Source organism: Phodopus roborovskii, unplaced genomic scaffold (genome assembly GCF_943737965.1).
Source record: "Phodopus roborovskii unplaced genomic scaffold, PHOROB, whole genome shotgun sequence".
Lineage (NCBI taxonomy): Eukaryota > Metazoa > Chordata > Mammalia > Rodentia > Cricetidae > Phodopus > Phodopus roborovskii.
The window spans coordinates 37,481,503-38,058,218 of NW_026126525.1; the positions used below are offsets into that span (position 1 = coordinate 37,481,503).

At 35.8% G+C, this 576,716-nt stretch overlaps 2 protein-coding genes and 1 pseudogene across 2 annotated transcripts; 1 reads left to right on the forward strand and 2 right to left on the reverse strand.

Moving 5' to 3' along the window:
• Positions 1-47,850: 47,850 nt before the first annotated feature.
• LOC127232143 (kelch repeat and BTB domain-containing protein 2-like) lies at positions 47,851-57,299 on the reverse strand (annotated as a pseudogene).
• Positions 57,300-240,356: 183,057 nt separating this feature from the next.
• Mmp16 (matrix metallopeptidase 16) lies at positions 240,357-477,301 on the reverse strand. The gene is made up of 10 exons (XM_051198439.1): positions 477,083-477,301; positions 348,278-348,426; positions 339,558-339,680; positions 329,833-330,137; positions 297,159-297,320; positions 295,561-295,772; positions 259,029-259,167; positions 247,126-247,276; positions 243,435-243,550; positions 240,357-241,089 (listed from the first exon to the last, which is right to left on the reverse strand). Exons 1-10 carry the CDS (start codon positions 477,212-477,214, stop codon positions 240,758-240,760), a joined length of 1,821 nt encoding a protein of 606 aa, XP_051054396.1. The 5' UTR covers positions 477,215-477,301; the 3' UTR covers positions 240,357-240,757.
• A 54,532-nt stretch (positions 477,302-531,833) lies between these two features.
• Positions 531,834-532,276, forward strand: LOC127232144 (histone acetyltransferase KAT2A-like). Its single transcript, XM_051198110.1, has one exon. It carries the CDS (start codon positions 531,834-531,836, stop codon positions 532,185-532,187), a length of 354 nt encoding a protein of 117 aa, XP_051054067.1. The 3' UTR covers positions 532,188-532,276.
• Positions 532,277-576,716: the final 44,440 nt, after the last annotated feature.

Genomic DNA, 576,716 nt, shown 5'->3' on the forward strand with positions numbered 1-576,716 from the left:
TAGTTAAAATTAGGTGCTGGTATAGTCTCATATCTATTTCTGGCACCTTCATGGTTGGGAATTATATATAAATTTCACACCCATGATACTTATACTTAGTGTTCCTTTAAAAGCAAACTTCTTGATTTTGGGTCATATTGAAAATATTTTAGTTTCCAAATATTGGTCCTTTTCTGATACACAATTCTTCATTAAATCCATCTATCTTGTGTTATGTATTACTCTATGTGGCTTGGAAGAACTAACCAATTCTTAGAGTGTTTTTATTAAAAATGTGCTAAGCAAGCCATCAAATTCACAATTTGAAAATTTATATTGATGTGGTTCTTATGGAAAAAAGGTGACACATATGTGTTTAGAAAACCATCATGTTATTGTTTATTATAAAATTTCAGTTGAAGACAGACTGAATATACTACCATGGTATCAGAAAAATATATTAGTAGCTGTTTGATAACTCAATCCATAATTCCTCCACTGAAGTATATGCAGGAGGATCACAAGATCAAGGTTATCTTCAGTTACATAACTAGTCATGGACAGCCTGGCATACTTGAGGTCCATACTCAAAAAAAAAGTAAGATGCCCAGGCTCTAAAGGTTGGTCAATTATTGAGGATATAAGTTGTCATACCTAGCATCAATACAAAAATCCAAATGTGGTTGCGTGTAACTGTAACTCCAGTATGGGGTATGCATACAAGGGAATCCTGGTAACTCAGTGGAGACGTTTCTAGGTATAAAGGGAAAAAGAAGTACTCAGTCAGTTTTGGAAAATATTTTGGCATTTTTGTTTTGTTTGTTTGCATGTTTGTTTTTCTTGATGTTTTTTTTTTTTTTTGAAAGGGTTTCTTGTGTAGTAGCACTGGCTGTCCTGGACAGAGATCCAACTGCCTCTACCTGCCAAGTGCTGTGATTAAAAGTGCCACCACCGCCTGGCCAGTTTGGTACTTTCTTATAACACTGAACATACCTCTCATCATATGACCAAAGAATCATCATCTTTAGTGTTGTAATTAAAAATAAAAAAAGTAGTGTGAGAGAAAAAGATGTCATACCATAGAGCTCACGGGGAGGATTTTTTTTGGGGGGGGGGGTAAAGGGGGAGAATGGAAAAGAGGGGATGTGGGAGATAGGACTCTGGTGGGGGGGGTTGGGGCCACAAAAGAGAAAAGAGAGGCTGAGGGGAGTGGAAGAGAGACAAGCAAAGAAGCAGAGAGAGGCTGGGGTGGATGGCATGTGAGCAGGGCCTCTTTAAAAGGGATGATATTGAATGTGCACAGGTGATGCTCTTAGTAGCTGCAGCTGAGGAGATAACCTGCAAGAACCCCATGTGCAGACCTTCACAAAAGCCTGAATACTAACATTTGGTATTTATCCAAGGAAGTTGAAAACTTTGTCCACACAAAACCACACTTGTTTATAACAGCTTTATCAAAAATGCATGAATTTAGCTATAGTAAGTCCACTCTTAAACTCTTGCTCAACTCATAGTGGAATTTCGTTCAGTATTTAGATAGAATTAATTGTGAAATGATTAAAATATCCTTGATTATTCTTACTACATATTACTAAGTGATAGAAGCTAATTAGAAAAATACTTTCCTTGTAACAGATGAAAGAGAAAATTATAGGAGAGTAGAGTAGTAGAGCAATAATTACCATAGTTTTTAGGACAGGATGAATGATGAATAGATAGAACAAATTATTTTAAAATGATAGAATTTCTCAATATGATGCCAAAATATGTTAGAAATATTATTATACATTTCTAAATTCACAACACAGAATTATCATTTATGTAAATTGTGAACTTTCAGCAGCAATGATATAATAATGTTATAAACAATATATCAGTGTAGAAGGGGACATCGATAGTAGAAGAGTCTATGGATGTGTGAGATGCTAGACTGGGGGAACACTTTGCACCTTACTGTTTTGCTGTGATCTAAAATGTGTGTGTGTGTGTGTGTGTGTGTGTGTGTGTGTTTGTACATGTGTATATATTTAATTGAATGTGTGTATGCATACATGTGCATTAATGTGCATGTGGAAGGCAGAATACAGCCTCAGCTGTCATTCTTAAGTTTCCATTCACCTAATTTGATGCAGGTTCTCTCATTGGCACCTAGTTTTTGAAATACATAAGTTGAATTATGTCAGAGTTACATATACAAAAAATTTGCAGTTTGCAAATTTTACTTAAACCTGTTGAAATATTGAAACTTGCCTTTATCTTCTCTCTTTCTGATTTGCAAAATCATAATAAACTTGTATAAAAAATTCTTAACAATAAATTATTTTATATAACAAAACTATAGTAATCAATATAGCATGACATGTGCACCATGAAGGATAAATAAATAATTGAGGCAATTTTGAAGCTTAGAGTATGTGCATGGAGACTAATAATTATTGACTAAATGCAAAGAAAAATAAGAAGTGTTCCTTTTTCAATATAATATAAAACGGCTAAATATTTTCATTAAAAGTGGGCTTTCAAAAATACTTTCTACCAAGTACTCAAAATGACAAAAGATTAATAATAAACTAAACTATAATTTCTAAAATCAAATGAAGTACAGAAGGAAGCATAGAAAAATAATCCCAATGCTCATTTATTATACAAGAATGTTTTATTCTTATATGAAAAAAACAAAAGTTAAAGATACATTCTTTGGAGTAAACTTTTATCCATGAGCCTAGAAAAACTGTTTTTAAATAATGAGTCCAATAAAGGTGCAGCATATAAGAATCTCATATAGTATACATATTCATGTTACATTGCATATATTTATATTAGCAATAAATGTGTAATTTGAATAGCAATTGATCAAGAGATGGGTATTGAATTCTTTTGTTTTAATGTGTTTCTTTTTTATTTAATTTGAAACAAGCTTGTTTTACGTGTCAACCCCAGTTCTTTCTTCCTCCCCTCCTCCACAGTTTTCCCCAACATCCATTCCATCCCCTTTCTGCTCCCCAGGGAGGGTGAGGTCTTCCTTGCAGAAGGGCATTGAATTCTGAGTAAACTCCAATAATAACGTTCACCTGATTGGAGTGATAGTTCAGTGACTCAGAATACTGCTGCCTTTCAGAGGATTTCAAGTTCTAGCATCTACATGGTGGCTAACAACAATCCACAACTCCAGTGCCACAAGATCCAATGGTTATATATGAAGTGCAGACAAAACATCCTTACACATAAAATTTTAAAATGAAAAAAAAAATGAACAATGCTCACCTTCACTAGTGATTGGAAAAATGCAAACTAAAATAATCACAACAACAAAATATAGCTCTTATTTCAACCCATATAAATGTAACATTTTATAACTACAATAATAATAGTTTGGCAGTCTTAAATTCCTAAAAGCACACTTATCATTATTACCTTACCTTGCTACTCTTAAGTATTTTTTCTAGAAAAATAATACATATATACTCATGTATTTGTGCTAATTTGTTTGAAATATCCCAATATTGTAACAACAAAACTACTTCTAACAGGTCCATCTGTAAACAATTTTATCATATCATATAGTAGATACACCACTCAGCTGAGCCAAAAACACAATTACTGACATGGCAAAAATGCATACATCTGAAAACTACTCTGATAATAGAGCTACATAAAAAGAAACTGGAAGTATTGGCCCAAATTTTACAAAAGCCTGAGATGAATAACCCCCGTCATGGCTGAAAACTCTGCCCAGATTTCCTGAGAGTGAGAGGGGCATGTAGAGTGTAAGAGTGAGAGATCATAGTACCTCTAGGAGATAGAAATTATGTGATACTTTATGATAGAAACTTATCAAGAAAGAAAAAGTACATGAAATTGGAAGAGAGATGGGTTCAGGAGGAGTCCCAAGAATAATTGGAGGGAGAGAATCTGGGATGGTTATGAAGATAACATTATATACATATATAAAAAATTTCAGAGAATGAATATTTTAAATATTTAAAACATGAATTGTAGGTACTCACCAATAACAGCTATCTTTCCATTAAATATTGAAATAATAAATGATGTAGGATAAGTTTATGTCAAAAATTAAGAGCCTCATAAGGAAAACGTGTGAGGCATTTAAAATATTTAAACTTATAAATAGAAAGGGAAAGTTGAAATGTTCTAAGAAGGTTCAACAGACTTCTCATATAGCACATTGTTTGCTGAGGATATTGCAGAAAAACACCATGGCCATGGGCATATTCTACTTTGGGAATAGAATAATAATGTAGATAGAGTCATGCAGTTCTTTGTTACCTGCTCCATGAAAGGCAGTGCCACAAATGGTTTTGGACTCTCCAGGAATGGCAAATCAACATTTACTAACTGTTGGGTAGTGGTATTGTCCATGTTTGTAAGGGCAAATAGAAAAAATTGTAAGTAAAGCAATGAAGAGATGGCCCGGCAGCAGATATATCAGGTGGTGAGAGAACTTGATACTTTACAAATTAAAATTTTATGTTCCCAGAATCAACATGCCAATTGTCTACATCTCAAGCTCTCAGGGATCTTATGCTTTCTCCTGGGGTCCACAAGCATCAGGTGTGGAGACAGCACAGAAACATATGCAAGTGAACCACCGTGTATATAAATAAAAAGAGATGGTAGAAATCCTTTAAAAAGAGTAGGTAAAAAGGGACGCAGGTCAAATAGTGGATAGACAAAGCCTGAACTCTAAGATGGTAAATCCACTGTTGCAAATACCTCAAAATCATAAAATATTCCTCTCAAATCAGATTAAATTAGCTATGTTCTGGAATTTTCTATGGACAAGTATTTGGATCCAAACATAAACTTAATATCACATCATTTTTTCTCATATTAGCAATCATGTTTGTTAATATTATCTCATAATCTGAGTTTATGGGGTATTTTCATGACAAAACAGCCATGTAATTTTGTTTTTAGTTTGTTTTGAAGAATGAATGAAGACGTTAACATTAGGTCAGATGGGAAAGCACTGGGATATGTGAATTAGATTATGAAGACATCTCTGAGCTAAAAAATTTTCTGCAGTTAATAGTATCCCAAACATTAAAGATCCTTGTGCTTTTGGAAAATTAATATAATTCAAATGCATTAAACTAAGGTTCTGACTTACCCTCCAATGCAGCAGTTTTCCATATTCTTTGATCCCAATATATGCAGATTTTGTTATTTATCTTAAAACTGAAAGAAATGGGAAAGTTACCTAATAAAAAAGAAATTTATAGCAAGAAAGAAATCTTTGTTTAAGAAGGAAGTAAAAAGCTCAATAAAGTAATTAGGAATCTAAAGATGGCCTTTATACCAGAATTTGCAAAGACACCACATGATGTGCTTTGCATTCATTAATGGTTTACATCCTAGACACATGGAATTGATTTCTGTGCTCACAGTGTAAAGTCAAGGTACTAATCAGACTCTGGGATTTGCAGGAACTGACTGACAAAATAATAGCTACAATGTTAATCCTAGTGTCAACCCCTAAATTGCAAATTTTTCATTTTCCTAGGAAAAGCTAGCATGTTACTTAGTAATGATTTGTGCATAGAAAGCAGCTTCATATTCTATTTAACAAACAGAACCCTACCAAGAACAGAACCCTACTCTTAAATTAGGAAAAATATAACCAATAAATTATTTTTAAATATTTTGTTTATTTATTTATCTGTATGTGGGTGAGCCCATGTGGAATTATGTTTTTACAAGTGCCAGTGAAGGCTAGAGGGCATGTGATCCCCTAGAAATAGAGTTACAGACATATGAGACCTGTGTGATGGGAGTGCTGGGAACTTCTTTGCAAGAGAAGTAAGTGCATTTAATTACTGAGCAATTTCTTTGGCCTGAAATTTAAAAACAATATCTAAGAACCACACATGGTAACATGCATCATTATATTAATAATGCTTAAAATAAATTTTAAATTTTTAACAAAATATATAAGAAGTGTATTTTAAAGAACTCTTAAACATGTTTTTTTAGATTAAATTTATTTATTTATTCCTTTATTTACATTCTGGCCTCAGTATCACCTCCATCTCCTTGTCCCATTCCTTCTCCTCACCCTCCCTAATCCATTCCTCCTTCATATCTAGAAAAAGTTAGGTCTCCCTACAAAACATGGCATATCAAGATGCATACATTAAGGCTGGTCAAAGTGACCCAGTATGAGGAATAGGGTTAGGAGCAAAACAATAGCCAATAAAAGACTCAGAGACAGCCCCTGATCTACTTTTAGGAGATCCAAAAGAAGATCAAGGAACACATCTGTCACATATATGCAGAATGTCTAGGTCCCATGTTGGCTCCCTGATTGTCTCTTTAGCCTGTGAACATCTATGAGCCCAGGTTAGTTGATTTTGTGAGTTTGTGTCCCTGACTCCTCTGGCTCCTACAATCCTTTCTCCCCCTCTTCTACGGAATTCCCAGAACTCCCCCTAATGTTTGTCTGTGGTCTGCATCTGTTTCCATTAGTTGCTAGATAACACCTCTCTGACGAAATTTGGGCTAGATACAAATCTGGACACAAGAGATGGCCAGTTCAGGTAGGGTACATATTCACTATTTCTAGGAGTCTTACTTGGGATCATTCTTGTAAACTCCTAGAATATACTCTTGCTCCAAGTTTCTAAATAACCCCCAAATGCATGCACCCTTTCCAGTGTTCTATTTCAGTACTCTCCCTCTCTGCTGCCCAACCAGATTGCTCATGTTCTCATTCCCAACCACCCTCAGTTCACTCACAAAATCTCTTCTATTTCTTCTTCACAGGGAGATCTGCGTGTTGCCTCTGAACTCTCCTTGTTATGTAGTCTCTATGAGTCTGTGGATTGTAAAACAGTTATCATTTATTTACAGCTAACATCTACTTATGAAAGAATGCATAAAATGTTTGTCACACCCGGTGCCATTGTTTTTAATACTCCAGAGTGTAAATGTACCACATTTTCTTTATCCATTCTTTAGTTTAAAGATATATAAGCTGTTTTCATGTTCGCCCTATTATAAATAACACTGCTGTTAACATAGTCAATCAAGTGTCGTGTGGTGTGATTGAGCATACTTTGGATATATTCCCAAGAGCAGTATGGGTCTTATGGTTAACAACATTTTAAAATCACTGTTTTCAAAATATGCTAACATTTCAAGTTGTTACCTTGTACTAGGACAAGGTTGAATTTCCTGTGTATTACTCAGGAATAAAATACTTTTACCTGAATTGAGTAGTATTTTAGTGAAAGTCAAAATGCAGTTATTTGTAAAATATTAAAATTCTTGTTTAAAGTGAATGACTGGAGTAAGGTACTATATTTAAAATCCTGGATCTGAGGCTAAGTACCTGCTGGTGGTCATGTCAGAGAAGCAACAGGTGACAACTGAAGTTCAGATGTCAGCCCACCAGCAGAAAAATACCTGAAGGATGAATCTTGATTAGGAAAGACACTGAGACCACAGACTCCAGAATGTCTTTTGCTTCTGCTGAGCCTTCACATGTTTGCCTCTGCCATATTTCTCTGATATGTGGCATGGTGTGAATAGGAAAGGGAGATCCCCACTGCCTGTAATGCAATGTGTTTATGTAATGGAACCAGCCCATTCTACTGGGCACTTTTACCTATGGATTATCATGAAGGTGATTTCTTCCTAAGAGGTACTGTCTAACAGATAATACTAATGTTAATATAAATTAAGTTTTGTGATTAAATATTAGACAAGGAAGTGTCACAGAGCCAAAATACATGAGTTTTTCTATTGAGGAGTCATATAGACTGTGATTTAGGTTAATTATTAAGGAAAACAATTGAGTCCCAGCAGTTCAGCTAGTTTAAAGTTTCTTAATTTTAATGTTGAGATAAGTCTCAGTGTGCATCATACCTGAAACAAAGTTTTGAAAATAAATTAAGATTAGACAAGATGTTTTTTATCAAATAGCTTAGAGGTGAAAAACCTGAGAAGACAATTTAAAATTATAGAAAGGGTCATGATTGAATGAGAAACTCCTTAAGGCCAAAATAGCCCAATTATCATTAGCTGATGTACCTTTCTTGCCAACCTTGATTGGTGACCAAAAATGATGATTAATTCCTTAAACCCATTTCTGCCCTCAATCTCCTGATATAAAAATCTATTGATGAGTGGGTATGTTCCCTAAATATTTAAAGTAGATCTGACTGTTTTTACAATAATAGTTTATATGTGTGATTCCTTTAAATTCCTTATAAAATTACCTTTCCAGATAAGTAATAAAGTGATTGGACCTTTCTCTATAACCACAAAACACACCCTGCCAGTAAAATAATAGCTTTCTTGCTTACACTCAGTTAATTTTCAACAAGTTGCTTGGGTATGAATAAATGTGCATTCTTGGGAATATTTGTTTTTCACCTGTAATAAATAAAATGTTTCATCATGTAAGCAATATAGAAAATGTTGTTGTTTTTTACTTGTATTCCTTATAAAAATTCACTTGAAAAACAGAATGAAACTACATTGTAATTGTTATATTGCCTGAAAGATTTTTTTCAGGGGTATATAAACTGTAAAGAAAAGAATAAAGATAGTTAAAATGGGTTAGAAGGAAAATATCAAGAACAAAAAAGTTAGAAAGAAATCGCCAAGAATGAGAGCATTGGAATGAAAACTTCATGAAGGAGAACACTGGAAGAAAAACATCAAGAATGTGAAAGTTAGAAGAAAAACATTAGGAATGAGAGAGTTAGAGTTAGAGGAAAAAATATTAAGAACAATGATAGAGGAGAATGAAAGCTTCAAGAATAAAGAAAGTGTTAGATGTAAAACATCATAAAATAAAAGTAGATTAAAAAGAAGTAAAACATCAAAAATGAGAGGTGGATATCATGAGAAAAATAGAGTAGAGAAAGTAAAATAAGAATAAACAAGGGGTGTAAAGGAAAGCATCAAGAGAGTGTGTGTCTTCTCCCTAATCCCCTCAGATAAAAAAGTTCCAGTAGCTGCTTGATTCTGTAGATTCCCTTTAAGCCATGTGTTGCTGGAGGCTGGTCCTTCAGGCAGTGATAGGTACCATTAACTGAAAGCAACGAGTTGTTAACTGGTCATAATCTCTAAATGAGAACCAAATGCCACTTTGCTGCAGGGAGATGTAGTAATAAAGTGCCCCCTAAATTTTTATGTGTATGCACACACATTAGTATATCTTTGATGTCTCATCAGAAAATCTTCTATTTGAGGCATATGACAATTAATACACACATTCCAAATTGGACAACTTTTGAAAGGATATAGACTTTTGAATGGCTGTAGGGTTCCATGATTTTATGGTTATACACATACCTGTGTACATATGGATAGACATAAGTGGAAATTGGGAGAGTAGCATGTTGGGAGATATAAGGATACTGTTGGAAGGGGAAATGGGGTATATATACGAACATATTTCTCCTTATAATAAACCCCTCCAAGTCTTTTGTGAATAAATTTACATGATGTAGAAATATAAGGCAAACTAGAAGGATTTGAAAATGTGACTAAATTGTTACAATTTCATGAAAAAGGTTAATGAATAAGAATTGTTTCTTTTGCATTAAAAAGACTTCTTGAGATGAAATCTACTGCTATTGAAAATGCTTTGAACACTAAAAATGACAACAGAAGGTTTAAAATGTTGTAAACATGTCCTTGGTAGAACAGCATCACAGTGTGAAAAAATTGCCTTGAATTATGAAAGGAGTTCTGAGGGCAAAATGACATCAAACATCACCTGCTGTGGAGAAATCTTTTAGGAGAAAAAACAATCAACAGAGGGAGTTTTGTTGTTCACTCATTTTAAGAAATTTTCATACCTATCCCAGTCTATACCATTCGCTAACAGAGCAAGAAGAAAACAATTGCCACTAAAAATGAACTTTCCACACAGGATTCTTTCCCCAGTTTCCTTGGCAAGATGAATTATTGAACAGTAACTATACTAAGTGGATGAACAAACAGGTTGTCCATATTCATCTTCTAATTTCAGCAGAAAAATTTGTCTAAGATTTTATGACAGAGATGTTGAATCAGTAAGCACAAGTAGGAAGTTTCCTTAGGTATGACTTAGCAAAGGAAAACATCAAGTAAGATCTGAACATTCTTAATTATGTACATGCTGTTTTTAAGGTTTATGTCTTCAGCAAAACCTCTTAGATATATTTTATACAAAATTCAATGATGTTTAGCGCATTTATTTTCTATGTTGTGATGCTAAATATCTGACAGAAACAGCTTAGAAGAGGGGATACTTACTTTTCTGATGCCTCAGTCTTTAGCAGAGAGAGCATAGGAACACAGCTCTGTTCCTGGAAGCAGGAGCATGTGGCAGAGGCTGTTCATATCACAGGGAAATGAAAGGACAAGTCAGAGCACTCAGGATCTGTCATTCTAAGGCCTATTCATCTTGTAATGACTTACATCTTCGAGCCATGTCTCATGTCCAAACCATTTAAAAGCCTCCACTAATGTTACCATCAGCTGGGAAACAAAATGTAAGTCTTTCAGATTCCAATAACAACAAATATAATTTTTAAGTGGCATTAATAATTGTTTCTTCATTCTGTACTTGAAGACAAAGTAATGATTTATCATATGACTGTAAGAAAGGTAACTGAATTTAGTTGAGAATGTAGTAAAGGAAGTTATTTCAGAGCTTTATATGTACTAAAACTTAATTACTATACTAGGAGTCATTTTGCAGTGAAGAAAAAAATCACTAAATGAATTATTAAGATTGTCATGCTGTGCTGGTTAATTTTTATGTTAACTTGACACAAGCTGGAGCCATTTTGAAAGAGGAAATTTTATTTGAGAAAATGCCCCACAAATTGGCATAAGGGCAAGCCTCTGTTACATTTTAAATTTTTATTTATTTATGTGTCTTTTTATTTCTCTCTTTGTTTGTTTATTCTTGATTCATGAAGGATGTATAATGGCCCAGCTCTCTGTAGGCAATGTTTCCTCTGACTGATAGTCCTAAGTGTTATAAGAGCACAGGCTGAGGAAGCTATGAGGAGCATACCAGTCAATAGCATTATTCCACTGCCTCTGCTTCAGGTTTTGTCCAAATTTTATAGATGGTGGGATACTATCTGTAATATTAAATGAACACTTTCCTCTTCAAATTATTATTTTTTTTTTCTATTTTGGTTTTTCGAGACAGCATTTCTCTGTGACTTTTGAGGCAGTCCTGGAACTAACTCTTGTAAATCAGGCTGGTCTCGAACTCACAGTTCTCCAACTTCCTTTTAGCCATGATATTTTATCACAGGGATTGGAACTCTAACTAGGACAATGGCCTATCATACTAAATTTAATTAATTAATGACCATGAGTTCAATCAGAATATTAAGAAAAGATGTGGTTGTTGTAGGTAACAGCATATATGCAGGCTCCTGAAAGAGAGCCAAAGAACAAAATAGCAACCCCAATTTCTTATTCCTTCTTCTAATGCCTAACTGCCATTGTATGAGCATCAAACAAGTTAAACATTTTAATAATTTATTTTCCTTTTATATTTTAAACACAGTTCTTCCTCCCATCCCTCCTCTGGCCCCTTTGCTCCCTGCCCCCACCCCCCACAGCCCAACCTCATTCACTCCTCCCAAAGGGTAAGGGCTCCCATGGGGAGTCAACAAATCCTGACTCATTAAGTTGAGGCAAGACCAAGCCCCTCCCATCTGTGTTAAGGATGGGCATGGCATCCCCTAATTGGTAATGGGTTCTAACAAGCTAGTTTGTGCACCAGGGATAGATCCTGATCCTACTGCCAGCGGACCCTCAGCTAGAACAAGCTACACAACTGTTTCCCAAATGCAAAGGTCCCCATGGAGGATCCATAGGTGTAGGTTTAAAGTTCATTAGTTCCCAGGAGCTGGTTTCAGCTGTCTTTGTAGATTTCTCTTCATGATCCTGACATTGACAAAACATTAAAAAAAAGTGTTTTATATATATATATATATATATATATATATATGTGTGTGTGTGTGTGTGTGTGTGTGTGTGTGTGTGTGTTACATATCATTGTAGATACTTTTTAATGTTGTCATGACCTCACCCTTCCAACATTATTTAGAGTTGTACATGTCTACTGTGATCTTGGGGAAATTTTCATACACTGACATGACCTCTGTTCTAAAAGTATCTACTTTGAGTCAGCCAACTTCCATGTAAACAAAAAGAACATACACTGAAATATTACTAAAAAAAATATGTTTCTTCACCCAAACCAGCACCTTCCAAGAGATTGAAATACATAATTAATCATATTAATACTATAAATAGATGGAACAAATAATATCAGAATCAATGCATTTAATGACAATAAACCAGAAACTGTGACTTTAAGGGCAGAAGGCCAAAAGAATTTCACAGTCAGAAAAATGTATAAAAATAATTTCAGAGAAAGAATTCTTCAATCCTCAGTGGCTTCATTTCTCTTGATAGATATTAAAATCTGGTGCTTTCTGTTTGTCCTTTGTGCCCAGAGATACCAACTAAGGAATCTGAAAACAGGGAAAAGATACCTGCTGGAAGCATTTACTCAAAAATAACTCTTAGAATGGCAACTGACAATTGTAAAGAATGTATTACTTAATGTGGGGCAAAGCATGGAGCTCTTAGTAGTGAATGTCTTTCAGAAGCAAGAGGCTTGCCCCTCCAAATGCAACCAATGAAGATCTGCTTAGGCAAATTTTAGAGTGCAAACCAAATAAACAAGAAATGATTCGTTTGTTGATCAAGCAGGAAAAAAAATATGCCTAGCACACTTTATCAAATGCTATTATGGGCTGTGAAGGGGATGGCAGAGTTTCTAATGACATCATCAGATTAAAAGTAGGTTGATATTATCATTTTCCATGATAGAGCACCCAAGCCTTTCTCGTATTCTGAAAAACATTTTGATGACTCTAAGAATGGCAATAAATTGACTTTATTTGATTTCATAGTTCTTCCATGAAATCCTTCCCAACTCCCTAAATGTATTACATTCCTCTGTGAAAAAGAAACAATAGGAAATGAGCTGGTGGAAACACAATCTTCCCAGATTTTAATATGTTTCTGATTTCTGACACTTCATTTTGAAAAGAAAGGAAACATCTTTCTCAAATGGGTAAAATGGTTGAAACAGATTATGGGAATAATCTAATGATGATCAACAGTAAATGAAAGCATTAGCTAACTTCTACTGCTTTTTATTAAGAGAAATAAGTAGAGTTTTCATGCCTCTTTGGACAAGACATTAGCGGGCCAGATGGCAACTCAGCATCACACTGGACATGATTTATTATTAAAACTTGTCAGAACAAGCCTGTTTTCTGATAGAAAAATAGGTAGTGTTTCAACTTAAAACTCTATTGATATCTGGTTTGCTTATTTTTTCAGATATTGATATTTCCTTCATCCCAACATTGTAGAGATGCATTTGTGTTACACCCTATTCAAACTCTAGCAGGATACAGCAGTAAATTCAGTCTGGTCTTGGGCAGTTCTTTGTAGAGAGAACTTTTCATCCTCTTCAGTGTTTGTTACATGCATAAGTTCTTTTGTTTTCATGGTTTAATTTTGATAGAACAAATGATTTTGGAGCTTATACATCTTTGTATATTTTATAACTTTTTTGAAATATAAATATTCAAAAAGTCCTTTATAATTCTATGAAATTTATTGCCTTATGTTGTAACAACTTCATTTTTATGTTATATATTGGATTATGTGGATCTCTCTAATTCATGATAAAACTTTGTTTATTTGCATTTCTTTTCAAAGAGACAACTATCTTTTATTGAGTCTAAATATTGTTCATTTAGTCTCCTGTGAGTTCTTCATAATATTTGTCATATTTCTTGATGTCTGTTCCATTGGACTTTGACTCTTCTTTTTCTCCATCGAGAATATATAATAACATAATCATTTTTAGAGAAGTTTTGTGGCCTACAGAGGGAATATATATTTTCCATTTATTTGATATGATATTATGTGGCTAGCTTCTAAATACAATAATCTATAGTAAATTATATATTACTTTGTGTTATTATTTATTTTAGAAAAACTATAAAACTTATACACATACACACACCCACAGAAACATACACACAAACACACACACAAACACACACACACACACACACACACACACACACCACATATTTAGCCTTTTATGGTCCTCTCTGTATATTTTTGGTAATAGAGATCCCCAATACTTGTGCTTAAATACTTATAATTATTGAATCTCATAATGAGTAATATTAAATTTCATTTATCAAATATGATTACTACTGGTTTAAATTTTCACTATCTGATACTATAATAGCTGTGCTGAATTATTTTTGGCTTCTATTTTCTTGCTAAGTGAACTTAAACCATCAGCTACCAGTTTGTGGTTTTCTTTGCTAATTAGGTGTGTTTGTTATAAGCAATTGAATTGGATCTACTAAATTTTATAAACAAGTTGTGTATTTTAAATGATGAGCTGAGGTCATTGCATTTAATGTTTTTATTGAAGAGGATAAACTATTTCCTATGGATTTTTGTGTGTTTTCTTTATGAGTGAGAATAGTAATTTTCTTTATTCTTTACATATTTTCTCTTTCAATACACTAGACAGAATGAATTACCTCCTAGCTCTCAGTTGTTCATCTACTACTTTCATTTAATTTATTTTTACCTGTACTCTATAAATTAAAATTATTTTTCTTCTGGAGACTGTATTTTCTACAGTGGTGGCATGGGTGTTTTGTTTTGTAATTGTCCTGAAATTTTCTTATTTATTTATCAGTTTTGAAAGAAAATTGTACTGGATTTACAAATCTCCATTGGCAACTACTTAATTTCAGAGTTTAAAACATATCATTCACTCTTTACTAGACTTTTCAGTTTCGATTATGTTATTTCAATGTATTTACTTTGTAGATTTTTCCCATCTTGCCTAGTTTTTAAGGTTGTTTATTTGCTTTGCTTGTATTTTTTCTTTTCCATACCCACTATTTTCTATGGTTTTAAAGGTGTGTGTGTGTGTGTGTGTGTGTGTGTTCATGCTTTGCTTTATGTGTTTGTACATTTTTGTAGGTGTGCATTAAGGTAAAATGATGTCAACACTGAATAATTTCCTCAGGTGCTTCGTCACCATTTTTTGTTTTGATTTGATTGGATTTTAGCTTTCTCACTGAACCTGAAGACCAGCAATTTGGTTGGACTGGATCAGCCTTCTTCATAGAAAGTCCCAGATATCTTCCTGTTTCTGTTTTCTTAGCACTGAAACTGTAAGTTTACATTAAGGTTATTATTCTTTCAAATTTTTTCCATACATCAAAGTTTTACTTTTTCGTTGGTTTTATTGATTGATAACACTTGTCTTATCTGATATGTAAACATTTTTGTTTCAGAATTTCATTTGGTTCTTTTACAGAGTTTCAGCTCTTTCCTGAGTCTTTCTTTTAGAAATTTCTAAATTATTGAACATTTCACTTTGATAATTTCCTTGTCTTGTTCATGAATTTCTTTCTTCATCCAACAGTATATTGTGTCTTTCATGTTTTGGCATTGATATTTTTAGATGTGCAACTCATGTTTCAGTTATTTCATTATATATTGTTTTCTTTACAAGGAGCTGTGAGCCTGTAGGAGTATAATTGTGCTACCGTACATTTTGTTTCTTATTTTTCCATATACATCTACTAGTTAAAGTGCTTCTAGAACTTTTCATTCTTCGTATACTTAGGTTTTATTTGTTTTACTTTATGTTTACCTTCTTAGTAAGTTGATTTCACCTGGACTTATATTTCCCACTACTATTTATGATAAAAACTGACTACAGTAACAGATACAATTGTTTAGTACCAGACACGTGTATCTCTATTTGTGTATATGGCAAGGTAATGAGATAGCAACACCAAGTTTAATGATTGGTGCAAGCATAGTTTAGAGGGGTTTTTGAACTATGAATGTTAATGAGTAGCTCAAGAAAATAGGATGGTCTGGAAAGGTAAAAAACAAAGATAGTAAAACATGAATAAATAGAAAGCATAACAACTAGAGTTAGGAGAAATAGCAGAGAAAAAATATAAAATTGGTGCAGAGAAGCAATGACTGCCATAAATGCCTATTCTGGAAGGATACAGACTACAACAAAACAACTTAACAATTTAAGTGTGAAGACACACTAAAAATAGAAAGTAAAGAAGAAATGAAAAAGATAGTATAAACAGTAAATATTTCTTCCTGTGTATGTTGTGTAGTCTCACCCTATATTGCCCTTATGTAACCTCTACATATGAACAGTGCTACTAAAGCTTAATGACTGAAATAATATAACTTAGTTTGCCTCTTTCTCTTGAAATATATTTTCATATGATCTCTACCTTCTTTGAGAACTTCACAGTAAAAAATTCCCTATGGAACTTTGATGATCATCCTCTAATTATGGCTCTTTCAGTAACTGAGGCTATGAAGGAGTTTGGGGGCTACCTGCCCCTGTTTATCTTTATTACCATGCAGTGTGTTCCTAGTCATGCCTGTTGTCAAAACCATACTAGATTTCCCAGGAACACTTCACAATTTTCTGTTATTTTGGCTTGTCAAGGATGGATCTTTTTTGGACTACTCATTCCAGAACATTTGTGGAGATTATCAGCCTTGGCTCATGCATGATTCTTCTGCCCTGCTTCTGAGTCTGTTGTGGTCTCATGTCTCGCTCATTATGGTGCATCCCCTACTTACATCTTTATAACCTGGCCAGCTTCTCTTTAATTATCTGCTCGTAGAACCTGTGTTCAGCAGTAATGAACATCTCCCTGGCAGTTACAGCGGACATCAGCCAAACATGGTCAGTCTGATGCAACTGTATGGTAGATGGCAGGAGCTCTTAGAATCTTATTGGTGAAGGTACTAGACAGATTTATATTCTTCTTTATCTTTCCTAGGGAAGGCTTTATTATAATTATTTCTAGATTTGGCTGGTTTTCACAGACTTGGTTTATAATCTGTCCAACCACTTTAAATTCAAAGAACCTTGACCTTGATGACAGCTCTGTTAATTTCCTATTCATATCTATGTATCCCAAAGCTGGGTATTACTCCCATACTATGCTAAGAAATGTGTCTAGACACATTAACCACAGAGACTCTCAACCTCTTGATCTCAGGAAGAAGGAAATCTTTTGTTCTCTCTATTTTCCTAAAGCCATCCAATTATCTCCATAGTAGGAAGAACAGTGGCCAGGGTTGTTTCCTTCGGAGGAAACCATTACCCCCATTCACAGGATGTGGTCAGGCATTTGAACAAATATCTTTTCCCTGTGGCATCCACAAGATAATCCCAGTCATCTTAAATATATTTCCTACATTTTGTTTGTTCTGACTAGAATTATACCATGTGGGGAAAAGCAAATTAATACTTTAAATATTTATATGAATGCATTCTCTATTCATTTAAGGACAAATGTTTGGTTAAAGATAAACCTAAATTATACCATATTTTGTTTCTCATCTGTAACATCTGCATTTGAAGCATTGTAATTATAAAGTAATCCGTCCTTAGATTTAAATTTTGAAATCATAGCATTTCCAAAATATACAGGTTGGATTAATTCAGCATCATTAATAATCAAATACCTTTTAACAGCCGTTGCTCTTTCCTTAGCAATCAAATAATTTAAAGACAACATAATAACATAGAGTATCCAGATTCTCTGTGTGGTTTTTTTTTTTATTTTTTGTCTTTTTAAAAATATTGTATTTTTTTAATTTTCATTTTCTTATCTTTTGAGACAATATTTGTCTGCGTAATTTTGTCTGTCCTGGAATTTACTCTTTAGACCAGACTGGCCTTGAAATCACAGAGATCTGCTTGCCACTGGCTTCCAAGTGCTGGGATTAAGGGTTTGTGCTACTACTGCCCAGCTATTCGATTTCTTTTTTAAAACACTTTATCCTTTTTCTTTTCTCTACCAAGCATATGTTTTTTTTTTTTAAATACATTGTAAAACCTTTAGAGGTTTTTCTTCATCTGAATTTGTCATTACTATATATTTCTATCTTTTTCTGACCAATAATATGTTATTTCTACAACTACAGCTCTATAGTAGAGATGGTATAGTTGAGTACTCTTTCTATGAGGTCTGTCAATAATTGTGTTGGTATTTTGACAGGTTTGCAATGAATCTGTAAATTGCTTTTAGTAAAACTGACATTTTTCTTATGTGAATCTTATGAATCCAGGAGCATGGGAGATCTTTCCAACTTTAGATTCCTCTAATTTCTTTATTCAAAGACTTAAAGTTCTTATCATATAGGTCTTTCATTTGTTTTGTTAGAGTTACCCCCAAGATATTATATTATATATGGCTATTGTAAATGATAGTTTTTTTTCCACTGATTTTTTTTTCTCTGCCCATTATCATCTATATATGAGAAAGCTATGGATTCCTTTTTGATTTAAACTTGTATCCGGCCACATCAATGAAATTATTTATTATGTTTATTAGCACTACGAGCTTGCTGCTAAAATTTTTGTGGATATATATGTATGTATGTATGTATATATGTATGTATGTATACTATCTATCCTGCAAATGGTGAAAGTTTGGCTTTTATATTTCCAATTTATATCCTCTTGTGATGGGGGATATCCTACTTATATGTTACTCTTATTGGTTGATGAATAAAACTCTGTTTGGCCAATAGCCAGTAGAGGCAGAGAGATAGGTAGGGATAAAAGATGAGGAGAATTCTGTGGAGAGAGTTAAAGGCATTGCCAAGAGACTAGACTTCAAAATACCAAATAATTCTATTTAAAAATGGGGCATTTATTTAAGCAGTGAATTCTCAAGAGAAAAATATCATGTGGCTGATATACACTTATTTAATTGTTTACTATCCTTAGCCATCAGAAAAATGCAAATAAAACAACTGTGAGATATAATCTTATACCTGTCAGAATGACTACGGTAAAAAAACTAATGACAGTTTATGCTGGAGAGGATGTCGAGTAAGGGGAACACTCCTCTACATCAGTTTGTAGTGCAAACTTTTACAGCTACTTTGGAAATCACCATGGCAGTTTCTCAGAAAGTTGATAATGAATCTACTTCAAGACAGCTATACAATTCTTTGGCATATACCCAAAGGATGCTCAATCATATCACAAAGACTGATGGGAGATGTCATTCTGTATATGTTTCTCATACTGGTTAATAAATAAAGCACCGTTGTCCAATAGGAAAGGAAGATAGGAGGGACTAGGAGACAAGGAGGAAGAGGAAGTAGTAAGGAGAGTCAGGATGGAGAGTCAAGATGGAGAGTCTGGAGAGAGCAGTATGCGGCAGCCGGCTCCTGATAAGAAGACATACATAGATTAACACAAATGGGTTAATAACTAAGGCAGAGCTAGCCGAAAAGAAACAAGTAACCTGGCCAACAGAATTATATCTAATACAGAGTCTCAGTGTGTTATTTGGGGCTGGCAAGGCGGCAGGACAAGACCAGGCGGTGAGCGGGCAGAAAAACCCTACTCGTTACAAAGACAATTACTTAATTATATTCACAGCAGTGTTATTCATAATAACCAGTACCTGGAAGCAACCTAAATGTCCCTCAACCAAAAAATGGATAAAGAAAATGTGGTATATTTACACAATGGGGTATTACTTAGCTGTAAAAAAAAAATTCATGAAATTTGCAGGCAATTGGTGGAAGTAGAAGAAAGAAATTATCCTGAGTGAGGTAAACCAGACCCAGAAAGATAAACATGGTATGTTTTAACTCATAAGTGGATATTGGCTATAAAGCTAAGGATAATGATGCTACAATCCAAAATTCCAGAGAGGATAGGTAACATGGAGGGTCCAAAGAGGGATGCATGGATTTCTCTGGAAAGGGGAAATAAAAGAGATTGGGTAAACTGAGGTAGATAGGAACATGAGGGATTGAGTTAGGCTTGTTGGGGGCAGGATGGAGAGGAAGAACAATGAAAGAGATATCTTGATGATAATGGCCATTTTGGGATTATTAAGAAACCTGGAACCAGGGAAACTCTTAGGAATCCACAAGGATGACCATTGCTAAGATTCATAGCATTAGTGGAGAAGGATAAAGTGCCTGAACTGGCCATCTCACATAATAACATTGGTAACTACCCAAATTGTCATCAGAGATCTTTCAACCAGTAACTAATGGAACCAAAAGCAAATCTATATAGTTAAGCACTGAGCCAACCTCCAGGATTGCTGTTTAAGAGAAGGAGGAAGGATTATATAAAATAGTAGGATCAAGATCATTACAAAGGAACCCACAGAAACAACTAACATGGGCTCATAGGATTTCATAAGCTCTAGAGTAACATCTAGGGATACTTCATGGGACCATCAGGATCTGTTCCTAACACTTGAGTTGGCCTCATACTGCATTGCTTTGTGCAGCCCTTAATACAAATGGAGGAGATAGAAACATTTTCTACCCCAAACCCAGTGGCTGTATACACCATGCTAGAAATCAGGCAGGTGTTCATTCTTCTTCATGCCCTCCACTGCAAATTTCCCAGTCTCATCCTCAGCCATATAGCAGATCACTCCAGGGACCTATCTTTGAACTCTATTTTCTTCCCCAAGGACTCTGTCCCAAACCTTGTGATAGGTTCAGTTTTATTGCTTCCTCAAGAGCCTCTCAGTAACCTCTTTTTTAGTCTACTGTCTTACCTTTTTATTAACCATAGCTACTCTGGATCCAGAATGGGCATACTGGACCTGGACTTTGGTATAATCCTCACTCTCCTTATCCCCCAGTAAAATTACTCATGTCTTATCCCCCAGTTGCTCATGGCAGATTGCTCACAAGGGTCTTCCCTATTACCCTACTGTCAAGCTCAGAGGCCTGAGGAACCTTGAGGTATTCCAAGCTTCATTTCTGCTTGAGAACCCTGCTTTTAGCCCATCCTCAACCCTTCATGTCACTCCCAATACAAGAAATACTCTCGACTAGGTAAGCTACAGTCACCACTCATTCCAAACATCCAGATAATAGAGGAAACATTTTAAAGAATTATTTTCAAGTGTTAAATCTCTGTTGTGAAACTAAAATTTTATTTCTTGTTGAACAGATCATAGAATTATATAGGTCAATTATATGATATAATAATAAAATAGTATTTAGAATAGATTGCATAAATCATGTGATTACACATTTTTATACTTGCCAATAATCCTTGAATATGTGATATGATGTAGACTTTTCTTTCTCACTTCAAATATATAAAAATTTCTCATATTTTTTGGTATTAACTAACTTTAGTTCAGAATATGGTTTCAGTGAGGTATAGAATTCTCAGGGAAACTTGCATTTATGTGTTATTTGTATCATTTATTATTGTTGTTTCCCAGGGAGAATGAAGTGTTTGACTCAGTTTTTTCACCTTAAAAGTGTATTTTATATAATCAAACCAAACTACTAGCTAAATAATTTGTCATAAATTATAGAAACTACTTAGCACAATTAAAACTATCAATGATTAGTAATATTATCATAGCTCATTCTGATATTATACAGTGAAATGATGACATTAAAATAATACTTAAAATATTTAGAAAAAATACATTTGAAAGTCCTTATAATTTCTCTAAAATGTCCTAAAGCAAATAGATATCAGTTACATTCTTGCAACAATGAATTTAAAGACAAAGGAATTCAGTGAACTTTTCATAAGGGATTTATGGTTTTACTGTGAAGATTCACATGTTTTAAAAATAGATTATTCCCTATTTCTTTTCCACTTCCAAGTATTGTCATATTCCCTACCCTTGATCCCTTTTAAATTAATGGACTGGAAATTCAATAATTATAACTAGACATACATGTTATGAATAAGGTTTTTCCTGCTGGCCTGGACCCACCTCAGCGCCAGCCCCAATTAACACACAGAGACACTCTCTACATGCTGACTCCTCCCTACTACTTCCTCAAATCTTCCTTGTCTCCTAGTCCCACCTATTGCTTTCCTATTGGCCAACAGTGTTTTATTCATTAACCCGTCTGAGAAACATATTTACAGAATGACATCTCCTATCACAGACATTATATGTGTGTGTGTGTGTGTGTGTGTGTGTGTGTGTGTGTGTGTGTATGCTTAAATATATAAATGAAGCTTAGTAAATCAGCTTACTCTTGCTTGTGTATACATGATTTCAGTGCTGACCACTCGGTGTCTGCTAACCATGAAGGGGCGCATCTTTCTGGAAGACTATTTTCCTTCTCTCTGCCTTCCTTAGTTGCTTCCTGTTCTTTGTACAGTGGTGGGGTCATGGTAAGAATTTCTTCTTACACATCAGCATCGTTTTGTTTGGCTCCATTATTCAGGTCTTTCAAAAATATTTAGGTCCTTCAACACTACCACATTATTGAGGGATCATGGAAGTAGTTTCTCTGTCATTTCCAAGAAACACAATCTCACACATCTGATTCTTAGTTCTCTGGTTATTACAAACTTTTTGTCTCTTCTTCCATGTTGTTCCTTGAGTTACTGATACAGATGTGTTATATATTTACCATTTAAACTGAGGATACCATGATCAGTTATCTCTGGATTTTGATCAGTTGTGGTTCTCTGTATTGATCTACATCTGTTGCAAAGAGTAGTTTCTTTGATATGGGTTGAGAGTCATACTTATCTCTAAGTAAAAGACTCAGTATTTAGAATTCTGTAAAGATTTATTGCTTTAACAAAACGAGTGGTGGCAAATTCTATTCTAAGATCCCTGTCTTTGGTAGTCACAGCTAGTTGTCTGGTTTTCAGTACCAGGCAAGCTATCTCTCCTGTTGAGTGGGAGTGGGTCCTAAGTCCAATTAGACAACTGTTGTTTACTTCCAGTTATGAATGCCACTATTGCACATGTCATATTATTGCTTAACTGTAGTTCCAAACGGTAAATATTATATGTGTGAATATGAATATGACCTGAAGTAATGACAGAATCCCACAAAATAAAAAATACTCAGTAAAAGTATATTTTCTCTCTCTTTCTTTGTGTGTGTGTATGTGTGTGTGTGTGTGTGTGTGTGTGTGTGTGTGTGTGTATGGTGGATATGTGTGTGGTGTGTGTGTGTGGGTGGGTATGTGTGGGTGTGGGTGGGTGTATGTGTAGTGCTAGACAGGAGACTAGTAAGATATGAGTGATATGAAGTTGAACTTGAACATGGGAGGGAGTTTTTATTTTATTTACCTTTACATTCTACACACAAATAAGATTAAGTCTCTCTTTTTCTATATCTGGCTTATTTCATTTAACATATGGCTTCCCATTCAATCACTGTTATTAAAAGGATTGAATTTCAATTTTATGGTCAGATAATATTCCCACATATATACATAGAAAATCACCTATCAGTTTAAGGATATTTAGGTTGCTTTAATTTTAATTTTTTTGTCTACTATAAATAGTGCTGAAACTTGGATTACTGCCTCATAATTTTAGTTCCATTTTTAGTATATTGAGTAATGGTTATATTGTTCCCCATTGTGTCCATACTAATTTACATCCCAACAGTGCTTAAGAGTTCCCTTTTCTCCTGGAGTTATGTTCAGGAAGTGGTCTCCTGTACCATTAGTTCAAGGGTACCTCCTACTTTTCTTCTAAGAGGTTCAGTGTCGCTGGATTTATGTTGAGGTCTTTGATCCATTTAGACTTGAGATTTGTGGATGGTCATAGACACGGGTCTATCTGCAGTCTTCTACACACCATCATCGAATTGTGCCAGCACCATTTGTTGCAGATGCTTTCCTTACCCCATTGTATTCTTTCAGCTGTTTTGTCAAAAATCAGGTGTTCATAGCTGTGTGGGTTTATATCAGGATTTTCGATTTGATTCCATTGCTCTACCTGTCTATTTTTGTGACAATACCAGGCTGTTCTCAGAAATGGTGATGCCTCCTGAAGTTCTTTTAATGTATAGGGATGTTTTGGCTATCCTGCGTCTTTTGTTGTTCCATATAAAGTTGATTATTATCCTTTCAAGGTCAGTAAAGAATTGTTCTGGGATTTTAATGGGGATTGCATTGAATCTGTAGATTGCATTTGGCAAGATTGCCATTTTAATTATATATATCCTACCTGTCCAAGAACATGGGAGATCTTTCCATTTTCTGGTATCTTCTTTGATTTTTTTCTTTAAAGTCACAGTGTTCTTATTATATAGGTCTTTTACTTGTTTAGTAAGCATTACACCACGATACTTTATGTTGTTTATGGCTATTGTAAAGTGTGATGTTTCTCTGATTTCTTTCTCAGCCTCTTTTTCATCTGAATAAAGTAGGGGTACTGATATTTTTCAGTTTATCTTGTATCCTGCTAGTTTGCTGAAGGTGTTTATCAGCTTAGGAGTTCCATGGTAGAGTTTATTGGGTCACTTATGCAAACTATCATATCATCTGCAAATAGAGACAGATTGACTAGAGGAACATGGAGGAACCTAGAGCAAAAGCATCACCAGCCTATAATTCACACCACGAGAGGAACAAGGATACAAAGTGTATTCTAAGAGATTCATATACATTCCCTCACAGAAGGGGGAAGGGACAAGTCCCTAGAGCACATGGGAAGTGGGCATCGGCAGTGAATGGAGAGATAAGTTGGAGAAAGAGAAGGGGAGAGGAAAGCACATGTGCCTAGGGAGATTGAGCCAGGGTAGGAATAGAAGACAGAAGAGAGAGAGAGAGAGAGAGAGAGAGAGAGAGAGAGAGAAAACAAACATAAAAGAGGAAGCCATTATTGGTTTGAAGAGAAAACTGAACCTAAAGAAAGATCTAGAGATCTATAAGACTGCTGCCAGCTAACAATTTGAGCTACCATAAATGCGCTTCCCGGATAGTGAGATCAACAACTAACTTATCCACCATCATGGAGCCCTCATGTAGTACCTGTTGGAAACAGAAGAAAACACCCTTAACTAAACACTGAACCAAACTAGAATCCAAATGCAGAGGGAGAGGACAAGACCAGATTGCAGAAACACATTTAGACAGCTGACCTGGACAAGGAGGACCTAACAGGCCCCCAGATTGATAGCTGCAAATCCACCATGGAACTGTCTCAGACCCCTGAATATGGGTCTGAGCTAGAAGGACTGAAGAAGTCAAACTGTCTCTATTTGCAGATGATATGATAGTTCACATAAGTGACCCGATACATTCTACCAGAGAACTCCAACCTCTGATAAACACCTTCAGTAAGCCACCAGGATACAAGATAAACTCAAAATAATCAGAAAAAAAAAAGGAAGGACTGAGTCCTCAGACAGTGGAACCAGGATGTATTCCTGGTGCACAAATGGACCTTGTGGACACATCCCCCATGGAGGGATGCTCCCTTAACCTAAAGACAGGAGAGAAGTCTCAGTCCCTACTTCAAATAACTTGACAGATTTACATGACCCCACCTGGATGGCATTGCCCTACATGTGGAATTGGGGTGGGGGCATGGGAGGGAGGGTGGTCAGTGTGCATGTGAGGGGGGGGGAGAGTGTAAAAGGGAGGAGGGAGGGAGTAATGGAGAGAGAACTGTGATCAACATGTAAATTTAAAAAAAAAAAGCTCCCTTTTTTTTATGTACTCACCAGCACTCATTTTGATTTTTGTGGTTTTCTTTCTCTGTTTTGTACTTGCTATCCTTAATGAGGTACATTTAAATATCATTGTGGTTTGATTCGCACTTTTCTGTTGATTGATGTTATTGAACATTTTCTTCATACATCTGTTGGCCAATTACTATTTTGTTTGAGAAATATCTAATTTGGTTAATTGTCCTTTTTAATTGGTTTATTAATTTAGTTAACTAGTGTTACTATTCTCTTAGGGAATTCATAATTAAAAATTAGCACTTTGTACTTGAAAAGTTTTAAGAGAAAATATCTGGTTTTCCTACTACTTAAAAAAAATCTGCTTATGTGCACTACTGTAATACAATGCTATTTATAAACAGGTTCTTGAAACTTCCAATATCAATTCCTCCTGATGCATATGTTTATTACACTTGAGTGTCACTTTTGTGTGGCAAGGTCAGTTATCCTATCATTTTAAAAAATAATCTTCAATTTAAAGATATTTTTCTTTTGTTTCATTTTCTTAAACGCTGCCCCTTCAAGATTGTTTTTCCCTACTATTTGTACAACTTCTAATTTAATAGACTTTTAGTCATTAAATATGTACTGAAAAATTACATAAGTTATATTGATATCCACTGAAGGCATTTTTAATTAGACCTGGGTATTAATAGTATCATGACTAAAAATAAAATTTTATAAAGAAAATACATGAATTAACTAAAGCAATGTAAGCCACATAGGTGTTATTTTTTACAAATAATAATTTTTCATTATTTAATTATGAATTATTTGTCTTGTATTTTAAAATAAATTTAACTAACTTGTATTACTTTCATTCATCTTGAGTAAACACTTATCCCCACTTTGTACCAAAATTAAATATTATGTTAAATTATTCAAATATATATGGCTCTTACTCTTTACAGCTAAAACTCTCTTGGTGGATTATTTAAATATTTGTAAAATGATAATTATTTGATTTTCCTAGCCTAATCTTTCAGTAAAGGGGACATCAATAAATAAGGATAAAAACTTTTTTGGAGTCAACACAGATGGTTACACTTGAACCAGACTCCCTGCCTTCCCTTTACTCCATTCTCACCCACATCTATCCTCTGTATACACAGGCATTCCCAAAAGAACAAGCACAAAAGGACAATTATCACATTTCAATTCCACATTCTTCCTCACTTTGCATATAGCTTCTACACATATAAAGAGTCTCATGCCCACATGCCATATGCTGAGCAATCCTTCCTTGCAAAGTCTGGTATGCTTGATGGAACTCATAGATGTGCATTTATTTAAACTTTGCCTGTTTGTATGGGTCCAAAGAGTTCCTTGGGATTGCCCTTGTTCTGCTCTTCAGTATGGTAAAATTGCTTTTTCTCACACACCTTACAACTCAACTGCATCCTCTATCTTGTGTTATTCTGAGTTCCCTTATCTGTGTAGGAAGCAGTTCCCACCATGATTTCAACCTCAAAATGTTGGCTTCTTATCTGTTTCTCTGTGCTGTTTCATCCTTAGGCTCAAGAACAAATTTATTCTGGTTCAGTGATATTATCTTCCCTTCCTCAAGCCATCTCACATCCTCTGCACCATCTGTTCATGGCATATCTCCATTACAGCATTTGCTACCCAGAGGAAAGTATTCAGCCAGAATTCTTTCTTTCTCTCTTTCTTTCTTTCTCCTTTTTGATAAGTGCATAACTTTAAATATTCTTTGTCTTATGTTCAAGGTGATCAATGCTTCGTATAAGCTTTCATGTTTGTGGAGTAAAATAATCAACCACCAATGATCCCCTCTTTTTAGGTCAGCTCTATGTTTCCAATAGCAACCATTTCTTCTGTATTATTTTGATATTTGCTTTCCCGTCCTTTTCAATAGTTTACTAATTTCAAACAGTTCTACAAGAAAATTGTGTCTGAATAGTTCAACGCCCAGTCGCCTCTTTTTTGCCTAAATTATTCATTCAGGTGAACACACTTTGGTAAATTAACAGCTATTTTATTTGATAGTGAGCTCCCCCATTTCATTATGCCTCATTCTGAATTTTATCCCATCAAACTTTGGTTTAACCTAGTCATAGAGAGAAGTAGGTATTGTTGTCAGCAAGCAGCAATAACAATGATTCTTTTTACTCTGTATACATACACACTTAAAATATTATCACAATGAACTAGTTTGGAGGGTAAAATGATAGCGATTTGTATCTTGTTAGGGTTTTCATGAGGTAAATTATCTCACCCAGGAAAACTTTCATATCATTGAACTCACAGTTGGGGTTTTATCTGCCAAGAGCAGCTTCCTAAGGCTGAAAGCATTGTGTACATCCAGGGAACAAAGAAAAAACACTTTGCCTACCATAAAAACAATGTCTTATGAGCCAAAGATGAAATTATTGTTTGAGACAAACATTTTATCTTTACATACTCAAACTGATGACTATACTAACAGATTTATGGTCTCTGTCTATTATGTATAATAATATGATGCCTAATGAATTTTATACAATGTTTAAACACTTAAAAAATAAAAATCTTTTCCCAGGGTATTTGACAATGTGATCTAAAACTACCCTATTACTAGAGCTGGCTAGGCATTTGGCTCTGTAGAAGAACACTTGCTATTATAGCCTTTACCCTGGTTTCAACTCTTAGCACTACAAATAAAAAACAGTAAAGTTAATACATAGTTCATACTCAAATTATATTACAATTATTTTAAAAAAATAATTCATAAAATTTTAAATTGCATTAAATGAAGAGTATTAATATTTGTATGAATTAATTGATAATTCTTTTAAAAATGGGCACTATTTCTCTTTATTTATTGAAATATCCAAGAGTAAACATAAACAGTGGTCACTATGAAAAATAACAGCACAATCTTGGAAAAGCAGAAAATTCCAAACAACTAGATTTCACTTTCAAATTCCACCCTACTTTAGGTTTTTAAAATTTGTATATGTATGTGCAAGTGTTTAGGTTTATGTCTATGCACCAGGTCTAATTGTGCAAAAATTGTACAAACAGAACCAGAAGAGCAGGTTGTATCCTTTGGAAATGGTGATAAAAGGGGATGTGATGGATCTCATGTAGAAAACATGGTCCTCTCCAAGAGTAGGAAGTTCTCATAACCCCTGAGTAATCAGCCCCAAATTGTTTCCATTAAAAACAACAATGAAACCTTTTTTTTTTTTTTTTTTTTTTTTTTTTTTGTATGGTCTACACTGTTTTCACTGTTTTGTAGTCTTGGCAGCAAAGTTTAAATGTCTTACAAAGATAAACATTGTTTTATAATATTTTAAGTAAGCATTAGCTTATTAAGTATAAAACATAATTTCCTCCTATGGTCTTTGTTTTATGCAAAAGATGAAAGGTAGTTTTCATATTCTTATATTATAAAAACACTGATAATAAGTATTCCTGCATGTGCTTGCATTATTATTTTTTTTAAATGATTTTAGCATTTGTCATACAGGTTTTAAGTTTTATGTGCATAATAACAAATGTGCATGCTTCAATAGTTTACTAAATTTACTAATTAACAGTACACTGACTATGTCACTTTCTTCAAAAATCACCAGCACTAGCCATTTATCTATGTCATTTTTCCAAATTTTGATTGATTATTTGGATTACATACTTTTTTTCATTGCTTCAAACAAATTCTTGAAAAAGAAAAAGCAACAGATAAGAGGTAGGTAGCATTTATTCCACTTAAGAGTTTGATGTATTTCACTGAGAAGAGCAGAGAAAGATAATTAGAACAGCATCTTGAGATAGTGGGTCACATTGCATCCAAAGACAGAAGGTAGAGAAAGATGAATTTTGGCAATCAGCAAGCATCCTTGTATTCAAACTGCATACCTATCTGATTCTTCTTCAGTTAAATATTTCTGCAAACACACTCATATAGACACAGTCTGAGTTATTTCCATACTGTCTTAGTTACTTTGTATTACTGGGACAAAATTGCATGACCAAAACAAATTATAGAAGTATTTGTGGAAGGTAACTGTTACAGGAAGTGAGTCCTTCACCATAATGGCCTGAAGCATGTCAGCAAGCAAGCAGATTTCCTACTGAAGTAGTAGCTGAGAGCTTACATCTGATCCACAAGCATGAGACAGAAGAAGAGTCAGCTGGGAATGGTATGGGTTTTTGAAATTTCCATGATTACTTCCTGTGACACACATCCTCTAAGGCCACATTTGTTATTCTTCGCAAACAGTTCTACCAAGTGAGGACCAAGATTTCAAACAAATGATCCTATGGGGATCATTCTTGTTCAAACTAACACACATGGTGAATGTAAGCCAAATCAAGTTTACAATGAAGATTAATTGCCTCACTTTATATCAACTTATTTTTTAAGATAGAATAATAATATGCAATAATATGACAGATGGCTTGAGTTCTTGCCTCTACCAATGCATTCCAACAATTTATCAGCAGTTTGGTAGTATGAAAGAGAACGGTACCCCACACTCCACAAATTGAGGTTCAGTGGTACTATCTGGGAAAGTTTATGCAGTATGGCCTTGCTGGGGAAAGTATGTTACCAGGGGTGGGCTTTGAGAGTTTTATAGTCTTGCCTCACTTTGAGTGTGCAATCTTTGCTTTTGCTCCTTCTTTCATCCTTGACCCATGGTGGTGTGTGTCCTCACTATGATATCTCTCTGGAACTGTATGGCCCTAGTCAAAAACAATAAACAAACAAATAAATAAACAAAACACCTCTATTATTCTTAAGTTGTCTCTGCTCATATTGTTTTATCTCAACGACAGAAAATTATTTAACATATATATATATATATATATATATATTGACTTTAATAAATAAGGATCATGGTTACCTCCATTCTATTGGGAGAAAAAAAATCCAGTATCTCATTCTTGAACATCATGTGACACTTGGCTTTGGATTGTCTTTTCAAGGATAACTGTATCCATTTGTAAAACATGGCATCTGCCTTTAAAGAAGAAGGAAATTCAGGAGCCATCTAGAATAATAAATACTTATTTCCCTCTATGGAAAGGTTAAGCAAATTCCAGCTATATATAGTCTTACTCAGTTTAACTCACATCCTCCTGACCTCATTAATGTCATTCCTATGGACTCTGGTAACAACAGAAGAAAAGTCTGTATGAAACTTCTGGTTGTTTCTCCACTGAGGGGCAAAAACCTTTCTTACTATTTCCAATATTGTTGCCTCCTAAACATTAAGAATCTACCTTGCTGTCTTGCAATAGGGGTAAGTTCGTAGGTTTCTCAGAAATTTTGATGCAGGTGAGATCAACACTGTCTGAGACATACTTGAGTGAATGTGTTTATGCGTGTGTGTCTGAATACAATTTAGGCTAGTACACAGTGATATTCTAGCAGTCCCATCATTGAATGAGCTAGATAGCTTTTCACAGGCGGAGAGAGAAAGGAATTAAAAGAAATGGAAAATAGAGAGGTAAAGACAAAACACACACACACACTGTAAAGAAAATTTAGCTTTAATCTGAAAATGTTGCAAATAAAATTTGAAAAAATCTTCAGAGATTGAACCATTCTAATCCCTGTTTTGGAAAGTATACAGGTATGATTTAATTAGTCAATCAGTAACTCAGAAGGAAAGTTTGAACAAATAGTTAATCCTTACATATGAACCACTAATATAAAAATATTTGTCTTCCATATCATTTCACTGAAAATTCATGTGAAACTAAAACAAAAATAAAAAATATTGTAACCTGAGTTTTCTACACATATCTGGACACTATTGATTTCTCTGTATAACTGGCTCTAGTTTATATTATTAATGACAGGCAAAGAATCAGATCTGACTTTTGCTTTAGTTGGTAGATTAGAGTAGGTTTCTTGCTGGGAAATTTGTGTTAACTGGTAGAGGTTGTAGCCTACCCATGCCCTGGCAGCTTATCTCAACTCAAACACATAGAGCTCTCTCCCTCCAGCTTTGCTATAGGAACATACTGTTATAGACAAAGCTTGGTGATAAAAGCATATCATTGAACACAAATTAGAGTTGGATACAGGTTCCATAATCCCATATTCCTTATAGTCAGTATAAAGTTGAGGTGGTTCACCAAAATATGTCTCCCAAGGACTCATAGGCAATCATGTACAAAGACTTCTATCACGCTGTCTGCCTCTTTCCCCTCTCATAGAGATGGCCAAAAAAACCAAGAGGTTTCCCCATAGTTTCTCATGTTGTTGTGCATAAACTTATAATCATCTCTGCATTTTCTTTCACCTGGAAAGTAAGATTCTAAGAATGTAATTACAGTCATCCTATTCCCCATGTCTGATTCAGGTTACTTATTCAATTATTTTGGTTTGAAGTGTGTGGGGGATATATTTATTTGGAAAAATGCATTCTGAAAAATCATCTCACTAAATTGAATGTTTAATTTTGTTGTAATTTCTATCATTTACCACTCCTTAGACAGAATCAGATTTCAAATGCATATATACTTTATAAATGGTGTTTGAAGCTCATTCCTCCTTTCCCTGTGTATTTCAAGTACTTGGCTCAAAATATCAAACTTCTGCTTACTTCAAAGAAAAGTTTTTGATTGGATAATAAAAAACACAAATGAATAAATGTAATCCATGTTCAATTTGCAATTCCATGATTTCTACTATTTCATATCTTCAGGATTACTTTAGGAACTGATGGATGGATGACAAAGTGGGATAAGTACCAATTTTACGTATCATTTAATACCTTCAATGCCAATTAGGAACACATTGATTTATGATCAATTTATATTTTCATCAGCTGAGATAACATGCAGAAGACATGCACTATGCTTGGGAAATATAAAATTCCCACATATTGTCAATGATATGTATGTATATTTTCATCCCTCTAGGACTGCTTTGCAATTTGTGGGTGCTATTCTCATAGTTATAAACTTTTAGGAGGTCATGGGATTTCTATATTCACAACAAAATATTTTGTTATAAAACAAGGAAAGTATATACAAATATCTACCATGTAAATAAAAAAGTCAAAAGTCATCTGTATCTCTGTATATAAAGTAGAACTAAAAGGGCTTAATAAAGTGCTGCTAATGTTTTAACAACTGAGACTGACCTTTTAATTATTGAAATATCAAACCAGCAGCAGTAGTCACATCAAAAATTACTTCTAAATTTGGAAATTTGTTCATTGTGGCTATATTACTGAATGAAAGACTAAATATTATCAATAGCTTTTTAAGGTAGTAAGCATTAATAATTTTCTTATTGTGAAAAAAACTATAAAAGGCTGTTCATGTATCTTTAGAACATTTATGAAACTCTTCTTTTGTGCTTGTCTTTGTTTTCACATTTATAATTGATGTCAACTGAAACTCTTTTGAGTCCAGGAGTTTATATAAAGATAGATTAATTGGATTGAGTAACAGTAGAAAAGCAATATATTTGTTTCATGCTTTTAAACATTATTTACTTATGTATATGTGTATATTTGCCAAATGTGTGTGTTTCAGTGGAAGCTAGATGAGGATATTGGGTACAATGAAGCTGGAGTTACAGTAGGCTGTGAGCTACTGGAAGTTCTGTGAACCAAATTCAGTTCCTAAGAAAGAGCCAAAAAAAGGCAATTAATTTCTGATTGATTTTCAGCTCTATATGATGGAATTTTAATTAGTATCATACATCATCACTATAGGAGTCACACTGTTTGTATATTAACCAGCCCTTTATCATTTTCAATATTTATAAATACAAAAATGATAATTCACAAAGTATTCTACCAATTAGAAAGTCAGTTAAAATTATTTACTAAATATGAGTAATTAAATAAGTAAAGCAAAGACATATACATGTACATATATATTTAAATAAAACATACATCTAATACATTCATTATGTAAACACAATGCAACTTTTTTCAATAAACCTAAGTATCAGAGGCAAGGGAATACATATACCAGCAACTGACATATAGAATAAAAGAATTTTACTAGTGAAAGAATACAATTTTCTGATCTTAAATGAGATGTTAAATAATTCCACCTGAGGAAATTATGGAACATTCATGGGAAGTAGTTCTGAACCATGAGGAAACTCTAGAGTGTTCACAGCCATAGATGATGAAAAGGAACAGTCCGTGTGGAGGATAAAACATGAGCTACAAAAATAGGAAAGCTCTGGGCATTTTCTAGAATATGAATTATCCAGTGTGCAGCAGAATCTCAAAGATTAGCGGATGGAAAGCAAGAAAAAAAATAGATTAAAATTCATTTATGAAGTAAGGAGACCTACTGAATATCTTTGTGTACATTACTTAAATACTTTGAGTTTGTGTCCTCAAAAGCAACACTGATATATTAAACATAACAAAGGATGAATCTAGGAGAATCTATACTAAAGTCCTTTTCCTTACATCCAATCATAGCATAAATGAAGACACAATGAATGTGATTTCCTTCCAATAGAAGTACATAAAAATACTAAGGAAAACATGAAGTGAAACTTAGTCAAATTTAGATGATTGTGAACCTCATTGAAATAGGCATCCAAGTAATCTCCAGGTTCAACCTAGTCAAGAAATTAGTGAAGCACACTCTAAAGTATGGCTTTTTCCAGAGTAATATTTTCCCAGCAGCATTAGTTCATAAAAGGAAACATTATATTCTCTAATTGTGGCACATAACATGTATGTGCAGTGTGTTCCAATAACAACAGAACCATCTGTCCAGATAAATGACTCCAACTTTAAGAAAGGAACCAGCCTACTTGTTACAAAATCTGTGATCTAAACTTAAAGTTTATAAAGTTTACTGATGCAAAGAAATGACAAAATGTGAATAGAAAACACATTTGGTGATTTCCAGGAAATAGTAATAATATACAAATCTGAGGTCAGGCAGTTGGGTGCCACTATGTTATGTGAGTGTAGAGGGATGAAGGGGCGAAAGAGAGCCAAAACAAATCATATGATGGCAAGAGAGGCACATCGGAAGAAGTGAGGACGGTGAGGAGGCAGAGGTAAATGCCCTAGTTGGACCCAGGACCAAGGTTATGTTTGACCTGGGCTGCTACCAAGAGCCAAGATTTGGTTCTTTGCCCAGATGCAACTGGGGAAAGTTGTGTTAATGTCTGTGGCTCCTCTTACCTGGATGTTGTCATCAGGAAAACTTACCTATGACCATGTTGATGTCTAAGGTATTTACTGCTAAAGGGGCTGTGCTGATGCTAGATTCTTATAGCGCCACCCATGACAGATATGAGTAGCTTTTTCCTGCCAGTCTGGTCCCAGAGCCACATCAGCCCAAAATAACAAACAGAAACACTAGATATAGTGCTGTTGTCCAGTTGCTTATTTCTTATCAGATAGCTCTGTCTTAAATATTAACCCATTTCTATTAATCTAAGTATTTCCATCTTACCAAAGAGAGGGCTCAGACCTCTGTTCTTTCCAGTCTCTATATCTTGACTCTTCCCTACTACTTCCTCTCTCCTCCTTGTCTCCTTGTCTCACTTATCTTGCTTTCCTATTGGCCAATAATGCTTTAATCATTAACCAATATGAGAAACATGTTTACAGAATGACATCTCCCATCACATGACCATAGTAACATCTGGCCCAGACTGCTGCTGGGGCCATATCTTGGCCTGTTGACCTGCAATGTCTCTGAGTTCCTATCCATGGCTCCTATTACAATTGAGGAACAAAGTCCTGGGCAGAGACCTGGCCATGTTGGTCAAGCTGCTGCCAGGACCATGCAGACCCGAAATGCAGCCAAAAACCTTGTCTGAGTCCATGTGGCTTCTGTTACCATCCAAGGTCAGCAGATATCTGGGTTCTGGGCTGCTGATCTGGGAAATCTGCAACACCAGCTAGGGCTTCAGTGACATCCAGCTTATCTGTTGACAAAGACCATATCTAACCAAGGACCATGTGTGATCCTAACACAGCCTGAGTCTGTGCTGATGTCCATGGTCTGTGTTACCACCAAAGGCCACACTGATGCTCAGGATTTGGGCCTCTACCTGTGGCCTTCTTGGTACCCATGGGATATAGTGCTGTTTGAACCATACAGACCTAAGTGATAAACACTGCCACCTGGGGCCATCAGACATGCTCAGGCTGCAGTGGGGGCCATCCCTGGGTCTGTGTCTGTGCCACAGTCAGAGTCTACATTAATGTCCTGGGCTACATGTTGTCATATCATGACATACAGATGCCTGTCATCTGGGGCCCCAAGTGGGCCATGTAAATGTTTCAGGGCCAAACTGCAGCTGTGTCCATGCTATTATCAGTGACCTACACTGCCAAGTAGGTCCATGGTAACATCTAGACCCAGGCTACTGCTCAATACCATGCTTGGGTCCATGGTCCAACCACAACTGATATTCATGCATTCCTGCAAAGGGCCATGCAGACATCAAGGTTGTAGCCCATCAACAAGGACCGTGTTAGTGTCTGGTGGCTGAGCCTTTTGCATGGGCCATACAGATCTGAGCAGCCTATTGCAGAGGGCTATGTTTGGGTCTATGGTCCTGCTACAGCCTATATCTGTGTTGATGTCCATGACTCCTGTTACCATAAGATAGGACTTCACAGAGTTGGTTCAGCTCCTCGCTGACTTCAGCATTTGGGAGAGTGTGCCTTTAGCCTACTCTGGGCAGCTTAGTAGGGCTGAACCTGTTGGCAGGGGCATAATTGAGCTGGTCCTGTGTGGTGGCGGAGCAGGAGAGCTTCCCTCACTTCTTCCTTTATATACCATGTGGTGGCAAGGATGGGAAATATGATTCCCACACCTTGCTACCTGCACCAGGTAGAGAGATGACCTCAGGTGCATGAGAATTGAATAGCTAGCCCTGTCCCTCACCAAGTGCAGCAACTGGGAGATCAGGCCCTGCATGTTTGGGCAAAACAGTTGAGCTGGCCCTGGTGGCATGAGTGCAGGTGATCCAGACCCAAGGGCATGAGAGCTAGAGAACGGACCCTTCTCCTTGCTGCATGGTACATCTGGTAAACTGGCTAAGGCAGTTCTGGAAAGTTTGTCAAGGCAATGACCATGAGAGAAAGCTGGAAGGCTGAGCAATCCAGTTACCATCCAGACCAAAGAACCAGGAATATGTGTTGGTTCATCCCAACATGAACCTCATTTATGAAATCCTAGAACATGTGAAGGATCTAGACCTGTAGATTCAAGGCTATAGGATCTCCACAACAGAAAACAACAACAGGATATCCAGAAGGAGTCCCAGTAAGAACATAGTATTGACAATGAGGCAGAAGCCAGAGGATTCACAACAGACCAAAGCTTCATCACAATGAACAATTATAAGTACGCTACAAGTTCCACACTAAAATATTTTTCTGTTTGTTTGTTTGGGTTTTTCTGTTTTTCTTTTGATATTACTTTTAAGTTTAGTTGTTTTTCTTGTTTTGTTTTGTTTTTTGGAAAGGCTGTAAGGTCAGAGGGAAGAAGTGAGGGGGTTGAGAGGAGTGGGTTTAATGATGCATGATGTGAAAACCACAAAGAATCAATAAAAAGTGAAAAAAAAAAAAAAAACAAGAAGACTTGGAAGCTCTGAAAGGATTTGGAGAAGGGGAAAGAATATGATCAAAATACATTTTATATAAAAATCATAAGTAAAACATGTCTTAAAAGAAAAAAAAGTTATACAAATTGAGATGGTTTTGTAAAAATTTTGCCCTGTCGGTGAGTGACTTTTTCTCAGCAAAAATCAATGTCTTATTTTACATTCTAAAATTTACATGTGTTCCTTTTTTGACACTGAGACTGAAATCCACTGCAATCTATCTAAAAGTGTTAGCATATATTGTCTGCCTTCCAAAATGCCACCAGCTTGGGAGGCAGGGTCACTATTTTCTTTGCATGGATCCACAGTAAAAGAATTGTTAGTATTTGGATTTAAACCATAGTTTAATTGTTGATGAATAAATAAACTTACTATTTTAAAAACTATGGCTGGAATCAACACTTGGACAGTTAATAATGTGCACTGCTCTGGTATCATACAAGTTTGGTTTCCAGCATCAGTGTGTAGGAGCTAGCAACTGCCTGTATCTTCAGATCAAATTCCCTCTTCTGGATTCCACAAGTACCATAAGTTACTTATATACATAATTAAAAATAAAATAAACCTTTAATTTAAAAATCATTTGGTTATAGATGGTGTTTTGGTGTCTTTGTGTGTGTGTGTTTATTCTTTTTTTTTTTTTGCTGGCGTGAGATTATTTCTTATGTTTCCATTGGTTAGAAATTTCCAACATTTTTACACTTTCTGTATGGGTGGATTTTTAGATAGTGTTTAAATTTGACTTTATTATGGAATATTTTATTTTCTCAATCTATGTTGATCGAGTATTTTGTTAGGTATAGTAGTCTGAACTGGCATCTGTGGTTCCTTCGATTCTACACCACATCTGAGCAGGTCCTTCAGGATTTTAGAGTCTCCATTGAGAATTTAAGGGCAATTCTAAAAGATCTGCCTTCAGATATTACTTGCTCTTTTTACCCTTGTATCTTTTAATTTTCTTTCTTTTTGTTTATGTTTTACTATTTATTATTTATGCCTATTTGCCTCATGTCATATACTTTTTACAAGTGTATTTCTTCTTACCTTCAATTCTGTTTTGATTTTCTCTCAAAAAATTATAGGTGAAAAAGTCTTAAAATGAGATATTTTACTTACAGAAAGATTTTTAAAAATGAGTTAAAGCTAAAATCATGAATTTACTTCAAACTTCCTAGTGGCATCCTAGGAGAAATCTTTATTGAAGCTGGTTGTGATTATTTCTGCTTGTTTTATAATAGGAATTATCAGGGAAAATTGTGAAAATGTGTTCTAGCAATCAGTTCAAAAGAACAGAGAGAGAGTTATATTACTAGTATGAGGTTTCAAGCATGAACATGAAACACATATTATAATAACAAAGGCTTAATGCAAACTCCAATTTGGAATTCTAAGGAATTCTAATGAAAATCTTATAAATCATTCAGAACCTGTTTGTTTATCATGTGAAATCTCCTAGTAGGCAGTTCAAAGTATTATTCTTGGTGTTTCAGAGGGTTAAGCTCAGACTAATTTCTGTTTACATGGATTTGATGTCCCACTCCGAGATATACATATATATCACATTTCATTCAAAGGCAGGAAACGGGCAAGTAGACCATAAATGATCACAATGGAGACTCTCCTCATATCCCCTTCAGCTGAGCTAACAGCAGCTTGGTCAAATGAAAAATGTAGTTTCTCTTCTGAGTTTCTATGCTATTAACTGAAAATCAGGTGATCTGTATGAAAGTTGACAAACAGAAAAACCCCATCCTTGGAGCATAGGACAATACAACTTTGAAATCATTACCAATTTGATTAGAGATGATTCTTTCAAAGATTACATTCTAAGACATCCTAAGAGGAATGTTTTGTCTCAAAAGCCTTTCAAGTGAAACATAATTGAAAACATTCTACAGTTTTGTGATGGAAAAAAGTCATCAATTGTTTGCTGCACACGATAAAGGTCCACTGTTGAAAAACTTAACATAATAGCTCCCATTGTTTCTCATAGCATGAGCAGTATATACTTACCTGGAAAGTTTAGCCACATGAGATGGTCATCTGGGCACTCAACTCTCATGGTTTAATAAGATAGTTCACTTAAATGTGTGGCAATTATCACTAGTTTTCAGCTGATAGCACAATGGGTACTGCTGAAAACAGACCTGGGTACCCCTCCAGCGCCCAGAAGATTTTCTTCAGATTTTTTTATTATATGCAATTTATTTAATAAGTTAATGTCATTCAAAATACAGTGCCAGAGCATTATGCAGTTGAACATGCCAGCAATGTTTGTCACCAGGCACCCATGCTCATCTTGCATTGGTGGTGCCCCAGTGCTAGTGGTTCCTGGGATTAATGCCAAAACGGTGCTAGTGTCTGCTCCCCTGTACAGTCAGTGCAGATGATTACTGAATACCCCTACCCTCCCTGCCAAACATACATACATCAAGTAAAAACACACCTGATAGATACCTAAACACAATCACCCTACAGTAATGCTCATTATTAAATTAAGATGTAATGACCTGGTTAATCCATTCTAAATCTTTTTAAGATGGAGAACTATATCAGCAGCAGGTGGTTATATGCATGAGCCAACATTAATGTAATATAGGAAATGGCGACATTTACTGATTAAGCTCCACACAGACCCACACAATAAGGGATTAGCAATTTATTTGCCAACCCAACAACTTAAGTCCATGCCTGGTAAGTGACCAGCTGACTGGACAACCTGTATTCTAGATAGACAATTATAAGCCAATGGGAAAGGAATACATGCGCCTAGAATAGTGAGACTGATCCTGCAGTCACAGCTTTTCCTGTGTAATACCATAGACATATAGAAGATCTTCCTTAACAATAGTGTAGGATTTAAAAGACATTTCTATACCAACATGAACATTAGTGTTAAGTGAAGTTTAATTATACTAAAAAAACTATATTCCAGGACCTTAGAAGTATGGGAATTCAATAAATATTCTAAAATAATCTCAGCACAATTTTGACATGCCACACTAGGAACAGAAAATTAGCTTTAAAAGTAAAGTTCTGGACTGTACATACACAAGGCTAATGATGTTATATAATCCAGACTCTTATGCTCACATGATATGTAGTGAGATAGTCCTTCGGTGGCACTGACCACACCCATTAGGGGGTGGAGCCATGGGCGGAAGTGACCTGTGGGAGGAGTCGGAAAAGCTTTCTTGCTGGTGGGACTCGGACAGGAGAGCATCAGGTGGAATTTCCTGGTGTTCATCTGTCTAGGCTGTAAGTTATTTCTCCCTGAATAAACATCTATTTGGCCTATTTGTTTATCCTGATCCTTATTTAACCGCAATATCTGGTGTCAGAAGCTGGATTAGGATTTTCAGGGGACCTGGGTTTCACCCAAGCTGCAGATGCCGCTCCCCTCCTCCACCTTCCCCTACGGGCAGGGTCCCTTGCCTAACCAGGTGGACTCACCACAGCTTTGGGACATTTGCCTCTTCCTTATGGCAAAGGAGATCTTTGCCACCAAGGCGGACCTGAGAAGGCACTCACCACTTATCATTTTTTGCCAATTTCCGTACTGCACTTTGCATTCGCACAGAGCCTCTCGGCACCCGCCCTGCTTGTGCATTTTCCCTCCCTTAGTCTTGCAGTCCCAGCAATTCCACAAGTCTCGTTTTAACAAAATTTCGCTTGCCATAGTTTGTTAAGAGCTATTCTACAGGGACCAGAATCAGAAGGATCGTCTTCTGCCGGACTATATTTGGCGGTACACTTCCAGGCAGAACCAGGATCAGATGGGCCTAGGCGGCTAGGCTCTATTTGCTGGTACACCTCCAGGCATAACTACCACAAGCTGAGATCTACAACTAAAAGCATCAAAGTTCCAGAACAGCAGAATTACACCTAGGGTAATTGTAACATCCTTTGCAATTTAAACTGATATAATATCTGAGATCAATTGTTCCATAACTATGGCAGATAATTTTACAATACAGGACTTTAGGAATTATTTTACTTCATATATAGAAGGGATTTTAGCAGAAGAAACTTATGACTGGACCAATATATACTTTTATTTTGTAATAGCAATGGGTTTCATCATTAACATGATATTCTTAAAGAAATGGTTTGAGATTACAGCAAACAATAAGGAACTTGTACAAACCATAGGAGACTTAGAAACAAGGATTCGAAACATTGAAAATGATATAATTCAAAGCATAGAACGTATAGAAGAAAAGGTTCAGAATATTGAAGATGGCATTGGAGAGCTGACAGGTAGAATACAAACCGTGGAACATGAAAATGACCAAGTAAAAAACAGAATTTGTTTCATGTCAGATACCTCAATAACCAGAACAGAAACAATGCAATGCATTAACACACTAGCAGAAACAGCTTGTTCCTGGTCAGAGGAAGCTACTAATAAGTTTAAAAAACTGGAACATCAGATAGAAAGACTAGATGATAGAATCTCTTCCATGTCTGAGGATAATGGCAAGCTAGCAGATAGAACATTGTTTCTGGAAGGCAGTTTACATGCCATTCAGATACTATCTAAGGATGAGAAGATTAAAAGCATGGAATCATTTGTAGTTGGAGAAAGTAAGAAACTGACTGATGCAATGAAGTCTCTAGAAAGTTATTTGATTCAAGAAGTTCAAACACTCAAAGAAACAATGGTGAATAGATTTCAGGCTTTAGAAGACCTTCAGTCTGATACATCAGAAAAAGAACTACAGGTAACAGGGCATGAAAAAGACTTAAAGTTTTCCACACCATTTAGGGTCAGGGGAGCTTTACCTGTATCTATTAATGAAAAACCAGCAACGAAAAAATACCCAAAAGTTGTCCTTGCATATCAGTGGGAACCAATATGTATGAAAGATTTAAAAGGTATAAAGGAAGCAGTAGTTTCTTATGACATGCACTCACCTTATGTGAAGCAATTAGTAGAATCATGGGCAAGGAATAACAAGGTAACTCCTAAGGATTGGGATCAATTAATATCAGCTGTCCTTGAAAAATCCTTTCAATTAGAATGGAGGGCTTTATGGAGAGAGGAAGAAAAAGCTCTTGAACTTCAGGGTTTAAAGAAAGGTTATAAAGCTCCCCAAGATTCTTGGTGAGGGTCTCTAGGCTGACCCAAAAACCCAAGCTGCCTATGATGAACATATCTTATCTCTATGCAGTACAGCAGCTTTGAATGCTTGGGATAAGGTTCATGAATTAGGAGAGAGGATAGAACCAAAATAAGGCAAGGACCTAGAGAATGCTTTACTGTCTTTCTAGAAAGATTATCTAGGGCAGTACAATTAGAGGTAGCAGACATAGATGCTAGGCGAATACTCATAGAATTTTTAGCTTATGAGAATGTGAATCCTCAATGCAAACTGGTGCTTGGGCCTTTATAAATGTGATCAGCACCCTTGCATGAATGGGCCCTATATACAGGCAACATTGAGTATAATGACAATAAGACTGAAGCATGGGTAGGAGTAGCCATATCTAAAAGTCAGAGAAGACATCAAGATAACAGAGTTCCTTACTATGGTGACTTAGAAGCTTGGGTAGGAGAAGCCATCATCAAAGGTTTGAAGAGATATCAACATGTCAGATGTTATAACTCTGGTAAGATAGGACATCTAAAAAGAAATTGTAGGCAAAGCTTCCCTAGAAATAACACTCCCAGGAATGAATCAAACAGAAGGCCTCAGCCTCCTGGGTTATGTAGAAGGTGTGGCAAAGGCACACTGGACAAATGAGTGTAGATTGACCAGAGACAAGCAAGGAAACCCTTTACCAACGGGAAACTCCTTGGGGAGCCTCTCGAAGGCCCCCACGTCACAGGTGGTCTGAACATTCCCAGTCACATTGGAAGACAATCTCCACAGGACAATTAGAAAATTCTGTGCCTATTATAAAAACTCATACCGCTCTGGGTGACAAACTAGTGACAGAAGTTGAATCAAACATGACAGAAGGAAATAAAAAACGTATATTTTGGCAAACTGCTATAAATAGTCATAGGCCTAGATTGATAGTTAAGATGAATAATAGACTGTTTGACGGTCTCCTGGACACAGGGGCAGATGTAACTATCATATCTAATAAATCTTGGCCTGGAAGATGGCCCCTGCATGAGGTAAATGTTCAATTCTTAGGGATTGGAACCCTGTCTTAGGTAAAACAAAACACGAGATGGATTTAATGTATAGGACCAGAAGGACAGAGAAGAAGGTTGAGACCATATGTAGCTGATGTAGTGATAAATTTATGGAGTTGTGATCTATTACAGCAATGGAATACACAGATTAACATTCCTCCAGTATTAGATAGGAACCATAAACGACCTCATGATTGTGGAAAAAATATTATTAAGTACTATACAAGACAGATACCAAATATCCAGGCGGTATAAAAACAGAATACAAGTGCTGAACAAACAGAGGAACCAACCAAAAGCCCTACCTTTAAAATGGCTAACAGAGGAACCTGTCTGGGTAGGACAATGGCCTATGACCTCTGAGAAGTTACAAGCTTTAGAAAGCCTGGTTCAGGAACAGCTAAATGCTGTACATATCGAGGAATCAACAAGCCCTTGGAATTCTCCTGTATTTGTTATCAAAAAGAAATCTGGTAAATGGAGAAGGTTTACAGACCTGAGAGCCATCAATAAAGTTATCCAGCCAATGGGCTCTCTACAGCCTGGAATGCCCTTGCCTTCTTTGATACCCAAAGAATGGCCTATTATAGTTAATGATTTAAAGGATTGCTTCTTCACTATACCTTTACAAGAACAAGATAAAGAGAAATTTGGCTTCACAGTACCTAATTACAATAATTCTCAACCGGTGAAGAGATATCAACGGAAGGTTTTGCCACAGGGAATGCTAAATTGCCCCACCCTGTGCCAATATTTTGTACAAAAACCATTAGAATTAATTCATAAACAGTTTCCACAATCCATAATCTATCATTACATGAATGATATATTGTTAGCTGACACTAAAGGAGAAATATTAGAAAAAATGTTTGAGGAAGCAAAGGAAGTTTTACCTCGCTGGGGATTACAAACTGCACCTGAAAAAATACAAACAGGAGAGTCTATCAACTCCTTATATATAAAATAGGTCTACAGAAAATTAGACCACAAAAAGTACAGATCAGAAGAGATCGCTACCAGACTCTTAATGATCTTCAAAAATTACTAGGAAAGATTTCTCAACTGCAAACCATTATTGGAGTAGAAGGGCATGATTTGAAAAACCTGAAAATGGCCCTAAAAAGAGATAAGGACTTGAATAGTCCATGAATACTATCAGCAGAAGCTGAGAAGGAATTAGAATCAGTAGAAAAGTGGATACTAGAAGCACATGTGGACCATGTGGATCCAAACCTAGACTGTATTCTGGTTATATTACCATCTAGAGAATATCCTTCAGGGATTTTGATGCAGAGAGAAGATATCATATTAGAATGGATATTCCTACCACATAAACAGAATAAAAAACTAAAAACATATATAGAAAAGATCTCTGACTTGATTATAAAAGGTAAATTAAGACTTCGTCAGCTAATAGGAAGGGACCCAGCAGAAATTATAGTACATTTAACTAATGAGGAAATTTCCTCCTTATGGAAAGATAACGAATATTGGCAGAGAGCTTGCAGTAATTTTTTGGGAATGATTAGCAACAACTATCCCAAAACTGAGAGAATCAAATTCATAAAGAAAATGATTTGGATCCTTCCACGCATTGTAAGAAAAACACCTATTTCTGGAATTCATACATTCTACACTGATGCAAACAAATCAGGTAAGGCAGGATATAAATCAGGAAAAATTAGCAAAGTGGTTCAAAGCCCTTACAATTCTGTACAAACGGCAGAATTGTATGCCATTCTCATGGTACTTATGGATTTTAAAGAACCCCTCAATATAGTTACTGACTCTCAATACGCAGAGAGAGTCATTTTACACATTGAGACTGCAGAATTTATTCCTGCCAATACAGAATTAACTTCATTGTTTATACAGATACAAGATACTATCAGAAAGAGGACTCATCCTATATATATAACACACATCAGATCCCATAGGGGTCTGCCAAGTCCTCTAGCACAAGGCAATGATGAAATTGATTGTTTATTGATAGGAAGTGTGCTAGAAGCCTCAGAGTTTCATAAGAAACACCACGTGAACAGCAAAGGTTTAAAAAAGGATTTTTCTATCACTTGGGAACAAGCCAAGGAAATAGTAGGGAAATGTCCTACTTGCTCATTCTATAACCAAACTCCTTTACCACCAGGCAGTAACCCTGAAGGTATAAATAGGAATGAAATATGGCAAATGGATGTGTTTCATTTTGCAGAATTTAGAAAATTAAAATATGTATATCACACTATAGATACATTTTCAGGATTCCAATGGGCTACTGCTCTGAGCTCTGAAAAGGCTGATTCTGTAATATTGATGTGTAACTTTTCCACAAGGAATAATAATGATTCCTAAAAGCAGTCTTTGAACTCTCCGGAAAGAAGATGGGGCCCCACATCATTGTTTCCACTTGACTCAACCTGATGAATCTGAACTACAAACATCACCCTAAAACTGGTTTGAGACTGTTTTGCTCGAGACAACTCATGACTAGCTAGCTATAATGGTGCACCTTCTTATTACACCCTGGCCACAGTTTCAAATAGAACTACAGTCAAGCATTTTCTGCCACACAGTGACTAGCTACATATGTCACAGCCAGTTCTGTTGAGAATTTTGGTTGCTAAAAATTTTCTTCCTACAAGATCCATTGTAGCAATCATCGTCCCATTTCAGCATGAAGTAACCTTAAGATAATGATGCCCCCTTTCCCTACCCTTGGAATTTTGGGATAATAGTCATCGTCTTTGGGTTGGTTTTAGTTATTTAGGGTTGGTATGGAAGGTGATGCTTATACTCGGGTTTATCTTTTAGACAGTAATAGGGAATGGTTGGGAAAGGTATGGTTTAGATGGGATATAGGTAGATTAGCCTATTTTCTTGTGAATTTGAGTAAGAATGAGATAGTATTTTACAGCTTACATTGTTTTGTATTCTTATATGTGGTAAGCTATGTAAAAATTAAGTTTATATTTTGTTATATTGTGTGAAATCTTTCTACTTATGATGTTTTATGCATATTATTTTTTACCATATTCTATGTATGTATACTTTTCTTGTATTCAAGACATTTTGTATATTTATACAATTTGATATATTTATCATGCTGCCCTTTATAGTTCTACTTCTTGTCTTGACATTTCTACTCTACTTCTATTTTAGGGATTTATATGTATGTATATGTATATAGTTATATTGTTTAAGTATTTGTTCCTGCTTTACTCAGGGAAGTGTTAATCAGTTTTTTAGCTAAGTTCCTGAGTATTGCAGATTATCTTCACTCATGTTTCCTGTTCCTATGAGATTAGTCAGATATAGATGCTTAATCTTCAATCACTTCATAGACATGCAGAACATAGCATTTAAATGTTTTAATATTAGTACTCCATTGACATGAGACACTGTTGCTCCTGACAGCACAGTGCACTTTCCCAAAAATATGTTGGACACTGTTGTTGCTCCTGCTGGAGTTCATTCTCGCCTCAGCTAATGGCCTGTTGGGCAAAGAATTGCCCCCACCTTGATCACTGATTTGGACATGCAGTCCTATGTGCTTGCAGGAGACAAATATAGAAGACTGCTTGACCATGCCAAGTCAGGATAAGACAGCCATTCTACCTCTTTGCTGTTGTTGTGGTCTGTCAAGTTCTCTTGGCCTTAGCCAAAACTGGGTGTACCAACGTTGCTGTGAGACCTAGGGTGACTCTCCAGGTGGCTTGCTGTTTCTGTCCTTGCTGCACCTTTTGGAAGTTGTCCATCCTCACTTCCTGTCTACTCTAGTATTGTTATTTTCCTTCTCAGGTCTTGATGAGGTTGAAGATTAAATTATCACAACTATTATTCTCTCTTCCTAGTTAGATATATTAGGTACTAGACTTAGTTTTCCAGCTTAGGACAACTCTATTGTAAACTCCGTTATGCCTTCACCCTAGGACTAGATATGTAGGTCATTTTGTTCTTGATTTTCCTTTTCTTAGAGCACACTTGTTATTCACTGTTTTGTATATAGTTTTGTATTAAGCCTAAATCTTTTCTTTAGACTAAAAGGGGAATTGTAGTGAGATAGTCCTTCTGTAGCACTGACCACGCCCATTGGGGGGTGGAGCCATGGGCAGAAGTGACCTGTGGAAGGAGGTCAGAGGAAAAGCCGGGAAAAGCTCTCTTGCTGGTGGGACTCGGACAGGAGAGCATCGGGTGGAATTTCCTGGTGTTCATCTGTCTAGGTTGTAAGTTATTTCTCCCTGAATAAACATCTATTTGGCCTATTTGTTTATCCTGATCCTTATTTAACCGCAATAATGATACACATAAAAGTTTCTCAATTACCAAATAACTTATTTCATATTACAAAAGCATATCTTTCTGTATGACACACATACATAATATATATATCATTCTGATACAAATATTAAGTAGGCCATAAAAATAAAATGTATCAAAGATAGATTTTTTTATATACTTATACTTAATTCCTCTTATATCCTCTGGTTTAGCAAAGGATATTACAAGTCTGACATGTGCACACCCTCCAACTCCCCTATACAGGGGGAAGTCCAACTATTTCTCCATCCATATCAAACTCCTCTGTTCCACCTGGTGAAAAAAAAGGTAAGTTGTTGGCTTCCACGGAGATTCTTCAAGACAGGATGTATAAAGTTTTCCCACAGTGCATCGAAAATCTCTCCCTAAGTCCCACAGTACACCTTCAGATATGTGCTGCCGCAGAGTGCACCGATCAAGTTCCAAATCATAATGGTAGGTGACATATTTAGCTCATTCATTTAAGTGGGTTTTCTGCATAAACACACAAAGAGAATTTGAGATCACAACAGCTCTAACACAGGGATCAAAGTACCTTTTAGTGGGGATATTGGCTGCCATTTTCTATTCATTTTTATTCACATCATAAATTTCCACAGTTACTGAAGACCCATCTACAGTGCCAGAGAAGAGTCTTATGCCAGAATTGGTGGCCATATGCAACCCTCTGATATAGACAATCTTATCGCCATAAGCTGCAGCTGAAGCAAAAGACCTGCTAGTCTGCTGCATGGCTATTTCTACCCACGAGTCAGATCTCGGAAAGTAACAGTACATGAGGTTTAATGTCATCACATAAATGCAGTCATGGACCATGACTGCTGCACTCCATTGCCAAACACAAGGTAAAGGGCTCGCCATTGTCCACTCATCCTTCTCAGTGTCATATCTTTCTACAGTCCTTCAATTAAATTCTAAACCAACACTAAATCCTCCAATAGCATAGATGTAGCCTTCCTAGCAAAACAAAGAGGGCAGATGAAGAGGATTGGTGTCTTTGGAAACCAGGTATTTTGTTGTAAACAAACCAGTAAAAGCAATTCACAGTTCTGAAGGTGGTCTGTAGCCTTTCTTCAGATTTCTAACTTCTCATAGACTTTTATTCCAGCAGGTAGAAAAATCCCAATCCAACCTCCTTAAGGTCTTCATGTAGGACTGATTTCTGTCACATTCTTTTGGTTTTAACAAGTCTCAAGGTCATCCCAGATTGAAGATCAGATGGATGGTCAAGAAAGATGTAGAGACAAGCTATGGTCTTGTGAATTAAGCACATATATGTCTATAAAGGGAGGAGGAAAGTTGTTATAGGATATTTAGAGACAAGATGCTAACAATATGCCATATCTAAAATAATAGAAACAATATAGTAAAATGAACCATTCACTGATGAAACTAAACAGAAATTTCAAAAAGTGTGTCATGTTTATAGCATCTATACTACAAAAAATGATTCAGATTTTTATCAAAAAATTTTTTTTGAAGACACAACTGGGGAAAATATATTTCTCTTGTTTATCCACATTGATTATGCATTTACTTGGTGTCTTTCTTGGTTCAAATTTCCACCACATATTCAATTCATATAATTACAACTGTGTTTGATCTCAGGGGTGGCCCACATCTATATATCAAAAGTAGACTGCAAACTCATAATATAGCAAAAATGCATACAACTTTAAAAAGTTTTCATGTATATACATATATGTGGAATATGTATCTATATGTGTGTTTTCATGTGAGTTTTACATGTTTATTTGTATTTGAAAATGCAAAATTAACACTGGCATCTGCCTCAAATGCTTTCTATTTATTAACTGAGGCAGAATCTCTCATTGAAGCCTAAGCTTGCCAATTCTTACTCGAAGGCTCCCCTATTTCTGTGGGTTCTGAGGATTCAAACACTTGATCCCTATGTTTGCACAGAAAGTACTTTATTCATGGAGCTGTCTCCTCAGCCCTGCATAAGTTCACAAACAAAGAGAACTGTTTGTGAAGCTGTGAAAAAGAGGAGGATCAGCCCATTACATAGTGTTTTCCCAGGGTTCACAAGTAAAATACATGACTTTACCTGTTGTTGTTGTTATTCTGGATATGGTTTCTCTGTAGCTTTGGAGCCTGTCCTGGAACTTGCTCAGTAGAGAAGACTAGCATCAAGCGCACAAAGTTCCACCTGTGTCTGCCTCTTGAGCTCTGGGTAAAGGCCTACATCAATCACTGCCTTATAGGAGTTCCTAAAGAAGTAATGCTAAGAGATAAAAGAAAGATAATTCATTTTTAAGTAAAAAAATCTATTGATCCTAGGATCTTTTGAGCCATTGTAGGAATCTAATTAGCTATAATAATAATTTGCTAAAGATAAAATAAATGAATATTGGACAAAATTAAGCTCAAGATATCATAACATCTCAAGAAAGATTAACAATTAGTTTCCTATTTGGTGTGCCCAGAAACAATTTATTTTAAAGAGACAGATATATTTCTACAGATCCATAATATGTTAGCCTATGCATTTGTCTTAATCTTAAAGTATTTTTAAATGTACACATAATTGTAGAAGAGAAAATAATCTGTTAATCAAAATATTCATTCACCTAGAGTGAGTGCTTTGGAGAAATTTATCATTTGACATGTGAACAAAAAGTAAAATCTTATACACTACTTTATAGAATATTAAACTTTTTTCTTATATAATAGCTTATATTTATAGAGGAAATTACATCTCCTGATTGAGATTCTTGCCAAAGTGAAATGAAGCAATAGAGTGGGGAAATCATTCACTTAGCTTCAAATCCAAGAAGATGCCAACTGCTAGTGTCAATAAAGGTAATCTGTTTCTTGCTTACTATAAATGCTTTGGGAAGAGAACAATTTTAATTGATTTTTTTGACACATTGTTTTCATATTTTGGTTTACAGGTATATTCTGAGGTTTCACCATTACAATTAATAAGGCTAATATTCAGCACTTGAGATAAAACCAGCTACTATGCTCTGAAGCTCTTTTCATAAAGGACTTTTAGTATAGGAGCTGCATTCAAATTATGCTTTAAGTTCTTACATGTGAATAAAAGATTATTCTTCATGTTAGTAAGCACTTCTCCATACTTTTCCACTGATCAAGTTCTTGTGGAGATACTATTCCAAATCACATCACATCCAACGGAAAACTGCATTGTCCAGCTCATCTTTACAATAACTTCTTCTTCAAAGGCCTCAGCCCCTTAAGAACTCAACTTTTTTGTCTTGCTTTCTATTTCTTTCAAGACAAATACAGTTGTTTCCTTCTTAGCAATACATTTCTGTCTTTTCTATACCACACTGTATTATGCTATTTATTTTAAATTGGAACATCACCTCCTGTGTAGAGGGAAGAAATTCATTAGACTCAAGAAGCTAAGGAAACTTAAAGAATACTTAAGAATCTTAAAAAAACTGTTGATGACTCTGGAAACTACCAAAACTACACAATGTCTTTAAGGCCTCTCTCCAAAGTTATATATGCTGTAAAAAGGGGAGATTTCTAGAGGAGCTATAAAAATGTGTGGCATGGAGTTCTATGAATGTAGCTTTTATGAGTAGTTGCCCAAGCTGTGGTAAAGATTCTGGTAATGAAACAACACTTCTCTAAGAGACACCAATAAACTCAAAGGCTCACTAATAACTGGTACCTCATGAAACTAAAAAGCTTTTGCATGGCAAAGGCACTGTTGTTCAGAGAAAGCAGCATCTTGCAGAATTGGATAAAATGTAATAACTTTAAATCTGATAGAGGACTAATATTCAAAATATATGAAGAAATAAAAATCTTAGATGTCACAAAACAAATAACCCAAATACAAATGTGGTACAGATCTGAACAGAGAATTCTGTAATCTCTAATGTCTGAGAAACACTTGAAAATGTTCAACATATTTTGTCATCAATGAATAAAAAACAAAATGTTTTTGAAATTTCATCTTACACCTACTAGAATAGCTGAGATCAATAAAATAAATGACATGTCATGCAGGTGAGGATGTACAGTAAGAAAAATACTCATCCATTGCTGTTGGATGAGAAAGCTTGTATAACTATTATGGAAATCAGTATGGCAATTCCTTGGGAAAAATCCTAAAGGACATTTCATTTTATCACAGAAATGCTTCATAAACCATTTTCATTGCTATTGTATTCACAATATCTACCAATTGGAAAGAACTTACATGTCCTTCAACAGATGAATGGATAAAGAAAATGTGGTACATTTACAGAATGGAATATTACTCAGACAGTAAGAAGAATTAAATCAGGGAATCTGTAGGCAAATGAATGGAACTAGGAAAAAAGTCATTGTGACTTAGATAAATATGATGTGTATTCACTTATATGTGGACATTAGCAGTAAATCAATGATAATCAAGCTACAATCTCCCCCCCTCAAAAAATACAGATTGTGTACAGAGTAAGTAACAGGGTAACAAATAGATTTCCCTAGGAAAGGTAAGTAGAATACAACATAGCTCTGAATGGATGCAGGAAAGATAGATTGAAAGAATCAAGTTTGGAGGTGGAGTGATGAGGGGTGTGAGGAATGAAATAAAAGGTGACCCATTTGTAATTATTGGCCCTTTAAGAAGTCATATGGGAATATAATACAATGGAAGACTCCAGAAATTATTACACACATGAAGGAAATTAAATGAAATCAGCAAATATTTGTGGGGACACAACTCTACCTTGACATCTCTTGTCACCAAATGCATCTTGTAGTCATCGGGTTGTTGTAACACAAATAAATAAATGACCCAGAGACTGATATTGTGGTTCAAACTTCAAGCTGAATATCAGAAAAGGAAAGCAGCTAGCCACTCGTTTCCTACCTCTACCTCAGGCTGAATGGGATGATACTGTCTCCATGAGCTCTCACCAAGCCTCAGATTTCTCCTCAGTGTGGCTGGAGAATGAATGAATTTACTGAGACCTTGTGTCTGTCTTATATTCTTCCCTAATATTTAGATTAAAGGTTTGAGCTATAATTTTCTTTTATACTGATTCACTCTTGTGTAGATCTGGGTGGCCTTGGACTTGCAGAGATCCTAATTCCTGAGTCCTTGGACTAAAGGTGTGTACTGGGAATAAAGGTATGTGCGTGATTTGCATAGCTTGTGACTTTGTTTTTCTTAATTCCCAATCAAACTTTAATAAATCAAAAATAATATATCACTACAGATAATGTTACATTTAATTGAATTGTTGACCAAAGAGCTCTCATGGGAATCCCAAAACAACCCAGGCTATTGTAAAGACTATCAGTTTTTCTCCACATACTGATAGCAAGGCCCCATCACTGAAGATAACACCTGGTCAACTTATTGAACATGAAGATATTGAGCTGGTACCCTTATAGAGCTTTCACCTCTACATTATAGTGTCTTTTATAAAGAAAGGTAATCTGCAAGGAGAAACATACAGCACCAACCCAGATACAAATCCACATATCTACAGAGGTGCTTGCCCATAAGAAATATGAATTAATGCCACAAAGCCTGTGATTGTAACCAATGAATATCAGATTTGACTTAAGGCCTGCTCCAAATCATGGAACCCTTATCTAATATTGTTTGAGTGACCAATAACCTGAGGCTAGAGAGCTTAGTAACTTGGAGTAAAAAGGAATACTCCTGTTCTACTAAAATAACATGACACGGAAATGACCCTTAATGACATTTTGATACATTGATATACTGATCAGTGCCTTGCTCAACTCAGCTCCGCTCATCTCCTACAGCAAATGGGAAGAAAAACAGAAACTCAGAGTCAAACAATAAGCAGAGAATGAGAGAAATTGGAAATAGACTCAGAATGCATGTCTCCATCAAATTCTTTCCCTAAGGATTCAATTCAGCTAACCCTGTAGTGGAAGAGCTGGAAAGACTGTAATATTCAGAGGAAATGGAGGATTCCAAGAAAATAATGCCTTCTAAATAAGGACATACACACATATGAACTTATAGAGACTAGAAACATTCACAGAGCCTAAACAGGTCTATGGCTATATATTATGGCTTTCAGTTTAGTATTTTTATGGGATTCCTTAAGGTACAAATCGATGGTTATGCTAATCTATATCAGTTTCTTGTGCCTCTTCCTTGGCTCCTTCTGGTGTTTTCTGTTTGTTTTGTCCTATGTAGTTAAATTATTTTTGTATCTTATATTTTATTTTTACCACTTACAAGTCTGTTTTTGTTTATTTTAACAGCTATCGTACATTTATACATTCTCCATTTCTCTCACATTGGCCTTTTGAGAACACAGTATATTAAGTAACATATGGTATATCAACCTTTTTGTAATATTTCTTCTTAATGTTTTAATATTTTTCTTATTTTACATATCTATCCCAGTTCGTTCTCCCTCCCATCTTCCTATGCTCCTCACAGGCCCACCATCCCATCCCCCATCCACTTCCCAGGGAGAATGAGGCCTTCCATGAGGGATAATCAAAGTCTGTCAAATCAGACTTTGGTAGGGCCTAGGCCCTGTTCCATGTCTCTTGGTTAAGGGAGTATCCCTCAATGGGGAATGGGTTCCTGAAAGCATTTCTGCACTAGGGATACATCTTGGTTCCATTGTCAGGGGTATCATATACTTCTCAGGCCTCCTAACTGAGACCCACATTCAGGGACTCTGAGTTGGTCTTATGCTGGTTTCCCAAATATCAGGCTGGTGTTCATGAGTTTTCCCCTTAATCGTGTCAGCTATTTCTCTAGATTTCTCCAGGCTGGTCTTGCCCCTTTACTCATCTCTTCTCCCTCTTTGCCTCTTTGCAACAGGATTCTAGAAGTTCAGCTCAGTCTTTAGCTTAGGTTGTCTGCTTCTGCTTCCATCAGCTACTAGATGAGGGCTCTAGGATGGCATATATGTTAGTCATCAATATCATTATCAGGAAAAGGCATTTAAGGTAGCCTCTCTACTATTGCTTAAAGTTGTAGTTGGGATCACCCTTGTAGGTTTCTAGGCAATTCCCTCATGTGAGATTTCTCTTTAAACCTATAATGGCTCCCTCTATTATAGTATACCTTTTCTTGTTCTTTTCTGTTCTTCCCAGAAATCAATTTTCCTGCTCTCTCATGTTTTCCCCTCTCCTCTTCTCTGCTTCTCTTACTCCTAACTTCTTCTCCACCCCCCACCTGTTCTTAATTTGCTCAGGAGATCTTGTCCCTTTCCCCTTCCATGAGGGAACATGTATGTCATTATTAGGGTCCTCCTTGTTTCTTAGCTTCTCTGGCAGTGTGAATTATATGCTGGTGATCCTTTGCACTATGTCTAAAATCCATATATGAGTGCGTGCATACTATGTTATACGTTTTGTGACTGGGTTTCCTCTTTCAGTGTGATTTCTTTTAGTTCCATCCATTTTCCTATGAATTTCAAGATTCCATTTTTTTTTCTGCTTAGTAGTACTCCATTGTGTAACTACACCACATTTTCTTTATCAGTTCTTCAGGTAAGGGGCGTTTAAGTTGCTTCCAGGTTTTGGATATTACAAATAATGCTGCCATGAACATAGTTGAACAGATGTCTTTGTTGCATGAATGTTCATTTTTTGGTTATATGCTTAAGAGTGAAATTTCTGGATCATGTGCTAGACTTATTCCCATTGTTCTGAGGAAGCACCATACTTTCTCATGTGTCTTTCAGGCATTTTATATTCCTCTATTGAGAATGCTGTACCCCACTTTTTAATTGGATTATTTGGTGTTTTGTTGAGTAGCTCCTTGAGTTCTTTGTATATTTTGGAGATGAGCTCCTGTCAGATGTGGGGTTGGTAAAGAAAGAACTTTTCCAACTTTGTGGGCTGCATAATTGGATATTCATTCCATGACTTATATTACTGCTTATCACTGGAGATTCAGTCACACAGTATCAAATATACATAATACCTGTGTTGCATGTAATCTTCTGTTCTTAAGTCTGTTTGTTTATTGAATGAGAGACTGAGAGGAGATACATCTGAATTGGAGGGCATGAGAAGAATAGAGGAATAGAGGGGAAAATATAATTTGGATCTATTGTGTGGGGATAAAGTCTATTTACCAAAAAAAAAATATGAAACAGCAAAAACTTCATGCGCACTATTAATTCTTATAGTAACACAGGAGACACAATTCAAGATTTCTATTTTAGCCATTAATTTCACTGTTGTAACAAAACACCTTATCAAAGCAGCTCTTTAAAAAAATGGAGGTGGTATTTTGGTTCATAGTTTCAGGTAAGCAATCCATTCTCAGAACAAGGACCGTTTGGTCACATTGTTCCCACAATAAGTATAGACCTGAGAAAGTGTATTCTCAGGTAACTCTGTCATTATTACTTAGTTTACTGCCCATATTTTAGGGTCATCTCCAAAAATCAATTAACATATTCTAGCTAATCTTTAACAGACATACACAGACATATTTGTGTTAATGATGACATTGAACCCCATCAAGTTGATTCTCAATATTATCCATCACTAATTTCTAGAGTATAATAAACAGTTATCTTCTTTAAATAAGCTGAAAGGAACATAAGAGGACAAATATATTCATAATATAATAAAACTATGTTGACCCTGATTTGATTGATCTTTTCAGAACTGATAGATATATTACTTAAAAATAAATCTACATTAGTTCTATAATGTTGGTAGAAGAGGGCAGAAGCACATAAATGCACAAGTGAACTAGATTAGTCTTATATTAAAGAATATATGTTATAAGGAATGTCTTGGGATGAATAAATTAGAAAAAAGTTGACATGGGTAAGCATGAAGAAACAAAAGAAAAACCAAACAAACAAAAAAATCTATGCCACAGGAAAAGAAAAGGTTCGAGACAACCACGGTAATCCTTGGAGGGCAACTTGAATCATTTCTGTCCTACAATCTATGTTCCAAGGCTTTGACTCAAGTCATCAGTTCTGCCATTACACCAACACAGTATATTTTTAAAGAGAAAGAAGTTTTAAACTCATGAGCTAATATTATGTTTTTCCTTTTGGTCATCTGTAACTTCAGTAATCCCATTAGTTTGTAATCAAAAAATCATAGGCACACTTTTTTCATGACTGATTGAATAAATCCCAGAGAGCAGTGATTTATGACTTTTTGTCATATTGGGAAGCCCTGGGGATTTTGAAAAGTGCTTAGTCATTGACCCAGTCATAATCAATACTAGCATGCAAGATTTGGATGAAGACATCTGAGACTGTTTACCAAATGAGCAAATAAGCCCAACCAAAATGCATTGCTGAAGTGATTAGAGAATCAAGTTTCAAAATTATTGTGACATGTTGAAAAGTTATTCAAAGCCAAGCACAGTGAAATTAAATAAGAATGTGTGTAAAATTTTACCTCTAGTTCAAAAGCAGATTTAGTATATATAATATGGGAGTATAAATATCCCTGTGGACATAAAAAGAAATGACTTCAAGCTACAGAAGATATATTGCTCATTGAATGCATGATCAAATGCCATATATTGGTAAAGGGGCTTTGCATCAGTCACTAAGACTAAAACAACCCCTCCTCAGTTACTGCAGGCTGTTTATTCTCTTTCTTTGCTGTTTTTTCAGTTTCTTAACAGAAAGTCACTTGAAGGGATGACATCCTAACCTCATAAGCAGGGAAAGCTTCATTGATGGGCATGGTTATCAAATTACCCAGAGCATTATTAAATTACTAGGTCTCTGTTTCATTCACTTTCCCTAGAGACATGTAAACAAATGTCAGTTGACCTTATATAAGGGACCAATGATAGACTAAAGGAAGCCACCTAAGTCCAGCTTGCTGACTCAATGACTTTATTGGTTTTTCTCATAATATGGTGGTTATGGGATTGTTTGTAGGAATGTGAGTGACATGCCAACTCATCATGGATGACAATCTCATGGGAGCTTTATCATGGAGTTTCACTTTCAGTTAACCTTCAGTTAATATATGTATTCTTTAAAAGAAGCATACATAGAATTTGTCAATTTCCTATTAGAATGTTCCTGTGGTTTGTACTAAGCTGAAGAATGGTGATTGATTTCATGCTGTCTCTCAACACTGCAAAAGCTGCTGTACATTGTCAACATCATAAATATCTAAGTTACAGAATCCAGTTGGAAAAAATAGAATATGACTCTAGTAATGTCCTCTTACTGTTAAATGAGAGTTCCTGGTAATGTGTCATGTTGCTGCACCATGAATAAAGTAATTCTTGTTACTAGAGCTGGAAAATATTAAATCCTTTGACTTTAGGGAATTTTCATAAAAATCAGATGCTCAGTAAGGGATTCTGGGGTATCAATAAACTCAGAGAATAAAGTTCCACTAATGTAAAGAAAATAAACATTTTTGCTGGTCATATTATGTCAACCAGTATTTATCTACAGGCATTAAGTGGGCTTTATGAGGAAACCTGGTGAAAACTACTATTTTAACCATACCCTTCAATGAAGCTCTCCCCACTTATGAGGTTAGGATGTCACCCTCTTCCAATGGATTTCTGTTAAGAAACTTTTCAGAAACATGCAAAGTTCGGATTTTTAGATTTCCAATGGGGGCAGTTCTTCCAGAAGTCTGGTTTCTCACAGTATTGCTCCTTTAGAATCCCTTTCTTCAGCCTGGTGTTTCTCTGAAGCGGCAGATTGGTATGTGCTGGGGAAATACACTGTTCTAAGGGTTAGAGCTATCAACTGGCTTTGCTTTGGGGTTCATAATCTTTCACAAGAGCCTCCTGAACCATCTCTGTTTTATCGCTGTTGTTGTGAATTCAAAGTCAGACTTAAGAGTTAACTTGGCTTGTCCTAGGTCCCACTGCCTCCTTTTATTTCAGCAATAGGTTCATTAATGAAGTAGCATTCATCAATATCTGACTTTAGAAAAACATTTGAGAACTTTCATCATAGTAAATGATAACATATGTGTCATCATTAAGTTTTATTTCTCACAATCCTTCTTGTGACTTGCTCAGAAATTCTATATTATGCTTAATTTCAGGTTTTGTCTTCTTGTTTTAGATTGGTATTTTGGAAAAATCTTGTTTTCATTAAAGCATTTTGCCTACCGCCTAGTCTTGTCCCCGCTGCTGCGCCAGTCCCAATTAACACACAGAGACTCTGAATATGATATAATTCTGTTGGCCAGTTACTTGTTTCTTATCGGCTAGTTCTGTCTTAATTATTAACCCATTTCTATGTATTTCCAGGTGGTTTCCTTACCGGGGGGGGAGGGTCTCCTCTGTCTCTCCATCTTGACTCCTCCTTACTACTTTTTCTTTCCTCCTTGTCTCCTAGTCCCTCCTACTTTCCTTTTCTATTGGCCAACAGTGCTTTATTCATTAACTAGTATGAGAAACATATACAGAATGACATCTCCCATCACATTTTCACCTTTTTCCTTAAGTTTCTTTATCAGTAATATAAGTTTATTTATCAGTAATCAATTATACACCATTTCAATAGCTTTCTATGTCATTCATCATTTAAATTTAAAACTCATGCTACTACCTAATATATGGTCATGGAGGCAGCAAACCCCTCTGTTTGCCTTCCCCATCATGGCACTATTACTATTATATTTCTCCCTTTTTCTCACATTACTCACTCATTAATTAACATATTGGCACTGGTGAACAAGATTAACTCATGTGGTCTGCCTTAGCTGCACGAATATAAGAATGTGAGATTTTTTTTAATTCATTGGGCTATTCATTCATAAACAAGTTTGGTACTATGTGATCAACAACAACAAAAAACACATGAGCAAATAGGCAGAGACTGTGTGTGTATACATAGTCATACATAATAGACTTTAAAATATTTTGTAGCTTAAATTTGCATTTGTTGCAGTATTTCCTTCTTTCCATTAAGCAATTCTAATCCAAAATCTACACTTCTAACTACATGAATATTAGTAAAACAAAATAGAATGCCCAGGCTGATCACAATAAGGTTCTAATCAAGATGAGTGGGCATCAACAAATTGCTTTAAAATGATTTTCTTTTCCTGTTAGTTTTGAATTGTTAAAGACTCTAGATGGCTTGCATTTTGTTGTTATTGTTACTGTTTTATATTTAAAAGACTGCAACGCAGACATATAAGTAAAAATTTTTGTTCCTTAATTTCGTAGTTACATCTAAATATTATCCTAACACTGTTAAATACTAGTTATTGGTCCTTCTGATAATATTTGATAAGATTATCTTTTTTCTTACAAAATAAGCTTAATAATATTTCAAATGTTACTGACTTCTGAGATGATATTTATTTCAATTTCTCATTCTGTGTCATGATTAAATTTCAGTTATAGACTCCAATTAATGTTTTTAATGTCATCATATTGTACTTAAAACATTTGAATTTAATGAAACATATTTAATAGACCACAGACTACCATTTTATTGGATTTCAAGAAGTAAACAGTATCTAAGTTTATAAGGCTATGGGTGGTTATTAGGTCTTTTAACAAATATTTACATCAATATTTATGACAAATTGACATCAATCATGATTTTACTTCATATCTTTATTGTAAACTATTTTCTCTTTAAATTCCACAATAATCTATTATTTTAGGTGCAGCTTCGAGAACTAACATTCAAAAGTATTACATGCATGCCATCTCATAGAGAAGAAAGCTGAAATCTGAACTTTCAAGACAGTTTGTGTTTAAGCTGCAGATAAAGTCCTAATTTAACCCATTTTTCTTTCTCTAATCTCAAATTTAGACCCAGATAAATTTTCTACATAAGCATTTGTTTTCCAGAGGAAGAGTGGAACATAAAAAGGAGGCCAAAGCTCCTAAGTAATAATGTGTTCTTAAAATCACCTCCCAAACACACAGACACAGACAGAAACACACACACACACACACACACACACACACACACACACACACACACACACACACACACACACACACACCACAGACCTTGAATTGGGAATACCAAAAATAGTCATTTTAACACAAATCAAAATTGTGACACTGAAATGTTCACAGAGTTGATAAAATTCTTCACATAGAATAAGGAATTTTTATGTCTGGTTAACTTCATCTGGAACAAGGTTGGTTCTCAGGAGCCCTGCAAGACCACCATTTTGCAATTCAGTCTGTCAGGCTACTATTCAGTTCTTCAAGTTCCTTCATCCCTACAAAGCAGGCCAAACACACCCCTAAAACAGCTTAAACTGAGGGCAGAGAGTGTTACAGTAAAACATTAGCTCCATTTTTTTTATTTTTTTTTTTTAGATAATCAGAAACAACCTTACTTCAATTCCAAAGGCTATATTATAGCAAGAGATTTGAGGGAACTGAATTTTCCAAGAGAGAAATAAATGCTTCTGGATAGATAATGTGACTGCCATCCACTTCAAATCCTAAGGAACTTCTGCTGAGTAAGAGAATATTCTCTCCATGCTACAGACATTTAAGCTGTTTAGAGCAGTCACAGTAGTGTTGGGAGCACTGACTTAGGTCCCTGTCTTCCTGCTATTACTCATTTCAAGCCAGGATTTGAATCACCACCCAGGGTTACCATTTTTGTTAGCATCATAAGAATTGCTTCCAGGTGTATGTTACCATATTTTCTTCCCATGGGATCACCAATATCTTTGACCAGTATTCTATCTGCAGTTGTCAGAGAAGCACCAATATAAGGTAAGTGTCTTAGTGCATGGTAGAGAAAGCTGGGCTCTCTTCACTCTGAATTTCTAAAATGTGCTGACTCCAGCCCTAGACTCTATTTTTTCTTTCTATGTGGAACTTTGATTAGCGACCATGTGAATGACATATGTATTTCTATTGCATTGTATCATTAAATTATATATTAGGTCTGTCTTTGGCTGTAGTTTGCAAAACACTTAGTGCTATTCTAGAATGTCTACTTAGTCTCTGTGCATATTATTTTGAATATCATTATCTAATTTTACACATGATGAGACAAAATCTCATGTAATTTTGCATAGCGTCTCTGTTTGAGCTTCTAGCTAATTAATGGTCAAACAAAGACTGAAACAAAGATCTTTCTAAATCAAAACCTATTCAAGTAATGCCTCTGAAGTATTTGCATAAATTAAAAGATTAAAATAAATTTGTGGTGATATGATCAGCATGCCATTGCTTGCCTATAATCTAACCATATAGATAGAAATAAGTAAACTTTAGGAGTTTGTTGGTCATTTAATGTAGTCAAATTTGTGAGCTCAAGGTTCAATGAGGAATCCTCATTGAAGCAATAAGGCAAAGACATCTGATGTCCTTCTCTGGCCTATATATTTGCAATCATTAACATGCACACCAGAACACTCACATGTGCACATATACTCATTCACTAAATGAACTAGATAGGAAAGGCGAAATCAACTGGAAAATGGAGAACACTGACAGGAAATTTTGAAGCATTGACAACTTTTCCTAGTAAGTACACTGGGAGTTCTGAGGCAAAACTGATCAATTAAATATTTGAAGGCTTGCTGCTGTGTGGAACACAACTAAATCTACAAAAAAAAAAAAAAATGAAACATCCCTGAAGCAGTAGTACAAGGTCTATGGAAGAATTTGAGGGCTTCATTAGTGCCTTTGTTCCTAGCAATGAAAGATGTCTATCCATAGGCTATATTCATTCATTTTTAACTTTGCTCTTCATGCATACAGCACTTGGCTCCTACCATTTGCTAGGCATTCCACTAGATTCAGTTGATATTAAAATGTATAAATTGTAGTTAAATCATTAATAATAACACTTTCTATATGAGGAAATAGTAAGCCATTTTTTTCAAAACTCAGTACAGAACAATAACTATAGAAATTACTTGAGGTAAAAAAGAAATTTTTTATATTTGAATCTTCCAGGGAAAAATATTTTAAAATACAGCTTTCTGTAAAAGTTTATATTTAAGTAAATTTTGGCTGGTCCAGAATGAAATGAGAATATATATATATATATATATATATATATATATATATATAGTCTAATTTATTCATTTTTCTTGAGTTTCTTATATATTCTATTGATATTAAGACTTCTTATGTAATGATGTGGTTGTATTGATGTCTTATTTGACTTAACTTATATTGTATTTGATGTTAATATATCAATGTTCTAACATAAAAAATTTAAGAACCATATGCTGCAACCCATTTTAATTGTGTTTCTAGTATGCTCATTTTATACTCTAATTCAAGTTGAATACTGAACATTCAGAAGCTCAGTACAGTAGTGTACAGACCTTCCCATGAAAAAGGCAAAAATAGTATATTCCTAGCAGACAGATATTTGAACTCTGGCTGGCTGTGAGTGATACTTAACTAATTTAATATGAAATACTGAGACTATCAAGAAATATGGCAAAATGGAAAGTTTTCAGAAATAGATATGTAACACATAGTCTATGGCTTTTCATACCATGCTATGGGATTTTGATGTGCTCTTGTAGGCAACTGTCAAAATATAAGAATTTTTCAAACTGATCAGACTATGTTATAACAATTTTCATATGTATCCACAAACTATTGCTTGATGGTTACTATCTTATGATGTTCTTTTTTAACAGTTTGTGACATTTTGAGCCTCATCTGTCTATACCAAAAAACAACATTCAAGTTAGACAATAACGGAGACACTAAAAAAAATGTTTGCTGAAGTTATATAATTCTCTTCTATTTTCATAGACAAATTCATGATATTCCTTATGGTATAGGAAGATGTAGCCTGATATGGGGGCTAGGTTGGAAGGAGACAGTACTCTGAGGACAGAGATGATTTAGAAGCCTGATAGCAGTGAGTTTTCCAGTTCCTGGAGGCATGTAAAAAAATCAACTCATTATTGACAATCAGACTCTATAGCCCTTTTGCTGAAATGTCAGTTTCTACTCTTACATGTATCAATTTTTAAAGAAACAAATATGTGGAAAATAGTGCATATAAGAATGACAAAGGTATTCTCTCTCTGCTTTTTTGTTAGTTTGGATAAAGATTTGTCTATCTTGTTGAATTTCTCAAAAAAAAAAAAAAAAAAAAACTCTGTCAGAAATGAAAAGGGGAACATAAAAACGGACACAGAAGTAATCCAGACTATTTTCAGGTAGTACTTTGAAAACCTGTATTGCACAAAAATTGAAAATTCAAAGGAAAAGGACAAATTTCTGGATAACTATCACTTACCAAAATTAAATCAAGAACAAACAAATGACATAAATAGACCTATAACCCACAATGAAATAGAAGCAGTCATAGAAAGCCTTTCAACCAAAAAGAAAAAAAAAGTCCAGGGCCAGATGGCTTCAGTGCAACAAAGACAGGTACTCAACTATGATCATAGCAGCATTATTTGTGATAGCAAGAACTTGGAAGCAACCTAGATGTCCCTTAACTGAAGAATGGATACAGAAGATGTGGCACATCTATACAATGACAATTGAATACTACTCTGCAGAAAAAAATAATGGGTGCATGTGAGGGGGCAGAGAGGGTAAGAGGAAGGGAGGGAGGGAGAGGGAACTAGGATCGACATGTAAAATAAATAAATAAGTATAAAAAAGAATGACAAAGGTGAAAAATCACTAAAAGAATGTATGGTGTGGAATATTTGAGCCCATGTGTGTGATTTAGGTATATGAGAGATTGAGGTAAGAATGAAAAGTACCCATCCATGATCAGTCTTTTCTGTATAGTCTTTTGAGACCTAGCTGGGATACATGGAATTTTCTCTCAAAAATGAATATAAATGAATACAATGTATATAATTAAGTAAATATGTCTTTTTTTCGTTGTTGCTTATTGTTTTCTTCAGACATACTCCATACTTTCTTGCCTTATTTCCTAGTATAATCTCTTCAAAAGGGACACAGTGTACTTCTTCGGCATCTCCTCTTTAAAATATAAACTGTCTTTCTAAGAAACAAAACACATTATATTCCTACATCCATGTAAAGTTGAACAAAAGATGATGGTTTTCCATTTTTTCCCAAAGCTTTTTGTTTTAGGAAAATAACTATACTAAAGTCATCTCAAATTCTGTTAATACAATAAACTTACAGTCTAAGATAAAAATAATAAGTATAACAAACTACCACATAAAAAGCCTTGGTAAATCAATTCTTCAATATAATGCTTGAAAGGGTGTGATTGGAATGAACTCAAGCATAACAACTAATAAGTCTCACACCTAATAAGTACTTTAATATTTTTTGCTTAGATGTGGAAGATGTGGATTACATTGGTGATCATAGTAAAAGGTTCAGTGATGCATGGGACATCATACACAGATTACGCTTCCCCTATAAGTTACTCCTTGATATCAAACATGACCAGATGATATTGTAATTTCATTTGTTATTTTAAGTTAATCAAATATTGGTTCTTAACAATTGCTAGTAATTTTATAACCTGCAATGACAAACATTAATTCCTGTTTTTTTTTTTTTTTTCATATGATGTTGGGGTTGATTTCAGAAGTTATGTAGACATTATCACTCATGTTATAATGGCACATAAAAGTGCCTTTCAGTGGAACAAGTGATATTGAAAATGATTACAAATATTTTATCTAGTAAATTTGGTTTCTTCCTCAAAAAGTAGGACTTTGAATGTAGATATTTATAATGATATTCAGTGTTTACATCATCTTACTTTTAACTTGGATTTAGTGATTTTTTTCTTTTTTTTAGACATGATAGTAGGAAGTATGAAGGATAGTAGGAAGAATGTGCCCTATAATCATTTTCCCCAAAGTATGATAAAACTACTAAGGATCAATGATTCAGACCTGTCTCCTGATCAGTTGATAGGAGTATAGTGAACTGAAATCCTGCTTAGAAAGTTCCTTGAAAATTCATATTTCCATGATGTATATTTTTAAATGTAATTTTTCCTGGTACTTAATCTAGTTAAATGAAGAATTTTCTACAATATTTGTTACTACTTCCAAAACGGACTTTTAGATGTGAAAATAAACATTGAACTGACTTATAGCACTTATATAGGGTCCTGATCTCTAGAGAGTGAGGTGATAGCTCCAGTGTGGGGTTGGCTGTACTTCAGGGTTTGAATGTCAGAATCAAACCAACTGCCATATGACAGGTTAATTAAAGAAGATGTTAAATTGAAGTAAGTTTTAGATAGATTTGAAAGTAATGGGATGCACCTATATGATCTCAGTTCCAGGTCTACAACTGAGCAAGCATATCCACATGTTACATAGGCAACTTTTGTTGCTGAATTCATAGCAATAATAATATAAAGCAACATATGTTACCCACAAGGTCAAATTCTCATATAACCCAACAATTTTGTGGCTTTGTGGTGGGAAGATATACACTCCATGTTTTCTAATTAATGGCCACATGTTATGCCATTTTATGGGACATAAGTTCATTAGACCTTCTGTTCAAGTACCTTAAGGCCACAGTTTATTACAACTCTGCAATTATCTTTGACAATTTTTACTTGCAGCAAATTTTTTTTCAGTCTCAGTGGGAGCATATGCATAATTTGTGGCCCCTTTCTCTCCTTGGTAATAATGTCATGCTTGACAAAAAGTAATAAAATGATGCAATAATGAAGATCTCAAGGCTAATTATGTCATTTGACATTTTCAAAAGCAAGGGATTTTGTGATATTGAGCAATAGAAATCATCACACCTGGTTTTTTTAAAAACACTTTGCATTGCCTTATGATAAAGTAAGAACTGGGGAGAAGGGGGCTTGTTGGTAACTTTTTTGTTGGTAACTTTTCTTATTGATCATGTAACATAAAACTCCATTTATCAAAGCTCCATAATCTGTTCAGTCTGAGGTGCAACCTGAGCTGTATCCTGAAAGGCTGATAGATTTTATGAAGTTAATCTTGAGAACAACCAACTTATATTTCAGCTCATGAGTTATCATTACAAAGTCTGTCTGATAGGAATTCAAATTTCTTCTAGTAATAATCTTGGACTGACTGCTTTAGAATCTGATAGTGAACAGAGCCACTGATTTGAACACAAACAAAGGAAGATATGTTCTTATGAGGAATTCCAAATATGTGATTTGGTTGTTGATACACCCTGGTCTACATTATGTTTTACTAGATAGAATAAATATTTAAACACTTGACCACTGTGCTTCTTGGTTAAATGCATGATGATTGCTTACTATTTTGAGGGGTCTAGAGTAAATGTCAGTCTTTTTTTGCTTTTAAAATAGTCAAGTCTTCAGACTCAGTATAGCATTTCTCCTTTCCAATGCAGAGGACTAATGGATCCTAAAAGAAAATCTACTGGGAAACATCAGGTTGACATGGATGGTACCTTGGCCTCCAGTGAGGAATATACTTCCACAATGAATTCCAGGTCAAAATTTAGATGTGTCCTTTTTTTGTCAGTGAACTTACATATGATCCTGAGTTGTAATCAAGATCAGATAATAATGGACCACAGAACTGCTTACCCAATTTTCATTAGTCAGTTATTTTGCTGGGATCCCTCACCTCACAGCCTGTACTTATGAATACCAGGGAGAACTGCATGAGTTCCGTTCAAGTCTAGTAAATCCTCCAGTTTACAAGCCATCTCTTCTTTCCTACAATCAAGACCTGCCCTAAATTATTCATCTCTTACGAACCCATAATTTATATATTTGGAAGGCCAAAATTGTGGTAAAATTAAAGGCCAGGCTATTTCTTTTTCTCTCATGTTTATATCAAATTTATCTTATGAAGGAGTAAGCTGGAATTAACAGTCCACACATCTCCCAAATCCTTTAAATAAAGCTACTTAGAAAAAAAACATCTTTATTGTTCTATGATTCTACAATACTCTGCTCACAGATGGAAAAACTAAAAAGAAATGATTGATTTTATACAGTTTAGTCTCAAAATTAAACTGTTTAAATAAATCTTAACAAAACAATGGTATCCTTAATTATGGAGCACACTTTTAATCCCACCACGCGGGAGGCAGAGACAGGAGGCTATTTGAGTTTAAGGCCAGCCTGGATTACAGATCGAGTTACAGGCCATCTAGGGCTGTTGCACAGAAAATCCCTGTCTTGAAATTTCCCCCCAAAATGTTTTAAATATCTAGATATTGAATGCTTTTTAATGTAGGTAGCAGTATTGTAGATGAGAATAAATATTTTAGATGTTATATTGTGAAGTTGTATTCAGTGCTTATTTACAAACATCAAAGATATGTTTAATTACCTCTTGTGCATGCATCCTTAAGCTCATGAGATTCTTGAAAGAAGTAGTGTGTGTGTGTGTGTGTGTGTGTAAGTATTATGTATGTATGTATGTACATATTTAAAGTTGCAAATTATCTGTAAAAGATTATCCAGAACTAACATTTAAGATAATTGTAGAAATTATAGATGAGAGATTTTAGTAAAAGTAAAAATAAGGCAAACTATGCATTCTATACACAAAGATTTCTAGTTAAGAGAAAACTATCCAGCCAATTAGTTCCTAATGCACTGCCAAAAAACTGATTTCATCTGATCATTTATTTTCTTTTTTAAAAATCAGTTCCTTAAAAAACCCAAACAGCTAACTCTAATATGATCTCTACAGATTCATTTTAGGAAAGACTTTAAGCTTAGGTTATACTTATTATGATATTAACACAACCAAAGATTCCTTCCACAAGAATTTATAAAGACAAATATTATACAATAAACTAATAATTCTTTAAAATATCCTTCAAAACTTCAATAGTTTATCTCTACAAAGCCAGACATAAGACATATGCCTTTAATCTTAATAGACTTAGGCACAGGCCACCAGTTGAATTTCCAGCATTAAAGACTTCTGTGAAAAATTTCTTCTCTTTTCAAATATATAAATGTTCAAGTGTATGTGGTATAGCAATATAAGTTATCTTGTTCATTTAAGGGAGCTTAAGATAAAATGTTCCCTGTAGAAAAGCCAGAAGGACACAAAATTGAATGTCAAGGTCTAAGTTTTATGTGAATGAAACAGAGTGTTGTCTATTAGAGTGCCTTGAGGAACACAGGCAGCAATAAAACATCGCCATAGAGAAAGTGGCCCATTTTTTTAATTCAGATTTCAAGGTCATGTGCTGGTCACTCTCACAAGTGTGAAACTGTTTATATCAATTTTAGATTTAACAATGTGAAGACAATAAAAGCATGTGATGATAAATTTTCACCTCGTATAGAGGATATAATAAATTATAACATGAGCAAGTTTGCCGACTAGTACAAACAATCCTAACATACTCATTCACATAGAGTGAAAGAGAAAAAACAGACACAAACTGTGGAATTTTGAATATGGGGATTATATATATATATATATATATATATATATATATATATACATATATATATATATATTGAATATATTTTGTAGTGCTTTATAATGGATGTAATGTTGCAGTGCAGACCTCAAAGTACTGAATAAACCATATGACAGATGAAGCGTGTTTATATCAAGTAAGATTATTACTGCTTACCAAAGGGTTCCAAATGAGCTACCTACCAGAACCATAAAAATCAGGCTCATTATTATAGGGGTTCTAATGAAATGTGAGTTGGATAAGGTTCAACAGATATTGGTCACTGCTGATTATCAAGCCACATCCCACAGCTACCTAATTTATACATTCTCCAGCTTTCTACTAAGACACCTCGTACTTTCCATTGCCTTTATCCAATGAAACCTTTGCACATCCTTCCATAGTTAGGAGAAGAGAATCTGCTACAGCACTTCTGAGAATATTGTGTGTTGATAAATAAGTTCCCCATTTCTGTTCATTGCTTCTTGAATATCAGAAAATAGAAAGACCTCTGAAGCTCATGAATTGGTAGAATTAATATTGTGAAAAAAATCATTTTAGCAAAAGCAATATATAAATTCAAATGTTCATCATAGGGTCAACTTAATTATTCAAAGAAATTGAAAAATATTTTAAATATAATTTGCAAACATACACATAATTACAATCCAGAATTTTCATAATTCCTGGTTTTAAGATATACGTCTGAGATATATTAATTAGAGCTGTTTGATAGTGTCACAAAAAGTCATACTAATTAATGAAATAGAATTGAGAAATCGTATAAGGTCCCAAGTCCCAACACTTAAAACAACCAAATTTTTTTTTAATGAAGCAAAAAAAAAAAAAAAACAAAAAAAAAAAACACACATTGAAGAAAAGACAGTACCTTCAACAAATAGTACTGATTAAACTGGGTAGCTGTCTGTAGAAGAATTAAACTAGATCCTTATTTCTCACGTTGCAAAAATCTCAACACCAAGTGAGACTAGGATTTCAGGGTACATGTGAGGGGTAGGGAGGGTAAGAGGGAACTGGGAATGACATGTAAAATAAAAAAAGAAAAGAATAATTAACAAAAGATTTAATGCAGGAGAAATTAGGCAATGCACTTGAACTTTCAGGCACAAAAAAGAACTTTCTGAATAGGAACTTGGTAACACAAGCATTAGGACCAACAATTATAAAAAAGGACCACATGAAACTAAAATACTTCTGTAAAGCAAAGAAAATCATGATGAATGAAGAGGCAGTCTACTGAATGGAGAAAAGATTTTATCAGTTATACATCTGATAGATGATTAGAATCTAGAATATACAAAGAGCTCAAAATAATAAACATTAAGTTAAACACTATCCTTTTAAAAGGAACATAAAACTAAGCAGCGAATTCACAAAATATGAAATTAAAGTGAATATATATACATATGTGTGTATGTGTATATGTATATGTATCTCAACATCTTTAGCCACAGGGAAATCATTTTACTCCTGTGAGAATGGCCAAGGTAAGAAAACAAAATAGCTGCAGATGGTATCATGGATATGGAGAAAGGAGAGTAGGTATTAGCTTCTGGAAAGGGTGAGTGCATACTTTTGTTAATTTATTTTTTACTTTACATGTCGATCCCAGTTCCCTCTCCCTCCCTTCCTTACTCCCCCCCTCTTAGCCTCTCTGCCCCCTCACATACACACTGAGCACCCTCCCCTCCCATTCCCCCACCCCAATTCCACATGTAGGGCAATGCCATCCACATGGGGTCATGTAAATCTGTCAAGTCATTTGAAGTAGGGACTAGGACTTCTCTCCTGTCTCTATGTTAAAGCAGTATCCCTCCATGGGGGATGTGTCCACAAGGTCCTTTTGTGCACCAGGAATACATCCTGGTTCTACTCTCTGAGGTCACTTAGACTGCTCAGTCCTTCTGGCTGAGACCCACATTCAGGGGGACCTGAGTCAGTTCCATGATATATTCCCAGCTATCAGTCTGGGGCCCCTTAGCTCCTTCTTGTTCAGGTCAGCTGTCTCTATCTATTTCTGCAACCTGGTCTTGTCCTCTCCCTCTGCATCTGGATTCTATTTCGACTCAGTGTTTAGTTAAGGGTGTTTGCCTCTGTTTCCAACAGGTACAAGATGAGGGCTCTATGATGGTGGATAAGTTAGTGGTTGATCTCACTATCCGGGAAGGGCATTTATGGTAAACTTTCCACAGTTGCTCAAATTGTTAGTTGGCAGTAGTCTTATAGGTCTCTAGACCTTTCTGTTGATCCAGTCTTCTCTTCAAACCAATAATGGCTCCCTCCTTTATTTTCTCTCTCTCTCTCTCTCTCACTCTCTCTCTCCCCCTCTCTTCCGTTTTCTATTCCTACCCTGACTCAATCTTCCTAGTGTCACATGCTTTCCTCTCCTCCCCTTCTCTTTCTCCTATATCTCTCTCCATTCTCTGCACCCCCACCACTTCCTATGTGCTCTGGGTGTCTTGTCCTGTTCCCTTATGTGAGGGACTTTATATGAATATCTTAGAATAACTTCTATAGGCACTATGGAAGTAAGTATGATGCTTCCTCAAAAGTGGGAAATAGATCTAACACATAACTTAGCTATGAGAGTCTTGTTTATGTTTCAAGATAATTATTTTTCTTAACTACAGAGATAACTACTCTTCTAGTTCATTGATTCTCTATTCAAAATAGCCAGAAAATAGAAACAATCTAGGTGTTTGTAAACTGCTGATTGATAATGAAAAATGTGGTATAAACACAATGGAACCTTATACATTCTTAAAATGGAATTATGAAATTCACAAGTAAACAAATTGTGCTAGAAGCAATCATTCTGAGTGAAGTAATCCGGACACAGAATGACATATGTCAAGAGTTTTGTCTCATTTGTTTATATCAGCTTTGAATGTTCACATATGCATAATCCATTTTTAATTTATTTTATATAACAAAGTCCATTTAAATGAAAACAAACATTTATAGACAATATTTGGGAATTTGGGCGTTGTTCTTTCCAAACTACTTCCTGCTGGTAAGGGGCACTGTTATGGGGGATTCTAAGAAGATGCAGAAATCCTGGTTGTAGTCTGTCAGGCTGCTTTGCCCAGCTGTTTTGAATGTAGGATCACCTGGTACTCTGTTTCAGGTGGTCTGGCTTGATCAGACCACATTAGTCTGGAAGGAATCCACATCTTTTCATTTTCTGTGGAAACAAAAATAGAAATCTTTTTCCCCAGTAACTTGTCCTTCAACTTAAATTTTGGAGTCAAAGCATTTTTTTTTAAATTTAATTTATTATTTTACATGTTGATCCCAGTTCCCTCTCTCTCCCTCCCTCCCTCCCTCCTTCCCTCCCTCACTCCCTCCCTCCTTCTCTTCCATCCTCCCTCCTTCCCTTCCTCCCTCCTTCCCTCCCTTTTAAGCTCTCTGCCCTCTCACATGCACTCTAACCACCCTTCCCTCCCATCCCTCCACCCCAATTCCATATGTAGGGGAATGCCATCCAGTTGGGGTCATGTAGATCTGACAGGTCATGTGAAGTAGGGACTAGGGCTTCTCTCCTGTCTCTAGATTAAGGCAGTTATTCCTCCATGGGGGAATGTGTTCGCAAAGTCCTTTTGTGCACCAGGGATACATCCTGGCTCCACTGTCTGAGGTCCCTTAGACTGCTCAATCCCTCTGGCTGAGACCCATATTCAGGGGGGCCTGCAGACAGCTTACCTGAACAAGGAGGAGCTAAGGGCCACTAGAAGCCAGCATAGGACTGACTCAGGCCCCCCTGCATAATCCATTTGTAATATCCGGAGAGGTCAGGAAATTAGTAATCACCCTTGATGTCTCTATCTGTTATAAATGTTCATTTCTTAATGGAAATGAGGCCTATACTTATTAGGGAGTATAAGGACAAATTCTCAGAATGTATTTATTGATTAAACTTGTTTAGTGGAGGGAAAGTTTTAGGTTCTCCTTTAAGATACATGACTTCTATAGCACAGAGTAGCTGTGTAAATTTCCAGGATAAGTCATGATTTTCCTCCTGTTGAGAAGACATCAGTTAGAGAGTTGTTGGTTTTTGTGAGTTTTGTGTGCCTCTATGGAAACCTTAGAGCTGTTATGCCATGCTAGGTAATGTAGATCATAGGTAGCACACCTGGATAGGACAGTTATTCCTTAATTCTCTTAGAACAGTGGTTCTCCACCTTCCTCATGCTAAAAATCTTTAACACAGTTCCTCATGTTGTGGTGACCACAATCATAAAATTATTGTATTGGCAATTCACAACTGTAATTTAAATACTGTGATGAATTGTAATATAAATCTTCAATGCAGGCTGTCTGACATATGACATCTGTGAAAGGGGTCACAACCCACAGGTTGAAAACTACTGTCTTAGAAGCTTGCATGAGAGATTTTATTTTGTTGCTGATTCTAATTGTCTAAAGGCCTATCAAAACATTATAGGCAACAGTTGTCCTTGGTTGCTGCCAGAGTTTGAAGGTGAGTTCCTATTGCTGAAGACACTACATAATTTAGACACAGCACTTAGAGAATAGAAGCTAAATTTGACCAGAATGTCTCCTTCATGAGTACTGGTTACTATGAAACCAGAATATACCTTTATACGTTTATAGAACTGAATTACTTTGTTATTTCATATCTGTCTTGAGTAATTCATCTGAAATGTATTTTGGATAGGTTCATTTCAGATCAATCCTGTTTAGTTTTTGTTTTTGTTTTCTTCCTATATGAATTTAACTTAATTTCTCTTACATAATGAAAGGCTATGTTCATAAAATATAGATGTTGATTTCTCTCAGGCAGTATGGTTGATTAGTGTTTCTTGATTTTAGTACTTTGTTTTGTTAGTTTGTTTATAAAGTGCAGTCTTTCACACTATCTGATATGAAGTAGTTCATGTAGACATTATGCATGTACATATGTATGTATGCAATGCATATGTAATCATTGTCTGGTTTCAGAGTATTCTCTACAAACTTGCTTTTTGAAAAGTTAGGTTATGTTTCTTGGGTGTTGTTTTTAACTCAGTATCTATCATACTATTTGATAGATAAAGTCTTTAGAGCTAGATGCTTTAGAGCTAGATAGCCCAGAGAGGCAGAGAAGTCACTCAGCTGCTTTCTACTCCACTGTCTTCCCAGAAAGAGAGCTTTCTCCTATACCATCTCATACAAAAACTTCTCCAACCAGGTTTTCTCCTTTCTACTTCCTATGTTGTTCATTTTCCATCGTTCTGACTTCTTACTCTCTATGGTTATTTCCTGTCGACTGGTTGCTTGCTCTGTCTCTTGACCTAAGGTTGCTTTTATTTAATTCTGTTTATATTATTCAGCAGAAAGTTCTTAGATTAAAGATGTGTGCTAGGCCTATTCCAAACCACACATGGAAACTGGTTTTTCCTGTAAATAACACAATCTTAGGGTTACAGTGGGATCAACTATCCTGCAACCCTTGGGGTTTGTTTAGAATTTCCATATGTGAATTTATGGCTTTCTAAGTAAGTTTATTTACAATCATTACTTATTCTAATACATATATCTGTCATTATCTACCCCAATTCCTTCTTTGAATCTATTGCCCATATGACAAATACTTACATCCATCCATACCTATTGCCCTTTCTCAAAATCTTCCTTCTCAAGGTTGGATATTCTTCACTAGTAACTGTTTTCTAACTAAATGTCTTGTAAAACTCTACTTTGATTATTATAATTCAAATTTTACAAGTTTTTTTTTTCATTTCTAGAGGAGTCAGGAGATCTTATCTTAGAGTTCCTAAATCTCTCATAATATTTAGCATAATATATATATATATATATATATATATATATATAAGCTGTGTTAAAATTATTACCTATTAATAAATAGCTATGCATTCTCATGTTCTCTTGATTAAAGTATTTTCTCAATGTTTTGGAACAGAAAGTCACTTGGGATTGTATTGTGAATCATATAGATATAAAATATTCATATCAATTTCTTGAATATTGAAAATAGGCATGATTTTAAAAGCAGACCCATACTGATTTAAACATACTTTTGTAAGATAACAATTAAAAGGAAAAATTATTTACATTTCTCACATTTCTCTTCTCTAAATTAGATCAAATGTCTTTATTCTTTTCCAATGTAATCATATTGTGAATTATCTAAGATTGTCTCAATTCTCCATCATGTGATACGCATGTGGAATTCATAAGAAAAACCAATTCTCTTGTAGAAGCCTGATGGGAGGTGAATGTGCCAGCAGTAGGATGATTGCTCTGGTATGCTTAAATAACTGTAGATAACTGTTTCCATTAAAACCTTCCATTTTCAAATATTGAAATACTATTCAATACTACATTATTACATCTAATTTCTGATTTACCTGTTCTTATTTATAATTGTTTGGATGATTCTAGGGTTAGAGTGCACATAACAAGTTAACTTAGTGTTCATTAGATCAATTTTCAATATTGTCTTGGCATATCCAAGAGCACATTTTAAACAGATTTTGATTATAATTATGTTTTTGGAAAATACAGTGATTTCACAATTTTAGAATTTGCATATTTCACTAAAATAATACTATACTAAGAAACTAAAGTACAGAACAATGTATATAAATGGATGTCTTTGGGGGAACTGTAGAATTTTTATCAATGAAAATATACTGCAATTTCTGATTATAAAAGCATGAGCTTATATTTATAAATAGCTGATTTATAATCTAAATGAAGTACCTGATGGTGGCAACAAGATTAAGTAGCACTTTCTATTTATAAGTAAACATAAAACATATTCAGTAGTGCTTGGTAAAGGGAATTTACTATTCGAAAATTACATACACTGAGAAACATGAGATTGTTTTTACAATCAGCAGTGTTACCCTGAAATACATCAGAATATGTCATCTCAAAAGGATGAATGAATTTCTTTTCTGACAATTTAGATGAGGCCACAAGTAAAAATTATTCTCATTCTATTGAATATGTTTTCAATAAAAGGATTAAACTAAAACAAATAATTCAATGATATGCTTTAAGTTGAGAGCAAGATGATGATAAAGACAATTTATAATTTTGTCTTTTGTTCAACTTCAATTGTTTTTTGTTTGTTTTGTTTTGTATTTTGGCTGATGCCTCATACAGTCTCCATTTTATTATTTTCTTTTCCTTTTCTTTTTTTCTTATTCCAGTTCCCTCTCCCTCATATCCCATTCCCTTACACAAACACCTATCCCATTCTCCATCCCAGGGAGCGAGAGGCCTTCCAGGTGGGATCATCAATCAAAATCTGTCAAGTCACTTGTGGTAGGTCCTAGGCCCTCCCTCATGTCTCATAACTCCTAAGTTAAGAGAGTATCTCTACAAGGGGGTGTGCTCCCAAAGTCCTTTCGTGCACCAGGTTTCAATGTCAGAGGTCCCATAGAATGCCCAGGCCTTCTAACTGAGACCCACTTTCAGGGTGTCTAGATCAGTTTTATGCTATCAGTCTGGAGTCCACGGGCTGCTGCTTGTTCGGGTCAACTGTCTCTGTAACTGGTAACATGTTTATGCAGCCTGTTCTTGACCTCTTTACTCATCACTTCCCCCAGTCTACAACTGGATTCCAGGAGTTCAGCTGAGTTTTAGCTGTGGGTGTCTGCTTCTGTTTCCAGCCACAACTAGATGGTATATAAGTTACTTATCAATCTCATTATCAGGGAAAGGCATTTAAGGTAGCTTTTCCATTATTGCTCAGATTGTTAGTTGGGGTAATCCTTGTAGGTCTCTGGATATTTCTCTAGTGCCAGTTTTCTCTCCAAATCTATAATGGCTCCCTCTATTATGGTATCTATTTCCTTGATCTCCTCTATTCCTCCCCCCCGCACCCGACTCAATCTTACTGCTCCCTCATGTTCTCCTTTCCCCTCCTCTTCACCCCTTCTCTTTCTCCGAACTCCCTCTCCACTCATTACCTCCTCCCATCGCACTACCAATATGCTCATGAGATTCTGTCACTTTTTTCTTCTCTGGAGGAACATTAATTTCTGTCCTATGGTCTGTCCTGTATCCTAGTTTCCCTGGCAGTGTGAACTGTATGCTGGTGATCTTTTGCACTATGTCTGAAATCCACATATGAGTGAGTACATACCATGTTCCTCGTTTTGTGACTGGATTACCTCACTCAGGATGGTTTCTTCAAGTTCCATCCATTTGCCTGCAAATTTCAATATTCCTTTTTTCCCCCACTGAAATTTCTCCATTGTGTAAATATACCACATTTTCTTTGTCCTTTCTTCAGTTGTGGGGCATCTAGATTGTTCTAAAGTTTTAGCTATTACAAATAATGCTGCTATGAACATAGTTGAACACATGTCTTTGTTGTATGGATGTGAATCTTTTGGATGAATGTCTAAGGGTGGAATTGCTGGATCCTGTGGTAGACTGATTCCCATTTTCCTGAGGAACTGCCATACTGATCTCCAAAATGGCTGTACAAGTTTGCACTCCCACCAGAAGTAGAGGAGTGTTCCTCTCTCTCCACATCCTCTCCAGCATAAACTGCCATTGGTGTTTCCAATTTCTGCCATTCTGACATGAGAAAAATGGTATCTCAGAGTTGTTTTGATTTGCAGTTCCTTGATAGCTAAGGATATTGAGCAATTTTGTAAGTGTCTTTCAGCCATTTTGGATTCCTATATTGAGAAGTCACTATTCAGATCTGTACCCCAATTTTAATTGAATTATTTGATGTTTTGGTGATTAGGTTCTTGAGTTCTTAGGTATATTTTGAAAGTCAGCCCTCTGTCAGATGTGGGGTTGGTGAAGATCTTTTTTTTCCACTCTGTGGGCTGCTGTTTTGTCTTGTATACAGTGTCCTTTGCCTTACATCTGATTCTTGTCAACTGCAACTGTTAATGAACATTTTTGCGTTAAGAAGAAATATTCTAAAGAAAAACATTGAATTGGTATATTTAATGGGAGCCAGCTGTAGTACTACATGATGGTACAGTGAAAAATTTAAGGTTTTCTCTTCCACACCCACAAGTAAGTGACATACAAAGCAAATATCATGTTTCATTTTTGTAATTCTTTATTTAAGCCACAATCTACCCTCATACAGTGCCCAAGCCTGATTGTATTCAGTGTTGAAGAAGCTAAAGAATTGGGAAATCACTTCTCTAGTTGACTAAAAGTAAATTGATAAAACTAAATTTTGTCAGATTTCTATTAAATTTTGTTGGTGAGAATATGTTTCTGAAATTTCTTTAAAGCACATTTTAGAAAATGCCTTGTAAATTTAAATAATGGAGCTATTCAGTGCCTAAAATGATACTGACGCAAAAGTTGTATAAGGCTTAAAGGTGTGTGAGAAAGCAAAATGTTAGTCATGTATTCTTCCACTTCTGTTTTAAATCTTGAGTGTGATTTAAACCATGAAACATGGTGAATTTCCAAAAGGGGAAATCTTGACTTCTTACTCTCTTTTGACTTACTGAATCAGATGCAAAACACCATAATCTGTATACTTAAAAATTAGGTTGGCACAGAAATTTAGACTTTATTTAGGCAAAATGTCCACTAAATTAAGAAAATTAAGATACTATAAATACCAACTATTCCAAAGCAAAAAATATATATACTAAAGAAGCACATTTTTTAGTTGGCTATCAGTCACAATTAAAAGTACTCCAACATGTCTCTTAAAATGTATAATAAAACTTAAAAATCTTGTGGATTTTTTGTTTGTTTTGTTTTTTTGGTTTTTTTTTTTTTGTTCTTTGTTTTGTTTGTTTTGAAGAAACAGTGTCACTTCTGAATGAACACAGAAAAACTTCACAGAGTATGTTCCTTTAATATTGATAATTACCTCCAAAGTGATTGGTGATGTTTTCTGCACACAAGCATAATGAGAATTTATTAAGTGATACAAATTAAGGAGCATGTTTATTCCTGATTCATTTAAATGTAAGAATATACCATGTTGCCAAACTTTCATATGACTTTAAGGATCACTACTGGGAAAGGGGTTTTAAAATTAATCAGGCTTAGAATCCACAATATCTCGTAAACCTTAAAATACAATAAATATAATACCTGAGTTAATTTTTGCTGTTATAAATGCCAGGAAAAAGGGGTGTTTGCTACAGAAATATGTAGGTAGAGTGAAGGGCTGACCATAAAGAGTAGAACTGCCCATGGCAATTGTAAAATACTTATTCTGTCATCCATCCCAGGTTCCTGACATAGAGGGACAGGGTCTTGCTCTTTCCTGGTATGCCCATATTCTTCACTTTTGAAATGAGACTATGTACTTGATGTCATAGTGTATTAGAGGTATAAAACTTTTTCATTGGGCTCTCCAGAAAAGAATTTTGACTTTGGAATTGTATATGCTATTGGAACTTAAAACAACTATAACACCCTTAGGGAATAAATAATACATTTTACATTATCAGATGAAAGTAAAAGTGGGACAAGGTTTTAAGTGTTATGGGTGGAATGTTATGACTCAAACTGATATGTTGTGATATCAAGTAAACAAGAAGCATAATATTGACAGCTTGTCTTCATTGTCAATTTGATAAGACATAGATGCCCCCATTGAATCCCTTTGAGTGTTCCTGAAGGTGTCTTCAGAAGATTCAACTGAATAAAGATTGTCTACTCTGGATTTTGGTGATACTATTCATTGGGATGGTGTTGTAGACAGGAATAAATGAGATAATGATACAGGCATTTTTTTCTCTCTGTAGGGTAAAAACATATTATATGGTTACCTTACTTGGGCTCATACCACCATGTTTTCCCTGCCATAATGGTCTGTGTCCTCTCATGGAACAAGAAAAGGCTGAACCACTCCTTATTTAGGAAAATATTTCATTTTGAGGTAACCATAGAAGCATAAAGATAAGTTTGCCTGAAACTGTTGAAGTTGATTTTCTATTTGGACCTTTTAGAATCTGACCTAGAGTAAATTAAATTAATGGTATAGACTCTTGCAAAATCAAGGACCTCCGTGTTAACAAGACACAACTGATATCTCCAAGTAACTTTGATTCCATTAAACTTTTGTAACATGACTATCTGATGATAGCCTTATGGAGGGCCTAAACTCAAACTATACTCAGTAATCTCATGTAGGTCATGAAGCTCCAGAGAATATATGAGGCATATAATCTCAAATTAAACCACACAGAAAACTCTGTAATTTTATGCCTCATGATAGTTTAAAATCTCTAACTAAAAAACACCTTCTATTAAATGTTTCTTTCTTCTTCTTTCTCCAGCAGTCAGGTTTACCTTACTGTAGTTTCTGAATATGTCTATGAGACATACTTTAAGGCATACAGACTAGCAATATCATCATCTGGTCCTTACAAGCCTCTGAGTTAAGTGTTCCATAATTTCTTGGCGTAAACTCTCTCTATTCATAATTTGCCTTGTGAGGAAAAAAATAACCCTAAACTATAGAAATAGTATAAGGAATGACTTGAAGGACTTTTAAGAAATGACAGTGCTAAGTCAGGGCCTTTATCATGTTGGATTTTATTTAAGATTTTTTCATTGGAGACCCACATTTGTACAACATGTAGAAAGTAGAGTTTTTTTTTTAAAGATTGGCCCTAAATGGGATGTCTGTATCACAGCCCTCTAGGCTCAATGATCTTTGTGGAAGAAGATTCATAAAGTTTGATTTAGAGATGGTGGATGACTCCAAGAAAGCAGCATTTTATAGACACAACAGGGATAATGCACAAGTCAACTTTCTGAGACTGTGATAGCTTGCAGAAGATCTGCTACACACTTTTAAGCCAGATAAACTGAGCACAGACTAGGGCAAGTAATCACCAAATCACACTCCTGACAAAAAGAAGCTATTCACAAGTGATAGTTGCTGAGAGAACAACAACACACTCTTTTCTATGAATTTTTATTTTTTAATTCGATGAGAAGGGAGCTGTGATATTATGTAATCATCAATTCATTTTACATTTCTGCTTACTTTGGTTTTATATTTTTAAAGCATAAAAAAGTTACTACCATCTTCTTTAAAGGTAAGTGATTGCAAGATCAGTCAATCAGATAATTTTGAAAACCTACGTCAGAGATTTTACCAGGATATAAGAGCCAATAAACTAGATAGGTACTTAGCACACTGGACTAACCACCAAGAGAACTATACACATACTCAATTCACTTGGCTATCCACATAATAGATGGACCTTTAAAGAAATGAATAAATTATGTTTTGATACAGTGACTTCCCCCAAAGTCCCTGGAAGTTAAATTGTAGCTATTTTATTACCTACATTCCAGACAGTTTTACTGTAAGGTATTGAACTATGAGATCGCTAAGGTCTTCAGCAACTCTGAGAATTATTGATTTTAAAAGTACATTAATATTAATTATCCTCATAATAGTTCTGCTACGTTTTTTTCATCATATGAAAACTGGCTCCACTTTCTCTAAAGATTTTGTTTAATATTCAATTGCAATTTCTCTAATCTTCCTTGATCTGCCCCTACATTTCTACTGTGAATAATTTGCTCTTTAAACTCACATCTTTTGATAATCCTATTATTCTTCTTTCTTGCTTCCTTTCAGTCATCAATACTGCCTTCTAACTTGCTTTCATTGCTTAGCCTTCTGATACAACATTCACGAATGGAATCTACATTCTTTTTTCTCTTTTTATTAATTTTTATTTAAATTAAAAACAATATTATTTTACATACCAATCCCAGTTCCCTCTCCTTTCTATCCTCCCATTCCTCCAACCAATCCCGCATATCCCCACCATCCACTCCCCAGGGAGGGTAAGGCTTTCCATGAGGGATCATCAATAGTCTGTCACATCATTTGGACTGTGTATCTGGACTGAGAAATTATGCCTCCATGGGAAACAGGCTCCCAAAGTCCATTAGTGCACTAAGGATCAATAGTGGATCTACTGTCAGAGGTCAGATAGACTTCCCAGGCCTCCTGAATGGCACCCATATTAAAAAGGCTGATTTTGGTCCAATGCTAGTTCCCCAGCTTTATGACTGTGTTCTAACTTGGTCAGGTCAGGGGTTTCTATAGGTTTCTCCAGCATGGTCTTGACCCCTTTGCTCATCCCTCCTCCCTCTCTACAAGTAGATTCCAGGAGGTCATCTCAGTGCTTTTCTGTGGGTGTCTGTTTCTACATCTATCACCTACTGAATGAAGGCTCTAAGATGGCATTTAGGGTAGTCATCAATCTCATTATAGGAAAAAGGCATTTAAGATAGCCTTTCCACCATTCCATAGATTCTTAGTTGGACTCATCCTTGCAGATTCATGGTAATTTCCCTAATGCCAAGTTTCTCATTAAGCCTATAAACTCCCTGTATCCAAGTATCTATTTCCATTCTCTCTTTCCTTGTTTTTCCAACTCAACCTTTCTGATCCCTTATGTTCTCCTCCCACCTTCCATTCTCCCTTCTACTTTCTCCTTGCCCACTGCCCCTTCCCCATTCTCCCAATTTACTCAGGAGATTTTTGTCCCTTTCTTTTTCTCTGGGGGTCCATCTTTGTCTCTCTTAGGGTCTTCCTTGTTTCCCAGTTTCTCTGGGGTTGTAGATTGTAGGCTGGTTATACTTTGTTCTATGTCTAATATCCACTTATAAGTGAGGACATACCCTGATTGTCTTTCTGCATCTGGGTTAACTCACTGAGGATAGTCTCTTATGGCTGCATCCAGTTGACTGTGGATTTCAAGATGTCATAGATTTACTGCTGATTAGCCCTCCATTGTGTAACTGTACCATATTTTCTTTATCCATTCTTCAGTTGAGCAGGATGTACTTTGCTTCCAGGTTCTGGCTATTACAAACAATGCTGCTATGAACACAGTTGAACATAGTCATAGTGGTATGAGAATGTACATCCTTTGGGTATTTGCCTAATAGTGGAATGGCTGGGTCCTGTGGTAGACTGAGTCTCATTTTCCTGAGAAACTTCCAATATTGATATCTAAAGTGGCTGTACAAGTTTGCATTCCCATCAGCAATGGAGGAGTCTATATATTCTCTAGCTTAAGCTCATTGGTGTTTTTGATTTAGTCATTATGAAAAGTATAAGATAGTATCTCAGATTTGTTTTGGTTTGCATTCCCCTGTTAGATAAGAACTTTGAGCAATTTTTAAGTGCCTTTCATTTGAGATTCATATATTAAGAATTCTGTATTTAGATCTGAGCCCCATTTTTTAATTGGATGTCTTGGTGACTAGCTTTTTGAGTTCTTTGTTTATGTTGGAGATCAGCCCTCTGTCAAATGTAGAGTTGGTTAAGATCTTTTCCCATTACATATGGTGCCTTTTTGTCTGATGGACAGTGTCCTTTGCCAAACAGAAGCTTCTAAGTTTTACCAGGTCCAATTTTTTGTCAATTTGAATGTCTGTGCCACTGGTGCCATGTTCAGGATGTAGTCTCCTGTTCAAATTAATTAGTTCAAGGACACTTCTCACTTTCCCTTCTAAGAGGTTCAGTGTGAATGGAATTATTTTGAGGTCTTTGATCCATGTGGACTTAATTTATGTGCTTGATAATACATATGGATCTGTCTGCAATATTCTACATGTCAACATCTAATTATGCAAGCACTGTTTGTTGAAGATGCTTTCTTTTTTGCTCCATTATATAAGTTTAGTTCTTTGTAAAAAATCAGGTACTTGCATGTGTATTGATATCAGGGTCTTTTATTTGATTCCATTGGTCCATTCTATTAAAAAATGGGGTACAGAACTGGAGGAAATTCTCAATAGAGGAAATCAAAAAGGCTGAAAGACACTTAAGAAAGTCCTCAACATCCTTAGCTATCAGGCAAATGCAAATCAAACCAACTTTGAGATACCATCTTACTCTTGCGAGAATGGCTAAAATTAGTAACACCAATGACAACTATGCTGGATGTTGAGAAAGGGGAACACTCCTCCACTGCTGGTGGGATTGGAAACTTGTACAGCCATTTTGGAGATCAGTATGGTGGTTCCTCAGGAAAATGGGAATCAGTTTACCACAGGACCCAGGAATCCCTGTCTTAGGCATATACCCAAATGATCCCAAATCCATGCAACAAAGACAGGTACTCAACTATGTTCATAGCAGCATTATTTGGGATAGCAAGACCCTGATGAGTAATTTGTCTCCCAACTGAGGTTCCCTTGAAGAAAATTAATTTTCTGTTTGCAAATGGGTATACATTTAAGATAGATTCTGTCTTAGGTGTGGGACATGTGACTGTTCTTTCTTTTCAGCTCTTGAACCCCATATATGCTGAAGACCCATGCAGGCCCTGGGCATTCTGTGTCAGTCTTTTGGAGTCCATCATAGCTTTGCTCATGGTGGTTTAGAGGGCTTTGTTTTCTTTGTGTTCTCCTCTGGTTCTTTCACTCTTTTTGCCTCCTCTTGCATAGGGTTACCTGAGGAATGAGGGTAAGGATTTGATGGAGGCAACCCATTTAGGTATGAGTGTTCCAAGGACTCTCACTCTCCACATAATATCTTTCTGTGGGTCTCTGTATTTGTTCCCATATGCTGCAGGAGGAAGCTTCTCTGCTGATGGCTAATCATGATACTGTTCTATAAGTATAGCAGAATGTCATTAGGAGTCACTTTATAGCTCTTTTCCCTTAATTCCAAATAATTACAATAGCTTCAATTGTTTTAGTTTCCTATACTACCCCTCAAATGGCCTTTAATTTTAGCTCTTACCTATTTTTTCCCTCAATACCGCCTACCCATGGTCTTGCCATTTTACTCTACCTCCATTCATCTATAACTTTCTAAACTATTTCAGTTTTCTTGGGAGATCTCTCTGTCTCCCAGTAGTCACTTACTCTATACCTAACCTCTGTGGCACTATGTATTGTATTTTATTTGTCATGGACTTCATAGCTATTCCCTACATTTAAGTGAATATACACCATATTTGTATTTCTGAGTCTAGATTACCATACTTAAAACATTACTATTTATTCCCATTAATTTAACAGTGAATATCATTATTTAATTTTTATTGGCTGAATAATATTCTATTTTGTACATGTACCATATTTTTCTTTATCAGTTAATATGTTGAGAAGTATCTAGATTGTTTCCATTTTCTGGCTATTATTAATAGGAAGTAGTCAATATGCATAAGCAAATGTCTAGGTAGAAGATAAAGCATCCATTTAGCATATTCTCAAGAGTGATACAACTGAATCTTGAGGTAGAATGATTCTCCTCTTCTTATAGAACCAACATAATAATTTCATAATGGCTGTACAACTTTGTAGTTCCTTCAGAAATGGATGAGGATATTCTCCAAAATAATGTATCTTTTCTTTGTTGATAATAGCCACTCTGATGGGTATAAGATGAAATCCCAGAATAGTTTTTTATTGTTTTTTCATCTTTTCTTATATTCATTATTATTATTTAATATTTTTTCTTATTCTATATATTGATCCCAGTTCTCTCTCCCTCCCATCTTCCTATCCTCCCACCAACCTCCAATCTCATCCCCCATCCATTGCTTAGAGAGTATGAGGACTTCCATGAGGGATCATCAAAATCTGTCAAGTCATTTGGGATAGGGCCTAGGCCCTCCCCTGTGTATCTAGGATAAGGGAGTATCTCTCCATGGAAGAATGGCTCCTATACTCCATTCATTCACTGTGTATACATCCTGGCTCCACTGCCAGAGGTCCCATAGACTGTCCATGCCTTCTAACTGAGACCCACATTTTAGGGGGTCTGAGTCATTCCTGTGCTGGTTTCCCGGCTATCAGTCTGGGCTTGCTCAGGTCCATGGGCTTCTTACAGATCCATGAGCATGGGATAGCTTCCCATTTCTGATAGATTCTTACATTTTTTTCTTAAGTGTATTAATTTTTTTTATCATCATGTCTTTCATTTGCTTGTTTAGAGTTACCCAAAGGTAATTTATTATTTAAGGATATTATGAAAATGTTGTTTCCATGATTTCTTTCTCAGTCCATTAACCATTTATATATAGGAAGGCTATTTATTTCTGTAAATTGACATTTTAATCTACCTAATTGGTTGAACATATTTATAGGAGTTTTCTGGTGAAACTTTAGGTCAGTTATATATATTTTCATACCATAGGAAAATAAGGAATTTTTTTGAAACTGTATCCCTTTGTTCTCCTTCAGTTGTCTTATTTCTCTAGCTAAGCCTTTAAGTACTATATTGAGTAGATATATAGAGAGTGAACAACTTGACTTCTTCCTGATTTTAGTGGAATTGCTTTGATTTTACTCTCCATTTAATTTGATGTTGGCTATGCATTTGCTATACACTGCCTTTGTCATATTTTGGTATGTCATTTGTGGCCCTAATTTCTCCAGGATTTTATCATGAAGGGTGTTGGATTTTGTCAAAGTTGTTTATGGCATCTAATTGTGTTTTTTACTTTTTTTTTCTTTTTGGTGGATTATATTTATGGATTTACATATATATATATATATATATATATATATATATATATATATAGAGAGAGAGAGAGAGAGAGAGAGAGTCAGTCCTGCATCTCTGAAATAACATCTACTTGAGAATGATGAATGATATTTTTGATGTATTTTTTAATTAGGTTTTCAAGTATTTGAGAAACTGATATGTAATTCTCTTTCTTTGTTGGTTCTTCATGTAGTTTACGTATCAGGTAACTGGAGCCTCATAGAATGAGTTTGGAGATATTCCTTCTGTTTCTATTTTGTGGAATAATTACTGAGATATTAGAATTACTGCTACATTGAAAATATAGGTGAACTGTATGCTCAAACCATCTGGCCATGAGCCTTTTCAGGTTGGTAGGTTTTAATTAGTCTTTATTTAACTAGGGGTTATAAGTCTATTTAAATTGATCATTTGATCTTCATATAACTTCTGTAAATGTTACCTATTAAGAATATTATCCAATTCTTTTAGATTTTTTTCAATTAAGTAGAATACAAGCTTTTAAGATATGACCTTATAAGTGTCTGGATTTTCTTAGTGTCTGTTGTCATCTCTCCCTTTTTCATTTCTCATTCTGTTACTTTGTACATTTTGTACATTCTTTCTCTGTATTTTAATTAATTTATTTAACAATGATTTGTCTATTTTATTGATTTTCATAAAGAACAAACTCCTGTTTTTGATTTTTTGCATTTTTTGTTTGTTTCTATTTTATTGATATTAGTTGAGTTTGACTTTTCTTGACATGTATTCCTTTTGGGTGTGATTTCTTCTTTTTGTTGTAGAATTTTCAGGTGTGTGGTTAATGGAGTAATATAAGATTTCTCTCTAATTTTATTGAATGTAGACACTTCCTGTTATGAAGTTACCTCTTAGAAACTCCTTCATTTTGTCCCTGAAGTTTAGGTATGTTGCATATTCATTTTCACAGAATTCTTGAAAGTCTCTGATTTCTTTATTTCTGTCTTGGCCCTTTTTTTTTTGTTGTTGAATTGTACAGTTTTTATGGGTGGTAAGCTTTCTGGTATTTCTGCTGGTATTGATATTCAACTTTAATTTGTTATAGTTGGATAGAAGGTAGGATAGTATTTCCGTGTGTGTGTGTGTGTGTGCGTCTGTTGGAGATTTATTTGTGTGCAAGTAATTGGTTAATTTAGGTAAAAGTTCCATGAGATGCTGAAAAGAAGGTGTGTGTGTGTGTGTGTGTGTAAGATTCTGTAAAATGTGTTAGGTCCATTTGTTTCCTAACATCAATTAGGTTCAACATTTTCCTGCTTGAGTTATTGTTTGGTGAGAGTTGAATATTGTGAAGCCTCCTATTTATTTAAGTTGCTGCAGTCTGTTATGAACCTTGGTGTGCTTGTGTTTGGTTCATAGATGTTAAAAATTGCAATGTCCTTTTGATGGGTTTTTCTTTTGATGACTATGTAATATCCTACCCATCTGTCCTGATGAGTTTTCGTTTGAAGTTTTTTTTTTTTTTTTTTTTTTTTTTTTCAGATATTAAAGTAGCTACACCAACTTGCTTCCTAGGTTTATTTGCTTGCAATATATTATTTCACCCTTTTATTTTTGAATGATATCTATCCTTAAAGCTAAGGCATATTTCTTGGATATAGAAGAAGGATGGATCATTTTTGCATCCATTATGTTAGTCTTTTAAAACCACTGATTTTGAGAGATATCAATGAGCACTGTTGATATTTGTGGTTGTGGTGTTGCTGGTGGTGGTGTTTATATGTGTGTATGTTTCTGCTCTTTTGATTTGATGGTCTGGAATTATTCTTTTCTTTTGTTTTTCTGGGTGTGATTAATATAATAAGATTGTAGTTTTCATTCTATCATCTTCTGTCAAGCAGGGATTTTAGATAATTATTGTTTAAATTTGGGTTATATCATGAAATATCTTAAGTTATATATCTATCACAACTGAAAGTTTTGCTGAATATAGTAATCTGGGCTAGCCTCAGATTACTATATTTTAAAATAACTGTATTTTGCATCAGCTATGATGTAATTCTCAGGGCTTATCCTGTTAGGTTTTGTGGTTTCTAGCAGAGGTATTTCTCTCCCTGTTAGTTATTGTGTTTCTATGCTGTTGTCTAGATGTCTGTATTTGAGATTATTGTAATTTTAGTTGTTATAGTGTCTGTTTGTTCCTTGGTTTCTGTGGCCCTCTCTGCTTCTTGAGAGTGTGTGTAACTTAGTAAGAAATTCTTTTGGTGTCCTGCCATGTGGGTCCACTGGGATTTCCCAAGGAAAATTATTTTCTAGTTATTGGAAACTGACACTTAGGAATATAAATGGAGGTGGGGGGGTTGCTGAATGGTCCAAAAGAGGGTGCAAAACAGAATGTTCCATTAGTATATGCTTAATCCCCTGGGAAAGGTGGCAGATAATGTTGAGAAACCAAACCAGTATTCTGCTACAGATTTTTGGGTGAGACTAAGGTATAACATTTAGATTAGACAAGAGAAAAGTGAAGATCTGCCCTTAAGCTACCTGCTTTCCTGGCTGGAGTGGCCCTCATGTCCCCAAGGGTTGCCTGCTGAAGGAAAGTTGGAAGAGAAGATCTTAGTGATAAGGTGCAGCTGGGGCAGTAAGGGAGGAGAGCTGCAGGTAAGCAGTTACAGAAGAGTGGATGAAACTGAGGGTTTGGATTTGGAGAAGGGAAGAGGATCTGAAAGTAGCTTACCTGCTTCTTTGGCTTGAATGGCTTGCAAGTTCTCCAGAAAGAGCCAGTGGTTTGGGGCGCCTGAGATAAAGTAGTGAGTTGAGTGAAGAAAGGTTGGAGATGGGGACAGGGATGAAGAAGAAGACAGTGCAGGTGATATTCTAGAGAGCTGTGGGTGAGACTAGGGGATTGGACTTGAGAAGGGAGATGTGAAGATCTTCAGTCAGCCTTTCTGCTTCTCCATGAAGGGGTTGGTCAAATATATATATATATATATATATATATATATATATATATATATTCTGAGACGGCATTTCTCTATATAGCTTTGGAGCCTCTCCTGGCACTTGCTCTGTAGACTAGGATGGTCCTGAAATAACAGGGATTCACCTGCTTCTGCCTCCTGAGTGCTAGAACTAAAGGCACCACAACCCAGGCCCATGAGAATATTTTATAAATAAGTATTTTACTATGTTTATTTCCAGATGTGTTTGTTTGTCTTAATTAACTAACATAATTTATTCATGTTATTTCCAACATAGTTTGTTTTTGTTGATCTCCTTTCCCCTCTCTTTTCTCCCAACTCCTAACTACCCTATAGCCTTCTGCCTCCCTGTACCCTCCTTTGTGTTTTTGTATCATTTGTGCAATATTATTTTCCTCAAAACTTTTTTTCTGTTTTTGTGGTACTTTTTCCTGGTTCACGAACCATTAGGACACTCAAATCCACATGTTTACATATGTACCCTATACTTGTATCCACACATTAAACATTAAAACCTGATATATATATATATATATACATACATATATATATGTATATATATATGCATATATATATGCACATATATATATATATATGTATATGGGAGGCCAGCTAACATTTGTCTTTATTAGTCTTGGTTATCTCACTGCGTAGAATGGTTAACCAATCCATCAGTTTTCTATACACTTCAAAATTTCCCTTTTGTTATTGCTGAATATGAGTCTATGCTATAAATGAATATATTTCCATGATCCATTCATTTGTTGATTGACATCTAGGTTTATTCAATTCCCCAGTTACTGTTAATAGGCATGGATGTGTAATATCTCTGGTTAAATACAGAGTCCATTAGAAAACTTATTATTTAAAGATAGCTATCCTCAGGGAAAAGCCCTAAACCATAAGAGGCCTTCTGTCTTTCACATATATCAAAGAATCTCTAAGTATTAGCATAGAATTTGATAAATTTTACAAAAAAGGGCTTTAAAGTCCCAGCTTTGACCTTATCTATTATCTGCCTAGAGGCCACATTTTCCTGATAAAACCAGGGGTTTTATCTTGTCCCTAAGGTTTATTATATGTTTTTCAATTGAGAATTTTTTCACTTAGGAATTTTATGATAAAAATAATATGTCTTAGTCCCATAAGTTCACACTAAAATTGAATATTGTATTTCTTAGGTCATCTTCTTCTACCTACAATAAATTACATGCAGCTAATGTGAATTATTTGATACTTTTTACATTCTGTCTTTTTATTTTTCTTAATCAATATATTATATACATTTTCCACATTATTTTAGCATAATTTTGATAAATTTCCCCCCCACCACCACATACTATACCACAAAGTTTTCTCAACTCCAGTTTCCAATGGCATTTTTTACTTGTGTTTTAGCCTGCCTGAATCACCAGGACTATCAGTATCCACTTTTCATCTCCCAGTCCCCTAGTACACCTCAGTGTTAGTCCCATTTTCTTTAGGCTTTTGTTGAAAAGATTTCCAATTACTGTATTGGCTTTTAAATCAAGGTTCAGTCAGCAATATAGGATCACTGTGAGAGAATCACATGAGAACTCAAGCATTTTCATTAATTATATGATTCCGTTTGCTATAGGGAAATCCATGTAGGGATTTTGCCTCTGCTTTGAAGTCTGTGGGCCATGGCTGGAAGTCAGCTAAGCCAAGAATCTGGAAAGAAAAATATAGGCAGTAATGACAAGCTAGAGCCCACAAAGCAAACAAGACTATGAGAGGAGAAACTAAAACTATATTTAACCTTAATTATACAGATATGCAGAAGCCGTTACCATCTATGCTGAGTTGCAGTGCACACAGAACCTACATGAAGAGACACTGAAGCAGATTAAGCATGATCTGAGTGAGTTACATGACCAACATTTTACCACACCACCCAAAACTTAAGCTGGCCTATCACTGCTAAGAAATTAACACACATTTATCAGGAGATTTGTCCCTGGCTTGTGATTCATTGGCTAAATGCTGCATTTATATATTATACATCTCAGTCAAATGTCCTTTTGGCTCAGTGATAGCTTATGATGACACACGGAGCCATAGTCTAGAAAACAATCTGTTCAGTTAAGTATACAGAATGCACACTACCCTGGAGACTTCGTGGTGGTGTGATATTTGAAATCCAACTTTTAAATGAGTATTTGGAAGAATTTTTTAGTAGAGTATAGTGAGAGATCCACTGAATCACACCTGTGGAGCTAGGGCAGGATCACAGGTACATAGGTGAGCATGTGGTATTTCATTTGGGGCACAGGACAGGCTTGCTCTCTCTTGCTACCAATCAGGTCATGAAGGGCAGCCAGTGTGGATCCTTGGAGCAGGGATTTGCAGTAGTCATCTGCATCTCATGTAAGTGACTTCTCCCCGAATAAAATTATAGTAATCTATGAGCCAGTCCCGTGAATCTTGTGCCATGCACCAGTTATGTACATAACTAGAGGGCTTGTATAGTCTGTGCCAGGCCCTAAGCTATCTAGCATAGGAAGGCAAGAAAGTTGCAGAGTGAGAGAAACGTTAGAGGAAGGAAGGAAAGTAGAGAATAAGAAAAAGGGAAACTAAAGGCATTAAGGCAAAGATGTTATAATCACAGATACAGAGTCAAGGAACAACAAAAGAAGTTTGAGAAACCAAGGCAAGAGAACTAAAAAGAACCATAAAAGGAGTCCTTTCACAGGGTCTCCATTAGGCTCCATGACCTAAGAAGCAAGTTGCAGTTAGTCATAAAACTTTAATAAATATGTATTAAGAAATAAGCATATTGAACATGATATGTGACACAGAGGATAGAAGCTGAAGTAATCAATTTGACTGCATCACGTAAGCTCTTTAATATAGCCACACAAAAGTGATAGGTAGAAAGTATGCTCAGAGAGTGTTCTGAGGAGACAAGGACAAGTCTGCAAGAGAAGTAAAGCAACAAAACAACACTTTTCACCAGTCCAGACATACTCATATACATAGACAAGTATAACAGAGGCATACTTTGATACTGATATGGATGAGAAAGCTACACTCAACACTGCTTTAATATGTTCCAAATACTTTTAATAAAGATTCTTTGTGACTGCTCAAATCATCTTAGTGCATGTAATCATTTAAACCTTTTCTTCTCATTTACATTCAATGACGATAACCTCCTTAATATTAATCAATTCCCCCACTTCTCACATTTATTTCCTCTTTGTCTTATTTGTGAAACAAAAATTCCTTTCTTCAGAAAAGTAAATTATGTTTTATAGGTAGAACATTTTTCCCACAACACCTAATGGGAAATCACATATACACACTTAAGAGTTAAGTTTCCATGTTCTTCAAGACAATAACTGAAAAAGGCAAAGGCATTTTCAGTTAGTAACATTAAGGCATATATTGTGCCTTTTGTTTTATCTGTAATTGGCCTTTACATTTTAAACTCTTTAGCATGACTAATTCAGTAAAACAGAAGACAATGCAAAAAGGTCAAACTGCTCCTCCAGAGGTTTTGTACAATTAAAAATATCTTTAACTCTCAACATTCAAAACTAGAAAGACCTTTGACCATAAAAAGAAATGGTTTCTGGAGTCTCTGCTACAAAATACAGGAATTAAATTCCCCCGTCTCTTATACACAAGAACCCTGGTGGACTTATTTAGTGCAATATGTCCAGGTTTACCTTATATAACTTTTTTCAAGGAATAAGTGCAAAAACCAATGAACATTTTCTGCATTCCTACATTCTCTGTTTTGGGCAGACAGCTCTGATAAGCACCGAATGGTAAGATTATTGCTTGTTTTCCTGCCATTTATCAAATAAGAATAAACTTGGTCTCACATTGAAGGCTTCCTGATACAGAAACATCAAGAGTGTGTGCAGTACCGATCAAAGCTCTAGGTTTTTATAAGAAACACAATATTAACTTTTCTTCAAATTTTCTCTTCTTATTCTATTCCACCACCACCCTGCCCCAGGTGTGTGTAAATTCTTTTTTTTTTTTTTCTATTCTTTTGTTTCCTTCTTTCCTTTTCTTGTTTGCATTTCTTTTTCAGTGAATAGACTAATACCCAAGAAATTGGACATAATTATGGCATTTTCATGTATATGTATCACTTTATTTTCAGTCATTATCTTCCCTCCCTGTCCCTCCCCCCCCCCATGTCTCTGATGTCCTGTGTGTTATTATTTTCCTTCCTTCACATAGTCCTCCTTTTTGGTTGAAACAAAATATTAATGTAGTATCAGACTTCAAATATTTAATGAATTAGCATGCCTTTATCTGTGGATTTGTCAGTGGCTCATAAATAAATCAGATTTTCCTTATTTAATTGTCTTCAAACTGTCACCAAGAATTAATATCTCCATGATTCTTTAATTCATCATTTACATTCAATTTTTTGATAAACAAACCCTTTTAAGTTTTTTTTTTTTTTCTGTGCAGCCTTCTACACTCCTTTAAGACGTAGCAGTATTTCTTCTTTCTGTTTTAAAACATACTACTCAGCCATCTACCTGAATATATATTTATTTGTAGATTATAAGAAACACAAAAGGCTGTTCATACAAATATGTATATACTTATCGTTACTAGATCCTAATCATTAAAAAAACAAGAGTATACATATTTGAGAACTGAAAGAAATAACTACTTATTTTTTTATTTAAAATACTGTAGCAATCTAGGAATATAGGAGCACTATAAGTATTAATTGTTGAAAAATCAAGACATGATTTTCCAAAGTCTTACATCCTTACATTCTCAAGTTTTGGATAGTAAGTCACGTCCTATCCCTGGATGAATTTTAACATGGGAATCAATTAAGTTAAGGCTTCCTAAGAATCAATTTTCACTGGTTTAAGAATGCAGAGAGTGAATGAAAACTTCACTCTCTGCATTCTTGAGAAAGCAGAGAATATGCTTTCTCAAATGAGATTTGTGCTTTAGACCAGAAGCATTAAGAGAGTTTAGGGTTTCCAAGTAAATCACTGTGTGACGGATGAATAAGGATAATAATTCCTTACATAGTCCTATTTCTTTACTCTACTTCTATGGAAAAGGGAAGAGACATATTAAAACATTGGAAGGCTGTGAATGCAGATCACTTAGTAGAGTTCCTGACTAGCATGAATAAAAGCCTACCAATGTATAAAGCAGGCATCCAGATACGTGTTTTTAATCCTGGTACTCAAGAGAAAGTTAGAAGCTGGAGTTTAAGAACATCCTTGGCACATTGGTGAGTTTGAGACTAGCCTGTATTACATAATACTCTATGTCCAAGAAAATAAAAATAAAATGTTGATTAATAGCGAATTCATAAATATTAATTTAGGAAGAGGTTTTCCTCTCAGAATCACTTACCAACACTGTTATTAATCATAGGGAGTACCAAGCAATGCCACATGATATATATTTTCCATTACATAAAATCTCAGAGAATACCATGGGCAACACAAGACCAAAAAAGAAAAAAAAATGATGGTAACTGGAGGTGAACCTCAGAGTGTGGAAGGTTAGAGAAAGAACATGCAGATTCCACAAGACTTTTCTACTAAGACCACAAGGTAACTGTTATTTCTAAGCTTAAGAATGGCCTCCAAAGTTTAATTATTTGAGTACTTGCTCTTCAGCTTGCTTTGTTATTTTGAAATCCTAAGTCAGAAAGTCCTTTCCTCCTTAAACAATGTTTACCAGGCATTTAGACCACAGTTATGCAGAAGTAATAACAGAAGCCATGAGACAGAATGGAGCATTTGAATACTAAAGTATGTGGAATTTCTTGACTAAGGAAGACTAGGAGATAATGAGACTGATGAAATTATAAGATGAACAGAGCATTGACCATTCCATTAAACACTATTATCCTCCAAGTTAACAATAGAAGAAATACATATAGTATAACAAAAGTAACCTTAAATGTGTATCAATATATAAAAATATCTTAAACAAGCATAGAAACATATATGCACTAAAACAAAAATAACCTTAAATTTGTATAAATGTACAAATATGCATACCAATGTAAAATATTTGAGACTCATAGGTGTTCTTTTAGTTTGAAATTAGATCCAATAATCTACCATTTTAGTCTATCATTTCTATAAATTTTTTTGTTTGTTTTTTGTTTGTTTTGAGACAGGGTTTCTCTATGGCTTCCGAGGCAGTCCTGGAACTAGCTCTTGAAGAGCAATCTGGTTTTGAACTTACAAAGATCCTCCTGCCTCTGCCTCTTGAGTGCTAGGATTAAAAGCATGCACTACCACTGCCAGCTAGACTATCATTTCTAAAGACCCCTGTTTTTCAGATAGGGAGCCATAAATCTAATTTCCTTTGCTTAGTTTGCTGGTTAACCATGACCAATAACAACTTGTAACCAACTCCTCTATCAGATGACAAACATCCATTGAATGACAAAAAAAAAAAAAAAAAAAAAAAAAAAAAAAAAACCCACTCCACTTATTTGGAATGGGGGCATGATGTTCTTAAAATTACATCCCATTTTCTGGGAATGACAGCATCCTTAGGGAACTCTTAATAATTAAAATAAAAACCGAGTCATTGGTGAGCTAGTTGTTGTGCAGTCTAGTGTGTTGGGAAAGTGCAAGGTTATCTGAAGTACAGACTAGAATGGTATATGAAGTGACCATCTTAGCTAACCACTTTGAACTTGTCTGGAGCAGTTTGTTGTCCAAAGCTGATTTGGGGGTGGTATTTGTCAGATGGGTTTATTGTTGTGGGACCTCAACGTCTTTTTGGAGACTTTAAAGGTTGCTGTTAGGAATGGTCACAGTACACTGCAGAAAACTTAGACATTTTATGTCATATGTAGCAGATCTTGGAAGGGTTATATGACCATAATCTATTAAATACACCTGGGGCACACAAGTTTAATTCCTAATTACCTGTTTCAGACTCAAGTCTGAAATCATGTACAGGAATGTAAATGAAGACTATTTGTAAAATTAGTACTCTATATGGCCATTAATATTACATATATCTTATAAATTGTGAGATAATATTTACAATTTAAGATTTTAAGGTAAGATAAAGAAAGGATTATGAGATTAGGGCAATGGAATAGAAAGTACCTTAATTTTGATTTTCTTCTGTCCCATACCAGGTGGCTCTTCTGACATGAAACAGACTTTGAATTTTTCTTCTAACAAGCATGCTTGTGTTTAGAGTAGGAGAAAGCCACATTCAACTCTAGCCAACTTTAAATTTTAATTGAGTGTGGACTACAGAAAGATCATTTGCCTTATATGTCTGTAGAGAGCAGTACAAACAAACATTTGGAAAGATTTGTGAAAGTTTTTTGTTGGTAATTTGTTATACCATTAAGTTAATTTATTCCTTTTCACAGAACATTTTCTCTGGATTATTTGTCCCTTTTTATCAGATGTTTTATTTGTCCAGTGTTTGTCAGAGTTGTTAGTAGGATGCTTTTATTCTCCTGGAAAGGCAAAAAACAAAAATAAAAAAAATAAGCAAACAAACAAACAAAACCCTGTCCCAACCCTAACTTTGGAGAGTTTCTTTTTGGGGAGGCAGATTGTATAACCAATTCAAAGACATTTGTTAATATTAATAGTTAATTTAGGTAGAATGGCCATGAGGTTGATGAAATATCTCCTCTGCTAATCAAGTGATCTCTTCTATTCTAATCTAATCTTTATCAAACTTGGAAGTATCCATAGATTTTCTTCTCCTGTGAAAACAGAAGCAAAGTATCTTTTCCAATGTAACAAATATCCTGGTTGTCATACACCAATTTCCTCGGTCCTCTGCCACTTCTAAGGCTAATCCCAGGAGCCAATCAAGGCTGCTCTATTGGTACAACAGATTGGCAGTGTGAACAATTCTGCAAAACAGCAAGTCTTTTTTGTTTTTTTTTGGGGGGGGTCACATAAAGTATACTTTTTTTCATTTTTTATTATTTGTTTTTTCTTATTTTACATACCTATCCCAGTTCCCTCTCCCTCCCATCCTCCCATGCCCCCCTAACCTCCTCCCATCCCATTCTCCACACACTCCACAAGGAGGGTGAAGCCTTCAAGAAGGGACCATCAAAATCTGTCAAGTCATTCGGAGCAGTGCCTAGGAACTCCCTCCTGTCTCTTGGTTAAGGGAGTATCCCTCACTGGAGAATGTGCTCTCAAAGACCTATCATGTACAAGGGATACATCATGATGCAATTGCACATTGTTCAGATTCCATAAGTTTGTAGGGTTTCTGCAATTTGTGTTGTTGAATTGCAACTTTAAATCATGGTAGTCTGATAAAATACAGAGAGCTATTCCAATTTTATTAATTAATTTATTTTATTTTATTTATTTTTTTACATGTTGAAGTTTGTTATGTTGTTGATTTTAGAGAAGATTCCATATTGACCTGAGAAGAAGGTATATTCTTTTGTGTTTGGATGGAATGTTATATGGATGTCTTTTTGATTATTTTATTTTGTTATTTATTTATTTCTTATTTTACATATCAATTCCAGTTTCCTCTCCCTCCTTTCCTTCCTCTCTCCCTCTCTCTCTCCCTCCAATACCCCCCTGACCACCCTCTAGAGGCAGGAGGGAGGGCCTAGTCCCTATTCCACATGACTTGACAGATTTAGTTGACTCATCCTGAAGGCATCACCCTGTCTATAGATGTCTTTTAAACCCAATTGGGACTTAACTTCTTTTAGTTATTTTGTTTCTTTTCTAAGTTTCTCTCTGGTGGTCCTGTCTAGTGGTGACAATGGGGTGTTGAAGTCTCCCTCTGTGAGTGTGTGAGGTTTTATGTAAGACTGAGTTTTAGTAACGTTTCTTTATGAATGTGGGTACTTTTGTATTTTGGGAATAGATGTTCAGGATTGAAACTTTGTACTGATGGATTTCTCTTATGATGAATATGAAATTACCTACTTCATCTCTTCTGATTGATTTTGGCTTGAAGTCTAACTTGTTAGGTATTAGGATAGGTACACCTGCTTACTTCTTGGGTCCATTTGATTGGAAGATCTTTTTGCAACCCTTTACCCTGATGTAATGCCTGTCTTTGTTGCTTAGATGTGTTTCTTGTATACACCAGAAGGATGAGTTCTGTCTTCATATCCATTCTGTTAGCCTATATCTTTTTATAGGTTAGTTAAAACCATTAATATTTAGAAAAAATAATGACTACTGATTGTTAATGCTTGTATATTTCAGATTTGTTGTTGGTGGTGGTATTGTGAGAAGATTTGCCCTGCTTTTTCTTTTGGGTTCTGGTAAACTGGGATATCTATTGCCTATGTCTTTGTGAGTGTAGATAACTTCTTTGGTTTGGAGTTTTCCTTCCATAATTTTCTGTAGGGCTGGATTTGTGGATATGTATTGTGAAAAGCTGGCTTGGTCATGGAATATTTAGCCATTTTCCCATCACTTCTTTCACTGGCTGCGGTGGATTCTGTCTCTCTACCCTGCTCTCCTGGTGGGTGTGGTTGAGTCAGGAGTTCTATGTCAGTAACTGTGGATGATCCAACCTCTCTTGGAAATTTTTCAAACAGAGGCCATAGCATGGCCAATGATGTGGGGAAGGCAGGCTTTCCGGAGACAGAAAGATCTCTCTAGGTTTGTAAAAATTCCACAATATTGCAAGGTTTGCTTGGAGAGCTCTGAGGAAACACAGAAACACTCTGCCATAAAGTCTTCTCCCTTTATATCTCTGTTCTCTGCATCTATCTGAGTGGTCCTGAGCTGCTCTCTATATCTCTGCCTCATCCGTCTCCCTGCTTCCTTTCTGAGAAGCCAGCCAGCAAGCCTAAATATATTCTGCTTCCTGCTGCTGTTTGCTGCATTCTCAAGTCTAAATTCTACAGATTTCATGTGACTCTAAAAATCTCTTACCACAACACGAAAGAACTATTTCTTTAGCAATCTATCTACATACTTATTAAATATCCAAGTTTTCATGTCCTCTCTGTTATCCTCATAGCAATTTAAAATGCACTTTTTCTCCTTTACCCATGAAGCAGCAGTTTTGGTCTATGACATATTATAAAGGATTCATCAAGGGATGTATTGATTTCTTCCATTATTTGTCTTCTTGTCAATTTCTTTAAACAAATCTTTTCCTCTTTAAGACCCTCAAACATCTTCATAAAATTATTTTGAGGGTTTTTTTTCTGCTGCTTCATCTGCATTGGGACTTTAAGGTCTTGCTCATGTAGGTGGGTGAACCCTGTGCTCCAGATGGTACTTCTTCCTTCAGTTGTTGTTCATGGGGGATATACTCCATTGAATGCTTCTTCAAGTGGTCATCATTCCTCCATGTGGAAGTGGGTCCAAGGCTCAGATGGTCACTCCTTGAGGCACAGGTGGGGCCACAACTACAGTGGTTGATCCTCCAGGCAGAGGGAGGGCCATGGTTCTGGTCATTGATTGTCTAGCTGTATGTGGAACTGAAATTCTGGTGGTCACTGCAGCAAAAAAGTACCTTTTATTGAGAAATGTCATTAGATGCTGGATGAGATGCAGGTGCTCTTTTCCAGGAGTACTTCTTATAATAGCTTCTGGAAAACATGGCTGGAAGCTTCTGTTTTCCTACCTCACAGTGGTTTCTCATGCTCCTTGGCCAAATCTAGGAACATAGGAGAATTACATCTTTCTGAAGATATTCAAGTGTACAGAGCATAGACAACTTAGACACCCAGAGGAAGCACCATGATCTGACCGAGATAGAATGGCAGTCATAGTGGTCACCTTGCTGTTCTTCCTCCACATCCTTGCCTTCACTGCCTTCTACTATGAGAAGGACAACAGGTGCCTAAGACATCATAGTGGTTGCCAAGTTTTTTTGCTTTATCATGTTTACCATACCTCAATTATCTCATTACAGTAACAACATTGAACCAACATGAAATGTACAGGCTTTCTATCAACTCTTATGAATAATTCTCACAAAGAGTAAATCTTGGTAATGAATAAATATACCTTAGTGAAACTTTATAGGATACTTTTTTTGGAGAATGCAAGTTTGAAAGGTAGGTTATTTAAATCACTGTAACAAAGATACCCTTTTATTTTTTTTTTCTCATTTTGTTTTACTCTTTGATAATATCTTATACACATATAATGTGCTTTGATTATGTACAACCCCACATCTGTCAGTTAATTACCTATCCTACCAAATTTGTGGTCTCTCTTTTAAAATGCCCACTGAGTATATTTACTGCTGCCTGTATTTCATGGATGTAAGACAATATAATTAAGTATGGGTAATGCCTTCCAAAGGGGTCATCTAAATCAGTCAAGTCATTTGGAGTGGGACTAGACCCTCCCTCATGCCTCTAGTATAAGGGAGTATCCCTCCATGAGGAATGTGTTCCCATAGTCCTTTTGTGCACCAAGGGTACATCCTGATTCCACTGTCAAAGATACCTTAGACTGCCCAGGCCTTCTAGCTGAGAGCCATGTTCAGGGGGTCTGAGGAATTCCCAGGGTACCTCCCACTTAGAAGAGAAAGTGGGAGGTACCCTGGAACAAATTGGTACAGGAGACTGCTTCCTGAACATAACTCCAGTAGCACAGACACTGAGATCGACAATTAATAAATGGGACCTCCTGAAACTGAGAAACTTCTGTAAGGCAAAGGACATAGTCAACAAGACCAAATGGCAGCCCACACACTGGGAAAAGATCTTCACCAACTCTATATCTGACAGAGTTCTGATCTCAGAAATATAAAATGAACTAAAGAAACTAGTCACCAAACACCAAATAATCCCATTAAAAAGTTGGGTACAGAATTGAATAGAGAATTATTACTAGAGGAATCCAAAATGGATTAAGAAAGTGCTCAACATCCTTAGCCATCAGAGAAATGCAAATCAAAACAACTCTGAGATACTATCTTACTCCTGTCAGAATTGTTAAAATTAGAAACACCAATGACAACCGTTGCTGGGGAGAAAGGGAGAAAGGAGAACACTCCTCCACTGATGGTGGGTGTGAAAACTTGTACATCCATTTTGGAGATCAGTATGGCAGTTCCTCAGGAAAATGGGACCTGGCAATCCCCCTCTTAGGCATATACCCAAATGATCCACATCCATGCAACAAAGACATCTGTTCAACTATGTTCTTAGCACATTATTTGTAATAGCAAGAACCTGGAAGCAACCTAGATGCCCCTCAACTGAAGAATGGAAAAAGAAGATGTGACACATTTACACAATGGAATACTACTCAGTAGGAAAAAAAAACAAAAAAACAATGGAATCTTGAAATTCAGAGGCAAGTGAATGGAACTTAAAGAAACCATCCTGAGTGAGGTAACCCAATCAAAAGAAGAGGAACATGGTATGTACTCACTCATTTATGGATTTGAGACATAGAGCAAAAGACCACCAGCCTTTAATTCACACGAGCAGAGAAACTAGGATACAAGGAGGAACCTAAGAGATTCATACAAGGTCCCTCAAAGAAGGAGAAAGGAACAAGATCTCCTGATCACATATGGAGTGGGTGGGTGTGTAGTGAGTAGAGAGGGATTTAGGGGGGAAAAGGAGGATGGGAGGAGAACATGTGGGACCAGGAAAATTGAGTTGGGGATGAGGATTAATAGACAAGAACAAGAGAGAGAGAGGAGAGAGAGAGACATTAGTAGAGAGAGCCATTATGGGTTTGAAGAGAAAACTAACTCTAGAGAAATATTCAGAGACCTACAAGGATGATCCCAACTAGCCATCTGAGCAACAGTCAAAAGGCTACCTTAAATTTTCTTCCTTGATAATAAGATTGATAACTAACTTATATGCCATCATAGAACACTCATCTAGTAGCTGATGTAAACAGAAGCAGACATCCACAGCTAAACACTGAGCCAAACTCCTGGGATCCAGTTGCATAGAGAAGGAGTAATAAGCAAAGCAGTCAAAACCAGGCTACAGAAACCCACAGAGACAGCTGACCTGAAAAAGGGGGAGCTAATTGACCCCCCAGACTGATAGCTGAAAAACCAGCATTGTACCAACTCAGACTGCCTGAATGTGGGTCTCGGTTAAAAGGCCCTGGCAGTCTAAGGGACCTCTGACAGTGAACCAGGATGTATCCCTGGTGCACAAAAAGACAGTTATTTAAATGGAGGCAACCAAGTACATTTTTAAGAATTTTTCTGGGTTTGTTTACATGACTTACTGATTTTCTTGGCAAGAGTTACCTTTGTTGAAATATACTAATGACCATATATAGTTTGGAAAGTACATTTAAATCACAGTAACCTGGTCCATATTAAAACAAGGAGCTAATTCAGGGAAGATGTTGAAAAATCATCCCCATGTTCTACTTAACTATCTCTTAGTTTTGCTAAACAGATAATATGGTTTCTGATGAGAACTATGAACTATACTTGGGAAAAAGAATAAACTGGAACATTTATTTTTATAAAAAACAATAATTTCTTAGTTTAGCTTGAAGCATAAGAAGAGCAAGTATTATTGTTCCTGTAGAAAGGTATCTTAAAATTATCTTCCCCCAAAATAGACTGCCTTCCTAATAAGAATCTGACTCTTTAATTTGCTATTAATGTAGAAACTAAAGAGCAGGTATATAACCAGATATAATACTTAAAATCTTTTTTTAACCATTCCAATCATAGAAAGAATTTCATGCATGTAAGGAGTAAGTTTTCCCCTGCCGGCCTGGACCCACAGTGGCAGCAGCCTCAATTAACACAAAGAGACCCTGTATTAGATATAATTCTGTTGGCCAGTTACTTCTTAGTGTCTAGTTCTGTCTTAAGTATTAACACATTTCTATTAATTTAAGTATTTCCATGTGGTCTCAACTTACTAGAGAATGGGGCAGGCATCTGGTCTCCCCAGTCTCTCCATGCTGACTTCTCCCTACTACTTCCTGGAATCCTCCTAGTCTCCTAGTCCCACCTACCTTGCTTTCCTATTGGCCAACAGTGCTTTATTCATTAACCAGTATGAGAAACATATTTACAGAATGACATCTCCCATCACATGCAACCATTTATTACTAAATTTTTGTTTATTTTATAATTTATTTTTAACTTTCAAATAGTTTAAAAACAGGGTCCTACCCAGTTTTAGCTAAAGAAGACTTGATGTTGGTGACTTTCATTTTGCCCCTTTGTTCAACTCCATCAGAATCTGTACTTTTTAAAATAAAATGTACTGATACACATTGCCACATAATATCTACTAAAAAAGACTGCTTTAAAGTCAGTTCACAACACTTCATAATTTTTTCACTTACCCATGACTACCAAGTACTTTTCCAGTTTACTTGATCAGGTGAGACATTATAAGCTTTTTTGAAAATCACTGTGTCCATCAAAGAATCCTGTTAGGAAGATAGTGCTATCAGTTCTGATTTATGATGAATGTGAAAGGGAACAGGACCTCTGAGAGTATTCCAGCAAAAGCAGGATCTAATAGTTGACATTTTGTGTGCTAGTTACCCTCTGTATCATAAACCTCTTTTTCTTTTTCCTTTTATTTTTAAATTTAAATTTGAAACAAGCTTGTTTTACATGTCAATACCTGATTCCCTCTCCCTCCCCTCCAGGAGGGTGTGGTCTTCCATGGAGAATCTCCAAAATCTGCCATGTCATTGCCACCAGGACCTAGGCCCTTCCCCATGTGTCTAGCCTAAGAGAGTATCCCTCTATGTTAAATGGGCTCCCAAAGTCCATTCATATACAAGTGAACAAGGGATAAATACTGATCCACTATCAGAGGCTCTGCAGATTGAGCAGGCCTCCTAACTGACACCCAGATTCAGGGGGCCTGGTTCAATCCTATACTGGTTTCCTATATATCAAACTGTGGTCCATGACCTTTGCCTTGGTCAGGTCAGCTGTTTGTAGGTTTACCAGCAGGTCTTAACACCTTTGTTTATCACTCCTCCCTCTCTGCAACAAGATTCCAGGAGGTTGGCTCAGTGTTCAGCTGCAGGTGTCTGCTTCTGCTTCCATTAGCTACTTGATGGAGGATCCAGGATGGCTTTTAAGGTAGTCATCAATTTTATTATAGGGGAGTGGCATTTAACATAGCCTCTCCACTATTGCTTAGATTGTTAGATAGGGTCATACTTGTAGATTTCTGGATATGTCCTTAGTACCAGATTCGTTTTTAAACCTATACTAACTCCTTCTGTTGTGATATCTCTTTCTTGCTCTCCTCTATTCTGCCCACAAGTCAACTTCCTGCACCCTCATGTCCTTCTTTCCTTCTCTTTCTCCTAACTCCCCCACCCCTCTCCCTCTATGCTCCCAATTTGCTTAGAAAAATCTTGTTCCTTTCTCTGTCTCCAGGGGACCATATATGTCTCTATTATGTCCTTCTTGTTTCCTAGCTTTTCTGGCTGTGGGCATTGTAGGCTGGTGATCCTTTACTCTATGTCTAAAATCCATATATGAGTGAGTGCATATCATGTTTGTCTTTTTGTGACTGGGTTGGTTTCTTCCAGTCTTTTTGTGACTGTCACTCAGGTTGGTTTCTTCCAGTTACATTAATTTGCCTCCAAATTTCAAAATTCTATTGATAAACCTGTTTTTTTTCCTTCCTTTGTACCTCTCTTTCTCTTTCTTTCTTTCTTTCTTTCTTTCTTTCTTTCTTTCTTTCTTTCTTCCTTCCTTCCTTCCTTCCTTCCTTCCTTCCTTCCTGCCTTCCTTTCTTTGTGAATTGAATGAGATTTGCATTAGTATAGAATGAATAAAAGTTTGAAAGACAAACCACAGTCCACAGAATAGAATAAAACCTTCAACCACCCCACACTTGCTAGAGGGCTGATTTCCAAAATATACAAAGAAATCAAAAACTAGTAACCAAAACACCACATAATCCAATTAAAAAGTGGGGTACAGAACTAAATAGAGAATTCTCAATGGAAGAATATAAAATGGATGGAAAACATTTAAGAAAGTACTCAGCATCCTTAGCTATCAGAGAAATGTGAATCAAAACAATTCTGAGATAAAATGTTACTCCTTTCAGAATGGCTAAAATCAAAAACACCAATGATAGTTCATTCTAGAGATGGAGAAAGGGGAACTCTCCTTCATTGCTAGTGGGAGTGCAAACTTCTAAGGCCACTTTGGAAATCAATATGGTAGTTTTTTCAGGAAAATGGGAGACAGTCTACCTCAAGATAAAGCAATTCTACTCTTAAGCATATACCTAAAGAATTCACATCCTTACCACAAGGACAACTGTTCAACTATGTTCATAGGAGCATTATTTTTAATGGCAAGAACCTGGAACTAACTTAGTTCCAGGGGTATATTTACAAAATGGAGTACAACTCAGCAGGGAAAAAACAATGAAATGTTAAAATTTGCACTTATATATGGATGTTAGACACAGAACAAAGAATTACCAGCCTAAAATCCACATCTCCAGAGAAGCTAGCAAACAAGTAGGACCCTAAAAGAGACATACATAGTCCCCTGGAAAGGGGGAAAGGGACAAGAGCTTGTGAGCAAATTGGGAGCATGGGGGTGGGAGGGGAGAGGGAGTTAGGAGAAAGAGGAAGGGAGAAGAGGAGTGGGGAGAAAACATGAGGGATCAGGAAGATTGAGTCAGGAGAAGAATAGAGAGCAAGAAAATATATGCCTTAATAGAGGGAGTCATTATGGTTTTAAAGAGAAATCTGAACTAGGGAAAGATCCAGAGATCCATAAAGATGACCACAACTATGAATCTAGTCATTATAGGAAAGACCTTAAATGCCCTTCCCTTATGAGATTGATGACTTCCTTAAATATCATCTTAGATCATTCATCTTGTAACTGATGGAAACAGAAGCAGAGAACCACAGCTAAGCACTGAGCCAAACTCCTGGAATACAGTTGTAGAGAGGGAGTAGTGATGAGCAAAGGGCTCAAGACCATGCTGAGAAAACCCACAGAAACAACTGACCTGAGCAAGTGGGAACTCATGCACCCCAGTCCGAAAGCTTGGGAACAAGCATAGGTTCCAACAAGGGCTACTGAATGTGGGTGTCAGTTAGGAGGACTGTGCAGTCTCTGGCAGAGCAACCAATATTTATCCCCAGTATATGAATGGAGTTAGGAGCCCATTCCCCAGAGCAAAATACTCTCTCAGGCTAGATACATGGGGGAAGGCCTAGACCCCACCCCAAATGTGGCAGATTTTGATGATTCCCAATGGAAGGTCTCACCCTACCTGGAAAGGGGATGAGGGGGTGAGATGGGGGACAAGGGAGGGGCACAGAAGGATGGGAGGGAGAGGGAACTGAAATTGATATGTAAAATAAGATTGTTTCTAACTTATATAAAATTCTATATACAAAAGAAAATATTAAGAGAGAGACACATTCAAGTGCTTAATCTAGGCATTAAAAAATATATGACTTGAGTGAAATTTGCAACATCAAGGTTGCTATTTTGTGATTTGATATAAACGTATTAAATAATCTTTTAAAACATAAAAGCTAATCAGAACTGTGCACAGCTGTTGTATGGCTTAAGAATCAGCATCTAAGTGAAGTTCAATAACAGTTTGGGCAACTTAGATTCTGTCTCAACATAAAATAGTAACATGATATAGGGATGTGTCTCTAGCACTTATGTAGCATAATCAGTGCCTTGAACTTAGTAACCAACACTGACCGAACAAGCAAGAAAACTCAATTTCTAGAATGCTTTTTGGTAAACTTTTGAGTACTCTTTAAATAAACTAATTTTTTTATTTAATTTGTTATTTTACATGTTGATCCCAGTTCCCCTTCCTTCCCCCCTCCCTTTCTCCCTCCCTCCCTCCCTCCCTCACTTTTACCCTCTCTGCCCTCTCACATGCACTCTAACCATCCCCCCACCCCAATTCCATATTTAGGGGAATGCCATCCAGTTGGGGTCATGTATATCTGACAGGTCATTTGAAGTAGGGACTAGGGCTTCTCTTCTGGATAGTGAGATCAACCACTAAATTATCCATGGAGCCCTTATCTAGTACCTGTTGGAAACAGGAGCAAACACCCATACATAAACACTGAGTCGAACTAGAACCCAGATGCAGATGGAGAGGACAAGACCAGGCTGCAGAAACACATAAAGACAGCTGACCTGAACAAGGAGGTGCTAACGGGCTCCCAGTCTGATAGCTGGGAAGCCAGGCCCCCTAAATATGAGTCTCAGCCAGAAGGACTGAGCAGTCTAAGGGACCTCAGACAGTGGAGCCAGGATGTATCCCTGGTGCGCAAAAGGACCTTGCAAACACATCCCCCATAGAGGGATAACTGCCTTAACCTAGAAATAAACTAATTTTTATATGACTTCTTTAATGAAAGCCTCAAAGCAGAGATTCTATATGTGTCCCAAGGCTGGACTGCAGTGGATGGAAGTCAATTAATAAGGAGCTTGTGTGGAACAGTCCCTAATTGACTGGATTATAGTCAGGGGCACATCAGTCTTTTTACTGTTATGTCATTCTTTTTGGACACATGCCCAGCAGTGAGATTGCTGGATAGCATATTAGTTGTTTTCAGCCCATTTCTTTTAGAGCTGTCCATATTATTGTCCCCAATCATTGTACTTCATTGCATTCCTATCAGCAGTCTGGAAGAGTTTCCTTTTCCCCACACCCTCACCATCACTTGTCACCACTTATCTTTTTTGATAATAGTAGTACTTACTGGATTAATATGGTTTCTTGTAATGCTTTTCTTTTGATTTTTCATAATGATTAATGATATTGAGCATCTCTCATCTCACTGTTGATCATTTGTTTTTCATTTTTGGGACAATGCCTACTCACACCTTTAGCCGAATTTTACCTGTGATGTTACCATTTTTAAGACTGATCTCCTTAGTTTCTTTATATAATCTGGACATTAACATCCTGTGAAATATACTTTACAACAGTTCTTTCAAAATTTTGTAGATTTGCTGCTTGTTCAGTTGTGTCTTAGCTGAATAGAAGATGCCATTTCGTTCATAGTAATGGAGATATGGAATAAAACTAAATATTCATTGGTGAACAAATATATAAAGAAAATATGGTTATATATTCATAATGGACTATAAATTTCCAATAATAAAACATCAAGCATTCCTGTTATTTCTGTATTGACCTGGAGGACATGGTTAAGTAAGACAGAAACAGGAAGACAAACATCACATGAAGCCACTGTTAAATGATATTACACTCATAATGTAAAAGGGTTTGTTTTTGTAAAATTGAAAATATGATATCAATTTCCAGAAAATTAGGCCTCTGGAAATAGGAGGAGCCAGGGAAAGACTGATATATTGCTAATGTCTAGTGTTTGATGGCACAGTAGAATAAATGTAATTATATACCTTAGTCTAGAGGAAGAAAAATTGAATGCACTTGTCATAATAAATGATAAGTTTCCAGATGATGAATAAGTTAATTTATCACTACCAAGGTAGGCAGGATTCAAAATACCATATTTTACCTCATAAATATATTCAAGCATAATTTTCCAATAAAATCTTTTAAAATTGTTAGTTCTAGGGATTTATTGGTTGAAAATTTAGTTCTCATATTTTCTTGCTTTCATAATTTTTTACATTTTCATAAGAATACTCTCTCAAAAATGTAAACTACAATTTTGTAAAAATAATACAAAAATCTACACAACTGTTGAATTCCTTGCCAAGAATGTCTCTGCTTTGCCCATTGATTTTGTTCTGATAAGCAGAAAATATTCTGATAACCACTTTTTTCTAGTGACCTGCATGGCCCCCAGAAATTGAACACATTACTAATTTTAGTATTTTGTCCTTGACACTATTTGAAGACAAAATATGTTTTTTATGTTTTTCTTAATAAAGCAAAGGCATACTGTGGATACTTTGAGGAGTTCTTCCACAAATTTAAGTCAACAGAAATTTTGATTAACAAAAGCCAACTCTGGAAGACATCCTCATACTTTACATTCACAATTCTCTACATAGTCTATATATTATACAGCAGCATCACCTATGGCATGTCCCAGGTAGACGTCTGTCATGATATTCACCCAAGACAGATTATTAAAGAAAAATCCTAAATCTTATTGGAAAACATGTGGTATTGACTTGGGTCTGCTTTTTCACACTAGGTTTCCAAGAAGTAATGATGTACAGTGACAGTAACTTCTCATTGTTTTTCTTCTTTGACAGACCATCATGAACAGGACATTTTTTTTTTTACAGTATTCCTTTCTATGCATGTCTCTTTCTATTTTCAATTCTTTCTCTCATTATTAACTCTGCATCACCTATTTTATAATTTATTTATTCTTTCATATTTTCATTTTACCTTCCAACCTCAGTTCACCCTCTCATCCTTCCTCCTGCCTTCTTTCACCTATCCCCAGCCCATCCCTATTCCACTCCTCCTCATGGGTAAGAACTCCCATGAAAAATGAACTAAGTCTGGCTCAATAGTTTGGGGGAAGGGCCAAGTCCTTCTATCTACCAGGCATTAAGGTTGAGCATGGATTCTCACCATAGGGAATAGGTTCCAGCAAGCTAGCTCATGTATCAGGATTATATCCTGATCCTACTGCCACTGAGCATGGCTTTCCACAATAGGGAATGGGCTGCAAAAAGCTAGCTCATGTACCTGGTTTGTATCATAGTCTTATTGCTGGGGACTCCTCAGATAGTCCAAACTTCACAACTGTTTCTCACATAAGGAGGGTCTAGTTCAGTCCCCTGGAGTGTCCATAGCTCTCAGTCTAGAGTTCATGAATTTCCACGAATTTGGTTCAGTTTGCCAGTGGATTCTCTACTATGATCTTAACCTCCCTTGCTGAGATTCCCTACCCCCTCTCTCCAACTGTATTCTCAGAGCTTAGCATGGTGCTTGGTTGTAGATCTCTGCATTTGGTTTCTCACTCAGGATGATTTTTTTTTCTGGTAAGCAATTTCTAGGTTGCCTCCAATATCTGACTATTATGAAAAATGTATAAAGAAAATGTGATGCATTTTCATAATGGAGCATTACACAGCTGTTCAAAAGTGACACCATGAAAGTTCTAGGCAAATGAGTGAAGAAACTCAGATCCAAAGTAAATATCTTAAATAATGTGCTTATTTGCCTATATGTAGATATTAGCCATTAAATCAATGATGACCAAGATGAAATCTGTAAACGCTAATAGCTTAGATTAGAAGAAAGAACTAGAGAAAACACAAAGATCTCCCTGGGAGGGGTAACAAAATAGACTTCATGGGTGGACTGGGGCTAGGAGGAAGGAATGGGAAATGCAGTATCAAGTGTGAGGGTGGGAGAAATGGGTTTGTGGGACAGAATGCAGGAAAGATAGCAAGAACTGAACATTTGAAGAGCAGTAGGGAAACCTAGTGCAGTGGAAATTTATATGTAAAAGTGTTCCTAATGAAGTATCCAGATAATGACAGAGGGATAGATTTCAAACTTGCTAAGTTTAATCACCAAATGAAGTTTTTAGTATGAGGAATGGGTAACAGGTAACATTCAATTGATTTGTTTGATAAAGGAGCCCCATAGATATCCACAAACAACTCAGGACTACGGCCAATGTAATATGTTGCAGACTGACAGCAAGACCCTATTGCTGAAGACAACATGAGGAGTCAAGTTGTTACCTCATATAACTTCTAACTCTATATTATAATGTCTTTGATATTGGAAGGAATTATGCAGATTACCAAAGTAGAAATATAAACACCAACCCACACATAAACTTTTTGATTTACATTGCTGTACTGCCTGCAAAATATGCTGTGTCAATGGTGTCACAAAACTTGTGGGAGTAACTAATTTTATGTCTATTTTGACTTAAGACTTACTCCACGAGGTAGAATCCATACCCAACACTGCTTGTGTGAGTAAGAACCAGAAACTAGGTATCTATATATTAGAGCTTTTTGTTTGGTACTTTTGTGGGATTCCTGAATCCCACAGAGTAGATCTTTGAAACTTGTGCCTTGGCCAGAGATGGTCCTCAGCAGCAGTATGAGAGCAGATGCTACCATGGACCCAGATGGCAGCATAGGCCACTCAGATCAGCATGGCCCCAGTGAGAGCATGATTTAGATTATTGTGTCTACACATTTCCACTGTGAAAATGTGATGAACATTGTGTTATTTTCCAGTTTATACTCCTCAAGAAGAAATATGTAGAAAATGACAAAGTGCAGAAAGGTGTCAGTGGGAAGTTCCTTTGTGTTTGCTCTAAAAACAATCTTCCACAAAATTTATTTGCATTTTCAAGGATAAGAAAAGTAATACTCAGAAACTAGATCTGCTTCTGAGATTGTTTTGGCAGTAGCCTGAGAGGTTGGATATATAATAATTATGTGGTTCTTGCTAATAATAATTAGACAATTCAATCTTATTTATTTAGAATATCATAATTTTATAGAGTTGATTCATCAGCTTTTTCTTCTACTTTCTTCTTGATGTTGATTAAAATATTGCTGATTTTATAAAAAAAAAAAAAAAAGGGCTTATTCCCTTGCCCTCTTCATTACCCCTTCTCCCCACACCTAATGCTCTTTCAAGGGTGTACCTGTTACTTCCTGGGGCCAGTGGAGTACTAAAAGCTTCAATAATGAAGAACCTATGCACATTACACCCATCTGCCTTTCCCTGCTTAATCTCAAGCAGCTCTAAGAGTGTTGTTACAAGCATTTTTCCCCCTCCAGGCTGGCCCCAGTCTCCTGGAGCCCCAAAGAAACACTCAAATGCTATATTATTAATTATGAAACTCTGGCTATTGGCTCGGGCTTCTTATTGCCAAGTTTTGTCTTATTTTTAACCCATTTCTATTAATCCATGTATTTCCATGTGGTCTTATCTTACCAGGGAATGCTAGACCTGCAATTGCTTTGCCTGCTACATGATGACTGCTCAGCGTCTCTACAGAGAAGAGGGCGATTTCCTGTTAGTCCTTGCCTATATCCTGATTCTTCCCAGCTAACTCACTTCCTATCTGGGCAATCAGCCAATCAGTGTTTTATTCATTAACCAATAAGAGAAACATGTACACAGAAGAACATACTCCATCAGAGTGTAGACTCATGAAATCCTGAATAATATTATATATATATATATATATATATATATATATATATATATATATGTATGTATGTATTTAAACTTGAAACAAGCTTGTTTTACATATCAATCCCAGCTCCTGTGCCCTCCCATCCTCCCCTGGTTCCCCCAACAACCCCTTTCCCATCCCCTTTCTGCTTCCCTGGAAGAATGAGGCCTTCCATAGGGAGTCATAAAAGTCTGTCATATCATTTGGAACAGGTCCCAGGTCCTCCCCCATGTGTCTAAGCTGAGGAAGTGAAATGGGCTCCCAGAATCCATTCCCATAGTAGGGATTAATACTGATCCACAACCAGAGGCCACATAGACTGTCCAGTCCTCCCAAATACCAGCACATTGGGCCGGTTATATGCTTGTTTCCCAGCTATCAGACTGGAGTCCAAGAACTCCACTTTGTTCAGGTCAGCAGTTTCTATGGGTTTCTTCAACCTGGTCTTGAACCCTTTCCTCATCACTTCTTCCTGTCTGCAACTGGATTCCAAGAGTTTGACTCAGTGTTTAGCTGTGAGTGTCTGGTTTTGCTTCCATCAGCTACTAAATGAAGGCTCTAGGATGGCATATAAGGTAGTCATCAAAGTAGCCTCTCCACTATTGCTTAAATTTTTAGTTGGGGTAGTCCTTATAGATCTCTGGACATTACTCCAGTTCCAGATTTCTCTTAAAACCTATAATGGCTCCCTCTATTATGGTAGCTCTTTTCTTGTTCTGTGTTCTTTCCCTGACTCAATCTTCCTGTTTTGTCATGCCCACCTCTCCTCCCCCTATGCTCCCAATTTGCTTGGGAGATCTTATACCTTTCCCCTTTTCAAGGGGAGCATGTATGTCTCTCTTAGGTCCTCCTTGTTTCCTAGCTTTTCTGGTGGTGTGGATTGTAGGCTGGCAATCCTTTGCTTTATGTCTACAACCCATTTATGCATGAGTATATACTGTGCTTGTCTTTCTGTGATTGGGTTACCTCACTCAGGATGGATTGATTCGTCTAGTTCCATTCATTTGTCTGTGAGTTTCAGGATCCCTCCCCCACCCCGCAGCTGACTAGTAGTCCATTGAGTAAATGTACCTCATTTTCTCCATTCATTATTTAGTGTAGGGGCATTTAGGTTGCTTACGGGTTCTGGCTAATACAAATAATGCTGCAATGAACATAGTTGAACAGATGTCCTTGTATGAATGTACATTTTTTGGATATATGCTTAAGATTAGAATTACTAGATCTTGAGGTAGACTGATACCCATTTCCTTGAGGAACTGCCATACTGATTTTCAAAGTGGCTGTCTGAGTTTGCACTCCCACCAACAGTGGAGGAATGTACCATTTTCTCCACACCCTCTCCAGCATAAACTGTCTTTGATGTTTTTTTTTTTTTTTTATTTTAGTCACATTCTAATGGGAGGAAGATGGAAATCCTGAATAATATTTAGTGTTGCCTGATAAAAACTTTTCAAAAAAGGTTTTAGTCTTGAACATTAGGAAAACAAAGCAATACGTGTGCTAGGATCTGAAATGATCTCCTCAGGGAAATAATGAAATCCCTAAACTATAAGTCATTTTCTTTAAGTAGTAAACCAAAGAAACTGGGTGACCTCTGAGGATTAAAGTAAAAGCAAAAGCCAGATATATCACCATTGACAATGGCTTTGGTTGGTTGTCCTTAGCCTCTAGTTCTCAAGTATGATTTCTAATCATCGTTTCAATCAGACTGGGTCCATATGAACTCAAAATCCTATCACTGCAAAGAGGCTGAATAATAAATTTTATTTAATTACTTAATTTCAAGAAAATATGAGATTCATTATTTTTAACTTCTGACAGGGCTTGTTGGGACCAAACACAGAATCTTGTACTTGCTACATAAACACTCTATCACTGAAGTAAATCCTCAGGTCACTTTTGTTTAAATAACTAAGACATCTAATGTTACTCATCAAGTGTCATAAAATATTTCTAACAGTGTACAAAACTACCATGGCTGGCCTCAGTGGTTACCTATATTTAACTGTTGAAATGAGCTGGCAGTTAACAGCAATAATTTCAACAAAATTCTGACAATTACAGACTTAGTTCCCAAAGAATTGCATATACATGAAGATATGTTCATACAATCTTCATGTCCATGTTTTGAATATTTATTTGATAAGCACAAACATTACTGAATATTGTCTTTTTCAAAACTTTATTTTGTTTAATATTTCTAGATTATAATAGAATTACATCATTTCTACTTCCCTTTCTGCCCTTCCAGCCCTCTCAAGTACATAACCCCTTCTCTTATTAAAATTCATACAGAAAACAACTTCTGTAGGTACTTCTCAATCTAAATTTAATCATTAAATACTGGCAGAGACGTTCCCCAACAAGACATCTATCTCCTACCAAGTGAAATCTGAACCAGATATGGGTTACATAGAATTGACACGTGGCCCCATAGAAAGGACACAAAAAACTTATGCTATTGCCAAGGATTTTGGTTTCTTCCTAATTTTACATCCCTATTATTGAAGACAACATAAACATATCTCACTAAACACAGAGAAGACATGCAAGTGAGTGCCTTCCAATCTACAATGGTCTGTCTTTATGATACACTCATGAAATATTTGTACAAAAGTCTGGAAGTAACCATACACTATCTTATGAGATGTAAGGCCTGTTCCATGAGATGGAATGCATACATGACAGTGCACAGGACTTCAGCGCCAAGAATCTGAGACTAGATGGGCCATGGACTTGGAATAAACCAAGTACTATTTTTTTCCTGCTAAAGGAACATAGCATGAAAATGACTCTTAGCCATAGAACAGTGGCTCAGTCAGCCATTACCAGGGACTCTTCCTCCTGTAGGAGATGGGGATCAAAACAAAGACCTACAACTGGACATTGTATAAAAATAAGAGACCTTAGAATACTTAGTCCTACGTGGATGCCCTCTGGGCCCAGAAAAGTACATAGAAGGGGAGTGAAAAATACTATGAAATCCAAAGGCAATGAATGATAACAAGGAAACAGTGTCTGATACACATATGTTCACATATATATATATATATATATATATATATATATATATATATATATATATATATATCCTGCTCAGGTTCAAACCAGACAGGCTCCATTACTGACATGGGGAAGTAGTTACTAGCTCTCATTCTCTACCAAGAAACTATCTCCAAGTAAAAACTGTTCGGGAAGCAAAGATTGGTTTCTCCAAGGGAGTCTCACTGGGTATACAAATCACAGTTACAGACAGCCCTATGCCCAACTGTAGATGGCCAATGGAAAATGAATTCAAAGGTATTTTTGAAGAATTTTTGTCTCATGTTGCATTGTTTGGGCAATTTTTAACCTTACTGATCTTTTTCTTGTATATTGTGGTTTCCAATTTTTTGGTGTGTGTGTGTGTGTGTGTGTGTGTGTGTGTGTGTGTGTGTGTTTGCGCGCGTGCGTGCACGCGCATGTGATTGTATTTTTCCAGCTTTTTCTTTGATTCATTTGTTAGCTTGTCCAATTTGTTTTATTATTGCTTGTTCCAAAGCTGAGTAAGAGCATTGGCTATTTAGTCTCATCCCTAACTAAGAACCTATCTCCAATTGATAACCACTTGCAAATGGTAAACTATCTCTTCCTGATCTACTGGAGTCTTACTGGGTATACAAACCAAAGTGAACACAATCCCCTTGGTTACCTTGATGAACAACACAATAATGACTCAATAATAATTATTAAAACTTTTCCATATTATAAACACTTTGCTTAGGGACTTCTTACATTACAGGTCTTTAGCTTATCACAGTTTCTGATTTTGTGTTTTTGTGAGTTTTGTATGTGGTATATATGTTTGTGTTTGTCGGTATCTTAAAGTATACGTGTTTCTCATAATTTTTCTTTGTTGCTTATTTTGATTTAAATTCTAGTTTGCCTATTTTATTATTTACCCATTTTTTTTCTAAAGTGAGAGAGAAAGGTGTTGTGTTGCATAGGTGTGGAGGTAGGGAGGATCTATGGGGAGGAAAACAATGTTCAAAATATAAATAAAGAATCCTTTACTATAATTGTGGTTACATATCTGTGTGGATGTAGCACTAAATATATAAATATAATATGTTCAGTATTTACAATGATAATGTTACTTTCATGGATATATTTACAGGGTTTGCCATTTGGTATATTATATAATCACTTGGGGTGCTTTTCCCTGGAGAAGATCATTTCTTCCATTCTAAGTATGTTTTAGTCAATTGTAGTTCTTTGTTCCACATTTTTCCTTTCCATGTAAGTAAGTCTACTAGTTTCCTCCTTGTCTGGGTCATTTTAGGCAACATTGATGGTAAAACTCTTCATGGATATAGCTTCTGACAGTCCCTGGGGACAAAATGTCATATAAAACTCCATTTATTCTTTTTTAAAATTTTTAAATTAGAAACAACCTTATTTTACATATCATACCCACTTCCCCCCCATCCACCCTACTTTTATTCATCTATTTATTCCATCTTCAAATTTAAATTTTAGTTCTTATAGATAACAGAAAGATGAACTCTGTTTCTTGACCTATTTAATCACCCTACATCTTTAGATTGGAGGGTAAAGAAAGATACTTAAAATAACTACTGAAAAGTGTGTTTTTATTGTACTTCTTGCATTGTTGAATTTTGGTACTATTTAATTTATTCTCAGTGATACCTTATATGTTAGCAATCATACATTATATTTCTTTTTACAGACTCCAGGCTATGTTTATTTCTTATATCAGCCAGATATAATGATTCATATATTTTATTCAGGATTGGTTTGGTGTACTTATATTGATTCAGGTAGTTTATATCATGAAATGATTCTTTCGTCAACTATGATGGAAAATTTTGCTGGGTATATAAGTTTAGGCTGACATTCATAGTATTTTTGGACTTGGACTATATTGCCCTCAGATCTACCAGAGTTCATATTTTCCATTAAGAAATCAATTGTTCATTGTGGCCTCATAAAAAGAGTTTGTCAATGAACCTTCTGTTTCTATCTTGTGGAACAGTTTGAGGAGTAGTGGTATTAGTTCTTTCTTGAATGTCTGGTAGAATTTGGCATTGAATCCACCTGGCCCTGGACTTTTTTTGGTTGGAAGGCTTTCAATGACTGCTTCTATTTCATTGTGGCTTATAGGTCTATTTAAATTGTTTATCTGTTCTTGATTTAATTTTGGTAAGTGATAGTTTTCCAGAAATTTGTCCATTTCCTTTGAATTTTCAATTTTTGTGGAATACAGATTATCAAAGTAAGACCTGAAAATTGTCTGGATTTCCTCTGTGTCTGTTGTTATGTTCCCCTTTTCGTTTTTGATTTTGTTAATTTGCATGTTCTCTCTCTGCTTTTTAGTTAATTTGGATAAAGGTTTGTCTATCTTCTTGATTTTTTCAAAAAAAAAAAACAAGTAAAGTCGTTGTTGCATTGATTTTTGTATTGTTTTCCTGGTTTCTATTTCAGACAAACTAAGAAAGAAAACTACAGACCAATATCCCTGATGAATTTCGATGCAAAAATACTCAATAAAATACTGGCAAACCGAATTCAAGAATACATCAGAGAAATCATCCACCATGACCAAGTAGGCTTCATCCCTGGAATGCAAGGATGGTTTAACATACAAAAATCTATCAACGTGATCCACCATATAAACAAACTGAAAAAGAAAAACAGTATGATTATCTCCCTAGATGCTGAAAAAGCCTTAACAAAATTCAACACCCTTTCATAATAAAGGTCTTGGAGAGGTCAGGGATAACAGGAACATACTTAAACATAATAAGAGCAATATAAGCAAACCAACAGCCAACATCAAACTGAATGGAGAGAAACTTATGCCAATTCCTCTAAAATCAGGAACAAGACAAGGCTGCCCTCTCTCTCCATATCTCTTCAATATTGTACTGGAAGTTCTAGCTAATGCTATAAGAAAACAAAAGGAGATCAAGGGCATCCAAATTGGAAAGGAAGAAGTCAAACTGTCTCTATTTGCAGATGATATGATAGTTTACATAAGCGACCCAATAAACTATACCAGGGAACTCCTACAGCTGATAAGCACCTTCAGCAAACTAGCAGGATACAAGATAAACTCAAAAAAAATCAGTAGCCCTAAGTTTTCAGACGGCAAGGACACAGAGAAAAAATCAGAGAAAAATCACCCTTTACAATAGCCACAAACAACATAAAGTATCTTGGTGTAATGCTTACCAAACAAGTAAAAGACCTATATAATAAGAAATTTGTGGCTCTAAAGAAAGAAATTAAAGAAGATACCAGAAAATGGAAAGATCTCCCTTGCTCTTGGATAGGTAGGATAAACATAGTAAAAATGGCAACCTTACCAAAAGCAATCTACATATTCAATGCAATCCCCATTAAAATCCCACCACAATTCTTCACCGACCTTGAAAGGATTATAATCAACTTTATATGGAAAAACAAAAGAACCAGGATAGCCAAAACAACCCTATACAATAAAAGAACTTCAGGAGGCATCACCATTCCTGACTTTAAGCTCTACTACAGAGCTGTAGTCCTGAAAACAGCCTAGTATTCGCATAAAAATGGACAGGTAGACCAATGGAATCTAATTGAAAATCCTGATATTAACCCACACACCTATGAACACCTGATTTTTGACAAAATAGCTAGCATTATACAATGGGGTGAGGACAGGATCTTCAACAAATGGTGCTGGCACAATTGGATGAGGGTGTGTAGAAGACTGCAGATAGACCCATGTCTGTTTCCATGCACAAAACTCAAGTCCAAATGGATCAAAACCTCAACATCAATCTGGCCATATTGAACCTCTTAGAAGAGAAAGTAGGAGGTACCCTTGAACAAATTGGTATAGGAGACTGATTCCTGAACATAATAACTACAGGGGAACAGACACTGAGAGAAACAATTAATAAATGGGATCTCTTCAAACTTAGAAGCTTCTGTAAGGCAAAGGACACAGAGGACAAGACCAAAAGGCAGCCCACAGACTGGGAAAAGATTTTCACAAATCCTTTATCCGACAAAGGGCTGATCTCCAAAATATACAAAGAACTCAAGAAACTAGTCAACAAAACACCAAATAACCCTATTAAAAAATGGGGTACAGAACTGAAGAAAGAATTCTCAATATAGGAAATCAAAAAGGCTAAAAGATACTTAAGAAAATACTCTAAATCCTTAGCTATCAGGGAAATGCAAATCAAAACAACTTTGAGATACCATCTTACTCCTGCCAGAATGGCTAAAATTAGAAACACCAATGATGACTCATGTTGGAGAGGATGTGGAGAGTGGGGAACACTCCTCCACTGCTGTTGGGAGTGCAAACTCATACAGCCATTTTGGAGATCAGTATGGCGGTTCCTCAGGAAAATGGGAATTAGTTTACCTCAGAACCCAGCAATCCCCCTCTTATGCATATACCCAAAGGATTCACATCCATGCAACAAAGACATCTGTTCAACTATGTTCATAGCAGCACTATTTGTAATAGCAAGTACCTGGAAGCAACCTAGATGCCCCTCAATTGAAGAATGGTTAATGAAGATTTGGCACATCTACACAATGGAATACTACTCTGCAGAAAAAAATAATGGTATCTTGAAATTCACAGGCAAGTGGATGGCACTTGAAGAAACCATCCTGAATGAGGTAACCCAGTCACAAAAATGGGAACACTGTATGTATTCACTCATATATGGATTTTAGACCTAGATCAAAGGATCACCAGCCTATAATTCACACCACCAGAGGAACTAGGATACAGGGTGTATTCTAAGAGATTCACATAAAGTCTCTCACAGAACTGATAAGGCACAAGTCCCCTAGAGCTCAGGGGAAGAAGGGGGGGCAGCGAATGGAGATAGAAGTAGGAGAAAACGAGGGGGAAGAAAGGAAAACATGTGCGACCAGGAAGATTGAGCCTGGTTAGGAATACAAGACAGGAAAGAAAGACAGAGAGAGAGAACATAAAAGAGGGAGCCAATATTGGTTTGAAGATAAATTTGAACACAAAGGTCTAGGGAACTACAAGACTGCTGCCAAATAACAAATTGAGCTTCTGTGGAAAGGCTACCATAAATGCCCTTCCCGGAGAGTGAGATCAACAACTAACTTGTCCATGGAGCCCTCAACTAATGCCTGTTGGAAACAGGAGCAAACAGCCATACATAAACACTGAGTCAAATTAGAACTCAGTTGCAGATGAAGAGGACAAGACCAGGTGGCAGAAACACATAGAGACAGCTTACGTGAACAAGGAAGAGCTAACAGGCCACCAGACTGATAGCTGGGAAGCCAGCATGGGACTGACTCAGGCCCCTCTGAATATGGGTCTCAGCCAGAAGGACTGAGCAGTCTAAGGGACTTCAGACAGTGGAGCCAGGATGTATCCCTGGTGCACAAAAGGACTTTGCAAACACATCTCTCATGGAGGAATAACTGCTTTTATCTAGAGACAGGAGAGAAGCCCTAGTCCCTACTTCACATGACCTGTCAGACCTACATGATCCCAACTGGATGGCATTCCCTTACATATGGAATTGGGGTGGGGGATTGGAGGGGAGGGTGGTTAGAGTGCATGTGAGAGGGCAGAGAGGGTAAAAGGGAGGAAAGGAGGGAGGAAGGGAGAGGGAACTGGGATCTTCTTGTAAAATAATAAATTAAATTTAAAAAAAAAAAAATGCTTCGACTCCAAAATTTAAGTTCAAGGACAAGTTACTGGGGAAAAGGGTTTCTATTTTTGTTTCCACAGAAAATGAAAAGATGTGGATTCCTTCCAGACTAATGTGGTTTGATCAAACCAGACCACCTGAGACAGAGTACAAGCTGATCCTACATTCAAAACAGCTGGACAAAACAGCCCTACAGAGTACAGCCAGGATATCTGAATCTTCTTTGAATCCTCCATGATATTTCCCCTTACCAGCAGGAAGTAGTGTGGAAAGAACAATGACCAAATTCCCAAATATTGTCTATAAATGTTTGTTTTGATTTAAATGGACTTGGTTATATAAAATAAATAACCCCCCCAAAAAAATCAATTGGTCTTCAGATGGGATTTGCCTATGTTGAATTATGGAATTATTCTAGTCTAGCTGCCTTCATATGCATGTGTCATAGGTTTTTCAAGTTAGAGTCCCTGTCTCCTTGGGCACAATGTGCCTTTCAGTTCCTGAGAAACTGAGGCTCTCCCTTAGGCAATAAAGCATTTGGACTGCCTTCAGTGCCCCCTGTGTTCCCTAGAAGGTAATGAAACATATAGAACGTTGACTGTACAATTTTTCTTACTTAGATATGAACCTTTTTGGGGGGGAGGGGGTTGAAACAGAGTATCAGTAAGACTGTCCTTGAAGTCACAGATTTTCTTGCCTCTGCCTTCCAAGTGCTATGATTAAAGGAGTGTGCCACCACTGTCCAGCCAGACATTAACCTTGTATAGCCTGTATATCTTGAAAAAAATCACAGTATCCTGATTACTACCATTTTGTTGATACTGGTAACCACCAATATATCCTGTTTCTGGCAATGGTATAAAAACTCTGATTGCTTTTACTAAGCTTGTCTCAACCCCAGTGTTTCTGAGATTCCTCCTTCCCAATCTAGTTGAGATTAATTTCTACTCAGACATATCAGGTAACTGTGAACCAGTAACTAAGCATTGGCAGCATTGGCACTTAAAATTACTCTACATGTTTGTGGTATTTTTCTTTCTTTCTTTTTCTTTCTTCCTTTCTTTCTTTGTCGTTTTATTTGCATTTTATTTTTGGCTTTTGGATTTGTTTTTCAACTTTCAATATTAGTTTTTTCTTTTGCAGTTCTGTGTACTTAGTTTTTAAACTATGATATTTTGTACTTATTTTCTTTTCTAGTCTTGTGTATTTGGTATTGTTCCTGTATTTGTATAGTTATGTCTTTCCTTGGTTTGGGGATGTTTTCTTCTTGATCTTGTTGAATTTATGCTCTATGCCATAGATGTGGGATTTTTTTTTTCACTTATTTATTCCTTCAATTCAAAGTTTTGACTTTTTTCTGGTGCCCCTCACTTCCTGTTTACTCATTTTCTATTTTTATTTTATTTTCATATTCCCTGCTTACTTCCTCTAGATCATATACCTTATAAACAAGTCATGATATTATGTCTTCTGCTCAATTCCTTCTATTTGTATAGCTTTCCTTTGGGTTTTCATGTTGGATTATTGGGTTTTTCAATTCCACTTTCATTTCAACTTGAGTCCTTCTCTGTGTTTCAATCTCTTTATTGAATTTTACTCTCAACTGTTAGATGGTCTTTGTGATTTTCATAAGCTTTGTGCTTTTGTTTCCTTGGGCATTATTCAAGCCATATATTATCTTTAAGTTCTTTCCTTTTAAGTTCATAAAGTTTCTTCTTTGAATCTTCTTTAAAAGACTTTACATAAATGATGAAACATCCTAATGTACTTTTCAATTCTGTGTACTGAGGATCATATAAATAAGTTCTATTGGTAGAAATTTATATGAGTGGTGGCTTTGAGGACATACTTCACTGGAATTTCACAATGTTTATATTTCGTGGTGAGATATAAGCATATGGAATTATATTGTTACCTTTTGGAGTTTAAATGGACAAGCAGGTTTCATGCAGAAAAGACAATATTTGAGTTGGGATAGGTCTAGAAATTTGATATTGTATAAATGGAATGAAGTCAGGTGTACACCAGGACCTGAGCTGGTGCACAGGTTCTTCCTAAGTTGTTCAAACCTAAAGTTTGTGAGTAGATAAAGCGTTAGTCTGTGTGTTGGGGAGTATCAGGTTGACTTATTCAACCCTGGGAAAGGGCCCAGTACTTAATTTTATTCAAATTCTTATAGTATTTGGTCACTTTAATTGAAAAATTTGTAAACTCATTATGCTGTTGTGAGTCTATTCTTTGTGTAACTTTTACTTGTTATTTCTCAAGGAAATAGGGTGGAAAGCCTTAGAGAAGGCTATTTAGTGCTCTCTCTTGACCACCACATGTGTACATGTAGCATACATACATCACACCCAAATGAAATTCCTCAAAAAAAATTTAAAATTACTGGACTAAAGAACCCTTCACTGATAATAATACTGTTGGGTTTTTTTTTTTTTTTCTCTTTTCTGTTTCAAAATTTCTTCATCAATGTTTCTATCAAATCAGATATTTTTAAAATTTTACAACAATAAATATGATTTACAACAGAGGACTGGTAGTGATATAAAGAGGAGATAGAAATAGATTAGGGCAGTGGTCTCAAAATATTTTTGTTTTTACCTTAAATTAAAAAACATCTTTAGTTTTCTTTTGTACAGAGGCAAGGGTTTTCAGGAGGAACATTGAGTTTCACCTTGCCTAAGATATATGCTTAAGAATGTAACCAAAATGGAGAAGAAGACTCTGGACATTTCATGTGACTAAATGTAGTAACTAGCTTAACCACTTTATATACTGCCTCACCAATCTCTTCCATAAGTTGTATGAAGCCACTAGAACAGCTGTTTGGTGGCCTCTTATTTCTGAGGGCCTGTTCTAGCTACATAGGAATTATGCCTCCTTTCTTTAAAACTCCAACTTACAACATCAGAATGAAAAGTTTTTATGACCTCTTCCTTTTTTTGTATGTGGATTTCATATCCTGAAGGCCATTGAATTACTAGAAGTTATGGGTGGTTGTCTGTGTCCCATAACTTAATATATTAGTTAAAGCCCACTCAAGCAAGGAACACATTTTTACCCATTCAAAGATACACAGTTTTCCCTTATCAGTAGAATTTCACTACACAAAACACAAAGGAGTAATTTTACTACATATTATATACACGGTGATAACCAATATTTAAAAGAAAATATCCATACATTAAAATTAATGTAAAACTCCATTGTTCTTAATATCAATATTGCCTACTTTCAGCATGGGGTTGGCTGGCAGATTGACTCACCCCAGGCAGACCAAGAAATACAAAGTCTAATGACATCACAGTGCTAGTCTCACTCCACCTACTCTGGATGGAGTGTGTCATGTTTGCTTGTACCCACTGTGAGTCCTATTGGAGTATTGGACCTGCTTGCATGCACCATAAGAGGACTTTGGACCTACAACCACAAGAACAGGAAGAGACTCCACTTACACCCTCTAGAAGAAGAAATAAGATTATAACAAATAAGAACACCAGCCACCAAAGTCTAGGGACTATACACCAGCAAGACCTGAACATTCCAACACAGATGAAGCAGAAGAGAATGACCTTAAAAATTACTTCATGAAGATGTTAGAGACCCTAAAGGAGGAAATGAGAAAATCCTTTAAATAAATTGAAGAAAACAAGTCAAAAATTGCAGAAACAATTCACATAATATAAGGTTTGTAAGCTGAAATAGAGACAAAAAAAAAAAAAAAAACCACAGACTGAGGGAATGCTGTAATTAAAAATTGTGGTTGCTGGTACAACATTTTCTCCATCCATTTTTCAGTTGAGGGGAACAAAGGTTGTTTCTAGGTTTGAACAATTACATACAATATTGCTATGAACATAGTCGAAAATATGTCCTTGTGTATGAATGTGAAAATTTTGAGTTATATCTAAGAGTGGAATTACTGGATCTTGAGGTAGACTGATTCTCATTTTACTGAGCAACCAGTTTATATCAAGATCCAGTAATTCCACCCTTAGGCATATACCCAAAAGATGTACACTTACAGTATGCAGTACTACTCAAAGGAAAATATAATGAAATCTTGAAATTAGCAGGCAAATGGATGGAACAGGAAGAAACCGTCCTGAGTGAGGTAACCCAGTAATAAAAAGACTAACTTGGTATGTATTCAGACTAACATGGATTTAGACATTGAGTAAAGGATCACTAGCCTACAATTCACACTGCCAGAGAAGCTCGAAATCAAGGAGGACTCTAAGAGAGACATACATGCCCCCCACCCCCAGAAGGGGAAAGGGAAAAGTCTCCCACACAAATTGGGTGCATGGCAGGAGGGGATAGGGAGTTAGGAGAAAGAGAAGGGGAGAAGAGGGGGGAGAGGAGGACATGAGGGAGCAGGAAGTTTGAGTAGGGGGGGTCAAATAGAGTAGAGCAAGAAAACAGATACCATAATAGAGGGAGCCATTATAGGTTTAAAGAAAAATCTGCCCCTAGGGAAATGTCCAGGGACCTACAAGGATGACCCCAACTAACAATTTAAACAATAGGGAAGAGGCTGCCTTAAATGCCTCCCCCTATAATGAGATTGATGAATACTTTTTATGCCATCCTAGAGCCTTCATCCAGTAGCTGATGGAAGCAGAAGCACACACCCACAACTAAACACTGAGCCAAACTCTTGGAATACAGTTGCAGACAGTGAGAAGTGATGAGCAAATGAGTCAAGACCAGACTAGAGAAACACACAGAAACAGTTGATCTGAACAAGAGGAAGCTCTGGGTCCCTAGACTGATAACTGGGAAACCAGTCCTGAACCAAAGCCCCCTGTATCCGTGTGTCAGTTAGGAGGCCTGGGCAATCTATGGGTCCTCTGATAGTGGATCAGTATTTATTCCTTTTATACAAATGGTCTTTGGGAGCCCATTCTCTCAGCCTATACACACAGGGGAGTGCCTAGGCCCCACTTCAAATGTGACAGATTTGAAGCTCCCCATGCAAGGCCTCCTCCCTGGGGAACAGAAAGGGGATAAGATAAGGGGTTGGTGGTGGGAGGAGGGGAGGAGAGGAGGTAGGTAGAAGTTGGATTGACATGTAAAACAAGCTGTATTCTAACTTAAATTTAAAAATAATATATTGCTATGCTTTTAAATTGTTAGTTTTGTAATTATTTTAGCAGTTATCAGTCATTCTTTTCTTTATCATCACAATTATCTTTTCCCTATATTAGGAAAATTCAATAGCTTCTGATTTGTAATTATGCATTTCATAAAATTTTGAGTGAAACAAATTTTTTCCATCCCAAACTATAATTTTTCATGCAACTGATATTCAAACCTAGCCTAGGCACCATCTTGGTGGTCTGTAACCATATACAGACAGGAAGTTATTACTTGACAGTTTCTTTGAGAAATTAAAGAATATTATAGAATTCAAAATGAAATGATATTTGCAGATCCACAATGCAATATATATGTGAGTACATATTCTTCACTTGTTGGGTTCTATGAATCACTTTAGAATGGTTTTCTAAATTTTTTAAATTAATAGCTTGTTGAAATTAATGGAAATATCAACATGCATATATAAAATGAAAAAGGAACATCATCATTAAGATGCATTATTTATGTAAATAATTTAATGAATTTTGAGCATCAACAATGTCTCATTTCTCAGCAAGTGCTCTTTTATTATATCTACAAAGGTATTATCAAGTGTTAATACTTAACTAAATAATTTTTACAAATTAATCACATGACTAGGTTTCAGAAAGTTGTGAGGAAAATGAGACATTCAGATTGGGAAATTTTGATTTTTTTTATTATCCAGCATTTAGTTTACCAATTTCTATTTGTCTTTCCTTCATGTAATAAATTCCATTGAAAAGGAAAAAAGTTATATTGCAAGAATCTGACTCTATTTATTCCTATACAACATTATCTAGAAAACATATTGATGAAAGCAGCTCATTTATTTACTTAAAACATGAATTGTTTTTGCAAAAACAAGGCTATTATATACCAAATTATCAATTATATTATCTGTAGGTTCCAAATGATTTTAAGAAGTCAAAATTAGTCAGTGATGTTGTGTGTCTTTAATCCTAGTACTAAAGAGGCAGAGGCAGGCATACCTCTGTGTGTTTTAGGCCAGCCTTGTCTATAAAGTAAATTTTTGGACAGTCAGGGCTATACAGAAAATCTTTCTCATAATATAAAAAACAAAAAATAAAACAATTAAAAAAACAAAACAAAACTAAAAGAACTAGTATCCTGATGGGAGATGTCATTCTGTATATGTTTCTCATACTGGTTAATGAATAAAGCAGTGTTGGCCAATAGGAAAGGAAGATAGGAGGGGCTAGGAGATAAGGAGGAAATAGGAAGTAGTAAGGAGGAGTCAGAATGGACATGCAGGACCCACAGAAAAGTGACTGCTGATTCAAGATGGACATTGCTACAGAGTTCCTGCTTCATGGAAGAGTCTGCCAGACAGTCTGCAGGACACAAAGAAAAGTAACTGACAAACTGCCAATACAAGAAGACAGTTTTAAGTTTCCTGCTTTACTGAAGAGTTCGCCAGACACACTATGGCCTATGGGCTGAAGATGGAAGATTACAGAAGAACTTCGGTTGACTAACCAGGCAATGAGTTGTCTCTGTCATTTCTAGAGTTTATAGACTATCCTTCTGTGGTCTTTGATGGAGTTGAAGACAGATAGTTATAGTTAGTTTTCTTTAGTTACGAATAAAGATAAGTTACATATAGGACTTTAGGCTTACAAATATAGGATAGATGATAGAATAGTTTCTTTTAAACTTGTTAAATGTTAATGGACTAAATATTGTTAAATGTGATTCTTACTTGATAACTGTTATATATTTTTCTATGTTAAGCTTAAAACCCTTCTTTTTATTTTAGACAGAAAAGAGGAGATGATGGAAGATGTCATTCTGTATATGTTTCTCATACTGGTTAATGAATAAAGCACTGTTGGCCAATAGGAAAGGAAGATAGGAGGGACTAGGAGATAAGGAGGAAATAGGAAGTAGTAAGGAGGAGTCAGGATGGAGAGCCTGGAGAGAACAGAACTGCCATTCCTCCGCTCTTGGTAAGACCACGTGGAAATACATAGAAATGGGTTAATAATTAAGGCAGAGCTAGCCGATAAGAAATTAGCACCTGGCCAATAGCATTGTATCAAATACAGAGTCTCTGTGTGTTATTTGGGGCTGGTGTGGCAGTGGGACAAGACCAGGCGGTGGGCAGAAAAACCCATATGTTATCACAGAACATGACATGTTTAGTAATTTCAAAGTTAATATTTTTTATAATATAACATGCAATTAATAAGTGATTGATAGATTCCTGTAATGCAATTTCCAGTGAGGATGTGGATATGATCATATTCATATACATATCCTGAATAAAATCATCATACCAAATTAAATCTGCCATCCCTAATTAGAGATAAACTTTCATAATTATCTTCCTAAGTTCCTTTCAATCCCCTGTGCTATATACATATATTCATGGAAGACACAGATGATCATTTATTTGAAAGAATTTGGCAATAAATGCTCCAAATGAAAATTGGGTCAAGATTTGTTTTTTCCTAGACATGCTAACATATACATAAAAAATATCCTTATAATTTCATGTTATATAGTATTTCTCCAGCTCAAGATTAATATCGATGGCTACATGTAAGAAGTAAGGTTTTCCTCCTGCCGCTGGTCTAGTCCCGCACCCCAGCCCCAAATAACACACTGAGACTCTGTATTTGATATAATGTTGTTGGCCCATTACTTGTTTCTTATCGGCTAGCTCTGACTTAAATATTAACCCATTTCTATTAATCTCCACGTGGTCTTATCTTACCAGAGAGAGAGGCCGCTTGTGTTCTACTCTCTCCGTCTTCCATCTTGACTCCTCCTTACTCCTTTCTCTTTTCTCCTTGTCTCCTAGTCCCTCCTATCTTCCTTTCCTATTGGCCAACAGTGCTTTATTCATTAACCAGTATGAGAAACATATATATAGAATAACATCTCCCATCAGATACATACACATAGTTGCATAATCAAGTATAGAAAAAAGGGGGGGATTCATTATGTAGTGTTTTAAAGATCACTTTGGAAAGTACCTTCCTCTTGACTAGCTCTACTCAAAAGCAAGACATCTATGAGCTCTCCCATTGCCTTGGTCTATGGTTATTGTGAGGTAGAGTGTGAACTCCACTGGGCTATAAAGTTCTCTCTTTTAGAGGATGAAAGAAAACTCAGAATCACAACTCCAACAGTGCTCTCTTATGAAGGCTCGGCAAACACTTTATGTCCCATAGCAACAGACTCTAAATCCCCTTTTGAGGCCACAGTATGTAATTATAAAGGACTACAGTATCTCTTTTAGTGGGTTGTACACTATTTAGTCACAGGGCTTAGTGAAGAAAGGCAGCTGTGTGGATGCAAGCTCTATGTTTCTGTGCAGATCCAAACCACAGATTTCTCTCTCAGTGAGTCCTGCCGAGGCAATTTAAGCCTATATTCCTATTTACTACTAAAAGTAATCTTATGCTGTCAGACTTAAAGAATTCAGTCAGATATTTAGTAATTGCATCAACTCTAATGTAGAAGTGGAATGCTATTCTTCCAGGCATTTTTTTTTTCTTTGTAGTCAATGCATTTGAAGACTTCCAACTATTTAAACAGGCTTTAACCTCCAATTGAGATTTGTTTATTTTCTGTTTCCCTGGCATTCTGTTCATTCATATATTTTAAACCTGTTTCACTTGTCAGCTGCTCTAATACATCCTTCTGGATCACCTTTTCCTCTAATGTCATCATTTGTTTTTAGTAAACTTCAAGTTTTACAGCAATTTTAGGTTTGAAGCTGTACACAACTCATCTACATGCTCCATTCTTGCCCATGTAAAGACACTCTTTCTGTTACATCAAGAAGTATATGAACTTATAATGTCTATTATATCACTGAGAATACATTACTATAGCATTGTCACCTTTATATCATGGTTTACACTTTGATTCAATATTGCTTCTGATCATGCTATCAATTTTGAAAACAATTTTGAACAATATATTCCCTTTGAAATTCCTTATAAAAGAGTCCCTGCTCTAAAATTTGGACACATTCTGTGTAATAATCTTGCCATCTGTGTTAACACTTGCAATACTGAATAAGTATCCCTCACTATAACTTTTCTATTCCAGAAGATATGGCACCATATGTCACAAGGTGTCTTAAGAATAAGTGTTTTCTCTAGAGAATCCAAGAGAACCTATTTTATAATGAATCTTCTGAATCCTTGTGTGAAATAATTATTAGATTAATTATTTCTGACATGGCTTGGCAATGAGCACCTTTAGAAATTGGAGACCTGAGATCATGAGACAGCCTGGGCTACACAGTGCCATGCTGTCAAAAAAAAAAAAAAAAAAAAGATTAATTCAATCTGAATCATTCTTCTTAAGCATGAGTCTGTACTGTGGGAGACTCCCAAGCTTTAGAGACTGATCAACCTAACACCAGCATACCTTGCTGGATCCAATTTGAAATCTGATTCATCGTCATTTTCTAAAAGATATCATGCATACTTCATTTTGAGAGCCATAAATATTAAATGTTTAAGTCTTCAAGAAAAGAATTTGAAGTAACTCCATTTATAGTAAACGGGTTTATATTGAATGGAGGGAAGTAAATATATCCTACCTTAGCATTCTGTAGAGAACATATATGAACATTGCCCTAGATTCATCACTAGAATAGTAGGATGCACTGAGCTTTGTTTGACAGATTAAGATCTTAAAATCAGAGCATGTAAGCTACTTGCTACAGTCTGGATGCTTGTGAGTACAGACAGTTGGAGTGTCACTCTGAATAACTTGTATTACAGCTCTGAACAATATAAAGTGAAATTCAATTTTATTGGAGGTCACTGAAAAATAAACCAAAACATCATAAATCCATTCTCCTTTCTGTATTTCTGGTGTGTGTACAATATCAAAACATTCCCTTATGTTAAAACTAAATTTATTTTATTTATAAGTACAATTTAATCTTCCCAACTGTATTTCCTGCCATATGTGAGAATTCATTTTTAAAGATCTGAATGAATCAAATATAGTTCTGGAAATTACATTTCTCTAAACTGTATTTATAAAGTATATTTTAGGAAAATGTATTCCGCACTCCAATTGTCCTTACATTTGAAAACTATTAACAGTACAGTATAATGATTGTTAAAATACACAGAGGCTTCTGCATGTTTTTTAATGCAGGAAGTCTGGGATGGACTATGCATCTCTACCCTAAACTCTCTATACTGAAAAGTCACAATGGGCCCTGTTCATTAGCTTATTAAAGTTCATTACTTGTTACTAAAGTAAAACATATTTAATGTTATTCAATAAAGTAGAATTCTATACTTTGAAGTTTTGTTTATTTTATAGAACTCAAATATTTTTTCTTACTGGGTAATATATTTTGGTGTTTGCTGTTTCTTCTTAATGGAAGAAAGGGCTTTCAATTGAAGATAATGAAAAGTTGACAATTGTGAAAAAAGTTGCAAACTAGCTTACTATAATTAAAGCTGCTCAAAGACTTATGACTTTATCACCAATACATTACATGAACTTTTGACTATAAGGAAGCAATCTAGACAAAAACCCAGTAATCTTATCTAACAATCCTACTAGTAGTATTACCCACATTACAGTTGCATAAGTAAAACCAAGTATTCATCTTCCTTCTGGTATTAATTATTTAGACATAGTCTTATGCTTCAAGAAAGTTGTAAAACTGAAAGGTATTCAGTAAATATTTCTCACCCCATTAGAAAGTTTCTTTTAATAGAGCTTTAACTTTTTAAATATAATTATCTAAATATCTTTCATTGTCCAAATCAATCAGATATATTCACTATTTCTGTATACTGTTAGTTTCTACAAGCCTTCTCAGTCACTGTAATAAGAAAGTTTACATCAACAGCCACTTTCCTAGCAGTACTTTACAAGGTGGAGATTGTCATGATTTTGAAGAAGATGTTAGTTTTTATTTTTTTTTAAAAAAAAATGAACTGATTGGTCGTCAGTGTACACATAAACTTCAGAAATTCTGTTTGATTAATATGATTGGCATTAATCTGTCAGCTTTAACACTGGGAAATGGGCCATGACTGTGATACACAGTTTCACACTCAAGAGAATAATTCTTCATGGAAAGAATCACTATTAGATTAATAAAAGTAGAAAAGGTAACTCCCAGCATAGATGGAAAATAAATAAAAATGTGCAGAGTATAGAGAAATAATAATCTCTATGGGAGAGGGAACACCTTTTTATTATTATTAATTAAATTTATTCATTTATTTTATATTTTGACCTCAGATTCCCTTCCCTCCTCTCCTCTCATTTCCTTTCTTTACTTCTTCCCTCAAATCTACTCCTCCTCTGTTTCTGGTCAATAAGAAGCAGGCCTCCAATGGGTGTCAACAAAGCATGGCATATCAAGTTGAGGTAGGATTAAGCTCTCCCCTGTGTTAAGGCTGTGCAAGACAATCCAGTATAAGGAATAAGTTCCTGCAAGTCAGGCAAAGTGTCAGGGACAGGCCATGCTAGGAGCCCTACACACTGATATCAGTTGTGTAGATTTGTCTACTTGTGGGATTCCTAACATGGAATATAGATCTTTGAGTCTTTGAGTTCCTATGAGCCCAGGCTAGTAACTTCCCTTGTGATGAGCTTGACTCCCCTGGCTCATATAATCATTTTTCCCTCTTTCAAACAGGATTTTCCAAACCAGGCCCAGTATTTGACTGTGTGTATCTTTGAATTTTTTCCATCAGTCACTGAATGAAGCCTCTCTAAAGACAATTAGCATAGTTACCAATCTCATTAAAGGTTACATATCCACTATTGCTAGGAATCTCAGCTAGGATCATTCATGTAGATTTTTGGGAGTTTTCACTGCACCAGGTTTCTATTTGACCCCAAAATGCCCCCATTATTCATTACCCTCCTTCTCCAACTATTCAACCCTCTCCTTCATGTTCCCATTCCTGTCAAGTCCCAGGGAAATCAGTGTGAAGGGGATTCTTAAATGTATCTTCTGACTTCACAGCCTGTGGATAAATACACACTAAAACATGGCTCTTCAGCCAAACTCCTTTGTACAGTGATCAACCTGTGTAACTGTGTATTAGAAACATAAAACACACACACACACACACACACACACACACACGAATGTCTTACACAATGTCAAAAAAATGTATTGAAAAACAATAAATACCCAGGGCACAATAGTTTTTTGAAAACAGTTTCGCCAGATAGACTCATTTTCCCTGATTACCAGACAAAGGCAAGCAAAGGTTCTTTATTAGATTCTTCATTACTAATATTAACTCTTAAATTACAAATTATATGTCACAAAATCAATAAATATATCTCTACATATGTACATTATGAAATGGCTTCAGGAGGTTAAAGAGGTTACCGGAGAGTTCAAAACAGCTTTGAAGAGCTAACATACATATGTAAGAATCTGATGGATATCCAGGAGTCTGGGTGATGAAGGGATAACTCAGCCTCTGCATATCTGTGGAACACATTGCTGTAGAATCAGGGTGATACTGGGTAATGGGTTTGGGTGGTGGCTCAACATTGAGGTGAGTTGCAGAAACACAATGAGACTATAAAAACTATAGTAGAGAAGGGACAGGGTTTGGTCTAAATGAAAAAGTGTATATATGAAAGTGTGGCAATTGTGTTTTTCTGTGTGTATGTTTTATGCACATGTGTATGTGTACCCCAACGTGTGTGTTTGTTTGTAGTTTGAGGATAACTTTTGGGAATAACTTTCGTTTTTTCTTCTACTGTGGAATTGAACTCAGGTCATCAGGCTTGCAAAGCAAGTGCCTTCACCTGCTGACTGGTCTCACTATCTTCTATTTTCTCTTTTGAAACAGACTTTGTTGCTGACTCCAGATATCATCAATCTGACTAGTCAATAAGCCACAGGCATCTACCTGTCTCAGTCTCCTGGAGTTATTTATACATATTTGCTCTAGAACCTGGTTTTTGACGTTGAGGCTGGGGTTCCAAAACTAAGGTCATTAAATTTGTATAGCAGGCACCTTTCCAAATGAGCTATCTATCTAGACTCCAATAAGATATGTTTCAGTTGATAAATGTATTAACATTTCCTAGAAAGATGTAAACAGGGCTATATGCATTCTAGGTTGGGTATAATGCCAAACAAATGCAAATATTCTATCAATGTTCAACTCTGAAGGCCATTGATCTACAGGATTGGCAGGGCATGGATAAAGGGATACTTACAGGACAGAATGTAATCCAAGACAACTACATAATAGTAAAATTCCACCCCATCACAGATGACGACCTCTGAAATCATGGATTTCATTTTCTTTTTTTTTTTCTTTTTTTTTTATGGCTTTCAATTTTTCTATTATTTATTTATTTATTTTTCTTATTTTACATATTGATCCAGTTCCCTTTCCCTCTTTCCCTCTCTTCCACCCTCCCATATCCCCTGACCACCCTCCCATCCCATTCCCTGCATGCACTCCACATGTAGGGCAATGCCTTCCTGGAGGGGTCATCTAAATCTGTCATTTAGAATAGTAACTAGGCACTCCCTCCTGCCTTTTAGTTAAGGGACTATCTTAAGGGAACATGCTCCTAAAGTCCTTTTGTGCACCACGGATACATTCTGGTTCCATGGTCAGGGTCCCTTAGACTGCCTATGTGTTCTAAATGAGGCCCATGTTCAGGCAGATTTTATTTTCTACTATCCATTCACTTCCTACAAGCTTAACATTTCCAAAAACATATGAACTTGGAGAGGATAAAAGGAGTAATGGATAGAGACAGGTATGAGGATTCTTTGACCCTCCTTCCCTGTTTCTATTGTGGAGGATTAATAGCTGCATTACCATCATCATTGAATTACCTCTGTAATACTCAACTTACTCTACTGTCATAGCTCCTGAGCCCAAGTTATTTTTCTCCAAGACAGTGAGGGGGTGATGTTATTGGCCCAAATGAAAACCCATATTACAACAGTAACTTTTCAGAGACATGAAATTGAGGATAATCACATACTTATCTTGGATGTAGGGAAGAAGTATCACTTTCTAACTCAGCCAAGAAAGATGTCTATATATGATAGAAGCAAACTCTTAAATACTTTCTGGTAGCAGTGTGAAAATCTCTTTACACCTTCAACTTCTCATAGATATCTCTGAACACCAAGTTATCCTTCTCCTTCATATAACTAATGCCTAAGGAAGAATCTCAACAGAGTCTGTAGACAAAGAGAAAGATGAAACTATTCATGTGCTTGTTTGCAAAATAGGGGATTTTATACCAAGAGGTTCTGCTCTGTATAATAGCTGTGCTCCAAACATTATACTAAAGCTTGGAACAGGTTACAAATTATGAAGCAAAGTCGTTACATGGTATCTGAAGGTCCACAAAAATATCTAATAACTATTTCAGCTGAACACTTACATAAGGCTTCTGAAAAATGTATTGATTTCCCTACTGTATCCCTTTGCTGCATTTAAATTGTTTAGATTGGAATCGCTCAAAATAAGAAACTAAGCATCTTCATTATGATGACCCATTGGTAGAGATAATTCATGAATTTGCTAAATATACAAATAAAAACAAGTATTGATGTTCAGTGGATGTTTTATGGTAATCCATACTTAGATTATTAAATTGACTTTCAATGAAAATCTCAGCTCAAAGAGGAAATGTCTAGAATTAATATTTCTGGGACTTAATAGTCTCTTTCTTAGTGCATTTTCCCTGTAGAGCAATTATGACCAGTGAATTGTTGAAGCTGCATTAATTTGCTCAACCATTTAATCAACAAATCATAAATTGAAGGAAGGGAAAAAAGGAAACGACTCTCCCTTAATATATTTTAAAACAGACTAGCATTTTGAACTGGCTTATAAGGTTGATAGATTACAGCCATTCATTTAAATGTTTTGGTTCCATATTCCTGTTAATGGCAACTCTAGAACATGCTTTGATGCTTGAAATGTCAATCAACTCAGCTTTGTGTACTCAGATCCAGGAGTAGGCAGCTTTCAAGATTGAGCATGGAACAGCAGAAGCTTACGGAGTGCCCAGGCCTCTGCTGGCATATGTTCTTCCTCTCCTCCATTTCCATAGTAGGTACTTTGTTTGAGGGACAATGACATGTATCTGTTCAGTATCATTTAGGATTAATATTGTAAACTGACAGTTTTCCTGGCAGGTCCACCTTATTTTCTGCCCAACATATTCCATTTACTTCCTCTAATATCTAATATTAACACTCATACCACAGGGGCCCTCATTTTGTTGTCTTAATGCAACACTTTGACTGAAATCTACACAGCTACTGACAGTTCTATCTGTTTGGGGTATGTGCCACAGTATATATGTCACAGTAAATCATGGAGACACAGATCTGAGAAAGAATTTAACAGTGACATGGTGAAAACATCCCAAAGATCAGAAGTATGTTATACGTAGTGATAAATACTAGTTCTTACCATTCTGAAGTTAGGTTTCAGTTCGATATATTCTTGTTTGTTTAAATAAATAAACATTTTATTGGGTAATTTTAACATGTGGAAACTGAAAGTGAAACGTTATAGGTAACACAAACAGTGTGTGAGTGTTAGTAGAAATTATTTATAGTTACCTGTAGGATCACTAATAGCTTTCAGCAAATTTTCTCAAACAGATGAAACATCTTTCCATAAAGACATGACAAAAATTTTATCAATTCTCTATTTAAAATGTTATTATAAATCAAAAAAAACATGAGGCTATATATGATAACATTTCTAGAGGTAAGAAAGACAAAACTAACTAGTTTAGCCCTCAGTAATCAAAATGGCACCATCAATGATGCTGGGGTCATTTTGGACTGGGTAATAGGCAGCCCAGAATCATATAGAAAATAACAGTTAATGTGTCCAACTATGAACAAATAAAAACAAAAATAATTCCCCAAAACCCAAATTCCTCCCCACAAATCAATTTATATAATTTCTCTCTTTCAGTGGAACAGAGGTATGGTAATTTTAAGACTGTTCCAAGAAATGCTAACTGTTGCCATAATTGAGACATGAAGTCTAGTCCTGTTACAGAGTGGAGAAAACTAATGACTGATTGTTGAGTTTTTTTTTCAGTCATAAATACCATGTATATATAATTTAACCTTGACATATTGATGATAGATATATGTTGAAAGAATAATAAAGTGAATGAAGACAATAGTTAAGGAATTTTGAAACAGTTACCAAAGAATACCCTTAAATTGGCTATGTAGATGTGACAGAATACTTTTGTAGAATTCATTGTCAAAAATTCAAGTCCTTTGAAAGGAAAGAGCAGACTTTTCTTTTCAATGAGTAAACCAAAAAAAAAAAAATGCAATTTGTGTTATTCCAGGAAATTGCCTTCTCCAGCCTGCAATCTTCTCCTTGGTAAAAAAGCCTTGATTGCATTATCCTTCCTGAAATACAAGGTTTCTATTGCAGTATCTTTGGCAGAATTACTATTTAGGACACTGGATATTCAATTCTTTCTTTTCTTCCTGGGTGCTGTCTAAAAATTTCATGTATAAAACAGATTTCCACACATCATTTCAAAAGATTTGCTGTTGGATAAAAAGATTACAGGGATGAATATATTCAAAGTTATACAGTGAGTTCTTACATGCTATTTGTACACAATGCTATCACCTAATTCTCTACAACACTAGCATTTTAAATATAATTTTACTATTATTTTGTTTTAAATTAGCATACCAAACATTTTCATGCATTTTAATTTTCAGTTTTTTATTTATTTTGATATTTGCTTTCATTGTTGTATGTGTGCATTTTCATATGGAAGTGTGAATGCTAGAATATACATATGATTTGGTAAATTGTTCAGGTTGTACATACATACATACATACATACATACATACATATATATATATATATATATATTCATATATTAGTTTTCATCACGGTGACCAAAATACTCCATGGAAATAACTTGAGACAGGAATGATTTCTTTTGCTTCACAGTCAGAGGGCTCCATAGGTTATAGTAGGAAAGCATGGCAGAACTCGTATTTCTTACCACAGCTGATACTCAGTCAGATTTCTCCTGTTTCTCTCTCTTTTCAGTTTGAAACATAGTCATTACTTGATGGATGGTACTCATGATCAAAGATGTTGTCACTGATTAATTGGTTCTTTCTAATTCTCCCTCCATGATACATAAAAAGGTATGATTCCATTTCCATAGCCATTCTGAACCCAGGCAATAGACAAACAATACTAACCTTTGCATAGTCCAATCCTTCTACGTGGTATGTCTGTCATTATTCAAAATATACTTTTTGTCTGTATTTTAATGAATCTACCATTTTTCCTTTTTTAAGATTTATTTTATTAAATTATCCATGGAGCCCTCATCCAATACCTGTTGGAAACAGGAGCAAACACCCATACATAAACACTGAGTCAAACTAGAACCCAGATTCAGATGGAAAGGACAAGACCAGGCTGCAGAAACACATAGAGACAGCTGACATGAACAAGGAGTAGTTATGGACCCCAAGACTGATAGCTGGGAAGCCATCATGGGACTGACTCAGGCCCCCCTGAATATGGGTCTCAGTCAGAAGGACTGAGCAGTCTAAGGGACTTCAGACAGTGGAGCCAGGATGTATCCCTGGTGCACAAAAGGACCTTATGAACACATCCCCCATGGAAGGATAACTGCCTTAACCTAGAGACAGGAGAGAAGCCCTAGTCCCTATTTCACATGACCTGTCAGATCTACATGACCCCAACTGGATGGCATTCCCCTATATATGGAATTGGGGTGGGGGAATGGGAGGGGAGGGTGGTTAGAGTGCATGTAAGAGGGCACAGTGTGTAAAAGTGAGAGAGGGAGGGAGGGATGGAGGGAGGGATGGAGGGAGAGGGAACTGGGATCTACATGTAAAATAATAAATTAAATTAAAAAAATATAAAAAAAGATTTAGTTTAGTGTATGTGTGTGTATGTGTGTGTGTGTGTGTGTTGTGTGCACGCACGCGCAAATGCTTGTGTAACACAACTGCATCAACCAAAGAACACAGTTGCATTGCATTGCCATAGAGTGTCGTAAAGGGAGTTAATTTTTAGCTGTCCAAGTTGAGTGATGAAAATCAACTCTGGTCCTTTGGAAGAGCCGTCAGTGTTCTGAATGGCAAAGCCATCTCTCCAGTTCCACTAATTTTATTTTTGTTTTATATGTATATGCTCAGGCCCCTATGTATGTTTATGAAACACATGCACACAATGCCAGTGGAGTCCAAGAGAGGGTATCAGATATTCTGGGACTGGAGTTATAGGTAGTTGGGAATTCCCTGACAAGAGTCCTGGCAATGAAACTCAGGTCCTCTACAAGAGCAGCAAGTGCTATCAACCGCTGAACCTTCTATCCAGCTCCCATCATCTAGAATTTATTTATAGTAACATATTGTTTGCAAAGAATAATGCCACATAAACACACACACACACACACACACACACACACACACACACACACAAAATGGCCTGGTGGCACACAGTGATAAAAGCTGGATGGGGAGACAGTGCACATAAGGATAAGACACAAACAACATGTGCCACCATTCAGGAAAGTTCATGTGGAAATGTATGGCAGACAAGCTATGAGGGAAGGACCCCTAAGAAAACAGTTACTGAATGCTAAGAAGGCATGGGTTAAAAAAAATATGGTGCTTCAGCAAAGTACCCAATGTGAAACAAAACACAGGAAGTCAAATTTGGAACACACAGGGAAACAGTGGGATTGTGGAAAGAAGTGTGATATCCAGGCAGGCAAGCCTCAAATCATGTATGTGTTACAGGCTGTGTCAGAGTCTGGACTGGAGATTGTTCTGAGTATGATATACAGATATGGAACTATTTGAGCAAATAACTCAGATGGAAATAATTACATTGTTTTGTAGAAAATAAGTGAGAAAATAATAAAAGGAGAAACTAACAATTACTTAAACTCTTTTCCAGCAGAAGGAAGATAGCAATTTGGGTAAGATATTGGCCATGGAGACTGAAACAGACGTTTGAATTGCATTTTCTCAGAGTCTAGAAATAGAAGTGAGGGAGAGAATACATGAATGCATTTCAGGTGTTTTTCTTGGAATATCTTAATATTTACTGAATAGAGGAGGTACAAACTTAAATATAGTGCATTGTCTTCATTTCGTGTTTTTAGTAGCACATTCAAATTAATCCATCTTATTATTTTCTAATCAAATTAATCAACCATGAGTAAGTTGATAGCTATTTTTCATTTGTCTAAAACCAAAAGCTTACAGCCAGAGCTACAATCAAGACTCTTTTCAAAGTGAAGATAGATATAGTGTTGGTTGGGGCAGACAGACACTTTCGAAGGTAACTTTCTGGTTCCATTACCTATAATATAACTTTAATGTGCCACAAGTTGAAGGAATCACCACTTTTTCCTCAAGGTAATAATGGTTTCAAAGGAAGATAAAGTTGCCTTCAAATGATTTTACCTTTAAACTACAACAGAAATTACTAGTCATTTAGCACATCTACTATGGTTGCGATAAGTAACATCTTACTCCTCCTTGAGAAGAAGAATAAATGGGAGGAAGATGCATGACAGGCCATCTTCCTGTTGGTCTGGTCTAAATTGTATGTATGTATGTATGTGCATCATTAAATCAATTTTGAATATGAATTTCTGTTTTATAAATTACAAAGACCACTGGGGATTTCGTGATATCTTCAGAAAAGAGCAATTATTTTTCAATAGATTTCTTATCTAAAATTGTTAATTTTCTTTTGGTACTTGTTTTTTAATAAAATCACTACCGTATTGTTTTTAAAGAATAGTAAAATTGTGAGCTCAGAGGATTAAAGCTTAAATTCATGTCAAGGAATAGACAACAATTGATAACTTGGAATTTAATCAGATACCTTTCCCAGGCAAGGTCTATTGTTTTAGCTCAGAGGCTGAGCTGAAAGTACAAGCCATGAATCTGGTACAATTATTTGAGTATACTTAGATCACTAATGTCTTCTTGATTTTCACTAAATAAAGCCATTTCTGGAACTTCCCAATATCAGAAATAAGTCAAGGAATGAGTGTTTGGATGTAAGCCAGCAGCTACCAGCACCTCTTCAATCTTTCAAACTGAGATCATTGGCATTCAAAGTTGCTTGTTTCACTATAGGAAAGGAGACTGTCTCTGACTCACCCTTAACTATCAACTTGACACATCCTAGAGTCACTTGAGAAGGCAGTCTTAGTTAACATATTGTATATCAACTTGACACATTCTAGAGTCATTTGAGAAAGTAGTTAATGGCTTGTGCAGATCAGACTGACCTATGAGCATATCTGTATAGTACTGCTTTGATATTAATTGGTATAAAAAAGGTCCAACTCACCATGCACAGCATCATTGCCTGGACAGTTGAGCCTGGGATGGCTAAAAATACTAGTAAATGTGGGTCTGTGATTGAATAAGCAAGCAGCTTTCCTTCACAGTTTCTGCTTCAAGCTCCTGCTTACAATCCCTGCCCTGTCTGACTTCCATCACTGATATATTGTAAACTGTAAACTTAAATAAACTCTTTCCTCTGCTAAGGTGGTTTTGGTGAGAGTGTTTTACCATGGGAACACAGATGAAACTAGAATAAGCTCTGAACCACTGCTAGTGTAACCTAATTTCTGTGTGTGCATTTATTGCTGTCTAAATGCACCTCAAACATAGTTTCTAAAAATGGGACTCTAAGAATTATGGAAGTAGTTCAATGTTTCTAAAACATAACCTATATAGGAAGGGGTTAATAACTACCATCATCACTATGACAAAGACATTTTAGAGGTATGGGATTGTCCAATGTTCAAGTGGCTTCAGGCTCAACCTAGCTATCCCTAGAGGAAGAAAATCATTAAGTTGGCACATTAATATTTTGTGGCTATCCATTTGTGGCACACAAGTATTTTGTGGTGCACTATCAAATTAAAATGAATTAAAGCATACAGTAGTTTATTTCCCTTAAGAGACATGATGATTGCTCAGGCTTGTATGGCAGCCAGCAACTCCAGCCAGTTTCAGGTTACAGCTTCAGGTTTCATGAGCACTTTCTTGTCTATGTGCTACAATATCGACATATGATAGTAAGCTTCTTGTTTTAGAAGAGAAGATGAAAGGGTGAGAGAAGGGAGATTTACCCCTTAATTTTAAATGTATGAACAGAAAGTAGTACAAATACCATTACCAAATAGTGAAATAACCTCAAGCCAAAGGAACAGTGGCTCTCATGCTGAGGGTCAAGACCTCCATGGCAGGGTCACATAGCAGACATCCTGCATACCAGATATTTATATTACAATCATAACAGAAACAACATTACAGTTATCAAGTAGCAATGAAATATTTCTATTGTTGGGGATTACCACAACATGAATTAAAGTGTTGCTACATTAGGAAGTTTGAGAACCCCTACAAAGGAGCATGAGGATGTGTTGTTTACAAAATGAAATGCAAGACATGTGACGTTCTTCATTGTCTCCTTTTGATTACCTTAATAGTATTATATGCATTCCGATAAAACCACTGACTCTACACAACACCTATATGAAAGATATAGTTCCATATTTTCATTATTCTATTGCAGTCAACTTAAACAAAGTAAAAATCACTTACTGACTAGTCTGTAAACCATCAAGTCTATAGATCATCAAGTAAGTAACCCAAAACATGACCTATTGCTATAAACAAAACAAACAAGATTACTTACACGTTTTGAGTTTCAGCAAGATAAATTTTCTGGAAGACAATATCTAGGTAAACAGAAAATGGCAAATGCATAATAGTCCCATGTAATGCTCAGATTCCACTGGGATAAAAGTTAAGTAAATTCCTCATCTGTTGCTTTTCTCGGCTCCTTGTAGTCTGTCCTCTAATTGTACCTGCCCTTTCTTCTGGAATATTTTCCAGATGATGAGTAAATCTGAGTTGAGTCATGAAGAACATGCCCCCTCAGCAAGAGAACAACTCCTAGGCCAGTCCTATTCCTGCTCCTATCTAGACAGCCCAGGCAGTGCTTAAGTTCCATATCCATCTACACCCAACTATAGTCAATATGGTTCTCTAGATCTAGTACATAATGTATTTGCTTCCAACATGCTTCATGTGATTATAAGCATCACTAAAGATTGTGTGCACACGCGCGCGCACACACACACACACACACACACACATGCATTTCAATTCACTAAGTGGAACTTGCTTAAAGAAATTGAGATAGTAGGTTTAGGGATTAAAACAATTCACCTACAAGATTTCAATCTTAGGGGTAGTTTCTTTTCTCTCTCTTAACAATTTTAAATTGTGTTTAAAAATTACTTAACAGCATAGTTTTGAAAGCTTGTGAGCTATGTCATATAAATATTTTACCTTGAGGTATCAATCAGTATTTATTAGCTTCAATCACCTATCTAACAGTCCCTTTGCCATCTTGGATTACTCTCTGCATAAGAGAAACTGGACCTTATTCTAGCTAGAAACATTTGGTTTAAACTTTAAATTTTGTTAGCAATAGTTGTGGTTCAATTTCCTGCTGCAGGGTTTTTTGAAAGTATCAATACATACAAATCATAAGTAACATTCATGAATATATCTGAATGTTAAAATAGCAAGTGATCTAGTGTCCAAACTCTCAAAAACAATTACCAAAGGCTTTGTAAAAGAATTCCTGCTTTGGGTAAGCATAGCTGCTTCTTTGAAATTTACCTTCTGCCAGATTGAATAATGAGTACTACATTCTTGCAGAGGTATTGTATGAAGTCATAATTTTCACAGACCAGTTTTTTTAGTTAAGATGTACTTTATATGTACATCTTTATATATATATATATATATATATATATGTGTGTGTGTGTGTGTGTGTGTATGTATATATATATACACACATATATATATATATATACTTTAATATATAGACATGTAAAATGAAACTACTTAAATACAAGGATACCCCATATCTCTGCAAAGAATTCTAGGCAAGCACTCTACCTGGCAGTACCACCTCCTGCTCCTCTGCTTTCTTAGTTAAATATTACAATATGAATTTTTTGTCATCATATCAAGGGATGTGGGCATTTTTGAGAGCACTGCTATCTTTCTTAGTGGGTTCTCCTCCTCATTCTTTGTACCTGCTCACCACTTTCCACAACAGAATGGAGAGTAAGACAGAGTTTAAAAAAGGAAGGCTTATCCTCATAAGATCCCATCTGAGAACTAGCTCAAATTTGGTTATTGAATAAATATCATTGGCCAAGAGTATATAACAATGCAAGAGTTCAGTAAAGAAACCATGTAGTTACCTAAGAATTCTATTAATATTGAAAATAATTAAGTTTACAATGTGTCCTTTTACAAGAGCAAACTTTCTGAAGAAACTCTTGAAATACAAGAGTTAATTTTATAGCTTCTCATTCTTATAAAATTCACAGCCGAAATGTAGTTTTTGAGAGTAGAGGGTTAAATTTATAAATGTTTAATCTATATTTTTTCTATTTTGACAGTTATTCATTAATAGAAATAAAAGTTACCTGAAACATTGAAACTAGATTTTAAAATCATATTAAATGTTTACTACATTTTAATTATTACTACCACATATTTGCCCTAGCTTATTGATTTCTTTTAACTTTACAAAGCACAATAAATAATGTCTTTGTATGGCTGGATATCAAAAGCTTTTAAAATCCAGCTTCTAAAATTTCCACTCAGTGTCCAAAAAAAAAAAAAAAAAGGAGCTACAAATAAGTGAAGGAAAAATCTGAGGAAAGAGGAAAGAAAGAACTGACTCATATACTCACATGCAATTGCTCTTCTACATGTCCTATATTCTTCTTTGGCTCTCTTTCTCTGTTGCTATTCTGTTTCTCTGTTTCTGTAGGTCTCTCCATTTCTTTGGCTCTCAATAGCTCCCCAATTCTTGGGGATACAGTCACATATACATTTGCAACAGTAATTCCTTTTACAATACAGTGAGGCTTCAGTTTCTCAGGGTCAGGAAGGCAGATAACATTTACACACTGAGCAATAAACTAAAACTCCTAGGAGAAACTTTGAGCATCAATTACTTGGGGCTATAGGTCAAAGAGATGGTCTAAGTTTATTTTGCACAAGAAACATAACCTGGCACCTTCCAGTGTTCTGGCCTCAGTGGCAGCACAAGCATACAAAAAGGTTTACTTTTCTCAGTGGATGAGTAAATGGGCTGATTACCTTTGCCTTTATTTTCCTATGGGGAACAGGAGGGTGAGGTAAATCTCTGAGCTAAAAATATTGAGTTAATACAAGAAGTTTGAGAATCTTTTAGTGCAGGGTTAGTTTAGGTTATAGCTTCTCTATCTGTCATTGAGGTAAGGGCAAGGGCATGCTTATTTTTCCTATCCATCTAGGCAGCTATGAATCAACAACTTCTGTCCTTGGATATATGGGAATGCCTTAGATGGGAAGTTTTTGCCTGGGCCCTAAACACTGACAAAATGTCTATCAATAATTGTAGGAAGACAGATCTCTGCAATTATAATAGAGAGGGGAACAAGTTCCTGATAGTGGGAAACAGACCTGCACACATACATAAAATGGGAAAAATTAATAAAAGTCTAAAACTTAGACTTCAAAGCCGTTATAGGAAAAAGAAAATTTTCAAGCCTCTCTAAGTTCTTAAAAGGCAGCCCAACAGATAAAGTTAAATAAACAAAGGTCCAAGTAACTCAAGGTCTTATACCAGATAACACAGCCTCAGCTGTGTTAATGTTCCTTTGTTCCAAAGGAGACCAGATAACCATCAACTCGAGGTTCTAAAGATCCCTGGCCTGGGAGATAATTAACAAAATTATTTCCCCTATAATATCCTGCGCAATTACATCCTACGTGACACATACAGATATTATTTTATCCTATGTAACCATGAACATTTTGTAGTCTCAAGACTTTTAGTCTTTTGAACTTTCCCTTTAAAAGTCCCCTCAGCTGTAAGTGGCATTCTATTTGCTTCTGAGCTAACAGGATCCATGTTGCAGAGTGACAAAAAAAAAAAAAAAAAAAAAAAAAAAAAAAAAAACCTTTTTTCTCATATTGGTGTGTCATGAGTCACTTCCTTGGTGGTGATGTTGGGGGTTCTGCAAACTGGGCATAAAATTGCCTAGGAGTAAAATCAGTACAGGAGGTCCTGTTAATGGAGAACAGGTGTTCACACATAGCTAGGGAGTGTTATCAGTAAAAACTCCATATGCATGGGAGAAATTTGTTCTTAGTAAATGATCAGATGATGATGAACTGGGGAAAAGAAATTCCAAGTTTATAGTTTATTGCATAAAGGAATAAGCTACAGGAAGAATCTACAGCAAGACACAGCCAGTTCATTCATGAGATTATAATGCCAGGTACAGCTTTGTATTAGTTTCATCTATCAGAAGAATCCTTAATTCTTCTGAGTTGTCTGGTGATGTGCAAGCTGTATAATTACTGTGTGATCTTGTGTCTTGTAGCAGCTGAGTCTCCTAAACACTGCTCAGAATACAAATTACTACAAGTAGGCAAGGAAACACTCTAGATGGCAACATATGAGTAATCCAATTTAAATTCGGACAAAGATCTAGACACTTATTAAAATGACTGATACCTATTCAAAATTTTATTTTGAAAAAATAAGTCCAGTATTATTAGTCATCAGGAGATGCAGATATTAAATAACCATAATGAGATAGCAGCTCACAGGATCTGCTTTAAAATATACTGTCTGAATATATATCTTTAATAACGATTATTGAAATGGGAGTGTAGCAGCATCTATCCTCGCCAATTTTGGTAGGGCTGGATTAGTTGATAAGGATTGTTTAAATCTAGTTTTGTCATGAAATATCTTGGTTTCTTCATCTATACTAATTGAAAGATTTACTGGGTATAGTAGTCTGGGCTGTCATTCGTGGTCTCTTTATGTTGGTACAATAGCTATACAGGACCTTCTGGCCTTCAGAGTTTCCATGGAGAAGTCAGGTATAATTCTGATAGGTTTGCCTTAATATGTTACTTGGCCTTTTTCCTTTGCTGCTCTTAATATTCTTTCTTTATTCTGTATGTTTGTTGTTTTGATTATTATGTGGCAAGGGATTGTTTTTTGTGGTCCATTCCATTTGGTGTTCTGTAAGCTGCTTCTACTTTCACTTGCATATCATTTTTTAGTTTGGGAATATTTTCTTCTATGATTTTGATAAATATATTTTCTGCACATTTGAGTTGGGTTTCTTTACTTTCTTCTATACCAATTATTCTTAGGTTTGACCTTTACATGGTGTCCCATATTTCCTGGATGGATGTTTTGTGTTAGGGATTTGTAGGACTTAAGATTTTCTTTGGTCTATGAATCTATTTCTCCTAGTGTATCTTCAATGCCTGAGAGTCTGTCTTCCATCATTGTCTTATGTTGGTTATGCTTGCATCTGCAGTTCCTGATTGTTTTCCAAGCTTTTCTGTTTTCAGCATTCTCTCAGACTGTGTGGTTGTTTTTTGTTGTTGATGTTTTGTTTTGTTTTTGTTTTTATTTTGGATTTTTTTGTAATTTTTAGTTTTTCTTTTCTTCCATTTCTTTAAAAGATTTTCTCATTTTCTCTTTTAGCATCTCTATTGTCTTTATGAAGTTGTTTTAAGGTAATTCTCTTCTGCTTTATCTGTGTTGGGATGTTCAGGTCTTGCTGGTATAGAGTGCTTAGACTCTTGTGGTGTCATATTATTTTTTCTGTTGTTTAATGTGTTCTTATATTATCATCTTCCCATCCCTTCTTCCAGTGGGTGCAGGTGGTCTCTTCTTCTCTTGGTGGGTATGGGTCCAAGGTTCTCTTACAGTGAGTGCAAGAAGGCTCTACACTCTGATGGGTCTCATGTTGGGGACAGGCATGTCTGAGAGACTTCTTGCCCAGGTGGATTGAAGTGAGACTAGTTCTCTTCCTGTGGGTGGAAGCAGGACTAGATCACTGGTAGACTCTGGATAAGCTGGTCTTCTATGTGTAATCACCAGACCTCAGGAGGCTCTGCCCATTTTTTCATTGAAAATAATTTTCATGCATTATGTACTGATCACACCTGCTTTATACCAATTTCTCCCAGTTGCTCCATATATCTTCACCGACTGAAATATATTCCCTTTCTCTAAATGAAGACACACACTCACAAAATATTTTTGAAGTATGGTTAATATACACAATGAGACTCCACTGGACATAACTAATTATTGCTTTCCCAGAGGGAATCAATTGCAGATATCTTCTTGGTTAGGGGCCATGTCTACTTTCCCCTCACAGGTCTGGGATTCTGGCTTGGACTTGGACAAGCACTGTGCATGCTGCCATGGTTCTTATGATTTTATATGTAGTTCAGTTCTGTTGTACTTGAAAAACACTCTTTCCTTGTAGTTATTTTTCACCTCTTCCACTTACATTCTGTCTTACATCCCCTCTCTGAGGGGAGGAGTTTGAATAAGAGAACCTAGTATCTTGCTCTCTGAATTTCATTAAGTTTTAGGTCTCTTTATCGGTAGCCACCTACAACAAAAAGAAACTTCTCAGGCAATGACTGACTGAGTCACTAATTGGTGGGATTAATAGAATGACAACAGGAATCATTTTATGTTGCTGTTACTTTAGCCAAACAAGAGTATTTGGTTTTCCCCTAGGCCCATAGCCAATATAGTCTCAGATTCTTGGGTCACCTAACTAGTGCTGGGCATGGATTCTATCTTATGAAATTGGACTTAAATCAAATCATAGAATGATTGGTTACTCCCACCATATTTGTGCCACTACTGTCCTAGCATACCTCACAAGTAGGTAACTATTTTAGTTAACTGAGTTTATAGCTTTCTCCTACCTTTCTGCTCTTGTAGGGTGTATAGTACCTTCCAATACCATGAATTCTAGTGAGTGTGGCACCAGCTCGACTTCACTATATACAATGATATGTAAGTATTCTTTTCAGCAATATGGCTTTATCATCAGTCTGTGGAAAGAAGACAGCTCTTTTCACTGAACCTAGTGTTTGTGTATCAAATAGAAACAAAGGTCTTAGTGATTGCCTGGCAATCTCTTCATGCACTGAGCCATTTCCCTAGTCCCTCAGAACTAACTTTTTAATTCTGAATTCTGTTTACTTATATCTCTGTCATAATGTAAATGCTTTGGAAAAATAACAGTCATGATACAAAACAATTTTGATGTTACTAAATATTTCAGTGTTATTTTCTATTTATATACTGACTTAGCAGGTACATATCTATGAATAAATGTTAGCTAAAGGAATATGTTTATATTCAATTGTGTTATCTAGCTTCTTTTCATATGCATAATTAAGTTATCAAGTTAATAGAAATAATAGGGAGTTATGTTGAATACATTTGTGTGGTCCTAAACAGAATTCTTTATACTTAAAATATTTTTAAATGGAGGGAATCCACATTCCAGTACCCTGCTCAGAACCTCCTGAGGACTGGGGACTATAAGCAGGGGAGCTTGTCCCCAAGGACTGGTCTTTCTAGAGTCTGCCAGCATCGTGATTCAATTTCCACCAAGATAGGAGATAAGAATGGGCCTGTTTCCTGCATGCCTTCTAGGGCTCTGCTAGTAGCCTCCTGAGGCCTGGGGCCAGCATGCACTAGGGAGCATGTCCATGTGGACCAGTCTGTACAGAGTCCTGGTCCTGCCTGCCTCCACTCATGGAAGGAGCCTGCCTTCCAGTGCCCTACTCAGAGTCTCCTGAAGACAGGGGACTGTGCATAGGGTAACCATTCCCAGAAGACCAGCCCATCTGGAGTCTGCCAACAACATAGTCCCACCTCCACCAACAAGAGGAAATGAGTCATCAGAGTATTGGACCTGCTTACACCCACTGGAAGAGAACTTTGCTCCATACCCACCAGTAAAGGGAGAGACCCCAGTGGTACACACTGGAAGAAGGGATTGTAGACATCAGCATAAGAACACAGCCAATAACAGAAAGATCAATATGATGTCCCCTGAGGCTAGGGACTCCACACCAGCAAGACCTGAATATCCCCAACACAGATGAAGCAGAAGAGAACAATCCAAAAAAAAAAAAAAAATAGGATAGAGACCCTATAAGAGGAAATTTAAAAAAATCCTTTAAAGAAATAGAAGAAAGAACACACCAAAAAGTGCAAGAAATCAGCAAATCTCTTTAAGAAAGCAAGGAAGCCAAAGAAAAAACAATCAAACAGATAAAGGAAACTATTCAAAAAGTTCATGACTTGTAATCTGAAATAGAGATAATAGAGAAAACACAAACTGAGGGAATTTGGAAATAGAAAAGCTGGGTAAATTATCAGACTATCTATACATGCAAGTGTAACCAGTAGAACACAAGAGATGGAAGAGAATATCACAGGCATTGAAGATACACTAGGCGAAAACTAAGAGTAACAGGTGTAGAAGAAAGCAAAGAAGCCCAGCTTAAAGGTGCAGAAAATATATTCAATAAAATCATAGGAATAAACTTTCCCAAGCTTAAGAAAGACATGCCAATGAAAGTACAAGAAGCTTACAGAACAACAAATAGTGTGGACCACAAAAACAGTTCCCTTGACACAGAATAATCAAAACACCAAACATACAGAATAAAGAAAGAATATTAAGAGCAGGAAAAGAATAAGATCAAGTAACATATGTAACATATTAAGGAAGGAACACCTATCAGAATTAGACCTGAGTTCTCCACATAAACTCTGAAGGCCAGAAGGTCCTGAATAAATATTCTATCAACACTGAGAGACCACAGATGCCAGCTAAGACTACGATACACAATAAAGATTTCAATCAGTGTAGATGGAGAAACAAGATATTCCATGACAAAACCATATTTAAATAACCCTTATCAACTAATCCAGACCTATAGAAAGTTCTGGAAGGAAAACTCTAATGCAAGGAAGTTGACTACATCCATAAAGACATAAGCAATAGATAAGCCCATTTTACCAATAACTAAAAGAAAAATTGGGGCAAATACACACACAATACTACCACCACCAACAAATCCAAACAAACAAGAATTAACAATGAATGGTCATGAATATCCTTCAATGTTAATGATCTTAACTCACCTATAAAAAGACACAGTCTAACTAGATAGATATGAAGACAAAATCCAACCTTCTGCTGCCTACAAGAAACACACCTCAATTTCAAAGACATTACCTCAGAGTTAAGGGTTGAGAAAAGTTTTTCCAATCAAATGAACCCAAAAAAACAAGCAATTGTAGCAATCCTAATATCTAACAAATTAGAAATTAAAGTAAAATCAATCAAAAGAGATGAAGGTCATTTCTTATTTATCACAGGTGAAATCCATAAAGATGAAGTCTCTATTATGAACATCTAGCCCAGACAAACAAAGGCACCCACATTTATAAAAGAAACATTACTAGAACTCTAATCTCACTTAAAACTTCACACACTTATAGTGGGAGATTTCAACACCCAATTCTCACCACTATAAAGGTCCACCAGACAGAAACTTAAAGGAACTAACAAACGTTATGATACTGTTATGATTAAGTTATAGAACATTCCATCCAAACAAAAAAGAATATACCTTCTTAGCTCCCAATTTTAGCATCTCTAAAACTGACCACATAATTAGCAATATAGCAAACTTTAATAAGTCCAAAACTTTGGAATAACCCCTGTATCTTATCAGACAACCGTGCTTTAAAGTTAGAATTCAACAACAATACAAACTGCAGAAACCCTACAAACTCATGAAAATTGAAAAATACACAATTGCATCATTCCTGGCTCAAGGAAGAAATGAAGAAAGAAATTAAAGACTTTCTAATATCCAATGAGAATGAAGACACAACATACCCAAACTTGTGGGACACTTAGTACTTAGCAGTACTAAGAGGGAAGTTCATAGTGCTAAGTGCCCCCATAAAATTTTTTTTTGAATAGTCACATTACAGTATTAATAGCACAAGTGAAATCTCTAGAGCAAAAAAGAATCAAACTCACTCCTGAGGAACAGACACCAGGAAATAATCAAATTTGGGGGCTGAAATCAATAAAGTAGAAACCAGGGAAACAATACAAAGAATCAATGTAACAAAGAGTTGGTGCTTTGAGAAAAGCAACAACATAGATAAACCTTTATCTGCACTAACCAAAAGGCAGAGAGAGAACATGCAAATTAACAAGATCAGAAATGAAAAGAGGGACATGACAACAGCCACTGAGGAAATCCTGAGAATCTTCCTGTACTCCACAAATATCAAAACTTTAATGGAAATCGATAATTTTCTGGATAAATATCACTTACCAAATTTAAATCAAGAACAGATAAAAATTTAAATATATCTATAACCCCTAATGAAATAGATGGAGTCATTAAATTATCCCAACCCCCCCCAAAAAAAATGCCTAGGACCAGTTGGTTTCAGTGCTGAATTTTGAATTATACCAGAATTTCAAAGAACAGCTAAAACCAATACTCTCAAAGTTTTTCACAGAATGGAAGAAGAAGGATCATTGCCAAACTCTTTCTATGAGGCTACAATTACATTAGTACCTAAGCCACACAAGAACACAACTAAGAAAGAGAACTACAGACCAATATTCCTCATGAACAATGATGCAAAATACTCAATAAAATAATGATAAATCAAATCCAATAACACATCAGAGAAATCATACAACATGACCATGTAGGATGTAGGGATAGTTCAACATAAAAAAAAATACATCAATGTAATCCACCATATAAACAACCTGAAAAAAAATAACCTCATATCATTTCACGAGATGCTGAAAAAAGCCTTTGACAAAATCCAATATCCTTTCATGATTAATTTTTTGAGAGATCAGGGATAACAGGAACAAACCTAAACATAATATCATCAAACCAGCAGCCAACATCAAACTAGAGGGAAACTCAACGTGGTTCCTCTAAAATCAAGAGCAAATCAATGCTGTCCATTCCATATCTTTTCACTATTGTCCTTGATGTTCTAGGTAGAGCAATAAGAAAACAAAAGGAAATAAATGGGGTACAAATTGGAAAGGAAGAAGTCAAACTCTCACTATTTGCAGATGATAAGATTGTTTGCATAATTAAAAACCTCTACCAGAGACCTCCTACAGCTGATAAACACCTTCAGCAAAGTGGAAGGATACATGATGAACTAAAAAAAATCAGTAGCCTTACTATATATAGACAAAAAATTGTGCTGAGAAAGAAATCAAAGAAATATCACCTTTTACAATAGCCACAAATATGAAATAACTTGGGGTAATGCTAAGCAAACAAGTGAAAGACCGCTATAATAAAAGTTTGAGTCTTTGAAGACAGATATTAAGGATGATACCAGAACATGAAAGATCCCATGCTCTTAGATAAGCAGGATCTACAAAGTAAAATTTGCAAACTTGCCAAAATCAATCTACAGATTCAATGAAATCCCCATCAAAATCTCAGCACTCTTCATCACAGATCTTGAAAGAACAATACTCAATAGTATATGAAAACAAAACAGACCTAGGATAGTCAAAACAACCCTGTACAATAAAGGAACTTCCAGACTCATCACCATCCCTGACTTCAAGCTCTATTATAGAGCTAGAGTCCTGAAAACATCTTGGTATTGGCACAAAAATAGATGAGGGGACCAAGGGAATAGAATTGAAAACCCTGATATTAACCTACACACCTATGAACACCTGATTTTTGAAAAAAAAGATAAAATTATAGAATGGAAAAAGAAAGCATCTTCAACAAATGGTACTGGCATAACTGGATGCCTACTTGTAGAAGACTGCAGACAGATCTATATCTAACACCATGACTAAAGGATCAAAGATCACAACATAAATCTAGCCACACTGAACTTCTTAGAAGAGAAAGTAAGAGGTACCCTTGAACTAATTGGTACAGGAGACTATTTCCTGAACTTAACCCCACAGAGCATAACACCAGTAGCACAGACACTGAGATAAACAATAAATAGGAATGCCTGGAATTGAATAGGCTTCTGTAAGACAAAGGACAGAGTCCACAAGACAAAACAGCAGCCCACAAAATGGGAAAAGACATTCACTAATGCCACTTCTGACAGAGGACTGATTTCCATGAAATACAAAGAACTTAAGAAGCTAGTTAACAAAATATCAAATAATCCAATTAAAATGTGGGGTATAGAACTAAACAGGGAATTGTCAATAGAGGAATCTAGAATGACTGAAGGACACTTAATAAAGTGGCCACCATCCTTAGCCATAAGGGAAATGCAAACCAAAAATAGTGTGAGATACCATCTTATGCCTGTCAGAATGGCTAAAATCAAAAATACCAATGATGGCTTATGCTGGAGAAAATGTGGAGAAAGGGGAACATTCCCCCATTGCTGGTGGGAGTGAAAACTTGTACAGCCATTTTGAAGATCATTATGGTGGTTCTTAAGGAAAATGAGAATCAGACTACCATAGTACCTGATAATTCCATTCTTAGGCATATATCCAAAATGTAGAGAGCTGCAAAGTGCTGCACCTTAAAGATGGCGCTGGCTTCCTCTTTCCACCTTCTGGATGGTGAGCACTCTCTGTCATAACAAGTCCTTATTTGGCTAAGCCTGTTCAGCTTGCTTGCTTCCCCATAAGAGCAGCCTATCTGTAGGGTCCACATGGCACCCTAGGGTTGGTCAGCACAAGGGGATTTAAGCCTCTGTGGGTATTTCCCTGGGGTCACCAGAAGAAGAAGCATGTTCAAAGATCCTGATTAAACTGCTAGAAGAAGATCCCTGAGTCGCGTTTTTCCTTGCTGGTCGAGGTTGGGCGCGGCACAAAAGATGCACATTCATAAAACAAGGCCACATGTTCAAGTATGTTCATAGCAGCATTATTTGTAATAGCCAGAACCTGAAAGCAACCTAGATGTTGCTGAATAGATAAAGAAAATATGGGGCAAGATCCTTGACCCCCAAAGCAGGGCCTCTGCTAAAGAAAGAGGCCTCAGCTGGGGAATGCTAGTTTCCAGCCAGACCTGACAATCATGCAGAAACTTTCCAAGTATCAACTCAGCCTTTGTCCTCTCCACCAGCCACTGGCTAGAGGTGAGTCTGGGCCCAATTGGGGCAGCCTCTCCCATACAACCCCCCCACTGCCAAACTCCCTGGGTTGGCCCCTGATCCCGCTGCTCCTGTGTCCTGTCCCAATCAAGAGCAACCTTGGAGCTCATCCCATCAAGAGCCTGCCCCACCCACCCTGTGCCCTACCCTGCCCACTGTTCTGCCTCTCTGGTTGAGTACTGGGACATTGGGTGGAGCCAACAGTCGACCCTACTTCTGGGACTTTTCGGAGCAAATATGAACAAAGGAGACCTGCCTATCCATGCAGGACCACCCATAATTCCCACCTGCTTGGTCTCTGAACCCCACCTCCAGTCCTCTACTGGAGGCCCGGGCCCCTCCCAGAAACACGCTTATCTCTGCAGGAAGATTCTGAGTTTCTGCAGGCATCTTCTACTGGATCCTCATCCCTGACCCCATACATGGTTCCCTGTCTGTGGAGAGACTTCCTATAGAGCTTGGACCACCCAGAGCTACAGATATTAAACCTCTGACCCACATAAGCCTACCTGGGAAGTACCAAAGAGAGAGGGGGAGACCCCACCAACACCTACTGGAAGAAGCTATGGGAATACAGTAATACAAGAAAACACCTAACAACAGAAAGACATGGATGACACCACCAGAGTCTAGGGAATCTACAAAAACTAGAGTGGAACACAACAACAAAGCAGAGGAAGCAGAAGGGAACAACTTAAAAATTACCGTAATAAAAATAATAGAGGACCTCAAAGAAGATATGAGAAAATCACTTAAAGAAATGGAGGTAAAAACAAACATAAAAGTGGAAGACATGAACAAATTCCTTAAGGAAAGTAAAGAAAGTACAAAAAGCCAAGAAAAAAACAATTAAGCAGGTAAAGAAAACGGTTCAAGACTTGAAAACTGAAATAGAGAAAATAAAGGAAACACAAACCGAAGGAATGCTGGAAATAGAAAAACTAGGCAAAAAATTGGGAACTACAAACACAAACATAACCAACAGAATTCAAGAGATGGAAGAGAGAATCTCAGGCACAGAGGATAAACTAGAAGAAATAGATTCATCGACCAAAGAAAATTGGTCCAACAAATTCATAACATAAAACATTCAGGAAATGTGGGACACTGTGAAAAGGCCAAACCTAAGAATAATAGGCATAGAGGAAGGTGAGGAAGCCCAGCTCAAAGATGCAGAAAACATATTCAACAAAATCATCGAGAAAAACTTTCCAAATCTGAAGAAGGACATGCCCATGGAAGTACAAGAAGCATAACGAAGCCCAAATAGGCTGGACCAAAGAAAAAAGAACCCGCGACATATAATAATCAAAACACCTAGCATACAGAATAAAGAAAGACTATTAAGAGCAGTGAAGGGAAAAGGTCAGGTTACATATAAAGGCAGACCTATCAAAGTTACACCTGACTTCTCCACGGAAACCCTCAAGGCCAGAAGATCCTGGACAGATGTCCTACAAGTATTAAGAGAACATGGCCCCAGCCTAGGCTACTATATCCAGCAAAATTCTCAGTCACTATAGATGGAGAAAACAAGATATTTAATAACAGAACCAGACATTCCCAATACCTATCTATAAAGTCAGCTCTAAAGAAAGTATTGGAAGGAAAACTCCAACCCAAGGAAGGTAACTATGTCCACAAACATGTAGGCAACAGATAATCCAACTACACCAGAAACCAAGAGTAAAGCAGAACAAATACATTCACAATACCACTGCCAACAACAACCCTAAATCAAGCAAGCATCAACAATCAATAGTCCTTACTCACCCTCAACATTAATGGTCTTAAATCACCTATAAAAAGGCTAACAGCATGGAATCAAAGTCAGAATCCATCCTTCTGCTGCATACAAGAAACACATCTATGCTTCAAAGATACACATTACCTCAGGGTAAAGGGTTGGGAAAAGATTTTGCAATCAAAAGGAACCAAGAAGCAAGCAGGAATGGCGATCCTCATATCTAACAAGTTAGACTTCAAACCAAAATTAATCGAAAGAAATGAAGACGGTCATTTCGTATTCATCGCAGGAGAAATCCATCAAGACAAAGTCTCAGTTCTGAACACCTATGCCCCTAATACAAAGGCATCCACATTCGTAAAAGAAACACTACTAAAACTCAAAGCTCATATAAAAACCTCACACACTTATAGTGGGAGACTTCAATACACCACTCTCAACACTAGACAGGACCACAACTCAGAAACTCAACAAAGAAACAAAAGAACTAATAGAAGTTATGTCTCAACTGGAGTTAACAGACATCTATAGAACATTCCATTCAAAAACATAAGAATATACCTTTTTCTCTGCTCTTTATGAAACCTTCTCTAAAATCGACCACATACTAGGTGGCATAACAAACCTCAACAGATACAAGAGAATAGGAATAGTCCCCTGTATCTTATCAGACCACCATGCTTCAAAATTGGAATTCAACAACACAAATAGCAGAAAACCTGCAAACTCATGGAAACTGAACAATCTGCAATTGCATCACACCTGGGTCAAAGAAGAAATAAAGAAAGAAATTAAGGACTTTCTAATATTCAACGAGAATGAGGACACAAAATAACAGAACTTATGGAACACATTGAAAGCAGTGCTAAGAGGGAAGTTCACTACACTAAGTGCCCATATGAAGAAAACAGAGGATAGTCACATAAGAGAATTAACAGCTCAACTGAAAGCCTTAGAACAGAGAGAAGCGAACTCACCCCTTAGGAGTAGATGCAAGGAAATAATCAACTTGAGGGCTGAAATCAACAAAATAGAAACCAGGAAAACAATACAAAAAAAATCAATGCAATGAAGAGTTGGTTTTTTGAGAAAATCAACAAGATAGACAAGCCATTACCCAAACTAACAAAACAGCAGAGAGAGAACATGCAAATTAACAAAATCAGGGACAAAAGGGGGAACATAACAACTGACACAGAGGAAATCCAGACAATTTTCAGGTCATATTTTGAAAACCTGTATTCCACAAAAACTGAAAATTCAAAGGAAAAGGACAAATTTCTGGATAACTATCAGTTACCAAAATTAAATAAAAAATAGACAAACAAATTAAATAGTCCTATAACCCCCAATTAAATAGAAGCAATGACCAAAGCCTTCCAACCAAAAAAAAAAAAAAAAAAAGCCACATGGTTTCAAGGAAGAACTAATACCTCCACTCCTCAAACTGTTCCACAAAATAGAAACAGAAGGGTCAGTGCCAAACTCTTTCTATGAGGCCACAATAACCTTGGAACCCAAGCCTCACAAAGACACAACTGAGAAAGAAAATTACATACCAATATCCCTGATGAACATCGATGCAAAAATACTCAATAAAATACTGGCAAACCGAATTCAAGAATACATCAGAGAAATCATCCACCATGACCAAGTAGGCTTCATCTCTGGAATGCAGGGATGGTTTAACATATGAAAAATTATTAACATGATCCACCTTATAAACAAACTGAAAAAGAAAAAACATATGATTATCTCCATAGATGCTGAAAAAGCCTTTGACAAAATTCAACACTCTTTCATGATAAAGGTCTTGGAGAGGTCAGGGATAAAAGGAACATACCTAAACATAATAAGAGCAATATACAGCAAACCAACAGCCGACATCAAACTGAATGAAGAGAAACTAAAGCCAATTCCTCTAAAATCAAGACAAAGACAAGTCTGCCCTCTCTCTCAATTTCTCTTCAAAAATTGTACTAGAAGTTCTAGCTAAAGCTATATAGGACAACAAAAGGAGATCAAGGGGATCCAAATTGGAAAGGAATAAGTCACACTGTCTCTATTTGTAGATGATATGATAGTTAACATAAGCTACCCAATAAACTCTACCAGGGAACTCCTACAGCAGACAAACACCTTCAGCAAACTAGCAGGATACAAGATATACTCAAAAGAAATTGTAGCCCTACTTTTTTCAGACTACAAGAGACAGAGAAAAAATCAGAGAAATGTCACCATTTACAATAGCCACAAGGAACATAAAGTATCTTGGTGTAAGACTTACCATACAAGTTAAAGACCTTTATAATAAGAACTTTGTGGCTCTAAAGAAAGAAATTAAAGAAGATACCTGAAAATGGAAAGATTTCCCATGCTCTTGGATACGTAGGATAATCATAGTAAAAAATGATAATCTTGCCAAAAGCAATCTAAACATTCAATACAATCCCCATTAAAATCCCAGCACAATTCTTCACTAACCATGAAAGGATAATTATTAACATTATATGAAAAAACAAAAGACCCAGGATAACCAAAACAACCCTATACAATAAAAGAACATCAGGAGGCATCACCATTCTTGACTTTAAGCTTTACTACAGAGCTATAGTTCTGAAAGCAGCCTGGTATTGGCACAAAAATAGACAGGCAGACCAAGGGAATCGAATTTAAAATCCTGATATTAACCCACACAACTATGAACACCTGATTTTCAACGAAACAGCTAAAATTATACAATGGGGTGAGGACACCATCTTCAACAAATGGTTCTGGCACAATTGGATGAGGGTGTGTAGAAGACTGCAGATAGACCCATGTCTGTTTCCATGCACAAAACTCAAGTCCAAATGGATCAAAGACCTCAACATCAATCCAGCCAAATTGAACCTCTTAGAAGAGAAAGTAGGAGGTACCCTTGAACAAATTGGTATAGGAGACTGATTCCTGAACATAACTACAGGGGCACAGACACTGAGAGCAAAAAATAATAAATGGGACCTCTTCAAAGTTAGAAGCTTCTGTAAGGCAAAGGAGACAGTGGACAAGACCATAGAGCAGCCCACAGATTGGGAAAAGATTTTCACCAATCCTATATCCGACAAAGGGCTGATCTCCAAAATATACAAAGAACTCAAGAAACTAGTCAATAAAACACCAAATAACCCTATTAAATAATGGGGTACAGAACTGAATAAAGAATTCTCAATAGAGGAAATCAAAAAGGCTGAAAGACACTTAAAGTGCTCAACATCCTTAGCTATCAGGGAAATGCAAATCAAAACAAATTTGAGACCCCATCTTACTTCTACCAGAAACACCAATGATGACTCATGTTGGAGAGGATGTGGAGAGTGGGGAACACTCCTCCACTGCTGGTGGGAGTGCAAACTCATACAGCCATTTTGGAGATCAGTATGGCGGTTCCTCAGGAAAATGGGAATTATTTTAATACAGGACCCAGCAATTCCCCTCTTAGGCATATACCCAAAGGATTCACATCCAAGCAACAGAGATATCTGTTCAACTATATTCATAGCAGCACTATTTGTTATAGCAAGAAACTGGAAGCAACCCAGATGCCCCTCAACTGAAAAATGGATGTTGCACATCTACACAATGGAATGGTACTCTGCAGAAAAATAGAATGGTATCTTGAAATTCCCAGGCAAGTGGATGGCACTTGAAGAAACCATCCTGAATGAGGCAACCCAGTCATAAAAAGAGGAACATAGTATGCACTCACTCATATATATGTATTTTAGACCTAGAGAAAAGGATCACCAGCCTAAAATTCACACCACCAGAGGAACTAGGATACAAGGTTTATTCTAAGAGATTCATATAAAGTCCCTCACAGAACCAGGAAGTGACAAGTCCCCCCAGAGCACAGGGGATGTGGGTGGCGGGCAGCGAATGAAGAGAGAAGTAGGAGAAAACAAGGGGGAGGAAAGGAAAACATGTGCAACTAAGAAGATTGAGCCCAGAGAGAGAGAGAGAGAGAGAGAGAGAGAGAGAGAGAGAGAGAGAGAGAGAGAGAGAGAGAGAGAGAGAGAGCATAAAAGAGGGAGCCAATATTGGTTTGAAGATAAAATTGAACACAAAAAAAAAAGGTCTAGAGAACTACAAGACTGCTGCCAACTAACAATTTGAGCTTCCGTGGAAAGGCTACCATAAATGCCCTTCCCAGATAGTGGGATCAACATCTAACTTATCCATGGAGCCCTCATCTAATACCTGTTGGAAACTGGAGCAAACACCCATACATAAACACTGAGTCGAATTAGAACCCAGATGCAGATGGAGAGGACAAGACCACGCTGCAGAAACACATAGAGACAGCTGATCTGAACAAGGAGGAGCTAAGGGGCCACCAGACTGATAGCTGGGAAGCCATCATGGGACTGACTCAGGCCCCCCTGAATATGGATCTCAACCAGAATGACTGAGAAGTCTAAGGGACCTCAGACTGTGGAGCCAGGATGTATCCCTGGTGCACAAAAGAACCTTGCAATCCCTCATGGAGGGATTACTGCCTTAGCCTAGAGTCAGGAGAGAAGCCCCAGTCCCTACTTCACCAGATCTGTCAGATCTACATGAGCCCAACTGAGTAGAATTCACCTACATATGGAATTGGGGTGGAAGGGATGGGAAGAGAGGGTGGTTAGGGTGCATTTGAGGCACAGAGGGTAAAAGGGAGGGAAGGTGAGAGGAAAGGAGGGAGGGAGGGAGAGGGAACTGGGATGGACATGTAAAATAATAAATAAAATAATGCTTTAACTCCAAAATTTAAGTTCAAGGACAAGTTAGTAGGGAAAAGGATTTCTATTTTTGTTTCCACAGAAAATCAAAAGCTGTGGATTCCTTCCAGACTAATTTTGTTTGATCAAGCCAGACCGCTTGAAACAGGTGATCTTACATTCAAAACAGCTGGACATAGCAGCCTTGCAAACTAGAGCCAGGATTTCTGCATCTTCTTAGAATCCCCCATGATAGAGCCCCTTACCAGCAGAAAGTAGTTTGGAAAGAAGGACGCCCAAATTCCCAAATATTGTCTATAAATGTGTGTTTTCATTTAAATGGACTAGGTTTTAAAAAAAAAGAAAAAAAGAAAAAAGAAATTGTGGTACATTTACAAAATGGAGGACTACTCAGCAGGGGGTGCGGGGATCTTAAAATTCACAGGGAAATGGATGGAACAAGAAGAAACCATGCTTAGTGAGGTAACCCTGTCACAAAAGACAAACACAGTATGTAATCACTTATATATGGCTTTTAGCAAAGGATTATCAGCCTACAAATGTGCACTAACAGAAAAATCTAGGAAACAAGGAATACCTTAAGAGAGACTTACATGGCCTCCTTGAGAAAGAGAAAGGGATAAGATCTCCCAAATAATTTTGGAGAATGGGTGAAGGGAAGAGGGAGTTAGGAGGAAGAGGAGGGAAGAATTAGGCATGAGGGAGCATTAAGATTGTGTCAGGGAAAAATAGAGTAGAGCAAAAAAAGAGATACCATAACAGAGGGATCCATTATAGGTTTTAAGAGAAATCTTGCTCTAGGGAAATGTCCAGAGATCTACAAGGATGACCCCAACTAACAATCTGAGCAATAGTGGAGAGGCTACCTTTAATGCCTTTCCCCAATAATGACTACCTTATGTGCCATCACAGAGCTTTCATGCAGTAGCTGATGGACGCAGAAGCAGACATCCACAGCTAAACATGAGCTAAACTCTTGGAATTCATTTGCAGACAGGGAGGAGTATTGAGCAAAGGGGTCAAGACCAGGCTAGAAAAACCTAAACTAGGGGAAGTTCATGGACTCCAGTGTAATTAATATCTGGGAAACCAGACGAGAACCAACCCAGATTCTCTGAAGGTGGTGTTAGTTGGGAGGACTGGGCAGTCTATGGGGCCTCTGGTAGTGGATCGGTATTTATCCCTAACATAGGAATGGACTTTGGGAGTTCATTCCACATGAAGGGATACTCCCTCAGCCTAGACACATGGGAGATGGCCTTGGCCCTGCTCCAAATGATATGACAGACTTTGAAGACTCTCCATGGAAGGCCTCAATGTCCTCGGGGAACATAAAAGGAATGGGACAGGGGTTGGTGGGGGGAACAGGGGAGGATTGGAGGGTGGGGAAACTGGATCTGACATGTAAAACAAGCTTTTTTGTAATAAATTAAAAATATTATTAGAAAAAATTTGACCTATGGGAGTTGACCTATGGAATATTTTGGGGGAAATGGGAGGATGGAAGGGAAAGGGAAATGGGATTGGCATGTAAAATAAGAATTTTTATTTAAATTAAAATTTAATAAAAATAGATCTTTGGACCTTTAAAACTATTTAAATGATAATATTTTCCATGTAACTAACTATTTGAAAAATGAGCGTCAGTTTTTGATGGATGAGTAGACCAAAATTCTATGTCCTTGTTCTTTAAAACATATGCTCACACTACAAATAAACATCACTGATAAATAATGTGTTGAGGCTTTTTACACACTTTCTTGCTCTTCTAAGTAGTAACTGTTAAAGTGAACTTCAGGAATCAGCCTCTTTTCTCACCAACAAGAAAACTGAAACTGAAATCTTAATCATCTGAAGTCTACAAAGCTATAGTGGTTGGAAATTCAGTCTTTCTCATGCCTGAGCAGAAGCTGCATATCTGAACCCACAGATTGCCTTCACCTGACTGTGTGACAGACAGCAGTAAGCAACTTTATTTCTCTTTTGCTGTAAGCTTGGCATGATCCCAGAATCCTTTTCTACCCAGCATATGAAGATACTATTACTAATCAATTGGAATCAGTGTACAACTTAAAAGCTGTTTTCCTTTTCTTGTCCTGGATTTTTCCACTGGAGTGAGCTGCCTCTTGAGAAATGATTAAAGAGTGGCTACTTCCCAGGTATTTTGATTATCATGTAGCAAACTCGTGATGACAGGGCCCTGTGAGGTGAATTCTAAAAAGTCTGTTCAGTACTCTCACTGTTCTCTGTATCCACATTGGCCTCTTTAGAATGGTACTCATTGACATGACATGATAAGGTAGTAATTTTGCAAACTAAAGAGTATAGTTAAGTGCTCTGAAATGGTGCAGACTCTTGTAGTGCTCTCCAGGAGCTCATTGCACATGCATCAGTACATGGGTCTGAAAAACAGAATGGAAACCATATTGGAGCTGCAGTACCCAAGTTCTTTCAAGCCTGCAAGCAGGTTGCCATTAAGAAACAAATGGCTCCCAACTAAAGCCCCTTTTCATGAGTGTGGTTCTAGGGCCAGGGAATTCCCCATAGATGATGCTGAGTCGGCAGCTGTGGTCCTGAAAGAAACAGGGGACATAGCAGTGATAGAGATATAAGACAGCAGATTTCACTTTTTGAATAGTTTCTTACTTTCACTGAAATATAATCAATTTCAAGGAGTTTCTGTTAAGAAGTTCCAGTTTGGTGAGAAATGAAGCATGAGCTATTTTTAAATTTTCTTTTTCTTACATTCTTCATTGCCTTATATCTATTGTGTATTGCACTGAGTCCCATAAGCATGTTTCCTACAAATATATAATGTACTGTGAGCATGTCCCTGTCTCTTTTATTCATTCTCCTCACCTATCTCCTCTACCAACCTGCTGTTAGTTACCGTAGTTCACCTGGACAATTTCAATTCTAATTTCATTTCATATACATGCACACAATTTCGCCTATCTGTATAAAATCAATGTCCACAAAGAAGAGAAAGTATGCAATGGTTATACTCCTGAAACTTACTTTATTAACCAATGCATAATTTATCTTCCTTTGTGATCAAAATAAGTTTCATTACCCAAAATAAAACAAAATTAAATTTAAAAGAGATGAAAAATAAAAAAAAAAAAAACAAAAGAAAGAAAATCTTGTCTTGGAAACTGTAGAGTGACACAATATACTTTTTAGTCCATATAGCATTACTTTCAACTGTTCACTGCAATGAGTCTTTGGTCTGTTTCAAAACTTCTGACTTTTGCTACACCATCAATCCTGGGTCCTCACTTGAGTTCATCTTGGATATCTTTCCCTTGTCCTGTGTCATGGAGATCCTGTAACAGTGCCTTCAAGCACTTCAGCAGTTCATAGATGAGGTGGATGCTGGGAGGAGCCAATTCAGTTCTGGTTGTGGGAGTGTGTGGTTGCTGGATTGGTCAGTCATCCAGCTCACCCTCATCCTCAACAACAGGGTAAGGGGAGGTATCACTCGCTCATCCATACAGTCAGTCCTGCCCCAGCTAGCTCTCTCTATGTAGTAATCAGTAAGGTCAGGGCCCATTCTCCTGCTTTCATGTCTTTGGGCCAGCCCACCCAGAGACCTACACCACCAGAGACAAATGGCATTGGCCATGCAAGACGTTGGGGTCCCTTTCCATGAGTGCTGCAGCTCATGAGAGGCAGGGACAGCTCTCCTGCTCTCATGTCCTCAGAGATAGCTCTCCCACCTGCCACAGGCCTCGAGGGGTATAGAGAAGAGGGCTGCTTCTCACCCTTGTCCTTGTTCTGTGTTGCCCAGGTAAGGTGCAGGGCCTGCTCTCTTGAGTGCTACAACAGGTGAGGGGCAGGATGAGCTCTTCCAGTGTCATGACACAGATGTCAGCTCTCCTGCTTGCAGCAAGAGGTGAGTGGTGAGGATGCCATCTCTCCCTCATCCATCCAGCCACAAGATAGTTGAGTAGTAGGGCTAGCTCTCCTCTCTGGTTTCCTTGCTTAAGTGGCCAGTGGTTGTGATAACTAGAGAGACTTCAGATTCAAGAGAGGGTCTATTGGGGGGTTTGTGGCCTCAGAAAGTTTGGGTGCTATTGTTCCCTCTGTGTTTCCAAGTGTCTGTTTGGCCTCTGAATTGCTGGATTGGTCTCTGGGGTTCCTAGTACAGTGTGATATCCAGTACATCAGAAGATTTCTGGTAAGGTTGTGAGCTGAGATATTGTGGACAGATAGGCCAGATTTAAGGAGTGTTAACTGGCTGGGGGCAGTATTTTACATTGCATCCCTAGAAATGTGCTAGCCTCAGGTAAAGTAGAAATCATATGCTTATATTGTAGGCTGTCCAGGGGAAAGGAGTAGAGTCCAGGTTGTTTGGTGGGCTTTAAAGAGTGTTAGCAGAGGGTGGTCTATGTCTTACCTGGGGTATCTAGGACCTGCCTAGCCTCAAGTAAAACAGGGAGATGTGTGGATTTGGATATGAAGACCAGGGGAGAGGATCCATTATATATTCCTAATCTAATTCTCTGCTAATAGTCTCTCAGGCTACTTCAACAACTCAATTATTGTCATTAATGCTACAGGTAACACTAGTAGGCAAGTATTCTTGTGATGAATTGATATGAAGTCATTCAGATAAATACCCATAGCCATATAATAGATCTCTTGGGGGAAGCCTACATACTGACTTCTATAGTGGTTGAACTAGTACAAATTCTCACAAATTCTATGTAATGTTTCTTTTTTTTTTCCCTAAACATTCTGGTTAGTATTTATTGTTTGATGGCTGCCATTCTGATTAGAATGAGTTGGAATCTTTATGTAATTTTACCTTTCATATTTCTGATGACTGGTAATAAAGAACAGGTTTTCATGTTTTTATTGACAATTTGTACTTTATCTTTTGAAAACTATTTATTTCAAGAGGGCCTGGGTGGTTTGACTTCTAACTAGCTTTCAGAGTTATGAATATTTGTGTACCCTAGATATTAATCCTCTGCCAGAAGTGCAGATAGCAAAATTATTTAAACTACATGTTCCTCAATTAATTTCTTATTTTGCTGTGCAGAAGCTTTTTTGTTGCATAAAATACCATTTTTCAGTTTTTGGCCTTATTTCCTAAATGATTGGAGTTATTTTCAGAAAAGCTGTGCCTATATCTTTATCTTGAAGTGTTTTTCCTGCTGTGTCCTCTAACATTTCTTTTATATTAAGGTCTTTAATTCATTTTATGCTGAATTTTTTTATATGATGAGATATAGGGATTTAATTTCATTCTTCTACATGAAATAACCAACTTTCCTAGCAACATTTGCAGAATTTGTCTTACCTGCAGTGGATATTTTGATCTTCTTTGTCAAACATCATAACTGTGTGAACTTATATTCAGTTACTCTATTCTGTTTTAGTGTGCATGTAGGGTGTGTGTACATGCATGCTCACATGTGTTAGGACACGTGTGTGGATGCACATACACACATGCACATGAAGACCTTGGGAGTCTTCCTCAATCAACCCTTACTTTATAGTCTCTTAATTGAGCCCAGAGCTTACTGATTTGGCTAGTCTAGACAGCTTGTTCCTCATTGCCCTTGCCCATCTCCCAGTCCGCTAATTCTGCCTCCTCTCTTGAGATTGTAGGTGTGCTGCTATGTCTTTATGGTATTCACAAAGGTCCTTGTTCTTTTACATTTTTTTATTGAGTTATACATTTTACCCCACTCAACTTTCCTCCTCACAGCTCCCGGAGCTTCTATCCTTGTCCCTGCCCCCCATGCTCCCAATTTATTCAGGATATGTTGTCTTTATTTTTGGTTATTCTATTATATTCTATTAGTTTATATGTTTGGTTTTGTGTCAGAATCATGCTTTTTTGTTGTTATTGTTACCATGCTTTGATTACATAATTTGAAGTCATGTCTACTGTGTATCTTCAAAATTGTTCTTTTTGCTCAGGATTGTTTTGGTGATCCAGAGTCTTTTGGGCTTTCATATGAATTCTAACAATGTAGTTTTCTATTTTTGTGAAGAATAATACTGGAATTTAAGTAAGATTGTATTAACCTTGTAAAGGTTTTTGATAGTAAAGCCATATTTAATTCTGTCAATCCATGAGTATGAAATAATTTAATATATATAGTGTTTTCCTGAGTTTATTTATTTGATATTTTAAATTATCCACTGTGTAAACTTTTCCCTCCCTTAGTAAGGCATATTTTAATGCTGTATGTTTGTTTTTCTTTTACTTTTTGAGACAATTGTGAGTGATATTGTTTGCCTGGTTTCCTCCTCAGTATGTTTGTTATTGAAATATAGAAAACCTTCATAGAAGTAGAGAAATTTTGTCAGTCCTAAATATATGTACATACAAACAACCCTTTCTTCCATTAGGCCACATCTCCTAAAGGATCTTCAGCCTCCTATTGTGTAGAGTTGGAAATCAAAGACCAACTATTTACTGCATGTGTCTTTTATATGCATTCAAGATAAGAGAATTGTGGGCTAATTAAAAAGAGGAATGATGAAACATCTTGATTAACATAAATGACAATATTTCAGAGACAGACAATCAAATGACCTCTTTTAGCCACTATTTCACAGATGCTAAGACAGTAGATTTTAATGGCTAGAAGCACAGGTTTTTCAACTTGCCTAAACTATCATTGAATCACTTGTTTGTTTTGAAATTCTGTTGTTGGGTAAGATTATTTGAATTCCTCTTGAGCATAGCTAACATGCATTGGATACTGACCATGGTTAACACCATTTTGGGAATCAAATCCAAATGCTCTTAATTAACTCTCACAAATTTACAAAATAGTTACTATTATAACCCCGTTTGTAAAAGAGGAAACTATGCTAGCCAAGTATCAGAAAATGGATTCAGTTTGAGTAAATGCCGCAGTACATCACATTGTTCTGACACCACACTCTGTGGCAGTGTGTGCTGCAATATCTTCAACTCTTTCCCTTAAATATTCTGGGTCTCATTTTCCCAGTTACTGTAATATACAGCAAGAGATTTTGCCTTGATAATGAATGAATAAATACCTAAAAGTACCCATAAATATAGAACCTTCATGGTCAATGATTAAAACTAACTTTTTTTTTTTAAGTATTCAACCCAGTGATTCTGTTGTTCTAGTTTTTGATAGCATTTGTTATTAAACTTTTGTTTACTTCATGGTAATCAGTGTATAGTGATAATTTTGTTGACAATATATTGCTTCAGCAATCTTCAATACCATTTTCATGGAGCACATAAGAAGGTCTTCAAAAATTGTGTATTTTTAAATAGATAATCTGGAACTGGAATATGGCTAAGTGGGTTAGAACATTCACTGTGCAAATATACTGACCTTAGTTCAAATCCTCAGCATCCACACAAAAAAATTCAAGCATAGAATCACCTGACATGAGGCCTCAGTTGGGAAAAAAGGTCCCTGGAACAGTGAGTGACCCTGCTTCAAAAAAATAAAATGAAAATATGGAAGAAGAAACAGACATTTTCCTCTTGCATCATTATGCACATGCACAGTTATGCACACAACCATACAGTCATGTGTATGCACCAAACATATGCACATTATACACACACACACACACACACACACACACACACACACACACACACACACGGAGAGAGAAGTAACTGTAATAGCTCAGAAATAACTGTATCTCTTGCTCCTTATGAGTATTTCTCCATCATAAATTCTTAGAGAGTGGTGAAAGTCAAAACCACAAGGTGACGTTGGAGTAACCCTCATCTGTAGGAACCAAACACCATTTACTAGAGTGCTTTGAGTATGCTCATGGAACATTTGCCAACTCACTGTGAGATAAAAACTGGGGAAGCTGTGTGTTCATCTCAGAGGCATTATGTGTAATGCTAATCTAATTCTATTTATTTTGCTTAAAAATGGAGAGTAAGTTTAGGAAGCACTTTTTAAACATACATTGACTGATGAATGTATATTCATAAAGTAATGAATTCTTCATTTTTCATGTTCACCCATAAATGCATTTACCAAACATTTATTGAGTTTCTGAATGTTTTATAGTAAGGATATATTCCATTTTCATGTCAAATTAAACATTTCAAAGAATAGAAATCGCCAGATATCTATCTAATCTTTGTCTAACTTTAGTATTCCTGCTCTGCCAATCCTAGTGCCTTGCCTCAGTGTGTCTCTAGAATTCTCAGAAAGCAAGAATGATAGCTGCATACCAGGCACATGCTGTGTCCTGCTTTCTGCTGCCAACTGCTTTTTAAAAACCTATTTTTGATTTGTGTTTAGAGCCTGGAGCCTAGGTAGTAATGAGGAAATATATTTTTACAATTACAATATTGCAGTTTCAAAAATAGCAACTGTTTACATGAAGCAGAGTTTTAAAGAAGTTTCTGATTCAGTGCAGATCATTCATTGATAAAGATCTAAAAATTAAAAAAAATCAAAGATAAATCATTTGACATTCATATCAGGCTCTGTACGAATTCATCACAGATTTTTTTTTTTACTTAGTATGAGTAAGTCATAAAAGTTACCCAAACTTTTAAGTTTAATACAGACCTCAAATTCTTCGATTCCTCCATTTAGAGTTCCCTTTTTATTGCTAGCTTTGTGAAGAATTGGAGATTTGTTTAACCACTTTGAGTGGTTATTATTAGCACAGTCCATTAGAGCCTGGTGTTTACCTTCTCAGAGAGACTGAAGCTACTGGGTTGAAGTGTTCCCTTGATTTGAATTGAAAGATTGAAAGGCAATTAAGAATTAGTGTGTTTAGCTGGAGTTTGAGAATTAGGAATTAGTGTGTTTAGCTGGAGTTTGAGGCATCAGTCTGCACATTCATTCTATAGGATGCTGCTCATAAGTGAAATGAAAACTATTTAACAGGGATGCTTTTAAAGGCTCCATTACTGAAATTGTAACACTAATGTCAATTCATGGATAAGGTTTTAAAATACTGGATGGAAGAATCTGCTTCCTAATTGGCGAAGTTTCAGGAAAAAAAGAACACTGGTACATTCACATACAGAAACCCCAAGTTCAACTGATGTGTCATTTAGTTTTGTATAATCCAGGAAAGCCATGGTAGCTGACAGTGGATTCATTAGGACCTCTCTTCTACAGCCAAAAGGCATAGGAAAAAAAACTGAAATAATTTTGGGAGTTCTCCTTGTTTATGGAAGAGTCAAAGTGGCCTCCAATGGGCTGATGGTAAAAGGAGAGCTTTGTTTTGGGTTCCAACTGCCTGAACATGCTCATTTTGAAACTCAATAAATGTGTGTGTTCTAGGGAATCAGAGGAGCTGTTTGTTAATACATCAGCTGGAACAGAGGAAGCAGGGAAACTGTCATGAGGAAATTCATGGTGCATGTGGAGACTTTTCTGAGAAGGTTCCCCGTGGAACCTGGATTAATAGAAGTCTGTGTTGTTCATAAAACTGGGTCACTCTGTAAGTGTCAGAATTAGTTGTGGATAGATTTGCTCAAAATTAAACTCACTCTTTTTTTAAGTGTCTTAATGATTTAGATAATAATTTATTGAAAGAAAAGTATAGGAAAGAGTTGGTTTATACAACTAATATTATCATTAAAATAATTTGATTATTGAACTTGACCAATACCCATAGCTTTGAAGGAAGCTTCATGTTCTCCACTGTAGTCCCTATTACCCCATGTTCCATGTTCCACAAAATTTTACCAGAAAATTTACTTCCAAAGCCTTACATGACATATTCTGGCTTTGCTTTTTTTTTTGGGGGGGAGGAGCTCTTGATAGATCAGGAAACCAGAGAAAGATTAAAAAGACAATGGCATAAATACTTAAATTTAATGAGAGAATATCACATCAAAGAAATCACACCATTTACAGTAAAGCAATGAACATTTTGCAAAATGGGGACAAAATTATTGATTAAAAATTAAATGCATCAAAAAATTTAAGGTACAATTATTGTGAAGTTTAATGATATTCATAGAACCAATGTCAATTGACTGTAATAGTTTAAAATATTGGAAATTATTTATTTATACATTTTCAGCATTGAAAAACAGTACATGTAGAGCTTATAGCAGTCAACAGACCAATGATGAAGTCTAGCAGTGTTAACTCAGAGCTAACTTAGACTGTCTTATCTGTCCTCACAGAGGACATACTTATTAGATGTTGACAATGTATAGCTAAGGGTTCTCAAAGTATTAAGTTTGTATCAGACATTAATCTCAGTGTTTGTGTCTCATAAGTGAAATTAGTTCACCAATCAAAGATATCAGAGAGAGAGAGAGAGAGAGAAAGAGAGAGAGATCATCTCTCCCCTCATGTAAAACATTGAAGTTTTACCTGTATGTCTAAGAGTAATTTTTCACTGGCCAGTTTGCTTGAACCTTAAGCTTATTATGTTCAGAACAATGAGTCCCAAATTTCTGCTGTTGATATGATAATTTGTCTCTTATATTTGTTATAGCAACACAAAAGACTAGCCACATATCATCACTTTCATTCTGGGTTTGCTAAGATCAAAATTGATTCCAGTTTCTCCTACAAAATACTGACTTTCTCTCTCCTTTTCATGCAGAAAAGGGATGGGAGGGGAGTTGGTATGGAGGGACAGGAGAGGATAGGAGGGTGTGGGACTAGGAACTGGGATTGATATGTAAAACAATCCTTTTTCTAATCTAAATAAAAATATATATATATATATATATATATATATATATATATATATATATATGCAACCTTTCCTGTTGCTGAGACAAATATCCTGAACAAGGCAATTTAAGGAAGTAAAGGGTTTATTGTTAATGAAATAGATTTATACATGACATCATATATTACATGTATAATAGTAATGTAGTTTTTAACCTAAAATGAGGAACTTTAGGTATGTTTTCATATCATTTTCATCAACATCAAACCCTTATTGCCTTTATATTTTGTTTGTCATTATTGTATGTGTGTTTGTATTTGTGTGTGTGTGTGTTGTTGTGTTGTATGTAGGAAATTGTACTCATGCTATGGAGTGAGATCAGAGAACCGATTTTTTTTTTAAGTTTCTTGACCAAGGTTTCTCTGTGTAACAACCTTGGCTGTACTTGAAATTGCTTTGTAGATCAGAATGACCTCTACCTCCTGAGAGCTGAGTTTAAGGGTGTATGCCACCAGTGCCTGTTCAGAAAACACTATTCTGGAGCTTGATTTTGCTATCAACCCTGGGACGTCCTTGTAGGATTTAACCTGGATAATCGGGCTTGCATGGCAAGAACCTTAACTAGTGAAACATCTTTAAAGTCTCTCATATTTAGTTCTTAACAATGTACTTAAAACTGGATTAAGATCCACATATGAGTGAGTACATACTACATTTGTCTTTTTGTGATGGGATTACCTCACTCAGGATGGTTTTTTTCTAGTTTCTTCCATTTGCCTGTGAATTTCAAGATTCCATTGTTTTGTTTCCACTGAGTAGTACTCTATTGTGTAAATATACCACATTTTCTTTATCCATTCTTCAGTTGGGAGGCATATAGGTTGTTTCCAGGTTATAGCTATTAGAAATAATGCTGCTATGAACATAGTTGAACAGATGTTTTGGGTGCATGGATGTGAAACTTTTGGGTATATGCCTAAGAGTGCAATTGCTGGATCTTGTGGTAGACTGATTCCCATGTTCCTGAGGAATTGCCATACTGATTTCCAAAATGGCTGTACAAATTTGGATGCCCACAAGCAGTGGAGGAATACTCCCCTTTCTCCACATCCTCTCCAGCATAAACTGTCATTGATGTTTTCCATTTTAGCCATTCTGACAGGAGTAAGATGGTATTTCAGAATTGTTTTGATTTGCATTTCCTGATGGTTAAGGATGTTGAGCATGTTCTTAAATGTATTTCAGACATTTTAGATTTCTCTATTGAGAATTCTGTTTAGTTCTGTAACACACTTTTTAATTAGATTATATGGTGTTTTGGTGAGTAGTTTGTTGACTTCTTTATATATTTTAGAGATCAGCCTTCTGTCAAATGTGGGGTTGGTGAAGATCTTTTCCCATTCTGTGGGCTTAGAGCAAAGGATCACCAGCCTACAATTCATACCACCCGATTAGCTAAAAAGCAAGGAGGACCTTTAGAAGAACATACATGTCCCCCCCACAGAAGATGAAAGTGAAAAGATCTCCCGAGCAAATTGGGAGCAGTAGGGCCAGTAAGCAGAGAGGGAGACAGAAAGAGAAAGGGAGAGAGAAGGGGAGAGGAGAGCAAGAGGGATCAGAAAGACTGAGTCAAAAGAAGAACAGAAGAGAGTTAGAAAAAAGATAGGATAATAGAGGGAGCCATTATAGGCTTAAAGGGAAATCTGGTGCTAGTGAAATGTTCATAGACCTGCAAAGATGAACCCAACTAATAATCTAAGCAATGGTTGAGTGGCTACCTTACGTGTCCTTCCCTGATAATGAGATTGATGGCTACCTTATATGTCATCCTAGAGCCTTCATCCAGTAGCTGATGGAAGCATAAGCACACACACACACACACACACACACACACACAGCTAAACACTGAGCCAAACTCCTGGAATCCAGTTGCAGAGAGGGAGAAGTGATGAGCAAAGTGGTCAAGACCAGGCTGGAGAAACCCACAAAAACAGCTGACCTAAAGGAGAGGAGCTCATGGATACCAGTCTGATACATGAGAAACCAGCATAGGACCAACCCAGACTCCTTGAATGCGGGTCTCAGTTAGGAGGTCTGGGCAGTCTATGGGACCTCTAACAGTGGATCCTGGATGTGTCCTTGGTGCATGAAAGGATTTTGGGATCACATTCCACATGGAGGGATAACTCCCTTAGCCTAGAGACAGGAGGGAGGGCCTATGCACTACCCCAAATGACCTGATGGATTTTGTTGACCCCTCCTTTAAGGCTTCACCCTCCCTGAGGAGTGGATGGGGGATGGGACTGGAAAGGGGTGGATAAATGGGAGGATGGATGGGAAAGGGAACTGGAGTTAATATGTAAAATAAGAAAAAACTATAAAAACTTTAAAAAAACAATTAAAAACAATTGGACTAAGAGTATTAAAAAAGAGTCTCAATAAATTTTCCTATAATTTCATTTGATGAAATTCAAGCATATCCTTCCAGTCACCCAGATAGAGATCACTGATGTAAACTTTAACTTGCATTTTTCTCACAGCACATTCTATAAACCAGTAAATTTTCTTAATTTATCTTCAAACTATAACACTATATTCAAAGCCAGGACACACATTTGTTGAATTATTACAAGTCTTATGAGAGTGGTTTTCTTGCTCTGATACTTTCTTCTGTAAGAGAGGGAATAGTGCTCTTACCATGTAAGTTGAATATTATAGTCTTTTAAAAACTCTTACTGGAAATTAATCTTATGCAAACAAATACCAGGCCTTATAGAGGCCCAACTTTCTTTGAAGTTCCATTCCTTTGAATGTTCCATTCCTCCCTGGACTCACATCTATAGATCCCCCTTACCAGTTCCCTTGGCAGATAATTTTTTTTTCAAATGTTAGCACATACCCTATTTACAGCTTTCATATACAATGTGATACACACTTTGTGATGATTAATCTTTGTTGTTGTCTTCATCAAGGTTTTATTTCTATGAATGGACACAATGATCATAGCAACTCTTATAATGGAAAACACTTAATTGGGCCTGACTTGACAGATTCAGAGGTTTAATCCTTTGTTATCATGACAGGAACCATGTTGGCATGCAGAAAGACTTGGTTTTGGAGGAGAAATTTAGAATTCTTCATTTGGATTGGCAGGCAGCAGAGAGAGAGATATAGGACCTCCCTTCAACTTTTGAATTACAAAGCCAACCCCCAATGACACTCATCTTCCAACAAGGTCACATCTCATAATAGTGTCACTCTCTGATGATCAAACATTCAAATCAATGAGACTTTAGGGGATAATCTCATTGAAATTACCACAATTGTAAATTTATTTGATATAGGATAAAATCAGAGTCACTTCTCTGGCAATGTTTGTAAAAAAAGGATGTTTCAGTTTGCTTTCTACTGCTGATAAATCACTGACTTGGGTGGAAAGTCTTCATTTGTTTAATAGGTTACAGTCCATCAGCAAAGAAGCAATGGTAGGAAGTCAAGGAAGGAACTTGAAGACAGACTGGAGCAGAGGCCATGGAAAAATGCTGTATAGAGGCTTTCTCTTCATTACTTGATCAATTTTATTTCTTATACTACAAATGACTACCTACATAGGGGTGCCACCACTTACATAGCTTAGAGTAACCGAGTCAATTATTAGTCAAGAAAATGTCTACAGATTGGTCTATTGACTAGTCTGACAGAAGTATTTTTTCAACTGAGTTTTGTTGTGGAATAAACTTTTTATACAGTATGAAGATTGGTCACTTGAATTTATTTAATAAAAAGCTGAACATACAATAGCTAGGCAAGATTTTTATGGCAGAGAAGGGCAGAGACACAAGGAGTTGCCAGATCGAGAAGCAGCAGCATGGGCAGCACAGAATAAAGGTAATAAAGCCATGAGAAAAAAAGTAGAGTGATAAAATTGAATTAATTGAAGTTTTAAGAGCTAGCTGAGATTTTATGACTAATACTAAGTCTCCATGTCATTATTGGGGAGTCATTGATACTGACAAAATGTCCTATTACTGAGTTTCCCTCCTCCCATTAATCTAAACTTCAGACAAGTTGAAAGAGTATGCAAATACAAAAGGAATTTTGTGAAAGAAATAATAAGGGTAGAAGACTTTACCCAAGGCCAGGTAGCACCTTTAGAGCTCACCCTGTATAGAAGGAGTTCTGAAGAAAGAACTAGGATGTTTTTGTCTTCCTTCTATATTTTTTTCTACTAGTATTTTTATTTTCTTGTTGTTGTTGCTGCTGCCTCCATGTTTAAATGACAACAGATCCACCTCCTTTGCCTTTCCAATATGGACTGGAGAACAACAACTCTCCATGTGTCTTCCAGGCATGTAGTGCCAGTCTAGTACTATTGAGCTGTCTAGATTTTTGAGAAGGGCAACTACCATGTAATGACATTTTCCAGCACAGTTTTGTTGAGTCACATAAAGATCTTGTAAGCCAATACAGTAAATTATTTTGCAAATATATTTCACCACATTAATTTTGTTCCCAGAGAGTACCTTTACTACTACTTCAACAATATATTTTTCTACTTATAAAATAAATATATAAATGTCATGTTCTGGATAACATTATATGTTTTATGGATAAAGTCTGCAAACTAGTCAAACATTCTGTTTTCACAGAGCATTCATGCTGATAAGAAACAACTGATTTCTGACAGAGGGTGGAGCCAACAGTCCACCCTACTTTGGAGACTTCTCAGAGCAACTCTGAACAAAGAAGACCTGACTATCCACGTGGGACCACCCGTAATTTTCACCTGCTTGGTTTCTGACCCCACCTCCAGTCCTCTGGAGCCCCGGGCCCCTCCCAGAGATCTGCCTATCTCTGCTGGTACACTCTGAGTTCCTGCTGGCAAGATCCTTGAACCCCTAAAGAAAGAGGCCTCAGCTGGAGAGTTCCAGTTTCCAGTGAGATCCAACAATCCTGCAAAACTTTCCCAAGTTTCAGCTCAGCCCTTGTCCTCTTCCGCCAGCTATTGGAGAGAGGTGAGTCTGGGCCCAATTGGGGCTACCTGTCCCCTACAAACTCTCCCTCTCCCTTCCCCCGCCCGAACTCCCTGGGTTGGCCCCTGATCCTGCTGCTCCTATCTCCTGTCCCCATCTAGAGCACCCTTGGAGCTCTGATACACCCCCACCCATCCCAACCGCGAGCCTGCCCCCCCTACCCTGTGCCTACCCTACCCACAGTCCTGCCACTCTGGTGGAGCACTGGGACAGAGGGTGGAGCCAACAGTCCACCCTACTTCGGAGACTTCTCGGAGCAACTCTGAACAAAGGAGACCTGACTATCCACGCGGGACCACCCGTAATTTCCACCTGCTTGGTCTCTGACCTCACCTCACTTCCTCTGTTGGAGCCCCCACACCTGCCAGAGATCCGCCTATCTCTGTGGGACCACTGTGAGTACCTGCTGGTATCTTCTATTGGATCCTCATCCTTGACCACATCCCTAGGTCCCTGTCTGCAGAGAAACCTCCTATAGAGCTTGGACCACACAGAGCTACAGATATTATATCTCAGACCCATATAAGCCTACTGCGGAAGTACCATAGAGAGAGGGGGAGACCCCACCAACACCTACTGGAAAAAGCTATGGGAAGAAGGCAATACAAGAAAACACCTAACAACAGAAAGACAAGCATGACACCACCAGAATCTAGGGAATCTACACCAACTAGAATGGAACACAACCACAAAGCAGAAGAAGCAGAAGGGAACGACTTAAAAATTACCATCATAAAAATGATAGAGGCCCTCAAAGAAGATGTGAGAAAATCCCTTAAAGAAATGGAGGAAAAACCAAACAAAAAAGTGGAAGAAATGAACAAATTCCTTAAGGAAAGTACAGAAAACAAGAAAAAACAATTAAGCAGGTGAAGGAAATAGTTCATGACTTGAAAACTGAAATTGAGAAAATAAAGGCAACACAAACTGAAGGAATGCTAGATATAGAAAACTGGGCAAAAAATCAGCAACTACAGAAACAAGCATAACCAACAGAATTCAAGAGATGGAAGAGAGAATCTCAGGCACAGAAGATAAACTAGAAGAAATAGATTCATCGACCAAAGAAAATCATAAATCCAACAAATCCATAACAAAAACATCCAGGAAATGTGGGACACCATGAAAAGGCCAAACCTAAGAATAATAGGCATAGAGGAAGGTAAGGAAGCCCAGCTCAAAGGTGCTGAAAACATATTCAACAAAATCATCGAGGAAAACTTTCCAAATCTGAAGAAGGACATGCCCATGAAAGTACAAGAAGCACAACTAACACCAAATAGGCTGGACCAAAGAAAAAAAGACCCCTTGACTTATAATAATCAAAACACCTAGCATACAGAATAATGAAAAAATAAAGAGCAGTGAAGGAAAAAGGACAGGTAACACATAAAGGCAGACCTATCAAAATTACACCTGAATTCTCCATGGAAATCCTCAAGGCCAGAAGGTCCTGGATGGATGTTCTAAAACTATTAAGAGAACATGGATGCCAGCCTAGGCTACTATATACAGCAAAACTCTCTGTCACTATAGATGGAGAAAAAAAGATATTTAATGACAAAACCAGATTTTCCCAACATGAACCTACAAATCCAGCCCTACAGAAAGTATTGGAAGGAAAACTCCAACCCAAGGAAGGTAACTACGCCCACAAAAATGTAGACAACAGATAATCCAACTACATCAGAAACCAAGGGAAAAGCAGAACTAATATATTCACAATACCACTGCCAACAACAAACCTAAAACAAACAAGCATGAAAAATCAATGGTCCTTACTCACCCTCAACATTAATGGTCTTAAATCACCTATAAAAAGACACAGGTTAACAGAAAGGATACAAAGACAGAATCCATCCTTCTGCTGCATACAAGAAACACATCTGAGCTTCAAAGATAGACATTACCTCAGGGTAAAGGGTTGGGAAAAGATTTTGCAATCAAATGGCAATAAGAAGCAAGCAGGCATGGCTATCCTAATATCTAACAAGTTAGACTTCAAACCAAAATTAGTCAAAAGAGATGAAGCCGGTCATTTTGTATTCATCACAGGAGAAATCCATCTACACCAAGTCTCAGTTCTGTACATCTGTGCCCCTAATACAAAGTCAACCACATTCATAAAAGAAACACTACTAAAACTCAAAGCTCATATAAAACCTCCCACACTTATAGTGGGAGACTTCAATACACCACTCTCAACACTAGGCAGGACCACAACTCAGAAACTCAACAAAGAAACAAAAGAATTAACAGAATTTATGTCTCAACTGGGGTTAACAGACATCTATAGAACATTACATCCAATGACAAAAGAATATACCTTCTTCTCTGCTCCACATGGAACCTTCTCTAAAATCGACCACATACTAGGTGACATAACAAACCTCAACAGATACAAGAGAATAGGAACAGTCCCCTGTAAATAATCGGACCACCATGCTTTAAAATTAGAATTCAACAACAACACAAATAGCAGAAAACCTGCAAACTCATGGAAACTGAACAATGTGCAATTGCACCACTCCTGGGTCAAAGAAGAAATAAAGAAAGAAATTAAGGACTTTTTAATATTCAATGAGAATGAGGACACAACATACTCAAACTTATGGGACACCGTGAAAGCAGTGCTACGAGGGAAGGTCATTGCACTAAGTGCCCATATGAAGAAAAGAGAGGATAGTCACATAAGAGAATTAACAGTGCAACTGAAAGCCTTAGAACAGAGAGAAGCGAATTCACCCCATAGGAGTAGATGCCAGGAAATAATCAACTTGAGGGCTGAAATCAACAAAATAGAAACCAGGAAAACAATACAAAAAAAAAAAAAATCAATGCAACAAAGAGTTGGTTTTTTTGAGAAAATCAACAAGATAGACAAACCTTTATCCAAATTAACGAAAAAGCACAGAGAGAAAGTGCAAATTAACAAAATCAGAAAGGAAAAGGGGAACATAACAACAGACACAGAGGAAATCCAGACAATTTTCAGGTCATACTTTGAAAATCTGTATTCCAAAAAAATTGAAAATTGAAAGGAAATAGACAAATTTCTGGATAGCTATCACTTGCCAAAATTAAATCAAGAACAAACAACTTAAATAAACTTATAACCCACAATGAAATAGAAGCAGTCATCGAAAGCCTTCCAACCAAAAATGTCCAGGGCCAGATGTATTCAATGCAGAATTCTACCAGACATTGAAGGAATAACTAATACCAATATTCCTCAAACTGTTCCACAAGATAGAAACAGAGGGGTCATTGCCAAACTCTTTTTATGAGGCCCCAATAACCTTGGTACCCAAGCCTCACAAAGACACAACTAAGAAAGAAAACTACAGACCAATATCCCTGATGAACTTCCATGCAAAAATACTCAATAAAATACTGGCAAACCGAATTCAAGAATACATCAGAGAACTCATCCACCATGACCAAGTAGGCTTCATCCCTGGAATGCAAGGATGGTTTAACATACGAAACTCTATCAACATGATCCATCATATAAATAAACTGAAAAAGAAAAACAATATGATTATCTCCCTAGATGCTGAAAAAGCCTTCAACAAAATTCAACACCCTTTCATGATAAAGGCCTTGGAGAGGTCAGGGATAACAGGAACATACCAAAACATGATAAGAGCAATATACAGCAAACCAACTGCCAACATCAAACTGAATGGAGAGAAACTTAAGCCAATTCCTCTAAATCAAGAACAAGACAAGGCTGCCCTCTCTCTCCATATCTCTTCAATATTGTACTAGAAGTTCTAGCTAATGCTATAAGACAACAAAAGGAGATCAAGGGGATCCAAATTGGAAAGGAAGAAGTCAAACTGTCTCTATTTGCAGATGATATGATAGTTACATAAGTGACCCAATAAACTGCTACAGCTGATAAACACCTTCAGCAAATTAGTAGGATACAGAGAAAGAAATCAGAGAAACATCACCCTTTACAAAAGCCACAAGCAACATAAAGTATCTTTGTGTAATGCTTACCAATCAAGTGAAATACCTATATAATAAGAACTTTGTGGCTCTAAAGAAAGAAATTAAAGAAGATACCAGAAAATGGAAAGATCTCCCTTGCTCTTGGATAGGTAGGATAAACATAGTAAAAATGGCAACCTTACCAAAAGCAATCTACAGATTCAATGCAATCCCCATTAAAATCCCACCACAATTCTTCACCGACCTTGAAAGGATTATAATCAACTTTATATGGAAAAACAAAAACCCAGGATAGACAAAACAACCCTATACAATAAAAGAACTTCAGGAAGAGTCACCATTCCTGACTTTAAGCTCTACTACAGAGCTATAGTTCTGAAAACAGCCTGGTATTGGCATAAAAATAGACAGGCAGACCAATGGAATCAAATTGAAAATCCTGATATTAACCCACACACCTATGAACACCTGATTTTCCACAAAACTGCTAAAATTATACAAAGGGGTGAGGACACCATCTTCAACAAATGGTGCTGGCACAATTGGATGAGGGTGTGTAGAAGACTGCAGATAGACCCATGTCTGTCCCCATGCACAAAACTCAAATCCAAATGGATCAAAGACCTCAACATCAATCCAGCCACATTGAACCTCTTAGAAGAGAAAGTAGGAGGTGCCCTTGAACAAATTGGTATAGGAGACTACTTCCTGAATATAACTACAGGGGCACAGACACTGCGAGAAACAAGTAATAAATGGGATCTCTTCAAGCTTAGAAGCTTCTGTAAGGCAAAGGGCACAGTGGACAAGACCAAACGGCAGCCCACAGACTGGGAAAAGATTTTCACCAATCCTATATCCAACAATGGGCTGATCTCCAAAATATACAAAGAACTCAAGAAACTAGACAACACAACACCAAATAACCCTATTAAAAAATGGGGTACAAAACTGAAGAAAGAATTCTCAATAGAGGAAATCAAAAAGGCAGAAAGACACTTAAGAAAATGCTCCACATCCCTAGCTATCAGGGAGATGCAAATCAAAACAACTTTGAGATACCCTCTTACTCATGCCAGAATGGCTAAAATTAGAAACACCAATGATGACTCATGTTGGAGAGGATGTGGAGAAAGGGGAACACTCCTCCACTGCTGGTGGGAGTGCAAACTCATACAGCCATTTTGGAGATCAGTATGGCGGTTCCTCAGGAAAATGGGAATTAGTTTACCTCAGAACCCAGCAATCTGCCTCTTAGGCATATACCCAAAGTATTCACATCCATGCAACAAAGACTATGTTCATAGCAGCAATATTTGTAATAGCAAGAACCTGGAAGCAACCTAGATGCCCCTCAACTGAAGAATGGTTAATGAAGATGCGTCTCATCTACACAATGGAATACTACTCTGTAGGAAAAAAAATAATGGTATCTTGAAATTCACAGGCACTTGAAGAAACCATCCTGGATGAGGTAACCCAGTCACAAAAAGAGGAACACAGTATGTACTCACTCATATATGGATTTTAGACCTAGATCAAAGGATCACCAGCCTATAATTCACACCACCAGAGGAACTAGGATACAAGGTGTATTCTAAGACATTCATATAAAGTCCCTAAAAGAACTGGTAATGGACAAGTCCCCAGAGCTCGGGGGAAGTGGAGGGGGGCAGCGAATGGAGAGAGAAGTAGGAGAAAACAAGGGGGAGGAAAGGAAAACATGTGCAACCAGGAAGATTTAGCCTGGTTAAGAATACAAGACAGGAAAGAGAGAGAGGGAAACAGAGAGAGAGAGAGAGAACATAAAAGGGGGAGCCAATATTGGTTTGAAGATAAAATTGAACACAAAGAAAGGTCTAGAGAACTACAAGACTGCTGCCAACTAACAATTTGAGCTTCCATGGAAAGGCTATCATAAGTGCCTTCCCGGAGAGTGAGATCAACCACTACCTTATCCATGGAGCCCTCAACTAATACCTGTTGGAAACAGAAGCAAACACACATACATAAACACTGAGTAGAAGTAGAACTCAGATGCAGAGGGAGAGAACAAGACCAGGCTGCAGAAACACATAGAGACAGCCAACCTGAACATGGAGGAGCTAAGGGGCCACCAGACTGATAGCTGGGAAGCCATCATGGGACTGACTCAGTCCCCCCTGAATATGGGTCTCAGCCAGAAGGACTGAGCAGTCTAAGGGACCTCAGACAGTGGACCCAGGATGTATCCCTGGTGCATAAAAAGACTTTGTGAACACATCCCCCATGGAGGGATAACTGCCTTAATCTAGAGACAGGAGAGAAGCCATAGTCCCTATCAGACCTATTCCCTGTCAGACCTACTTGACCCCTACTGGATGACATTCCCCTACATATGGAATTGGGGTAGGGGGATGGGAGGGTGGTTAGAGTGCATGTGAGAGGGAAGAGAGAGTAAAAGGGAGAAAAGGATGGGGGGAGGAAGGGAGGGAAGGAGGGAGAGGGAACTGGTATCAATATGTAAAATAACAAATTAAATTAAAAAACAAAATGCTTTGACTCCAAAACTTAAGTTCAAGGACAAGTTACTGAGGAAAAGGATTTCTATTTTTGTTTCCACAGAAAATGGAAAGCTGTGGATTATTTCCAGACTAATGTGGTTTGATCAAGCCAGACCACCTGAAACAGAGTACCAGGTGATCCTACATTCAAAACAGCTGGACAAAGCAGCCTGACAGACTACAGCCAGGATTTCTGAATCCTCTTTGAATCCCCCATGACAGTGCCCCTTACCAGCAGGAAGTAGTTTGGAAAGAACAATGCCCAAATTCCCAAATATTGTCTATAAATGTTTGTGTAGTGAGATAGTCCTTCTGTAGCACTGACCACGCCCATTGGGGGGTGGAGCCATGGGCGGAAGTGACCTGTGGAAGGAGTTCGGAGGGGGCGAGGAAGTGCTCTCTTTCTGGCGTGACTCGGACAGGAGAGGATCGGGTTGAATTTCCTGGTGTTCATCTGTCTAGGTTGTAAGTTATTTCTCCCTGAATAAACATCTATTCGGCCTATTTGTTTATCCTTATCCTTATTTACCGCGATATGTTTGTTTTCATTTGAATGGACTTGGTTATATAAAATAAAATAAAACTGATTTCAATAACAGTTATTACATTATGATCAACTATATAGGCCTGTTTGTATTTTTTATTTTGTTTCCATTATTTTCCTCATAGAGAGTAAGCACCAGGATATCAAGGAGTTAAGTTTCTTTACTTTTAATATTTGTAAGTTACAATATTTGTCTTAGTATTAGCACTAAATACACATTCCATAAACGAAAAAGCAAGTAAATAAATATATGAAATCTTCAAGTGGATTTTAAGATTTGGGATTTAAATCCCACTCATCAAAGAGTATAGCAATAAGAGCATACCAAGAATTGGAGAGATCTCATAGTAGCAAATTTAACAGTACACTTGAATGCTTAGAACAAAAAGAAGAAACCACACCCAAAAAAGAAGATGGAAACATGTTATCAAACTCAGAGCTAAAATCAATCAAATAGAAAGAAGGAAACAAATAAAACAAAAAGAATCCTAAAACAAAGATTTGGCTCTTTGAGAAAATCAGTAAGATCAATGAGCCTTATCCTAATTAACTTAAAGGAACAGAAAGCACATACAAATTAACAAAACTAAAATTGAAAATAAGGACATAACACCAGATACCAAGGAAATCTAGAAAATCATAAAAAGAAGTTTAAAAAGCCTGTACTCAGGCCTTGAGATATGGCTTGGTAGTTGAAGGTACTTAATCTTACTCCTCTTGCAGAGTATCTTGGTTTGATTCCCTCCAGTATCAGCTGTAAACACAAATACATATGCATAAATAAAAATGAATTTTAACAATCTTTTAAAACTGCATTCAACCAAGTGGGAGAATCCAAAAGAAATGAATATATTTTTCAATACATACCATTTATTAAAGTAAAAATCAGGATTAAATAAGCAATTTACAAAAACCTATAATCCCTGGTAAAACACAAAGAGTAATTAAAATTATATGAAGCAGAGAAAGCCCAGGGCCAGATAATTTTAGAGCAAAATACTACCAGACTTTCAAAGAAGAGTCACCTCTAATACACTTCAAATTATTTCACTGATGTGGACCACATGTTGAAAGACCAAAAAGTGAAGTTAAATGAAGGATGGTTTGACCTGGAATGCTAACCAATATCTGTTCCTTGGAATTTGCTAGCTTCCTCTCACCAGGCCCTGAGATAAGAATTCACACTGCCCCTCCTTTCCTGTGAGTCAACAGATGGTAAATAGGGTCCTTAGGAAACAAAGAGATAACTATAACTCTGGTTTGCCCAGACAAAATTAATTAGCACACCTTGAGGCCCTAAGGTCTGTTGACCCTAATAACAGACCATCTGGCCTCCAAGGGTCAAGTACTCAATGGACAGAGGGTCCGACCCCCTCCCTAAGCATGTGGATTTGCCTTTAAAAATACCTGGGCCCAGGGGAGGGGGCTTCTGTCTAGCCTGCATGCTGGAGGAGCCCCTTTGCGCAAACGTTTCCTGTTCATTAAAGCCTCTTGCATTTTGCAGCAACTGGACTGGACATTGAGTTCTTGGGGTATGGACTGAACCTGGAAGACTCCTCATTCTGAGGGTCTTACAATGGTAGACAAAGTTCCAGCATTTCAATGTTTGCGATCACAATTCTCAAGCACCTCTTAACTTTCATTTTTAATGTTTCTCACTACATGTTATGGGGATTTATTTACTCAGTTTTCTTTGGGAAATTTTGAGTAGGTTTGAATGATAAAAATGTATAAAATGGCCTCTTTTTACACAAACTAACGCTTTGGTAAAAATCCCTGCTATGGCAGAACCAGGAAACCCATTGTGCCCTCCTCATTATTCTAAGAGCAGGAAAGTTAAAGATTTAATAGACACACCTGACAGCAAGGATGATATACCTATAATCCACATCTAAAGCCTGAGGCCATTAAGGGAAAGATTTCAGCTAATAAATATAGAAAAATAAGAATAGTATAGTATAATAGGAAAGGAGTAAGATCTTCCCTTGTGGGAGCATATGAAGGCCCATATAGTATGACCTGACATAAAGAAGCACAATTAGGAAGCAGCTCACCACTTTTCCCCTGGAAGAATAAAGATTGCTCTTGAATTGTAGTGGAGTAGAATCTGTTCCCCAGAAGTCCTTTTCCCAAGGGCAGGCATTTGGATAAGGGCCTCCTTTCTCTCAGAGGCTTGAGGAACATTCCTGCTTGCTGAAGTCATTTTCTATATCTTAGGCTGGAAGAACTTTTAGGCCTTCCTTGATATTTGAGGGCTTTTGGTAGAGGTATTGAACCTTTGAGAACAATAGGTATTTAGATATTACTAACAGCTTTTGTCTTAGAAAAAATGCTGTAATGAAGTCAATGATTTCTTTCTGTCCATGAATCATTGAGCCTGCTTTCAATCCTTCCTGTAGCTAAACTATTGATTACAAAAGGTGTAGTTTGTTTGTTTTGTTTTTCAATAAATGTTGCAGGCAGCCATCCCATTTCACTCTCAGATTGCATCAGTAGCCCCCTCAAAGACACTATATGTCCTCTTTAGAACCTTAACCCCACTGCTACAACTGGTCTGTGTTATTCCACAAAACAGAAACAGGGACATTGCCCAATTAATTTTATGAAGTCACAGTTATGCCCAAATTATGTAAATACTCAACAAAGATAATTACAGAATAATTTCCCTTAGGACCACATAGGTTAAAATCTGAATAAAATACTTGTAAACAGAATCCAGGAACAGAAACATATTGAAAATATTATTTACCATGTTTGAAATGTCATTTACTTTGCATCCCACCATATACACAAACTGAAAGACAAAAATATGACATGATAATGTTATTATATTCAGAAAATATATTTGAAAAAAAACCCACAACTTTTCATGATAAAACTCTTGGAAAGATTGGGAATTCAAGGTCATATATCAACATATTAATAGCAGTTTACAGCAAACTCATAGCCAATACCAATTTAATGGAGAAAGATATTCAACTAAAATGAGGAACAGGACAGCATTTTCCACTTTCTTCATATCTTAGAACATTAAGACAACTGAAGGAGATCATAGGGATATAAACTTGGAAAAAGGTAAATATATATATATATGTATATATATATATTACAGATAATATGATAATATTAATAAGTGACTCTAAAATTTCTACTTAAAAACTCTTATATCTGATAAATAGTTTCAGAAAAGTAAATTAATACAAAATTAATTTTAAAAATCCATACCCTTCCTATATACAAGTGACACATTTTCTGGGGATTAAATCTTGGAAATAGAACCATTCACAGTATCTTCAAACAATATAAAATATCTTGAGATATCTCTGACCAAACAAGTGAAAGACTTCTATGAATTAAAACTACAACTTTATGAAGAAAGAAATAGAATAAGATAAGAGAAGATGGAAAGAGTTCCCATATGCATGGCTTACTCAAATTAACATAGTAAATATGGTTCCATACCAATAGCTATCTCCAAATTCAGTGCAATCCTCATCACAATCCCAACACAATTCTTTACAGATCTTGAAAGGACCATTCTCAACTTTATATGAAAAAACAAAACAAAAATCTAGGATAGCTAAAACAATCCTGAAAAGTGAAAGAACTTCTGGAGGTATCATGACCCCTGATTTCAAGCTGTATTACAGAGCTATAGTAATAAAATACACATAATAACAGCATAAAACACACATGTTGACCAATAGAATCAAAGTGAACCCAGACATCTATCCACACACTTGATTTTTATTAAATAAGGAACTCATAAATTCACACAGTAGTAAAGACAACATCTTTAACAAATGGTGCTAGTCAAATTGGATATTTGCATATAAAAGAATGCAAATATATCCATAAACACAAAACTTAAATCTAAGTTGATCAAATACCTCAACATAAAACCTGATGAACTGAACCTAATAGAAGAGAAATTAAGGAATAGTCTTGAATGCATTGGCACAGAAGTTGCTTTTCTGAACAAGACACCAACAATTTGGGCCTTAAAATAAATAATTAATAAATGGGACCTCATGAAACTGAAAAGCTTCTGTAAGACAAAGGACACCATCATTTGCACTGAATAATAGCTTTTAGAATGAGAAAAGATTTTTACCAACTCTATATCCCATAGAGGATCAATACCCAAAATATGTAAATAATTCAAGAAATTATATATAAAAAAAACCCCCAAAAAATCCAATTAAAAATGTGGTATAGGCTAAACAGAAAATTCTCAATGTAAGAAGCTCATATAGCTGAGAAACACATAAAGAAATGTTCAACATCAAAACTTCTTTGAGATTTCATATTTCACCTGTCAGAATAGATCAGATAAACAAGTGACATATGCTGTTGAGGACATAAAATAAAGGAAAAAATTATACAATCCTGGGGAGAGTGCAAACTTGTACAGCCACCATACAAATCAATATAAATTTTCCTCAGAAAGTAGGGAATAATTATATCTCAAGATCTAAATACACTACTCTTGGATATCCCCAAAGGACACTGCATTGTACCACAAGGATATGTGTGCAACTATGTTCATTGAGGCTCTGTTCATAATAGCAAGAAATGAACCAACATAGGTGTTTTTCAATAGAAGAATGGATACAGAAAATGTATTACATCTACAAAATTGGGTATTATTTAGCTTTTATAAAGAATGAAATCATTATAAGATATAATATGTATTCCCTTACCTGTGAATATTAGTACTTAAATAATAATCATTCGAAAGTCTATAGATCCAGAGACGTTATTTAGAGAAAAAGGGACTAGGGTTTCCATATGGATTGCCCTTTGATGTGGAAATAGAATAGATTTTATTGGTGGATCGGAGGAGATTGGGGACTGGAACAAGAGGATCATGTGGGGAGCAGGACTAGAGATAGCATGGAAGGAGTTCATAGAGAAAGGTCACGGAATGTGGAGCATTTGAAGGATAATATGGAAGCCTAGTCTAGAGGAAACTTCCTAAAGTGAGACTAATGAGGCCTTCTTACAATGTGAGATATGGAGTACCAACTGACCATTTCTTGTCATCAAAGGATGCTTCCAATAACAGAACTGGGATTTATTCAGATGAGTTGTTTTTGAGGAAATCATCAGATAACCAGGCTATTCCTAAAACAAAGGGATTCTTTCTGAAACCTGACAGTGCAGCCCCATTGCCAAGGACACCACTCCTAAATTCATTGAACATGTAGAAGTCGAGTTGGTGCCTATGTGGAGCATTTACCCCTACATTATGGTGTCTTTGGTGAGGGAAGGTACTCTGCAGGCTCTCAAGAGCAAAACAGTGACACAAATTCAGCCACACAATCAAATATGCCACTAGATATGCTAGGGCAACAATGTCACAGAAGTTGTGGGATTAGCTAGCCAACAGCAGATTTGACTGAAGACACAGTCCAGGGGAGGTAACACTTACCTTATACTGCTTCGGTGATTAGGAACTCCAGAGACTAGAAAGCCCATAGACCTAGGGTAGTACCAAACTTCTTATCTAAAAGTTCACTGCAATGACTCCTCATGATAGTCTTCTGTACTCACATATCAGTGCCTTATCCAGTCACCATCAGAGAGACTTCCTCATATAATACATGGGAACAGGTGCAGATACCCACAGACAGATATGTAGAAAGAGAGTCTAACCAGAATGATTCTATCAAATCTCTCTCCTCAGAGATCAGTACATCCCTCTGAAGAGGAGTCAGAAAGACTAAGACCAACCAAAAGATGATGGGGGACAGTAGAGAACAAGGCCCACTAAGTCAACTGATGAAGAATTATATGGACTCACAGAGATTGGGGAAGCAAGTACAGGACCTAAACAGTTGTGCTTTTGGTCCTCTGTATATATGTCACAGCTTTGAAATTAGTATTTTTATAAGACTCCTTAGGGTTTTAATGGCTGTGTCCCTGTTTCTTGAGCCCACTCTTGGTATTTTTTTTTCCTTTAGTTGGGTTGTTTGTCTAGTATCAATGTGATTGCTTTTTTCTTTATATTATTTTGTAGGTCCTCTGTGGTATATCACAGATGGTAAGAGTTCATAAGGCAATGACCATGTCATGCACAAACAGCACCATTATACCATACTTCACACTTTCTTCACATTCTTATATTCTTTCTTCCATCTCTTGTGATGTTACCTGATCTCTGGAGGGTTATTATAGGTGGCTTATTTCAGACTCATAAAGTGTTTAGGCATAGAGTAAGGGACTAGGACAGATAGATCTCCTTATAACATAAAGATAGAATAGGTAATTATGAATGAATGTAAGAGGCTGCAACAGAAGAAGCAGTGGGAGGAGGGCTCAAAGAAATAAATGCAGAAACAAACAACTAAAATTAGGAGCCATTTGACGGGTAATATGAAAACCTAATACAGAAATACCCTAAAAAGTAGCAATAAAATGACTACTGGTGACATTCCAGTACATTTTGTAGATCAGAGGCAATGACCATATCACACATAAACAGCAACTTTCTAAAGTAATGAATTTTCCTATGAAATGAACATAAAATCCAACCAGAAAGTATCCACACCACTGTGCCCACTAATTCAATACTGGACATTTTTCCTTAGACATATTGATATTGCCTGAAGTAGGATTTTGACAATTCCCTATCATCAGCCACCATAGAACTTTCTGGAACTAAGAAATCAGCCAGTGAGAAGGAAAGTTCCAGCCCAGTCTTAGCTTACATTTTTCTATATCCCATAGTCTGAGCAGAGTGTGCCTTCATCAATTTGGTCTTGCCATCTAGTTCTGGTAGGCAGGCAACACCAGTAAAAATGTGCTGCATTGCTTGGAAGAAGGAAACCCAGACATTGGATATTTGTTAAATAATTTTCTAGGTCTTGTGCTTTTCTTTCTTTACCCATTCCAGGTAGATTTGATCAAACTATTTAATCATCATTTTAATATATACAGATAAAGGCTGTTGCAAGAGGGTTTTTTGTCTTTTTTTCCATTAATCTCATTGAATATCATCTTAATCTTATGCAACATACAGTTCCCGAGAATTTCATAGCTGTATCTGGCTCTTATATCCTGTGTAAACTGATTTGTCCTCTGGCTGCTTTGAATGTATTCAGATATATTCATAAACATTGGAAGCATTCAGAAATCTTGCTACATTTGTCTGTTTCTTCTTTGTTGATTCTTTCTTATTTCCTGTGGCTCTTTATGAAACTTATTATTTGAGAGCCTAAATCATTGGAATTATTGAGAGCTGCCAAGTCACACCCTACATTGCAAAGATGACATCCAAATATAGTGTTTAGCAAAAACACTAAAGTCACTATGTCATTTCTGACTCATCTTTCTTAACTCTCTCATTAGCATCTTCCTGTCCATCCCAGTGATCAGAGTGCAAGAAACTGCTTCTCTTGTGCCCAGTATGCTCACTATTTATCAGATAGTCAGGAAAAAGTCAAGTAAATAAGTGAAGGAGGAAAGAAATTCATGAAGGATAAAGATAGTAAGAAGTATTCATTATCCTCTGTCTTTGTATAACCAGTACACCATTTCAGTGTTTGTTTTCTTTAAGTTTTGAAAACTTAGATCATAGTGCTTATAAGTCTCTCTGTGGATTTTTCACTCCCAGTTTCAGATGAATTTTCCTCAATACCAGTAAATATGCTTATTGCATGGTTTTGTTACTCTTGTAGTTCATAGGAGTGGCCAACAGCTTCTTTAATAACTGTGTTTAGTCATCCTTTCTGACAGATATGTATGTACTTTGGAATGACACAGTCATTGATCTACTGCACTCAGAGAAGTTATGATTACCTGTAACAGACACTAGCACAAGATTAGGCCCACAGAACATGTGCCTGCTTAGCTACCAAGAGGGTATAAATAGACCATACATAGCCCATTGAGCTGATAATACTCTTTAGTGTTGTACCATTTCTGTTCTCAAATAACACTGAACTTCACTGTATAACTTTTGTTGTGGATGGAGCAATCTGCTTTTATAATGAGTCAGCAACTTTAATATTTTGCTTGATTCAGAGCCCTGAATCATGGGGTAGTTTGCAGAGAAGGTATCCTAGAATTAGGTGAATAGCAACTTACACAAGTTGTTTGCCCCATGGGAGCTGGTTAAACGTGTATGCATATATACAAAGGTACCTAGTTCATGTATTCAAATATTCAAGACCCTGATAACCTTGGCTGTTTTGTTCCTTCTGTCTATATTTTTGTTAGATGGCTACAGCAAAGGGGCAAGAAGGGCCAGAACACACACTGTACATTCATTTTGTTTTGATTTCGATTTTGTTGGTATTTTACTTTCCTATGCTGCAGAGTTATGCTGACAAGAGTCAATTTTTACTTTTTGTTTATACTTCTGGCAAAGCTGTGGGAACATAGACTGTTCTTCGGATTTCTTTCAAGCAAGTTTTATCAGTTCTTCATTGCTCCTTTTGCTTTGACAAAATTCATTTCATCAGAACTAAAATTATGCAGTTCAGCACCTGGGTCTCTTATCTGTGCCTCATATTTGAAAGAAATTTTAAGCCAAGTAACAAGAAATAGTATTTAAGTATCAGAGGCTAGCTGCCAGGCTATACTTTGAACATCCTGGTGATGAAAAGTGAATTTTTAAAATTTAACCTTCAAACCAAGAGCATCTGGAAGTAGGGAGGCTCTGTTTGTAATAAAGATAAAATCCTATTATAAACAACTATTGAGAACACCTGAGTTGTTCTATGCCACTGAAATTTTACTAGAAGTAATAATACAAGTCTATAAATCACATTCCAGTCAACACTAGCAGAATATGATAACAATCCTGTGAAGTTATCCCCACAGTGAATTAATCCTGGAGATTTGTAGCAAAACCCTTAAGAAGAAAAGCATCCAACACATGCCTCCTGCATCCTTGTTCCTCTGAATTCTTTCTTTCTTGACTGATAGTGATATGGGTTATTTAATCTGATGGACTATTGGGAGCTCAGTTTAGAGGAATGTGGTGGGAGGAAGTAGGTGGATCTTATAGAAGAAATTAAGTTAAAAGGGAATATATACAAAGATAACTTCTCTAGCCTTTCATTAATGTAGCAAACTACTTATTGAATTAAGTAATTTAAAGCTGTCTGTCTCTAGAGAAGAAATCAGATAACACCCAGACTATTGTTTTTAAAAGGAAACAATGTAATTTGTTTAACAAAGCACTATTGTTTGCATAGGCCAGTGTCTAAGCTAATTGGCTCACAGGGAGACAATTTTTGGCTTGTGTTTTGTTTTCTGTATTGCACATACTATAAAATAAATAAAAGCTTCTTTTAAAAGCTTTAAAAATTTTTTTTTGTGAGGCTTTTAATGGACTTGGATTTTTAACTGTACTTTCTCTAGTCTTGCCTCAAAGCAAAGAAAGAAAAGATTACTTTATTTTAACTCACAGGGCCTTATCAGCAAAGGAAACACTTTGTTAAGTATACTTGGCAACCTGTTGTTCTATTTATTTTGCATAATTTATGCAGAATTCCTACTGACTTTCACTTTATTGCACAATGTTGGGGAGAAAGCCAGATAGATGTTTCTTAATCTTTGCTTCTATTATCAATGTATTCATGTTTCTTTGGTTGCACTTCTTTTTTTTTATTTTTTTTTAATTTATTGTATATAACCAAGTCCATTTAAATGAAAACAAACATTTACAGACAATCTTTGGGAATTTGGGCATTGTTCTTTCCAAACTACTTCCTGCTGGTAAGGGGCACTGTCATGGGGGATTATAAGAAGATGCAGAAATCCTGGCTGTAGTCTGCAAGGCTGCTTTGTCCAGCTGTTTTGAATGTAGGATCACCTGGTACTCTGTTTCAGGTGGTCTGGCTTGATCAAACCACATTAGTCTGGAAGGAATCCACATCTTTTCATTTTCTGTGGAAACGAAAATAGAAATCCGTTTCCCTAGTAACTTGTCCTTGAACTTAAATTTTGGAGTCAAAGCATTTTTTTTTAATTTAATTTGTTATTTTACATGTTGATCCCAGTTCCCTCTCCCTCCTTCCCTCCTTTCCTCCCTTTTACTCTCTCTGCCCTCTCACATACACCCTAACCACTCTCCCCTCCCATCCCCCCACCCCAATTCCATGTGTAGGGGAATGCCATCCAGTTGGGGTCATGTAGATCTGACAGGTCACGTGAAGTAGGGACTAGTGCTTCTCTCCTGTCTCTAGGTTAAGGCAGTTATCCTTCCATAGGGGATGTGTCAGTAAGGTCCTTTTATGCACCAGGGATACATCCTGGCTCCACTGTCTGAAGTCCCTTAGACTGCTCAGTCCTTCTGGCTGTGGTGGGTAGTAATGATCTTTTTTTCTCTGAAATTGTGTGCTCCCTGTGAGTACAGTGTCTGGAAAAAATGTAGTGTGTTTTTAATTATTAAGAGAAGATTTTCTGCCCTTATTTAGTCCAATTCTGTTGTTGCATATTCCTTGGGCTGGGATGATAAAGAGATCAAGTTGTTTTGTTATAAAGAAATTTGAGGGATGTGGTGTTCAGGATTTTTTTTTAATTTCCTTTTATTTTTATGTACATTTAACATATTCCAAGGGTTATTCATAAATAATCTCATTTACAGTTCCCCCAAAACTCTATGGAATAAGGATTATTAAGCCCAATTTACCAAAAAGGACAATTGGGATCTGAAAGATGGTATGATAATAGTCAAGTCAGAATAATACAAGCAACTTTAGTTGGTAGGTGAGGGTGAAGAGGAGCCTTACATTTTAATCCTCTGGCACATTCTAATATATGGCAATTATTCAATGCCTTTAATTAGTATGGCAACAGGAAGTTTCTTAGTACTCTGAAAGATGTTTCAGGAAGTCCCGGTGACAGGTGTAGGATATCTAGATAATGGTGCTCCTAGACACAGTGGATTACTGAACAAAATACTGAGTCTCAGGTGTGCAATATTTCTGCAGTTGTTGTGAATACTATCAGCTATGATACCCCCCGAAGGCAGAATAGTGGCAGGAATAGTATGAAGATAACCAAATACTCTCTAATTAGATTTGAGGCATTTTCTGTTGTAGGGATTTCATGTTTGTTACTATAAAAATCTGTAAACCCATGGCTGCGAAGATGATAGGCTCTAGGATAGATGATAGCCCTAAATGTACATTACACAAAACTATCTTCTAAACCTTTTCATTTATACATAAAACAAATGTTACCCTTATCCCTAAACAAAGATATTCTGTTTACAGTGGAAATCAGTGAATATAGAGATGCTTGACTGTTCAAGCTACTGGAAAAAAAAAAAAAAAGGGCTGATAGAATCCTCACCAGTAAGCAAGACATAACATCTCCTCAAAGGTTCTGAGCATATCACAGAAAGGAAGAAAGATGAAAATAGGGGAAAGGGTACAGTTATTATAATTAACTCACAGCATCCACAGTTACCTGCACCAGGCCTGAATAAGACAGATCCTATGAAAATTCAGTGGTGGAAAGAGGAGGTACTTAAAGGGGTGCTTAAACTGATCGCTTCTGAGAGATTCAGGGGACAGAAGGAGAGTCATCTTTAGTTAATGTGTTCCACCAGTCAGGTCAGCCAACCACACTTCCCTGGGCAGTAAACCATGTCCATCTTGGTGTGTCCCAAATGAAACATAATATGAAATTGCCAAAAATGAATTTAAGAAATCGTGCCTGGCACATCTGAGGAATTGATGGTAGCATTTTGTTGGTTTGTTTTGACTTGATTTCTCAACCATAATCCACAGGTTTGAGTACTTTTCAACCATGCTCATCAAGAATACCATCAGATTTCAATCTATGCCTTTCTCTAATGTTATACACTGTGTGTTACATGATGCTGCTTCCCCTGTTTCCACTCTAACTGACTATGCTTTTCACATCAGTACCCTGATTCTGTGGCTTGAGTCTGAGATGCCTCATAAAGGTTCTTGCTCTGAATGTTTGTTTACTAGGTGGCAAGCAGGATATACTGTGAACCCTCTAGGAACTGGGACCTGGATGGGAATGAATTTACCAGGTCAAGCCTGACCCTGGAGACAACAGTTGTAATAAGTTCACTGTCAGCCAGTTATCAGTGCTGTCATAAATTCTATCACCTCTTCCCTTCCAAGAGGGATTGAAACTAGGGGCAAAATATATTTTCTTTGCTTGAGTTATTTATACCAGGTATTTTAATCACAATGATATAAAAGGATCTAATATTCCATATTGGCAAACCAAAAAGGGCAGAAGAGTGTTTTTAGTTGCCTTCCTCCCTGTGTGTCCTGAGAAGTGTAATAGCTGAATGACCATCACTCAAACATGTCTGCATGTCTAGAGCTGGTTCTTGAGATGGGAAAGGGGATTTGAAGCTGTATTCATGTAAAGACTCTGGAGAATGGGGGATTATTATGAATTATTCAATGAGGCCAGACATTCACTACCATGCTTACAGGGATGGGGCAGTGTTTCGAAGTAGCAGGAGAGAGGTAACCAAGTTAGTATTTCAGTTTTGGGAATAGAAGAGGCTGTCAGGAGCCAGAGAATGCAAGTGTTCTCTCAGAAACTTCAAAAGGAATAAGTCCCATTGACACTTAAATTTGGGATTCTGACCTCCAGAATCACGGAAGCATTAAATACTGTTAAAAATAGTTTATGAGGTTTGACAGATGGCTCATTAATTAGTATCAGACTCAAATCCCAAGCACTCACATCAAAATCTGTGTAAGCCAAGAAATATGAGAGTGGAGACAGGAGGGTTGGTCAGGTTCGATGTCTGTAAGCATGCATTCAGGTTTATTGGGACCCAGTCTCAAAGAAATAAAGAGATATATGGTCAAATAGGACATTCAATATCCTCTTCCAGAATCTATGTTTATGCACAGGAATGCATAAGCACATCAGGTATTTTTATTTATGACACACACATACACACACACACACACACACACACACACACACACACACACACATATACACAGGAGGGCAGAGAGACAGAGAAATTCATCATACTATGTTTCAGTATCAATAGTAAAGCATGTATTTTCACCTTTCTTGAAAGACATGTGATCATATGATGTCCCATATGATCATAAGTGTTCAATGACCTGAAACCATTAGAGAGATGCTTCAGGGAACAGGGTAGCAATGAGGGAGTGGGGCTTTTCACTTGCCCTGTTATTGCACTTGATACTATACGATTCTCTTGCTTGTCTCCGTGTAAGGAGTAAAGCAGCAGAGTTGTGCATCTTATAGAAAGGCAAACTAGCCTCATTTGTTAAAGCTTGTAAAATGCCATGGAGATAATAAATGCTAATCTTTATTTAATCAACTAGGCAAGGAGACAATTAACTGAAAGACAAGGAATGTGCCTTGCAGCTTGGTGTCTGATAGAGTTCTTATAGCAAAACCCAACAGAGACCCATATTTAAAGTACAAGTTCCATAATCTTCTGTACCAAAGTGATAAATTGAGGCTTAGGGCTTCCAATTCTTTGTTTATCTCCACTGCTTAAATTCAATTGCTTTAATTAAAATTACATTGTGGATGCATTTTCCAATTTAGACTTCATAAGACCACTGGGGTTTGGTTCCATTGCATCCTTTTCACATTGCAACATTTAAAGAACAATCTCTTAATTTTCTCAATACTGAAGGAATTATTTTCTTAAATTAATAGTTATTGTTTCAACGAACAAGCCATAAACACACATCATAGTTTGCAGTGCTAACTTAGTAGTAGGTAGAATTTCCAAACATTCGGCTTTCACAATTTGCTTTAATTGTGGCCCCAGGCATGTAGAGGAGCAGAAATTGCTGGTGCAATCTGAATTCACATACAACATGTATTATGCAGCTGGAGGACCAAAAGTCCAGGATTAGCTAGGTTGCACAGTATGTTCAAGACCAACCTGATTAATGCAGCTTGACTGTTACAAAGCCAAAATTAAGGAAAATATTTTGGATGTAACTCAGGAGTGAAGAGTTTGTCAGGCAGGTATATTACCCAAGTTTAATCTCTGTATGTAAAAAGAAAAAAATATAGAGAGGGACATTATTTTGCAATAAAAAGACTCATTCCAATCAAAGGAGAGTCATGATGATAAAGTTATATTGAACACCTTAGGGCGGCCCAGCATTTACTAAGTGACCTGAGAATTATCTCCCACTCATTGTAATTAGAGTGTGAGAATTCTGCAATAGGAGAGGCAGAGGAATAACCATCTTTCAGGAATAATAGCAGATGAGAGTCCCATCAACCCAAACCCCCAGAGAAACTCCTAGCCGTCAGCCCACTAAAAGGTACTCTGCTTCAGTGAACAGTTCAACTTTCCTACCTCCACCCTTTCCTTACTCTGTGTAATTCAATAAAATGTTACATTTAATAAAGAGCCCACAAAGGAACTTATCCAAATTCTTATTTAAGGAACTTGTCTATGTCCTTATTCAAGACACAGACATTATGTATATGTTGTCCTATTTGTTTAATTTTTAAACCTGTCAATAACCTCCTCCAGTTTCTTTCTGATTCATGTGAGAGTTCCCTGAAATTGCTGTGCCCATATGCTATTACACTGATGGATTCTTCATCCTCTAGATTCTAAACAGAAGGATTATTTCTTCCATATTTTCCCCCACAAATCACTAACATTGAAGTAATTTAACACTGGGGCAAAATGGTAGCTCATCTTCAAATTTTGTTAAATATTTTAGTAAATTATTATTAATTATTATTTTAGAAGTCTAGAATGTGTCTTTTCAAATACTTGCTGTGATGAAGAGGACTTTTGGACTTTATATTGGTTGACTGTGATGTTATTGAATAGCACAAGTAAATTTATGCCTGAATATACTTTAATAAGTAATTTTATGATTGTATTCACTTTGTATTGCTATGGAGAAATACCTGAGGCAAGAAGCTTATAAAGGAAACAAGTTTGTTTATCTCATAACTTGGATTAAAAACATGGTAATTAAGTTGCCTGAGGCCCTGTGTGGACTATATGATGAAACACATTTGGAAAGGAAAGATCCTATCTTAAATTTAACAGTCCTGTATCTTCAGGACAGAAATTGGGTCTGAATGAAGTCATGCTTGGGCTTTTCTGATAACCAAAATATAAATAAAGACAAACAATGACAGCAAAATAAACTACCAAAGAATACAGAACTACATTATGGAGTGACTTAATAACCCCCAGATGAGGTTCTACCCACTCTCAGAATCAACTCAGACTGGGTAGATCCCTGAAGGGACATTCAAACCACATTTAACTACAAAACTGGTGTTCTTCATACATAGTCTCCAGTCATCATTGCCAGGAATACTGTGATTTTTCACACTTGTTATATCCTATAAAAGTTAAGCAACATCACACTATTATTTGTAGTGTCAATTTTATCACTTTGTTACTTTGGTGTCAATCAAGGTAGCTGCTGTTTCCCATTTGTAGTAAATACGTTTTTCAGGGGGTGAGATGACATGAGACCACCTAACCATCAGCACCTGATAGGATTTTAACCCTCCAGCTCTATACCTATTGATGGTTCTTGGTTCTGCACATCTTCTCACACCCACTAGCCAGCACCCTACCATGTTATGATCCATTATTATCTGTCTTTTGGAATTTTTTTTAGAACCATTCAAAGTGTCCTTTTGAAATTATCTTGTGCTCTTGGAACTCTTTCTTAAATGCTGTAACCACTTTTATCCTTTCAATGTCCCAGTCATGAAATAAGCATTCTCCTATAACTATTGTTCATAATAGATAGATGGTATTTACATCTATATTTACAACATGAGAATAGAGTGATGTATATTTGCTCACTGATTTTGGTAGATCTTAGATCACATGTCCTTTTAATCAACAGAGCTTGAATACATATGTGTATATGTTACTTATATATGTATCTACATTCAAATATATATGTCTATAAATATGTAGTTAAGAATGATTAAGTCTTATTTACCTTTATTAATTCTGTATAGCTAACTCATTCTTCTTTGTACAAAGTTGACCTACCATTAAGTGAGAGAAGGTAAACATGATCATTGACTTCTCTAGTACATAGAAGTCCATATTCTAAATCAATGAAGCTAAGTCTTATTTCCACGCTCTACAGTAATATATTTAATTCTCTTATAAATATGTATAGGACACTTAAGACCCTCTACCATCAGAATTAATTTTTGACAGCAAAATGGCTCAGCTGTGGAAGTTACTTGAAACATAGCCTAATGACTAGAGTTCAACCTCAAGACTCACATAGTAGAAGCATAGAACAGAGACACCTGTAAGTTATCCTTTAACCTGTGAACACACAGGCATACAATAGAACTCCTTCTTTCTGAAGTAACACATTTGAAAAAGATTATATTGTATGTTCATATTTGACAAAAGATTAAACTTTATATTTTTTCTGATAATTTTTTTAAAATCAGTTCTATCTGTAAGACTGTGTAAATACATATTTATGCATTTAAGTGCAGGTGGATCCCAGTAGAGGGTTTTGGATTCCCTGGAGGTGGAGTTACAAGTAATTGTTAGCTTCCTACAGTGGGTGCTAGGAATCCAACTAGTGTCCTCTGCAAGAACAGGGTATGCTCTGAACCACTGACATATTCTCCAGCACCAAAATTTCCTCAATCTAAAAATGGATTGAATTGTTTTTAATTTATTCATTAACCCTGATGATAAGCAAGTACATTAGTAGTCAGATAATTGTATAAATTGAATTTGCTCTTCAGGAACATTAACAATAACAACCTAGGACAAGATACCCTTTGTACATCCATTAATTTAATGACTAGTCTATACTTCATATAGGCCATATTTGTTCTCTGAAAAGTGAAGTATATAGTAAGAACTATCTATCATAATACTTCTGATTTTATCTAGACCACAGAAGAAAATTTCTTTTCACACATGCTTCCACAGAAGTGCCATGGCTTAAGTACAAAAGAATCAGAAGGCAGTCTAGAATTTGAGCATATTTTTTTTTCCTAGAGCTGCTCTTATTTAGGTAGTTTTGCATCACTGCATCACTGTAATAAATATCTGAGATCATCATATTGTTAAAAAAAATAGATTTTTTTTTTTTAACTCATCCTTTGGGAGACCCTAGTCCATGACTGAGCAGACATTTTGTGCCTTAAGTCCTCTGAAAAGGTGATAGTTGATAATGATAGAGATTACTGGGCAGAGCTAATCCACTCATCCCTTAGAAGACCAGGCCTCTGTGAGGAACAGGCCTCAGGACTCACTAGGCTGGATTCTAGCCTTCAAGAATGGGCCCAGAATAAAACACTGAACAAAGGACAATTAATCTTCATCATCATTGTATTGTGGTTTAATTAGGATCAGGATAAACAAATAGGCCAAATAGATGTTTATTCAGGGAGAAATAATTTACACCCTAGACAGATGAACACCAGCAGGATCCATGACATCCTCCCCTCTCTGCGTTGTGCCAGCAAGCTGGCAGTCCCAGGCTCCTCCTGAGTCCTAGTTTCCACAGGTCACTTCCACCTTTGGCTCCACCCCCAATGGGCATGGTCAGTGCCACAGAAGCAGACAAAGTGAATATCTCACTACAATTCCCCTTTTAGTCTAAAGAAAATATTTAGGCTTGATACAAAACTATATACAAAACAATGAATAACAAGTATCATATAAGGTAAGAGAAATGGAAAACATACAAACTTAAGACCTACATATCTAGTCCTAGGGTGAAGGTATAAAGGAGTTTACAATAGAGCTGTCCTATGCTGGAAAGCTTAGGTCTTGTACCTAATATATCTAACTAGGAAGAGATAATAATAGTTGTGATAGTTTAATCTTCAACCTCATCAAGACTTGAGAAGGAAAATAACAATACTAGGGTACACAGAAAGTGTGGATGACTAACTTCCAAAATGTACAGCGAGGACAGAAACAGCAGGTTACCTGGACAGTCACCCAAGGTCTCACAGCAATGTTGGTACAGCCAGTTTTGGCTAAGACCAAGAGTACTTGACAGACCACAACAAAAGTAGGGAGGTAGAAAGGCTGTCTTATCCTGACTTGGCAAGCACATAGGACTGCATGTCCAACTCAGTGGTCAAGAGGCCATTAGCTAAAGTGAGGATGGACTCCAGAAAGAGCAACAATGTCCAACATATTTTCAGGAAATGCATGTTGCTGTCAGGAGCAACAGTGTCCCATGTCAATGGAGTACTAATATTAAAATATTTAAATTCCATGTTCTGCAGGTTTATGAACTATTTGAACATTAAACATCTATGTCTGACTAATCTCATAGGTATAGAAAACATGTGTGAAGATAATCTGTAATACACAGGAACTTAGCTAAAACCTGAAACTTCTCTGAGTATAGCAGGGACAAATACTATATATATATATATATATATATATATATATATATATATCCCTAAATAGAGGTAGAGTAGAAATGTCTAGTAGAAATGTCTAGACCAGAGGTAGTACTATAAAGAGCAGCATGACAAAAATATCCTTAATTTTATCAATATACAAAATGTCTTGAAAATAAGTAAAAGTATACATACATAATATACAGTAAGGATAATGTGCATAAAACAACATAAATGGTAAGATTGTACACAATATGACAAAATATAATATGCAGTTCTTCTGGGAAGGGAATATAAAGTCAATTTTACATAGGTTTAAAAAGTATATGAGAAAATTTCATATAAGCAAATGAGTCTCCAGATTTTGTTTTCTTCTGCCTTACACCAATTGGCTTCTTGATATAAGGCAGAAACTGTGAATTTAATCTTAACAATATGCTTGAATTTAGAGAAGGAAAGCCAAATCCACCTCCAAAGCCAGCATTGTTTTACACGAATTGGGACTAAAGGAATACTAGATAGTAAAGAGAAATAGATTTCTGTATAGAAATAGTTTACTAGAATTAAATATTTTTACCATAAATCAGATTTCTCTTCATTAAGTGATCCTTTCTGGAGAGCTATCTTCTCTTTTGTAGGTACCTACATGTTCAGTGTCTTTTGGTTGTTTGAAGAAGGTGTTCTCCGTTTTCCTGTAAGGACAAGAACAGAACACTTCCTCTGCCTTTGAGAGGTCTCCACACATCTCATGGTACCAAATTTGTTAGATGACTTGTCATTTCTCTTCATTAAGATGTCTATTTTGTTCAACTCAGATCTTGTTCAACTTAGATGGTATCCGTAGCATTTCTAAGCATTCTATGTTTTGCATTCTGTTTTTTTTTTTTTTGTTTTGTGTGTTTTTTTTTTTTGCTCTCTATTATCATTTTCAATATTTTGAATCCTTGTTACTAAGTCTCCTATGGTTTTGTACAAGTTCCTTATTGTTTGCTCTAACCTCCAACCATTTCTTTAAGAATATCATATTAATGATGAAACCCATTGCTATTACAAAAAAGTATATATTGGTCCAGTAATAATTTTCTTCTGCTAAAATTCCTTCTGTGTATGAAGTAAAATTTCCTAAAATCCTACATTATAAAATTATCCACCATAGGTATAGAACAATTGATCTCATATTGTATCAGCTTAAATTGCAAAGGATGTTAAAATTACCTTATTTGTAATTCTGCTGTCTTGGAACTTTGATGCTTTTAGTTGTAGATGTCAACTTGTGGTAGTTATATCTGTAAGTGTACCACCAAATAGCATCCGACAACAATCTTTCTGATCCTGGCTCTGCCTGGAAGTGTACCACCAAACAGTGTCCTGGTCACTGTGGAATACCTCTTAACAAACTAAGGCAAGAAATTTTGTTAAATAAAGGAGTGAAACGAGCCTTGTGCAAATTGCTGGGACCTCAGGGCTAACAGGTGCTTCCTCCAACTGGTGCTGCCAGGTTACAGGAACAAACAAACAGGGCTGACCCAGAGGCTGGGCCATGCACAGGAACACAAGATGAGCAGTGGTCTCAAGGCCATGGTGGAGATAAAAGGAGTTGTTGGGCATAAATGTCTCACAAGCTGCCCTGTGTCCACCTGGTTAGGCAAGGCAACTGCCTGTTCAGTGATGGTGGGGGAAGGGAATGGCGTCTGCCACCTGGGTGAAACTCAGGTCTGGTGAAAATCCTGATCCCGCTTCTGACACCAGATATGGTGGTTTAATAAGGATTGGGATAAACAAAAGGCCAAATAGATGTTTATTCAGGAAGAAATAACTTATAACCTAGACAGATGAACACCAGCAGGTTTCACCAGATGCTCCCCTCTCAGCATCCTACCAGCAAGCAAGCGCTCCTAGGCTCCTTCTGAGGCCTAGTTCCACAGATCATTTCCACCCCTGACTCCACCCCCAATGGGCTTGGTCAGTGCCACAGAAGCAGACAAAGTGAATATTTCACTACGCACATTCTGGACTCAGGCCAACCCTAAGAATATCAAGGTGATGACCAAGTAAGGTCAGGATCTGGGACTTGTCCAGCCATGCCCTAAAGTAAAATAACTATAGCCCTCACCAGCCCCCTAACTGAACCTAGACAGTTTAAACACACTATGATTGTCACATTTTTAAGCCAGTTGTAGTTAAAAGAAGGCTTAAAAGAAGCCTCCGTCTCCTTCTTCTGGGGCTCTTTTGCTGTCTTGTTTCTTGGTGTGGTGAAACCACAGCCTGATGGAATAATAATAACTTTCTTGCTAATTGCACACATGAATGTTGGTCCTTTGTATAATGTCTCTGGAACTTTAATAATCCCCCCAGATATAAAGCCTAAAAATGAGATTTGAGTCTCATGCTACCCTTTGAGCATTCAACCCCTTAATCTAAATATGCCCTCAGAAGATCCAATTGTGGGATGGTCTACCACCTCTTACAAGCTTCATTTTGAGATCCAAAATTTGAAACACCTACTCATGAGGGGCATTCAATATTTAAAATACAGCACACGGAAGTTGCTTTCATGTCTTTGAGAACCTAGACAAAGAATGAGTCTCTATTACCACAAACAATTAATACAACTCAATAGTTACATGCAGATTTGAGAAAACTTCCATAATCACCTAGGTCATTTGTCACGAAACTGTTAACAATGTGTCCTGCATTTAAATAGTAGCAAAATTTTCTTCAGTAAACTATGGAAAGGAAAGATGAAAATATAGAAAACTCAAGCTATACCTGAATAAAGAAAATTGCTGAAGGATAACACTGGCAATTTTTGAAGGTATCATGATCCTTTATTTATAATAAAGTCTACAGGATTGTAACACGATATTGTGACAGAAACAATATGTGAATAATTTCAGTTTCTCTAGTAAGCAAAAATCTAAAATATAAACTTTCATGATTTCTTCACCTAATTATTCTTCAACAATAAAGCCTCAGGAGTCAGATATCAGGATAGGAACCTGAATGATCAAAGAAGCTACACAGAAGCAACCAATTACCTCTGTTCTCTTTTATTCCTTAAACCAAAAAAAGCCTAGACACTCTCTAAACCCTTCCCTACTATTTCCTGTCTATCCTTCCTCAATCCTCCCAAACATCAGTGATTAAGTTTGTTGAGCTAGTAGCTAGCTCCACCTTCTGATTTAAAACCTATTTTTATTGGCCATCAGAATGCGATCAAATTATCACCTAACACTGTCATTTCTAATACCTACTTCTGTCAATTTTCTATATGATAACTATTTTCAAATTATCTTTAATGAATTAATTTCTCAAAATAAACACCCTGATGAAGAATGGTTAAAGATCAATGTCTTGCTTATTTAAATATTGAATATGTTCTAGCTCTTTGGAATTTACTAAGCAAATTTATCAAAAACCTTATTAATACTTGTGATTATCTTTCCTGGGAAGGTGATGCAATCATTTCAGCAACAGTGGCATACTTGTAGAAGGGACAGGGAATCATATGCCTGACAGTTGAAGATAAGTTCATGTGCAGCCAGGCAGGAAAAGTGAAGAGAAATGAAGAAAGATTAAAGGTGACAAACGTCTAAGGAACAAGATAGAAGAACTCACAGACCTAATTTTTCAGAGATTTCCAGAGATATTTAAAGCTGAGTGCCACAATGCAGTGTCAGAATGCAGACTGTAGAACCTGCATGTAAGGCTGATTTGATACCTGTATTATACACATTATACAAAAGAACTCTACCACTACAAGTTCCCACTCATCATTACTTCAACCTGACTTCTCTACTCATGTACTGATTGAGGCAAATTAATGATGCTGGAGTACAGCCATTGAACACAGCTTCTTGCTGCCTATGAGTAATTTTAGTGTAGAACCTGAAAGAATAATCCTTAATAGGTTGATTGTTGACAGATGGATTTCCAGAGTCTGTGTGGGCTTAGTAGTGCAATTGTCTGAGTGAATTCTCCTTAAACTCATGTAATGGAACCTTAATTTCACTGTGTGGTGGTGCAGGGAAGTAGGGCTCATATGTGTATGGGGTATTGTATTTTTAGGCCAAAGCCCTAAAGATTGGAAACTAGAATAGCTATTGCAGAGTTCTGATCCTTTTCCTCTCTTGTGGATGCTTATCTCTCATTTTTTCCAGATATCACTATGTTGTTTAGATAGCATGGAGGGCTTCCCAGATACTAAGCAGGTATACCAACACTATCATGAACAAAATCACCAATCTAAGAATATGTATTTACTTGATAAATTACCTAGCTGTGATATTCAGTTATAATATCATAGAACAGACTAAGACAATCAAGAGGTGGATTTTGACAAAAACCAGGAGGTTTGGAACTGTGACATCTCATAATTCATGTGGTAAAGAAAGAGAGGAGCAAAAGTGAGAGAATTCTAAATTCAACCCCAAATTCTAAGTTTTATGAAAAGCTTTCTATACAGATCTCATCTTGACATGATGCGTGGCTTTACTCTTTTCTGTTCTTTCATACAGACACAACAGATGTTGGAGACTAACATGACTAAAAAAAAACACTCATTCTAACTTTCATCTACTTCTTGACCAGATATTTTACTTAACACAATAACAGATTAAAAATTGTTTATAAAATACTGTCATTTTTGTTTTTAAAGTACATATGTGAATAACCACACAAACTGGTTTTATTCATTGACAATGTCTTTTTGTACAAAGAAATTCACTTACTCTCTCAATTATTTCTGTTATTATAAATCCATTATAAGTACCCTAGAACTTACTCTAGAAGCAGAGAAATTGAAATGGCCAATGTAATCAATATTCTGCTGGATAGGCTACACAATGAATAAGGACAGAGCCTACTTGCATATCTGTGTGTATCAGGAAGACACAATTGCCTCTTGAAGAAATTAGCATTTTGGAATTTGAGATGACTTTGAATACCTTTGATTGCTGGTATAATTTTATAAATTACGGAACTGTAGCTCAGAAAGATACCACTCTCACACCAAAACAATAGCAAACCACCTTTACATAGACTGAAAAGCAGAAAGCTCATAGTGAATATGAAGTCTTCAAATGTGAGTTAATTATTTTTAGATCATAAATGTGTTCCAGTTTGAGGATTGTCTATGTATTGTGTTAAAAAGTTATCAAATTCAATTCCTTTAGGAGAGATAAAATGTCTTCTTTTTTTGAGACTATAAGTACATAACTTCTTTCCCTCCTTTCCTCTGTCCAAACCTTTCCATATTTCATTTGTTATTCTCTTTCATACTTGTGGTCTCTTTTTTATTAATAACTCTTACATGCATACACACACACACACACACACACACACACACACACACGTCGGCAAGGTAACTGAGACAAGAAGGAAGAAAAAGCTATGATTTGCCAGATGAACATTTTGACTAATGCCATACTCCTGCACTCAAAGATGATGACTAGATAATCTGTGGTCCATTTTTTGAAACTGTAGCAGAGAAAATGCTTTGTTCTGAGTACGAAGTGATAAAAATAACTGTCTTTTCAACACAAGCACAGAATCAGCTTTAAGTGCTATTTAACATCTTTTTCATCAATTAATTTGATTTCAAGTTAGAAAGCCATAGAATATCTCCTAAGTCACTTTAGGGTACTGCTTAAAAATAGAAGACTGCCAGAATATGAAAAAAGAAAACATAATCAATACTGTAATTAAAGGCAGTAATTTCACACAAACATCTGGGCAATTAAATATGCTCTATAGGAGGTGTTTTGCCTTGTGACTAGTGAAGGAATGATTGAATTTCAAATCAAATATCACTGTCACTCTGTTAAATAATTCACAGCTACAACAAAATCAAGTGGAAACATAACCTGCTGTCCAAGCCATGCAAACTCTTTCATTTAGAAGAAAATATAACCTGGGTCAGGTCTCCACTCTGTAATACATGTTCATTAAATAGGGGCAACAAAAAGTCTGTGCTCCCGGTCTTCCTTAACTGTAGTTCATGTGCAATAACAGTACTGTGCCTCAAGGTTTCTTCTCGTAGGAAAATGGACACAAGAGTGGCAGGAAGTAAAGAGTGTTCTCAGCTCTCCAAAATGGCTGTATGAGTATGCACTCTCATCAGCAGTGGAGAAGTGTTCCCCTTTCTCCACATCCTATCCAGCATGAGTTGCCATTGATGTTTCTAATTTTAGCTTTTCTGGCAGGAGTAAGATGGGGTCTCAAAGTTGTTTTGATTTGCATTTCCCTGATAACTAAGGACGTTGAGCACTTTCTTAAGTGTCTTTCAGCCTTTTTGATTTCCTCTATTGAGAATTCTTTCTTCAGTTCTATACCCCATTTTTTTTAAATAGGGTTATTTGGTGTTTTGATGACTAGTTTCTTGAGTTCTTTGTATATTTTGGAGATCAGACCTTTGTCAGATGTAGGATTGGTGAAAACCTTTTCCCAATCTGTGGGCTGCCATTTGGTCTTGTTCACTGTGTCCTTTGCCTTACAGAAGCTTCTAAGTTTGAAGAGGTCCCATTTATTAATTGTTTCTCTCAGTGTCTGTTCCCCTGGAGTTATGTTCAGGAAGCCGTCTCTTATACCAATTTGTTCAAGGGTACCTTCTACTTTCTCTTCTAAGAGGTTCAGTGTGGCTGGATTGATGTTGAGGTCTTTGATCCATTTGAACTTAAGTTTTGTACATGGCAACAGACAAGAGTCTATCTGCAGTCTTCTACACACCCTCATCCAGTTGTGGCAGCATCATCTGTTGAAGATGCTTTCCTCTCCCCATTGTATTATTGTAGCTGTTTTGCGGACAATCAGGTGTTCATAGGTGTGTGGATTAATTTCAGGATTATTGATTAAATTCCATTGGTCTACCTGTCTATTTTTATTGCAAATACCAGGCTGTTTTCAGAACTATAGCTCTGTAGTAGAGCTTAAAGTCAGGGATGGTGATGCCTCCTGAAGTCCTTTTATTGTACAAGGTTGTTTGGCTATCCTGAGTTTTTTGTTTTTCCATATAAAGTTGATTATTATCCTTTCAAGGTCCATGAAGAATTGTGGTGGGATTTTAATGGGGATTGCATTGAATTTGTAGATTGCTTTTGGCAAGATTGCCATTTTTACTATGTTTATCCTACCTATCCAAGAACATGAGAGATCTTTCCATTTTGTGGTGTCTTCTTTAATTTCTTTCTTTAAAGCCACAAAGTTCTTATTATATAAGTGTCACCCCAAGATACTTTATTTGTTTGTGGCTTTTGTAAAGAGTGATGTTTTTCTGATTTCTTTCTCCGCCTCTTTGTCATCTGAGTGAAATAGGGCTACTGATTTTTTTTGAGTATATCTTGTATCCTGCTAGTTTGCTGAAGGTGTTTATCATCTATGGGAGATCCCTGGTAGAGTTTATTGGATCACTTATGTAAACTATCATATCATCTGCAAACAGAGACAGTTTGACTTCTTCCTTTCCAATTTGGATCCAGTTTGTCTCCTTTTGTTGTCTTACAGCTTTAGCTAGAACTTCAAGTACAATATTGAAGATATATGGCAGTTCCTCAGGAAAATGGGATTAGTTTACCACAGGACCTGTCAATCCCCCTCTTAGGCATATACCCAAATGATTCCCCATTCATGCAACAAAGACATGTGCTCATCTATGTTTATAAAAGCATTATTTGTAATATCAAGAATCTGGAAGCAACCTAGATGCCCCTCAACTGAAGAATGGATAAAGAAGATGTGGCACATCTACACAATGGAATACTACTCTGCATACAAAAATAATGGACTCTTGAAATTCACAGGCAAGTGGATGGCACTAAAGAAACCATGCTGAATGAGGTAACCCAGTCACAAAAAGAGGAACATGGAATGTACTCACTCATATATGGATTTTAGACCTAGAGCAAAGGATCACTAGCCTTTAATTCATACCACCAGAGGAACTAGGATACAAGGTGTATTCTAAGAGATTCATATAAAGTCCCTCACAGAAAGGGAAAGGGACATGTCCCCCCCCCCAGAACACATGGAAAGTGTGGGGGTCAGTGAATGGAGAGAGAAGTAGAAGAAAGAGGAGGAGAGGAAAGCACATGCAACTAGAAAGATTGAGTCAGGGTAGGAATAGAAGACAGAAGAGAGAGAGAGAGAGAGAGAGAGAGAGAGAGAGAGAGAATATATAAAAGATGGAGCCATTATTGCTTTGAAGAGAAAACTAACTGAACCTAAAGAATGTTCTAGAGACCTACAAGATTGCTGCCAACTAACAGTTTGGGCAACCGCGGAAATGCTACCATAAATGCCCTTCCCAGATAGTGGTATCAACAACTAACTTATCCACCATCATGGAGCCCTCATCTAGTACCTGTTGGAAACAGAAGCAAACACTCATAACTCAACACTGAGTCGAACTAGAATCCAGATGTAGAGGAAGAGGACAAGAGCAGGTTGCAGAAACACATAGAGACAGCTGCCCTGAACAAGGAGGAGACTGATAGCTGGGAATATGGGTCTCAGCCATTAGGACTGAGCAGCCTAAGGGACCTCAGACAGTGGAACCAGGATGTATTCCTGGTACACAAAAGGAGTTTGCAGACACATCCCCCATGGTGGGATACTGCCTTAACCTAAAGACAGGAGAGAAGTCCTAGTCTCTACTTCAAATGACATGACAGATTTATATGACCCCACCTGGATGGCATTGCACTTCATGTGGAATTGTGGTGGGGGGATGGAAGCAGAGGGTGGTCAGGGTGCATGTGAGGGGGGAGTAAGGGTAAGAGGAAGGTGGGGAGGGAGGGAGGAGCAACTTGGATCTACATGTAAAATACTACTACTACTACTACTACTACTACTACTAATAATAATAATAATAATAATAATAAGGAGTGTTCTCAGAAAATAATGAATGATCAAATGTTTGTTTCTAATCCTTGGTCAATAATCCAGCTTTTTAAAGCTCTTGTCAAATTTAATTCAAAGTTTTGTTAAAGTATCTACGAGGCTTCCTTAGTTGAATCTTTACAAACACTTCATGGCAGTTTTTAATGGAATATAGTACAGAATCAATATTTAGTTTGATAAAAGATGATATAATTTTACCCCAAAACTATCCTCAAATGAGTTCACATGTTAGTAAGGTACTTTTAAGCAACACAATTGAAACTACAGAGTATATGGAGGTTTACACATCATTAAGCTTTGCTACCAGGCTAAGCATTCCATTGAAGTCATCCGTGCAATCCTTGAACATTAGAAGATGAGAAATATATATATATATATATATATATATATATATGGAACAAGAAGATTGAAATGATGAATTGTGTTATTCCAAAACAAATGAACTAATGAACGTATGAGTAAATAAATATGTAACTGAATAAATAAACTGTTTAAGTGCTTGGGGTCAAACTCATGATATTGTAGAAGCTAGATAAGTACTCTAGAACTGAATCCCACCCCTATTTCACTGCCATAAAATTTATCAAGTGACTCACTATACTTCTTTAGACAGATCAATTTCCACCCTAATTGCTCTGCTAGGCAAAACTAGACACCATATGACAAGGTTGCTGTGAGTTCAAATGTTTGGATATTTACTAACAAGCCCAATGACAATGAAATGTTTCTTGAACAAAAAAGTAATTACAAGTAAGATATCACATGCTCACATTATATCACATATGCATACCACATCCACACACACACACACCACATGCACACACGCAGCACATAAACATAAACACACAGGTATACACAAATCCACACATATACCTACCTTATGCACACACGTACACACAGACATAATTTAGTGAATAAAAGGTATGTTGGGTTGTGCCTCTAGCTTTATCACAACAGGAATGAAATATGTTATGACACATAATTTAAGATTTCTTCTTTTATGGTAATTATTGGAGAAGTTACACAATGTTTTAAAAAACACCAAACAACCCAGTCACATTGGGAAAATGAGATAATTGTGTTATAATGTGCTGGAAAATTGGAAGAATATGAACCCCTAAGTCTTTCCACTTGCCCTCACTGTAATTACTAAAGTCCATTTCTGAACAACAACCTCATGCTTCATAGTACCTATTGATACTTGGAATTAGTAAACACTGAAATCTGGCAACATACTAGGTCAAGTGTGGGTACTGTTTCTAGCCTTCTCAGATCTATGGCTATAAAAATTTAGAAATCTCAAAAGTCTTTATTTTTCAATAGACCCCTGAGCCAAGAAATTGTGAATTTACCTCCTGATAATCTTTCTAAAGATTTCACATGCATTTGGAAGTACTGCTTCCAAGTCAATATCTGATGTCTTGTGACAAGTGCTGTCCTTATATAGCTTAAGGGAAAAAGAAACTTAACCCCCAAAGTCTTGTTCTACCTTATCTAATTAGAGGCCAAAGTAGATGACACCTAGCATTATCTGCTTTGCCCCTATATGTCACCAGTTCTTAAAAATATGTTCCTTTCAACTACACAAACTTTTACACACCAAGGCTTTGGTTAGAATATATTAAAAAGTACTGGTTTCTATGAGAAAACCAGTTCAGCCAGGGGTATTAGTTGCATGGCTTAAAATCTGCCTCTGCCAACATCAATCACAGTAGGTGTATTTTCATTATTCATCCACCAAAAATGTGCTATATATGAACAATGATATTTTAATGAGTATCAAAGAGATCCAAACATATCTGTAGATGAGTGAATCTGTAAAGTATTGATTTTAGCATGGAGACCCAGACTCAGAATGACAAATATCACATGCTTTCTTTCATGTAGAACCTAGCACTTAATGTGCATATGTGGGTGTGGGTTTGAGTATGAGCAATGATATCAAAAAGAGGTCCACAAGAGGCCAAAAGAAGCAGTACTAATGAGTTAAGAACATTATAACACACATAAGCAGAAATGAAGCTAATCAGGGTAGAAGGTGCGAGAGGGAGCAGAATGGCTTGAAGGAGAGAGACGAATCTAAGAAAAAAAATTTTTTTTAATGCCACAGTGAATCAGGATGCAAATCAAAATAAATAGGAAGCAACAAATAAAAACACATTTAAAATCATCACAGTACCTTATAGAATGAACACTAGGTGGATTATAAGATAAACACTCTCGCATCGAATCTCTTTATCACTTAGCCCTCCTCTGCACTGTTTTTGATTGCACCTTGATGGGAGATGCCATTATGTATATATGTTTCATTAGTTTGGAAGGAACCCACTGCTTTTTATTTTTTGTGGAAACAAAAATAGAAATTTTTTTTCCCAAATAACTTGTCCTTAGACTTAAATTTTTGAGTCAAAGCATTTTTAAAATATATAAATTTAATTAATTCATCAGCATTTGTTTTAACAGTTGTTTCCTCAGCAGTTAAACAATACAAAGACAATATAATACAATACAGTATACAAATTTTTTCCATCTGTGGCTTTTTATTATTCTGTTTCTTTTCTATTTTTTGAGACAGGGTTTCTCCTTGTAACTCTTATCTGTCCTGGAATTTACTCTGCATACCAGGTTTACTTGGAATCACAAAGATCTGCTTGCATCTGTCTCCCAATGCTGGGATTAAAGGCTTGTGCCACCACACCTGGGAGTGAGGCTGGCGTCTGGTCTCTCCAGTCTCTCCATTCTGACTCCTCCTTACTACTTCCTTTCCTCCTTGTCTCCTAGTCCCTCCTAGCTTCCTTTCCTATTGGCCAACAGTGCTTTATTCATTAACCAGTGTGAGAAACATATTTACATATTGGTATCTCCCATCATCTCCTCTTCTCTGTCTAAATAAAAAGAAGGGTTTTAACCTTATCATAGCAAATTATATAACACAACAGTTATCCAATAAGAATCACAGTTAACAATATTTAGTCCATTAAAATTTAGTAAGATTTAAGAAAATATTCCATCATCTATTCTATCTTTGTGAGTCTAAAGTCCTATACGTAACTTATCTTTAATCCTAACTAAGGAAAACTATAACCATAACTATCTGTCTTCAACTCCTTCAAAGACCACAGAAGGATAGTATATAAACTCTAGAAATGACAGAGACATCTTGCCTTGTCAGTCACCTGAAGTTCTTCTGTAATCTTCCATCTTCAGCCCATAGGCCATAGTGTGTCTGGCAGATTCTTCAGCAAAGCAGGAAACTTTAAACTGTCTTCTTGTATTGGCAGTTTGTCAGTCACTTTTCTCTGTGTCCTGCAGACTGTCTGGCAGACTCTTCCATGAAGCAGGAACTCTGTAGCAATGTCCATCTTGAATCAGCAATCACTTTTCTGTGGGTCCTGCATGTCCAGCACAAAGTCAAACAGTCCAGACAAGAGCAGTATCTTGACCAAATGGCTAGTCTTGCCATATTGGAGGCAAACTCCATAATGAATTTCTTTAATGTCCATCTTCCTTTCTGACGCAGGTGGTGTTGCCAGGAGCATTTATGTCTCACTGTCAAGAAAAACCCTAAACCATTTTTTAAAGGCCATATCCTATAGGTCTTTGAAAGGTTTGAAGAATGCCTATCTATCTCAAATACATCTCTGTGTATCTTGAAAAACCTAACTAACTTAACTCTAAACTTTGACTATCATAGAAAATTATCTATTATCTGTACTACATTATACATTACATTTCTAAATGAGCTATATAAACATAATACCTAAACAAAAGGAGAATATACACATCACAAAATTGACCTTAAATTGTATCAATAAATGAAAATCCATTCCAAAACAAAGTATTCATATCTCTGTATATGTTTCTCATACTGGTTAATGAATAAAAAAGCACTGTTGGCCAATAGGAAAGGAAGATAGGAGGGACTAGGAGACAAGGAGGAAATAGGAAGTAGGAAGGAGGAGCCAAGATGGAGAGTCTGGAGAAAACAGTATGCCGGCCGGCTCCCAGGTAAAAGAAATACATAGATCAGCAAAAATGGGTTAATAATTAAGACAGAGCTAGCCGATAAGAAACAAGTAACTGGGTAAACAGAATTATATCTAATACAGAGTCTCTGTGTATTATTTGGGGCTGGCTGGCGCGGCTGCGGGACAAGAGTGGCAGCAGGCGGAAAAACTGTACTTCTTACAGCACCTTTCACTAATAGCCTTAATACAAACCATGTTCTACTTTCAAAACAGTTCTGTTCTCTAAAATGCACAAACTCACATCTGTACATCTTTTGACAAGTTGTACCTGTCTGAAATGCTATTTTACTTCTTTCCACCAATTTCTGCTTCACCTTCATGATTTCCTTACTTTATAAGTCTTCCCTGAGAGTCACAAAAAATTTTTTTAACAAAATCTCCAAAACTTTGAGTGACATTTGTTGAGATAGTCATGGCTTCCTTTGTCTTTACTTTACTAATAAGGAGAATACACACACACACACACACACACACACACACACACACACACACACACACACAAAGTTTGGTTCTGGAAGGAAAAACAGTGATTAAATGTAAATTAGCACAGTTTGGAATGACAGATCATCCAGCATCCAGAGCCTGCCATCCCCTCATCCTTGGCCCTGCTGGACCTACTGCTTAGGGTGTTTGACAATAGCACAGGTCCAATCCTTCTACCCTCTCCTTGGAACTTCCTGGGTCATCTCTGTGCCTACTGGAACTGACTATCCACATGGAATAATTTGGAGCCTGCCTTCAACTGACCTTTGGTCCCTCAGCCTGCCTTCTGCCTGAGATGATTCAGAGACAAGCCCAAGATGAATCATTCTCCCCCCCCCCCACACACACACATCTTTCCTGGGAACAGCCTGGGTAAGCTCCAAATCTTGACACCCCTATACTTTTGGCCTGAGAGGTCCAGTCCTGGTACTCTGGACCATCTGTCATCTTGACTTCTCTTCATCCTTGGCACTTCTAGGCTCACTGCTTGGGATGAATGTTTGACTGAGCATAGGTTCAACACCCCACCCTCCCCTTGGAACTTCCTGGTTCAGCTCTGCACATACTGGATCCACCCATATACACAGGACAATCTGAGAGTCAGCCCTCACCTGACCTTTGCAGTCATTCAGTTGTCTTTTGACTGAGTGCATGAGACCATCTGGAGACTGCCTTCCCCACATCCTTGGCCCTGCTGTGGACTCTGCTTGGGAGACCTCCAAGAGAGCTCAGATCATCCAGTTACTGACATCAAACTCCTGACTCACATACACACACCAGGAGAGCAGGGTAGAGAGAGAGAGACTCTACCTGCACCCACTGGAAGAAGCAATGGGAATATAGCAATACAAGAAAACAATCAACAATATAAATATCAGTATGACACCAACAGAATCTAGGGATTTTACGCAAAGTAGACCTGAACACACCAAAGAAGAAGAAGCGGAAGAGAAAGACCTAAAATATGACTTCAAGAAAAGGATAGAGGCCCTCAAAGATCATATGAGAAAATCCCTTAAAAATGGAAGAAAAAAAAAAAAAACAAAAAATTGGAAGACACCTAGGGTGACTGTCCAGTTGGCTTGCTGTTTCTGTCCTTGCTGCACCTTTTGGAAGTTGCCCATCTGCACTTCCTGTCTACCCTAGTATCGTTATTTTCCTTCTCAGGTCTTGATGAAGTTGAAGATTAAACTATCACAACTATTATTCTCTCTTCCTAGTTAGATATATTAGGTACTAGACTTACATTTTCCAGCTTAGGACAACTCTATTGTAAACTCCATTATGCCTTCATCCTAGGACTAGATATGTAGGTCATTTTGTTCTAGATTTTCCTTTTCTTAGAGCACACTTGTTATTCACTGGTTTGTATATAGTTTTGTATTAAAACTAAATCTTTTCTTTAGACTAAAAGGAAAATTGTAGTGAGATAGTTACTTTGTCTCCTTCTGTGACACTGACCATGCCCATTGGGGGGGTAGAGCCATGGGCGGAAGTGACCTGTGGAAGGAGGTCTGAGGAAGAACCAGAGAATGCTCTCTCTTGCTGGCGGGACTAGGACAGGAGAGCATCTGATGGAACTTGCTGGTATTCATCTGTCTAGGTTGTAAGTTATTTTTCCCTGAATAAACATCTATTCGGCTTATTTGTTTATCCTGATCCTTATTTAACCACAATATAGAGCCAATAAAGAACATATGAGCTAAGGGAATGCTGGAAATAAAAAAGCTGGGTAAACAATCAGGAACTACATATACAAGCATAACCATCAGGAAACAAGACATCAAAGAGAGAATCAAAGGTGCTGAAGATAAACTAGAAGAAATAGATTCATTGACCAATGAAAATCTTAAATCCAACAAATCCTTAACACAAAATATCCAAGAAATGCGGGACAACATGAAAAGGCCAAACCTAAGAATAACAGGCACAGCAGAAGGCAAAGAAGCCCAGCTCAAATGTGCGGAAAACATATTTAACAAAATCAATGAAGAAAACTTTCCCAATCTGGAGAAGGACAGGCCTATTAAAATACAAGATGCATACTAAACACCAAATAGAGTGGACCCTCCCCCCTTCAAAAGTCACCTCAATACATAATAATCAAAACACCTAACATACAGAAAAAAGAAAGAATATTAAGAGGAGCAAATGAAAAAGGGCAGGTAACATATAAAGGCAGACCTATCAAAATCACACCTGACTTCTCAGCCAGAAAGCCAGAAAGCCTGGGTAGATGTTTTACAACACTGCCCACGTATGCAAGCTCAGGCTACTATATCAAAAAAACTCTCAATCGCTATAGATGGAGAAAACAAGATATACCATGACAAAACCAGAATTTTCAATACATATGCACAAATCCAGTCCTAAAGAAAGTTTTGGAAGGAAAACTCCAACCCAAGGAAGTTAAATACACTCACAAAGACATAGACAATAGATAATCCCACTTTACTAGAACCCAAAATAAAAAGTCAAATACACTCACAATACCACTGCCCAACAAGAAATCTAAAACAAATAAGAGTTAACAATCAATGGCCTTTCTTTCCCTCAATATTAGTGGTCTTAACTCACCTATAAAAAGACACAGGTAACAGAATAGATAAAAAGACAGAACCCATCCTTCTGTGGCATACAGGAAACATATCTACACTTTAAAGACAGACACTACCTCAGGGTAAAGATCTTCCAACAAATGGACCCAAGAAGCAAGCAGGTGTAGCTATCCTAATATCTAACAAATTAGATTTCAAACCAAAATCAACCAAAACAGATGAAGAAGGTCATTTCAGATTCATCACAGGAAAATCCATTAGGATGAAGTCTCAATTCTGAATATCCATGCCCAATACAAAGGCATCCACACTTGTAAAAGAAACTTCACTAAAACCCAAATTTCACATAAAACCTCACACACTCAACTTCAACATTCCACTCTCACCATTAAACAGAAACTTAATAAAAAACAAACGCACTAACAGAAATTATGTCGCAATTGTATTTAACAGTATCTATAGAACATTCTATCCAAACACAAAAGAATATATCTTCTTCCCAGATTTACATGGAACCTTCTCTAAAATCTACCACATACTCCGCATTTTTTTGTATCTAAACAATAAATTGAAAAGCCCCATGAATCTCATCAGACCACCATGCTTTAAAGTTGGAATTCAACAACAACATACATTACAGAAACCCTACATGTTTGTAGAAACAGATGAATGCACGATTGCACCATTCCTGGTGTAAGGACAAAATAAAGAAATAAATTAAAGACTTCATAGAATTAAATGAGAATGAAGACACAATATCCTCATACTTATGGGACACTTTGAAAGCAGTGCTACAAGGAAAGTTCACAGTACTAAGTTGCAACATGAAAAAAATGGAAGAGAGTCACATTGGAGAATTAACAGCACAGCTGAAAGCTCTAGAACAAAAAGAAGCAAACTCACCACAGAAAAGTAGATGCCAACAAATAATCACTTTGATGCTGAAACCAATAAAGTACAAAGTAGGAAAACAATTCAAAGAAACAATGTAACAAAGAGTTGGTTTTTTTGAGAAATCAACAAAATAGACAAACTGTTATCCAAACTAACCAAAAAAGCAGAGAGAGAACATGCAAATCAGCAAATCAGAAATGAAAGGGGAAATATAACAATGGACACTGAGAAAATCGAGACACTCTTCATATACTTTTAAAACCTATATTCCACAAGATTCGAACATTTAACAGAAATGGACAAATTTCTGGATAGGTATCACCAAAATTCACTGCTAAACTCTTTTTATGAGGCTACTACAATTACCATGGTACCCAAGTCATACAAAAACACAACTAAGAAAGAGAACTACAAACCAATATCCCTCATGAACATTGATGCAAAAACACTCAATAAAATACTGGTAAATCAAGTCCAAGAACACATTAATTATCCACCATGACCAAGTAGGCTTCATCCCACTATGCAGGGTTGGTTCAACCTATGAAAATCTATCAAAGCAATCAACCATAAAAACAAACTGAAAAAGAAAAATCACATGATCATCTCACTAGATGCTGAAAAAGCCTTTGACACAATCCAACCCCTGTTCTTGATAAAGGTCTTGCAGAGATCAGGAATAACAAGAACATACCGAAACATAATAAAAGCAATATACAGTAAACCAACAGCCAACATCAAACTGAATGAAGAGAAGCTCAAGGCAATTCCTCTAAAATCAGGAACAAGACAAGGCTGCCCTCTCCATATCTCTTCAATATTGTACTTGAAGTTCTAGCTAAAGCAATAAGACAACAAAAGGAGATCAAGAAGATACAACTGGAAAGGAAGAAGTCAAACATTCACTATTTGCAGATGATATGATATTTTACATAAGAAACCCAAAAAAAACTCTACTAGGGAGCTTCTACACCTGATAAACACCTTCAGCAAACTAGCAGGATACAAGTTAAACTAAAAAAAAAAAAAAAAAAAAAAAATCAGTAGCCCTACTCTATACAGAAGACAAAGGGCTGAGAAAGAAATCAGAGAAACATCACCTTTTACAGCCTTTCAAAGTAGCCAAAAACAACATAAAATATTTTGGAGTAACTCTAACCAAACAAGTGAAAGACCTATATAGCAAGAACTTTGCATTTTTAAAGAAAGAAATTAAAGTAGATATTAGAAAATGGAAAGATCTCCCATACTCTTGGATAGGTAGGATAATCATAGTAAAAATGGCAATTTTGCCAAAGGCAATCTAAAGATTCAATTCAATTCCATCAAAATCCTAGCACAATTCTTCACTGACCTTGACTCAACTTTATATGGAAAAACAAAAGACCCAGGATAGACCTCCACCCACCCCCCCCAAAAAAAAAAACCTGTTCAATAAAGGAACTTCTGGAAGCATCATCATCCCTGACTTCTATTATAGAGCAATAGTACTGAAAACAGCTAGGTACTGGCACAAAAACAGGCAGGTAGAACAATGGAATTGAGTTGAAAAGTCTGATATTAACCCACACACCTAAGAACACCTGATTTTTGACAAAACAGCTAAAATTATACAATGCAAGAAGGAAACATCTTCAACAAATGGTACTGTCATAAGTGGATAATGGTGTGTAAAAGACTGAAGATAGACCCATGCCTATCCCCATGCACAAAACTTAAGTCCAAATGGATCAAAGACCTCAACATAAATCCAACCACACTGAACCTCTTAGAAGAGAAAGTGGGAGGTACCCTTGAACAAATTTTACAGGAATCTACTTCCTGAACACAATACCTGTAGCATAGATATACAATAAATAAATAGCCCTCCTGAAACTGAGAAGCTTCTGTAAGGCAAAAAGAAAAAAAATACTGTTGCCCACAGAGTTGTAAAACATCTTCACCAAACCCGCATCGGACAGAAGGCTCCAAAATTTACAAAGAACTCATGAAAATGGTCACCAAAACATCCAATAATACAATTAAAAAGTGGAGTACAGAACAGAATGGAGAATTCTCAATAGAGGAATCCAAAATGGCTGAAAGACACTTAAGAAAGTGTTCAACATAGTTGAGCTATCAGGAAAATGAAAATCAAGGCAACTCTGAAAGTAAGATGGCAATCTTACTCCTGTCAGATTAGCTAAAATTAGAATTACCAATGAGTTTATGCTAGAGAGGATGTGAAGATTGGGGAACAGGCCTCCACTGCTGGTGGGAGTGCAAACTTGTACAGCCATTTTGGAGATCGGTATGGTGGTTCCTCACGAAAATGGGAATCAGTCTACTGAAGGACCCAGCAATTCTTCTCTTAGACATATACCAAAATATCCATATCTATGACACAAAGACATCTGTTCAACTATGTTCATAGCAGCATTATTTGTAATAGTGAGAACCTGGTAGCAACCTAGATGCCCCATAGCTGAAGAATGGATAAAACTGTGGTACATTTACACAATGCAATACTACTCAGCAGGAAAAAACAAAACAAAACAAAACAAAAAAAAAAAAAAAACAAATCAAAACAAAAAAAAAAACAATGGAATCTTGAAATTCACAGGCAAATGGATGAAAGTTGAAGAAACTATCCTGAATGAGGTAACCCAGTCACAAAATGAGGAACATGGTATGTACTCACTCATATTTGGATTTTAGACATAGAACAAAGGATCTCCAGCCTACAGTTCACACCACCAGAAGAGGCTAGGATGCAACGAGGACCCTAAGAAAGTTAAAGAAGGTTCCCCCACAGAAGGGGAAAGGGACAAGATCTCCCTAGCATGTTGGGAGTGTGTGTGGGAGGGGTGGTCAGTGAGTGGAGGTGGAGTTAGGAGAAACAGAAGTAAGAAGATGAGGGGAGAGGAGAACATGACAGATCAGGAAGACTGAGTCCTGGAAGAATGGATGAAAGCAAGAAAAGCGATATCAAAATAGAGGGAGCCATTATAGGTTTGAAGAGACCTACAAGGATGACCTCAACTAACAATCTGAGCAATAGTGGAAAGGCTACCTTAAATGCCCTTCCCTGACTTTTTGATAATTAGCTTATATGCTATCCTAGAGCCCTCATGTAGTAGCTGAAGAAAATAGAAACAGACACCCACATCTAAACACTGAACTGAATTCTTGGAATCCAATTGTAGATAGGGAGGAGTGAAGAGCAATGGGGTCAAGACCAGGCTCCAGAAACCAACAGAGACAGCTGACCTAAACAAATGGGAGCTCATGGACCTCAGACTGTTACCTGGAAAACCAGCGTTGGAGGACCCAGACATAGGTCTCAGTTAGAAGACCTGGGCAGTCTAAGGAATTTCTGCTAGTGCAAACAGGATGTATCCCTGGTGCTTGTTATGACTTTGGGAGCACATTCCCAATAAAGAAAACTTCCTTAACCTAGAGACCGGAGGGAGGGCCTAGGCCCTACTCTTTAGGACTTGATAGATGTCCTTTCTGGAAGGCCTCATCCTCCCTGTGAAGTGGGTGGGGAATAGGATGGGAGGCAGGGAGGATGGGAGGGAGAGGAAACTAGGATTAATGTATATAATTAGAAAAAAATAACTTAAAAATATAAATGAGCACTGTGCTTTGAGTGTATGTATAGGGGTATTATAGAAGTCCATATGGTGGCTCATTATCATCATCATTATTTATTATTATTATTATTATTATTATTATTATTATTATTATCATTTTAACCTCCTTAGTGACTTCTTGTGTTTGTTTTTCATGACAGTGTACAGGCTATACTCTTAGGAGTATTGATCACTACATTATCTTACTGAATTTGATTTTCATTTCTTTGACCCTTCATTTAGGTGAATACAAATTCTATCTGAGAAATATTCCAAGAAAAGTATATTTTACTGTACTTTTTAATCTGTACTTTTTAAATGTTTGTGTAAATATCTCTAGGCTGAAAGTATATTGTTGTGAAATTTTGAAGATAGTGCCAGATGATCTTAAGTTTCTAGTGTTGCTTTTGAAAACACTGAAGCCATTCTAATCCTTTTCATTTTGCAACATAATTTTCTTTTCTTTTTCTGGAAACTTAGTGATTTTCTGTTCTTCATGACCTGACTTTGTAGAATTATATTCTGGATTCTGATCTATTTGTATTTGCTATACTGTATATAGCAAGGCTTCTACAATCTTGAAAGTTGATTCTCCAAATTTGGAAATTTTAATAAGTTACATAATTACTTCCTTACTTAATTTCTTTTGGCCTTTCCTACTAGAACTTTTATTATTAAAATATTAAACCTTCCAGCACAAGTTATCTGTTCTCTATTTTTCTAATATTTAATTTTAAATTTTGCTCATATTTTCTGTATTTTTCAATGTTTGAGTTTTACTTTTATGATAGCTGTACTGACTTTTCCATTGTTCTTACCCTGATTTTTAGTTTCAAAAAATTGTTTTGGGGTTTTTAATTTATAAGGACAAATATACTTGTAAAAGTTGCTTTTTTCCCCTTGTTTAATATATTTCCTTTTTTTATCATTGTTGTTGTCTGGTCTGTATTTTAAATTTGAACCTTTCTGTAGATATCTGAAAATCTTTGGTTACTTATTCTGTTTTACAGGTAACAAAAGTTACTTTAGAATGCTGAAGATTAGCAAGATGTTTAATGAAGATTTGGTTTGTTGGATGCTTAAGGGAGCCACGGTGGCCAGAAAATTTCAAAGGTTTTCAAAGAATGTGCTCCATTTACTTGCCTAAGAGCATTTCATTCATATATCCTACTATGGTGAGGAGGAGGAAGAGATTCCTTTACTCTTTGTCTTGGCGCACAAGTCTGCATTCTTCAGTTCAGTTCAGAATTTGACTCTTTCCACAGAAGAAAGCAGACTTTTCAACAGCAGAGAAGAGTTCCATAGAAGCAGCATGCCCTGAAGAGTGTCTTTAGCCTTCTCCCTCATTCCAGAGAAGCACATTGTCTCCTTGATTAGCACTCGAGTTTCTTGGCTGTATTAATCTAGTTGTAGAATTTCTTTTTTCTCTCTAATTCCCAAATAATGCAATTTTCACTTTTCTTGTACTCTTGTTTCTTAGATCTTTGAAGAAAACCATTTTCTGAGGTTTAAGAAGGCTGTGACAGTCAGGAAATTATGTTCTTCTGTGGGATCCACCATTTGACCTAAAATTTTTAGCTATGTGATCCACACCAACTAAGTGTTCACAGAGGACAGTGATCGTAAGCACCTGCTCAATGTAACAACCAGTTTCTAAAAAAATTTCTTTTCTTGTCTTTGAACTGTTTTTCTGTTCTATTTTATTCCTGACTTGGCTTGTTTTTTATTTGTGAGCAACTCGATTAACAACATTCTAGTTGCTTTCAAATCAAACAAAGTATTTGATATCTTGTCTCATTCCCACAATAATCTGGATTGTGTTTCCCTCTTAATAGGCAATATTACCCAAAAGGTTCCTGTTAGTTCCCCATTGCAGCTGAGACTCTTCTGCCACATCATATTAAGTAAGCTAGTAACTACTTCTTTGATGCTTATGCATAGATTTGAGGGAGGATAATTTACTTTTTGTATATTGCTCACATAATTAAAATATCCCGGGATACCTCCAAAGCCCAGGTCTTCTAACTGCACCAGAACACAAAAACTGAAAACGTTCTCATTTGTTAATAGTGACAAATAGAAGCAAGAGTGGCATATAAAATTGGCTTAAATTACAAGTTACCTTATAGCTTAGTAAGAAACATTTTAGGAATGTCGGTAAAAAAACTTTTAGAGAGAAATAAAGTCCAGTACTTAAATACTTATGTTAGTAACAAGTTATTTTCATGTTTTTATTCACAAAAATTATTCAGGTAGATCAGAGAATGTAAAATGAAGCCAAATAAAAATTTTGCAATTATTATTTGAAAAATATTATTTGGTTTAGTGCAACGAATGTTCTGAAGCTCTTCCTTTCAAATAGTCCCTTACAGCGGATGCTGCAGCAGGAGCAAAACAGAAATGAGATCATCACAGTGTGGTCGGCACTGTTCCTAGAAAACAGAAGTTAACAAGGAGCAATAAAAATAAACTCTCATACAACTAATCCTTGTCCATATTTCTTTGACCCTTCATTTAGGTGATGCAGTATGGTCATGCAGTTTACTTTAACACCAGAAAACCTTTGAAGTGAGAAGGATGCAATCGTAATTACCTCATGATTTCCCTAGGTGAAATACAATAGAAGTTCAAAGTTACACGGATTTTATCTAGTTCGGTAAGGGAAAATAATGACAGTGAAGTGGATACAAATGCATTACAAATACAAAATCAACGCACAAGGAATGGCAAATATCAAGAAGGTTTAGGGTACAATAAGATTTAGTTGTAGAAAATCTTGAAAGAAAAACAGAGAATAGATTTTAGAAGGTACTTAGATCTTTGCTCTTGGGACTGAGGAGGAAGTTTCATGGTTAAGAGTTCTTTATGTATACAACTGAAGAACTGAGATCAGATCTTTCACACACATGTAACAAGCTGGGCAGGGCTGCCCTCTGAGTAAGGGGATTGCTGCAGCCATTGATTGCTAACATAACAATTGATTAAAAGAGAGACCTGGTCTCTAGAGATAAAAGAGGGAAAATTAAAGAAGGATACCTCTAGCCTCCACATTCATGAACACGCTCCTATATACAACAATTTTTAATGTTTAAAAAATTATTTATTTTTTATAGACTTGGAGTCTAGTGAGGGAAGATGCTTGTGTCAGTAAGCAAGGTGAGCTGGGGAAGAATAACCAAGATAGGCAAGAAAATGGAAGATAAAGACATCAAAGTGAACAAGGCTGCCAGAAGAAATACTGTGGAAGTATATTATAGTGCTGGTGAGTGATGATGAAGAATGATGTGACAAGTGGGAAAAATACCTAGAACAATCAAGATTTGATGGTGAGCTACCAAAAAATTTTTAATACCATGAATAAAAATGAGAAAATTCGAGAAATTTGTCCCTTTTGAAAGTAAGAAAAAGATAATGATGAGTTTTCCATTAAGTGGTTGAATTCAAGAAACGAAAAAAAAAAAAAAATAGTTCAGCAAGTGTGAATATGGGTTTCATCACATATTATAAACCTACAGCCCAGGAGACAGTGTAAAATAAAGATTGAGACTACTTGAACAGACTTGAATAAATTTATAGTATTTAGTTCTAAAATACTATAGTGGGAAGAGTGGATACTAATGTCTAGAATCCAAGATCTGATATTCATTGACCATGAACCAGCAGTGAGCTATGAGGGTAGAAGAAGTAAGTGATATGAGTAGGCTTACACTTCTACACAGAGCTGCCTAGAAAAAGTATTTATGGAATATAATTATTAGTCTTAAATACAGTGAGTAACGCAAAGTGGTTAGGAAGTAAGAAATAGCCATTTTAAGGATAAAATTTTCACATACTTTGGAAGAAATGGGCCTAGTAGAGAGCTGAAGAAGACAGAAAGATTGCAAGAAGGGGATAATTAAACACACAATTTCTTTCAAGGATTAAAAATAAGGAGAAAGAAAAGAAGGGAATGGAAGGGAAGTGAAAGGAGGGGAGGAGTTGCTTGTGTGGAGCTATTGGCAAACTAGAAGCATTAATAAGTGAATGTACAAGAAAACATCAAAGTTACTTGAATCACACAATTCAGTCTTTAACAAGAGAGTTAAAATAGTGAAACATAAAAAAGTACCTTAATAAATGCATTCTTACAATGTGCTAGTCATGCTACTAGATCCTTTATGACATTATCTAGATTTTCCTCCTTTAAGAAAGACTAGCAAATTTTAACCTGGATTGTAGTGAAAAATATTCAGGCATCTGTACGCAAACATATACCTCACATAAAATATTTAATTAATGTATAAATCAATGTAGATTAAAAAAAACTTCACTTGTTAGTGGGTCGGCTTGACATTTGTAACTTTTCTCTATCCTCTGATAACAAGAATAGTACAGATTCCATTTTGCACTTGCTCTGATATTGATGGCTTACAAGCTTTAATTATTTTTAAACACTGTATCTGCTCACAAATACAAATGCAAAATGCATTTACAACACAAATAAAGCATGCGATGGGTAGACTAAACTTTTGACATACCTGGACATACTCAAAAAGTACGTCAACACATCTTTTTACTGCTGTTGCATGGATCAAAGTTGGAGTTTTTTAAGAAGAGGCTTAAGAACAGATTTAACTGTGAGTAGTAAGATAGAAAGGGGACTTAGGAAAATGATATATTCTCAAACAGGGGTCAAAACCCAACTGGGAATCACACTTTAGTGTCTGAACAGTATCCATGGATATAATTTTTTTTCTGTAGTTTTTCTGCTCAAAATTTGATAGTTATCTTCATTCTCTGGACTTGCCCTAGGACTAAGGCTCGGCAACATAACAGAAACAGCTGTCACTCATAAACTTTTTTACTACACAGGCAGTGGTCTCCCATGACTATTTTAGTTCACTTGTCTTAAGATCCTTGCTCACATGTGCATCAAAATGCACATAATTAGGCTGGTCATGACGGTAAATCCCTATAAGCCCAGTTGCAGGAGGCTAAGACAACAGGATTTTAGAGTTCAAGGGTAATCTTGGGATCTTTTTCCTCCATTTTCTCCCTCTTTGTGTTTGTATGGACAGATATGGTTAATTTCTTGACATACCATAGACAGGTTTTTGTATGAGTGAATGACTTTTTACTTTATTCTCAATAAAATTTGTTATTACTTGTATATTTTGTTATTCCTAATTATTCAGATGGCCTTTAGAATTTGGAGATATTGATATATTGCTAGACTGATTTTCAGAAAATTCTTAGTTCAGTATTTTAAAATTCAGCTATTAACAGTTTTCTGAATTTTATTTAGCTGAATTTGTAAATCATTCAAATGTTAAATACAAATGAGTTTATTCTTAGATTTATTTCTGGAAGTTACTTCTGCATTGCTAGTCTTTTCAAATATAGTAGCGTTATTTATTATAGTAAGATTATAATAAAAAAGACAACTAAGTAAATTCTAATCATGTGCGCATCCCTGGATTCAATTCCAGGACCACAACCACCAAAAAAAAAAAAAAAAAAGAGGGCTCTGCAAATCTGCAAATGGAATTCTTCAAAAGACAATAGGAGGATTGGAATACAACTTTAAATGATACCTTACCCTTACTTCTCCAAATAGTAATTTTTCATATTTCTCATCTCATAAAAAGCCATGTCTCTGATCATAACCAAATTCCAGGTATACATGTGGTACAATAGTATTTCCTTATGTTTTCTATTTTTTCTTTTTTATTTAAATTTGAAACATAGTTTTTTACATGTCAATCCTAGTTCCCTCACCCTCTCATCCTCCCCTATTACCTCCACCAAACCCCAGCCCATCCCCTTAATGCTTGCCAGGAAGAGTGAGGTCACCCATGGGGAGTCTTCAAAGTCTGGCATATCATTTGGAACAGGGCCTAGGCCCTACCCCATGTGTCTAGGCTGAGATAGTATCCCTTGTGTGGGATGGGCTCCCAAAGTCCATTCCTATGCTAGGGATACATACTGATCCATTACAACAGGACCTATAGACTGCCTAGTCCTCCTAACTAACCCCATATTCAGGGTGTCTGGGTCAGTCCTATGCTGGTTTCCCAGCTAGCAGACTGGGGCTCATGAGCTCCCCCCTGTTCAGGTCAGCTTATTCTGTGGGTTTCTCCAGCCTGGTCTTGACCCCTTTGCTCATCACTCCTCCCTCTCTGTAACTGGATTCCAGGAATTCAGCTCAGTGTTAGCTTTGGGTGTCTGCTTCTTCTCTCATCAGTTACTAGATGAAGGCTCTAGATTGGCCTATAAGGAAGTCATCAATCTCATTATAGTGAAAGGGCATTAAAGATAGTCTCTCCCCTATTGCTTAAATTGTTAGTTGGGTTCATCCTTGTAGATGTCTGGGCATTTCCATAGTACCAGAGTTCTCCTTAAATCTGTAATGGCTCCCTCTATTATGGTATATCTTTTCTTGTTCTCCTCTTTTTTCCCCTGTCCCCTCTTGCCTGTCTCTCCCACCCTCTTCTCCATATCTCTTTCTCCTAACTCCCTTTCCCCTCCCACCATGTTCCCAATTTGTTTGGAGATCTTGTCCCTTTCCCCTTCTCTGGAGGACCATGTATGTCTATCATAGGGTCCACTTTGTTTCATAGTTTTTCTGGTGGTGTGAATTGTAGGCTGGTAATCCTTTGCTCTATTTCTAAAATCCATATATGAGTGAGTATATACCATGTTTGTCTTTTTGTGACTGGATTACCTAACTCAGAATGGTTACTTCTAGTTCCATCCATTTCCCTGCAAATTTCAGGATTCCATTGTTTTTCCATTGAGTACTCCATTGTGTAAATGTACCACATTTTCTCCATCCATTCCCTAGTTGAGGAGCATCTTGGTTGCTTCTAGGTTCTGGCTATTACAAATAATGCTGCTACGAATATAGTTGAACAGATGTCCTTGTATGAATGTGTTATCTTTTGGGTATATGCTTAAGAGTGGAATTACTGGATCTTGAGGTAGACATTTCCATTTTCCCGAAGAACTGCCATACAGATTGCTAAATTGGCTATATGAGTTTGCACTCCCACCAGCAGTGGAGGAGGGTGCCCTTTTCTACACATTGTCTCCAGCATAAACTCTTTGGTGTTTTTGATTTTAGCCATTGTGACATGAGTAAGATCTCACAGTTGTTTTGATTTGCATTTCCCTGAGGGCTAAGGATGTTGAACACTTTCTAAGTGTCTTTCAGCCATTTTAAGTTCCTCCATTGAGAATTCTCTATTTAGTTCTGTATCCACTTTTTAATTGGATAATTTGGTATTTTGGTTATTAAGTTCATTGTATAATTTGGAAATCAGCCCTCTCTCGATGTGGGATTGGTGAATATCTTTAAATATCCATGCTTTTGGATAGGTAGGGTCAACATAGTAAAAATGGCAATCTTACCAAAAGCAATTTACAGATTCAATGCAATCCCCATCAAAATCACAGTACAATTCGCCACAGACCTTGAAAGAACAATTCTCAACTTTATACGGAAAAACAAAGAAGGATAGCAAAAAAAAAAAAAAAAAAAACCTGTACAATAAAGGAAATTCCCAGGGCATCACCATCCCTGACTCCAAATATAGTCCTGAAAAGAGCTTGGTATTGACACAAAAATAGACAGGTACACCAATGGAATCGAACTGAAACCCTGATATTAACCCACACACCTATGAGCACCCAATTTTTGACAAAGAACCTAAATTTATACAGTGGAAAAAGGAAAGCATGTTTAACAAATGTTGCTGGTATAACTGGATGCTGGTGTGTAGAAGAGTGCAGATAGATCTATTTCTACAACCATGCACAAAACTCAAGGACAAATTGCAAATAGATCAAGGACCTCAACATAAACCCAGCCACACTGAACTTCTTAGAATAGAAAGTTGATCAAATTAGTACAGGAGACCGCTTCCTGAACATAACACCAGTAGCACAGACACTGAAATCAGCAATTAATACATGGGACCTCCTCAAACTGAGAAGCTTCTTTAAGTCAAAGGACACAGTAGTATTTTATTTCCTCTCCTTCATCGTAATTGTTTACATATAGTTAGTTATTAAGCAATCCTCTAATTGATAGAGCTAGTTAAAGATACTTGCTAATTCAGGAGAACACAGAGAAACATTTCTCTAAATTACCCAGGTATTTTCCATTCCTGTTTCTTAATTAGGAAGCCAAAGACAATAAGGACTGATGCTATAGATCATTTTCTACATTCTAGTTATAAATGGAAGCAAATCATGACTAAAACCACAATGTCTATAAACCATTTTTCAGTTTTCTTATTTATTGACAGTTTTAAAAATTACAACACAATGAATTGATGGTAAATACAGAAGATGCAACAGTATAAAAAGCCATTTAACCTTTTCCTATGTTAAGACACTTACAGCAGACAAACACTGCCCCACCCAAACCCTTCTTGAATGGAAGTAAAATAATAATAAATTAATAAATACAAAATAATAACTGCACAGCCCTTAACTCTTTGATTGCCATGGCACAAACCATGTTGATGATGCTAGCTTGTGACATTTGTATGGTTAAGTTTGCCGCAGCAGTCAAAGGGTTATAGCATTGTAAACATAAGTACCTTGTGAAAATGTTCAGTCATGTTACTGATCTACAGAATGAGATTAATAGCATGACCCTTGACCTTTAATGAGGCCTCATTATAAGGAGTCAAGGAGATAATAGTGAGCTATTACACAAACTAGGCAACCATTTTAATAACAATGTGTAATGAAGCCTTAATTTTTCTAATAAAAGACAATTTGTGAATAAACACTGTTCAACACTCTGGTCAATAAAATCAATGAAAAATTAATTGAAGCACCACAAAATTTTGCCTGATTATATCTGACAGTCATAATACACTTTAGCACCATTTATATAGCCTTTTATTTGCACACAAACAAGCTTTGTGTTTGTCAGTATAAGCAATCAGAAAAAAAAATACATATGCCAAATTTCAGATGGAATAAATGTATATAATCCTGTGTGGGCAAAACCATAACATTCAACCCTTAAAATCCACTGAGAAAATAAATGTGCTATTTCATGCCTTGTACACATGGAAACATACATGTTGTCAAAACCTTAGTGAGATAAAATTACAGTGTAAGATGCTAAGGAACTCAGTTATATCTTCATACACTCCCTGTAACTGAAAACATCGGAGTGAGTAAAATAAAAGCTAAGGTACAGACAACTGTCTCAAATCCTAATTTCCTGTCCTTCCTCTCTGCTTTGTTTTAATTCCTAATATGCACACTATATAAGTAAAAGTCGATTTTCATAGGAAGCTATAAAATGATTATTGTTTACCCAGGAGACAACTTCCCTCTGTAATTGTTTGTATCTCATTTGGATTCTGAAAGCTAAATATTTAGAAAACAATATGGTATTTATTTGATAGTTGATGGGAGCTTTATTCTCTCTGTCTAATTAATATATATGTATATATACACACATATATATCATATACTGTATATTCCCAAATATATGTTACCAGATAGCTTATATAGATATCACATATCAATATTCACCATCAGTTATATTGATCCACTATTGGAATCAAAATAACAACACATATAAAAGTCTTAAAGCATCTTGAAGGTACATACCATGGTGGTCAAGCAGCCAAATTTCTTCATGTCAACAATATTTGATTTGTTTGAAAAATTAGACTATGAACTGATTATATTCTATGTTCTTATTAAAAGTTTATATCAGAACAAAACTAAACTAATAAACCCCATCCATTTACTTTCAATAATGCAAAGCCAAAATATATTTGACTAAAATTAGATACACGTAAGAAAAATTTTTTTAAAGGCTTTTATGCTTGAAGCAAATTTTTATGGCCAAGTCTCTAAATCCCCTGAAAATAGAGGTCCACCATATAAATGCTGATACAGTCAGAACCAAGGCAGCAGAAGACACTGCTGTGAAATACATTATTCTTTTATTCTACCTATTTCTTATATTACACAATTTACTCCTAAAAGGAACTATCCCAAAGATTCAAGGCTGTAGGCATTCATTTCATTCTGATGTACTTAAACACTACATTGTGATATTTATGATATTTATATTTGATATATTCTCCAAAACTAACTTTTCATTGCTGTCTTATCAATACACGACTGTAATTATACTAAGCATTTCACTTTTTTCCAGAGGATGAGCTCTATACAAATATAAGCCAATGAGAAAGTTTGGGATGTAATAAGGACTGTTTATCATGTAATTTATGATGGAAATTTTGAGAAACAAAAACATATCTCCAAGGTTTCACCTAAGTACTACTAAATTCTGGTTGCAAAAAGAGAAAGGAAATAAAATCTGATTTAAAAATATATATAAAAAATTGGTGACTGAGAAGGATCAAATAATGATAACAGAAAGGGGGGACATGAAAATGTTGATGATCATTTGTTCTTGATTAGGATCCATGTTGGGTTGTCTGTGACTGCATTCATGAGTAGAGATAGGAATAATGGATTTTATGTCATATGTAAAAGAATGAATGGTTATCCAGCATAAATTCCTAATTTTACATAGGAAATGGGAATCAGAAGGAATGAGATATGAGATGTAATGCTATTTCAGAGTAGTAAAAACTTGTTAGATAACCCTGTATTACTTCAGAAACCATTCAAAGTCTGTTTTATGGAAACAAGCAGGTTATTGGTATATAGAAAGGTAATGAGATATAATTGGTATTTCATGACAGCAAACATGCATTCTAGTCACTTCAAATGATAGTGTACACAAGGCTTTCTTCGTCAATACCCTGGTAAGATAGGCCAACACAGCCACACACATTCATATAAATATGGCAAGTACAAGCAGTACAAGCAATACTGTAGCCTATCCTACGGAAAAGAATCCTTTCAAGTCACACCTCACCAAAGCTAAATAATGTATGAAGCAAGTATCAAAGGACTGTGTTAAAAACACTATGCTTGAGATCCAATCTAGGTACACATAAAGTGCTAGAAAGAGGTCCATATCCAACTTATATATGGAAAAAATATGTAGGTGAAAGAAACTGCAGAAAATATCTGTTAGCTACAGTATTATTTGTTTTGTTTGTTTTGTTCTTGTTTACCATTCTTTCTATTTTCTCAGTGAAATAAAAGTTAGTGAGTTCTCACTGTGAAGCTAAGTGGCATAACAGGAAAGAGTTATACTTATATTTGATATCTTCTTCCCTTCTTAAGGGCATAAAATATAGCTCTGTAGCAGAGCACATGGCAATATCATATGAATTGGAACAACACTCCAGCTTGGGATACGTTTTCCTGCATACATAGCCCAGTGTACCCTTTCATGGAAGGACACATAGAGCACACATCTGATTAATATAATTAGGTCTATGTTAAAATAAGAAAAATTCCAAAACACACTGCTTTTTTAGTTGAAAGGCATAGAATTTCAGCTCTCTCCATATATACATGTCCTCCATATATAGCTTCTTATGCTTATGATATACTGATCACAAGTTTTGATTTTTGCCCCATTTTCTTTAAACGGAATTTACTACAAATGCCTCTGAAGCCTTTGTTACATCACTAAACTTTTTGTAGACCTCTATCACTACTTACTATAAATAATAGATTATTCTAAAAAAATGATACATGTCATGTTATGTCATCAGTTCATAGCCATGTTCAGACACTGAAAGCTGCTACTTCTGGAACCTATCAGAAAATAGGTGGGGATATTGAAATATCGCAAGTGATTTCCTATGAATTTCTGTAAATATGTCAAGTCAGTATTCACTCTAGGCTTTCTATACTATTGAATTGTATTTCAGAGTAGACATGTTGAAGGAAATATAGATAATTAAATGTTATTAATCTGACCTGAAATATTTTCAAAATCAGCTCAAACTTAGATCAATGTAAAGACACGAGAAACAATGTGAGTGGTGCATTATAGACAAAGTCTACAATTAGATCAGACTAGAACACTAAGGCAACTTTTGCTACTATGCCAAGTGTTTTGTGTTATATGATTATTGAGGTAAATTTCTATCCTAGAGAAATGGCTTTTCTCACAGGGTTCTAACATCTCTCTGACTGGGGTTACTGAATGCATACTTTTAACATTTTGGGTCTATTAGGCAATGGTTGAGTATCAGATGAATTTACATGGGTGGCATCTAATGAGTATTGACTAAGTATATACATTGATAAATAACATGCTAATCACTGTTGTGAAGAACTTGAAGTTTCATTTTTCCCTATTATTTTTGTTCTTGATAAAGTAAAACTTCCACTTAAAATATTACAGAGTACTTGAGTATGACTTTATATTTTACAAAAATCTGGTTTTAACCTTCTCCACTGCCCATTCTATTTAAAAATGTAGCGTTCACATTAATGGTGGGATACTATCCTTGGTTGTTAATTTATTTATTATACTAAGTTCAGCCTTTAACAGGGACTTGTTAAAACCTATGGCACAGCTCTCCTTTTTTCTTAGGCAACAGGAAACCTGTCATTACACTTTCACACTTTTTTCCTGTGGTTGTTATACATCAATATTGTGGAGAAGAATGCCACTGGAAGGAATGACTAAATTCAACATGAGTTGCTTGACTGCTTCTTTGTTACAGAGATTAGTGAAGTCTGAATTTATAGTTCTTTGCCATAGGTCATCTGAATGTCACACTTGTGATTTAGATGGTATGTTGTGTCTATGTTATTTTGGGATATGCTCTTAAGGTGTCAAAAATTAAACATTTTGCTGTGATTACTGAAAACATTTGCTTGCCATCCCCAGGCTTATTACACTATATACTACAATCTCACAGACTCAAAACTATCAGCAAATAACTACCTTTATTTGTTTTTGGAAATAAATGCCAAATATCTAAAAAAAATTGTTATATTCATGATGACTTTTGTTTAACATGTCTATTCAAGTATAACATCTGTTCTTCTTCAGAAAGCACATTGAGTTCAAATAACATGGACGTACCAGTTACTCAATTGTAAGGTCCATATAACAGGAGTCTGAATTTGTGCCATATTAGAGATATCATCACAACATGGAAAACTTGAAAATATTACATTACTCTCCAGTATATACACCCTCATTCAGACATCACACTGAGCAAGCAGTAGAATCTGGGCAATGTTCTTATCCACTACATTGCATTGTAATCATTCACATAAATGAAAAAAACATGTACAGTATTTGAAAAGCCAAATTATGCGTTGATATAAGAGATTGTAGGCAGCTCGAGTAACAAAGGTAACAATTCCTTATTTCAGTAACTTGTCTCTATCTTTTAATACTTAGTAATTGCTTTTGTTGATTATTTATTACATTTGTTTGATAAAAGCCTTGCTCTCCAGTTAGGAACAGAAACTATATTTGCTAGTAGCATCTACTGTTCTCTAATTGAGTTCTATAACCTCTGCTATGTCAGTGAACACCTGTCTTCACCTACTATGGTCACCATCTCTGCAGAAAACTTGCTCTCAGATGGGTTAGCAGGTACCTAAATCATAACTTTCTCTACATAACTGATGCAGAACCTTACATAATGTTTAACTTAGTCTGATTAATAATAGATAGAGAAACAATATTTATCTGAGATTGTAAACTATGAATTCATTTTATGTAAAACCATCACCTTGTTTACCTTGGTATATTAATAAAAATCAATGAAACATGTATTATTTTATGAACATGAATATGTTTTCATTTCAGTTTTGGACATAGTCGGTCTGAGCTATTCATGTTACTCATTTAGAGATGACAGAAAAAAAAACTTGATTGGTTGTATATCTTTACTGAACCTGAGCTGACATGTTCTTTATCCAGAGAAATCCTTTTTTTTTTTTTAAATTTTTAATTGCTATTCATATGAGAGACAAATTAATCATTTCCATACTTTTGTAGCTTGTCCCTTTTTCTTTTTCTTTTCTTTATTTAAAAATCCCAAGTGTAAGAAGAATCAGCACCCACATGGATGAAGTGCCTGACATACAATGAACAAAGAAACCCCAGTGGTTTTTATTAAGTTGTACTTAGTTCTTACCACTTCTGATCTTATAAGCGTCCTAGTCAAGATAGTAGACATATAAGCCATTTTAAAAGTACATAGACTTTCTCTCTTTTTTTTTTTTTTCATGTTCAAGGCAATACAACCCAAATCATATCCATGATGCTTGCCATACTTCAAGCAGGATGAAGATTTCTTCCTTTTCAACGCTGTGATTAGTTTCTAGCCCTTAGGTACTTACAGTCTTGTGACGAATCAGAATACTGTGATGAATGAGCAAAGAAGCAATAGATTGCTTAATTGATTTTTTTTTGTTTTTAGAGAGTAAAGTGTTCAATGTACATTGATGGAGTTTCTCAATGGTTTACACATGTCCCAAAATGTTACAGTTCCTCATTTCTATCATTAGAGAAACAAAGTTTCCAGTCATTTTTTTTTTCTTGACATCAAGGTCTTGAAAGAATTAACCCTCTAACAAGCAAACACTGTATGAACAGGCTTATGCATACAGTCCTCCATGCTCTGTAGGAACTAACTATAATATTAGCATCATCTAGAAAGGAAGTTCTGAAGTAGAGATACAGGGCTGATCCTTGCCCTCCCCTTTCTTACTTAGCCTCCCATTCAAAATCTTTGATGTCCAGTTGAAGTATAATCTGTATTTCATAATGTGGTGCCATTCCTCTTTCTTAACTGTTCTTTTTATATCAGCCTTACATGATATATGCTCAGATTGTAGGAAACATCAGTTTGCAAGGCTTTTCAGCATGCCACCCATGATTAGAAAATTTTCCCCATCCAAATCATAAACATGTAGTTTAACCAAAAGGCATTCTAATTTTCATGCTATGTTGAGTATAAATATAAATTCAAGGCAGCCAAACTATCCATTTCCAAATAAGAATGTATACCTACACTCATTAAAAATCATCTGGAAATGTGTATTAGCAAATGAGTAAGAAATTTTCACTAGTATAAAATTCCTGCTTCATATAAAAGCCACACTGGCCATTCAAGTATTTGAGGTTTTTTTTTTCCTATGTTTTATTTTTTATCATTTTTACTAAAATGATGAAATTAAGTTTGAAATTAAACAAAAAAATTAAAAATACCTCTACCTATAGGGCATATTCAGAGTGTGCATGTAGAGGGCAGAGCGCCCACCTGCAGATCTAATACCCAAATTCTCTGCACTCTTAAGGAAACAGCTCTTTCTTACTGGGTTTTAGAGAATAACAATCCAATGGAGAAGTGACACCAGATTTCCTTTAGTTTGTGCCAGTTTGCAAGTTAAAGGTCAAAGGGCAAAGACACAGAACAGGACTCTTCAGGGAAATTTTTCACAGAAGACAATGTTTAAGTTGTAGTTAATGACAGTCAACAGATCCATATCAAGTTCAAGGCAAACTGTTCATTGTTTCAAAAGCTAATCCCCTCAAAAGCTGGCTTCCACACAAAGCCAATTGTCTCACTCATGGGGTGCTTTCCTTCTGACCATCTCTAATAAGTTCAGAGCCCAGTGGCTATCAAGCCTTTCACTGCAAGAAGCAGTTCTTAAAATCAATAGAGGTCTGTCAGTTGCTGACTTTTCTCTAGGAAAAAAATATTGATACAAACCTGCTCTGCAGGTCACATAAAAATGACAATACTGCTGTTAGGACAAATTACACTCAACAATGGAATGCTTTGGTGTCTCTTGGCTCTGTCAGTGATCAAATGGATGGCTAAATGCCAGAATCAACACCAACCCTTTGAGAACTACGGCTGACAAGCAATTAGTAATGCATTGAAAAATATTCATGCAAACTCAGAGTCATTGTTTTAATTCTTTCTTAACCCCACAATGCTAACTGCATATTATGGCAAATTGAATTTCCATGCAATGGATTTTTTAAATAAAAAATTCAATATATCTGAAGAAGAAAAGGCTTAGGATGTTTTAACCAATTATTCAAATAAAATTTCACTCTCATAAGATACTGATAACAAAATAGTTTTTTTTATTTGCCAGAAAAATTTTGGCAAGTCACATCATTGTTGTTTGTTATAAAAGCATGTATAGGTTGCTGTCAGTCATTAAAGAATTACATGAGATTTAAGGTATACTTTACAAATCTGAACCTGTTGAATCTGTGATGGCTTTCACTATTGGTCAGATCTACCAATGACCAGACAGTATGACTTATCAACCTGACTCTAGTCTGATAGTTCTCAAAGGGTTACACTGATTTACAAACAGACTCACATGTCTTTATAAAATGACCATCACTTCATTAGTTCAGAGACACACTGCTTCTTGCTCTACTTTCTGCTGAGTATTGCTGACAGACCAATGGAAGGCCTGGGACAAAGGCCTAACACAACTGGGAAGAGCATCACAATGATGTTGGGCCAGGAGGCAGGAGGGGGTTCAGAAACATTTCAAAAACAATCAAAAGGTCCTTTGTGAAAACACGTATATGAGTATGGAGATGATGAAACATTGTGGACATAGCTGAGAACAGCTGTAGAAAATGAAAAATGCATGTATTATTAAGGCTGTTACTATATTGCAGATATTTTGGCCCCTTGTTTGTTGGAAAATGGCTGTCCCAACAGTCTAGAGTCCTGCATGTCTGTTCCGGATCTCCCACCTGAAAAAACAAAACAAAACAACACACACAAACAAAACAAAACAAAACAAAACAAAAAAACCCAAAAAACGATGTGCAGGAGACTATCCATACATAGTGGTCACAGAGCTATCTTCTTTGGAGACAAAGCTGTTTTGGGTCTTCACACTTTCCTTAAAGTTCAATTGTGGATTTTTGTTGTTTTTGAAACTCTTTCTTCTTTTGCTTTAAAGCAAAAACCTATGGATTTTCTCATTTGCTCTTTTTGTTTACTCTCTCTATTTTTCTCTCTTTCTCCTTCTCTTTCTCTCTTTCTCCCAGAAATGGGCTCAGATTTCAGAAGGAAAAGGATTTTTAAAAAATTAAGAAGAAACTTTTCTTCTATATTTCCTCTTCTTCAGTTAATCCTGAAATTTGACTGGGCATTGAGCGTGCAGAGGAAAGGCCTACAACTGAATGACAAAGAAAGACAGAGGACTGAAGAACAGCAGGTACTGTGCATCATGGAGGCTTCTCCATGAATATATTTCCACTCATGTGCAGGACCAGCAACCCTCTAGGTTTGGAAGGTCAGCCCCGATTCAGGCTGCCACAAGCCTGCTCCTAGCTAGGAAACAGCATAACAGCTCTTGTCTTGAATCTCAAGTTACCACAAACTCCTGGAAAAGAAAGAAAAAAGAAATCCCTACATCACACCCACTCTTGCATAGAGCGTTTACAGTACAGTATGTGGCGGGGTGTTCCTTTCCTCTTGAACTGGAACACAGTGTAAACCAATACAAGGAGACATAAGGCCAAGATGCAGGGAATGACAATAGCTATGGCTTTCACAGTGCTGGCTGTGTTGTCCAGTTTGATGACAATGTCTACATCATCTGGTGGGCTGAGTCCTTTATCTCGGTCTGTTGGTCCATCACAGCCCATAAAATCCTTGAGGATGGATCTTGGATACCCAGGTTCTACTTTTAGTATTTGGTTGTTGAATTTCCAGTACTCTTTTCCTTTGTAGAAATAGGTAAATCCTGGGGGGTGGGGGTGGGAGGAGAACATACATACACAGGCTCTACTTATTTGTGATCATGTATATACATATAAATACTAATTAAATAGACTACTTCTCAAAACATATGTTTTAGGATCTTAAGCCCCTTTAAGTTCTCAAGGAAGAAAACATAATCCTCAGTTCCACTGTATTACAAAGGCTATATTCCAGAAATTGTGCCTTTTTTGGTGTTTTCTTCCTTCCTTCATTCCTTCCTTCTTTCCTTCCTTCCTTCCTTCCTTCGTCTCTCCCTCTCTCCCTCCCTCCTGCTCATCCTCCTTCCCTCCTGTTTGGAAAAGGGTCTAAGTCTGGCCCCCAAGCTGGCCTAGTACTCTCTATAGAAAGTAGATGGTCTCAAATATATGGCAATCATTTCTCTTGCCTCAACCTTCCCAGTGCTTAGGTTTCAAGTATATGCCATCAAACTTGGCACATGTGTTCTAAAGTCTAATAAATCTGTGACTGAAATATATGGGTGGCAGGTTATGTATAGCCATTCCTATTGTGGATTGTAAAGAGGGTGCCATCCTTTTTCTGGGTTATAAAAGTACTACTATCACATAATTCACATGATATGAACCTTTATCAGAAAAATTTGAATTGCTTGAAAAAGCAAACCATTGCCTATCCACTAAGTGTCACTGAGGTGCTTTTTCAATACACAATAAAGACGTTTCTCACCTATTCACAAGTCAGGGCAAGTTCTTAATATCTCAGTAATGGGATTTTTTTTAATCTTCCTAAACAAGAGGCTCCCCTTTGTTATTTGGATAAGAAACCGTGACAATTAAGTGGATTATAGATACTTTCTTTTGTCTATTGGAAATTTTAAAAGCAAACAAATATTTATAGAATGTTGTACACTAACCTCATTTCTGGATGAGGGTCATTCCTACTTTCTTTTCTCCATTTCTCATACATACTTATTCTTTTCCTAAATTTATGTCACCTATGTATACCTTATGGTATACATTCACCATTAAATTTTTTAGATTAAAGAGAAAACAAATCACAATTTTATTGTAATATATCTGAGTAATATTTATAGTTCATCTGTGAATAGTTGATATAGGAAGTTTCAAATAATTGAGTAATCTATGATCCAAAATATTATTATTAAAAATAATAGATGTCCTAAAGCTCCTAACATACACAAACTTGTAGATTTTCTTAGAAATATATTTCATTATCTTAAGATATATACACAGTGAAGATTCTGATTGTAATACTTATATTTGCTTTTGTTTTTAGGTAAAAATAAAATGAGCAAAACAGCAGTAGCAACAACAGCAACAAATTCAGAAAAATGCTGTAGTAATTAAAAAATATATTTTGGGAGTTACCTATTGGAAACAGAATGTTACAGCTTAAGAGTTCAGATTTTGTTGCTAAAAAAAGCACTGTTTTTATCTTTTGTAACTGCTCCACTATTAAGAATTAATTTTCCTATTCTTATTTATTGAGCTATAATGAGGTTTAGAGGCAAATACATATGATTAAGACCAAATGAAACTTAATTTTCCTCAGCCAGAGCTATAAAACATGACTTTGCTTCTTAAACAGTCCGGTTCAGATAGGTATCACTCTGGGATAAAGAATTCTGCAAACTCAAGAAATTTTAGGTATGACAGATAGGTCTTCATTGGTTACTTCATATTGTAAATTATTTTGCTCAAACTATAAAAGTCTGTTGTGTCATTTAAGTTTGAAGAAGAGTTTTATTTCAACAATATGGAATGTAGGAATAATTTGAAGGAGAGGTTAATTTTCTGCCATAGTTTTAGGATAATTAAATACCTATCAAGCTGTTTAAAACAAAGTTTAAGAATGAGGGCTAAGAAGAAATGAACAAATGGAATTTGGTTCAACACAATTACTTAGGACAGAATAAGAGTAAAGAGGAAAATAAGTAACAATTACAACAAACATAATGATATCTAGTCTGACTGTGTTGAGGGGAGTCTTCAGCTAAGCATGGATTAGAAAAAGGTGCCTTTGAAATTGGCTGAACTCAGGACAGAAACTTTGGACAAAGTCCCATTCTACCCACATTTTCAGGAATTTTAATAGATATGTATATCAAGTTAATAAACTATAAACATTCCTCAATAGTAAACTACTACTTATATTTTCTTCCAATAAATATTAATAAAATTAAATGAATTAACTTAAAACTTTTCAGAGTAATATTACATATAAATTATTAAGAAAAATAAAAATAGAAATTAGATCTATCATGGTATTTTCAAATTATTTGATTTAACATAAAACAGTATGATGTTAAAATAGGAAACTCAGGTGTTGAGTAGTGCCTGTGCTGTGTACCATTTTCTTTGTGGATGAAAGCTCCCTGAGGTGAATCAGGAATCCCCTTCCAGATGGTGATGGGCTTGGGATAGCCAGGGTCCATGGTTTTCATTTCTTCACTGTATCTCCAATATCTAAAATTAGATGAACACAACCATAAATGTATCATGCAGGTATTTATATTTTATTTGATGCTTGCTGTATGCTTTTGCACCTGCTACTGACATTAAAAAAAAAAAACTTGTTTAAATCACTGGAATGATAACTGACATAAAAATTATTCTCTGTCTTATGCAGTGTATTATTATCCATATCCTTTATATGATAAAATGAGTATCCAATCTTTTAAAGTTATTAATCATGCTAAGAGCATAAAGCAATCTAATAAAATTTTAAGGCATGAGTTACCACCAAAAATCATACATACACTTATGCATGCCCAGATAGACACATATAGAGGTTAAATCTTGATGGCTATAAAGATCTAATCCTGAACAGAACAGATAAGTACTTGGTTTTATTAACCTTAGAGTTTTAGATATGTAGTTATAAATACAACAAACCAAATCAGTGATGAAGATATAAAATATTGTGAGCTAGTAACTGCCGTGAAAAGAGCAAAACATAAAGTGTTATAAAGTAAATATAAAACATTACAAAGTAAGGCATTTAGAAACATATTGATATTTGAGGCAAGAAATGAGAGGAACAGCAAGTCTCAGAGAGCTGCATTGAGAGAACAGGAGAGAAAGCAGGAGACAGAGAGAGAGCAGGGGAGTGAGAGCAGGAGAGAGAGAGAGCTTGAAGAGAGCAGAAGAGAAAGCAGGAGAGAGAACAGGAAGGAGAGAGCAAGAGATAGAAGGAGAGAGAGCAGAAGCGAGAACAGCAGAAAGAGAGCACAGGAGAGAGACAGAACAAGAGAGAGATGGAGAGAAAGTAGGAGAGAGAAGGAGAGGGAGAATAGGAGAAAGAGGGAGCAGGAGAGAGAACAGGAAGAGAGCAGAAGAGAAAGCAAGACAGAAAGAACAGGAGATAGCAGGAGGAAGAGAGTAAGAGCACAGGAAAGAGAGAACAGGAGAGATCACAGGAGAGAGACAGAGCAGGAGAGAGGGAGGGAGGGAGGGAGAGAGAGAGAGAGAGAAGAGAATGCAGCAGTGAGGGATCAAAACTGAGAGAGCAGCAGTAAGTTAGGGTCAGGGATTGCACAGGTCACCACAGCAATAGGAAATGAACCTAGACATAATCTAAAGATCACTGTTGAGTAAATATTTCATAAGAATTTAAGGTCATATGTAATTACTTCTTAAACTGAACTAAGTACAATTTATGACAGGGAAATAAGGCAATACTTAATAGCATAGATAACTGAGAACACATTTTCCCCCAATTATTGAATCTACAGATGCAAGAACACACTTTGTAATTGTATATTATACAATTTGTATAGGATTAAGCATTTTTTTGTCTGGGTTTTTCTTTCAATGATAAATTAAATAATGGAATATCACAATGTAGTTTTTTGCAGATGATATAACTGTAAGCTAAAGTGAAATTTAAAGTGTCAAATTAGCATTATGGGGAAAATCCTGAGGATAGCATGGCCACTTAATAACATCATTAAATTCTCAGAAATCATATTAGTTTTCTGACAATCTCAATATAATAATATATATACTTTATGCAGGGTATCATGCCTATAGACTGAATCCACACAATACATCATTTCATTACACTTGAATTGCTCAATGATCTCCACTTATATTGTAAATTAAGTCCCCTGTGATAGTGTGCAAGCAATATTTATAGCATCTCTAGTACCAAGTTGAATCAATGATCCAGCAGTGGAACCTAAGCCATCTTTCCTCTATTTTAATAATATGAAATTTAAATTTAAAACAACTCTTCAGTTCATAGTTCAGTATGATGTAGGATTATGCTGTCACTAGTACTTTGCTAGACACAGCATGCCTATGACAACTTTGCTGGCCATTTTTACTCTATTTTCCTTCAATATTGGTTTTCATTTATTTTGAGATTTTTTTTTCTTTCTCCTGAGTATTCCTATAACACTCAGCCATCAATATTCATCCAAACACTTATATCATAGGCCGTGGAATATTCATAGCAATCACATTTCCATAAATTATTTTAGCAGTACAATTTTTTATTAGAAACTACATATAAGAATATAATTCTGGGTGAATTTGTCAAAATAAGTAAGTTTTTCCTCTCCTCACAAGGAGTGGAAAGTAGAATTTGAGATCACTTTGCATCTGAGGGCTGGTATCTGAAGACATTCTTAAGAAACAGAACCCATTTTTTTTTTATTATTACTTTTTCTTATTTTACATATCAATTCCAGTTCCCTCTCCTTCCCTTACTCCCATGCCCCATGACTCCCCCTCCTACTCCATTGCACCCCCTACAACTGCACAGGAGGGTGATGCCTTCCAGGAGGGATCATCAAAATCTGTACGTCATTTGGAGTAGGGTCTAGGCCCTGGCCTCTGCCTCTAGACTAAGAGAGCAACCCTTCATTGGGACCGTACTACCACAGTCCTTTCATGCACCATGGATACATCCTGGTTACACTGTCAGATGTCCTTTAGTCTGCCCAGGCCTTCTAACTAAGACCTATGTTCAGGCAGTCTGAGTCGGTATAATGCTGGCTTTCGAGCTATCAGTCTGCCATCAGAGAAACTAGGATACAAGGAGGAAACTAAGAGATTCATGCAAGGTCCCTCATAGAAGGTGAAAGGAACAAGAGCTCCTGAGGGAGTCAGAGCAGTGAGTGAAGGTGGAGTTAGGAGAGAGAGGAGGGGAGGAGAGGAGAACATGTGGGACAAGAAAGATTGAGTCGGGGCCAGAGACGAGAGCGAAAAACAAGAGATACCATAGTAGAGGAAGCCATTATAGGTTTGAAGAGAAAACTGAATCTAGAGACATGTCCAGAGACCTACAAGGGTGACCCCACTAACAATCTGAGCAACAATGGAAAGACTATCATTAATGCCCTTCCCTGATAATGAGATTGATAATTAACTTATATTTCATCATAGAGCCCTCATCTACTAGCTGGTGGAAACAGAAGCAGATACCCACTGCTAAACACTGAGCTGAACTCCTTGAATACAGCTGCAGAGAGGGAGGGGTGATAGGAAAAGGAGTCAAGACCAGGCTACAGAAACCCTCAGAGACAGCTGACTTGAACAAGGAGGAGCTCATGGACCCTCAGAACCCATTTTTATAGCATTATTTTTCTTAGTCTTGCTTTTCAGAAGTGGCAATAAAATTAAACTATTTGGAAATGGTCATAATTATATTCAAAATGAAAAAAACTCCAAATGTTTAAAAAAAATCAAATTTGTATTAGCAATTATTTCTTTCAAAAAATAAATGGTTACAGAAAATCTATACCAGGGATACACATAGAAATGCATAAATGTATTTACACATATATTTAATTATATCTTAAATACATATTAATATCAAGGGAAGAGGAAGAATATAGTGTATTCATAAGTGAGTATATTAGATGAGTATAGTCAGTGAAATATATTTAAAATACACTGACAATCTTTCTGGCATACTAACTCTTGTGTTTACATACAAATATGTCATTATTTACAGTAATGTCTATCATTGAACTTTTCAAATCACTAAGTAACTGCTAATGTATGTGTCTGTAGTATATCATATATATACTGACCTGTCTCCTTTGAAGAAATAGGTTTTGCCAACATCTTCCCACCAAATGGCAGAATCAATACCATGAGGAGGAATTCCATTCCCAAGGGTAATCAGGTCATGAGGATAACCTGGTTGAAGAGTTGTATCCTTGAACACCCAGTATTTATTACCTGTGTGAAATAAATGTGCATACAGAATGTGTTAGTGAAACATCAATTACAAGATACCTGTCAGTGTAGGCATGTAAGTTACTACGCAACACATCCTGGAAATAAGTCAGTCATAGTCACACCCAGAATATTGACATTCTCACTCAAACATCACTTTTAGAAACAGATATGATAGTCCAAGTAAAAACAAACAAAAACCTATGTCAGTCACAGGGGTTCTCTGTCTTTTGCTGTAGGATCAGGATGTAAAGTTTTCAGTTACTTCTCTAGAACCATACCTATCATTACTAATGAACTAAGGCCTTGAAATTGCAAGTCCCCAATTAAATGCACTTTAGGGTTTGCATTCATCATAGGGTCCCTTCATAACAACAGAACATAACTAATATATTTAATCTTATCTGTAGATTCAATTGGCCACTGAAAGTAGTTTTTTCCCTAAGCAGCTAGGAAGCCATTTTATTTTGTTCACTTTTAGTCTCTAGCTGTTGTTTCTGAATGGGATTTATTTTTAATTCAGCAATACATTAATGTTGATGTTTCCTTTTTCTTACTATAATTTTGGCTTTTGCTTTCCACACATGGTGGTTCTCAGTTTGCTATTTTGGAGGTTTTGGTGTCTTTGGGATGTAGGATCTGGTTGGATAAAATAGGCCACTATGCCAGCTCTGTTGCACCATCACACAGGCCTACCTGTTCTGCTTGACTTCCCACTAGGATGGGCTAAAACCCACTGAAACCGTAAGTAGAAGTCAAGCTTCTTCCTTTAAGGTGTCTTTTGGGTATTCTGTCCCAGTGAAAAGGAAAGTGGCTAATACAGATCATGAAATCAATTCTGTAAGAACAGATGAGGACTTTTACTAATACTGAGACACTGGCATTAAAATCAGTAAATACCAATTGTCTAAAAGAACTTCTTCCCTCTTTGCCTTCCAATGAACAATTGTATGACCCAGCAATCTCTTCCAAACCATACCCTCTGGAGGCTGACATTTAGAGATTAGTGAGTTTTGTGCTTCTTAACAGATGTTATACCTTATCTGTTTTTATAGAAGTTTAATCTTCTCTCAGACCAGAGTATAATACATTGCAAAATTCATGCTACATCTACAGATGTTAAAAAAAATATAAGACAACATGCTTCCTTGAAAACAACACAATACCAAATGAAACCCATCTCTAGCTTGTAATAACTGGTCATCTCATTTATTTTCAAACCTTCTACTACAATTACACACCATTTAAACTAAAATACTGATTATTTCAAGTATAAGATTTGAATGCTAAAGAAAGTTTGAGGACTATCATTATCATTCCTATTAATAGAAGAGGTTAGTGAAAAATAAATGTTGCACATATAACTGCAGAGACTAAAAAGCCAATGAATAATAACAAACACATTCAAGCTCCCACAATAAGAATTTACATTAAATTTAGTGAAAATATCTTTGCATTTTAAAAATAACATGCCTAACTTTAAAGAATGAAGAAGTACCACTCAAGGAAGGGGAATTTGATATCACTGAATTGACAGATCACCGGAATACAATGGTCAATGAGTAATGAAACATACTGAAAACTAACATATTGGACTTCTTAGTCTATGATTGCATTGGTAGAGACCTCAATGTGATCAAATTAGGGAAGGGACATGGTCAATTTTAATTTTCAAAAGATTATTCAGGGTCTTTTGAAATAGTGTTACAAACAGAGAAAAAAGAAATGAGACCACCAGCTTTTTGTGAGAACCAACTCACTAAATGTATATATTCAACAACTAACTTCCTACATCTTGTATTGTAGGCACTAGTAAGAAAGGGGTGAACGAGAAGGTCATTTCCTATCTCCTAAGGCTGATCATCTAGTAAGGGGATAAGGGAAAAACTAATCTTAAGACAGGAAAAGTAACAAGTAAAAACAACTTTGAAGAGAAAAATGCGTATGTTGAATTAAAGGACATGAATGGGATGGAGAAAAACGGGGATAGTTTTGCATTGAATTCAGGAAAGATCCTCACCCAATCTTTGGTGTATGTGTACATATGGGTGTGGTAGGTAGTATCATTTGCAGGTGTGCACACATGACAGTGCATGTGAAGGACAGAATCCAACATCCTCATTTCCTAGGAACTGTATTCTCACTGGCCCAGAGCTTTGCCAAGATGGCTATGCTGGCTGTCTAGTAAGCCTTCAGGATCAATCTTTCTCTACCTTTACCACACTATGTTTATAACTCATAACACAACCTCTATTTAATATTAATTTACACATATATTCAAAGACACCAGATCAGGAAGGGTTGTTTGATATGGAAGAAATATTGAAAGCAGGTGGTGTAATGGGAAAACTTTGCTGTATGTTTAGAAAAAAAAAAAACTATTGCAGCTCACATGGTAAGGTTAGAGGTGAGGACAAGGAGTCTATGGAAGTTTGAATCTTATTTCAAAAGACACAGGAAGTCATTGAACAATTATTTAAAATGGTTTTGAGATAGTTTGAGCTAAATGATAAGAAATAGAGTTGGGAAGAAGAAAGTGTACTCACAATCCATTATGAAGTTAGAATTGATAGTTTCACTGATTGACTGGAAGAAACATGAATAAATAATCGCTGAGACTGCTCTCAGGCTATGCTTTATATAGATAGACAAGGGAATGTGAGTGTTACTCAATAAAGCAAATATGATTAGAGATGGGTGGGAAGCTGCAGATTCAAAACAAGGGTGTGAGATAGTAGTGATAGCTCTACTTAAAAAAATACTGGTAGAGGTAACTACATGCCAGTATAATTATAGAAATTTGTAGGGTATAAGTATAATGTGACATTTGAGAACGTAAGACTCTGTGAAGTCATCTGGGGAAGAGTAAATAGCAGTTACAGGATAGCCATACTAGGCCTCTAGAAAGAAATGCCTTTTAAGAGGTCCATATAGAGGACTAGAGAAATTTAGACAAAGGAGAAATATTATGCATGGTGATGACTAACATAGTAGTAATGAGTAGAGATAGAAAGAGATGGCACAAATGAACAAACTGGTTTTCTCTAGTGCCAATGCCAAAAACTCTGAAAAACTAAATAGTATATGCTGTTGTGATTTTTTTCCACACAATTAACTTATAAGTGAAAGATGTACTTCATTTTAAGATCTGTGTTATAGTTTCATTTACCTTTTGTGATCAAATATCCTGACCAAAAGCAATTCGGGGAAGAAATAATTTATTTCAACTCACAACTGCATTTTATATTACATTGCTATGGGATAGTCAAGGTGGCAAGAACATGAAATAGCTTGTCACATCACATCCACAGTCAAGAGCAGAGAGAGAAATAAATGAATGCATGCTAATTTGTACTCAACCTGCTCTCTAAACTTAGGTAGTCCTAAATCAAAACCCAGAAAATAGTGCTGCCATAGAGGGCTGTGTCTTCTCACATCAATTAACAAGTAATCCAGGCATCTCCCCAAAGACAGGCCTTTAGACTAATCTAGCCAATCCCTCATTGAATCTCTCTTCCCTGTGGAATCCAGGTTGTATACACTTGACAGTTAAGATTAACCATCACAATCTATCTCCTTATTAATTTTATTCAGGCAGGTGCTGTAAAACTTAGGCAGCGGATCATATCATAAACTGTTCATTATCTTTTCATATTGAATATATCATTACAGTCAATGGATTTTTCTGTCACTAGAACTTGTCCCTTGAAGGCCATTTTTATTGTCAGTAATATAAAGCTTTTCCGTGGTCTTTTCTAAAAGCAAGTACTCCATAACATTTTTTTTTTTTTGCATGTGCTCCCTCTACTTCAAGACAGGGATGATGAGAAGGCAGAGACTGGGTAACACAGCTGAAAAGAAAGAAGATAGACACAGTAAACAAGAGCAAAACTGTGAGTGAATGAGACACCAGGTACTCTCTAGGAATGGTAATTTTGCACAGCTCCTGTGCTGTGAGTTATCACATGTCTTCTCTCAAGTTTGATGAGAATCACTGAAATAGGAGATGCAAGTTAGCTGTGGAGCAGCATACAAGGTACTAACTCTTGTGGTCTTTATGAACTACATATATGTAATATTAATTATCAACTTGAGAGTAGTGGGGGCATGGAGCAGGTTTGAGGGAAGGTAGCTGTGAGGTGCTACCTGTAGCAAGGGAAGGGGTCATGTAATTCTATTTTACTTGACAATAAATCTAAAAGAAACAACCAAAAATGAATCATAGGATCCATTAAGAAGAAAGCAGACAGAATGTAGTCTCCTTGCAGGAGAGATAAGAGCACAATTCAAGGAGTAGCTAATTTTCAGAAGAAAAAAATCTTAGAGCCACACATGGTCATATGTGCTTTTGGTTGCAGCTCTCAGGAGGCAGAGGTAGGCTGATTTCTGTGAGTTTGAGGTCAGCGTGGTCTTCCTAGTGAATTCTAGGAGAGCTAAGGATATTTAGTAAAAAAATTCTCTTTATAAAAATTAAAAATAAAATAAATAAGATATTACACATATGTACACACTCAGTAAATATTATTTATTAGGCAAAATACTTTTCAATATCCATATATTCATTGTGAAAATTTTAATGGGTTGAAAATACTGTCAAAAAGGTATTGGGGGTGTTAGGTTTTTGTAGCCTTGGTTAGTGAAGCATTTAGCAGGTTTGAAGTTAAATAAATATGGAGGATGTCATATCTACCAATACAACCTGTGAGATCATGGGTAAGTCACTATGTGGAGGAATTCCTTTCCTAATTTGTATAACATAAACTGACATTTCTCATTCAGAGATGGTTAAAAATTAGATTTTGAATGCATATACAAAGATGCTCAATTTCCTTACCACATACTCTGTGTTTATAGATCTCTCATATATATACATACATATATGTATGTGTATTTATAGCCAACAGTAAATTAACATATCTATGTTATTACTTATTATTTAGGACTTGGCTTAATTTTTCTCATCTACATTTCAGGAGTTCAGGAACACCTAAACTCTGGAAGTCACCAAACTTCTTTGAAAGATTTATTTTCTGGTTTTACAATGATATCAAATAAGCAGAGAATTTTGAATTCTATACCAGATTGTTACACTGGAGTTTGAAGCTCAGATTTTGTTTCAGGAGATCATTCCTAACAAATTAGCACCTTCATTTGAGAACTTTAATACCCTTTCTGACCTCCTAACCTAGTGTTGCTCCTTGGAAATATAAACAAAAAAGGCAATGCAAATTTATGAACAACTTTTGGTTATATAGGTAATATTGGTGTTAGAAGACATAGAAGAAAACAGTTTGAATTACAAATGAAAATAACACTAATTAAAATAAAAAAACTAGATTTTTGGAATACTGATATGGTTAAATATATGATATCATTGAAAAGTTTCAGTTATCAAATATTAAATTTTACTATACAATTAAATGTTCCTGGGATAGGTTAAAAATCATTAGTATGGCAAGTGTTATTATATTTGAGATCAAGGTCTCAAGAAAGTTCTTGATATGTATTCTTATTATAAAATTGTGTTATAAAATTAAAAAGTTATAATTAAATTAATATTTATAATTAAAGTAATGCTAGACACACGTCTGGCATCTAGTTTTTGCATTAAGCAAGAATCCTGAAAAATCTAGTTTAACTTTATTTTTTGTTATCTCTCAGAGACAAATAAGTGCTGATTACATTCAACTACTTACATGAGGTAGTTTCCTTTGATTCATTGCACTGTATAAAACAGAAATTACTTTGATCTCAAATGAACTGTATTAGAACTTCTAAAACTCCCAAGAACAATGATGTGTGAGTAGCACAAACATGTGCTGGTTCATTTGAAATAAAGTAATAATGCCAGGAACAGAAACTAGTCTGAGATAAGCAAGTTTTGACCAATTTCTGGTGTTTTTAGAAGATTCTAATTTTTCTCTTTTGCTACACATCTTTTTTAGTACTTTTCTTCTCAATGTTATGAGCCTCATTTTGTCTTCAAATGAATATTCTTGGTTCCATTCTGTAAGTGATCTTCTTTTTTTCTTTGCCTTTGGAAATGAAACTGTCAAACGTGGTAAGAATTCCTGCTTAAAGTTATAAAGTGATAACAAAAATAGGAATTTGAGACAAATTTTAAAATGCTTGATTTTGACAGTTGCTTGTTCTGCAATTTAAAATTTCCTTTCAACTTCAGGGATATTTTTACCTGTTCTACTTTCTACACAGTCTATTTTTGATATTATTATTTCATAACCATTCACTCAATCTGCTTTGTAATTGAACGTAAACATCTGCCATGATTATGTTCCCCAAATGTGACTCTATGATATCAATGGTACCAGAGAATAATGGAACAGTTTTGTAGAATCAAGGGTACAAAACATATTCTTGTTTTACCTTCTAACAGGCACATTCTTTTTCTTACTCCTTTGACTACAGAAACAATCTTATGAACCCAATGAAGAAGAAACATTCAGAGTAGCTGCCAAATGTAAGGTAGAGGAATAAGGGGAGGAAGGTAATATAGATCACATAAGCATAAATGTAACCCAATCAATCATTGCACATGAAATAAATGTATGCTGAGAACAAACTGTTTTGCATCCATCCTCATACCCAGCTCACACTCACCTATACATAGAAGAATTTAAACTCTCTCAGCAAGTGAGACATTATGCAAAAGACTTTGTTCAATTTTTATGTTTTAAAAGCTTTTAGTTATGTATAGGGAATGTGTGTGGTTCTGTGAATGTCGTTACCAGGGAAGTTATCACTACACAGGTGATGTGACTGTGAGCTATCTGGTAAGAGCACTAAGAACTAAACTTTGGTCCTCTGCAAAAGTAGCATCGTTCACCACTGAGCTTTCTTTCCACCCTGTGAAATGACTTTATTTTTGTTAAAAGGAAAAAACTATACATCTATACATTTATTGCATTTTTAAATATCACTTAAAATATCAAATTTTGTGTTTCTTCATTTTACAAAATCTTAAGGGTTTTTATGGAGAGCATATAATTTAATAGAAAATCACATTAAAATAAACAAAAGTAAACTATGGAAATTAGTAAAAACAGAATATCTATAACAAATATAACATGGTGGGATTATGGAAAAATATGTTTGATGACATATTTCATAATGATTACCAGTGTAGATTTTTTATTAGAACACACATTAAAGTCATTTCAAGATAGTAGCATATAACATTAACTTAAGATTATGCATTGCTTTTAATGTAGCTTTGGTAAATGGATTACCTGTCTATTAGGACTTAATTCCTCATTCTAAAAAGAGTCCTAATACTAGGATATAAGGCAACACAGGAAGTTGCTATGAAAGAGGAAACTCTTCTGTGAGGGGTTCCAATTTAATTAGCATATACTCTCTTATTCAGTAGTGAACTATAATGAGAAATGTGTTATTTAGGTGTTTATATTTAGCATGCTCTAGACATAAAAAAGAACTAATTCTAATACCTATGACCCAGCATATGCGAATTTGTAGAATACTAATAGATTTCCTCCTTTATATAACAGCTTTGTTTGGCATTTATATCATCATATAACAAATGACAAGTGAATAATATGAATTTAAAATATATAATTTGTAAAAAATTGATACTTGGCACATATAAAACTTTATGTACACATATAGCTACACCTGTCATAATGTCAAATATCAAATAACTATAATAATGGTACTTTTACTCCCCCCTGCCCCGGTTTTCCACAGGCTTGCCTGTATTCCTTTCCATTTCCCTCAACTCACATCTCTAATCTGTATATTAATCTTGGTGAAATTTTTCTCCATATTCACTGAAGTTTTATTGCACTGCATAAAATTAAGTTTTCAAATGTCTTTGTATATTCTGGGGACAAGTGGAAATACACACACAAGACACACTGTTGTGTTTTCTACTTTAAAGAAAAAAAAAGAAAATCTTTGTGGATTACAATTCAGCCATTCTGTTTCATTCCTAAACTCAAGCCACGGATATCTCCAGTATTTGGTATAAAACACCGAGAGAATCAACTGCTTTCAGCACAAGGTTGAGGCTATTGTGGATTCATTTATGCTCCAACATACATATCAGAATTTGTGCACAGATAGCCAATGGTTTAAGCAGTATTTGTTGAAAAGTCCTTGGTTTTACCTTACTGAAATTTTCTGAAACTTACAAAGAAATCTGTAAAGAAAAACGTTACTTTTAGCTATAAATTTGGACCTATTTCTGAACTAGCTGTTCTCTTTCACTGGTACCTAATTTTATTTCTTTATGCAAGTTACTTATTGTCTTTAATAGTAGCTGTAAAAGTAGACTCAAATTGATGTAATAATCTCATAGACTTTATTTTTGAATAATGAATTTTATGTGCATGGATTTTAGTTTCTCAATGACTACTACAATGAAGACTATAAAAGTTTTGAGTAGAACAGCAATGGAACTATAGATAAGTGTGATCAGATTTCACTTTGCAGTGGTATTGATTGTTGTACCCATGAATAAAACATACATAACCTAAAATTTCTTTACATTTGTTTAGTGGAGTGTTGTAATATATAAGTGCTATGTACTGTTTTACAATCAGACCGAGAAATATTTAAACTTTTAAATGATAAGACCTTTAACATTTTTCTGTACTAACATGTCATTGGAAACAATTCCCATTGATTATTTGGTTGGTACTTTTTTTTTTTTCCCCACACTGACACACAGTGTGAAAGACATTTGCAAAGGTACTTGCATAATGAATCTTCTTGGATCATAGTTCAGTAGCTTTTCATATTAGTAAAGAGCTTCATTTACTATCTAGCATAGTAAAGAACATTTTTAACTTTGGAAAACAGTTATGTGGACTTGACTCTCATTTAGCTTGCTGTTCTTTTTAGCCATGAAACAGAATATATGAAGAGACGTTGTCTGGCCCTCTTCATATCACACAATGGGAGTTAGGTTGCAGGCTACTGAGTTTCTCCTAACTACCTTTCTCTTTTTGAACATTGTCTTGCCTTCATTCCAAATTGTATGAAAGTAAGATAAGCTTTGGTGTTAGTTTACAAATATTATAGTTATTATAGTATCTCAGTCCCTTTATAATTGTTCAAGATATATAAACAAAATGATAATTCTACAATCTCGTTATCTTACTATATTAACGACCAACTTGAGACTGTGTCTTATAATCTACATAGGAACAAACAGGTATGTCCATAAAGTTTTCTTTGTTTCTTTGCAATATAGATGCTTTTTATTTGCAACCCTTTACTAGATATAGGCTTTAAGAATAAGATGTGTAGGATGCAGATATTGTGATTTACTAAATTTTATACTCCATATTTTTGTACCTGTAACTATTCTTGAACTTTATTCCAGATCAATTTCATGATAATGATTGAACACTTCAGGTCTTACCTAAAAATTTATTAGGCAGGGGCAATGCACTGATTATTCTTAAGCAATTAACTCTCCCAATGGCCCCATCCCCTCACCAGGCAATAATTGGCTAACTTCTTGAGCATGAATATGTGGTTGGAAGCAGAAGATACTGACAGCCTCTGTGATTGCCACCCTTCTTTTAATTCCTACTGACATTTAATTATCACTTAAGGGCATTATTTTATTAAAATGTTTACTAAGTAATGACCATGCAGCCAGTAATGTTTCATGAATTGAAAATCTAGGGGTAATAAAATATAAACAAGATCCATCTTTATGATTATATTTTTAATACTGGCAGAAGCCTAGACATGCTTTCACTGACACTTGGTCTTCATTACTCTTTTTGTATAAAATTACCCCAATCATTCTAACCCATGGCTCTTTTTCTGACATGTGGCTGCGTGGCTGCTTGCTGAACTCCATTGCTTTGCTTTTCTCTCAATGTCTAACTCAATTGGCCTTAAGCTTCCTTCTTAGTCTCTCTCCCTCTCCCTCCCTCCCTCTCTCTCTCTCTCTCTCTCTCTCTCTCTCTCTCTCTCTCTCTCTCTCTCTCTGAGACAGTGTTTCTCTGTGGCTTTGGAGGCTTTCCTGGAAATAGCTCTTATAGATCAGGCTGGTCTTGGACTCACAGAGATCTGCCTGCCTCTGCGTTTTAAGTGCTGGGATTAAAAGCATGCAACACCATTGCCCGGCCTTAGCCTCTTTCTAAGTCATTTTATTAACAAGACTTAGAACCCAGCCAGGAATCCCATTTGCCTGGCGACAGTGATGTGTGTACTTTGTTCATAGTGGTATAATAATGCATATTTCAGTTATAACTGCCATGAAATAGCAGGAATGTAATAATAATAGTAATAAATAATAATAGCAGCAATAACTGACATGCACTGACAGCATATATGTGCAAACTGCATCACATGTGATAATAATTTAGTAGTCCTAATAATTCTGAGGTAGGGAATAATATGGATCATAATCCCAGTAAGTAAAATGGGATAAGCAATGTCGCCCAGACCAAGAAGTTAAGAAGAGTTTATAAATACCAATGTAATACTAGACTCCTGCCCATGATGTATAACTTACACACCACTGTTTCTATTTCAATCAAGACATGATCCACAAAGGAAAAGAATTCAAGCATACATTCATTTTATATAGGTTCAACACACATAATGTCACCAAACTGTTTTCACTACACTCATCATTACATCAAAGTCTAATTCAAAACTGAAAGTAATACATACTTTTTTTTCTCCTTAAGATTCTCTTTTTCCCCGTTTCAAACTGTATCCTGTTTTGAGTTTACTTTTAGCCCTGACAAACCCATGAACTCCACATCAAATATGAATCGCCCATGGTCCAAGGCTCAGCTTCACTTCAGATGGGTCCTCACAAATCATTCAATTCTCCAGCAGTCTGTTTTATACCTGTGCCCCTAAACCCTGCTTAAAGGTATCCATTCTCAAGTTTTAAGGACAGAGAAACAGTTCACTTTGCAAAGTAATCCACTTTTGCATGCTAGGTACTTGGCAGCATTTGTGAGATAAACTGCTGAGATACACAATAATTAAGCGAATATCAGAATACTGATCATTGGGTAAATTTTCTAGTCATAACCTCTCATCCTTATGGTTAATTGCTTAGTTTGTTAGAAGATATTTGCATAAGCACAGTAAAACTGCAAAGGTTATATACCCCGAGTTACAAATACACTTACCACAAAAAATAGTAAGCATCTCCAAATATTGCAGATACAGAAATAAACAAACAAGCAGATGAAGCATAGCTATTTATTTCCTTCCACTTCTTTCTTTTCCTTCCTTCCTTGCTTTCTTCCTTGTCTTTCTTTTCTTTCCATTTTTCTTCCTCCATCTCTCCTTCCCTCTCTGGCTCCTTCCCTCCCTACCCGCTCTCTGCCCTTCTATAACAAGGTCTTGCTATAATTCTCAAGATACACTAGTCTCAAACCACTGGGTTCCAGGGATTCTCCTGCTTTAATGTCAGTCTCCTAAGTAGCTGAAGTTGCAGGCATGTTCTGGCCCTGTTCTACCCCTTACTTTTATTATTTTGAACTGTAAATAATCTAAATCTAAAACACCTACAGAGGAGTAAGTCACCAAACCTAGAATTACACATAAGCAAACAGCAAATAAATGTATAAAATCAAACATTAACTTTCACACATATTTTACTCCATATATATTATTCTTCATTAAATCCATTATATAATCTTAATTACCTTTACTATTAACTTCCTTTCACATTACAGGGCATTAACCAAGCTGCTCAATATATAATAGGACCAGTCTGAGAAAACATGCTTACCTTTAAAAAAGACAAAATTTCCATCACTGTTTTCATATACTGCATCAATACTGGGAGGCAAGCCCCGCCAGAAGTAAGTAATTTGCATGGGGTATCCATCCATCACCCTGTTGTTTCTCACTCGCCAAAACCACTGGTCCTGCAAAGCAAGAAAAGCAATGCTCAGCATTTCTTCAGGCCTGGCAGCACTGGAGGGGTAACAGTGCACTGAGCAATTTTCAAGCTAATTTAAGATTCTTATTTTCGTCCATCATCACAACCTGATGATACTTCATAAAAATGAGCTAGGACATCCCTCCATCTCTAAACCATAATGTGTGAATAATTATGGTGTTACAATACTCTAGCTTTTTCATTTGTTGCTATCTGAAGACCTTCTAGATGGAAAATGAGGACAGATAACATGCTTCCTCATGGTGGGAGGTGTTTACTGATTTCAGCTATTGATGGGAGATGTCACTCTGTATAGATTTCTCATACTGGTTAATGAATAAAGCACTGTTGGTCAAAAGGAAAGCAAGATAGGTGGGACTAGGAGACAAGGAGGAAAGAGAAGGTAGTAAGGAGGAGTCAGCATGGAGAGACCAGGGAAACCAGATGTGTGTCCCACTCCCTGGTAAGGAGACCACGTGAAGATACATAGATCAGCAGAAATGGGTTAATACTTAATACTTAAGACAGAGCTAGCTGATAAGAAACTAGTACCGGGCCAACAGCATTGTATCAAATACAGAGTCTCAGTGTGTTAATTGGGGCTGGAGCCCGGCGGCGGGACCAGACGGGTGAAGGGCAGGAAAATTTTACTCCTTACAAGCTATGGCATGTGCATTTTAGATACACAGTTGCATTTTAACCCACACACAGGATTTCCATGGTCCAGATGCTGAGGTTTGCACAGAAGTGTTACATCTCTCTAAATGCCCATATTATAGCTGCTATCTGTGTAATGACTGATCATTCAATGTGTCTTTGATTGGACAGTAATGGTAACTCTACATAAGCAAATCTATCTTGAAGACAATCATCACAGAGGATTCCACTTAGACTAATTTTCTCTTCTATCTGATTTTGCAAACTGATTTATATTCCCAGTTTTAAAACAGGTCTTGTATCTATTCTTAGTCTACTGAATTAGAGAAATTTGGCTTGCCATAATTGTTTAAAGTTAATGAGTTATAAATTAGACTGAAAATAATTTATTTTCATATAAATCCTTATTAATGGACAAGAAAAGCAATATGTAACAAAAAAAAACTATGAAAAGTGATGCATCTGGCAATACTGAATCATTTCCAATTGAACGCTGAGAAAAAAAAATATTTCCAAGTGTTCTGATACTAGAAAACACAGGTGTAATTTTAAAAATTATTTACAATTCATGAACATTTAACTTTAAGTTTCACTACATTTCATATTCCCACACATATAGTAGTAACTATTTCACTTGAAATCAAATGTTTACTATACAGATAAGTGCATATCACAATTTTACTTTGATTACAATTTACTGCCTTTCTCTCAATTCTGGTATCTGTGAATCACTTGGTAGAATGTTTGCCAATGGTCTGTATAAAAACTAGGTAGGTGGAAGGGTTCCCTGTGCATTGATTCAGGTGTTGACACTAGGTGTCCTCTGGTACTTATTGATGCCATACAACAAGATAACATGACACCTGTCCCATTGCAATGTGTTCTTGTTCTAGATATTATGGGTTCTCTCTGCACATCATTTACTTAGAAGACAACAGTAACATCATTTCTGACTCTGAATACAGGTCCTATTCTTTTTCTGTCTCTTAATGAGCTTTCAACTTGGTTAAGACACTAGTCTTTACATTAATTACCAGTTAGTGTCTAAATGTCAGTGTCATTTGTTTACTAAATACAGAGAGATACCTGAAGCAAGGATAGAAGCTCACTCGCATATTATGGTTAAAATTATTATTCCACCAAATCAAACTTCCTCTCATGAAGAGCAAAGGGGCGCTTTTCAGACTGAAGACAACCACAAACACTTTCTGAGGAGGAATAAAATCTCCAGTGAAGCTTACTGGAAATTTGGAGGGAGCTCTAGGGAAGTACTTTCTGTAAGTTATCACCCAAATTTTGGTGATACACCTGCCTTTTAATCAATTGTTCTCTAAAAATCTGGAAATATATAGGCAATACACAGGCCATGAAAAGACACAATATTGTAAATGCATATAACGGAAAAATAACCCTTCTAATCAGTAAATAGAAGTTTGTCAAACCTCCAATAACTTGATCCTGAAATTGGGTGCAATAAATAATGTCACTGCCAACATCTTTGTTGATAAAAGAGTAAACTATATTGTTGAGAATCTCCACTGTGATCTTACTTACCCATTCCAAACCCTGCCCAGATGTTTAGCTAGGAACTCTGCTTCTACCTTACTCCCCTCTCTCCAGACCCCACCTTCATAAAGAGGCAGCTCCACCACAGCAGATGCTTAGATATTTAAGAGCCAGTCCCTGTACCTGCCACCTGATTTCTTCTCCTATTTCCAAGACTCTCCAGGGAGTGCTTTGCTCAGGCTTGCTCTATTTATTAAACTTGGTCTTATTAATTCAGCTATTGCATCAGCATAGAAAACCACAACTGGAATACTTATCCATATATACATATGTACATAATTTGTGGGATGAGAGGAGCTTGTAATAGACTCATTAAGTAAGCATTGGTTACTGGAACTCATTATATAGACCAAGCTGACCTCAAAGATGTCCTGCCTTTGTTTAAGACAAGTATATTTGATACCATATAATTGAATTAGTACATAATCCATGTGATCATAATAAACACATGCTAGAAGCACAAAATCAAACACTATGATACCATACAAGTAAAATCACTAGACTTCACATTAAACTGTAGCTTTTAGGTTACTTCCTATACAGAAGACTTCAGAGAATTGCAGCACTTAAAAAAAGAGAGGGGATTTTACATAGTTAGTTAGATATATTACTCCTTAATATTGGGAAAGAAAAATTAAGAAGATAACCTGGGGAAGAAAAAGATCAGAACTGTAAGAGAGGCATAATTACATGTACATTGCAAAAGCAATGCCCTTTGGATAAGTTTGCACTATCATGTCCTGGTAATTGACATAAGCTATTTTTAGTATATAAACATTAGGAGATATATCCTAATGTTTAGATCAACCATTAAAATAATTTTCCTACTAAGGCAGTCATGAATGTGTGTAATGATTTTGCTATTAAGAATTTTATATCTCATCAATACAATATCAGCCAAAGGAAATTCTGGGACTAAAGATGCAGCGGTCTATATGCACTGACTAAGCACTTTTCATAGTGTCTACATTGATGAAAAATGATCAAAGCATAGGCCCACTGTAGTAGCAGAAGGAAATAAGATATTAGCTAGATGCTTCCCCAAAAGTGAATAAATTCTTAAATTTTCCTAAAGTACTTCTAGGAAGTCATATCCTATAGTAGACATTTCAATTTAGAAGGGTACATTCTTAAATAAATTAAATTCATAGAGGTGTTTGTAAGTTAAGGAGCTAACATTTCAGAAAATTGTCCTTGGTATTGAGACTTACTATTGATGCAGTAACTTATGCAATTTGAAAATGTTTCTAAAACTCCTTTGGTTTCAGTTTAGTTTATATTAAAATATATATACGGACACTGAAATGTAAAATTATGTGGTTGGGGTTGACCACTATCTTATTCCTTACTACTTGTTAAATCATAACATAGCAAATACAACTTTTTAAAGCTTATAAATTGATAAACAACAATGCATAGTTTAAGGTGTATATACAAAACACAGATACTTATTTTATGTGATTTCCACATATACTTAATGATCACTACAGAAGTGTTGCTTCAATTCCTTAGGAGAAAGTAAGAGATAATGACTGCTAACTCTCTTTTCACTAATAGATTCTGCTGCATTTTCTCATTTTTCTTCTGGAATTTATGCTTGTTTAGAATGTGCACTAATATGGTTATGAGAATTTCAGATTTATTACAAAGAGCCATCATTCAATATACATCATTGGGGGTGTTAAACTCCACACACAATTGTGAAATACAGTAACATTACAATTTAATATTGTTTTCATCTTCTTGGGCTTGAATATCAAGAACATTTGTAGGCTGGTCAAATTCCAATTCATATATTTGAAATTAGGCACAGAAAGCAAAACACATCTCATTCAGTTCATTGTATTCTAGCTCAATATTCCATGGGAAATGTTCATTGTGTTTACATCATGTGTATGGACATAACCAACTGGCCTGTGGGTTCATCTGTCTCCTCTTTCTAAAAGAATCATGTTGCCTTTCAGTTGACATCCCTGCTTATTCCCATTAGTATCTTATAGCTCCTGCCATCCGAGGCAAAGTTACAAGACCACGTCATGCTGTAGGGGCTGGGGATGTAAAAAAATTCAGAATATGATAGAGGATGCATAAGAGGTATGAGGCCACACTAGAGAGTTTATTTCCATCTTGGCCATGAACTAGACATATTCTTTCACTGCAGACATAACCATAATACAAGGAACTCAGGGTTGGAAGCTGTAGAAATAAAAGCAAATGTGTGCTTTGAGAATATATTTAACAGAAATAAAACCCCCAAGTCTCCAGTTAACTGAGGTAGTGCAGAGGCAAGGATGTTGAAAAGGTGATAGAAGGTTAACCATCAGGAATGGCCTAGGGAAATAGTTTATAATTTCAGTGAAAGAGATACAAAGTTACTTGTCAACAACTGATGTGTTAAAGGACTATGTTGAATTAAAAATTTGTCCCCAAGAGATAAGGGGAGCTGGGGCAAAGAATTCCCAAGAAGAGCAATGCAAGACACTCTGAAAGATTCCTAAGTGAGGTTGTTTCAGAGGCCACTGGCAGTTGTTACCATAACAGCAGTGGCTAACTCTTATTATTGTTGCCTAATTGCTTTATGCTAATATGCTCTTGAGAACATTCCTTCTGTTCTCACTGTTCCACAAAGCTTTGTTTACTTAAAAACAGAGTTCAAAAGGTAATTGACCTTCTATACACTCCAAGAGAGTCCTCAACAAATAATTGATAGCAAAACTGTTTCTACCAACTTGCCTGTGGGGAATCAGATAACTTCAGTGTTAGAAATTGGAAAGTGCTGTGATACTGTTTCAAAACCAAAACTAAGTTAGAGCCATTATTTTTTACTGCTGTAGTGGAACATGGTAAGTCTTCTGAAACATTAAAATAAGAAAACATGCTTCCTAATCATTATGCTCAACAATGTAACCTTGGGTGATTATGCTGGTGCAGAGAGATGGGAACTCACTATGTAGCAACCAGACTGGTATTCACTGTGTGGCTGTGGCCCAGGCTGATACATACTCCTGTCATCATCTAGTTGCAACCTTGAATCACACCTTCACACTTGGTGAATTTTGAAAATTATGTCAAGAAGCTAGTAATCTAAAGGCTAAAATGAATGAAGTAAGGTACAGAGAGGCTAAACCCAGCAACAGGCATGATTTGTACACAAAACATATTTACTGATTAAGAGAAATTTCAGTGACCAGTGATAAGGCATATTAAAAAATATGCCTTTCCATTTTGAGATTATAATTTCATTACTTGTCCATTCTCTTCCCTTCCTTCAAAACATTCCATGAATCTCACACCACCTTGACATCTTTCAAATTTATGGCCTCTGTTCTTCTTATTGTTATTACACATGTATGTATGTGTATGTGCATATATATAAATAAACATGATTCTAGTTCTGTTAGTATAGTGATATATATGTATATGTATATGTATATGTATATGTATATGTATATGTATATGTATATGTATATATCTTCAGATATGACCATTTGATTTTGGATAACAAACTGGCTTGATCTTCCTTGGGGAAGACTCTTTCTCTCACTTGTAGCATTCCTTAGTTGCCTCTAGTTCTTTTTCTAAGTAGAGGCTTCCTGAACATTCTCCCTTCCATATTATATACCACACAGAGAAATGAGTAACAATGTAACAAAAGCAATCTGTCAGGATGATGGTAAACATATGTTCCCATGAAAGGGGAAATATGACATAAAGGCAAGATGGAATTCCAATATATACAGTAGGGTAATGTGTGCTAGGGCAGTATAGGTAAATGAGGAGAAGCTAAGACAATAGTAGAAGCAACAATAATTAAGTGTGAAGTAGAACAGAAAGCATGTCATGGGGCATGAGCCCATGACATAATCAGTACAACAAAATAGCTAAGGACCCAAGTATTGAAACAAGATGAGGAACAGAGGAGGAAAAGCAAAAAGCACAGTAAAGATACTTGTAGGATAAAAAGGATCCAGGAGATTTCTCAGTGAGGTACCTAAGTCTAAACTTGGAAGTAGAAGTCTCTAGGTTTGTGAGGGAAGGAGTTTAAGGTAAGCACTAAGTTATGTTGTAAATTGTCAGTGAGAGACTTGTGCTCTATAATGGATGCTAATGTTATCTTTGCAGATAGCAAAGAATAAGTCAAGTTACACTCTAGTTACTAGAAAGGAAATGAGTTCTTCTAACACAATCATATAGGAGGGAAAATTCCTCCTTGCTTCATCATTTGTATAACTTTAAATGTTGATTTATAACTTTCACATTTGGGGTTATGGTTGAAAGTTTGGGTCTAATTGTGCATTTTTTGTGAGAATATAAATTCACACAGAAATATTAGTATAGTAGTAAACATTTGCTGACTGCTGCTACTTATATATGGAGAGATGGCAACCAAACCCAGGTTCTCTGCAAGAGCAGGCAGTACTATTCAGTGCTGAGCCATCTCTTTGGTCATGAAAAGAATTATTTTCTTTTAATTTTGTGAGTATTCCTTCCATGAAAAATTAAATAAATCAATATAAAAACCATTTTGTATGCAGACAATGGCTTTTCCCATTCAATATCTCTGGCTCAGGTTTCTTTGGCTTCAGGTTACAATTAAATCATTACTTTAGGAAGAGAACTGAATCAATGAGGTTACTGATGCATAACATGAGTGAATTAATGATTCATGATCTTGCTTATCAGACTTCTAACATGTTCAAACTCATTAAAATTTCTTTCTCTCCCTCTCTCCTTCTCTCTGTGCAGCAAGGTAGCTGACCTATGAGCCTTTAGATATTCTCCTGCCTCTTCTTATCTCCAAGGAGAGGCACTGGGATTACAGATATGCTACTGTGTTTGGCCTTTAAGTGGGATTGGAAAATCAAAATTAACATTGTCATGCAAGAACAGCAAGCACTTTAAGCTCTCAATCAATCAACTTAAAAATCCATATTTGGGAATTAAAAATTACTTTCATAGAACTTATTATAACTAAAATTGCATTGTCATCTTATAGTTTGGTAGAGATTTCCAAAATGTAAATTTTACTGTTTCCATCCAAATCTGAAAATAATAAATGAATAAATGAATATAAAGAAGGTCCAAGATAATAAATAGCTATGTGAGCTAAATATGTATGACATGATTCAATCTTATGCAATATTAGTTTTGTTATTAAATATCATTCTCATTAATATATGAATCTATGTCTGTATAAAATCATCCAGGCTAGACTCCAGAAGCACAGTAGTATGTACAGAAAATTTTACAAATAGAAGCTCCTCCCTCTCTTTCTTTATTGAATGGTTTCTTATTCTAGTATCTTCATAAAGGACAGAGTCAACCTTATTGCTGTTTATAGGCTGGGTTCCTTTATTACTTAAAAAACTCATTTTCTTTAAGTATGTCTTCAGAAGTTTTAAGAAATAATATTTCAAGACATTGATACATTCTGCTATTAGTTATTACTAATTCTGCTATTAGTTAAGGCATATTATGGCATCCTTTTATTTAAGTTCCAATATTAAAAAAATACAGTTAAGTCATAAATGGGATAGTGGTCAAAACCTATGAGAAAGCCTTGAATAAGACACATCTTTACAGTATTATTTATAGTCTTTAGAAGTGCACAAGTGAAGAGGTTTTTGTTTTTAAACTCACTATCTCTAGTCCGCCTAAATGGGTATGATGATAATAGACTCTACTACAGGCTTAGGCAACCTAGTCTCATTTCCTAGCTTTTTGTTTCATTTTTATTTTTATTTTGTTGTTGTTGTTGTTCTTTTAAGGATTGGGAGCTAAATCTTCCATTTAAGATAATAGTCTCCCTGGAGTGTTCCTACACTGTATTTTGAAAAACTGCTTCCAACATGTGTTTTATAAAATTTATAAAATTCCATTTCTTCCACCATGTTCTCCTTGAACCCTTAAAATTTGTTTGTTTTGATATAGTAAATATTGGGTTGTAGGAAAAAAACCCTCTATTTGAACTCTTTTCTATTTTATTACTTTATTTTTTGGTTTTATGAGACAGGGTTTCTGACTGTCCTGGAACTTGCTGTGTATACCAAGCTGGCCTTGACCACACAGAGATCTGCCTGTCTCTACCTCCAAAGCGCTGGGATTAAATGCATGCACTGCCACTGCCAGGCCTATTAGAAATCTTTAAAAGATGAGAATCAGTATGAAATCCTTGGGAGTAGGGGTTAGTGAGTGGAGAGGGAGTTAGGAGAAAAAGAAGGGAAGGAGAGAACAACATGTGGGACTAGGAAGATTGAGTTGGGGAATGAATAGACGAGAGTAAAAAAAAAAAAAAAAAAGGATCCCATAATATAGGGAGCCATTATAGGTTTGAAGAGAAAACTGACTCTAGAGAAATGTCCAGAGACCTACAAGGATGATCCCAACTAACAATCTGAACAACAGTGGAGAGGCTACCTTAAGTGCCCTTCCCTGATAATGAGATTGATTACTACCTTATATGCCATCATGGAGCCCTGGTAGCTGATGGAAACAGAAGATACTCACAGCTAAACATTGAGCTGAACTCCTGGAATCCAGTTGCAGAGATGGAGGAGTGATAAGAACAGGGGTCAAGATCAGCCTCCAGAAACCCACAGAGACAGCTGACCTGAACAAGGGGGAGCTAATGTACCCCCTAGAATGATCACTGGGAAACCAGCATTGGAACGACTCAGATCCCCTGACATGGGTTTCAGTAAGAAGGCTTGGGCAGTCTAAGGGACCTCAGGGAGTGGAACCAGGATGTATCCCTGGTGCACGAAAGAACTTTGGGAGCACATTCTCCATGCAGGGATACTCCCTTAGAGGCAGGAGGGAGGGCCTAGTCCCTATTACAAATGACTTGACAGATTTTGATGATCCCTCCTAGAAGGCATCACCCTCCCCTGTGTAATGTGTGTGGGAGAATGGGATGGAAGCGGGGAGGTTGGGGGCATGGGAGGGAGAAGGAACTGGGATTGATATGATATTGATATATATATATATATATATATATATATATATATATATATCTTTTTCACTCTCTAACATGATTCTTAGTGATTGCATAAGAACATTCAGTCATGCAAAACATCTCCAAAATGTTGAGTCAAAATATATCTTTTCCCTTCATAAGCTCATTGTTGGATGTAGGTAATATTTTTACAGTAATACAAAGATGACTGCTATAAGATCCCCTTTCATGCATATCTATCTTTATTTTTCATCAGAATCCCTTGTGTTATTACCACCATTGCATTTGCTAATATTTAACAGTATTTATTTAATTTTGTAAGTCTCTTTTTCCTGAATAAAGTTAATTTAGAAGAGTTCATTACAGTGCCATCATATGATAAAAGGCTACCATGTAAAGGCAAGCACCTTATAAGTATTTATTGTGGAAATAAATCAATAAATGCAATGGATAAGAAATAGAAATTAAAGCTATTCACAGCAGAAATGTGCCTTTTTTTTTTTATTACAAAGCCATTTTAAATTAACTACACAATTTCTTTAGTTTCTGAATTTGGTCTTTGCTATTTATATTTACCAGATTTAAAGTCTGAAATGAAATGAGTACAAACTTATATGACACAAAACAAGTTTTCTTTGGTGAATCCTAAATGAAAGGCTAGTCTATGCTGGAGGAGACTAGCCATCCACAGCATTGTGCTTGCAATTGGTGGGAAGCATTTCTTTCTTTTTTTTTTTTTTACTATTTTATTTAATTTTATATAACAAAGTCCAATTAAATGAAAACAAGCATTTCTAGGTGAGACTGGGTATTCAATTGGATCTACTGAGGAGTAAGAAAAGTGTATCTTCTGTGCAAATGGGAATTTTGAAAATGGTCAATTTATATTACACACTATCCAGAAAAAAATTAAAAATGTAGCTTTTGGGCAGAGGAACTCTTTCAATAACTAAGGGACTGAAAGCATTGGAATTTTAGCATATACTACTATGTGTGATAATGGACTCTATGCTAACTATAACAGTTGTGTAGGATTATTAGAAAGCTGATATTCAGCAGCAGCATTGTGATTAAAATTTACCTTATAGCACAGATTCCTTTTGAGCACACATTCATACTTTTGAGAGAATTAGGGAGTTTCTGTGAATTAACATTACAGTTTTAGCTATGCCCCAAATTCTTTTGTGAGTTTGGATTGCTGACTAATTGCTTTTAAGGTTGAATAAATTATAACAACTTAGTCTATAAACTCAGGAATCAAATATTGGCATATTCTGTTTTCCACTACATGGGAGGAGGGGATCTTCTGAACTCTCACTCCCTTTCCCCTCTCTGTTCATACATTCTACACCTTCTTCCGACAGTCCTTTCCAATGCCCTATTCTCATATTTGGCTTATTTTTCTTTATGTTTAATTCAAAGACAAAAACATATAATTTATTTAAAGTAATATACAAAGTATGAAGCATATATGAGAGACCAAGAAGAAATAAATTTAAAAGAAAAATATGCATAATACTGTGATATATTGGTTAGAAACAGCATGATTGTTCTATAAGTCCATTTCAATTGTAAAGCATTCATGGTGTGCAATAAGCTACAAGTAAATAAAACAAATCATTATAAAACCATCATTTAAAAAATCCATTGTACATAGTTAGAATGATAGCCATCAAACTCATCAAAATTATCTCTAAGAGCTTGTGTTACTGTTACTAAAAATTTATTAAATATTACATTGACAACAATATATATACCACCACTAGCAATAAGATGAAAACAAAAAAATAATTTTCTTATGTTTTCTTACAACTCCTGTTCATTGTTTATATTTTTCAGGTTTGCTAAGCATGGAGAAGCCAATATAACAAGAAACCTATTTCATATTTTTGATATATACCAAAAGTGATGGTACTAAGGAGAGATTTGTACTATATGAAATTTATTCTTTCTATAAAACACAATTCTCTAGTGTGCTCATATCATTTCAAAACAACCTCCATTATTCTAAAAGGATATTTATTTTTATTAAATAAATTTGTTCTCAGGAAATTTTATACATGTATATATGCCTACTAACTATTCTCAACTCACACCTCTACCCTATATCCTCCATCTCACAAATCTCTCTCCTGTGTTCATGTCTTATTATTTGTTTTGTCTATGAGTCCATGAGCTGGCAGAGATTTATTAGAGCCTGCTTTATACTAACCAGTGGGTAAACTAAAGAAAGTGATTTTCCCTCCTCAAGAACCTGTCAAAGACCAATAGTTCAGAGGTGAAGGATGAGGCCTATTGGGCAACTCCCTCTCCCATTACCTTTGTCTTTCTTGTGCAGGACCAGTGGAGGAAAACAGTGAGTTAATGATTATAATGATTTTATTAAGTTCATATAACGATGTTAAAGACTTTCCCTTTATATTTCGAATCCACTCTTTAGAATATTCTGTGAGCAAAAGTTGGTGGGTACAAAGTCTTGGTTAGGTATGAACTGGTATCTACTGTTTATTCTCTACAACATGGGCAGCTGTGAATCTATGCATTAACCACTATTATTTGTAAGGTGAGACTTCTTTAACTAAGGCTAGGAGTAGTTTTATTCATGGGCACAAGCATATAAAAATGAAAAAGGAGACCGACGAGTTATCTTGGTGTTTGGTTAGTGCTGCTTCTAGAAGTAGTGGATAACAGAAGTTTCCAGTTCCATGTATGAGATACTCTCACATGCCTGTGTCACAGATGATACATGAACACCCCCCACCACACACATACCCAATATTACAACCTTTAGTCATCCTCTTGGTTGCTCACCAGAAGTAGAAATTAATACTGTATTATGGACAACACCATATAACATATGGCTGTAAGATACAGAGATAGAAAATTATAACTGAGCTGAAAATCCTTTCCCTGATAGCTAGCACTGAAACCACTGCATGAATGAGCTGCTGAGGGAAAAATGGTATCAGTTGTCTTGTCCATATGTGAACCCCATGAAACAGAATACCTACATTCCAGGAAATATATGCCCAGCTGTGTGGCACTGATGTCCTCCACACTTATGTTTACCTTCTTGTTGTTTTATTTTATTTATTTTCTTTTGAGAACTGAATCCATGTCTTGCATATGCCAACTATGCACTCTGCCAATGACCAACATCATTAGCCCTGTCTGACCTAATGTCTTAAAACAGTGCAATTATCATTTGCAGTATGTTAACCCTTGGCATCCTTAATTTGTCGTTTTTCCTTGTTTATAAGTTAAATTTAATGCAAAGAATTTAAAGACATGTAAGTTTGAACGGACATGTAATTGTTATTTTAAAATATCCCAGTTACACATTTTAAGGCACAGAAGATCAATTGAACTTTTGCATAGATTGTAAGTGTATACACGAAGCATGCTGTGGGGTCAAGCATTTAAAGAGTGACCGAGTTAGAGTTGACCATGAAATACAAACTAAAATGCATCCTGAAATTGTTCTTTTTATGTATATTTTAAAAATTTCAATAAGACTACACATGTTTCTTGTTTGAAATGTGTAAAATTTTTTAAGAAAACAAACTTTACAGGTTATTGCAGATTGTCACTAAATGACTCACACTAATATGAGGTGCTATGACACATATTTAGTATAAGGAGGGCCTGTTTTGGTATGAGATAATAGTAGAGCATATTACTGGGAATAACAGAAAGGACTCATTATTCACATGTAATATAACCACATCAAGGTTTCTTAGAGGAAGCACTATGGTATATTTTCATGTGGGATGCTCACATTCATTTCTTCCTCTTCCAACATGTATGAGTCCTTGAAATAACTAAATTGTGGTAGCATTTTCTACATATTCTAACAGAGGTTTTGAAAATAGCAAATGAGTGCTAGTTTATGACAGATCCACTGACAGATATTGCTACTGAGGGAATTGATTGAAAGTATTTTTGTGTTGCTAACATGTAGACTCATTCATAAAATAGTTAACTATAATTACCCAAGCTTATAGAAAGGCATTGGAAGAGGGAAAGCCACTAGCTAAGGCTACTGTTAACTCTTCACCATTCTTTTTAAGTCAGGACAGCTTATAGCTTTGCTTTCAGACAAATTTACTGACTAGGATTACAAAATTTGAGGCAAGGAAAAAAATACTGTATGTCCCCCCTTTGAGTCACTCTTTAGTTTATTCCAAACTGGGTACTGGGTTAAGCGGGTATCCTTTTGCAGTTGGTTCTGTAATCAGAAGCTTCCAGAGAAATGAGAGGTAGGTATTGATGACCAGCACATCCCAGAAGCATCATGGCTTGTTTGCTCCAGCCACACTTTACAGACATGATTTCAAACTGACAAGTCAGCAGTAGGGAAGTGTGTTCACTATTACTGGTCATAACCATAACTCAGGGTAGACTGTGTGGTTAAAAAGTTACCGACAGTTGATTAGGTATCAAAATTAAAAATTTTACAGTGCTTTAATGCTTTACCAATGCTGATTTCAGTGATGTGTAGAAAAAGCATTTAATTTGCTACCAGTCATTTTTAAAGCCCTATTAAGTTTGCTCTGAAAAATTACTGCAAATCTTTCAAATTTATTGCTATTATGGAAAGCAGATCACCTGAAAGGTACAATATTTCTTAAAATATCTGTTCTCTACTAACAATATCAAAGAGACAAGGCAGGGGTCTCAAAAAGCCTTGAATTCTGTTTTCATTCTGGGCTCTGGCTTTGGGCTTGTGTGATGAGGTCATATTCTTCACCTCTCAGGCCCAATGGCCCAGACATCAGTGATGGAATGTAGTGATATATTATTTATGATTTATTAAAGCTTGACTGAGGATTCAGAAAGCAAGACAGCCACAAGCCATAGAAGCCAGGCATACTTCTTCAGTCTTAGCAGCCAGAACCTAGGAGATGGTGGTACACACCTTTAATCCTAGGATTCAGGATTAGAGATAGATTGATCTCTGTGAATTCAACGATACCCAGATTTACACAAGAGTGAATTAATTTAAAAGGGAATTATAGCTCATATATTTAATCCCAACATTAGAGAATTATATAAAACATAAGCCTAGTCTTATCTCTTGACTTGACAGATTTTTTGATCCATCATGGAAGGCATCACTCTCCATGTAGAATAGGGGAGGGATGGCATGGGAGCATGGTGAGGGGAACTTAGGGTGGAAGGGAGGGAGAGGAAACTGGGATCAATATATAAAATTAGAAAACTATTCAAGGTCCCTCACAGAACTCACAGAAAGGGAAAGGAACAAGATTACCTGAGCATATTGGGAGTAGGGGGTGGGCAGTGAGTGGAGCGGGAACTAGGAGAAAGAGAAGGGGAGGAGAGGAAAACATTTGGGACTAGGAAGATTGAGTCAGGGGAGGAATAGGAGAGAGAGAGAGAGAAAGAGAGAGAGAGAGAGAGAGAGAGAGAGAGAGAGAGAGAGAGAGAGAACATAAAAGAGGGATCCATTATAAGTTTGAAAAGAAAACTGACTCTAGAAGAATGTCCAGAGACCTACACATAACAATTTGAGCAGCAGTGGAAAGGCTACCATAAATGCCCTTCCCTGATAATGAGATTGATGACTAACTTATTCACCATCATAGAACCCTCATCTAGTAGCTGAAAGAAACAGAAGCAGACACCCACAGCTAAACACTGAGCCAAACTGGAATCAAGATTCAGAGATGGAAGACAAGACCAGACTACAGAAACCCACAGAGATAGCTGACCTGAACAAGGAGGAGCTAACAGGCCCCAGACTGTAGCTGGGAATCCAGCATTGGACCCATTCAAACCCCCTGAACATGGGTCTCAGTTAGAAGGCCTGAGTAGTCTAAGGGACCTCTGAAAGTGAAACCAGGATGTATCCTTAGTGCACAAAAGGACTTTGGGAGCACGTTCCCCATGGACGGATAGTCCCTTAACCTAGAGGCAGGAGGGAGGGCCTATTTCCTACTCCAAAAGACTTGACAGATTTAGGTGACCCCTCCAGGAAGGCTTCACCCTACATGTGGAGTGAAGGGGGTGTGTGGAATGAGAAAGTGGTCGGGGGCATTGTAGGGTGGAAGAGACGGAGGGAGCGATGGAGAGGGAACTGGGATTGATATGTTAAAAAAAGAAAAAGAAAAAGAAAAAAGGCAAAAGCAAGGTCTCAGACAGGCACTCATTCTCCAATCACTGACAGCAATTTGAGACTTCCTTCATGGACCAGACCTTTCAGCCTGAGCTTGAGGTGAGAGCTAGTGGTCAGCTGCTTTGCTTCCCTGATCTTCAGCTTGAACCCCAATATCTGTCTCTGGGTATTATATTTATTCATATTCCTCCTATTACAAGGAAAAGAGGAATTGAATGCTTCTTTCATTACACGCATACAAATACAGTGAACAGTGAACTCAGGCATGTTATAGTTGGGCTGTTCCTTGCTCCTATAGTCCCCAGTAAGACTTGTTAAGAAAGTCATGTCGACATGGAGACTTTAACTGTGATGAATGTACTTCAAGGGGGCAGAATTGATTCTTCCAGAGCAGGTTCAGCTCTCTCTGTCTGAGTCACATCTGCTTATCCAGTGGCACCATATTAGAGGAAGCCACCCTGAACTTCACTGGACTTTGGGTCCTCAGGTGTTTTCTTTAATGCTACCAAATGCTACCAGGATGACATGAGAATACCTTCAGATTTTCCAAACTGCCAAAATGTCTAGAAAATTCACAAGTAGTGATCCAATTCAAAAACATTTGAATGACATATAACAATAGAAAATGTCTCTTGACTAACTAGTGATTATTGTGCTTTCATATATGGCATTATCCAAATTCAAGCATAACTCTGAACCTTGAATACATACCTGATTATCTACTGATGTTATGACCAAAAAAAAAAATGTCACCTGAGAGTGTCTTCCTATATATACTCACCAGGTTGTAGATGAATATTCAAAAAAACCTTCCTTCCAAGTCAGTGGTTACTGAGAATGACATCATTGAATGGTCACATGTTTTCCATTGCTCAAAACAAGGTTTTATAACAGGAATGGGAACTGGGGTGGAGTATAAGCCACTAGCATAAAAAGCTAGCTAGATGGGCTTAAACTTTAAGTATACAACCCTGTTTTACTATTTGTGCCTCTAAATAAAAATAACGTTCTCTTATCTTGATGTTCAATACTCCATTAACAGACTAATAACACATTATCTAAAATTTTTAAATGGAGTTAGTTTTAAGAAGAAGAGCTGTTTCTTTAGTTTGGTGCAAACTTGTTTGATGGACAACTTCACTTGAATTTGTATGATGGATTTTACATATTCATATGGTATATTACCTATATAATGCATTTCAAATACTGCTGTATTATTATACTAGAAATTTTTATGAGATTTTATCAAGAGGTACTAATGTGCCTAACTGTGAGATGTTTCTCTTGATCCTAGGATGTTACTTTAGAAGAAATTTTCTATGATCTGCTAAAATAAACAATAACAAAACAAAACCTGAATTTTAAAATAAATGCCAGTAACTTTCAGGAGCTTTAAATTTGGATGATACATAAATGAATCTGTGAGAAAAATCTATAAAAATAATTTTCTACTCCCTCATGCCCTCCTCTTCCCTCCTTTCTCTGCTTCTCTTTCTCCAACTCCCTCTCCCCTTCCCCCATACTCCCAATTTGCTCTGAGATCTTGTCCCTTTCTCCTTCTCCAGGGGAAGATGTTTGTTTCCTTTAGGATTCTCCTCATTTCTTAGCTTTTCTGGTAGTGTGGATTGTATGCTGATAATCCTTTGCTCTATTTCTAAAATCTATATAAGAGTGAGTGCATACCATGTTTGTCTCACTCAGGATGATTTCTCCTAGGTCCAACCATTTGTCTGTGAATTTCAAGATTCAATTGTTTTTCTCCCCCCCCTCCTCCCCAGTGAATAGTGCTAAATTGTGCAAATGTACCTCATTTTCTCCATCCATTCTTTAGTTGAGAGACATTTAGGTTGCTTCCAGGTACTGGGCCATTACAAATAATGCTGCTATGAACACAATTGAACAGATGTCCTTGTTGTATGAATGTGCATCTTTTAGGTATATGCCTAAGAGTGGAATTGCTGGATCTTGTGGTAAATTGAGTCAGGGAAAGAATAGAGGAGAGCAAGAAAAGAGATACCATAATACAGGAAGCTATTATAGGTATAAAGAGAAATCTGACACTAGGAAAATGTCCAGAGACCTACAAGGATGACCTCAAGTAAGAATCTAAGCAATAGTGGAGAGGCTACTTAAATGACCTTCCTGGATAATGAGATTGATGACTACCTTACATGCCATCCTAGAGCCTTCATCCAGTACCTGGTAGAAACAGAAACAGACACCCACAGCTAAACACTGAGCCGAACTCCTAGAAACTAGTTGCAGAGAGGGAGAAGTGATGAGTAAAGGGGTCAAGACCAGGCTGGAGAAATCCACAGAGACAGCTGATCTGAACAAGGGGAACCTCCTGGACCCCAGTCTCATGGCTGGGAAAGCAGCATAGGACTGACCAAGATCCCCTGAATGTGGGTGTTAGTTAGGAGGACTGGGTAGTCTATGCGGTCTCTGGTAGTGGATCAGTATTTATCCCTATTATAGGAATGGATTTTGGGAGCATATTCCACAAGGAGAGAAACTTTCTCAGACTAGACACAGGGGAGGACCTGGGCCCTGCTCCAAATGATATGACAGACTTTGAAGACTCCCCATGGATAGCCTCACTGTTCCTGGGGAATAGAAAGGGGAAGGGATGGGGGTTGTGAAGGAGATAGGGAAGGAGGGGAGCTTGTGGGAACTGGGATTGACATGTAAACCAAGCTTGTTACAAATTTATATTTAAAAAGTAAGTATCATAAACATGAATGAACACTGAGATTTATGAACATCATCCCATAAAAGTAAAAAGAATTCTTACCTAAAAAAAAAAAAAAAATTCTAAAAGCCACCTCAGCTGTTATTCTTGGGCATACTGCAGTATGTCCACAGCAATCACAATATATTTAGCAAACTCTACCATGCTATTTCTGCTCCTGTGAGTCTCCAGTTTTGGCTTTTGTTTTGTTTTTTTGATTTTTTAGGTTTTAAGAACAAATACAAGAAAAGACATAGTCCCAAGGTTCCCGCCCATCACATGACAACCTTTGTGTCTAACTCCCTTCAGCCTACGTGCTGTGAGAGAGGAGATAGGTCAGTATGTGGAGACCCAATTAAACCCTAAACACACCACCTTTATCTTTATGTTTATGTCCCATGCCTTCCAGAGAGCTTTTTAAATATGAAGCTCTCTGGGCGGTGTGATTTTTTTTTTTTTTTTTTGCTTTTGATATTTAGGTTTCCTTGCCAGACTCATCCAATAGTGGGAACTTGAGAAAACCTTCGAATTCAGCAAGTTCTGATGTTTACATACTGGAAGGAATCTTGTTACCTGTATCTAGTAGAGAGAGAAAGTGACCAGACCCTTAGATGTGAAGATACTGTCTCTGCAGGATCAATTCTAGTCAGTTAGACCATGCCCAGATCTGCTTTCCTAATATTTTTCTAGTTCTGCTCTGCACATACACAAAATATATTCCTTAATGTGAAAGACTCAGAAGTGTGATGTCACCTGATGTAGCTCTTCCGGTCATTCCCTGTGGAAAGCCATTCTTTTAATACTATCGGTAATAAGTTATAGAGTAAGAAAACAACATTATTTCCATTTAAACCAAGTTATTCAAATAATGAATGTATTTATGTGTTAATGTTTTCCTAAGCTAATAATTGGACAAAAAAAAAAAAAAAACTTTCCCCCCTTTTGCACTTCCTGCATGTAATTTTTCCTTTTCCTTTTCTTTCTGTTCCTTTTTTCCTCCCCACTTGCTTTTTTCATCTCCTTTTCACTCATCCTTCTCCTTGTTTGATGAGATATACTTATGCTGTTCCCTCTAAATTCAAAGTCAATATTGCTTTGCCTCCGCCTGCCTAGTAGCTGGCACTACAAACATTAACAAATGCAAATAAAGATCTTTTCTGTCTACAGATTCATGCTATTCCATACCTCAACCATAAAACCACAGTTCTGCTACCAACACATTGGGGAAATTACAATCTTCTGCAACACTAGCCCTTTCTATCCTCCATAAGTGCATAACTCACATGTGCAGACAAACACATGAACATAATTAAAAACAAAATAAATCTAATAATAAAGAAGTTTTGGACATGGACCCAATATTCGCCATCCCTCCATTCTACAACTGAGAATCAATAATAAGTAAACTTTCAAGTCTTCATGAGGATTCAGGGCTATTCAGATTCAAAGAGGCAGTATTAGTATTGTACTACATAATATAATAATAACATTTAGATATTAAAACATATCTTTCAAATGTATAATGTGGAGCTGACACTGAGCTAAAACCAAAATTGGGAATCTGGGTTAGAACCAACAAAACTATGAGAAGAAGGGTACAGGATTCTAGGATTCCAATCCTGTCCTTACCAACTGAGAGGGGATACAGTTCTGCTCCAAAGTTTCTGAGATAATTATCACCTCTATCACTAATTGCAAGGTTGGAGGATTTGTAAAACATACCCAGGCTTGATAATTTCATAGGAGTGCACACAGAACTCACTGAAATTTGCTGCATCCATGATTTATTAAAAAAAAAACTCGTATTTTTAAAAGGAAGAGGTATAACCCTTCAGCAGATGATTCCTCTCATCCTCATTGATCAGGTTTTAAAAACACACAGAACATTCATTTGTTTTGGCTCTTTTTGAACTAGACCACATTTGCTCTTCAACCCATTCATTTTGCCAGATGCATTAATTGGTGCTTGTTTGTCTCATGAACCTAGAAACATTTAAAGGGTGAGAGCCCTAAGATGGAGGTCATTGAAATCACCCTTTGAGGGCTCAAGCAGTCCAGAGTCTAAACTTCAGTTTTAGCTGTAACCTATTTTCCTAAGCAATGCAGTAACTCAATGCAAATTAAACAATGTAACAATATACAAGGAACAGTGTTTCATATGCTTCCCTATATAGTACTTATCACAGCATGTATTTACTAGAGCAAGACAATTTTCTTTATGGGTATTCCCAGTGGTGGCTTGGCCACACACCAGTGGATGGCACAACTCCCATATACCTACATGGAGCATTACGTGGACAGTGGGTTATTAATAACAGTAACAAAAAAACCAAGCAAAACATAGGAAAAAAGTTCTCATGAGATCACATAAGTATAATTAGATGTCAGAAAAAGGAACACCTACTTGATTATATCTAATATATAATCTATACAAACCATATACTTTCTAAAATGTGTGTGTTTTCTATTCTGTATATGTTAAAATAAATCTAAAAGTAAGAAAATATTGTTAATAGTGTATTACACAAAAAAGCCTCAAGAATTCATAAGGTGTTTTACCATTACTCAGTAATTTCTAAGCAGTTGCTTAGATAATGATGTCTGAACTTTGAGGTATGCCAGGATTATTTCAAAATAGGTCAGCGGGACATGAGTGACCGGATCTTACATTAACTCCTTTGGGCTTCTGCACAATGATATTAATGTTAACTAATGATTTGACCAGGGACTTCTCTGAGCACTAGATGTGTCAAGTTGAGTCTTCAGATGTGTAGCGTCCGAATACAGGAACTTGGAGAGTTAGAGCGACTGCAAAAAACAATGGCTACACCCAATTTTTCTATAAAGACACTCCCTTTCCACTCAGGTGAACTAAGATATATTACAATATTTTCAAACAAAATTCCAATAACTATTTCCTCAGAAAAAGGGAAACTATATAATTAATTACACTTAAGCCCCAATGTTGCACCATGTAAAGACATGTTTTTTTTTTTTTTTAAATCATTTTTCATGTTAGCTTATTGTCCTGATTATCTACTCTCTTAATCACCTCAATGATTCAGGTTCATTCATCACATCAAGAAAAGGCTCATATAAACTGCAGTTAGCTACAGAGCTTGAATGCCTGCCGCCCTCTCTTGCTTAAGCTTGCTTCTTTGTCCTGTCCCCACAGACTTGTGTTTTGAGTAGTTCTCTAAGCAGCTGGTTAATAATGCATCTCACTTGCTTTTCCAACAATTCTTTGTTCATCTCTTCTCACTTTCTCCATCACTTTTAAAAACTTTCTTTTTATTTATTCTTAGTATCTTTCACATCATGCATCTTGATCCCATTTCATTCCTCTGTTTCCTGTCTCTTTGTATCCACCCTCTGCCCTTGCATACTCCCAATAAAATAATATTCAAGAGAAAGAGAAAAAGAGGCAAGGAAGAAGAAGAAGAAGAAGAAGAAGAAGAAGAAGAAGAAGAAGAAGAAGAAGAAGAAGAAGAAGAAGAAGAAGAAGAAAGACATCTCCTCATGGAAGCTATAGTTGACACACTAAGTCTTTTTATTTTATGTTTTGATAATTATTTTTAATTTAAATTGTTTTTATGTCAATCCCAGTTCCTGCTATGGGACAAACTAAGTCTTACAGTAAACTCTTTCATCCATTATTTATTTACTCGTAAGTGTTCATTGCAGAATCATTTGTCTGGTCTGGTTTCTTCTATACTATCAAAACTGGGCCCTCATTGGGGCTTTTCTTGGATATCCTGTCCTGCCCTGTATTGTGGCAGATGTCAGTAGAGTCACCTCTCCACAGGAGAGGTGCAGGGTCCACTTTCCCAAGTGCTGGAGCTAGTAAGCAGGAGGGTCAGCTCCCTTGCCCACCACAGGTGATAGGGGTAAGAGGGGAAGGGCATTTTTCCCTCACCACCCACCACATGTCAGATGAAGGGCTGAGGCTCACCCAGGCCTCAGCCAACAGGTTCAGTTCTACAATTCTACTGTGCTTAAAGACAGGTCCTGTTTTTTTATTTTTTTTTGAGTTCTACAGGTCGCAAGGGGAAGGGTCAGCTCCTTTGTCTCCAGTGATGAGGGACAAGGAATAGGGGCTTGCACCTTTTCCCTGCTATGCCACCATATAACAGATGAGTATTAGAGACCACTCTCTCATCCTTACAAATTTAGGGTTTTTTTTTTTTTTTTTTTACCTATATACATCCACCAATAGGGTTGGCTCTACTATGCTGCCCAGGTGAGGTGCAGGGCCTGCTTCTCTTAGTGTTGCAGCTGGTGAGGGACTGGGCATCTCTCTTGTTCTTACCACCCCAGAATCAGCTTTCCCACCACCCTGCCTCTGTTGTGGATTTGTTGGGGGCATCTCTCTCTGCTCTTGATACCATATAGCAGATGAAAGGAAGGGCCAGACCTCTCATCCTCAAGTCAACTTGCCCATACCCTTGTGAACAGGGTCAGTTCTGTTGTGCTGGCCAGGTGAGGTATAGAGTCCTCCTGAGTGCTTCATCCATTGAGCAGCAGAACCAGTTTGCCCTAGTCTTGAATCTAGTGAGGGGGTGGGGCCATCTCTCAGCCTTCAGTGGTTTCAGGAGCCATGGACAGCAGCACAGACTGTGGCTGTATCAAGACCATAAACCTAGACAAGAGCCCCACGCATCAGCCCAAATCCAGACATCAATATGGCTCTGTGTGGCAATTAAACCACCCACCTCTGCCCATTATTCATCTCTTTCACCTCTTCATAAGTGCCTGTGTTCACAGGGCATAAACCATTCTGTGTCTCTCTTAACATACTGTATGCTTGCTCACAGTAATAATACATGTTTATCTGGCATGGCAGAGCACCAGGTTGACCCCAGTTTTTTCTTCTGAGACAGCCAGGGGTAGACTGCCCCAGGTCTGCATGTGGGTCTCTTTGTTCAACTCAGTTCATCATTGCACTTGGAAGAACCATGCTTCTTCCTTGGAGCCTGGAGCACTCCACCCTGGGCCTGTGTATCTTTGTCCCAGTCAGTCCATCATCTCCATCATTTTTTTTTACTCCCATCTAGTAATTCCTGACATGTAGAATAAAGTCTTAAGTTTTCAACATGGTATCTAAGATCATTTATGAAGCAACATTTCCTTCATTTCTCCAATGCACTGTTTCGGTTTCTATAAAAAATTATACTGTCTTCTCAATGCACCACCACTTTCTAACCTCCAGGCTTAGCTGATGTTACTTGTTTTGACAGGTACAGAAGAAATAGCCTCAAGACACATTTCTTGATGTATGCCCTTACATTGCACATTGTACCTTAGATATTGACATATTGTCTACTGGACTACTGTCTACCCCATAGACAGAACAGAGAGTAACAAGAATGAAAATAGCAGCTCTAAGTCTCCAATAATCATTTCATGGACATTCAACACTTTCTTGAAGGAAAGAGTGAAAACAAATTTATAACAGTGGACAGTAATAAGCTTCAGAAGTTCAAGCCAAGCTGTTACAGAATATTTGCTGTCATTATTAATAATATTGTGCTCTCTCCTAGATTAGTACTAGTAACAATTAGAACAATAGTGCCACCATAAGTACACATAAGCCACATGAATAATGACAATTGCTGCAACTGCTTGAGCATTTGCTGTGTTGTACCAGGTATGTACATGGCTTACAGTGTGCTACTGTTTGATGAGCTGACAAATGGTGACAGCCCTCCTTACATTACAGAGTCTAACAGTACTCTCTGGATATATTTCCAAGTATCTTGTCATTCTGCATGTTTTTAAAATGCTATGTATTAAACAGAATAAATTCTTGCCTTGGTGGTCAGAACAACAGAAAAACTGATTATAACAAAATATTTGGCTAGATTGATTCATAGAAAGCTATTCTCACTTTGTACTGAACCCCAGTGGGTGTAGAATCTTATTTAATTGGATGTTTTTTTTCCTAGTTGAATTAAATTACAGTATTGAAATGCATCGCCGTGGTTTTTTTCCACACCAACTTAGTTATATTCTAAGCAAAAATGACAATAAGTAGAATAATTGTTTCTGCCTATTGATACTATTTTGAAAATTATATCACTTTATCATTTCTTAACCTATTACAACTCTCATAGTTATTGAGCTGTTTTATGCCATTAACTTTTGGACCATAATATTTTGAAATAATATAAATGTAAAATCTTTTCACAACCCCATAAGTCTAAGATTTGCCTTTCTTTCCCTATAGTCTTTCATGTGCCTTGTAAAAACATCCATTTTAAATAATGAGAAACGTAACAATTTATATTTTATATTTCACCATATTGTAGTTGAATCTCATTATTTGATACCTTTTTTACAATTTTCCATCCTGATAAGCCTCACATATATTCACTCCTGCTGATAAATTATAATTTCCTATTCTGTTACTACAGATAATTTGGGTTTTCTTGCAGAGTTTATTCTACCAAATACGTATCAATGGATATTATTATCCAAATATAATGAAATGTGCCTACTTTTATTATTTTACCGGTGAATTACCACATAGTTTGTTATTCATTTGGAAAATATATAAATTTTTCTGTCTGTGGTAAGACATACTATCACAAACTGTTCCATCTGCCAGAAACTATTCATTCTTGGTAGAGAATTAATGTGCTTTGCTTAAGAAAACATTTTAAAATATATTATTTTAGGTGCATATGTAATTCTCAAATTCTAGAACCATGTTTCAGTTAACTCCAATAATATGTATTATTCCTGAGAAGTATATAAAACTGCAGATTAATTTAACTAATTAATTAAATTTAAACTATTCAATTAGAAAAAGGATAAAATATTGCATTTTTTTTTCTTGAATGAGTGATTAGGACAAAGAACAACTAAACCCTAAAACACCTCAAAACTAAAGAATCCTAAAAAATAATCACTGTTGTATTGTTTTTGGCATAATTATGGATTGAGCAAAGATTCATTCATATTCTAAGAGAGCATGATACCACTAACCACATTCTGAGTTTCACTAACTATCATTTTGAAATCAAGAGATAACTGTTTTCCATTGGTTATAACATTGTGGCATTGACTATATTGCTTTTGGCTATGGTATGGTCTTGCATATATAAATGTACATAAGTATAAACACATAAATCATTAATAAAAAATAAGTGTATTTACAACACAGATGTATAAACACCTAAGCAGTAGATTTGAATGTTCATATTCCTGACTACATTTCCTCCCTAAATATTCTGTTTAGCGCATCCAGTACCTTCTACTGACTGCCGTCCTACTACCTGGGTAACTCTGTTGTGCATCTTAATGTTTTGATCATATATATATGTATATATATATGATCAATAATTAAAAGTTACATTGCATTTAACTGTCTAATACAAATTTCCAGTGATGGTCATTTGGATGGTGTCCCGTATGTTGTTACTTCAGACAGTGCAGAAACAAACCATAGGGATTTAGACATTAAGTGCTAACGAGAGAAAAACAGAAAAACATCTTATCTTTTTATTTGTTAAAAATTTATTTTGAGTTATTTTTGCAGAATAAACTTTCATTTGAATTCTTAGAAAGGTCTTCATCCTTTCCAATAAATTCATTTCTAGACATTATATGTTTTCCTACATTAAAAGCTATTGTCTCTTCTTGAAAATAGTTGGACTCAAACCACAAATCAAAAGAAACATATCTACGTCTGACAAAATGCCACCCTAGTAAGAGTGCTTGCCCTCAAGTCTCATGACCAGAACTAGATCTTCTGAACCCATGTAGTAGAAGGAGTGAACTGCAACCCCAAGTTATTATCTGCCATCTACATGCACACCATGGCCTACTAGTGACTATACTTACATAGCCAAGTACACACAGCACACAATGGATCAATAAAAGTAATAAAATCATGAAATTGTATTTGCTGAGTTTTAAACAAAATTAGTAAAAAGGAAAATAGAATCTTCAGTGGTAAGCCCTCTCTAGTTCTAAGAGCATGCATTGGAAACCCATTAATCTTTTGAGGTCTTTAGTTCTTATATAATGTGTGGTCTATGTATGATAGCACTTTTAACACACTGAAGAAAGTAGCTAGTGGCTCATAGGCACTAAATGGATGTTACATATATTATTATTTCATTATATCATGTATGATAGTCTTATCAATAAAGGGAACTGAGAAAAATATATGAGAAACATTCAGGCTAAAAATACTATTTTCTCTTCTTCATTATGAATTCTGTAAATTATCTGCTCATAAATACCTACAATTAAGGAACTTTATAAATCATGAACATTTAGAAAAAGTTGCAGAAACTGCTACTCACCCAGAGTCTAGCCCTTCTCTTTCCTGCTACTAAAGTCAATATCTTATTTGAGAGGATAATTTGCAGAATTTTCAAATCTTGCTTATCGGGCATTTCTATATAAGTAGCAACATAACAGCTGTAATCTTGGAAAGAAAGCTGAGAATTTGTGTCTTTCCTGCTGATACGGTTGCTACATATTCATTTGACATTTTCTTATTCTGTATAAAACATGAAATATCTGTGGGCAAGGCACTCATTCTGACACACTGAGAACTGAAAAACATCAATCATGGTACGTAGGGGATTGATGATTGATAGAGCTTGGAATGAAAGTCTGGCAGAAGAATTACACAATTTAAATTACCTTGTCTACATATCAATTAAAAATTTGAAGCATAAGGACTCCTTTTCTCCTATCCCATTAGAATTACAATTATTACTTGTAGAATAACGTGGGAAACTAATTATTTTCCAATAATGTATTTCCATGCCAGCACATTGTAATTGCCCCCTTATTTAATTCATTTTAATTTACATAATTAAAGTTTTTTATATCCCACATAATAATCTCATTTAAAGAAGAAAATATGATGTGCTAACTGCAAAAACTATTCTAAGTATTGGGAACAGAATAATGAATTAGGATGCTGAGGATCCTCCTCGTGGAACTTAAATTCAGGGAACACACACTTATAAGCAAAAATACCATCCAGTAAATAAATATTTCCTGAATGCCTCAGTTATACCAGGTATTTATGACTGGTTTGATTATGCCAAGGCTTGTTTCGTATTAATAGTCTAATTGGTTGTTGGAGTGATCTTTTAAAACTACTATATTTCCAGTTGTCTTTCATAGAAATTTTTAGGAAGCTACATAATTTTGTGTTGATTATAGCTTTATACATACTGTATTGTAAATATGTATATATACATGTATATATACATATGCAAATATGTATATATATACATACATATATATGATGTACTTGTGAAGATAAATAAATGCTATAAATTTTTTTGAAAGACGGGTGAATTTTTAAAATATTTTCAATTACTGAAATTTCTAGTGGTGATTGAAATGCAGGTAATTTACATTGAAAGTGGACATAAAAGCAGTAAAATTAACTCCTGCTTTACAGAAATACAAACAATTTAGTTAACCATTTTTTAAAAAGTCACTGTGGCAGATTACCTGGCATCAAAAATGGAAGAAAGTTTAATCTGAGGTCATAGTGTCCCAGGCATTTCAATGGTGACTTGGTCATGAGTGTGATCAGGAAAGAGAGAGAGTGTGTGTAGGAAAAACATACACCTCCCACCTGCTAACTGTGCACATTCCTTCCATAGAAGGCTATCAATTTATGGTTCTACAAAGTGGATCAGCTTCATCTCCTTCATTTATAGTCATCTCCCAAAAGCCCATCCATCACTTAACACAAAGACATGTGCCTTGAGGGGAATTTCATTTTCAAACTGTTGAGGTGTCAAACCTAAAGCATGGAAAAATATCAGATGCAAATGAATAACATTTAGGAGGAGTAATTTTTAAAAAATCTGCAGTAAAAAATACATTTTACTTATATTTTTGATTGTGAGCCTAGCCTTTAACAGCTGAGCCATCTTTATTGCCCTATAAAAATCTCTAAACTAAACTGGTTATTTATATTAAATGAGTGAATACATGCATTCTGAGCCATGAATTGGGGAAATAAGCAATTTCTATAAAATTTTTCAATTAGAACATTATAAAATATATTTAAGAAATGAATCAGAAAAAAGTAATATTTAACATGAAATTTGCATGAATTTTAAATTCATGTAGCAGGGAAATAGATAACACTATGAATGCAGAGGTCTTTCAGACAATAATTTTACAGAGTTACTTATTGTCAAGTGTGACACTCACCAAGCAACTCTCATTTTGCAGGCTTTGACTGTGGCTTCTACAGAAGGACTTTCCAGCTTGGCTTGCTTCCTCTTCCTGAGTATATAATTGCTCTTACTAACTGGAAACCTCTTACATAAATGTCGTGGTGTAGAGACTAGAAAAAATGGGTGGTGTGTGTGTGTGTGTGTGTGTGAGTGTATTTGTGTGGGTAGGTGGTTCATGTGTATGTGTGTGTGCATGTGTATGTGTGTGAGTGTGTATGCATGTGACTGCCATACTTCCTGCTGCTAGGTAAGTTTTCCAGTATGGCCATAAGGAAAGGGGTACCGACACTCCTATGAATAACCCTTTTATCTGTGCCACAGTGAACTTTGATGAAAATGTGCTTCAGCTTGTCACTGAGACGTTAGGATAGACATTGCTTATATCTCCCCATCAAGAAGGATTTTTGCAATATGTATTTATACCAACATACAATGTATTTAATAAAACAACTTAATCTTCAAAATACATACCATAATTACATATTAAATTATATTTTATGCAATTAAGATAGTTTTAGTCTATTTAAAGCTACTGTTCAAATATAATCTTAACAGTGTTTTTTCTTTCTTTCTTCCTTTCGTGTGTGTGTGTGTGTGTGTGTGTGTGTTTGTTTGTTTTGGTTTTGCTTTTTTTTGAGACACGCTTTTTCTGTATTGCTTTGGAGCCTGTCCTGGAACTAGCTGTGTAGATCAGGCTGGGCCCAAACTAGAGAGATCTGCCTGCCTCTGCCTCCTAAGTGCTAGGATTAAAGGTATGTGCCACAAATGCCCAGCTTAATCTTAACACTCCTACACTCATTTAAATTATTGACTGAGAAAGAGTGTGGGAAGTCAAGTGGTGCAAACCCATTCCTTCTGAGGAATACACACACACACACACACACAGACATACACAGACACCATAGAATACCCTCCACCATGCACATGCCCACATACATACAAGCAAAAACAGTAATTTCAGTGCTTGATTTGGGAGTACACATAGTAAAATAATGCAAAAATAAGGATTGCCTTGCTCAAGAACATTATATAGATTTCTGTTTCATTTTTATAATAAACACCATTTCAAATATAATTAAAATTTCAGCTGTATATTTAGCTATGCTGTTTCTGTCTTTCTTCTTAATAGCTAGCATTTCCTTTCCTTACCCTAGACTTGTGATGCAATTTCTCAGCAGCAGTTAATTGGGAGAGTAAGTTCTGAAGTACTTAGCAAGTATTTATTGGTTACTATGTTCTATCACAGTACAATCCAGCAGTGTTTAAGATATCACAACCCTTGTCTGGAGCTGATCGTGAGTGGGATTTAACCCTTTATCATCTAATGTTTAATGAAGGCAGGATCATCCTATTTCACAACAAATAATGAAACTATCTTAGGGAACTGAAATGAGTCAAAGCACAAGAGAACAGCAGAGATTTCTCTACCATCATTTGAGGATTCGAAATTCTATAGCATACTATGTTCATGAGTGTCTGAGATTTCTTTGTATGCTGTGTCCACGCTCAGCGACATGTGTATCTAGGTAGCACCACTCAAGATGGGAATGAAGAATAAGCACCACCTTCAGGGGATGAACACAGGGGATCCACAAGTGCTTAATTCCTATTGGACAAAAAGGTGAAATCCAGAGAGTACCTGGAACATTAGAGGAATCACAGGATAGAATAAAAGTGGTTGGCCTTAAGGAAGGAAAAGGGCAAAGTCAGAGAGTGGAGAACAATTCCAAGGGAAGGGAGGAGACTGGTCTAAAACCTCCAGGGAATAGAGGGGATAAAACAAGAAAAAAAAAAAACTTGAGTTTTGTTGTGAAATAGAAAGAAAGGGTTTTCATTAAAGCAGCCCAGTGATAAGACACACAGTCTTACCAGACAAATAGTGGGGAGGTGTAAGGTAGTACAAGGAGGAAAGTAGGAGACTTATTCAAGGAATATTATATTTAAGGTGAGATATGATGGTGCCTTTGTATTGATAGGATGGTAACAGCATGTAAGGAAAGTTAAATATTCTTAGAAGTGTTCAAAGGTTCACTGTGGAATAACACAAGGGTTGAGCCACATTATGAAATATTATGAAAATATATTTGATGCAGAAATCTTATGTTTCTATACCTTGTTTCGATATTTCTCCTTGTACTTTCTTTTCTTCCTTTCAATAAGAAATCATCTACTTGTGGGAAAATGATCAAATAAAGCAAATACTATTTTTTGAATGAAACTGGACTCTATTTTGTAATGACTTGGAACTCCTCAGTTTAATTAAGTACATAACATCAAGAAAGATAGCAATTTGTGAGAAAATAAAGATTCTGATACATTAATACAAACACTACTGGACAGAAAATTTGAAATTCAAGTCGGAGGATGGTAAGGAATGCTGTGAAAGACTTGTATAGATATGGTACAGCTGTTGCACTTACAAATTCACAGAAGCTATGATTATCTGTATAAGATGAAGCCTGCTGGAAAGGTCAGCATGATTAGGGCAGAGATCCTCTGGCCTCACAACTTACTGGTTATAAAAGAGAATAAAGAAGATATGAAGCTGGATGGTGAGGTATTGGAGGGCATAGTGGTAAGTGGATATTATCATATTTCATTATATATATAGATGAAATTCTCAAGCATGAGGAAAATAATTTTTATAATTGACCCCAAGCAATAAGTGTTTGGTCTGTTGTTTTATGCATTAGAAAATGGCACCTCATCTAGAACCACATGCTTCCTATTCACCAACAGCAGGTCCCTCTTGCCTTGGCCTCTTCAGTCTAGCACCAGACTTTGCTTGACATGTTTGATGTAAACAACCTATCTCTTGACAAAACCAAGACTTTTCCATTAATGGTATAACATTTTTTTCCATCCTCCAGCTTCAAATACTAGAGCTACTGTTCCATTCTTTTAAACAAAATTTAAAATTCTATTATTGAAATATGCTTCACATAACCTCATCCAACTCTGCCTGATACTTTCTTTTGCACTAAAATAAAGACAAACAATTTAATATTTTCTGGTTAAAGTTTAAAGGCATATGTCATGTTCATTGAGAAATTAGATTGTATTATTGTCAGCTCAGTCATGATACCTGAAATCTGCAGGGAACAGTCTTAGATAATAACATTGCTTCTTTTAGTATTGTTATTTTCTCTGTTCCTTGGTAGTTTTTTCCTGATCTTCATTGCTTGTCCTTGGTCACTTTATAATCTCCAAAGATTATAAAGCTACAGGGCTTCACTTTCTTATGCAAGCATCAATATAAACCACATGTGCATGTACATACAAACATATATGGAAATCACATGCACAAACACACATATATACATATATGTGACAACCAATTGAACATGGTCGCAGTATAGCTCACTTTAAATGATATGATATTGAATCCTATAAAAGTAAGCTAGCAAAAAAAAAAAAAAAGGAAATATGCTGAAACTCGTAGTGTAAGGGGAAAAAAATCTTTCTAACAAGGAAACAAATCCTACTTAAGTCAATATTTTTGTATAAATCTGGATTTCCCTTTCTTTGGTTAAAACATGCTTACAGAATTATAGTATATTAATACTCATTAAAATCTTTCAGAAAGCATAAAGAATAGGATAGCAGGAACACTCTCTCATTTGAAAGCAAGCCAGAGAACCACCTGAGTGTAATCCCTGGGACCCACATGGTGTTAGGACAGATGATTCCCTTAAATTGTATTCTGACTTCCATGCACATATCATGGCACTTGAAATCCCAGTAATAAACATATAAACAAAATAAATTTAATGGCATTTCCAAAAACAGAATAAGCAAGACATGTTTATTATTTCATTGTTTTTCATATTTATGGTGTGTATTACTTCCAGTTTGATGGAATTGCTTTGCTGAGATTCCTGTATGTTAGTAGTGAACATTGTGGTATGGCTAACTGTGGCTCAGAGCAAGTCTTTCTTAAAAGTATGTAACAAAGAAAAATTATTAGAGACATCAAACCACTTTGCTATCTAGATGCATGGAACAGGAATACAAAACAATTAGAACAAGTTTTGGTAGAAGAAGCAGTTAGGATCCAAGAGACACAGGGTTAGAAATGTTCAAGAAACGGGACTTTGCAGAAGTAATCACCAGGCATTGAAACTAAGGGAGAATTGGGTGAAGACAGGAAATGCCAATGGATAACGCAGTTTCCAATTTGTATAACATTTTTGAAAAAGTAAAGTTAAAAAAAACCATGCTACATTAGTTAAGAGTAAGCTCAAACAATCAAGAATAAAAATATGTTTGACAGGCTAATAAACAGGGTAAAATAAGAACAAGTGTGTGCTTACAGAGGAAATATTTAAAAGACAGGAGGTTAAAAGACAGACTGGCAGAGACTATCAAGCTGGAAGGCTATTTACAGAGCATTAACACTGATGTAAAGATGATAGTCCCCTGGGTTAAATAGGTGTAGCATGGAGGGAGAAATTAGCAGACCAGCTGTCATTCACACAGCAGACTTTGCTATCATGTGTACCCACAACCCTCATTCATGGAGCCTACATGTGCCATCCTTTTTATTATTTACTTTTCTTATCATTGTGGTAGACTCCTGATAGAAGAAAACCAATGCAGGGAGACTTATTTTGGCTTGTGTCTTCAGGGAATGCAATGCATCATGGTGAAATGAAATGACATAGCAGCTTTCTCCATGCTAGTGGGAGATCCACAGCAGGAGATGGAGGGTCACTCACTTTGTGGCTGACAGGGAATAAATTATATGGTTGGAACTAGAAGTGAATACCACCTTCCAGGTTCATCCCTGTTCACATTTGGCTACCTAGACCACAGTCTAAAGATTTCCAAAACATCTTAAAACAATATCATCACCTGGCAATATATTCAAACACAAGATCTTGTAGAGGACATTTCACATGCAAACTGTACTAACTCTATTCACCTCAAAAACATGAATGCAAGCTCTAAGAAATAAGAGTCTAACCTCTTTTATGTACTTTTAATTTGTCATCATCTAAAACAACACAGACTGAGGTAACAAAACTATTCCTTCAACATTTATAACTTCAACATATAAATTTCAACTTTTTTTTTTTTTGGAATATTTTCTGTTTTCCAGATAACAGAGGTGAAAAGTTGAGTTGGAAGCACAATGGTTTAAAGTCAAACAGAGCTAGTTCAAGAGGTCTTTACAATTATTGAATGAAAATAAATGATGTAAGTTTTCTGAATTTTCATTTTCTAGAATTTTCATTTCTAGCATTCTATTTAGTAGTTATTGTGGGTTTCAGAGATAGTGAATATGTGCCTATTCAACCAGGCACATACTGATTACCTAATCTGAAACAGCCATTGACTAAAGAGCAGGTAACCTTTCATTGGGCCTTCTACCTAAATATCAAGTTGTTTACATCAGAATTATAGTACTAAGAACTTTGTATGAGATAATATCAATGAAAAAAAAACTGTTACCTACTAATTTAATGTTCTTAAAAAATTATGTTCTTAAAATTAATTCAAAATGCTAAATGAATAAAACTTCCATTTGCATTAAACCCTAGTACTATCTCTTAGAGTCAACGTTATAACTGCTGTGTTTGTACTAATGGTATTTACATTCATGTTCATCTTCTGTTTTCAGTTATAAGATCTGTGTAGAGACAGAAAAGCTACTTTCTATTCACATATTATTAGTATCTAACAGGCCATCTTAAGCATGCATGCTTGTTATGTGACAGAACAATAAATATGGAAGCTGTATATGTGGATAGTATTAGGAAAGTCGTTACTAAGAATATAATCTTTCATATAATGTTATATTCAAGACAATTTCAGATTTATAATAAGAACTGTTTCCTTTAGTTTTGATAAAAGAAATCTAAGGTGAAATATTAAATTAAGGAAGAAAGTTGAGCTATAACTTTCATGATATTGAAAGTAGTTACTGTTGCCTTGTGTTGTAGAGTATATGAGCTTTGTCATATATTCCTCATTCCAGAAACCAGTACCCATAGGACTTTATTTGTCAATCCAGTGCATTCCCTGTATAGTACAGTGTGCAGGATAAAGAAGCAGGTGAAGTTGATTTGATTACTATATATGTAGCTATTACACTCTTCTGAGAATATCAGTCTGCACGCACACACAGATATAATAAAGAATGCAGGCAAGGTTGAATATTTTCTTAGGTAATATGGAATTTTTATTTTATCAAGGTATCATGTTGCAATGTGGAAATTCATAATAACAAAATCCTGGTCATATTTGTTTCCATTTTCTTTCCAACTTTGACTTAGTCACAGAGCAACTGTGAATAATGGTGAATTATGAAGAGTAACTTTGGGTTTCATCACCTAGGACACACACAAATATAGATATATGCATGCATACATAATTAAAGCAAGCCTTCACTTTACCAATTGCATCTAAGATTACTAACATACTTAAAATTAAATAGTGGCATCTAGTTTAATAGTGCATGACATTGATAAAATGAATAATTATTCATTTTTGTAGAAATGATATTTTCAGAGAAAGCACACTTGTCTTATGCACATAACATCAAACTCTGATATTATTTACAAATGTAAGAAATATAATGCTTTGTCTTCTGAAAATTATATAGAAGCTATATTTTTGAAATACTTCTTTGCTTAGTAAAAGAGTCTGTAGAAGTAGGATATTATTGCACTAAATATTGACTCATGTCCCAATAATAAGAACACATCCTATTTTATTAGTTAATATTGGTTAAACATAGCTATTTAATATTCTAATATTAGCATGCAAATTTAGTAAAGGCAGTAAAAGCAAAATCTTTTTTTAAAGGCTTATTTATTTGTAATGTATACAGTAGTTTGCCAGCATGTATACCTGGAGGCCAGAAGAGGGCACTACATCTCATTACTGATGGTTGTGAGCCACCATGTGGTTGCTGGGAATTGGACTCACAGCCTCTGGAATAACAGTCCATGCTCTTAACCATTGAGCCATCTTGCCAGTCCGTAAAAGCAGAATCTTAGTCATTAAGAATAAATAAATTGTATTTTGTTTTCATTTTCTTTTTAATTGTTTGCTGTAGCTTAGCCATGGAGTAACTGTGAATAATGGTGAATTATGAAGAATAACTATGGGGATCATTACCCAGGAGCAATGGCAGACACACATACAGATTGTGTGTGCACACTTTATAAAAGTAAGCTTTTACTTTACAATTGTATCTAAGATGATCAACATAAATAAAATTAGAGTCTTTCATAACTATTAGGATAATATTCTTATAATATGCTTACAACTTTATATTCCAGGATTTTCATTCTGATTTTGTTTTTCTTTGATTTTTATCAGCAGTTACAGTTATACAAAATAAATCCCCTAATTCTGAGATTTCCATGCATATGTAAATTCACTTTGCTCTTTGCACTTTGGTGTTATTGCAAATAAATGAACTTGACCAAGTACATTTTGTGTGTGTAAAAAAGTATTTTTATAGCTTGTAATTTAAAAATATAAATTTAATCTGCTAATGAAAAACAACAATGCTATTAAGTGGAAATGATGGGCTCATAGTGATTTAACTAAGGTGGATAACAGTAGACACCCAAAAATCAATAAAAAGGAAAAACATACAAACAAACCAAAAGATGACAACCCCAACCGCAACAATAACAACAAAACAAACAAGCAATGCAGTGATTATCAACTGAAATTTCTGAGACAAAAAATTTAAGATTTGTATAGTAAGACATCACATCATCAGCATGCTGGGAAATGGCTGAGCTGGCAAGCAAATCATCGCTATTAGATCCCATTCATGATTTAAATCCTGCTATTTTATCTTTTCATAACATGCAGTTCTTTTTCAACCTCACATTTCCAGGCATTTCAGCTCCTGCTGATATAAGTGCTTTCCCAAAATAGAATCTCACAGCAATCTTCTGCTAGACGTCTACGCCCATTTGTGCATGTATTTTTTTTTTTTTTTTTTTTTTTTTTTAACCTCTTAACTGTGAGAGGGCCTGAAAGGTAGGCTTAGAATGAATGGGAACTTGTTTTCTGAAACGACACTAGACACTTTATCTACGTAAAAAAAAAAAAAAAAAAAAAAAAAAAATCCAGTCTCCTACCTTAAAAACAAACATCTCCCTCCGAAGAACAGCTAGAGTGTTGAAGTTCCCATCACAGATGTTGGGTTTGGCTCCTGGATGAGAAGGTCTGCCAGTGGGAGGTCGGGGAGGTTTTGGCCTGTCGTTTTTCCTTGGGTCAGCCGGAGGAACAGATCGGTGAGGGGGCACTGTTGGTAGAGGTCTTGTGGGTGGAGGGATCTTGTCAGGTGGACCTTTTGAAAACATGAGGACAGTGCTTGGCTCACTTAAAATTGAAATAATTCTGTAAGATAAGCTCCAGAGAACAAGTGCTTATCAACAGAGGGCACAGACTAAACAAGGTCATTAAGATCATATATTTTTAAAAAATACAATCCCTCAAACCCTCCCAACTGCTACCAACGGTGTCTCAGACTATCCTCATAAGGCTGAAGTTCAGCTCCTAGTACTGTGATTTCTTTGTTAATTTTTAGTGAGTTTTATTTTATACCTTCAACCCAGTCACTGTTGGAAAGTTGCTCTCAAAACCTGTTTGGTAGGTTTCTCATGAAAAAGTAGAAGTATGAGAATAAATACTGGACTCATAACTGTGAGCTTCATTCAAACGGAAACTGGAATTTGACAGATGCTGATTCCATGAAAATATTTCCAAAGATAAACACTAGCAGATCAAAGGTTATTCTGCTATATGTCTCCAACTATCTAAGCTTTTACTGATTTCACTATTCTACTTTAATGAAATATCTTGACAGCTTAGTATTTCATTTAAATACTGAATCTAAAGTGTCCATTGATTAACATACCACTGGTGAAATATTAATGTAAAGTATTTCTAAAAACAGGCTTCCAAGTCCAGCCAAAGTTTACTCATGTAATTTGCAACAGATGTTAGCCATCATTCCTCAAGGGATTGATGCTGTTTCTCTTAATAAATAGAGTTGTTCACACTTAATATTTAGATATGGAACAGATATTCTTTCATGGGCCTGCAGTCTAGACTGCTAATTCATGAGGTCATGAGAAAGAGACTTCTTTGGGTTAGCCATGTAGAAGGAATTTCTGAAGACACAAAGAGGTGATGGAACGTTCTCTCAATATCCGATCTCTTTGGCTTTGTGTCTGTGACATGTATCAGTACATTCAATCCTATTTCAAGTTCACTTTAACTGTACGAGAATGATTATGATTTCACTATTAAAATAAAAACTAATGAATAAAAAACAAATTATTGCACATAAATTACGCTGTTTAAAAGGCAAATCATACCTTCTAGATACTGATTGTTGACAGACTGATAGCACATACTTATCTTTATAGAAACGAAAGCCTCATTTCCTTAATCTAGCAAAGCATACCTGCTATAGGCAAATTATGTATGTCAAAACCAGAGTTTTCCTAACTGTTAATATATAGGTTATTGGCAGGAAAACTATTGCCAATATAATTTGACTGATGATAGAATTTTGCCAGTAAGATGGAACATTTTTCTTTCATTATCCTCTGTCTTATATACTCTACTGCAAAGGAAAAAAAAAACAAAAACAAAAATAAAAATAAAAACATGCACATGATTTCCAACTGCCCCATCCAATTACGCAAACAGGAATGGAGGACCCTACCATATATTTTCTGGATGCCCTGCAAATCATCATTAGGAAGCTTGAAGTTGTCTGTTTCCATGTACTGGTAAAATGGTGCCATGATAGCAGTGGGGTCATTGGAATGCTCCAGTCCTAGAGCATGCCCAAGCTCATGAACTGCTACAAGGAATAAATCATTTCCTGTCAAAGGAGAAAAATGTAAGGTAAGACTATTGCAAGTGATAGCCATTGAAATGAAAAGGGTAATGTAATGTGATCAAAACATTAACACAGAAAATAAAAGGACCCCTTTACTCCACTTGTCAGTATGATTTTAACATTTGTTACTGGAAAACATTTGCTTTCAATGGTTGAGATGGGTGATAATGATGGTAAAGATATAGATGCTTAGATATAAAAAAAAAAAGTTTTTAAAAAAGTTTAAAAGTAATATCAAAAGCCAGAATTACTGGTGTTAAGATGTCTTTCCAATCATAAGGTAAAATACATAATCTCTCATGTTATAACCACTATGTTTAACACATTTTATGCAATGATAAAAAATAGAGCAAATATACAAATCCTATTTTACAAACAATAATCCAATACAACACAGAGGATTTGATGTTCTTGCTGATACATAGCTACAGTTTGGACTCATGTTATTGTGACTCCTACATGAGACTATCTTACTAGCCAAGAATACAGTAACACCATACCTTAAAATATATGTTTATTATCTATCATGCTAATTACAGTTATAGTACCTACTTAATAAATAACAATTCTAATCAATGCATAAGTTATATGAAACAAATGTATTTACTTTGCAACTTTGTTCTCTCACTGAAAATTCTGACTTAAGCAAACTTGCATAATATAGTCTATATAATATAAATTCAAGAGAAGTCTTGGGGTCATTCAGGTCATTCTTCTACCTTCTCCCATTCTGCCTTCTTTCATTTTTCTATTTCCTCTTCATCTCATCCTTCTTTGAAATTTGTTTTATTTTTAAAGACAGGTGCACTGTGTATTCCTAGGCCAACTTTGAAATTACAGATTTGACTTGAGTTCTAAGAATTTCATTTCCAAGGGAAATGATTAGAACTATTGGAGAGGGAGTGCAACACTTTCCTCAGAGGACTTGCTATGAATAAAAATAATATCAAACTTTACTTTCAGGAAGAAACCCTTATCACCTATTATAAAAACCATAATAGAATTAAATGACCTACCTCTTGAGAATTATATAAATTTTTTGACACAAAGCAGGAAAATAAGAAAAAATATTTTTGTTCCAGTGTAGTCTGTCTCAGAGAATGAAAGAGGACATGTGACTAATTCTCATGTGACATTGGCACACTGAAGATGAGCAAGCAGCAGAAACATTTTCAACATCCCTTTATTCCCAAAGAAAATTGATTACAGACTGGTTTAAAAATGTCAAAAAGTTCAAGGACAAATGATAATGAACATTTTTCAGACTTTAGAAACTGAGCTTCTTTTTTTTTTTCATAAAATTAACTAATAGTGAAAATTAAGCCAGAAAATTATAATATTCAATTAACTGTAGTGGGAAAATATATATCTTTACTCAATGCTTACTCTTCTGTAGATGTTTCACTTTCCCCACATTATCTTAGTTAATTTTTGCAAAATTTATGTAATTTTGTCATTTATAATTATTATTTCCATTTTAGTAAATCAGAAAATGGCTGATTATAAAAAGTTCAATGTAATACAGAAAAGCAAACTAAGCATTCAGATGTCCTTCAAACCTTTTGGGTGCCTACTTTAAATCACTAAAGTAAACCACATGCATATAACCATATTAGCATTTATAAGCTTTACAATATGCCTATGTGAAAATAACATCATTCATAATTGTTAATTGATAAATTAATAATAAATAATATCATATATAATAATAAATTACTCAACATGGTTAATTTACTCCACAATTGTTTAGTTATATCTATTGTATATTAGGCTCTTCTGTAGCCTCTGACAATAAATACTGAACAAGATAGACAAGCAACAAAGAAACAAACAAGCAAAATAATAAATTACTTCATAGCATTTATATTGTAGTAGAAGAGACTAGAGAGAAACAAGATACACGAGGTAAGAATATAGCACATGAATGAAATGGAAAATGTCAAAGAACAGAAAAGATTAAGTCAAAGACAAAATCAGATCTAGAACAAGCGAGGCATTTTGGCAACAATAAAAGGTTGGCTACTAGTCTAGAGAAGATGGCACTCAACGTTTATGGGGAGATAAGGAACACAATCTATTTCAATCTATTTGACAGAGACACTCTGGGAATTATTCTAGAGCATCAATTGCAGAACAAAAAAGACAATGTGGCAGCAGTTGCATAGCAAGCACCTCTAAGATAGAATTTTTCAACTTTGAGGGAAGCTCTTTAAGATTCAGAATCTTCTAAAGCAACATGAAGCTTCTACCTTTTATCCAATGTCATTAAAACTCAGGACTTCAACAATTCAATTGTTTCAGGAAATCCCTGACTAGATTTATTATCCCTTAATCTCCCTAAGCTTATACTGTGGTGACAATTGCAAAGTGACACTTAAACTAGGAGAACTACCTAGAAGATGCTCAGTCCAGCCAAGATACATGGAAAAGACAGAGCAGCCAAGCTACCTAGAAAAGGTTCTGACCAACTGAGCTGTCAGAAAGAGACACCTTCCAATCTATCAAGCAGCATGCAAGTTATGCAAGGGAGGTCTTTATGTATAGCTTCCAACTTAAGTTGGACGGACATTTGTTGATACAGCTGGTTTTCAGCTATTTCTTCTTTCCAAGTAACTTCCCAAAACTCACTGGTTCATCAAGTTTGACTTCAGGAATATCGCTGTTTTGTTCTATCATTGATTCACTATCAGGGTTGGGTAGCATTTTGTTCACATCTCCCGAGGGTCAATTCACGCAACAGAACGGAAAGTTATATGGAAGTGAAAATAGAAAGAAAAGAGGATGACCCATACCACAATTCCAGTACTTCTAGTTCAAGGAACATGGAGGAGAAAAAAAAGACATTGTGATAAAAACAAACACAAAAACAAAACAAAACAAAAAAACAGAATAAAACAGTTTTGTGTTTGTGTGTGTGTGTGTGCATGCCTGTGTCTGTGTGTGTGTGCGTGCATGTGTGTGTGTGTATGTATGTTTTGAGACAGGGGGATTCTTGTGAAACTTTGGAGCCTATCCTGGCACTGGCTCTGTAGACCAGGCTGGCCTTGAACTCACATTGATCCACCTGCCTCTGCCACCCAAGTGCTGGGATTAGAGACATATGCCACTATGACCACTCAATAAAACATTTTTTTTTTCTTTTTGAGACAGTGTTTCTCTGTAGCTTTGGAACCTGTCCTGGAACTAGCTCTTGTAGACAAGGCTGGCCTTGAACTCAGAGATCTGTCGGCCTCCTGAGTGGGATTAAAGGCATATACCACCTCTGCAACACTCAATAAAACATTTTTAAGAAATGTAAAGGAAAGTGTAGTCAAGATAATTTCTATTATCTGTTATCAAAAAGAATTAAGATAAGGTTGATGAGCAAGCGAACATTAATGAGGATTTATTTGTAAATTCTCTGATACATAAATTTCAGGAAAAAGGGGAAAAGGATGGGTGGAGGGAAGGGGGGGGGAGAGAACAAATGGGGATTCTCAAGTTTTACAATCAGAGGACAGAGAACAAGGAGTATCCTGTGTTTTAACCATTATAGCAGTTCATGATGTGAGAGGTTTAAGTTATGTAGACTGTATTCAAATGCTAAGCTTATAATCAGCTTACTGTAAGTTAAAGAAAAGCCCAAGAACCTGACTCATAGCAATGTCAAAGTTGTAATGGAGGTGATGGAGAGACAGAAATGTGGACTGTGGCAGAAAGGATAACGTCTTTTATCTGTTTCTATTTAAGTCTCTATCATTTCCCAACTGTCTACCAGTGAATCCCGTATCCTGGGAGACAAGACATAACCAAGAATATTGACACATATGTCTGAGTCCTGCCATTTTAAAAATATCTCTTCTTCCCTTCTGTGATTTTTTTTCAAGTTAGAGAAATATAAGCTTGTCTGTCTTTAGAGTCTCTATTAAGCTATTTCCTTCCTGCGATGTCTTTTCTCCTGTAAGATGTTGGATCCTCATTTCTTCAGAACTTTTAACTATCACAGACTAAATTTTCCTTTTCTATGAAGATTTTCTTTCAGGTCAGATAGCCTTATGATCTGTTGTCCCATTCATACTAGCACAGCCTCAGTGCAACACTTCACCCATTCCATGATATTTATATTTTATTAATACTGTCTGTTTAAATATTTTCCTGCATATTTTGAATAAAGACTGACATCGAGCATCGCTTATTTTAGTTTCTATAATTGTGAAAGCACTGGCTGCCCCAAAGCAGATATTTAACATTTCAATGAGTTTGAATAAACAGAACAATATCTGGGAAGTAGAAAGCTAATTAAAATTTGGTATTAAAAATAGGAATATAAAGTCCATCTAAACATGGCTTGAAATGTGCCTCTAGATATCCTGCTAAATACTGGAAGGGAATGATAACACTATGAAAAAAAGGCAGAAAGGACACTGCTCAGAGAAAGCTTAAAAAAGTAGAGCAAGAATACCTACCACTTCCTGATAGTCAGTGAATAGCAGTGAATGCTTATGGTTCCAGATGGTTCCAGGAGACATGTACAGTGACAAATTGTTACAACATGGCTTTGGGAGTATTACAGTCAGAGAAGCAGGAAGAAAAACAGAAAGGAGAGTCCTTCCTGAAGAAGCATGCAAGAGTATTTGAAGGTATGTAGTTTGGAGAGATACCTAAAGAGTATGCTATCAATAATTATTTCCAGGAAAGAGGAAGGCTTTGAAAAGAATCATTTTTGTAGACAGAAAACATCCAAATACAACTCTAAACACTTTTATAGTTATAAATCACAAAATCTGAAAGAATGAATTTGGTTCACTAAATAATATTAAGTGTTACTGGACAGTGGTAGAAGTGTTAGACTAGCTTCTGAGCATATCCAACCATGGCAAAACACAGGGATTTTGGCTTCAATGCTCAATCAGTGGGCTGAAAGTCAAAGCAATCTCTACCCAAGGGCAATTTTTTTAAGTAAATGAAGATAAAATAAACAGAGGAGTAGAAAAAAAATTCAATACAGCCAAAAGAAGGGCAGAAAATCCAAAAGATGGTGCTAAATTTTACAAAAAAAAAAAAAAAAAAAAAAAAAACAGCTGGCTAAATGTGCGTTCAGGAACAGGACAGTGCTTGTACATGTAGCTTTAGACTCTCTTTGTCTTCTATGGGCTCTCAGCCAGAAATCCCAATGTGCACTCCCCATAACTGTCTTCCTTTTATTCTTTAACAGGGAAAATATCTTCTCTTCAGTGGTTTTCACCTTGTGGATCAATTTGCCTTTACTTGAAACATAAATACCAGGAGTCTAGTGCCTAAGTAAACATGTGGAAACCAACTATTGTGCACTTAAGCAGATGAGTACTGCTTCCAGCCATGCACTAAGCTGTTGGCTAGTAGCCTAGCTAAATTATTAAAAGTATTGCAGATCTCACTGGAAAAGCATCTCCTGGTCACTTTTTCCCTTGGCTTCTAAGAGGAATAAAAAAAAAAGATAAAAATAATTCATACAGAACAGCAAATAGGTCATAATATCCAAAATCAATTTGAAGCATGAATAGATCATGAAATTGTTCAGTTTTCCACTGACATGATCTTCAAGGATAGAGTTATTCCATAGGAAATGAATAAAGAAGGTTTTAGAAGACATTTAGCAGGATTGGGATATGAACTTACGACCTGTTCTACAAGCATGGTGTTTCAATCAGAAACATTGGCTATGTGTTCCAAGTAACAACAATTCTGCTGCTGATTGGCCATAATGTAATTAAATCTCACTTGCAGCTTCACAATAGTCTGAAAGGGTTAAGTTGTTAAATACAGTACCACCCTGTGATTTTAGTTCTACTAGGAATAAATGTTGTTGGCACATTAAGAGTTTTGGGTAATCAGAATGCACCAGACCTCCTTGCTAATGCTGAAAATAATAACTGCTTCTGCAGTATTCTACTCATTCACATTATTTAGGCTTTTCAGTTGTAATATGCCTGATCTTATCAACAAGCAGGCAACAAAGGAGAAATCAGCCTTTCTGTTCTTAGTTCAGAAATAGCACTTGCTGCACTTGCAAGATTTTTGAGTTTTGTGTGTGTCTTTCAATTGAGTCTCTAATCTCTTTCCTTTTGTGTATTCCAGTGCCATATGGAACACTGAACTAGATATTATAAGAGACAATGCATTGTTTGTAATTTCCCTGCATAATTATGTCTATATTTTATCCTAAGTTATAGCACAGCTCCATGTGCTTTTATAAGTTGTTTCCACTGATGACATATCTGTCCTGAATATAAGTGAATGATTATAAAGCACTTCATGCATACAAATTTGTAGAAAACACACATCTATAAACCTTCTTAAACTCTTTGGTACCAGGACTATTGGATCTATTTTCCTGTTTTATTCCATAATTTGAGGCTGTATTCCCTTCAAGTGTAAGTGCTGACTTGATATTGAAACTTCTCATTTTCTGGTATATACTTTTGTATTTTGATAATCTATTTGCAAATTAATAAATCATAATATTTCTGGTATTTGAGCTTCTCAAATTTGATATGATTTTGTATATTTCCTGTGAAATACACTTAGAACAGTTTTTATTTTCTATTTATAAAGTGTATTTGTCCATTTGTGCCTTTGTGGATATTTATCCTTAAAAGCAAATTCCAGTTTCCTTCTCAGTAATGCTTCCCTGAATACCCAAGTCAGTTCTGTTGCTCTGCTTCTGTGTTTCTTCAGCATTTATAAATAAACAATCAGGTTTATTATAAATGTGTTGATAATTTCTGATGTTTTCAATATTTACCTGTGAATTAAATGACTAATGAACCTGAAGAGATTTAAATTTTTAAATATTTAAATTGTAAATACTGAATTACATTTAATATATTGAGCAGAAATTCAATAATTCATCCCCACATTTTGATGAATAGAACATTTTTCAATGCTCAGAATATAAATGTGATAGGATGCATTTCTTAGTCCTTAGCCTTGAATTGTGGTGATATATTATTCATGATTTAGCAAAGCTTGCCTGAGATTTAGAAGTAAAACCTAGTCACAAGCTATAGAGCTTAAGCAGTGGCGATACACAACTTTAATCCCAGCAGCCCTTCTAGCTAGCTAAACAGTGGTGGCTCAGAAGACAAGCATATGGATCTCTCTGAGTTCAAGGCCACCCTGGCATACACAAGAGTAAAGAGTAACAGAGTTCAAACCTTTGATCTCAGCACTTGGGCTCAAATGCCTTTAATCCCAACACTAGAGATGTGGAGACAAAAGTGATATGGCTGAGTGGAGAAAGGAATAAAAGGCAGGAAGAGACAGGAACTCAGAGCTTTTACCTCTGAAAATTCCTGAAGATAGGATTACAATTTTCGCTTGGTATAGGTAAGATCTATTGGCTGCTTTGCTTCTGATGATCTTCAGCTTGAAGTTTGAACCTCACTATTTGTGTTTGGGTTTTATTTATTTATTTTTGGTGTTTTGTTCCATGACTATATTCACAGATAGTTTAGTGGAAGAGCTAAGATTTTTATACATGGGCAGTCTTGGCCTATGCCTTTGATCCCATCACTCAGGAAACAGAGACAGCAATATCTCCATGGTCTACAGAGTGAGTTCTAGGACAGCCATAGCTACACAGTGACACCCTTTCTCAAAAAAAAATGTATATTGGGGTATTGAAGAAGTATATTTCTTTGTCCCAAATCCCTAAACATTCTCTCTATGCTCTAGGATTTACATCCCCCCGCCAAAAGAGACATTCTGTCATGTTCATGTTAGCTACTCAAAGGATACCTCTACCATAAAATAGATCCCTCTTTAAAAGTATGTAGTAATAGGATTTCCTTCCTTCATTTAATAAAAGCTAAATTTATCAAAACTTTCCTATGTGTTTTGGATTGCCTACTGTGCCATGGCAGAAGGCTAGAAACCGGCCATATTAAACATTAGAAGTTTATTTTCTTACAGTTTGTGAGGTGTTAAATCTGTGATCAGGATGTTGTCATGACTCTCCTCCTTGATTACACACTGTGGCCTTCTTTCTGAGTCAACACAGCATGTGGAACCAGGAGAACAAGGCTCAATATATTATTACTCAAGACCCTCATCTCAGCAAGTAGATCTTGTGCTCAGATTATCATCTAAAGTCAACTACCCTCCCAAGGTTTCTGGATACATCTTGGACATTGGTAGCTATAGTTTCATTGTGTGAATTTTGTTAGTAAAACTTTGCATTATTATGACATTATACCTGGACGAGTGATTTAAGGGAATCAGTATTGATTTTGGCTTCTAGTTTCAGTATATAGTTCTCTGCTTGGTTGATTCAAGGCCCTCTACTGATGCGGAACATTAGGTGATGGAAGAACATGAAATAGGTCATTCATTTCATGCTAACTGAAAAAGTAGGAGGAGCAGCAGTAGAAGAAGAACAAGAGGAGGAAAATTAACAAGAATAATAAGAAAGGGAGGTGAAGGGTATTAGGAGGAGGAGGTAGAAGTGAAGGGGAAGATAGAGGGGTGTGTTGTTGCTTTTTATTTCATTAAATCTACAAGTCTGGCTGCAGAGGGAATTATTTTTCTACAGATATAAAAGTAGTACTACATTAACTGGAATAAGGGGGCAGTATATGAACTTGGATTAAAAACATTTCAGAACATTTGTCAGCAATTGAGGGTAGTTTCTGAGAACTTTGGAGCTGTCTGGATGGCATTATTTTTTTTTTTTTTTTTTTTTTAAGTATTTTTTTAAATTTAATTTATTATTTTACATGTCGATCCCAGTTCCCTCTCCCTCCCTCCCTCACTTTTGCCATCTCTGCCCTCTCACATGCACCCTAACCACCCCATTCCCTACCCCAATTCCATATGTAGGGAAATACGGCATTTGCTTCTAAGTCTGCTACAAGTACACACTAGTTAGGCAAAATCAAACATTGGGTATTAAAATATGAGAAAAATAAATAGCCACTTAGTAAATTTTCTTTCAAAATTCAGTACAAAGTTTTAAAAAAACTATGCAAATTATAAATACTAAGGTTATTAATTTAAATAGACACTGTAAAGTAAAACAATATAATTGAAGCAACTAAGGTCTATGTTGAACAACTCTAGTAAAAACCCTATGGAAACATTTGGAAAATAAAAGCCAAAGAATACTTATTTCTTTAGGGAATAGTTTTGTTCTGAAGTCTGAAATGAATTAGCTCTGAATTCTCCTATTTCATAAAAATCATGCTAGAAAAATAGTGAGATGTGGTTAATTGTAGTACAGTATTAAATAAAATATGTGTTGTGTTTTTCTTCTTCTACTGAGTTTAGTTAAGCTTCTAGTGATATTCTAAGTTAATGTGTCATTTTATTTACTCATGTGCTCTGCTTTCCCCAGGATATCTTAGTCTGATTGGTGAGGACCATTCCAAAGGCTTACTCAACTCTCTGTGTCTAGTAGAAACACAGCGACCACAATAACCATATAACAAATTACAAAACCTGCTTTGAAGGACCTGATTTGCATTATTTGCAAATTATTATCTGATTAGCAATCTTGCTAATATGTACTACAATTTCCAAACCACCAACCATGGTATAAAATGCTTTAAAAACTGCTAATGACCTAGCGTATACTAGGAACTATTTACATTAGAAAACTATTAATAAGCAATTATTATAACAACACATAATTGATTTTTATAATATGTGATAAAAAATGTGAATATCATGGATTCCTAAGAGAACAACGGATTCTTTGTTATCCCTCTTGTAATTGATTTATTCATTTTTGAGACAGGATCTTGCTATGTAGTCTAATTGGCCTCAAAATCATTTTGTTGAACAGGCTGCCCTCAGACTTGCAACACTTTCTGCCTCTTCTTTCTGATTACTGGATTTCCAGGCATCTACTCATATGCTCAGCTCAGAGCTTTTTTTCTTAGTTACAGAACTGAGTGATTCGGAACTTCTTTTGAGCACATCAGACTCTCAGTGCAACTGAGAATATGTTGATGATCTCCCAAGTCATATAAACGTTATTTGTTCTGCCTACACATCAGAAGAGGTCATCAGATCCAAGTACAGATGGTTGTGAGCCACAATATGGATGCTGGGAATTGAACTCTGAACTTCTGGAAGAATAGTCAGTGCTCTTAATCTATGAGCCATATATATCTGACTAAAGAACTATTTGTCCCTTACTTGATCCAGTGACAAAATCAGGCATAAAATTATTTAACTTATTCTTGTTACATCTATTTCTTTCTCTTTGTGTGCACATACATACAAGAACTATAGTGCATAAGCAAAGGTTAGAGTAGTTGGTTTTCTCATTCCTCCATAAGGGTTAAATTCAGGGATTAAATTTAGATCATCATACCTTGCAACAAAGAACTTCACAGATTTGCTACCCCAAAAGAATAACTTTTTAAAGCATATATAAAAGAATAACTTTTTAAAGCATATATTATTTTATGCATATGAGTGTTTTGTTGGAAGCATGTCTATGCACTGCATGGGTGCAGGGACTACAGAGGTAATAGGAAGACTCTGGATCCTTTGGGACTGCAGTTTTAGACAGTTGTAAACAGTTATGTGGGGACTGGAAATTGACCTCTGGAAAGTAATCATTGCTCTTAATCCCTGATCCTCTCTTCAGAAACAAACGTTTAGCCCTTAATATGAATAAGAAATTTGAGCATTTGAGCATACTTTCATGGTCAATATTAATAAGGTAGTTGAGAGTAAAATTATATTACTTCATAGTAATTTTACCTCAATATGAGAAGATAGCTGGAGAGACTATGCAACTAAAAGAAACAGAAAGTATCAGTTGATCATGGCTTCTGAAGAAGACAGATTAGTTTTCTTCAATGATATGGTCCTTAATAAGTTGCCTATGCTTCACTGGATTGTTAATAGGATCAAAAAGTGTTATATAAATTTATAAAATGATCAAAGACTAAATTTTGTTTCTGTAAGTCAAAATTCTTAGTGAATAAGGACTGAAATGAAGATGGAAGCAACACAAAAGCAGAATACATGTGAAAGAATAAGTAACATTAAAAAAAATATTTACCAAACTTACTTACCAAACTCTATTTAAAATGTTTCTTTTTACACCTATTATTGCCACAAACTGGAAAATGTCACTTAGATTTTTCAGTAAATTTTAAAAAGTAAACATACTTGATTTTTGAAATTAGTTTGAAGAAATATAGAATGATGGTATAGTGACAATTTTTTTTTAAAAAAAAAATCTGTCCATTTAAGTAATGTACATTTCACACTATTTTTACATAATATCTGAAACTGGCATTTATGTTCCAATTTGTGCTTAGTTAAATTATGGCTAGAGGTAAAGAAATGACAAAATGTTATATGATATTTATTCACTTGTTTGTCTACAAATATAAACAAACAGTTCTCATCTGTAATTTAAATAATTAGAAAACTAGAAAGTTTATAAAATTAAAAACTTGATAAAAGTATTGGTCTATCCTGTCCTTTCAACTTGTAAAAAAGACAGAAATGACATTTAAAAACAGAGAATACACTAACAAGACTAAAATCAGGCAGTCAGACAGAAAACAACAAAACTATCACACTCCCCTTATTTAATTAGGGTTACTCACAGGAACATGAATTAATGGCTGCTTAGAGAAGAATGGACTACTATACCACTCAAGAAAACATCTTCCCCTCCCACCAACTGTGAACCATTTACATGCGCTTTGGGAGAAATGGGATTTGGGAGCCCTTCCTCACCATCTACAGAGGAACATTAATGGGCTTAATCTTGTCCATGTCTCATTCAGATAATCACAGTTACTGAGATTTAAAAGACACCCAGGCTATACTTGCCTAGTTTATAACATTCTACTTCAATGAACCCTTTGGAATGGGAATCTTTTATCAGCTTTTTCTAACTTAATATTTTTCTCCAGGACTAAAGCCTCACCTTTGTGACCTGTAAGCATATGGAATGATTCATTTTCCTCCCCTCTGAAGCAAAAGAAATCCCATAATGAATAGAGTCAATTAACAAACAAAGATCACTTAAAGGTATTGATTAACCTATGACTATAAATCCTGAGGAATGTAGCAGAAAAAGATGACCAAGGAGCTAAGATGGTTATGTGGCTCCTGTGTATACCCAGTTACACTTTGGGAATTTTCTAGTATGTATCTATTTCATAATGAAAAGGCAAATTTAAGGAAGCTTGAATTAAAATTGTGAGCTCTCAAGACTCTTAGTAGAAGTATATAAGCTTCAGCATGAAGAATGTAAAAAAGGGAATTAACATGAAATCATGTGAAAATAGGTGGCAGCCCTGAGTATATTTGTTATGGATTGAGTAACAAGAGTGGGGTGTACTTGTCTCTCATAATGAATCCATTACACATGCTTCAATGTATTTAAACACATTTACACAGGCTAGAAAACACTTAACTTTTATCCAAGTATAACTACTTCTTTTCTGAAAGTATATCACTACTTTGCAGGAGGGTAGCATTTTTGTTGTTTTGAACTTTTCCAGTTCATCACTATCACTTATTACAGATTTAACATTTAGTGATGGAAATTTTCATTATTTAAGGAAAAAAAAAAAAAAAAGAGAACAGAAATGAAATGCCCTGTCCATTAACCAAAGAGAAATCAAACAACAGCAGCTGCATAATAGAAAATATCATAGCATCATTGTCTCTCTTGTCATATGTCCTTCCTAATGGTGAGACATTCCTCCAGCTGAACAGTTTCTCAAAAAACAAAACAAAAACAAAACAAAAAAAAACAAACAAAAAAACAATAAAACAATTAGCCATTTCTCAAAAAAAATTAGCTATATTTTGTTTTATTTTTAAAGTATTGTTTTAGTATTAATTTCAAGAGTCTTTTTATTCTAAAATGCAAGTGTTTACTTATTTCCCACAGCTGCCAATTTTCTTCTCAAAAAGTTACTCTGTATTGACCAAATGTTTCTACAAAATACAAGAGAATTTGGTAGTGAACACTACAGTATAACTGCACTATATATATATATATATATTTAATTTGAAACAAGCTTGTTTTACATATCAATTCCAGTTCCTGCACTCTCCAGTCTCCCCTGTTCCCACCTTCAACCCCCATCCCATTCCTTTTCTGCTCCCCAGGGAGGGTGACACCTTCCATGGGGACATGTCAATGTCTGTCATATCACTGGGTTCCCCTTATCTTTCTATCTCACTGTTTTTCTCTCTCCCACCCAAACATGCCATGTTTTTGTTTTTTATATTTATCTTTCTATCATACTATTTTTTACCTGTTGAAAATCAAAATACTGCACTGGACAAGCCTATACAATGATTTCCTGGATCTAGTAATCAATAGCTCAAGACAATTGTGGCAAGTTTGCCAAGGTGCAATTTTTACTATAGAATAATGATTTAAGCTAAAACTTGGGTTCCAGAAGCAAAAGATGATAGCTTGTTTAATCAAAAAGTTATCTTTCGTGCGTGGAAAAAAAAACATGGAATTCAAGATCACAAATTGGATATTTATCTGTCTAGTTAAGGTTAAAGGCGGAACTCAGATGAGGGAGTTCATTAAGAGTATTTTAGCAAAGTAGATTTTAAAATATGTATGTGGAACAGAAGGATAAATCTATAATTTTTATGCCAGATCTGGTATTCACCAAGCAAAGTTTATACAATATTTCAGGTCTTGGAATAGGATGTGGTGTCACTAAGTGCCTTCTTTATCTGTCTTTAGAAAATAGAAACTGAAACAGTGGATAAAAATGGAAGTGAAAGATTTCTTTTTATAAAATAATAGCTGTACTTTAACATCAAGTTGTGATTTATACCACATATTATGTAGTTAAGACTCCAATAAAATAACAACATACCTTGCTGGTTCTTAAAAAAAAAATATGAAAGCCAAAATTGTAGCTTGGGATTTGGCAGAATATTTTGTTGGCAGCACAGTTAGGAATTTCAAATGTTCTGAATAATGTATTCTTTCTAGGATTCATGACTTGGAAGGATATATATATATATATATATATATATATATATGTGTGTGTGTGTGTGTGTGTGTGTGTGTGTGTGTGTGTGCATGTGTGTGTGTGTGTGTGTATGCTGTCAATTTTTGTGTACTGTTCATAAGTATTTTAAGTAATGAATGAAGCATTTATTTTATAATTTTCACAGACCTTAATAAATATCTCTCCCATATAATAACTTTAATGTAATCTTGAAAAATTTCTCCTACAACCAAATAAAACCATATAAGAAGTACTGAATAAGAAACCAAAACTCATAAGCACCTAGATTTAATGATTTATCTTCACTTTTAGAAATTCATTGATTTCAAGAGGCGTAATGAGGTTGAGAAGTAGTTTTTTTTCTCATTTACAAAAATGAATAAAAATTAATATGCATGTGCTTTTCACTATGCCAAGAATTGAATTCTCACAAAATCTCTTCAGGTAGATATTTTTATCCATGCACAATGCCTGAACAAACAAAAGTATAGAGTAAATAACTCAAACTGGTATGTTTGTGCACTTAGGTGTCTTTGAAAGCACAGACTTTACTTTGTACATGACTCAATATATTATAAATAATACGCACAACACCGAAACCAGAGTAAATTGAATCACATAAACTCAATTTGAAGTCACTGATACAACCCCACAAAGAAGGAAAATGTGCTGATACTGAATGTAATAGCACTTTCATTAATACTTGCTCCTGAACTATTGTTTTCATTAACACAGAACAAAAGTGTGTGTTCTTCAGCACTCTTACCAAGCGTTGCATACTAATTAGTGGACAGGGTTTTCTGGAACTGTCTTACCACAGACAATATATGCAACTCATTTTGTATAGAAAGCTAATGGAGCAGCACACTCATAAATGTAGCCATTTATACAAAACCCTCAGATGGTTTCTTATCAGTTTTAAAATGCCACTAAAATTATCCATATTCTTCAAACTCTGCTCTACAAACCACCTTCCATTATTTCTGAACATGTATCTTACCTCTCAGCAGTTCTCCTAAAACTATATTAACTTTTGCCTGTTTCTTCATGTTTATACTGCAGTATATTAATACTATTCATGTAGCACTGTATGTCTATAGTTAAGTTTTAGTATCTGTCTGTGATCAAACAAATTGGCTCACTACAACTCTTTTTTCCCAGAGACAGGGTTTCTCTGTGTAGCCCTGGCTGTCCTGGATGAACTCTATAGACCTGCCTGGCCTCAAACTCATAGATATCCACCTGCTTTTGCCTCCCAAGGCTGAAATTAAAGGTATGCACCACCACTGTCCAACAAGTTTCAGTCCACTTCAAAGAAGAAAACCTGAGCCATATCTACGCAATATATAACACATGTAACGTTGATGCTTTTGAGAGACCTATATTCCTCAAAAGGAGACTTTCTTTCCCTCTGCAGCTTTCTTGAACATTTTAAATGCTCCCCCTGGCCTTTCTATGTTCTGTTTCCATAGTTAACTTGATAGTAAAATGCTACTTACCAGGAGTTATGTTAGCTATAGAGAAATAGGGGTTGTGTTTGACTAAACTATGTAACCTGCCATTTATAATGTGAAAATAACAAAATTTGTTTGTGGTAAGAATTAAGGTATAGTACATGAAAAGTTGGGGAAAATCATTCAGATATAAATTTTCAATCATTCTTTGGAAAACTATAACAATGCTAATGAACTTATTTAGTTATTTCTAAATATGAAAATAGCAGCTTAATTGAAATGCAATTGTTTCATAATTTCAAGAGCTAGGAATCTGAGGGAAGCTTAAAATGTACTGCTCAAATTACTAATCTGTAGATATTTTTAAGGGAATCTGAGCTGAAGCTATCAAAATATTTGAATAGGCAGATTAAGGCCTAGTCTAGAGTCTGGTGAGATATGAAACCTGCATTCAGTAACAGGAACAGGCTTCACCCAGTTTATTCTTTTAATATGTTATTTAGGAGGCCGTTCAATGTGACTTACGGCTCCTTTCACAGTGACTGATAAGAAAAAGATTGTCTGAGTTGGAAATTGTCACTTATAACCTAATATTGGGAGTGATTTACTTACCATTATGCCCTTTGTTTTTATTAGAGAGGAAACATGTTTTCCAGTGTACAGTGAGGCAGAAGATATTACCTAGGATGTCATGATTAAGGTGTGGATCATTACTTGCCATTATTGAATATCGTAACAGTGACTGCTGCTATTCTGGAGAAGTTTCTATGTTTTATGAGGCATTAGTTTTTCACACTAATTGAAATTACCATTTAAAGCTAATTCTCTACCAGCATTTGATCCATAAGAAAGATAACACACTGGCCTAGGAAAGCTGTCTAAGTTTCAAGAAACAAGCACAATTTCCCTCCCAATGAGTGTACTTTAAGTAACTACTAGCAGCTGTTGAGCTCCATAATTGGTTGTTCAATTCAGACTCTTCTTTCTTGATACCATATACACACGAACAATAAAATGGACTCAGCAAGTTATGTGTGTGTGTGTGTGTGTATACAGTTATGGATATTTTTGCATATATACACATATATATTTATATAAAAACAATATCAAAGAAATAGAGGCAATTAATTTGAGGGTACAGAGACTTAGGTAGGGTCTTAAAAATAGCTGTTTGGGGCTGAAGGGAGTGTAGGGAAGGAATAATATGATATAATTGCATGTAAATTTAAAACATTTTAAAAGGAAAAATAGAACAAATACAAAGATGTTAAATGAGTAACAAGGATTTCTCTTAGTACGGGACAAACCAAATACTCAAATTCTATGGCATTTTCTTCAAAATCTGATTCTTTCACTTCTTCAGCACTTTTACAAGACAAGTTCTAAAATAATTAAAAATTATCTAAGCTGATTCCACAAAAGACTGTAGAATCCATGAAACTAGGCACAGAAGAAAGACTCTTACTGAGCTATCTTTCTACTACATTTAATAAACTTTGTTCTAGAAGAAAATCATAATCTTCAGAATCTGAAACTTTTCAGCAAGACTAAGAGAAAAGTAAAAGCATTTCTGATTTCCTGAATTCTGAAATAAAACATTTTTTTCTTAGAGTTGCTTTCCTGAGAAAAGTGGATAAAAGCAATTATCTTTTTATGGCACTCAGAAATCTGCATGGATCTTGCCCATCCCTATACTCATACAGAGATACAAAGAGGAGCTAGAGATGACCAAGAACCAGAGACAAGATAGCATAGGGCCTTAGGGGAAAAGCATATACTACTATTCTATAATACATACTTGGTCTTCCGTGTGTGTGTGTGTGTGTGTGTGTGTGTGTGTGTGTGTGTAGAATCAAATAAGTGACACTTAGTGACATATTTCTATACTCATAGACCAATATTTTCCTTAGCCATCATAATAGAAGCTTCCCTCTGCCCCTCTGCAGCAGATGGGAACAAATACAGATATCCACAGTTAGACATTATGCTGACTGTGTAAGACTGTGGAACACTTCACCCTAAATGGAATGCTGCCATCAAATCCTTTCTCTAAGTCTGAATAAACTCCACAGTAGATGAGGCAGGAAAAGTGTAAAAGTCAGAGTGTATGGAGAAGACTAAAAAGTAAAAGGCCTATAAATCAAAAAATCAAGGCACATATCAACTCACAGAGATTGGGGCATCATGCATACTGTCTGTAGTGGTCTGAACCATATGGGACCTTAGGGCTGAAAGAAGAGGACAGATGCCACCAACCCTAACTTAGAAGCTATTTAAAACTGGCAACAACTTGCAAATGAAAATTATTTCCCCCAAGGTAGTCTCACTGGGGAAACAAATAATACCTTACATTATACTTAAATGTTATTATATAATGATAACATTTACAGAAAAAAATAACCAAAAAAAATAACTAATCTCAAACAAAATTCCTCATGGGGTCAAATTTACAAACATTTTTGCGATAGTTAAGTCTTATTTGGAAGGCTCCTACAGATGCATTTCTAAATTTATTGCTCTAATAATTAAAATGAAAAATATCAACATTTGATTTGCATGGTTATACAAGGATAATTTTGCTCAATTCAATATAAGGGCAAGTAAAAGAACTGAATTCCACTTTTTAAATGATAGCTAGAATTAAATAAAATTTGAAGTACTTCTAAAAAATGTTGGCAAGGATGAGGGGGGAGGAGCAGATGTAACAGTTATTCACTGCAGATGAAGCCTCTATGGAAATTATTGTGGAAGGTCTCCTGAAACTGAGAAAAAGGTCTATCATACAATCCAGCTATACTAATTAGTCACATTCTCAAATGATTGTATATCCCACTTTGGAGATATAGGGCATTCATGTTCACTGTTGTTCTATTTACAATAGCCAGGAAATTACTACAGTGTTGATCAGCCGAGAATTGGACAATAAAAATGTGGTACATCTACACAATCCTATACTAGTAGTCAGCTGTAAAGGAAAAGGAATTATGATATTCGCAGGTAAGGAGCTGGAGCTGGATGTTGCTAAATATATTAATGTATACCCAGTCTCTCTCTCTTTCTCTCTCTCTCACTCTCACTCATTCTCTCTCTCTTTCTCTCTCTCTCACTCTCACTCATTCTCTCTCTCTCTCTCATGTGTTGATTATAGTTTTGACTGTTTAGATAGGTGTGTTGAAATCAGAAGTCATCTAACTATTAAAGACTATAATCTAAACAAACTATATAGCTCATCCCCTCTATATTTTCTTAAGTGTACTCCTAACAAATTCTAATTAATTACTCAGATATTGTTCTTTCTAGAGACAATAAATATTCTTGGCACCCACCCTTCTTTTTCATTTTACCAAGCTGCCTGGCTAAATATTTCATCTCCTAAATACTTTTATCCTCCACACTACAGACATCTAGATCTAATACTGATAATGTATGTTAGCTTAGTGTAAAGATTCACCCTGTAATATAATATTTACAGCTTTATAATGTGTTAATCTTTAGTCTGCTCATGTCTGGATGGTTCCATGAATAGAATTTTACCCAAATAAGCTTTTCTACCATAAAAAGAAATAAAGCTTTTTCTTTTCAACCACGAATGCACAGCCTACCATAATTCTTTATACAAGTTTCTTCTTTTGAATCCTTTTTAAAGTTCTTTTATTGGTCTTTATTGTCCCTTCTAAGTTTCTAATCAAAGTTTATTTCAATCAAACTGAATTCCACTACATGCATGTATTCATTAAGCAAAAGTCTATTGAGAACCAGATTAAACACATAGTCCTGATTCTCAGTGAGCTTAGTCTGACACAGCAGAGTGACAAACAGAAAAAGAAAAAAACAAGAAGAGCTAAATCAGAGATGTTAACCTCATTATCATAAAAACGGGCACAATATCCTCAGTAAGTTGAGCTCCAGAATCAGTCTGCGGTTCTCAAAACAGAAAGGTTCAAGAAGGTTATAAAATAATTGTATATTCTAAGATAAAGGCTTAAATGAACCAGTGAAGGCTCAGACAAGGAAACAAACATTTTTTTTTTGACTTTCTAGTTGGATAGTATCCTGATATTTGAAGTTAATAGCTGGTTAACTAGGTATAACGTAATATAAATACCAACTTAAGAAATAATGAAATAATGAAACAAACTGTAGAATGGCATGGGTGCCAATTGTTTTACAACCTTGCAAAGACAGCTCCAATAGCCATGATTCATGAAAAGTGATAAAAAAAACATAAGGATTATGAAAAAATGCCAAATGAAAATATACAGCTTTGGTTAATACCCAGTTTCTGTGCTGGACAATGAGATGAATAGTGATAAACTAAAACATAGAAAAGATGACAATTTTGAAGTATAGGAATACAATAAGTTTTCTTTTGAATTTATACTCTGAGAATCCTATGGGGGGCAGTGGATTTGGGGCTCAAAGCAAAAACTGAAACAAAGACATTGATAAATTACTTTTGTAGTAATAGTTTAGGTGATAGCAGTAGACCAAAAGTAACAAAAGGAGGAAGTGGTAGACAAGAGGATATGGGTATAACATGAAAAAACTTAAAAAATTCAGATGGAAACCTCATATAGTGGAAGCTCCGTTTTTTTTTTTTTTTTTAATGTGTGTGTGTAATAGTGCAACAAATGTATTACTTGTTTTTTAAGGATTGGTCAGTGAGATTCCATAGGCCCCCAAAACATTAGAAGCTATTTTCAGTGCTATTACTTATCATTAAAGACTTAGGGGTAAGACCCTATTGATGGAGATAGAACATTAGAGTGGTTAAACATAAAGATATTAAACTTGTACTGCCCTCCTCCATAGCCTTTGTAGTACTGGAAGATGCTAGACATGCTACTAGAGGAGACTAATCATCAATATTTGCCCAGATGTGTACTCTTTGACCGACAATAATGACTGCTGTGTTAAGATATGCTCATTGGTGCAACTCTGGCATGAATATTATGAAAGAAAGTACCATGTTCTGATTGTATTTAAGTTCATCCACACAAGATGACATCCAGTCTTGATACCATTACCAGGCCAAGAACCTGTGTCTAAACATGTCATGAGACCTAAGGTGGGACCTACTGCAATTCTTAATGGATATAGTATGAAGATAAAATATAATGACTTCACTCGTACCCTTAAATTAATGTGTCTCTCAACATTCAACAGAGAAGGTTCTTCTGTAGTAGATAGAAATAAATACAGAGACTTACAATTAGTCATATGAATAATAGGATAATAGGCTACACACACACACGCACGCACACACATATCCTCTCCCTCACCAGGGTTCAGGTTATTGTACAAGAAGAAAGAGGGGGTAAGAGGCATTGTAAATGGAAGACTACATTGAAATAGTGTCTTCTGGGAACAGTAAATATAAACTCAGTCTGGATGATAGTAATTCTAAAGGCTTGAGGAAACTAAAGTCAGGAAAAAATCCCAGATTGAACAGGTGAGATAGATGTAAAGGTTCAACCCTAGCTGAGCATCTCATAGCTTCTTGGAGAGACAGGGTCAGTTGTTTTAAGACTGTAAGTTCATTGTAAGTCAACCATGCTATAGCAGAAGACAACACACCCAAGAATATATTGAACACAGAAATTGCACATTATGAATATGAGAAAAGAAAGAGCTCTGTGTTACAAGGTATGGTAGGGTAGGAAGGCAAATCTGGGATGATTAGGGAGAGTGGATGAATATGATTAAAATACATTGTACAAAATTAGCAAAGAACCACTATATGAATAAAAAAACAAAAATGGAGAAATTATAAAAGGTAGAAAACAGACACAGTCATTCAATATTTTGAGGCATACGAAATGAATTTCTCTTACATTTCTATGGCTGTGACAAAGTATCATGACCAAGGCAACTTATCAAATAAAGCATTTGATTTGTGAGCTCATTTTTCCAAAGGGGAGTAGAGTTCATTGCCTTCATGACCTTAATTTCCTGCATGCTGTTTGAGTAGTAGCTGAATGCTTATATGGTTTAATAACAAACAAAAGGCAGAGAGAATGACAATGTGAAAGGCATGGATTTGGAAACTCCAAATTAGACCTGCAGTGATACACATCCAATAAGGCTACATCTACTAATCCTTCCCAAACAGTTCTACCAACTATAGCATAAACATTCAAATATATTAGACTATGAGGGACATTTAAACCACCATATTAGGGAAGGAATTCTTGAAAAGCCATGCAGTGTAAATGACAAAATAGCCTACTATATCTTTGAGAGCAGAATATAAGAAAAAGTTACTACCAAGAGAGAAATTACTTTCAATGAAATTTGAGTGATAATCATAATGGCTGACAAAGGAGAAAAAGATTTCAGCTGAAGGAGGGAGGAACATTCACATATATATGATCCCTACTAATTGAACCTAGTTGCTTAAACAAACAAACAAACAAAAAACAGGCATGATCATGATGTTTTGATAAAGTGGGAGATGTTTTGGGAGGGTAAAGGGAACTTGAGGGTGAGAGTCCAGGACATATTTGACAAGGAAACATTGTAAGTATGTGTGAATTTAATAATAATGATGATGATGATGTTGATGATGATAATATAAAAGAGTCAGGCTACTCTCTGTTACTGCCATGGCCACTGCTTTTTCATTTTACTAAATAAATATTTGTCTATTTTCAGAAAGAAAATGAGTGCTAAATTAAGGAAAGTCCAAGCATCTTAGGGGGTAGATGACTTACTTAGTTGTTTCCATATTCTTCAATTAGGTTTCATAAATAATTTAAAATAACAATCTCATGAATGTAAAATATATATGAAATATATTGCAAAATCCTTGAATATACACCTCTGAATACTATTAAAGATATAAACATATTTAATTATCCTCTTTTTAAAATTAGAATAAGAGGGCTAGAAAAAGTTGAGCAGCTAAGAGAAACTGGTGCTCTTTCAGAGGACTTCAGCTGGATTCCCAGTACTCACATGGCCTATAACAATGGTTTGTGGCCATAGGTTCAAGGGTTTTAATGACTTCATCTGGCCACAATGGGCACTGCATATATATATATATATATATATATATATATATATATATATATATGCAAACATGCAGGCAAAACACCCACACACATTGAAGTACATACATACATACATACACACACACATACATACATAAACTTAAGACATTCATGATTATAGTAATATAGCTTCTTTGGTTCCTTTATTGTAACTATGTCTCTAGCTGAACTGTTATACTACTATGATTAAAAGTAGGACACTTTTTGCTAGACATGAAACAGAGATCTCTATCTTCTCTTAGTTAAGAAGACAAACAAATATGTTGTGGTGTTCACCTATTGTTTTTCAAAAGGCTTATTCAATATCAGTGTAGTGTATAATATTATTTTATTATGTATTCTTCTCTCATGAAATACATCCTGACCACAGCCTAATAGTAACAAACTATTTTGTTACTGAAACATATTGGAGAAATTGAAGTTTGTCAAGAAGAATGCCACTATAACTATTGGTCCATATATTTGTACCAAGCAAGCACACAATTGCACACAGAGTGAAATGTCTGTTCAGTACACAGACATGTATGTAACTTAAAACGATAGTTTTCATTTCAAATGAAGCACAGCTGGAGGTCTTATTGGAAATCATTTAAACAAATAAAAGAAGGATAAGAGGCAGAAAGAGAAACTCAAGAGGAAAATATGTTTCAACTAAGAGAGAAAAAATTGTTTTCTATCACAGTTAACAGTGACATAGTATTCTGTAATATATGTATTAAATTTTCCATTTGTCCAGGAAAGTATTGGGCTTTGACCATTTCATATCCTAGAGAGCAACTTTCATAAGCAGTGATTTTATTTATATTTACTAGATGACAAATATTTAAACATTTCTGCTCATATACACATCTCTTTTCAGAACATGCTTATTAAGTGTTTTATGTGGTTTAATATGGAATTGGCATTTTCTCTTTTATACGTTGAAAGATATATAGATACAGCAGGATTCATGAGGAATTTGAACTTTAGCTATATTGGGAAAAGAAACTAGTTTGTCATATTTCATGGGACAATGACTTAGGGTACCTAGATCTGGGACAAGACCTAACTACTCTCAGCTAAATAAGAATCAGTATCAGTACACTGGGTTCAAGTTCTCTGAAGCTCATGTGTATATTCTCAGTTAGGTGCTTCTAAATGGGCTGCATAAAAGTAGCACTCTGTTATTGAGTATCTAACAGCATCCTCAAGGATAAAAAGGGACTGACAAGTGTTCCAGAAGAAGGTGCAGTGTTCAGGACAGCTCTTTTCTGGAGAGGAATATATCATTTACATCTTCCAATGTTATTTGATACACAAAATGGTAATATAGGAACAGAATAATTCATCGTATCTCATCTACAAGATGTCTAGCAATGCAAAATCCCTATAAAAAGTTGTTATCTATAGCAACCAATAGGCTCACGCAGGGGGAATCTCTGTGAGCTTGAGGCCAGTCTGGTCTACGGAGCTAGTTCCAGTACAGGTTCCAAAACCCTGTCTCAAAAAATCCAAAAATAAATAACGAAAGAAATAAGATAAATAAATGAATAATAATAATAAAAAAAAAACATGAAGATCAGCCTGTTGGCAGTGGTGCATTCCTTTAAACCCATTATATGGCAATCAGAGGCAGGCAGATCTCTGTGAGTTCGAGGTCAGTCTGGTCTATAGAGTGAGTGACAAGACAGGCTCCAAACTACACAGAGAAACTCTGTCTCGAAAACAAACAAACAAACAAACAAACAAAAAACCAAAATGAAGATCATTGAGGGACTTGCTAAGAGTGAACATGGAGAGCTGGGAGGGGAAAATGAGAGTGTATATGATCATATTTCATTGTATGCATGTATGAAATTCTCAAAAATTAAGTTATAAACATGCATTAGATACCTGAGTATTGAAAAGTATATAATTGAAATACATTTTTTGGGCACTTAAAAAAGTTACATGTCCTAACTCTAATTAAAATTAATTAAATTGTAGACACCTAGAAATCCAAATAAATCTGGCATCTGCTTCTACTATGAATTTAAGTCTACTGAATTAATTTTGAGATATTATACAACTAAATTCTTTAAAATATTTAAATATACTTTTAAAACTTCTTAATCTTACTCAGCATACTTCATAATATTTTGATTAGAAAGAAGTGTTGCTTGATACAAGAACTCAGAAATCCAATTATCTCACATCATGGAATTTTAAGAAAGAAAATAGAGAAATTACAGTCGGTTAAACAAGGCTCTTGGCTTAGAGAAATTAAGGATTTTGTTCTGCATGACATAATAGGGAACCCGGAAGACTTTCAAAGTACAAAAGATGTACCATTTGAAAATTCACCAAAAGTAAATAAACATTGGATCGAAATTGGCTACAAGCCCCTCCTAATTTTCCTAAAATCACAGAATGAAAAACACTGAAACTTGGTAGAAAATATGACTGACAAGAGAGTTCCACAAAGAGTAGAGGAAGATATTCCTCACAGGCTAAGGAAAGGAAAGGAACCTTCAGACCCTTCAATCTGAAAGACAATAGTCTGCTTTCTCCCTGTTTGCAAATGACTCAGTGCTAAAAAGGAGACTCTCAATTCATATTTACATCTGTTAGATTATTTCAATTTGATAAAAGTAATTCAGCATAACTTCCCCAAAACAAAGGGAGAAAACATCTGATACTAATAAAATATATAAACACAAATTTTACACACAAATTATATGCCTTTTGATATTAACAAAATTGTATTTTTATATAATCAGGTGGGTTAAGGTGAATAATTGTCATATGTGACTAGTTTTGAATAGTTAAAATTTCATGCTATGCAGCCACCTTGGGCTAATAATAATCCCGTCAATAAGGGAGCATGTATATCATCCTGGTACCCTACTGGCAACATTTGGCATGGTATCTAACTGCTCTTGGCATTCAGCAGTATTGTTATTTTGATAATTTTTTACTCTTGCTTAAATTCCATAGTTATTAATATGAAGATCAATGAATTTCATCCTCATAAATCCTGGAAAGTATAAACTTGTGCCTATTATTGAACCTTCTCTAGCAGCATGTTAAGCTCTATTAAAATATTCACATTAATTATCTAAATAATCCTATGAATCTGTTTTAAAGAAATAACATCGAACAACAATCTATTAGCAAGTTGGTTAATAGAAAAGTAGTAATTTGATCATCATCATCATCATAAATATATTAAAATATTTAGAAAAATAGTTTATACTATTTCTAAAGATACCAGTAATAAGCATGGTGGTACAGACCTATAATCCTAGCAATTTGGAAGCTGAGGAAGGATAATAACAATTTCAATGCCAACTTCCTTTAAATACTGAAGTGATAACAAGCTTGGGTTACATAGCAGAAAAGCAAAAGTAAAAACAAAAAATCAAAATTTATTTTTCAAATTTCTAGGAAATCATGGGAAATACATTCAGAAAATGCGTGGATATATTCAAACCCACAAACAATAAACTAAGAATTACATATATACCCAGATATGTACCACTATTGTGTTATTCAGTATTCTATTAATATTATAGCTGCTTAAGGTAATTAACTTATACAGAACATTTTGGCTCACAGTTTTAGTAGTGACAGTTTGTGATAGAATAGCGCCATTGTTTTGGTACATTCCAGTAAGAGCATATGAAAGAAAAAAAAGCATTCACTTCATGGCTGTGAAATAACAGAGGCAAAGGTAGTGAGGTTCTAGACATTATCATGCCCTTCTTCACATTGACCTAAAGGCCAAACACTGGTGCCCACACCTTAAAGGTTAAAGGTCCAATCATTTTTTAATGGATTTTCTCTGGTGAGCAAGTTGTAAATATATGAACATTGGAAGGTTGCTTAATATAAAGAGCCCAAAAGTATAGGTTTCATTAGTAATAAATATATCATCTGGGGATATTGGTTCAATATTTTGGAACTTGCAGATGTTAAATTAAAGTGGAAGTATTCAAAATAATTTCAAAGTTAAATTCTAATTTCCCTGAAATTTAAAAAGAAAATATATGTTGCTTATATTATTAAAACAAAAGAAACTCTATTGCAGTTAGACATTTGCTAAATAATGCGTTCAAATGCTTTTAAAATGTCAATTAGCTCTGTATACTAGTATACATTCATTTTAATATATATCGTATGCCAAGAATTGAAAAAAATTAATTGAGGTAGGTGTACTAACATAATGAATATGTTTGAAAGGAGGTTATAGTCTTAACACCCTGTTCTATATTATGAATTGAAAGACAAAATGTTAGAGAGTTTTAGGGACTGCTAAGTATTGAATCAACATATTAATTTTAGAACTGATACCTTTCTTTTATCATCTTGTCAGCCAACTTTACTAAGGCATGAGAAACACAGACATTCTATCCAGAAGCTAATAATGTAAGACATAGTGACACACAGTTATATAAATTTCAGTTGCTTATATATCTATATGTCTAACTGACATATCTAAGCATTCATAGGATTTTCAGGTCAATAAAAACACTAAGAATGAAAATACATGAATATCCACTGATATAGATAGTCAAGCTTGATATATTTCCATTTTTTGTCAATATTGGTATTTTGCAAAAATAAATATTCAGTTTATTAAAATGATAAATTCAAATTTAAAGGAAAGGAATCAAGAAGGTTTCAGCATTTCAAAAGGAAAAAATAACTGTAAAAAGTCAGAATCAGTAGAATAATATGGATAGCCATGATGAGGACTATTAAAACAAAGAATTTGAAGCTCCTTAGAATAATGAAAGTCAAACCCAATGAAAGATAAGTTGTTATTTTTTAAAAGTTATTTAGAAAAACTAAATATTATGCATACTTTAAAAAGAAATGCATATTTTTATAATTAAAGATAAAAATTAAATAAAACTTTTTGTAATGTTGACCAATAGTTAAGAGAACTATAAAGAACAGTGAAATTCCAACTTTCACAACATGAGGCAACACAGTGTCATTCACTACTAAATGAAGAATAATTTTATTGACTACTCAGACATGCCATTTTTTAATGTGTGATCCCCAAGTGATTATAAAACAGTGAGCAAAAACTTTTTGACTAATCAAAAACATATTGACTGATAATAACAAAAAATAAAAGTATGATCGGGTGAAAATTGAATTAATTCCACTTAATGGTAGAAAAAGTAATAGCTAATTTCATCTTTGTAACAAGTGAAGTTTTTAAGGTTGCCATTAGTACCATTTCTCTAAAATTATTTGCAAATTATTTATGATCCCTAGCTGTCAGTCTAGAGTTCATGAGCTCCCAGGAGCCAGGGTGAGCTCTCTTTGTGGGTTTCCCTATTATGATCTTGATCCTCCTTACTAATGTAATCCCTCCTCACTCTTCTTGATTGGGCTTCTGGAGTTCAGCCTGGTGTTTGGCTATGGATTTCTGCACGTCCTTCCATCAGTACTGGATGTAAGCTCTATAATGACAAGTAAGGTAGTGACCAATCTGGTTTATAGCAGAAGGCCAGTTAATGCACCTTATCAACTATTGCTAGGAGTATTATCTGGGGTTATCTGTGATACTTGTGTGGCTTGGTCTATTTCTGGGGCCCCTGGAAGTGGGACCAAGATCTATCCCTGGGTCATGAGCTGGCTTTTTGGAGCCCATTCCCTATGGTGGGATGCCTTGCTTCTGATGAAAAAGAAATGTATCTTTCCCAATTATTACATGGATAATAGCATCTATGTCAAGATATATTGATGGTTGTTTAACCTCCATGTATCTCTGTCTCTGATGAAATGTTTGGAAGGAGCACCTTTGTTTTATCTCACAATCGCAATGTAAAATTCTGTTTAGCCATTGACATTTCAGTTGCATCTGCTTCAATTATTGATTACCATCTTGTATGCAGTAATGTCCAAGATCCATTCTTGTATCTTATTAATGTTGACAGGAATTAAACATTTTCAAATATTATTTCAATTTACATGCTATTCTGATTTTTATGAAGATCTAAAAATAAAGAGCTAATTCAATATTGCATAATCATTTAATGCAATAGAATTGAATGTTTTTTGAAAACTGAACCATATTAAACATTGTTAAGAGTCTGGTAAATTGAAGTAAACATGATAAAATAATTTTATTCTAGGAAGAAGAGAGACTTTTGTAAATAAAGCCATAAAGCCATTTATAAATGTTATGCCCAAATACTTTAAAGACTCCTCACACCTTGGTAAAAACATGCTAAAAATATATGCTTGTAAGTTAATTTTAGAATGTAATACGTACTCCAATGTTAAAGTCTTCTACTGCATAGTCAAAGCAACTCATTTTCTTATGTACAAAAACCAAAGGACAGACAACACAGATAATAATCTCACATAGACTGTGGACTGACTGATAAGCATCTTCAAAAATATTCACTTTGTCACCTGACACTTTTCTTTATCTAAGATCAGAGTGAAAAGCTTATAGTAGTTGCAAGGTGAACAGAGAGACTAGGAGACAGCACAAGGAGATTTAAAGTCTTGGTTGCCTCTTGCAAGAAACCTGTCTCTGTGACCCATTATATCATTCCTCATTAACTCTCTGTGGTCAATATGGAGATCATAACATGAACGCACTTGCATAGGTATACTCATAAAAGAAGGCAAACGCATGAGCGAACAGGATCATTTCATATTTAATATGATATATTTTAAAATTTTTATTTCCAATAAAAATTTAACCACTATTTCCACTCCATATTTGTTAGACAGTGCAGATCACCTTGATCTCTTTAGACTACATAGTGAACTTATAAACAATAATCTTTTACTGCAACACGCACACACACACACACACACACACACACACACACACACACGAGATAAAGGATTGACATCCATCTCAGGGCTTCTTAATGTCAGGCAAATATTTCTTCCTTGACCTTTGCAATTTACTTTTGTTAATAGCATTGTAACTTAGATCATAATGAAATTCTGCCTGTTTCTAGATAATTTTCTATAATATTTTTATATATCATTTTTTATAGGCATGGTTATTTTTTCTTGTGTAGGTGATTAATTGAAATCTTATAGTACTAGATACTTGCATATTCTGAAATAATTGGTATGATGTTTGTTTTAAGGTAGACAAGTTCCCTAAACTTTTATTACTATACCGTAGCTTAGAAAAGAGTAAGATGAATATTATTCAAAATAGATTTTAACATTCTGCTAGAATTAAAATTTCCCACTTACATCAAGGCAATAAATATTTTTGAAAAATCTTGTCTAGCTAACTATTGTCTTTTTTTTTTTTTTTTTTTTGAGTTACTATACCCACAATGAGCTTTTTCACTAATGAAAACTCTATATAAATTTTAAAGTGACCTATTATATTAAAGATATAGGCATATGTAAATGTTCTTTTATGGTATAATAAAATTAATGTGTAATTCCATTAATGATCATTATTTTGAAATATTAAAAGGCATCATGATAATAAGCAAATTGGTAATGAAGTAGGCAACAATAGTATATATTTACGGGAAGCAATGGCGGTATTTATCTCTTCTCAGGTAGACAGATTCAAATTGCCATCATTAGCAAAGCAATATGCTGTGGAAAATGAGCAAGGCACTTAAGATGAGGCTCTTTCATTTGCATATTTTTGCTGCAAAAACAAGCAGCAATATTTTCTAGCTGCTCAACAGCTGTGAATGAGAGGGAAAAAAAAAAAAAAAAAAAAAAAAAAAAAACAACCCAGGTAAGAAAGCCAGTGCATTCCAAGCTTTGATTAAAGAAAAGACAAAGTTTATCAATAAAGATGTCAGAATTATATTTTATGATATCTGTGCTACAAAATGACAGTCTTGTTGGCTGTTGGGGGCTGGGATATAAAACTGCATTGTTGCTTCGCGTATGCACCAATACCACAAGCAGGGCTGGAGACTATTTTTCTAATAAATGATCAGTCCTTCTGAATGACACCACCTAGCTCTTTGCTATTGTTGCTTAAACTGAATTTAAATTAAGCAGTAAATCGTTACAGAATTATATTTTCAACTGCCAATTAACATGCCCTAAATCCCTAGCAATTCTGAAACACTTTTATTTTGGAGACTTTTTTTTCTTCAGTATTCTCTCCAGAGCAAAAATTCTTACTTGACTGGTAATTTTACTCAAAGTAAATGGCCAGATATCAAACAATTATAAGAAGGCAGCATGTGCTTAGATAAAAACAATATTATACTTATACTTTAAATTACAATCCACAATATAAATTAAAGAAAATAGGTTGTATTCTTAAAAATATTTGGACAAACAAGTCTTTACCTAGTTGTAAGTATTAGGTCATGTTATATTTGAGATTTTTTTTCCCAGTGACACATTCCTTGAAAAACATTTTAAATAAAATGAAACACATAAGCACTCACAGTAATGGTCCAACTAAAATTAGTGTAAACATTTTCCTTTCCTATATAATCAAATTCTCATTTATATTTTTGTCAGTAAACTTGTTTATTAAAAATGTTCTGTCTGGTACTTAGTGGAACAGAGCCCTAAAGTTTATTACTGCTTTTATTGAGTATTTCAACATTTTAAGATAAATATAGGCAGTCTGAAAGAGAGAATCTTTATGCAATATTTAGATATTTTAAGTTTATGAGGCCATGAAGCTAAATAAATGCAATTGGCAACATTCAGCTCTGTCTGCCAATGTTTTAGTATTAGCAATGGGTTGTTATAAATAAGTTAAACTTATTCTACACATAGCCTACATTGAAAACACTTCTACTTCCAGTGTTCACAGCCTATAACATATATAACACAATACAAATTAAAGCATTTTGTTTGAAATTATTTGAGATAATGATTAGTTAACCAACATTTAAACGTAATTCTGCTTGACTCAAAAGCTTTGGCTTTTCATCCCACTATAAAAATTTCTATGACATTTTCTTATTAGCTTCAAAAAAACTTACTAATAATATAAGCCTACTTTAATACTATAAAACACACAACTATTGACTCCAAAGAGTGAGCTAATATCACATATATTATCATGGAAAACACCGAAACTAATTTGTCCTATGAAACTGATATGTAGTTATCAATTTAGCCCTACTAAATTTAAACTCTTCATGACCTTATTAACCTCTATGTATCCTAAAAGAAGCAAGGCAATTAACAAAATCCATCAAGCTAAACATTCTCATGCACTACCAAAATTTAATTCCATGACTAGGATTCATTCATCAAAGAGGAATTAAGTTTTATTAGCTGATAAGTTTCCATCAAAGCAAAACATGTTGTAGTAGAGCATCATTTATAAAAACGAGGAAGGAAAATTATTTAGGTCTAGATTATAAAAATGAAGGATTTAAACACTAAGGAGTAATAGTACTTTTTAAACTGGTTGTTTGAAAACAATCCATAAGTGCACATTTGTATACAAGAGAATCATACTTTTAACAACTGTAACTCACTTTTGGATTGGATTTTCAGATGCTATGCATCAGAACATAATGACAGCAATTAGGCAACCAACAGATATGGATTGAAAATAATGCAAGAAGCTTGTTTATGAGACAATATAGGTGGTTCTAAGGTAACTAATCACATATGCATGTGCTATCCCAATGAAATATATGACGGACAAAAAAAAGAAGGAAAAAATTGCATAAATAAGAATAATGATGGTGATACTAGGACTAAAAGTAATACAAAGTATACAGTGGAGCCAACATAGAAAAGTGGCATAGGGTGTATATGATGAATATCTTATGACTTTAAAGGTGAACTATAAATTATTTTAAGAAGTAATGATTTACAATAGCAATGTAATTCAGTGTTTACATTTATACCCATTCCTTCAAAGAACACTTCCATTTCTATACAGTGCAATAATTCTGGTTAATTATTTTCCTAAAATATAAAACACCTTAAACAGTGCCTTAATAATTTTATACACAATAGTAAACTTATAAACAGGAAATATATAAGGATGGGAAAATAAAAGAGATATAATTAATCTTGGGAGAATTAATGCACTTACCATCATGATTGGGGTTTCCCAGTGTCCAGGGTTCATCAGAATCAAAATGAGTATCTCCTCCAATTCCTGGTCCAGGGAAATAGGCATGTGCCAAAAATCCTCCCTCCCCATCAAAGGGGGAACTGTCTCCATGAAAACCAGATGCAAAAATAATGGTTATATCCACATCACGTTTGCCATTTTCTAGTTCACTGTAGGGAACTTCTTCAAATGTTAGTGGAGTTACATTCTGCCACACATCAAAGGCACGGCGAATTGCTCTCCTGGTCTCAGGGTCTCCAACTTTTGGAGTTACGTTCTTTATACTGAAAGTTGGAAAAGATAATGATCAGTGTGGCTTCTTGTGTGTAATTTGAATTACTGCAATTTTTTTCAATTCTTTAGTTCAGAATTATCAGAGAAAATGACTGCATTATAAAGAAATAGAATTTATTCATTTTAATCGACTTTATAACACTCTTCATTACACTGGGTTATTTCATTATCATCAAGGGAGCATTTATGTTCCAAAGCTATTAAGGAGAAGAGCTGTGTAGGACACTTAGCGGATGGTAGGATGATAGATCAGTCAGTTTGCCAAGTGATGAAGCAGGTGCTGCAGCTTCAAGTTGGAATAAAAAACCCAATTTCCTTTTTATTTCCCTCATTGTAGAGGTATATTGCTGTAATTATCCAATCAAATAATATCTTTATGCTTAGATATCTGAAAGCCAACTCAGCATGAAACAAGTTTTATTTTTTTTAAACAAAGGCTCAGTTATTGTGGTCTCAGATATTCTACTCTGCATAACCATGTTTTTACTGAAAATACGCATAAATAAAATAGCTACTTCAAACAAATATTTACAAATTATGTCAATTTAAAAGGAACCAAGAAAAAATAAATTTACTTTGACATGATTACTTTCACTGATCAAACATTAATACACATTGATAAAATAAAATTAATATTTTTGATTCATTTAACTCTAATCATATATATATATGTATATATATATATAATACATGTTATATATGTATATAATTTCCTGACAATTTCTTTCAAGTACAACTGAAATGAAAATAGTATATATAATTTTATGTTGCAGAATACATTCACTCTATGCATTTTAAAATTAACAGATGAATACTACAAAGTTCATAGGTTTCAAATGCTCTCAATCAGTAGTATCCTGCACATAAAATTACACCAAGCAAAACCTTTAATAGAAAAAAGCTGATGTTCATTTGAATATAGCTTGCTATATAGTCATCAAAGATAATAGGGAGAGCTGCAGTTAACAGTGATAATGATATAGCCAAATTATGGTATCTAAACTTGCATAACATTACTTACATAGCACTAAGATTTATTGTTCTTATTAATATCTATTTCTCATATTGAAAGCATTTGAAGTTGTACTTTGTAGTAGAAAAATGTAACATTCTGATTATATACAACTATGTTATATATCATCATTACAAATGCTACAATAATAATTACCTCATTTGACATTATGGGTGTGATAAAACACTCAATATACAATATTTAATCTTACCAAACATGGACATGAGTATTAATACCTACCTTACAAAAATGTTACATTTTACATGAATTCAGTGAAAACATTCCCCATGAGAAAAATGAGAATGTTCTGACATGCCTTTTCCTAAACACAAACATATACCCCATCCAAAAATAAGCTTTCTTTCTGACCTTATTTACATTTTAATATTGTTTAATGAATATTAATCACTCTATATAAAAGGACTAAACACTAAGAAGCAGAACATTATTGGCAGCAAGGAGTGATCCAATGAACCACAGGTCGTAAATGGCCCTGAAGTAGAAATGTTCCATCATATTCCAAGACCCAAACATTAGATAGCATAGCTTGGGCAGTAAGAAAGGTAGTGTGTCAGAAGGTTGTTTTTTTTTTTTTTTAATTTTGTTTTCAATTTTTAAAAATTATTCTTATAACTGAGCTAAATTTTGAACATTTGAAACAAATCTCTAGCACTTACAATTGACAGTAAAATCATCTGTATTCTATTTTGCCCATAATATTCAAATATTATATTTTTATGAGTGACTTCCCCTTTACTTCTCATATGTGGCTCTGACTGCAGGGAGAATAAATGGAAACTTTGCAATGACTCTTGAAAGTGGGCTTCTCCCCCTAGTCCCTACTTCACAGGACCTGTCAGATCTACATGACCCCAACTGGATGGCATTCCCCTACATATGGTATTGTGGTGGGGGGGTTGGGAGGGGAGGGTGTTTAGAGTGCATGTGAGAGGGCAGAGAGGGTAAAAGGGAGGGAAGGAGGGAGAGGGAACTGGGATCAACATGTAAAATAATAAATTAAAAAAAAAAACAAAAAAAAAAAAAAACACTTTGACTCCAAAATTTAAGTTGAAGAACAAGTTACTGGGGAAAAGGATTTCTATTTTTGTTTCCACAGAAAATGAAAAGATGTGGATTCCTTCCAGACTAATGTAGTTTGATCACGCCAGACTGCCTGAAACAGAGTACAAGCTGATCCTACATTCCAAACAGCTGGACAAAACAGCCCTACAGACTACAGCTAGGATATCTGAATCTTCTTCGAATCCCCCAAGACAGCGCCCCTTACCAGCAGGAAGTAGTTTGGAAAGAACGATGCCCAAATTCCCAAATATTGTGTATAAATGTTTGTTTTCATTTAATTGGACTTTGTTATATAAAATTAAATAAAAAATTATATATATATATATATATATAAAAAGAAAGTGGGCTTCTCCTTGAATGAATGACTTGAACCACAATGAGGAATGTATATTGTGGCAGAGAAAATGCTGAAATGGAAGATATTTAGGGACTTGCAATCCTCCAGTTAGAAGAGGGTGGAACAATTGATCAGGTGGTGACAACAGAGACAGCATGCATTTTTGAGGGTACACACACAAGTAAATTTAATATTAGGAAGGAATGAATAGAAGAAATTGCTTTATGCCTGCTCATGGATGGTAGGTTGTCAATTTGTGCTACTCTTATGCTCCACTCAGCATAATGACATGCATTATATTTTGAGAAAAAGGAAGTATCTACTCAGAGGCATCAAGGACTTTGGAACTTGTTAGAACTCATTTCCCATCTTGAGGCAGAAGAGGCATGGGAATTGAAGATTTCATTCTTAATTTTGTGCAAATTAAATTACGAGTAGCCATTTATCATTTTTATACACTGATATTGCAAAGGTGCTAATGGCGTGCTATTTGAAAGGATTATTGTAGTAAGAGCACATACCTAGATGCTAGACTATATTCCAATAAAGTTTGTATGATTTTTGTAACAAAATATGGGAAATTTTAAGAAACACAATAGTAGTATCAGATAACAATTGAGTGAGTGAGGAGACAAGCAAAAGATGCTCAGTGTTGGTTTACTGTCAGGATTGACCAAAAACACTTAACACTTAGTGTCAAGAAAAAGTAGAAGTCAGTAGTAGGCCAAACTAAATTTGTCCATTTAAAGGATGCAGTTTCAGTGAGGTGTCAGAGAGTTATCATAAAAGAAGAGGTCATAAAATGAGAGAGGACTGACAGGGAGATAATGTTCTATAGAAGATTCTAGAAAGGTGTAAGTATAGAAGCCCTATGATCATATTTCCATTGCAGATAGAACTATATCACATGAAAAATGGATGAGAGGGGAAAAGTGGTAGAAAAAAATCCTTCCACTAATTCACAAAGGATAGACAGGAACATGCTAAGAGTGATGGACCCGGAGAACATGTTTTACACTATATGCTGAGTGAACTGTAAGTGTAGATTGGTGATACAATATATGTTGGAGAAATAAATTTAATTTAAAGAAAATGATAACATTAAATAATGACAACAAATGAAGTTATGTTAATATGATATTTAGATATGATTATTAGAGGCTATGAGAAGAATAGGGCAATAAGGGCAATATAGACTAACACACACTGTAAATGCTTTACAAATGTGTCATTGTTTTCCCAAATCTATACACTGAAGAGCTTCCAAAATATACTTTTCCACCATATCTGTGATATTATTTATAAATGAATATAAACCACACATGTATACTTCAGAGCCATGTTGGGAGTTCCATATAGGTGACTCAAAATACAAGGTGTTACTGAAAAATGTGCTTCTTAATCATCCTTTATATTAGCTGATAAATGAGATAACAGAAACATAAACTGATCATGGACTGATGACAGAAATTTCTAATATGTAATGCACAACTGACTAAATGTTAGCCACATAAAACAGAAGTACTATAAAATCTATAAAATGAGGAAGCTGATTTAATTTAATTATAACTTGTATATATTCCTATACAGATAAAGAGAAAATTCATTAATAAATACATTTTGTATTTTTTGTTGTGAGCCTAGCCTTAAGCAGTGGGGAGAGGAGGACACGAAGGAACAGGAAGATTGAATCAGGGGAAAAATACAGGACAGAAAGAAGACATATAATACAGGGAGCCATTATAGGTCTAAAGAGAAATCTTGCACTAGGGAAATGTCCTGAGATCTACAATGATGACCATAACTAACAATCTAAGCAATAGCAGAAAGGCTACCTTAAATGCCCTTCCCCTATAATGTGACTGATGACTGCCTACTATGCCATCTTTGAGCCTTCATCCAGTAGCTGATAGAAGCAGAGACTGACATCCACAGCTAAACACTGAGCCTAACACCTAGAATCCAGTTGCAGGGTGTGAAGAGTGAAGAGCAAAGGGGTCAAGACTAGGCTGGAAAAATCCAAAGAAACAACTGACCTGAACAAGGGGGAGCTCATAGTCCCCAGTCTGATAGCTGGGAAACCAGCATAGGACCTACCCAGACTCCATGAATGTGCCGATCAGTCAGGAGGAATAGGCAGTCTATGGGGCCTCTGGTAGTGCATCAGTACTTATCCCTATTGTACAAATAGACTTTGGGTGCTAATTACACACAAAGATATTCTCTCAGCCAAGACACATGAAGGAAAGTCTAGGCTCTTCCCAAAATGATGTGAGAGACTTTGAAGATACTCCATGGAAGGCCTTACCCTCCCTGGGGAGCAGAAAAGGTTTGCGATAGAGGGTTCTTGGAGAGTAGGGAAGAAGGAGAGGGAAAGGGAACTGAGATTGTCATGTAAAACAATATTGTTTCTAATTTAAATAAAAAATGTATAAAAATAGATTTTATTTGTTCAAGTGTTTATTTGGCTCTTTTTATAGAGATTATACCACATTTTTCGAATTTCATTCAGTTAATATTTGGAACATTATTCTAAAAAGCACATCAAACACAAGGCAACACTAAACTGATTAAAGGAAAATGTGTAAAAATTTTATTCATCAGGATGTTCAGCACTGGTATCAAAATTGTTAAGCTTCGTTTTTTTTTTTTTTTTTTTTTTTTTTTTTTTGTTTTGTTTTGTTTTTTTGTTTTGTTTTGTTTTGTTTGTATTTTTTTCTATGAAGACTTAGGATTTCTACCCTTAACATCAGTATAAACTGTGCCAGTTAATGTTATGATTATAACACATAGGAAGTGCTATTTTATTTATTCTTATCATGGTCTTTTTCAAAGTTAGATTGCAGTTTTACCTTTGATATTTCAAGTAAGAAAAGAAGATAAATGCCTTGGAATTTAATTAGGATACAGAAATATTTTAATACTCTTTTCTCAAGATCACTACTGTTTGGGGAAGGTTAAATCACTTATGGAAGGGAAAAGCATACTCTGACACAAATTATCAATAAATATTCCATGCTTTCTAGGCTTATATATAACTTTTTGGCTGTTTACTTATTACATGTAGTCTGTAGTTAAGAACTTTGTCATTGCATGATATCCATTGTGGAGAATATTCACTGAAATGAGAAAAAGCCAGCTACACAAAAATATTCAGAAACAGCTGAAAGTCTGGGGTATTGAACTAGTTATTTAAAATAACTCATCAATATGTTAGAATCTTAATAGAATTGTGACTAACAGAAAAATATAATGTGTGTGTGAGAGAGAGAGAGGGAGAGAGAGATTTCAGTTATAGAAAATGGAAGACACAAAGTAAAGAACGGGGAAGAAATGAAATTACACATAAATGAAGAATGACTTTGGTATTCTTATTATGGTCAAGAACAGAATACAGAATCAGTAAATTCTAAAATATTGCAGGGAATTTCTAAACTGCAAAATATAGCAAAGAAATGATGATGAAAATTAGAGTAGATAATCTAGGAACTATGGGAAAATAAATGTAAAGATTACATGCAGAGGAAGGAGAGCATATGTAACAATGTCAGATAATCTTTCAAAATTAACAACAGAAAACTAGGTACTGATCCAGAAAACTCAGAGCACATGAATTTTATCTTTCATCTTTAGAAGAACAAACAAAACAATTATAGTTCAAGTTCTTTTTTAAAAATGCAAGAAAGCAGTACAGAATGTTTAAAGTTTTCAGATAATAAACAAGAAAACCATTAAACTATAAATCAGCATCCAGTGAATTTAGCATTCAAAAGTGAAATAGAAAAAAATAACTTGTTCAGAGAAAAACTGAGGAATTTTTGTCAGTAGACTTTTCTGACAAGAGATTTAAGATTATTCAGAGATAGGAACAAAAATTCAGATCTACATAAAGAAAGGAATATACTTCTTCCTTAGATACCACAAAATAAACAAAATTATGTGGAAACAATATTTAAGCCTGAATTAAAATGAAATACTCATGAGTTACTCTTTTATAAATAATATTTATCATATATACATACCAGTCACACACAAACACACATACACACACACACACACACACACACACACATATGTATATGCGGTCTATATGACAAAAGTAGATAATACTGATATAGATTAAAATATCTCATAAGATCCAGTGTAAGGATCTTAGCCTTATAGGCGTGTTCTTAATTAGCAGCTCTTGTGCTAAGGCTCAGTGCTCTGTCCTTGGTGCCAACCCTGAGTGGTTGGCCCTCAATTCTATAACAAAGCAGAGTGAAGAAGACAGAAGGAGCAAGCCAGTAAACAGCACTCCACTGTGTCCTCTGTATCAGGTCCTGCCTCCAGATTCCCACCAGATCTGAGTTCCTCTTTTTTACATTTAATCAGTCTTGAATAATGTGTACACGTGCTTTTCAATGTGTTCAGCCTTCTCACTATGCACTACTTGTAAATGAATTTTACTAGAGAAAGAATGACAGCTGATTGGACAGCAGGCAATAATATTGACATTTCTGGGAAGATAAAAACAGTATCCTATGTTAATTTCTCAAAATATATTTAACTTTCTTTTGAAAGCACAAATAGTATAAGTGGTTTAAAATATTCCTGATGCTAAATGAATAGCCCCCCAAAAATGTAAATGATGATGAATATTAGCTTCATGGAAAGAGAAAATGTTATTTTCTCTTTGATTTATTTGCAGAGCAATTGACATAATCTATATAAAATAATTACCTAGTGTCATTCTAACTGGGAGGATGATATGAAATTACAAAGTATTCTGAGCAATGTTTGCCCTCTACAAAATCAAAATATGTACAAATGCCACATTCTATTTGTATATAGAGAAAATAAAAACAAATCATTTTATTGTTATTTTACATATTTCATTAAGGCCTACTGGTTAAAATAGAAAGAATTATAAAATTCATTTTCTAATCACATAATTTGAGTGAGGTATTTCTGAGTTATACTGTCTTTCGTCTTCTACCCAATGGTATAACAGTTTCTTTCAAATATTCCTGTGGGCCTTGTTTAAGAAGAGACATTTCAATAAGAAAACTATGATTTTCTAGAATGGCTAGGACAATTGTGTGTGTGTGTGTGTGTGTGTGTGTGTGTGTGTGTGTGTGTGTGTGTGTGTATGTATGTGTGTGTGTGTTTGTGTGTGTGTGTGGATGTCTTGTTTCTTCCTTTTAATATAGACAACACATATATACAGTTGTTTAACCTCCACATGGCTATATATTCCCTAAGGACAAAGAGGGTCCTGTTGTTTTATTTGTTGCTATCAACCAAGGATGTGCACTGTTCTTTGTTCATAATGAAACTGTTAAAGTAGTAGTAGTTCAGTGTATTAAAAAAAAAGAGAGAGAGAGAAGCATACAAATTTCCAATAAAGCAGTGGTACCATTAGGGTTGGTTGTCATTTTGGAATACAACAAAGAAAAGTTGTCAAGTTTAATAATTACAACAGTGAATAAATAAATAAAAGCAAAGAATTTACAGGGCTACCACAGTCATTAACCCTTTCTAAAGAATTTTGTTTAAAAACCCGGTGATGATGGTGCATAACTTTAGTCCCAGCAGTTGGGAAGCAGAGAGAGGCAGATGGAACTTTGTGAGTTCAAGGCCAGCCTGGCCTAGAAAGCTAGTTATAAAATATCCAGGACTATTACACAGAGAAACCCTATCCTGAAACCTCTGCCAAAATGGTAGACTTAAGAATATATTGCTTGTAACACCCATACATAAACACTGAGTCAAACTAGAACCCAGAAGCAGATGGAGAGGACAAGACCATGCGGTAGAAGTACATAGAGACAGCTTACCTGAACAAGGAGGAGCTAAGGGCCACTAGACTGATAGCTGGGAAGCCAACAGGGGTCTGACTCGGACCCCCCTGAATATGGGTCTCAGCCAGAAGGTCTGAGCAGTCTAAGAGACCTCAGACAGTGGAGCCAGGATGTATCCCTGGTGCACAAAAGGACTTTGCAAACATATCCCCCATGGAGGGATAACTGCCTTATTCTAGAGATAGGAGAGAAGCCCTAGTCCCTACTTCACAGGACCTGTCAGACCTACATGACCCCAACTGGATGGCATTCCCCTACATATTGTATTGTGGTGGGGGGTTGGGAGGGGAGGGTGTTTAGAGTGCATGGGAGAGGGTAGAGAGGGCAAAAGGGAGGGAAGGAGGGAGGGAAGGCTTGGGGGGAGGGAGGAAAGGAGGGAGAGGGAACTGGGATCGACATGTAAAATAATAATAATAAAAAAAAAAAAAAAAAAAAAAAACGCTTTGACTCCAAAATTTAAGTTGAAGAACAAGTTACTGGGGAAAAGTATTTCTATTTTTGTTTCCACAGAAAATGAAAAGATGTGGATTCCTTCCAGACTAATGTGGTTTGATCACACCAGACCGCCTGAAACAGAGTACAAGCTGATCCTACATTCCAAACAGCTGGACAAAACAGCCCTACAGACTACAGCTAGGATATCTGAATCTTCTTCGAATCCCCCAAGACAGCGCCCCTTACCAGCAGGAAGTAGTTTGGAAAGAACGACGCCCAAATTCCCAAATATTGTGTATAAATGTTTGTTTTCATTTAATTGGACTTTGTTATATAAAATTAAATAAAAAATACTCTATATGCATAAAAAAAAAGAATATATTGCTTGTTTATTTTGTAGAATATGAATATTTGTCAAACATTACACTGAATTAGAACAGTTATCTTAAAAGCCCTCAGGATGTAAACCTCTTAGAAGTTGTGAGGCACAAAATACCAAGAGACTAAGAATGTCAAACAACATCACAAGATCCCTGATGGCCATTTTATTTTTTTCCAATTGCACGTTTATATCCTCTAGGACAATATAATATCATTGGTTACTTACAGGTAGTCCATGTTCAAAAGATAGCATACATTGAAAAAAATGTCAAAGCAACAGAGATGAAAAAAATGTTGTGGGAAGGGCTGAGTATTGTACCTATAAGTGATATGTTTGTGTTGCCATTTCTGTCCAGTTAGTGCATAGCGCTTTCGACGAATGTTGAATTTGGAGCTGCCTCTTGTCTGGTCTGGCACACCACATCGAGGCTTCTTCATCCAGCTGGAAAAACAAACAAACAAAAATGTATTTTTCAGCTACTACTCCTAATGATTTCAAAAGGAAAAGAGACAATCACCCATAAAATGATGCGGAAATGGTTCATATTCAATGTCTTTACAAATTAAGACTAAACAGATAACATACATTTTCAGAAAGAGTTAAAACAATGTTACTACTGAAAATTTTTAGTGGATTTAATTCCTTCAATGTGTTCTGAGATTACTGCAGATAGAAGTTACCTGAAATTTCTGTACAGATTCCAATATTGAAAAAGTATGTAATCATAAGCAAATCTTCACTTCTTCATTTCATCTCTGAAATAACACTAGGACACAGTGCAATACTAACATTCTCTGTGTTGTGTTTTCTTTATTCAGATGAATTTCTCAATTTTTCTGAGTATAATATTCTATTATAATAGTTTATTATATTATTTTATAGTACATAATTACAATTACACTATTGTATTATCTCAATATGATACTACATTACATCATTTCATTATAATATTGTTGGCAAAGGGAAATAATTCCACAATCCTAAGATCTTTTCTTCCAGTGACAGGCTTTCTCTGTGTAAAAGCCCTCCATACCTATGCTGGAACTCACTCTGTAGACCAGACTGGCCTCAAACTAACAGATATTCACCTGCCTCTGCCCACCCACTGTCCATGCTAGTATTAAAGTCCTATACCACCACACCCACCTTGAGTACTAAGATTTGATCTAAGACTCTCAGTACATTTTTGCATGGGATGTGAGTTAACACTTTTTAAAAATAATATTTTAAAATTTTATTTCATGTACATGGATGTTAGCCAGCATAGATGTTTCTGTGCCATGTGTGTGATTGTTGTCTTCAGGGTCAGAAGATGGAGTTGAATCCCTTGGACCTAGAGGTACAAATGATTGTGATCCACTATAACTATGCTTGAAAATGAACCTAGGTCCCTTGGAAGAGCAGCCAGGGTTCTTAACTGTTGAATCATCCCTCCATTAGCTTCACAGGTTTTAATATTCCTCATGCTTCTAGTGACAGGGTTCCCTAGGGCAGAGTCCCTCTCCTGCAGCTCTGAGAGCAGTACATTGTTTGTTCATATGGTGCTGGCTTTTTTCCAATACTCCTTCATTTCAATCATTGTTCATGTTTCCCAATGATAATCAAATTCAGTTATTATAAAATATTTTTCAGAGCAGTTCAACATCACAAAATGACGCTCAACACTGAAACAAAATGCTGTATAATGTATCAATTTTACTGTGTAGTTATATGTCATAGGCATGTCTTCTGGGGCATGCATTTGAAAGTAGAAAGTTGTTAAGGATTTTCAATAGTTTCTCTCACAATATTTTTTTTATGTTCATTAGCTTCTTTGCTAGCTACCAAGATCAGACCCAATCTTCATTTTGCTACATGCTTCAGAAAGAAAATGAAAATAATTTCATTTTATGTCTTTCATCACATATGTGAATTTTAAAATATTTTAAATGGACTTGAATTTAGAAATGGTTATTTATTAATATTTACTGTATAACTAGGAATTATCATGTGAACTTAGAATCCTGGCACCTAGTGGGGAGGCTGAAACATGTTTGTGAAATCAAGGTATGCCAAGCCAATCATTTTAGAACAAATAAAGAAATAGAACAACACTAAAGTTATTTCTTTACGTCTTTATTTATTTACCTATTTATGTCTGTATCTCCTATTGCTTTTGTTGTTGTTTTAGTATAAAACTGATACATGAATATTATCGAATGATTTAAAAATTAAAAAAAATAAACATCTGTTTTGGAAAGTGAATTAACTTTTTAGAAGTAGTTTGCCTAAAACAGACATTCCTATACTATAAATGTATGATGATAACAACATACATCAATGAAATCGTTGGACTTTACAAGAAAGGTAAACTTTAAAAAGAAAAACTAAAGGTTTCATTGTTGTTATTATGTTTTATTGTTATGCTCAGAATAATTAAGACATCACAATTATCAGGTATAGCCTATCTCATTCTAGTATAAATAACTTAATTATTAGGAAAATCACCCACTTTCAAAATCAAATGGGATACATCCTAATTCCTAACTCCCGGGATGCCACTGTACATTCCATGATTAAACGCTGTAGAAATGAGTATTCTCAGTCAGTGGGACATGTGCTTTTATGTTCAGGAGATCATGCCATTCAAAGAAGAGGTCTTTCTACTTCTTTGATAACACATATTATAACAGTTATCTATTCTCGGATTTTTCATAGCCACTATCTCAGAAATAACACCACTGTACATGATTAGGAAATATACATATTCTCCACACAAAACAGTGTCCTTTAGCTTTAGAAAAATTTGTTTTTAGAATTACATCAGTGTGAACACCCCAGACTGTGAATACTATCCAGTGCTCTGTCACTTGGTGATTGAGAATGGATTCTGTAATGCTGCGGTTGATTTTGAAATCCTCATGACAAGCAATCTTGTAGCTTCAACCTTTCCAATATCTGTGATTACAGTTATACATAGCCAGGTTCTGTTCAACACAGTTGTGGCCTGTGTATCTGGTGTCACTGCAGCAATGCTGCCAGAAGCAACCTAGACCAGTGAGAGAAGGGACAGCCAGCTCTCAGAGATGTATTGGACACCCCATTGCTTTGGTGTACATACATCTGCATTTACTGACAGAAAAATTACATTCCAAAATATTTTCCAATAGACTGGACATGCTTTCATCACTCAGACTTTCCAAATTTTAATGAAATTGAATATTAGCTATTGCTTTGAGTTGTCTCCAAAGCTTAAACAAATACTTAAATATGTGTTTATTATTTTTTTTATTACTTTAGAAATTCATAGGCTGTATCATTGTGAAAAAAAATAGATGTTCCAGGTATACAGAGACTGCTAAGAGCAAATTTACACAGGGTTCAAACATTGAGAGCTTATTTTCTCTATATATATCAACTCATTAACTGTCTCCCTGGACATAAGTGAAACTCACAAGACAGAAAGTGCAAAGATAAAATACTGAAGTGCATGGGGAAAAGGAAGAAATATATCTGTCAAAAAAATCATCAAAAAGAAAAGTCATCTATTGTCTGCACTTATTAATGTGTTACCATTCAGATAAGCTTTAAGTCCTCTGGCTTGGCTACCAACTCTATGTCTGCAGTGATTAAATCATACACATCCACTAATGCAATACTGTTTGAAAGCTATCACTACACTCAGACACAAAAAGCATAACAACTTTAACTAGTGAAGACCACAATTTTTCCTCTAAATTTAAAAGTATTACTATTCGTGTATTAACTTGACAACATGGACAAAATAATAAAAATGAAAAGTACCGATAACTGCCTAAAATAGTGTTGTTCTTGATAAATCTAATTAATCACACTAATTAAAAAAATAAAACAAGTAGGATTTTAAGTGCTACTCCATTTTCATAGTAACTTTTTAGGAATGCTATTTAGAGTTAAAAGAGTTCAAATTAAAAATATTAGCAAGTTTTCAATAAGTTGTATAGCATTATTAAAACATAAGAATTATTCAAACACACATACATATATCATCACACACATACATGTCATATATATGGAAGCAGAGAAAATATTAAAAACTGTAAGAGATAACCCTCTCCTCAAGCATTCTTCACTATACACTACTGTGTGCACACTAAATAAGACGCCCCCACACCCATAATTACATCTAAAACAGGCAACCCCTCATAATGAGTTTGTATTTCTAATTTTAATGAAATATATTTTATGCCTACTATAAGAATATCTATTCATTAAGAAATTTAAATGAGCTTCTTTAGTTAACCAACTTATAATTTAAAAGAATCATTATACTATTAAACAATGGATTTAGTTATTGGTGGAAAACAAAAGCTATTGTCTTTCCAATGACAGTTCTACTGAACAAAAAAGTAATAAAATTCTCTGTTCAAAGCAATACCTAAATTTGTTATGTGTAACTGGTTAATTACTTCAACACAATACAAGGATTACTGCAATTGGAATAATCACTTTTAATTACCCAAGATTATAGATTAACTCTGCCACATGTCTGCCAAATGAGGTTCTTTTTTTTTTTTTTTGTTTTGTTTTTTCTTTTTTTAATAAATGAAGGAATAGAGTGATGGTTCAGTGGTTGTGAGTGCTTACATTTCTTGTAGAGAAACTGAGTTATGTTCCTAACACCCATATTGAGCAGATGACAACTGGCTATAACTCAAGCTCATGTGCATATGCTCCTCTACACACACTACCTCACACACACGTAACTAAAATAAAGTACATCTTTAAGATCTGACTTGGGCAAAGAAGGATTTACTTATCTATAACCAGCACTCAGGATGGGGAGGCAGGATGTATGACAGCAAGGAGATTGTGGTTACATAGGATGTTGGAGGCTACCTGGAGGCTGCAGGAATGCAATCTCAAATGAACAAGCAAACGTATTAATAACTGAATTGAATATACAATTTAGTGAGAATGAGGAGCCTAAAACTCTGTACATTTCTAGATCATATCTTGAATAACTGAACAGCAGTATTTTAATATGTCTGTAAGTGTGGGAAGTTCTTTATTTGTTGTTGCTGCTGTTGTTTGAGATAGGCTCTATCAAGCATAGTCTGGTTTCAAACTCTTACATGGGTGCTGAATCTGAAATCATATCAGCACCATTTGGTAATGTTGTGGTCTGAATGAAAATGGCCTCAAGATTTCATCTATTTGAATATTTGGTCTTCTGTGAGTCGAAAAACTTGGAAATGTTGGATTGTGTGGCCTTGCTGAAGGACATCTGTCTCTTGGGGTAGGCTTCAAGGTCTTAAAAGCTGAAAACATTGCCTATTATCTCTCTCTTGGTTGTGTCTCAAGATGTAATATCTCAGATACAGCTTCACAGCAATTTCCCTGCCTGCTGCTGTGTTCTCTACTATGAGAGTCATGGATTCCCCATCTGAAACTGTTTCTTCTATAAGTAGCCATAGTCATGGTGTGTTGTCACAGTAACTGAAATGTAACTAAGACAAGAAGCAAACTCTTCATTTTAGTGCTATATCTCCAGCCTTAGTTTTGCATGACAAGTTTTTACCTTCTAGTTAAGATTTACATGAAATTCAATATCTAGGCCAAAATGGCATCCTGCATCCACTTCTTATATGCTGATATTACAGGTGTGGAACAGCATATCTTATAGTCTATGTAAGGTAGTAGACTGCAGTTTCAGTATGATAGGCATTGTAAACTCATGAGAATTAAAAATAGAACAGAGCAAAGCTTTTGTAGCATGATGAAAGGATTTATATTTCAAAATATTTCACATGAGGAATCTGAGCTATAACACCTTACTATTAGGTATTTCATGGAAGAAATAGACAGAAGGCAAGTAAAGTCATGGGCTTCCAGTTTCAATACCAATAAGAATTAAGGCCAAGCAATATAGAATAAAGGAGGGGCTTCGTGGAAGATAGGGAGGAGAGACAAAATCAAGAGGGGCTAATGGAATTCTGGAATTCCATCTGAAAAAAACTTTTAGGTAAACGTCTGTTAAAGGCATTTTGTTTTATTAAAAACAAAAATAAATTTACCATTAATATTCAGTAAAAAAAAAGTAGCTGTAAAAATACACAAAAGCTAATAAGCAAGTAAACAAAAAGCAAGCAGAAAGATTCATTCGGTTTTCAGGAAAGGGCTACCCATTTGGTTGTTCTTAACCTCAAGTTCTGTATGTTTCACAGAAAGGCTTCTTATATGCTATGTACTGACAGGCTCATTTCCCTTGGTGTGGAATCAGACCCATTGGGTGACAGTGAAACATGATGTCCTCTACATCTCCCCAATTTTTAAGCACTCCCTCCAGACCAGAAGAAAAAAATAACTTGTATCTTCACTCAACAAGGACCAATGAAGCCCACTATGATCAATCTGTCTTTCTTTAGTTGCATCAGGCATTGGGAAATTTAACTTGTCCATCTCCAACTTTTGAATGACCAGTTAGTCAAAACCAAGAGAAACAGATGATGACTTAAGTAGGATTTTTTGTAATTTTTTTTTTTTTTAGTGTTCGAAAATAACAGAGAGAGAAAGAGAAAGACAGCCCAGAGACATAGGCAAAGAGGAAAGTTACAGTATGTGTATGTGTTCCCATGGAGATATATGATCCATTGAAGCTAAAGTTAACTGTGGTGTGAGCCTCCTTATATGTATTCTGGAAACTTTACTCAAGTCTTCTACAATATCAGTTACAATTCTCAACCATGAACCCTCTCTCCAGACCCATTAAAAGATGTATTAAGTTACATAGCTGTAAGATCTATCAAGAGGTAGATATTTCTTCATTTTTTAACTGACACTAGAACAATTTAAATATGTCACTTGTTTTCCAAATCTTCATATTGCTTACATTTTTTTAATGTTGAGTTTAAAATTTCAAAAAAATGAAAAAAGAAGCTAATGGTGTTTCATCAGGGAACAGTAGAATGATGATATGAAAAGTGGTTATTGAGGGGGACAATTTGTATAACACCCAGAAACAAAACACAAAATCTGTTGTTTTTTTTTTTCTTTTTAGCAAAGCCCACCTATATTTCTGAGGATGAATACTTATACAATAAAGAAAACATCTGATGTATCTTTATGAATAAATAATTACAATAGCTAGAGTTACTCAGTTCTAGAATTTTGAAATTCTATCCTAACACAGATATGAGGTTTCCAACTGTTGCTGAATGAGGTTAATTTGTTATTGATTTTTTTGTTACACAAGGTCTGATCCAGTCAATACTTCTATGTCTATTAGAAACACTAGGGGAATTAAGATCTTATTTTTTAAAACAGAACTTGAAGTTTAATTTCAAAGACTAAATCCTATGAGTACCTGTCTTGGTGATAAAGAGATACTATAACTCATAGCCTTATAGGAACATTCAAAAAGAAAATAGAATTTCAGTATTGAATGTGGAATTAGATTGATGGGTGAGAATATGTTTGAATCAAGGTATTACATATTTAAAAAAAAAGTGATATTTCTTGATACATCCAGGAAGTAAACTCCCCAAACTAGATACCAAAAAGCCTGAATTGTGCAATTTCCACATTCTCATTTGGCCTATGATACTCAGGTAATTTTCTAGGAATATAGAGATTTTTTTTTTCTATTGTGAAGGTTAATGCATGATCATCAAGTAATAAGGATATATTCACTTTGTGAGTGTCAAGGGTTCTAAGAACACAAAGACTTTTGCCTGCTTACACAGGAACAAATAAAATGAAACATCAATCTCTCCATTGTAGTAGAGGACAGATGATTATGCTTCATTACATTGCACAACCTGCTAGGAGCCTGAGCAAAAATACTATTGCCCTAAATACCTATGAACACACAAATTTACATTTCCAAAGAGGTAATAACTTTAGTCTTTGTAGTCTTTCAGGAAGCATATACTTGAAAAACCACTTGTTGAACCAATAGAGGAAGGAATAATGGGTAGCATAATGAATTAACAACTATTATTATAAGGTATGGTCAAGTTCTTTGCCAATGAGAAATTTAAAGTAGATACCATCCAGTGAAAAACTTATTTGGTTTTTTGATTTATGGAGCTGTCACTATGCGAAGCTAGCAAACTTTCAATAGTCCACTTCTGAATTACTCCACCAGCCCAACATAAGAACTCTATTTGTACTACTTTTCACTTCTAGCTGCTTAAACAAGTGCCAAAAGTTTGTCAGTGTTTTACTCAAATAGAATTTCTATTCTTAATGCTTTTTTTAATCTTCCCACATGAGAACATGGTTAAGAGGATATGAATTTAGGAGGATAGCTTGGTGGGGGTATGAGGTAGGGTTGATCTGGAAGGAATTAAGGAAGGAGGGTGCTGAGTATGATCAAAACACATTGTATGAATGTGGTAGTTTAAATAATAGCACACACCTTCACCCCCATGCCATGGTATGAAGCATTTGAATACTTGGTACCCATTTGCTGGCAATTTGGGTAGTGTAAGAGATTGTGGCTTTACTGAAGGGAATATGTTACTGGGGACAGGATTTGATGTTTCAAAATCCTGTACTGCTTCCAGTGAACTCTCTATTCATCCTGCTTTCTGATTTATATAAACTCTCAGCTTGCTGCTCCAGTGGCAATTTTTGCCTACATCAATGCCTCCCTGGTGTGATGGTGATGGACTCTGGTGGTTTGAATAAAAAATGGTTCCAATAGACTCAAAAAAAATGTGCATTGAATCCCATCCAATGTGAGGCTGCTAACAGGATACCACTTTGCATACATGTGAACAGTTACTCTAACAAACTAGCCAAAACAGCAATCATTAAATGCCATTTCACAGAGTATCTTAAAACACGTATTTACTTTGACTCTTGCTCATGTTTTCTTTCCTACTTCAAAATGTGTTATTAAAACAACGTGAACAACCTGACTTTGTATATTACATGATATGACAAGCCTTAAAAAACTGGAGTTGGAAATAGTACACATTCCAAAGAAAATTATAAGAAGCAAAATGCCCCAATAGTAGTTGTTGTCGTCTGTGTAGTTCAATGAGAGATGGAATTTGTAGTACATTACTTACTCGATTGTATTCCTGTCCACTTTTCCTGTCATGTTAATGCCATAAAATTGCTGCATGGCGGCTAGGGCCGATTGCATGGTCTCTGCAGAACGCAGCACTGACATTCTGGAATCAGTCGGTGGAAGGTAGCCGTATTTTTGTAACCAAACCTGTAATCACAAGTAAAATTCCTTTAGATTAACTTTACAAATTAACATTAATGTTCTGGAAATTTATGTATATCTACAGTAGATTGTAGACTTATTTTATATCTGTGAGAAATACATTATGTACTTTAGATTATCTTATTATTTCCATTGTCATTGTAGCAAATTCTAACGTATTTTTGAACTAGTAAAAAGTATAATTAATCACTACTTAGATATTTATTGTATGTAACTTGTATGCTTAGTATGAAATAAAAATACAAATAAGACTTCATGTGTCCTTTAGGAATCAAACTCCAAATTCGTACTTTTCTAGTAGTCTGTCAAGACATTGCAGGAAGGGGTAAAAAGTATGCACATGATGCATCTAAAGGATCTTTTCTATGGACAGTTGAGCAGCGGCTACAGCTGGGATAAATATCTGCACAGATAAACTATGATACTCATGGTATTGTATATACTGTTCATGTAAAGACTCCACCCAACTGCAGCTGGATATCCTCGAGTAACTTTTTCATGTGAGGAATAAACATTATTTAAGCTATATCATGAACTATAATGTATACATAAAATTAAACTTTCTTATATTTTTAGTTCTCAATTTAAAGGTCTCATGATTCTTAACTCCTCCACAATGCAAAGAAATGGGAAAAAGTTGAGAGAAAGAAGTTAGAGAGCAGCAAATTTCCTCATCGTGCTTGGTGCAAGAGTTAAAAATCATTTGAAGTCTCAGAAAAACAAAACAAACAAACAAAAAGCTCAGGTAATTTAAGGGAAATTATGGATGCCTACCAGGAGCACAGACATACTTTCCCATAGCCTCATGCCTTCATGCCATAAGTACAATCTTATGCCCATCCCTGATCCAAGCATGCAGTCTTTTGCCTCAGTTTTCCCAGGTGTTGCAGGAGTTCCTTAACAACAATGAACTACTTGGCAAACCGCTCAGACTTATGTAATTGTAGAAATACTTAGGGAAGCCATTCAGAAGTGGGTTTTTCTCTCCCTAATGTGGTCTAGTTATCATGTAAGTGATTGTATGAGAGTGCAGTTTTTCTATAATAGCTGGCATTATATAAGTTATAACTGTTGTCCATGGCATTCATTGTCCAAGTCAAATTGACTACCACATACAGAAATTTCAAATATGCTGTGTTTAAAATGTGAAAGTAAAAGAATAATCTTCTATGGATTCTGTAAAATTGAAAACCCTGAAAGTACAATCTCTCTCATCAGTTTGATAAAAGGTATTTAAAGATGAGCATTGCATTGCTATCAAGAAGGTGACGGGTTAAAATCAGTCACAAAGAGCTGCTTCCTAAATGATAAAAGTGTGTCAAGATGCTTCTTATCTATCTGTGATGAACAGGCTGCCAGAGAAACATTACAATCACCTATTTAGCAGTGGTAAAGTCTAACAAAGATTCCAGTATGTTCTGAATGAAGGAGGAAGTAAATAATAATTCTGAGTATGGAATTTAATATTTTAATTCAATTGCTAATATATGATATACCGGAATAATTTTTTAAGCTCAGTAATTTTTCCATAGCACCACATTCATATCGTACATGCTAGGAAGCTGTTGCTAGGATACACTTTGACGCTAAGCTACTGTTATAAGAACAGCAAAGAGAAAGCTATTAATAAGAAAGCTATTAATAAGAAAACCTATGACATATATACTAATAGATTAAAAATTAAAATACATAAAGTTCTTAATGAAAAAATCATGTATTTAAGATGCATATTTCATTTATACCTTAGCTTTCTAAAACAAGTCATTTAAAATAGTGTAAAAATAAATTTATATTCCACTTCATATATTTTTCTCCTACATGTAACTCTTTAGCATGGAATGCTGCTTTACCCAATCAGTGACAAATGGATTATTCATTTTAATTATAAAATATAGTAGATATGAGACATTCCATTTTACAGTCAGATTATTATGAGGGATGTATCAGTGTCATTATTTTGTAAGCAAAGAAGGGAATTTTCTATGAAACTACAAAAAAATTAAGAAAAAAAATCTAAAAAGCAATTATTTGAAGATATACTTTACCTCATGTTCTTATTAATAGTATCCAAGATTAGTAATATAGTTTCTATTCTTGTATCTTGTACACTAATCATACATATTCACTTATAAGTGCAATATATATATATATGTGTGTGTGTGTGTGTGTGTGGTGTATGTATGTGTATAAATTTGAATCTACATTTAATAGACTGCAATACTGACATCCATCCTCATATTCTGCTGCTAGGAATATATTCCTCTCTTTAACTTTGATCTAAACTCCTTACAATCCTAGATCACTGACAAAAGCAAATTTGTCTCCTGAGATATATTTTCTGTCTTGGATTCTCTTCAGTGCACATTCAGTGTCCAATTGCACATTATGGGTACTTAGGGAATATGCTACTCAAATGTGCATTTGAGGACAGCATAAGGCTAAAGTCAGAGTACATAAAGCTCACAGTAAATCCATGCTCAGTAAGTCATATTATTTAAGCGTTTTATTATTAAAACTGTGCCTGTTCAAGTGGTGATTATCCAAAACTATGACAACACTGAAACATAAGAAGGGTTTAAATGGCCTTTGAAAGCAAGCCCACAATAAAAGAATCAGAAACTGTTTGAAAATTCATCCTCCAACAAGGCCAGGCAGCAGAAACACATAGAGACAGCTTACCTGAACAAGGAGGAGCTAACAGGCCACCAGACTGACACTGGGAATCCAGCATGGGACTGACTCAGGACCCCCTGAATATGGGTCTCAGCCAGAAGGACTGAGCAGTCTAAGGGACCTCAGACAGTGGAGCCAGGATGTATCCCTTGTGCACACAAGATCTTGCGAACACATCCCCCATGGAGGGATAACTGCCTTAATCTAGAGACAGGAGAGAAGTCCTAGTCCCTACTTCACATGACCTGTCAGATCTACATGACCCCAACTGGATGGAATTCCCCTACATATGGAATTGGGGTGGGGTGATGGGAGGGTGGTTAGAGTACAGGTAAGAGGGCAGAGAGGGTAAAAGGGAGGGAAGAAGGGAAGGAAGAAGGAAGGGAGGGAGAGAGAGGGAGGAAAGGAGAGGGAATTGGGATCGACATGTAAAATAATAAATTAAATAAAAAAAATGCTTTGATTCCAAAATTTAAGTTCAAGGACAAGTTACTGGGGAAAAGGATTTCTAGCTTTGTTTCCACAAAAAATGAAAAGCTGTGGATTCCTTCCAGAATAATGTGATTTGATCAAGCCAGACTGCCTGAAACAGAGTACCAGGTGATTCTACATTCAAAACAGCTGGACCAAGCATCCTTGCAGACTACAGCCAGGAATTCTGCATCTTCTTCTAATCCCCCATGACAGTGTCCCTTACCATCAGGAAATAGTTTGGAAAGAACGACGCTCAAATTCCCCAATATTGTCTATAAATGTTTGTTTTCATTTAAATGGACTTGGTTATATAAAATAAATATATAAAAAAAGAAAAAGAAAATTCTTCCTCAAAACAAAGGGAATATTAAGTATTTGCCAATGTCTTTGATGACAGCAATTGTTGCTTCATTTATTTTATGTTATTGTGTTCTACAAAACAAGTGAATTTAAGAACATTGAGAATATTAACAATAAGAAAGCTTATCAATGAAATTTTACCTATCTTATGATTACTACTTCTAGTCATTGCCACTAGAACCACAAATGTCTAAAGGATCTGCGTGACCTCACCTTAACTGTATTCCATGTGTTATACTTTATCCATCTACCTCACAGATACGGGAGTTTCTACACTAAGTTGTATATAATAATGGATGCACAGCCAGAACAATCCTTCTCTCTACAGAGTGGGACCTTTAAGTTATTTTTAAAGGAATAAATGTTGGCCAATAGACATCACCCTTACTAGTTTGTACTTTAAATAAGAAGCACTTTTTAAAGTAAACTCCAGGATAAAATAGGTCATCATTACTAATATTTGATGTACCAATATCATGAAAACCCAAATTATCTGGTTCAATTAGACATACAATTTTATAGAAATCATCTTAAAGAAAGTTATCATATAAGGAGATATAAGTAGTTTTTATCATTAGTGATTAATTTTAGCAAGAAACTAAAGCCTAACTCATTCATACTTACTGCTTAGTTCAGTAACACAATCTAATGAAATAAAATTCCCTTAAGTCATTCAAGATAATGTATCTCTTAATGCTTCAGATTAAAGCAAGAAAGCAAATCACAGATGAAGGATCAATTCTTCTGATAGGTTATAATAATAAGTAATCAATACTTGTGGCTCTGAATATTTGTAAATTGCTCACAAACTTACAATCACAAAACACAATTTTATATAAGTTTTTAATAACATAATTCAGTAATACAGAGAAATATACTTTAAGAATTGGAAAAATCTTGTTGGGTATAGAAAAAGGAGTGAGTTTGGGAATTTATTTGTCCTCTAAAAATCTTAAAATCACTTTTTCATAACTTTGCTAATACAAAATAACAATTGACTACTGACCAGAGACTTCCACTTATGTTAAATAATGATAATTTCTAATCCACATGTACCATGGCAGAGACATGTTTCTGTATATATGTTATATATTCCAAACAATAGTACTATCCATTGAATGGAAAGGACAGTGATGACACATATATTTTAGAAGGCTGATTTTGTTTCTTTAAAAAATTCTATTTCTACATAAATATTTTTATTATGTTAGAAAATGACTTGTAAACATTCCTGAGTTCACTGAAAACTTCAACATGTGAGTATAGCTATTTAAGTCAGTGAATGTTAAACCATATTCTGATATAACCAGTCTTCTGAAAACAAAACTATTAGAATGCTTTTTATCAGACATGCTACAAAAGTTAATTAAATTACTCCATATGAAACTTCCATAAATGTAGTAAGTTCTCTTTAACCTCAAATTAACATTTGGGTGATTAACTCTACAGTTTATGATTTCATTAACAAAAACACAGAATCTGCAGGATATTTACTCCCTGAAATTCTATCATTCACATGGTATAAGCAATATTAAATTGTAGAGTTTGAATTTTGTAGTTAAAAAGTGGCTCTAAACATGAATTATAAATAGAAAGTAATCTCCCCACCCAAATTCCACATGAGGCAATGCCATCCAGGTGGGGTAATGTTAATGTGTCAAGTCATTTGAAGTAGGGACTAGGACTTCTCTCCTGTCTCTAGGTTGAGGGAGTATTCCTCCATGGGGGATGTGTCCACAAGGTCCTTTTGTGCACCAGGAAAACATCCTGGTTCGACTGTCTGAGGTCCCTTAGACTGCTCAGGCTTTCTAACTGAGACCCATATTCAGGGAGTCTGAGTCAGTCCCATGCTGGATTCCCAGCTATCATACTGGGGTCTGGTTAGCTCCTCCTTGTTCAGGTCAACTGTCTCTATGTTTTTCTGTAACCTGGTCTTGTCCTCTCCTTCAGCATCTGGATTCTAGTTCGACTCAGTGTTTACTTATGGGTGTTTGCTCCTGTTTCCAACAGACATTAGTTGAGGGCTCCATGGATAAGTTAGTTGTTGATCTCACTCTCTGGGAAGGGCATTTATGGTAGCCTTTCCACAGTTGCTCAAATTGTTAGTTGGTAGCAGTCTTGTGAATGGAAGGGGAGAGGGGTCAGGGTGCATATGAGGGAGAAGAGAGGGTAAGAGGGAGGGAGGGAGAGGGAACTGGGATCGACATGTAAAATAAAAAATAATAATAATAAAATAAAATACAAATAACCTTAAAAAAAGAGTATAAGGCTGAAAAATAAAGAAGTGTCATGTAGTCAAAAATAAATAAATAGCAAGTAATGAAATAATACAATAAAAGATATGTCTTCACTCAGCTTTTTTCATGCTTAAAATTGATAGAATAAATTAACTGGGCAGAAAATGGCCTTTTTCTTCATTCAGAAATCCAAATGGTTTCCATAGCACTATTTCATCCCCCTACATCAATGAATCACATGAACATCAGAATTAGCATTCACTCCAATGAGAATTTTGCCATCTACATTGGATTACTCAATTTGAACAAAACAGAAGGATCTGCTGCGTTTATGTTTTGTCCATTGGTTATAAACTGTGGTCATCAGGAGGAACTATAACTAAGAAAATATTTCCGACCATATTTGCCTGTAGACACATCTGCAAGCATATTTTGCATTAATAATTGATGTGGAAGGGCACAATCCATTGTACACTGTGCCACTCATAGGCAGTTGACTTGGATGTGTAAGAAAACAAAAACTGAGCAAGCCAAGGAAATCAAACCAGTAAGCAGTACTCCCCCATTTTTTTTTTGTTTTATATATATTTTTTTCAGTTTCTGTCTCCATAGTCTTGCTCTGAAATCTGACTTCCCTTCACAAACTGTAAACTGTCAAATGAAGTCAGGAAAACAGCTATCTTGTGAGTAAGCTGCAATAAACATCATGGCTATATATTTTATAACAAATTGAAACTCTCTCATTTGTGACAGAACCTAAAACTCCTGTATGCTACAGTGAGGACAGTTTTTCTTTCTACACAAGTGAATTGCACTGTGTACTTGGTAGAAGCCTAGCTCTTCAATCAGTAATATCTTATCCCTAATGACAGGCTGTGTAGCTCCTTTAGTTGGAAACCCATAATCTGCTAGGTATTGTAAGAGGAAGTTACAGATCTGTGTTTTGATTGCTTTCATTGCTTTTTCCTTACTCTATTTAGATTCCTCATGATGTTGAGTGGGCACACTCCCATACATGACAGACCTCTATCTCCAACCAATACACAAGCACCAGCACCAGAACCACCACCACCAAAAACAAATAAAGAGATGAGTGAATTCCCATATTCTGTACTGAAATTATTCTACATTATATCACAGTCACCTCAACAAACCTAAGCAAGAAAATATACATGAAATCTTTACTATTATAGACGATGAAAGAAAAGGGTTAAACCATGTAGCATATGAATTTTCTAGAAAGCATATGCATAGCATGAGTAATGTGCCTGAGGATCTCAGCTCCTATTTATGTTCAGGAAGCAGAGTCAGTTTCTCTACCACTAAAAAGATAATTTAATTAATCAAACTCCTTCAAGACATATAGGGTGGTTGCACAAAAATCTCCCATCCAAATATACGTGCGTTTTCTTTATTATATGCATTCAGGCATAGTTACATGAATATTCTATAAAACCCACATTGGGAAACAGCAACTTTTAATTTATAGGCTGCTCTGTCTTCACTGTGACCACACTTCATGCACACATTTTTTGTGTTCCACTGGCTGTCCATAGGAAGGGAAAGGAAGCCCACAGTGTAGAGATGTTGATAATGCCATCATAAATAATTAGTATAGGAAGAGGTTAAATAGGGTAGAGTGAGTTTGTTTAAAGTAAATAGAATGCATGTAAGAAATGTTAACATTGAAAGACACAATTCTGTGTAGTTGATTCAATGAAGAATATGAAGCAGAAACCAAAGACAAATTCTACTTACTGGCTTGTTCCTGATTCATGTTCATTTAATTGTCTTTTGCAGGCCAGGAACACCTGTCTAGGAAGAGTAACCCCCAGTGTGTGGGACTTATTTATATCAATTATCACACAGGCATGCCCACAGAACAGTTGGATCAGGCAGTCCCCTGAGATTCCCTTAGATAATACTGAGCTGTATCAAGCTGATAGTTGAAGCTCCTAAAGAGAGCCAGGAAAAAACATGGGTTTTTGTTCACAGCTGTTTGGGAACATAGGGGATATACAAGGAAGTTTTCAACCTGTCAAAGTCAACACATTATTGCTTTGTTTTTGTTCTTCATCCTGACTAGCAAATTCTCTACTGGGGATTAAGTTTTATCCAGAAGGTACCTACTACTATCATGCCTTGTTCGATAGTCCAAACGATTCTCATCAAACACTGCAACGTTTTCCAATTAACTTGTTTATCCATATTGCTAACATGTTCACCTGTTGCCCAATGACCATAAATCAGACATTGCTTTAAATGTGGGATAATGCACATTACTCAAGATTTAACCTTTTAGCTGCTTACAAGTAAACACTTCACTGTCATGGTCCTGGTTGTGCAGCTGGAATCACCATTCATCCCAGAATTTTACATAGTCCCAAACTGAATATCTTAATACACCATGACTTCCTCACATCTCTATTCCCAGGCATTCCTAATCTGTTATCTGCATGAATGGGGACCCTGTACCCCATCTAAGTGGAATCATGCAATATATATTCTTTTGTGTCAAGCTTCTGTCATGTAGGACTATGATTTCAATGATTTCATATAGATGTTGAACACTGAATAATACCTAATGAATAACAATGAATAATTGTATAACCATTCTTACCCTTCAAGCACTCTATGAAAGGTTATCAGCATGTGCTTGAAAGAGGGACTTCATCTTATAAAATGAACATCCTAGCAATTGTTTTCATTATCCAGAATTAAATGCAATACTATTTACTAGCAGCCCATAGTATAATAGCTTGGTATAATAGCTTAAGTTGACTAAAGCAATAGCTATTGGAGTTAATTTTATTATACAAAGTGCACAATAATTTAAATACTTTCCAACATTCCTTTTCAAAATAAAATTTTACAATCGTGAATATTACATATATGTTCCTTAAAGCTAAAGTGGAGACTCTAATGTCCATTCGATTATATTCTATCAGCAATCCCTCAACTTAATCCTAAGGGGAAACTCTTTATTATATCATGTTAATGAAGAAAGAATCACTGTAAATTCTGTAACTTCTTCACATGGAACCTTCATATTATATTTCAAGTACACTATACTTATTTCTGATACAAGCTAAATTTCTTCCTTCCTTGGGGCATTTCATTTATTTTCCTGTATAAAAGACACAAAATACTTTCCTTCTCAACCTTTAAAATAATGTTCAATTAGGACAGTTCAAAGACAATTATTTTTAATTACTGATATCATGTGGCATGTTTAATGTCATTAGTTATGTCCTTCATGACCACTGACTTTTCATTTTTTATAAATGGATTTATTCCTTATATGCCTTGTTGAAAACTTTAGGCTCAACAACTATAGAATCTCCTAGATTCTTATCTTGATGAATGTAATTACGAGGCCTAGCTAAAGTGGGTAACTTTCATACTAATGCTTAGCTAGCCATGCAAGTGACATGCTGCCATTATTTGCACACTCCTTCATCCATACAACTTGGCACTCAAAAAAGAGGCTAGTATACCAGGAGAAATTGATGTTTATCATGTACACATGTAATGTGGAGAAATTTTAAATAGAAAACAGCTTGTTTAGTTGCTGTTCAGAAATTACTTAGCTTATTGAACACAGTATGTGCGTATATAATCAACATTGCTGTAACAACAAATTCATAAATCATGATCAGTCAAAAACTGTATTATTAAAATCTACTTTAAAATTTCAGTGTGTTTGCACCACCATTCCTTTGGGACTCGTTCAAACATAGATAAAACTTGTCAATACTCTTCATAAAAAGTGCAGCTTCTTCTCATTTTTTGAAGCTCCCAAACAAAACACAGTAAAATCCCAATGTTTTCAAGTCTTTTCAGCTTGAAAAAAAAATCATAAAGATTGTGACCATCACATAATTTTGTTCGTTAATATGAAAACTACTTGTGGCGAAGACCTGCTGAATTCTCTATGTTGAATAAATTTATTATCTATTTCTCAGCCTTTCATTTAAAAAAAAAGAAAAGAAAACATGTTTTTGAATACATGGTCTTTATTATCAAGGTTTGAGGTCAGAAATCTAGTCTTAATTTTACATGACTCAATTTCAGCAGTGGCATGAGAACTGTGTTGTTGAATGGACAAAATAAAAATAAAAACATAAATGAATGTTATATTTTACCTAGATGCTTAGACATACACATATACTAATGGTAAAAACTCAGAAAGATGGAGTGACCAAAGGTTGAACACATACCCACTAGTTCTCTAAAATATTTATTTGTCTTTCCTTCTGAAAAATATGGCATTTTGAATGCAACAGAAGGGTCCTTTGCTTCTAATCCAATTCAACAGTAAAAAAAAAAAATCAAGAGTTGTTTCCATTACTCTACATATAAAGACTTCTCAAAAATAAAATTTAAAGATAATTTTGACATAGAGGAAGATAATAACCATGACACATTCTCCTAATGTGACTTCTAGACCAGTGTATTATATGCCTTTGAAAAGTCTACCTCCCATCCTTTGGGAATTTCAAGAGGAAATGACCTTAGTGAGCACCTGTCATGTTACAAACCTATGCACACAAAATGCTACCAGAGATTTCACTGTATGTATTTGGGTCAAATTGTTTCATCACAAAAGTGCATAGGAATAGTAAAGGAGTTCTGAATCTTTAAGAAATTGAGTAAAAAACACATTGGAGTGAGACTAGGAAAGAAAGTTACATGGTCTACCCTTGCAACATTTGCACAAATTTTTATGAGCCAGAATAAAACAAAAGCAGACAATTATTTACTCCTTTAGTGATTTTATGTTCAAAGTTACATTAGAAAAAATAGCATTTTCTCTGATCTGTGGGATACTAGTAGGAGAGTATACAAACACAAAAATGAAAATGTATATCCAATACTGGTGATAGTTCAAAGGAAATGTTAGATTGATTGATGATTCATTTTAGAGATAGAGTAACTGTGGAAAGAATGAAAGCATCATTGTGGTTGTTCTAATTACATGCTTTGTGCATATAGTTTTGGGAAGCATAACTGTAGGGCTATGTAAACAGTAAGGTATTTGTTACTACGTTCACAGTACCATCTTCAGAAACAAGGCAGCGTGCACACTGAACATATACTGTAAGTAAAAAATGTCCTGGCACTCATACTTTATGAGGCAGATTTCTATCAGGGGGTTGGGTGAAAATGGACTGATAAAAACTGATAAAAGCATATTAAATGTTACTATATGTGAGATTTGAGTGATTGCCAAACTTCAAATTTCCTAGATGACCTCTTACATCAAGCAATCTTTTACTGACAGTTTAATATTACAATATTTTTCTAAGTGCCTAATTTGCTGCCCTGGCTCAGGATTCTTTCAACTTTGATCTATTCTACTTACTGCAGAATTGCAAGGTTCCTAAAAGATTATGTCCTTCATTTAACACACCTAATCTTCACTGAATGATTACTGTCATTACTTATTAACTTTGTTTAAAATACTTTATCCCTAAATGTAATAAACTCCAGAAGTTCTATAAGTTAAACTTTGGAAGGTAAAATCTCTCTTAAAAAATAAACTATACAGTCTCTGTGCTGTTTCTAGATCACTGATGTTCATGATGACTATACCATCACTGTAGTGTATATACTAACATACCTTGGCTGACATGCCCTACATTTTGCTTCAGTCTTCACATACCTGTCACTTCTGCCTAGATTATAATAGCTCTTACTATGTGGGTAGCTCTATTAGTGCTCAGTAAAGTTGTGAAGCAACAGGTGTGGATATGGTAGCTACGAATGGAATATAGCCTTAGGTTGTTAAGGATAGTTTCATTCAGCAGTAATTAGATAGAAAGCCTTAATCTTTATCAGTTAGTATAGCACAACAAACCTCAACAATGGTGGGTATGAATAGGCAATTATTTCTTTAACATGATCGCAGGTGTGATTGCTTGGAAAAAAAAATGGTTCCCATAAAGAGTGGTACTATTCGGGAGTGTGACTGTTGGAGCAAATACATCATGGTTGGAGGAAGTGTGTCATTGTGGAGTTGGGCTTTGAGGTTTCCTTTGCTCAAGCTATGCCCAGTGTGACATAGTGTACCTTCTGCAGCCTGCAGATCAAAATGTAGAGCTCTAAGCTCTTTTGGGTGGGAGTGCACTAGGGGTGTGTTCTGGAGAAGGCAAGGGGATGCAGGAGAAGAGTGAGGGGATGAACTGTGATTGGATTGTAAAATAAAATTTAAAAGGATAAATAATTTTTTTTAAAAAGGCAGAGTTTGAGGGGAAAGGAGCATCAGGAAGTAGAATGATGCTGTCATGTGTTCAAGGAGATAAACATATTAAGAAACATTTTTCGGTCTTGCTTGGATCCAGAATTTCCTTACTGTGCTTCCTTCCTTACCTTTTGGGACTATAATGTATATCCTGTACCATTATATTAGAAGTATATGGTCTGCTTTTTTGATCTTTATATGAGTTTACATTTAAGAGATTGCATGAATCTCAGAAGAGGCATTGAAATTTTGATTTTGAATAAGTTTGAGACTGTTATAGACAGTGGGCACTTTCGAGGTTGAACTTAAGGCATGTTTGCAATGTGATATCAGTATAATCCTTCTCAGGCTAGTGATTAGAAAGTGGTGCTTTAAAAGAAAATGGACCCTATAAGAAAGAGCAGTATTAGGAGGTATGGCTTTGTTGGAGTAAATATCTCCTTGTTGGCAGAAGTGTGTCACTGTTGGGGTGGAATTTGAGGTCTCTTATGCTCAAGCTATGCCCAGTGTGACACAGAGTTCCATCTGCTGCCTGCAGATCAAGATGTAGAACTCTCAGATCCTTCACCAGCCCCATGACTGCAGGCACACTGTCATGCCTTGCCATTATGACAATGGACTAAACCTCTGAAACTGTAAGCTAGTTCCAATTAATTTTTATTTATTTTTTTTTCATAAGAGTTTCAGTGGTCATGGTGTCTCTTCATAGGAATTGAGACCCTAACTAAGATAGAAAATTAAGGTAATATATTCGCTAAATTTTTGGCAAAAAGGATCTCTAGTTTTTATATTAATAAAGACAATAAAACAGAATCCTTGCTTCACTGATACCAAGTGGTCTGAGGAGGTCTTATAGAAATATATGAGACTTTACTTTTTATGTATGAATCTCAACATCCAATTCAATTGGGCTGATACAAAGAGATATACATAAAATATTTTAGGTGAATACATACACAAATAATATATATATATATATATATATATATATATATATATATATTCTGTATGTCACATACTAAATCACTACAAGCATCAAGCAGCTAACTCAAGCAGGTGAAATTTATGGTCAAAGGACTGTTGTAGAAATACCATTTTTAAAATTTCTAACTATTTTATGATACAATTCATGTTTATATTCATTAACATTTAATAAGCATATGCTAGGTTCTAAAACATACTCATTAATGATATTCAAATTATCATTCAAAACTGACATTTTACTCACTTTCGTAGTATATTAAATATTGTACATTTTTCTAGATGTCATAGAGTATGTAAATAAGTAAATAAACTCAGTATTTCACAACTCAAAGTCAGTATCTTGAAGGATACTTAAGTGAAAGTGTTAGACTTCCCCATTATGATGAGAAGTTTACCCCTCCCTACTTTGGGGTTTGTGTGATAACCTGACGATGAACACAATAATTACACTTCATGTATTTCTTTTAAAATGTTTTAGAACCATCATAAAAATGTCTTTGTGGAATTATTATGGTTGGAATTATTATGATTAAAATCTTGTTTATATTTTATACAAATTTGATTTCCACAAAGATATCCCTAGTTTAATATAATGCAATTTACATTCTACAAGGTTGTACCTGTACTGATTAAACACAATGAGCTTTATACCGTAACAGCAATGTAATCAGCTACCTGGTGCAGTTGACAGTGTGCTATACCTCTCCACATTAACTTTTATGTGCTACTCATAATTAATTTAATCACAGATTGGCTTAATAAATAAAGAAAACTGAAATTTGAAATGGCTCTGTTTTGTAATATTAATATATTTGAGAACTAGAGAAACTTCTCTTAGTACAATTTCAGGTATCTTCCTCTCTATGGCTCCAGACATGTTTCTCATATCATATACACAATATTCCCATAGATAGTGTCAACATGGATGCCAACCATAAGCCAGAGCAGAGAGTAAACATTACCTCAATACTTCTCTGGCTAGAAGTGAAGGCAAATGGTGTCAATCATAGGATAGTTATGTAGACAAATCAAAGTATCCCATTGCCCAAACTCTAAGCATGGAGTTATTATAAATGGAGTCTTTCTTATTATCTTCAATCATAAGACTACACAAATGACTGTGTAGATAATGAACCGCTCTACACATTCCCTCCTTCATTAGCCTCAGAAGAGGACCTGAAGCTTCCTTGACTTTTAAGAAACACTTTCTTACATCTCATTATGTATTTCATTCAACAAATTAAAATGAATAAATGCAATTAAGCTGTATAAAATGCTGTTTGAAATATTCTATAAAGTTTGGAATAGCTAAGTCAACTTACATTAATTTCTTTATGTATTTGAATTTATTTGTGGTGAAAGCACTTTCACTGACTTACAGAAATATTCAGGTCACAGTCCTTCACTGAAGTCATGGTGTAGGCATAGTGCAATAGTGCTCCTGAACTTATTGCTAACTGTAAATTTGTAGCTTTTGATTTTCAAAATTCTAAATGAAAAATTATACAGTTGATATACCCAGTCACACACTTCACTGGAAGTTGTTTACTGTTACTATTATTATTATTATTATTATTATTATTATTATTATTACCCCTTTTCCAGTGGATATCAAGGAAAGATAGCTTCTTTGCTTGGGATCTTTTTATATAAGATTTTAATTCTTTGATTATTTTACTTTTAATAGAAAAATATTTCAGTTCAAGACCAAGAGATGCCTACTAATAGTACCTTAATCATCTTGCCCTAAAATATCTCCTCAGACTTTTCCTAATATTCCCAACTTTGGCACTAGAGGATAAGTCAGTTAATTTGGAGATTAACTGATTGGACACTGTGTCATAATTATATTTAGGTATATCTTTGGCAGAGATACTTCAAAGCAATAATGTATGAATGTATACTGACAAACAACATGATTGTCCCACATACGGTCAAATTTCTTGGACCATTTGCTTAAAGTAACATCTGCCAATTATTTCTCCCTAAAGATGGAAGTAAAGTAAATATGGCATCAAATGAAAATGTTCCTCAAGTCTCCCCAATACTGATGATGCTCATATAAATAATCCTTTGAGAATACTGATATAAATCTTTGAAAATGTACAGCAATTCAAGAGATCTATACATCAAACTTCATAATATGTTACTATGTGAAAATCTAAAGTGAACATTAGAATTCCAAAGTAGATTATGAATACTTTAGTTCAAAAAGAGAAAACATGTTTAAGCAACAATTTAATATGTAGCCTATAGTATTTATGGGACAACTGATTGTGAAAAGACACTCGTGGATATCATACAGCTTTCATCCTGGAAAGGAAAGGAATGCCTTAAAGAATATTAAATAATAGTGTTTATGCTTAGTAAAATAAGTCAATATAAAACTATATTACAAAGAAAGAACTTCAGAGGGATATACAAAAAAGGAGTATTAGAAAAACAACTGATAGGTCAAACATATATAAGTTTATTTGAATCAAGATTGGAGGAAGAAGTATTGTGTATATGTTTCTAGAACGTGGCATTGCATCAACACCAAAATGCTAGTCTTGTGCATGCTGTTACAGTCTTTCTGAGTTCATGTGTGCATCAGTCTTTTTATGTTCAGACGATACTCCTGAGTGTCAACCCCACTTCTGCCTTTAGAAATCTTTCTGCTTCCTCTACTATATAGAACTATGAGCCTTGATGGGGAGGGGTTTGATGAAGATATCTTATTTAAGGCTCAGGGGAAGGAAGTCTCTCAGTGTCTGCACATTGTACAGTTGAGGACCTCTGTGTCAATAACCATGACCTTATTATAAAAGCATGTTTCATTGATGAAGGTTGAATTATGCTTTGATCTGTGTTATTGAAATATGTCAGTAGAAGTCATTTAATGATATATTAATTTTGCAAAATACTAGTAATCCAAACAAAATTGTAACAAAGAGAAAGGTAAGTAAACACAACACCAAACAAATTATTTGCAACTAATACCTACTGGGAAGTGAAAAAATTAATTTTCTGCAATATGATGCCTCGACATATATCAATCACTTTCCAGGATATAGCAACTGCCTATTAGTATCTAGCTAATTCAAAACAACTCTGTGATTTTGGTACACCTTTTGTTATTCTTGCAGTTTGCCTTATAGTTTTTGTTTGTTTTGTTATTGTGATTTACTTTTTGGCTTTTTTTCTTCATTGAGAAACAGAGAGAAAGAACTATGATATGAATTGGTGGGGCCAGAAAAAAACAGAAGGACCTGCAGAGAGTTGGTGGAAGCCAGAGCCACAATATGTTATATAAAATTTATATTTAAAATAAATCTTTAAAATATCATGATTCTGATAAGAAATTAATTATAGATCTCCCAGGATGAAACAAAGGAATCATAAAACACATGAGGGAGGAACACTTTGAAGAATTAAAAAGAAAGAATATAATATTAACCTAAAAAAGGGAGATTTTTTTTTCAAGAGACAAGAACTAAAATACTGCATGTTTTGAAAACTTAATTTCCCTTAGCATGGTTCTATGACTATCTGGTCATAGTAAAAATCTCTTTGAAGGATTAGGAAACAAGTATCTCCTCTACTGGGGGTTCCTGGTACTTTGAAAAGAAGTATAGTTAGAGATACTTGGCAGAACCACTAGCCATTTCTAAAAACCACAATCAACACTTAAAAAACTAAAACATCAAACAGTTTTTCTTGACCTAATTATAAACATTTCAAATTTTTACCTCTGATCAGCAGGCACACCTTTGGGCAAATATACTGGCATCAAATTCAGGGCTTTGCATGCTAAATTGTACCTTAGCAATATTAATATCACATTATTATTTGTTATGAGAAATATTTATTTGTATTTTGATTTTTCATATTTTATGTTTTATTACTTAAAACAAATTTTCAAGTTAAGTATAATTTGATTATATTCTTATCATCCCTAAATTCTTCTATATATCCCTACAACCCCAATTTAAAGTTCTTTGTCAAAAAAACAAACCAAAATAAAATTCAAGAAAACTTCCCTCCCCCAAAAAAGTAAGACAACACCCAAAAAAGACATATAAAACTCCATCAAATTAAACAAATAAAAGAAGATAAAACTACTGTGGAGTCTATTTGTGAACTACTTCTGAATACAGGACTTGCCAACAGTTTGGATATATACCCAGTTTACTCCATAGGAGACAAAGGATATTTTCACAAAACATGTATTGATCGATGGCATTGAACTGAAAACCCAGACATAAATCCATACATGCATGTACACCTGATTTTTGATAAAGATACCAGAAATAAACACTCAAAAAATGGTGCTGGTTAAACTGGATGGCTGTCTGTAAAAGAATCCAAATAGAACCTTTCTTATCATCATGTACAAAACTCAACCCCAAATGGATCAAAGACTTCAACATAAAACCAGATATACCAAGCTGGTAGAATAAAAAGTAAGTAAAATTCATTGGCATATGAGAAGACTTCCTGAGCCCATCGGTAATGTAGAGACCAAGATCAACAATAATAGGGACCTCATGAAAATGAAAACTCCCTGCATGACAAAGAACATTGTTATATGGATGAAGCAGCAGCCTGCAATATGGAACTAATTTTTACCAATTACATATCTAGTACAGGGATAACATCCAAAATACAGAAAGAAATCAAAAGATTCCAATATAAAGGTAATAGATAACCAAACATGAAATGGGGTACAGTTGAAAACAGAGAGCTCACAATAGTGGCAATGCAAATGATTAATAAGCAAAATGTTCAAAATCCTTGGCCATTGGGGAAATGCAAATTAAATCTATTTGAGAATTTAACTTATACTTTCCAAAATGTCTAACAATCAGTAAAACAAATGACAGCTTATGCTGGTTAGGATGTACAGTAAGAGGAATATTTATGTATTGCTGATTGGAGTTCAAACTCATACATCCACTATGGAAATATGTGTGGTGCTTCCTTAGGGAAATGTGGGTCTATCTACCTCATGATCCAATTATATCACTCTACCCTTAGTCATATAGCCAAACTAACTTTTATCATACCATAGACACTTGCTCGGCTATGTTCACTGCAGCTCTATTCATGGTGTGTAGGAATTAGAAATAATGTAGATATTCCTCTACTAAAGAATGGGTAAAGAAAACATGGTAAATTCATGCAACTTATTACTCTGCCATTAAAAAATGAACTCATGAAATTTACAGAGAAATTGATGGAACAATGTACAACAAACAAACAAAAAACCAAGAATAACAACTAAAGACATCCTGAGTGAGGTATCCCAGACCCAGAAAGGCAAAAATGGTATGTATTTAATTATATGTGGTTATTAGGTGTTAAGTTAATGATGACTAAGATACAATAGAGAAACAGGGTAGATATAGAGTAACAGACTAGAAAGAACAGATTTATCTTGTTAGGAAAAGGAAATAGAATAAATAGATAAGAATGAATGTGGGAGGCAGAACTGAGGAACAATTAAAAGAGTTTAAGATTTTATGTTGAATTTTTTAAAAGCAAAACATACATACATGCATGGATAAATGCCATATGTCCTTCAGAAATAATCAATGTAGACACAAACGTCTCCATGCATATAAGCTCCTTCCTCATCACTTCCCCTAGATAATTATATTGCAAAAAAAGACACCACAAGAAGCCTAGCTAGGATATCCAGAAACATTTCTGTGCCTCAGTTTGACATATATGTGGAGATAGGCATGGAAAATGAGTCAATGCAATAAATTGTCCAAACTAAGAATTCAAACCAACCAATTATCACATTTAAAATTAACCATTGGGAAATGAAACATGAAAAATATGTCAAAAACAAAAACGAAAAAACAAAACAAAGAAAAACCACCCACAATGACCCTTTCTAATTAACACACCAAAGCAGCTAAAACTCTGCAAAAAATAAACAAGCAAGTGAAAAGAATAGGACAAGAACAATGAAATAAATAAATTGGCAAATAAAATATAATCAGAAATTATGATCAATCGAAAAAAGTATTCTGGTAATATAAACTTCTGCAAAACACATGAATAATAATAAAATCTATTTGAAAAGGCCGAGATAAACCACACAATTGGAAAATATGTTTAAAAAAGAAACAGAAAGGCAAAACAAATATGTTTACTTATTTTTGAGCATGACATCATGTACCACAGAAGATTATATGGCATTAAAGAGGCTTATGATCAAGCAATTTACAATTAATTCAAATTAGACCATTAGTTCCACGACAGATTTAGGAGGTTTTTGCTTGATAATCTCAAAGTATTCACTTTTTGGTTACTTTTTAATTTTGTATACATTTATTTTCTCATGCCACCATGCTTATATGTTAGTGTCAGCTAGGTAGGTGGCTGTCACCTCCTTCAGACTTTTGGGGTCTTCACACTCCAAGCAACATGAGGTATTTTGAACTAAGTAAGCATGTACATGTCATGAAACTTCTTAATATAGAGTTTATACCAGGTAGTTACAAAATATTCTCAAAAAGTATGTATGGCAATGTGTATAAGAGAGATCATATAATTTTTGATAATCAGTAAATACTCTATTAGGCAAGAACAAATGGTATAAATCAGAATAATAAGAGTTTGTTTTGGGGCCCCTGATCCTGCTGCTCCTGTCTCCTGTCCCCATCGAGAGCACCCTTGGAGCTCTGATACACCCCCACCCATCCCTACCTCGATCCTACCCCCCTACCCTGTAGCCTACCCTGCCCATGGTCCTGCAGCTTGGGTTGAGCACTGGGGCAGAGGGTGGAGCCAACAGTCCACCCTACTTCAGAGACCTCTTTGAGCAACTTTGCACAAAGGAGACCTGCCTATCCCTCAGAGCAACTCTGAACAAAGGAGACCTGACTATCCACATGGGACCACCCATAATTTCCACCTGCTTGGTCTTAGACCATTCCTCTGCTGGAGTCCCGGGCCCCTCCCAGAGATCCGCCTATCTCTGCGGGTCCACTCTGAGCTCCTGCCCTCAAGATCCTTGACCCCCAAATCCTGGCCTCTGCTAAAGAAAGAGGCCTCAGCTGGAGAGTTCCAGTTTCCAGTGAGATCCGACTATCCTGCAAAACCTTCCCAAGTTTCAGCTCAGCCTTTGTCCTCTTCCGCCAGCTATTGGCCAGAGAAAATGAAAAGATGTGGATTCCTTCCAGACTAATGTGGTTTGATCAAGCCAGACCACCTGAAACAGAGTAGTACCAGGTGATCCTACATTCAAAACAGCTGGACCAAGCATCCTTACAGACTACAGCCAGGATTTCTGAATCTTCTTAGGATCGCCTATGACAGCGCCCCTTACCAGCAGGAAGTAGTTTGGAAAGAACGATGCCCAAATTCCCAAATATTGTCTATAAATGTTTGTTTTCATTTAAATGGACTTGGTTATATAAAATAAATAAATAAATAAATAATAAACATTGGGAAAATAAAAAAAAAGAGTTTGTTTTGTTTTTGTTTGGTTTTGTTGTTGTTTTAATGGGAAGATGGAATCTAAGATCTGGAGCAGGACAAGGATGCACACATCACTCTTATGTGAAAACGCACTGTAAATCCTTATTACAGCAGTCACCAGAGAAGTAAGTGGTACCCAAAGAAAAAAGAAGAAGAATAAATTTCCACTAAATGAACATGATTTGATCTTATGCATGGAACTGTTTCCAAAGAGTCCAGCACCAACTCTTAGAACTAATGAATGAATGAATGAATGAATGAACCAAAATTGCAGGATGGAAATCAACATGTGGAAATTCTCTAACAAATGCAGAAACAATCTCATCTACAGTAGCTATGAAAAAAACAAACCATCAAAAGACACAGAACATAAAAACAGCATTCAAGGAAAGGGGTGATAGGATGGCATCAAGTCCCTGATGACCTCAGTTCAAACATCAGTATCCATATAGCTGAAGAAATAAACTCTTAAGTTATCACCTAACCACACCTGCATATCCTCAATGGAATAAAAATAATAAATGTAAAGGTATTTTAAAGACTAAGAGTAATCTTTACGAGCTCTAATGAAAATCATAAAGTATTCATGAAAGAAACTGAAGAGTATGCAAAGACATGGGAATTATTTGTTTTATGACAAGTAAATTAATATTGTTAACTTACACCCCAAATCTGCAGATCGGTGCATCTTTTTCAAAATACAGTTTACACTGTTCAAAGGAACTACAAAGACAATCCTAAATTTGGATAACATCACAAAAATAGTAAATAGTCGAAGCTATCTTCAACAAAAAGGGCAAACTATTAAGTATTTTACAGATTGACATTAAATATATCCCAGACTCGAGTAATACAAATAGCATTGTACCACCACAAAAACAGAAGTGCAGACCAAGGGAACAAAATAAAGAGCCAATAATAGCCAATTGACTCATAACAAAATAATAAAACTACCCTACAATTCACATTTTCACAACTAGGTATTTGTTTCAAACAATTAAAATTTGAAAGGTTGAAGGAGCACCAGCACACCTATGTTTACTGCTGAAACATTCAGCAGTATATGTTGGTATATGTACACAGTGCAATATCATGTAATATGGCAAATGAAAGTAATGGAGTTACTCCATAGATGGTGTTACATGGAGAGCACTGTATTAAGAGAAGCCATTCATTTGTAGGATCTAAAATACTAATCCTGCAGAAACTGGTAATAATCAGGTGTTGAGGAGAGAAATAAATGGCAATAAATTACATTTAGGAGCAAATATTTCTGGTGTTTCAGTGTATAATAGGATGGCTGTATAAACATAATGTTCTATATAAACACTCCAAAACTCTTAGAAGTGGATAATAAAGTAATGAAAAGGCAGGGTAAAAGTGAATTCACGTACTAGCATCATGGGAGAAATGACCTGAATGAAGATGAGGCCTCTGGTGAATAGGAAGTGTATACAACAATGGCCTAGGCATTTAAAAATTCAAAATATTAGTCTGTTGATGTTCAGTGTCAAACATCTGGCGAGAGGTTTCACTATGAAGGAAACTTAGTTTGCTGTCATTCTGGCCCTCAACATTTAGACCCATTAATAGCTTCAGCTTATCTCCCAGAACTTAATGTACTACACTGGACACTGAATGTCATGAACTAGATGTCTGATTAGGAAATGTATCATTACATCTGCAGAACCCTGAACAGTAATAAAATGGCTATTTACACTGTGAATGTATATTTAGGGTTTATTGTCCTCCTACCACAGGTGTTTTTCCCAGTATTCACATTCATTGCCCAAGAAAGACTCTCATAGCTAGTTTATATAAATGGTCATATGTGCTACTGAACAAGTGCTGAGAAATAAACATTGATGCTTTCATAGGAAACTATTGACTACCCAGTTTAAATTGTATCTCCAGGATGGTCAAAATAAATTGACCTGTAAATAAATCTGTTGCTCAGCTTGAGACATTAACACATCAATTCTTAAATTGTAGAGTTGCATTTTCATGGCATTTTAATGGATGATCTGCAGGACAAAAACAAAAACAGAAACAACTGCCACCAGTTGTAGAAAGAAATGATGAGCAAAGGGGTCAAGACCAGGCTGGAGAAACCCACAGAAACTGCTGACCTGAACCTGAAGGAGCTCATGGACTCCAGTCTGATAGCAGGGAAACCAGCATAGGACCAACCCAGACTCCCTGAAAGTGGAGGTTAGTTAGGAGGACTTGGCAGTATATAGGGCCTCTGGTAATGGATCAGTATTTATCCCTAGTACATGAATGGACTTGGGAAGTTCATTCCACATAAAGGAATGCTCTCTCAGCCTAGACACATGAGGAAGGGCCTGGGTCCTGCTCCAAATGTTATGACAGACTTTTAAGTCTTGCCATGGAAGGCCTTACCCTCCCAGGGGAGCAGAAAGGATGGGATGAGGGTTGGTGGGGGGGGGGCAGGGGAGGACAGGATGTTGTAAGAACTGGGATTGACATGTAAATCAAGGTTGTTGCAAATTTAAATAAAGCAATACACATTGTGAATGAGGTAAGCTGATATAGCTTTCTAGAGAATCTTACACTGCTAATGCAAATTGATTTCAATCAGAGGCTTAAAGGAGACAGCATTTGGCCAAATGACTTTTACTTCATGTATTTTCTTTCCCATAGTACCATTATTGTCACTGAATTTGATCTGAAAGGCTCACTGGTCTAGAGGATTAGATTCACCTCTGATGTTCTTTGCTTCTTCCTGAATGAGGTGTGAAATAAATCCTAGCACATCAAAACATTATAAACAGGTAACGCCTTTTTAAATATCTGAATTACTCTAGTTTTACACTGAAGTATAAAAGAACTCTTTTAAATAAAAATAAATTCTACTCTCTAGCTATATAATCACAATGTAAGGTGGCCATGGTGGTTCATATCTCTAATCTCAGTACGCCAAAACTGAGTTTCCAGGGCTATTGAGAGTTCAAGGGTAAAATGCATTGCAGATTAAGATTACCTCATTTAAAATAATACTAGTATACACACTAATTAGCCTACCATTGTTGGTATTTTAACTTGTTTAAAATCCATAAAATTCAGAGAGAAGAGAGTGAAAAATACAAACCAACATCATATTTCATATAGGATGTTTCCACAACATAGGAAAGTATATATACAATGTTTTCTCTTTGTTTATATTTACATGTATAAATTATTAAGGATATTTTATCTAGTTAAAATTTATTACCATATTAATCATTATTTGAGTTTATATATTCTTAAATACACATTATTTATTTCAAATAATTTTTGTGTAATTCTAACAGTAGTTATTCATTAATAACAAAATACAGAAAGACAGAGAACTACATGGAATCATGTTCATTGGGAAATCTACAAAAAAACATGAACTTCACTCATACAGTTTTGCCTATGAAAAAGATTTCATATATTTAGTCTTAACCTTTCAACTTTTAATATTTTATGATCCATGCACACCCATAAACACATATACACAAGCATAATCTTAAACATAAATAAACATAAAATCTATATTTTCTCGCAACTGATCATGCTCAGAAACTAAATGTTACCCTTTAAAAATCTTATCAAACACACTCATACCCTACAGGTACACACACATAAACACATGACTGTGCACTTGGGAACTATGCGTAAAGATTTCTTTTCAGTTTCAGGTACAAGTTATAAGATGAACTGTGGTTACTTAGATTCCAGGACAGAGAGTTCAAAATTGTCCCTAGTAAGTCACAAGACCTAAAGTTCTAAGGCATGATAACAATAGGATGTTTCATGATGTCCTTGGGTGTCTTATCTAAATAACAACAGATTTAACATGAGGTATTGTTACTCTTGACCCTCAAGACCAGATAATGAGACATTGAAACTAAGGTTCTGCACACATGATACCATGTTCCCCTTTTTGGTTAAGGTATTTAAGAATGGTGAAGAATAAACTTGGGGCATTCAGTATTCACTAAATTGCCTTCCTCAATTGATCCTGTGTCTTTGTCTTTCTCTTAGCATCTTTATCTGCTCTTTCTCAATCCACACTCCCCCTCTCAGATAAGAACCAGGAGCAAGTCAGCTGGTTCCAACTGTAGCCCCACAAACCTGGGTTCTCTCAATGAAGTATGCAGCTTATATCATTAATCATTTTGATAACAATGTGTCAGACAGGAATATTATGCATAAATTTATCTTTAATTAAGACATTTCCTGCCAATGAACATTTAACTTGTTTCAAATGGGCCATCAATTCAAAACTGCACCTTTAGAAATTTTGTGGAGGATTTGATTTTTCTCTTGTGATAAATTCCTGGACGTGGCAAAGTAGAATTAACGAAATGAATACTTGCAGTTTCCAAGGCTATGATGACTCTTCTCTGGAAAAACTATGCTACTTTCACTTCTCTCACAAGCTCCCAGGTCACCCATTTCCTTACACTGTACTGTGTGTGGGAGAGGGGAATAGGTGTTCCTGGTCTATCCACATCATGTGCATGTACAGGTATGTGTTTCAGTGCACTTCCCGGAGCCAGAGAAGGACATCAGATTTCCTGATCCATCATCTCTACCTATTCCCTTGACACAGGATCTCTCAGTGAACATAAAGCTATAAATCATGAGACCACAATGATCCTCCTATATCTGAATTCCCCAATTACCTATTCCTAGCACTACAATAACAGGCTCACTTGTGCATGCCCTGCTTCTGTTTTAATATATAGTCATAGTTAGTAAATTTGTTTCATTATGCTCTGTTACATAATTTTTTTAAGCTTATTTTTTAACTCCTGATGCAGACCCCTTGAATGTGTTAGTTAAGAGTACTAGGCGGTCTATGCGGCCTCTGGTAATGAATCAGTATTTATCCCTAGTATATATGAATAGACTTTGGAAGCACATTCCACATAGAGGGATACTCCTTTAGTCTAGACCTGAGGAGGGCCTGGGCCCTGATCCAAATGACATAACAGACTTTGAAGACTCACTATGAAAGGCCTCACCCTTCCTGGGTAGCAGAAAGGTGATGGGATGAGGGTTGGTGGAAGGAATTGGAGGACAGGACGGTGTGGGAAGTGGGACATCTCTCCAGGCTTTTCCCCTGGACAACAACAGTCTCAATGTTCTCCATTACCTAGACAGCAGTCTCGGTGATAACTTGATTTTGCAAATGTCACAGGGGAAAGTATATCATCTCCTCCACCTATGTTTCTTACATCCTTACCAAGATAAAATTTTGAGAACATTAAGATTAAAACATGAATTCCACTGTCAATTTACCTGTCCATTTTGTCACTTTTTTTTTTTTGTATTTCTTTCTTTTCTTGTGTGTGGGTAGGAAGTGGGCATGGGTGCTTGTGGGTCGAGGTACACATGTAGGTCAGAGAAAAACTCATGGAGCCAGTTCTATCCTTCTACTATGTGAGTTCTCATTCTAAATTAAGATAAGCAGGCATGGTAGCAACTTTCATTACTCACTGAGCCACATCAGGATCCCCTGTAAATCCTGGGAATTTTTACAAAGCTACATCATATATTAATTTTAAAAAAATATGAACTTAATTTATTCTGACTTAGACATATGTGGTCATGGCAAATGCTATGGTTAATGTCTGCAAGGTCCATGTAGGATCTAATTATTTTAATGTTCTGTCATATGCAATTGTTTTAAAGCTCCCTAAAGGCTGGAGCCTCTAAGAGGTGAAGCAATAGGAAAAAGGAAATACTCAGCATTGGTTGTTTTTATATGGGCTCTCATCAAACACAGATTGACCAGGAAGTAGCTGAAAGCAACAATTACTTTTATATTCCTGATGCTCCTACTTATACCCCTAAAACATTGAGATTACAGGCCTGTATGACAACTTATTAGCTCAATGATTCCTGCTAGCCATGACTGTGTCAACTGAGCCATATCCACAGCCCTTTGGTTCTCACACCTACACTCCTGACTTTCTTGACTAAACAGCCCTGCAAGGCCTAGGCTGCCATATTTTATAAGGCATTTTTTTTAACTTGTCTAAGCTAGATTTTTTATAATATTGATGAGAAAAGTAAATAATTAATATGTGAAATAACAAATAGAATTATTTACATACAAATTCATGGCTACTTTCAAAGGTTTTAAACTCAGTCTTTCTAAGAAGAAATTAAGAATTGTCTTTTGAAATCTGTTCTAATGTTCAATCTTCTAGTAGAATAAAATGTGATGAATGATGGATTTTGGTAGAATTCTTTTCCTTAGACAGTTATTATGTTCCCATAACCATTTTCTTGGCTATATTACAAGGGTATTTTGAATCAGTGAGGTAAGAATAAGTATCATTTTATTCACACATATTAAGATATTTAGATATATGTATAACAGATCAGAAAAGTTAGTGGTAAATCATGGGATTACCATTCACACTTAATTATAAAGGACTCATGCCCAGCTTCTAAGGTTTTTCCATGATGAGCCACGCTATGAAGATGATATTGCATTTATCTTTTTAAATTAAAATCATATAGTGAGCCAGGTTTTCTATTATTCACACGCAGAACTTGCTTCACTCCAGATTTGTTTTACATTCATCTCCTTTCATCACAGTTTGTAGTCTGTGTAAATGGCACTTGTCAATGGCTGAGGTTAGTTCTGTGTCTTAGTGTCTTCAAAAAACCAAATTAAGAGTTCTGGCTATGGTCTGGCTATGTTTCTGCTGTCAGAAAACACTTGTACAGGAAAAAACAATTTTTTATTATAAAAACACAAAATTACATTTTAATATCAGAATAGTGAATGTTTACTCAATATTTCACCAGAAGAGGAATCAGAGGCATAAAAATTACCATAAAAATTGTAACAGATTTTAGCCAGATTTCAAAATCCCCAATTTCAAAGGCTTGCCAAATTTACAAAGGTAAAGTCCTTCCATAAATAGTCTTGTTCTGAACAAGAAAGAAAAAACCCTCTATGTTTATTGGGCTTTGGTCAGATTCCCTCCTGCCTGTTGACTAAGGTCAGGATGAAATTCTCAAATGTGATGAATCACCCAAACAGCTTCCCAGGGCAGCCCCATGCCTACCCCCATCTAGTTAACTTTAACCAAGCTTCACTTTGTAGAATACCCTACTCTAGCTCAAAGAAATCCAGTGTCTTCAATATAAAATGAAACTTGATTTAAGTTTCATAATTACATTTTCCATCATCGTCACTTTAAAATGGAAGTAAAGTACAGCAATCATTTATAAGTGGAAAGAAAATTACCAAAACTTGCCAAAGATAAGAAAAGTAATTGTAATCTTTTTAAAAATAATGTATTTATAATATATTTTATACTTCATTAAAATATATAAAGCAGTATGGGAAGTGGTGGCATACAACTTTAATCCACTTTAATCCCTGCATTTTTGAGGCATAGGAAGACAGATCTATGTGAATTTGAGGCTAGCCTGGTCTACAGAGTGAGTGCCAGGAAAGTCTCAGAAGCTACACAGAAAAAACTTGTCTCAAACACACCACACACACACACACACACACACACACACACACACACACACACACACACACAATTAGCAGCAAGAAGGAAACCACAACTATAGAAAAATTCATAAAAATAATGACTGATAATAATAGAAATATTTAAGGAACACTAAGTAAGGAAAACCAAATTAAATCAAAAGAGATTTTCCTTTATGAAATATGCAAGCATTAGAACACTATTGTCTTCAGCATTAAAAGGGTCATACAACATCGAGTCCTAATCAGAGATGCTAAACTACTGGTCCCTGCTAAATAACAGTGTTGGCATAATATTCTTAACAGCTTCCCTTTCATATCATACCCTTGGTCCACTTCTAGATAAGTATAAGAGTATTAAGAAATATATTTTAGTCCGAACTTCCTGAGTTGGTCCCTGATCCTGCTGCTCCTGTGTCCTGTCCACATCGAGAGCACCCTTGGAGCTCTGATACACCCCCACCCATCCCCACCAGGAGCCTGCTTCCCCCTACCCTGGGCCCTACCCTACCCACAGTACTGCCATGCTGGTTGAGCACTGAACAGAGGGTGGAGCCAACAGTCCTCCCTACTTCAGAGACTTCTTGGAGCAACTCTGAACAAAGGAGACCTGCCTATCCACGCAGGACCACCCGTAATTTCCACCTGCTTGGTCTTAGACCAGTCCTCTGCTGGAGTCCCTGTACCCTCCCAGACATCGCCCTATCTCTGCAGGTCCACTCTGAGTTCCTGCTGGCAAGATCCTTGACCCCCAAATCCGGGCCTCTGCTAAAGAAAGAGGCCTCAGCTTGAGAATTCCAGCTTCCAGTGAGATCCAACTATCCTGCAAAACCTCCCCAAGTTTCAGCTCAGCCTTTGTCTTCTTCTGCCAGCCATTGGCTAAAGCCATTAGCTAGAGGCATCTTCTACTGCATCCTCAGCCCTGACCCCATCCTTGGATCCCTGTCTGCTGAGAGACCTCCTAGAGAGCTTAGACCACACAGAGCTACAGATATTGAATCTCAGACCCACAAAAGCCCACCGGGGAAGTACCATAGAGAAAAGGGGAGACCCCACCAACACCTACTGGAAGAAGCTATGGGAAGAAGGCAATACAAGAAAACACCTAACAACAGAAAGACAAGCATGACACCACCAGAATCTAGAGAATCTACACCAATTAGAATGGAACACAACAACAAAGTAGAGGAAGCAGAAGGGAATGACTTAAAAATTACCATCATAAAAATGATAGTGGCCTTCAAAGAAGATGTGAGAAAATCCCTTAAAGAAATGGAGGAAAAAACAAACAAAAAAGTGGAAGAAAAGAACAAATTACTTAAGGAAAGTACAGAAAACCAAGAAAAAAAAAATAAAGCAGGTGAAGGAAAAGGTTCAAGACTTGAAAAATGAAATAGAGAAAATAAAGGTAACACAAAGGAATGCTGGGAATAGAAAAACTGGGCAAAAAATCGGGAACTGCAGACACAAGCATAACCAACAGAAGAGATGGAAAAGAGAATCTCAGGCGCAGAAGATAAACTAGAAGAAATAAATTCATGGACCAAAGAAAATCATAAATCCAACAAATCCTTAACACAAAACATCCAGGAAATGTGGGACACCATGATAAGGCTAAACCTAAGAATAATAGGCATAGACGAAGGTGAGGAAGCCCAACTCAAAGGTGCTGAAAACATATTCAACAAAATCATCGAGGAAAACTTTCCAAATCTGAAGAAGGACATGCCCATGAAAGAACAAGAACCATACCAAACCCAAAATAGGCTGGACCAAAGAAAAAAGACCCCTCGACATATAATAATCAAAATACCTAGCATAGAGAATAAAGAAAGAATATTAAGAGCAGCGAAGGAAAAAGGACAGGTAACATATAAAGACAGACCTATCAAAATTACACCTGACTTCTCCATGGAAACCCTCAAGGCCAGAAGGTCCTGGATAGATGTTTTAAAAGTATTAAGAGAACACGGATGCCAGCCTAGGCTACTATATCCAGCAAAACTCACAGTCACTATAGAAAACAAGATATTTAATGAGAAAACCAGATTTTCCCAATACGTATCTACAAATGCAGCCCTACAGAAATTATTGGAAGGAAAACTCCAATCCAAGGAAGGTAACAATGCCCACAAAAATGTAGGCAACAGATAATCCAAATATACTAGAAACCAAGGGTAAAGCAGAACTAATATATTCACACTAATATATTCACCACTGCCAACAAGAAACCTAAATCAAACAAGCATCAACAATCAGTGGTCCTTACTCACCCTCAACATTAATGGTCTTAACTCACCTATAAAAAGACACCGGCTAACAGAATGGATACAAAGACAGAATCCACCCTTCTGATGCATACAAGAAACACATCTAAGCTTCAAAGATAGACATTACCTCAGGGTAAAGGGTTGGGAAAAGATTTTCCAATCAAATGGAAATAAGAAGCAGGCAGGCATAGCTATCCTATTATCTAACAAGTTAGACTTCAAACCAAAATTAATCAAAAGAGATGAAGACGCTCATTTCATATACATCGCAGGAGAAATCCATCAACACAAAGTCTCAGTTCTGAACATCTATACCCCTAATACAAAGTCACCCACATTCATAAAAGAAACACTACTAAAACTCAAAGCTCATATAAAACCTCACACAGTTATAGTGACAGACTTCAATACACCACTCTCAACAATAGACAGGACCACTAATCAGAAACTCAACAAAGAAACAAAAGAATTAACAGAAGTTATGTCTCAACTGGGGTTCACAGACACCTATAGAACATTCCATCCAAAGACAAAATAATATACCTTCTTCTCTGCTCCAAATGGAACCTTCTCTAAAGTCGAATACATACTAATTGGCATAACAAACCTCAACAAATACAAGAGAATAGGAATAGTCCCCTGTATCTTATCGGACCACCATGCTTTAAAATTGGAATTCAACAACAACACAAATAGCAGAAAACCTGCAAACTCATGGAAACTGAACAATGTGCAATTGCACCACTCCTGGGTCAAAGAAGAAATAAAGAAATTAAGGACTTTCTAATATTCAAGGAGAATGAGGATACAACATACTCGAACTTATGGGACACCTTGAAAGCAGTGCTACTAGGGAAGTTCATTGCACTATGTGCCCATATGAAGAAAACAGAGCATAGTCACATAAGAGAATTAACAGCACAACTGAAAGCCTTAGAATAGAGAGAGACGAACTCACCCTGTAGGAGTAGGTGCCAGGAAATAATCAACTTGAAGGCTGAAATCAATAAAATAGAAACCAGGAAAACAATACAAAAAATCAATGCAACGAAGAGTTGGATTTTTTGAGAAAATCAACAAGATAGACAAACCTTTATCCAAATTAAAAAGAAAGCAGAGAGAGAACATACAAATTAACAAAATCAGAAGTGAAAAGGGGAACATAACAACAGACACAGAGGAAATCCAGACAAGTTTCAAGTCATACTTTGAAAATCTGTATTCCACAAAAATTGCTTATACTTCTGAGTGAAATGTGTTGCCTGATTTCCTTTAGCAGTGTCACAACATCAAGACTGAAATTAAGGTCTTACATCAGCCTTCAGTTTATTTTGTGCACTTTGATGGACATAGATCTGGTTTTATTTTCTGAGTTGTAGATCCAGTTTCCCAAGCTCCATTTATTAAAGAGTTTAATTCTTATTTGTATATCTTTGTTGAAAATTAGATACCGTTAGCTGTGAGATTTTAATTTTTGGTCTTCTACTCAATTTCATAGTCATACAAGTTTGTTTTTATGTCCGTGTCATATTTTGATACTATGGCTTTGCAGTATAAATTGAGATCAGGCATTGTGAGACCTGCTGCATTTCTCTTTGCATTCTATGATTACTGGCAAAGAGGTGGGGAAATACTTGGAGGAAATGATATTGGTATAACTACAGTTTTTAAAAATATTTCAAAACTGAAAAATAGATATTCCCATATATCCTTATCCAAAACAAGAAAATACTCTCATAAAAGAATATATAGATATCTTGTTTGAAATAGTTTTAATACCGTCTTGAAAAAAATGAAAAAAACATCCATTTGTTTCTTCTTTGGACCTACGTCAGTACTGTAGAAAGAATAGAGAATCAGTAAAGACTAATCTTCCATTCAAATAATATGCATGCAACTTTAAACTAAAATAATGTTTATCATCATATAATTACTGATAGTTCCATAAAATTGGTTTCATCTAATATGTGACAATTCATTTTTTTCAGCATTTCATTACTTATCTTCTGTGGAATCTAATATAGAATCCAAAATTAGTTTCTCAACCTAAAATCCTTAGATGAAAAGTTTAGTGCTATCAGACATAAATAGCCTAAGCACATATTCTATCCATTCTAGAAATGAAATTCCCTTGGAAGCATGTTGTCTCTATACTGTGGACTCCTACTGGTAAGCAATGTCCATAAGCCCTGTGAATCATCTCATTAAAGCTAATAAGGTGACCAGGCTGTAAATACATGAAGACCACAATAACAACCAAGATATCCTATCTTGATAGGATCCTTTTCCAACACAATTCCAGGTTCTATATTTCAAATTATGTAAAACTTGCAAACATGTTCTGTAATAGATGTAACTATTTTTTAAAAATATCTTTTTATATAATATTTCTAAATGTCACATGCACAGTTATATCTTTGAAATTTTATATTTTGACTTTTCATCTGGTCTCAACTTCACTGAAATGTTCAAGATTCAGAGACAACCATACTGACAATCTGTACAGCAAGATTATCTTCATATTCTGGGTGCATTTTGCTATACACACATAAAACCATCAAAAGGGATCAGAGGAAGGATCCAAACATACTCATGCCCATACTTCAAGAAGTTTTTAATCTATGAGGCTCTAAATTCCCTGTGTGCAAGTAAAGAAGCTGTGCCCCTCATAATTTACATCTGTATTGGTATGCAAGGCCAAGAAAAATATCTGAAACAGCTTTCATCATTTCAGAATGGCTTCAGGAGAAACTTCAGTTTACTTCTGTTTAGTTACCTTTTCTATTGCTTTCATAAAAGACATGACTGGGGCAACTTACAATAAGAAGTGATCACAGGAGCTTATTGTTACAGAGTGGTAATAATGGCCATAGTTAGGCACGATGGTGGAAGGCACAAGTTGAAAGCACAGGTCTTAAACTGTGACCAGGAAAAAGATATTCTATTAGGCCATTAAATTTTTTCTTCTTTAGATATGCAAATTTGCCTTGCTAGGTCAGTACAAAGTGGGATTGAAATCCATCTCGAAGGGTGATACATGAAAACAAATGAGGCAAGGTTCATCCTTAATGTGGAAACATGAAAATGATAAGAATTTTAGCTGTACTTGTCCCTAATGTAGAAGATTCAAATGAGGAAATAGTTATTCACCTTGGAACAATTCTTTAATGAACAATATACCAAATTGCTGGGATCTCTAGATTTTGATGAGGGATACTTTGTTTGTGCTTTGTTGTTTTTTCATTGTTTGATAAGTTCTTAGAGGTAGTATCAAACTTAAGTATTTCTTTTTATCACCAGGTTTGTAAAGTGACATACATTATGCACAACTTCAAGGAGATTGGACTAACCCCTGGAAAATAATAAGATTCCATCAGAAGATGTATAAAAACAATCTATCAATGGAAGATACTCAGCATTCAATTAAGAAGACACTTTATTCTCTCAGAAAGAAATTCACATCTTCTTATTCAAGATATAATACATTCATAAAGCATAGAGCCTCCATAAGAAAATAGAAAACAAAATTATGCTCCTATAACTAGATGCAAATGTATTTACTTAACTTTACCTATTGAACTCTGTCATGTTGTACCCTGAATGTAAGATTTTAAAAAGCTAAATATTGAGTATGCCACAGATCTAAAATGTGGAACTCATATTTTATTGAAGTCTTAATAAAAATGTAAGAAGGCTGGCAGGAGTATGGCATAATATCAATCAGGAGAACACATTGACTTTTCTGAGCTATAATTCCAGGAAGAAACTTGGCCTCAGGAATGATGAATCCAAACTCTTCGTGCACTAATTGTTGAGGGTGTCATGTATCTGCCCAACATTTTTTTTTTAAATAATGGCTGCTTTTAATTTAATCATTTAACTAACTGTTCAGCCTTGATCCTTTTCAACCACAGCGTTTCTTTTGTTACCTTCAAGAAATATAAGGACAAACATAGGAAATTTGGGGCTAGCTTTTAACCTTTCCTTACAGACACAATTAGAACCAGTCCTTTTAACTACAGTGACGCATTAAAGGAGACCAACAGTAAAGAAGGGCAGGAAGGAAAGGTCAAAATCTAATAGAAAAAAGGTGCTAGGAGGACTTTCCAAATCACAAAATATATTGTCCAGCACTTTATAGTTCATTCTTGTTCAAATGTCTTTCTGAAAGTAGTATAATAGTAAATTTATACCATTAATAAAGTTACACATTAGCAAATAAATCTCAAATAACAAATCAGTTGTACTTAAACTAAACCCAATCAAGAACCTCAAGGTGTCTACCTCCCATTAACCAAGGGGAAATTCTGCCTGTGTGTATAACTTCTATTTTTGAAGGTTTGTCAATCCTTCCAAAATAGAAATGTTATGATCATTGGCTTACAGAATGAGATATGCATTACAATACAAGTAAATTTATTCCTCATTCCCAAATGAAAATATATAGAGGTATAAAAATGTTTCCAAAGTCAGGGAAACTTTTAAAAGCATAATTCCTCAGACTTGAGCATAGTGTCTGGTCAAACTACTTGAATTCTTTGGCCCAAATGAACTAGATGTAAAATAAACCAACAACTTTTAAGTCTTGAACTAGACTTACTGGATACAGGAGTTTCCTATGATAGAAAGGTGCACACAGTGATAGGAATTTGAGATGCCAACTATACAAGAACAGATAAAATAGAGGAAACTGAACAGCCTGAGTAGTAGGCAGTATGACTTCAGAATCCAATGATGACAAATGGTCAGAATCTACCACTTAGAACTTAGTGATGTGGTCTTGGTGCTCTAGTGATTTGTGTGTGTGTGTGTGTGTGTGTGTGTGTGTGTGTGTGTAAATGTAAAGTGTTTGGAATGATACTTAGCACACAGTGACTATTTATTAACCAACAAATGTTCATGATATTAGCAGCTCATGGAAAATCATGATGGAAAACAGTCTTACCTAAAGTGAACAGAGTAGATAAGTGTGACATTGAGACTCAGGTTGTATTCATTGTCCTTAAGTAGGACATTTCAGAAACCAGGTATCACTCACTTTTCATACAAAAGCCACTAGTGATCACATCCTACCTTCTACAAATCTTACTCTTCATCTATCCGTTTCATAGTTTCTCATATCACATGGTATTTAAGACAGCATCAGCATTAACATTTATATTTTAACATATAATTAACATATAAATGATATATGATTACATAAGAAGCTTACTTGTAACTATTAATCCAGGTGAAGTTCTGTAATCCTGTTTTTGATAAGATAATCTTCAATATAACCTATAAATTTCTCACAGAGTGTCTAACACAACACAAACTCTTTTCTACCTCACTTTACAAATAAACAACAAAAGGCAGAGACATCAGGCTGTTTCCCCTCAATATCATACAAGTAGCCATTAAATGTTGCAAATTCATATGAACAGGTTTGGCTTTTCTAAATTTAGTCCAAGGCTCTTAGTGTGGACAATGTTTACTGAATAGGTTGAGGATGTTAATGCTGACATAACCCTGTGTGTTTGTCCACAAAAAAATGGAAATAATTTTCGCAGAATCCTGAGCAGATGCCTCTACTTTTATGACCAGTCCTATATCTTGAGATTAATTTTTATACTTAGTTCACATATTAATTACTATAACTAACATAGCATGTGAAAGGGTATATACATCATTCTTTCAATAAAACAGAGGTATCAATCAGGCTTAATTCTGCATGATAAACTTCAAAGTAACATACACCTCCTCTCTTCTTCCAGCCTTACAGACAGAAATTAATTAAATGTTATTAATTGTTCCAGAAAGCACACACATTATGTTTAAGAAAGCCAGGTGGCATATGGCATAGTTATCCTAAGAAGTTGTTCTGCTTTCTCTTTCTTCTCTCTTTTTCATTCTTTCTTCCTTCCTTCCTTCCTTTCTATTTTCCTCCTTCTTTATTCCTTCCTTCCTATCTCTCTTTTTTGATATTTCAGCAGCTTTAATGTAAACATAATTCTACCTAATATTTATATCTGTGCATGGATAAGGCTTAAATGAGCATATAATTTCATAATATTTGTATTGATTGCTTGGGAATTTCACAACATGAACCCTAATCACTCTAACTTGTCATTCTTCCCAGAACCACACAACAAACCTTGTGACTCTCAAGAAGATGAGAAGATGGAGGAGGATAAAGAAAACGAAGAAAGCAACTATAGCTACTACTACTACTATTACTACTACTACTGAAAAAAAAAACAAGCCCAATTTGTGTTGCCTATATCTTCCCTGAAGTTCCAGGGGGCAAGCTCCTGCCATCAATTGTGAAGAGCTACATTTATACATCCTTTCCACAATATTTAATAATTCACTTTGATGTCTTTATTTCTAAACTATTATTTTTGGGGGGATTTGAGGCATAGGGTGAGTGTAAGTGTTGTCAGAGAAGCCTTCACAGTCCCCTCTTTTTAAACTGTGAATTTGCAGTAATCAATACCACAGCAAAAGAAGTTTCTGGGGCCTTTACACTCAATAGGAACAAGGAACATGGACATTATTTTTAGTACACTTTGTGTACTTGGCAAACAATGCACTAAACTACTGTACCATATAGAAGGGGGAAAGCCCAGATATCAGTGATCATTTTGAATGCCTTGAATTTTCATTCTAACTCTCTGGCATTTTGTTCCACATATATGCATGATTTATGTAATACTTTTAGATGTTTAGGGTGCTAATGTTTGTAATACTGAGTGAGAGAATGCTATGATGAAATGGACATTCAAAAAAGTTAAAATGATTTACTATTTTATGTGGGTAGCATAACACACCAAAGTTTGACTTCCACTGCTGCACTGTATTTCCAGCAAAATAAATATGAATTATGTTTATTTAGCTTCAAAATAAGACCTATTTTGAAGTGTGCTATGATAGTTAATGTCTCCTCCAACATTGCAAATTTTCTGCAAATGGCAAAGGATTAAAATATAAGCGAACAAAAGCCAAATAAATACATAGTCCTTATGATGTGAATTACATAATGAAATTGTTCAAGTTCTTTATTAGAAACAGCCTAAGCATAATGATTTGTATACCTATAAAAGTACATTATTCATTTGTTCAGGAGAAAAGTAAACACAAACAAGTAACATTGGTTAAAAATAAATATTTTATTTCTCCCCTAAAAAAAATAGGAGTAACAATTAATAGGTTATACTTCCATAACTTTCTTAGCATAACTTAAAACATTTGATGATTTGTTTTTAATTAACAAGTCTTTTCTTTCATAAAATTTACGTAATTGATTCGGTACAAATTTTTGTGACCTCTCGAATTCATGCCCAACAACACCGGAGAATGTTTTAAAACCTTCCTGTTACCCCAAGGTGTCCCAGAAACTGTAGCTTTTCACTCTACAAATATGACTTAATGGTCAAGACTATAGACTATAGAAAACAGTTCATCTTGCCCTCAAAAAATAACATAACATAAAAACTGTACATATTTTGAGAGATCTTTATGTATAGAAATAAAAATACTGAAGTTCAGAAAGGAAGAGGATGGAGGCAAAGTCAAATTAATTGTAGTAAGTTAAGAGTAATACAATAACATGATTATTCTGATTCAAATTGCATATAATTAGAAGTAATGGTTAAATGCTAACCATTTACAAAAATTTTACTCAAAATAACTGGCAGGTTTCTTCCATCCCAGAAATGGATTACTTTGAATGTTAGTTTTCTCTGTACAAAGAAGGCATCAGGCTAGATATCCTCTGCCTTGTGCACATAGCCAGTGACAGTGACAATAAGATTACTTGGATAAATTATACTTTTCTCACATGACAAATTAAAGACTACTGTTATGTTATTTGGAAGAATATGCATTAGAAACAACATCAAACTTTTTCATGACCACCTTAATGCATTATTTTTCAGTATTTGTGTAGTGCTTGCTCATTTCACTTGTTTTATGAAACAATCTATATCAAAGTCAATTAAAACTTTAAAATTTACTTCCTATATAGCATTGACTATGAATTTCCATAAAATCTTTCCTAAGATCTTGAGTGCTACAAAGGTCTGAGTTGTATTTAAATTGTAACCTGCATGATTTATAGGAAAAGAATAAAATATTGGAACTATGCTTTAGATTAACTTTACAATAGCTTTTCTTGCCCTAGCTTTATTTTAAATTACAACACTGCCAGAAAAAAAATGGTTTTCCTTACAATTATTTTTTGTTTGTTTTGTTTTGTTTTCTGAACCTCTCTGTTTATTGTAGTGCTAGTCATAATAGCCAAGATTTGGGATCATACTAAATACCCAACAAGAGATGAATGGACAGAGAAAATGTGATACATATTTGAAATGGGATACTACTTAGACATTAAAAAGGATGCTGTTGCTACTTTTCAATGTAGCCATGCCATTTGCTAGAACATGAATAGATCAGGAGGGCATTGTGTTAGGTAAAATACACCAGAAACAGAAAAATAAATACTGTATGATCTCACTTAATTGCGGCTAACTTTGGTGTCCAACAACAGTGCCTTATTAGCAATGTCCTGCAGTTCTATAAATCTATGTGGGGATCCTTGGGAGTTGTTTAGGCTAGCATGGTAAAATCAAGAAGAACAATATTCTTGTTTACTTTTATGATTATAATTACATGAGAAGAAATACATTTCAATATTGTAGAATATTTATGGGCATTGTGAAATGACTAAAATAAGCTATTTGATGAATGTTCTAGCTAACATTTTAAGACATATTTCAGTGGCAATAACTCAAAGTCTACATGTACTGCTATAAACTCCAGCCATTAGGACACACAACAGAGACTTTGTATTAACATTTTAGTCTGTTTCAATGGCATTTTATGTCACTTGTCACTGCACATGTTTGCATTTATCATTTTGGCTACTTTAACCTAATATCATGTCTGCTAGCCAGATGCATGTTGTTCCGAATGATAGGATTTAGGCATGCATATCTTGGCTTAACCCATTTATCAAATGGTATGTATTTTAATTGACTGCACACATTTCATATTTTAAATAGTGCTATAATGCAAATAAAAATGCAAATACCTTCAATAGTTTGACTTGAATGCATTTGAAACCATGATCAAAATTTAGATTGCTATATTGTGGTATTTTTTGATTCAATATTTTAAGGTATCACATATTGTTTTCCATAATTATTGGCATAATTAATTCACATCCTCACTAACAGAAGGCAAAAATTAATTCTCTTTATGTATGGCTTCACTGACACTTCTCATTCTACTTTCATTTCAATACTGCGTCTTCTAAAAGTTATAGCATTGTTCACATTTGATATTTACCTGCATTTCTTTGACAACTGGTGAGATTGAGCATTTTTTCCAAGTCTCTTGATCATTTACATTACTGTTTTTAACAAATGTCTAATTAGGTCCTGTGCTAGAAGGTTGAACACAGTTCTTGAGCATGCGGGTCAAAAGTCCACTACTGAGCTCCATAACTCCTTCACTCTTACTCATAAAAAGAGATATCACTTTTCTTGCTACAGAGTTACTTGATTATCCCATATATCTTAGATACTAACTTATACAACATCTGTTTTGAAGACATTTTCAAACATCTGTAGGGGTCTCCACATTCTATTAGTTTTTTTGTAGGTTGGTAACATTTAGTTTGATTCTTCTTGGTTATTTTTTTATTGGTAAATATGCTAAAAGGATCAAAGTCACAAGCTGTTTACTTAGATAAATGCATGGAGATTTTCTCTTATGTTTTCTATTGCACTATCATAATTTCACACATTATATTCAAAGCTTTCATCCACTTTGAGTTGATTTATTTCAATGATGTCAAAGATCTACTTTCATGTTTATACACATAGATATGTAGTTTTCTGGCACCATTTATTAAAATATGTCTTTTCCTCATTCTGCATTTTAAGCATCTCTGCAAAAAATTTCTATTATATATGCATATATATATATATATATATATATATATTCATTTCTCTGTTCTCCATTCCTCCCTTTTCACATACATATTTGCTAAATGTTTGAGTATTCTTGAATTCCTCATAGACCCCTCATCAAATATATTATTTAGTATGATGTTTTACTTTTCTATAGTGTCATAGGTTCTCCTACTTAATACTGAACACTTCATACACTTCTCCTACAGAAAAAAAAATGAATAAATGGTTTTGCAATCCTGGGTATAAATGTATCTCTTTCAAATCAGCTAAGGCATCGACACAGAGAAACTCTATGGTGTTCTTGCTTGACTGTTTCTTCTGTAATACAATGAAAGTAATTATTTTTCTACTACTAGACTCAGGTTCTGAAAGCAGTGAACAGTAAAGATTTTGCATCTCCTGGTTTGGAATAATGAATCAAATACAGTAAGTTCTTAGCACATATCTTAATGAGCAAAGAATGAGTTTTATTAAAATTCTAAATAAAGCTCTGCTTGAATTGAGAGTTTGGCCAGCTCAGGTCCACTGCCCCTCCCCCCGGAAATTCCTGTGTTGGTCCTTTGTGTAGCTGAACCACCCTGTGATGCCAGATCATCCAGAGCCTGCCCTCACCTCAATCTTGACCCCCCTATGCCCTCTGCTTGAGGAGAGTTTGGGGCCAGTTCAGGGCCAACACTACCCCACCATCAATTTCTTGGAACTTCTTGGGTTGGCTCTGCATCTTTACTCCCTCTTGTACTCACTGATTGAGCGGACATGCCCTAGCATGCTGGACCTCCTGGAGCCTGCCCTCCTCTGAGTCTTGGCTCTCCTATGCCTGTTGCTAGATGTGAGTTTTTGGGACGCTCAGATCCAACATCTCCCATCCTCTCCTTGAAACTTCTTGGGTCGGCTCTGTGATTTGTGGACCTAGCCCATCATGCTGGATCATGCGGAGCCTGCCCTCAACCAAATCCTGGCATCCCAAAGCATTCTTCTTGAGGAGTCTGGGGCAAGCATAGGTCCAACTCTCTTCCCCCATCCTTTCCTTGGAACTTCCTGGGTTGGCTCTACATGCACCAGACACACCCTGGCACTCAGAATCCCCTGCCTACTGCTTGTTTGGACCTGTCCTGGCAGGCCAGTCCATCCTGAGCCTGGCCCCATCTCAGTTTTGCCCCCCCCCCGATCGTCTGCTTGAGTCTTGACTCGCCTGCACCCTCTGCACCCAAGATAGCTCTTGAACCATCCAGAAATACTGACATCGAAGTCATGACACACCTACACCCTCCAGGGGAGGAGAGTAAAGACAGAGACCCAACCTGCATCCACAGCAAGAAGGAATGGGAAGATGGCAGTACAAGAACACATTCAAAAATGGAAATACCAATATGACAACATCACAACTAGGGATTCTACACCAACAATACCTAAACATAGCAACACAGATGAAACAGAAAAGAATGACTTTGAAAAACTTTCATGAAAATGATATCAATCCTCAAAGAGGATATGAAAAAATCCCTTAAAGAAATACAAGGAAAAAAACTGGGAAGAAATAGAGGAAAAGACGAACCAAAAAAGGCAAGAAATCAACAAATCTCTTTTAAAAAGCAAGGAAAGCAAAGAAAAATCAAAGAGATTAGGAAACAATTCAAGACTTGGAAACCAAAATAGAGACAATAAAGTAAACACAAACTGAAGAAATTCTTGAAATAGAAAACCTGGGTAAATGATCAGGAACTACAGAAGCATGTATAACCAACAGATGGAAGAGAGAATCTTCGCTGTTGAAGATACACTAGAGGAAATAGATTCATCAGCCAATGAAAATCTTAAATCCAACAAATCCTTAAAATAAAATATCCAGGATATATGGGACATGAGGAAAAGACCAAACCTAATAATAATAGGTATAGAAAAAGGTAAAGAAGCCCAGCTCAAAGGTGCATATCATATTCAACAAAAATCACAGAAGAAAACTTTCCCAATCTAAGGAAAGACATGCCAAAAAAGGAAAAGAACTTAGTGATTACCAAATAGACTAGACCCCTCCCCCAAAAAAGACTCCTCACCAGATAATAATCAAAATACCAATATACAGAATAAAGAAAGAATATTAAGAGCAACAAAGGAAAAAGGCCAAATAACATATAAAGTCACCTATAAGAATTGCACATGACTTTGCCATGGAAACTCTGAAAGCCAGAAGGTCCTCGATAGATGTTTCACAAACACTAAGGGACTACAGATGCCAGCACAGACTACTATACACAGCAAAACTAATGATCACTCATGATGGAGAAAACAAGATATTCCATGACAAAACCAGATTTATACAATATATATCTGCAATCCAGTCCTATAGGAAATTCTGGAAGAAAAATTACAACCCCAGGAAGTTAATGAGACCCACAAAATCATAGGAAATAGATAATCCCACTTTAGCAACAGCAAAAGAAAAAGTGGGGAAAAACTACTCAGAATATCACCACTAACAACAAATACAAAACAATCAAGAATTAACAATAACTGGTAGTTAATTTCCCTCAATATTAATGGTCTTAACTCACATATAAAAAGACACAGGCTAACAAAATGGATATGAAAAAAAAAATAGATCCTTCTGCCACATAGAAGAAACACACCACAACTTCAAAGACAGATGCTACCTCAGAGTAAAGGGTTTGGAAAAGATTTTTTCCAATAAAATGGACCCAAGAATCAAGTAGGTGTAACTATCCTAATATGTAACAAGTTAGACATCAAATTAAAATCAGTCAAAAAAGATGAAGAATGCCATTTCATATTCATCACAGGAAAAAAATACATCAGAATGATGTCCAATTCTGAACATCCATGGCAAATACAAAGACAACCACATTCATAAAAGAAACATTACTAAAACTCAAATCTGACATAAAACCTCACACACTTATGGTGGGAGACTTCAACATCACATTCTCACCACAAGATAGAACCACCAGACAGTAACTAAACAAAGAAACAAAAGAATTAACAGAAGTTATGACCCAATTAGATTTAACAGATATCTATAGAATATATCATCCAAACACAAAAGAATATATCCTCTTCTGAGCTCCACATGGGACCATCTCTAATATCGTCCACATACTCACATGCTTGGAAACATAGCAAACCTCAACAGATACAAAAAAAAAAAAAAAAAAAAAAAAAAAAAAATGGATAACCCCCTTTGTCTTATCAGACCACCACGTTTTAAATTTAGAATTCAAAAACAACACAAATTTCAGAAACCCAGCAAACTCATGGAAATTGCACCATTTGTTGGTGAAAAAAAAGAGATAAAGAAATTAAAGACTTCCTATAATTCAATGAGAATGATAACACAACAGACCCAAACTTATGGGATACTATGAATGCAGTACTAAGAGGAAAGTTCATAGCACTATGTGCCCACATGAAGAAACTGGAGGATAGTCACATAAGAGAATTAACAGCACAAATGAAAGCTATAGAACAAAAAAAGCATACTCGCTCCAGAGGAGTAGATTCCAGGAAATAATCAAATTGAAGCTTAAATCAATAGATTAGAAACAAAGAAAACAATACAAAGAATCAATGTAATGAAGAGTTGGTTCTTTGACAAAATCAACAAGATGGACATACCTTATCCAAATTAACCAAAAGGCAGAGAGAGAACATGCAAATTAGCAAAATCAGAAATTAAAAGGGGGGGCATAAAACAGACACTGAGGAAATCCTCAGACTCCTTTGAAAAGCTGTACTCCAAAAATTCAAAAATAAAAAGGAAATGGATAGATAGTACTTATGAAAATTAAATCAAGAACAGATAAATTTAAATACCCTGATAAACACTAATGAAATAGAAGCAGTCATCAAAAGTATCCCCACCAAACCAAGCCAGGGTCAGGTATCTTCAGTGCAGAATTCTAACAGAAATTCAAAGAGCTAATACCAAGACTCATCAAATTGTTTCACACAATATACACAAAAGGTTCATTGCCTAAAACTTTATGAGGCGACAATTACCTTGGTACCCAAGCCACACAAAGGAACAACTAAGATAGAAAATTACAGACCAAAATCTCTCATAAACATTGATGCCAAAATATTCAATAAAATACTGGCAAATCGAATACAAGACCACACCAGAAAAATAAACCTCCATGACCAAGTAGGCTTCATCCTAGGGATGCAGGGATGATTCAACATACAAAAATCTATCAGCGTAATCCACCATATAAAAATCTTAAAAGGAAAATAACATGATTATCTTACTAGATACTGAAAAAGCCATTGACATTATCCAGTACCTCTTCATGATAAAGGTCTTGGAGAGATCAGCGATAATAGGGACATACCTAAACTTAATAACAGCAATATACAGTAAACCAACAGCCAACATCAAACTAAATGGAGAGAAACTCAATGCAATTCCTCTATAATCAGGAATAAGACAAGGCTATCAACTTTCTCCACATCTCTTCAATATTGTACTTGAAGTCCTAGCTAGAGCAATAAGAACAAAAAAGGAAATCAAGGGGATACAAATTGGAAAGGAAGAAGCTAAATTTTCACTATTTGCAGAAGATATGGTAGTTTACATAAGTGACCAAAAAACTATACCAAGGGACTTCTACAGTGGAAAAACACCTTCAGCAAAGTGTCATGATACATTAACTGATATATATCAGTAGCCTGACTATATACAGCTATATACAGACAACGAATGGGCTGAGAAAGAAATCAGAGAAATATCATCCTTTACAATAGACAATAATAACATAAAATATCTTTGGGTAATGCTAACCAAAAAGTGAAAGCCTATATAACGAGAACATCGAGTCCTTCAAGAAAGAAATTAAACAACATACCAGAAAATGGAAATATCTCCCATGCTCTTACATAGGCAGGATGAACATAGTAAAAATTACAATATTGCCAAAAGCAATCTACATATTCAGTGAAATCCCCATCAAAATCCCAGAACAATTCATCACATACCTTGAAAGGATAATATCCAACTTTATATGGAAAAACAAAAGACCCACTGTAGCCAAAACTACCCTGTAAAATAAGGAAACATACAGAGGCATCACCATCACCTACTTCAAATTCTAGTATACAGCTACTGTCCTGAAAACAACTTGGTATTGGCAAGAAAAATAAATAGGTACACCAATGTAATCGAGTTGGAAAACATCCTGATATTATCCTACATACCTACAAACAACAGATTTTTGAAAAAGCTGCTAAAATTTTATAATGGAAAAAAAAGAAAGCATGTTCAATACATGGCACCAGCACAACTGGATGCTGGCATGTAGAAGACTGCACATAAATCCATAACTATTGCCATGCACAAAACTTAAGTCCCATTAGATCAAAGATTTCAACATAAATCTAGTGATACTAAACGTCTTAGAAGAAAAAGTGGGAGGTATCTTTGACCTAATCAGTACAGGAGACTTCTTCCTGAACTTAACACCAGTAGCACAGAAACTGAGATCAACAATAAATGGGACATCCTGAAACTGAGAAGCTTCTGTAAAGTAAAGTACATAGTCAACAAGACAAAATGGCAGTCCACAGAATGGGAAAAGGTATACACCAGCCCTACATCTGACAGAGGGCTGATTTCCAAAATATATAAAGAACTGAAGAAGCTAACTACCAAACCACCACATAATCCAATTAAAATGTGGGCTATGGAACTGAATAGAGATGTTTCAATAGAGGAATCTAAAATGGCTGAAAGACACTTAAGAAAGTGTTCAAACTCCTTAGCCATCAGGGATATGCAAAACAAAATAATCTGAGATACTACCTTACTCCTGTCAGAATGGCTAAAATCAAAATCACTAATGACATTTTATGCTGGAGAGGACGTGGAGAAAGCGGCACACTCCTCCACTGCAGTTGGGAGTGCAAACTCGTAAAGCCACTTTGGAAATAAGTATGGTAGTTCCTCAGAAAAATGGGAATCACTCTACTACAGAACCTGGTAATTCTACTCTTAGGCATACACCGAAAAGATGCACTTTCATGCAACAAAGACATCTGTTCAACTGTGTTCATAGCAGTATTATTTGTAATAGCTAGAACCTGCAGGCCACCTAAATGCCCCTCCACTCAAGAATGGATCAGGAAAATATGGTACATTTACACAATGGAGAAGTACTCAGCGGAAAAAAACAAACAACAAAAACAAACAAAAAAATGGAATCTTGAAATTCGCAGTCAAATGGATGGAATTAGAAGAGATCATCCTGAGTGAGGTAACCCAATCACAAAAAGACAAACATAGTATGTACTCACTCATATATAGTTTTTTTCACATAGAGCAAAGGATTACCAGCCTCATTCCCCACCATCACAGAAGTTAGGAAACAAGTAGGACCCTAAGAGAAGTACATGCTCTCCCATAGAAAAGGAAAGGGACAAGATCTCCTGAGCAAATTGGGAACAGGGGGACAGGGAGTTAGAAGAAAGAGAATTGGAGAAGAGGAGGGTAGAGGAGAACATGTGAGAGCAGGAAGATTGAGTTGGGGAAAAAGTAGAGGAGAGCAATTAAAGAGATACCATTTAGAGGGAGCCATTGCAGACTTAAAGAGAAAACAAGCACTAGAAAAATGACCAGAGACCTACAAGGATGACCCTGACTAACAAACTAAGCAATAGAGAAGAGTCTATCTTTAATGCTCTTCTATGATAATGAGATTGACCTCTACCTTATATGCCATCCTACAGCCATCATTCAGTAGCTGATGGAAGCAGATACAGTCACCCTGAATTGACCTCCTGGAATCTAATTGCAGAGATGGAGAAGTGTTTAGAAAATGGGTCAAGAACAAGCTGGAGGAACCCATACAGATTGCTTACCTGAACAAGGGGCAGCTCATTGACACCAGACTGATAGCTTGGAAAGCAGCATAGGACCGACCCAAACCCCCTGAATGTGGATCTTATTTAGGAGGCCTTGGCAGTCTATGTGACCTCTGACAATGGAACCAGTATGTATCCCTAGTGTATAAATGGACTTCAGGAGCCCATTCCCCATGGAGGGATACTTTCTTAGCCTACCGACATGGGGGAGGGCCTAGTCCTTACCCCAAATACCTTGATAGATTTTGATGTTCCCTCATGGAAGGCCTCAACCTCCTGGAGGAGCAGATGGTTGGTGGGATGGGGTGGTGGGGACAACTGTGGGATGCATTGAAGGGAAAAGAACTGGGATTGATATGTAAAATAAGAAAAAATTTAAATAAAAAATTAAAAGAACATTTTAAATAAAATCATTGATAGAATATTGTTAATTCTAACACTTTTTATGAGTAGCATAATTGTACCATCAAAATCAATTTTTAAGAAAATGAAATGCATTATCAATTGTACTATAATACCAGAACCATATTTTCCAATATTATATACTTTTTTGCTCTACTTTTTTTTGTTTGTTTGTTTTTGTTAATTTGTGTGTTTGTTTGTGGGGTATTTGTTCTTGCCTTTTATTTTTATTTTTTTTAAGATGAAGAGTTTACATCTTCTCTGTTAGTCATTGTAGTAATAGACTTGCCTCATCCTCGAAACCTTAAAAATTTATTGCTAAAGAATCAATCTTAAGAATTAAAATAATGTAAGTTTTAGTGTGAAATATGAGCAAGTGTGTGAATATTTAATGTAAATTGCCATTAGGACCAGAATAGTGTTAAATTAGGCACTGAGAAAACATATAAAATACTTTAGTGTTTGGATACAATAGAAAGATACCAAAATTAAATAATAAGAAGGTCCTGAAATGAAGTCATATATTATTTGAAATATATTTCTAATGAATAAAGGAAATATACATAATTTTTAGTAGATATATTTATACATAAAATCTACATCTATCATTGAATTTACAAATATTTCCAAACCATTATTATTTTATTTTGAAGTAGATATTTTAAGTAAATTTTCTAGATTGGTTATCATCAGTATCCTTTGTAATTATATTTGAACACCAACTATTGTGTGCAGAGACATATTTTAGGCCAAATGATATTTTCCACAAAGTTCTGTATCTCCTTCTTATGTGGACACAGCAATGAAAATACATACAGTCCAGCCATCTGGTCAGAGAACTTTAAAATAAGGATTCCTAAATTGTAGAGGCAAAAGTACCACATAAGTACACTGCTATTTAATTCCAAGCAGACACAGTGAACTCTTCATTTGAATGCCACATTTGAATGCCACATGCCAGCATAAACTGATGATTTTAGTCATTCTGAACTAAAATAGCACTCCTAGTTTTCAAGTGTACAATTCAATCTTGAGCAATGAGAATCACAATAATAAAAGAGTACTCTAAATTTAAGTATATGACAGAAAAATTTTCATTGTAGTTTGCCTCATTTAACGAGTAGGGAACAGTTAATCCTAGCACTGCTGCATCAGGAAAATAAAACAAGTTGTAAATGACTGCTATTTGTTCACACTATTTAGTCAAGAATTCTATAGATTTTCACTTTGCATCTGATAGCAAAACTAGATGTCTCGAGCCCAACTTAAAAACAAATGCTTTCTGATCTCAAGAGTCAAGATTCAGTAGACAAATATTTTTCAGGATGTTATATTTTGGAAGATAAGCATGTGCTTTCAAGATATCATTTACTCTACCATGAACCTTGACATTAAGCTTATAGAGTGGCATAGAGTGAAAGTCACCACGTCAGTAAATTATAAATCAGAAAGGTGAAAATATCCCCAAGGTCATATATGGTTGTTGAGACTTAGTAATTGGTTTAAGTACCAATGAAACCAGTTTTTCTAGCCTGGCTTAGGTAGGCATTTCATGGGATGCATGTGTTTTTCTGAGACCTCCATTCTTGTTAGAGACCAGAAGAAAGCTGAAAGTTTAGCATAGATATACTAAGTTGGCAGAAATACCTACAAGTCCTCATTTCACCCCCTGTATGGCTCTATTAGCAATTGTTATGACCAAAGTCCTGGCATCTCATAACACTGAAGACATTTAATTCATGCCATATATGTTCTCCTAATCTTCTTTCCAGTCAGCATGATTCCACCTGGAAAGTGATGCAGTAGAATTTGAGAGGAAGGGAAAATAAGATAGCTAAAGTTAAAACTTATACTTGGGTTAAGAATCCTCAAATTTCTTGTGGAATGCATTAATACTTGTGTGCTTTCTGCTGATAAAGGAATTTTTTTATGTTAATATTTGGAAGAAGGCCCAGATTCCTCAGTAAAGAGAAGAATCACTTGACTATCATTCATGGATTTCGTGTGTGTGTGTGTGTGTGTAAATAATTTTAAATAATATATCTTTATTTAAGTAGGGCGACTTCTCATAGAGATGCATAATGAACTGTAATACTCAGGATGCCTGCTGAAGAAAATGTGGAGCTGGACAATTTAGATTTTAAGAATTTCCTTCTTACAGTCATTTATTTGAACCAAGTGTCACTGCAAGAGAAAGCATACATACATGAGACAGCTGCAACTTACTCTTTTATCACCAAGTTCAAAACTACACTAAAATAGTATTTTTTAACTTTCTCAAAAGTCTTAGTAACGCTTAGCATCCAGTGATATTGTTCCCTTCGCTCACAATAATACATGACTGCCACTCAAGCACAAGTCATTCTCTGGTCTGAAGGCAGAATTCTCCTCTGTGAAATCTCAACTACAGAAGCAAACTTCTAAGCAGCTAAGTTTCCTTTCTGTGGGGTACACCTGCCATCCTTACTCCAATGAAACTTTATGATAAGAAAACATAAAAATGTAATATTGTTATGGTGTATAAATTTATATATATACATATGTATATATATATATATATATATATATATATATGATATAAATTTTTTGATAAGATACCCTTCCACAAGCCAGATGTGAAGAACAGGCCAGGCTATCATTGTATAAAAAAAAAAGAAATGGAAAACTTGATAAAGACTTAACATCCTAAAATCCCATCATGGTTTTACTTTGTGAGTCTTAGTTGTGAAGAAATGCACTTGTGGATCTGTATATAGAAGGAACACCCAACTCTGGGGCTTATGACTCAAGCACTATTAAAACTATTGGAAGATGTATAACTTAGTGCCAAATCAAAACAAAATATCCATGTGTCTTGTGACACCATAATCACATCTGTCCTTTCTAACACGAAGATAAAAACAGAGTTATTTATATCAATTTCTGTAATAACACTCCCACACAGGTTCTCAACTTTTTTGTGAATTATGTACTATATTAAGTGGTTTATATTCATTAACTGGCTTGATCCTAACCAAAGTCCTATGTCCTATGTAGTCAAATATATGAAAACTAAGACAGAGAAAAGTTAGGTGTCTTGCCAAAGGCAACACTGGCTCACAGTTTTGGCTACTAATTTCCTTGTATAATACTTATCTTCACTATTTGTGTGTTATATATAAAACTACATGAAATAAAGCATTGGAACACACAATTCCATTTTTAGTCATAGTTTTTCCACACCCTGATAGATATTATTTGGGTGTCTCCCCAATGTGTAAGAAACCAAACTCCTAGGTATAACAAAATAGTATTTATCTTCAGATTTAATGAGACAAAATTAAACTGTTTGTTTTTGTATTCAAGATTTTACCATACAAGGCTGTACTAATTTTAATACCTACAACTCTATAAGGTAGACATTCCCCATTATTAATAGTATGGATTTTCAAGGTCACAAATGATGACTTTAGCATTTCAGATGTATGGATATTCCATATATACAACTGTATTGATGCACTATGCAATAAGCATAAAAATAATCACACTATAAAATTTTGATAAATGGACATGCCTCTCTCAGGAATCCTCTTCAGTGAGGGCAGAGAGAAAAGCTTTACCACTGGAACTGCTTCACAGGAAGACAAAAACTTTAATAGTCTTAAATGTGTCATGATAGATTACAAAATGAGGAATATGAGAAGCATTTATATATACATATGGTACATTTCTTTTTACTCTTAAGGATCATTTGATCACAATATTAATGTCACATTCCTAATGATAAATAAAATTTTGTAAGAAAAAAACCATGCATTACAGCAAGCTTAAGTGTGTTAAAATTGCCCTTTTTAATCAAATGTTTGTGTGAAATGTTCTGATATATTACAGTATAATGAAATAGTAAACAAACACATGCAGATGAGAGAATCATAGCAATATATATTTCTGATTATAATATTTTCCTAGGTTTCTTTTTTTCAGTGTGGTTGTTGTAAAAAACACTGAATCAAAAGCAAGTTTGAGAGGAAGAAGATTATTTCATCTAACAACTTACAGGACATCATGAAGGGAAGTCGGGACATGAGCTGAATTCAAGAACCCAGAGGAGACCACAGCAAAGACCATGGAGGAATAGTACTGACTATTAGTTCTCTGTGGCATGTTCAGACCTACCTGCCCAAGAATGGTACTGTTCCTTAGCAACCTGTGCTCTCCTACATCAATTAGAACATTTTAAAAACTTCCCATAGACTTGCGCACAGACCAATCTTCTAATAGAGTTAGAAGCATGTGATTAGCTACACAGGTATCATTTTAGCAAAAATATATTTTGATATTCTACTGTATGCAATTTACTCATGTGAACTGACAATGTAGCAACTAATTTTTTGAGTGTGCTTCTGTTTGCCTACCGGGTATGTATATATGCCATGTGTTGTGTGAGCTAGGGGCTGTTTTCCTATACATGCACAAGTTTTGTTTTTAAGCCACTAGATTTACTGTGAAACCTGAATCCGTCAGAGAATTCTTTTCTGATTCAATTATATATATGTATCCACACATCTTTAGAGGGCTTGTGTTTTTAGTTCATTTGAAGAATAAAAAAATATATAAGAGAGTACAGTATTTTAATTTTGGAACTTTAATAAGTAATTACCTATAACTGTGAAGTTCTTGCAATAGGTTGAGAACCCCTTATCAAAAGTCTTACAGATTCCCCCTCCAAGGACTTTGGAATATTTATATATAAATAATAAGATTTATTGAAAATGGAACTCATTTAAACACAAAAAATTCATTGTTTCATATATATATATTATATATATATATATATATATTATATATATATATATATATATATTATATATATATATATATATATTTCCCTCCCTATATTCTGTAGAAACCAAGCCTAGGAAATAGTGTCATCCCTAACAGTAGACAGGTCTTCATACCTCAATTAACCTCATCAATATAATTAACCAACTGGCATGAGCAGAGAACTACCAATTTCAAATATCATTAAGCTGACAAGTGATGTTAACCATCAGAGTAGCCAATCTGGCTGCTTTTAAGGCTCTTCTCCTTAGTTTCAACCAAGTTCACCAAAGTTATTAGGTTAGTGGAACACATTTTTTATATTAATACATTCCTATGAAGATCTACTAAAAGAGAAATACTACACAGGCCAGCTTTAACATTAATAAATAATGGAAGCAATAGAAGGTTTTATGAACTCAGAGTACTATGTGCCAATGAGTTTGGCATTCGTTAAAACTAAAAACAGAGGTCTGATTTCCATAGTAAAGAATGAAAGGAAGAATTTATACCATTTTTTTAGCCAGGAAAAACATTCTGTTAGGAGACACCCATAGTGTCACCATTGTGTTTCTTTTACACAGAAGTCAATGAAATCCAGCAAAGTGAACTGTTTAGTAATATCTAAAATGTGAACATGCAAATATTGCTTCACAGAAGCTAAAAAAATATAATTCAATGAATTTTGCTCTTCAAATTAAGTCTCAATCTGAGTACATTTTGTTCTTTAATATGTTACTTTAAACATAATGGATATCCTTTTATTGGAATTATTACGAGATCAAATAGAGTATCTGATGAAGCTGCGTTATGGCCACAAAGAATAGCAGCAATCAACTAATGTAAAATAAAAATAAACATCTCCAAGAAGCCTAAAGCCATACTGAGATAGTTCAGTTCAGGGAAAAATCAGTCATTCATCTTACTACCTAGCATTTCTGAAAGATTCATAAAACAGATGCAGAAGCTTGTGTTTAATTCCATAAAAGTATCTTTCATACCACATTATAAGAGTTTTAATAGAATCATCATATGGAGATAATTCAAGAATGCATATTCTATAGGAATGTTTTGTACTGTTGAGCATTTTATTCGTCATTGGAGTTTCCATAATTCTTCACTTAACACAAGTTGTTATATGAATTTAGGAAACATGAGATAAGGCAAAAAGTGCATGTAAAGAAGTGACAGAGTGACAGTCATTATTCCAATACCTGAGGAGCTGGTATTGGATATTCTGTCTTCTCTTTATAGAAACGCCCACAGAAGAAAAAATGACAAAAAAAGAAAAAGCTCAACAGCTCAACAGGATAGAAAATAAAACTTCAAATGAGACACTTAGACACTTTCCTGCCATTGCTGGATAGAGCATGTAAGCAGCACGAGAATGATAATGGAAAAAGAAAAGAAAGAAAAAAAAAAACAAAAAAACAAAAACAAAAATAAAAACAAACAAACAAACAAACAAAAAAAAACCCTCTCTGAACTAAATCTATATGGAGCACTCTAGAGAAAATACTAGTTTAAAACTTATGGATACAGCCAGACTGCATTTGCAATAGGTGTCATCTTCTGGGTAGTTACTTATCAATCCATCTGCAAAAATGAGTTCTTGGAAATGTAAGAATGGATGGAGGTTTGGGTGTTCCTGAAGGCCTATACCTCCATCTCTATCCTCCCACAGTGGCTAGGCATCACAATTCTCAAAAATATATATGCAGGAAAATTAGCAAACCAACTTGGAAAAGTACTAAAGCTTGTTACTTTAATAAGAACTGAATTAAAATTGGTGGTGAGAGCAGTAGAATGTGAAGTAAGAGATATCATCCAAACTTGGCAAATGAGTAAAGTTCCCATACTGTAACCATCACATCAAGCCACTAATCTGGGTCTAAGACTTCACTCTGCCTCTCTCTCTCTCTCTCTCTCTCTCTCTCTCTCACACACACACACACACACACACACACACACACACTAGAATACTAGAGAGAAGGGGGTGTTAAATGAATGGAATACTGCACAAGTTAAGTTTGAGGCTACTTTAGGAAATAACCAGGACAATTATATTCACAACCTCTAAAAATAACAAACAAATATCATGAAGTTGATCAGGCAGCAATGGCACGTGCCTTTAATCACAACACTCAGGATTTAAACGTAGGTATTTATTCAAGTTTAACATCAGCTTAGTCTCTAGAGTAACTTCTAGGCCAGCCAGGGCTACACAGAGAAATGCTGTCCCCCCAAAAAATAATCAAACAAACAAACAAAAAAGTCTTCAACACTATACAAATACCAAATTAATGAGACCTGGAACAAGTAAATAGCATTATTATATTAAATATAAGAGAGAATTAATGGAACTTGTATAAATATAAGACATAACCAATACTCAAATGCATGGAAATAATGGAAACACAAATTTAACACACAACTTTTTTATTGTTTTTTTGTTTGTTTGTTTTGGGTTTTGTTTTGTTTTGTTTGAGATAGTGTCTTCTATCCCAGGATGGCCTTAAACTTGCTATGTAGTAGAGAATGATAGTTAACTGCTCCCCCTGCACCCAACACACAAGTGCATTCATTATAAGTATTGTGCCACTTTTGTGGAAATGGTAACCTAGCAGATGAAACAACATACTAGTTTGGAATAAGGAATAGATTGTAGAATTAACAATGTGAACTAAGTTGAATTCACTGAAATACTTATATAAAGTGTGCACTAGGAAATGGAGACATTCTCAAAGCAGAAGTTAATGAGCTGCTGTTATTAAAATGATGCTATACTAGGTAAGTTAAATGTTAACAAGATTCCAACCTACAATATAGTTTATAATTCCATGCCCAATATAGAAGATTAAAGTAATTTGGAAAACTTTAATTAGTAACTTTATTTCTCTTTCAGTAAAAAATATTTTACTTATCTAGAGTAAAATTAATTATTTAAAAAAAGGTGGTTTTGTACTAATATAGCTATTTCAATTAACCAGCAAACATGTATCAAAGTTTGACTCATGAAGCATATTAAGCCATCAGATGCAAAAGAAAGAAGAAAGCTGCAGTGAGTGTAAAATGTCTTACAATATGCCATGTTAGGTAAGGGGAAGTAAGAATGGGCAGAAAAGAATCATAATTGATGGAGATAGGAAATAATAAGGAAAATGTAAAATTTTAAAGTTCGAGAGACAAGAATGAGTATAATAGATTTCTGTCCACTAAAAAGTCTCTCTATTGAGATGCTGAATAATTGCCAGTATCATTACCTGTTCTATATCCAACAGATGTAGCAAAGGCTTCATTAAAGGCAAACTAAATCAGAGGAGGGCAGATTTAGGAAGGTAACTGCGAACATCTGCACGGGAGCATGACTATGCTCAATCCCAAGCCCAAGGAACTGATGCCTCTTCTAATCCTTAACATTTTGTTCCTTCTGGCTCCTAGGATAATATACTCATTTCAGCATGTTTTTTTTGGGGGGGGTTGGGGGAGGAAGAACCTTCTTTTTAAAGAATCCAGTAACAGAAGCCACATTATACTGATTAGAAGATGAGAAAGGTCTTCTTGGCTAAGCAAGGAGTTTTTGGATGTACTATTTGTTCCTAGGCTAATACCTTCTGGAGGAAGTAGCTCTGGAGAGAAGGCAAGCAAAATGAAGTAGTTCTAGGAGCTAGTACAATGAAGTTAAAGAAAGCACTCTGGGAACAGTGGTAGGAGAGAGTTGATAGGTGGAACTGTACCCTAGTATATCTAATAGTTCCAACAGTACACCTGTGGATCATTTTTTTCCTTTCCAACATGCATTTTTTATAATGGTTACATTTTTTATTTCATATTACCAGTATTTGTGAGTATTAACAGTAAAATTGTATAGGCAAAAATAAATAAATGAATAAATAAATAAATCGAGAGTCCTCTTCTCTGTCTGTGTACCAACCTATCAAATATATTCTAGCCATTGAGAACTTCTACATCATGCCCAAATACTACTGAGCCTTATAGTTATAATCTAAATGCCCACAACACTTTCTGAATGACAAAATTCTATTTGATTTCCAGTATCCAAGTCCCAGAATTAATCAAAATTTAGTAGTTCTGTAAACAAAATCACATGAAATCTAGGCAGTTCAATCATACTAAATTATAATAGTTTTCTAAACATGACTGGGTACAAGTATTATATTTTTCTTAGTTTTTAAGTCTCAGTACTTGATATTATAAATGTCTCTTCCCTTGAAGTGTTAATATTAAGTAAATTAAATGCTCCAGAATGTCATGACTTTAAATAAATCATGCTAACATGTGAATGTGAGACAATTATTAATTTCAGTTTTGTACCACTTAGTCAAATATGAAAAATTTATTTTCCTTAGAAAAATGAAAATAGAATCTCAACTACTAAGTCAATAGCTTTATAATGACAGGAAATATGAAAGAAACCAACTGATAAATTATAAAAGATTTGTATCCCAAAATTCATATTAAACACAGCTAAATGAGCAGACCTGAGTAACTGTACTTCTTTGCTCAGTTTCCACATTTTACTCATTTTTGTATCTTTCTTTCAACCTGGAAATAGCTGCATATGGTTTGTGGGACTAATCCCTCTTTTGAACTCAGTTTCTAGCTGATAGTGCTCATATCCCAGTAGACAATGAGAGACCTCTACCTGATTCCTAAATCCCTGCAGTTAATCAGGGATTATCATTGATCATTGTCTCATACAGCTACAACTGTAGCTGTATTTCATTTCTTATTGTAACAGATTTCCAAGCTTCATAGAAATGTTCTATGCTAAACACAAAGAAATACATAATACATATGTACATATATTTCCAAAACAAAAATGAAGATTAAGGTAAAAATTCAGATAGCAATTATAAAAAAAAATCATAAAAAGTATAACTCTGCTTAACAGCATAATGCACATATAACTGAAATTTAACTGAGCAGAAACAATTCTGATGGCATTTAAAATGTTTTATCAAACGATTAACTTACTCTCCCAATGTAGTTACATGTATCATAAAAAACATAATAATAAATTAACATAAAATTCTCCTGATAATAGCTAGCTTTTATACTTTGGTGATAACAAATTACTAATGGAGTAAAAGTGAAATAAAATGATAGTACAGATTACATGACTTGTTTGATTCATGTCAAATAGATCTGAAAAAGATTGCTAACAAATGAGCAAGTAGATTTGAACAATAAGTGAATTTGTAAACAGTGGAAAAGACAATTGTGATAAGGCTATTCTTTAGGGAAATTGCCATTTCTTTCATTACAATTCCATTCTACTTACCACATCTATTACCTCAACTTTATAAAATAGTTGTTAGATATTTTTAAAGGTCTTGATTAAATAAAATTCTCAGAATGTTATTATTATTAGCATTGATAATGATTATATGATACTGTTTTTAAGTATTTCATATGCATAACCACACAATCTCATGAAATAGGTATAATTCTATAAGTGGAGTATAACTAACCTCAATTTTTATCTTGATTGTGTGCAATGACTTCCATCCAAAGAGAATAAGATACTAAGAAACATCAACTTGAGAAGGATGAGGATTGGTTGGGGAAGGTAAAAGAGAGGTGGGTGTAGGTAAGAGTAGGAAAGGGGGAAAGGAAACTATGGTTGGTAAGGAAAATAAATTTTGAAATGATCAAAACAAAAAAGTAAAAATAAAAAAAAAAGTAGTAAGCAGAAAAAAAAAGTAATCTTATGAGGAGAGACTGAGAAACAATATCCCCCACTCAGCCCAATGCTCAAGATATACACCACCATGTTGATTCAGTTTGACAGTACATGCCCTTGACATGATGTGACAGAATATACATTCTTCTTGTTTCCCCACTATAACATCAGAAACACAAAACCCTGATCTAATTGGAAGATACATCAGCAAATCACTATTGAAAAATATTTTAGAACAACATAGGACCAATAGTCCTTAATATTGCCAAGATGAAAAATGGCATGGAAGATTTAAGAAACTGTCATTATCTCAAAGAGTAGCCTGTAGAGGCCTGACAATTATATGTTATGCTGAATTCTACAGCATATCCCTGAAGGGAAATATGATATTAAATAAAAATTAACAGTACCTATATAAATTATGGCACTAAAAAAATGTATAACAATTTGAGTACCTCAATGGTTATAGAGGAAGATAACCACTTTAAGATTTTTTACATATGTAAATTTTTAAATTTAAATTTGAAACAATCTTGTTTTACATATCAATCCCGGTTCCAGCACCCTCCTGTCTTCATCCCTCCCAACCCCCATCCCATCCCTTTTCTGCTCCCCAGGGAGGGTGAGGCCTTTCTGGGAAGACTTCAAAGTCTGGTCATATCATTTAGAGCAGGGCTCAGGCCCTCCCCCATGTGCCTAGGCTGAGGTAGTATCCCTCTATGTGGAATGGGCTCCAAAAGTCCATTGCTATACTGGATAAATAGTGATCAACCAGAGGCTCCATAGACTGCCCAGTCTTACCAACTAACAGGGAAGCTGGGTTGGTACTATGCTGGTTTCCCAGCTATCAGTCTGGAGTCCATAAGTTCCCTGTTTTTCAGGTCAGTGGTTTCTGAGGATTTTTCCAGCCTGGTCTTGACCCCTTTGCTCATTACTCCTTCCTGTCTGCAACTGGATTCCAAGAGTTAGGCTCTGTGTTTAGCCATGATTGTCTGCTTCTGCTTCCATCAGCTACTAGATGAAGGCTCTAGGAAGGCATATAAGGTAGTCATCAGTCTCATTATCAAGGAAGGTCATTTAAGGTAGCCTCTCCAGTATTGCTTAGATTGTTAGTTGGGGTCATTAATAAAAGGCAAGGTCATTTGGGACAAACTGAGAACAACCTGTATTATTTATCATAACTAATTTGAAGTCAATATTTTATTTATTTGTGTTTGATATAGGTGTGTGTTCAAGTGTATCTACATTTATGTGTATGTTGGTTGGGGATGCCCACACAATTATGTTTATATGCATATGGAGGACAGGGGTTGACATCAGGTGAGACAGGGCTTCTCATTAAACCTCTCGCTCAATGACTCAACTAAACTGCATGCATGGACAGCTTCAAGGATTCCCCTCCACAGGAATAAAGCTATCCATGAGTGTCATCATGTTAGGCTTTTACACAAGTGCTGGGAATCAAAACCCAGATCTTCACGTATGGCAAGCAATGGACATCTGACAGAGATATTTCCTCAGCTGCATAAATTGTTCCTAAAATAAAATATTGTATTAAAATACAGGAATGGACCCCCTTATACAAATATGAATTAACACAATTATAGTTGAAAATGAAGTTTATTTCATATGAATGACCTCACTGGATCACTAAAAGAGGATGACTTTAAGTTTTGGTTGTAAGAACAGAGCTTGTTTTCAAAAGTGTTCTCTATATTTCATTCATATTTAAGTAGTAAGTATATTTAATGTATGTATTTGCATTAAAACACCATATAAATTTTGTTCTTAGATTGATAGAAAGAGAAATATTAATTGTGAGGATTTTTCTAAGTGCAAAACACTAACCAGAATTCCCACAGTCATTAAACAGTGATAGACAGTAAGAATCTAATTTTTCCAGCAGTAAAGCATGTAATTTGATTTGTCCTTGTTTGACAGGGGTGGAATCCAATCATTCAGATCTCAATTTCTGCAGTCATATCTTCAAGCTTCAGGGAATCGTTCTGAGGATGCTGGCTTCATTTTCTCTTGCTCTATCTTTTCATTTATCCAGAGGTCATTGTTATCACTCTTCTCTGCTGAACATCAAGGTTGTCCCAGCTTATCTTCGCAATGTCTCTGCACCTGGTGTCCCTGATGTCATTAAAACTGTCCATTTCCTGTTTTCAGCTTGCAATATTTTTCCTAGGCAGCATTTTTAAGTCCTTTAATTTTTCCTTCAGTACTTCTGTCATGTACAGTTGATCATATTCTAAGGCAAATATATAATCAATGTGTTTGAAGCACTTTTAATGTTTATCTGTATTATCTATAATGTTGAGTGTACTTTGGCACACAAATGAACGTGAATGTAGGTGCAAAGAGGGCAGAGGCATTAATTCCCTTGGACTTGATGCTGTGGATGTTGTGAGCCTCCGGATGTAAATGCTGGCAATTAAGAAATAAGTGCTTTTAGCTGCTGAACCATCTCTCCAGCTCCTCAAAAAACGTATTTATATACATAAAGAATTCTTCCATTGTTTCATTTATCAAAATGAAGAATAATAAAAAATAAAATGATTGTGTTTGTTAAAAACACTTTTTCATTTTAATTTTTTTTTGTCTAAATAGAATTCATTTTCATTTTGTTGAATGAATAAATGAGATAACATACTTATGCTCTTAAGTCCAAAGTTGAATGGAAAAAGGAAATTTATATAACAAGTTTCAATGTCAAATGATCTAAATATAAGTTTATGTAACTAAATGCTTTTTTTCTCCTTTTTAAAAATTAGATCTTGACTTTTGCATGAAAGCAATGTGCCTCCAATCCTGATTGTAAGACATTTAGAATTCAATAAATGTCTTGTATATCACCCCAACTTTAATATACTCTTATCTATAGAAGATTCATACTCACAGGAACTATGATGTTAGCCATTGAGCCAGTCCTGCCATACTTTCATTTGTGAAGTGAAAAGATATTGATTTTGGTACTACCGAAGGACCTTGGTGCCTAGCTACCATATGACTGACTATCCTACTTGAATGGCTTCATAACCTACCCACATCGTGAGCAGATCTTGGAGCATAGCATAAAATTTCAATGAACAGTGGTCTGGATGGAAGACTGGCTGCTCTTGGAAGAAGCCCATGGTGGTGACAAGCAGAGGAACATTAAAGCTATGTGTAGCTAGACACACTACTATACTGAAATTCTCTCCTTTCTCAAATAGCTCCCTGCATACACATTCATGCCTCTGGGTGCAAGCTTGGCTTAAGCATCTTTTATTCTCAAAGCTTACAGTTCTTTGACAAGTGAAGGAATGTTTATAGAAGTTGGGTGAATTATTGTGTCCCCTGGGATAGAAACTAAAACCAAACTGGAGATCACCTCAGGAACTGAGAATGTAAAATGCTTGCATTATGGATGGTTTTATTTTTTAATTGTTTTTCAGAAAGTGCAAAGTATCTGTTGAAGAAAATAGTAATGCGAAGCTGGCAGTTTGGCAAATATATTTCACTTTTCTCAAATAATGTTAGATCATTTAAAGGTTATAGAAAACTAAACTGTTCAAAATCCATAAGAAAGAATGGAAATATAGTGACAAGGTGACTGCTTTGCATGTTTGAGATCCTGAGTTCAATAGCTCAATCACTACAAAATGTTGATTAATTGAAAATAAAAATAACTATCTTTTTTTGAAGACAACATCCAATGTTTTAAATTCATCTGTAAATAATAGTCTTTGAAATAAAGCTGTTCCTTGGTAACAGCTATATTTAACTCTCATTATTTTAGTTCCATTATTAGAGCACTGTTTTAAATCAAATACATAAACAGACCTTTCATATTGTGTAACCAACTTCAAGTTCACATACTCTAGATGTCAATTTTGTCTGTAAAGTCAGAGAAGCAACACAGGAATCATGTTCGCTAACATAACATCTTCCTACTTTTCTGACTGAATATAAGCTTTCCCATCTTCCCACATTGCTATGTCCCTGCTGTTCCCCTAATAACAATAACACATGAGGCTGTACTGTCAGGATGCAGTAACAGAGATCCACACTGTGCCCTTTAATGGTTTATGAAGAGGTGTGGATTCATTTATCAGTGGTTAGGGAAATTCTGAGGTGGCATAAAAATCCCTTTGAAATATGCCCTGAACTAACTTAGGATTCCTAGGTTACATAAGTTAGATATTTTCTTTTTCTGTTTGGTTCAGGGAACTTCTTTGTCATTTTCTTTTGCCTATGATAGTTAATACTTATTCTTTTTAAAGTTTTAATTATTTTTATTATTTTTTAAAATTGCATATTTGTGCATGTTTAACTTGTAGGTAGGCCTGTGCAATATATGTGACTTGTAAATGGAGGGAACAAGACGATGTGTAATCCTCTGGGAATGTACTAGTTGTAAACTATCTTGTCTATGTTGAAATTTGAATCTGAGCCCTCTAGAAGAGTGGCCAATACTCTGAACCACTCAGCCATTTCTCCAGCCTTATTTAATATTCTTTTAAAAATATTTATAATTAGGATTAAAAACTAGTACTTAAAAGCTGATTTAGATATTAACTATGTAAACTCAAAAGATCTCCTTTAACAGATGATAACACTGGGTTCTACAGAACCTCAACAACTCATCCACAATGTAGTACGATAAAGAATTCAAGATGCAGCCAGGCTATAGTATCGCATGCCTTTAATCCCAGCACTCTGGAGTCAGAGGAATGCAGATCTCTGTGAATTATAGGTCAGCCTGGTCTACAAAGCTACACAGAGAAATCCTGTCTTGAAAACTGCCCCCAGAAAAAAAATTCAAGATGCAAACTTGAGTGGATCTTGATGGCAAAAAAAAAAAAAAAAAAAAAAAAACCAAAAAAAAGTTTACCATGATATAATAATTATGTGTAGTATAATTTTATTTTACAAAGAAGGCAAAACTTTAAAGTGTAATTTGTTTTGCTTAAAAGGAATCTTAAAATAACTGAAAAAATTATTATCAATTTGACTTTAAAAATTAATTTAATATATATGGCAAGTCTTCCCATATGTAACAATGATTGATCCTTGGAAAATCTTCCAAGTATATGAATTTCTGTACTCAGATACATGTTTAATTCACAATTGTAAACGACTTCTGACAGCTTCAAAAGTGGCTAGCTGGGGGTGGGGTTACGGGTGCATACATGTTCCTGGTTGTGTGCAAGCCTATATGTGAGTACATATTATATATGAGGGAAAGAAGTTAACTTCGTGTGTCTTCTCCAGCAGTCTTCATATTACTCTTGGGACAGGTTTTTCACTATACCTAGAGATCATTATTTAGTCCTGATTGGCAATCCAGTAAGCTTCAGAGAACTTTCTGTCCCTGCTCCTATAGGCAGGGCTATATGCCACTGTGCCTGAATTTTATGTGGTTGTCTGTCTTAGTTACAGTTTTTATTGCTGTGAAAAGACATCATGATCATGGCAGCTCTTATAAAGAAAAACATTTAACTGAGGTGGTGGCTTACAGTTTCACAGGTTTAATCCATAGTCATTGTGGTGAGCATGCAGGTAGACATGGAGCTAGAAAAGGAGCTGCTACATGTTGATTTGCAGACAACAGTATGTAGACTGCCTCACTAAACATAGTTTGAGCACATATGAACCCTCAAACTATACCTCCACAGTGACACACTTCCTCTAACAAGACCAAACCTACTCTATCAAAAACTTGCTTCTTAATAATACCTCTCCCTTTGGGGTCTGTTTTCCTTCAAGTATCACATTTCACTGCCTGGACTTCAAAGGCTATTAGCCATATCATAATGTAAAAATGCATTCAAGTACAGCTTCAAAAGTATCTATAATCAATAATTTCTCAAACTTGTTTTTAATTCCAATATCCAGTCTCTTGTTTGACTCATGGCAATCTCTCAGTTTTAATATCCATGTAAAATCAAAATTAAAAAATCAAATCACCTATTTCCAACATATAATGGCACAGGATATATATTACTATTTCCAAATCCTAGGAAAGGGAGCATAGTAGAGAAGTATTTGTCTAATAAAAGACTAAAAACCATTTGGGAAACTCCAAACTCAACATCTCCATGACTGATGTCAAAATGATCTTCAGATCTCCAACTCTTTTTGGCTTTACTGACTATAACACATTTCTTTCTTTTGAACAGGTTCTATTCCCTTGTTAGAAACTTTCCTTGCAGATATCCCATGACTATGGCATCTCTACCATCCAAGGGTCTCCAAGGCTATCCAGGCTTCTCCTTCACAGCTTCACACAATGTCCTCTCTGAGCCTCCACTCAGGGTCACACCTGACACCTATCTGGACTCAGTAGCTTTTCTTATTTGATTTTTGACTTTAAAGGCAGAATCATGACTGAATTTGCCAAATTTTGCTACTTGCTGCTGTAGAAAATGGTCCCCACATTCAATTACATCTTCACCAGCTTACTGTTTTCATTGGGTACCTTCACTGCCTAAGCTTAATAGTCCTAGAATTTTCTTTGTAGATCAAGCTGGCCTCAAACTTGGGAGTTCTACCAGCCTTTGCCTTCCAAATGCTGGGATTAAAGCCATGTACCTCCACATTGACTCTAAACTTTTCTTTAATTCCCTTTCACAAACTGAAACCTTAACTGGGTAGGATCTTGCCCTGAAGTCACTACTCTCTTTATTCCATTTCTAAATCTGTTTATCTAGTTGTATACAGGATTTGGCTCCATTCCAATTTCTGTGCTCTTTTTTTTACCTTAAATTTTACAATTTAAAAAAAAAATTTACCCGGCTCAGCTTACTCCTTTTCATTATGAATCTTTATTAGATTTACCACTAATAACCACATGACAGAGTCTATCCTTCGCTGTTTTGAGATGTTCTCTGCCAGCATAATTAATCCAAAACTCTTTCCTTTAGCCTCGGGAAGACACTTCAAAGAGAAAAGGCTGGCACATTCCTCACCAAAATATCACAATAGTGACCTCTAGGCCAGATATTAATATTTTTCTCTTCTGAAACCTCTTGAGCCATTCTTGTACAGTTTATCCAATCACATTTAGCACCACTGTCTTCCATGCTCATACTAGTGTGGATCATTAAGCAAAATTTAAAGCCTTTATCTGCCTTTCTAATTCACAGTCCCAAGGTAGATTCCCTTCAAACAAAAACATAGTCAGGCCTATCAAACTAATATCCCAGTCCCTGTTACCAACTTCTGTCTTAATAGGGTTTCTATTACTGTCAAAAGACAACATGATCATGAAAATTCTTATAAAGGAAACATATAATTGAGGTGGTTGCTTATAGATTCACAGGTTTAGTCCATTATTGTTGTGGCTGGATGCATTGGCAGCATGCAGTACTATAGAAGGAGGTGCTACATGTTGATATGTTAGCACCAAAGAACAGTCTGTGTCACTGGGGTGGTGTGATCATGAATGAACCCTCAAAGCTCATCTCCACAGCAAACACCTTCCTCCTACAAGACCACACCTAATTCTAATAGTGCCATTCCCTTTGGGAAAAAATTTCTTTCAAACTTCTACACACTCTTTATTATTGAATCATCTTACCACTTTTGTCAAGTGCATTTTGAACATTCATTTTCTATCAGGTAAATGGAAATAACTACATTTTAACTAAGAAAAATCTATATTACTTAATTTTTTGTGGAAAAAATGACAAGAAAGGAAAAATTCAGATAAGTAATTAAAGACTAGATATCACCTCTAATCAAGAGCTCCCCTCATCATTTTCTTCCTGTTTTATTATTAGTGATTAATCAACAGTATGAGGCCTTGAACCTGGGAAATATAAAGCCCATAGAAAATCATACATGTGGCCAGGGTTTCAGATTGCACAAAGAGGTAAAAAGATTCTTGTCATCACTTATTCTTATGTTCTACAAGTATCTGACTATTCTAGCTTTGATGAATCAACAAGTTACTCTCAGAACAGCAACAGGGAAAGTATTTGTACGCAAAAATTTTACAAATTTTTGTTATTGTTCTTACCAAGAAGAAAGATATATAACTCAATTATCTGATTCTCTTTCTCCCTCCTTCTTTGTCTCTGTCTCTATTGTTATCTCTCACTCTCTTTTGCTCACACACACAAATATATACACCATCTTTATCATCAACAAAATGCAATCCATCGCCTTGTTCTTATAACTCACTAACTATTGCTTTATTGTAATCATAGCAGCAATAAAAATGGCTACATTTTATGATTACGATTTTCTTTGCTGCAACATTCTTTAAGGATATAAAAGCAAATACTATTTTAATATTATTTCAGAATGACTTTATGCAGTTCTACACATAATCTATAATCTTTTGAAAATAAATAACTGTAAATTGTTTAATATTCTAATGAATTGTTTTAAATTTATACTTTTTACAATAGTTACTACCATTTAAGCCAGAATATCTTTGCTCTGCTTCCAGTGTTTAAAATTCAGTAATTTCCAATTGGTAACTATTATGGTTATCATTTTCTATCCTTTTGCCAACTTGTAATGAAATACTAAATAGGAGTGGATTTGAAGGATATGTTTTTTCTGTCTCCAGTAAATAAATTCAGAGAGATTTACTTAAATCTGAACTGCACTGCTGGAGAGATGGCCCAGCAATTAAGAGCACTGGTTCCTCTTCCAAAAGAGACAAGTTAAATTTCTAGTATCACATATGGTGGCTCAAAACTGTATCTCCAGTGCCAGGAGATCCATTGCCCTTTTCTCTCTTCTGCAGGCACCAGGCATGCATGTAGTTCACAGACATATATGCAGGGAAAATGCTAATACATATAAACTAATTAAATAATGATGAAAGAAATTAAAATGATCTAAAATTGCCTTACCAAGCATGTGAAAAATCCTTAGAAGTCTAGACAATTTTAGGAAGCCTGCTTTGTATAGGTACTAAAAAAACATTCCTTAGAAATCTGCACATCTTCCAGCAGTGAGAACAACTGCATGTGCTCATATCAGTTCTATATTTTGCAATATGTTGTATTAAATACAAACAAGAGATAAGATATAGCAATTGCCTTTATTTGCATATCCCATGTTCTTAGTAAATAGCGTTCCAGAACGACTGACAACTTTGAAGTTATCTAACACTTGCAGATTTAATAGTTTAACAATGAATATCATTCTAATTTTACTTGTAAATGCTTTTATGATCTTGCTAGTAATGCACAAGCTATTTCACTAATGGTACATGCCAGTCAATAAGTGAGAAAAATGTTTAATAAATATTGGTAAATCTAACTAAACATTCCAGCATTTCATATAGACAAACATAAGCACACTGGTTTCTTCTATCCTATAAAAGTTTACTCAAAGTTGATAAAGGCTACAGCTTGACTATGATGGCTGTACTGATGTTACCCTGTGCATACGCCTTGCTTATAGGCACACAGGATGATTAAAGCAATGGTTAATAATCCCCAGGAATTAAAAAATAAATAAATAAATATACAGAGACAGTATTTCTATTGAAATAGAAACCCATTTTTTGCTCAGTATGGTTACTTATCAACTCCAACAGAAAATGCTTCCTCAAAACACGTGTAGGTGACTAATAAGAAGTGAAGAGATGGGAAGGAAATTAATTTAGGGCATGGGGGGTTAAATTTCCAAGGTTACTCACCAAGGAAAACTCAAATCACATACATTAAACCTCTGTCCAGGTTTCCTGTGCTCTTATCTCTTCTGCCTTAATAAAATGTCCTTCCTTGCCTGGCTTCCAGAACAAGATGATTAAAATGCACCACTTAAGATCAGAGGCTAAAATGTGTTTTCAATTTCAAAAACTATGAATAGGTTAGCAAAGTGAGTTTCTATGTGTCAGTGGAAGCATACTAATTCCTGCCTAACAGCCTCAGGTCTCTCTCTCACTTGAAAAATGACTCTATGCCTAGTTCTCATTCTTTTGCCTACATACAGCCATTGTATTTCTGGCCTTTCTTCCAAAACACAGGAAATTAATAATGGGGAAAAAAGGAATAAATGAAGCTGTGCATGAAACACAGTAAGTTTAAAATAACTGTTCAATATACCTAAACATAATAAAAGCAACATACAACAAGCCAACATCAAATATCAAAATAAATGGAGAGAAACTCAATGTTTTTCCTCTGAAATCAGGAACAAGGCAAGACTGCCCACTCTCTCCATATCCCTTCGATATTATACTTGAAGTTGTAGTTAGAGCAATAAGAAAATAAAACTGAGGAAGTGAAAGACCTATATAATAAGAACTTTGAGTCTTTAAGTAAAGACATTAAAGAAGATACCAAAAAATTGAAAGATTTCTCATGCTCTTATTTGGGTAGGATCAACAAAGTAAAAATGGCAATCATACCAAAAGTAATCTATAGATCCAATGCAATCCCCATCAGAATCCCAACACAATCCTCCACAGACATTAAAAAACAATATTCAACTATATATGGAAAAACAAAAGAACCACAATAGTCAAAACAACACTGTGCAATAAAGGAACTTCCAGAGGTATCACCATTCCTGACTTTAAGCTCTATTATAGAGCTATAGTCCTGAAAACAGTTAGGTGTTGGTAAAAAAGTAGACAGGAAGATAAATAGATTCAAATTAAACACCCTGATATTAACCCACACATATACAAACACCTAATTGTTGACAATGAAGCTAAATTTATACAGTGGAAAAAAGAAAGCATCTTCAACAAAATTTGCTGGCATAACTGGATGCTGACGTGTAGAAAACTTCAGATAGATCTATCACCATGCACAAAACTTAAGTCCAAATGGATAAAAAAGCTCAACATAAATACAGCCACACTGAACCTCTTAGAAGAGAAACTGGGAAGTATCATTGAACTAATTGGTACAGGAGACTGCTTCCTGAATATAACACCAATAGCACAGACACTGAGATTCACAATAATAAATGGGACCTCCTGAAATTAAAAATGTGAAAAGATATTCACCAACTCCACATCTGACAGAGGACTGATTTTCAAAATATAGAAAGAACTCCAGAACCTAATTAACAAAAAAAAAAATAATAATAATCCAATTAAAAAGTTAAAAAGTGGAGTACAATACCAAACAGAGAATTCTCAATAGAGGAATCTAAAATGGCTAAAAGGCACTTAAGAAAGTGCTCAACATCCTTAGCCATCAGAGAAATGCAAATCAAGGCAACTCTGAGATACCATCTTCCTCCTGTCAGAATGGCTAAAATCAAAAATACCAAAAATAGTTTATGCTGAAGAGGATATGGAGAAAGGGGCATACTCCTTCACTGCTAGTGGGAGTGTGAACTAGGAAACAAGAAGGACCCAAACAGAGACACACATGATCCCCTGGAGAAGGGGAAAAGGGACAAGATATTCCAAGCAAATTGGGAGCATGGGGGGGGGGAGAGGGAGGAAGAGGAAGAGGAGAGGAGAGGTGGGCATGAGGGAGCAGGAAGATTGAGTCAGGGAAATTATAGAGGAGAGCAAGAAAGGAGTGATTGTAGGTTTTAAGAGCAACCTGGCACTGGGGAAATGTTAAGAGATCTACAAAGATGACCCCAATAACAATCTAAGCAATACTGGAGAGGCTACCTTAAATGCCCTTCCCAGATAATGAGATTGATGACTACCTTATATGCCATGCTAGTGCCTTCATCTAGTGGCTGATGGAAGCAGAAGCAGACACCCATAGCTAAACATTGACCGGAACTCCTAGAATCCAGTTGCAGACAGGGAGGAATGATGAGCAAAGAGGTCAAGACCAGGCTAGAGAAAATAACAGAAACTGCTGACCTGAACAAGGGGAACTCATGGACTCCAGTCTGGTAGCTTGGAAACCAGCATATGACCCGACTCAGTTGGTAAGGAGGACTAGGCAGTCTTTGTGTCCTCTCATAATGGATCAGTATTTATCCCTAGTATACAAATGGACTTTGGAAGCCCATTCCACATAGAGGGATAATCTCTCTGCCTAGATACATGGGCAAGGGCCTATGCCCTGCTCCACATGATATGACAGAATTTGAAGGCTCCCCATGGATGGCCTCACCATACCTGGGGAGCAGAAAGGGCATGGGATGGTGGTTAAGGGGGAGAATGGAGGGGTGAGGGAAATGGGACTGACATATAAAGCAAGATGGTTTTAAATTTGAATTAATAAATTATGACAGAAAATGAAAGAAAAAAATAGTTTTCAAAAACACCAGCTGTTTCTCCATAACAACAGGGGAACACCATTTCTTTTCCTAGTTCCTCTTGCTCTTGAAACGAAGAATGAAATAAATAACTTGAGTCCAAAAAAGAAAAATAACTGTTCAAATCAGATCAAAGAGAGAGAATTTATCACTATAAAGTGATAATATCTCTTCCAGCCTGTTATGGCCACATTTCCTAATTCAGAAAACTAAGTATTGCCAGTTCCTTTAGCGGACAGAAAGCATTGCAAGAAAGTTGGATTAGTTTAGGTAAAAGAAAAACATCGAAAGTCCTCATTATTAAAAAATAAATTAAAGCATTCGGTTTTCTTCTAGCAAATATAAGTTTCACAGCCATGATTGAGATATTTCATATCCCATTTAGGACAGAACAATATTTTGGAACAAACACAACATTGTGAAAAACTGAGGAACCTGTAAAAGGAACTAAGTGCGTTCTCCTTTTTTCCCCCACCTCCTTTTTGAATTCATCAACTCTATTATTACAAGTGTCAGTAATACTCATGTTCAAATCTCTGAACAGAGGCTTAACTGCTTTCTGAATCTTTCAATATCGTTAGAGAGCTATAATTAATGTCATTTATTTAAAGTGTAAGTAAAACAATCTGGGCATTTTATTCAACCTTTTGAACAAATCAGATTGAATCTAGAAAGATTCAAAACTTCCAATGGAACTGCCTTGTTCTCAAAGATAGACAGAAATCTTATAAGTATATTAAACCTGAAATGGAAAACAGAGAGTGATAATTTATATTATTGGTGAAAATTATGGCATTTTTTGTACTGTTTTATCCTACTTCAAAGTGATGTTATCAAAACACAAAGGAGCACCAGCATGTTCACAATAAAAGACAGACAAAAGGAGGAAGGGAGGAATGAAGGAGAGAAGAAACAAAGGGAGGTAGGAAAAAAACAGGAAGGGAAAAGGAATTCATTAAAAAACTAGGAGGATAATTATGTTAACAATAGAGACATAATTCCATTAAATTCTATGTATACATAAGGCCTTCTTCTAAAGCTTATCTCCTAAAGCACAGATGCTTGCGGTATGTGTTGGCTCAGATTTTCAGTTAGAGATTCTACTGGAAACTCCACCTTAACCATTAGTGTTTCCCCAGTAAGAACAGGAACTGTTTGACTTGACAATGATTTTTTAAGAGTTCATTCAGTGTGTAAAACTAGTATGAACAAAGCATAATCAATAAATAGTCTGTTGCCTCCTTGTCCTGCCTCCATGTATCTTAGCACCACTCAAAGTGTAAACATCAATCTACATAGCTTAACTAGTTGTGGTGAAAAGTTATTATCTATAAAATATATAATATAAAGGAAAAAAGAAAAAGAATCATGCCCACAATGGTATCCCTGTAAATTTATAGATCAGGAGAGTATCTGAAGAGATAAAAATGATGTTTTCTACATTTCTATAATACAGTACTATTGTTTTGAAAGATAGTATATTGACTATCTTTATTGAAGTGTGTGAAATATTGCCCTCACTAAACATCTGTGCTAAAGAATGCATTCTCATTTTTGAAAACACTCCATAATAATGAATGTAAAAACACTACTTTCCCTTGCCACTTAGGACACTTCATCTTCTTTTCTAACCCAAGAGTATATTTATCATCATATTCCATGGGCATTTGTTGAAAGTCTCTCAGTAGGCTATTAAAATAAGTATCTAGTGATTTTTTTCTACTTTGTACAACCATGACTAATGGAGTACTCATGTTGCCAATCAAAACAGGATGTTATCTCTATCATTTCAAATCATAAATGAGTTTATAATAAAATCCAGTGGAAAGTGCCCTTCCATGTTTATCAAGGAAGAAAGGCAAATATTACTATGGAAAAAGCTGACACTTCAACAAAAGATGAGGTATATTTTAGCAAATACCACACGGATTAAAAAGCTAGAAAAACAGCTGGGCATTGGTGTCACATGCCTTTAATTCCAGCAGTCGTCAAGCAGAGGCAGGTGAATCTCTGTGAGTTCGAGGCCAGACTGGTCTTCAGAGCTAGTTCCAGGACAGGCTCCAAAGCAATACAGAGAAGCCCTATCTTGAAACAAACAAACAAAAAAACTGGGAAAACATAAAGGAACATCTAATAAACACAGCTACCGGAAGAAATAATCTTCACGAGGTATAATGAATTCCATTGTACTCCTCAGTTAACAGGTATTTTAACTATGTGTTACTAAAGTACTCATGGGTAAGAAACTAAAGTTGGTAGTTATTGTGGTCTTAAGTCATACATTGTTCAGGTATAAAAAATGGTTCATTCTTGCATTAAGGATCTCAGACAACAAATGCATTTCAAAAAACATCTTTTACACTAATGACCTATTTATTTAATTACCTTTATTTCAGAATGCAAGGGACTAAACCCACAAATAGGTATACACTGATTCATTTTGCTTATCCTATCAAGGCAAGGCGCTACATCCTGTGATGTTTATGACATTTAATAATTTCTTATTTAAAATATGCCTCAAGTATTGTATGCATTTACATTATACTGAGTAGGCAAACAAATACTAATTTAACCTTACTTTGATCTCAAAAATGTTACTAAGATAATTTTTTCCAGGATCAAGGGTATATAGTTAGAATGTACAATGGATTGTATGAGTTCTGATTTGCCTTTATTTATTTCTATTAGAAAAAATATTTAGTAATATTATTTCCCGAGTAGTCATCTCTTGGCAAAAGTGTGTATCTTGCCCTCTGGGTTCATGGACAAAATACTTTACAATTCATAATACTTTTGAAACTCTAAAATACAGTGTACTAACACTCTTGTTATATTGTTATTTTTCTCACTGTCATACTTGATAATATAATCATTGATAATATAATCAATGTTTTTCTTTTTGTCTACTTACTACATTTTCCAAACTTCTCTTCAGATAAAGCTCTTTCCCTTCATCAAATTCTGACAACCCACTTGGCAAAAAGACAGGTTGGCAAAGGATACCATTAGCCATCATTATGTCTAATATCAGAGCAGTACTTCAAAGCACTTTTAATTCAATGATTTACATACACACGTACACACGCATGCCCACATACACACATATGCTATTATTATTACTATTATTATTATTATTTTGTAAAATGTAGTGAGCATTGTACTTAGTAGCTAAATCATTGTATATTTACAATTCAGAGCAAACCTGTAAGTTTATAGAGTAACCCATCATTGTGTTTGGGAGACAAGCTCCAACACAATGAATACTCATACTATAACTGTGCCTTTTGCTATAAATCCCTTCCTATTATACAATTTAATAATAAATTAGATACATAAATATCATTAACTAAAAATTAACTGGAAAAATTCAGAAATAAACCACAATCAAATTTATTTAGATGTGGTTCTAGTGAAACTGTGAGATGGCACAATGCCTACATAGTAAGGTGAAATGAGGTGGCACAGTATTACATGACTGGGAGGCTGATAAAATATCAGAAGACTGATGTGTTTCAGGTTATCTGGTTGAAGGCCAGGAGCAGTGAGTCTTGATAACTGCCAATACTTGATACTTAAAGAATTTTGTTTACTTATATTTTTTTAGCCAGTACTTTTGAATAAACATTGTAATCGGAAGGTTTTGTGTATTTCCTTATTACCTGCCAAAGTGCTGTTGTAATTCTGTGACCACAACAGTGAGATCAGGGTACTCATTTCATCTGTGTATCTTTGTTATGAAAGCCATTCCACATAGAGGGATACTCTCTCAGCCTAGACACACGGAGAAGGGCGTAGACCCTGCTCCAAATGATGTGACAGACTTTGAAGACTCCCCATGGAAAGCCTCACCCTCCCTGCAGAGAAGTAAAGAGATGGGATAGGGGATAGGTGGGGGCCAGTGGAATATGGGAGGGAGAAGGTACTGGGATTAATATGTAAAACAAGATTGCTTCTAATTAAAACAAAAAAAGAGAAGAGGGAAAAAAGCTTTCTATTAAAATGTAAAAGATTTGAGACAATAAATGTAAAATGAAGGATATCTGATCATGACTTAAAGTTTCGTAGATTTCATTCCATAATCATATGAGCATTTTCTTTTGGCCCGAAGCAGCACAACATATCTTAACAAGACATGTGGCAGACAAGAAGTTCAGTCATGAATTCCAAGAAGAAAACAGAAAAGAACCAGAAGATAGGTTGTGACATTGATTTTCAAGAGTACACTGCAATGACCGACTATGTTCACATCTCTAATGTCCCATCAGTTTCCAACAGTGTTAAAGCCTGGGGTCTGAGTGCCTAATGCTTCAGTATTCAGGGAATTCAAAATCTAAGCTATGACATTAACTGAACATTAGGTTCTTTAAAACTGTGCAAAGTGAAAGACTATTATAGGTTACTGTGGTGTTCATGCTGCTGGCACCACTTCAGTGTCTTCTTTTTCAGCTTGTACTTTTTCAGATGACTCAATTTGTATCCAATTACTCCTTCATTAACATTTCTCAATATCCTTCAGTGTGTCATTATACTTGGTCATCATCAATTTGTCTTTCTTTCTAAAAGGCAATTCTAAACTTTCTGTCAATCTCTCCAGAGTGTTAAACATCATTGAAAATGTTACATCAGTGGTACAGTATGAATTACAGTGGTTGGTTTTAATTCACCCTTTGCAGCTTTGATGTCATAGCAATAGTGAATAATTTCCAGCATTCCAGATTAAAGCCTACATAAACTGTGGAAACTGTAGAACAAGGGAGAGAAGTTATCAGGAGAAGATGTATGTGGCATCTATAAACTGAGTAAACATGGTCAAGAAACTAAACCAATGTGTTTTCCTTAGACATAAGATATAATATCAACATTTTAATTCCATGGTAAACAGATTCAGCATGTCCAGAAACACTGTTTATTATAACAGGCGTTTACTTTGTTCCTTCCTTTTCCCTTCTTGGAACAAGCATTGACGGAACCACTCCATAAACAATATGGCTGCCATCACTCTTTCTGAAGACAGAGAAGATAACTTTGGTTTTGTTTGTATACCTTTCAGGGTTGTCACAAAACAACACTACTTTCTGGCTTTAAAAGATGCTGAAATTCCAAACACATTTGTTTGTTCATGTCTCCCACACAAGATAATGCCTTATCCAGCCTACCAATGTACTTACCATGCACTTTGATCACTGTGTTTACAGTGTGAGATGTGACAATGTTTCTTTCTTCCTCCTCACAATTTTTGAATAGGAATGTATTTTCACCATGTAATTGGCTACATTGCATTACCTTTCTTTGATTTTTTATTTATCTAAAGGATGCACACATTTCTTGTTGTTAAATCTGAACTGCTAGCATCATAACTTTCGCTTTGTTGCCATTATTAACTAAAACAAAGGTTCTCTGGGAACAATACAGCAATCCTCAGATAGAAAGACTATTAAACCAGAGGATGCTTAAGTGACAAAAGGGTCAGCAGTATACACAATGTGGACTAGACAAATTGGATGATTGGTGATGATGAGGATAACTAATGGGTTATTTATTTATGGAGATTTACATTTAATATTTTCTGAATGATAATACCCTTGGATACCTCAACATCAAAAAGCAAAACAGATATGGGCATACAACCAGGAAGTGGTCTGGTAAAGGTTACTTGGTGCATATATAAATAAAATATGAAGATTAGTATAAACTTGTTAAGAACATGTCTCACTGACAGTGTTTCAGGGTCTGTCATAGGACCAAAAATGGGATTGAGTTATATCTGAACCTCAGTCAATCCAATCCAAGACTTAGCTCTCATCAAATACACAGAAATTAGAAGAAACTCAGGATGTGTGATAGTGAGACATATTATACTGGAGAAAATGAGGACACAAATGCATGTGCCATATATGTATTTTTAAACATTGCTACATACTTATTAATAAAAATGTTACTTCAATTCAAGTTTTTGAACACTGCCATGTGTTTTCAAGGATGGGGTAATGTAACAACCTTAGCAGTAGAAACATATATCTACATTTTATTAAGGTGGAAAAAAAATAAAGAAATGTTTCCTTCTTGCAATTTATGTTTGTATTCGATTTGTAAGAATCCATATGATAAAATTACTTTACTGACAAGAATATTTTTCATGAAACACTGGAACATTTCCAGAAATTCAGAAAATTCAGAGGGTAAATTGCTCCCATTAGCATTCATTAGGCAGAAAGGACACACCTGGAAGCTCCATTAGGGAAGAGCCTCTTACTCCTTGCAAAACCTGCGTAAAAGAACAAGTATGTTGGCTTTGATCAAAATAGTTCCAGTTATAAAAACTCCTGCCTGTGTGCATTTTAAATTTATACATAACTTGGACTGTTCAGGCACTATAAAAATATTTTTAGCTAATTGGCAATTTTGGAGTAATTTAAATATTTTAGAATTAAGCATGAATGCTGACATGTGATTATCATCATACTGCCATATAACTTACAGCTAGGGAAAATGTATTGTGAAAATCGACCCTCTGCTCTGAAGGATATTATACTGTCATTTGCCACTGTCTCCACAGGTAACACTCTAAAGCAAGTATGACAGAAAAATGCAATTTTCTTTGAAAAATTCAATTTTTAGTTCCTTTTTCTACATCTAGTGACAATGACCTCAATTATCAGAGACATTTATCTTCTCCAGTGTTCCAGAGTACAGATGAACTGTTCTGACATGTTACTTAAAGCACAGTTGAAAATACAGGACATCCCTGGCAGAGAGTTGTATACATAAATTCTAGCCCTCACTTTGCATAAGTTTGAGACTTTTGAAATAACATATTGTATATCAAATGGCTTTAAAAGACAGCTGACTTTGCTATCATAGATCCCTGGTGCTGGGGTATAATAGCAAGTGTTTGATGTTGTTGGTTCTTTGGGAAAAGTGAAGGAAAACATCTGCCCAGGCTTCTCTTCTTGGTTTAAAGATGGCACTGCCTTTCTTTCCCATCACCTTCCATGCTCACCTACCTATAAACAAATTTTATTTTCAAAGACACATTAGGTATAATGAATGACAGTTCATACTAAGTAACTTTGCTTTAATTTAGGCAATCTTTTAAATTTTTCTTTTCATTTTAAATACCAACCGGATTTCCCCCTCCTCCCCACTTTCTGCCACTCCCACAGCCCCCTCTCAACTCCCTTTCCATTCCTTAGAACGACTAAGGTCTTCCATGGGGAGTCACCAAAGTCTTGCATACTAAACAGAGGCAGGAACAAGATGCTCCCTGCTATAGCAAAGTTAAACAAGGTATCTCAACATAAGTAATAGGCTCCAAAACGAAAGTTCATGAACTTGGGATTATTTCTGGTCCCACTGTCAGAGATTCCCAAACAGATTGAGTTACAGAACTGTCACCCATATTCAGAAAGCCTAATTTAGTTGTTATGTTCCTGTTATCCATAATCTCTAAAGATATAAGATTAACAAAAAAGAAAAGTATCTCTACTATATACAGACAATAAAAAAGGCTGAGAGAAACATCACCATTTACAATAGCTACAAATAACATAAAATGTCTTGGGGTAATGCTAACCAAAAAAGTGAAAGACCTATATTGCAAGAACTTTGCATCTTTAAAGAAAGAAATTAAAGAAGACCAGAAAATGGAAAGATCTCCCATGCTCTTGGATAGGTTAGATCAACATAGTAAAAATAGCAATCTTACCCAAAACAATCTACAAATTCAATGCAATCCCCATCAAAATCCCAACACAATCTTTCACAGACCTTGAAAAAACAATACTCAACTTTATATGGAAAAGCAAAAGATCCAGGAAAAATAAACAATCCTGTACAATAAAGGAACTTCTGGAGGCATCACCATCCCAGATTTCAAACACTCATATAGAGCTATAGACCTGGAAACATCTTGGTACTGGCACAGAAATAGACAGGTAGACCAATGGAATTCAATTGAAAAATCTGATATTAACCCACACATCTACGAAAACCTGATTTTTGACAAAAAAGCTAAAATTATACAATGGAAAGAGGAAAGAACCTTCAACAAATGTTGCTGGCATAAATGCAAGCTGGTGAGTAGAAAACTGCAGCTAGAACCTTGTCTATCGCCATGCAGAAAACTTAAGTCCAAATGATACAAAGAACTCAGCATATATCCAGCCACACTGAACCTCTAAGAAAAGAAAGTGGTAGGTACCCTTGAAAAAATTGATACAGGAAACTCCTTTCTGAACACAACACTAGTAGCACAGCCACTGAGATCAACAATTAATACATGGGACTTCCAGAAAATGAGAAGCTTCTGTAAGGCAAAGGACACAGTCAACAAGACAAAATGGCAGCCCACAGAGTGGGAAAGGATCTTCACCAACCCCACATCTGAAAGACGGCTAATCTCCAAAATATATACAAACATGTTATGTACTTCACTCATATATGGATTTTAGACTTAGAGCAAAGGATCAACAACCTACAACTGACACTGCCAGAGGAGCTGAGATACAAGGAGGACCCCAACGAATGAATACATACATGTTCCCCCACAGAAGCGAAAGGGACAATATCTCCTGAACATATTGGGAGCAGGGTAGGGGCAGTGGGTGGAAAGGGAGTTAGGAGAAAGAGAAGGAGAGAAGAGGATGGGAGAGGAAAATATGAAGGAGCAGGAAGATTGAGTTGGGGGAGGAATAGAAGAGAGCAAACAAAGTGACAGAGGGAGTCATTATAGGTTTGAAGAGAAAACTGGTACTAGAGAAATGACCAGAGACCTACAAGGATGATCCCAACTAACAATCTGAGCAATTATGGAGAGGCTACCTTAAATATCCTTCCTTGATAATGAGATTGATTACTACCTTATATGCCATCCTAGAGCCTTCATCTGGTAGCTGATGAAAACAGAAACAAACACCCACAACTAATCACTGTGTCGAACACCTGGAATCCAGTTGCAGAGAGGGAGAATTGAAGAGCAAAGGGTTCAAGACCAGGCTACAGAAACCCACAGAGACAACCAACTGACCTAACAAAGGTGGGCTCATGTACCCCAGAAGGATAGCTAGGAAACTAGCATAGTACCAACCCAGACCCCTTGAAAGTGGGTCTCAAATAGGAGGCTTGGGCAGTCTATGGCACCTCTGACAGTGGAACTAGGATGTATCCATGGTGCACAAAAGGACTTTGGAAATCCAATCCCCATGGAGGCATACTTCCTTATCTTAGAGACACGAGGGATGGCGTAAGACCTAACACAAATGACTTGACAGATTTTGATGATCCCTCCTAGAAGGCCATACTCTCTCTGGGGAGTGGAAGGTGGGAGTCAGGGGTTGGATAGGTGGATGGGATGGAGAGGGAACTGGAATCAATATGTAAAATGAAACAAACAAACAAGAAAAAAGAGAGAGACAATGTCCCATGAAGGTTCCCCCTCTGTCATTCCAGAGTCTGTGAGCTCCCACTAGCTGAGGGCAGCTGTCTCTGTGTGTTTTCCCATCATTCTCTTGACTCTATTGCTCAGGTGATCTCTCCTCCCTCTCTTTAACTGAAGTGCTGGAGCTCAGCCCAGTGAATGCTGTTGGTCACTGCATCTGCTTCCATCAGTTACCAGATGTAGTTTCTATAATTAGAGTCACTAATCTAATTACAGAGGCAGGCTAATTCAGGTACCCTCTTCATTATTGCTAGAAGTCTTAGCTGGAGTCAACATTGTGGATTCCTGGGGATGTCACTAGCACCAGGTTTCTCCCTAACACCACAAGGGCTCCCTTTATCAAGATATCTATTTCATTGTTCTCCCCCTCCAACCCTTTCCCATCTTAGCCTTTTTGCCCCCTCATGTTCCCATCCCCCCTCTTCTATCCTCCCTCCTAGTTTATCCAGGAGATGTTAACTATTTTCCCTTCCTGGGGCCCTCCATGTACTTCCCACCTAGAGTCCTCCTTTTTATCTACAATCTCTAGGATTGTGGATTGTAGTCTGGTTATCATATGCTTTACATCTAATATCCACTTAAGAATGAATACATACCATGTTTGTCTTTCTGAGTTTGGATTATCTAACTCAGGATATTTTTCTAGATATATCCATTTTTTTTCTGCAAATTTCAAGATGTCATTGTTTTTGTTTTGTTTTGTTTTTACCACTGAGTAATACTCCATTCTGTAAATGTACCACATTTTCTTTATTTTTTCTTTGGTTGAGGGGCCTCTTGGTTGTTTTCAGGTTCTGACTATTACAAATAATGATGCTATATTCTTGTATGGGTATGTATTCTTTGGGTATATGCCCTAGAGTATTATTGCTGAATCTAAAGAAACACCATTCTGTACAATAGGCACAAATAATGTAAAGTATCATGTAGTAACTCTAACCAAACAAGTGCAAGGCCTGGATAACAAGCGTTTTAATGTCTTTGAAGGAAGAAATTGAAGAAGATATCAGAAAATGGAAAGATTTTAGATAGGTATGATCAACATAGTAAAAGTTTCAATCTTACCAAAAGCCATCTATAGCTTCAATGCACTCCCTATCAAGTCCCAACACAACTCTTCACAGACTTTGAAAGAACATTACTCAACTTCATATGGGGAAAAAAAAAACCAGGATAGTCAAAACAATCCTCTACAATAAAGGAACTTCCAAATTCCAGAGGCATCACCATCCTTAATTTCAAGCCCTACTATAGAACTATAGTAATAAAAACAGCTTGATATTGGCATAAAAACAGACTAGTGGATCCATAGAATTAAATTGAAGAACCTGACATTAATCCACACACCTAGGAACACCTGATTTTTGACAGAGAAGCCAAAAAATGTAGAATGGATAAAAGAAAGAATCTTCAACAAATGGTGCTGTCATAACTGGATGCTGAAATGTAGAAGAAAGCAAATAGATCCATATTTATCCCTATGTACAAAATTCTAATCCAGATGGATCAAATACAACATAAATTCAGTCTCACTAAACCTGACAGAAAAAAAAGTTTGAGGTAACCTTTAATGCATGGGCACAGGAGACCACTTCCTAAATACAACACCAGTACCACAGATACTCAGAGCAATAATAAATAAATGGGACCTCCTAAAATTGAGAAGCTCCTGCAAGGCAAAAAATATGGTCAATAAGATGAAATGGCAGTTTACAGAATGGGAAAAGATCTTCACCAATCCCACATGTGACAGAGGGCTGATCTCCAAAATATATAAGAACTCAAGAAAATAGACACCAAAGTACAAAATAATCTACTTTTTAAATGGGGTACAGATATAAACAAAGAATTTTCAAGAGAAGAAAATAAAATGGCTGAAAAACATAACTGGAACTGCCCAAAATCCTTAGCCATCAGGAAAATGCAAATTAAAACAGACTCTGAGATACCATTTTACACCTATTAGAATTGCTAAGATCAAAAACACTGATGACAATTTATGCTAGAGAAGACATGGAGTAAAGGGAATACTCCTCCATTTCTGGTGGGAGTACAAACTTATACATTCACTTTGGAAATCAGTATGGCAACTTCTCAAATATTGGGAATCAATCTACATTAATCAACTTCTTATGGGACCCTAATCACAAGACTATACTCTTAAGTTCTCAGAGCAATGGCTTTAGTGTCCTTTTCTGGGGTCTGAATTCAACTTCTGACTCCACCTGCTTAAACCTAGGCCAAAAATACACAAAATGCATTACTCATAACACTTCTTCCTCACTATCCTACAAATATGACATACATATGTTGCATGTTATTGTAGGTAGACATAAGGAAGCAAGAGAAATAAAAGATATTATTTAGCATTTAGAATATTTGTTTGTCTTTTGTTTTGTTTTTGTTTTCTTAAAGAGAAAGAACAAGCTTAAAGTTGGGTGGGTAAGAAGGTGAAAAGGATCTTGGTTGACTGTGGGAAGGGAAAGAATGGTCATCATATATAGTATGAATTAAAAAACAAATAAAAACAGTTGATATTTTTATAGTATTAGAAATAGAGCGAAATACAAAGCAGTATCCTTATGGAGTACCCCCTACGCATCAGAAACATAGAGATCACTGTCTCAGTTATTGGTGCAAACTTGGGAAGCATGAGATTTATGAGTAAGAACATACTAAAATACTCAAGTACTGAGTAACTATCAGAAACTAAGTTGATCAATTACTTCTACTTCCTATTTAATCTATCTAAAATCCTTTGCTTAGAGAAAATTTTTTAAGTTCATTGAAGGAGGGTTCAGTGTGACACATAATGTCCTCAAGCATTTTGTTCCCAAACTCAATCCACAGGACAACTGGATGCACAACTTCAGATTTTTAATTTTCAAATTAAAGACAAAGTCCAGATCAGACCAACGATTTAGCAGACATGTAGCCTCCATGACATAATGTTTTTTTTCTGTATTTTTCATTTAGCATTAAAAATACTCTACTTACTATGAAAGTTACAAACTATATGAGACAGAAAGAATGAGTAAGTGAATCAAGCAGAATGAAGTGAAAAAGCTCTGAAATATGGCTGATTCCCTCTGTGGGTTCCATTTAAAATTATCTCCTTTAATATATCATCTTTAGATATTCCATGGATATAAGGAGCCTTTACAGTCTGGAAGCAAGTATTTGAGCCAAAATTGAATGCCCTCAAATGGCATTTTTCAGAATTATGCCTTATCCCCAACACTCAGACCCTAAGAAGAGGTCCATGGAAGTATGCACACTGTCAGAGAAAATGCACACTGACCATTTGAAAATAGGGGAAAAAAGGAAGTGGTATGAAAGACATGGAAAATCAGTGAGAATATGTGTATGCTACAAATGTGTACTTTGTTTAGGAACATTAAAAAAAAATAAAGTTGTCCAATGTATTTTGATCAGATTATTTACCTTCCTTCAACACCTTCTGTATCTCCTTCTAACTTTTCCTATCCACCAAATTTCATGCTAAACCTCTCTCAAAAAGTATGAAGTCCATTATTTTTTGGCCAGTAATTCCTGGGCATGTGACAAACCTCCACTGGGGAAAATTGATTTTTCCCTCTTCCAGCTGGTATCAATTGCAAAGTTCTTCCTGGTTAGAAGTGAGACTTTTTGTCTACTTCCTCTCTTCAGTGCTGAGATTTTTGTCACGTTTGAATCTGTATATGTCTTGTATTTGATGTTCCTGTCTCTCTGAGTCCATGTGCATGATGTTATGTCTAGAAAACAACATTTTGTTGATTCACCCATCACTTGATTTTACAATCTTTTTGCCTTCTCTTCTAAATAGATCCCTGAACTTTAAGGGAGTTTGAGAAAGACATCCCACTTAGGGCAGAGTGAGCCAAATTCTTCCACTCTGCTCACTGTCTACTTGTGGTCATTGTGTTACATTATCATCTACTACAAAAAGCTTCTCCGATAAGGATTAAAGATGCTCGGTTCTATGGGTATAGCAATATGTCATCAGGAATCATTTTATAGCTATATTCCTTTAGCAGAATGATGTAGTAGTTTTTCCCAATAAGGTCTATGATATATCTTGTCTCAGGTTCTTGGACATTTTAGCAGTTTCAAGTGTGGTTTCCATCTGGCTGAATTACTTCTAAATCTAGTATTTTAAAGTGGTTGACTGCCTTCATAACCTTGAAGACTGTTGTAGGTCCCAGTGTTTGTAGCTGGGTAGTACTCAATCTGGTAGCATTCAGAAGACCTACTTTGAGCACCATAAATGCTAATATTTGGGGGTGAAACTTCTAGTTGAGAACCAGCTTGATTTTTCAGTGTTCAGTATAAATTGCAACTTATGCAACAGGGCATATCCATCTTTGCTGAGTTTAATAAACGTCCTTGGCAATAGATTGTGGTGTTTGTGTGCATCTATGGGTCCTCTTTGGACCATGATACAACAAGATGTAAACCACATTTCTGACACTTGTGGCTTAATACATCTAGTTGGTGTGTTGTCTCCCAGATTATAAGGTGACTCAAATTAAATTCCTTTTAAATATATGTATATTTTAGGAAGCTTCTGAAGTTGCGTGCTTCCATATGGCTTTTCAAAGGGCCTTTTGTGCTCCCTGTCCTTTCTTATTTTGTCCTCCTATTCTAGTTTCTTCTTTATCTTTTATAACACTGTGCTCTATTTCCTGTTCCTTGGAAGATGCCCCTGTTCCTACCAAGTGTTTTACAATCTACCTAATCTCTGTGGTTATTAGGGTTAATATATACATATTGAAAGTTTAAACTGATAAAATTCACAGATAAGGTAAAAGATGCAATATTGACCTTTAAGGTCTGAAGAACCTCACTCAAGATACATGTTTCTAAATTCATCCACTTTTACAAATTTCATCATTTCATTTTTTTTAACAGCTGAATATGCCATTGAGAAAATGTACCACATTTATATTGTCCATTCATCAAATGGTAAACATTTAGGCTGGTTACAATTTCTGGTTATTATGAATACAATGGCAATGACAACATGCATAGGCAAATCTCCATAGGAGCACATAGAGTATTTTAGGCATAGGCCTAAGAGTAGGTCATACAGCTAGAATGTATGATAGATCTATTTTCAACTTTTTTGAAGAACCTTCAGACTGAGTTCTACAGTGACTACATCACTATGTACTTGCACCACAAAAGCACTTCTAAAAGTGCCTTGTATTTTTTAAAAGAAGTACTTGTTCTATTGGTCTTTCTCAATGGGGAAGTATTAGCATCTTTCAATGGACAACTCCAGACACTTTAAATAGCCCTACATCCTACCCCTGCCCCTGTTCTGGAAACATTACAATTATTATAATGAAAGAAGGAAAGAATGAAAGAAAGAAAGAAGAAAGAAAAGAGACATAGAAAGAAGGAAGTAGGAAGGAATGAGGGAAGAGAGAAGGAAGGAAGGAGAGAGAGAGGGACCCTTACATTTTAGATTTTTCTTACACACAAAGTTATTCTATTGGCTGAAAAATCTAAATAGTCATCATCAAACTTCCCAAATAGGCAATTTCTGAAATTACAGAGGCATACATTAGGAAACTACTTAACTAATGGTAGTTGATACAGTAGACAACTGAGGAACATTATCTATCATCCCCATATTTTATTGCCCAGCACGTGACTATGGATATCATAAAACTTTTTACATGGGAAATCTTATACACAGAGATATCATAACATGTAGAAATATCAGTATTTGATGGTGTAACATTTAAATTACATGTATTACCATTACACATCTCAAAAAAAGTGGTGTCCAGACAGATTAGTAACTTGCCTGCTGTGCCTCTGCTAGTACCAAGCAAGTCTTAGGCCTAGTCTTTTCTCTAGAATTTTAAGTGCCACCACACCACCCCATGGAGGCTCTTGACATCATTTTCCGACAGGAACCATTGCAATACATACTCACAATAGACTGAGGTTTGCTGGATAGTCTAGGATTCTCATCCTCATCACTTCACATATTTAATGCTGAGCATGACACCAAGTTAATAGGGAACACACAAAAAAAAATGCTCCTTGAGTACTTAAAAATGAAAACTGCTTATGGCCAGCAAACTCTGTGAGCGAAGATGCCTGGACATACATGGTAAATGGAAAGAATCAACAATTACAAATTGTACTCAGATCTACCCACAAAATATAGACATGAACATAATATTTTAAAAAGAATATTGGAATTAGTTGTATATTTTCTTATGTAGGAAATAAGGATCAGCAGAATTATTAAATATTTCACTCAGTGAGATCCACAATCAGGGGAGGTATAGAGGAAAGCAAGAAAAGAGATACTTTAATATAGGAGGCCAATATAGATTTAAAAAGAAATCTGGCACTAGGGAAATGTTCAGAGATCCACAAAGATGACCCCAATTAAGAATCTAGGCAGTAGTGGACCACCTTTGATGCCCTTCCCTTATAATGACAAGGATGACTACCTTAATTGCCATCCTATAGCCTTCATCCAGTAGCTTATGGAGACAGAAGCAGACACCTACAGCTAAACACTGAATCATCCATACTCCTGGAATCCAGTTGTTGACAGGGAAGGGGGGTGAGCAAAGTAGTCAAGACCATGCTGGATAAACCTACAGAAACAACTGACCTGACCTAGTGAGAACACATGGATACCAGTTGTAAAGCTGGGCTGAAACAAGCCCCCCAAATGTAGTGACAGTCAGGAAACCTGGGCTGTCAATTGGACCTCAGACAGTGGAACCAGTATTTATCCTTAGTGCACAAATGGACTTTGGGAGCCCATTCCCTATGAAGGGATACTATTTCAGCCCAGATGCATGAAGAAGGGTCTAGGGCCTCCCCCCAAATGATGTAACAGACTTTTATGATCTCCCATGTAAGGCCCCACTATCCTTGGGGATTGTGGATGGTAGGTTGGGGTCATTGGTGGGGGACACTGGAGAATAGGAGGGAAAGGAAATTGGGGGAATTGATAGGTAAAATGAGATTGCTTCTAAATTTAATATAATCCTTTATTTTTAGGTATTAAAACAAGAACAAAGAAATGAGATACCATCAATATAAGCAAATGTTTCCAGCTTATAACTTATTGATCAATACATACAACATGAAAATAAACTAGAGGAAATAATGAGATAATTCTGAAACTGATTCTAAAACCCACACCACATTTCTAATTATTAAAATTTATAAGCAAAATATAGCAAATAAAAAATCAAAATAAATGCATGCAGACACACACACACACACACACACACACACACACACATATATATATATTCTGATTTTACATATCAATCCCCAGTTCCCTCTATCTCCCATGGCCACCAAGGCCCCTCCCATACCATACCCCTCCCCACTCCACAGGGAGGGTGATGCCTTCCATGCTTATCGCATGGCTTCAAATAAATCATTCTATGAGCCAAGGCACTGCTTTGAGTACCACATGGTAAACAGCCTGGCTAAGGAAAGAATAATGGCAAGTCCTCTAAGTTGGCTCATTTGAGCAACACACAATTGCTGTCTGGATTAGTCTTTCACAGAACTATACGCAATTCATTGTATTTTAGCTACAAACTAAATAAAATATAATTTAGAAATTGGGTAGTGCTGAGGATAGGACAGACTGCCTTATGCATTCCATGTCAACACTCCACCACCAGGACATGCTAACTGCCTTAAATTAACTCAGTTAAATAATGGCCATTCACTTCCTAAAAAGGTGCTTGAAATCATTTTTTTTCATGTTTCCAAGATTTAAAAAGCTATTTTCTTTGAAATACTGTCTTTTCCTGAGACAAATATTTTAAAAATCCATATAAAAGGTTGCTACTAACTAAAAAATATACAAAAACTCTGACACACATCTTCAAATTCAAGTCTGATCCTTAGTTGCCAATACCAACAAAAACACCATATTAAATATTTATTTTGTCATTTTGTTGATAATAAAGGAAGAGTTAGAAAGGCAGGACAGGCAGGAAGGAGATCCATCACAGGCTTCAACAAAAGAACCAGAAGACAGGGCTTCACATGAAGGAAGAAATAAAGAGAAAAATGACAAGGAAGCATACAAGTAGATTTAGCCACATAGAGATTATTGACAATTGTTACGAGTAAGGTTTTCCAAGCTGCTCTTGTCAACACTGGATTGATTATTACAGTATATGAACAGAAGAACTTATGAGACCATCTTTCAAGACATTTTGTTGTAAAGACCATTACAGAAATGAAATAGCAATTTGGGCAGAATAATGGCCTTTATAGCGTCTTTCTCAGATATAAAGGCAGATGGATAAATACATGTAAGATAGATAATAGATCATGTGGATATATTAAAGGAAGAAGAAAATATTGATATGCAAACAAAAACAATGATAAGAGGGAAAAGTAATTTTATAATAATGGAGAAGGAATAATTGTGAATCAATCCTGAGAGGTGATGGGGATAGGTAACTAAAAGGCATTAATGTCACTTACTCAGTGTCATCATCTTTATCATGATGCTTATCATTGTCACCAACAATGTTGTTAAACATTATGACTTTAAAAGTAGTTTTATAGGAAGAGAAGTAGCAGATAGCATATTTGGATAGTTCAAAACATAAAACAAACAAACAAACAAACAAATGTTGGAAAGAAAACCAAACATTCAAGCAGAGAATCTGTATGACATTTGTGATGAGGAACTTAAAATGAGACAAGTTAAGTTGTTAAATCTGTGCTTTACTTCAATATTATTCAAGAATTTAAATACAACCACAGAATCTATGGATAGCTAAGTTCACACAGAATGCAGAGATTTGCCTAATGAATATAATAACAGAAGAAAAAGTGTATATGACTAATAGAGTGATTTTATGCTCTCTTATATCTTATCCAGCCTTTGCCCATTTTATGAGGTTAGTTGTAAATGGTCTCCAATTAATGTTCAAGTCCACATTTCATTTTTCCCTTACCTCTGATTTGTATCTCTCACACCTCTCACACTTAGTACCATGTTGGCATAAAGATGACACCAACATTTAGACAGTATGAGAAGCATATGAAAAAGAATAAATGGAACATTTGATGGTGAATAAGTACACTTAAAAACAAAAAGAAATTCCAACTCAAATTATCCATTTCCTTTCCCACTGCTTTTTATGAATCTATTGATCAAAAGGAATGAGAATTTAAAGACAGATCAATTATATGATAAATATACAATCAGTTAACATGAATTATTTGAAATTAATGTTTATTACTTAGTCAAGAGTCATAAATCTAACATAAAATGTCTTCCTTAATAAAATTTGATAGGTACAGAAACCCAAAGAGACAGCTGACCTGAACAACAGGAAGCCCATGGACCCCAGACTGATAGCTGGGAAACGAGCATAGGACCCACCCAGACTCTCAGTTAGAAGGTGTGGGTAGTCTAAGGGACCTCTGACAGTGGAACCAGGATGTATCCCTGGTGCACAACAGGACTTCAGGAACACATTCCCCATGGAGGGATACTACCTTAGCCTAGAGACATGAGGGAGGGCCTAGGCCTTACCCTCCCTGGGGACTGAATGGGAGATGGGACATAGGGGCCATGGGAGGATGGAAGGGAGAGGGAACTGGGATCAATGTAATATAAGAAATAAAAAACATTTTATATAAAATGTTAGTAAAAAATAAGTAAAATTTAAACACTAGCATTAATTATTTCAGTTGAGAATAATCAAAAGACATAGAATAATGATGTCATTTCTAAAATTGATTAGCCACTGCTTTCAGGATCTCTTTTACTATATTCAGTTCTTCCTGTTATTATTAAATATCATCATATCATAGTTGATTAATAAGCAACATATCACAATTGAATAAGGAGGTGACATATTTGTTCCAAGCATGGTACTAGGTGTGAAAGATAGGAATTTAAGTAAGATAACCTCAAACCACAAGGAATTTTCACTTATGTTGGTGAAGGCAGACATAAGTTTCAACTTACACATCAGTTGATCAGCCACAGTGGGATTCTGAGATACCAAAAGAGCTAACTTCTGCATCAAGACTTGAAAGATCAAGTATTTGTTTGACAAATGAAGATGAAAAGAAGAAGTGGAAAAGTTATGGGAAAATGAAGTGGTGTTTGTAAAATCAGAAAGATGATAGAACACCTGAAACTTAGGAACAGGAATGGAGCTCAACAAGTCTTGGGGATGTGGTATAAAACTTACTAGTAATATTTACAGTTTAAATAATATATCAGAAAACACCATGCAATAACTTCAGAAATCATTGATGATATTCTTACGTCAATTATATTTTCCCCAATCAAGAAAATGGTAATCAATCCTCCCTCCTACTCTCCTATGATATTTTGAATACCAGTGATCCTCAGAGGCTCATATATTTGGATGCTGCCTCTGCAGGTGGTAGAACTGCTTGGGAAGGATAAGGAGGCATGGTCTTCTTTGAGGAAGTATATCACAAGTGGTGGGCTTTGAAGTTTTAAAAACCCAAGTGCCCCATTCTTGTCCTCCCTTCCTGGAATTTGTGGATTAGGTGTAAACTCTCAGCTACTGCTCCAGCACAATGTTGGTCTGCCTGATACCATGTTCCCAATAAGATGGTCATAGACTCATATGCAGAAGCACTAAGCAAACACCTCACATTATGTCTCTTTACAGCAATACAACAGTAACTATACCATTTCGTACGCTATGATATCCTCATTCTTAACCTACATAAAACTAATCAATCATCATTAATCCTTCTAAGTACTAATATTATAAAGCTATAACTATTCTGTCTCTGGTCTGCATTTAAAATTCCAATTGTTTCATATTCACTCCTAATATTTTAGGATAAATAATTATATACTCATTAGTTGAAAGTAAATACAAAATCAAATTTAAGGACAAATAAATATTAAAATTTTCAGACATACACACAAAGGATAATGATATAAAAATATCTTAAATATTGGAAGCAATACTGAAGCATCCATTCCCGGTGTACAGTATACACTTATGTATTTTCTCATTTCTCCCTAAAAGACAGAGTAAGGTGTGCATGTGGGTGTAGTAAAAGCATATTGCTACGGTCTGCCAATATTCTGTGGTTTGCTGCATCTTTGGATTCAACTATTACTCATTTCCCTCAGGGATAATTCTACAGTCTCCACAGAAGCTTAAATAAGAAATAAATGCAATTCTCTGCTTCCTGCTTTCAAATGTATTGCTTTATGTTTATGCAAATGATCAGCTCAGTTTCTTAGAAAACTCCAGAAAAAAAAACAAAAAAAAACAAAACTGACCTAAAGAACCATTGAGGATTTCATAATACTGAAATTGCCAGTGTCATCAGAAACTGTTTGTAAAATTAAATGCAGAATATACTCTGTGTGTGTGTGTGTGTGTGTGTGTGTGTGTGTGTGTGTGTGGGTGGGTAGGTGGGTGGGTGTGTGTGCTAAATCATGTGGAGTTAATAATCTCCTGTCTCAAAGAGACATTAGTGGTTTTCATCTTTAAATGACAAAGAATATAATTGCTAAACAATTTGTTAGCCAGTCTTAAAAGATTATGTTAACTAAATGTTAATAGGTCAATTTTATTCATTTTATATCCATGGTATTAAAACATCCATATAAAATAATAAACCAGTTGGATGAACAAATTATAAATAACAACAATATACTAAACAAAACTAATCTTTCATACTGTTGGATAAGCACTCCTTTGCTCTCTAAGATTTTTCCCTACAGTTTTCTTATCTTTTAATTAAATACTATTAAAGTTAGAATTTCTCAATTATACTACATAGTTTCAAAGAAAAATATAGTGCCTCTGACATATGAAACATTTAACTACATTTTAATCATAAAGCAGTTATGAAGATGCTCAAATTTACATTTTAATTTTTATTTTCATTTTGAAACATTTGCATTTATGTATACACCAAAAGCAATGAAAGGCCCAGTGGCTCAATACTAATTATTTGGGATATATCCCTCCTTTGCTTTAATTTGTCACTGTAATTATGTGTATTTTCTTCAAATCTATTTAATAATTAATGTTCAATTCAAGCTAGTCAGATAAAGTCTCAGAGCATCAGTAGATACAAATCCACACCCAGTTGTTAGTATAAAACACAGTTAAGCTTCAGAGAAATGCTAATTAAGAGAATCAAAGATGGAGCAAGAGAGATAGCTTGGTAGTTAAGAGCACTGGGTGCTATTCCAGGGAATCTGGGTTCAATTTCCAGTATCTACATGGCAGCTAACAACTGTTTGTAAGTCCATCAGGGTATCCAGTACACTCAAATAAAGAAACAAACAACAAACATGCAGGCAAATAACAAACATGCATAAAATAAAAATAAATATTTTTAAATTGATTTTATTTTTTTAAAAATGGAATATTTTTTAAAAATGAAAACCATGGATGTTTTCCAGAGAGACACTGAAAATAAAACATATAATCTGTTTTTCTTTTCTCAATTTTTGTAGCTGAAATTATGCTCTTAATATTTACATGGGTTATTCTGAAAATTAGTATTGATATATAACTTAAAATGTAACATATGTACACCTTTGTAAACCTTACCTGTTAGGATGTGCACCTATACACTGCAGAGAAACAGGGTATAAAGAGTTAGATACTCTAGGTCCTTTAAGGAAGGGGACTTGGTCTGCTGTAATGCATGTAAGATTTATTGCTTCAAAGAATTAGCTCTAGCACATTTAGTGTCCACCTACCATATTGCCTGGGACCCATAGGGTTTGTGTACTCTCAAACAGTGGTTGGTTTGGATTTGACAGATTTAATAAGATCAGTAGGTCTGCCTTTCCATGGTTGTAAGACATTCTTAAACATTGATACTTCATATATTCAATTTGAAGACAATTCCAAAGCACTACTAATTACATTAAATTCCTGAAAATGTATTGAGTAATTTCCTTGATTAACATTTTAATGCCAATATTTTATGGCTGAAATAAGAAAGATGGCAAGCAATACAGTTAAACACATAACAGAAAAGACTTCAAAAGTTAAATATAAATCATCACCACAGATCCTTTATATAGATTTAGTCTACCTGTGTCTTCTTTTTTCACTCATCATCACAAAAATAGAATCCAAAAACCTATAATTAATGGCTATTCTGAGTTGTTTATTGACTCTAATTTTCAAGGCCACGTGAAGTCTTAGAATAAAGATCTGAAATACAAGCTTTATCATGGATTTTTAATGCATATTGTGCCAGTTAATACTGTCAACTTCATGGGTTTAAAGTTCGGGACATGTTTTTGAAATAGTGTGTGCATTGGTTTCATTGAGATCAACCTTATCAATGGTCAGCATTCTTCCATATGCTGCTGGTCTGACAAAATAAAAAGGAGAAAGTAACCTCAACATGATAATTGACTGCTGTTTACTCACTGATTTTAGACACGATGTCACCATCATCCATGCTCATGACCTCCTTACCATAATGGATTGTATGCTGGAATTAAAATTCCTTAAGCTGCACATTGCAGGTATTTTGTCAGGTCTGTGAAACAAGTGACTAGTAAACGTATCACCTGCTTGGGAAATTTTAGAATACTGTGCTTGGGTCATTAAATGCTACATTAAATGCTGGATAGGTTTGTTCCAAGATGTAGGTAAATGGTAAATATTGTTGCTGCAATATCTCCATGTGAGCTGCTATTTTTCTATTACTATTAAATTGTAGACTAATAAGAGCTATAGGGTCTGGGATGTACAAACATCTAGATTATGTAGAAGCCAGAAAATTAGCATAAGTGCCTGCTGCAATGAAATGGTATCAGCCTCTATGTCCATCAACAGATTAAGTGGGTAAAAAAAAAATTATATATCTACACAATGGATTTTATTCATCCCTAAATAAAAATAAAAGTATGACATATTCAGGAAATTGAATAGAACTGTAAGATGTATTAAATAATCCAGGTCCAGCAATATAAATACTATACATTTTTCTCACACATAGATCTAAGCTCTAATATTCATATTCATTTGCTAACCTATATATATGCTGATGGCAGAAAACTAGAAGAGGGCTAACAAGAGAAGCAAAGGAGGCTAATGGAAGACCAACATAGAGTAATACATAATAGGATATGAAAATGAAAGAGGGAGATGTAGGAGTACAAGGAATTAACAAAGATGGAAGCAGAAAGATTCAGATGAGGAATACAAAGCAGGGTCAATCAAAATGAATTATCTATGATGGCATGAGGCAATCATCTTTTAATACACCTTCAATAAATATAGAATTGCATCACTTCTCTTCATCTCTTGCACTCTACTTCCAACCCTGGCTCTGCAACACATTCTCACATTGAAAGATGAGCCCCATATTGATAATCTACTAGAAAATTGTCAGTTTAATAACATATACACACAAAGCTGGACTCAGAAATTTATATTATATATATATGCATACAAATATATATGTATATAACAATAATATTAAAAGAAAAATTGTTTTATAAAAGAAGGAAAATCTTTGTAATAATGTTGCACCCTGCCCTGTGAAACCTAAAATATTATTTTTAATGCTAGAATCCCAATAAATGTACTGCTTAGGGTTTCCTTTTCTAACATAAGCAATCCTCACATCTGACAGAAAGAAATCAATATCTCTGTGGACTGTCCACAGTTAACAAAGGGAATCACACTGTTTTTTAGAGCATGTAATGGTACTAAGAGTTCTGCATTCGACCACTGGGGGAAAAATGTTCAAACAAATTAGTGACAGTTGTTAGCAATAAATCCCTGGCCTTTTTTAAAGGTAAAAATAAATGTATCAAAACACCATCATCTTTTTCCACAAACAGAATAACTTCAGTAAAATGACTTGATGGACTGTTAACACTATCATCCACTGTGTTAGTGAGAATCAGTTGTAATGACAGCAAGTAGTGTGGTATCTTTTAAGGAATAATGGAGCTTATAAAAGGGAAGGGATGTCATAACACTGTGCCATTGGTGGAAATCTGAGGTTTATTTAATAGATATGTAACCATGGCACATAGCTTTAAACATTTTCTATTACTTGATGCTTATGTGCTACACACTGAGTATGTGTTTAGGTGCTCTGTGGTGACTATTTAAACAGTGTTTATTTACAAAAGATCTGAACCATGGACTAACTCAGCTCCTTCCACTTACAATGACAGTGTTGACTTCACAAAAGATGTTAGATCAAAGGTCTTACAGGTGGAGAGCAGTGAAATGATAAAATGCAGTTCTCCAGATGCCCAGTTCAGTTCTTCTTTGAGTACAACCTGTTGTCTCTTGTGAATATCAGAACTGTAGTGCACATACACTGAGCACATCCCAGAAACAGTGGACAATGACCAGGGCTAGAGAATGGATTGGAAGCCACTTTACTCACAAATGCACATCTGGTCTCTCTACAGTTCATACTTCTGTGTCAATGTTTCCTGAACTGCTTCCACTGCAACCAACTTGGAACTGCTTGAATTCTCTCCCTGAATGCCTCAGATTCTCCTGAAACCAAGGCTAATTATCACTTGGTTGTTTATTGCTATGGCTGATGTCTGTTTTCTGTATCTCAAAAAAACTTACCCCCTTCTTATGCAGCCCAAGTTAATTCCCAGTTATCCATGAGGTTGGAACTTATATATAAACACTTTACTGTAAACTTCTCTGATCCTTGCTATTATGTGGACTTTTAATATACACCTAGAAATGGTTTTCCCACAATACCAGTTAGCATTTGCACTTTCAGTATCTTAAGCATTTGCCTGTCTCCCCAACAGACTATAAATTTTAGTAGTGGCAAGGTCTGGTTTTTATCTCTTCTAGCAATTTACATTATTCCCAAAGTCTTTTATTTAGTTAAATTCAAGAGAGATTAGCTCATGAAAAGACTTTCATTGCCATAATATCACACCATTATCACACCATTTAGACAAGTGTTGGAATATTATTTTTGTTGGTTTTTTTCTTCCTAATGCAATCACTCTATGAGACACTGCCTTAATGTAGATAATGCTTTTGATGATTCCATATTATACTTATTTATTCTTATTATACTGCACATGTCTTGTCTTGCCATAAGTGAATATTTCCACTAGGTTTGTTTTATAAATATATTATAGTTTTTACAGTTCTTTAAACATGCAACCTAGTGTCATCAAGTAACACCACATGACAAAATATTGATTGGATTTTTTTTTATGATGATGTTTGTCTGTATTCTTACACTTGTTCTGTGTTACTTTTTTTGGGTTCTTTTCAAAGCTAAATGTATGATCCTATAATACTGACTTGGATCACTCGATTTTTCTTCCCAGATTTTATGACTAGTCTCTTATTCCTAACATTGTTCTTCTCCCATTTTTCTAACATTCAATGATCTCTTATTAGTTTTCAGCAGCATGATGGACTCTGCCATTCTTTCTTCCTCAGTTCACCTGTTCCTGGTAAGGGTTTATTTGTTCCCCAATGTTTCTCCCTGTTGATTCTCTCCTTTGCATAGTTTTTGTTCTTAGTCTATACAAAGACTTTAAATTAACAAGTGTCCCTGAGTGTTCTATTACAGGTTTTTTTTTCCCTCTAATCATAGGATATATTTCACTTACTCAGTAACTGGCAAGGCTGTTTTCATCTTGGCTTGCCAAATTTTTATGTATATGTTACAGTACAGCTAAAATATTTCTTGAGCTTAAATTACCTTTGCAATTCAATTTTTGAGAATTTGCTATGATAGCTCAACTCCATATATTCCAAATGAGACATCTTTTTCCCCCAAATCATGTTCCCTTCCAGTGTTTGGCAAATATTACTTTTGTTTCATCTAAGCAGGGAAAAAACATAGTAGAACTTAGTGTTGACAACTTCCATTCCTTCAACATCTATACTTTGTCTCTCTGGTAGTAAAAGTTTTGCTCATAGCTTCCTTCTTGAGTTTTCTTCTTCAGTACCACTGTCATACTTATTTCCACAGGCACTATACTCATAAAACATCCCCACATAAACTGATGTAATATCTAATAGTTTTATCTATATCCACCAAAACACCAATTCAATACTTACTCTTGACTGCAATAAACATCACAATATCCCTGTCCACTTAGGACTATATAGGGTCTCCTCTGATTCCACAATAATCAGAAGCCCATTACAATATGTTATACTCTGTCTTTACATGTATTCCAGTCACATCCATAATCCAGCTATCAGATTTAGCCTGTACAGCCACCTTTCAGCCCTTTGTTATCATCACTTCACTTACCAGTGTCTTCTGTGTGTTATTCTTAACTGCTTGAAAAGGTGTTACCTAGCAGTTTCCTTTGTGATTAAAACCATCCATTTTGGAGAGAAGCTCTTTCAGAAACAGGTGTTAAAATGGAGGTGAAACATTTCATCCTTCAGGAAACTTCCTGAAGCTCAGAATGTAAACAACTCAAAAGTTTCAGAAAGACCCTGAAACTGGCCATATTCACTGTAACATATAAGCTCTAACGTCTGTAAGAGACATTTGCTAACATGCCAAACTGCATGGAATAGTGTTAGACCAGCTGATAATCTTGAAAGATGCTGAAAGCAGTGAAAGCCCATAGAAAATGAGATGTGCAGAGCCACCTGAAAGTCACTCAAACAGTATGAGCTGATCCAGACTTCCTGCAATTTGCTGAGCTATCTGCAAGCTGTGTAATGTATGATAGGTTTCCAGGTTGGGTTGCAACCATGCTGGCATAGCTTTGGGTGACTCATCCATCTTTCAGTCATTACAGCTCCTATAATTCCTCACACATTTTCCTATGAAACCCCAATAAAATACATTGGTTCACCAAGTTGGACTTTGAAGATAATTTTACTTTGGCCTGTGAGCCTCTCCTTCCTCTATTTCTCTGTCTCTGTCTCTGTCTCTCCTCTCTCTCTTTCTCTCATTCTCTATACAGTAAGTGAGTTTCCTCCACTTCAAACTTTTTTTGTTTTCAGAATATATGACAAGTAATGATTTTCTTTTTTTATTTAATTTATTATTTTACATGTCGATCCCAGTTCCCTCTCCCTCCCACCTTCCCTTTCTTCCTCTGTCCCTCCTTCCCTCCCTCACTTTTACCCTCTCTGCCATGATAATCGACCTCAACACAGGCCCATAAGTAACAAGACCAATGAATTTGAACTTGTAAAACAGTGATACAAAAATAAACCTGTTCTCTTTATAAACTGATGTTGGAATATATTAGGACACTGGGGCAATGGCCAGAAAGACATCTTGATTATTGATTTATAGCAAGCACACAAATTTACAAATGTAAAATCTGTCAAATGAATGCAGAATGCTTACATTATGGATCACTTAATGACATGCTGTGATATTAAATAGGGAGAATATTTGCTATGTAGCTTGATTATTTACAGACATGTTATTATGATAAAAAATCTATGTTCTCCTAAAATTCAAATTCATCCTCTAAAAATATTAAGATAGTGCATTTCTAATATTCCAGTATTTGAGAGACTGTGGAAGAGCTGAAAGCTTTAATAATGAGTACAAGAAAAGGATAAGCATAAAAGTTGGGAGATAGCCAAGCAAACTGAGAGCATAAGGGGAGGGGAGAGTGAGTTAGGAGGAAGAGGAGGAGAGAAGTGGACAAGAGGGAGTAGGAAGATTGATAAGGGAAAGAATAGAGGAGAGCAAGAAGAGATAACCTTAATAGAGGGAGCCATTACAGGTTTTAAGAGAAATCTAGCACTAGGGAAATGGCCAGATGTCAACAGGGATGACCCCAACTAACTAAGCAATACTAAAGAGGCTACCTTAAACGCCCTTCCCAGATAATGAGATTGTTGAATACCTTATATGTCATCCTAGAGCCTTCATCAAGTAGCTGATGGAAGAGGAAGCCCACACCCAGCTAAACACTGAGCAGAATTCCTGGAATCCAGTTGCAGACAGGGAGGAGCAATGATCAAATGGATACTAGTAATGGATCAGTATTTATCCCTAGTATATGAATGGACTTTGGGAGCCAATCCAACATAGAGGGAATACTTTCTTAGCCTAGACACATTGGGAAGGGCCCAGGTCTTGCTCCAAATTATATGATAGACTTTGAAGATTCTGCATGGAAGGCCTCACCCTCCCTGGGGAGCAGAGAGGATGGGATGGGCATTGGTTGGGGGGTACAGGGGAGGATGAGAGGGTGTCAGAACTGGGATTGACATGTAAAACAAGCTTGTTTCAAATTTAAATTAAAAAATTATCAAACAAAAAGTTGGAGATAGACATTTGTAACAAGTTGTTTCATTGTTATTGTTTAGAGTGCCTTGAAAAAAGAAAAAAAGAGAGGCACTTTCAACATTCAGTTTTTAAAATATGTGACTGCCATATTTTCAGAATTTAGAACTTATCAGATACACATGATACAAATATTCTTTAGTTCTCATTGTTCTACTCCATGGTAGAACTTAGCACATTAATTTTTCTGACCCAGACATGTAGACATGAACACATTATTCTTTTTAAATTGTGCAAAGATAGTATTTTGAGGTCTTAATACCGCTGCACAATTGGTGCTGTAGTTGAAAACAGTACCAGGTGAGCAAACAGTGGTGGTTTTCAGGAAAGAATAATTCTAAACTATTACCTGCTTTGACAAAGAGATTAGTGTTCAATAAGAAATCATATTTGTAAATTGAAGTTAGAAAAATTCTTTGGACAGCTTTCAGTTCAATTTTCATTTACCTATTTCACAGCATTAGTAGTCTTAATTCTTATTGAATGGGAGGTTATGAACTCCCTTGAGAAAAATTGTGTTAAAGTAGTTAGTTGTTGTAAGAATAGAAAGAAAAGTTTTTTTAAAAAAATCAAATGACAAAAGTAGAAATCCTAGGACAGAAAAAACAAATCTATTTGAGGCAAATGATCACTTTTAAGGTGTCAATGAAATAAGTTGCTATTGTTCTTCTTCTCAAATATAGTTAAAATCTAAATCTAGCATCTGCATAACTGCAGCATGGCTTTGATGTTACTTAAACAAAATGCCTAAATTTGGAAACATACATTATGATTTTAATTCAGTTATGGAATACACATCGAATCAGTCCTGAAAATAATAATATTTCATGAGTAAGTGAAATTTAAAGCTTTACTAATGTTTATAAATCTGTTAGTTTACTTTCACCATATTTGTAAGAAGCGCTTAGCTTCTTACAAAACTAAGGAAAGAGGATTGGGAGTTTAAGGCCTATCTGGACTACAAAGTGGGTTCAGAGAAAGACTCTAACTATAGAATTTCAAAGTAAAATAAAAAAGTATCTAGGTTTGTAGTTCAAAGTACCTGACTGGTATGTGAAAGGCACTGGGTTTAATCCCCGCTAAAGCACATATACATACACATACACATACACATACACGCATGCACACACACACACCACACACACACACAGAGGGAGAGAGAGAGAGGAAGAGACAGTTGTACTACTATGCAATGCATAAAAACCCAAGTTCATTATTACTCCTCATACCTTTAAACAGACAGTAAATCTAAGTTATTTCTTTCCCCAAATAACCTACAGTTTTGACTTAGATCAAACACTAAATGCTGGTGACTGATGGATAATAAAACCTCTTTGAGTTGGCAAATGGCCTCATCTAACTGAATTAAGTAACAACTCAAAATGTTAATGAAAGTAATAAAATCCAATTAGTCAACTATTGTTTATTTTCAATAATGTTTTCATATAAATGGTGATTTGAGTATACATGTTCTAAAATATATATTTTAATTTATTGCTTTGGGATAGGGGATATTTATCATTTTTTAACTTAGAAAATATTGAAAGTATGCTTTTAAGCTTATAAAATTCATACTGAGTATGCTACACATTTATAAATTTACTTAATATACTGATAATATATAAAATAGATAACATTTTGATTTAGAGAAACAAAAGAAAGGAAGAATATTGAAGCAAATTGTTCAAGATTTCCTAGTACAATTGAAATTAGGAAAATTTAAAATGGGAAAGCTCTCTTCTCTCTTAGCTAGAACCATTTCAACATATTCCAAACCTATTAGTCAATGTCCAGTTAACAACAATGATGTTGGTTAGTTGGTTAGTATCTAATTGATAAAAAGAAATAATAAATTAAGAGCAATGTAAAGATGAAGCTAAAACTATGGTGCTAAAAAGATAATATAAGAACAAGAGCAAACACCATTCCAGCTGCTGTACAGTAAATTGACAGCATAAATACAAAGCTTCCAAAACTTGCAATATAAAGATATTTGCATTTTATTGGAATTTCTATAAGGAGGTTCAACATTCTCTTTAAAAAGGAAATCTCAGAGGCATAGCTCTCTATATGCTTGAGTGTGCACACAAAATAAGTTTTCTAGATAACCCATTTGGGTTTTGGTTATAGTTGCCTAAGTAAAAGTCTGAAATTAAAATTCAAATTGTCTGTGAGCTGCAGAAATCTATCATTGAATTCTGAATGTATGTGTTTAATATGTTTGTGATTGCATTTATTTCTTTTGGTGTAGTTAACATTTTATTCATATGAAGAAAAGCAAGAAAGGCATATTCTCAACCGTGATTTTCAGAAACTTACAGTGGTGTATGATGTATCTATGTATCATACATGATAGAGTGCATACTTCAGGACCCAACAAAAGAATCAAATCTCATTCTGATATGCTCTTGGGACTACCAATTACTGATACTTCTGTGTTATCACCTGGATTTGAAGTTATTCTCCTCTTATTTAAAAGGTTTTCAAGAAATACTGTTTATAATTGGTGATTATTGTTTTCTTATTTGGGCTTTCCAAGAATTTGGAAGATACACAATAGAATAAATGAAGAAGCCCAACAATTTCAGATAAAAACTGCTATAGGTATTGACAAGCCATTTGGGAAGATAAAATGGAAAGGAAAAAGAAAAGCTATAAAGTGATAAAATGCATGAGATTGAAATGCAGTCCAGTAAGCATTACTCCTAGACATTTTAATTTAAAAAAATGTTGTACTACAGAGAACATATCATGAAACAGCAATGTAAATATTTGGCTGTTGACATTGGTGTTTCAAAAGGCCAAAGATTGAACAAAAGATATTTTCCCTGATGTTCCATTTTCTTAAAATTAATACTCATATCAAACAAACATGGCAGTTTTTGAAAAGAATTCACAAATGCTTTCCAATATTTAATATGTTTTCATGACAGACATGGAGGTTAACAAGGATAGTAACCTTGGAAGTTGTGTAGTCTTTTTCTAGAGATGAACGAAGCACAGATGGTGTTACATCCTTTGCCTAGGATATTTTTCTTATGTAGAGGGATGTTCTCATGAACTCTGCAATATGCCATTTCTCTTTAACAAGCCAAAAAATGTGTACATCAGATAAGAAAACATAAAAATCAGATAAAGACTTAAATATGCAGCTTAACTACATTAATTTTTGAAGTTTGTAATGCTGATGTACTAACTTTATAGAATCCTTAATTACTAAGACAATTTAAAAATGTACTTTGAATTTTAAAAAAATAAGAATCTAATTATTTGCCCTCTGAAATTTATAATCTGCCATTCATTCACCTAAAAGTTGATCACTTGGTTTCTATTACTTGACAAGTGCAATTTTGAGACATGGAGATGAATATAGGAGCCTCAAGAGACAGCTCAGCAGTTTAGAGCATATGCAACTATTTAGAGGACTAGAGTTCAATTCCCAGAACCACATGAGCTATCTCACAAACTCCCATAACTCCATCTCTAGGCCTCTGTTAGAATGTGCACTCATGTGCACATACCCAGAAAGATGCATACATATAATTTAAAACAAAAATTTCACAATAAATAATTTCTTTAAAAAGAGTAACACTAAAAGATAACCTGGAAAATATCTATAATGTTGGGAACAATGGCTTAAAGCAAGAAATTCAATTCCATTCATTCCCATTACTGGTGTTGGTTCCATTTTCTTAACAAATGCAACAAATTTCACATTTTAAACCTGGGTATAATGACTGACTCATGTCTATAACCACAATACTTGAGAGGCTGAAGTAAGAAAATTTTCACAAGGTTGGGAAAGACTGTAATATACATTCAGACTCTGAATCAAGACTACCAACTCAAAGCCTAGAACTAGTCATTAGTAAGTGAAAATGAAATTAATGAAAAATGAACATCTGAGCTGGATATGGTACCTCTCACCTGTAATTCCTAGACCTGAACATCTGAGGGAGGAAAATTGCTACAAGTGTGAGGCCAGCTTGCATTTTATGTTGAATTGCAGGCCAGCCTAACCTACAGAATGAGAACATGTCCCAAAATGAAGAAAAAAAAACTAAGGTTCAGTATCTTTACCTTATGGTTACATGGGTGTATTTTTATGATGATTGCCTAAAATATTATTCTGGCAAAGATCTTCCACACACAGCTAAACCTACACTCCTGGTATTTTACAGGCATACTAATGTTTCCAAAAGTGACCATGCACAGTTTAAGCGGAGAAGCTTGCAGAAGCAATGTACATGCGGTTTACTATCATCTGCAGCTGTTGTTAGTGGGAGAAACAATGTCTCTAGGGAAAATACCAGAACATTGAACAGCCTTTACAAAGGTGTAACCTAGCCAGGCTGTGGTGGTGCATGCCTTTAATCCCAGAACTCAGGAGGTGGAGGAAGACTGAACTTTAAGTTCAAGGCCAGCTTGGCTACAGAAAGAGTTCCAAGGTACCCGAACTTAACTCCTTAAATCCTGTGAAATGGAATAACTAAGGCTTCTAAAATCTGAAAATAGTCATTGCTATCATGGAGAAAAGACACCTCCAGTGGTCATTAGGAATCACTATTGAAATGATTCCTCTAAATATCACCACATAAAAACTTAGGATTAGTCACCAAAAATTTAAGGACTTGCTCATTAGTAAAAAGAAATGACAGTACTGTCCAAGTAAGAGTCTTAACAGAGAAGCAAGAAAGGACTTGCTTCTCACACAGACACCATAATGACTCGCAGAATGTCAATGTTTTGTGGTACCTACATCCATGTGCTTTGGCATGATTCTGGTACTCCTGGCTTTCACACTCGTTAGTTTTAAGACGTTAGGCAGGCAAGTCTTCTGCATTTCTCTGATCTCAGTTTTCTCTTCTGTAGATGGGTACATGCTAATGTGAGTGTCTGTAATGTGCAAACCAAAATCCAACAGTCTCCAAAATTTAGGAATCTGTTCAAAACTTGTAGATTTGGGAAGCATCTCTGACTTCTGAGGAAACTATACAATCAGTAAATTCCTGATTCTGTGAAGTCATACCCTAAAACACTTCTGGCCGTAAGCATTAGGACTGAAGACAACAAAGTTGGAATAATATATATATATACATACAAAGGCAATCATAAATAGAATACAGTAATATATGTAGCTTTTATATGATGTCTGAGATATGTCTGGGATATACTGGCTATTTTAAGAATAAAGGAACAATGCCCATTGCACTGACTAGTCCTTTGTAAACTTGATTCAAGCTAGAGATTCCTGGGAAGAAAACTCTCAATTGAGAAAAGGCCCCATTCAGAACAGTAATGGGCAAGCTTCTGTAGTATGTTTTCTTAATCAGTGATTGCTATGGGAGGAAACAGTGTATTGTGGGTGATGCCACCCCTGGGTTGGCAGTCCTAGGTTCTATAAACAAACAGCCTGAGAAGCCATGAGGAACAAGTCAGTAAATATCACTCGTTCATAACTTCCTGCTCCAGTTCCTATCCCTAGGTTACTACCCTGAGTTCTTGCTCTGGCTTCTTACATTGTTTCAGCTAGTACTGTTGCTTTTCCTTGCTCATATAGGCAGAAGAGAAGTCATTATGGCTAAAGACACAGTATACTTTAGACACAGGACTCAGAGGATATGAACTGGACATGATCAGAAAACTTCCTACCTTAAGGCTAACTTTCATTGTATTAGGCAATTTGCCGAGGGAAGAAAGAATCAATAGCTCTACCCAACTGTGCCACCTTTGAACCACAACAGTAAAGAGCATGGCAACAAAAGCTAGAACATTCAAAGGTGGACTTACATCTTGACAGTAACCAACAGCTTTTTAAGGAGCAAAAGGCCTTCTACATAGGAAGGAAATAGTGTGTGTTACTGGTAACCTAATCAAGTGCCAGGACTAGTGAGGCAATAGATCTTACAACAAAATGAACTAGCATTATTATTCCCAACTTCATGGTAAATATTTATCCTTTACCCACAGATAAGTGTGCTCTCACCTCTTATCAAAAGAAGCTTCTCTATGCAAAAGATGTAGACCATTAGAAAAACAAAACAAAAAGAAAGAAAAAGAAAACCAAATTGTCAAAATGGGAAGACGTGATTATGTTTGCTCAGCCCTAATGTATACATAACACAATTACTGGAACTAGGACACAGTGGTTATTGGGAGAGAAGAAAGATCATAAAATTCAGAGAACTACATACTTGTTGTGAGATTGTTTCTCCAAGAAATGACAGGGAAATTTCACCCATAATGCCTCAACAAAATATGTGCCTAAACAAGACCTGAACAATGACAACATCAATAATTTTGTCAACATTAAGGGAGGAAATCTCATGGAACCCAATTCCAACAAAAAACTACAGGCACCAGAGGGCTGCTGAGAGACAGAGAAAATCTTTCCCAAGTATGAGCCCCTTGGTGGGTTGTCTTTTGTCTAGTGATCAGCCTTGAAATTGTATACATACAAGCAACACATACAGGATTAGATTATACTTCTAGGTGCTTGTGTGTATCAATGTGTGTGTGTGTGTGTGTGTTGTGTGTGTGTGTGTTTTTCTGTGTGTCTGTGTATAACAATAAAGTAGAAGAGAAACCGTGTGTGTGTGTGTGTGTGTGTGTGTAACAATAAAGTTGAAGAGAAAGACTCCATAAATTTAAGAAGGAATGGGTTTGGTGTCATAAGAGGGGAGATAGCAGGAGGAAAGAAGGTGAGGAAATGACATAAACACAGTTTAATTTTTAAGTCACCAATAGTAAAATAGAAGAAAGGGCTTGTAAAACCTTTTGAGGTTATTCAGTAAACATTATGATATAACCTCTTCAATACCCTGTTAGAAGAGTATAAGAAGGCAAATCCATCTAATCATCAAATGCAGGCTGGGTAAGAGTGAATGTACTGCTTGTAATTGCCAAATTTACATGTTCAAGAAAAGATGAACCAGAGAATTACAGGCCAATAAACTTGAATCCAATTTAGAGGATGAAATGGTAAGCATATGCAATTGGTCAGACAACAAACCTTGAGGTGCTTCCCAAAGCACCATCAAATCACATAAGATGAATGAAGGCAGTTTATATATATATATATATATATACACACACACATATATATGTGTGTGTATGCGTGTGTGTATGTATATATGTACAATGTATGTAAATTATAATTATTATTTTACATATTGATCCCAGTTCCCTCTCCCTCCTTCCCTACCATGCCCCCAGAACCTCCCTTCCATCCCATTCCCCACCCGCTCCACAGGAAGAGTAATGCCTTCCAGGATAGATCATCAAAATCTGTCAAGTCATTTGGAGTACAGACTAGGCCCCCCTCCGACCTGTCTCTAGGCTAAGAGTGTACTCCTCCATGGGGAATGCCAAAGTCCTTTCGTACACCAGGTTCCTTAGACTGTCCAGGTACCTTAGTTCAGGGACCTTCATTCTCAGAGGTCCCTTAGACTGTTTAGGCCTTCTAACTGGAAACCATGTTCAGGGTGTCTGAGTCGGTATAATGCTGGTTTCCCAGCTATCAGTCTGGGGGTCTATGAGCTCTCCCTTGTTCAGGTCAGCTGTCTCTGTCAGCTCTTGTAGCCTGGTCTTAACCCCTTTATCATTCCTCCCTCTCTGCAACTGGATTCCAGGAGTTCGGCTCAGTGTTTAGCTTCTGTTTCCTTCAGCTACTAAATGAGGGCTCTATGATTGCATAGAAGTTATTTATCAATCTCATTATCAAGGAAGAGCATTGAAGGTAGCCTCTTCACTGTTTTCAGACTGTTCAGACTCCACTGTTGTTCAGACTGTTAGATGGAGTCATCCTTGTAGGTCTCTGGACATTTCTCAGGAGTCAGTTTTCTCTTCAAACCTATAATGGCTCCCTCTATTATGGTAGCTCTTTGTTTGCTCTTGTCTATTTGTTCCCGTACTCAATTTACCTGGTCCCACATGTTCTCTTCTCCTCCTCTTTCTCTTTATTCCCTCTCCACTCACTGCCCGCCTCCCTCCCAATATATTCAGGAGACCTTGTTCCTTTCTTCTTTTGTGAGGGACCTTGTATGAATCTCTCAGGTTCCTCCTTGTATTCCAGTTTCTCTTGGTGGTGTGGGTTATAGGTTGGTGATCTTTGCTCTATGTCTAAAATCCATATATGAATGAGTATATACCATGTTCCTCTTTTACTGACTGGGCTACCTCACTCAGGATGGTTTCTTCAAGTTCCATCCATTTAACTGAAAATTTCAAGATCCCATTATTTGTAAAAAAAAAAAAAAAAAAAAAAAAAAAGTATTCCAACCTCAGTATGACCTCCTAGGAAAAGCCTGCCAGTGGAGATAGTTGAATAGAAGATTCAAAACCAGTGTATAATGTCAGTTTAGTGTCACTTGCTTTGTGACACTATGACTGTGACAAATAGTGTGTTTAATAGAAATTCAAGAGTTTTCTTTTTGGCTTAATCTATGATGATTATACAATGGGAAGGAATAGAACAGACCAATACTTTCATGCCAAAAGTTTATTTGCCTACACTTTGAAACTGCTTTTGTATCTTCTCCCATTTTGAAACAAAAAAAAAAAAAAAAAAAAAAAAAAAAAAAAAAAAAAAGAGAGAGATGGCAAACAGATTAGGTCATTGGTTTTTCATGGATGACTTATTCTTTACACTGAGATACTGTATATGATCTTTCTTCCTGCTTTGGGGTTTTCATAGGTTTCAATATATTTAAACTGCATAAATGAAAATGTTACAAATATCAAATCCTCTAATTCTCACATGGTATCTCCATACCTTCTATCGTAAGCATACTTGTAGGGAAGAAGCCAAAAAGCGTTATGGGAGTAAAAACCCATTCCCTTTTCCTACTTCCTTTTCTCCCTCATCTTCCTTCAAGAGACATTGCCTCTTAAATAACCCTGCCATACAAAGCACAAAATCTTCTCATGATTTTAAACTCACCAAGAGCTCCACTGAAGTCTGCTGCCACCAAAGAACTTTCAATTACAGACACATTTTCAAAAGAGCCAGCTTGATGTAAGTGATTATGATGTCAGTAAACTGTTCATATGACAATGATGCCTTAAGTCTTGGGATAGAAGATGAGGAAAACATTAAGTAAATCGCACAAAAGAGATAAGACTCTTCTCCAGAAAGTCATTCCTCTTCACTCTTTGAGGAATTAGTCTATAATAAATGACTCAATAAATTTTAGTTCGTATCACAAACATTCACTTATTTCCTCTACCAATTTCATATTTATATACCATATAATACACCAAGACTGAAAATTTAATATCTGTGTGTCTTAGGCAATAAGAATAATCTAAAATATGTTCGTATTGTTTAAAATTCTAGTACCTCCCTGTTAAATTAAATATGAATATCTGACATGCAGAAGAATGCCAATAGGCCTGTACAACGACATGATGAAAGAAATGTGGTAACATGCAAGATAATTCTGAAGAAAATAATGACATATTTATTTATGTCATTGTAATTGTAATTGTAAACTATTGTAATTGTAAACAAAAAATACTTAACATCATTTTCAGCCAGGGAGAATTGCATTGAATGTTACTTTTCCATTTGTTAAATTGTAAATTTAAACCTCCTATGATAAAATATTATCCAGTAATTATTAAACATAAATACTATATTCATTACTCTAAGCCCTGACTGTCAGAGAAAGACACAGATTATGAGAAAATAAAGGGAAAAGAAAATATTAAAGAAAGGATAATCATGAAGTAGTGTAAAAATTTAGCAAATAAAATAAAATAGGTCAAAAATTGCAAATATAATTTCAAATCAAATAATACAAGAAACACTAAGGAGACAAATCATAACCTTTATTATTTTCTATGTGCTTAGAGAAAGGAAACAGGAAAACCGAAGTTTAATGTTAGAGGTGGTATTATGGGAAACGTTATCAGAATAACACCTATATATAATTTCACTAAAATCTAAAAAATCACTTCCTCTACTTGTACAAACCACCATCATCCTTGATTCAGAGAATTGTTTACATTTATTTCGTTATTGTGTTTAAGTAGTTGAGTGGGTGCATGTGTCATAGTATCTGCATGGCATCAGAGGACAACTTGTAGGAGTATATTCTCCACTTCTACCAGGTAGGAAGTAAACACAGGTTATCAGAATTACTGGCAAGAGCTCATCCCCCTAGCCCATCTCATTAGCCCATCATCCTTGATTTAAAATTTATCTTGGAAAAAAAAAAAAAAAACAGGAAAACAGGGATATCCTTCATTAGGGTTCTATGTAAAAATTCTGAAACAAAAGCCACACCTTTCCAATATATCCTGAAAAGGAAGTTCTTTCCTCAGTTGCTTATATTCCCTTTGTATCTTCCTATTCTACTCCTCCTCTGTATATTTATGTTTGATAAAGGTTGCAGGACCTACATTTGAAAAGCCCCTGGAGTGTCATTGGCTGATCCATGTCTTTATTCTGTCGTGGAAGCAGGCAAATATTTCTTTCATTTCAAAATCTCTGTAACTTATTTGCTATAAAGTTTAAAAGTAAGACAAAAATACTAACATATATAAAAAGTTGAATGATTTTCAAAAGCTTTCGTTGAATTATGCATGAATATGCATGCTATACTATAAATCTTTCCCTTATGAACAGTGAGATATATACAAAGATATGACATGCAGTGTACATAGTTAGGTATCTGTTTAGATGTAACATTGCATAAAAATTTAGGAAAATAGATGAAAGAAAGTCTTATTTCAAATGATGAGGCCTGAGATGACTGTACTACAGCTACAATACAAACTTAGCTTTGCTACTGAGAAAAGGAATATATGCCCAATAAAATTATTTGAAGGAAAATGAATTTGTCATTGTTTTAACTCAGAAAACATTTATAAATAGACTTCCACTCTTTATTCTTCTCACTCTTGATTCATTTACTCCACCAAAATTGATTTGTAAGAACCACACTAATGAATTTACACATGAGTATTCATGTACACAAAACTTTATTATTTCACACTGTATTTTTTTTTCAGAAGTGGGCAACACTCCAAAAAATAAAAGAATCAAATCATCCCTAGCTTACCATAATGATTTATGACAACTGACTGATTAATCAGGCAAGCATGTTATTAAATGGACACTGGTTCTGAAGTCCTAATTTTTATTGTTTTACATGAGGTTTTCTATTTTCCCCTTTTCATTTGAGAAAGTTATACTATTGTTTTTATTAATTTTTCAGATTTTTTAATGAAATATATGGCTAATCATAGCAAACACCAGATCTAGATCTATCATTTCCTTTCCTCGTTAAAAAAAAAAAAAAAAAAAAAAAAAAAAAAAAAAAAAATGGTGGGAACAGAGAGATGTCTCAGTCACCAAGGTGATTGTTGGATGAAAAAAAAATGTGTTTTTGTGTTTTCTGTGTTTCTCCATTTCTTCATCATGAGGAAAAATTCACAGCAGAAGGCCAAATTACTGCTCAAGACCAACCTTTAAACATCTGGACTTGTTGTCTCTATCATATTAGCTACATTTAGTCCAATTTCTGTCTTTGTTATATAATCTGTACACAAATGATAAGTCTGTTGTCCTTTTCTACACTGATATTTACTCTGTACTTGTGACAGCATGTTCCAGACAGTCAGAGCTATGCACAGCAATGCTATAATTCAAACACACCCAGATATGTTGAAGAAAATGGCACACAAGGGAAAGTTTGAAAGGAAGTGGGGAAGAATGGAAGCAAATGTCAGAGGTATACCTAAACATGTTGTAGAAAGGTAAGTAAAGGCAGATAAATGACTAGAGCAAAATTAAAAGGCAATAAAAAAAAAATCAATTCACCTTTTTTCCACATCTGTTCTTGGTGGCCTATGTAACATGCCTCTTCAGTTTCTGGGACCCACTTTTTTCTGCTCCTTCCCAGCTCCAGGACCTGCCTTTTATGGAGCTCACAATTTTTGTGCCATTCAGGGATTGCTAGTAACCTCATGTCGATTAATACTAGATCTTCTCTTGAGTTTTGTTTAGTAAACTTGAAAGTAAGCACATACTGGTAAAGAAAGACATTTTATTCCAGCTAGATGATAAAGTAGAATATAGCAGTTGATAAAGAACCAACATTAAAGAGAACAGAGACTGTAACCAAGGGAATGTAGCCAGCCAATGATGGAAGCAGAGTTGGGAGTGAAGAAAGAGATCTCGGTAAAGGCAAGAGATTTAAAAACTGCAGAGAAGTATGGGTAGATCTGAGAGTAGTTGGGGTTATATATGAACCAATCACTTTGTATGACATTCACAGAGAACTAATAAAGACAAGGAAAAAAAAAGTGCCCCTTGCTTGTTTGATCTACCTGATCAACACTGTGAACAGCATTCATATTTTATGAAAATTCCTCTACCTCTTCAAGTGGGTCAAATGGCTTCTTGTTCCATGACACCAAAAGTCACGTATGAAAATCTTGAATAAAATGTTCCCTCTTCCCTCCAAAAACAATCTTCCAATTTATTTCCTTAAAAGCAATTTAAATGCCCTACAACAGGAACAGTCATAGAAACACAGAAATAATTAATTCAGAGATTCGAAATTTAAGGACACTAAATAAAAAATTTTAACAGAAAAGTAAATATATGAAAACTGAAAAAAAAATACTGTTGACTAAAGCACTGAGGGATACACTAAATCTCAACATTTTGTGATGTTGGTCTTATAACTTTCACTGCCAACATAGGGCTGAGTACACTATCCACTTAGTCTCTACCCTTGGTGTAAATTTAAAGACAATGCACAATGTGTCTGGAATTATCATGGAGAAAGTAAGTTTTAACTCTTCATAAAGTTAATGACTGGATTCAAAACAGTTGGAAAAAGCAGCCTTACAGGCTACAGCCAGGATTTCTGAATCTTCTTCGAATCCCCCATGACAGCGCCCCTTACCAGCAGGAAGTGGTTTGAAAGAACGACGCCCAAATTCCCAAATATTGTTGTTAAATGTTTGTTTTCATTCAAATGGACTTGGTTATATAAAATAAATAAATAAATAAATAAATAAAAATATGTAAAAAAAAAGTTAATGATTGGAAATTGACAATACATAAATGTTCATTCTCTTTTTTAAAATTTTAAATTTTAGTTAAATGTATTATTAAAAATACACATATAAAAATTACTCTTATGTCAGAATAATGCTCATACCCCCTAATAGTGACATAATTATTAAACACTGCTCTGTAACAACAAGAAAAGTAAATAATGCAAAAGAATAAGTTAAAAGAAAAACAAGGATCCGAAGCTGATTATATATGACAACATAGAAAATTACTCAAGAAAATCCACAGAAAGATAATCTAAGACAATATGATGATCTAGCTATGAATTAAAAAAAAATAATACAAATCTGTGGTTCCTCTTTAAATAAATGAATAAATAAATAAATGGTAAATGCAGTAAAATCTTGCTTCTGAAAAGCAACTAAAAGCAAAATACTAATTACTTTTATATAGAAAGGTGAACTATTGAGAAAATTAAAGCAAATAGCTTGAAATATCTTCCAAAATATTTTTAATTAATGAATTTACATTCAGATATGAGCTTAAATATGTATGATAATTAATATAAGATAAACATAGCAATCAAATAATTGAAAATGTCATAGAAAAAAGTTGAGGCCTCAAGTCCTCCCTTTTCTATTTTCCATGCACTTACTCATGAAACATCACAGATAAAGTATATATGTATAAGCACCTTGACTTTGGCACTGGACCACCTTGTGGTGGCCATGTGACCACCTTGCTTCATGCAAATGAGTGTGATTAAATAACAGTATTCTAGTTATGTGATTAACACCTAAGAAATCTCTCTCTCTCTATCTCTCTTACACACACATATATATCTGTTTGGAGTCTAGGGCTTTCATTATCAACTGAGTAAGGAGGTCTGTTTATATATATACATACGTGTACATATATAGACATACACAGATATATGCACATGTATATGAATAAATATGAATATGAATAAGGAAACCCTGCACCATATTTTCATCTATGACATCATATGGAAAATTGTCTTGCAGCACAGAATATAATAGGTGTGAGTTCTCTACAAAGCCTAAGCAATAGTTTTATAATAGAAATACTCTTGTAAAAACCCATTTAACTTTGCAAAAAATACTATATGCTAGTAATTTATAAGTATTAATAGAAAATTATTTTAGTACATTGTTATATTAAATGGTATAGAGCTTTATAGAATGGCTTTTTAATAGAGGGAGGGTTGGGTGATGGTAGCATTTAATCTCAGTATTTAGGAGGCAGAGTCAGACAGATCTCTGTGAGTTCAAGGCCAGCCTGGTATACAGAACAAGTTCCAGGACAGCCATGGCTATTCAGAGAAACATTGTCTCCAAAGGACTGCAGAAAAAAAATGAAGAAATGAAGAAATAAAGTAACAAACTGTAAAAAGAACTGTATGTGTATGCTTGTTTATTAAATTTCTGAACTGTCCCAATAACACAAAAAAAGAGAACAGTCTAAAAAAATAAAAATGAATGTGAGCATATGGCTCCTCTCAACCTATTTTCAGACAATTGTCACTCATACTGAAACCATGTTTTTACTGATAATAGTACAAATGACTAATAGTCTACTTAATATTAGGAGTTTGCCTCTCTCCTATTCTGTTACAGAAGATACAAGCTACACACAAAATCCATCTCCCAATGAGAGAGTGAGTGAATTCATATCCTTCTTCTCTTTTGCCATGTAGGAGGTATTTCTCAAAAGACCACAACTCCTTCATATGTATTGAGTCAATTATTCACAAATTTTTAGAATTGTGTTGCTTAGAACACAATGTATGATCTTGTTTTAATGCAAGTTATTTTAAAGAAATTCAAACCATTATTTTGTTATTAATTCTTAGAGTTACATGCCCCATGTAAAGGTTAATAGTATATTTTTTCCTCAAACATGTAGCAAAAATTAATTGACATGAATTAAAATGTTAATGTAATACAAATAAAACTGTTCTTGTGGTTCCCAGCAAACTACCTTATACGATTTTTCTGATCATTAATTGTAACAACTACACTAGAAATCATTAAGCTAGAACAAGGCTATTATCTTCTTCGGTTTCATCGTGAGAATACAGGTATGTATTAGCTATTTAATGCCAAGCCAAAAGTGTTTACATAAATGTTCCATCTGTGAACGAACATTCCTACCTCAAAAATACTGTTGAGAAATAGGGGAAAGAGTTAGAAAAACTCCAACACAGAAGTGCATATCTTCAATTAGTTGATAGTCATTCAAATAGATAAAACCCTTGGTTATTTAATGTTAGAAACTTTTATTATTCTCAATAAAATAACTGAAGTAAATATAGGATGATATATTAATAACAAGGGCATGTGTTCAGTTAGGAAAAAAAACTGAAATGAAGCAGAAAATATAACTAGCCACTTACACCTTTGAATCCAGGTGATGTAACCCATTTATTCATTGAGTGCACAGCTAGTGAGCCTCTTTACTCTTAACATAGAAATCACTAGCTCATGGTACACAAAGGTGGCCAAAACAAATACACTGGTTAATAGCAAACTGCACTCTATTGTGCAAAACAGATTGGATCTATTATACAACACCTGGATAGAAGATTATTTGCAAGGCATTCAGTTGTCTCTGATGTTCAAAATGTATTCATATGCTCTGAGCAAAAGAGAGAAAAAATTTATTTCAGTCCCTTTAAACTGTTCTCCCTACAAATATGCATTTGGCCTATGGGGTTAAAGAAAGAGGAAGTTTAAAGCTCAAAGGCACATATAGATGTGAAAAGAATTAGAAACTGGCTTTTTATGACCTATAGGCCAAGTCCTAGTATTTAAGGAGCAAAGCAATGGATTTTCAACACTGATATTTAGAATCTTCTGTGAATTTGTCTCTTGGAAATGACAGGGAAGCTACACCTATGATATGGCAACAATATTTAGCCTTAGCAAGACCTAAACAATGACAATATCAATTTTATTGACATGGTAATGAGGAAGGAGGGAACCTTAGGAGTAATCCACACATACACACACAGGGTAATCCAGGACAAAGTGGACAATCCTGCAGTCATAAACACACAAGCTATATTTGTATTTACTTGCATGCATATATATATATATATATATATATATATATATATATATATATATATATACACACACACACACACACACACACACACACACACACACACACACACGGATCAAAGTGTCCTAAAATCTTCCACTGTTTCCTAGGTTAACTATTTTCATAATTTGTTATGAAATCTGCCTCATCTCTCTCATTTCGTTGCAACTGAGTATTGAGCTCACTAGGGGCTACACATAATACTTTTTATATTGTCTATATAAATTCAGAAGTGTAGAAAGAAGAGATCAGTTTCTTTTATGAGGGTGACATAAGAGAACAAAAGCTGAGAAGAGGGATATGACTGGAGACTGAATCCACTACTCAACTAAAACCAAGTAATAATCAACACTATATTCTATAGGTAAGCACTTAACATTTCACTCTGTTCTTTCCCATGTCAATTTAGACAACACCATATATAAAATTATTACCTGTTAACATTAGCTTGGTTACTACATAGTAAAAACTACATTCAATATTCAGTATGCTACTTCTAACATCTCTAGGGTATGCTAAATACACAGTAAGTAATATATATTTAAAATGTGTAAATGGTAAGTTTGGCCTTCATGTGAAACCAACACTGCAATCAGAGAAATTAAAATATTCTTCACCTTGAAATTCTCCTGGAATCTCTGAAAATTTTTCCAACCAACCCAGCTGCTCAGCTCCTTGAGTGTCATCTGTCTTGCCTTAGATTTGTGTCCTTTCTCTATATATTTGTGGAATGGAGTCATGGTGTTTCCTCTTTTATGTCCTGCTGTGTTCACTCAACATTAATTATTTAAGGATTAATTCATGTTTCACTACTTATAACATTTCTTCTTTTTTATCGTTCTTTTAATCTTTGTGTTTGAGGAGCGATTTATGAGAGGGGGACATGCAAATGCTGGGGTACACATTGCAGGCAAGAAGACAACCTCTGGTGTCAGTCCTCACTTGCTCCCTTATTTGAGACAAGGCCATTTGTTTGCTGCTGCATATTTCAGGCCAGCTGATCCATGGGCTTCTAGGCTCTCCTCTCCCTACTTCTCATCTCCTTGTAGTACTGGAACTCTGTACACTATCATGCTCAGCCTTTACATTAGTTCCAGAGATAAAGATCTCAGATCTTTACACCTGTAGATTGATTATTTCCCCCTTTCCTTCTGAATCATCCCACCCAGCCCAATTCATTCTTGTTTTATATTAGCTGTATTCCATCAATACACACTAGAGTTTATTGTCCCTGCTTACACAGGTGGGTGTTTGGGTTGCATCCCATATTTGGAATGCTTGGAATATTCTCTGTGGTACTGAAGGGCCAAAGATAAACTTTCAGAATTGCAAGACTAAAAGTTATTTGCTTTCACTTCGTTTTTGAGAAATATTTTCAATGAGTGTAGAATTCTAAGTTAACAGTTTTGTTTTACTTAGTCATATTTCCATTTAGTATTTCAAGACTTCTGACAAGAAGTCTTTCTACCTTTTTAAATTCTTTGCTGTATAAGCTATCTCCATGTCTGTGTTTAATATTGTTCTCCTGACAATTTGCTTATCCACTCTATCTGGTTTACCTCAGGAATGATCATCTCTGTGGCATGTGACATCTTTGTGTTCTCACATCTATGAGTTTTCATAATTCCTACAAAATTATAGGTAAAATGTATCCCTTTCTTCATTATTCCTTCCTTTCTTCCTTCCTTTCTTCCTTCCTTCCTTCATTCATTCTTTCGTTTTTCCTTCTTTCTTTTTTCTTTTTCATCTTTTTTGCTTGTTTCCTCAACACACATAAATACATGTATATTATTATGGTTTTGCACATTCTACTCATTCTTAAATTGTCTGTTCTTTGTGATTCATATACATATTCATTCTGTTGTTGTGACCTACTTTTTATTCAGTAGTATCTAATGTGCTCCTGAGCTTAATTTTATTTCCAACCTGCCTATTACAATTTTGATCTCTAGAATTCCAATTTGTATCTTTTTTTAAAAATATCTTCCATGTTTCAACTTCAGACATAGATAATACAGTGATAATACAGTTATATTTGCTTACTATTCTTGTTTCTAATTTTAACATCGATGTCATGGTTGGGTCTGGATTACAGACAATGAAATCTCTTTATTACAACTGTTCTTTTATGTTTATTTCCACACTCCTGAATTATGTGTACTATAGAGAAACTATTTGTGTGTATACTATGTGTGAGAAGGGTAGAATACAATATCATGTGCCTTCCCCATTTACTCTCCAACTAATTTATAGAGACAGAATCTCTACCCGGGATTTGCATATTCAGATAGACGTCTGGCCAAGAAATCCTAAGGCTGCTCCTATCTCTACCTTCCTAACTGCAGATTTCAGATATATGTTGCCACAATCACTTTTTAAAGTAGGTGCTAGAAATCTGGTCTCAGGTTCTCATGTTTGTGTGGCCAACATTTAACTGACTGAGCAATGTCTGCATCTTTGTGCTTGGTAAGACTTATTGGATGACAAATATTATGAGTTTTACCATTTGGCATATGAGATATTTATTCCAATAAACACTACAGATCTTCATTGTTAATTCACATAGAAATGATCTGATCCATTCAGACCTTTAAATGTTGTTAAACAGAAACACATAATGCTGCATTCAGGGCTAGTTATTTCCCACTTACTATGGCAGGATAATTTTGAGTAATCTACAAATATCCTGGGAAAATGAGGGTTTTCTGTATGGCTGTGATAGGGGATCAGGCACTGTTGCCATTGCTTCATGAGCACCAGTTATTACAACCTTTAATTTATGTGGCCTCTTCCCATATCCCTGGGTAGTAACTTCACATGTAGATACAGCAGGTGCAGGAGAAAAACTGCCTACAGATCATTCAGGTTCTCACCCTTCATAGTTCTCTGCTTTCCAGTATATTGACCTAGGAACTGCAGGGACCTTGGTCTTCCCAACCTTATCTCCCTCTGTACCTTGGGGGGGTCTGCGATGGCCAAACCAAGGTTTTCCCTTTTGGTCACTTTGCTGAAAATCATTACAGGCACAGCTCACCTCATTTTGTCCCAACTCCCAGAAAAAGCACATTATTTACGAAACATTAAGTTACTTAGAAATATGGTTTCATTTATTCTGTACATTTGGGGAATTATTTTGTAGTAGAGGGGATAAATTAAAAAATGTTATTTCATCTTTGTCCAATATCCATTCTTAACTCTTTAATCTTAAAACCACCATGATTGTTATTGTCCCTGTTTTACATGTGAATTACTGGAGAATGAGTTAACAACTCAACTCACTCAATTTACAGTATGTGACACAACATTTAAGGGTGTTGTACACATTGTGATACACTGCTTCAAGAAGAAGCAAGAAAGATATGGAGTGAATAACACTGAAGATTTTACAAAACCAGCTAGAGTATTACCCTTAAAAGCTGGCTTAAGCACAGTTCTCTTTTAAAAGAATAATGAATAAATTATATAATTCATGGAAGCTGAACCCAGTAACAATCACAAGACCTAAAGATGTTATTTAATATCTATTGCTCAGTCACCATCTTAGAGTGTACAAAATTGGCAGTGACAGAATATCAAGCAAGTTGACAAAATTTGGATATTTACTCCATTATTTTTGAAGCATCTACTCTTTCTCGCTCTCACTCTCTCTCTCTCCCTCTCTCCTTGAAGTCTCCTATATATTTCAAATAAATATTTTAAAATGGTAAGTCTGTTATCTTGTACCTTCTTTAACAGAAATTACTTAAACTCATAGAACAGGACAGGCTATATATAACTACACACAAATCCACAGTCCAACACACCTGCAGGGCACCATAATGTTGACCTCTGATGGAAGGTGTTTTTGTTTTTGTTTTGTTTTGTTTTTAATGTTTTCTACAATGGCTTCTTTTCATCATAAAATATGATGAAATATTCATGACTTTTCAGCATCATATTTAATAGTAAACTACATAGATACAAATAGTTGAAGAAACTGATTACAATGCACCTAAGATATGTAATTTCAGATGAGGTCTTAAAGGGGTTGTAAATGTCTAATGATTAAAAATCATAAAATACATTTAACATTAAAACTTTACTGGTCTATATATAATCATTTTTGAATCAAGCAATCGAGTCAAGGACCTCCTATTCAGTTTTGTGCCTGTAAGATTCTGCTTAGAATAGGTTCCTCAAATTCATTATGCATATTAAATATTGATCTTTATGTTGGAGTATGAAAAAGTCATAAAAGGAAGTGGATCCAACATTCGTTACAGGGAACCTGGAAATTACTATTCCCCTGAACTGACTTAGGAAACTTGGTTCGAGACACAGCCTTCCTGATTTGATTCTAGGCTTAGCACCCAAGCACTCCATTTCAATGTGTTTCTGTCAAGATCTTTACCCTCTCTCTGTCTGGGACTAACTCCTCACTGCATAGGGGAAGAAGTTACCCTTACTCACAAGACTACAGTGATGAAGAGTTATGCTAATGCAGGAGATGTAAGCACTTCTTGGGTTTCAGCATTCAATCTTTATTTAATATTGTTTTTATGGTTAACATAAAACATCTGAAGAAATCTGAAGTCTTTCCATTTTGCTAATTATCTAGATGTCTTTCTAATTAAAATAAAATAGCAAAAGATGTCTGTTTCTATACTTCTAGTCCTGAGAATGACTACAGGAAGTAAAACTGAAAACTCCTCCAACTCTCACTTTCAAGCGTGACCAACTGCTGAACTTGTTTCTGTGCTGTCATTAAAGACATGAATTACAGAAGGGAGGAGCTTGGTCCTGGGTCAACTAAACATGCCACGCTTTGTTGACTTCCCATGGGAGGACTTGCCCTTTCTGAGGAGTGGACTGTGGGAAGGACAGAATGGGAGGAGAGGATGGGAAAAACTGTGGTTGGATGTCAAATACATTATGTTTTTTAACTAAAGAAAAGACTTTTGCTATCTACAAACAATGAAGATCACAAACATGTTGCAAGCAAATTCTACTTTAGTAATCCTAAATTACCCATAAAGGGTCAAAGCAGTCTTTGACATGAGAAAGTTGCTGTAATAGTAAGAATACTACAAAATGGTTTTACCTGCAACCATCAATGGTCTGGACTTTCTAAGTTTGTTCTTAGTGTTATACAATCATCTGGGCACCCATTTTCTACAACCTACTTGTATGTAGCTCTTTCATTTAACTCATGATGACAAAGGAAGGGGTAGACATTTGATTTCTCAACTTACACAACAGATTCTGAAATTTTCTGAAAACATTAGATACCTTAAGACACATAGTAGAAGAAACAAATAGCCTGTAAGAAGAAACAGGCAAGCAAATGTTTAAAGAAGGAATGGATGTTCAAAAGGTAGATTCCTAAACAAAGACAAACATCAATCATTATAAATCATTAACACATAATAGTGGTTTAACTATGACAAATTCCCATAGGAAAATTCTTCCAGTGATATCCACTGAGTTTGATTATGTCAGCCATGTGCTGAGGATTGTGCCTGTATTTTCCTACTGTCACATTAAATGTACACAATTTGGAAATATAAAATGCCATTCATGAAATTATCCAGCATCCCCTAAAAGAGAAAGATTTATTCTGCCTTCTATTGAGTGTAGCTAAAACAAATACAAAAAAAAAGCATCCCATTAAATAATTTATATCCTTGAAATAACTATGTTTCCTAAGAACATAGCTTATTTTATTTATCTATATGTCATTAAACTTAGTCAACTAAAACACATTTTCTAAAACATGAATGACATTTTTTGAGTAGGTCATATCTCAATTAAATGTTGGTACTCTCTAATGTATTAGTGAATATATTTTTATTCATATCCTTCTCACCTATAATAATCATTCATATAAGGTGTCTAATATTTTTTGAATTAAAAGACTTCTGAAGTTCCTATTTAAATAAATAAGTTTCATGATTTGGTGACTAACACATCTTAATAAGAACAGGCATACCTGTCTTCCTTGGAAAACAGCCATTTAATATGATCCTAACAAATATTAAGATAATGATACAAGTAGATATTAAAGGAATAAATAACCTTTCTTTACTTTTAAAAATTAGATTTTTGGTATGTATAACAGGCAGTATCAAATTAAATTCATCTCATACCTCTACTCTACAACCATGAGTCATTTTGGTCTTAAGGCAAGTGCAATAACTGAAGATGTATAGGCTTTGAACTTTTCCACAACTAAAAAGAACCATATATAAAGCAGTGCTATATCATACTTTTAGGTTCAGAACACTCCCCCAACCCAAAGAAATGCTAATGTCCTTCTTTATTCAGGATATATGTAAATATTAGTTCCAAATGACTGCCATCTAAGCCAAGTGAAATCTTAAACCATAAGCTATGTGCTCACTGGCTTCTTCAAAAATCTGATTATGAGTCATTCTGTGACATCTGATTCCACCTAGTTTCTTTTTTAAAACATGTCCTTCTAAACCATGATAGTACTTAATAGACAGCTCAACTGTGCCCTCTAGCCTCTTTCAATATACTGCACCCAGAGGTCACATTTAATCAAACTTACTATGTGGCTCACCAAGCTGGTCAAAACTTAAAACACAAACAGTGTGCCAGTGATGTTGGTGGTGCAACACCAGGACAGAACATCCCCTAAGAGTGCTAAATGACAAGAAGAATCAATCAAAGATGTTTTCATCAATGACTTCAAAAATCTACAAATAACTTTCCTAAGGAAAAAAAAAACCAAGATGAGACATTTTGTTTCTTGGGCCTTACTTACATAACTACTCAGCATTTTGATTTTGCCTGGAATTTCATTATATTATTTTAGCTTAATATTTTATGGAGCAACTACAACCTAGTTTCTCACAGTCAAATATAAAAATTTGGCAAGAAAGGTAAACTTGCACTCAGATAAGTGTCAAAATGATCTTCCACAAAAGGCAAAATGAAGACACATAATGCATAGACAGATACATAGGTGATAATAACACAAACAGATAGATGGATGATACACAGAGCAGATGATACATAATAGATGACAGATAGATAAAAAGACATACAGAGAGAGATGATAGATGCCAAACTTAAAATATATAAACAATAAAATTGAATCTCATTTTCTTTCTTTTATAAACTACCACTTCTGAGTATTGGATATATTTTTGTAAAATAACATCTACATGTTTCTAATATTTAATTTTTAAAATGTGTTACCTTGGTAAATTTTTGATTTTACACTTATATAATATCTGACGCCAGGATTTGTACAACTAGGGAGACTAAGATAATTTTGAGTATGAAGAGTCGGTACTGTGGTTAGATGCATACCCCAATATTTAATTTTAGAGAACATGTGAAGTATCTACCTTTTTAATCTAATTTGTTCCCAAATTTAGTGATAAGTAGGTATATCCCACCCGTGATATTTCAATAAACTCCCAAGTTCTGAAGCACAGACTAACTACTGTAAATGGCCTTTCTGCTAGTTTGGCTTGTTTTGTTTTTTGTTTGTTTGTTTTTGTCTTCTCTCATTGCTATGTGAAAATCCCTACATTAAGCAACTCAAAGGAAGGATTTATTTGGGTTCAAAGATAGGGAGTACAGTTCCCTGTGGAAGAAAACTCATGCTGGCAGGAGATTGTGATGACTGGAGCTCAGCTTTTATGGCATTTCCAAATTAGTCCATAGTTAATGATTATGATAATCTACAAGGTACCTCACAGAAATATCCAGAGGTCTGTCTCGAGCTGATTCTAGAGCTTGTCAAGCCCAAGATCAATGCAAATCACCACATCATTATTGACAGTTTACTTTAATACTCACTCCTTAGAAAATGGCAGTGAAGAAATTACTTGCCCATGCTGAAAGCAGTCAATGACAACACCAGAGCTAAAGCCATCATACTGTGACACCTACTCCATGCTCCACTACACTCCATCGGAATCACTTTGCCATTCCCCAGGCTACATGAAAATGATTTTGTTAGCTCTCTCTGTTTTTGTAGAAAAATACCTCTTTGAATTTAATGTTCAAAGCTTTCATACAACTGGTCTATATACTGAATTTTAGTTCTATGCTTAGAGAGGATGCACTTGGTCCTTGGTTGACTAAAAAAGCACAGGCCCTTTGAATTATAAAGTACTATTTTTCTTCATAGTGTTATTTAAACTAGAAACAGATTTCAGCAAACTCTGCCTTTTAATAGAAGGTGCAAGCTGAACTTGACATTCTATGATAGTAACAGATGACATGACAAAATGTGAAAAATCAAATTTTTGAGCTACACTGTCTAAGAAAAAAATACAGGAATAAAGTGCACTAGTGTTAGTATGATTGATTTTTTAGTACATTACAATATTAAAACAGAAAAGATATTGAAATGAATTTTCCAACTAGTTGACATGTTCTAAACTGACAGACTATTATGTAATTCATTGCCATCATGTCAATGTCCTGTATCAATACTTATTTACAACTAGTAATAGTGATATCTAAACAGTGTTATGCTTAATCATTCAAGGAATGATTCCAACAATGCACATACATATATGCATATGACATACTGTATTAATGCAATCATCAAAACAAGCTATAAAGCAAATAATATCTACCTCTCTCAACTATATGAACTTTAACTTCTAGATACTGATAATTGCTCCAGAAGAAGCAATGGGATTAGATAGAAGCCAGGAAATCTAGTGTCAGCTACACGTTTTTCATAAGTACATTTCTCCACAAAAGGCAATGTGACATAATTACATCCACAGATACTGAAATAAACTGCAGCAGAAAGTAACAAGAAAAGAAACTTTTACAATTTAAGATCTCAGAAAAAGGGGCCAGAAAATTCCCAAAGGAGCATGAGGAAATAAACCTTTCTCTTCCAACATTGAATAAATCCAACACATGGAGTCACATATTTTGTGAATATTCATTTTTGGCTTGAAATACTTCTAATTAGTCATTTGCAAATCTTCAGACCATGTATTTTGTGAGTAGCTTCAGAGAGTCTCAAAATGAAATAAATTCACATGTAATACCATCAATCCAACATCAGAAAAAAAATATTAATCTGAAGAAGCTCATTAAGATTTGACTTGACAGATTTTAAAGTTCCCTCCTGGAAGACATCACTCTCCCTGTGGAGTGGGGGGAATGGGATGGAGGGGGTTCTGGGTGACATGGGAGGGAGGGAGGGATGGGAGAGGGAACTAGGATTGATGTATAAAATAAGAAAAATTATATATATATATATATATATTTCATACTTAGTAAGTACATATCCTAAATGAGAAAAAGTAGAAACTTCAATACATCATTAATAACTTGATTTTAATGGTAGCAAAGTGATTACTGAATCTAACTAAACCTTTATTTTCTAAAAGGGGAAGAAAAAGAAAATCCAGCTGAGCAAGCAAACAAAGATGGACCTGCAGGTCTCAAGGAACTTTCCTAGACACATTCCCAGAACAAAAGTAGTCTCTATATGCCTTCAGAAAGTCTTGATAAAGAATTCTAGATTTGGGCAAAACCTGTCTAGGCAACTTCCAAAGGGAAAGACAGAGCCAAGGTGAGATAGAGTAGGAAGCTGCAAGAGCCTTGTGCCATTAACTATTGACCTCCTGATTACAGATTTTGGCCCTCTGAAACATTTAAAATGGATAGCACATGTGGAGTATTTCATTCAGGCTATAATCCCACAGCAGACACACACATTTATGAATTAGTCAAAGGGACCTTGTTGCAGATAAGCTATCAGCTGCTCTGACCCAGACTTAATGAAATGCTGTAGGTAGAGGTTAAATGTGAACATATTTTCATGAACAAATCAAATAATGAGTCTTGAACATTTAAGCAATAGGAATCAAGAAATAAGCAATAAAACATCTCAACATACAGAACTTTTACATCTATTAAATAGAAGTACTTTTATCTCTTAAAACATCTCATAATCAATTATTGGCAATTGTAAATGTATTACACAGCTATCCAAATCAAACGTTGACATTTTAGATACATCAGACAAACCGAAAATACTGATCAGATAACAACCAGTTACATAAACTAAATACATGAAAATTTAAGAAATGGCTACACTCACAATGCATAATGTTTTCAATAAATGTTCTGTACGGCATATAGAATATTATGTTTTGATTTAAGGAAATAAAATTTTCCTCATTAATATTATCTTTCCCCAAAACCATATGCTTTCACTTTGCTCTATGCACCATTCAGTTTTACATGGTTTACATTTACCATAAAGCTGCCTTTAAATGTTTTCACTCTTAACAAACATACATTATTGTTTAAAAAACAATCTCAATCTAAGAATGTTTGTACATATGACCTGCTATAAAAGTTGATGTTATTGCCATCATGAACTATAATTTATTTCAAATGTCATAACAAAAATGTGTGTACCCCAAAGAATGCCTCAGAACATGAAAATATACAATTGCCAGTAATGACATTAAGAATAAAATGATTTTAAGAGTGTAGAAATTAAATCAAATCACAATTTCTTGTTAAAAATTTGCCTTACTTTTAGACTGTTATCGAATGACAGCAGTTTTTTACTTTCAATTAATATTACTCATGCTACTTCTTTGTAACGTGGTGACTTACACTATTATCACTTCATGAATACATAGAGATCTCAGTGAGTGAATATTCACTTACTACATAAGGAATGGTAGAGAAATGCAGGGGAATCTATCCATAGTACTACCTTTGATACTATCTCTTTCTTGATTTAATGGATACTTTATTTTCTTTTTCAAAATCTCAAAAATATTCCTTTATCATTGGCTTTCATAAGAATATCAAAAATTTTCTAGCATCCATTTTAAAAGTGGAATACTCTAAATGTTTATTTTCTTTAAAACCATCAAACAGAAAAGAGTTAACATGAATACCTGGGTAGGAGATACCCAACACCTCCTACAGGAAAAAAGAAAATACAGGATTTCAACCTTAAATCATAGGGACAAAAACTATGGCAGAATCAGAAATTAAGTTCTACAATTAATAAATTGTAATCTTAATTGTCAGCATAAAAGGCATCTCTCCAAAGTTCTGGTCCAACTTAACAACTAAGTGTGTTTACTAGATAAAAATGTCAAGATCCTATGAGCCTCAAGCATGACTGATGCTATTACTGAATTTTTTTAATATTGTCTTTGAGAATCAATGGAATAAAACAATCTCAGTGTGTACATTTTGCAACCAAGACTATAGAGCACAATTTCTTTTCTCCTGGAAAATAAATAATTGAATGTTCATCCCTTTAGCATTTTCTATTAGAAAAAAAAAATATCCAGTAAACTTTCATTAGTCATAGACACAAGTCAGAAATGTCCTATTATCTTATGTTATCTATAATATTTTGATTTTCTTAACAGCATTGTATAATATATTTTACTATCAGCTTTTGTAAAATATACATGTATACATACACACATATATAATATACATATATGCTTAGAAATCTATCCAACCAAACAAGTACTAAAGAGCTTACAAAGCTATTTGTATAATACAAACTGTGAAACACAATCTCCTATAAATCATTATAAAATTCCCTTTGTGTTAAGTTTACTAAGGTCTATGAGGGCACATGATTCTTTCATCTGCCAGCTAAATCTTTGCATTGGGCAATAAACATTGCTAGAAATATTTAATTACCCCCCCCACCAAATGGCAAAGTAGCTCACATAAATCCTGAGAGACACAAGAGATATTTGAAATTAAATACGAAATTATTTTTATAAAAGTATCTCAACCTCTTTCAGGTAACAATATCTGTTTGAACTGAGATATTCCCATATAAAGAAATACAATCTCATTTACATTTAGCTGCATGAAAACAAACCTAATAATCATTGAAACACTGATGTCATTCAATCTTGTAAATGTAAGTAAATGTAAGAGTTTTCCAAAGCAGGTAGATATTCACCCAGGCTCAGACTCCCATTGGAAGCTAGATGCTAGCCAGCACTTACTCTAACTGCACTCTAACAGCACTTACTCCTCCTCACCCTACCACCACAGACTCCTTTACCACCAAGCAACAACGCCTTCTGTATACAACATTATAAACAACAACTTGCCATTTTCATTCCTTCATCCTATGAATCAAAAACCTTTATTTCAACTAAGTTATCTCTTGATTTAAATGTTAGCACAAAACTCATATTGGCATGTAATTCCAAAAGTTTAAATTTGTCATCAAGAAAAGTCTGGACTTTCTTTCCATTGCTGTTTTTATGTAGAAAATAATCAAGCTGTGTGCTTCAATGGGTTAAACTAGTTTGGCTTTCAAATCGTTGTTTCTTTGAAACATATCCCTACTTAACATCTGCAAACTTCCTTAATTCCTGTGATGATGGCTTTCACCTTTTCAAATACATTGCTTAGCCTGGTTATTTGGAGTCCAAAGACAGTCCATAGATGACTCTGCCCGCACACATGCCACTTATTATGGACATGTTGCTTATAAATTAGTTGCATGAAACATGCTCAAACCATGTGCAACAGGTCCTGCTATTGTGTAACACAGCTCCTAACACCACAACAGGAAGCTCTAAGAAAACAACACAACTATCAAACCAATCCATGTAGTTTTGATCATAATTCTGTTGAGACGTACGAAGCCATAGTAGCTAAATCGAGACAAGTTTGTTTTACCCATATTCTCCCACAGTCTCAACCTTAAGTGTAATGTTAATGTAAGGAACTGTGTCACAGCCCAGGTGTGCATGCCTTTCATTGATTTACTGCATATACCTGGCTTTAGTTCTCCATTGATGACAGGAAGAGCACTTTGCCAAAGGTCTGACAAGTCCTTATCCTTAAGTTCCCTACTGCTTCTTCTGGTTGTTCCCAAAACTGTCACAGTAAACGAAATGGCAATCTAAAACATCTAGCCTTTGTCATGCCAGTGTGAAATCAAATTAAAAACACGCCTCTGAACTATTAGACGGGCCACGTTTATTTCCAGTCCCCTGGGAAGGGAGAGAGTAGGCACTTAAAGACGATGGATTTCATGTGCTCTGTACAGTTAGGTCTAGTTACAAGTGTATTAAGTTATGTCTAATAGAATGACACTGTCTGCTGGGGTGTTTTATCGCAACGTGATGTTATTAAGCCTATCAAGTATTCCCACGCTCTCCTTGGATTCCTTGATTTTTATCCTCCCTTTGTTAGACACAGACCAGAAGGAGAAATATTGCAGGAACAACACCCAGGCGGCACATCATGCCAGCCATCAAGGCTGTTTCCCTAGCTGTGTATCCATCATTAACTCAAGCTTTCTTATAAAGCTACAGTCTGCTGGCAGTAGAGCTTTGCCTCTTCCCTGGCTAAGCAGCACCAGCATGCTACAATGACTCTGAGCAGCGTGCAGCATCGTGCTTTGTGCAGCTGGGGATAACGGATTGTCGGTCTCCAGGCATCCATCACCTACAACACTGGCAAACTCAGTGGCTGGCTGCAAGGGAAACAATGTGCTTCTAGCTACAAGGATCTGACCAGTGAAGGAAAGGTTCCAGGGAGCAGCCAGGCGAGGGGAGAGGAAGAAAGCACTGTACTCTTACCTCCACATTGAAATACTGCTCCGTTCCGCAGACCGTAGCACATAAAATCCAAAGCAAGGTTTGCAAAAAAAACACCCCCGAACGATGCACAAAATCCAACCTTCTTCCAGTGCTGAATGCGAGTAAGATCATAGTGAACTGTGCCTCTACGGATGAACGAGCTCCCCTGAGTTTTCTCCCTCTTTTCCAATGCCCACTCCCTCGTTTCCTTCAAAAAATAAAAAATAAAAAGAAGGAAAGAAAAAAGAAAAAAGTCCTCGGATGGTTAGTCAGCTCGCAGGTTCACCCACCCCTCCGGTGGAGGAAATCAGCCCTGGGCTGCGCAGCCGGGGAGGAACGGAGGAAAGGCAGGGTCAGAGGCGGTTAGTGTTCACCATCCTTTCACCCTGTTGTCGCCCGGAACGTGGCGCCCAAGTTCACCCGCGGTTCCGACTCCCAGCGCCGCCGAGTCGCAGCCGCCGCCTCCAGCCCGTACGTCCTCCGCCTCCTACGCCGGTGCCCCCAGTTTCTGCGGGAAGGGCCTCCACCGCTCCCAGCTCACTGCCTCTGCTGCTCCTTCCCTCCTCTCCGCTCCCCTCCAGTATGTTCACCCGTAATCTACATAACTCCTCCTTCTCGGGGGTCTGTGGTGATCTCCCGGGCCCGCGCGTGCACACACACTAACCACACACTGCGCTCGCGCTCTGTTCTAGAGACAGACACACCGACACACGCACAGATACACAAATAATAACAGACACACAGACACGCAGACGCGCGCGCGCGCGTACACACACACACACACACACACACACACACACACACACACACACACACACACACACACGGGTACACAAGGCCTAAAGAAGCACACGCAGGCGCGCTTCTTAAAGGAGAAGGCTTGTAGTAAAGACTGCCTCTTGGCTTCCTTAGGGGACACTGGATTAGGAACCTGTCCTTTGGACAAGGCCCTAGTTGATGATGAACTCTTTTTTTCCTTAATACTTGCCCTCAGACAAGATATCTGGGATCCCAGGAGAATCCATTTCTACATCTCCCCGCCCCCGCCCCCGCCCCAGCCCACACACTGGCTTCACCTCTAAAAAAGCAAGTGCTCCCCTCCCCAACCAGTGCTTTGGGTGGGGCTTGGGCTGTGGACCCTGTAGGAAGCTGAGGAGCAGCCCAGGTCTGGTCCTGCTCCTCAGGCATCTTATTAGAGAGGTTAAAGAGCACTGGAAGTCAGAACAGCACCCAGGTTCCTGTGAGTTCCTTGAAGGTGGATCAGTAACCAGCTCTGACCAAGTTCCTAAAATGGAGATGGCAAACCTGCCATCAGAAACTTTGTTAAAGTCCCCTAATCCTGTGGCCTGGTATCTCCCAGGATCATTGTACACGGCCTAACAGGCTCAGGAAATCAGCACATGTTTTGGGTAAGAGACAAGTCAAATTCAGAATTGGCATTAAACTGCCCTGTTGAAATGAGTGGTGAGCACACATGTAAATGCTGGTACTCCAAAGACAGGATTCTTAACACATCTGGGGAAAGAGGTGGGGGCATTGGGGAGTAGCCAGTTGCTTAGCAAGGGTGAGAGATAAGAAGAGAAGGAGCAGGCCTCCTTTGGGGGGGGGGGGTTGAACAGCTGAGTAGTGCTGGGGGAAGATGCTGGGAACAGAGCAGAGGGGGTGTCTGGAAGGAGCCCAGGGAACTGCAGGATCAGGAGGAAGGCTACTGGCATGCCAGGCTGGGCACCAGGGCCAGTGGTCTTAAGCAGAGGCTGCAAAAAGGGACATTAACAGAAGCAATGTGAGGTAGTGGACAGGGGAGGCAGCAACTACCAGCACTTGGCAGGTGACTTTGGCTAAAGAGAAAGCAGGGAGGGAACAAGGCAGGCATCTTTCTGGGGGCAAGGCCAATAAATGTGCTTCTCCTTGGCAGCCAGTAGAGGGAAAGAGGAACCCACAGGAGAGAAACACAGCCAGAGCAGTGAGGAGCAGCAGTGTTCCAGGTACATGACAGCTACCTAAGCAAAATGGAAGAGAGAACTAACAAGATATATTCCATGGTCAGTCAGCAAAGCAGGGACCAGAACATAAGAGGTCACATTTAGTAAACAGATGGAAAATGTTTTAAAAACAATAGTTGTCAAGCACTGTATCAGACAGTGATAATTTGTTTTTGAAATTTCAGGTAGAGGATGGGCTTAAGACTAGAAGACTCCTGCTATTGCTTTATTAGAACCTGTGGGACATATTTAAATACTTGAGTTGAGGCTCAGGGACTCCTTTCAGACAATATGTCGTGTGTGTGTGTGTGTGTGTGTGTGTGTGTGTGTGTGTGATGAACACGTATTAAAAAGCTAGGTCACTAATGTGGTTTGATCAAACCAGACCCTCTGAACAGAGTACCAGGTGATCCTACATTCAAAACAGCTGGACAAAGCAGCCTTACAGACTACAGCCAGGATCTCTGCATCTTCTTAGAATCCCCCATGACAGCACCCCTTACCAGCAGAAAGTAGTTTGGAAAAAACGATGCCCAAATTCCCAAATATTGTCTACAAATGTTTGTTTTCATTTAAATGGACATGGTTATATAAAATAAAAAAAAAGCTAGGTCACACATTACAATAGTTCCTGTCATAGTATTTCATTTAATTTTCACAACAACCTTGAACTTGGGTGAATTGCTGGGGTTTTCAGGTCTCCAGGCCAGCTGAAAAAGAAAATCCCAGAACTCCAAATTCCTGAGAGATCTTCTCAAGGAATTAAAGTGGTGAGCAGTACATGAAAACAGCTGGTTTCTTCTTGCCCATGCCCATGACATCGTGTACACGCACACGCGCGCGCGCACACACACACACACACACACACACACACACACACACACAAATGCAAATACAAATGCCCATTATATGCAATAAGATGTAAAATTGGAGACCAAAGACAATAAAAGTTTTAAAGTGTTTCCTGTCATCTAGGTTCTGTAGACAAACAGAAACATATTTACAAAGAACTACATGAAGAAAGAGCTCTAAATTGTGAAAGCCTTACTAAGTGAGCCAGAATATTAGAGGGCTTTTTATCAAGACAGTGGAAGAGAAGGTGGGGCCCACTGGGTGGTAAGCAAGGAGGCATTTCACTAATAAAGCTTGGAAAGGAAAAAAGAGATGGGTGGTTATGTGCAGAAATATGTGAAGGTGGGCTTACAATAATGCATTAAGGTCAGAAATCAATCAAATAAACAAAAAAAATAAATATAAATACATATCTGCAGAGGGGTGTACACACACACACACACACACACACACACACACATATATATATGGTTTTTCAAGACCGTATTTCTTTATGTAGCTTTGGCTATCCTGTGACTAACTTTGTAGACCAGGCTGGCTTCCTGAGTGCTGGGATTAAAGGCAAGTGCCACCACCACCTGGCTTAGAGTGGTATCTTTAAAATTATACATGAGATTGGCCATGTGTCAAATTGAATATAGAGTCATAGTAATAAAAAATTTCAAAAAAAAAATAAATGGAAAAATGGGAAGAGCTCAGAAATCTATGCTTTCAAATAACAATCCTAAGGTAACAAAGAAAGAAAATATTAAATTTAGGAACAGCAAAAATAATAAAAAGTAAAATTATGCATGTATATTTATTAATCTGAATTATGTACATTAACCAGTGAACAATGAAAAAATGTTCCAGAAACAACTAACAAATAAAATACCATCTCATTTCAATAATGGAATTCAGGATGCATAGTTCATTGGGAAAGATATTAATCATCACATCACTGTGCTAATTTGGGTAATTATATAAGACCAATACCTTATAAAAAGACTGGAATAAGCAACTGATATTCCCCCAAGGACTTTGTAGAAAGCATCACAAAATAAGTGATTCTCACAGAATCTTGGAGAATGTATAGAATTTATTTAGGAAAATAAGAAACAGAAAGATATTTCTGACCTGTTTTGCACTGAAACAATGAATATGCAAAAAGGCATTTGTAGAAGTACAGATAATGTGTAAAGGGCAAATGCTAGGTCGTGTTTAAACAGTCAAGTTTAGAGGTCACTGGGATGAGGGACAAGAAAGAACAATGCATGCCAAACTCAGCTTTATGCTTTTCCCTGAAGAAATTCTTAGAAAGAAGTCACTGACTTTGTTCTGCCTTTGTGTGGTTGGTGAACTATAGAAATTCACTTTTTCAAAGTTTTTCTATCTTGTGTCTCCAAAAATATCTTTGTAAACATTCTAGCATGCTTCACTAATAAGTCTGGTGTAATAATGGCTCTACGGACTCGGCTGAAAACCTACAGAAAGGGACTCTATTTCATTATCAGAGGTTTACATTCCATTTCTAACCCATTGGCTATGCTTCCTTTTAAGGCCCAGATATATAGGAAACGCCATGTTCTTAGATCTATTGTAAGGAGTAGGGTTTTTCCGCCCACCACTAATCTTGTCCCACCACCGCGCCTGCCCCAATTAACACACTGAGACTCTGTATTTGATATTATGCTGTTGGCCAGGTGCTCGTTTCTTATCGGCTAGCTCTGTCTTAATAATTAACCCATTTCTATGTATTTCCACATGGTTTCACCTACCGGAGAGTAGGGCAGGCATCTGGTCTCTCCAGTCTCTCCATTCTGACTCCTCCTTACTACTTCCTTTCCTCCTTGTCTCCTAGTCCCTCCTAGCTTCCTTTCCTATTGGCCAACAGTGCTTTATTCATTAACCAGTGTGAGAAACATATTTACATATTGGTATCTCCCATCATCTCCTCTTCTCTGTCTAAATAAAAAGAAGGGTTTTAACCTTATCATAGCAAAATATATAACACAACAGTTATCCAATAAGAATCACAGTTAACAATATTTAGTCCATTAAAATTTAGTAAGATTTAAGAAAATATTCCATCATCTATTCTATCTTTGTGAGTCTAAAGTCCTATATGTAACTTATCTTTAATCCTAACTAAGGAAAACTATAACCATAACTATTTGTCTTCAACTCCTTCAAAGACCACAGAAGGATAGTATATAAACTCTAGAAATGACAGAGACATCTTGCCTTGTCAGTCACCTGAAGTTCTTCTGTAATCTTCCATCTTCAGCCCATAGGCCATAGTGTGTCTGGCAGATTCTTCAGCAAAGCAGGAAACTTTAAACTGTCTTCTTGTATTGGCAGTTTGTCAGTCACTTTTCTCTGTGTCCTGCAGACTGTATGACACATTCTTCCATGAAGCAGGATCTCCGTAGCAATGTCCATCTTGAATCAGCAGTCACTTTTCTGTGGGTCCTGCATGTCCAATTTACACAGCATAAAGTCAAACAGTCCAGACAAGAACAGTATCTTGTCTAAAAGGCTAGTCTTGCCATATTGGAGGCAAACTCCATAACGAGTTTCTTCAATGTCCATCTTCCATCTTCCTTTCTGTTGCAGGTGGTGTTGCCAGGAGCATTTGTGTCTCGCTGTCAAGAAAAACCCTAAACCATTTTAAATGCTATATTCTGTAGGTCTTTGAAAGGTTTGAAGAATATCTGTATATCTAGAAATCTTAACTAACTTAACTCTAATATCTGACTATCATAGGTACTATCTATAATCTGTATTGAATTATACTTACATTTCTAAATGAGCTACATAAACACAATACCTAAACAAAAGAAGAAATATCCACATCATAATATTGACCTTAAATTGTATCAATAAATGAAAATCCATTCCAAAACAAAGTATTCATAGCTATACCATAATCCCCTTTTTACCTTTAAAAATATTAGTTGTGATCATTAACCATTTATAACCAATCCCATTTAAATGAAAACAAACATTTATAAACAATATTTGGGAATTTGTGTATTGTTCTTTCCAAACTACTTCCTGCTGGTAAAGGGCGCTGTCATGGGGGATTCTAAGAAGATGCAGAAATTCTGGCTGTAGTCTGCAAGGCTGCCTTGTTCAAGTTGTTTTGAATGTTGGATCACTAGGAACGCTGTTTCAGGGGGTCTGGCTTGCTCAAACCACATTAGTCTGGAAGGAATCCACAACTTTTTATTTTCTGTGGAAACAAAAATAGAAATCTTTTTCCCCAGTAACTTGTTCTTAGACTTAAATTTTTGAATCAAAGCATTTTTAAAATATATAAGTTGAATTAATCCAGCAGTATTTCCTTTAACAGTTGTTTCCTCAGCAGTCAAAAGATATAAAGACAATATAATGTCATACAGTATCCAGATTCTCTCCATCTATGTCTTTTTTTATTATTATGTTTCTTTTTTATTTTTTGAGACAGGGTTTCTCTGTGTAACTCTTATCTGTCCTGGAACTCACATTGCATACCAGGTTTACTTGGAAATCACAGAGATCTGCTTGCCGCTCTCTTGCTGGCAGGACTCGGACAGTAGAGCATCCGGTGGAACTTGCTGGTGTTTGTCTGTCTAGGTTGTAAGTTATTTCTCCATGAATAAACATCTAGTCAGCCTATTTGTTTATCCTGATCCTTATTTAACAGCAATAATCAACTAATATGTAAACTCCTTAGTTAGTGGTCTTCACAGACAATAGGATGATAGCCTATCTAAAGTAAAATTAAAATACCTAGTACCATCTTTCTCCTTAGGATGCTAATGAAATATCTCCTCACAATTCCTGTCTCTAGCCATGTGTGCATATAGTATGTTCATAAAACTAATAATCTCATAATTACCTGTGACTAAAAAAACAGAAAAGAGAAACCAAATATGAAAACCAAGGAGAAAGTATAATTGCCCTTGGCAAAGGCCAATAGCAATTCAATAAAGTGCCATGTGGGAGACACGGAGAGTGAAACAGTAAATAATATCTATATGCTTCCAGAGAACAATGGCAGCTAGGTAAAAGTGAACAATTCACTAACATGGTGGTGTGTGAGGGTGATTATAACTGCTTACAAAACAATAGAAGTGAAATATAGTCTATAAATATCACTGAACCAGATTTCTTAGACTATAGTCTCTCTCTCTCTCTTTCTCTTTCTTGCTCTCTCTCTCTCTCTCTCTCTCTCTCTCTCTCTCTCTCTCTCTCTCTCTGTGGTTTTGAGGGGTATCCTGGAACTAGCTCTTGTAGACCAAGCTGGCCTCAATCTCATAAAGATCTGCCTGCCTTTGCCTCCCGAGTGCCACTACTGCTCTGCCCTAAACTATAGTCTTAAAAATTGTTTTTATATTGTGGGAAGTAACATCAACTGTTATAGCAACCAGTTTATGTACTCCATTCCTTACTTGCATCAGTTTAACATATAGCTTTTGAATAAATACTTTTATTTATATTATTTAATATTTTTCTTATTTTACATATAGATCCCAGTTCCCTCTCCCTCCCATGTCTTCCCAGAGACCCCTCCAATCTCATCTCTCATCCACCCCCCCAGGGAGGGTGAAGCCAACAATGCCTGCCCCTGCTTATATTAGCTACTGGATGAAGGCTCTAGGATGACATACAATGTACTGAGCAATGTCATTATCAGGGAAGGGCATTTAAGGTAGCCTCTCCAGTATTGCTTAGATTATTAGTTGGGGTCATCCTTGTAGATCTCTGGGCATTTCCCTGGTGCCAGATTTCTTTTTAAATCTATAATGGCTCCCTCTATTATGGTATCTCTTTTCTTTCCCTGACTCAATCTTCCTGCTCCCTCATGTCTTCCTCTCCCCTCCTCTTCTGCTTTTTTTCTTTCTCCTAACTCCCTCACTGTTGTTTTTTTTTTTCTGCAGAATAGTATTCCATTGTGTAAATGTACCACATTTTCTTTATCCATTCTTCAGTTGAGGGGCATCTAGGTTGCTTCCAGTTTCCTGTTATTACAAATAATGCTGCTATAAACATAGTTGAACCTATATATGTCTTTGTTACATGAATGTGAATCTTTTGGATATATGCATAAGAGTGGAATTACTGGAGCTTGTGGTAGACTGATTCCCATTTTCCTGAGGAATTGCCATACTTATTTCCAAAGTTACTGTACATGCTTGTACTCTCACCAATGGAGGAGTGTGCCCCTTCCTCCACATCTTCTCCAGCTCCAACTGTCATTGATGTTTTTGATTTTAGCCATTCTGACAGGCCTAAGATGGTATCTCAGAGTTGTTTTGATTTGCATTTTCCTGATGGCTAAGTATGTTGAGCACTTTCTTAAGTGTCTTTCAGCCATTTTAAGTTCCTCTATTGAGAATTCTCTCTTCAGTTCTGTACCCCACTTTTTAATAGGATTATTTGACGCTTTGGTGACTATCTTCTTGAGTTCTTTGTATATTTTGGAGATCAGCCCTCTGTCAGATGTAGGGTTAAAATATTTTTTTAAAAAATCCAATGCATACCAAATTAGTGTCAAACTACTGGCATACCATCACCACAGGGTGCATGCATATGTAAACCGGACCTTGTTATGTAAATTTTCTGTCTGGATAGAACTCTAATACTTGGGAGTTTGTCAGAAATGAATACTTACAGATTGTACCAGCTCCCCTGGTGACTCTCAATCATGAGAAAACTGAGATGCCCTGTTCTAGAGTTTGCACACAGTAGAGTTGCTTGCACTGAATCCACCACTGAAACTTAGTAACATCATATTTGAGTAAGGTTGCTGTTTGATACCAACCATGGTAACATTTTGGTACTGAAATGATACTCATTTCCTCAGAAAAATAATCACATGAGCTGAAACTGTTTACACATGACCTGTTACTTTGGGTAGAATGGTATTACTTGAAAACACATCTTAGCAAAAATGCCTTCTTACATAATAATTAAATTGGGGAAAGAATTTCAGGGGACACAATGTTTACTGTTCAAACAAGAAGACTTGATATTAGGAGACCATTTCCCAAATAAATGCCAGACAAAGTTGATAACCCCAGCACAGGGAAGTAGAGAGCAGTGGATCTGTGAGGCTCACTAGCCAAACAATAGAGATGGAAGGATTATCCCCAGGTTCCTTGAGAGTTTCTGTCTCCAAAATTAAGGTGGAGAAACAAGTGAAGAAGACATTGTGGTACTAAGGTTTTGCATCCATATGTACATGCCTGGAGGAACACACCAGAACACACAAGTATGTACATAAATAGACACAAACACACACACACACACACACACACACACACACACACACACACAATCCATATGTATACACACTGAAAAGAAGTAAAGAAAATTTGCAAGATATATCATTGCCAGTGAAAATGGCTTTTTCCCCCTCTGTTTTCTTGATTTGTTCTGTTTTCTCCTCCTTAATTCTCTTTCCCAAATTCTTGGTCATCTAATACTTGTCAGTTTTTCTGTCATTAAACACTCATTAAATCTTTTAAGACACCAACTACTGAAGATATGAGAAGACAAATATGAAGTGAGTTAAGATGAAGTAAATTGGATTGATTATGCTCTCTAAGACTGAAGAAGAAAGTATTAGATGTTGAAATTGTTTTCAATTGCAATATTGTTGAAATAAAAATCATAAGACTGAACTAGACTTCCTTAATACAGGTGACAATGACAATGGTGCAATTGGGACAATGTATGATGCCACTGGCAGTAGGTCTATGATCTAACACTTAGGCACAGACTGACTTAATGGAGCATATTATAAATGAAGAGACGCCTTGCTCAGCTTAGACACAGGGGTGTGGGGGGGTGGAGAGGTGCCTTTGTTCTGCCTCAACAAGATGATGGGACACACTTAGTAGACTTCATAAGGGAGACCTTACCCTCTTTGAGGAAAAATGAGAGGTGAGGGAAAATGGAGAAAGCAGGAGAGGAGGGAGGGGGAACTGGGATTGAAATGTAAAAAATTAATTAATAAAAAAATCTGACAGTACAAAATATTTTTAAAAAATATTTAGCAAAAAGTATTAAGCATTCAATGTTGGACCCAGCTCCACCAATTCTCTTAATCTTGGAGTTCTTGAAGTTCAGAGGTCAAAACTAGCTTAGACATGTGTGAAGCCCTGCACATTGGGGAAGAAAAATAATGGATCATATATCATTAAGTCACTGGAGGAATTTCTATCCTTCTTTGTATTGTGTCAAGACCAGGCCATTCCTCAGAAGTACACTAATACTTATATAGTGACTTTTGTTTGCAATAGCACATACCAGAATTTGTGGAAGCTCAATTTCTAATTTGGTTCTCCTCTCATTTACCATTTTACTAAGACAGGGGTTCTTTACTCTTAAGACTTTATCATTAACTTCTATTCTGATGATTTTTCAGATATCTTTCTTCACAAATAAATCCAGTTATTTGATCTCAAATTCATATCATCATTTTCACTTAAAGCTGTAACATGAGATAATAAAAGAACAAGAGACAGATATTGGGGCTCAAATTGAAGATCAGGGAAGCAAGGCTCTCATCTCTAGCTCAGGCTGAAAGGGCTGATCTTTGCAGGAGCTCTTCACAAAGTCTCAAACTGCTGCCTCCCCTCAGTAAGGCTGGAGAACAAATGCCACATACAGAATACTGAAGACCCTTGTTCTATCTTTTATACCCTTCTAGTGCTAGGATTAAAGGCATAAACTCTGATCCACTCTCCATTATCCCAGGGTGGTCTTGGACTCAAAGATCCATCTCCCTTTCTCACTTTCTCACAAGTCCTGGGGTTAAAAGTGTATATCACCACTGCCGGATAGCTATAACATGAAGTTGACTTTGCTTTTCTGAATCCTCAGTTAAGCTTTAATAAATCATAAATAACATATCACTACATTAAGCTTTGTACAAACTTAAACAAGTTGACCACATTTGCTTTATGCTGGCCTTGTATGTTGTTAGCCTCTTCATTTCAGCCTAGACCCACAAATTAACCAACCTTTGAATATACCTATGACTCTTACATTAATTTATGTCAGGTGCTGAATCAGAAGCCAATAGTTGTGTCATTTTGTCCTTTGCCACTCTGATTCATTCTTTTACCTGCACTGCAGTTAACTGTTGTCCCTGTAAATTCATCCTCTTCATAGTTCAAGGTTAAAGTCTGCAGGATCTCTATCATGTTATATATCATATATATACTTTGTTTTTTTGTTTCCAATTGTACTGCATGCCAATCCACTGGAGCCTCTTCTTAAATAGCCTTGTTTACACAACTATACATTCTAAAACTTGAAGAATATTTTTAAAGTTCTCTTCCTAAATTCATAAATAATAATAATAATAATTCCTTAATAATGAAAGGATAGGAAATTGAGGCTTGCCAACATTAGGAAAATCATGTGAGTAGTTGTGAATGGAAAATAAATGTACACTTTTATTTGTATCATAAAGCTGTGACTGGTTACTGATTAGAGTGAATACACATTGGGGAGAAACAACTGCTTTGCGATTAATTGGCATTAATACAAATGATAGAGTTTATTATCATTTGGTAAAAGTAAAAGCATTAGCATGACAGACTTTAATATTTTTATAAAAATATTATTAGCTCCTTTTAAACTATTACACACTATTAAGTGTACATTTTTTAGTTCACAGACAGAGAAGAAAATACAAAACAGAATGGAAATTAGAATGACTTTCATTAAAAAGCATAAAATCATAATGAAAATATACAATGTAAAACTGAGAATTTTTTCATTAAAATAGGAGTGTTGGATTGAAATTTAAACTTGAGTTCACAAAACCTCTTATGAGCTAATTTCCAACAATAATGAGAGAACAAGCATCCAAATGAAACACCTTTTTTTTTATATCCTTTGGAAGAAAAATAAAAGTAAATTAATCCCTATCAGCACACTTAACATTAGAGCAAGAATATAATAAGCAGAGAAAATAGCAAATATTCTTAGTTCTAGTATATTTGTGTTTTCATTATACATGTTATCATTCTAAAATTGTTTAATCTTCATTATATTTAATTTCTTCTGTACTAGAGTAGGGAGAATTATTCTGTCCTTGTCTCTCACTATTGAAGAACCAAGATGGTAATGAAGGTAGTATCGTCCATATCATTCCTGACTATCTTTTGCCCATGTGCTGAACACTGCCTGTTCCAACATCTTAGAGATCAACAGTTACTTCTCACATGCCTATATAACATTCTCCAAGACAATTTCCTTATAGAATATATTAGTGCTGTTCTTTCATGGCTTTCACTAAGGCATCTGCCTCCACTTACATTAATGCTATGCTTTTCTATTACATCCAGTTTAGCAGATTGGTGACACATTTATGTTAACTTATAAAAGTATCTATGTCTTAGTAACAATAGGTGCTCTTAACTCCAGAGTCTTTCTGCAACTTGATATGCCATGTTTGGTTGATATCCATAGTAGGAGGCCTAATTAGAGTAGTTCAAAGTTAGACCCTGTATTGAATGAAAATAGAAAGTGACCTTAAAAACAATACCAAGGTCTGCCCTGGGGAGTGGATGGTGAATGGGATAAGAGGTTGGTGCAGGGAATGGAAGGACAGGAGAGAAAGGGAACTGAAATTGTTATGTAAATAAAATTTAAATGAAAAAAGAAAAATACTAACAACAACAAAAAACAATACTTGCCCTATGACCTCCAACAGAAATACACACACATTATGAACAAATATATGCACAAACATACACATAAAGCATCACTCATTTCAAATGAGCTAAGACATGAAACAAAGTTTTCACATAAATATGTTATGCTATTTTAATATAAGAACATAATTTAATATAAGAAAGTAATTATACACTAATAAAACAATTATCATTTACCTAATTTTGATGAAATATGTAACTTTTCTCAGAAATTTACTAATCTGAGCCAGTTGTTGGTGGTGCATGCCTTTAATCCCAGCACTCAAGAGGCAGAGGCAGGCAGATCTCTTTGATTTCAATGCCAGCCTGGTCTACAGAGCTAGTACCAGGATATGCTCCAAAGCAATACAGAGAAACCCTGTCTCGAAACACACACACACACACACATACACACACACACACACACACACACACACACACACACACACACACACATTACTAGTCTGCAGCTAGATATGTAGCCTGATTCTTAAAGTGTTTGCTTAGTATGAACAGAGATGTGTGTTCAATGTCTATGGTATCAGTTGAATCAGATATTCAAAAGTAGACTAGGCATATGAAATCCCTAGGGCTTACATGGTGACAGGAAAGAATCAACTCCAGAAAGTTTCTTTGTAACTGCTGAGTGTGTGTGTCATGGCATACATACATACACACACATAAAAACACTAAATAAATAAATAAATAAACTAATATGTAATCAAATTTTAAACATGTTTACACATATACTTGGCTATATAACAGGTCTAAGCTCAGCCTGAAATATATGTCAAAAACGATACTGTGTTAAAAATGAAGTAAGATAAAACAAAAACAAGCCCTTCACTAACTTAAACAAAATTTAAAACATGTTTAAAAGTATGTTTAAAAAATATAATTGCCTAAATATTTATACTCAAGCAGCTTATCAACTGAAGTATTATTACATATTTCAAAAATGTTATTATCACACACTAATCAAAGGAATGAGGAAATTTTATCAGACTTGATTTATAAATATTTTTTTGTTTTGTTTTTTTCGAGACAGGGTTTCTCTGTATTGCTTTGAAGCCTGTCCTGGAAGTTTCCCTGTAGACCAGGTTGGCCTCAAACTCACAGAGATTCACCTGCCTCTGCCTCCTGTGTGCTGGAACTAGTGGCATGTGCCACAAATGCCCAGCCTGATTTATAATCTTGCATCAGGCTGTGGAAAGTAGTAGGCATGATCTTAGTTTTTAATATTGTCACCATTTCAAAAACAGTAGCAAAAATATATTCACTTCATAAAGGAGTTTTAATATATTCATAATATATATATATATATATATATACATTTAATAGATTTTATATTTTAAAGTTGTTATTCCATTTATGTTAAAATAAAGATAGAATTAGCTGGATATTGTTTCTATGAAATTTTTCCTGGTTTCTAAATTTTGATTTAAATTGGAAAGAGTCCAAACAATATAGATCTGAAGACTCAGCTGCTCAATTTAAAGTATAGAACCATCACTTGTAGTGTGGAAAGGCTACAGGTGTTTCATTTCGTGCTCTTACACAGTGTAGGGAAAACTCATTTCAAGTTTGAGCTGCTATAATAAAAACACTATAGACTGGGTCACTGAAACAATAAACACGTCTTTCACAGTCTGGAGGTTCTAAAGTTCAAGATTAAGGAACTGGCAGATCCAGTGTGTATCCGGCCTGCCTTCTTGCCTGCACTCAACCTTCTCTGTGCAACTTTATACACAGACCAGAAAAAACAAATTTTCTACCTGCCCTTTGTCTCATAAACGTGCTAATCTCATCCAGGAGGGCTTCATTCTAACAACCTAATTACTTCACAGGCCTACCTGCACACGGCATTCCAGATGTAGGATGTAACACACTAATGGGAAATGAGGCTCCTTGAGAATAACTAGGACTTTACAAGAAAAAATATTCAGGGGTGTTTCTACCTGAATATTATCTGTGTGATTTGAGATAATTTGTATTGTTGAAATTATGCTAATTTTTCCTTACATATATCATAGTTGGTAATTATACTCTTATTATTTTTGTTGTGTTACAGTAATCATTATATACTTTTGGAAATAAAACTGTCATTAATGCACACCTATTTCTATTTTAGGAGCTAGAGAGAGAGAGAGAGAGAGAGAGATGGCTCAGCATTTAATAGCACTTGTTCTTCCAGTCAACCCTGATTTTTTTTCCCAGCGCCCACATTGGAAACCTCACAAACTCCTTTAATTCTAGCTCCAACTCTGAACTCCAAAGATGACCCCAATAAACATAGCATACACACACACATATGCACACACATATACACTAGCAGAGTAGCATACACACATACACTATAATAAAGAAACAAAATAAAAAGTATCATTTCCATTTTAAATGAGCATGAAAGCTTTATGAAAGGTGGAAAGTTTGAGAAATTCTACATGTTAGCATATGTTCTTAATGCTCATAGTACAAGAAAAATATAAATGGAATTTCCATTTCCATGAATATACACATAGATATTTAAGTAAAATAGGCATACCTGATAACACTAATTTTGAAGTACATTAACTATCATTGCTGCACATCGTACCTGAGCCAATCATAGAACTTTTAATTACTGTTTTTCATCTACAAGGTATTTACAGATAAAAAAAATTAAAAGAACATACAATGTGTAATAGGTTAAAGCTTTTTGGAATAGGCAAATCTATAGATGATTAGTTATAAATGTTACATAGACGTTGCATTGTCACTTTAATTATCTGACTGAAGCATGGTTCTCCTTTAAGCTTAAGAGTAAGATACAATGAGATCTATAGAAAAAGAAGGAAGCGACTTGGAGTTCCTGCAGGCAAGATCCTTGACCCCCAAATCCGGGCCCCGGAAAAAGAGGGGGGGGGCGGGGGGGGGGGGGCCGCGGGGGGGGCCCACCACCCCCCAAAAACCCCTCAGGCGGCCCGCCCCCCCCCGCCCTCCGCCGGGGGGGTGGGGGGGGGGGGGGGGGGGGGGGGGGGGGCCAATCGGGGCTGCCTGTCCCCTTCAACCTCTTTACCCCCCTCCCCCGCCTGAACTCCCTGGATTGGCCCCTGATCCTGCTGCTCCTGTCTCCGGTCCCCTTTGAGAGCACCCTTGGAGCTCTGATACACCCCCACCCATCCCAACCTCCAGCCTACCCCCCCACCCTGTGCCCTACCCCACCTACGGTCCTGCTGCTCTGGTTGAGCACTGGGACAGAGGGTGGAGCCAACAGTCCACCCTACTTCGGAGACCTCTCAGAGCAACTCCGAACAAAGGAGACCTGACTATCCACGTGGGACCACCTGTAATTTCCACCGGCTTGGTCCCTGACCCCGCCTCCAGTCCTCTGCTGGAGTCCCAGGCCCCTCCCAGAGATCCGCCTATCTCAGCGGGTCCACTTGGAGTTCCTGCAGGCAAGATCCTTGACCCCCAAATCCGGGCCCTGCCAAAGAACGAGGTCTCAGCTGGAGAGCGCCAGTTTCCAGTGAGATCCCACTACCCTGCAAAACCTTCTCAAGTTCCAGTCCAGCCCTCGTCCTCTTCTCCCGGCTATTGGCCAGAGAGAAGCCTCCTAGAGAGCTTGGACCACACAGAGATACAGACATTGAATCTTTGATCCACATAAGCCCATCTGGGAAGGACCATAGAGAGAGGGAAGAGACACCACCAACACCTACAGGAAGAAACTATGGGAAGAAGGCAATACAAGAGAACACCTAACAACAGAAAGACAAACATGACACCACCAGAATCTAGGGAATCTACACCAACTAGAATGGAACACAACAACAAAGCAGAGGAAGCAGAAGGGTATGACTTAAAAATCACCATCATAAAAATGATAGAGGCCCTCAAAGAAGATATGAGAAAATCCCTTAAAGAAATAGAGGAAAAAACAAACAAAAAAGTGGAAGAAATGAACAAATTCCTTAAGGAAAGTACAGAAAGCCAAGAAAAAACAATTAACCAGGTGAAGGAAACGGTTCAAGATTTGAAAACCGAAATTGAGAAAATAAAGGCAACACAAATGGAAGGAAAGCTGGAAATTGAAAAGCTGGGCAAAAAATCGGAAACCACGGACACAAGCATAACCAACAGAATTCAAGAGATGGAAGAGAGAATCTCAGGCGCAGAAGATAAACTAGAAGAAATAGATTCATCGACCAAAGAAAACCATAAATCCAACAAATCCTTAACACACAATATCCAGGAAATGTGGGACACCATGAAAAGGCCAAACCTAAGAATAATAGGCATAGAGGAAGGTGAGGAAGCCCAGCTCAAAGGTGCTGAAAACATATTCAACAAAATCATCGAGGAAAACTTTCCAAATCTGAAGAAGGACATGCCCATGAAAGTACAAGAAGCATACCGAACCCCAAATAGGCTGGACCAAAGAAAAAAGACCCCTCGACATATAATAATCAAAACACCTAGCATACAGAATAAAGAAAAAATATTAAGAGCAGCGAAGGAAAAAGGACAGGTAACATATAAAGGCAGACCTATCAAAATTACACCTGACTTCTCCATGGAAACCCTCAAGGCCAGAAGGTCCTGGATAGATGTTCTAAAAGTATTAAGAGAACACGGATGCCAGCCTAGGCTACTATATCCAGCAAAACTCTCAGTCAATATAGATGGAGAGAACAAGATATTCAATGACAAAACCAGATTTTCCCAATATGTATCTACAAATCCAGCCCTACAGAAAGTATTGGAAGGAAAATTCCAACCCAAGGAAGGTAACTACGCCCACAAAAATGTAGGCAACAGATAATCCAACTACACCAGAAACCTAGGGTGAAGCAGAACAAATATATTCACAATACCACTGCCAACAACAAACCTAAATCAAACAAGCATCAACAATCAATGGTCCTTACTCACCCTCAACATTAATGGTCTTAACTCACCTATAAAAAGACACAGATTAACAGAATGGATACGAAGACAGAATCCATCCTTCTGCTGCATACAAGAAACACATCTTAGCTCCAAAGATAGACATTACCTCAGGGTAAAGGGTTGGGAAAAGATTTTCCAATCAAATGGAAATAAGAAGCAAGCAGGCGTAGCTATCCTAATATCTAACAAGCTAGACTTCAAACCAAAACTAGTCAAAAGAGATGAAGATGGTCATTTCATATTCATCTCAGGAGAAATCCATCAACACAAAGTCTCAATTCTGAACATCTATGCCCCTAATACAAAGCCACCCACATTCGTAAAAGAAACACTACTAAAACTCAAAGCTCATATAAAACCTCACACACTTATAGTGGGAGACTTCAATACACCACTCTCAACACTAGACAGGACCACAAATCAGAAACTCAACAAAGAAACAAAAGGAATTAACAGAAGTTATGTCTCAACTGGGGCTAACAGACATCTATAGAACATTCCATCCAAAGACAAAAGAATATACCTTCTTCTCTGCTCCACATGGAACCTTCTCTAAAATCGACCACATACTAGGAGACATAACAAACCTCAACAGATACAAGAGAATAGAAATAGTCCCCTGTATCTTATCGGACCACCATGCTTTAAAATTGGAATTCAACAACAATACAAATAGCAGAAAACCTGCAAACTCATGGAAACTGAACAATGTGCAATTGCACCACTCCTGGGTCAAAGAAGAAATAAAGAAAGAAATTAAAGACTTTCTAATATTCAACGAGAATGAGGATACAACATACCCGAACTTATGGGACACCTTGAAAGCAGTGCTACGAGGGAAGTTCATTGCACTAAGTGCCCATATGAAGAAAACAGAGGATAGTCACATAAATGAATTAACAGCGCAACTGAAAACCTTAGAACAGAGAGAAGCGAATTCACCCCGCAGGAGCAGACGCCAGGAAATAATCAACTTGAGGGCTGAAATCAACAAAATAGAAACCAGGAAAACAATACAAAAAATCAATGCAACAAAGAGTTGGTTTTTTGAGAAAATCAACAAGATTGATAAACCTTTATCCAAATTAACGAAAAAGCAGAGACAGAACATGCAAATTAACAAAATCAGAAATGAAATGGGGAACATAACAACAGACACAGAGGAAATCCAGACAATTTTCAGGTCATACTTCGAAAATCTGTATTCCACAAAAATTGAAAATTCAAAGGAAATGGACAAGTTTCTGGATAACTATCACTTACCAAAATTAAATCAAGAACAGACAAACAACTTAAATAGACCTATAACCCGAAATGAAATAGAAGCAGTCATCGAAAGCCTTCCAAGGAAAAAAAGTCCAGGGCCAGATGGATTCAGTGCAGAATTCTACCAGACATTCAAGGAAGAACTAATACCACTACTCCTCAAACTGTTCCACAAGATAGAAACAGAAGGTTTATTGCCAATCTCTTTTTATGAGGCCACAATAACTTTGGTACCCAAACCTCACAAAGACACAACTAAGAAAGAAAACTACAGACCAATATCCCTGATGAACATCGATGCAAAAATACTCAATAAAATAATGGCAAACCGAATTCAAAAATACATCAGAGAAATCATCCACCATGATCAAGTAGGCTTCATACCTGGATTGCAGGGATGGTTTAACATACGAAAATCTATCAACGTGATCCACCATATAAACAAACTGAAAAAGAAAAACCATATGATTATCTCCCTAGATGCAGAAAAAGCCTTCGATAAAATTCAACACCCTTTCATGATAAAGGTATTAGAGAGGTCAGGGATAACAGGAACATACCTAAACATAATAAGAGCAATATACAGCAAACCAACTGCCAACATCAAACTGAATGGAGAGAAACTTAAGCCAATTCCTCTAAAATCAGGAACAAGACAAGGCTGTCCTCTCTCTCCATATCTCTTCAATATCGTACTAGAAGTTCTAGCTAATGCTATAAGACAACAAAAGGAGATCAAGGGCATCCAAATTGGAAAGGAAGAAGTCAAACTGTCTCTATTTGCAGATGATATGATAGTTTACATAAGCGACCCAATAAACTCTACCAGGGAACTCCTACAGCTGATAAACACCTTCAGCAAACTAGCAGGATACAAGATAAACTCAAAAAAATCAGTAGCCCTATTTTTTTCAGACGACAAAGAGGCAGAGAAAGAAATCAGAGAAACATCACCCTTTACAATAGCCACAAGCAACATAAAGTATCTTGGTGTAACGCTTACCAAACAAGTAAAAGATCTATATAATAAGAACTTTGTGACTCTAAAGAAAGAAATTAAAGAAGATACCAGAAAATGGAAAGACCTCCCATGCTCTTGGATAGGTAGGATAAACATAGTAAAAATGGCAATCTTACCAAAAGCAATCTACAGATTCAATGCAATCCCCATTAAAATCCCACCACAATTCTTCACCGACCTTGAAAGGATAATAATTAACTTTATATGGAAAAACAAAAGACCCAGGATAGCCAAAACAACCCTATACAATAAAAGAACATCAGGAGGCATCACCATTCCTGACTTTAAGCTCTACTACAGAGCTATAGTTCTGAAAACAGCCTGGTATTGGCATAAAAATAGACAGGTAGACCAATGGAATCGAATTGAAAATCCTGATATTAATCCATGCACCTATGAACACCTGATTTTCGACAAAACAGCTAAAATGATACAATGGGGCAAAGACAGCATCTTCAACAAATGGTGCTGGCACAATTGGATGAGGGTGTGTAGAAGACTGCAGATAGACCCATGTCTGTCGCCATGCACAAAACTCAAGTCCAAATGGATCAAAGACCTCAACATCAATCCAGCCACATTGAACCTCTTAGAAGAGAAAGTAGGAGGTACCCTTGAACAAATTGGTATAGGAGACCGCTTCTTGAACATAACTCCAGGGGCACAGACACTGAAAGAAACAATTAATAAATGGGACCTCTTCAAACTTAGAAGCTTCTGTAAGGCAAAGGACACAGTTGACAAGACCAAACGGCAGCCCACTGACTGGGAAAAGATTTTCACTAATCCTATATCCGACAAAGGGCTGATCTCCAAAATATACAAAGAACTCAAGAAACTAGTCAACAAAACACCAAATAACCCTATTAAAAAATGGGGTACAGAACTGAAGAAAGAATTCTCAATGGAGGAAATCAAAAAGGCTGAAAGACACTTAAGAAAATGCTCCACATCCTTAGCTATCAGGGAAATGCAAATCAAAACAACTTTGAGATACCATCTTACCCCTGCCAGAATGGCTAAAATTAGAAACACCAGTGATGACTTATGTTGGAGAGGATGTGGAGAAAGTGGAACACTCCTCCACTGCTGGTGGGAGTGCAAACTCATACAGCCACTTTGGAGATCAGTATGGCGGTTCCTCAGGAAAATGGGAATTAGTTTACCACAGGACCCGGCAATCCCCCTCTTAGGCATATACCCAAAGGATTCACATCAATGCAACAAAGACATCTGTTCAACTATGTTCATAGCAGCACTATTTGTAATAGCAAGAACCTGGAAGCAACCTAGATGCCCTTCAATTGAAGAATGGTTAATGAAGATGTGGCACATCTACACAATGGAATACTACTCTGCAGAAAAAAATAATGGTATCTTGAAATTCGCAGGCAAGTGGATGGCACTTGAAGAAACCATCCTGAATGAGGTAACCCAGTCACAAAAAGAGGAACACAGTATGTACTCACTCATATATGGATTTTAGACCTAGATCAAATGATCACCAGCCTATAATTCACATCACCAGAGGAACTAGGATACAAGTTGTATTCTAAGAGATTCATATAAAGTCCCTCACAGAACTGGGAAGGGACAAGTCCCCCAGACCTCAGGTATAGTGGGGGAGGACAGCTAATGGAGAGAGAAGTAGGAGAAAATGAGGGGGAGGAGAGGAAGGCATGTGTGACTAGGAGGATTGAGCCTGGTTAGGAATGGAAAATAGGAAAGAGAGAGAGAGACAGAGACAGAGAGAGAGAACATAAAAGAGGGAGCCAATATTGGTTTGAAGATAAAGTTGAACACAAAGAAAGGTCGAGGGAACTACAAGACTGCTCCCAAATAACAATCTCAGCTTCCGTGGAAAGGCTATCATAAATGCCCTTCCCGGAGAGTGAGATCAACAACTAACTTCTCCATGGAGTCCTCAACTAATGCCTGTTGAAAACAGGAGCAAACACCCATACATAAACACTGAGTCAAACTAGAACCCAGAAGCAGATGGAGAGGACAAGACCATGCGGTAGAAGTACATAGAGACAGCTTACCTGAACAAGGAGGAGCTAAGGGCCACTAGACTGATAGCTGGGAAGCCAACAGAGGTCTGACTCGGACTCCCCTGAATATGGGTCTCAGCCAGAAGGTCTGAGCAGTCTAAGAGACCCCAGACAGTGGAGCCAGGATGTATCCCTGGTGCACAAAAGGACTTTGCAAACATATCCCCCATGGAGGGATAACTGCCTTATTCTAGAGATAGGAGAGAAGCCCTAGTCCCTACTTCACAGGACCTGTCAGATCTACATGACCCCAACTGGATGGCATTCCCCTACATATTGTATTGTGGTGGGGGGTTGGGAGGGGAGGGTGTTTAGAGTGCATGGGAGAGGGTAGAGAGGGCAAAAGGGAGGGAAGGAGGGAGGGAGGGCTGGAGGGGAGGGAGGGAGGGAGAGGGAACTGGGATCGACATGTAAAATAATAATAATAAAAAAAAAAAAAAAAAAAAAAAAAAACGCTTTGACTCCAAAATTTAAGTTGAAGAACAAGTTACTGGGGAAAAGTATTTCTATTTTTGTTTCCACAGAAAATGAAAAGATGTGGATTCCTTCCAGACTAATGTGGTTTGATCACACCAGACCGCCTGAAACAGAGTACAAGCTGATCCTACATTCCAAACAGCTGGACAAAACAGCCCTACAGACTACAGCTAGGATATCTGAATCTTCTTCGAATCCCCCAAGACAGCGCCCCTTACCAGCAGGAAGTAGTTTGGAAAGAACGACGCCCAAATTCCCAAATATTGTGTATAAATGTTTGTTTTCATTTAATTGGACTTTGTTATATAAAATTAAATAAAAAATACTCTATATGCAAAAAAAAAAAAAAAAAAAAAAAAGAAAAAAATAAAAAAAAAAAAAAAAAAAAAAAAAAAAAAACAAATCTTAACGAAATCAGAACTGAAATACTTGTTTATCCTATCTGATCTTAATGCAATAAAACTTAAAACTTAAAATTGAAAAAAAAAAAAAAAAAAAAAAAAAAAGAAAAAGAAGGAAGCGTGAATGAAAGCAGAGAAAGAAAAACAGAAGAAATGACAGATGGTTGTGGTTCCATAAAACTGACCTCTGACTAGTGAAAAACTAAAATAAAACAAACACTGGAGGGACTGTGCTTGATATTCTGACATTGGTCTGTCTTCTACCAGGTCAAATCAAAAGAGTATCAGCTGTCAATTATACAAAACCTGAGAACTCAATTGGACACAGACTGGAAAAAGCAAAGTTAATACACAATAAATCATGAGGAAAATAAAGTAATTTAAAAAGAACTAAAGTAATGACTGTAAGACTTTAGGTTTCAACACATGCACACATGTGCTGACACACACAAAGGAGGATTTCAGTGAGTTTCTGTAGAGCTGCTGTCAGTAGAAGTACAATGTAATCGATCGATTCTTATTCTGATGAGCTATCAAGAGAAAATGGTGCTACATTAAAGCCCCATTAGCATCAGGCAATGTCTACAACAGCAACATATAAGGTCATGACAACTCCATTATTGGCTCAAATACTGAACCATTTTGATTCATCAAGAGTAGGAATCAACCTAACACATATTTGTAAATTTATTGGCTTGAGAAAAAGTAGATAAAATAACACACTAAAGAGCTAAGAAATTAATTAAAACACTATTCCTTGTAGATATTACACTAGCATGGAACTCTATTCAGTATAATGAAAAACAGATAAATTATTCTATTACAAAATATAAATCATGATTTAGTACTTTAGTTGAAAAGACAAACTGTTCTTTTCAAATGGAAATATTTTATGAGGTAGGTAGAAAACACAGGGAAAATTGTGGGGATATGGGAAATAAAGGAGCCCTAATCTAGGAACTTGATTGAGGAATCTAGCTAACTGAGAATCAAGAATTTCAACACAGTTAACCAGCATCTACTATGAAGGTTGCTGTCACAGAGTTTTCATTCCCTTTATAAAGAGACATTTTATGTTAAAATGGCAATGAAGAAGTAAGTTTAAAATCTGAAAGTATATAAATTTGTGTGGGGGCATCTTCTGGGAATCTCCCAGAGGAGAATATGAATTTTATTTTCAGTGAATATATTCTAACTTCTTCCATGCGTCAATTTTATTTATCTGTTGAATACTGCCAATGACCTTTAACAAACACCTTGTCATCTCATTTAGGTTCTTTAGTGACCCTTTGAAGATAAAAAATTAATATCACACCTAAGGACCTGGAGAGATGGTTCACCTGTTAAGAGTATTTAGGCATCTTGCAGAGAACTTAGTTTGGCTGTCTGAACCCAGAAGTTTGCTTATAATTTTCTGTAACCCTAGTTCCTGGGATCCAGAATCCATTTCTGTCACTCAAAGTCTCCTGAAGGTAAGTGGTATATATAAATTCACCCAGGCAAATGCTCAAAAGCTAGATAGATGATAGATGAGAGATAGGTAGATAGGTAGATAATAGCTGTAGCCAGACAGAAAAAATAAATCTTAAAACCCACCAAAATATGACATTTGGCTATTATAACAAAAATGAAATGGGAAAACTTTGAGTTAGTATAAAATTAATCTATCATTCTTTTGTCAAACAAATCAACATTATTTATATTTCTAGTACTGGTAAAGGATTATTCAGTTTTGACTTTTTATTGAAATATGACTATTGTCTATTTGATTGATCTTAAAATATTCAGGAGTATCATTACTTCAATGAATTTCCTCCCATTTTGTTTTGAATACTTTTATATTTTACTTGCTTTCCTCTTTCTCCCAAAGCATGTATATAATGCATTGTCTTTATGTTCTCTCTATAAAAATCTTTATTTTAATTGTTCTGAACAGTTTTGTCCTCTTTTATTTTCACTGAAATTATTTTTCTCTTTTGCATTTTCCAAGCCTGGCTCCTTACTCATAAATTTTTTCTTTCATTTTACAGTGTTTCTCAAATGGCTGTTGTTGGTAATAGAAGAATTTCTAAGTTTTACTAAATGGACAGTTGAATATAAGAAACATATTCTTATGTTTCTCAGGAAACCACATAAGTTTTACAGTCTTACAAAAATGTTTCCCATGCTCCTTGCAAATTACACTTCCTAAGTATTCTGGATAGGTTGTAAACTCTAAAACTGATGAAAAATTTAAATTTCTATTCATTCAAAAGGAACAATGCTACTATGTTCAATAAACTTTATAGTTATTATGTTTCTAATTCCATGGAAAATTTCCTTAATGAGAATTTAATGTACAACTGATAGAGACAGCTCAAGGAATTTCAAATAAATAAGAACTTTATCCTGAAGAAGTCACAGTGCTTTTTCAAATAGAAAGAGGTGCCTAATGCCACTTCACTGAATTTTTCTCCTATTAGTGACTAATCTTCTTTTATTTTCATGCATGTATGAAGATCTCTTTCTACATATTTTACAACCCTTCTTGAAAACAAAACAGAAGAAATGAGAAAAACAAAGTGGTTGGCCTTAAAATGGGAGGGAGAAGGAGGAAGGAGTATAATACAAAAGAATAGAGAGGAAGGGGACAATAAAAATACTACAGATATTTGAAAAAGCCATGGGGAATTGATGGAGATGTCATTCTGTAAATATGTTTCTCTTATTGGTTAATGAATAAAGCACTGTTGGCCAATAAGAAAGCAAGATAGGCAGAACTAGGAGACAAGGAGGATTCGGGAAGTAGTAGGGAGGAGATTCAAGATGTAGGACCAAAAGAGAAGAATGCTGGGCCCTCTCTCTGATGGAAACTTAGTAATGTGTTAATATTTAAGACAGAGCTAGCCAATAAGAAATGTTATAAACATGCCAACAACATAATATCTAATACAGCATCTCTATGTGTTATTTGGGACTTGCGAGGCAGTGGGACCAGGCTGGCAGGAAAACATGCTCATAGCAAAATGGTGCCTTCAACATGGCTAATAAGAACTACCACTTAAAACTTAACAAAAGCTTTAAAAACGGGTTTTAGAAACAAAGGACAGAGACAAGCAAGGCTTCTTGGTAACAGCATTTTTCTCAGTTGGGCTCTATTTTTCTAGAGACAGAGACTTGGCAGCTCCTTTAAGGGAGATTTCCTGACTCAGCACAGCAGCAAAACTGCAAGGCTTTTAAGAAGCACAGTTAACAATTTCATGGTGTGTATAAGTAGCTGGTTTAAAAAAAAAGAAAAGAAAAAAGACAGTAGCTGGACATTGGTGGTACATGCCTTTAATTCCAACACTCAGGAAGCAGAGGAAAGAAGATCTCTGTGACTTCAAAGTAAACCTGGTATACAGAATGAATTCCAGGGCAGCCAAAGTTACAGAGAGAAACCCTGTCTCAAAACATGAAAAAAATAGAAGTAAAAGAAATAAAGTAATAAAAAAAGCAACATAAAGATGGAAATCACAGAGAGACTTTAGATACTGTATGGTATTGTGTTATCTTTGTATAGTTTGACTGCTGAGGAAATAGCAACAACTGTTAAAACAAATGATGCTGAACTAATCCAATTTATATATTTTAAAAATGCTTTGACTTCAAAATTTAGGTCTAAGGACAGGTTACTGGGAAAAAGGATTTCTATTTTTGTTTCCAGAGAAAATAAAACGCTGTGGATTCCTTCCAGGCTAACATGGTTTGATCAAGCAAGACCCCCTGAAATGGTGTCCCAGGTGATCCAACATTCAAAACAGCTGGGACAAGACAACCTTGCAGACCACTACATCCAGGATTTCTGAGTCTTCTTAGGATTTCCCCACGACAGCGCCCCCTACCAGCAGAAGCAGTTTGGAAAGAACAACAGCCAAAATCTCAAATATTGTTTATAAATGTTTGTTTTTATTTAAATGGGTTTGGTTTAAATGGTTAATGACCACAACCAATCTCTCTAAAGGTAAAGAGGGGGTAATGATATAGATACAAATATTTTGTTTTGGAATGGATTTTCATTTATTGATACAAATTTAAGGTCAATTTTGTGATATGTCATTTCTCTTCTTGCTCAGGTATTGTGTTTTTATAGCTCATTTAAAAATGTAATATATAATTTAGTACAGATTATAGATAAATACCTATGGTAGTCAAAACTTAGAGTTAAGCTAGTTAGGTTTTAAAGATAAACAAAGATGTATGTGAGATGGATAGGCATTCTTCAAACATTTCAAAGACCTACAGAATATGGCATTTAAAATGGTTTAGGGTTTTTCTTGACAGTGAGACACAACTGCTCCTGGCAACACCACCTGCAACAGAAAGGAAAATGGATGTCAAAGACACTTGTTATGGAGTTTGCTTTCAATATGGCAAGACTAGCCATGTGGACAAGATACTGTTCTTGTCTGGACTGTTTGACTTTATACTGTATAAACTGGACATTCAGGACCCACAGGAAAGTGACTGCTGATTCAAGATGGACATTGCTACAGAGTCTGCTTCATGGAAGAGTCTGCCAGAAAGTCTGCAGGACACGGAGAAAAGTGCCTGATAAACTGCCAACACAGATGGGACATTTTGAAATTTCTCGCTTTGCTGAGGAGTCTGCCCAATACACTATGGCCTACAGGATGATGATGGAACTTTACAGAAGAATTTCCAGTGACTGACCAGTTGAGTTGTTTCTGACTTTTCTAGAGTTTATATATTATCCTTCTGTGGTCTTTGAAGGAGTTGAAGACAGATATATATGGTCATAGTTTTCCTTAGTTAGGATTAAAATAAGTTAAATATAAGACTTTAGACTCACAAAGATAGGAGAGATGATGAAATACTCTCTTTAAATCTTGCTATGTTAATGGACTAAATATTATTAACTGTGGTTATTATTTGATAACTGTTTTGTTATATATTTTGCTATTTAAGGTTAAAACCCTTCTTTTTATTTTAGACAGAAAAGAGGAGATAATGATAGATGTCATTATGTAAATATGTTTCTCTTACTGGTCAATGAATAAATCTCTGTTGGCCAATAGGAAAGCAAGATAGGCGGAACTAGGAGACAAAGAGTATTCAGGAGGAAGAAGTAGGGAGGAGTTTTCAAGATATAGGACCAACAGGGTAGAACTCTGGGCCCTCTCTCCAGTAAGATAAGACTATGTGGAAATACTTATATTAATAGAAATGGGTTAATAGTTAAGACAGAGCTAGCCAGTAAGAAATGCTAGTAACAAGCCAACAGCTTTATATCTAATAAAGCGTCTCTGCGTGTTATTTGGAGCTGGCGTGGCTGTGGGTCAAGGCCAGCATGAAAATCTACTTGTAACAGGGGGAATATTACTGAAAACATGTATATATGTGCACACACACACACACACAGAGTTATGTCTCAGGCAAATGTATGAAACCATGGGAAATCTCCCATGTTGTTGGACGGAAGATTCAGAGATACTCCCCAAACAAGATATTTTGTTGTCATTACACATGATTGTCTTCTAGAAATTGAAGATAAGACAATATTGTTAAAAACACCATATACTTTTGATGCAAGACATGGGGGACTCCTACTGAAACTGACCTTTAAGTCTTACACAACAAGGTACCTCTCATAGTAACTGAAAGTGTTATGTATGCTGCTAAAGGGAAATGCAATGAAGAGTTCTCTCCAGCTGTAAAGTACATGAACCAGAATAGTGACTGTCCCTGAAAATTATCCCTGATAGTGCAATTATGGTGTTTTTAGCTTGGGGACATTCCTATCCCTAAACCTGTATAATTTTTGTTATATTCTAACTATTATGTTGAAAAAAACTGCAGCTCTCATCACCTAGGAAAGATTTTTGTTACTGTTGTTGTTGTTATTGTTGGTTGTGGTGGTGGTGATGGTGGTGGTGGTGGTGGTGGTGGTGGTGGTGGTAGGGTGTGTGTGTGTGTGTGTGTGTGTGTGTGTGTGTGATTCAAATGCCTAAACAGAGATCCACAACTGGTTGAAATACAGAGAATAAAACACCATTGAATATACACTCCAAATTGGTATAACTATAATAAAACCTCTATAGTTAAGTCTCATTATTAAGAAAGATTATACCTATGCCAAAAGAGTTTTAGAGCCAGAGAACAGGATGCCTACTGACAAAGGGAGTCTCTTTTAGACATGACAGTGGTACTGTTCCCATGAACACTCTTAAATAAATGTACATAATGACACCACCAGTTACTTCAATCCAAAGTATGTCTTAGGAAGAAAATCATGCTCATATTAATGTTGTTATATAATAAAAATATTAAAACCATAAAATGCAGGTGAATTGTTTTAGACCTGTTACTGTTCATGCTTACTTACATAAATATTCTACTGGTCTGTTGTCATGTTATATCAGAAAATATAGATGGGAAGATTTGAGAATGTGGGACACATGAATGTATATGAAATGTTTAGCTATGATAATTATTTAACCATGAGAATTCTTCCTCTCTTGCTCCCCCTGGATTGGAAAATTTTTCATTTTGGAGCAAGAAAAACAAAATTTACTGTAACCTCTCCTCAGTGTGGCTGGAGAATGAGTGATCCTATCTTCAGTGTGGCTGCAGAATGTATGCCTCTACTGAATACTGAAGACCAGACCCTCCTTCTATTTTTTATTCCCTTCTAGTGCTGGGATTAAAGGTCTCAGTCTCGTGTATTCCTGGGTAGCCTTGAATTCAGAGAGATTCATATATATTTTTTTTAATCCTGAGTTTTAGGATTAAAGTGTGTACCATTACCTCCTAGGTTTTGGCTGCTAGGATTAAAGGTGTGTGCCTGGCTTCTATAGCTTGTGGCTGATTTTGCAAGTATCAATAACTCATAAATAATGTATCACCACAGAGATTGTCCTTAAGCATTAAATTATTTTCATTGCTACTTCATAATTGTAATTTTGCTTCTGTCATTAATTGTGTTGTAAATAATTTGGGAGATTCAGGTTTGCCAAAGAGCTATTGCCTACAAATTGAGAACTACTTCACTATTAAGTTTCATATCAAAGCTGTGAAAAAAAAATCATAGTTTGTCACACACAATTAACTATTGTGTAGCATCCCTTATGAGGGGAAAAGCACCACTACATAATAGGACTCTCTTGATTATATGCATATTATTGGACCACTACTGTAATTAAATATAGTTGATAGTGTTTCTTACATCCCTCATTAATTATGTGCTATTACTTGCCAAAGGTATATTTTGTTAATTTTCAAGCTTGTTTACTTTGTGCATCAGTAACTGTGTGAGTGTGTGTGTGAGTGTGTGTGAGCCTGTGGGTGGATGCATGTGCTGTAGGACATGTGGGTAACACAGAAAACAAGTTTCAGAAATCAGTCTTCCTTTCCACCCATGTGAGTTCTGAGAATTGAATTCAGGTTGTCATGCTTAGCAACAGGAACCTTTACCAACTAATCTATTTCTACGACTGTTAGCGTGCACTGATATAATTCAGGCTATAAGACTCCTTCTGATTAACACTCTGCAAACAACTGCAGTTTCATTCTTTCAATATCACCTGCATACACTAAGAAGAGGTTTTCATTTCTTTTCACACTGTCCACCTTACATAATGTTTTCCAAGATTTGTTCCCATTCTACTTCATTTAAAAATATCATAGTTCTAAGTGTACAAATTATGCATTTTTATATGATATTAATACTCATTTAGGTCAATTCTATAAATAATAGTAACAAATTTATATGGGGAACATTTGTTCATTAAAGATGAAATCTTGATCCAATACCCCCAAGTAATCTGTGATTACATTTTATTGAAAAAAAAAAAAAACGCTTCATGGCTAGTGATAGTGCTACTTGTAGAGTCCTTGTGGAGGGTGCATAGAAGCCTGTGTTCAATCCCTAACACTACATGAGCTGGCATGATGGTATATCTCTATAGCCCCAGCTTAATGGAGGAGAGTCAGGAAGACCAGGGATCTATGGTCATCATTTTCTGCACAAGGAGTTTGAAGCCAGCCTGGAATTCATAAGAAAGTATTTAAAAATAAGAACAGACTTGAAATCTAAGTATTCTGTTTAATGGTAATTTCATGTTGCTGGTATTATTAAGAAAACACTCAGTGGGGTTTTGATGTGTTTGCATGCCTGTCTATGACGTATTGGCTGACCTTTGTTTTGAACTCTCTCGGCTTATTTGCATAAAGGCCAGACATGCAGGATACAGTGTCTTACTCTGAAGTAAAGAGCAAATTTACTTGCTCCTCAGCTTAATAATATAATGATTTCATGAGAACTGAGGAAAAGACTTGCTTACCACCTCTTATGAAATATTCACGTTTCCAGTGTTTAGCATTCCTCTTATGAAATCTGTAGCATTTTGTATGGATCACCTGGACATCTTCACATATCTCTGTTGTAATGGAGTTCGCATTAGCATGCAAAAATTCAAATATTCAAGTTTATATGGCCTCGTATCTTATACAGTCCCTTAACCTATGTTGGAGTAACTGAATTGTCTTTCAAGTTACTTGAAAATCAGTCTTAATGATTTTTGAAAAATATTTTGGCAATAAAGGTAAGGCACTATCAAAGGTCCCATTTTCTGCATAAAGAATTCTGAGAGTCATATAGGATGTAAGTGGAATTTAAATGGAACCTCATGGGCACACAGTACATATATTGTTTAATTGGGAGAAAATATCCCTTTATTTTGTTATCTATTAAGGAGAAATAGAAAAGGTGATTGTGTGTTGACAATTGGAAAGTAGACTCAGAAAGAAATGCCTAAGAGAGTCCTATGTTTGATGTTTTTCCTTAGTTAAGAGCTGTCTTAAAATAGTAAAAATGATAGAAGGGCAGAGTTCCTCAAAAATTTGGAATTTAAATATCCCAAATGCAGAAAGAATAATAAAGAATTCTATCTTCACTTTATGAAAAAAAAAAAAACAGACAAAAAGTGTCATCTACCATCCACAGGAAATTGTAATACTCCTCAACAAAATCCAAATCAAAGCTAGCTCAGTATAATCAGATTCTGAGTGTTTTCTATTTCCTTCAGACTGAGACATTGGTATTTTCACTAAGTAACGCCTTGATGGTATTTCTTGATGACATATTTCTTCATTAGACTTAATGGCTTTAGCAGAAGTTATATTTAAAAAATTAACAAAGTATCCTTAAGCATCTACTCCTATATACAAACATATAGTGTAAAAAACGTGCTGAAACAGTGTAGATTGGAAATTAAAGCAACATAAAAATGAAACAGAGCCCCTCATGCCTCTAGATTTGGCTTATGTCTCCCACTGGGTGTGAGACATACATTTTTTACTATCCTTTGTAAATATTATACTACTACTCAGTGTATTTTGACCACATCAACTCATAATTCCCTCTTTCCTATTCCTTTGGTCTCTTCATAAATATTCTATTTTTTTAAATTTTTTTAAATTTATTTTATATAACAAAGTTCATTTAAATGAAAACAAACATTTATAGACAATATTTGGGAATTTGGGCATTGTTCTTTCCAAACTACTTCCTGCTGGTAAGGGGCGCTGTCATGGGGGATTCGAAGAAGATTCAGAAATCCTGGCTTAGTCTGTAAGGCTGCTTTGTCCAGCTGTTTCGAATGTAGGATCACCTCGTAATCTGTTTCAGACAGTCTGGCTTGATCAAACCACATTAGTCTGGAAGGAATCCACAGCTTTTCATTTTCTTTGGAAACAAAAAATAGAAATCCTTTTCCCCAGTAACTTGTTCTTGAACTTAAATTTTGGAGTCAAAGTTTTTTTTTTTTTTTTTTAATTTATTATTTTACATGTCGATCCCAGTTCCTTCTCCCTCCCTCCCTCCCTCCCTTTTACTCTCTCTGCCCTCTCACATGCACTCTAACCACCCTTCCTTCCCATCCTCCCACCCCAATTCCATATGTAGGGGAATGCCATCCAGTTGGGGTTATGTAGATCTGACAGGTCATGTGAAAAAGGGACTAGGGCTTCTCTCCTGTCTCTAGATTAAGGCACCTCATAAATATTCAAATATTCTAATATTCTCCCCTTTTCATATTCCATATCCTTTGTTAGAAACACCAATTCTCATATGAACATAGGTTTTGGAGCATTAACTGGGGCATGGCCAACTCACCAGTGAATATCCTTCAAAGTAAAGTGATTCTCCCACCCAAGTAGCCATCAGTTCTCAAAGCTAGGTACCTCTGGAGCCCCTTCTACTCCTTACTGGAATTTCAATCTCATGCATGTCTTCATCAAGTAGCCATAGCTGCTGTGAGTTTGTATGTGCAACAGCCATGTGGTGGTCAGTCCAAAGGACAGAATTTCACAGAGCTCCTCCCCTCATCTTTTAGCACTTACATTCTTTATGCCATGGAGGGATATTGTTATATATGCCTCTTCTACACTGTCATTATTTTCAGCACTTTGAATAGTTGTGAATCTTGACATTAGCCACTAACTGCAATAAGAAACTCCTTTGACCAAATTACAGATTAAAACATAGTCATAAATAGAAATATAAGTAGTATGTAGTTTGACAAGGTGACCACCAAATAAAACATTAGTAGTCTTTCCTCATACAGTTTTTAAGCATGTCTACCAAGCATGATCTTCTTCTTATAGAACAAACCTCAAGTACAATCAAGACACCATTTTATCCCAATAAACAGCCTTAAAACTTTTGTTCAAGTGTGCACATCTTGCCTGATATGTGAGTAATGGAGCATGCAGAATAAGATTAATAAAGACTACCATTGTCTTTTCTTTGCTAGAGGGCTGCATCATACCTTCCAGCATTCTGAAAGCTAGACAATAGAAAGAAATTTCTCTAGCCAGTTCCAAGTTGTTCTCTCTATGGTCTGCAACCAACACACATGCTATATTCATCAATAGGATCTTACCATATATATCCATATATTTATGGGGAGCAACCAAGGACAATGGCCTGCATTATTGTTTTGAGTGCTATTCAAAGTGTTTGAAAGCAGCTAAAGAACGGGTACTAAGGTAAAAATCATGTATGAAAATCTTGGGACCATTCATGTTTTACTTTATCAACACTCCTTTTTATTTACAAACCTGAAAAAATACCCCATTAATTACTTTGAAATATCATTTCTAAAAGAAATTATTTAAAATAAGAGAAATAATAATCAAGCTCATTTTCTACTTAATTATCAAAGTTTAAATGCCATGTAAAGCCAGTCATAGTGTTACAGATTACATTTTAGGATAATTTAATTTAGAAAAGTCATACATGTAAATGTTTAAGAATATATATATATATATATATATATATATATATATATATATATATATTTAAGGAATACAGCCTCTCAGTTCAGTTTTGCACTTCTCCTTCCAGATGCTTGCTTCATTTGGGTATGGGTCCTAACTGTGATTCTTATTTGATAACTGTTGTGTGATATATTTTGCTATGTTAAGGATAAAACCCTTCTTTTTATTTAGACATAAAAGAGGAGGTGATGGGAGATGTCATTCTGTAAATATGTTTCTCATACTGGTTAATGAATAAAGCACTGTTAGCCAATAGGAAAGCAAGATAGACAGGCCGAGGAGACAAGGAGGATTCAAGGAAGTAATAGGGAGGAGTCAGCATGGAGAGACTAGAGAACAGAGGTCCGGGCCCATTCTCTCCAAATAAGATAAGACCATGTGGAAGTACTTAGATTAATAGAAATGGGTTAATAATTAAGACAGAGCTAGCCAATAATAAACAAGCAACTGGCCAACAGAATTTTATCTAATGCAGGGTCTCTGTGTGTTATTTAGGGCTGGTGCCACAGTGGGACCAGTGGGTCCAGGCCGGCAGGAAAAACCTTACTTCTTACATATGGTGCCTCAACGTGGCAAGTAAGAACTTCCACTTAAAACTTAACAAAAGCTTAAAAAAGGATTTTAAAAACAAAAGAACAGAGACAAGCAAGGTTTCTTGGTAGCAGCATTTTCTGGGTTGGACTCATTCAAGGGAGGTTTCCTGACTCAGCATAAGCAGCAATAAATAAATAAATAAATAAATAAATAAATAAATAAATAAATAAATAAATACAGCACAGCTTTTAAGAAACTGCTAACAATTCATTGGTGTGTACAAGAGCTGGCAATTACAGTGACCACATCTCCAAGCCAGCAACATGCTCCTGGGTGCAGTGTAGACCAAGGCGGTGAGCACAACTCTCACTACTGGCAGTAAAGGTACCTGCCACCATCTTTGAGAAACCGCGGCAGAAACAACTATGACTTTCATTTTAGCAATGTTTTTGTTTACCAGATAAAAGATTAAGATTTACAGTAAAGATAGATTCACATTAAGAAAAAGCACTAAAGGTTTACATTGTGTTCTAAATATATATGTAAGCTTGGGAGAGAAAAGGAATAAAATGGTTTTCAAAATACACAGAGGAGTTGGGTGTGGTGGCACATGCCTTTATTCCCAGAAATCGGGAGACAGAAGCAAGCAGATTTCTGTGATTGCAAAGTAAACTTGGTATGCAGAGTGAATTCCAGGACAGATAAGAGTTACATGGAGAAACCCTGTCTCAAAAAATGAAAAAAATAAAAAGTAAAAGAAACAGAGTAATAACAAAGCCACATAAAGATGGAAAGCACAGAGAAACTGTGGATATTATACGCTATTCTGTTGTCTTTAAATTGTTTGACTGCTGAGGAAATAACAACTGATAAAAGAAATACTGCTGAATTAATTCAATTTATATATTTTAAAAATGCTTTGAATCCAAAATTTAAGTCTAAGGACAATTTGCTGGGGAAAAGGATTTCTATTTTTGTTTCCACAGAAAATGAAAAGCTGTGGATTCCTTCCAGACTAATGTGGTTTGATCAAGCCAGTGCCCCTGAACCAGCATCCCAGGTGATCCAACATTCAAAACAGCTTGGACAAAGCAGCCTTGCAGACTACAGCCAGGATATCTTCATCTTCTTAGGATCCCCAATGACAGTGCCCTTTACAAGCAGGAAGTAGTTTGGAAAGAATGATACACAAATTCCCAAATATTGTTTACAAATATTTGTTTTCATTTAAATGGGGTTGGTTATAAATGGTTAATGATCACAACCAATCTCTTTTTAAAGGTAAAAAGGGGATTATGGTATAGATATGAATACTTTGTTTTGGAATGGATTTTCAGTTATTGATACAATTTAAGGTCAATTTAGAGATATGTATATTTCTTCTTTTGTTTAGGTATTTTGTTTATATAGCTCATTTAGAAATATAATGTATAATTTAGTACAGATTTCAGATAGTTACCTATGATAGTCAAAGCTTAGAGTTAAGTTAGTTAGGTTTTTTCAAGATACACTGAGATGTAATTTAGATGAATAAGCATTCTTCAAACTGTTCAAAGTCCTACAGAATATGGAATTTAAAATGGTTTAGGGTTTTTCTTAACAGTGAGGCACAACTGCTCCTGGCAACACCACCTGCATCAGAAAGGAAGATGGACATTGAAGAAACGCTTTATAAAGTTTGCTTTCAGTATGGCAAGACTAGCCATTTGGACAAGATAACTGCTCTTGCCTGGACTGTTTGACTTTGTGATGTATAAACTGGACATGCAGGACCCACAGAAAAGTGACTGCTGATTCAAGATGGACATTGCTACAGGGTTCCTGCTTCATGGAAGAGTGTGCCATACAGTCTGCAGGACACAGAGAAAAGTGACTGACAAACTGCCAATACAATAAGACAGTTTAAAATTTCCTGATTTGCTGAAGAGTCTGCTAGACACACTATGGCCTATGAGATGAAGATGAAACATTACAGAGGAATGCCTGACCAGGTAGCGAGATGTCTCTGTCATTTCTAAAGTTTATGCATTATCCTTCTATGGTCTTTGAAGGAGTTAAGGACAGATAGTTATGGTTAAAGTTTTTCTTAGTTAGGATTAAAGATAAGTTTCATATAAGACTTTAGACTCACAAAGATAGGATAGATAATAGAATATTTTCTTTGAATCTTGCTAAATGTTAATGGACTAAATATTGTTAACTGTGATTTTTACTTGATAAGTGTGCTATATATTTTGCTTTGTTAAGGTTAGAACCCTTCTTTTTATTTAGACAGAAAAGAGGAGATGATGGGAGGTGTCATTCTGGAAATATGTTTCTCATACTGGTTAATTAATAAAGCACTGTTGGCAAATAGGAAAGCAAGGTAAGTTAGACTAGGAGACAAGGAGGATTCGAGGAAGCAGTAAGGAGGAGTCATCATGGAGAGACTGGAGAGGGAAGAATGCCAGCCCTAATCTCTCTGGTAAGATGAGACCATGTGGAAGTACTTAGATTAATAGAAATGTATTAATAATTAAGACAGAGCTAGCCGATAAGAAACTAGTACCTGACCAACAGAATTATATCTAATACAGTGTCTCTGTGTGTTAATTGGGGCTGGCGCCATGGTGGGTCCAAGCTGGCAGGAAAACCTACTGGCAACCATTTTCTACTTAATTATCAAAGTTTAAATGCTCTGTAAACCAGTCATACTGTTACAGATTACATTTTTAGGATAATTTAATTTAGAAAAGTCATACTTGTAAATGTTTAAGAATACATACATACATACATATATATTCCTAACTCCAATGTTTTTGAGTATATGTTGAAGGAATACAGCCTCTTAGTTCAGTTTTGCACTTCTTCTTCCAGATGCTTGCTTCATTTGGGTATAGGTCTTGGGGAAGAGCTCCTCAGGCTGGTAACTGGTAACATAGGATTGTATCCATTACTGCTAGTTACAGCATGAAACTATGGAAGACAATGTATCCCCTGAAAAGAAACAGAGATCATTTCTCTAGCATTTCTAACCCCATAATGGTTTCCTTTACAAGATATTTCTTTTATTGCTCTCCTTCTCTATCCCTCCTCTAACTCAGCCACCTAGATCCCTCATGTTCCTATCCCCAACCCCTCCTTTCCACCCCTATCCCAGTTCACCCAAGAGATTTTGCCTATTTCGCCTTCTGGAGCCTTATATACCTGTCCCTCTTAGGAGCCTCCTTTTTACCTAGCTTCTCTGGAGTTGTGGATTGTAGAATAGTTATCCTTTGCTTTGTATGTAATATCCACTTAAGAGTGAGTATATACTGTGTTTATCTTTTGAGGTGTGGGTGCGTTACCTCACCCAGAATAATTTTTTTTTCTAGATCCATCTATTTTCCAACAAATTTCATGATGTCATTGTTTTTGTTTGTTTGTTTTGTTTGTTTGTTTGTTTCTCCATTTGTTCTTCAATGTGTCTTTTTTATTTTTATTTTACATATCGATCCTGGTTCCCTCTCCCTCCCTCCCTCTCCTACTACCCTCTCCTCCCACCCACCCGCACTCCACATGTAAGGTGATAGCTTCCAGGAGGGGTCATCTAAATCTGTAAAGTCATTTGGAGTAGGGACTAGGCCTTCTCTCCTTTCTCTAGGATAATGGAGTATCCCTACATGGGAGATGTGCTCCCAAAATCTTTTTGTGCACCAGAAATACATCCTGGTTCAACTGTCAGAAGTCCCTTAGACTGTCCAGGCCTTCTAGCTGAGACCCATATTCAGAGGGTCTGAGTCAGTCCCATGCTGGATTCCCAGCTATCAGTCAGGGGGCCTGTTAGCTCCTCCTTGTTCAGGTCAACTGTCTCTGTGAGTTTCTGTAGCCTTGTCTTGTCCTCCTCTCTGTATCTGGATTCCAGTTCAGCTCAGCGTTTAGTTGTGGGTGTCTGTTTCATTTCCATATGGTCTCTCTCTCTCTCTCTCTCTCTCTCTCTCTCTCTCTCTCTCTCTCTCTGCTCTTATCTATTCCTCCCCTGACTTAGCTATCAGGGAAATGCAAATCAAAACAACTTTGAGATACCATCTTACTCCTGCCAGAATGGGTAAAATAAGAAATTAGAAACATCCAAAGACAACTTATACTGGAGAGGATGTGTAGAAAGGAGAACACTCCTCCACTGATGATGGGAGTGCAAACTTGTACAGCCATTTTGGAGATCAGTATGGTGGTTCCTCAGGAAAATGGGAAGCAGTCTACCACTGGACCCAGCAATCCTCCTCTTAGGCATATACCCAAATGATCCACATCCATGCAACAAAGACCTGTGCTCAACTGTGTTCATTGCAGCATTGTTTGTAATAGCAAGAACCTGGAAGCAACAAAGATTTGTGTTTTAAAATATAAGTAGATGTGAACAAAACAGAATAAAATGGTTTTAAAAAGACAAAAATACATTGGGTGTGGTGGCACACGCCTTTAATCCCAGCACTCAGGAGACAGAGGCAAGCAGAGCTCTGTGATTTCAAAGTTAACCTGGTATGCAGAGTAAATTCCAGGACAGATAAGAGTTACATGGAGAAACCCTGTCTCAAAAAATAGACAAGAATCAGAATAATACAAAAGCCACAGATGGAGAGAATTTGGATACTGTATAGTATTATATTGTCTTTGTAATTTTTGACTGCTGAGGGAACAACAACTGTTAAAATGAATGCTGCTGAATTAATTCAATTTATATATTTTAAAAATGTTTTGACTCCAAAATTTAAGTCTAAGGACAAGTTACTGGGGAAAAGGATTTCTATTTTTGTTTCCACAGAAAATGAAAAGCTGTGGATTCCTTCCAGACTACCATGGTTTGATCAAGCCAGAACCCCTGAAACAGAGTCGCTGATGATCCAACATTCAAAACAGCTTGGACAAAGCAGCCTTGCAGACTACAGCCAGGATATCTGCATCTCTTTAGGATCACCCATAACAGCGCTCCCTATCAGCAGGAAATAGTTTGGAAAGAATGATGCCCAAGTTCCCAAATATTATCTCTAAATGTTTGTTTTAATTTAAATGGGGTTGATTATAAATGGTTAATGATCACAGCCAATTCTTTTTAAAGATTAAAAAGGGGATTATGGTATAGACATGAATACTTTGTTTTGGAATGGATTTTCATTTATTGATAGAATTTAAGGTCAATTTTGTGATGTGTATATTCTCCTTTTGTTTAGGTATTGTGTTTATATAGCTCATTTTAAAATGTAACTTATAATTTAGTACAGATTTTAGATAGTTACCTATGATAGACAAAACTTATAGCTAGGTGAGTTATGTTTTCTAGATATACAGAGATGTGTTTGAGATGAATAGGCATTCTTCAAACCTTTCAAAGATCTACAGAATATGGCACTTAAAATGGTTTAGAGTTTTTCTTGACAGTGAGACATAACTGCTCCCGGAAACACCACTGAGTCAAAAAGGAAGATGGATATTGAAGAAAGGCGTTGTGAAGTTTACTTCCAGTATGGCAAGACTAGCCATTTGGACAAGATACTGCACTTGTCTGGACTGTTTGACTTCGTGATGTATAAATTGGACATGCATGACCCACAGAAAAGTGGGTCCTGATTCAAGATGGACATTGCTACAGAGTTCCTGCTTCATGGAAGTGTCTGCCAGACAGTCTGCAGGACACAGAGAAAAGTGACTGACAAACTGCCAATACAAGAAGACAGTTTAAAGTTTCCTACTTTGCTGAAGAGTCTGCTAGATACACTATGGCCTATGGGCTGAAGATGGAAGATTACAGAAGAACTTCAGGTGACTGACAAGGCAAGATGTCTCTGTCATTTCTAGAGTTTATATATTATCCTTCTGTGGTCTTTGTGGGAGTTGAAGACAAATAGTTATGGTTATAGTTTTCCTTAGTTAGACTTAAATATAAGTTACATATGGGACTTTAGACTCTCAAATATAGTTTAGGTGATAGAATAGTTTCTCAAATCTTGCTAAATGTTAATGGACTAAATAATGTTAACTGTGATTCTTATTTGATAACTGTTATGTGATATATTTTGCTATGTTAATGTTAAAACCCTTCTTTTTATTTTAGACAGAAAAGAGGAGATGATGGGAGATGTTATTATGTATATATGTTTCTCATACTGGTTAAAGAATAAAGTACTGTTGGCCAATAGGAAAGGAAGATAGGAGAGACTAGGAGATAAGGAGGAAAGAGGAAGTAGTGAGGAGGAGTCAAGATGGAGGGTCTGGAGAAAGCAGAATGCCGGCCAGCTCCCCGGTAAGTGAAGACCACGTGAAAATACATAGATCAGCAGAAATGGGTTAATACTTAAGACAGAGCTAGCTGATAATCAAGTAGTACCAGGCCAATAGCATTATATCAAATACAGAGTCTCTGTGTGTTAATTGGGGCTGGCGCGGCGGCGGGACAAGACAGGCAGCGGAAAGATAAACCTTACTCCTAACTGGGGAACTGGTGAGTGGAGAGGGAACTAGGAGAAAGGCAGGGGGAGGGGGAAAGGAAAGCACCTGATATTTTTGTTTGTTTGTTTGTTTTATAGCTGAGTGCACTCTATTTTGTAAATGTACCACATTTTCTTTATCCATTCTTTGGTTGAGGGGTATCTAGGTTGTTTTCAAGTCCTGGTTATTACAAATAATGCTGCTATGAACATAGTTAAACAAGTGTCCTTGTGGTATGATTAATATATGCCCAAGAGGGGTATAAAGTGCTGTGTCTTGAGGGTCTTGAGATAGCTTGATTCCACATTTTCTAATAATCTTCCATAAAGTGTTTTCCAGAGAGGCTGTACAAGTTTGTGCTCCCACCAGCATTGGAAGAGTGTTTCCCATACTCTACCTCCTCTTAAAGATAAAAGTAATCCACAAGGATAACCAGAGCTAATGTTCCTAACAATAATGGAGAGAATGCATGAAGTGACTTGCCCTGGTTATCAGATTAGTGACTACCTTAATTGTCATCATAGAACCAACATTTGGTAACTGAAAGCAAATACAGGGATCCACAGCCAAGCACTGAGCTGAGCTTCTCGAGTGCAGTTGAAGACAGGCAAAACAGATCATATGAGCAAGGGTGTTCAAGATAATGATGATGGGGAAAACCACACAGACAGCTGACCTGAGCCAATAGGAGCTCATGGAGTCTGGACTGACAGCTGAGGAACCTGCATGAGACCAAACTAGGTCCTCTAAATGTAGGTGACAGTTGTGTGGTTCATTCTTTTTGTGGGGCCCCTGGCAATGGGACCAAGACTTATCCTGGATGCATGAACTGGCTTTTTGGAGATCATTCCCTATGGTGGGATACCTTCCTCAGACTATTTCTGCCTTCCTACAGGAAAGCTAATAACAAAACTCAAGATATACATATGCAGCTTCAGTGGTGGGTCCTAGCACACATGTTTAGAAAAGTCTGTCAGGAAAGTCACTTATTACTGCATCTCCTGGGGTCAGGCCTATAGTTTCTGAAGAACAGGGCTGTCACCATTATCACTCTTACATTTCTTTTATAGCTATGATCAGAAAAAAACAAACAATTTAAACATCTCTAACTTTAAGGGAGACTGTTTACAATTGGTTTTAAGCACAGGCCTCATCTTCCCTCCTTCCTGCTTAGAGCCTGAAGTTATCTGAAGTACAATGTAAGAAAAAGAAAAAGCATTGGTTTGGTGTTTTTCTTTTTTTAATTTGGTGAATGCAAGTCTCAAAATGATGTACTGATATGAACTCATTTGATTATGTAGGTAGTAATTTTTGTTGTTGTTGTTTATGTTTTAGAGTCTGGTCCCAATGGATATATATACAAAACACTCTGGGAAAATTGAGGAAGAAGAGGCAGACAGGTTGTAAAACCCAGAAGACTAGGGAGCTCCCTGAGGCTGTTGTTCTATATTTAATTGTAATAGATGTCAGTTAGTCCTATCTCCATTTTCTGTTTTGTCTAGAGGTATATACTGTGTGCATTGCTTATATGCATATTTTACGATATTTCTCATGGAGATAAATATCATGAACTCTACTTGAGCAGCAGTTCTCATGTAAAGTGATTGTGCTTCTGGCTTCTGCTTTTCAGCCCCCTTATTAGTGGAGAGCCCTGATCAGCAGGGAAAGGAAGACTATTTTTTATTTTGTGATTTGAAAGCCCACAGATTTCTGAAAAATGTTCTTGGTGTGTGTGTGTGTGTGTTTCTGTTTATGTATATCTGCCTTTCTGTCTGAGCCAAAACATGCTCTCTTTAACTTATATAGACAGAAATAAATAAATATAAATAAATACAAGAGAGCATTATATATGTATAATGTATATATATATATTATATGTGTATAATATATATATACATATATATGCATAATTTAGTTAGAGTTGTTATTGCTGCAATGAAATTCCATGTTGAGGAAAGGGTTTATTCAGCGTAAGCTTCTGCATTACATTTAGTTATCAGTGTAAGGCCAGAAACTCAAGGAAGGAGCTTGGAGTCAGGGTCTTAAGAAGAAGCCATTGAGTATTGCTGCTTATTGACTTATTCTTCATGACTTGCTCAGGTTTCTTTCTTATAGAAAGCAGAACCACCAGTCCAGTAATGGCACCACCCACAGTGGGCTGAGCTCTTCCCCATCTATCTCTAATTAAGAAACCTTTCCTCCAGGCTTATCTTCAGCCCAATCTTTTGCAGGCAGTTTCTTAATTGAGGTTATCTCCTCTCAGATGAATTGAACTTGTGTCAAGTTAACATAAAACTCTCCAACACAATGGCATACCAGTCTTCATTGGGAACACACACACACACACACACACACACATATATATATATATGTATATACATATATATATATATGCCTCCAATGAGATTCCTACACGATATAATTATATAATAAGTATCATTATCTTCTTGGTCAATAACAAAACAAGATATCAAAATATGTTATATAGTGATAAAAAGGGAGTATCTACACTTGTAACTATCTATTTTTATGCTTATTATTGTGTGAGTGGAAGTACACGATGAGTGTGTGTATGGTATATGGAGGTCAGAAGACAACTTTGTGGAGTCAGTTCTCTCATTCAAACCTTATGTGGGTTCCAGTAAGTGAATTGTGGTTTTCATGATTATAGAACAAGCACCATTACTTCCTGAATATCTGGCCATCCAATCATTATCTATAAGGCTATATTATATTAAAACACTTAATATTTACCAAAAATAGAAAAAAAACATATCAGCAATTAAATAAAACTTGAGTCTCCAATAAATACATATTTTAAATCCTAAACCTTTGGGACATCTGCCTGGAGTCCAGGTCTAACAATTTTTCTTTCATTCAATTTTGCATATTTTGTGCTGTTTTATTCATTGTATATTTGAGAACTTGCCGTTTTATGGTCATATTTTATGCAGTGTTAGCAACAAGATCATGTTGTAAGATAAAGATAAGCTTGCTAAAAGCTGTGCCTCATGGATTATGATTCTGAAGGAGAAATTAGGAGCAGTTAGAATTCCTGAAGTTTCCTGTTGTGGGTTTTGTTAGCAGTGTCCTAATCATTGGATCCACGACACCCAGCAAGATTTCAACAAGTCTACAGTTGGCACAATTCATCTTTGTGTGGATACATTGTATTTTTTCTCTATTCTAGATGATATATATATATATATATATATATATATATATATATATATATATATATATGTATAAACTGTGCAGAGATTATAAATGATGCTGTTCTTAACCCTGTCCCTAAACCAATTTGATAAAATTTTCTATCTTGGTGGTACTTAGTGCTTTTGTGCACAATAATTATATAATTTTTCACTTGGTCAGGGGTTTCACTTGTCTTCATAGTACCTGGTAGTTTTTAACTCCCTAAGTAGTTCACATGTGACACTCTGGTTATATCCCCTTATAATATCTAAGTATCAATTCTTAGATTAAAAAAGAACTTAAGTTTATTTTTTTACATGAACTTTATATATGAATACCGTATAAGAACTCATAATGATTTGGGAGCTAGAGAGAAGACTCAGTTGTTACACTTATATACTAATAGCCTTTTCTGTACATTTCTCTGATTTCCATCGGATACTCTCATACAATTAGCATATGCATGGGATATTACTTAATAATTCATAATCATGTTCCCTTCATTTTATTTGCTATTGTACTGGCTGGAACATTTAAATAATATTGAATGACAGTATGAAAAGAGATACTCTGGTCTTGTCCCTGACTACAGGAAAGCCATTTAACCTGTCACTATTATTATAATGTCACAAAAGGACCTTAAAAGATGGCCTTTTACTGTGTCTTTTTTTTTTTTCCTATTCTGATTAAATACTTTTGCAACACAAAAATTAAAAGACCCAGAGACAGATGTTTGGATTCGAACTTCAAGGTGAAATTTAGAAAAGCAAAATAGCTTGCTACTAGCTTCTTACTGCTGGTTTTGTCTCTGTGAGCTCTCATCAAGCCTCAGACTGTAACATCTCCTCACTGAGACTGGAGAATGAATGCCTCTCGGAGACCTTGCTTCTGACTTATATACTTCCCTAAAGTTGGGATTAAAGATGGGAAATATAACTATCTTTTAGACTGATTCACTCTTGTGTTTATCTGGGTAACCTTGGACTCACAGAGATCTGTCTATCTCTTAATCCTGACCCCTAGGATTAAAGGTGTGTACCACCACCTCCTAGCTTCTGGGATTAAAGGTGTGTGCCTGGCTTTTAGGCTTGTTGCTGTCTTTGCTTTTCTGAATCCTCAGTCAAGCTTTAATAAATCATAAATAATATATAATTACCAGAATTTTATCATACATATGTATTGCATTAAAAATGTTTCTTCCCTCACCTATGAAGTCATCATTACCTATATTGCCTTGATCATGTAAGATGGAGAAACAAAAACAACTAATACTATTAGTTTAGAAAGACATTACTGAAATTATTATTATTTTGATTATAGTATTTGATATCTGAAACTTCTTTTTTATTTACTTAATTATGTTCTATTTGAACTGATATAAAATTGTGGGATACAATATGGAATTTTGTTATAAGCATGTGTTATATGACAGCCACAGGATACCCAGGCCTTGTGGTGAATGGCTCCTATTTAAATAAAAATAGGCTTGGGCCCAGAAGGTTTTACATTCACCTTCAATGCTAGGTGATTCTGTAGCTATGGAGTGCCTGAAGGCAAAAGAGTACTGCAGCTACAAAGTGTCTTTAGGATTAAGGGAAGTGATTGCTATTTGCCCTTTATACATGATAATAGAAGTCTTCTGTAGCCCTACTGCATTACCCAATGGGTTGGGCAAGGGTCTGAGGATATAAAAGAAGATAGACAGTGGGCTATTTGTGCTAAAAGAATGCTGCTTATCGATGGAACAGGAGAGCCTTATAAAGAGGCTTATAGCACAAGTGAAAAACAACCAGGGTCAGAATTTGGAGTTCTCATAAGCAGGAGGTGTCTCAGATGAGGGTGGAAAGAGCAACTTGTGGTCAGGTTGTCTCAGAAGGAGGGTTGCAGGATATTCTAGCATGATAAGCACTAGGTCAACAAGCTGGTCAGCATATCTCCCAGGGGCAGGACCCAACAGGTCCCCCTTCTTTACCCAGTACATTGACATCTATCTTACCCATCATCAAAAAACCTGCCCAGGCCCCGCAGACCTTGTCTTAGGTTGATAAACAGACATCCCCTAGGTCTTACCTTTTCTGATCACTCATTTGTCTGGCATGCTCAACCAAACATGAGCAGTAGGGTTTTCTGCAGCCAAAGAGAGCATGACTTGTTTCATGTGAAACTGGCACTGGGCTTGTTGCCTTCCCATATGGCAAAGGTAGACCAATGCTAGGGCAGCCTATGGCCAGTGAATCACTCCATTCCTTTAGCAATCGACCTGCCAACTGTAGACATTGTAAGAGTGTGTCCCCAGCCATAGGGGACACTTTAGTCTCAGTAATTTTAATACTCAGTAGTAAAATTTAGTACTGGGTAGTAAAATTATTATTCCAAGGTCCAGTAAGATAACTATTTGATTTAAGATTTATAACGCCCAATTGAATCAAGGAATTAATTTTATTCTGTGTGTGGAGGGCAGCAGCAACATTCCCTGAAAGTTTGTTCATTGTGCTTGCTGTAACAGCTGACAGGGACAGGGCAACATCGAAAGCTGTAGCAGTAATGGCAGCCACCGCAATGGCAGTGATAACCACGGCAGTGATGCCGGAGTCTCTTGTGAAGAGTGAGAACAAGCTGACTCCCTCCTGTATGTCCAACTGGCAAGAGTACTATACCAGGAATGGCTATACAAGTTTACACTCCCACCAGAAGTGAAGGAGTGTTCCCCTTTCTCCACATCTTTCCAGCATAAGCTGTCATTGATGTTTCTGATTTTAGCCATTCTGAAAAGGGTAAGATGGTAACTCAGAATTGTTTTGCTTTGTGTTTCTCTGATGGCTATGGATGTTGAACACTTTCTTTAGTGTCTTTCAATCATTTTGGATTCCTCTATTGAGAATTCTCTATGCAATTCTATACCCCACTTTTTAGTAGGATTATTTTGTGGTTTGGAGACATGTTTCTTGAGTTCTTTGTATATTTTGGAGATCTGCCCTCTGTTAGACATGGGGATGGTGAAGATATTTTCCCAGTCTGTGAGCTGCCTTTTTGTCTTGTTGACTGTGTTCTTTACCTTACAGAAGCTTCTTAGCTTTAGGAGGTGCCATTTATTAATTGTTGATCATAGTTTCTCAGCTACTGGTGTTATTTCAGGAAGTGGTCTCCTGTACCAATTCTTTAAAGGGTACATCCCACTTTCTCTTCTAAGAGGTTCAGTGTGGCTGGATTCATGTTGAGGTCTTTGATCCATTTGGACTTGAGTTTTGTGCATGGTGATAGACGCAGGCTATCTGCAGTCCTCAACACACCATCATCTAGTTGTGCCAGTACCATTTGTTGAAGTTTTTTTCCTCTTTTCATTATATAATTTTTGCTGTTTTGTCAAAAATCAGGTTTTTGTAGGGATGTGGGTTAATATCAGATTTTCTATTTGATTCCATGTGTTACCTGCCTATTTTTGTGTCAATACTAAGCTATTTTCAGGATTATAGCTATATAGTAGAGCTGGAAGTTAGGGATGGTGATGCCTCCTGAAGTTCCTTTATTATATAGGGATATTTTGGCTATCTTGGGTCTTTTACCATATAAAGTTGAATATTATCTTTTCATGGTCAGTGAAGATTGTGCTGGGATTTTGATGGGGATTACATTAATCTATGTATTGCTTTTGGCAAGATTGCCAATTTTCCTATATTGAGCTTACCTATCCAAGAACATGAGAGATTTTTCCATTTTCTGGTATCTTCTTTAATTTCATTCTTAAAGACTCAATGTTCTATGTTGATTAGCATTACCCCAATATATTTTATGTCTTTTGTGGCTATTGTAAAGGGTGATATTTCTCTGATTCTTTCTCAGTGCCTTTATCTTCTGTATATGTAGGGCTAATCATTTTTTTTTTTTTTTGAGTTAATCTTGTATCCTGCCAATTTGCTGAAGGTGTTTATCAGCTGTAGGAGTTCCCTTGTAGAGTTTTTCAGGTCACTTATACAAACTATCATATTATCTGCAAATAGTGAAAGTTTGACCTCTTCCCATCTAAGTTTTTATCCCCTTGATTTCCTTTTGTTGTCTTATTGCCGTAGCTAGAACTCCAAGTACAATATTGAAGAGATATGGAGAGAGTGGATAGCCTGTGTAGTTCTTGATTTTAGAGGAATTGCCTTAAGATTCTCTCCATTTAGTTTGATGTTTGCTGTTGGTTTATTGTATATTGCATTTATTATGTTTAGGTGTGTTCCTGTTATCCCTGATCTCTCCAAGATCTTTATCATGAAAGGGTGTTGGATTTTGTTGAAGGTTTTTTTCACCTTCTAGTGAGATGATCATAAGGTTTTTCTTTTTCAGTTTGTTTATATGGTGGATCACATTGATAGATTTTCTTATGTTGAACCAATCCTTGCATTCCTGGGATGAAGCCTACTTGGTCATGTTGGTGCCTTTGTATTTGTATTTGGTCATAGATATTTAGAATTGAGACTTGGTACTGATGGATTTCTCCTGTGGTGAATGTGAAATGACCTTCATAACCTCTTTTAATTGATTTTGATTTGCATTCTAACTTGATAGATATTAGGATAGGTACACCTGCTTGCTTCTTGAGTCCATTTGATTGGAAAATCTTTTTCCAACCCTTTACCCTGAGGTAGTGTCTGTTTTGAAGCTGAGATGTGTTTGTTGTATGCAGCAGAGGGATTCTGTCTTCATGTCCATTCTGTTAGCCTGTGTTTTTTTATGGGTGAGTTAAGACCATTAATATTGAGGGAAAGAAACTAAGAACCATTGATTATTAATTCTTGTTTGTTTTAGATTTGTTGTTGGCTGTGGTATTGTGAGTATATTTGCCCACCCTTTTTCTTGGGTTCTAGTAAAGTGTGTTTATCTATTGCCTGTGTTTGTGAGTGTAGTTAATTTTCTTGGGTTGGTGTTTTCCTTCCAGAACTTTTGATAGGGCTGGATTTGCGGACACATATTGTACAAATCTCGGCTTGTCATTGAATATCTTGTTTTCTCCATCTATAGTGACTGAGAGTTTTGCTGGGAATAATAGCTTGGGCTGGTACCCATGGACTCTTAATATATTTAGAACATCTATCCAGGACCTTCTGGCCTTGAAGTTTTTATGGAGTAGTCAAGTGTAATTTTGATAGATCTTCCTTTATATGTTACCTGGCATTTTTCCTTTGCTCTCCTTATATTCTTTCTTTATTCTGTATGTTAGGTGTTTTGATTATTTTGTGGAAAGGAGGCATTTTGTTTTGTTTTGTGTTGTTATAGTCTATGTGGGCTCCCGTATGCTTCTTGTACTCTCATGGGCATGTCCTTCTTCAGATTGGGAAAGTTCTTCAATGATTTTGTTGAATACGTTTTCTGTACCCTTGAGCTGGGATTGTTTGCCTTCTTCTAGGCCTATTATTCTTAGGTTTGCCCTCTTCAAGGTGTCCCACATTTCCTGGATATTTTATGTTAAGGATGTGTTGGATTTAAGATTTTCTTTGGTCGATGAATCTATTTCCTCTAGTTTATAATCATTGCCTGATATTCTCTCTTAGATCCCTTGTATTCTGTTGGTTATGCTTCTATAGTTGCTGATTGTTTACCCAGGTTTTATATTTCCAGCATTCTCTTAGTTTGTGTTTTCTTTATTTTCTCTATTTCAGTTTTCAGGTCTTGAAATCTTCGAATTGTTTCCTTCATCTGTTTGATTGTTTTCTCTTGGCTTTCTTTAACAGATTTGTTCATTTCTTTCATTTGCATTGTTTGCTTGGTCTTTTCCTGTATTTCTTCTAATCTTTTGTTTGTTTTTTCTTCCATTTCTTTATCATATTTTCTTATATTATCTTCGAGGGTCTCTATCATTTTTATGAAGTTATTTTTTAAGTTCTTGTCTTCTGCTTCATCTGCTTTGGTGTTTTCAGGTCTTTTTGGTGTAAAGTCCCTAGATTCTGGTGGTGTCATACTGGTCTTTCTATTTTTGGGTTTTTCTTGTATTGCCATTTTCCCATTGCTTATTCCAGTGGGTGGAGGTGCAGTCTCTCTTTCTCTACCCTGTACTCCCAGTTGATGTATGTGGGTCAGGAGTTCAATGTCTGTAACTCTGAATTATCTGAGCTCTCTTGGAGGTCTCTCAAGCAGAGGCCACAACAGTGCTGATGGTGTGGGGAATGCAGGTTCTGGGTGGTCTTAAGTGCTTAGGTATAGGGCAGCCAATGTGGCCCAAAGATTAGGTGAGTGCAGTCTCAAGGTGTTCCTGCATGGATAAGTGAATCCAGTATGCTCAGAGCTGACCCACGAGATGGAGAGGGTGTTGAGCCCACCATCTGGGCAAATGCTCACTCTGAACAGTGGGCCAAGCAGGGCAAAGGATGAGGGGAAGGCAGGCTCTGGGTGTTTTATGATCTGGAATACCAGGACTGAACCACTCAGGCCAAAGGTATAGGGGGTAGGACCTGAAGAGCTAACTCAGGTTTTCCCAGGTAAATATGTGGGGCGATTTGTGCTATCTGTGTGGCTGAGACCATACTGAATCCACCCCTAAGTGCTTGTTTTGAACTTGTTTTTCCTTAATTAATGTATAGAACACATGACTGCAGATGATTCCACAGATACTTTACAAAGTGTTTAGATATAGTCATGTTTCAAGCTTTGGTATGCACAAGAAATTTAATTAATTTGCTGCTGGGAATGTTTTACCAAATTGTGCTGTTCTTATACTACTTGCGGTTGAACTCCCAAAGTGTGCCAACACCCACTGCTAAGTTAGTTTGAACACAACTCCTTTTTTTTTTTTAATCTCCCATTGATTGTTTCTTTACTCACCATGGTGGTTGTAAAGACTCCCTCAGGATTTGAACAAGATACACAGGATTTGAATATAATCCATTGCATGTGTGTTATGTTAGAAAATTTCAAAGAATAAATAAAAATTTACCTGTAAAAATACTTGTTTGTAAACCGAACTTCCATTCAGGGGATGGGGAGGTGTTACAGGCTAAAGGTTGTGTTAAAGGTTCTATACATGTTAAAGGTTCTTTGAGACAGAGTGATAGATTGGCACTTCAATATTGTAGAGATTTAGAATGTTGCAGATCCACAGTCAAATGTTTAGTAATTATCATGGGTCTCCTTAACAGTCCCAGTTTTAGATTTCATTTTTAAGGACTAGAAGAACAGTAAAACTACTTCTTCCTTCTAAAGACATACATAGTTCCTGTTGCTTTGGACAAATTGTCTGGGGAATCTTGTTGACCTGGGAGAACAGGAGCCTCTTCATTTACTGTCTTCTCATGAACACAGGAATGCATAGATAGGTACCATTCCCTTGCTCTCACACTATGGATACTGTAAATTTTTACCTTTACATTTCCATTGTATTTGTGTATTTACTCCAGTGTGATGTTTCTCAAGAGCCATTCTTCCAACCTGACTCAAGTAACCTAAAGTGCCTTTTCTAAATGCAAATTATGAGAACACTTGACCGAAATTGCTGGGAACAAGTCCAGATATGTATGTATTTCTAGCACACACCTATTGTGACTGTTACTGGCATTTGGGTTGTAAAATTGAATGCTGTTCTTTGCAAGACTCAGAAGAGCCATTAGCATTGGAAGCAACATCTACCACATTGTGAGTTTCCAGTGATTTAGTAAATAACTATAATAACAAGAAAAGTGGCAAGCACAATTTTTGCGTAGAGGAATTGACTCATAGTGAATAACAGAATAATGCAGCAAGGTCAAGATTGGGTTTTGATACATTACAACTGTTTTCTTAATGTCTTTGATTCTGACTCTGGGATGAAGCAGGAATTCTGCTGAAAATAGGCCATTATTTGTCTTACCTGTGAGAAAGGCATTGCAGATTTAACAACAAAACTGTTTTAAGTGTAATTCTATGAATTGTGAAATTTCTCAAAGGTGACTGATTTTTTTTTCCTTGCTTTTAAGTTGATAACTGAAACTACAGTCATTACCTGAATGGAGAAACACACAGAGAAAAATGATAAAAGTAAAGAAGGAAGGAGAAACAATGAGGTGAGATGTAGATCACAAGGCTGGCAGAAAATTGGGGAAAATAATAGAAGAAATTAATTTATTTTCAAATCTTTTCCCATTAAATTATTTTATAAGAAGTCTTAGGAACCTATTTCCTAGAGCATTGACTTCTCATGTGGACTGAGAAGATGATAGGCGAAGAGACTGCTTTTTCTGCCTTCATTTCATTTCTGCCTCATACCTTGACTGCACAGGCATCATTGTCCTTCAAAGAGTATCTGAGACTTATCACATATCATCCATTCTCAATCCTGAAATCTTCAACATTTAGTCGCTTTGGATTCCAGGAACAGCAAAGCCTTACAGGACAGACCAACCTAAATGATAGCAATTACAAATGAATGCAAGGAATCTTCTTAAGGTGTCAGTAATATGCCTCCTAAGGACCAATTTATTACCTTAAGTGAAGGGAGATACTCTGGATTACCTTACACATTCTGAGTTCAGACAACAAAAACAATGCTTATTGACAGAATCATGCATGGACTATAGTAACTAGATTTTGAATACCTCTTACCCTTTCCTTCATCCTTCCTAAATTTTTACTAAATTTATTCTTTTATTTTGCATCTTGACCACAGTTTCCCTACCCCTCTCCCATTCCCTCCCCTAACCTTCCCTCAGTCCCCTCATCTACTCCTCCCCTCTTTCTGTACAGAAAGAGGCACACCTCCCACGAGTGTCAACAAAGAATGGCATAATAAGTTGAGATAGGATTGAGCTTTTCCCCTTGTATTAAGGCTGAGAAAGGCAATCTAGCACAAGGAACAAACAGGTTGCCAAGAGACAGCCAAAGTGTTAGTGACAGCTAGGAGTTCCACGAGTAGACCACAACTTATATGCAAAGGGCCTAGGTCAGTCCCACCAAAGTTCCCTACTTGTCAGTTTAGCCCCCCCCCCCCCCCCCGTGAGCTCCTATGAGCCCAAGCTAGTTGTTTTTTGAGGTTTACCTTGTGGCATCTTTGACCCCCTGGCTAGTAGTAGCCTTTCTACCTCTCTTGAAAATGATTAGGGAATCCTGCTGGGCCAACATTTGGATGAGGGTCTCTGCATCTGTTCCTACAAGTTAATAGATGAAGGTGTTTTGATGACAATTGGGGTAGTCACCAATATGAGTATAAGCAGAATAATTTTAGGTTTTATTACATTGACTTATTTCCCTCATTTCTCTTATGTTCAATCTTAAGTCTCTGGGCCATCTAATTTCTGGGTCCTGACACTCTGGACCGTGTCAGAGATACAATCTTCCTCTAATTCTATTATTCTTAGGTTTCATCTTTTCATAGTATCCCAGATTTCCTGGATGTTTTATGTTAAGAATTTTTTTTTTGATTTATTATTTTCTTTTCTGATGAACCTATTTCCTCTATTGTATATTCAATGCCTGAGATTCTCTCTTCCATATCTTGTATTCTGTTGGTTGTTCTAGTTTGTTTACCAGGATTTTTTATTTCCAGAATTCCTTCAGTTTTTGTTTTCCTTATTGCCTCTATTTCAATTTTCAAGCCTTGAAATGTTTCTTTCATCTGTTTGATTATATAAAAATCCTTTAAGGGATTTATTTATTTATTTCTTCCAATTTTTTTGTCTGTTGTTCCCTTAATTTATTAAAGGTAAATTTCCATTTCTTCTTTAAGGGCCTCTGCCATCTTTATCAAGTCACTTTTGTTCTTTATTTTATTTACTTTTAAACTTTAGATTTCTTTTTTTCCTCTCTTTCTTTTTTTATTTTCTTTTACATGTTGATCCCAGTTCCTCCTCCCTCACTTCCTCCCTTCCTCTTACCCTCTCTCCCCCCTCACATGCACCATGACCACCCTCCCCTCCCATCCCCCCGCCACTCCACATGTAGGGCTATGCCATTTGAAATCATTTGAAGTAGGGACTAGGACTTCTCTCCTGTCTCTAAGTTAAGGCAGTATCCCTTCATAGGGGATGTATCCTCTATGTGCACCAGGAATACACCTGGTTCCACTGTCTTAGGTCCCTTAGACTGCTCAGTCCTTCTAGCTGAGACCCATATTCAGGGGGGCCTGAGTCAGTCCCATGCTGGCTTCCCAGCTATCAGTATGGGGAGCCCATTAGCTCCTCCTTGTTCAGGTCAGCTGTCTCTATGTGTTTTTGCAACCTGGTCTTGTCTACTCTCTCTACATCTGGATTCTAGTTCAACTCAGTGTTTAGTTATGGGAGTTTGCTTCTGTTTCCAACAGGTACTACATGAGGGCTCCATGATGGTGGATAAGTTAGTTGTTGATCTCACTATCAGGCATTTATGGTAGCCTTTCCACAGTTGCTCAAATTGTTAGTTGGAGTCAGTCTTGTAAGTCTCTAGACCTTTCTTTAGGTTCAGTTTTCTCTTCAAACATGGCTCTCTTTTTTATGTTCTCTCTCTCTCTCTCTCTCTCTCTCTCTCTCTGTTCTGTCTTCTATTCCTACCCTGACTCATATTCTTTTAAATTTTATTTTACATTCCAACCACGATTATCATGCCACACCTCTGTTTTCATTTTAGCTCCCATCCCACATTCCATCCCCAGTCCACTCCTAGAATTAAGGGCTCCATGAGGAGTCAACAAAAGCTGAAGGACCCTGATCAGCTATACACAACCCTCAAAAACCTGCTGGCTCAGATCAAGTCACACCCCAGTGCCTGGCCCTTCATGGAACCCGTGAAGAAATCAGGGGCCCCCGACTACTACGAGGTTATCCGCTTCCTCATTGACCTGAAGACCATGACAGAACGGTTGCGAAGTCGCTACTACGTGACCCGGAAGCTTTTTGTAGCTGACCTACAGCGGGTCATTGCCAACTGCCGGGAGTACAATCCCCCAGACAGTGAATATTGTCGCTGTGCCAGTGCCCTGGAGAAGTTCTTCTACTTCAAGCTCAAGGAGGGGGGGCTCATTGACAAGTAGTCCTCAGCTGGGCTCTGCAATGTCCGCCTCACCTGATCCGTTTGGGTGTTCCTGGCCCGCCTCTCCCTGACTCAGCAGGAGAAATTCCAGCCATGGACCCCAAATCTTCAAGACTCTTCAGCCAGCAGGCACTCCCAAGCCCGCAGCTCTGTTCCTGCCTTCATTGCATTCAGCCTTGGGGAAAAGTCTGGTCTGGGACCAGCCCTTCGTTGAATGCCTCGTGGCCAGGGGATGAACTAACTGCTCAGCCCTGGTCCTTAGAGAGCCACGCAGGCTGGGAGTTCTGAGCCTGACCCAGGTGCCTGTTTCCCAGGGTCAGGGCTATTTGGTGATTATGATTAGCCTTGGGATGGAAACAGCCAGGACTGGAGGAGCCATGAGAGACTGTGGCTCATCCTACACTGTTTTGTCCATCTGTCCCCCAGGACAGGGGCATAAGGACCATTCATTCCTTGGCATTAACATAAAGCACAGTAGGTTGGGGCAGGGCCAAGCGCTTCTCCCTTGAATTGAGGCTGAGCATGATATCCCACAATATCATGGGCTCTAATATCATAGGACTTGGGCTCTAACAAGCTAGCTCATATACCAGGATGGTATCCTAGTCCTACTGGGGACTGTGACTTGGGCCAGCCAGAGTAGAAGTGGAAGTCTATCTATTAACACAGTCTTGCTGGAACTATTGAAAATTGTTCTGACCTTACGTGTGCATCACTAAGTCAGCAGCTTAGAGAGAATTGAATCTCTTGTGTATGTCTTCACAAACCATGCAAATACACAATATCAAGTGGCCATTTCTTTCAGAGAATAAGCGCATTTTGAGGCAGAACATTGTTTCTCCATCTAACAGTCTCACATAACACAGAAACATTTGGGTTTCCAAAGCATAAAATGATTGTTGGAAGGAAATGAATGTAGTCCTTTTCATCCTAGTGGATGCCCCCATAGTTAAACTACTGTCAAAACTTGCCAAAGGAAGATAATTTGGTAGGGGTGAGGGCAAAGATGAATATTTAATTCCACCCAAAGTGACATCATGGAGAATCTGAGTACATTTTCTTTACTTGTTAATCCACTGATGAATACCCAGGCTTAAATATTAGTATATTAATGTATATAACAGAAGACATTATAACTAACACTATATAGACATAGGGTGAGATATTTATTAATGTATTGATCTTAAGTATTTTGGGTAAATTTAAAGAAGTGGGATAACTATGTCATATGGCCTTCCTATTTTTGTTTTCTTGAGTACCCTCCACACTATTTTTCTAATTACATTACCATAACCAAGGTGCAATAATTTCCTGTCTTCTACATTTTCACCTGTACCTATCATCATTGCCCAGCTTGATGATGGCTCTTACAATGAATATGAAGGGACATCACAGTTTTGATTTGCATATTTCCAGTGATTAATGGTGCTGAACGTTTTTTCATACCCATTGACAACTTGTATGTCCTTTAAGTAGACCAGCCATGATGGCCAGGGCTACACAATGAACCTGTGCCTCAAAACCAGTTGGTACTTTGCTTTATTTCTATGGAGCTACTTGAGAGACTCTTAGCATATCTGGAATTAATCTTTATCAGGTATATGACTTATAAATATTTTCTCTCAAACTCTTGGTCATTTTCAATACCATACTTGGTTCCTTCAACCTTGCTTATTAGTTTGATATGAACTACTTTTTCTATTATTCCTTTGCTAGCCCATGTTTTTATGTGATTAATTTTTAGAATTTCTGTCATTGAACATGGAAAGATGGAGCTGTAACATCACTAGAAGCCTCACCCATCCTGAATAGCATTCTTAGTGCTGAAATCTATTATCCATGCTACCGTGGAAGAAAAGTAATTGCTAATATTACTCAGCTATGCAGTCTGTGACCTATAATAATGACATGCCTGAAAGATATACTGTTAGTAGCACAAATGTTATATAAAAATTTTGTTTTAATGCCAACACCATGAAATGGACACCATACCTAAAACTACTAATGACATGAAAACTTGAGACAATATGATAATGGGCCTTAAAGAAAAACATAATTTTACTATTCTGAATAGTGGACATAGCAATAAAATGAATTATTGGTATAACCATAGATCAGTACATCACTCAATCCTCATCAAAAAAGCTTCTTCTTGAAGTGGAAGGTAGTTAATACAGAGACCTACAATTAGAAAATGTGCAGAGATTGAGAAACTTTACAGAACTCATCCTTAAATAGGTAGCTTTATCACACCCCTGCCTTCACAACTCAGAGTTCTGTGGTAAGAAGAAGTGGAAAGATTGTAAGAGACAGACGTAGTGGATGTCTCCAGGAAACAGCATGTTTCAGACACAACAAGGATGACACACACATGAATACCCAGAAATTGTGACATGAAGTTAGGTGTATAGGGAGGGAAAATGTGACAGAATATGTAAAACCTGTACAAATTCAATCTAAACAAAATTCCAATCTTGAAGAAAGGGAAGTGCTCATAAAGTCTCATCCCTTACCAAGAAGCTATTTATAATTATACTTGCTGGAAAAAATATCTGCTTCTCCAAAGGCTGAACTGTGGATGTATCAAGAACACTTGAGACTCCATAATATTGTTTTATTTTATTTGCAAGAGAGAAACTGTGTGAAGTGAGATGAGGAGGGAAGTAGGGATGATCTGGTAGGATATAGAGAAGGGAATAAGATAACATCAAATATGCACAAAATTGAAACAATAAAAGTATAAAAAATATTCTGAAATTTTATGCATTATTATATTTTGAAGTCCAGGCAACATACTTTTCAGTTAGATGCAAGTTTTTTGAAGCTCAAATTTTAGGATGTATATTCTTTTTATTTTTCCTGTGTAATTACTTTCTAGACAAGACAAATTTTGAACCCTTACTCTGTTTTTGTGCTCTTTTTCAGAAGGATTCTCCTGATTTGGAGACTATAACCTTGATAGGATTTCTTCATGGCACAGGTTCCAAAGACCAGTGATTCTGCTTAGGGACAGTACACACAGTTTATAGCCCAATTCACAACAGTAGGATCAAGTATACCAACAATTTATCTAGTTTTATCTTGTACTCAAAAAGGACTAATTTTGTCTTATCTACTGAGTTTTTAAAAAATGTATTTTATGAAAAATCTCTTGAATGATTTTATCCAAAATGTCAAATTTTTCTGGAGCATACTAATCAATGAATTTAGGTAGGACTTTGTAATTAGCAGCAACAGTTTGAACACATATGCAAACCTTCTAATACTTTGAATTCCCTTTGAAAAATGTAGCCAATTGAAGGCTTCTTACAGGATGCAGTCCTTTTTCAAGTCTTTCTTGTGTTATTTATTGCTATAGATCCAGTTATCCTGGTAAAATCACCGAGTAGTTGTATCATTTCCACAATATTTCCTTGTTCTCTTTTTGGGTACATAGCCTTATTCCATTATTTAATACTTCAACTCCACACTATAAGATAATGGCATGGCTGATGGCATACCAGCCATTTTCCTTCTGAAGTCTTGAATACAAGAGTCACTTTCCACCACAATACTTAAATTTGAAATCTAACTTAATTCAGAGATCTTGAATATTGACCACATAAGAGGCATAGTTCTCTTGGTCTCCACTAAATGAATCAGTTTCATGGTGTATCAGAGGACAGCATCAGATTATTGCTGGAGGTTGATAATGGCCATCAGTTTTGAGATTAGAATTATCATTGATTGTATCAGTGCTATATAGTTTCCCCTATGCTTTCTAGTTTCTCATCTTATATTTGAGTTAATATTTTAATTTTGCATGAGAATGAGTCTATATTTTTATTTTGACTCTATAATCCAGTTATCCTAACAACTCAATGAAGAGACAGTTTTTCCTCTTGTGCATTCATAACTTCTATTTCACTCTTTTCTTTATTCTGGAATATCAAGTCATCAAATGTAGAATGTTCTAACACTAATCTTTTCATTTCCTTTTCAAGATACTTTTTACTTAGTTATTTGTCTTTCTTTATACTTTTAAATAATCTTACAAAATTATCTTTTATTTCTTAAATGTTTTCATTTTAAATTTGTAGATACATATATAATTTCATAATTTATTAAATTTAGTAGGCTCTTTCTATGAACACTAATGGAAGTGTTGCTTAGTGCATAAAGGCAAGGGGAAAAAAAACTATATGTTCCCCTATAGAAGCTTTCAAGTAGGCCTCTGCTTTTGCTCAGACATCTCAGGCTGCTCTTGTCTGCACTTACTGTATTCATTACTGTCTTCCCTAATGTGGTCTTATTACTGAGCATTCTAGACATTGACTTCCTTTGCTTTTCCTAATCATTCCGAAATAATTACTTCATGTCATTTTTCAGGTACTTATACAAGAACCCTGTAGAGCATTGGAGTAACATGTTCTTCATCTATTTCTTTAATTTAAATTTATGTTTTTGACCTCATTAACATTATTAGGTATGGGTACCATCTCATTAAGTGGGCCTTAAATTAAAAAAAAATTGTTTGTTGTCTACCATTTGTGTCACTATTTTATCAGTAGCCATATCTTGCAAGCAGATAACAATTATAACTTGAAGCGTTTATAGCTGGAAGAATCTTCATATTACTTTTTCCTCCAGTGCCATGTCCAGCACTTTGTAGCACTATGAATAGTAGTAGGAATAAATCTTCCAGTTGAGTATCAACTAGATTACTTCATGTTCTATGCCATAAATAAGTCGTGTCTTCAACAAAGTAATCTTACCATCAAGTTGTAGATAACAATCAATAGCATTAACAATAGCCGGAAATGTTTATGGTGTTTATAGAGTCTATAGAGCCATTTAGCCAATGATCTCTGTTAGAAGGCCTGGGCCCTCTAAGGGACCTCTGACTGTGGAACTAAGATATATTCCTGGTGCATGAAATTACTTTGGGAGCACATTCCCCATGGAAGAATACTCCCTTAGCCTGGAGGCAGGAGGGAGGCCCTAGACTCTACTCCAAATGACTTGATATTTTGATTTTGATGATCCCTCTTAGAAGGTTGGGGAATGGGACAGGAGGACAATCAGGGGGGCATGGTAGGGAGAGGAAATGGGGATTGATATGTAAAATAAGAAAAGGTAATAAATATATGAAAAAATAGTGGTGAACATTATGGAAGAAAATGCTGAGGATTTTTATTTTTGGCTCATTAAGTTTATAATTAAGCCAAACACAATGTAAACATAAAGTTATAAGCATTGGAGTTGAACTCCTAGTTTACTGAAAAATATCAGCAATAAAAACTATCATGTTGGTTAATATGACCTGAGTAAAAAGAAGAAAGCTGAAAAAAATGGTGATATGTCCCATTTTCTCAGATCACATGGCAGCATTAAGAACTAGGAATGATCTAATGGGGAATGCATGGGAGTGAGTTTCCACATTCTGCATTCTAGAAGTAGAGAGATACTTCAAAGCAGAAACTTTTAAAATTAGAAGCAGAGAGTTATACATTAAGTTTTATAATAGAAATCTTATTCTGACAGACAGCAGCAATTGCAGAGAATTCAGAAGGCAAGTCAGATTGAAGTATTTTTATAGTGATATGAACATTTTTAAGAGTGTTTTTATAACTATGTTATAATTACACTGAGAATTTTATTTTCTAATTAGACCAGGAAGGATAGAATGAGCACTTAGGACAAGTGACTGTCCTAATTTTATTACTTGTTACATTATAGGTATATTCAATCTGTGGTTTGTGGGCTTCATGAGTCTTGAAATAGCTATGGGTATATCCCAACACTCACTTAGATGAAAGAACCATAGCACAATGGTGAAAGATGGGATATACCAAAGCTTTCCACACCAGTGCTTTGGGGCTTGTGTTGTGTTTCGATGGTTTAGACCTCCAGAGACAAAGAAAATCAGTTGTTTTCATCCTTCTACAATGTAATCACTCATTCTTAATATGAGTTACAAGTATTGCAGTTTTATATGTTTTTGTAAAATCACATAAACATGTCAAGGAATGACTTCTAAGATATAGAAACTACCCAGGAGAAAGTTTATGAGAAGGTAGAATACTCAGAAGGCAGTGCATGTAGAATGATTCACTTACCAAGAAAAATAAATGGAACCAAACACTTGGGCCCCCATTTTACTTAAAAGGGAGGAAGAGGGAGAAGGAGGAGGGGAAGAAGAAGAGGAAGAAAAAGAAGAAGAAGAAGAAGAAGAAGAAGAAGAAGAAGAAGAAGAAGAAGAAGAAGAAGAAGAAGAAGAAGCTATAATATATGTGTTTTTGCATTTGGCCATAAAGAAGAGTTGATGCCACTGAGGGATTTCCATTCTCTATGTTCCAATATGTGAAAGGAGGAGAGAGGGGTACTGCATTTTTAGATCAAGAAAGAGAAAGAATAGTTAGACATAACATTTGTAAGCATAGATGCAGAATTCTTTATTTGGAAGTGAGGAAACTTTGTCTTCTCCAGGGCTGCATCTCTGACACTGTATGGAAATCAGCCTAAAATATGTATTTGTTGAATCTGTAAATAAATGAGAAAAATAGTGAATCATGAATAATTCAAAATATTGAAGTGTGAGCCTCTTGAATGATCAAGATGCTGTTCAGTCAATTGAGAGACAAGAAACTTTTTTTCTCATTTTACATATAGAACCCTGTTCCCTCTCCTTCCTACTCTCCCATGCTCCCCCTCCATTCCATTTTCCATTCAATCCCCAGGGAGGGTGAGGCCTTCCAGGAGGGATCATCAAAATCTGTCAAGTCATTTGGGGTAGGGACTAGGCCCTCCTTTTTGTTTCTAGGCTAAGGAAGTATGCCTCCATGGGGAACGTGCTCCCAAATTCCTTTCATACAACAGGGATATATCCTGGTTCCACTGTTAGAGGTCCCTTAGACTTCCAAGGCCTCCTGAGACCCATGTTCAGGGGGTCTGGGTACCCTCTTGTTCAGGTCAGCTGTCTCTGTGAGTTTCTGTAGCCTGGTCTTAAACAGTTAACTCATCACTTCTTCCTCTTTGCAACTGGATTGCAGGAGTTCAGCTCAGTGTTTAGCTGTGGTTGTCTTCTGTTTTTATCAGCTACTGGATGAAGGCTCTAGGATAGTATATAAGGTTGTTATTAATTTCATTATCAGGGAAGAGCATTTAAGGTAGCCTCTCCACTATTGCTCAGATTGTTTGTTGCGGTCATCCTTGTAGGTCTCTGGACATTTCCCAAGTTTGAGATTTCTCTTCAAACCTATAATGGCTCCCACTCTTATGGTATCTCTTTTCTTGCTCTCCTCTATTCCTCCCAATGACTCAATCTTCCAGGAAGATTGGGTAGATGCATTTTATAGTTATTTATCTACTTCATATTTTTCTTTTTATTATCATCCAAATAAAATATAACTGTTTTAAGCCAAAACCTTTTAAGATATATTGCTTTCTAATGTAAAAATTGACTCCCTGCCAAAATGTCTGTAATTGGACAAATATTAGAATAGAACAGACTAAATTTTGAAACATAAATTTTTCAAGTAAAAATAATCTTTCTAGCATGGTCTTTTCAACCAGAATGGCACAGCCATCCATTTACCATGAATCCCACTCTATAACATTTAAGTTAAAACCTCAGTTTTCCTGACTCTATTTTCTTTTGTGTTTCAAGGAAACTTGATGCCCATGTTGGCATATTTACTGCTGCATTTGCAGATGTATAAGCTATCCCAAGCATAACATGGCCACAGATGGTAGAAGACTCCCTTTAATCAATCTCTTGCTGGGCTTCTGGAACTGCTGCTGCAGCCAATGCCCAGACACTGCGCAATTGGTGGTATGAAGCAATAATCTGCTTAATTTGAGCAAAGCACAATGTAGCATCTTTATCTTCCTGTACTGAAGAAAGTAAATATTTATTTCTCTCAATCCCTCTCTATTTCAAGGATGGTTGCTCAGCCCTAGCAAAGAGATTTCAGTATATTTGACCTTTCTCTTTAAAATCAGTAGGCAGATGATATGGAATGTTTTGATCTTCCCTGTTGAGTGTATAGTCATTTCACATGGTATTTTGTGCCCTTGGATCAATAGAAAAAGGACACAGTATGTCATATTAACCTAACAGTTACTATTGTGATCTCCTTCGGGGGATGCCAGTTTCAGACATATCTGCCAAAATCAAGTAGAAACTCTGTATACTAGCCTAGATCAGATTTTAGTGGAGGGCAGTCTTTCATGTTCACAGCTCTAACACCTGTTTGTGAAAATCAGCTGCAGTGTTGGAAGAGCTTTTATCATCCATTAGCTTCAGGGTAAACGCAGCATTTCTAGCTGTTCTTAGTATATTAGGTGGATTCAGGCAAGCAAAAGAAATACAAAACATGACAAAAGGAGTGTTCTTATTAGAGCAAACCTGCTCTTTGTATCCACAGGCAAACACAGAGGTCAGGTTAAAAGTAACATGGAAGCCCACAGTTATCTCAACATTCCAGATGAAGGCAAGAAGATTGTGAGCTTAGGGCCATCTTGGAATAAATTGAGACTTGTGTCTCAAAAACAAAACAAAACAAAACAAAAACAAACAAACAAAAAACAGCAAACAAAAGTTTGCTTTGCCTGTTATGAAAACCTGAAATAATAAGAGGACTTGATATACATTTGCAAGTAAGGACAAGTAGTGAAAGACCCTCAGAGTGGGTGGACTCTCACACCGCAACTCAGGAAAGGCGACCCCCCCCCCAAATCACTCATGAGAAGCAGTCTTGATGTAAAAACATGAGGCCTTTTATATTCCAAGTGCACTGGGGTCCACAGTCATGCACCACGCAGCGGGCATAGGGCTTGGGACCACAAGGGCAGAAGAGGATAGCTTTTGTAGGATTGAAACAAAGCCCAAGCATTGTAAACCAATCATCTCATAGCATCCTCAGCCCATGCTTGTGTGGTGCAGACCAATCAATTCAAACCATCCAAGCCCGTGTCCCAGAGACCAATCAGTTTTTATAGCCCCGGAGTTTTGTATTCTCGTGGGTTTCTGGGTGGGGCAACAAAGCTCACATACTTACAGGTCTTGTAAGTACACCACAGAATGTAACCTTTTGCCTATTTACTGGCTGAGGGCAGGGTCTGGAATTTTAAGGTTTAAACTTCTAGTTTCTTGTGATCAATGGAGAGTTTGGTTGTATTTTTCCATTCTTATAGTAGCTCTGGTTCTGTGCAAATGCATGGGTTTACCTTTTCATCTCTACCTTTCTTCATATTAATGCAAGCATTCTCAAGTGTGACTTTTAAAATATTATGTTAACTGAAAATTATCTATCGTTTTGCCTGCTTATCAAGAATCTGCCCCAGATTTCCTGAATGTGGTGTTTGTTGGGAGGACTGGGCTGGCTATGGGGCCTCTGGTAGTGGATCAGTATTTATCACTAGTATATGAATGGATTTTAGGAGCCCATCCACATAGAGGGTTACTCCCTTAGCCCAGACACATGGGAAGGGCCTGGGCCCTGCTCCAAATGACATGACAGACTTTGAAGACTCCCCATGTAAGGCCTCACCCTCCCTGGGGAGCCAAAAGTGGATGGGATGGTGGGAGGAACAGGGGAGGATGGGATTGATATGTAAAACAAGCTTGTTTCTAATTTAAATATATATATATATATATATATATATATATATATATACACACACTACACACACACACACTCACACACACACACACACAAGAATTGTATGTATGTATGTATGTATGTATGTACGTTACAAAAATTGCTAAAAGGATGTAGCAATGTCCAAATTCAACTTTATTATTATGTAACTGATTTTTAATTTTTCCATTTTTACTGAATTTGGTGTTTGGTGACACCCAGATAATATATGAAAGGAACAAAAAACCTTAAAAACACATTTCCACCTTTGAGATGGTATCTATCCTTATGAGAATCAATAGAAAAACAGGTTTGAAATTTCAAGAGAAAAAAGTATTTTTGGACACCACAAAAAGCCCCTTCTTCACGTGACAAATAGTATAATCAAAAGAAAGTTTGGTGATGAGGCTGTAGCCTGAGGATAAGAATCAGGCCTTGGATCAGATCACTAATATAAGAAGAAGAAAAATGAATATCTGGAAATAAACAAATAATATAAGCATTAAGGAGTTATAAACAGAATTTTATGAAAATAATTCTTACTTTTTAGAATAAAATTTAGCAAATTATTTTTTGCTAAATTTATGCAGAAGTCTGTGTTATACTTGGTATACTGACATTCCTACAGGTAATAAAGAAAATGTACTAATAATTATAGAACATTGGGAAATAAATTTAATTAAATATAATTATTTGTAACTACACTTATAACTTAATTTTTGCCATATATTCCTTGATTTCATTCTGAACTATTCACATGCCACTAACTGGAATATAGAATTTTGATATACCACAGTGAAGGCCATATGGTGGTGTTTGTTGTTCTACAGCATACAGCCATATTAGTTCATACATTTCCTGAAAATACTGAGTATTTTACCATTACATTTTAAGACATCCATAAACTTCAGTTTACATGACTCTGAGCATCAATGTCTTTCATTATGCTATAAGACTGGGAAAAACCCACTTTGTCATACTTTGGTTGCACACAAAAAATTCATTCAAAACAAACATTAAGATTATTATTATTAACTATGGAGAAAATATTTCTTAGGAACACTCATTATAAAAATAAGGTTGATTGAAGAATTCACAGGAGTGCTGTCTACTATCTTGGCCCCCATAGCTTGCTCAGCCTGTTTTCTTATAGAACCCAGACGACCATCTCAGAGGTATTTCTGCCTACAATGGCTTATGGCTCTCCCTTATCAATCATTAATTAAGAAAATGCTTACAGGCTGGGCTACCTGCAGTTCAGTCCTGTAGAGGCAGTTTCTCAATTGGCGTTTCCACTTCTCAGATGACTCTAGCTTGTGTCAAGTACATTGTTTGTAATTATAAAATAATTAATAAAAACATTAAGTTGAGGAAAAAATTGCCAGTAAATAATGATTTGTCATCTCCTTTAATCTATGTTGGTATAATATACACTTCACTGGTAAATTGTTGTGTGCTATTTATACTTACTGAAATTAAACTCTGAGACTCTGGCCTTCCCATGATTATATCAAGGGTCCTCCAAAACCTTTCATCTTAGGTCAGCCTGTCCTCCTCAATCTGTAAGAGTGATAGAAAAATAAGCAGAAAGCAACTGATGGTATTAAAATATTGCATCTCAGAGAAGAGCTGGAAGGATTGACATAGACATTGCTATGGTTTGTTCCATAGTATAAAACTGCTGGTTACTGGGATTGATATGTAAAATAAGAAAAAAAATAAGTAAATAAAAAATAAAAATAAATAAATGAAAAGGTAGGTTTAGCTAATTAAAAAATAGATTATCTTGTTTATGTATTCTTGAAAATTATAAATCAAGGTATGCTTTTCATGGTACTTGTTGGATTAAAATAAAAGGTTTTAAGAGTGAAAAAAAAAGAAAAGAAAAAACTGCTGGTTATGTGAACCTGCTAATGGTTAGCAGAAAACTCTCAATCAAGAGCTCTGCAGGCTGCCTCAATGAGACTTCCCCAGTTATTTTTGCTGGGAGTTGTAAGCCCCTGACTTAATAGAGGTGCCTTTGTTTGCTCTCTCAATCAGGGTGTTCATTTATCTTGGTTTCACATTGTCACTACCTGTATTTGATCTTTTGCTATCTACTACTTCTATTTGTTCCTTTCTATTTGTTCTTTAACTTTTGCTAACAACGTACTTACTAAATCCACCTATTTAGAACCCCAAGTGTGGCTATGTAGAATACTTTCTGGACTGTTCAGAACATTTGTCTTTTACCCTTCCCCAAATAATTATCCTTTGATTTTGGATTTTCATTTATGTGTTGCTATATTAACAGTAACTTCCATGACTCCTCTAATAATGACTGGCACAACTTTCCAAGTCATTCATCAGACAGCATTTCTCTAAACACACACAATTCTTAACTTATGCAAGAAAAGGTACAGAGAAGGGTTATTTTTATTCATTAAAAAATACATTTCTTTATGTTTTTTACCCTATTGTGTAAAATTGTATTTTATGAGCTTTATAAGCAGTCTATTAGAGAAAACTCACAGAGAGAGCATAGAATAAAGATTGTGAAATTGGCTAATCTTAAAGATGGCTCTTCTTGCCTGGGCAGTCTAAGGGACCTCTGACAGTGGAACCAGGATGTATCCCTGGTGCACAAAAGAATTTTGGAAGCATATTCCCCATGGAGGTATATTCCCTTAGGCCAGAGACATGAGGGAGGGCCTAGATCCTACTCCAAGTGACTTGACATATTTTGACGATCCCACCTGGAAGTCATTACCCTCCCTGTGGAGGGGGCAGGGGGATGGGAAACAAGGGGTGGGCATGTGAAGGAGGGAGAGGGAACTGGGATTGATATGTAAAATAAAAAAAAAGATTTGTGTGTATGTGTGTGTGTGTGTGTGTGTATGTGTGTATCTCTTCTCTTTGGTTCATTACATGAACCAAGACATTTCCTTAGAATTTGATCTGGTTTATTACTAGTAGGTGAAAATATTTGGATAAGTATGACATAATTATTTTCTGATTCATTGATCTGTTTATTAAAAAGAATGCTAAATATCTTTAGTTTGTTATCGCCCTGAACAGGAAAGAATATGGTAGAATGACTTTTATCTTTTATGTATTTTAAAACTACGTGCATTTCTTGATTGCATTAATGTGTTACTTGTGGGAAGGTTTGCTTTTGCCAAGGTTCACATGTGGAGGTCAGAGAATCAATTTCAGGAGTTCTTTTCCTCATGTGTGATTCATCCTCAGATTGTCAGGTTTGGGATAAACTGCCTTTTCCCATGGATCTAATTTGGCTGCCAATAAGCTGAATTTTAAAGATTTGAGCCTCATGTGTTTGTGAAGTGTTACATGAAAGAGGTGAGTCAAATCTGCTTAATTGAAAACTTTGCAAGCTATTATGTTTCAATACAATGCAGACATTAGTATATCAGTGTTTTTCAAAAACAGAAGTCTACATTAGATTTTGAAAAATACAAAGTATAAATTTTATGCTGTCTCAGTAATTTTTGTCTGGCAGAGAAAACAGCATTTCTTTTATTCTAACTGAGAATAAAATTCAGTTCTAGTCCACAGTCAGTTACATAGTACCAAGGTGCACATGTCTTTAGATTCTTCTTGTGTAAAAATGTATGCAAACTATATTTCTGATAGAGTTGGAGTCTCTCAGATATAAAAGAAATTCAGGAAAGAATCAGGACTCTCTGTAATTGAAAAGTCTGGGTTTTTGCAATTTCTAGGGCAAAATAAGAATAGATTGAACACATAATCTATATAAAATAATTGCATTCACAAAATATTAATTTCTATTCTTTCATTGGCAATAACAATGAGCGAGACACTAATAAAATTAAAATTCTGTCAGGTCATTCAAGTGACATCAATGCATATGAAAGATTAAATGTTTCCTTTGGAAGATAAAAATCCAATCATTTATAATATGTAATTAATAACATTATCAGGTATTGCTGGGATTATATTAGTTACTTTTATATTTTATATTAATTACTTTTCTATTGATGGAATGAAATATCATGACCAAGGTATTAATGTATAGAAGGAAGTACTTATTTGGATTATGGTTTCAGAGAAATAAGAGCCCAATAAGTAACACATGATAGCAAGCTACCCTTGGGATAGCAGAAGCAGGAATCAGAGGTCTCACATCTTGAACTGCTACCACAAAGCAGAGAGAGATAACTATAAATAGTGCCATTCTTTAAACTCTCAAAGCATGTACCCATTGACATACTTCCCCAACAAAGACATACTTCCTAAAACCTACAGGATCAGTGCCACCAACTGATCAAGTGTCAAAGATCATGTGGTACATCTCATTTACACTATCACACCTCCATTCCTGCTTCAAGTGGAAACCACTGATACTCAGCAGATAAAAACATTTCTTTTTCTAAATGAGAAACAACCAATGGAAGACCATTACTGCTTCAATCATTTTTAGGAAAATTGTATTAAAAATAGTAAGGGTGACTGAGAATATTCCATTTGATCAGAATGAAAGACATGCAATAGCATTATTCATGAGCAGGAGTGCTAGGGTTAACTAGAACATAGAAACTGAAATCTTAGATTTCAGACACTGTGCTCTACTATATTGACTAACAGTCTTTAGGTAATAACTTAATTTCATCGTACATTTTTTTCTTACTAGTCCTCTTCATAAATTTACTTAAGTATTATTGCGGTACAAAAGTGAACACACACACACACACACACACACACACACACACACACACACACACACTCCACATAATAATAACATGATAGGTGATAAGCACTAATGTTTCCTATTTCCAGAAAAGCCATTAATTACTGGAGAAGTTAAAAATGAATGGTTGCTCTTTAATATGCTAAGTACAAATTGCAATGGCTGCTATAAAAATACTAATCCACTTCTTCAAATATCTTCATGTGTGAACAAGTTAAGAAACTTTTCCAGATTTAGAAAGTCTTGGAGAATGAGAACTGAATCATAAGATCATAGCTCTCTGATTTTAAAATAATAAGCCCTTATAACTACAACCCCATTGAATTAAAACAGACCACTCAGACTCATATGGAGATACAATTCTCATTTATTGATATACAAATAATCCATACTCCTTTACCACAACATATTTCTAAAACAGATTTTTCTTATTGGGAAAGTAAGCTAATAACAACATTATATTTTGGAAACTATTAAAATATTAGATGATGTAACTGGTGTCAAAATTTGACAGAGAGTATCAGTCTTCTGCAGCATTTTTTACACAAGGATGAACACCTACAAGGAAGACTTCCTGTTCTATAATATCAAAATCTGGGTGGAGACCAAGCACAATATGGTTGATGTATGATATTGAAAGAACTGATAAAATTTAGATTTTAAATAGTATTTAAAGGATAAAGTGCAATAAAATAAGAAGCAATTATGATGGATTATTTACTTTTATAAATTGATTAAATGAAGGATTATTTCTTGTTCAAGGTCTCTCATACAGTGCATGATAATGTATCCCAATGCTGAACATCAGATGAGTTCTGTACCAGTACTCTCAATGTAACCTGCAACTGCTGTGGAATAATCTTCTGCAGATTGTGAATCTTTATTACTGTCATTGATTAATAATTGGCCTAACGTAACACAGTAAAAAGTTATGCAGGACAATCAAACTAAGGATAACGAAATGAAGAAGCACAACCAGGAGATATGCCAGCCAGCCATTGATGAAGAAGGACATTAGGAAGAAGGAAAATGAGTTAACCATCATGAACCACATGGTAAAGCATAGATAAAAAATATGGGTTACTTTATGTGTAATAGTTAGCTAGTCACATGCCTGAGCTATCAGCCAGGCATTTACTATGGAAGGCTCTATGTGGTAATCATGAAGTGGCTCCTGTGAGGGAAAACTCAACCTACATATGGTTCTAACATGTGGCAAGCCATGAATTAAGGTACAGAACAGTGTTTTTGCTCATGCAGACGGAAAACGTTACAGACACACAGAAAGGACTAAGTCAGACAGAAAGAATGTCTAAACAGATCACAGTGTATTTGAAAATATGTAGATTTGAAAGAGAAGAAAAAGAGTATATATTATCTTAGATTTTAAAACTATATAATTTAAAATAAAACAGTACTTAAAATGTTAGGAAAATAATAAAAAATATATAAGCCACATAAAGATGGAAAATACACAGAGAGTTTGGGTTCTGCATGTTATAGTCTTTCAATTTTTTGGCAGCTAAGAGATCTTTGATTATGTAAACTGTTAGATTAGAGGACATCCATGTCCATCAGGGAAATGGAAGTTAAAACAACTCTGAGATACCATATTACTCCTGTCAGAATGGCTAAAGTCAAAAACACCAATGACAGTTTGCACTGGAGAGGATGTGGAAAAAGGGGAACACTCCTCCACTGCTTGTGGGAGTGCAAACTCGGATAGCCAATTTGGAAATCAGTATGGCAATTCCTCAGGAAAATGGGAATCAGTCTACCACAAGATCCAGTAATTTCAATCTTAGGCATATACCCCAAAGATGCACATTCATGCAACAAAGACATCTGTTCAACTATGTTCATAGCAGCATTATCTCTAATAACAAGAACCTGGAAGCAACCTAGATGCCCCTCAACTGAGGAATGGATATAGAAAATGGGGTACATTTACACAATGGAGTACTACTCAGCAGGAACCATATTGGTAATGGGGGCCAGTGAATGGAGAGGGAGCTGGGGGAAAGAAAAAGGGAGGAGAGGAAAGCATATGGGACTAGGAAGATTGAGTCAGGGGAGCAATAGATGAGAGAGAAGAGAGAGAGAGAGACCATAAAAGAGGGAGCCATTATAGGTTTGAAAAGAAAACTTAACCTAGAGAAATGTCCAGAGACCTACAAACCTGACTCCAACTAACAATTTGAGAAACAGTGGAATGGCTACCATAAATACCTTTCCCTGATAATGAGATCGATGACTAACTTCTCTATCATCATAAAGACCTCTTCTAGTAGCTGATGGAAACAGAAACAGACACCCACAACTAAACACTGAGCCAATCTGCAATCCAGATGCAGAGAGGGAGGAAAAGACAGCTGACCTGAACAAGGAGGAGTTAACGGGCCACCAGACTGATAGCTGGGAAGCCAGCATGGAACTGACTCAGACCCTCTGAACATGGGTCTCAGCTAGAAGGCCTGGGCAGTCTAAGTGACCTCAAACAGTTGAACCAGGATGTATTCCTGGCGCACAAGAGGATTTTGGGGGCACATCCCCTATGGAGGGATACTCCCTTAACCTAGAGACAGAGAGACAGGAGAGAAGTCCTTGTCCCTACTTCAAATTACTTGACAGATTTAGATGACCCCTCCTGGAAGGTATCATGTGAAGTGGGGGTGAATGGGAGGGGAGGGTGGTCAGGAGGGAGGCATGGGAGTGTGGGAGAGAGTGAATGAATGAAAAAAGGAGGAAGCGAGGGAGGGAGAGGGAACTGGGATCAATATATAAAATAAAAAGAAAAAAGAAAAAAAAAGAAAAAAATTCAAAAAGATGATTTTTCAATTTGCCTCATGTTCTTTTAAATATTTATTTATTTTACACCTTGAATGCAGTTTCTCCTCCCTCCTCTCTCCACAGTTGAACCTTCATTCCCTCTGTACCCCCAAATCCAGTCCTCATCTATTTCTGAAAGGGGAAGACCTCCAATGGATATCAACCATAACATGAAATATCAACTTGCAGTTATACTAAGCATCTTCCTATGTAGTAAGATCGGATAAGGCAAACCAATATAAGAAATTGCCAGCAAAATAATTAGAGACAGCCCCTGCTCACATTGCTAGAAGTCCTATAAGAAGACCAACCTTCCCACTTTCATATATATATATATATATATATATATATATAGAAGATTAGGTCAATCCCATGTAGGCTCCCTGGTTATTGATTTAGTTTATGTGAGTCCCCCATGATCTCCAAGTTAGTTGATTCTGTGGGTTTTCTTGTGATGTCCTTGACCAATCTGATCCTTCCAGTCCTTCCTCCAACTCTTCAGCAGAAATTTCTCAGCTCAGTCTAATGTTTAGTTGAGGGTCTCTGAATCTGTTTCTGTTAGTTGCTATATGAACCCTCTCTGATGACAACTGGGCAAGACACCAATCCCATCACCTCACATTGGCAGAATAGACTGTAGGTCAAAGGTTGTAGGCTGGGTTGTTGTCCCAATCCCTTCAATGGAAGTCTTACCTGGTCAGAAGACATGGCCAGTTCATGCTATGTTTTGGCTGGAGATATTTATGTAGATTCCTGGAGTTTCCCTTGCACCAGGTTTCTGGCTGACCCTGAAATATTCTTCCCAAACATCTCTTTCAGAACTCTCCCCCTCCATATCCAACCTGATTGCTCAAATTCCAATCCTTAATGCCCAAAGTCCACCCACAAAATCTCTTCTATTTCCTCTTCCTAAGGGAGACATAAGTATCCCCACTGGAGTCTTCCTTGTTATCTATACTCTCTGAATCTGTGGATTTGTAGCATGAGTATCCTTTAGTTAATAGTTCATATTCACTTATGAGTAAGTACATAGTTCATAAACATAGCTTTGCCAGTGTCCAAGTGTCCTTGTGTTATGGTGTAGCGTCTTTTGGACATATGCCTAGGAGTGACAAAGCTTCTCTTGAGGTAGATGCATTCTCAGTTCTATGAGAAACTGCCATATTGATTTCCAAAGTGGCTGTGCAAGTTTGCACTCCCACCAACAGTGGAGGAGTGATATCCTTGCTCTACATCTTCTGTTGCAACTTTTGAGATGATTTCTTAGTTATATTTATCTATAGTTTTGTATATTATCTGGAAAGAGACCTTTTTTTTTCCCTGATCAGATTTTGTTTTCTGTTTGTGCCTTTACAAGCATGTAAGCATGTTCTTCTTTAGATAAGGGAAAGTTTCTTCTATGATTTTGTTAAAGATATTTTCTGGGCCTTTGAGCCAGAATTCTTCTTCTTTTATTTCTATAATTCTTATCTTTGGACTTTTCATAGTGGCCCATATTGTCTGGATGTTTTTTATATCAGCAAATTTTAGATACAACATTTTCATTGACCAATATATCTATTCCTTCTATAATATCTTCAACACCTGAATTTCTCTCCATCTCTTATATTCTGTTGGTGGTGCTTCCTCTGTAGTACCTGTTTCCTTCAATTCCCAGAATTCTCTGTTTTTGCTTTCTTTATTGCTCCTATTTCTATTTTCATGTCTTGAGCAGTTTTATTTGTTCCTGACAACTTTTTGTTTCTCTGTTTTACTTTTACATTATTTAAGAAATGTATTGATTTCCTTCTATTTTATAATTGTCTTTTCCCTCATTTCCTTAAGTATTTAATCATTTTATCCTTACAAACCTCTATCATCATAATGAAGTTCATTTTAAAATTACTTTCTTGTGCTTTAGATGTGTTGAAATATCTAGGGCTTGCTTTAGTGGGATAGTTAGACTCTGGTGGTAACATATTACCATGACTGTTGTGGATTGTGTTCTTATACTTACATTTGGGCATCAGGATTTAGAATGATCATAGGTCTAGGTGCCTATTTCTTTATTTGTCTTTGTTGGATGGGTGTTTTTTTCCTTGTTTCCATTTCCTCTCTGATCTTCTGGCTGGTAAATAAGTAGAGGGCATCCATCTCCATTGGAGACTGGAATTCTGATGGTCTGGATGGCATCTGGTTCATCAGGGGAAATGTTGGCCAACTTAGGGGCTGAAGATATGGCTATGTGCCTATCTTCTGTTCTTACTGGGGTACCTCTGTGGTTCAAGATGCTGGACTAGCTTCTAGTGGGTTAGGAGACATTTGCCTGTTTGTGTGTTTGGGTTTGTTGTTGTTTTGTTTTGTTTTTCGGGGTGTTAGCCTTGTCTCTGGGGTTCAAGATGCTTGTCTTGCCTTTGGTCTTTAAAATGCTGCCCTAGCCTCTGACAGGAGGGAAAGCTTCTGTCAGAGGTATGGACTATCATATGGTGAAGAGGACAAGAATGGCTATTGGAGTTATACTGGGTGAGTATGGGGTAATCATATCTATGGATCAGGATACTTACAAGGTCTCTTGTGGAAAAGGAAGCTTCTGCCAGAGTTATGGGCCCAGAATTGGTGATAAGAAGGTATGCAGTTGGGTTATGTTATGAAGGCAACAGTAAGGTAGGTGGTGGTGGCTTATCTGGTTTTCAAGGAGATGTTCTGGCCTCTGATGGGGTAGAAGGCTTTTTCCAGAACATTGGTCTAGGATATGGTCGTGAGGATATAAAGAAGAGTTGGAATTATGCTAGACAAACACCAGCAGAGTGGAGGGGGTCAGTCCTACCAGGAGTTTAGAATGTTAGCCTGGTTTCTGGTGAAAGAGGAGGTGTCCTTCAAAGATATGGACTGGGAAAAAGTAGATATTTCAATTTTTAACACCATGGTCTAAACAAAGAACAACATATTTGTAAAAGAAACATAATAAATCTTAATCACACATTGACCCTCAAATATTGAAAATATGAGACTTCAATACTTTCTCCAAAATTGACCATATACTCAGCTGCAAAGCAAGCCTCAACAGATACAGGAAATTTAAATAATCCCTGCATTTTATTGGACCACTATGGATTATATCTGGATTTCAACAACAACAGATTTAGCAGAAAGCCTATAAACTCATAGAAACTGAGAAACTTTCTATTGAATAACTATTGGGTCAAGAAATAAATTAATTAAAGATTTCCTAGTATTCAATGAAAATGAATATACAAATTTATGGAACACAATGAAAGCAATGCTAAAAGTTCATAGCACCAAGTGCCTTCATAAAGAAATGGGAGAGATTTCAAACTAGCTATTAAACAGCACAACTGACAGCTCTAGAATGAAAGAAGTAAGCATGTTAAAGAGGAGTAGATGGCAGTAAATAATCAAAGTTATGGCTGAGATTAATAAAATATAAACAAAAAACAATGCAAAGAATCAATGAAACAAATAGTTGGTTCTTGAGAAATTAAAAAAGACAGACAAACCCTTATCCAAACTAACGAAAAGACATAGAAAGAATATCAAAATTAACAAAATCAGAAAGGAAAATGTGACAAAACAGCAGACACTAAAGAAATCCATAGGAATGCGTAAGTGACCCACAAAATTCTGCCAAGGAACCCCTAAGTTACTTAAAGTCAGGGAAGGTGATGCCTCCAGAAGTTTCTTTTCTTTTTTTCTTTTTTTTTTTTTTTTTTTTTTTTTTTTTTTTTTTGTGCAAGGTTGTTTTGGCTATCCTGGGTATTTTGCTTTTTCATATAAAGTTGATTATTATCCTTTCATGGTCAGTGAAGAATTCTGCTGGGATTTTGATGGGAATTGCATTGAATTTGTAGATTGCTTTTGGCAAAATTGCCATTTTTACTATGTTTATCCTACCTATCCAAGAGCATGGGTGATCTTTCCATTTTCTGGTATCTTCTTTAATTTCTTTCTTTAAAGACACAAAGTTCTTATTATATAGGTTTTCACTTCTTTGGTAAGTATAACCCCAAGATACTTTATGTTTTTTTGTGGCTATTGTAAAGGGTGATGTTTCTCTGATTTCTTTCTTAGCTCCTTTGTCATTTGTGTATAGTAGGGCTACTGATGTTTTTGGGTTTATCTTGTATCCTGCTACTTTGCTGAAGGTGTTTGTCAGGTGTAGGAGTTCCCTGGTAGGTTTTTTTTTTTTTTGTTGTTGTTGTTGCTCATGTAAACTATCATATCGTCTGAAAATAAAGTTTGGCTCCTTCCTTTCCTTGTATCCTTGTATCCGCTTGATCTCCTTTTGTTCTCTTATTGCTTTAGCTAGAACTTCAAGTACAATATTGAAGAGATGTGGAGAGAGAGGGCAGCCTTGCCTTGTTCATGATTATAGATAGAGGAATTAATTGCCTTAAGCTTCTCTCCATTCAGTTTGATTTTGGCAGTTGGTTTACTGTATATTGCTTTTATTATGTTTAGGTATATTCCTGTTATCCCTGATGTCTCCAAACCTTTGTCATGAAAGGGTCTTAAATTTTGTCAAAGGCTTTTTTCAGCATCTAGGGAGATGGTCATATGGTTTTTCTTTTTGAAATTTTTAGTGAAAATGAAGTGTCTTCCATCTCTTTTGATTAATTTTGTGTGAAAGTCTATTTTGTTAGATATTAGTATAGCTAACTTCTTAGTGCCTTTTCTTGTTAAACCTTCTTCGAACCCTTTATTCTGTTTATTCTGAGGTAATATCTATCTTTGATGTTGAGGTATCTTTCTCTTTCTTGTATGAAGAAGAAGAAGGGCTTTTTCTTTTTCTTTTTCTTTCTTTCCTTTTTTTTTTTTTTTTTTTTTGCATCCATTCTGTTAGTCTGTGTCTCTTTATTTAGGAATTGAGTCCATTGATATGGAGAGATATCAATGACCAATAATTGTCAATTCCTATTTTTTGTTATTGTTGTTTGTAGTGGTGTGTGTGTGTGTGTGTGTGTGTGTAATGTGTTTCCCTTCTTTACATTTTGTTACTGTGAGATTATTTACTTTTATGGATGAAGTTATCCTCCTTGAGGAGTTTTCTTTCTAGTATCTTCTGTAGGACTGGGATTGTATATAGAGTTTGTTCTAATTTTACTTTGACATTGAATATCTTGTTTTCTCCATCTGCGGTGATTAAAAGTTATGTAGGGTATAACAGGCTGAGCTGGTATCTCAGGTCTCTTAAATTCTGTGGCACATCTTTCCAGGATCTTCTGGCATTTAATCTTCACTGAGAAGTTGAGATTAATTTTATTAGGTCTACATTTATTTATATGTTTCTTGTATTTTTTTTTCTGTTCAAGGTTTTAGTGTTATTTATTCTTTATGTTTAATATTTTAATTATTTTGTGGTGAGGGGACTTTTCTTTCTGGTCTAGTATATTTGGTGTTGTGTAAGGTTCTTTTACATTTTTAGACATGTCCTTCTTTAGGTTGAAAATATTTTTTCTTCTCTAATTTTGTTAAATATATTTCTTGGGCCTTTAAGCAGACATTTTTGTCCATCTGCTATTCCTATTATTCTTATATTTGGTCCTTTCATGGTGTCACAGATTTCCTGGGTGTTTTATGTCAGGAATATTTTATGTTTAGCATTTTCCTTCACAAACCTATCTTTTCCTTCTTTTGAACCTTCAATGTCTGAGGTTCTCTATTCTATCTCTTTTATTCTGTTGGTGATGCTTATGTCTGCAGATCCTGTCTGCTTATGTGTTTTTGTTATTGATTTTATTTTCATTTTGACATCACAAACACTTTTATTTATTTTCTTAAATTGTTCTTTTTTGGCTTTTAAAAAATGATTTATACAATAGCTCCATTCTTTTGTCTTTTGTTGTATTTCTTTAAGGCCTTTATTTTCTTCTTCCTTAAGGACCTCTATATTCTTCAATTAGTTGGTTTTAAGGTTTTGTTACTTGTATTTTATCTGTTGACACATTCAGTGTTTTCTGTAGAAAGATAGCTGTGCTCTGGTGATTTTGATTATTTTTTAATCAGGGGGTCCAGGCATACTTATTTGGGTTGATTATAGGTCTATGTGCCAATTTCTGACTTTTTATCATTGTTGGATGGTTGTTTTATTTCTTAGTTTTTGTTTCCTCTCTGGTCTTCTGGCCTGTGACCTGTGATGCAGCATGGTTTCTCTGAATATGTTGAGGGCTGTACTAATGTTGTGTGATGTGGCCTCTCATCCTAGAAAGAGTCCTTGTTCAATTTGGAGGCTGGTACAAGGCAGAGGAAGCAGGGAATGCATGATGTGGTATTCAGTTGAACAGGGGATCTCTGCCTGAATTGAGTTCTGGGACACTGAGATGAGGAGAGGTAGAAGGATTAATGATAGCATTGGGGGTGGGCACCTAGATATTGGAGGAGGTCTCCCTCTTTTTGTCTATGGTTAGTGTGGCCTTCACCTGAGTAGGGAAGATTTGCCTGAGTTGGGGGAGAGGATATGGTGCCTTGGGGGGAGATTAGGGAGGATTAGGGCTAGTGGCTGATGGCATCTTTGAGTAGAAAATTGTGGGAGCAGGAGATTTTCAGTCAGGTGGTGTGCCTCTTCTGGTTGGGATTGTCTATACCTGAGTAGGAGATATCACTATAATATTTATTATTTCTTTATTTGTTTTTGCTTTTCAAGACAAGATTTCTCTGTGTGACAGACCTTGCTTTCCAAGAACTCTGTAGACAAGGCCGGCCTCAACTCACAGAGATTCACCTGTTTTTACCTCCTGAGTGCTAAGATTAAAGGTGTGTACCACCACCAACTGATAATACTTATTATAAACATTTTCACCTGATAAAATATGAAAGACTAATTTATGAATAGTACTTTGCATTGAAATATGTAGAGAAATAAATATACTCATAAACAGTTCATTAAAACATTTTTGAACTGGACATAAAATACTACCTATGTTTTGATAGACATAATAAACACAGCAAGATAATCATGTGCCCTAAATTCTGCTCCTGAATAAAAGCCAACTGTGTTTTTTCAAAATATTGATAAACTAATAATCAAATAATAGCCAACATGAGGTGTTTATCATTTCTGAGAATTTTAAATATATAATAGTTTCCTGTTAAAGATTCCTTGAAGCACTTTGCATTTATACATCATACATTTTAATAAATCAAGGAAATAATAGTGAATAGGGACAAAAGCATGGAAATAAAGAAAGGTATTGTATTAGCTGTGCCAGTTAATTCTCTATGGCCAGTGTAGAATTTGGCTTCAAATGTACTTCAGGAACTTGAAGGTAGAACAAAGTATGAAAAATAAAGCCATGGAAAAGTCATTAAAGTCACTATACTTATCTCACCTGCTAAAATGATTAAAAAGTTTTACATTTTGCTGATAATCTTTTCATAATATTATAAAGTAAAAAGTACAATTTTCTTTAGAGTTTATCTTTTTGTTTAAACAAATCCCTGGGAGGCCTGCTCATTTCTGAACAGCAATGTGTGAGGAGTGGATTGGGACTCAGAGGAGAGTTGAAGGAAAGAATAGAAGGAGAGGAGGGAGGTGAAACTTTGGTCTTGTTGGAAAACAAACAATAAATAAGTAAATAGAATACACCTGAAATTCTTCTAATAAACAATTTAGGAAAGATACCTGGCTAAAGTAGTGGAAGTAGAGACTTTAGGAAATAAGAATAACATGTCAAGATGGACACATTGTTTGGATTTCTTATTGCCAATTTAAGATTTCTGGAAAGCACTGAAAGGTTTGAAAAGAAAGAAAATTGTTAGCAACAAAATGTGGAGAAGTTATGTTGTAAATACAATGCCAACAAAATAAAAGATTAACTATGATGTCAACACCATAATTTCACAGGCGAATACCTTAGATACTGTTCATTTAAGTTTTGCTTTTAAGGAAATCATGGAATCCAATAATAGTTGTTTATTAAACTTAAAAATGATTACTGCTCAGAATTAGTGAGGAAATGCTTGTTGCCTGAGCTAAGGATGTGGGAAGGTCAGGGGGTTGAAGCATGAGCACTATGATATGGTTACAAAGGTACTATGGTTTGAAATGTGCATCAGGGAAACTCAAGGCAATGATCACACTCTATGTATTGAAGCTGGGATGAATCTTTCAAGTGTTTTCATCCATACAGGTCAATGTTAGTATGACATAAATATAATGCTATCGGTTAGATTTTCCAAAACATTATATCATATGCTACAATAGTGATTGAACATTTAAATGACTATGAAAAGTTGAAATAAACTTAAAGTAAGTTACTAAACATTTCTGAGGTCCCATACTTAGAGACACACTTTAAGTTCTTACTGGGACATATGTGATACAGCTACTGGCTTTAGTTAGACATCTTGCTTTTGTTATCTAGATATTCTACACCCTAAATTAGACTAAAGGAAAAAAATATCCCATTCTTCTTTCTTGGTATTTATTTATTTATCTTTCTGTTTTTTATCCCAAAGTTTTCCTTCCTTTTTTTCTGCCTAGTTTATCCCTGCACCTTTTCTCCCCACCCCCTTCACTCCTCCTTCATTGTTTCTATTCAGATATAGACAGGTCTCCCAAGGATATCTGCTAGCCATGGTATATCAAATTGCAATGAGACTAGGTACTTCCTTTTTTTTTTTTTTTTTTTTTTTTTTTTTTTTTTTAAGGCTGAACGATGCAATCAATATGAGGACTGAATTCCCAAAGCAAGGAATACAGTCAGAGACAGCCCCTGCTCTCACTCTTAGTATCTCACACATAGGAAAGAACATACTGCAATTTATATGCAGAGTGCCTAGGTCAGTCAGTACCATGCTGATTACCCGGTTGTCAGTGCACTGCTTATGGGCTCCTATAAGCCCAGATTTGTTAATTCTGTGGGTTTGTTTGTAGTGCCCTCGACCCTACTTGCTTCTACAATTCTTCCTCCTCCTCTTCTGCAGAATTCTCCAAGATATACTTAATGTTTGGTTGTGCAATTTTGCATGAAGCTTACTGGTGACAAGTGGACTAGACATCAATCTATGAGTATAGCATATTATCATTAGGAAACATTTCATTGATTGTTTTTCACCTCAGATCTTTGCCCTCAAGTGGGAGCTCATTTTCAGGATATTGGTTTCCTGCTGTGGCAGTTATTAGTTGGGCATTCTCACAATTTCTACTCCATCTTTACTCCAGTACCACTGATAGATAGGCAGGATAGATTGAAGGCTGAAAGGTGTGTGACTGAATTGCTGTTCAAGTTCCTCCAATGGAAGTCTAGACTGGTTATAGGAGATGGCCTGTTCAATCTCCATATCCCCTAACTTCAAGATTATTTTGGGCTATCAGCCCCTCTTTGGGATATCTTACAGGGTCAAGTTAAGGCTCTCCAGCCAGCAATGAAAAAAATAGCTAAAGAGGTATAAGGGAAGAAAAAAAATTAATTCACACTGGATTGCTTCTCTAAATATATCTTTATCCTTCTATCTATTTCTTCCAATGACAAATATTTCCAGTTTATATGTCACTACAACCAGAAATTTCCAGCCCTAGTGGAATCCAAGACTGGAATTCCTTTGTACCATAAAAGACAGATAAGAATCTTCACTTAGTGGAAGTCCAGGTTGTCAGCTCACAGGTAGGAGTGGCTAGTGAACATACTGTGAACTCCTTAAGTTGGTTAAGAGACAGGGATATTAGTGTGGTATGCTACAGTTTTGAAGTGGTTACAAAAGCTCAAAGTTTATATTCAGTAAAAATTATGAGTAATGTAAAGATTGTCTTTTTACTCAGTGGCAGCTTTTCTCCCAGCATGCAAAGGGAGTATTGGGTAACCCAATAACCTAGGAAACAAAAAAGGAAAGTAGCTTTTAGTCTGTTGTTGAACTTTCACTATGCTTTCCCACTAAAAGTAGCTTTCAGCACCAATTGTTTAAAGATGTAAGTCAAGGAGACAATGTAAGTTTAATTTGCACAAGAAACAGAATCTGGCCCCTTCCAGTGCTCTGTGGCAGCATGAAAGTTTGCTTTTTACAGTGGATGAAAAAATGGCTGATTACCTTTTTACAGTGGATGAAAAAATGGCTGTCTTATCTTGTCAGGGGAAACACAAGTAGTAAATCACTGAGCTAAGATCTTGGGTTAATGGATAGGATGAAGGTAAATTCAAGATTTTGGATATTAGCATTCTGCCAGTAGGTTTAGGGAAGAACTTTACCTATTCTTTAGGCTGTCATTTTGTACTTTTGATGGTGCCTCATTTATTAATTTTGATATCAGTGTCTCTTTAGGAAGTTAACTCCTGTGCCAGTGCATCTAAGATTATTCCCTACTTTCTTTTATTAGGTTTAGTGTATCAGGTTTTATGTTAAGGTCTTTGAGCCAAGTGGACTTGAGTTTTGCGACGAGTGATAAATATGGATCTATTTACATTCTTCTTCATGTAGACATCCAGTAGGATCAGCAGCATTTATTTAAGATGCTTTCTTTCTTTCTTTCTTTCTTTCTTTCTTTCTTTCTTTCTTTCTTTCTCTTCTTTGTTAATTTTGGCTTCTTTGTCCATAGGTATGTGGATTTAGTACTTGGTCTTTGGTTTCTTTCTTTCTTTCTTTCTTTCTTTCTTTCTTTCTTTCTTTCTGTCTGTCTGTCTGTCTCTCTTTCTTTCTTTCTCTTCTTTCCTTTTTTAATTTTGGCTTCTTTGTCCATAGGTGTAAGGAGTAAGGTTTTTCCTCCTGTCACCGGTCTTGTCCCACCTCCATGCCAGCCCCAATTAATACACCGAGACTCTGTATTAGATACAATTCTGTTGGCCAGTTACTTGTTTCTTATCGGCTAGCTCTGTCTTAATTATTAACCCATTTCTATGTATTTCCACGTGGTCTCCTTACTGGGGAGTGGGGCAGGCATCTGGTCTCCCCGGTCTCTCTATCTTGACTCCTCCTTCCTACTTCCTCTTTCCTCCTTGTCTCCTAGTCCCACCTATCTTCCTTTCCTATTGGCCAACAATGCTTTATTCATTAACCAGTATGAGAAACATATATACATAATGGCATCTCCCATCACATAGGTATATGGATTTAGTACTGTGTCTTCCATTCAATTCCATTGATCAATCTATCTGTTTTTATGCCAATACCATGTACCTTTTATTACTGTTGTTCTGTAGTACTGCTTTTATCAGGGAGGTAATAACTTCAGGGGGGTCTTTTATTGTACAGAATGTTTTTAACTAACCCTGCATCTTTTGTTTTTCAACATAAAGTTGAGTAAAGTGTGGTAAATAATAATCTGGGAAATAACATGCTGATAGATGTTTATTTGGGGAAAAATCACTTACACCAGAAACAGATGACCACCACAGGTTCCTGTCCCAAGGATGCTTCCAGATGCTCTCTGTCTCAGACTAAGAAGTAAAAGAAGGGGCTGGGCTCTGGGACCCCAGACCTAGTCCTCCAGGTCATGCCCACACCTGTTCCCACTCCCCAATGGGCATGGTCAGTGCAACAGGTGCGGATCGGGTGGATATTCCACTACAATTCTCCTTTTAGTCTAAAGAAAAGATTTAGGTTTGATACAAAACTACAAACAAAGACAGTAAATATCAAGTATGCTCTAGAAAAGGAAAGTAAAGAACATACAAACTTAAGACCTATTACCAGTGAGGTAACAAGAACAAATCATAGCAGTACATATCCAGTTCTAGCGTAAAGGCATAACAGAGATTACTATAGAGTTGTCCTAAGCTGGAAATCTTAATTCTTATACCTAATATTTCTATCTAGGAAGAGAACAATATTTGTGACAGTCTAATTTTCAACCTCATCAAAGACCTGAGAAGGAAGATAACAATGCGAGGTAGAGAAGAAGTGCAGGTGAGCAGCTTTCAAAAAGTGCAGTGAAGACAGAAACAGCAGGCTACTGGGGCAGGTACCTAAAGTCTCACAGCAATTTTGGGGCAATCAGTTTTGGCTAAGGCCTAGAGTATCTGACAGACCACTACAGAAGCAGGGAGGTAGAAAGGTGCCATACTCTAACTTGGCTATGTGATCCAGATGGGGGTAGTTCTTTGCCCAAGAAGTCATTAACCAAGGAGAGGATGGACTTCAAAAGGAGTAACATCAGTGCCCAACATATTCCCTGGAAAAGCTCAGTGCTGTCAGAAGCAATAGTGTCTCATGTCAACCGAGTACTAATATGAAAGCATTTAAATGCCACTTTCTGCAGGTCTATGAAGCATTTGAAAATCAAACATCTATGTCTGACTAATCGCATAGCTATAAGAAACATGGGTGAACATAATCTGTAATACTCAGGGACATGGATATATGAGTGGTTGAAACTTCCCTAAGTAATTAGCCAGGACAACTTCTTGGACACATTGAGAGTAGCAATGATCTTGGGAAGAGAGGAAACAAATCTGATGTTCTCAGTAAGATAAGACAATGTAGAAAAAGCCAGGTGGTGGTGGCTCACACCTTTAATCCCAACACTTGGGAGGCAGAGGCAGGTGAATTTCTGTGAGTTTGAGACCAGCCTGATATAAGAGCTTGTTCCAGGACAGCCTCCAAAGCCACAGAGAAATTCCGCCTTGTAAAAACCCTAACCAAAACCAAAAAACAAAACAAAACAAAACAAACAAACAAACAAAAAAACCAAAAAGACCATGTAGAAATACATATATTAGTGATTATGGGTTAATATTTAAGAGAGATAGCCAATAAGAAATGCTAGTAACTGACCAACAGCTTTATAATTAGCAGAGTCTCTGTCTGTTATTTTAGGACAAACAGGGCTCTGGGACCAGACTGGCAGGAAATTGCTCGTAACAGTTGAGTATTGTTTACTCAAGATTTGCAAATAATTGTGGTAAAATTTAAAATTTTGATGGATATTGCATTTAATCTCAAGATTTATTTTGGTGAAATGGTCATTTTTGCTGTTATTCCTATTGATCCATATGCATGGGAGAATGTTCTATCTTCTGATTGCTTCTCCAATTTCTTTCTTCAAGGATTTGAAGTTTTTATCATACACGTCTTTCATTTGCTTAGTTATGTTAGCCATGATATTTTATATTATTTGTGGATATTGTTAATTGTGTGTCTTCCTATTTTCCTTCTTTGACTATTATTGTTTGAATATAGGAGGGCTAGTGCTCAATTTTACAGTTAATTTTGTATCCAGACAGGTTTTTATCAGCTGTAAGAGTTCCCTGGTAGAAGTTTTATGTATATTATCATATTATGTGCAAGTAGGCATAATTTGACTTCTTTCTTTCTTTCTTTTCAATTTGTATCCCCTTGGTCTCTTTAGTTTTGTGATTGCTCTTACTAGAACTTCAAGTATTATATTGAATAGATATGGTGAGAGTAGATAACCTTGTTTTGTGGCTCATTTTAGTGGAATTTCTTTAAGTTTCTATCCATTTAATTTGATGATGTCTGTAAGTTTGCTCTGTATATCTTTTTATTACATTTAGGTATGTTCCTTGTATCCCTGATCCCCAAGACTTTTATCATGAAGGACTGCTGGCTATTTTCAAAGGCTTTTCAGCATCTCATGAGATGATCATGTGATTTCTTTCTTTTGGTTTGTTTATATGGTAGATTACATTGACAGATATTTATATGTTGAACCATCCCTGCATCTCTGGGATGGAGATAATCAAGTAGTCTTCATCCCAGAAATGGATTATCTTCTATATGTGTCTTGGATTCATGCAAGTATTTGATTGAGTATTTTTGAATCTATGCTCATGAGAGATTAGCAATGACCAATGATTGTTGATTTCTGCTATTTTGTTGTAATTTTGTCTCTGTTTTCTTTGAGCTATACTGGTTTGAGCTTATTAATTGCTTGTGTCTTTGTGGACGAGTTAGAGTTTTTCTTCTAGTACCTTGGGTAGGGTTGGATTTTGGATAGCCATTTTCTAAATTTTATTTCATCATGGTATAGCTTGTTTTCTCCATCTATGATGATTGAAAGTGTTGCTGGGTATAGTACCCTATGTTGGCATCCGTGGTCTTCTAATGTATGCTACATCTCTCTACAGGTCCTTCTGGTTTTGTCTATTTAGAAGTCTGGTATAATTCTAATAAGTCTGCTTTTACATGTTACTTGGCCTTTTTCTCTTGTAGCTTTTAATATTGTATTTTTGGTCCTGTATGCTTATTAATTTGATTATTATGTGGTAAGGTGACTTTCTTCTTTGATGTTCTATTAGCTTCTTATACATTTATGGGAATGTATTTCTGTATATTAGGAAATATTTCTTCTATGATTTCGTTAAAAATATTGTCTAGGCCTATTCCTCTTGTTCCTATGTTTGGTCTTTTCATACTGTGCTAGATTTCCTGGATGTTTTGTATTATGAATTTTTTAGTTTTAATATTTCCCCTTGATCTATTTCTTCTATCATGTCTTCATGCCTGAGTTTTTCTCTTCTTATCTTTATATTCTAGTTGCTCATGCTTCTTTTGTTGGTTTTCTTCACCTACCTAGGTTTTCCACCTTCAGGTTTCCCTCAGTTTGCATTTTTCTTACTGCCTATATTTCCATTTTCTGTTCTTTAACAGTTTTATTAATTTCCTTCATCTTTGTGTTTTTTAAACTTAGCTTTCTTGTCATTCTTTAAGGAATTTAATGATTTTCTCCAATATTTCAATTGTTTCTCCCCCTATTTCTTTTTAAAGGGATTTACTCATTTCTTCTTTAAGGATCTCTATCATCTTCATAAAGATGATTCTAAAGTTGTTTTCTTTAGAACACAGTGTTTCTCTGTGTTCTCATTTGTGTTTTTACACTGAAGTTTAGGGATCTGGATTTGGAGTTATTATAGGGTTAGGTGCTGATTGCTGGTTTTGTCTTTGTTGAATGGATATTTTCTTCCTTGGTTTCTCTTTACTCTCTAGTCTTCAGACTGGAGTGGACTGTGGCCTATGTTTGTGGAGAGGGTCTCTGCCCACATTCAGTCTTGGTCTTCTGATGCTCTAAATGGCCTCTGGTCCAGCATGATGATGTTGTTTCCCACGTTGGGACTGAAATTCTGGTGATAGGCATGGTTCCTGGTCTGACTAGAGGTCCTTTGGGATTCAAATTGCTGGCCAGACTTCTGGTGCTATGAAAGATTCTGCCTATTTATTAAGAGAGTTGACCTGGTCTCTGGGGTTGATACTGGTCAGTCAGGCCTCTGGTGGACTAGAAGGCTTTCCCTTGGATATGGTCCTAAGGAAAGTTGGGTTTATACTAATTGGGAGCAGGTACTGCAAGGGTGGGGTGGTGGCTTACCTGGTTCTCAGGATCTTATATGTGGTTCATGGCACTAGCCTGGCCTATGATAATGTAGAGGGCTTCCACCAGAGGTTTGGTTCAGGATATGGTGACCTGCCTTTTTTTTTTTAATAGAAAAATGAAAGTTCACAATTGTCAAAGATGTGACCTAGAAAGTGCTTTGTTCTTTCATTTAGAATCAAAACTCAGTGGAGTGTCCTGTGGTATTTTATAATCCTGACAAGCCCTGCAGTAGTTCTTGCTAATAAAGCTTCACCTCAACCATACAGGCTATAGCAGCAGCCAGCAAGCTGAGGGTGATCTGGCTCAATTTCATTGTTTGTCAATTTCCTGGGCTCTCCTATAGTACTTAAGAAATTAAATCATAGTTTCCTCAGAGATGCATGAAAAGCATACTCTAGGTCTGTTTCAGATAAACATTCATCTTTTTAACATTTTTTTAACCAGTGATAAATGATAACTTGATGGAGGGAGTTTTATCTACTTTTTGGTGTTATATTAAATGATCTTTGCATTGAACTCTAGCAACTCAACAAAGAAAGTTGAAAACTTAATTTGTAAATATAATTTAGTATAGAGTAATTTTCACATTAATTCATTTTCATTACATTTATATTTCCTGTAGAGTTTTAAATGATGAACTGTTTGTATATGGAGAAATGGCTCAATGGTTAGTGTAGAACCCTGCATGGACCCCTGAGGTGCCTTGAGCAAGCCTGAAGCTGTTGGCCAGAATTCCTTGCCCCAAGGCTGTTGTTGGTACTCTTCCCATTTTGATGACACACACCTCTTGACAACACACCCCTCATAGGGAGGAGCTAAGCCTAAAACTCCTGTAATTTTCCACTGTGCTTTAAGTCAGTATTTAAGCCTGTTCTTTCCCCTCAATAAACGGCATTCAGCATTTGGTATTCCAACATTGCCATTGAACAAATGACCCGCTGTCTTGTCTTTATTTCAATCTTTAGGCCTTCGTCCGATTCGTGGAACAGATTGTAGCACAGGCGCTACAGTTAGGATCTCTTGATGGTCTTTCATAGGATGTGAATTAGATTTTCAGCATCAACATGGCTGCTGACACCCTTCTGTCACTCCAGCTCCTTGAATCTAATGTCCTGTTATGGTCTCTGTGGGCAGCAGGCATATGGATGTTGTACATGCGAACAGGTATGGACCTAAAAACCTAACATACAAAACTAAAAACAAATAAAAGTTTGTTAATATACTTTATAATAACACCATATTTAATACTTTAAGTCATTAGATAAAAGTACAGGCATGTCTTACCTATGGATCTCAAGGCTACAATTACTCTATGATAGCTATGAAAACACCAACTTCATCAACTAACTTTAAAAAAAAAATTCTTTTAGTTTTGCAGTTTTTTTCATGTTAATATGGTTGTGGGTTTTTCCAGCATGAAGATTTTAGAAGATAATATTCTGCTGTCATTAAAAAAATTCTTGCTATATGCAACTAAGGGTATTATAATGCCACGTAAAAAGAAGTTTCATCGCTCAGTAGTTCATTCTTATATGTAATAACTTTATAAGAAAACTATATGCCTATAATGACTCGCTCAATTATGGTATCTCTTTATTTTGCTCTTTTCTATTTGTTCCCTGACTCAATCTTCCTGGTCCCACATGTTCACCAAGGATAACCCCAACTAACAATCTGAGCAACAGTGGAAAGGCTACCTTATATGCTCTTCTCTGATAATGAGATTGATACCTAACTTACATGCCATCATAGAAACCTCATTTAGTAGGTGATGGAAACAGAAGCAGACATCCATCGCTAAACACTGTGCCTAACTCCTCGAATCCAGTTGCAGAGAGGGAGGAGTGATAAGACAAGGAGTCAAGACCAGGCTACAGAAACCCACAGAGACAGCTGACCTGAACAAGGGCGACCCCCAGACTGATACTGGGAAACCAGCATTGGACAGACTCAGACTTCCTGAATGTGGGTCTCAGTTAGAAGGCCTGGCACTCTAAGGGAACTCTGACAGTGGAACCAGGATGTATTCCTGGTACATGAAATTACTTTGGGAGCACATACCCCATGGAGGGATACTCCCTTAGCCTAGAGGCGGGGGAGGGCCTACTCCCTACTCCAAATAAGTTGATGATCTCTCATGGAAGGCATCACATTTTCTGAGGAGTGAGGGATGGAATAGGAAGGGGGGGTCAGAGGGCATGGGAGGGAGGGAGAGGAAATTGGGATCTATATGCTGGTGTTTATGTGTGATGTGTGTATATATTCTAAGGATCCAGTTTTTAAATTTAGCCCCCATAGTGACGACTACGGATGGTGAAGACAACATAGTACATTGTATAGGTGGATGTTTTGGAGCTGATTGTTATTAGATAATATGTCAGAACACTGTGGTTCTTGTCAAGTTTGATGATTAGTTTTGATTTTTAAATTGACACAATCAAAAATATGGCAGGAAGAAGGTTTTAGTGAGTGATTATCTAAATCATATTGGTCTGTGGGCCCAGTCTGTGAAGGACTATCTTGATTATGTTCGTTGAAGTTGAAAGATCTATACCCACTGTGAATGGCAGCCTTCCATAAATAGGGAGCATGTATGGATTTGAACTCTGCATTTAACTATGATGTGCACTCTTCATTTCCCACAGATAGTCAACTGTAACTTGGAGTTGTAAGCTAAAATAAACACTTAAAATAAGGGTTTGTTTTGAAAGAGTTTATTCATAAAAATAAAGCCCATACTATCTTGAATTCCCCAAATCAACTATAATTTGGAATTGTAAGCTAAAATAAACTCATCCTAAATTGAGTTTGTTATGATAGTATCATAACAACAAAGAACTAAGACAACATTTAGTGTCTCACACTGTCTTATGACTTTTTCAGCAAGAAAATCACCCTAGGAAGGCCTTTAACTTTGTGTCTCTACAAGCACCAAAATGCTTCTTTTCTTGAAAATGTTTTAAAAGGCAAAGGTGAAGAAAAATGGTCTAGCATAGTCAACAGTGAATAATTCCTCATGTCAGCTTTATTCATACCCTTCAGATAATCTACATTCTCAGAAACAGGAAGAAAGTATGCTCGGTTAATATCTTCAAACCTACTCTTTACTTCTTACAGACTAGTAAAGCAGTGAAGATAAAGGATTTTTATTATTGCATTTAATAGAAATGCTAAAATAATCTTGGTAATGGCAAGTAACATAAATAATCCACATTTAGGAAAATCTTTTAGCTCTGCTAAAGAGGCCTCAGCTAGAGAGTGCTAGGCCCCAGGTAGTTCTGCCTATTGGTGCAAAAACAGCCTGAATCTCAGCCTATCTTATGACCCCCATCTTCTTTGACCCCCATTGCCAGGCCTCTGCTAGAGGTGAGTCTGGGACCAATTCGGGTGGAATTACCCACACACCCTTCCCTGGGAACTCCCTGGATTGGCCCCAATCTCCCTCCTCCTGTGTCCTGTCCCCATCGAAAGCACTCCTGGTGCTCTGATACACACCCCTCCCCAAGAGCCTGCCTTCCCTCTACTCTGTGCCCTACCCTGTTCCCTGACCCACTGCTCTGGTTGAGCACTGGGACAGAGGGTGCAGCCAACAATCCTGCCACCTTCCTGGAATTTCCTGGAGCTGTTCTGAGCTAACTAGACCTGCCTATCCATGTGAGACTACCTGAAAGCCCCACCTGCCTGGACTCTGACCCCGTTCCTGTACCAGAGTTCCTGGCCCCTCCCAGAGATCCACCTATCCATGCAGGGCCACTCTCCACTCTGCAGTCTAGATCCTTGACTCCCAATGCTGGGCCTTTGTTAAACAGGCCTCAGCTGGAGAGTCATAGCACAGCTACATCCACCTATTGGTGTGAAAACATCCTGAATCTCAGGCTAATCTTTGATCCCCATCTTCTTTGACCCCTATCTCCAGGCAAGGCCTCAGCTGGAGAGTGCCAGGCCCAGGCTAGATTTGCCTATTGCCATTCTGAACAACCTGAGTATCAGGATCTTTCAATCCCATCACCTGTCTTCTGATTTTGGCCTCCATCACCAGACCCCAGGCTGAGGAGAGACCCCCTAGAGAGCTTGGACCAACCAGAGCTACAGATATTGAAGCTCTGACATGCCTAAGCCCACCTGGGGAGTATGTGGGAGAGAGAGAGAGAGAGAGAGAGAGACCCCACCTACACCTACTAAAAAAAAAAAGCCATGGAAAGATAGCAATACAAGAAAACACCTAACAATAGGAAGACAAGCATAACAGCACCAGAATCTAGGGAATCTGCACCAACTACACCTGAACACCCTAAAACAGATGAAGCAGAACAGAACTACTTAAAAATTATTGTCATAAAAATGATAGAGGCCCTCAAAGATGATGTGAGAAAATCCCTTAAAGAAATGGAAGAATAAGCAAACAAAAAAATTGGAAGAATTAAAGAAAGTACAGAAAGTCAAGAAAAAACAATTAAACAGGTGAAGGAAATGATTCAAGACTTGAAAACTGAAATAGAGAGAATAAAGAATACACAAATGGAAGGAATGCTGTAAATAGAAAAACTGAGCAAAAGATTGGATATGAAGACTCAAGCATAACCAACAGAATACAAGACATGGACGGAAGAATCTCAGACACTGAAGATAAACAAGAGGAAACAGATTCATTGACCAAAGAAAATCGTAAATCCAACAATTCCATAACACAAAACATCCAGGAAATGTAGGAAACTGTGAAAAGGCCAAACCTAAGAATAATAGGCATAGGGGAAAGTGAAGAAGCCCAGCTCAAAGGTGCAGAAAACTTACTCAACAAAATCATTGAGGAAAATTTTCCCAATCTGAAGAAGGACATGCCCATGAGAGTACAAGAAGCATACTGAACCCCAAATAGACTGGACCAAAGAAAAAAGACCTCTCGGCATATAATAATAAAACCACCTAGCATAAAGAACAAAGAAAAAATATTAAGTGCAGTGAAGGAAAAAGGCCAGGTAACACATAAAGGCAGACCTATCAAAATTACACCTGACTTCTCCATGGAAACCTTCAAGGCCAGAAGGTCCTGGATAGATGTTCTACAACTACTAAGAGTCCATGGATAATAGCCAGCCCAAGCTACTAAACCCAACAAAACTTTCAATCAGTATAGACAGAGAAAACAAGATATTTAATGACAAATCCAGATATTCATGACACATATATACAACTCCAGCCCTACAGAAAGTTCTGTAAGAAAAACTCCAAGCCAAGGAAGTTAACTACCCTCACTAAGACATAGGCAACAGATAATCCTACTTCACCTGAAACCAAGGGAAAAACAGGACAAATATATTTAAAATACCACTGCCAAGAACAAATCTAAAACAAACAAGCATTAACAATAAATATTCCTCACTCTCCCTCAACATTAATGGTCTTAACTCGCCTATAAAAAGACAAAGCCTAACAGAATGGATATGAGGACAGAATCCATCTTTCTTCTGCATACAAGAAACACATCTAAGCTTCAAGGATAGACATTACCTCAGGGAAAAAAGGGCTGGGAAAAGATCATCCAATCAAATGAATCCAAGAAGCAAGCAGTTGTGACTATCCTAATATCTAACAAGTTAGACTTCAAACAAAAATTAATCAAAAGAGATGAAGATGGTCATTTCGTATTCATCACCAGAGAAATCCAACAGCACAAAGTCTCAATTCTGAACATCTATGCCCCAAATACAAAGGCATCCACATTCATACAAGAAATGTTACTAAAACTCAAAGCTCACATAAAACTCAAGCACTTATAGTGGGAGACTTCAACATGCTACTCTCACAAACAGAGAGTACCAACAGTGAGAAACTTAACAAAGAAACAAAAGAACTAACAGAAGTTATGTCTCAATTGGGTTTAACACACTTCTATAAAACATTCCATCCAAACACAAAAGAATATACCTTCTTCTCTGCTGCACATGGAACCTTCTCTAAAATTGACACATACTAGGTGACATAACAAACCTCAACAGATACAAAAAATTGGGAAGTCTTCTATATCTTATCAGACAATGATGCTTTAAATTTGGAATTCAACAACACTAATCAGACAAACCCTACAATCTCATGGAAACTGAACAATGTGCAATTGGACCATACCTGGCTCAAAGGAGAAATAAGGAAAAAAATTAAGGACTTCTTAAATTCAATGAGAATGAGGAGACAACATCCCTGAACTTATGGGACACCTTGAAAGTAGTGTTACTAGGGAAATCCATTGCCCTAAGTGCCCATATGAAGAAAACAGAGGATAGTCACATTAGAGAATTAACAGCACAACTGAAAGACTTAGAACAAAAAGAATCAAACTCAACCTAGAGGAGTAGACACAAGAAAATAATAAATTTGAGGGCTCAAATCAATAAATTAGAAACCAAAGAAACAATACAAAAAAAAAAAAAAAATCAACGCAACACAGAGTTGGTTTTTCAAGAAAATCAACAAGATAGACAAACCTTTATCTAACATATGAAAAAGCAGAGAGAACATGCAAATTAACTATTTTCCTATTTTCACTTTAACACCAACACAAGCACTCCTGTCCTGGGCGATCGCAACGAAGGCACAAGCTAATACTACTATCATCAGTAAAACAAATAACAGGGCGTACAAACCTAGATGCAAGACAATACCAGAAGCGAACATCACAAAAGGAAGAGAACTTACTGGTACCTCCGCTACGTGTGTTGAGTTCTGAATCCTCTTCGGCCCCTCACTCGGTCCCGGGTTTCGGCACCAGATGTGGCGCACCCAGCCTGACCCGCAGGACAGATGGCAACCACACGAGGATTCTTCTCAGATCACACTTTATTGGAGCACTTCTTGGTTGAAGGGAGAGCTGAAGGTGAGGGGCCCCGGGAAGGAAAAAGCAGCTGCTTATATATGCTACTAGGCAACGGGTCGCAATCTCATAGGCTCAGAGGACCTCACCACAGCATTGGAGCCACGGGATTGGCTAGGGAACGAGCAAGTGCACCGGAGTACTACCATCAGGCAGGCATATGCCCAAATAAGGTAAGGCACCTAGGGTGCAAGAAGGAGGAAGTTCGCCATCTTGTCATGTCGTTCTGCTGGTGGCTGCCCACAGTCCCCAAGCCACACAAAGACACAACTCAGAAAGAATACTACAGACCAGTATCCCTGAGGAACAATGATGAAAAAATACTGAATAAAATACTGGCAAACCGAATGCAAGAATACATCAGAGAAATGATCCACCATGACCAAGTAGGTTTGCAGGGATAATTTAACATGTGAAAATCTATATACACAAACTGAAAAAGAAAAACGATATGATCACTTCCCTAGATACTGAAAAAGCCTTCGACAATATTCAACAACTTTTCGTGATAAAGGTGTTGGAGAGATCAGGGATAACAGGAACATACCTAAACATAATAAGAGCAATATACAGCAAACCAACAGCCAACATCAAACTGAATTGAGAGAAGCTTAAGGCAATTCCTCTAAAATCAGGAACAAGACAAGGCTGCACTCTCTCTCCATATCTCTTCAATATTGTACTAGAAGTTCTAGCTAATGCTATAAGACAACAAAAGGATATCAAGGGGATCCAAATTGGAAAGGAAGAAGTCAAACTGTCTCTATTTGCAGATGATATGATAGTTTACATAAGCGACCCATAATGCTGTACCAGGGAACTCCTGTAGCTTACAAACACCTTCAGCAAACTAGCAGAATAAAAGATAAACTTAAAAAATCAGTAGCCCTACTTTATTTAATGACAATGGGGCTGAGAATGAAATCAGAGTAACATCACCATTTACAATAGCCACAAAGAACATAAAATATCTTGGGGTAATGCTTACCAAACAAGGGAAAGACCTGTATAATAACTTTGTCTTCAAAGAAAGAAATAAAGAAGATACTAGAAAATGGAAAGATCTCCTATGCTCTTTGATAGGTAGGATAAACATAGTAAAAATGGCAGTCTTGCTCAAAGCAATCTACACTCAATGCAATCCCCATTAAAATCTCAGCACAATTCTTCACTGACATTGAAGGATAAAAGTCAACTTTATATGGAAAAACAATAGATCCAGGATAGCTAAAACAACCGTGTACAACAAAAGAACTTCAGGAGGCATCACCTTCCCCGACTTTGTATTGGTACAAAATAGGCAGGTAGACCAATATAATCAAATCGAAAATCCTAATATTAACCCACACATATACAAACACCAGATTTTTTTGACAAAACAGCTACAAGTATACAATGGGGGAAGAAAGCATCTACAACAAATAGTGCTGACACAATTGGATGATGTTGTGTAGAAGACTGCAGACAGAACCATGTCTATTGCCACACACAAAACTCAAGTCCAAATGGATCAAAGATCTGAACGTAAATCCAGCCACACTGAACCTCTTAGAAGAGAAAGTGGGAGGTACCCTTGGACAAATTGATATAGGGGACCGCTTCCTGAACATAAGTCCCAAAGCACAGATGCTGAGATCAACAATTAATAAATGGAACCTCCTCAAAATTAGAAGATTTTGTAAGGCAAAGGACATAGGTGACAAGAGCAAACTCCAGCCCACAGACAGGGAAAAGATTTTCACCAATCCTACATCTGACAGAGGGCTGATCTCCAAAATATACAATGACATCAGAAGCTAGTCAACAAGTCACCAAATAACCCTATTTAAAAGATGGGGTACAGAACTGAACAGAGAATTCTCAATAGAGGAAATCAAAAGGTGTGAAAGACACTTAAAAACGTGCTCAACATCCTTAGTTATCAGGGAAATGCACATCAAAACAACTTTGAGGTACCATCTTACTGTTGCCATAATGCCTGATATTTAAAATACCAATAACAACTTATGCTGGAGAGGATGTGGAGAAAGGGGAACACTCCTCCACTGCTGGTGGGTTTGCAAACTTGTATAGCCATTTTGGAGACCTTTATGGTGGTTCCTCAGGAAAATGGGAATCAGTTTACCACAGGACCTGTCCTATCCCAGTCTTAGGCATATACCCTAATGATCCATATCCATGCAACAAAGATATATGCTCAACTATGTTCATAACAGCATTATTTGCAATAGCAAGAACTTGGAAGCAACCTTGATGCCCCTCAACTGAAGAATGGACAAAGAATATGTGGCACATCTACACAATGGAATACTACTCTGCGTAGAAAACAATGGAATCTTGAAATTCACAAGTAAGTGGATAGAACTTGAAACCATCCTAATGAGGTAAACTAGTCACAAAAAAGAGGAACACAGTATGTACTCATTCAAGTATGGATTTTAGACCTAGAGCAAAGGATTACCAGCCTATAATTCACACTGCCAGAGGAACTAGGATATAAGGTAGAATCTAAGAGATTCATATAAGGTCCCTCACAGAAGGGGGAAGGAACAAGATCTCCAGAGAACACGGGGGTTGGAGGAGCCAGTGAGTGGAGAGGGAACTAGCAGACAGAGAAGAAGTAGAGCAGAGAGCACACGGACCTAGGAAGTTTGAATCAGGGGAGGAATAGAAAGAAAGAATAGTAAGAGAGAGAGGGGGAGAGTGAGAGAAAGAGAGAGAGAGAGAGAGAGAGAGAGAGAGAGAGAGAGAGAGAACATAAAATAGGGGGCCATTATTCACTTGAAGAGAAAACTGAACCTAAGAAATAAGAAATGTCCAGAGACCTACAAGACTGACTCCAACTAACAATTTGAGCAACCGTGGAAAGGCTAACATAAATGCCCTTCCCTGATAATGAGATCAACAACTAATAAATCCACCATCATGGAGCTTTATCTAGTACCTGTTGTAAACAGAAGGATATAACTAAACACTGATCCGAACTAGAATCCAGAGAGGGAGATAACACCAGGCTGCAGAAACACACAGAGACAGCTTTCCTGAACAAGGAGGAACTAATGGCCCCAGAACGATAGTGGGGAATATAACATGGGAATGACTCAGGCCCCCTGAACATGGGTCTCAGCTAGAAGGACTGAACAGTCTAAGAGTCCTCAGACAGTGGAACCAGGATGTATCCCTGATGCACAAAAGGACCTTGTTGACATATCCCCCATGGAGGTATACTGCCTTAACCTAGAGACAGAAGAGAAGTCCTAGTCCCTACTTCAAATGACTTGACATATTTAGACGACCCCTCCTGGAAGTCATCACCCTATATGTGGAGTAGGGGGAATTGGAGGGTTGGGTGGTTGTGGTCGGGGTGCATGTAAGGTGGGGATAGAGGCAAAGAGGGAGGAAGTAAGGGAGGGAGAGGGGACTGGGATAGATATGTAAAATAAAAAACAAAATTAACAAAGTAAAAATTTTAAAACAAATACAACCTTTTAAACAAAAGTGTGAAATTTATTTGACATTTGTTTCTTTTTACTGATTCTGTTTGCCTACAAAGGGTCAGTATCAGTTAGCGCTACTTTCATATGAAAAAATGGTAAAAATATCTTTGGGTTTTGCATTTACATGCCTGGTCTTACAGTGTAGCCTTTTCATTCAAAAACTGTTCAGAGCAATGGCAAACAATACCTTGTGCATAAAATAGCATAACAGATGAAGAGGGACAGCTACATAAATAGCATTTGTTAGTCCTTTCATTTTACAAAGTGATTACAGCTGTGATTTGGAGTGACATGAGAAACAGGCAGCTACTGCTACATCTCAACTTTTGTCTATTTGCTTGCATGAGCAGAATAGTAAAGGGTAAAGAACATTTTCTTGAATGGTGGATACAGTCGCTGAATTAATAATTATTTTTAACACAGTCTCTTATTATAAAATTCTACCCATCACTCATAAGACACACTTTCTTTTCATTTTGACAAAATATTCTAATGCTTCATATCCTGACACAAAGGTAACACTGAAATGAATTATTGAAAAAGAAATTTTTGAAATAACAAGCTTTAAAAATACTTATAGCAAAATAGAGTTGTGCAGTGATTCACATTTATGTGATTTGTTACTGTAGCCCAACAAATACATGCAAGGCATTATATTGATTTAACAAATTTACATATTATAGAATGTAACAAATTTACAAAATATAGTGTAGATTTAATTTTTCATTTATGATTTTTATTAATGTATTTTTTATATTCCAATCCCTATTCCTCCTTCCTCCTTTCATCCCAATTTCCCCACTTCCCTCCAACTTCTATCTCCTGCTTGGAGATAGTAATGCCTCCCCTAGGAAGTCTATTAAGTCTGCCCTATCATCTCATTGAGGCTGGACAAAGTCACCTCTCTATCCCCTCATGCACTCTGTGTCTGGGCTGGGTAAGGTATCTCTCCATATAGAATGGGATCCACTAAGCCAGTTTGAGCATTATTGCTAGATCTCATATATTGTCCCAGTTACACCATTGTCACCTATATTAAAGGAGTCTAGTTCATTCTTATGCAGCTTTCTCTTTTGTCAGACCTGAGTCAGTGATCTCTCACTAGCTTGGGCCAGCTGATTCTGTGGGATTTCCTATAATATTCTTGACACCTTTGTTAACATTATCACTCCTCCCTCACTTTGATCATGCTGTAGGAGTTTGGTTCATTGGTTAGTTGTGGATTTTTCTATCTGCTTCCACCTGTTTCTAAAAGAGAGTTCTAAATTCTTATTGGTTGTAAATTGTAGGAGATAGATTTTTAATAAAGAGAGATGTCATAACATCAGTCTGCAACAACATTACCGAGAAAGTTGATAGAGGTGCTCATGCTTGGTGTAGGAGTTGCATTGCAGATATACCAATTCGGACTCTGTACACCACTGTCACTGTCTTCATTTTGACCAGTTGTGGTTCTCTGTAATGATCTTGATTTTCTGCAAAAAGAAATGTATGTGGGAATATGAATAAGTGTTTAGAATGTAGTTAAAGGTATTGAAATGAAGACTTTGCATTGGTATGGACTTTGGCTAATTGATAACAAATTTAAGGTTATTTTTGTTACATATATATTTTCTACTCTTGTTTAGGTGTTGTGTTTATACAGCTATTTTAAAAATGTAATGTATTTTTTGTGAAATGAAGGTTTTCAAAGTATGATGTTATGTGAAAATTGTCTGGATTTCCTCTGTGCCCATTGCTATGTTCCCCTTT

Bases quoted from the DNA above. Each gene is read 5' to 3' on its own strand.
- Mmp16 (XM_051198439.1), bottom strand. From the start codon at position 477,214: ATGATCTTACTCGCATTCAGCACTGGAAGAAGGTTGGATTTTGTGCAT. The intron at 259,168-295,560 runs GTAGGAGACTGG...CTTGCTTTGCAG, and splicing joins GGGAGATGTTTGTTTTTAAG to GACCAGTGGTTTTGGCGAGT. The intron at 247,277-259,028 runs GTAAGCATGTTT...TATTTCACACAG, and splicing joins AAATTTTGTCTTTTTTAAAG to GTAATAAATACTGGGTGTTC.
- LOC127232144 (XM_051198110.1), top strand. From the start codon at position 531,834: ATGAGGAGTCAACAAAAGCTGAAGGACCCTGATCAGCTATACACAACC.